This window comes from Cinclus cinclus, chromosome 3 (assembly GCF_963662255.1).
Source record: "Cinclus cinclus chromosome 3, bCinCin1.1, whole genome shotgun sequence".
NCBI lineage: Eukaryota > Metazoa > Chordata > Aves > Passeriformes > Cinclidae > Cinclus > Cinclus cinclus.
In genome coordinates, this window is record NC_085048.1 from 109,516,447 (window position 1) to 109,998,837 (window position 482,391).

A 482,391-nucleotide genomic window follows, 5' to 3' on the forward strand; every position below is an offset into this window, starting at 1 on the left:
TGCTGGGCTTGGTATTGATTCCCTCTGTAATGTTTGTGGTGTCATTTGGGAGCTGTATTGCGTGGCTCTGGATCCTGCAGATCTTTGAATACTGTGATCCTTGACTGTCAACTTCAGCACCGGAAAACTCTGTTTGGCCAAATATTGGATGCTGGAGGGTTGTCTCTGTCTTTACGTGCTGCTTCTGTAAATGTCAGGCATAATTTCTCTGTGCCTGGGACGGCGCTGTGAAATGAGAACCCAGCTATATTTTCCGGGTATAGATGTAAAATCCTATCAACGTTTAATATTTAGGTCTGGGATTAAAACAGGGAGAGTAAGGATGTACAGAAGAGTTATAGTGTTGTACCTGATGGGAAGATATTGGCTTGAATATATGTGAGAAAATGTAGCTGTCAATGTAGCTTATCTGAAGGACAGCAATAATGAAGGAGTCACAAAAATGTCATTCCAACTGGAAAGCTTTGGTAGTGCATTGAAAGTGCAATGTGAATACCCTTGCCTAGCAGTTGAGTTGGTAAAAGGCTTTTCCTTCTTGAGACAGCCATGAGGTGGAATATCCTTCTCAGGATACTGCCGTGTTCGGACCACATGTAGCACGAGACTGGTACCATTGAAAGCCACAAGCAGGCAAAGTCAAGCTTTGTCAGCAGAACCAAAGTAGCTGCCCTCCCTGCAGACTCGTGTCTCAGCTTAGCAGCTCCTGCTGCTTGAGGGAGGCTGTAGGAGCCCCTTGGCTCCAAAAGGAAAGACAGCAGAACTGGGGAGTTATGGTGTAAGTTGAGGAATGACTGCTGAGTTTCAGCTGGAGCTTGGCCAGCTCTGCCTGGCTGCAGCAACTGAATGCTTAAGGACAATTAATGAGCTTTGCATCTTGTTGGCTTGATGTGTTGCATTTTCTCCTTCATCAGAGGCACCAAGCAAGGAAGGATTGCTACACATGTTCCTTCCCTTCTCTTTCTCCCTCCTCATATGTTCTTGTGTTTTCCATTTTTTAAGGCCACGATCAATCAGCAGCATCAGAGTGAAGAAGTCTGAACATGCAGGTAGGTACAGGGCATGTCTGTCTTAAAATTACTACTAGAGCCTTGAATTAGAGATGATATTTTGAAAGCTTTGTTAAAAATCATTCTTTTAAAAATTTCTTTAAACTCATTTGAATTCCTTGATGGGCTCAGTGGACTATCCCAGAGCCCAGTCACTGGGAGTGTGCTGCAGTGGTGCAGTGAAAATTCCTGCATTGTGAATCTTGAGTGGCAAGAGCTGGATTGGGACCTTGGGGCCCTGGAAGTGCAGTGCAGGAAAAGGAAACATTCCTGTCCATCCAGCACACACCTTTTATCTCCATGCAGTCTTTCTCATGTCAGAATTAGCAGAGAAGAAGAAGGCATTTATCAGGAAATTAGAAATCCTCTCAATCCTTCCTCCTGCCCTTGAAGGTGAAAACATTTCCTTGGGGCAGATTCTGAGCTGAAACCTTTGACATCTAAAAGAGAGTCATGGACTATCAAAGCCATTGCCTGGTTTTGCTCTGGGAGAAAGAGGGGAAACCTTCTGTGAGAGAAAGTCCTTTTGAATTTTCCAGTTATGGAGATGGAAACTTCCAAAGGGATGCAGCCTATGCAGGGTCTGAGTTTGTCGTCCTATGACAGCACAAGCCCAGAGCCACCTGTGGAATGTTCGCAATGACAAATCTCTTGCCTGACTCTCTCTGCCTGTGTCAGTGTTGCAGGCTGAGGCTGGGGGAGGAGATGCCTTCTGCCTTGTCCCTCTGTCCCTGCCTTGCCTGATCCCTGACAAGTAGAATTGTGCCAGACAAAATGCGGTCTCTGGTGCGTCTGTGCCAGCCAATGCCTTTGAGTTGAAAGCCTCCATCAAAGCCTGTTGTTGTTGTTCCTTTGCCATTTTGGGGCACGTCACGATAGGGGAAATGAAATTTGAAGAAATAATTAGCTGATGAAGAAAGCAGATGAGATTTCCAGGTCCCTTTGCTCTGGGTTATTTCTGAGAAATCCTGGGTTTTGCCCCTTTGGAATGACTCCTTTGTGGGTGATATGCAGCTGGAATGCTTAATGCAGCTAGGGAGAAGTATTACTCAGTAAGTAAGGTGATGTTTTTGCTGGATTCATTTTGGACTAGAAATGTGCAATTTCATTAAATATTACCTGTTGTGCTTTCATAAATTGACCTGTACATTCTCTATGGATAAATAAAAGATTCGTTTAAGGATGTTCTTCTTTTTATGATCTGCCGTCTTCCATTCCCATTAAGGAAAGTTTGAATTGCTTTTAACTGCCATGATGAGAAATGTTTTGATGCAGGTCTTGTTTATACTGGATTTGGGTGTGTCTGCAGGAAAGAAAGCAGGGAATAAAACCCACGGGACAAGTATTTGAGCAGAAGTGGAACGTTTGAAAGCTAATTTGTTCCCTAAAGATTTGGGCTCCTTGAATACTGAGGATATGTAATGGGGAGCGCAAAGCTTCCTTTACTTGTAACATGGGGTGCCATTGTTCTTGTACCATCACTTCCTTTGTTGTAAAGCGAAATAAAAGCAACCAAGAAAACCCAACCCAGAACCGAGTGGGACTTAGAGAAACAAAGGCCCTGAAAACTAGCATCTGAAAACAACTACTTCCTAGGTGTAATTGTCAAATACTTGTGATCACTGTGGTTTGCCAACTGTTTGGAAGGAAAGGGATCCCAAAGTACTTGATGGGCAATGAGTAATACATAAGGAAAGGAGTAGAAGCTCTCTCTCCTGGCTTGCCAGCTCCATACCGTTCAGAGGAATTACAGTGATGCTAGTTTCATGGAAAAAACATCAACAACAACAAAAAACCACAAAGTGATTTTCTGATTAATTCAAAACTCCCTTGTATTCCTCATCAATTAGATGATTGTTTGTAAAGGTGGGAGTTCACCTAACTCACTTTTTCCCTCGTGAGCCTGGCTCAGCCTCCCACAGAGGTAAGGTGGGAGCTGGGCCACTCTCTGGTGGGAGGAAGGGTCTTGTGCCAGCCTGGAGAGCCTGTGCACATTGCCAGGGAGCAGTTGTGCCCTGCAGGTGCCCCCTGCCATGAGCTGTGCTGCTGCCAGTGCCCCGTGGAGCTGTGGGGCTGCTGAGCTGTGGGGCAGGGAGAGGAGCAGGAGGCTGCATGTGCAGCTGAGCCATTGCTGGGAAGCACAGGGCTCTGGGCTCCCTGCTGTCCCAGGGCAGCCCAGAGGCCAGGGAGTTCCCCTGGGAGCTCTGTGGAAGTGGCTCAGGGTGTGATCCTGTGGCCTGCCTCAGGTGGCTGCTGTCAGGTGCATGTTTCCCTGTGCAGCTAGTTTCCAGGATAGTTTCCAGGAAATGTGTCCCATGAAACATGGAGCTTCTGATGTTTTAGGTTTACATTGCAGCCTCTGTTACATTTTGTTTTCCCACTTTGCAGGCCTGAGTGGTGACTTTATTGCCGAGAATCTTTCTGGGTCACCTCCCTCTATGCTCCTTCCCTCCAAGCCGTTGCCTCCCATCCGGAAGGGCTCTCCTTCCTGCAAGCCAATCACAATGTGCAATGGAGAGGAAGAGAAAGGGAAAGATGGCACTGGCTACAAAGATATCAGTAGAAACAGTGCGGAGCTGAGTTCAGAGGGAAAAGGGAGTGAGGTAAGGATACCAAGCTAAGTCCTGTGTGATAGATTTTCAGTTTCTGCACTGTAGTGATTCCTAGAGAGGCTGATCTGGAAGAGAGACCACGCATAGTTAAAGGAATACAGTAGGTGATAATTAAGAGGCCTTAAAAGGATACACCTTGGGCAGTACAAGAGCCTGGCCCGGGCTACACCCAGGAGGGATCCAAGATGGATCCCGCTCATGAGTTTTTACACTTTTATAACCTTTGGTCAACTTATATAGTAGGGGTTAATTGTCCAGTTACAGCTTCAGGTCACCAAGTCCCATCCTTCTGGTCCACTCCCGGCGCTTTCCCATTGTTTATGATTTTTAGGTAATGGTTGTCCTTGATTCTTAAGCTGGAAAAAGATTGCTGTGTCTAACTGCCCTGAGAAGAGAACCTACCAACACTTAATACGAAGTTCAGAGTCCCACACCAAGTCAGCACAGAATCTGAGGAAAGTGAAAGCTAAAACTTAAAGCATCAACAGGAGGGAGTCTGAGAGCTTTTCCTGTGGGCTAAGCCCATGGAGGCAGCTCAGCCAAGGAAGAGCTCAGCTGGACACTGCACTTCAGGCTGTCTTTGCAATGAGTGTGTAGTGCAGATTTCACAATCCTCAGCATGTATCAATAGCAGGAGAGGTCTTTGAATGGTTTCTGGGTTCTGTCATGGCTTTTCCTCTGTCATATGGCTGAGAAAACACCAAAAGCAAGTCAGGGCAGCAAAAGTTGCCCAAAAGGGAAACCATCCTTCTTCATTTAGTAACGTAAGGGTAACTGTGAACCATGTCTAAGCCTTGGTGTTTTTTTTCTGTCAACTCTGTCTGGCTGGGAAGGAAGAAGTTGTTTGCTGGAACAGGCAGTGCTACAAAGTCAGTTCCAGGTGGTCTCAGCTTTTGAGTTGTACAGCCATGGCCTTCTACACAGCTGTCTCTGATGCTATTTCTAGATTTCGTCAGCTTCTGGGCAGCTGTGTGCTCTGGCATGGCTTTGTCCAAAGAGAAGGGATGGGAGGTGACCATGGGGAGAGCAGCCCCAAGCCCAGGCCCACGATTGCCTTTGCAGCAGGGCCAGCACCTGCAGTTGTTTTGGGTTTGCCATGGGGTGCAGGAGGAGGCAGATGAGCAACAGCTCTGGCAAACAGAATGTCCAATCAAAGGCTTTTGTACTTGATTCCAGCCTTGCTGAGGAAGGGCCCAATGTATTCCTGACAGGATCTAATCCTTCCACTGCAGTTCAAACAGGTCCTGATTTGGCCCTTTAGTTGTGCCAGAAATGATGGGATACTGAGGAAGGGCGTTCATCTGTCTCCACTGCCTCCACCTCCCTTCCTGGCCATGGCATGGGGGCCCTGGAGAAATTTGGGCAGGCAGAGACCTTCCAGAGAGCAGCAGGGCAGGGAGCTCTGCTGAACTTCCTAAATGCCAGTGAGCCTGAGATGATGGAGGTGTGGGAGCTGGAGAGCACGGAGCATCGCGAGAGCTCAGCAGCTTCTGGGCTGAAAGGCTGCTGGGCAACTGTAAGAGGGAAGGGCAGCAGCAGAAGAATTGAGGGGTTTGAGAAAAGCAGGTTCTGACATCCTGCAGAATGGCTTTGTGGGGACTTAGCTGGAGATCAGCACTGGCTGTGAGGTGCCTAAGGGGCAGGGAGAGAACAGTGATCTGAACCTGTTCCCATACCATTCAAAAGGCCAGTGGAGGCTGTGGCACCGCAGAACAACTTGATACCAAACATGTGGATTCCAGCTGGGATCATAGCCACACTTGCAGTGAACTGAGCCCAAGGAGAGAGTTGGCAAGTCCAGGGCATGAGCACCCCCTCACCACTTGCCTTTTCATTCCCCATGCTAGGCCAAGCTACTCCAGCAGTTTGACTGGTCTTTTCCTGCCAGGTCCCAGTTAAAAGCATGGCTAAATGTCTTCAGCCATCAGTGAGGAAGGGCTGAATGCTTCATCTCAGCACTTTGTACCACTCTTTCCAGGCATCCTTGCTGTATCCCAGAGGTGGGGATATGAAGAAGGGGTCATTGGGACTGCCTTTGATCCCCCCTATACCCAAGGCAGTCAGTCCCCGTGTTGGCAGTGCTGCAGGGTCTCTGCACAGCTCTGTGCAGCTGGATGTCCAAGAGTCCCAGGAGATGAGGTAAGCCAAGTTGTCTGCTGCTCCACTCTGCAATTCAGCTCCCTCTTGCCATCTTGTGAGGTTCCTTTGCACAGTCAGCTCTCTCCCATGTATTTAGGCAAACCTCTGTGTATTCACCATTTGGCCCATCTGTGATGATCCAGCTCCATGTTAAACCCCACACCATGTGTCCCAAGAGCAGAGGTGGTGGTGGTGGGGAAGAGGAGGCAGGGCTTAAAAGCATCTGAAGATGGGTCCTCTGCTGGGCTTGGTATTGATTCCCTCTGTAATGTTTGTGGTGTCATTTGGGAGCTGTATTGCGTGGCTCTGGATCCTGCAGATCTTTGAATACTGTGATCCTTGACTGTCAACTTCAGCACCGGAAAACTCTGTTTGGCCAAATATTGGATGCTGGAGGGGTGTCTCTGTCTTTACGTGCTGCTTCTGTAAATGTCAGGCATAATTTCTCTGTGCCTGGGACGGCGCTGTGAAATGAGAACCCAGCTATATTTTCCGGGTATAGATGTAAAATCCTATCAATGTTTAATATTTAGGTCTGGGATTAAAACAGGGAGAGTAAGGATGTACAGAAGAGTTATAGTGTTGTACCTGATGGGAAGATATTGGCTTGAATATATGTGAGAAAATGTAGCTGTCAATGTAGCTTATCTGAAGGACAGCAATAATGAAGGAGTCACAAAAATGTCATTCCAACTGGAAAGCTTTGGTAGTGCATTGAAAGTGCAATGTGAATACCCTTGCCTAGCAGTTGAGTTGGAAAAAGGCTTTTCCTTCTTGAGACAGCCATGAGGTGGAATATCCTTCTCAGGATACTGCCGTGTTTGGACCACATGTAGCACAAGACTGGTACCAGTGACAGCCACAAGCAGGCAAAGCCAAGCTTTGTCAGCAGAACCAAAGTAGCTGCCCTCCCTGCAGACTCGTGTCTCAGTTTGGCAGCTCTTGCTGCTTGAGGGAGGCTGTAGGAGCCCCTTGGCTCCAAAAGAAAAGACAGCAGAATTGGGGAGTTATGATGTATGCTGAGGAAAGACTGTTATATTTCAGCTGTAGCCTGGCCAGCTCTGGCCAGTGACTGCAGCAACTGAATGCTTAAGGACAATTAATGAGCTTTGCATCTTGTTGGCTTGATGTGTTGCATTTTCTCCTTCATCAGAGTGACCAAGCTAGAAAGGTTTGCCTGCTGTCATGCTACAACTCTTCCCTCCTTTTTCTTTCTCCCTCCTGATATGTTCTTGTGTTTTCCATTTTCTCCAGGCCAAGATCAAGCCGCAGCATCAAAGAGACGAAGTCTGAACATGCAGGGAGGTACAGGGCATGTTTCTCCTAAAATGACTATTGGAATCTGGACTTGGACGTGACATTTTGCACGGTTTATTAAAAACCATTCCTTTAAGAATTTCTTTAAATTTGTTTCACTCCTTGATGGGCTCAGTGGACTCTCCTGGAGTGCAGTCACTGGGAGTGTGCTGTGGTGGTGCAGTGAGAATTCCTCCATTGTGAAGTCTTGAGTGGGAGGAGCTGCAGTGGGACCTTGGGACCCTGGAAGTGCAGTGCAGGAAAAGGAAGCATTCCTCTCCATCCTGCACATGCCTTTTATCTCCATGCAGTGTTTCTCATGTCACAATTTGCAGAAAAAAATTATGCATTTTTCTGGAAATTAGAAATATTCCCACTCATTTCTCTTGCCCAGTAAAGTGAAAAGACCTGTCCTTGGGGCAGATTTTCAGCTGAAACCTTTCAGATCCATAGGAGATTGTTGGTCATGACCTGATTTTGCTTTGGGGGAAATAGGGAAACATCCTGCTATAGAAATTCCTTTTGAAATTGCAATCATGGTCATGGAAACTTCCAAATGGATGCAGCCTATGCAGGGTCTGAGTTTGTGTTGGGGGTTGGTTCTTTCCCTTTTCCCTCTGTGGAATTTTCCCCATTGTCATGCTAAGATACCTGTTGACTGGGCCCTGGTGTCAAGGGAGAGGGGAGGGGAGGGGAGGGGAGGGGAGGGGAGGGGAGGGGAGGGGAGGGGAGGGGAGGGGAGGGGAGGGGAGGGGAGGGGAGGGGAGGGGAGGGGAGGGGAGGGGAGGGGAGGGGAGGGGAGGGGAGAGGGTAACCCTGCGAGATTCAAACTGCCAGAAGTGGAAGCCGAAGGCTGGGCCTCGGCCCATTTCCCCCGCGGAGTTCGGACAAGAAGGACGATTGCCGCCTCTGTCCGATCCCTGCCATCCCAGCGTCAGGAGCCATCCTCCGGGACCGACGCCGTGAGCGGAGGGCTCTCTCCATCTCTCTCCCTCACCTGGGACAGCGCTGCCATCACCCCCAGTCCTCCTGCAGCTCTGCGGGACCTGCCCAGCAGCAGGGAACTGCAGCTCAGGGAAAAGGTGCCTGCAGCCAGAAAGGGACTGGGACTGAGTTACTGTTCTGTTTGTGGGTAATTTCATAGCTGTTGTTGTTCTTGTTTGTCTTGTTACATATACTAGTAAAGAACTGTTATTCCTACCCCCATATCTTTGCCTGAGAACTCCCTTAATTTCAAAATCATAATAATCTGTCGGAAGGAAGGATCACATTTTTCAGTTCAAAGGGAGGCTTCTGCTTTCCTCAGCAAACACCTGTCTTTCAAACCAGGACAGATTTTGGCCGCCCAACATGAGGCCCAAGGGCATTGAGAGGAAAGGGTGAAAAAGGAATAACAGTTCTTGAGTTACCTCAGTTTTGTGTTAGATGGCATCATGTTGTCCAGCTTACCGTGGTTTGGGCTCCATGTGGCCACAGCTTTATCTCTCCCATTTGCAATCCCTTACTTGAACATGGGTCCTATAACTCAGGCTGCTGTAAGTATTATCCAGTTCATTTTGTGGGCTGATAACGTGAGAAATTCATGGATTTTTAACTTCCTCTGGAAGGTGGGCACATGGATTCAGGGCTATCACACTCTAACTGTATGGTTTTGGGGTTACATTAATAATGGTACATACTATGAGGATATGACACCAGGAAAAATTTTGTTCCAACCCCTTACACAGTTTTTTGGGTCTGTTCCACCAGCTTTTGATGGGTTCAAATCTCTTGTAAGTAGTAATGATATCATACAGTGGCTGACATTGCTAATAGGCCTTGTAAACCTGTTCTATTTAACATTCCGAGATGAGGGGAGAATGACTTGGATGACAACCCTGATACGTCCCCCAAGAAATAGGGATTCTGCCCCACAGCCTGGCTCTGCCCCAGAGACTAAGGATTCTGCCCCAGAGCCTGACCCTGACCCTGCCCCTGCCCCAGAGACTAAGGATTCTGCCCCAGAGGTTAAGGATGTTGCCCCTGAGCCTGACTCTGCCCCAGAGCTCACCTCAGAAAGGAACCACCCAGAGTGGGTGGGGTTTCTAGTGAAGGAGATGGGCCAAATGCTGAAGGAGTACCTTTCCCCAGCTCTTGAGAAACTCCCCCTGCCTTAAAGAGGGAGGACCTGATGGTGCAGCAGTGGAACCCACAAATGTTACATCTCTCCAGGTTCCAGCTGAACTGCAAGGGCACTCACAACCAGCAGCAGTTGCCCCCATGGAAACTAGAAAGTCTAAGGTGAAAACAAAGCACCTGGATTATAAGGATCAGAAAACAGGGTCCTCACAACCAGCAGGGGAGCCAGAGGTTGAGATCGTCACAGAGTCCCTGTCATACGAGAGTCTCCGTAATCTGCGTAAAGACGTTGTACGAAGGGGCCGTGAGGCTTTTACAACGTGGTTAGTGCAGGTCTGGGACCTTATGGGTACAGGTGTGCAGCTGGATGGTACTGAGGCAAGGAATTTGGGACCCCTGACCCAGGACTCAGGTGTGGATCACGTATTCGTAAGGGAACCAGGCCCCCTTTCCCTCTGGGAGCGGCTTTTAATGAGTGTAAGAGAGAGGTTTGTCCATAGAGAGAGAATGCAGGAGCACCACCATAGAATGCGCTGGAAGACCGCTGAGGAGGGGATCCAACAGCTGAGAGAAGTGGCAGTACTGGAGATACTCTTTGGGAGGAGTGGACAACATGACAATGACCCCGACAAGGTCAGGTGCACAGGGCAGATGTTGTGGAATCTGGCACACCTGGGGCCATCTCAATACACCACATTCATTGCAGCCATTAATGCTGACACCAACCACGAGACAGTGGGTTCTGTTGCCAATAAGCTCAGAAATTTTGAGAGTATAATGAATGGCCCAATGCAGGCTCAGGTCTGTGCCGTGATTAGGGAACTCAGAGAGGAGTTTAAGGAGGAGTAAGAAGGGTGAGGGAGGAGATGAGGAAGGTCAGTGCAGCACCAGTGCGAGTCACAGATGCCAGAGTTAGAGCCCAACGTCCCCCAGGTAGGGAGAGAGGGTACACCCACGAGCTGACCTGTGGTTCTTTCTGCATGACCATGGGGAAGACATGAGAAGATGGGATAGGAAACCCACTTCTGCCCTGGCAGCACCGGTGCGTCAACTCAGGGAGGGAAACACTAACCAAGGGAGCTCCACTAAAGTGAAGGTAGCCTCAACTTCCCATAACCAAGATGCAGGGTACCACAAAAGGGAGGATGATTTGTCAGATCCCCTTGAGGGAACTTCCAATATGTATGCCCAGGAAGGAAATAATAACCAGTGCTAGAGGGGCCCTGCCTCTAGCCAGGGAGAGGCACGGGAAAACCGGGTCTTTTGGATGGTGTGGATCCGATGGCCTGGCACATCAGAGCCATAAAAACATAGGGCATTAGTTGATACTGGTTCACAGTGCACCCTAATACCATCAGAACATGTGGGGGAAGAGCCTGTTTCTATTGCTGGGGTGGCGGGGGGATCACAGGAATTGACTTTGCTGGAGGCTGAGGTGAGCCTGACTGGGAAGGAGTGGCAGAAGCATCCAATTGTGACTGGCCCAGAGGCACCGTGTATTCTTGGCATAGACTTCCTCAGGAATGGCTATTACAAAGACCCAAAGGGACTCAGGTGGGCTTTTGAAATAGCTGCTGTAGAGGGAGAAAACATTAAGCAATTGAACACCTTGCTTGGACTGCCAGAGAACCCATCTGCAGTGGGACTCCTGAAGGTGAAGGAGCAGCAAGTGCCAATTGTCACCTCGACAGTGCACCACCAGCAGTACGGGACAAATCGAGATGCCATGATCCCCATCCACAAGATGATCCGTGAGCTGGAGGGCCAAGGGGTGGTCAGCAAAACCCACTCACCCTTCAACAGCCCCATCTGGCCTGTGCGCAAGTCTGACAGAGAATGGAGATTGACTGTGGACTATCATGCATTGAATGAAGTGACTCCACCGCTGAACGCTGCCGTGCCGGACATGCTGGAACTCCAGTACGAGCTGGAGTCCAAGGCAGCAAAGTGGTACGCCACCATTGACATTGCCAATGCATTTTTCTCCATTCCTCTGGCAGCAGAGTGCAGGTCTCCGTTTGCTTTCACCTGGAGGGGCGTGCAGTACACCTGGAACCGACTGCCCCAGGGGTGGAAACACAGCCCCACCATCTGCCATGGACTGATCCAGGCTGCACTGGAAAAGGGTGAAGCTCCAGAACATCTGCAATACATTGATGACATCATTGTGTGGAGGAACAGGGCAATGGAAGTATTTGAGAAAGGAGAGAAGATCATCCAAATTCTGCTGGGAGCTGGTTTTGCCATCAAGAGGAGCAAAGTCAAAGGTCCTGCCCGAGAGATCCAGTTCCTGGGAGTAAAGTGGCAAGATGGGCGGCGCCAAATCCCCACTGAGGTCATCAATAAGATCACCGCGACGTCTCCACCAACCAACAAGAAGGAAACACAAGCTTTCCTAGGTGCCATAGGCTTTTGGAGAATGCACATTCCTGAGTACAGCCAGATCATCAGCCCTCTCTACCTGGTCACCCGGAAGAATGAATTCCACTGGGGCCCTGAGCAGTAGCAAGCCTTTGCCCAGATCAAGCAGGAGATTGCTCATGCGGTAGCCCTCGGCCCAGTCAGGACAGGACCAGAGGTGAAGAATGTGCTCTACTCTGCAGCCGGGAACAAGGGCTTGTCCTGGAGCCTTTGGCAGAAGGTACCTGGTGAGACCCGAGGCCGACCTCTGGGATTCTGGAGCCGAAGTTACAGAGGGTCTGAAGCCAACTACACCCCAACAGAGAAGGAGATCTTGGCTGCTTATGAAGGAGTTCAAGCTGCCTCAGAGGTGATTGGCACAGAAGCACAGCTCCTCCTGGCTCCCCGACTACCAGTGCTGGGGTGGATGTTTAAAGGGAAGGTCCCCTCTACCCACCACGCCACCGATGCCACATGGAGCAAGTGGATCACCCTCATCACACAGCGCGCCCGTATTGGAAACCCAAATCGCCCTGGGATTTTGGAAATAATTACAAACTGGCCAGAAGGTGAAAATTTTGGTCTTGCCGATGAAGAGGAGCAAGAACAAGTGACCCGGGCTGATGAAGCCCCGCCATACAACCAACTGCCAGCAGATGAAACTCACTACGCTCTTTTCACTGACGGTTCCTGTCGCATCGTGGGGATGAACCGGAAGTGGAAAGCAGCCGTATGGAGCCCCACACGACAAGTTGCACAAGCTACTGAAGGAGAAGGTGGATCAAGTCAACTTGCTGAACTCAAAGCCATTCAGCTGGCCCTGGACATTGCTGAAAGAGAGAAGTGGCCAAAGCTTTACCTTTTCACTGATTCATGGATGGTAGCCAATGCTCTGTGGGGTTGGCTGGAAAGATGGAAAAAAGCTAACTGGCAACGTAGGGGAAAACCAATCTGGGCTGCTGATGAGTGGAAAGACATTGCCACTCAGGTAGAGAAGCTACCCGTAAAAGTCCGTTATGTAGATGCCCATGTCCCCAAGAGTCGGGCTAATGAGGAGCACCGACACAATGAGCAAGTAGATCAGGCTGCAAGGATAGAGGTGTCACAGATAGACTTAGACTGGCAACATAAGGGAGAATTGTTCCTGGCTCGATGGGCCCACGATGCCTCAGGTCATCAAGGCAGAGATGCTACCTATAAGTGGGCACGAGACCGAGGGGTGGATCTCACCATGGACAGTATTTCCCAGGTTATCCATGACTGTGAGACGTGTGCTGCCATCAGGCAAGCCAAGCGAGTGAAGCCCCTCTGGTATGGGGGGCGGTGGTCCAAATATAAGTATGGGGAGGCCTGGCAGATTGATTACATCACACTGCCTCAGACACACCAAGGCAAGCGCTATGTGCTGACCATGGTGGAAGCCACCACTGGATGGTTGGAGACCTACCCTGTGCCTCGTGCCACCGCCCGCAACACCATCCTGGGCCTGGAAAAGCAAGTCCTTTGGAGACATGGTACCTCTGAGAGAATTGAGTCAGGCAATGGGACTCATTTCAAGAACAGCCTCATAAACACCTGGGCCAGAGAACACGGCATCGAGCGGGTGTACCACATTCCTTATCACGCACCAGCCGCTGGGAAAGTGGAACGGTGCAATGGATTGCTTAAAACCACCTTGAAGGCACTGGGTGGGGGGACTTTCAAGAACTGGGAGATTAATCTACCAAAGGCCACATGGTTAGTGAACACCCGAGGTTCCACTATTCGAGCAGGCCCTGCCCAGTCTGAGCCCTTGAGAACACCAGACGGGCACAAGGTTCCAATGGTGCACATGAGAGGTATGCTAGGAAAAATTGTTTGGGTGAACTCTGCATCCAGCAAAGACAATGCAATTCGTGAGGTGGTTTTTGCTCAAGGGCCAGGTTGCACCTGGTGCATCATGCAAAGGGATGGAGAGACCCGATGCATACCCCAAGGAGACCTTGTTTTAGGGTGAACTACCTACAATACTGTGCCTGTATCTGTAACTGTATGGATGTCTATAATTTGAAGATTTTAATTTGATGTAGCATGATGGTAGGAGAAAATTTGGGGTGGATAATGTTGGGGGTTGGTTCTTTCCCTTTTCCCTCTGTGGAATTTTCCCCATTGTCATGCTAAGATACCTGTTGACTGGGCCCTGGTGTCGAGGGGGAGGGGAGGGGAGGGGAGGGGAGGGGAGGGGAGGGGAGGGGAGGGGAGGGGAGGGGAGGGGAGGGGAGGGGAGGGGAGGGGAGGGTAACCCCGCGGGATTCAAACAGCCAGAAGTGGAAGCCGAAGGCTGGGCCTCGGCCCATTTTCCCCGCGGAGTTCGGACAAGAAGGACGATTGCCTCCTCTGTCCCATTCCTGCCATCCCAGCGCCGGGAGCCATCCTCCAGGACCGATGCCGTGAGCGAAGGACTCTCTCCATCTCTCTTCCCCACCTGGGACAGCGCTGCCATCACCCCCAGTCCTCCTGCAGCTCTGCGGGACCTGCCCAGCAGCAGGGAACTGCAGCTCAGGGAAAAGGTGCCTGCAGCCAGAAAGGGACTGGGACTGAGTTACTGTTCTGTTTGTGGGTAATTTCATAGCTGTTGTTGTTCTTGTTTGTCTTGTTACATATACTAGTAAAGAACTGTTATTCCTACCCCCATATCTTTGCCTGAGAGCTCCCTTAATTTCAAAATCATAATAATCTGTCGGAAGGAAGGATCACATTTTTCAGTTCAAAGGGAGGCTTCTGCTTTCCTCAGCAAACACCTGTCTTTCAAACCAGGAGTTTGTCATCCTCTGACAGCACAAGCCCAAAGCCACCTGTGGAATGTTCACAATGACAAATCTCTTGCCTGACTCTCTCTGCCTGTGTCAGTGTTGCAGGCTGAGGCTGGGGGAGGAGATGCCTTCTGCCTTGTCCCCCTGTCCCTGCCTTGCCTGATCCCTGACAAGTAGAATTGTGCCAGACAAACTGCGGTCTCTGGTGCGTCTGTGCCAGCCAATACCTTTGAGTTGAAAGCCTCCATCAAAGCCTGTTGTTGTTGTTCCTTTGCCATCACTGGGCAGGTAATGATAGGAGAGATGAAATTTGAAGAAAGACTTTTGCTGATGGAGAAAAAGGGATCAGAGGCCGGGTCCCTTTGCGCAGGGTTATTTCTGAGAAATCCTGGGTAGGCTCCTTTGGAATGACTCCTTAATTGGTGATATGCAGCTGGAATGCTTAATGCAGCTAGGGAGAAGTATTGCTCAGTAAGTAAGGTGACTGTTTTGCTGGATTTACTCTGGACTAGAAACGAGCTATGTCATTAAACCTTACCTGCCTTTCTTTTATAACTCAGTAGAACATTCTACAGGAGAAATCAACCCAGTTTAAAGAATGTTATTCCACTCTTATTGCTTGGCTGCTACATGATTTTACCCCGTGTTTAGCCACATCAAAATAATTAGTTGCCTTATATCTAACAGCTCTGTTGAAGAGTATTTCAGAATGTCCTGCCCTCTGCTATTTCCATTTTGAAAACCTTCAGTTGTCAGTGTCAGCCATGATCAGAAATGTTTTGAGGCAGGTCATGTTTATGTTGGGCTTAGGTGTCTGTGCAGGAAAGAAAGCAAGGAATAAACCCGTCAAAGAGTGAAGTAGAGCAAAAGAGAAACTTCTGGATGACCACTTTATTCCCTATAACTATGGGCTTGCAGAGTACTGGGGACGTGTAATTGGGAAAGCAAAGCCCTTTTTGCATGTAACATGTAGTGATCTTGATTGTGTACCACCACTTCCTTTGTTACAAAGAGGAATTAAAAAGATCCCCAGAATAAAAAACCCAGCCTAGAACTGATTGGGAGTTACAGAAACAATAACCTGAAATCTACTTTTGAAAACAATCGCTTCCTAGATAGTGTCAAATTCTAGAGACTACTGTGAGTTTCCAACTCTTTGGAAGGAAAGGAATCCTGTAGTAGTGTGGAGACAACGGGCAGCACATCAAGTCATAGAACCCATCTCTCCTGGCTTGCCAGATCCACATTGTTCAGAGAAATTCAAGTTAGTTAGACATTAGTTTCATGAAAAATAAAAAAAAACAACTAATCATTTCAGTAGCTGAAGTGCTCTTTGAATTCCCCACTCTTTAGATGGGTTGATTGTAAAGGAGTGAGTTCAATTAACTCGCTTCTTCTCTTGTACCTGTCTACAGCTTCTTCTGAGTCTACAACAGAAACCCAGAGAATGAAGGCAAAGAGCTCTTGGTGTGTGATAGGACCTGGGATGCCTCTGTTCCCAAGGAAACTCGCTGACGTGTTTGGCATGCAGACCTATGTGCGGAACCCCGGCGTTGGGAATGGAGGTGTGGGCTCCCGGCCGGCTCAGGGGGCCTTGGCCCAGGAGCCCCGGCAGAGGCAGCTGAGCAGCGCTGTCCCCAGGGTCACTGCCAGGGAGGAGGACAAGGGGACGGACCAGCATGGCTCAGCTTCCCACAGAGGTAAGGTGGGAGCTGGGCCGCTCTCTGGTGGGAGGAAGGGTCTTGTGCCAGCCTGGAGAGCCTGTGCACATTGCCAGGGAGCAGTTGTGCCCTGCAGGTGCCCCCTGCCATGAGCTGTGCTGCTGCCAGTGCCCCGTGGAGCTGTAGGGCTGCTGAGCTGTGGGGCAGGGAGAGGAGCAGGAGGCTGCATGTGCAGCTGAGCCATTGCTGGGAAGCACAGGGCTCTGGGCTCCCTGCTGTCAAAGACTGAAAAAGTGTCTGAATTTTATCAGCTGTGTTGGAGAGTGTTGCAGAATGAGTTACATTGTTCTTACTTGCATTCAGAAAAATCAGCGTTCTGTCAGGCTGGCCTGAAAGTGCCAGAGCCCATACAGTTTAGACAGAAAAATTCTTTGGGGAAAATGAATAATCGAGTGTCAAGAACACAATTTTCATTAGGGTACCCCTCCTGTAATCCTAAGTTTTTCTTTATTGTCCCCTGAAATATTCCAATAAAGTGAAGAAAAAGTTGATCTGAATGTATACAGGTATTAGAACCCAGGACTACTTTTAGGAACCAGAAAGAAGATGTTTACTAAAATCAGCATAAGGGCAGATAAGAATCTCTGTCAAGAGCAATCTCCATCTCTGCCCTTCTCTATCAAACACAGAGGCTCTCCAGCATCCAGGGGCTGAGGCAGCAGGTTTCAGTCTGCTGGCCCACAGAATAATGTCATGTCTCCTTCCAGGAGCCCATTCATTGGGAGAGGGTCTAGGCATATGTACCTTGCTGCTTTCCTGCACCATCTCTGTGCCCTGTTAGAGCTCTGTAATCTGGAACCTGTCTTGCCTGTTGCCAAGCATGACATTTTTGGGCAATTGAAGTGTGCCAGAGATTTACAGGAACCTTTGCTTCCAGTTCCAGGCCTCCCACTGAGCCAGCTCAAGGAGATGGATCATCCCACCAGTCCTGGTCTAACAAGTGACAGAGACCTGAGAGAGGGCTTTGGAAAGGTAAGGGATAAGAACAGGGATGAGCAGACTTCCATTCCAGTGGCTGTTTAGTGCTTGGCCCAAAATGCCTCTGAAAACCATGATCCTCCACTCTTGGGGGTTGGGGATTGTCTTGGGAATATATTTGACGGCTACTGAGCAATTGCTTGGCTGTTTCCAGAGGTGCCAAAGTCAGTGCTTTGGGGATGGTGCCAAGGACATGCCTGAGGCATTCTTTATGTGCAAAGAGCACTTTCGAGAAGTTCTGATTGGCAGAGCAAACTGCAAACCAGTGAATGTGGGCAAAGGGCACCCTCAGAAGCAGAGAAGCAAAGATGCTAACGTTGAGTATAAGCAAGGCTGCAAAATAAAACGGGACAGTTTGATGTCTCCTGGTTACCTTTCTGGCTGTATCTCACAGCCCTCTCATTCTCACATTTTCTGCTCCTTAATATCCATGTTCCTCCAAATTGTTTTCACATGACTCCCTCCTCCTTTTGGTCTCCCGGTCTCAGAGACCAAGTCGTTGAGAGTCTTTCAGAGCTGAGTCCTTCAGAAGCCAGGAAGTGACAAACAGCTGCACTTCCTGGCCATGAGTGTTAAGCATCAGCCAATTACCCCTCCTTGCTGCATATTGCACATGGCTTTTATTCTCCTGCCATGGCCTGTAGGAACTGAACTGCATGCTCATTGCTCATGTGAGCTCTTCCTTTGTCTTGGAGCATTCCTATGACTAAAGTGTTCCACCTCACTGTGTGTAATTACCAAGGTGAGGATGGGAGACATTCTCCTGAAACTATTGGAATGGATATGGAGCTGGATTAATGTCTGTAGCACTGTGTGGACTCCGCTCCCGATGAGAGGTTGTGCCTGGTCTGTGTGTGTCTCTGCTTACAGTCTGTGATGTATTTCCATTGCAACTAGATCCGTGCTGCATTGTGCATGTTGGCTGAGAAGAACTTAGAACCAAAGGATGTGGAGCTTTTTGAGAAAGAGATGAAGAAAAGGAGAGCAAAGAAAACATCCTTAAAGCTGCCTCCACAGAGAGTTGAGCCCAGGGATGCAGCTGAAGCAAGTAAGTGGTGCCTACACTGCTGGTCCTTTTTGAGCTCTTCCTTACCCTCTGCACAGTGTTGCAATCAGACTGGGGGGCTGTTGCACTTGCATCTGAGTGGAAACCTGCATAGGAATGATTTCCATTTTGCAGAGAAAAACACAGAGGCATTAATTGTCTTGCCCATGGCCTCACTTAGTAACAGAGTATCAGCTTCCCACCTTCACCTCTAAAATCTTTCAGAGTAGAAAATTCAGTCTTGGAAAGTCGCCTGCCCTTCAGACTCTGTTCTGAAGAGCAGCTTCCAGGCAATGTGAATGCAGAAGAATGCTTTTCCACCAAGGTGCAACCTGGAAGAAACCAAATTCAGCACCTTCTGATGAAAAGACCAGAGATCCTTCTCGAGCCACTCCCCTCCAAGGAGCTGGCACTGTAGAGCTGTGCTGAAGCCCTGAGGCAGTGCTTCTGTTGTAGCCCCAGGAGCAAGCAGCATTCCCCAGTGAATCCCGGCTGAGGGGCTCTGGCTGCAGCGCTGTGTGCGCTGCCCCGAGGGCGGCAGCAGGGACCTTCGGGGGCAGCACTCAGCCCCAGGGCACCACCCAAGCTTATCTGCACTTTCTTTTGGGAACTTGCCCAGCCTGCCTCTGAAACAGGAAAACGAAAGCATAGCAATACTGGCTTCTCCTTGTTTCTTAGGGAAAGCATCACTGCAGTTTGGTTTGAAATTCGAAGAAGGTAGATTTAGATTAGATATTAGGTAGAATTTATTTTATAATGAAGGCAATGAAATGCTGCAAGGGTTTTTCCAGAGAAGCTGTTGTTGATTTATCTATGAAGGTGTTCAAGGCCAGTTTACATGGGGCTCTGAGGAACCTGATCCAGATGAAGATGTTCCGTTTCCCAGGGGTTGGACTAGATGGTGGTTAAAGGGGCCTTCCCACCAAAATTGTTGTAGGTTTTCCTGGGTGATTGTATGATCCTTGTCCCATACTAGCGTGCCAGTGTTCTACTTGAAGTTCTTTGGGATAACACAGAGATGTTACCCAGCTCCAGCAAATTTTCTGGCCCTTTCCATAGTGACCCTGTCCAGCACCCTCCACTTACAAGCTCCTCTTTGGTCCCTGCAGGCCTCAGCCAAGCAGCTGTCAATGGCACAGCTTCCAGTGTGCAGAGAAAACACCCTGGTAATGCCTTGAAGAAGAAGGTCTTGAGAAAGCAGGACAAGATGCCCTTACTGCTCACTATGCCCATCATCCAAGAGGAAGGCAGTGTCCCATGCAACTCCTCAGGTAAGTCTGCTCCGTGGCAGCTTTTTCCCATATACTTATTTCCTTGCAGAAGGAGCACAAACTGCCTCCTGCAGGCTGTTTGCTGCCTGCAGGAAATACACAGCAGATAGTCCCTAGTGGCTCTTGTCTTTCCTTTGGGGGTAGCCTGCCTGTGCTATCATCCCAGCTAAAGTGACATAAGAAGAAGGGAGCAAGGAATAATAATTGGAATGCTCTTTTCTACTGATGCTATTTCCACGTTGAGAACTGACCAGAATTGAGCCTGGGTTGTTCCGGCTTGGCTTGGTGCTGTGGCAAAGCAGCTTCAGGAGTTTCCTCAGGGAGTTGCAGAGTGCCTCAGTCCTCAGGGCTGGGGGAAATGAGGGCGCTGGGACAAGAGAGGCCCCTGGGGGGTTCCCTCCCGGTGTAGCCATTCCCACTGGTCGTCCCTGTCTGGCAGGGAGTGGGAGCTCTGCGGCCTCAGGAACCTGCCGCTGGCTGTGCTACCTGTGGCACTTGGGAGCTGGCACTGTGTGGGCAATTGTCAGGTTTAGCCTGGAGCTGTGCCCAGCTGGGGGGGCTGGGAGAAAGCAAGGAGCCCAAGGAGGCAGACAGCAGGGAGGTGTGTGAGGCAGTGCCAGTTTGCAGCACATGGAAGCCTGGCTGGGAGCTGGGGCTGCAGGCCGCTCCATGGCGGGGTGCCTTGCCCGGGGCTGCAGCGCTCAGGGCTGACCCTCTCCTCACAGTGACCTCGCAGACGGCCACTGGTGCCGAGCGCCGACAGGAGCTGCTCCGTGAGCGTGGGCACAAGGACACAGCCTCTGCTGACCCACAGCAGTCCTTGCTCCAGGCACTCTCCTGGCTGGGCAGCGATGACTGGTAAGAAAGGCCCCGGTCACTCTGTCTCCCTCTTAGCGTTAAGGAAGCTTACAAGTGGATCTTGCCAGTGCCTCTGAGCCCCGACAGCCCAGAGGGCAAAGGACTCTGCTGAAACCACTCCAGAGCAGTGAGAGGATCAAGATTTGAGAGCAGCCTTTGCTTGGCCTCGGTCTGCAGCTGTGCTCCAGCTGCTGCCGCTCTGTGCTGCTCCCTCGCTTTGCCTGCTGCTCCATGGAGCTGCAAAGGAAGTCTTGAGGGAAGAGAGGAAGCTGTGGGATGAGATGATTTGCTGGCTGAAGGCAGCAGCAGGATGGCAGCAGTTTTGAGTGTAGAGATTTGGGTGCCTTGGGGCACTGGCCCAGTGGGACTGAGTAAGATTTCTCTCTGCTCCCAGTGCTGACAGCAATGGCAGGTGACAGGGTCTCCCTGTGACCTCCTGCATGTGAGTCCCAGAAGCAGCTCCAGGGAGTCGCTCTTTCTGAGAAATGGACTGATTTGTGCTTTCAAATCCCCAGCCTGTCTTTACTCCTGAAAGGCTCATGGCAGAAGGGAAGGAGAAAGCAATGAAACCCTCTAGGAATCTTGGATTTTTGAATTCAACTTTTTCCTTTTCACTGCTTCGTATGGGCCGGAGGTGTTTTGCCAATACTCAACATGTGTCCCACAATTAGACACAGAGAGAAGGAGGCCCAGAGGTGGTAACCCTACGAATGTTAGGTGATGCTGGTTAAGTTTTTGGTGATATTGGTTGTGATATCGGGGTTAGCATAAACTCACTGTTGGATGCTTCATTCACACAGGGGTACAGACTCCATTCACACTGGGATAAGCATGAAAAATCTGCCACATGCATCTCTTTGTGCAGTCACATTTGCTTTGCAATTCTCTTCTGCTTCCTCTTCCCCCTTTTTGTTTGGTGCCCTTTGAGGTACAAGAGAGCTTCTGCAGGTGTGGGGGGTCCCGGTGACTCTCAGGGGTGCCCATGGGATCGGTCACCAGCCCTGTGCTGCAGCCCTGATGCCTCACACACCTTTCTGTAGCTCAGGGCTGCCTAGAGCAAGTGCTGAGAGACAGAGTTGTTTACACCTTTTAAATAACATGTTGCTGTAGTGGGCATTGTTTTTGGTAGGGGATTCTGGGAAAAGGCAGAGTTTCAACTGTTCTTTCCCAGGCGTGGAATCTTATGGGACACCCTGCTGCTCCTTTTCTGGGGAATGTGGAGGTGGAGTGGAGTGGGTGAGACACAGGCCTAAATTGTAGAGTGGAAACTCAGCTCCAGAGTGCCAGTGCAGAGTCTCACTGCTGATCTGCCTGCTGGCACTGCCAAAGAAGGAACATGCCCCAATAACAGCCCAATGGGATTGTGTCTCAGGGACATGCACAGGGAGGTGACAAGAAACAGGAGCATGACCCAGTCTCACAGCTTCTAGGAAACTGTGTCATAGGGACTCCATGGGCCAGACATTTCAGAAAGGCTGTCTTGTAAAAGAGCCACAAATGAAGACACTGAAACCCCTCTATTTGTCTCTTGGATTTGTGTATGCTTTTGACAGCCACAGCATCCTGCGGGAAGGAGCTCCACAATTTCATTAAGTACTCCTTGAAAAGCACCTCCCATTGTTTGACTGAGCTGCCAGCCTGGTAATTTCAGAGGGTGCTGCCTAGTTCTTGGGTGGAGAGAAAAATCCATCTTTTTGGTATTTGCCTTTCAGGGAGATGAAGGAGAAGGGACTGGTCAACATCAAACTCCTGGCTGGGTCCCATTCAGAAGTCCTGCTTTCAAGGCTTCATGACATTTGCTTGGCAGTTACCAGTGAGGTGAGAACACTGTTGTGAACTGTGCCCTGTACTTCATACACAGTGTGTAGAGTAGCTATGTGCTTGTTCATCTCCATGTGTGCTCAGAGACTGCCTTCATTTCTCTTTTTAGATCTTATATTTCTAATGTCTGTCAGGTTTCTATGGGATTTGTATGTAGATGTAGTTGTATTCACTGGTAGGTCGGGTATCTGACACTCATCTTTGAGTGAGCTGCCATTATCATGAAATGTGCAAATGCAGAAAAAGATACTCTAATTATGTTATTTTCAGAGTCCTAGTCTCTGCCCGAGCTGTCATTCAACACTGCAAATTAGTCTGTAGGCCTGAGCGTGTGTTTTCTGTTTCCTGGCTGAGTGCTTCAACTGCTGGTGTTGCTTTTTTAAACAGGAGCACGTGACTCTTTTATCTTTATGACTGACGCCTTTATGGTTTGAAAGCAGCCCTTACTTTAATTTGGTTCTTTGTGTTTCAAAGAAAAGAGCCTAAAGGGAAAGCAGTTGACATTAAAGAAGGCTTAAGTAGATACTTTATGAAATTTCTTATTTTTAGGCCTGTTACATGCAAGTCTGAGGCCAGATATTGGTGCCAGTGGAAGTGTCATGCTGTGCATGTGCTCTTCTGCTCTTATTGTGCTTTTATGTTCTTCTGGACACAGTGGGATGTGTTGTCATTTGCTGGGACGTCTGTCTAAGGCAACTGGTTTTCTTTCCGAGGTCATTCTTATGTTTCCCCTCATGACTTCCCCAGGTGACCAACCTCCGCTCAAAGGTGTCCTACTCGGCCATTGTCACTCTGGGAGAGCTCTTTGTGACCTTGAAGAAGGACATGGACTCTGAGGTGGATGAGGTGGCTCGGGTCCTTCTGCACATGGTGTGGAACTCGCCAGAGTTTGTTGAGAAAGCAGCCAGTCACACCCTGGGGATCATGGTGGAGAATGTGACTCCTGCACGAGCAATGACTGCTCTCCTGGACAGTGGAGTCAAGTAGGTTCTTCTTCTTTCAGTGATATTCCTCACCCTCTAGAGTGCTTGTGGGTGGGGGAAGGGATGAGAGAAAGAATGGGAATGGTGGGAGGGAAGGGTCCTGTATCCTGCATCTTCTGTCAACTCAGTGACTGGATTCTCCAATCCACCTCATTTCTTTCCTCTTGTCCCCTATTTCTGCCCTCCCTCAGCCTATGAGTTCTCAGAATGAAAGAGCTGTAGAACATGGGAAGTTGGACGAGGCCATGAGGATGATTAAATCCAGTTCCTGGCTTTGCACAGAGCCCCCCAAGAGTCACACCATGTGCCTGAGATTGTTGTCCAAATGCTGCTTGAACTCTGTCAGGCTTGGTACTGTTGACCACTGCCCTGGGGAGCCTGTTCCAGTGTCCCAGGCACCCTGTGGGTGAAAAAGCTTTTCCTGATATGCAACCTAAACCTCTTCTGACTCATCTTCCCTCTGCTTCCTGGAGTCCTCCCAGTCTGTCAGAGTTGCCTAGATGTGGTGAATGGTGGGGAAGTGCAAGTGCCTGCAAAGGCTAAGGATAGAGCCTTGTGCTTCTGTGGGAAGAGGGACAATTGCAATTGCAGCTATGAGTGCTCTTTGATATTTCACTGCACTAAGCACAGAGGCCCTGGGAAAAAACATGCATCCTCATGATGCCATTAACTGGAGAAATAAGGAGGGTACTTGCTGGGGTATGGAGCACCTAGGGGAGAATGTGCTGGCTGTGACACAGCCGGCACAGCAGGTGCAGCTCCTGCCAAAAGGAGTCCTGAATGACTGTCCTGGCCATAGAGCTCTACTTTCTAATCAAACTGGTGTTTCATGTTAGCCTTGAGATGATGAATCACTGCACATACACCTTCACAGGCCCACTACTATGGGATAGCTGATGCAAATGCTGCCTTAAGTGTTTGTGCTGAGCCTGATAATTATCAAAAGACACTCTCTAGAACTGGACAATCTGGGTAAATTGATTGCCACACTTTCCCCATCTTTGCAATAGGATAAAACATTCAGATGTACCCCTTGCCAATCCTCACAAAAGAAACAGGCTGCATTGCTGCATATTCTGCAACTTCACGGCCCACAGTGTGTTTTCTCTGCATCTGTATTTTTCCAAAGCTCTGCAGATTTGGGGATAAATGGCTGGAATGAGCCTCAGTCCTGCTGCAGCTCTGTGTAATGGGTGCCTTCTGATAGGTTAGCATGAATGGTCTTTCATTTCTAAAGAATTCATATGTAATCTAATTTTTTATCTTTCTCAGTGGAAATTGTGGCAAAGACACTGAGTATCAGGTCGTGCAGGGAGACTGAATTCCTCCGTCTTCCTTGCAGACAGTCCTTGTGTCCAATGCTAATTTGAGTTTCTCTGAGGACAGAAGCTTCTACAGGTGTCTGAAGCTGCAGGGAGAAGCCAGGCCTCCTTCCCGCAGCAGTGGCAGGGAGCACGCTCTGGCCAAGGCCTGTGCTGCTGTTGCTCCTTCTCCCTGTGCCCCAGTGTTTGCTCTCCTCTTGCCAGGAGCCGCCACGCCCAGGTGCGGAAGTGTGCGGCGCAACTGCTGCTGTCCTTGATGGAGAAAATTGGAGTCACGAAGCTCGCAGGCACACCCAGGGCTGAGAGGCTGGCGCACGCGGCAGGGACGCTTGCTCAGGACTGCCACAAGGACACAAGGTAACCATCTTCATTTCACCTCCTCACACAGGAAAACTGTCTTGTGTCTGTCTAGAAAGGTAAAACCACAAAAGAGTGGTAACGAAAGGAAATATTAAGTTACCTCACGGTGTGGATAAGGGCCATAGAGGCATGGAATACCCGGAGTTGTATGGGGTCCATTGGGGCCATGGAGTCCAGCTGCCAGCCATGTGCAGGACATGCCAAGAGTCACTCCATGTGCCCAAGAGCATGGTCCAAACACTTCTCGAGCTCTGTCAGCCTTGGTGCTGTGACCACTGCTCTGGATTACCTGGGGAAATGACTGTAGTGGGTAAGCTGAGGTTGTCCAGCAAGAAGGAGCATTGCCAACTTCCTGTGACTTGAAGGATTCTTTCCTGAGATCAAAAGAGCTCAGATTTGGCAGTCAAACAGTTTTGTTTGATCTTAGGTGCACAACACAGAGCCAAAATGTTGCCTCATGTTCATCACTGAAAGACCCAAAGCAGATCTTTCTCGTTAACTTAAAACTTTTCTAGAAGTATTTCAGGGCTAATGTATTCAGTCTGTCTAAACCTCTTCTGCAGCTTTCTAGAATGCTGTTGTCTGTGGCTCAATGACCTCTAAATTTCTTCTTGAGGAAAACTGGTTTCCTAGTGGCAAAATCAACCCAAGCCACCCAAATCCCCTTACTTTGATGATTCAATTAATAGCTGCCAAAAATACAGGAGCAACTAGCTGCTGCTCTGCACACATATAGAATAGTCAATAGGAGGCCTGAGGTGTTTTGTGCTGGATTCTCTGCCAGTTAATGGAAGGCAAATTATTGAGCAATGGCAGCAAGGTACTTCTAATGGGATCTGACAACAAAACAGATGTGTTTCACTTGTTCCCTGGGATCCTTTGATCCCACAGAAGCACACCCACAGTTTCAGAGTGAAATGATATTTTTCTCTCACTTTGCTGAGTAGGTAATGCCATCTCATGCAAGGATTGCAACGGATGACATTAAGGTATCAGCCTCTTCTGTTAACAGGTTTCCTTTGTTTGTTCGATATCCTTCCTTCCTTCCTGGAATCCTTCTTTCCTTCCTTCCTTCCTGGAATCCTTCCTTCCTGGAATCCTTCCTTCCTTCCTGGAATCCTTCCTTCCTTCCTGAAATCCTTCCTTCCTTCCTGGAATCCTTCCTGGAATACTTCCTTCCTTCCTGGAATCCTTCCTTCCTGGAATCCTTCCTGGAATCCTTCCTTCCTGGAATCCTTCCTTCCTGGAATCCTTCCTTCCTGGAATCCTTCCTCCCTTCCTCCCTTCCTCCCTTCCTCCTTTCTTCCTTCCCTCCTTCCTTCCATAGGCATTATGGACAGGAGATGGTGAAGATGTTGATAAATCATCCAAAATGTAAAATGCTTTTGGAGGGATCCATTCCTGCCTGTGACCTGGAAGATATTCTGAGAAGAATAAAGAAGAAAGTAAGTGCTTGGCAGGAGAAATGTCTCCTTTGTGCAAGTATAGCCACAGCTAATAGGACATCAAACATACCTAATCTGTCTTTATCTCATTCCCCTTCTGCTCAATCATTTTGCTCCTGGGAATGAGCTGTTAATCCCCAGCCTGTTCATCTGCAGACCACAAAGGAGCTGATATTCTTAGGGGAAAAGTGGGGCTTTGAATATTTTGACTATTGGTCACAAAGAGGAAAGGGGAAGAGGAGAAAGTGGGTTTACATTTAAGCATAACTCCCCACCCTGCTGTCCCTGCTCTGCTCCCAGTAAAGCAATGAAGTGAGAAAAGTGCTTCTGAGGAGAACAGAGTCTTTGCAAAAGACACTGGAAGCAGTAGTGCCAAGAGAATTTCCAAAACTGCAGCAGATGTCCCAGTCAATCCTAATTGCTACAATTACCGTCTGTCTTTTGGGAATACTGCCCTGCTGTCAAGCCCTGTGGAGCTGGAAGAAGCTTGGTGAATCCAGCAGCATCCAGAGGAAAATCATTTGTCTGGGGGGGGACTTTCATTGTTTTTATCTACGTTATAGAAGGGAGCGTGTCCTTTGTGCACAAACAGGGAGAGCGAGTGTTGAACCAAATCACCTTCCAACAAAATTGGCCCACCCCAAAGAGTCCTAATTTTTCTGCTTTTTCCTATAAGATCTCTTGGTGCCTAGCAGTTTCCATTATTGCCATTTATGCTCGAGACTCATGAATTGGGGAGTTTAAACTGCTGCTCACTATGGCAGCACCCATAACCTGCCTTGGGCTATTGCAAACAAAGAGTTGGCATCACTGAATCTCTGGTCTGTTTCCTTCTGTAGGTTTGCAAATATTTCCCTAAGCCTTGGTAGCAGTGATCCTGGTTCTAACTTGTGTTTTTAAGCAGACGGTTTCCTATTCTATATTCTAAATGTTGGTGGGGTTTCTCTGTGTCCTTGTAGGGGATGGAAGAGCAGAAGGGTGAATGCCCATGTGTCAAGAGCCCTGTGAAGATGAGGAGCCATGTCTCAAAGAAGCCCCAGGCCACATTTCCTTCTAGTCAACGGTACTGAGCACTTTTGTTAGATGTGACAAAGCACACAACAAGCTTGACATTTCTCTTCGTCAGGAAAATCTTTCTGGAGAGATGGCCTGTGCCACTGATTCTTTCCTTTCCTACAAATTTTCTTTGATAAAAAATGCCTATATCTGCATTAATAATATTTGTAGATTGTCTCCCGTAATGATTGTCTTGAAGTCCATGCTGTTTCCAGAGCCTCATGATTCTCTAGCTTGAAATCACATCATGAGTAAATCACCTCTGGATGTTTTGCTCACAATTATCTGCAGGTATTATCACCAACAAGCCATCATTTGGTTTTATTTTCCAGGGTGAAGTCGACCTCGGATGGACGCCTCCTACACCATCCAAAAGTCCAGGTCACGTTGCCTCCAGCTGTGGATGAAATGGAGATGCTCCAGAAGCTTTGTGATCTCCTGGAAGCCAAGGGGTTTGAGACACGGATGGAAGGAGTGGCACTCCTCCTAGACCTGTGCAAAAACAGCCCCAAGCTCATCACCACAAACATTGTCCAAGTATGTAGGGTATCTTCACTGTTCCTTCCCTTCAGCTCCTCTCCCAAGCCTGTAGCAATGAAGTTAATTCAGTCTGTCTTGGCACTACATCCTGCCTTGTTGGGACAGGCTGGTCCCTCTTACCCAGACAAATTTAATTCAGGTCCAGCATGCAGGACAAGTTCTTTCAGTCCAGCTGTATTTGTCTGGCAGGTGCCTATTGATGTTGTTCATCACATGATGACAGAATTTTCCACTGCCCTAACCTATGCTGTTTCCTACTTCCAGCTGGGTTCAATGAAAGGAATCCAGCCACTGAAAGCATGGCAATTCTTCTCTTGATGAAAAATGGTTTTGGATGGGGAAGAGAAGTATCAGGCTGGGTTGGTATAACCCAAATATTTTTACAGAGCTACTTCTCCAAACTCCATCCTGTCTTGCACAAACACAACTGTGGCTACTCATTTCCATCCTTGTCTCTATTGCACTTGGTAAAGATGGTGTGTAACCTTCTCGGGTATTGAATGCTCATTTCTACATCCCCTCTCCAAACAAGGACATTTTAATCCAGCTTTCTTGCTGCTTGTTCTCTTCACAGATTTTTGATCATTTTGTCCTGAGAATATCTGACACGCACAAGAGAGTGAAGCAGATGGCGCTGGACGTGCTGGCAGAAATGATAGCCATCCTGGAAGATGCCTTGAACCCCGTGATTGTCCGTTTAGTGGAAGGAATACTAAAGAGCCTGAACTCAAAGGATACCGGGGTTCATGCTGCAGCTGTGAAAGCGCTGGAAAAATCCGTTTCTCATTTTGGTAAGGCTGACATGGACTCTCCTCAACTGTGTCTCTGCCTCTCTGACACAAGAGAACACTGAGTGCCATGAGAGCTCTTGTTGCCCGTGGAACACTCCAGCTGACATCCACCAGAAGCTGCGGGGGTGCAGTCCTTAGGCACCAGTCCCCCAAGAGGCTTGAATGTGCATCAGCATTTCCCACAAGTGCCAGGAGCCCTTGGCTCTGTGCTGCTTGTCTGGAGAGGAGGTCCTGGACTACAGCTTTGCTACAATTCAGAGGCAAAGGGGATTTTGGAGATTGCTTGGACCCCATTAGAGTTCCCAAATGAATAGCTTTGCTGTTGCCATGAAGGGACACTGGCCCATCATGGCTCCTGCAGAGCAGCCCCCTGGAAGGCTCCACATTATAGGCAGTAGCTGCCTCTGTTCCACCTTTCCCATTTGTCTTCTTTTTTCAAATGGGACACTTATGATTCACCAAGTGCATTTCCTTAAAACAAGCAGATAGAAATCCAGCTGTCAGTGATGTCTTGTTCCACATGTTGTTTTCATGGGGCAGGATGGCTGTGGCAAATACCTACACAGGCAAGGACTGCTCTAAATTCCTTTGTCACAGAGATTTATGTCAGCACTGAAAATGCTGGTCGGGAGAAATATGCCTGACAAATGGAGTGTTGAAGAGGCAGATCTTCAAGGGGAGTTTCCACTTTCTCCACCTCAGCTGCTCTGTGAACTCCTGAACTGCCTGACTCTGTGCCTTTGTGTATCCCAAGTCTGGGCTTCTTCCTGTTTGCTCTGGAGTTCAAAACCTTTTCACTGCTTACGTGTGATTGAACTCTTGAGGTCCTTGATCTGAAAGTTTAACATAGCTCCAGGTCCAGCAGACAACTTTCCATTGACAAATGTGAACGGAGAGGTTTTCTTTGGGAATTTGAACCCCCCTCAAGTAGGCTGGAAGGAAAGAAGTACATCAGCAGAAAATTACTTGATTTTATAAATTGGGGCTGCCCCTGCCCTTCCCCTCCCCACTCTCCTTTCTCCTAGGACCTCAGAAGAGTGAGCAGAAACGTGTGTTTCTCTTGTAGATAAAGTAGCACTGATGAAAGAGTTCAGCCACCAATGGAGTCAGCTGAGTGGCCAAGCTCTGCTGGATGTGACAGAGCGTATCACAGGTATGGCCTCTGCTAAGCCAAGAGGTCTCCCCAGGGAGCATTTCCAGGGCATTCCTGGCAATAGACAGTAGAGTACTGCTCCAAATCAGGAGGTGCTGAGCTTGTCCCTCCTGCCCAATGCCCATGGCAGCTGTGTTTGGCAGGTTTTCCCTGGCTGCTGCAGAGGTGTGCAGTACCTGGCACGGGGGTGGCGCTCGGCCTTGGGGCCGAGCTCTCACTGGGGCATCTCAGAGCCCACCTCCAGGAAAGGGAGGGGTTAAAAATACCCGACCTGGCTCTTCTCTTGGGAGCTCAGGGTCATCTCTGGTCCTTTAGGGAAAATGTAGCAAGTGCTGTTTCAGGCAATCCGTTTCTTTTGTCCTCACAGAATTCTCATCTTGCTCTTGAAAAGTTTTGAGACTGAACCCTGCAGTGCCTGGGGGTCACAACTTAGGTCAAAACTCAGCACCCAGATTAGGGGCACGGATTTGGTGCAAGGCAGCCTTTGGGGCCAGAGGGGCAGAAGCAGAGTGCTGAGGCTCCCTGCCTGTGCTGTCAAAGTGGCATTGGACTGAGCATTTCAGGGTGTGCAAACAGTGTCTTCCTGTGTCAGTGCTGTCCAAAATGCTACAAATGCAGCTGATAATTGATTCCTCAGAGGAGCTTGCTATGTCAGCAACAGCCCAGGATTGGAAAAGTGATAATCTCTATATATAGTGGACAAGATGATTTACAGCCTTGCTTTAACTGGGTCTAAATGCACTGCTAAGTGTGCCAGCATCTTTAAATGCAAGGTTTCATAGATGTTGTGTCTTCTTCAGCAATCTCAAATGCTCAGTGTTCGGTGACTGAGAATGTCAAAAGCCCTTGAAAGGGCATTGGGATAAAGTAGATGTCTAGGAAGAGGGAATTTAGTTTTGGGGATAATTTGATCTCTTCTTCAAATAAAGGAAATAAACATAAATTAGGACTCTTTTAGGAAGAGCAGATGTTCTCTCTGAGATTTAGTGGGAACAAACAATGTTTTCTCAAGTTCCATTGTGACCAATGTCTTGAATTGGATTTTAACTGAAATTAACACCCATTTTGAAATGGATGCCATAACCCTTTTCCTGCTTGGCAGAATTGGTTTTGGGCACTTTCAGGAAGTGTTTAAATGTTGATGATTGCTGGTGGATTACGAGCATAAAGAAAATGAAGTCTCTTCCACCACAGAATTAGAAGTGGTTACTGCATAACATTTTGCCTGATCAGAAAATATGAATGGTGTCCAGAGCATTTCAGGTTTTGATGTCTCAGCCACATCTGCCATGCAAGGAGCCTGTTGGTTGTCAATTTTTTGTCTGTGTTTGACAAAGTTCAGTTCAGAAATTGAGCAGGGAGTAGGCTTCAGAGAGAAAGGGAGAAGACACTCGTGTTGTGGTTAAATTTCATTCATCTGTGTTGCATTTTTCTCTCTACATTCTACTATTGCAGTGCACATTGCAAGAAAAATGCCATTAACATTGGGAGGGGGAATGACATTAAAATGTGGAGATGCACAAATGCCACAGCAATGAGGTCTGGGTAATTACCTAAGACACCCTGAGGTTTGAAGCAGCTGTTTGTTGGAAGGCACAAAAGCATTGTGCCAAAGACAGCAGCTAGTCACTGATGTTTCTAATCCAGCTGTCAAGCAGCACCCATGTCTGGTGGGCTGGAGTTTGGAAGTGTGGTCTAATAGTGCCCTTTGCTGTGTGCCACTGAGCAAAGGGAAGAGCCAGATTGGATTCTGGCACTTTGACATCAAGGGTCACAAAGATGGAATTGTCCTTTTTCTTAGAAACCTTTCAATTGAATCTCCATGGTGCATTTCCAAATCTTCAGTGTGGGTTTAGACAACTTCCTAATGGAAATGAAAGGGAAGTTGACATTTTAGTCATTCTTGATGTTGAAACAGGTTGTGAAATGATCCAGTAAAGGTACAAGTTCTGCCACAGGTGCAAGTATTTGTTTGGAGACAGTACTCCTGAGGTGTTGTTGGTTCTATTTTGGGGAGGATCAGCTGCTTTGGCCATTTCTGGATCGTTGGGCTCTGTGTGCTATTTCGCTGCTCTTAGCCAGAGAGGCTTCCAAGAAGCAAATCTCGAGGTGGATCCTTGTTTGCATTAAGGTTGTTGTTTCAGAAGCTTGTGTCTCTGTCCCGGCAGTGCTTGTGGAAGGGGTTTATGCCAGGAGCCCTGAAGTGGTCCAGCGCTACGCCCTGCCCGTGCTCTGGTCCTTCCTGGAGAACAAGGCGCTGCCTGTCCGCAGCGCCAATGTGCGCACGGTGGTCACCAGGCTCGCCTCTGCCCTCTACGAGGTGATGGGCACCAAGCTGAAGAAGCGTGCTGCCAGCCAGCCCCCACATGTCCAGGAAAACCTCTCCAACATCCTGGGCTGGTGAAGGCTTGATGTTCTCCAGCAAGTTGACCAAGTGCTGAGATGGACACCTGCGCTTCTGACCTTTTAGCTGGGCCAAAATTGACAAAATACTCAGGAAGGGTGTGCATCTGCCCCTGCTCTCTCCACTGCCCTTCCTAGTCATGGCATGCTCAGGGGCCTGAAGACACTCTGGATTGAGGACAAAGTGAAGGACTAGCATGGCTCAAGCCTCCCACCGAGGTAAGGTGGGAGCTGGGCCGCTCTCTGGTGGGAGGAAGGGTCTTGTGCCAGCCTGGAGAGCCTGTGCACATTGGCAGGGAGCAGTTGTGCCCTGCAGGTGCCCCCTGCCATTACTGTGCTGCTGCCAGTGCCCCGTGGAGCTGTAGGGCTGCTGAGCTATGGGGCAGGGAGAGGAGCAGGAGGCTGCATGTGCAGCTGAGCCATTGCTGGGAAGCACAGGGCTCTGGGCTCCCTGCTGTCCCAGGGCAGCCCAGAGGCCAGGGAGTTCCCCTGGGAGATCTGTGGAAGTGGCTCAGGGTGTGCCCCTGGCCTGCCTCCAGAGGGTGATGGTAGGAGAATGTTTCCCTGTGCAGCTATTTATGAATTTCCAAGAAATGTGTTCTATGAAATATGGAGCTTCAGATGCTTTAGGTTTGCATTGCAGCCTCTGTTACATTTTGTGTCTCCATTTTGCAGACCTGCCTGGCTCCTGTGTTTCCACCAAGTTTTCTCTGGACATTCTTTTGTGCATTTACCCACAAAGTCCTTTCCTGCTGTCCAGAAGAGCTCTTTCCTCCAAGCCCAGGAAGAAGCTGCTGCCTATCCCAAGAGCGTTTGAAGACAAGGATTTATGCATTAGCCTGTATAGTTCCAGATGTACATATGTTCTGATAGTTATCTGTAGGTTTCAATAAATATATTTAGATTGTATCTTAATAATTTTGTTGTTATATTTTTTATTGTGTATATTTTTGGTGGTATGTTTTGTTTTTTTATATTTTATAGTTTTATATTTTTTCCCATTGACATGCTAAGGATGGCCAGGTCCTTGAGACCTTGAGATGGGGAAGGGAGAGCCTCCCTTTTTTTTGGGTGTTTCTCTGGGAGGGCGGGGCCAGTGTGGGGAAGGAGGCCAAGGCCACGAGATTCGAAGCAGGTAAAGGAGCGTGGGGGGGCAGTTACTGGTACTCACCTCTTTTTGGCTCTGGAAGGAGGAAGGCAGCTGGAAAACCTCACCGCGCCATCCCAGTGCCAGGAGCTGCCTCTTCTGGTGTTGGACCTCACACCCCTGCCAGGATGCTGTCCTGCTTCAGTTTGCTATCTCCAAGCATCCTGTTGGAGCACCGGGACCGACACTGCTCCAAGGATTCGTGAGCAGAGTCTCTCCTCCACCCTTCCCATCTGGGACACAGCTGCCATCACCCCCAGCTCTCCTGCAGCTGTGCAGGGATCCACACACCTGCCCTGTCCACTGGGAACCTGCCAGAGCTCACTGCCAATGGCGATGGTAACTGCACCAGAGGGGAAAAGAGCACACAACCAAAGGAACTGTGACTGGGTTCCTGTTAATTTCATAGTTATTGTTGTTTAGATTGGCCTTGTTGTATATTTAGTAGAGAACTGTTCTTCCTGTCCCCCTGTCTTTCACTGAGAACCTCTTGATTTCAAAATTATACTGACTCAGTGGGAAGGATTTTACTTTCTCCATTTCAAGGGAAGGTCCTGCTTTTTCCCTAGCACACATCTGTCCATTCAAACTAGGATACGGAGCATGAGGTGCAGGGCTGATGTGTGAAAGCAGGAGGATCTCCTCCAAAGTAACTTGTTTAATTGTCCATTTTATTACTTCTCTATTTACTCCACACTACTAAGGCAAGGCAAGCTTTGCTTGCAGGCAAAACAGGCATGGGATACACTAGGGTCCCTTGCAGGATCAGCAGGGCTGGCAGTGACAAAGCAGGCAATCTGCTTCATGGTGAGCCACTACACAGCCGCATCCCAATGTGGGTTTAAGTAGCATGGTATTATGGAGAACTCCTTTTCTGCATCAGATACTAAAAGAACGTTCACAGCTTCTGGTGGCAGTCAGCTGGAACATTCCACAGGCAACACGAGCTCTCAAGGCACTCAGTGTTCTCTAGTGTCAGAGGCAGAGACACAGTTGAGGAGAGTCCATGTCAGGGGTCAGCCTTCCCAAACTGAGCAATGGATGCTTCTGCCACTAACACTGACAGGAAATAAACAAACAAAATTTCTGTGCACACCAGGGCTACCTGTGGATTAAATTATTTCTGTTTCACATCCCGGCCAGAACAACATCGTGGTCAGAATATCATTGTTCCTAGATTCTCTAACACTAAAAATATTGCTGGAGAGTTTTTGTCATTCCCATAGATTTGGTGACATCCAGACACACTTAACAATCCATTTGGGTCCAAGTTCCATATTGCAGACGATGTCTTTGGGCAGCCTGCAAGTGTCTCAGCAGAGAATGAAAAGGGATGACAATACTGACACGATTTCTCTTTGCTACTTGAAATTTAAAAGCTCCGCTCCAGCCCACACTGGCAAAATTGTCAGAAGAGGCAATTCTTCCCCACAAAATGCTTCATCTCACTCAAACAAGAAAGCCACAAGCCAACAGTCTTCTTTACGCCTCCACTGCTTTATTTGGCTATTTCTCTAATAGGAATTAGCTTCATTTATTCTTACTTTGTTTCCTGTGTTCCACGGGGCGCGCGGCGGCTCCTCCGTTGGGTTCGCGGAGGCAACGGCAGAACGGCCGCGCGCTCCGGCGGCTCCGCAGCAGCAGCAGCAGCAGCGCCTGTCTCGATCGGTTTTCCGCTCGAGTTCCCGCTCGCCCTCCGTGCCCTTCTCCCTTTCAGACTCCCTGTGATCCCGTTCAGTCCCGTCCTTGTTGCGCCTCTCCCAGCCCGGCTCATGCCGCGCCCCGCAAGGCGGCCGTGGGCGAGCCAGCCCCCTGCCCGCCCCTGTCGGGCACGCCGCGGTGCCGCCTCCGCGGGGCTCAGTCCGTACCGCCTGTGGCACCTTTTGAAGAGCCTGTGGACGAGGTCCTCGCTGCGCTGGTGGCGGTGGTGGAGCAGCAGCGTCTCTTGGCTCCGCCTGGCGCGGGCCCTGGCGCTGGCCCGGCCCCGACCGAGGCCCCTCCCGCGGTTCCGCCCACAGCTGGCCCGCAGCCGCCCGGCTCCCGCCCCGCCGCCGGCGCATTCCCCCGAGCGAGCCTCGCCGCCCGGCAGTTCGGCCGCCGGCCCCGAGGCGCCGGAGCCCGGGGCGGCTCGGGAAGCAGCGGCGGCCGGGGCGGGCGGGTGCCCCGGGCAGAATGCCGAGAGCGCGGTGCCGTCCGCACGGGCGGAGAAGCCTCCCCTGGAGCAGCTGTACCGGGAGGGCCCGCTGCTGGGGAGCGGTGGCTTCGGCAGCGTTTACGCCGGGACCCGGCTCGCCGACGGCGTCCCGGTAAGAGACGGGGCCGGCTCGGAGCGGGGAGGGGGGCGGCGAGCGGCGGGCGGCGGGCGGCGAGCTGAGCCCTCCGCTCGCCTTGGCTTGCAGGTGGCCATCAAGCGAGTGTCCCGGGACCGCGTCTTGGAGTGGGCGCGGCTGGTGAGTGAGCGGGGCCAGCGGGAGCAGGCGGCGGGGCGTGGCGGGCGGGGTAAGGCCAGGCCCGGCCGGGTGGGAGCCGGGACGCTGCGATGGGAGCGAGCGTGGAGCGAGCGGGGGCCGCGCAGCGTCCCGGGCCATGGGCAATGGGAACTGCGGTGGCGCCGGGCAGCGGGTGGCGAAGGCGAGCGCAGCATCGGCGCCGCTGACGGCATGGCGGCTCCCCCGCAGCACGACGGCGCCCTTGTGCCCCTGGAGCTGGTGCTGCTCTGGATGGTGTCGTGGCCCGGCTTCCGCGGCATCGTGCGGCTCCTGGACTGGTTCGAGCTGCCCGACGGCTTCGCGCTGGTCATGGAGCGTCCGGAGCGCTGTCAGGACCTCTGGCACCTGCTGCACGCGGGGGGGTTCCTGCCAGAGCCCGTGGCGCGGGCGCTGTTCCGGCAGGTGCTGGGGGCCGTGCGGCACTGCACCAGCCGCGGCGTCCTGCACCGCGACATCAAGGCCGAGAACGTGCTCGTTGACCTGGCCACCGGCGAGGCGAAGCTCATCGACTTCGGCTGCGGCACCATCCTGCAGGACACGTTCTACACCCAGATGGCCGGTGAGCCCAAAGCCGGGGCCCAGCCGGGCAGTGGAGCTTCTCCCCTGTGCTTCCCCAGGTGGAACACACAGGGAGGGAGGGAGGGGGAATGCTGCTTCAGCCGGCTGCAGCCAAGTTGCATTTTGGCAGGAGGTGGCTGGGAGGGAGCAATCAACATTGGCCTGATGAGCTGTGCCCGTGTGCCATAGGAACGCGGGAGTACTACCCACCGGAGTGGATCCTCTTTGGCCGCTACCATGGCCAGCCAGCCACCATCTGGTCCCTGGGCATCCTGCTCTATCAGCTGGTGTGCAGGCACCTTCCTTTCAAAAGCAGAGAGGACATCGTCCGGGGACAGCTCTTCTTCCCGCCCCGGGTGTCTCAAGGTGGGGATGGGCCTTCAAGGCACGGGAGCAAGAACGGCTTTGGGAGAGGGCAGGTGGCACATAAGTGTCCTGCTGTTGCAGCTGGGGAGGAGGTTCATCTCCTGGGCTGAGCTGAACGAGGTGGCAGGTGTACCTCTGCTGCTCTCTTCCAGAAGAGAGGATGGATGGGAAGCTGTGCGAACAGCTCTGAGCACTCTTAGTGTGCTGTGGGCACTGTGAAATCTGGGAGAGCATGGACAGGAGCTGACCAGCAGTTTCTGTTTTCTCTCTGCAGAGTGCCAGCACCTGATCAGGTGGTGCTTATCCATGGACCCTGCAGACAGGCCATCCTTGGATGACCTTTTAGAACATTCTTGGGTGCAGAAGCCCCACCTGGCCCAGGAGACAGCAGAGATCCATCCCTCTGCACAGTAGAATCCAGGATGCCCGCAAGCAGCAGCTGCTCGTGTCTTGTGGCTCTCAAAGAATTCCCCAGAGCATTTCCCAGTGGCCCTGGCATGGAGCAGAGAGCACAGCCAAGGAGGTGCTTCCTCAGGTCCCCGGCGATTTGTGGAGGGAGCGGCTCAGGGCTCCCCATCCTATTGGAGAAATTGTGGCACGGTGCAGTGAAGTTGCCACAGAGTGGAAAAGGGGAAACATCCCCCTGCAGCTCAATGGCCTCATGATGTCCCCGCGAGCCAAGGCACATCTGGCGTGTTCTTCTGGAGATCAGCGCAGAGCTGGAGAACGCCGTCCTCGAGCTGGCCACTGGCAGGGCAAAGCTGATGGGCTTTGGTTGCAGCCCCTTCCTAGAGGACACGCTCTGCACCCCGACGAAATCAAGATGAGTCCCCAGGCGGTGCAGGGGTGGGGGGATGCTCGTGCCTCCAGGCATGGCAGGGCTCAGCCTGGCCACGTGCCGGAGGTTCCCCTTGGGGTGGCAGTGGACAATATTAATCTTTCTGCCAACTGCTCAGCTGCTTTTTGGTGGGGCAGGGGATGGATGTTGTGGAAGGGGAGCCGGCTCCTGGCCTCGCTGACAGCTTCTTCCTGCCAGCATGGCACAGGCTGGGGTGGGGGCATCCGGCCTGACAAAAGCATGCATCCATGGGGATAGGGAGCAGCAGAGGGGGACGGGTTCTTTAGCCATGGCCCAGCTGCTCTGCTTTGCAGGCCCTTGAGGAAGGGGTGGGCATACAGGTGGGAAAGGTAGGGTTTTTCCCCACCACTGGAGAGATTTTAGTATCATAAAGAGCGGTCAGACCTTCCCCAGGCCCGTGAAACGGTGACAACCTTTGGTGCTTTTTCTTGTTTCCAGGTCTTGTTTTGAAATGACTTTCATGCAATTGTTCTTTGTTTTTTCCAGAAAGATTGCCACTTGTGTCCAGACCAGATGGAGAAGCACCGGCACCGTCCGTGGAGTGCATCCCGTGCCGGTGCTAGCCGGGGAGGGTCCACGGTGTGGATGTCCCCTGCAAAAGGATAAGGACCTTGTGTGGGATCGGCTCCTCTCCTGGCAGCAGGTCTCCAGAGGTGGGTACCCGGTTCCACAGCTCGGGTGGCAGAAGGGCTTAGGGCAAATGGCAGCAGGCACACGAGAATGTCGCTCTTGCAGCTGCTGAGGAGGTTGTTGTGCCATGCTTGAGCAGAAGAGGTGGAGCGTGTCCTGCCACGCTGCTCTCCTCTAATAAGGAGGGAATGGGCTGGGAGGTTTGGGCTCTGAGCACAGCCAGCAGCCTGGCCTGAGCACAGGCTATGGTGGGACAGGGGGGACAGGAGCCTGCTGCCACTGACCGTGGCTTTCTGGTTTCTGTCCCCAGGCTACCAGCAGCTCATGCCATGGAAACGGCACCGCTCGACCTGCCAGTCTGGGAGGGCTGGACGGCAGCGGGTGTTCATTTGCTGCCAAAAATAAATCATTCTTGTTACTAACATCATCATCATCATCGGAGCATTTCTTTCATCCTTTTTTCAAGCTTTTGGCCTCCCTTCTTCCACCGAAATCTCTTTGCCTCTTTCCTCATCCACTTGGTGGAATTGGTGGGGGGGTTTAAGTAACACAAAAAGTTCAGCAACAATTCCTGTTGCCAACCGCAGCAGTCTCTTCAAGAACCTGGAGTTGGTAGCCAGGCCCACATTTCACTTGGAAAGGGGAGTGGTTTGCAGGGACAAAGATGTCCCTCTGCTGCAAAAGCAGGGAGGAAATCAGAAGCAGCAAAATGCAATTTCAGCTCTACCCCCGCCCAAAGTTGTCTGCGTCTTTGCCCTCCACTCCAAAATAGGCAGGCAAGGCTGGACTTGAACAAGGTTCAAGTCCTTCATGGTCCCTTGGCATTAAAGGGATCAAGTAAAACTCTCGTATGCAGTAATTGGAGTACAGCTACTGTAGGGATAAAGGAAATGTTGGGAGCTGGGACATCCTTCTTGTCTCCTTTGTCTCCCCAGGTGTTGTAGCCTGGATAGCTGTTAAGATGGTTGCAGGTAAAGGAGCAGCAAGGGCCTTTGTATGGGATCCACGGAGATGTTTATTTCAGCCACTGCGTGGATAGTCCAGGGTCAGAGGCAAAGACAAAGGGGAACGTCGGGGTGAGGGTCCAGGTTGAAGCAGATGGGTGTCCTGGGCAGGGGGAGCATCAGGGAGCACTTACCAGGAGACATGGGGGTGGCACAAAGGTGGGGTTAGGGCATGGGAGCCAACAGGGAAACAGGGTGGGAGTGACCAAAAGCCTGAGAGACAGGGAGAGGGCAGGGGGCTGGCCCAGGGAACAGAACAGGGCTACATTGGCATGACAGAACAGGGCTTGCTATGAGAGAAGCCTCTCGTGTCTCCCTAACTAGGGAATGCCTTTTAGGGTCTCCACAGTGGGGTGTTTTGGGTTCAGTTTGAGTTTGGGTGGAGATACTGCTTTAGTGTAGTGGTTTTGGATTGTTAATTTGAACGTTTTTAGTTGTGAGATAGGATTAGGAGGAAGCTAAAACAGGCTTAGCTTTAAATGGTACAAAGACAAACTTTATTACCAGAAACTATAGGGGAAAAAAGAAGAAGAAAAATTAGAATAAAACTTCAGACTACTCTTCTTCTTTCCACACATTTGTTTTTTTACATTGACAGCATACAAAGAACAACTCAGTTAGTTTACCTTTTCTAAAATAGTCATTTACTTGTTTCTTTCAGAGAGGAGATTCTTCAGCCTATAGAGATGTTTTTTAAAAGAAACCGTTTGTAAGTGGTCTTGCTGTTCTAGTGTTTAGCCGTCAGGGAGGATAGAGATCTGGTTATTATGTAATATTTTTTTTCTCAACTAACATTTTAATTCATAACTAATACTGAGGACCATATCAACTTATGAGGCACACTTAAAGGATTATAATAGTTGAAACAAAAGCTTACTCCACTTTTAAAAATAGAGGGTGTTTTTCTTCTTCTTCCCTAGGGAGAAGCAGGGGTTTTTTCACTATTTAAACCTAGGGCACTTACAGCAATTTTAACATTGATTTAATTTAACACCAACGCTTCTTCTTACATCTAGAGTTAGAATCTTTAATCCACCCCATATTTTTTTATGTGTTATAGGGAAACAACGGATGCTTTTCTATAGCATAAAAAAAAGGGAAGAATTTCAGTCTATGTCTTCCTTCCCTCAGCTGAGACTTGACTCTTCTCGTACTTTGAATTTGGTGTTTTTTGTGCTGTTTTTGTACATATTATCATTTTGGTTCTCTGTTTTTTTTTCCACAGGACAGAGAATAAAGTATTTGTAAAGTCATATTTTGGGCAGTGAAAAAGTTAATATTTTGCCGGGGCAGGAGAGGGTTCTGTGATTGTTTTTAGGTGGGGCGGCCGGAGCTCTTTACCATAAGGAGCCTTCTAAGGCCGCGCCGGGGCCGGGCTGGGATTGTAGGGCCCGGCCAGAAAGCGGAGATGAGTTTTTTGGTTGTAAGGTTGTTTTTTGGCGTTTGCTGTACGTAATGTTAGTGGTGGGCTGGTGGTTTTCCTTTTCCTTTGCCCAGCAGCCGAGGTTGGGGCCCTTGCCAGATCGGGGCCCAGCTGTCTCTCCCCCAGGCCGTGTGGGCGGTGAGGCAGGCCTTTTTTCCACCTTTATCTCTTACTGTTCACTTCCTCTTGCTGGAAACGGGATTGTTGGAACACTTGAGAGGAGACGGCTTATCCATAGTGTTCTGTTTTAAATTGTCTAAAACCGTGTGAGACAGATGGCTTCACATAGGAACATCCCCAGGGCTGCTGAGGGGAAGGCACCACTTTATTTGTTGTGAAGAGAAGTAATCAAAATCCGCAACCAACAAGCTGCAAGGCAGAACGGAGTGGGAATTACAGAAATAAAGGCCTTGAAAAGCAGCTTAGGAAAGCGGCTACTTCCTAGACAGTGCCAAACCCTCTGACCTGGCCTGGCCGGGCCCAGGGCTGGCTGCCCTTGGGAAGGGAAGGGAAGGGGATGGAGCTGGGGTGGGGGCTCTATGGCCATGGAAACGAGCGAACCACGGGCCAGCGCGTCACAAAGGGGCAGCCCCGCAAGGGGCTGTGAAGGTTGTGGTTGACACGGACACAGTGGCAGGAGACACGTCTGGCTCTGCCTGTCTGTGCCGACTGCTGGCGATTGGAGTCACCCCACCTTGTTCTAGGGCTGGGGACCGAGCTCCTATCGCCGTCTGCTCCGAGACAGTTCCCAAATTCAACCCCAGGTACTTCTGCGAGACAGAAGCACGGGTTCAAAGATGGATTTTACTGGAAAAGGAAAGACCACGGAAGGAAAAGGTGAGGATAGAAAGGAGCTGAAAGGCCCGAGTCAAATGGAGACAAATTCCACCAGATTTCCAGGAAAATTGGTCCATGGTGGTCAGTTCTGGCTCTGTGTCAGAGTTGGTGGCTGTGAGCTACAGGTGATCTTGCAAGGACATCCCTGGCATCATAACATTCTACCTTTAGTTTACTCTGCTTCCTGCTTTTTGACAGTAGCCAAATCACTCATACTGTCAGCCAGGACAGGGACTGTGGCCATGACAAATACAACGTGGTCATGTGATGCAAATTCTGCTTCTTTCTTTGCCATCAACGTTGGGTCTCACTACTGATAAATTTCCTGTTCTTCCTCTGCTTGGTGATTGGGTCCAACACTGAGGATGACAGGATAATATAAAAACCCCAGCAAGGCCTGCCTGCATGCTGAGAGGTCTCTGTAGCTTGCAGAAATAGCATTCGTCGCTGTGAGGGTCTTTCCTGGGTTTTGACAAAGCCAATCTCTAGAAGGGATCCTTATTCCCCTGTTATTATTGGATCCTTGCACCTTTCACTTCAGACTTGCTAACTCAATAATGTTTGGAGGAATTAAACACAGGCTAGTCTAAGGAAAACTAAAACCAAACAATTGTTTTTAAAAATATCAAATATCCCTTAAGTGCCACACCCGTTAGACATGTTGATGCTGGGATAGAGGTGGGCATTGACCAACGTCACTTCTTCCCTTGTGAGAGTGTCTCAGCCTCCCACAGAGGTAAGGTGGGAGCTGGGCCACTCTCTGGTGGGAGGAAGGGTCTTGTGCCAGCCTGGAGAGCCTGTGCACATTGCCAGGGAGCAGTTGTGCCCTGCAGGTGCCCCCTGCCATGAGCTGTGCTGCTGCCAGTGCCCCGTGGAGCTGTAGGGCTGCTGAGCTGTGGGGCAGGGAGAGGAGCAGGAGGCTGCATGTGCAGCTGAGCCATTGCTGGGAAGCACAGGGCTCTGGGCTCCCTGCTGTCCCAGGGCAGCCCAGAGGCCAGGGAGTTCCCCTGGGAGCTCTGTGGAAGTGGCTCAGGGTGTGCCCCTGGCCTGCCTCAAGGGGCTGATGGCAGGAGCAGGTTTCCTTTTGAAGCTATTTTCCAGGAAAGTTTCCAGGAAATGTGTCCCATGAAACCTGGAGCTTCAGATGCTTTTGTTTTCCTTTGCAGCCTCTTGTTACATTTTGTGTCTCCACTTTGCAGGCTTGACTGGCTACCCTCTTGCCAAGAGGTTTTCCCTGGCAAATCCTTCTATGCTCCTTCCCTCCAAGCCATTGCCTCCCATCCAGAAGGGCTCTCCTTCAACCAAGTCAAATATGATGTCCAGAGGAGAGCGGGACAATGGGAAAAATGGCACTGGCTACAAGGAGGACAATATTAGAAACAACCGGGACCAGGATTCAGAGGGAAAAGCACATAAGGTAAGGCAACCAAGATAAGTCCTGTGTGGCAGATTTTCAGTTTATGTCCTGTAAGCAGAGATCGGAGACCATTAATTGTGGTGTGAGCCTAAGGAAGAAGGTGAGCAAAGTAGGATCTCAGCTGGACTCTGCACTTCAGGCTGTCATTGCAATGGGTGGGTAGTGCAGATTTCAAGTCCTCACTGTGTATCTATAGCAGGAGAGGGCTTTGAAAGGTTTCTGGGCTCTGTCATGGTTGCTCCTCTGTCTTGTAGCTGAGAAAACACCAACAAGAAGGCAGCGCTGCTAAAGTTGTCTGCTCCAGCTAAGCAATCCTCCTGCATTCAGTAACCCACGGGTATCTGTGAACCATGTCTATGTCTTGGTGGTGGTTTCCATCAGCTCTGTCTGGTGGGGATGGAAAAAGGAGTTTGCTGGAACAGGCAGTCCTGCAAAGTCAGTTCCAGGTTGACACAGCGTTTGAGCTGTACAGCCATGGCCTCCTACACAGTTGTCTCTGCTATTTCTAGATTTCTTCAGCTTCTGGGCAGCTGTGTGCTGTGGCATGGCTTTGTCCAGAGAGAAGGGATGGGAGGTGGCCATGGGGAGAGCAGCCCCAAGCCCAGGCACACGATTGCCTTTGCAGCAGGGCCAGCACCTGCAGTTGTTCTGGGTTTGCCATGGGGTGCAGGAGGAGGCAAATGAGCAACAGCTCTGGCAAACAGAATGTCCAATCAAAGGCTGATGTACTTGATTCCAGCCTTGCTGAGGAAGGGCCCAGTGTATCCCTGACAGGATGTGGTCCTTTAACTGTAGTTTGAAGAGGACTTGATTTGGGGCTTTAGTTGTGCCAGAAAGGAAGGGACACTTAAAGAATGGTGTGCACCTGCCCCTCCTACCTCCACCCTCCTTCCTGGTCATGGCATGGGGGCCCTGGAGCAACTTGGGCAAGCAGAGACCTTGCAGAGAGCAGCAGGGCAGGGAGCTCTGCTGAACTTCCTAAATGCCAGTGAGCCTGAGATGATGGAGGTGTGGGAGCTGGAGAGCACGGAGCATCGCGAGAGCTCAGCAGCTTCTGGGCTGAAAGGCTGCTGGGCAACTGTAAGAGGGAAGGGCAGCAGCAGAAGAAATGAGGGGCTTGAGAAAAGCAGGTTCTGACATCCTGCAGAATGGCTTTGTGGGGATTTGGTTGGTGATCAGCACTGGCTGTGAGGTGCCTAAGAGACAGGGAGAGAACAGTGATCTGAACCCGTTCCCATACCATCCAAAAGGCCAGTGGAGGCAGTGGCACTGCAGAACATGCTGATGCCAACCATGTGGATTCCTGCTGGGAGTGTAGCTGCAATTGCAGACAAATGAGCAGGAAGAGAGAGGTGGCAAATTTGGGAGATGGTCTCTCCCTCACCAATTCCCTTTCCTATGCCACCCTTCCCCTTCCTAGGACAATCTGCTATATATGATATTGACTTTTCCTGTCAGGGCATGTGTAACTGTGTTGAGTCATGAATGAGGGCAAGGCTGGATGCTATATTTGAGCACTGTGTACCACTCTTTCCAGGCATCCTTGCTGTATCCCAGAGGTGGGGATATGAAGAAGGGGTCATTGGGACTGCCTTTGATCCCCCCTATACCCAAGGCAGTCAGTCCCCGTGTTGGCAGTGCTGCAGGGTCTCTGCGCAGCTCTCTGCAGCTGGATGTCCATGGGTCCCAGGAGATGAGGTAAGCCAAGGTGTCTGCTGCTCCACTCTGCTGTTCAGCTCCCTCTTGCCATCTTGTGAGGTTCCTTTGCACAGTCAGCTCTCTCCCATGTACTTAGGGAAACCTCTGTGTATTCACCATTTGGCCCATCCGTGATTATCCAGCTCCATGTCAAACCCCACACCTCATGTCACAAGGGCAGAGGTGGTGGTGGTGGGGAAGAGGAGGCAGGGCTTAAAAGCATCTGAAGATGGGTCCTCTGCTGGGCTTGGTACTGATTCCCTCTGTAATGTTTGTGGTGTCATTTGGGAACTGTATTGCATGGGTCTGTCTCCTGAAGATGATAGAATACTGTGATCCTTGAGTCTCAAGTTCAGCACGCAAAAATTACGTTTTGCCAAATATTAGCTGCTGGAGCGGTGTCTGGACAGTCAGGTGCTGCCTCTGTAAACATGCTGTGGAACTTGTCTGTTTCTTGGCCTCCGGTCTGAAATGAGCTCCCAGAGAAGTTTGGGTTATAGATGTGTAAGCCAATCAATGTTTAATGCTTAGATCTTGCCTTAAAATCAAAGAGGGAAAGGTTCTAAAGACGTTTTATAGGATGGTACCTGATGGAAAGATATTGGCTTGGATATGTTTGAGGAAATGTAGCTGTCAAGCTTATCCGAGTGATTACAATAATGAATGAGTCACAGAAATATCATTCCTATTGAAAAGCTTAGGTAGGGCTTTGAAAGTGCAATCTGAATATCCTTGGCTATCAGCTGAGTTGGATAAAGTAGTTTTCTTATTCAAAAAGCAAGGAGGTGGAATATCCTTCTCAGAACACTCCAGTGCTCTGACCACATGTAGCACGAGACTGGCACCAGCGCAAGGCATGAGCAGGCAAAGCCAAGCTTTGTCAGCAGAAGCAAAGTAGCTGCCCTCCATACAGACTCGTGTCTCAGCTTAGCAACCTTTGCTGCTTCAGAGAGGCTGTAGGAGCCCGCCAAGTTTCAAAAGGAGAGACACCACAATTGGGGAGTTATGATGCAAGTTGGAGAATGACTGCTGTGTTTCAGCTGGAGCTTGGCCAGCTCTGTCTGACTGCAGCAACTGAAAGCTTAAGGACAATTAATCAGCTTTGCATCTTGTTGGCTTGATGTCTCTTGCATTTCCTCCTTCATCAGAGTGAACAAGCTAGGAAAGATTGCCTCCTCTCATGCTACACCTCTTCCCTCCCTTCTCTTTCTCCCTCCTCATATGTGCTTTTGTTCTCCCTTTCTCAAGGCCAAGACCGAGCGGCAGCATCAAAGAGAAGTCTGAACATGCAGGTAGGTACAGGGCATGTCGGTCCTAAAATGACCATTGGCATATTGAATCAGAGGTGACATCTTGAAAACTTGGTTATGAACCATGGTTTTAAGAATTTCTTTAAATTTGTTTCAATTCCTTGATGGCCTCAGTGGACTGTCCCAGAGCCCAGTCACTGGGATTATGCTCCGGGGATGCTCTGAAAACTCCTCTAATGTGAAGTCTTAGGTGGCATAAGCTGGAGTGGTATCTTGAGGCCCTGGAAATGCATTGCAGGAAACAAAACATTCCTCTCCATTCTTTGCCTGCCTTTTATCTCCCTGAAGCCTTTCTAGTGTTGCAATTAGAACCAAAAAAAGAAAGCATTTAGCAGGAAATGAGAAATATTCCCACTCCTTCCTCCTGCCCTTGAAGGAGAAGACTTTAACTTGGGGTATATTCTGAGCTGAACCCTTTGAGATCGGAAGGAAAGTCATGGAAATTGCCTGGTTTTTCACTGGGAGAAATAGGGAACCCTCCTGTGAGAGAAAGTCCTTTTGAATTTTCCAGTTTTGGAGAAGGACAATTCCAAATGGATGCAGCATATGCAGGGTCTGAGTTTGTCATCCTCTGACAGCACAAGCCCAAAGCCACCTATGGCAGGTTCACCATGGCAAATCTCTTGCCCCACTGCCTCTGCCTGTGTCAGTGTTGCAGGCTGAGGCTGGGGGAGGAGATGCCTTCTGCCTTGTCCCCCTGTCCCTGCCTTGCCTGATCCCTGACAAGTAGAATTGTGCCAGACAAAATGCGGTCTCTGGTGCATCTGTGCCAGCCAATGCCTTTGAGTTGAAAGCCTCCATCAAAGCCTGTTGTTGTTGTTCCTTTGCCATTTTGGGGCATGTCATGATAGGAGAGTTGAGATTTGAAGAAATAGTTGTGCTGATGCAGAAAAAGGGATCAGATGCCCAGGCCCCTTTGCTCTGGGTTAGTTCTGCCAAATCCTGGGCAGAGGCCCTTTGGAATGACTCCTTAATTGGTGATATGCAGTTGGAATGCTTAATGCAGCTAGGGAGAAGTATTGCTCAATAAGTAAGGAGACATTTTTGCTGGATTAGTTCTGGAGTGGAAATGAGCTGTATCATTACTCCTTATCTGGTGTGCTTTTACAAATGACCTATTCCATCTACAGGCATAAAGAAATACAGATTTATGCAAGGTCTTCTTTTGATGATCTGCCCTATGGCATTTCCACCAAGAGAATTTGGAATTGTTTTTAACTGCAATGATCAGAAATGTTTGGATGTAGGTCTTATGTTGGGTTTTGGGTTCTCTGCAGGAAAGAAAGCAGGGAAAAAACCCATGAAGCAAAACCCATGAAGCAATAAAGCTTCGCAAAAACAGAATGTTTGCAAGCCAGTGTGTCCCCTACAGATATGGGCTCCTTGAATACTGGGGACAAGCAATGGGGAGGGCAAAGCATCTTTTACCTCTAATGTGGGTTGCCATCATTCATGAGCCTGCCCTTCCTTTGTTGCAAAAGGAAATAAAAGCAACCAACAAATTCCAACCCAGAACTGAGTGGGTGTTACAGAAACAAGTGCCATGAAATCTAGCGTTGGAAAGGAATGATTTCCTAGGTGTAATTGTCAAATTCTGGAGACCACTGTGGGTTGCCAGCTGTTTGGAAGGAAAGAGATCCCTAAGTAGTGGGGTGGCAATGAGAAACACATAAGCAATGCAGTAGAAGCTCTCTTTCCTGGCTTGCCAGCACCATACTGTTCAGAGTAATTAAAGTGATACTAATTTCCTGGAAAATAAAAGCAAAGCAATTTTCTGAATAACTAAAAAGACCCCTTGGTTGCCTCATGCATTAGATGTATTGGTTCTACAGGTGGGAGTTCACCTAACTCACTTGTTCCCTTGTGAGCATGGCTCAGCCTCCCACCGAGGTAAGGTGGGAGCTGGGCCGCTCTCTGGTGGGAGGAAGGGTCTTGTGCCAGCCTGGAGAGCCTGTGCACATTGGCAGGGAGCAGTTGTGCCCTGCAGGTGCCCCCTGCCATGAGCTGTGCTGCTGCCAGTGCCCCGTGGAGCTGTAGGGCTGCTGAGCTGTGGGGCAGGGAGAGGAGCAGGAGGCTGCATGTGCAGCTGAGCCATTGCTGGGAAGCACAGGGCTCCCTGCTGTCCCAGAGCAGCCCAGAGGCCATGGAGTTCCCCTGGTTACTCTGCGAAGTGGCTCAGGGTGTGCCCCTGGCCTGCCTCACGTGGCTGCTGTTACGTGCATGTTTCCCTGTGCAGATGTTTAGAAGTTTTGAGGAAATGTGTTCCATGGTATATGGAGCTTTAGATGCTTTAGCTTTGCATCTCAGCCTCTGTTCTATTTTATGTCTCCACATTGCAGGCCTGACTAGGTTCATGTTTTCCAAGTTGTTCCGGCCATCTCCCTCCATGCTCCTTCCCTCTAAACCGTTGCCTCCCATCCAGAAGAGCTCTCCTTCTTCTAAACCAATTAAAATCTGCAGTGTGGAGCAGGAGGGTGGGAAAAATGGCAGCAGCACCAGTGACAGTAAGAACAAGCAGGAGCTGGATTCAGAGGGAAAAATGCATAAGGTAAGAAGACCAAGATAAGTCCATGTGATAGATTTTCAGATTATGTGCTGCAGGCAGAGTTTTGAGACTTTTTCCTATGGTGTGAGGCAAGGGAAACCCCTGAGTAAAGGAAGGTCTCAGCTGGACTCTGCACTTCAGGCTGTCATTGCAATGGGTGGGTAGTGCAGATTTCAAGTCCTCACTGTGTATCTATAGCAGGAGAGGGCTTTGAATGGTTTCTGGGTTCTGTCATGGTTGCTCCTCTGTCTTGTAGCTGAGAAAACACCAACAAGAAGGCAGCGCTGCTAAAGTTGTCTGCTCCAGCTAAGCAATCCTCCTGCATTCAGTAACCCACGGGTATCTGTGAACCATGTCTATGTCTTGGTGGTAGTTTCCATCAGCTCTGTCTGGTGGGGATGGAAAAAGGAGTTTGCTGGAACAGGCAGTCCTGCAAAGTCAGTTCCAGGTTGATGCAGCATTTGAGTTGTACAGCCATGGCCTCCTACACAGTTGTCTCTGATGCTATTTCTAGATTTCTTCAGCTTCTGGGCAGCTGTGTGCTGTGGCATGGCTTTGTCCAGAGGGAAGGGATGGGAGGTGGCCATGGGGAGAGCAGCCCCAAGCCCAGGCACACGATTGCCTTTGCAGCAGGGCCAGCACCTGCAGTTGTTCTGGGTTTGCCATGGGGTGCAGGAGGAGGCAAATGAGCAACAGCTCTGGCAAACAGAATGTTCAATCAAAGGCTGATGTACTTGATTCCAGCCTTGCTGAGGAAGGGCCCAGTGTATCCCTGACAGGATGTGGTCCTTTAACTGTAGTTTGAAGAGGACTTGATTTGGGGCTTTAGTTGTGCCAGAAAGGAAGGGACACTTAAAGAATGGTGTGCACCTGCCCCTCCTACCTCCACCCTCCTTCCTGGTCATGGCATGGGGGCCCTGGAGCAACTTGGGCAAGCAGAGACCTTGCAGAGAGCAGCAGGGCAGGGAGCTCTGCTGAACTTCCTAAATGCCAGTGAGCCTGAGATGATGGAGGTGTGGGAGCTGGAGAGCACGGAGCATCGCGAGAGCTCAGCAGCTTCTGGGCTGAAAGGCTGCTGGGCAACTGTAAGAGGGAAGGGCAGCAGCAGAAGAATTGAGGGGTTTGAGAAAAGCAGGTTCTGACATCCTGCAGAATGGCTTTGTGGGGACTTGGTTGGTGATCAGCACTGGCTGTGAGGTGCCTAAGAGACAGGGTGAGAACAGTGCTCTAAACCCGTTCCCATACCATCCAAAAGGCCAGTGGAGGCAGTGGCACTGCAGAACATGCTGATGCCAACCATGTGGATTCCTGCTGGGATGGTCTCTCCCTCACCAATTCCCTTTCCTATGCCACCCTTCCCCTTCCTAGGACAATCTGCTATATATGATATTGACTTTTCCTGTCAGGGCATGTGTAACTGTCTTGAGTCATGAATGAGGGCAAGGCTGGATGCTATATTTGAGCACTGTGTACCACTCTTTCCAGGCATCCTTGCTGTATCCCAGAGGTGGGGATATGAAGAAGGGGTCATTGGGACTGCCTTTGATCCCCCCTATACCCAAGGCAGTCAGTCCCCGTGTTGGCAGTGCTGCAGGGTCTCTGCTCAGCTCTGTGCAGCTGGATGTCCAAGAGTCCCAGGAGATGAGGTAAGCCAAGGTGTCTGCTGCTCCACTCTGCTGTTCAGCTCCCTCTTGCCATCTTGTGAGGTTCCTTTGCACAGTCAGCTCTCTCCCATGTACTTAGGGAAACCTCTGTGTATTCACCATGTGGCCCATCCGTGATGATCCAGCTCCATGTCAAACCCCACACCGCATGTCACAAGGGCAGAGGTGGTGGTGGTGGGGAAGAGGAGGCAGGGCTTAAAAGCATCTGAAGATGGGTCCTCTGCTGGGCTTGGTATTGATTCCCTCTGTAATGTTTGTGGTGTCATTTGGGAACTGTATTGCATGGGTCTGTCTCCTGAAGATGATAGAATACTATAATCCGTGACTGCCACCTTCAGCACCCACAAGCATATGCTTGTAGAAATATTGGCTGCTTGAGAGGGGTCTGCGAATTCTAGTATTGCTTTTTTTACTTTTAACACGGGGTGCTGTTGTTCATGTTACAACATTCCTTTGTTGTAAAGAGAAATATAAACAGCACATAAAACCCAATCCAGAACTCAGTGGGAGTTGCAAATAGAAAGGCCATGAAATCTAGCTTAGGAAAGCAATTACCTCCTGGGAGTTATTGTCAGATTCTGGACATCTCTGTGGGTTGGCATCTGTTTGGAAGGGAAGGGATCCCAAAGACAATGTCAGGCATAACTTCTATCTTCCTTGGCCTCCACTGTGAACTGAGATTCCAGGGAAGTTTTGGGTTATAGATGTACGATTTAATCAGTGTTTAATATTGAGGCCTGGATTTAAAATCCAAGAGGTCATGGTGCTAGAGAAGAGTTCTAGCACTGTACCTGATGGAAAGATTGGTTTGGAAATGTGTGATAAAATGTAGCTGTCATGCTTATCTGAGTTAGAAAGAAGGATAAATAAGAAGAAAGAAGGACTCAGGAGTATCATTCCTATTGAAGAGCTTAGGTAGGGCTTTGAAAGTGCAATCTGAATATCCTTGGCTATCAGCTGAGTTGGATAAAGTAGTTTTCTTATTCAAAAAGCAAGGAGGTGGAATATCCTTCTCAGAACACTCCATTGCTCTGACCACATGTAGCACGAGACTGGCACCAGCGCAAGGCATGAGCAGGCAAAGCCAAGCTTTGTCAGCAGAAGCAAAGTAGCTGCCCTCCATACAGACTCGTGTCTCAGCTTAGCAACCTTTGCTGCTTCAGAGAGGCTGTAGGAGCCCCCCAAGTTTCAAAAGGAGAGACACCACAATTGGGGAGTTATGATGCAAGTTGGAGAATGACTGCTGTGTTTCAGCTGGAGCTTGGCCAGCTCTGTCTGACTGCAGCAACTGAAAGCTTAAGGACAATTAATCAGCTTTGCATCTTGTTGGCTTGATGTCTCTTGCATTTCCTCCTTCATCAGAGTGAACAAGCTAGGAAAGATTGCCTCCTCTCATGCTACACCTCTTCCCTCCCTTCTCTTTCTCCCTCCTCATATGTGCTTTTGTTCTCCCTTTCTCAAGGCCAAGACCGAGCGGCAGCATCAAAGAGAAGTCTGAACATGCAGGTAGGTACAGGGCATGTTGGTCCTAAAATGACCATTGGCATATTGAATCAGAGGTGACATCTTGAAAACTTGGTTATGAACCATGGTTTTAAGAATTTCTTTAAATTTGTTTCAATTCCTTGATGGCCTCAGTGGACTGTCCCAGAGCCCAGTTACTGGGAGTGCGCTCCGGTGGTACAATGAAAATTCCTGCATTGTGAAGTGTTGAGTGGCAGGAGCTAGAGTGGTACTTTGGGGCACTGGAATTGTAGTGTGGGAAAAGAAAACATTCTTCTCCATCCTGCATTTGCATTTTATCTCCATGCAGTCTTTGTAGTGTTGCAATTAGGAGAGAAAAAGAAGGAAATCCTCATTTAGCAGGAAATGAGAAATGTTCCCTTTCCTTCCTCCTGCCCTTCAAGGAGAAAACCTTTCCTTTGGGCAATTTCTCAGCTGGACTCTTTGAGATCTAAGGCAGATTCATGGACACCGCCTGGTTTTGCACAGAGGGAAATCAGGAAACCTCCTATGACAGAAAATCCTGTTGAATTTTGCATTTCAGGAGAAGGAATCTTCCAAATGGATGCAGCATATGCAGGGTCTGAGTTTGTCATCCTCTGACAGCACAAGCCCAAAGCCACCTATGGCAGGTTCACCATGGCAAATCTCTTGCCCCACTGCCTCTGCCTGTGTCAGTGTTGCAGGCTGAGGCTGGGGGAGGAGATGCCTTCTGCCTTGTCCCCCTGTCCCTGCCTTGCCTGATCCCTGACAAGTAGAATTGTGCCAGACAAAATGCGGTCTCTGTTGTGTCTGTGCCAGCCAATGCCTTTGAGTTGAAAGCCTCCATCAAAGTTTGTTGTTATTCTTTTGCCATTTTGGGGCATGTCATGATAGGAGAGTTGAGATTTGAAGAAATAGTTGTGCTGATGCAGAAAAAGGGATCAGATGCCCAGGCCCCTTTGCGTAGGGTTAGTTCTGCCAAATCCTGGGCAGAGGCCCTTTGGAATGACTCCTTAATTGGTGATATGCAGCTGGAATGCTTAATGCAGCTAGGGAGAAGTATTGCTCAATAAGTAAGGTGACATTTTTGCTGGATTTATTCTGGACTAGAAATTAGCTATAGCATTAACCCTTACCGGTTGTAGTTTTGTAATTGTCCTGACATCCTACAAGGGAAATAAAATCTTGGTATGAGGCACTTATTCTGCCCCTACTGCTTGGCTGCTACATGATTTTATCCCCTGTGAAGCCATGTAAAGAAATAGTTCTAAGAGCTGTGTTGGAGAGTATTTGAGAATGACCCGCCATTAGACAAAATCTAATTTGTCAGTATCGGCCGTGATCAGAAATGTTTTGAGACAGGTCATATCTATGTTGGGCTTGGGTGTTTCTGCAGGAAAGAAGGTAGGGAATAAAGTCCTCCAAGAGTGAAGTAGAACAAAAGTGAAACTTCTGGATGATCTCTTTATTCCCTTCAGTGAGGGGCTTGCATATTCCTGAGGACATCTAACTGGGAAAGCAAAGCTTCTTTTGCATCTAACATGTGGTGCCAAAGTTTGTGTACCAGCAATTCCTTTGTTTGAAAGAGAAATAAAGAAAACACAGAAGTGTAAAACCTAAAATAGAATTGAGTGGGAGTTACAGAAACAATGGCCCTGATAACAGGATTGGAAAACAATCACTTCCTAGACAGTGTCAAATTCCAGAGGCCAGTGTGAGTTTCCAACTCTTTGGAAGGAAATGATTCCTGGAGTAGTGGGGAGGCAACAGGCATAGAACCCATCTCTCCTGGCTTGCCAGCTCCACATTGTTCAGAGAAATTCAAATTATGCTAGATTCATGAAAAATAAAGAAACAACAAATGTTTACAGTCAAAAAAATAAAGTTTGAATTCGCTACCCATTAGATGAGTTGATTGTAAAGGAGTGAGTTCAATTAACTCACTTCTTTGCCTGTACTTGATCTACAGATCCTTCTGAGTCTACGACACAAAACCAGAGGATGAAGGGAAAGAGCTCTTGGTGTGTGACAGGAGCTGGGATGCCTCTGCTCCCAAGGAAAAACGATGAATTGCTCAGATTGGAGACTTGCATGCGGAAGCCCAGCGTTGGGAATGGAGGTGTGGGCTCCCGGCCGGCTCAGGGGGCCTTGGCCCAGGAGCCCCGGCAGAGGCAGCTGAGCAGCGCTGTCCCCAGGGTCACTGCCAGGGAGGAGGACAAGGGGAAGGACCAGCATGGCTCAGCCTCCCACAGAGGTAAGGTGGGAGCTGGGCCGCTCTCTGGTGGGAGGAAGGGTCTTGTGCCAGCCTGGAGAGCCTGTGCACATTGCCAGGGAGCAGTTGTGCCCTGCAGGTGCCCCCTGCCATGAGCTGTGCTGCTGCCAGTGCCCCGTGGAGCTGTAGGGCTGCTGAGCTGTGGGGCAGGGAGAGGAGCAGGAGGCTGCATGTGCAGCTGAGCCATTGCTGGGAAGCACAGGGCTCTGGGCTCCCTGCTGTCCCAAAATGTTGATCTAAAAGCATACAGGTTTAGAACCTGGGACTACTTTTAGGAACCAGAAAGAAGATGTTTACTAAAATCAGCATAAGGGCAGATAAGAATCTCTGTCAAGAGCAATCTCCATCTCTGCCCTTCTCTATCAAACACAGAGGCTCTCCAGCAACCAGGGGCTGAGGCAGCAGGTTTCAGTCTGCTGGCCCACAGAGTAATGTCATGTCTCCTTCCAGGAGCCCATCCACTGGGAGAGGGTCTAGGCATATGTACCTTGCTGCTTTCCTGCACCATCTCTGTGCCCTGTTAGAGCTCTGTAATCTGGAACCTGTCTTGCCTGTTGCCAAGCATGACATTTTTGGGCAATTGAAGTGTGCCAGAGATTTACAGGAACCTTTGCTTCCAGTACCAGGCCTCCCACTGAGCCAGCTCAAGGAGATGGATCATCCCAGCAGTCCTGGTCTAACAAGTGACAGAGACCTGAGAGAGGGCTTTGGAAAGGTAAGGGATAAGAACAGGGATGAGCAGACTTCCATTCCAGTGGCTGTTTAGTGCTTGGCCCAAAATGCCTCTGAAAACCATGATCCTCCACTCTTGGGGGTTGGGGATTGTCTTGGGAATATATTTGACGGCTACTGAGCAATTGCTTGGCTACTTCCAGTGGTGCCAAAGTCACTGCATGGAGATGGTGCCAAGGTCATGCCCGAAGCATTCTTTATATGCAAAGGCCATTTTAGAGAAGTTCTGATTGGCAGAGCAAACTGTAAACCAGTGAATGTGGGCAAAGGGCACCCTCAGATGCAGAGAAGCAAAGATGCTACGGTTGAGTATAAGCAAGGCTGCAAAATAAAAACGGGACAGTTTGATGTCTCCTGGTTACCTTTCTGGCTGTATCTCACAGCCCTCTCATTCTCACATTTTCTGCTCCTTAATATCCATGTTCCTCCAAATTGTTTTCACATGACTCCCTCCTCCTTTTGGTCTCCTGGTCTCAGAGACCAAGTCGTTGAGAGTCCTTCAGAGCTGAGTCCTTCAGAAGCCAGGAAGTGACAAACAGCTGCACTTCCTGGCCATGAGTGTTAAGCATCAGCCAATTACACCTCCTTGCTGCATATTGCACATGGCTTTTATTCTCCTGCCATGGCCTCTAGGAGCTGAACTGCCTGCTCATTGCTCATGGGAGCTCTTCCTTTGTCTTGGAGCATTCCTATGACTTCCATGTTTCAAGTAGGGTTTCCTGTCACAGTTGGAGCAGAGTAAGGCTGTGGCACTAAAGTGTTCCACCTGACTGTGTATAATTGCCAAGGTGAGGATGGGAGACATTCTCCTGAAACTATTGGAATGCATATGGAGCTGGATTAATGTCTGTGGCACTCTGTGGACTCTATGCTCCCAATGAGATGATGTGCCTGGTTTGTGTGTCTCTGCTTACAGTCTGTGATGTATTTCCATTGCAACTAGGTTCGTTCTTCATTGTGCAAGTTGGCTGAAAAGAAGTTAGAGCAGAAGAAAACTGAGATTTTTGAGAATGAGATGAAGAAGAGGAATGAAATTTTATCATCCTTAAAGCTGCCTCCACTGAGAGTTGAGCCCAGGGATGCAGCTGAAGCAAGTAAGTGGTGTCTACACTGCTGGTCCTTTTTGAGCTCTTCCTTACCCTCTGCACAGTGTTGCAATCAGACTGGGGGGCTGTTGCACTTGCATCTGAGTGGAAACCTGCATAGGAATGATTTCCATTTTGCAGAGAAAAACACAGAGGCATTAATTGTCTTGCCCATGGCCTCACTTAGTAACAGAGTATCAGCTTCCCACCTTCACCTCTAAAATCTTTCAGAGTAGAAAATTCAGTCTTGGAAAGTCGCCTGCCCTTCAGACTCTGTTCTGAAGAGCAGCTTCCAGGCAATGTGAATGCAGAAGAATGCTTTTCCACCAAGGTGCAACCTGGAAGAAACCAAATTCAGCACCTTCTGATGAAAAGACCAGAGATCCTTCTCGAGCCACTCCCCTCCAAGGAGCTGGCACTGTAGAGCTGTGCTGAAGCCCTGAGGCAGTGCTTCTGTTGTAGCCCCAGGAGCAAGCAGCATTCCCCAGTGAATCCCGGCTGAGGGGCTCTGGCTGCAGCGCTGTGTGCGCTGCCCCGAGGGCGGCAGCAGGGACCTTCGGGGGCAGCACTCAGCCCCAGGGCACCACCCAAGCTTATCTGCACTTTCTTTTGGGAACTTGCCCAGCCTGCCTCTGAAACAGGAAAACGAAAGCATAGCAACACTGGCTTCTCCTTGTTTCTTAGGGGAAGCATCACTGCAGTTTGATTTTTAAACTGGAAGAAGGTAGATTTAGATTAGATATTAGGTAGAATTTATTTTATAATGAAGGCAATGAAATGCTGCAAGGGTTTTTCCAGAGAAGCTGTTGTTGATTTATCTATGAAGGTGTTCAAGGCCAGTTTACATGGGGCTCTGAGGAACCTGATCCAGATGAAGATGTTCCGTTTCCCAGGGGTTGGACTAGATGGTGGTTAAAGGGGCCTTCCCACCAAAATTGTTGTAGGTTTTCCTGGGTGATTGTATGATCCTTGTCCCATACTAGCGTGCCAGTGTTCTACTTGAAGTTCTTTGGGATAACACAGAGATGTTACCCAGCTCCAGCAAGTTTTCTGGCCCTTTCCATAGTGACCCTGTCCAGCACCCTCCACTTACAAGCTCCTCTTTGGTCCCTGCAGGCCTCAGCCAAGCAGCTGTCAATGGCACAGCTTCCAGTGTGCAGAGAAAACACCCTGGTAATGCCTTGAAGAAGAAGGTCTTGAGAAAGCAGGACAAGATGCCCTTACTGCTCACTATGCCCATCATCCAAGAGGAAGGCAGTGTCCCATGCAACTCCTCAGGTAAGTCTGCTCTGTGGCAGCTTTTTCCCATATAGTTATTTCCTTGCAAAAGGAGCACAAAGTGCCTCCTGCCTCAGCCAGCACAACTGGGCTCTTTGGTCAATAGCCTGTCCGGGAATGAGCACCAAATCCACTTTTGAGTTCCTCCAGCTTGGTTGTCTTGCCGTAGTCGGTTCTTAGAGATGCATTGGAAAGTTGAGCTGAATAAAGTAGAGGTAAAGGCCTAAGCTCGGGCTTTTGTCCATCCTGATAATCCAAACTACAGCGCTGGTGCCAGGAGACAGCTGTAAGTGCAGAGAGGAGCTGGGGGCAGTGTGCCAGGGTGTGCTGACTGTGCACCTACGAGTACCACCACCATCAGTTGACCACTCCCCATCGGGGCCCTCTGCCTGTGCTGTTGTTCGGCTCTGCAGCCAGCTTTTCTGCTATCCCAGTAAGGGTTGTCTCTGCATGGCAGTCAGTGCCTTGGTGCAGTCGTGCTGCTGCTCCCTGAAGCGATCAATGGCTCCTGGCTGCCACCATCCCATGGCCTGCAATTCCAAGAGGGAACAAGCAGTGCCTCCTGTGTCACTGCAGCCAAACACAGTGGCTGCTGGTAGGAGGTGACAGTCAGGAGGGGCTGCCTGGTGCTCCAAGGTTGCCTGTGCTATCATCCCAACTAGGGTGAGATAAAAAGAAGGGAGCAAGGAATAATAATTGGAATGCTCTTTTCTACTGATGCTACTTCCACGTTGAGAACTGACCAGAATTGAGCCTGGGTTGTTCCGGCTTGGCTTGGTGCTGTGGCAGGGCAGCTGCAGGAGTTTCCTCAGGGAGTTGCAGAGTTCCTCAGTCCTCAGGGCTGGGGGAAATGAGGGCGCTGGGACAAGAGAGGCCCCTGGGGGGTTCCCTCCCGGTGTAGCCATTCCCACTGGTCGTCCCTGTCTGGCAGGGAGTGGGAGCTCTGCGGCCTCAGGAACCTGCCGCTGGCTGTGCTACCTGTGGCACTTGGGAGCTGGCACTGTGTGGGCAATGGTCAGGTTTAGCCTGGAGCTGTGCCCACTGGGGGGGGCTGGGAGAAAGCAAGGAGCCCAAGGAGGCAGACAGCAGGGAGGTGTGTGAGGCAGTGCCAGTTTGCAGCACATGGAAGCCTGGCTGGGAGCTGGGGCTGCAGGCCGCTCCATGGCGGGGTGCCTTGCCCGGGGCTGCAGCGCTCAGGGCTGACCCTCTCCTCACAGTGACCTCGCAGACGGCCACTGGTGCCGAGCGCCGACAGGAGCTGCTCCGTGAGCGTGGGCACAAGGACACAGCCTCTGCTGACCCACAGCAGTCCTTGCTCCAGGCACTCTCCTGGCTGGGCAGCGATGACTGGTAAGAAAGGCCCCGGTCACTCTGTCTCCCTCTTAGCGTTAAGGAAGCTTACAAGTGGATCTTGCCAGTGCCTCTGAGCCCCGACAGCCCAGAGGGCAAAGGACTCTGCTGAAACCACTCCAGAGCAGTGAGAGGATCAAGATTTGAGAGCAGCCTTTGCTTGGCCTCGGTCTGCAGCTGTGCTCCAGCTGCTGCCGCTCTGTGCTGCTCCCTCGCTTTGCCTGCTGCTCCATGGAGCTGCAAAGGAAGTCTTGAGGGAAGAGAGGAAGCTGTGGGATGAGATGATTTGCTGGCTGAAGGCAGCAGCAGGATGGCAGCAGTTTTGAGTGTAGAGATTTGGGTGCCTTGGGGCACTGGCCCAGTGGGACTGAGTAAGATTTCTCTCTGCTCCCAGTGCTGACAGCAATGGCAGGTGACAGGGTCTCCCTGTGACCTCCTGCATGTGAGTCCCAGAAGCAGCTCCAGGGAGTCACTCTTTCTGAGAAATGGACTGATTTGTGCTTTCAAATCCCCAGCCTGTCTTTACTCCTGAAAGGCTCATGGCAGAAGGGAAGGAGAAAGCAATGAAACCCTCTAGGAATCTTGGACTTTTTGAATTCAACTTTTTTCTTCTCACTGCTTCATATGGGCTGGAGGTGTTTTGCCAATACTCAACATGTGTCCCACAATTAGACAGAGAGAGAAGGAGGCCCAGAGGTGATAACCCTACGAATGTTAGGTGATGCTGGTTAAATTTTTGGTGATATTGGTTGTGATGTTGGGGTTAGCATAAACTCACTGTTGGATGCTTCATTCACACAGGGGTACAGACTCCATTCACACTGGGATAAGCATGAAAAATCTGCCACATGCATCTCTTTGTGCAGTCACATTTGCTTTGCAATTCTCTTCTGCTTCCTCTTCCCCCTTTTTGTTTAGTGCCCTTTGAGGTACAAGAGAGCTTCTGCAGGTGTGGGGAGTCCTGGTGACTCTCAGGGGTGCCCGTGGGATTGGTCACCAGCCCTGTGCTGCAGCCCTGATGCCTCACACACCTTCCTGTAGCTCAGGGCTGCCTAGAGCAAGTGCTGAGAGACAGAGTTGTTTACACCTTTTAAATAACATGTTGCTGTAGTGGGCATTGTTTTTGGTAGGGGATTCTGGGAAAAGGCAGAGTTTCAACTGTTCTTTCCCAGGCGTGGAATCTTATGGGACACCCTGCTGCTCCTTTTCTGGGGAATGTGGAGGTGGAGTGGAGTGAGTGAGAAACAAGCCTGGATTGTAGCATGGAAACTGAGCTCCAGAGTGCCAGTGCAGACTTTTATTGCTGAACTGCCTGCTGGGGATGAAAAAGAAGGAAAATGCCCCAATAACTGCCCAAGGGGATTGTGTCTTAGGGACAGGTATAGGGAGGTGACAAGAAACAGGAGCATGACCCAGTCTCACAGCTTCTAGGAAACTGTGTCATAGGGACTCCATGGGTCAGACATTTCAGAAAGGCTGTCTTGTAAAATTAGTCAGAAATTAAAACACTGAAAGCCCTCTATTTGTCTCTTGGATTTGTGTATGCTTTTGACAGCAACAACATCCTGCGGGAAGGAGCTCCACAATTTCATTTAAGTACTCCTTGAAAAGCACCTCCCATTGTTTGACTGAGCTGCCAGCCTGGTAATTTCAGAGGGTGCTGCCTAGTTCTTGGGTGGAGAGAAAAATCCATCTTTTTGGTACTTGCCTTTCAGGGAGATGAAGGAGAAGGGACTGGTCAGCATCAAACTCCTGGCTGGGTCCCATTCAGAAGTCCTGCTTTCAAGGCTTCGTGACATTTGCTTGGCAGTTACCAGTGAGGTGAGAACACTCTTGTGAATTGTGCCCTGTACTTCATACACGGTGTGTAGAGTAGCTATGTGCTTGTTCATCTCCATGTGTGCTCAGAGACTGCCTTCATTTCTCTTTTTAGATCTTGTATTTCTAATGTCTGTCAGGTTTCTATGGGATCTGTGTGTAGATGTAGTTGTATTCACTGGTAGGTCGGGTATCTGACACTCATCTTTGAGTGAGCTGCCATTATCATGAAATGTGCAAATGCAGAAAAAGATACTCTAATTATGTTATTTTCAGAGTCCTAGTCTCTGCCCGAGCTGTCATTCAACACTGCAAATTAGTCTGTAGGCCTGAGCGTGTGTTTTCTGTTTCCTGGCTGAGTGCTTCAACTGCTGGTGTTGCTTTTTTAAACAGGAGCACGTGACTCTTTTATCTTTATGACTGACGCCTTTATGGTTTGAAAGCAGCCCTTACTTTAATTTGGTTCTTTGTGTTTCAAAGTAAAGAGCCTAAAGGGAAAGCAGTTGACATTAAAGAAGGCTTAAGTAGATACTTTATGAAATTTCTTATTTTTAGGCCTGTAATATGCAAGTCTGAGGCCAGATATTGGTGCCAGTGGAAGTGCCTTGCTGTGCATGTGCTCTTCTGCTCTTATTGTGCTTTTATGTTCCTCTGGACACAGTGGGATGTGTTGTCATTTCCTGAGTCGTCTGTCTAAGGCAACTGGTTTTCTTTCCGAGGTCATTCTTATGTTTCCCCTCATGACTTCCCCAGGTGACCAACCTCCGCTCAAAGGTGTCCTACTTGGCCATTGTCACTCTGGGAGAGCTCTCTGTGACCTTGAAGAAGGACATGGACTCTGAGGTGGATGAGGTGGCTCGGGTCCTTCTGCACATGATGTGTAATTCGCCAGAGTTTGTTGAGAAAGCAGCCAGTCACACCCTGGGGATCATGGTGGAGAATGTGACTCCTGCACGAGCAATGACTTCTCTCCTGGACAGTGGAGTCAAGTAGGTTCTTCTTTCAGTGATATTCTTCACCTTCTAGAGTACTTCTAGGTGGGGGAAGGGATGAGAGAAAGAATGGGAATGGTGGGAGGGAAGGGTCCTGTATCCTGCATCTTCTGTCAACTCAGTGACTGGATTCTCCAATCCACCTCATTTCTTTCCTCTTGTCCCCTCTTTCTGCCCTCCCTCAGCCTATGAGTTCTCAGAATGAAAGTGCTGTAGAATATGGGAAGTTGGACGAGGCCAGGAGGATGATCAAATCCAGTTCCTGGCCTTGCACAGAGCCCCCCAAGAGTCACACCATGTACCTGAGATTGTTGTCCAAATGCTGCTTGAACTCTGTCAGGCTTGATGCTGTTGACCACTGCCCTGGGGAGCCTGTTCCAGTGTCCCAGGCACCCTGTGGGTGAAAAAGCTTTTCCTGATATGCAACCTAAACCTCTTCTGACTCATCTTCCCGCTGCTTTCTGGAGTCCTCCCAGTCTGTCAGAGTTGCCTAGATGTGGTGAATGGTGGGGAAGTGCAAGTGCCTGCAAAGGCTAAGGATAGAGCCTTGTGCTTCTGTGGGAAGAGGGACAATTGCAATTGCAGCTATGAGTGCTCTTTGATATTTCACTGCACTAAGCACAGAGGCCCTGGGAAAAAACATGCATCCTCATGATGCCATTAACTGGAGAAATAAGGAGGGTACTTGCTGGGGTATGGAGCACCTAGGGGAGAATGTGCTGGCTGTGACACAGCCTGCACAGCAGGTGCAGCTCCTGCCAAAAGGAGTCCTGTATGACTATCCTGGCCATAGAGCTCTACTTTCTAATCAAACTGGTGTTTCATGTTAGCCTTGAGATGATGAATCACTGCACATACACCTTCACAGGCCCACTACTATGGAATAGCTGATGCAAATGCTGCCTTAAGTGTTTGTGCTGAGCCTGATAATTATCAAAAGACACTCTCTAGAACTGGACAATCTGGGTAAATTGATTGCCACACTTTCCCCATCTTTGCAATAGGATAAAACATTCAGATGTACCCCTTGCCAATCCTCACAAAAGAAACAGGCTGCATTGCTGCATATTCTGCAACTTCACGGCCCACAGTGTGTTTTCTCTGCATCTGTATTTTTCCAAAGCTCTGCAGATTTGGGGATAAATGGCTGGAATGAGCCTCAGTCCTGCTGCAGCTCTGTGTGATGGGTGCCCTCTGATAGGTTAGCATGAATGGTCTTTCATTTCTAAAGAATTCATATGTAATCTAATTTTTTATCTTTCTCAGTGGAAATTGTGGCAAAGACACTGAGTTTCAGGTCGTGCAGGGAGACTGAATTCCTCCGTCTTCCTTGCAGACAGTCCTTGTGTCCAATGCTAATTTGAGTTTCTCTGAGGACAGAAGCTTCTACAGGTGTCTGAAGCTGCAGGGAGAAGCCAGGCCTCCTTCCCGCAGCAGTGGCAGGGAGCACGCTCTGGCCAAGGCCTGTGCTGCTGTTGCTCCTTCTCCCTGTGCCCCAGTGTTTGCTCTCCTCTTGCCAGGAGCCGCCACGCCCAGGTGCGGAAGTGTGCGGCGCAACTGCTGCTGTCCTTGATGGAGAAAATTGGAGTCACGAAGCTCGCAGGCACACCCAGGGCTGAGAGGCTGGCGCACGCGGCAGGGACGCTTGCTCAGGACTGCCACAAGGACACAAGGTAACCATCTTCATTTCACCTCCTCACACAGGAAAACTGTCTTGTGTCTGTCTAGAAAGGTAAAACCACAAAAGAGTGGTAACGAAAGGCAATATTAAGTTACCTCACGGTGTGGATAAGGGCCATAGAGGCATGGAATACCCGGAGTTGTATGGGATCCATTGGGGCCATGGAGTCCAGCTGCCAGCCATGTGCAGGACATGCCAAGAGTCACTCCATGTGCCCAAGAGCATGGTCCAAACACTTCTCGAGCTCTGTCAGCCTTGGTGCTGTGACCACTGCTCTGGATTACCTGGGGAAATGACTGTAGTGGGTAAGCTGAGGTTGTCCAGCAAGAAGGAGCATTGCCAACTTCCTGTGACTTGAAGGATTCTTTCCTGAGATCAAAAGAGCTCAGATTTGGCAGTCAAACAGTTTTGTTTGATCTTAGGTGCACAACACAGAGCCAAAATGTTGCCTCATGTTCATCACTGAAAGACCCAAAGCAGATCTTTCTTGTTAACTTAAAACTTTTCTAGAAGTATTTCAGGGCTAATGTATTCAGTCTGTCTAAACCTCTTCTGCAGCTTTCTAGAATGCTGTTGTCTGTGGCTCAATGACCTCTAAATTTCTTCTGGAGGAAAACTGGTTTCCTAGTGGCAAAATCAACCCAAGCCACCCAAATCCCCTTACTTTGATGATTCAATTAATAGCTGCCAAAAATACAGGAGCAACTAGCTGCTGCTCTGCATACATATAGAATAGTCAATAGGAGGCCTGAGGTGTTTTGTGCTGGATTCTCTGCCAGTTAATGGAAGGCAAATTATTGAGCAATGGCAGCAAGGTACTTCTAATGGGATCTGACAACAAAGCAGATGTGTTTCACTTGTTCCCTGGGATCCTTTGATCCCACAGAAGCACACCCACAGTTTCAGAGTGAAATGATATTTTTCTCTCACTTTGCTGAGTAGGTAATGCCATCTCATGCAAGGATTGCAAAGGATGACATTAAGGTATCAGCCTCTTCTGTTAACAGGTTTCCTTTGTTTGTTCGATTTCCTTCCTTCCTTCCTGGAATCCTTCCTTCCTGGAATCCTTCCTTCCTGGAATCCTTCCTTCCTTCCTGGAATCCTTCCTTCCTTCCTGGAATCCTTCCTTCCTTCCTGGAATCCTTCCTTCCTGGAATCCTTCCTCCCTTCCTCCCTTCCTCCCTTCCTCCTTTCTTCCTTCCCTCCTTCCTTCCTTCCATAGGCATTATGGACAGGAGATGGTGAAGATGTTGATAAATCATCCAAAATGTAAAATGCTTTTGGAGCGATCCATTCCTGCCTGTGACCTGGAAGATATTCTGAGAAGAATAAAGAAGAAAGTAAGTGCTTGGCAGGAGAAATGTCTCCTTTGTGCAAGTATAGCCACAGCTAATAGGACATCAAACATACCTAATCTGTCTTTATCTCATTCCCCTTCTGCTCAATCATTTTGCTCCTGGGAATGAGCTGTTAATCCCCAGCCTGTTCATCTGCAGACCACAAAGGAGCTGATATTCTTAGGGGAAAAGTGGGGCTTTGAATATTTTGACTATTGGTCACAAAGAGGAAAGGGGAAGAGAAGAAAGTGGGTTTACATTTAAGCATAACTCCCCACCCTGCTGTCCCTGCTCTGCTCCCAGTAAAGCAATGAAGTGAGAAAAGTGCTTCTGAGGAGAACAGAGTCTTTGCAAAAGACACTGGAAGCAGTAGTGCCAAGAGAATTTCCAAAACTGCAGCAGATGTCCCAGTCAATCCTAATTGCTACAATTACCGTCTGTCTTTTGGGAATACTGCCCTGCTGTCAAGTCCTGTGGAGCTGGAAGAAGCTTGGTGAATCCAGCAGCATCCAGAGGAAAATCATTTGTCTGGGGGGGGACTTTCATTGTTTTTATCTACGTTATAGGAGCGTGTCCTTTGTGCACAAACAGGGAGAGCGAGTGTTGAACCAAATCACCTTCCAACAAAATTGGCCCACCCCAAAGAGTCCTAATTTTTCTGCTTTTTCCTATAAGATCTCTTGGTGCCTAGCAGTTTCCATTATTGCCATTTATGCTCGAGACTCATGAATTGGGGAGTTTAAACTGCTGCTCACTATGGCAGCACCCATAACCTGCCTTGGGCTATTGCAAACAAAGAGTTGGCATCACTGAATCTCTGGTCTGTTTCCTTCTGTAGGTTTGCAAATATTTCCCTAAGCCTTGGTAGCAGTGATCCTGGTTCTAACTTGTGTTTTTAAGCAGACAGTTTCCTATTCTATATTCGAAATGTTGGTGGGGTTTCTCTGTGTCCTTGTAGGGGATGGAAGAGCAGAAGGGTGAACGCCCATGTGTCAAGAGCCCTGTGAAGATGAGGAGCCATGTGTCAAAGAAGCCCCAGGCCACATTTCCTTCTAGTCAACGGTACTGAGCACTTTTGTTAGATGTGACAAAGCACACAACAAGCTTGACATTTCTCTTCGTCAGGAAAATCTTTCTGGAGAGATGGCCTGTGCCACTGATTCTTTCCTTACTCTATAAATTTTCTTTGATAAAAAATGCCTATATCTGCATTAATAATATTTGTAGATTGTCTCCCGTAATGATTGTCTTGAAGTCCATGCTGTTTCCAGAGCCTCATGATTCTCTAGCTTGAAATCACATCATGAGTAAATCACCTCTGGATGTTTTGCTCACAATTATCTGCAGGTATTATCACCAACAAGCCATCATTTGCTTTTATTTTCCAGGGTGAAGTCGACCTCGGATGGACGCCTCCTACACCATCCAAAAGTCCAGGTCACGTTGCCTCCAGCTGTGGATGAAATGGAGATGCTCCAGAAGCTTGATGATCTCCTGGAAGCCAAGGGGTTTGAGACACGGATGGAAGGAGTGGCACTCCTCCTAGACCTGTGCAAAAACAGCCCCAAGCTCATCACCACAAACATTGTCCAAGTATGTAGGGTATCTTCACTGTTCCTTCCCTTCAGCTCCTCTCCCAAGCCTGTAGCAATGAAGTTAATTCAGTCTGTCTTGGCACTACATCCTGCCTTGTTGGGACAGGCTGGTCCCTCTTACCCAGACAAATTTAATTCAGGTCCAGCATGCAGGACAAGTTCTTTCAGTCCAGCTGTATTTGTCTGGCAGGTGCCTATTGATGTTGTTCATCACATGATGACAGAATTTTCCACTGCTCTAACCTTTGCTGTCTCCTACTCCCAGCTGGGTTCAATGAAAGGAATCCAGCCACTGAAAGCATGGCAATTCTTCTCTTGATGAAAAATGGCTTTGAATGGGGAAGAGAAGTATCAGGCTGGGTTGGTATAACCCAAATGTTTTTACAGAGATACTTCTCCAAACTCCATCCTGTCTTGCACAAACACAACTGTGGCTACTCGTTTCCATTCTTGTCTCTATTGCACTTGGTAAAGATGGTGTGTAACCTTCTCGGGTATCGAATGCTCATTTCTACATCCCCTCTCCAAACAAGGACATTTTAATCCACCTTTCCTGCTGCTTGTTCTCTTCACAGATTTTTGATCATTTTGTCCTGAGAATATCTGACACGCACAAGAGAGTGAAGCAGATGGCGCTGGACGTGCTGGCAGAAATGATAGCCATCCTGGAAGATGCCTTGAACCCCGTGATTGTCCGTTTAGTGGAAGGAATACTAAAGAGCCTGAACTCAAAGGATACCGGGGTTCATGCTGCAGCTGTGAAAGCGCTGGAAAAATCCGTTTCTCATTTTGGTAAGGCTGACATGGACTCTCCTCAACTGTGTCTCTGCCTCTCTGACACAAGAGAACACTGAGTGCCATGAGAGCTCTTGTTGCCCGTGGAACACTGCAGCTGACATCCACCAGAAGCTGTGGGGGTGCAGTCCTTAGGCACCAGTCCCCCAAGAGGCTTGAATGTGCATCAGCATTTCCCACAAGTGCCAGGAGCCCTTGGCTCTGTGCTGCTTGTCTGGAGAGGAGGTCCTGGACTACAGCTTTGCTACAATTCAGAGGCAAAGGGGATTTTGGAGTTTGCTTGGACCCCATTAGATTTCCCAAATGAATAGCTTTGCTGTTGCCAAGAAGGGACACTGGCCCATCATGGCTCCTGCAGAGCAGCCCCCTGGAAGGCTCCACATTATAGGCATTAGCTGCCTCCGTTCCACCTTTCCCATTTGTCTTCTTTTTTCAAATGGGACACTTATGATTCACCAAGTGCATTTCCTTAAAACAAGCAGATAGAAATCCAGCTGTCAGTGATGTCTTGTTCCACATGTTGTTTTCATGGGGCAGGATGGCTGTGGCAAATACCTACACAGGCAAGGACTGCTCTAAATTCCTTTGTCACAGAGATTTATGTCAGCACTGAAAATGCTGCTCGGGAGAAATATGCCTGACAAATGGAGTGTTGAAGAGGCAGATCTTCAAGGGGAGTTTCCACTTTCTCCACCTCAGCTGCTCTGCGAACTCCTGAACTGCCTGACTCTGTGCCTTTCTGTATCCCAAGTCAGGACTTCTTCCTGTTTGCTCTGGAGTTCAAAACCTTTTCACTGCTTACGTGTGATTGAACTCTTGAGGTCCTTGATCTGAAATGTTTAACACAGCTCCCGGTCCAGCAGACAACTTTGCATTGACAAATGTGAACGGAGAGGTTTTCTTTGGGAATTTAACCCCCCCCTCAAGTAGGCTGGAAGGAAAGAAGTACATTAGCAGAAAATTACTTGATTTTATAAATTGGGGCTGCCCCTGCCCTTCCCCTCCCCACTCTCCTTTCTCCTAGGACCTCAGAAGAGTGAGCAGAAACGTGTGTTTCTCTTGTAGATAAAGTAGCACTGATGAAAGAGTTCAGCCACCAATGGAGTCAGCTGAGTGGCCAAGCTCTGCTGGATGTGACAGAGCGTATCACAGGTATGGCCTCTGCTAAGCCAAGAGGTCTCCCCAGGGAGCATTTCCAGGGCATTCCTGGCAACAGACAGTAGAGTAGCTGCTCCAAATCAGGAGGTGCTGAGCTTGTCCCTCCTGCCCAATGCCCATGGCAGCTGTGTTTGGCAGGTTTTCCCTGGCTGCTGCAGAGGTGTGCAGTACCTGGCACGGGGGTGGCGCTCGGCCTTGGGGCCGAGCTCTCACTGGGGCATCTCAGAGCCTACCTCCAGGAAAGGGAGGGGTTAAAAATACCCGAGCTGGCTCTTCTCTTGGGAGCTCAGGGTCATCTCTGGTCCTTTAGGGAAAATGTAGCAAGTGCTGTTTCAGGCAATCCGTTTGTTTTGTCCTCACAGAATTCTCATCTTGCTCTTGAAAAGTTTTGAGACTGAACCCTGCAGTGCCTGGGGGTCACAGCTTAGGTCAAAACTCAGCACCCAGATTAGGGGCACGGATTTGGTGCAAGGCAGCCTTTGGGGCCAGAGGGGCAGAAGCAGAGTGCTGAGGCTCCCTGCCTGTGCTGTCAAAGTGGCATTGGACTGAGCATTTCAGGGTGTGCAAACAGTGTCTTCCTGTGTTAGTGCTGTCCAAAATGCTACAAATGCAGCTGATAATTGATTCCTCAGAGGAGCTTGCTATGTCAGCAACAGCCCAGGATTGGAAAAGTGATAATCTCTCTATATAGTGGACAAGATGATTTACAGCCTTGCTTTAACGGGGTCTAAATGCACTGCTAAGTGTGCCAGCATCTTTAAATGCAAGGTTTCATAGATGTTGTGTCTTCTTCAGCAGTCTCAAATGCTCAGTGTTCGGTGATTGAGAATGTCAAAAGCCCTTGAAAGGGCATTGGGATAAAGTAGATGTCTAGGAAGAGGGAATTTAGTTTTGGAGATATTTTGATCTCTTCTTGAAATAATGGAAATAAACATAAATTAGGACTCTTTTAGGAAGAGCAGATGTTCTCTCTGAGATTTAGTGGGAACAAACAATGTTTTCTCAAGTTCCATTGTGATCAATGTCTTGAATTGGATTTTAACTGAAATTAACATCCATTTTGAAATGGATGCCATAACCCTTTTCCTGCTTGGCAAAATTGGTTTTGGGCTCTTTCAGGAAGTGTTTAAATGTTGATGATTGCTGGTGGATTGCGAGCATAGAGAAAATGAAGTCTCTTCCACCACAGAATAAGAAGGGGTTACTGCATAACATTTTGCCTGATCAGAAAATAAGAATGGTGTCCAGAGCATTTCAGGTTTTGATGTCTCAGCCACATCTGCCATGCAAGGAGCCTGTTGGTTGTCAATTTTTTGCCTGTGTTTGACAAAGTTCAGTTCAGAAATTGAGCAGGGAGTAGGCTTCAGAGAGAAAGGGAGAAGACACTCGTGTTGTGGTTAAATTTCATTCATCTGTGTTGCATTTTTCTCTCTACATTCTACTATTGCAGTGCACATTGCAAGAAAAATGCCATTAACATTGGGAGGGGGAATGACATTAAAATGTGGAGATGCACAAATGCCACAGCAATGAGGTCTGGGTAATTACCTAAGACACCCTGAGGTTTGAAGCAGCTGTTTGTTGGAAGGCACAAAAGCATTGTGCCAAAGACAGCAGCTAGTCACTGATGTTTCTAATCCAGCTGTCAAGCAGCACCCATGTCTGGTGGGCTGGAGTTTGGAAGTGTGGTCTAATAGTGCCCTTTGCTGTGTGCCACTGAGCAAAGGGAAGAGCCAGATTGGATTCTGGCACTTTGACATCAAGGGTCACAAAGATGGAATTGTCCTTTTTCTTAGAAACCTTTCAATTGAATCTCCATGGTGCATTTCCAAATCTTCAGTGTGGGTTTAGACAACTTCCTAATGGAAATGAAAGGGAAGTTGACATTTTAGTCATTCTTGATGTTGAAACAGGTTGTGAAATGATCCAGTAAAGGTACAAGTTCTGCCACAGGTGCAAGTATTTGTTTGGAGACAGTACTCCTGAGGTGTTGTTGGTTCTATTTTGGGGAGGATCAGCTGCTTTGGCCATTTCTGGATCGTTGGGCTCTGTGTGCTATTTCGCTGCTCTTAGGCAGAGAGGCTTCCAAGAAGCAAATCTCGAGGTGGATCCTTGTTTGCATTAAGGTTGTTGTTTCAGAAGCTTGTGTCTCTGTCCCGGCAGTGCTTGTGGAAGGGGTTTATGCCAGGAGCCCTGAAGTGGTCCAGCGCTACGCCCTGCCCGTGCTCTGGTCCTTCCTGGAGAACAAGGCGCTGCCTGTCCGCAGCGCCAATGTGCGCACGGTGGTCACCAGGCTCGCCTCTGCCCTCTACGAGGTGATGGGCACCAAGCTGAAGAAGCGTGCTGCCAGCCAGCCCCCACATGTCCAGGAAAACCTCTCCAACATCCTGGGCTGGTGAAGGCTTGATGTTCTCCAGCAAGTTGACCAAGTGCTGAGATGGACACCTGCGCTTCTGACCTTTTAGCTGGGCCAAAATTGACAAAATACTCAGGAAGGGTGTGCATCTGCCCCTGCTCTCTCCACTGCCCTTCCTAGTCATGGCATGCTCAGGGGCCTGAAGACACTCTGGATTGAGGACAAAGTGAAGGACTAGCATGGCTCAAGCCTCCCACCGAGGTAAGGTGGGAGCTGGGCCGCTCTCTGGTGGGAGGAAGGGTCTTGTGCCAGCCTGGAGAGCCTGTGCACATTGCCAGGGAGCAGTTGTGCCCTGCAGGTGCCCCCTGCCATTACTGTGCTGCTGCCAGTGCCCCGTGGAGCTGTAGGGCTGCTGAGCTGTGGGGCAGGGAGAGGAGCAGGAGGCTGCATGTGCAGCTGAGCCATTGCTGGGAAGCACAGGGCTCTGGGCTCCCTGCTGTCCCAGAGCAGCCCAGAGGCCATGGAGTTCCCCTGGGAGATCTGTGGAAGTGGCTCAGGGTGTGCCCCTGGCCTGCCTCCAGAGGGTGATGGTAGGAGAATGTTTCCCTGTGCAGCTATTTATGAATTTCCAAGAAATGTGTTCTATGAAATATGGAGCTTCAGATGCTTTAGGTTTGCATTGCAGCCTCTGTTACATTTTGTGTCTCCATTTTGCAGACCTGCCTGGCTCCTGTGTTTCCACCAAGTTTTCTCTGGACATTCTTTTGTGCATTTACCCACAAAGTCCTTTCCTGCTGTCCAGAAGAGCTCTTTCCTCCAAGCCCAGGAAGAAGCTGCTGCCTATCCAAAGAGCGTTTGAAGACAAGGATTTATGCATTAGCCTGTATAGTTCCAGATGTACATATGTTCTGATAGTTATCTGTAGGTTTCAATAAATATATTTAGATTGTATCTTAATAATTTTGTTGTTATATTTTTTATTGTGTATATTTTTGGTGGTATGTTTTGTTTTTTTATATTTTATAGTTTTATATTTTTTCCCATTGACATGCTAAGGGTGGCCAGGTCCTTGAGAGCTTGAGATGGGGAAGGGAGAGCCTCCCTGATTTTGTGAGTTTCTCTGGGAGGGCGGGGCCAGTGTGGGGAAGGAGGCCAAGGCCACGAGATTCGAAGCAGGTAAAGGAGGGTGGGGGGGCAGTTACTGGTACTCACCCCTTTTTGGCTCTGGAAGGAGGAAGGCAGCTGGGAAACCTCACCGCGCCATCCCAGTGCCAGGAGCTGCCTCTTCTGGTGTTGGACCTCACACCCCTGCCAGGATGCTGTCCTGCTTCAGTTTGCTATCTCCAAGCATCCTGTTGGAGCACCGGGACCGACACTGCTCCAAGGATTCGTGAGCAGAGTCTCTCCTCCACCCTTCCCATCTGGGACACAGCTGCCATCACCCCCAGCTCTCCTGCAGCTGTGCAGGGATCCACACACCTGCCCTGTCCACTGGGAACCTGCCAGAGCTCACTGCCAATGGCGATGGTAACTGCACCAGGGGGGAAAAGAGCACACAACCAAAGGAACTGTGACTGGGTTCCTGTTAATTTCATAGTTATTGTTGTTTAGATTGGCCTTGTTGTAGATTTAGTAGAGAACTGTTCTTCCTGTCCCCCTATCTTTCCCTGAGAACCTCTTGATTTCAAAATTATACTGACTCAGTGGGAAGGATTTTACTTTCTCCATTTCAAGGGAAGGTCCTGCTTTTTCCCTAGCACACACCTGTCCATTCAAACTAGGATACGGAGCATGAGGTGCAGGGCTGATGTGTGAAAGCATGAGGATCTCCTCCAAAGTAACTTGTTTAATTGTCCATTTTATTACTTCTCTATTTACTCCACACTACTAAGGCAAGGCAAGCTTTGCTTGCAGGCAAAACAGGCATGGGATACACTAGGGTCCCTTGCAGCATCAGCAGGGCTGGCAGTGACAAAGCAGGCAATCTGCTCCATGGTGAGCCACTACACAGCCGCATCCCAATGTGGGTTTAAGTAGCATGGTATTATGGAGAACTCCTTTTCTGCATCAGATACCAAAAGAACGTCCACAGCTTCTGGTGGCAGTCAGCTGGAACATTCCACAGGCAACACGAGCTCTCAAGGCACTCAGTGTTCTCTAGTGTCAGAGGCAGAGACACAGTTGAGGAGAGTCCATGTCAGGGGTCAGCCTTCCCAAACTGAGCAATGGATGCTTCTGCCACTAACACTGACAGGAAATAAACAAACAAAATTTCTGTGCACACCAGGGCTACGTGTGGATTAAATTATTTCTGTTTCACATCCTGGCCAGAACAACATCGTGGTCAGAATATCATTGTTCCTAGATTCTCTAACACTAAAAATATTGCTGGAGAGTTTTTGTCATTCCCATAGATTTGGTGACATCCAGACACACTTAACAATCCATTTGGGTCCAAGTTCCATATTGCAGACGATGTCTTTGGGCAGCCTGCAAGTGTCTCAGCAGAGAATGAAAAGGGATGACAATACTGACACGATTTCTCTTTGCTACTTGAAATTTAAAAGCTCCGCTCCAGCCCACACTGGCAAAATTGTCAGAAGAGGCAATTCTTCCCCACAAAATGCTTCATCTCACTCAAACAAGAAAGCCACAAGCCAACAGTCTTCTTTACGCCTCCACTGCTTTATTTGGCTATTTCTCTAATAGGAATTAGCTTCATTTATTCTTACTTTGTTTCCTGTGTTCCCCGGGGCGCGCGGCGGCTCCTCCGTTGGGTTCGCGGAGGCAACGGCAGAACGGCCGCGCGCTCCGGCGGCTCCGCAGCAGCAGCAGCAGCAGCAGCAGCAGCAGCAGCGCCTGTCTCGATCGGTTTTCCGCTCGAGTTCCCGCTCGCCCTCCGTGCCCTTCTCCCTCTCAGACTCCCTGTGATCCCGTTCGGTCCCGTCCTTGTTGCGCCTCTCCCAGCCCGGCTCATGCCGCGCCCCGCAAGGCGGCCGTGGGCGAGCCGGCCCCCTGCCCGTCCCTGTCGGGCACGCCGCGGTGCCGCCTCCGCGGGGCTCAGTCCGTACCGCCTGTGGCACCTTTTGAAGAGCCTGTGGACGAGCTCCTCGCTGCGCTGGTGGCGGTGGTGGAGCAGCAGCGTCTCTTGGCTCCGCCTGGCGCGGGCCCTGGCGCTGGCCCGGCCCCGACCGAGGCCCCTCCCGCGGTTCCGCCCACAGCTGGCCCGCAGCCGCCCGGCTCCCGCCCCGCCGCCGGCGCATTCCCCCGAGCGAGCCTCGCCGCCCGGCAGTTCGGCCGCCGGCCCCGAGGCGCCGGAGCCCGGGGCGGCTCGGGAAGCAGCGGCGGCCGGGGCGGGCGGGTGCCCCGGGCAGAATGCCGAGAGCGCGGTGCCGTCCGCACGGGCGGAGAAGCCTCCCCTGGAGCAGCTGTACCGGGAGGGCCCGCTGCTGGGGAGCGGCGGCTTCGGCAGCGTTTACGCCGGGACCCGGCTCGCCGACGGCGTCCCGGTAAGAGACGGGGCCGGCTCGGAGCGGGGAGGGGGGCGGCGAGCGGCGGGCGGCGAGCTGAGCCCTCCGCTCGCCTTGGCTTGCAGGTGGCCATCAAGCGAGTGTCCCGGGACCGCGTCTTGGAGTGGGCGCGGCTGGTGAGTGAGCGGGGCCAGCGGGAGCAGGCGGCGGGGCGTGGCGGGCGGGGTAAGGCCAGGCCCGGCCGGGTGGGAGCCGGGACGCTGCGATGGGAGCGAGCGTGGAGCGAGCGGGGGCCGCGCAGCGTCCCGGGCCATGGGCAATGGGAGCTGCGGTGGCGCCGGGCAGGGGGTGGCGAAGGCGAGCGCAGCATCGGCGCCGCTGACGGCATGGCGGCTCCCCCGCAGCACGACGGCGCCCTTGTGCCCCTGGAGCTGGTGCTGCTCTGGATGGCGTCGTGGCCCGGCTTCCGCGGCATCGTGCGGCTCCTGGACTGGTTCGAGCTGCCCGACGGCTTCGCGCTGGTCATGGAGCGTCCGGAGCGCTGTCAGGACCTCTGGCACCTGCTGCACGCGGGGGGGTTCCTGCCAGAGCCCGTGGCGCGGGCGCTGTTCCGGCAGGTGCTGGGGGCCGTGCGGCACTGCACCAGCCGCGGCGTCCTGCACCGCGACATCAAGGCCGAGAACGTGCTCGTTGACCTGGCCACCGGCGAGGCGAAGCTCATCGACTTCAGCTGCGGCACGATCCTGCAGGACACGTTCTACACCCAGATGGCCGGTGAGCCCAAAGCCGGGGCCCAGCCGGGCAGTGGAGCTTCTCCCCTGTGCTTCCACAGGTGGAACACACAGGGAGGGAGGGAGGGGGAATGCTGCTTCAGCCGGCTGCAGCCAAGTTGCATTTTGGCAGGAGCTGGGGCTGGCTTTTGAGGAGCTGGCTGGGAGGGAGGGAGCAATCAGCATTGGCCTGATGAGCTGTGCCCGTGTGCCATAGGAACGCGGGAGTACTACCCACCGGAGTGGATCCTCTTTGGCCGCTACCATGGCCAGCCAGCCACCATCTGGTCCCTGGGCATCCTGCTCTATCAGCTGGTGTGCAGGCACCTTCCTTTCAAAAGCAGAGAGGACATCGTCCGGGGACAGCTCTTCTTCCCGCCCCGGGTGTCTCAAGGTGGGGATGGGCCTTCAAGGCACGGGAGCAAGAACGGCTTTGGGAGAGGGCAGGTGGCACATAAGTGTCCTGCTGTTGCAGCTGGGGAGGAGGTTCATCTCCTGGGCTGAGCTGGACGAGGCGGCACGTGTGCTTCTGCTGCTCTCTTCCAGAAGAGAGGATGGATGGGAAGCTGTGCGAACAGCTCTGAGCACTCTTAGTGTGCTGTGGGCACTGTGAAATCTGGGAGAGCATGGACAGGAGCTGACCAGCAGTTTCTGGTTTCTCTCTGCAGAGTGCCAGCACCTGATCAGGTGGTGCTTATCCATGGACCCTGCAGACAGGCCATCCTTGGATGACCTTTTAGAACATTCTTGGGTGCAGAAGCCCCACCTGGCCCAGGAGACAGCAGAGATCCATCCCTCTGCACAGTAGAATCCAGGATGCCCGCAAGCAGCAGCTGCTCGTGTCTCGTGGCTCTCAAAGAATTCCCCAGAGCATTTCCCAGTGGCCCTGGCATGGAGCAGAGAGCACAGCCAAGGAGGTGCTTCCTCAGGTCCCCGGCGATTTGTGGAGGGAGCGGCTCAGGGCTCCCCATCCTATTGGAGAAATTGTGGCACAGTGTAGTGAAATTGCCACAGAGTGGAAAAGGGGAAACATCCCCCTGCAGCTCAATGGCCTCGTGATGTCCCCGCGAGCCAAGGCACATATGGTGTGTTCTTCTGGAGATCAGCGCAGAGCTGGAGAACGCCGTTCTCGAGCTGGCCACTGGCAGGGCAAAGCTGATGGGCTTTGGTTGCAGCCCCTTCCTAGAGGACACGCTCTGCACCCCGACGAAATCAAGATGAGTCCCCAGGCGGTGCAGGGGTGGGGGGATGCTCGTGCCTCCAGGCATGGCAGGGCTCGGCCTGGCCACGTGCTGGAGGTTCCCCATGGGGTGGCAGTGGACAATATTAATCTTTCTGCCAACTGCTCAGCTGCTTTTTGGTGGGGCAGGGGATGGATGTTGTGGAAGGGGAGCTGGCTCCTGGCCTCGCTGACAGCTTCTTCCTGCCAGCATGGCACAGGCTGGAGTGGGGGCATCCGGCCTGACAAAAGCATGCATCCGTGTGGATGGGGAGTAGCAGAGGGGGACAGGTTCTTTAGCCATGGCCCAGCTGCTCTGCTTTGCAGGCCCTTGAAAGAGGGGTGGGCTTACGGGTGGGAAAGGTGGGGTTTTTCCCCACCACTGGAGAGATTTAATTATCACATGGAGCAGTCAGGCCCGTGAAACTTTGAAGAATAAGCTTTGGTGCTTTTTTTTTGTGTCCAGACCAGATGGAGCAGCACCAGCACCGTCCATGGAGTGCATCCCGTGCCGGTGCTACCCGGGGAGGGTCCATGGTGTGCAAGGACGTCCCTGCAAGAAGGATGAGGACCTTGTGTGGGATCGGCTCCTCTCCTGGCAGCAGGTCTCCAGAGGTGGGTACCCGGTTCCACAGCTCGGGTGGCAGAAGGGCTTAGGGCAAACGGCAGCAGGTACACGAGAATGTCGCTCTTGCAGCTGCTGAGGAGGTTGTTGTGCCATGCTTGAGCAGAAGAGGTGGAGCGTGTCCTGCCACGCTGCTCTCCTCTAACATGGAGGGAATGGGCTGGGAGGTTTGGGCTCTGAGCACAGCCAGCAGCCTGGCCTGAGCACAGGCCGTGGTGGGACAGGGGGGACAGGAGCCTGCTGCCACTGACCGTGGCTTTCTGGTTTCTGTCCCCAGGCTACCAGCAGCTCATGCCATGGAAACGGCACCGCTCGACCTGCCAGTCTGGGAGGGCTGGACGGCAGCGGGTGTTCATTTGCTGCCAAAAATAAATCATTCATGTTACTAACATCATCATCATCATCGGAGCATTTCTTTCATCCTTTTTTCAAGCTTTTGGCCTCCCTTCTTCCACCGAAATCTCTTTGCCTCTTTCCTCATCCACTTGGTGGAATTGGTGGGGGGGTTTAAGTAACACAAAAAGTTCAGCAACAATTCCTGTTGCCAACCGCAGCAGTCTCTTCAAGAACCTGGAGTTGGTAGCCAGGCCCACATTTCACTTGGAAAGGGGAGTGGTTTGCAGGGACAAAGATGTCCCTCTGCTGCAAAAGCAGGGAGGAAATCAGAAGCAGCAAAATGCAATTTCAGCTCTACCCCGCCCAAAGTTGTCTGCGTCTTTGCCCTCCACTCCAAAATAGGCAGGCAAGGTTGGACTTGAACAAGGTTCAAGTCCTTCATGGTCCCTTGGCATTAAAGGGATCAAGTAAAACTCTCGTATGCAGTAATTGGAGTACAGCTACTGTAGGGATAAAGGAAATGTTGGGAGCTGGGACATCCTTCTTGTCTCCTTTGTCTCCCCAGGTGTTGTAGCCTGGATAGCTGTTAAGATGGTTGCAGGTAAAGGAGCAGCAAGGGCCTTTGTATGGGATCCACGGAGATGTTTATTTCAGCCACTGAGTGGATAGTCCAGGGTCAGAGGCAAAGACAAAGGGGAACGTCGGGGTGAGGGTCCAGGTTGAAGCAGATGGGTGTCCTGGGCAGGGGGAGCATCAGGGAGCACTTACCAGGGGACATGGGGGTGGCACAAAGGTGGGGTTAGGGCATGGGAGCCAACAGGGAAACAGGGTGGGAGTGACCAAAAGCCTGAGAGACAGGGAGAGGGCAGGGGGCTGGCCCAGGGAACAGAACAGGGCTACATTGGCATGACAGAACAGGGCTTGCTATGAGAGAAGCCTCTCGTGTCTCCCTAACTAGGGAATGCCTTTTAGGGTCTCCACAGTGGGGTGTTTTGGGTTCAGTTTGAGTTTGGGTGGAGATACTGCTTTAGTGTAGTGGTTTTGGATTGTTAATTTGAATGTTTTTAGTTGTGAGATAGGATTAGGAGGAAGATAAAACAGGCTTAGCTTTAAATGGTACAAAGACAAACTTTATTACCAGAAACTATAGGGGAAAAAAGAAGAAGAAAAATTAGAATAAAACTTCAGACTACTCTTCTTCTTTCCACACATTTGTTTTTTTACATTGACAGCATACAAAGAACAACTCAGTTAGTTTACCTTTTCTAAAATAGTCATTTACTTGTTTCTTTCAGAGAGGAGATTCTTCAGCCTATAGAGATTTTTTCATAAGAAACCATTTGTAAGTGGTCTTGCTGTTCTAGTGTTTAGCCGTCAGGGAGGATAGAGATCTGGTTATTATGTAATATTTTTTTTCTCAACTAACATTTTAATTCATAACTAATACTGAGGACCATATCAACTTATGAGGCACACTTAAAGGATTATAATAGTTGAAACAAAAGCTTACTCCACTTTTAAAAATAGAGGGTGTTTTTCTTCTTCCCTAGGGAGAAGCAGGGGTTTTTTCACTATTTAAACCTAGGGCACTTACAGCAATTTTAACATTGGTTTATTTTAACACCAACGCTTCTTCTTACATCTAGAGTTAGAATCTTTAATCCACCCCATATTTTTTTATGTGTTATAGGGAAACAAGGGTTGCTTTTCTGTAGCATAAAAAAAAGGGAAGAATTTCAGTCTATGTCTTCCTTCCCTCAGCTGAGACTTGACTCTTCTCGTACTTTGAATTTGGTGTTTTTTGTGCTGTTTTTGTACATATTATCATTTTGGTTCTCTGGTTTTTTTTCCACAGGACAGAGAATAAAGTATTTGTAAAATCATATTTTGGGCAGTGAAAAAGTTAATATTTTGCCAGGGCAGCAGAGGGTTCTGTGATTGTTTTTAGGTGGGGCGGCCGGAGCTCTTTACCATAAGGAGCCTTCTAAGGCCGCGCCGGGGCAGGGCTGGGATTGTAGGGCCCGGCCAGAAAGCGGAGATGAGTTTTTTGGTTGTAAGGTTGTTTTTTGGCGTTTGCTGTACGTAATGTTAGTGGTGGGCTGGTGGTTTTCCTTTTCCTTTTGCCAGCAGCCGAGGTTGGGGCCCTTGCCAGATCGGGGCCCAGCTGTCTCTCCCCCAGGCCGTGTGGGCGGTGAGGCAGGCCTTTTTTCCACCTTTATCTCTTACTGTTCACTTCCTCTTGCTGGAAACGGGATTGTTGGAACACTTTAGAGGAGACGGCTTATCCATAGTGTTCTGTTTTAAATTGTCTAAAACCGTGTGAGACAGATGGCTTCACATAGGAACATCCCCAGGGCTGCTGAGGGGAAGGCACCACTTTATTTGTTGTGAAGAGAAGTAATCAAAATCCGCAACCAACAAGCTGCAAGGCAGAACGGAGTGGGAATTACAGAAATAAAGGCCTTGAAAAGCAGCTTAGGAAAGCGGCTACTTCCTAGACAGTGCCAAACCCTCCGACCTGGCCTGGCCGGGCCCAGGGCTGGCTGCCCTTGGGAAGGGAAGGGAAGGGGATGGAGCTGGGGTGGGGGCTCTGTGGCCATGGAAACGAGAGAACCACGGGCCAGCGCGTCACAAAGGGGCAGCCCCGCAAGGGGCTGTGAAGGTTGTGGTTGACACGGACACAGTGGCAGGAGACACGTCTGGCTCTGCCTGTCTGTGCCGACTGCTGGCGATTGGAGTCACCCCACCTTGTTCTAGGGCTGGGGACCGAGCTCCTATCGCCGTCTGCTCCGAGACAGTTCCCAAATTCAACCCCAGGTACTTCTGCGAGACAGAAGCACGGGTTCAAAGATGGATTTTACTGGAAAAGGAAAGACCACGGAAGGAAAAGGTGAGGATAGAAAGGAGCTGAAAGGCCCAAGTCAAATGGAGACAAATTCCACCAGATTTCCGGGAAAATTGGTCCATGGTGGTCAGTTCTGGCTCTGTGTCAGAGTTGGTGGCTGTGAGCTACAGGTGATCTTGCAAGGACAGCCCTGGCATCATAACATTCTACCTTTAGTTTACTCTGCTTCCTGCTTTTTGACAGTAGCCAAATCACTCATACTGTCAGCCAGGACAGGGACTGTGGCCATGACAATTACAACGTGGTCATGTGATGCAAATTCTGCTTCTTTCTTTGCCATCAATGTTGGGTCTCACTACTGATAAATTTCCTGTTCTTCCTCTGCTTGGTGATTGGGTGGGTCCAACGCTGAGCATGACAGGATAATATAAAAACCCCAGCAAGGCCTGCCTGCATGCTGAGAGGTCTCTGTAGCTTGCAGAAATAGCATTCGTCGCTGTGAGGGTCTTTCCTGGGTTTTGACAAAGCCAATCTCTAGAAGGGATCCTTATTCCCCTGTTATTATTGGATCCTTGCACCTTTCACTTCAGACTTGCTAACTCAATAGAGTTTGGAGGAAAAAAACACAGGCCAGTCTAAGGAAAACTAAAACCAAACAATTGTTTTTAAAAATATCAAATATCCCTTAAGTGCCACACCCATTAGACATGTTGATTCTGGGATAGAGGTGGGCATTGACCAACCTCACTTCTTCCCTTGTGAGCCTGGCTCAGCCTCCCACCGAGGTAAGGTGGGAGCTGGGCCACTCTCTGGTGGGAGGAAGGGTCTTGTGCCAGCCTCGAGAGCCTGTGCACATTGCCAGGGAGCAGTTGTGCCCTGCAGGTGCCCCCTGCCATGAGCTGTGCTGCTGCCAGTGCCCCGTGGAGCTGTAGGGCTGCTGAGCTGTGGGGCAGGGAGAGGAGCAGGAGGCTGCATGTGCAGCTGAGCCATTGCTGGGAAGCACAGGGCTCTGGGCTCCCTGCTGTCCCAGGGCAGCCCAGAGGCCAGGGAGTTCCCCTGGGAGCTCTGTGGAAGTGGCTCAGGGTGTGCCCCTGGCCTGCCTCAAGGGGCTGATGGCAGGAGCAGGTTTCCTTTTCAAGCTATTTTCCAGGAAAGTTTCCAGGAAATGTGCCCCATGAAACCTGGAGCTTCAGATGCTTTTGTTTTGCTTTGCAGCCTCTTGTTACATTTTGTGTCTCCACTTTGCAGGCTTGACTGGCTACCCTCTTGCCAAGAGGTTTTCCCTGGCAAATCCTTCTATGCTCCTTCCCTCCAAGCCATTGCCTCCCATCCAGAAGGGCTCTCCTTCAACCAAGTCAAATATGATGTCCAGAGGCGAGCGGGACAATGGGAAAAATGGCACTGGCTACAAGGAGGACAATATTAGAAACAACCGGGACCAGGATTCAGAGGGAAAAGCACATAAGGTAAGGCAACCAAGATAAGTCCTGTGTGGCAGATGTTTAGTTAATGTCTGGTAAGCAGAGATCGGAGACCATTAACTGTGGTGTGAGCCTAAGGAAGAAGGTGAGCAAAGTAGGATCTCAGCTGGACTCTGCACTTCAGGCTGTCTTTGCAATGGGTGTGTAGTGCAGATTTCAAGTCCTCACTGTGTATCTATAGCAGGAGAGGGCTTTGAAAGGTTTCTGGGCTCTGTCATGGTTGCTCCTCTGTCTTGTAGCTGAGAAAACACCAACAAGAAGGCAGCGCTGCTAAAGTTGTCTGCTCCAGCTAAGCAATCCTCCTGCATTCAGTAACCCATGGGTATATGTGAACCATGTCTATGTCTTGGTGGTGGTTTCCATCAGCTCTGTCTGGTGGGGATGGAAAAAGGAGTTTGCTGGAACAGGCAGTCCTGCAAAGTCAGTTCCAGGTTGACGCAGCTTTTTGAGCTGTGCAGCCATGGTCTTCTACACAGTTGTCTCTGATGCTATTTCTAGATTTCTTCAGCTTCTGGGCAGCTGTGTGCTCTGGCATGGCTTTGTCCAGAGAGAAGGGATGGGAGGTGGCCATGGGGAGAGCAGCCCCAAGCCCAGGCACACGATTGCCTTTGCAGCAGGGCCAGCACCTGCAGTTGTTCTGGGTTTGCCATGGGGTGCAGGAGGAGGCAAATGAGCAACAGCTTTGGCAAACAGAATGTCCAATCAAAGGCTGATGTACTTGATTCCAGCCTTGCTGAGGAAGGGCCCAGTGTATCCCTGACAGGATGTGGTCCTTTAACTGTAGTTTGAAGAGGACTTGATTTGGGGCTTTAGTTGTGCCAGAAATGAAGGGACACTTAAAGAATGGTGTGCACCTGCCCCTCCTACCTCCACCCTCCTTCCTGGTCATGGCATGGGGGCCCTGGAGCAACTTGGGCAAGCAGAGACCTTGCAGAGAGCAGCAGGGCAGGGAGCTCTGCTGAACTTCCTAAATGCCAGTGAGCCTGAGATGATGGAGGTGTGGGAGCTGGAGAGCACGGAGCATCGCGAGAGCTCAGCAGCTTCTGGGCTGAAAGGCTGCTGGGCAACTGTAAGAGGGAAGGGCAGCAGCAGAAGAATTGAGGGGCTTGAGAAAAGCAGGTTCTGACATCCTGCAGAATGGCTTTGTGGAGACATGGTTGGAGATCAGCACTGGCTGTGAGGTGCCTAAGAGACAGGGAGAGAACAGTGATCTGAACCCGTTCCCATACCATCCAAAAGGCCAGTGGAGGCAGTGGCACTGCAGAACATGCTGATGCCAACCATGTGGATTCCTGCTGGGAGTGTAGCTGCAATTGCAGACAAATGAGCAGGAAGAGAGAGGTGGTAAATTTGGGAGATGGTCTCTCCCTCACCAATTCTCTTTCCTATGCCGCCCTTCCCCTTCCTAGGACAATCTGCTATATATGATATTGACTTTTCCTGTCAGGGCATGTGTAACTGTCTTGAGTCATGAATGAGGGCAAGGCTGGATGCTACATTTGAGCACTGTGTACCACTCTTTCCAGGCATCCTTGCTGTATCCCAGAGGTGGGGATATGAAGAAGGGGTCATTGGGGCTGCCTTTGGTCCCCCCTATACCCAAGGCAGTCAGTCCCCGTGTTGGCAGTGCTGCAGGGTCTCTGCGCAGCTCTGTGCAGCTGGATGTCCAAGAGTCCCAGGAGATGAGGTAAGCCAAGGTGTCTGCTGCTCCCCTCTGCAATTCAGCTCCCTTTTGCTATCTTGTGAGGTTCCTTTGCACAGTCAGCTGTCTCCCATGTATTTAGGCAAACCTCTGTGTATTCACCATTTGGCCCATCCGTGATGATCCAGCTCCATGTCAAACCCCACACCTCATGTCACAAGGGCAGAGAGGTGGTGGTGGTGGGGAAGAGGAGGCAGGGCTTAAAAGCATCTGAAGATGGGTCCTCTGCTGGGCTTGATATTGATTCCCTCTGTAATGTTTGTGATGTCATTTGGGAACTGTATTGCATGGGTCTGTCTCCTGAAGATGATAGAATACTGTGATCCTTGAGTCTCAAGTTCAGCACGCAAAAATTACGTTTTGCCAAATATTAGCTGCTGGAGAGGCGTCTGGACAGTCAGGTGCTGCCTCTGTAAACATGCTGTGTGACTTGTCTGTTTCTTGGCCTCCGGTCTGAAATGAGCTCCCAGAGAAGTTTGGGTTATAGATGTGTAAGCCAATCAATGTTTAATGCTTAGATCTTGCCTTAAAATCAAAGAGGGAAAGGTTCTAAAGAAGTTTTATAGGATGGTACCTGATGGAAAGATATTGGCTTGGATATGTTTGAGGAAATGTAGCTGTCAAGCTTATCCGAGTGATTACAATAATGAATGAGTCACAGAAATATCATTCCTATTGAAAAGCTTAGGTAGGGCTTTAAAAGTGCAATCTGAATATCCTTGGCTATCAGCTGAGTTGGAAAAGGCCTTTTCCTTCTTGGAAGATCAAGGAGGTGGAATATCCTTCTCAGAACACTCCAGTGCTCTGACCACATGTAGCACGAGACTGGCACCAGCGCAAGGCATGAGCAGGCAAAGCCAAGCTTTGTCAGCAGAAGCAAAGTAGCTGCCCTCCATACAGACTCGTGTCTCAGCTTAGCAACCTTTGCTGCTTCAGAGAGGCTGTAGGAGCCCCCCAGGTTTCAAAAGGAGAGACACCACAATTGGGGAGTTATGATGCAAGTTGGAGAATGACTGCTGTGTTTCAGCTGGAGCTTGGCCAGCTCTGTCTGACTGCAGCAACTGAAAGCTTAAGGACAATTAATCAGCTTTGCATCTTGTTGGCTTGATGTCTCTTGCATTTCCTCCTTCATCAGAGTGAACAAGCTAGGAAAGATTGCCTCCTCTCATGCTACACCTCTTCCCTCCCTTCTCTTTCTCCCTCCTCATATGTGCTTTTGTTCTCCCTTTCTCAAGGCCAAGACCGAGCGGCAGCATCAAAGAGAAGTCTGAACATGCAGGTAGGTACAGGGCATGTCGGTCCTAAAATGACCATTGGCATATTGAATCAGAGGTGACATCTTGAAAACTTGGTTATGAACCATGGTTTTAAGAATTTCTTTAAATTTGTTTCAATTCCTTGATGGCCTCAGTGGACTGTCCCAGAGCCCAGTCACTGGGATTATGCTCCGGGGATGCTCTGAAAACTCCTCTAATGTGAAGTCTTAGGTGGCATAAGCTGGAGTGGTATCTTGAGGCCCTGGAAATGCATTGCAGGAAACAAAACATTCCTCTCCATTCTTTGCCTGCCTTTTATCTCCCTGAAGCCTTTCTAGTGTTGCAATTAGAACCAAAAAAAGAAAGCATTTAGCAGGAAATGAGAAATATTCCCACTCCTTCCTCCTGCCCTTGAAGGAGAAGACTTTAACTTGGGGTATATTCTGAGCTGAACCCTTTGAGATCGGAAGGAAAGTCATGGAAATTGCCTGGTTTTTCACTGGGAGAAATAGGGAAACCTCCTGTGAGGGAAAGTCCTTTTGAATTTTCCAGTTTTGGAGAAGGACAATTCCAAATGGATGCAGCATATGCAGGGTCTGAGTTTGTCATCCTCTGACAGCACAGGCCCAAAGCCACCTATGGCAGGTTCACCATGGCAAATCTCTTGCCCCACTGTCTCTGCCTGTGTCAGTGTTGCAGGCTGAGGCTGGGGGAGGAGATGCCTTCTGCCTTGTCCCTCTGTCCCTGCCTTGCCTGATCCCTGACAAGTAGAATTGTGCCAGACAAACTGCGGTCTCTGGTGCGTCTGTGCCAGCCAATGCCTTTGAGTTGAAAGCCTCCAGCAAAGCCTGTTGTTGTTGTTCCTTTGCCATTTTGGAGCATGTCATGATAGGAGAGTTGAGATTTGAAGAAATAGTTGTGCTGATGCAGAAAAAGGGATCAGATGCCCAGGCCCCTTTGCTCTGGGTTAGTTCTGCCAAATCCTGGGCAGAGGCCCTTTGGAATGACTCCTTAATTGGTGATATGCAGTTGGAATGCTTAATGCAGCTAGGGAGAAGTATTGCTCAATAAGTAAGGTGACATTTTTGCTGGATTAGTTCTGGACTGGAAATGAGCTGTATCATTACTCCTTATCTGGTGTGCTTTTACAAATGACCTGTTCCATCTACAGGCATAAAGAAATACAGATTTATGCAAGGTCTTCTTTTGATGATCTGCCCTATGGCATTTCCACCAAGCGAATTTGGAATTGTTTTTAACTGCAATGATCAGAAATGTTTGGATGTAGGTCTTATGTTGGGTTTTGGGTTCTCTGCAGGAAAGAAAGCAGGGAAAAAACCCATGAAGCAAAACCCATGAAGCAATAAAGCTTCGCAAAAACAGAATGTTTGCAAGCCAGTGTGTCCCCTACAGATATGGGCTCCTTGAATACTGGGGACAAGCAATGGGGAGGGCAAAGCATCTTTTACCTCTAATGTGGGTTGCCATCATTCATGAGCCTGCCCTTCCTTTGTTGCAAAAGGAAATAAAGGCAACCAACAAATGCCAACCCAGAACTGAGTGGGTGTTACAGAAACAAGTGCCATGAAATCTAGCTTTGGAAAGGAATGATTTCCTAGGTGTAATTGTCAAATTCTGGAGACCACTGTGGGTTGCCAGCTGTTTGGAAGGAAAGAGATCCCTAAGTAGTGGGGTGGCAATGAGAAACACATAAGCAATGCAGTAGAAGCTCTCTTTCCTGGCTTGCCAGCACCATACTGTTCAGAGTAATTAAAGTGATACTAATTTCCTGAAAAATAAAAGCAAAGCAATTTTCTGAATAACTAAAAAGACCCCTTGGTTGCCTCATCCATTAGATGTATTGGTTCTACAGGTGGGAGTTCACCTAACTCACTTGTTCCCTTGTGAGCATGGCTCAGCCTCCCACCGAGGTAAGGTGGGAGCTGGGCCGCTCTCTGGTGGGAGGAAGGGTCTTGTGCCAGCCTGGAGAGCCTGTGCACATTGGCAGGGAGCAGTTGTGCCCTGCAGGTGCCCCCTGCCATGAGCTGTGCTGCTGCCAGTGCCCCGTGGAGCTGTAGGGCTGCTGAGCTGTGGGGCAGGGAGAGGAGCAGGAGGCTGCATGTGCAGCTGAGCCATTGCTGGGAAGCACAGGGCTCCCTGCTGTCCCAGAGCAGCCCAGAGGCCATGGAGTTCCCCTGGTTACTCTGCGAAGTGGCTCAGGGTGTGCCCCTGGCCTGCCTCACGTGGCTGCTGTTACGTGCATGTTTCCCTGTGCAGCTGTTTAGAAGTTTTGAGGAAATGTGTTCCATGGTATATGGAGCTTTAGATGCTTTAGCTTTGCATCTCAGCCTCTGTTCTATTTTATGTCTCCACATTGCAGGCCTGACTAGGTTCATGTTTTCCAAGTTGTTCCGGCCATCTCCCTCCATGCTCCCTCCCTCTAAACTGTTGCCTCCCATCCAGAAGAGCTCTCCTTCTTCTAAACCAATTAAAATCTGCAGTGTGGAGCAGGAGGGTGGGAAAAATGGCAGCAGCACCAGTGACAGTAAGAACAAGCAGGAGCTGGATTCAGAGGGAAAAATGCATAAGGTAAGAAGACCAAGAAAAGTCCATGTGATAGATTTTCAGATTATGTGCTGCAGGCAGAGTTTTCAGACTTTTTCCTATGGTGTGAGGCAAGGGAAACCCCTGAGTAAAGGAAGGTCTCAGCTGGACTCTGCACTTCAGGCTGTCTTTGCAAATGGGTGTGTAGTGCAGATTTCAAGTCCTCACTGTGTATCTATAGCAGGAGAGGGCTTTGAATGATTTCTGGGTTCTGTCATGGTTGCTCCTTTGTCTTGTAGCTGAGAAAACACCAACAAGAAGGCAGCGCTGCTAAAGTTGTCTGCTCCAGCTAAGCAATCCTCCTGCATTCAGTAACCCACGGGTATCTGTGAACCATGTCTATGTCTTGGTGGTGGTTTCCATCAGCTCTGTCTGGTGGGGATGGAAAAAGGAGTTTGCTGGAACAGGCAGTCCTGCAAAGTCAGTTCCAGGTTGTCACAGCGTTTGAGTTGTACAGCCATGGCCTCCTACACAGTTGTGTCTGATGCTATTTCTAGATTTCTTCAGCTTCTGGGCAGCTGTGTGCTGTGGCATGGCTTTGTCCAGAGAGAAGGGATGGGAGGTGGCCATGGGGAGAGCAGCCCCAAGCCCAGGCACACGATTGCCTTTGCAGCAGGGCCAGCACCTGCAGTTGTTCTGGGTTTGCCATGGGGTGCAGGAGGAGGCAAATGAGCAACAGCTCTGGCAAACAGAATGTCCAATCAAAGGCTGATGTACTTGATTCCAGCCTTGCTGAGGAAGGGCCCAGTGTATCCCTGACAGGATGTGGTCCTTTAACTATAGTTTGAAGAGGACTTGATTTGGGGCTTTAGTTGTGCCAGAAATGAAGGGACACTTAAAGAATGGTGTGCACCTGCCCCTCCTACCTCCACCCTCCTTCCTGGTCATGGCATGGGGGCCCTGGAGCAACTTGGGCAAGCAGAGACCTTGCAGAGAGCAGCAGGGCAGGGAGCTCTGCTGAACTTCCTAAATGCCAGTGAGCCTGAGATGATGGAGGTGTGGGAGCTGGAGAGCACGGAGCATCGCGAGAGCTCAGCAGCTTCTGGGCTGAAAGGCTGCTGGGCAACTGTAAGAGGGAAGGGCAGCAGCAGAAGAATTGAGGGGCTTGAGAAAAGCAGGTTCTGACATCCTGCAGAATGGCTTTGTGGAGACTTGGTTGGAGATCAGCACTGGCTGTGAGGTGCCTAAGGGGCAGGGAGAGAACAGTGGTCTAAACCCGTTCCCATACCATCCAAAAGGCCAGTGGAGGCAGTGGCACTGCAGAACATGCTGATGCCAACCATGTGGATTCCTGCTGGGATGGTCTCTCCCTCACCAATTCCCTTTCCTATGCCACCCTTCCCCTTCCTAGGACAATCTGCTATATATGATATTGACTTTTCCTGTCAGGGCATGTGTAACTGTGTTGAGTCATGAATGAGGGCAAGGCTGGATGCTATATTTGAGCACTGTGTACCACTCTTTCCAGGCATCCTTGCTGTATCCCAGAGGTGGGGATATGAAGAAGGGGTCATTGGGACTGCCTTTGATCCCCCCTATACCCAAGGCAGTCAGTCCCCGTGTTGGCAGTGCTGCAGGGTCTCTGCTCAGCTCTGTGCAGCTGGATGTCCAAGAGTCCCAGGAGATGAGGTAAGCCAAGGTGTCTGCTGCTCCACTCTGCTGTTCAGCTCCCTCTTGCCATCTTGTGAGGTTCCTTTGCACAGTCAGCTCTCTCCCATGTACTTAGGGAAACCTCTGTGTATTCACCATTTGGCCCATCCGTGATGATCCAGGTCCATGTCAAACCCCACACCGCATGTCACAAGGGCAGAGGTGGTGGTGGTGGGGAAGAGGAGGCAGGGCTTAAAAGCATCTGAAGATGGGTCCTCTGCTGGGCTTGGTATTGATTCCCTCTGTAATGTTTGTGGTGTCATTTGGGAACTGTATTGCATGGGTCTGTCTCCTGAAGATGATAGAATACTATAATCCGTGACTGCCACCTTCAGCACCCACAAGCATATGCTTGTAGAAATATTGGCTGCTTGAGAGGGGTCTGCGAATTCTAGTATTGCTTTTTTTACTTTTAACACGGGGTGCTGTTGTTCATGTTACAACATTCCTTTGTTGTAAAGAGAAATATAAACAGCACATAAAACCCAATCCAGAACTCAGTGGGAGTTGCAAATAGAAAGGCCATGAAATCTAGCTTAGGAAAGCAATTACCTCCTGGGAGTTATTGTCAGATTCTGGACATCTCTGTGGGTTGGCATCTGTTTGGAAGGGAAGGGATCCCAAAGACAATGTCAGGCATAACTTCTATCTTCCTTGGCCTCCACTGTGAACTGAGATTCCAGGGAAGTTTTGGGTTATAGATGTACGATTTAATCAGTGTTTAATATTGAGGCCTGGATTCAAAATCCAAGAGGTCATGGTGCTAGAGAAGAGTTCTAGCACTGTACCTGATGGAAAGATTGGTTTGGAAATGTGTGATAAAATGTAGCTGTCATGCTTATCTGAGTTAGAAAGAAGGATAAATAAGAAGAAAGAAGGACTCAGGAGTATCATTCCTATTGAAGAGCTTAGGTAGGGCTTTGAAAGTGCAATCTGAATATCCTTGGCTATCAGCTGAGTTGGAAAAAGTAGTTTTCTTATTCAAAAAGCAAGGAGGTGGAATATCCTTCTCAGAACACTCCAGTGCTCTGGCCACATGTAGCTCGAGACTGGCACCAGCGCAAGGCATGAGCAGGCAAAGCCAAGCTTTGTCAGCAGAAGCAAAGTAGCTGCCCTCCATACAGACTCGTGTCTCAGCTTAGCAACCTTTGCTGCTTCAGAGAGGCTGTAGGAGCCCCCCAGGTTTCAAAAGGAGAGACACCACAATTGGGGAGTTATGATGCAAGTTGGAGAATGACTGCTGTGTTTCAGCTGGAGCTTGGCCAGCTCTGTCTGACTGCAGCAACTGAAAGCTTAAGGACAATTAATCAGCTTTGCATCTTGTTGGCTTGATGTCTCTTGCATTTCCTCCTTCATCAGAGTGAACAAGCTAGGAAAGATTGCCTCCTCTCATGCTACACCTCTTCCCTCCCTTCTCTTTCTCCCTCCTCATATGTGCTTTTGTTCTCCCTTTCTCAAGGCCAAGACCGAGCGGCAGCATCAAAGAGAAGTCTGAACATGCAGGTAGGTACAGGGCATGTCGGTCCTAAAATGACCATTGGCATATTGAATCAGAGGTGACATCTTGAAAACTTGGTTATGAACCATGGTTTTAAGAATTTCTTTAAATTTGTTTCAATTCCTTGATGGCCTCAGTGGACTGTCCCAGAGCCCAGTTACTGGGAGTGCGCTCCGGTGGTACAATGAAAATTCCTGCATTGTGAAGTGTTGAGTGGCAGGAGCTAGAGTGGTACTTTGGGGCACTGGTATTGTAGTGTGGGAAAAGAAAACATTCTTCTCCATCCTGCATTTGGATTTTATCTCCCTGCAGCTTTTGTAGTGTTTCAATTAGGAGAGAAAAAGAAGGAAATCCTCATTTAGCAGGAAATGAGAAATGTTCCCTTTCCTTCCTCCTGCCCTTCAAGGAGAAAACCTTTCCTTTGGGCAATTTCTCAGCTGGACTCTTTGAGATCTAAGGCAGATTCATGGACACCGCCTGGTTTTGCACAGGGGGAAATCAGGAAACCTCCTATGACAGAAAATCCTGTTGAATTTTGCATTTCAGGAGAAGGACAATTCCAAATGGATGCAGCATATGCAGGGTCTGAGTTTGTCATCCTCTGACAGCACAAGCCCAAAGCCACCTATGGCAGGTTCACCATGGCAAATCTCTTGCCCCACTGCCTCTGCCTGTGTCAGTGTTGCAGGCTGAGGCTGGGGGAGGAGATGCCTTCTGCCTTGTCCCCCTGTCCCTGCCTTGCCTGATCCCTGACAAGTAGAATTGTGCCAGACAAACTGCGGTCTCTGGTGCGTCTGTGCCAGCCAATGCCTTTGAGTTGAAAGCCTCCAGCAAAGCCTGTTGTTGTTGTTCCTTTGCCATTTTGGGGCATGTCATGATAGGAGAGATGAGATTTGAAGAAACAGTTGTGCTGATGCAGAAAAAGGGATCAGATGCCCAGGCCCCTTTGCTCAGGATTAGTTCTGCCAAATCCTGGGCAGAGGCCCTTTGGAATGACTCCTTAATTGGTGATATGCAGCTGGAATGCTTAATGCAGCTAGGGAGAAGTATTGCTCAATAAGTAAGGTGGCATTTTTGCTGGATTTATTCTGGACTAGAAATTAGCTATAGCATTAACCCTTACCGGTTGTGGTTTTGTAATTGTCCTGACATCCTACAAGGGAAATAAAATCTTGGTATGAGGCACTTATTCTTCCCCTACTGCTTGGCTGCTACATGATTTTATCCCCTGTGAAGCCATGTAAAGAAATAGTTCTAAGAGCTGTGTTGGAGAGTATTTGAGAATGACCCGCCATTAGACAAAATCTAATTTGTCAGTATCTGCCGTGATCAGAAATTTTTTGAGACAGGTCATATCTATGTTGGGCTTGGGTGTTTCTGCAGGAAAGAAGGTAGGGAATAAAGTCCTCCAAGAGTGAAGTAGAACAAAAGTGAAACTTCTGGATGATCTCTTTATTCCCTTCAGTGAGGGGCTTGCATATTCCTGAGGACATCTAATTGGGAAAGCAAAGCTTCTTTTGCATCTAACATGTGGTGCCAAAGTTTGTGTACCAGCAATTCCTTTGTTTGAAAGAGAAATAAAGAAAACACAGAAGTGTAAAACCTATAATTGAATTGAGTGGGAGTTACAGAAACAATGGCCCTGATTACAGGACTGGAAAACAATCACTTCCTAGACAGTGTCAAATTCCAGAGACCAGTGTGAGTTTCCAACTCTTTGGAAGGAAATGATTCCTGGAGTAGTGGGGAGGCAACAGGCATAGAACCCATCTCTCCTGGCTTGCCAGCTCCACATTGTTCAGAGAAATTCAAATTATGCTAGATTCATGAAAAATAAAGAAACAACAAATGTTTACAGTCAAAAAAATAAAGTTTGAATTCGCTACCCATTAGATGAGTTGATTGTAAAGGAGTGAGTTCAATTAACTCACTTCTTTGCCTGTACTTGATCTACAGATCCTTCTGAGTCTACGACACAAAACCAGAGGATGAAGGGAAAGAGCTCTTGGTGTGTGACAGGAGCTGGGATGCCTCTGCTCCCAAGGAAAAACGATGAATTGCTCAGATTGGAGACTTGCATGCGGAAGCCCAGCGTTGGGAATGGAGGTGTGGGCTCCCGGCCGGCTCAGGGGGCCTTGGCCCAGGAGCCCCGGCAGAGGCAGCTGAGCAGCGCTGTCCCCAGGGTCACTGCCAGGGAGGAGGACAAGGGGACGGTCCAGCATGGCTCAGCCTCCCACAGAGGTAAGGTGGGAGCTGGGCCGCTCTCTGGTGGGAGGAAGGGTCTTGTGCCAGCCTGGAGAGCCTGTGCACATTGCCAGGGAGCAGTTGTGCCCTGCAGGTGCCCCCTGCCATGAGCTGTGCTGCTGCCAGTGCCCCGTGGAGCTGTAGGGCTGCTGAGCTGTGGGGCAGGGAGAGGAGCAGGAGGCTGCATGTGCAGCTGAGCCATTGCTGGGAAGCACAGGGCTCTGGGTTCCCTGCTGCCCCAAAATGTTGATCTGAAAGCATACAGGTTTAGAACCTGGGACTACTTTTAGGAACCAGAAAGATGCTGACTAAAATTAGCATAAGGGCAGATAAGAATCTCTGTCGAGAGCAATCTCCATCTCTGCCCTTCTCTATCAAACACAGAGGCTCTCCAGCAACCAGGGGTTGAGGCAGCAGGTTTCAGTCTGCTGGCCCACAGAGTAATGTCATGTCTCCTTCCAGGAGCCCATCCACTGGGAGAGGGTCTAGGCATATGTAGCTTGCTGCTCTCATGCACCATCTCTGTGCCCTGTTAGAGCTCTGTAATCTGGAACCTGTCTTGCCTGTTGCCAAGCATGACATTTTTGGGCAATTGAAGTGTGCCAGAGATTTACAGGAACCTTTGCTTCCAGTACTAGGCCTCTCACTGAGCCAGCTCAAGGAGATGGATCATCCCAGCAGTCCTGGTCTAACAAGTGACAGAGACCTGAGAGAGGGCTTTGGAAAGGTAAGGGATAAGAACAGGGATGAGCAGACTTCCATTCCAGTGGCTGTTTAGTGCTTGGCCCAAAATGCCTCTGAAAACCATGATCCTCCACTCTTGGGGGTTGGGGATTGTCTTGGGAATATATTTGACGGCTACTGAGCAATTGCTTGGCTACTTCCAGTGGTGCCAAAGTCACTGCATGGAGATGGTGCCAAGGTCATGCCCGAAGCATTCTTTATATGCAAAGGCCATTTTAGAGAAGTTCTGATTGGCAGAGCAAACTGTAAACCAGTGAATGTGGGCAAAGGGCACCCTCAGAAGCAGAGAAGCAAAGATGCTAACGTTGAGTATAAGCAAGGCTTCAAAATAAAAACGGGACAGATTGATGTCTCCTGGTTACCTTTCTGGCTGTATCTCACAGCCCTCTCATTCTCACATTTTCTGCTCCTTAATATCCATGTTCCTCCAAATTGCTTTCACATGACTCCCTCCTCCTTTTGGTCTCCTGGTCTCAGAGACCAAGTCGTTGAGAGTCCTTCAGAGCTGAGTCCTTCAGAAGCCAGGAAGTGACAAACAGCTGCACTTCCTGGCCATGAGTGTTAAGCATCAGCCAATTACACCTCCTTGCTGCATATTGCACATGGCTTTTATTCTCCTGCCCTGGCCTGTAGGAGCTGAACTGCCTGCTCATGGGAGCTCTTCCTTTGTCTTGGAGCATTCCTATGACTTCCATGTTTCAAGTAGGGTTTCCTGTCACAGTTGGAGCAGAGTAAGGCTGTGGCACTAAAGTGTTCCACCTCACTGTGTATAATTGCCAAGGTGAGGATGGGAGACATTCTCCTGAAACTATTGGAATGCATATGGAGCTGGATTAAAGTCTGTGGCACTCTGTGGACTCTATGCTCCCAATGAGATGATGTGCCTGGTTTGTGTGTCTCTGCTTACAGTCTGTGATGTATTTCCATTGCAACTAGGTTCGTTCTTCATTGTGCAAGTTGGCTGAAAAGAAGTTAGAGCAGAAGAAAACTGAGATTTTTGAGAATGAGATGAAGAAGAGGAATGAAATTTTATCATCCTTAAAGCTGCCTCCACTGAGAGTTGAGCCCAGGGATGCAGCTGAAGCAAGTAAGTGGTGTCTACACTGCTGGTCCTTTTTGAGCTCTTCCTTACCCTCTGCACAGTGTTGCAATCAGACTGGGGGGCTGTTGCACTTGCATCTGAGTGGAAGCTTGCATAGGAATGATTTCCATTTTGCAGAGAAAAACACAGAGGCATTAATTGTCTTGCCCATGGCCTCACTTAGTAACAGAGTATCAGCTTCCCACCTTCACCTCTAAAATCTTTCAGAGTAGAAAATTCAGTCTTGGAAAGTCGCCTGCCCTTCAGACTCTGTTCTGAAGAGCAGCTTCCAGGCAATGTGAATGCAGAAGAATGCTTTTCCACCAAGGTGCAACCTGGAAGAAACCAAATTCAGCACCTTCTGATGAAAAGACCAGAGATCCTTCTCGAGCCACTCCCCTCCAAGGAGCTGGCACTGTAGAGCTGTGCTGAAGCCCTGAGGCAGTGCTTCTGTTGTAGCCCCAGGAGCAAGCAGCATTCCCCAGTGAATCCCGGCTGAGGGGCTCTGGCTGCAGCGCTGTGTGCGCTGCCCCGAGGGCGGCAGCAGGGACCTTCGGGGGCAGCACTCAGCCCCAGGGCACCACCCAAGCTTATCTGCACTTTCTTTTGGGAACTTGCCCAGCCTGCCTCTGAAACAGGAAAACGAAAGCATAGCAACACTGGCTTCTCCTTGTTTCTTAGGGGAAGCATCACTGCAGTTTGATTTTTAAACTGGAAGAAGGTAGATTTAGATTAGATATTAGGTAGAATTTATTTTATAATGAAGGCAATGAAATGCTGCAAGGGTTTTTCCAGAGAAGCTGTTGTTGATTTATCTATGAAGGTGTTCAAGGCCAGTTTACATGGGGCTCTGAGGAACCTGATCCAGATGAAGATGTTCCATTTCCCAGGGGTTGGACTAGATGGTGGTTAAAGGGGCCTTCCCACCAAAATTGTTGTAGGTTTTCCTGGGTGATTGTATGATCCTTGTCCCATACTAGCGTGCCAGTGTTCTACTTGAAGTTCTTTGGGATAACACAGAGATGTTACCCAGCTCCAGCAAGTTTTCTGGCCCTTTCCATAGTGACCCTGTCCAGCACCCTCCACTTACAAGCTCCTCTTTGGTCCCTGCAGGCCTCAGCCAAGCAGCTGTCGATGGCACAGCTTCCAGTGTGCAGAGAAAACACCCTGGTAATGCCTTGAAGAAGAAGGTCTTGAGGAAGCAGGACAAGATGCCCTTACTGCTCACTATGCCCATCATCCAAGAGGAAGGCAGTGTCCCATGCAACTCCTCAGGTAAGTCTGCTCTGTGGCAGCTTTTTCCCATATAGTTATTTCCTTGCAAAAGGAGCACAAAGTGCCTCCTGCCTCAGCCAGCACAACTGGGCTCTTTGGTCAATAGCCTGTCCGGGAATGAGCACCAAATCCACTTTTGAGTTCCTCCAGCTTGGTTGTCTTGCCGTAGTCGGTTCTTAGAGATGCATTGGAAAGTTGAGCTGAATAAAGTAGAGGTAAAGGCCTAAGCTCGGGCTTTTGTCCATCCTGATAATCCAAACTACAGCGCTGGTGCCAGGAGACAGCTGTAAGTGCAGAGAGGAGCTGGGGGCAGTGTGCCAGGGTGTGCTGACTGTGCACCTACGAGTACCACCACCATCAGTTGACCACTCCCCATCGGGGCCCTCTGCCTGTGCTCTTGTCCGGCTCTGCACCCAGCTTTTCTGTTATCCCAGTAAGGGTTGTCTCTGCATGGCAGTCAGTGCCTTGGTGCAGTCGTGCTGCTGCTCCCTGAAGCGATCAATGGCTCCTGGCTGCCACCATCCCATGGCCTGCAATTCCAAGAGGAAACAAGCAGTGCCTCCTGTGTCACTGCAGCCAAACACAGTGGCTGCTGGTAGGAGGTGACAGTCAGGAGGGGCTGCCTGGTGCTCCAAGGTTGCCTGTGCTATCATCCCAACTAGGGTGAGATAAAAAGAAGGGAGCAAGGAATAATAATTGGAATGCTCTTTTCAAGTGATGCTACTTCCACGTTGAGAACTGACCAGAATTGAGCCTGGGTTGTTCCGGCTTGGCTTGGTGCTGTGGCAGGGCAGCTGCAGGAGTTTCCTCAGGGAGTTGCAGAGTGCCTCAGTCCTCAGGGCTGGGGGAAATGAGGGCGCTGGGACAAGAGAGGCCCCTGGGGGGTTCCCTCTAGGTGTAGCCATTCCCACTGGTCGTCCCTGTCTGGCAGGGAGTGGGAGCTCTGCGGCCTCAGGAACGTGCCACTGGCTGTGCTACCTGTGGCACTTGGGAGCTGGCACTGTGTGGGCAATGGTCAGGTTTAGCCTGGAGCTGTGCCCAGCTGGGGGGGCTGGGAGAAAGCAAGGAGCCCAAGGAGGCAGACAGCAGGGAGGTGTGTGAGGCAGTGCCAGTTTGCAGCACATGGAAGCCTGGCTGGGAGCTGGGGCTGCAGGCCGCTCCATGGCGGGGTGCCTTGCCCGGGGCTGCAGCGCTCAGGGCTGACCCTCTCCTCACAGTGACCTCGCAGACGGCCACTGGTGCCGAGCGCCGACAGGAGCTGCTCCGTGAGCGTGGGCACAAGGACACAGCCTCTGCTGACCCGCAGCAGTCCTTGCTCCAGGCACTCTCCTGGCTGGGCAGCGATGACTGGTAAGAAAGGCCCCGGTCACTCTGTCTCCCTCTTAGCGTTAAGGAAGCTTACAAGTGGATCTTGCCAGTGCCTCTGAGCCCCGACAGCCCAGAGGGCAAAGGACTCTGCTGAAACCACTCCAGAGCAGTGAGAGGATCAAGATTTGAGAGCAGCCTTTGCTTGGCCTCGGTCTGCAGCTGTGCTCCAGCTGCTGCCGCTCTGTGCTGCTCCCTCGCTTTGCCTGCTGCTCCATGGAGCTGCAAAGGAAGTCTTGAGGGAAGAGAGGAAGCTGTGGGATGAGATGATTTGCTGGCTGAAGGCAGCAGCAGGATGGCAGCAGTTTTGAGTGTAGAGATTTGGGTGCCTTGGGGCACTGGCCCAGTGGGACTGAGTAAGATTTCTCTCTGCTCCCAGTGCTGACAGCAATGGCAGGTGACAGGGTCTCCCTGTGACCTCCTGCATGTGAGTCCCAGAAGCAGCTCCAGGGAGTCACTCTTTCTGAGAAATGGACTGATTTGTGCTTTCAAATCCCCAGCCTGTCTTTACTCCTGAAAGGCTCATGGCAGAAGGGAAGGAGAAAGCAATGAAACCCTCTAGGAATCTTGGACTTTTTGAATTCAACTTTTTTCTTCTCACTGCTTCATATGGGCTGGAGGTGTTTTGCCAATACTCAACATGTGTCCCACAATTAGACAAAGAGATAAGGAGGCCCAGAGGTGATAACCCTACGAATGTTAGGTGATGCTGGTTAAATTTTTGGTGATATTGGTTGTGATGTTGGGGTTAGCATAAACTCACTGTTGGATGCTTCATTCACACAGGGGTACAGACTCCATTCACACTGGGATAAGCATGAAAAATCTGCCACATGCATCTCTTTGTGCAGTCACATTTGCTTTGCAATTCTCTTCTGCTTCCTCTTCCCCCTTTTTGTTTAGTGCCCTTTGAGGTACAAGAGAGCTTCTGCAGGTGTGGGGAGTCCTGGTGACTCTCAGGGGTGCCCATGGGATCGGTCACCAGCCCTGTGCTGCAGCCCTGATGCCTCACACACCTTCCTGTAGCTCAGGGCTGCCTAGAGCAAGTGCTGAGAGACAGAGTTGTTTACACCTTTTAAATAACATGTTGCTGTAGTGGGCATTGTTTTTGGTAGGGGATTCTGGGAAAAGGCAGAGTTTCAACTGTTCTTTCCCAGGCGTGGAATCTTATGGGACACCCTGCTGCTCCTTTTCTGGGGAATGTGGAGGTGGAGTGGAGTGAGTGAGAAACAAGCCTGGATTGTAGCATGGAAACTGAGCTCCAGAGTGCCAGTGCAGACTTTTATTGCTGAACTGCCTGCTGGGGATGAAAAAGAAGGAAAATGCCCCAATAACTGCCCAAGGGGATTGTGTCTTAGGGACAGGTATAGGGAGGTGACAAGAAACAGGAGCATGACCCAGTCTCACAGCTTCTAGGAAACTGTGTCATAGGGACTCCATGGGCCAGACATTTCAGAAAGGCTGTCTTGTAAAAGAGCCACAAATGAAGACACTGAAACCCCTCTATTTGTCTCTTGGATTTGTGTATGCTTTTGACAGCAACAACATCCTGCGGGAAGGAGCTCCACAATTTCATTAAGTACTCCTTGAAAAGCACCTCCCATTGTTTGACTGAGCTGCCAGCCTGGTAATTTCAGAGGGTGCTGCCTAGTTCTTGGGTGGAGAGAAAAATCCATCCTTTTGGTACTTGCCTTTCAGGGAGATGAAGGAGAAGGGACTGGTCAGCATCAAACTCCTGGCTGGGTCCCATTCAGAAGTCCTGCTTTCAAGGCTTCGTGACATTTGCTTGGCAGTTACCAGTGAGGTGAGAACACTCTTGTGAATTGTGCCCTGTACTTCATACACAGTGTGTAGAGTAGCTATGTGCTTGTTCATCTCCATGTGTGCTCAGAGACTGCCTTCATTTCTCTTTTTAGATCTTGTATTTCTAATGTCTGTCAGGTTTCTATGGGATCTGTGTGTAGATGTAGTTGTATTCACTGGTAGGTCGGGTATCTGACACTCATCTTTGAGTGAGCTGCCATTATCATGAAATGTGCAAATGCAGAAAAAGATACTCTAATTATGTTATTTTCAGAGTCCTAGTCTCTGCCCGAGCTGTCATTCAACACTGCAAATTAGTCTGTAGGCCTGAGCGTGTGTTTTCTGTTTCCTGGCTGAGTGCTTCAACTGCTGGTGTTGCTTTTTTAAACAGGAGCACGTGACTCTTTTATCTTTATGACTGACGCCTTTATGGTTTGAAAGCAGCCCTTACTTTAATTTGGTTCTTTGTGTTTCAAAGAAAAGAGCCTAAAGGGAAAGCAGTTGACATTAAAGAAGGCTTAAGTAGATACTTTATGAAATTTCTTATTTTTAGGCCTGTTACATGCAAGTCTGAGGCCAGATATTGGTGCCAGTGGAAGTGTCATGCTGTGCATGTGCTCTTCTGCTCTTATTGTGCTTTTATGTTCCTCTGGACACAGTGGGACGTGTTGTCATTTCCTGAGTCGTCTGTCTAAGGCAACTGGTTTTCTTTCCGAGGTCATTCTTATGTTTCCCCTCTGACTTCCCCAGGTGACCAACCTCCGCTCAAAGGTGTCCTACTCGGCCATTGTCACTCTGGGAGAGCTCTTTGTGACCTTGAAGAAGGACATGGACTCTGAGGTGGATGAGGTGGCTCGGGTCCTTCTGCACATGATGTGTAATTCGCCAGAGTTTGTTGAGAAAGCAGCCAGTCACACCCTGGGGATCATGGTGGAGAATGTGACTCCTGCACGAGCAATGACTTCTCTCCTGGACAGTGGAGTCAAGTAGGTTCTTCTTTCAGTGATATTCTTCACCTTCTAGAGTACTTCTAGGTGGGGGAAGGGATGAGAGAAAGAATGGGAATGGTGGGAGGGAAGGGTCCTGTATCCTGCATCTTCTGTCAACTCAGTGACTGGATTCTCCAATCCACCTCATTTCTTTCCTCTTGTCCCCTATTTCTGCCCTCCCTCTGCCTATGAGTTCTCAGAATGAAAGTGCTGTAGAATATGGGAAGTTGGACGAGGCCATGAGGATGATTAAATCCAGTTCCTGGCCTTGCACAGAGCCCCCCAAGAGTCACACCATGTGCCTGAGATTGTTGTCCAAATGCTGCTTGAACTCTGTCAGGCTTGGTGCTGTTGACCACTGCCCTGGGGAGCCTGTTCCAGTGTCCCAGGCACCCTGTGGGTGAAAAAGCTTTTCCTGATATGCAACCTAAACCTCTTCTGACTCATCTTCCCGCTGCTTCCTGGAGTCCTCCCAGTCTGTCAGAGTTGCCTAGATGTGGTGAATGGTGGGGAAGTGCAAGTGCCTGCAAAGGCTAAGGATAGAGCCTTGTGCTTCTGTGGGAAGAGGGACAATTGCAATTGCAGCTATGAGTGCTCTTTGATATTTCACTGCACTAAGCACAGAGGCCCTGGGAAAAAACATGCATCCTCATGATGCCATTAACTGGAGAAATAAGGAGGGTACTTGCTGGGGTATGGAGCACCTAGGGGAGAATGTGCTGGCTGTGACACAGCCTGCACAGCAGGTGCAGCTCCTGCCAAAAGGAGTCCTGAATGACTGTCCTGGCCATAGAGCTCTACTTTCTAATCAAACTGGTGTTTCATGTTAGCCTTGAGATGATGAATCACTGCACATACACCTTCACAGGCCCACTACTATGGAATAGCTGATGCAAATGCTGCCTTAAGTGTTTGTGCTGAGCCTGATAATTATCAAAAGACACTCTCTAGAACTGGACAATCTGGGTAAATTGATTGCCACACTTTCCCCATCTTTGCAATAGGATAAAACATTCAGATGTACCCCTTGCCCATCCTCACAAAAGAAACAGGCTGCATTGCTGCATATTCTGCAACTTCACGGCCCACAGTGTGTTTTCTCTGCATCTGTATTTTTCCAAATCTCTGCAGATTTGGGGATAAATGGCTGGAATGAGCCTCAGTCCTGCTGCAGCTCTGTGTAATGGGTGCCCTCTGATAGGTTAGCATGAATGGTCTTTCATTTCTAAAGAATTCATATGTAATCTATTTTTTATCTTTCTCAGTGGAAATTGTGGCAAAGACACTGAGTATCAGGTCGTGCAGGGAGACTGAATTTCTCCGTCTTCCTTGCAGACAGTCCTTGTGTCCAATGCTAATTTGAGTTTCTCTGAGGACAGAAGCTTCTACAGGTGTCTGAAGCTGCAGGGAGAAGCCAGGCCTCCTTCCCGCAGCAGTGGCAGGGAGCACGCTCTGGCCAAGGCCTGTGCTGCTGTTGCTCCTTCTCCCTGTGCCCCAGTGTTTGCTCTCCTCTTGCCAGGAGCCGCCACGCCCAGGTGCGGAAGTGTGCGGCGCAACTGCTGCTGTCCTTGATGGAGAAAATTGGAGTCACGAAGCTCGCAGGCACACCCAGGGCTGAGAGGCTGGCGCACGCGGCAGGGACGCTTGCTCAGGACTGCCACAAGGACACAAGGTAACCATCTTCATTTCACCTCCTCACACAGGAAAACTGCCTTGTGTCTGTCTAGAAAGGTAAAACCACAAAAGAGTGGTAACGAAAGGCAATATTAAGTTACCTCACGGTGTGGATAAGGGCCATAGAGGCATGGAATACCCGGAGTTGTATGGGGTCCATTGGGGCCATGGAGTCCAGCTGCCAGCCATGTGCAGGACATGCCAAGAGTCACTCCATGTGCCCAAGAGCATTGTCCAAACACTTCTCGAGCTCTGTCAGCCTTGGTGCTGTGACCACTGCTCTGGATTACCTGGGGAAATGACTGTAGTGGGTAAGCGGAGGTTGTCCAGCAAGAAGGAGCATTGCCAACTTCCTGTGACTTGAAGGATTCTTTCCTGAGATCAAAAGAGCTCAGATTTGGCAGTCAAACAGTTTTGTTTGATCTTAGGTGCACAACACAGAGCCAAAATGTTGCCTCATGTTCATCACTGAAAGACCCAAAGCAGATCTTTCTCGTTAACTTAAAACTTTTCTAGAAGTATTTCAGGGCTAATGTATTCAGTCTGTCTAAACCTCTTCTGCAGCTTTCTAGAATGCTGTTGTCTGTGGCTCAATGACCTCTAAATTTCTTCTGGAGGAAAACTGGTTTCCTAGTGGCAAAATCAACCCAAGCCACCCAAATCCCCTTACTTTGATGATTCAATTAATAGCTGCCAAAAATACAGGAGCAACTAGCTGCTGCTCTGCACACATATAGAATAGTCAATAGGAGGCCTGAGGTGTTTTGTGCTGGATTCTCTGCCAGTTAATGGAAGGCAAATTATTGAGCAATGGCAGCAAGGTACTTCTAATGGGATCTGACAACAAAACAGATGTGTTTCACTTGTTCCCTGGGATCCTTTGATCCCACAGAAGCACACCCACAGTTTCAGAGTGAAATGATATTTTTCTCTCACTTTGCTGAGTAGGTAATGCCATCTCATGCAAGGATTGCAAAGGATGACATTAAGGTATCAGCCTCTTCTGTTAACAGGTTTCCTTTGTTTGTTCGATTTCCTTCCTTCCTTCCTTGCTTCCTTCCTGGAATCCTTCCTTCCTTCCTGAAATCCTTCCTTCCTTCCTGGAATCCTTCCTGGAATCCTTCCTTCCTTCCTGTAATCCTTCCTTCCTTCCGGGAATCCTTCCTTCCTGGAATCCTTCCTTCCTTCCTTCCTGGAATCCTTCCTTCCTTCCTGGAATCCTTCCTTCCTGGAATCCTTCCTTCCTTCCTGGAATCCTTCCTTCCTTCCTTCCTGGAATCCTTCCTCCCTTCCTCCCTTCCTCCCTTCCTCCCTTCCTCCCTTCCTCCTTCCTTCCTTTCCTTCTTCCTTCCATAGGCATTATGGACAGGAGATGGTGAAAATGTTGATAAATCATCCAAAATGTAAAATGCTTTTGGAGCGATCCATTCCTGCCTGTGACCTGGAAGATATTCTGAGAAGAATAAAGAAGAAAGTAAGTGCTTGGCAGGAGAAATGTCTCCTTTGTGCAAGTATAGCCACAGCTAATAGGACATCAAACATACCTAATCTGTCTTTATCTCATTCCCCTTCTGCTCAATCATTTTGCTCCTGGGAATGAGCTGTTAATCCCCAGCCTGTTCATCTGCAGACCACAAAGGAGCTGATATTCTTAGGGGAAAAGTGGGGCTTTGAATATTTTGACTATTGGTCACAAAGAGGAAAGGGGAAGAGAAGAAAGTGGGTTTACATTTAAGCATAACTCCCCACCCTGCTGTCCCTGCTCTGCTCCCAGTAAAGCAATGAAGTGAGAAAAGTGCTTCTGAGGAGAACAGAGTCTTTGCAAAAGACACTGGAAGCAGTAGTGCCAAGAGAATTTCCAAAACTGCAGCAGATGTCCCAGTCAATCCTAATTGCTACAATTACCGTCTGTCTTTTGGGAATACTGCCCTGCTGTCAAGCCCTGTGGAGCTGGAAGAAGCTTGGTGAATCCAGCAGCATCCAGAGGAAAATCATTTGTCTGGGGGGGGACTTTCATTGTTTTTATCTACATTATAGAAGGGAGCGTGTCCTTTGTGCACAAACAGGGAGAGCGAGTGTTGAACCAAATCACCTTCCAACAAAATTGGCCCACCCCAAAGAGTCCTAATTTTTCTGCTTTTTCCTATAAGATCTCTTGGTGCCTAGCAGTTTCCATTATTGCCATTTATGCTCGAGACTCATGAATTGGGGAGTTTAAACTGCTGCTCACTATGGCAGCACCCATAACCTGCCTTGGGCTATTGCAAACAAAGAGTTGGCATCACTGAATCTCTGGTCTGTTTCCTTCTGTAGGTTTGCAAATATTTCCCTAAGCCTTGGTAGCAGTGATCCTGGTTCTAACTTGTGTTTTTAAGCAGACAGTTTCCTATTCTATATTCGAAATGTTGGTGGGGTTTCTCTGTGTCCTTGTAGGGGATGGAAGAGCAGAAGGGTGAACGCCCATGTGTCAAGAGCCCTGTGAAGATGAGGAGCCATGTGTCAAAGAAGCCCCAGGCCACATTTCCTTCTAGTCAACGGTACTGAGCACTTTTGTTAGATGTGACAAAGCACACAACAAGCTTGACATTTCTCTTCGTCAGGAAAATCTTTCTGGAGAGATGGCCTGTGCCACTGATTCTTTCCTTACTCTATAAATTTTCTTTGATAAAAAATGCCTATATCTGCATTAATAATATTTGTAGATTGTCTCCCGTAATGATTGTCTTGAAGTCCATGCTGTTTTCAGAGCCTCATGATTCTCTAGCTTGAAATCACAGCATGAGTAAATCACCTCTGGATGTTTTGCTCACAATTATCTGCAGGTATTATCACCAACAAGCCATCATTTGCTTTTATTTTCCAGGGTGAAGTCGACCTCGGATGGACGCCTCCTACACCATCCAAAAGTCCAGGTCACGTTGCCTCCAGCTGTGGATGAAATGGAGATGCTCCAGAAGCTTTATGATCTCCTGGAAGCCAAGGGGTTTGAGACACGGATGGAAGGAGTGGCACTCCTCCTAGACCTGTGCAAAAACAGCCCCAAGCTCATCACCACAAACATTGTCCAGGTATGTAGGGTATCTTCACTGTTCCTTCCCTTCAGCTCCTCTCCCAAGCCTGTAGCAATGAAGTTAATTCAGTCTGTCTTGGCACTACATCCTGCCTTGTTGGGATAGGCTGGTCCCTCTTACCCAAACAAATTTAATTCAGGTCCAGCATGCAGGACAAGTTCTTTCAGTCCAGCTGTATTTGTCTGGCAGGTGCCTATTGATGTTGTTCATCACATGATGACAGAATTTTCCACTGCTCTAACCTTTGCTGTCTCCTACTCCCAGCTGGGTTCAATGAAAGGAATCCAGCCACTGAAAGCATGGCAATTCTTCTCTTGATGAAAAATGGCTTTGAATGGGGAAGAGAAGTATCAGGCTGGGTTGGTATAACCCAAATGTTTTTACAGAGATACTTCTCCAAACTCCATCCTGTCTTGCACAAACACAACTGTGGCTACTCGTTTCCATCCTTGTCTCTATTGCACTTGGTAAAGATGGTGTGTAACCTTCTCGGGTATTGAATGCTCATTTCTACATCCCCTCTCCAAACAAGGACATTTTAATCCAGCTTTCTTGCTGCTTGTTCTCTTCACAGATTTTTGATTATTTTGTCCTGAGAATATCTGACACGCACAAGAGAGTGAAGCAGATGGCGCTGGACGTGCTGGCAGAAATGATAGCCATCCTGGAAGATGCCTTGAACCCCGTGATTGTCCGTTTAGTGGAAGGAATACTAAAGAGTCTGAACTCAAAGGATACCGGGGTTCATGCTGCAGCTGTGAAAGCGCTGGAAAAATCCGTTTCTCATTTTGGTAAGGCTGACATGGACTCTCCTCAACTGTGTCTCTGCCTCTCTGACACAAGAGAACACTGAGTGCCATGAGAGCTCTTGTTGCCCGTGGAACACTGCAGCTGACATCCACCAGAAGCTGTGGGGGTGCAGTCCTTAGGCACCAGTCCCCCAAGAGGCTTGAATGTGCATCAGCATTTCCCACAAGTGCCAGGAGCCCTTGGCTCTGTGCTGCTTGTCTGGAGAGGAGGTCCTGGACTACAGCTTTGCTACAATTCAGAGGCAAAGGGGATTTTGGAGTTTGCTTGGACCCCATTAGATTTCCCAAATGAATAGCTTTGCTGTTGCCAAGAAGGGACACTGGCCCATCATGGCTCCTGCAGAGCAGCCCCCTGGAAAGCTCCACATTATAGGCATTAGCTGCCTCCGTTCCACCTTTCCCATTTGTCTTCTTTTTTCAAATGGGACACTTATGATTCACCAAGTGCATTTCCTTAAAACAAGCAGATAGAAATCCAGCTGTCAGTGATGTCTTGTTCCACATGTTGTTTTCATGGGGCAGGATGGCTGTGGCAAATACCTACACAGGCAAGGACTGCTCTAAATTCCTTTGTCACAGAGATTTATGTCAGCACTGAAAATGCTGCTCGGGAGAAATATGCCTGACAAATGGAGTGTTGAAGAGGCAGATCTTCAAGGGGAGTTTCCACTTTCTCCACCTCATCTGCTCTGCGAACTCCTGAACTGCCTGACTCTGTGCCTTTCTGTATCCCAAGTCAGGACTTCTTCCTGTTTGCTCTGGAGTTCAAAACCTTTTCACTGCTTACGTGTGATTGAACTCTTGAGGTCCTTGATCTGAAATGTTTAACACAGCTCCCGGTGCAGCAGACAACTTTGCATTGACAAATGTGAACGGAGAGGTTTTCTTTGGGAATTTAACCCCCCCCTCAAGTAGGCTGGAAGGAAAGAAGTACATTAGCAGAAAATTACTTGATTTTATAAATTGGGGCTGCCCCTGCCCTTCCCCTCCCCACTCTCCTTTCTCCTAGGACCTCAGAAGAGTGAGCAGAAACGTGTGTTTCTCTTGTAGATAAAGTAGCACTGATGAAAGAGTTCAGCCACCAATGGAGTCAGCTGAGTGGCCAAGCTCTGCTGGATGTGACAGAGCGTATCACAGGTATGGCCTCTGCTAAGCCAAGAGGTCTCCCCAGGGAGCATTTCCAGGGCATTCCTGGCAATAGACAGTAGAGTAGCTGCTCCAAATCAGGAGGTGCTGAGCTTGTCCCTCCTGCCCAATGCCCATGGCAGCTGTGTTTGGCAGGTTTTCCCTGGCTGCTGCAGAGGTGTGCAGTACCTGGCACGGGGGTGGCGCTCGGCCTTGGGGCCGAGCTCTCACTGGGGCATCTCAGAGCCCACCTCCAGGAAAGGGAGGGGTTAAAAATACCCGAGCTGGCTCTTCTCTTGGGAGCTCAGGGTCATCTCTGGTCCTTTAGGGAAAATGTAGCAAGTGCTGTTTCAGGCAATCCGTTTGTTTTGTCCTCACAGAATTCTCATCTTGCTCTTGAAAAGTTTTGAGACTGAACCCTGCAGTGCCTGGGGGTCACAGCTTAGGTCAAAACTCAGCACCCAGATTAGGGGCACGGATTTGGTGCAAGGCAGCCTTTGGGGCCAGAGGGGCAGAAGCAGAGTGCTGAGGCTCCCTGCCTGTGCTGTCAAAGTGGCATTGGACTGAGCATTTCAGAGTGTGCAAACAGTGTCTTCCTGTGTTAGTGCTGTCCAAAATGCTACAAATGCAGCTGATAATTGATTCCTCAGAGGAGCTTGCTATGTCAGCAACAGCCCAGGATTGGAAAAGTGATAATCTCTCTATATAGTGGACAAGATGATTTACAGCCTTGCTTTAACGGGGTCTAAATGCACTGCTAAGTGTGCCAGCATCTTTAAATGCAAGGTTTCATAGATGTTGTGTCTTCTTCAGCAATCTCAAATGCTCAGTGTTCGGTGATTGAGAATGTCAAAAGCCCTTGAAAGGGCATTGGGATAAAGTAGATGTCTAGGAAGAGGGAATTTAGTTTTGGAGATATTTTGATCTCTTCTTGAAATAATGGAAATAAACATAAATTAGGACTCTTTTAGGAAGAGCAGATGTTCTCTCTGAGATTTAGTGGGAACAAACAATGTTTTCTCAAGTTCCATTGTGATCAGTGTCTTGAATTGGATTTTAACTGAAATTAACACCCATTTTGAAATGGATGCCATAACCCTTTTCCTGCTTGGCAGAATTGGTTTTGGGCACTTTCAGGAAGTGTTTAAATGTTGATGATTGCTGGTGGATTGCGAGCATAGAGAAAATGAAGTCTCTTCCACCACAGAATAAGAAGTGGTTACTGCATAACATTTTGCCTGATCAGAAAATATGAATGGTGTCCAGAGCATTTCTGGTTTTGATGTCTCAGCCACATCTGCCATGCAAGGAGCCTGTTGGTTGTCAATGTTTTGTCTGTGTTTGACAAAGTTCAGTTCAGAAATTGAGCAGGGAGTAGGCTTCAGAGAGAAAGGGAGAAGACACTCGTGTTGTGGTTAAATTTCATTCATCTGTGTTGCATTTTTCACTCTACATTCTACTATTGCAGTGCACATTGCAAGAAAAATGCCATTAACATTGGGAGGGGGAATGACATTAAAATGTGGAGATGCACAAATGCCACAGCAATGAGGTCTGGGTAATTACCTAAGACACCCTGAGGTTTGAAGCAGCTGTTTGTTGGAAGGCACAAAAGCATTGTGCCAAAGACAGCAGCTAGTCACTGATGTTTCTAATCCAGCTGTCAAGCAGCACCCATGTCTGGTGGGCTGGAGTTTGGAAGTGTGGTCTAATAGTGCCCTTTGCTGTGTGCCACTGAGCAAAGGGAAGAGCCAGATTGGATTCTGGCACTTTGACATCAAGGGTCACAAAGATGGAATTGTCCTTTTTCTTAGAAACCTTTCAATTGAATCTCCATGGTGCATTTCCAAATCTTCAGTGTGGGTTTAGACAACTTCCTAATGGAAATGAAAGGGAAGTTGACATTTTAGTCATTCTTGATGTTGAAACAGGTTGTGAAATGATCCAGTAAAGGTACAAGTTCTGCCACAGGTGCAAGTATTTGTTTGGAGACAGTACTCCTGAGGTGTTGGTGGTTCTATTTTGGGGAGGATCAGCTGCTTTGGCCATTTCTGGATCGTTGGGCTCTGTGTGCTATTTCGCTGCTCTTAGCCAGAGAGGCTTCCAAGAAGCAAATCTCGAGGTGGATCCTTGTTTGCATTAAGGTTGTTGTTTCAGAAGCTTGTGTCTCTGTCCCGGCAGTGCTTGTGGAAGGGGTTTATGCCAGGAGCCCTGAAGTGGTCCAGCGCTACGCCCTGCCCGTGCTCTGGTCCTTCCTGGAGAACAAGGCGCTGCCTGTCCGCAGCGCCAATGTGCGCACGGTGGTCACCAGGCTCGCCTCTGCCCTCTACGAGGTGATGGGCACCAAGCTGAAGAAGCGTGCTGCCAGCCAGCCCCCACATGTCCAGGAAAACCTCTCCAACATCCTGGGCTGGTGAAGGCTTGATGTTCTCCAGCAAGTTGACCAAGTGCTGAGATGGACACCTGCGGTTCTGACCTTTTAGCTGGGCCAAAATTGACAAAATACTCAGGAAGGGTGTGCATCTGCCACTGCTCTCTCCACTGCCCTTCCTAGTCATGGCATGCTCAGGGGCCTGAAGACACTCTGGATTGAGGACAAAGTGAAGGACTAGCATGGCTCAAGCCTCCCACCGAGGTAAGGTGGGAGCTGGGCCGCTCTCTGGTGGGAGGAAGGGTCTTGTGCCAGCCTGGAGAGCCTGTGCACATTGCCAGGGAGCAGTTGTGCCCTGCAGGTGCCCCCTGCCATTACTGTGCTGCTGCCAGTGCCCCGTGGAGCTGTAGGGCTGCTGAGCTATGGGGCAGGGAGAGGAGCAGGAGGCTGCATGTGCAGCTGAGCCATTGCTGGGAAGCACAGGGCTCTGGGCTCCCTGCTGTCCCAGGGCAGCCCAGAGGCCAGGGAGTTCCCCTGGGAGATCTGTGGAAGTGGCTCAGGGTGTGCCCCTGGCCTGCCTCCAGAGGGTGATGGTAGGAGAATGTTTCCCTGTGCAGCTATTTATGAATTTCCAAGAAATGTGTTCTATGAAATATGGAGCTTCAGATGCTTTAGGTTTGCATTGCAGCCTCTGTTACATTTTGTGTCTCCATTTTGCAGACCTGCCTGGCTCCTGTGTTTCCACCAAGTTTTCTCTGGACATTCTTTTGTGCATTTACCCACAAAGTCCTTTCCTGCTGTCCAGAAGAGCTCTTTCCTCCAAGCCCAGGAAGAAGCTGCTGCCTATCCCAAGAGCGTTTGAAGACAAGGATTTATGCATTAGCCTGTATAGTTCCAGATGTACATATGTTCTGATAGTTATCTGTAGGTTTCAATAAATATATTTTGATTCTATCTTAATAATTTTGTTGTTATATTTTTTATTGTGTATATTTTTGGTGGTATGTTTTGTTTTTTTATATTTTATAGTTTTATATTTTTTCCCATTGACATGCTAAGGATGGCCAGGTCCTTGAGACCTTGAGATGGGGAAGGGAGAGCCTCCCTGATTTTGTGAGTTTCTCTGGGAGGGCGGGGCCAGTGTGGGGAAGGGGGCCAAGGCCACGAGATTCGAAGCAGGTAAAGGAGGGTGGGGGGGCAGTTACTGGTACTCACCCCTTTTTGGCTCTGGAAGGAGGAAGGCAGCTGGAAAACCTCACCGCGCCATCCCAGTGCCAGGAGCTGCCTCTTCTGGTGTTGGACCTCACACCCCTGCCAGGATGCTGTCCTGCTTCAGTTTGCTATCTCCAAGCATCCTGTTGGAGCACCGGGACCGACACTGCTCCAAGGATTCGTGAGCAGAGTCTCTCCTCCACCCTTCCCATCTGGGACACAGCTGCCATCACCCCCAGCTCTCCTGCAGCTGTGCAGGGATCCACACACCTGCCCTGTCCACTGGGAACCTGCCAGAGCTCACTGCCAATGGCGATGGTAACTGCACCAGGGGGGAAAAGAGCACACAACCAAAGGAACTGTGACTGGGTTCCTGTTAATTTCATAGTTATTGTTGTTTAGATTGGCCTTGTTGTAGATTTAGTAGAGAACTGTTCTTCCTGTCCCCCTATCTTTCCCTGAGAACCTCTTGATTTCAAAATTATACTGACTCAGTGGGAAGGATTTTACTTTCTCCATTTCAAGGGAAGGTCCTGCTTTTTCCCTAGCACACACCTGTCCATTCAAACTAGGATACGGAGCATGAGGTGCAGGGCTGATGTGTGAAAGCATGAGGATCTCCTCCAAAGTAACTTGTTTAATTGTCCATTTTATTACTTCTCTATTTACTCCACACTACTAAGGCAAGGCAAGCTTTGCTTGCAGGCAAAACAGGCATGGGATACACTAGGGTCCCTTGCAGCATCAGCAGGGCTGGCAGTGACAAAGCAGGCAATCTGCTCCATGGTGAGCCACTACACAGCCGCATCCCAATGTGGGTTTAAGTAGCATGGTATTATGGAGAACTCCTTTTCTGCATCAGATACCAAAAGAACGTCCACAGCTTCTGGTGGCAGTCAGCTGGAACATTCCACAGGCAACACGAGCTCTCAAGGCACTCAGTGTTCTCTAGTGTCAGAGGCAGAGACACAGTTGAGGAGAGTCCATGTCAGGGGTCAGCCTTCCCAAACTGAGCAATGGATGCTTCTGCCACTAACACTGACAGGAAATAAACAAACAAAATTTCTGTGCACACCAGGGCTACGTGTGGATTAAATTATTTCTGTTTCACATCCTGGCCAGAACAACATCGTGGTCAGAATATCATTGTTCCTAGATTCTCTAACACTAAAAATATTGCTGGAGAGTTTTTGTCATTCCCATAGATTTGGTGACATCCAGACACACTTAACAATCCATTTGGGTCCAAGTTCCATATTGCAGACGATGTCTTTGGGCAGCCTGCAAGTGTCTCAGCAGAGAATGAAAAGGGATGACAATACTGACACGATTTCTCTTTGCTACTTGAAATTTAAAAGCTCCGCTCCAGCCCACACTGGCAAAATTGTCAGAAGAGGCAATTCTTCCCCACAAAATGCTTCATCTCACTCAAACAAGAAAGCCACAAGCCAACAGTCTTCTTTACGCCTCCACTGCTTTATTTGGCTATTTCTCTAATAGGAATTAGCTTCATTTATTCTTACTTTGTTTCCTGTGTTCCCCGGGGCGCGCGGCGGCTCCTCCGTTGGGTTCGCGGAGGCAACGGCAGAACGGCCGCGCGCTCCGGCGGCTCCGCAGCAGCAGCAGCAGCAGCAGCAGCAGCAGCAGCAGCAGCAGCGCCTGTCTCGATCGGTTTTCCGCTCGAGTTCCCGCTCGCCCTCCGTGCCCTTCTCCCTCTCAGACTCCCTGTGATCCCGTTCGGTCCCGTCCTTGTTGCGCCTCTCCCAGCCCGGCTCATGCCGCGCCCCGCAAGGCGACCGTGGGCGAGCCGGCCCCCTGCCCGTCCCTGTCGGGCACGCCGCGGTGCCGCCTCCGCGGGGCTCAGTCCGTACCGCCTGTGGCACCTTTTGAAGAGCCTGTGGACGAGCTCCTCGCTGCACTGGTGGCGGTGGTGGAGCAGCAGCGTCTCTTGGCTCCGCCTGGCGCGGGCCCTGGCGCTGGCCCGGCCCCGACCGAGGCCCCTCCCGCGGTTCCGCCCACAGCTGGCCCGCAGCCGCCCGGCTCCCGCCCCGCCGCCGGCGCATTCCCCCGAGCGAGCCTCGCCGCCCGGCAGTTCGGCCGCCGGCCCCGAGGCGCCGGAGCCCGGGGCGGCTCGGGAAGCAGCGGCGGCCGGGGCGGGCGGGTGCCCCGGGCAGAATGCCGAGAGCGCGGTGCCGTCCGCACGGGCGGAGAAGCCTCCCCTGGAGCAGCTGTACCGGGAGGGCCCGCTGCTGGGGAGCGGCGGCTTCGGCAGCGTTTACGCCGGGACCCGGCTCGCCGACGGCGTCCCGGTAAGAGACGGGGCCGGCTCGGAGCGGGGAGGGGGGCGGCGAGCGGCGGGCGGCGAGCTGAGCCCTCCGCTCGCCTTGGCTTGCAGGTGGCCATCAAGCGAGTGTCCCGGGACCGCGTCTTGGAGTGGGCGCGGCTGGTGAGTGAGCGGGGCCAGCGGGAGCAGGCGGCGGGGCGTGGCGGGCGGGGTAAGGCCAGGCCCGGCCGGGTGGGAGCCGGGACGCTGCGATGGGAGCGAACGTGGAGCGAGCGGGGGCCGCGCAGCGTCCCGGGCCATGGGCAATGGGAACTGCGGTGGCGCCGGGCAGCGGGTGGCGAAGGCGAGCGCAGCATCGGCGCCGCTGACGGCATGGCGGCTCCCCCGCAGCACGACGGCGCCCTTGTGCCCCTGGAGCTGGTGCTGCTCTGGATGGCGTCGTGGCCCGGCTTCCGCGGCATCGTGCGGCTCCTGGACTGGTTCGAGCTGCCCGACGGCTTCGCGCTGGTCATGGAGCGTCCGGAGCGCTGTCAGGACCTCTGCCACCTGCTGCACGCGGGGGGGTTCCTGCCAGAGCCCGTGGCGCGGGCGCTGTTCCGGCAGGTGCTGGGGGCCGTGCGGCACTGCACCAGCCGCGGCGTCCTGCACCGCGACATCAAGGCCGAGAACGTGCTCGTTGACCTGGCCACCGGCGAGGCGAAGCTCATCGACTTTGGCTGCGGCACGATCCTGCAGGACACCTTCTACACCCAGATGGCTGGTGAGCCCAAAGCCGGGGCCCAGCCAGGCAGTGGAGCTTCTCTCCTGTGCTTCCACAGGTGGAACACACAGGGAGGGAGGGAGGGGGAATGCTGCTTCAGCCGGCTGCAGCCAAGTTGCATTTTGGCAGGAGCTGGGGCTGGCTTTTGAGGAGCTGGCTGGGAGGGAGGGAGCAATCAGCATTGGCCTGATGAGCTGTGCCCGTGTGCCATAGGAACGCGGGAGTACTACCCACCGGAGTGGATCCTCTTTGGCCGCTACCATGGCCAGCCAGCCACCATCTGGTCCCTGGGCATCCTGCTCTATCAGCTGGTGTGCAGGCACCTTCCATTCAAAAGCAGAGAGGACATCGTCCGGGGACAGCTCTTCTTCCCGCCCCGGGTGTCTCAAGGTGGGGATGGGCCTTCAAGGCACGGGAGCAAGAACGGCTTTGGGAGAGGGCAGGTGGCACATAAGTGTCCTGCTGTTGCAGCTGGGGAGGAGGTTCATCTCCTGGGCTGAGCTGGAGGAGGCGGCACGTGTGCCTCTGCTGCTCTCTTCCAGAAGAGAGGATGGATGGGAAGCTGTGCGAACAGCTCTGAGCACTCTTAGTGTGCTGTGGGCACTGTGAAATCTGGGAGAGCATGGACAGGAGCTGACCAGCAGTTTCTGGTTTCTCTCTGCAGAGTGCCAGCACCTGATCAGGTGGTGCTTATCCATGGACCCTGCAGACAGGCCATCCTTGGATGACCTTTTAGAACATTCTTGGGTGCAGAAGCCCCACCTGGCCCAGGAGACAGCAGAGATCCATCCCTCTGCACAGTAGAATCCAGGATGCCCGCAAGCAGCAGCTGCTCGTGTCTCGTGGCTCTCAAAGAATTCCCCAGAGCATTTCCCAGTGGCCCTGGCATGGAGCAGAGAGCACAGCCAAGGAGGTGCTTCCTCAGGTCCCCGGCGATTTGTGGAGGGAGCGGCTCAGGGCTCCCCATCCTATTGGAGAAATTGTGGCACAGTGCAGTGAAGTTGCCACAGAGTGGAAAAGGGGAAACATCCCCCTGCAGCTCAATGGCCTCGTGATGTCCCCGCGAGCCAAGGCACATCTGGTGTGTTCTTCTGGAGATCAGCGCAGAGCTGGAGAACGCCGTTCTTGCGCTGGCCACTGGCAGGGCAAAGCTGATGGGCTTTGGTTGCAGCCCCTTCCTAGAGGACACGCTCTGCACCCCGACGAAATCAAGATGAGTCCCCAGGCGGTGCAGGGGTGGGGGGATGCTCGTGCCTCCAGGCATGGCAGGGCTCAGCCTGGCCACGTGCCGGTGGTTCCCCTTGGGGTGGCAGTGGACAATATTAATCTTTCTGCCAACTGCTCAGCTGCTTTTTGGTGGGGCAGGGGATGGATGTTGTGGAAGGGGAGCCAGCTCCTGGCCTCGCTGACAGCTTCTTCCTGCCAGCATGGCACAGGCTGGAGTGGGGGCATCCGGCCTGACAAAAGCATGCATCCATGTGGATAGGGAGCAGCAGAGGGGGACGGGTTCTTTAGCCATGGCCCAGCTGCTCTGCTTTGCAGGCCCTTGAGGAAGGGGTGGGCATACAGGTGGGAAAGGTAGGGTTTTTCCCCACCACTGGAGAGATTTTAGTATCATAAAGAGCGGTCAGACCTTCCCCAGGCCCGTGAAACGGTGACAACCTTTGGTGCTTTTTCTTGTTTCCAGGTCTTGTTTTGAAATGACTTTCATGCAATTGTTCTTGTGTTTTTTCCAGAAAGATTGCAGCTTGTGTCCAGACCAGATGGAGAAGCACCGGCACCGTCCGTGGAGTGCATCCCGTGCCGGTGCTACCCGGGGAGGGTCCACGGTGTGGATGTCCCCTGCAAAAGGATAAGGACCTTGTGTGTGATCAGCTCCTCTCCTGGCAGCAGCTCTACCCCCGCCCAAAGTTGTCTGTGTCTTTGCCCTCCACTCCAAAATAGGCAGGCAAGGCTGGACTTGAACAAGGTTCAAGTCCTTCATGGTCCCTTGGCATTAAAGGGATCAAGTAAAACTCTCGTATGCAGTAATTGGAGTACAGCTACTGTAGGGATAAAGGAAATGTTGGGAGCTGGGACATCCTTCTTGTCTCCTTTGTCTCCCCAGGTGTTGTAGCCTGGATAGCTGTTAAGATGGTTGCAGGTAAAGGAGCAGCAAGGGCCTTTGTATGGGATCCACGGAGATGTTTATTTCAGCCACTGCGTGGATAGTCCAGGGTCAGAGGCAAAGACAAAGGGGAACGTCGGGGTGAGGGTCCAGGTTGAAGCAGATGGGTGTCCTGGGCAGGGGGAGCATCAGGGAGCACTTACCAGGGGACATGGGGGTGGCACAAAGGTGGGGTTAGGGCATGGGAGCCAACAGGGAAACAGGGTGGGAGTGACCAAAAGCCTGAGAGACAGGGAGAGGGCAGGGGGCTGGCCCAGGGAACAGAACAGGGCTACATTGGCATGACAGAACAGGGCTTGCTATGAGAGAAGCCTCTCGTGTCTCCCTAACTAGGGAATGCCTTTTAGGGTCTCCACAGTGGGGTGTTTTGAGTTCAGTTTGAGTTTGGGTGGAGACACTGCTTTAGTGTAGTGGTTTTGGATTGTTAATTTGAACGTTTTTAGTTGTGAGATAGGATTAGGAGGAAGATAAAACAGGCTTAGCTCTAAATGGTACAAAGACAAGCTTTATTACCAGAAACTATAGGGGAAAAAAGAAGAAGAAAAATTAGAATAAAACTTCAGACTACTCTTCTTCTTTCCACACATTTGTTTTTTTACATTGACAACATACAAAGAACAACTCAGTTCGTTTACCTTTTCTAAAATAGTCATTTACTTGTTTCTTTCAGAGAGGAGATTCTTCAGCCTATAGAGATTTTTTCATAAGAAACCATTTGTAAGTGGTCTTGCTGTTCTAGTGTTTAGCCGTCAGGGAGGATAGAGATCTGGTTATTATGTAATATTTTTTTTCTCAACTAACATTTTAATTCATAACTAATACTGAGGACCATATCAACTTATGAGGCACACTTAAAGGATTATAATAGTTGAAACAAAAGCTTACTCCACTTTTAAAAATAGAGGGTGTTTTTCTTCTTCCCTAGGGAGAAGCAGGGGTTTTTTCACTATTTAAACCTAGGGCACTTACAGCAATTTTAACATTGGTTTATTTTAACACCAACGCTTCTTCTTACATCTAGAGTTAGAATCTTTAATCCACCCCATATTTTTTTATGTGTTATAGGGAAACAAGGGTTGCTTTTCTGTAGCATAAAAAAAAAGGGAAGAATTTCAGTCTATGTCTTCCTTCCCTCAGCTGAGACTTGACTCTTCTCGTACTTTGAATTTGGTGTTTTTTGTGCTGTTTTTGTACATATTATCATTTTGGTTCTCTGTTTTTTTTTCCACAGGACAGAGAATAAAGTATTTGTAAAGTCATATTTTGGGCAGTGAAAAAGTTAATATTTTGCCGGGGCAGGAGAGGGTTCTGTGATTGTTTTTAGGTGGGGCGGCCGGAGCTCTTTACCATAAGGAGCCTTCTAAGGCCGCGCCGGGGCCGGGCTGGGATTGTAGGGCCCGGCCAGAAAGCGGAGATGAGTTTTTTGGTTGTAAGGTTGTTTTTTGGCGTTTGCTGTACGTAATGTTAGTGGTGGGCTGGTGGTTTTCCTTTTCCTTTTGCCAGCAGCAGAGGTTGTGGCCCTTGCCAGATCGGGGCCCAGCTGTCTCTCCCCCAGGCCGTGTGGGCGGTGAGGCAGGCCTTTTTTCCACCTTTATCTCTTACTGTTCACTTCCTCTTGCTGGAAACGGGATTGTTGGAACACTTCAGAGGAGACGGCTTATCCATAGTGTTCTGTTTTAAATTGTCTAAAACCGTGTGAGACAGATGGCTTCACATAGGAACATCCCCAGGGCTGCTGAGGGGAAGGCACCACTTTATTTGTTGTGAAGAGAAGTAATCAAAATCCGCAACCAACAAGCTGCAAGGCAGAACGGAGTGGGAATTACAGAAATAAAGGCCTTGAAAAGCAGCTTAGGAAAGCGGCTACTTCCTAGACAGTGCCAAACCCTCCGACCTGGCCTGGCCGGGCCCAGGGCTGGCTGCCCTTGGGAAGGGAAGGGAAAGGGATGGAGCTGGGGTGGGGGCTCTGTGGCCATGGAAACGAGAGAACCACGGGCCAGCGCGTCACAAAGGGGCAGCCCCGCAAGGGGCTGTGAAGGTTGTGGTTGACACAGACACAGTGGCAGGAGACACGTCTGGCTCTGCCTGTCTGTGCCGACTGCTGGCGATTGGAGTCACCCCACCTTGTTCTAGGGCTGGGGACCGGGCTCCTATCGCCGTCTGCTCCGAGACAATTCCCAAATTCAACCCCAGGTACTTCTGCGAGACAGAAGCACGGGTTCAAAGATGGATTTTACTGCAAAAGGAAAGACCACGGAAGGAAAAGGTGAGGATAGAAAGGAGCTGAAAGGCCCGAGTCAAATGGAGACAAATTCCACCAGATTTCAGGGAAAATTGGTCCATGGTGGTCAGTTCTGGCTCTGTGTCAGAGTTGGTGGCTGTGAGCTACAGGTGATCTTGCCAGGACAGCCCTGGCATCACAACATTTTCTCATTAGCTTACTCATTATGTTTTGTCATTAGCGTCCTCTTCTTTTCACAGTAGCCAAATCACTCAAACTTTCTGTCAGGACAGGGACTGTGGCCACAGCTGACCACAAACTGGACACGGTCATGAGACGCAAGTTCTGTTCCTTTGTTTGCCACCAATGTCAGGTCTCACAACAGATAAATTTCCTGTTCTTCCTCTGCTTGCTAATTGGGTCTAACACTGAGAATGATATTAAGGTGCTATGAAAACGCCAGCAAGTCCTGCCTGCTTGCTGAGAGCTCTTTGTAGTTTGCAGAAACAGCAGTCACAGCTGTGTGGGTCTTTATTGGGTGTTCACAGAAGCCACACTAGAGAAGGAGTTTTTTTCCCCTCTTCCCATTGGAGCCATCCAACTTTCTGTTCAGCCATGGTAACTCAATAGTGTTCAGAGGAATAGTTCACAGGCTAGGTCCTTGAGAAATGAAACCTAAGAAATTTTCTCCAAAGTTCAAGAATCCTGCAAATGCCCCACCCATTAGACGTGTTTATGATAAAGATGGGACTTCACCTAACTCAGTTCATCCCTTGTGAGGCTGGCTCAGCCTCCCACAGAGGTAAGGTGGGAGCTGGGCCGCTCTCTGGTGGGAGGAAGGGTCTTGTGCCAGCCTGGAGAGCCTGTGCACATTGCCAGGGAGCAGTTGTGCCCTGCAGGTGCCCCCTGCCATGAGCTGTGCTGCTGCCAGTGCCCCGTGGAGCTGTAGGGCTGCTGAGCTGTGGGGCAGGGAGAGGAGCAGGAGGCTGCATGTGCAGCTGAGCCATTGCTGGGAAGCACAGGGCTCTGGGCTCCCTGCTGTCCCAGAGCAGCCTAGAGGCCATGGAGTTCCCCTGGGAGCTCTGTGGAAGTGGCTCAGGGTGTGATCCTGTGGCCTGCCTCAGGTGGCTGCTGTCAGGTGCATGTTTCCCTGTGCAGCTAGTTTCCAGGAAAGTTTCCAGGAAATGTCTTCTATGAAATATGGAGCTTTAGATGCTTTAGGTTTGCATTGCAGCCTCTGTTACAGTTTTATATCTCTACTTTCCAGGCCTGACTGGCTACCCTCTTGCCAAGAAGTTTTCCCTGGCAAATCCTTCTATGCTCCTTCCCTCCAAGCCATTGCCTCCCATCCAGAAGGACTCTCCTTCCACCAAGCCAAGCACGGTGTCCAGAGGAGAGCACGAGACTGGGAAAAACGGCACCGGCTGCGAGGATAAAATTAGAAATAACAGGGAGCTGAGTTCAGAAGGAAAAGAACAGATGGTAAGGAGACCGAGCTAAGTCCTGTGTGATAGATTTTCACTTTCTGCACTGTAAGCAGAGCTCAGAGAGCTTTTCCTGTGGTGTGAGCACATGGAACCAGCTGGGCCAAGGAAGAGCTCAGCTGGACACTGCACTTCTGGGAAGTGTCTGAGAACACGCTGCCTTTGCAATGGGTGTGTAGTGCAAACTTCACATCCTCAGCATGCATCAATGGCAGGAGAAGTCTTTGAATGGTTTCTGGGCTCTGTCATAATTCCTTGTCTGACTTATGACTGAGAAAAGCCCAAGAATCAGGCCAAGCTGCTTATGCTGTCCAATCTGCCAAGCAAGCATGTTAGATTTTATAACCTACATGTATTTTTGAACCATGGCTGTGTCAGGGATATGTATTCCATCAGCTGTGTCTGCTTGCTAAGGAAAAAAGGAGTTTGCTGGAACAGGCAGTGCTACAAAGTCAGTTCCAGGTGGTCTCAGCTTTTGAGTTGTACAGCCATGGCCTTGTACACAGCTGTCTCTGATGCTATTTCTAGATTTCGTCAGCTTCTGGGCAGCTGTGTGCTCTGGCATGGCTTTGTCCAGAGGGAAGGGATGGGAGGTGGCCATGGGGAGAGCAGCTCAAAGCCCAGGCACACAATTTCCTTTGCAGCAGGGCCAGCACCTGCAGTTGTTTTGGGTTTACCATCGGGTGCAGGAGGAGGCAAATGAGCAACAGCTTTGGCAAACAGAATGTCCAATCAAAGGCTGGTGTACTTGATTCCAGCCTTGCTGAGGAAGGGCCCAATGTATTCCTGACAGGATCTAATCCTTCCACTGCAGTGCAAACAGGTCCTGATTTGGCCCTTTAGTTGTGCCAGAAATGATGGGATACTGAGGAAGGGCGTTCATCTGTCTCCACTGCCTCCACCTCCCTTCCTAGCCATGGCGTGCGGGCCCTGGAGAAATTTGGGCAGGCAGAGACCTTCCAGAGAGCAGCAGGGCAGGGAGCTCTGCTGAACTTCCTAAATGCCAGTGAGCCTGAGATGATGGAGGTGTGGGAGCTGGAGAGCACGGAGCATCGCGAGAGCTCAGCAGCTTCTGGGCTGAAAGGCTGCTGGGCAACTGTAAGAGGGAAGGGCAGCAGCAGAAGAATTGAGGGGTTTGAGAAAAGCAGGTTCTGACATCCTGCAGAATGGCTTTGTGGGGACTTGGCTGGAGATCAGCACTGGCTGTGAGGTGCCTAAGGGACAGGGAGAGAACAGTGATCTGAACCTGTTCCCATACCATCCCAAAGGCCAGTGGAGGCCGTGGCACCGCAGAACATCTTGATACCAAACATGTGGATTCCAGCTGGGATCATAGCCACACTTGCAGTGAACTGAGCCCAAGGAGAGAGTTGGCAAGTCTAGGGCATGAGCACGCCCTCACCACTTGCCTTTTCATTCCCCATGCTAGGCCAAGCTACTCCAGCAGTTTGACTGGTCTTTTCCTGCCAGGTCCCAGTTTAAAGCATGGCTAAATGTCTTCAGCCATCAGTGAGGAAGGGCTGAATGCTTCATCTCAGCACTTTGTACCACTCTTTCCAGGCATCCTTGCTGTATCCCAGAGGTGGGGATATGAAGAAGGGGTCATTGGGACTGCCTTTGATCCCCCCTATACCCAAGGCAGTCAGTCCCGGTGTTGGCAGTGCTGCAGGGTCTCTGCACAGCTCTGTGCAGCTGGATGTCCAAGGGTCCCAGGAGATGAGGTAAGCCAAGGTGTCTGCTGCTCCACTCTGCTGTTCAGCTCCCTCTTGCCATCTTGTGAGGTTCCTTTGCACAGTCAGCTGTCTCCCATGTATTTAGGCAAACCTCTGTGTATTCACCATTTGGCCCATCCGTGATCATCCAGCTCCATGTCAAACCCCACACCATGTGTCCCAAGAGCAGAGGTGGTGGTGGTGGGGAAGAGGAGGCAGGGCTTAAAAGCTCCTGAAGATGGGTCCTCTGCTGGGCTTGGTATTGATTCCCTCTGTAATGTTTGTGGTGTCATTTGGGAGCTGTATTGCACAGCTCTGGATCCTGCAGATCTTTGAATACTGTGATCCTTGACTGTCAACTTCAGCACCGGAAAACTCTGTTTGGCCAAATATTGGATGCTGGAGGGGTGTCTCTGTCTTTACGTGCTGCTTCTGTAAATGTCAGGCATAATTTCTCTGTGCCTGGGACGGCGCTGTGAAATGAGAACCCAGCTATATTTTCCGGGTATAGATGTAAAATCCTATCAATGTTTAATATTTAGGTCTGGGATTAAAACAGAGAGGGCAAGGAGGTAGAGAAGAGCTATAGTACTGTACCTGATGGGAAGATATTGGCTTGAATATATGTGAGAAAATGTAGCTGTCAATGTAGCTTATCTGAAGGACAGCAATAATGAAGGAGTCACAAAAATGTCATTCCAACTGGAAAGCTTTGGTAGTGCATTGAAAGTGCAATGTGAATACCCTTGCCTAGCAGTTGAGTTGGAAAAAGGCTTTTCCTTCTTGAGACAGCCATGAGGTGGAATATCCTTCTCAGGATACTGCCGTGTTCGGACCACATGTAGCACGAGACTGGTACCAGTGAGAGCCACAAGCAGGCAAAGTCAAGCTTTGTCAGCAGAACCAAAGTAGCTGCCCTCCATGCAGACTCGTGTCTCAGCTTAGCAGCTCCTGCTGCTTGAGGGAGGCTGTAGGAGCCCCTTGGCTCCAAAAGGAAAGTCAGCAGAATTGGGGAGTTATGGTGCAAGTTGAGGAATGACTGCTGAGTTTCAGCTGGAGCTTGGCCAGCTCTGCCTGGCTGCAGCAACTGAATGCTTAAGGACAATTAATGAGCTTTGCATCTTGTTGGCTTGATGTGTTGCATTTTCTTCTTCATCAGAGGGACCAAGCAAGGAAGGATTGCTACACCTGTTCCTTCCCTTCTCTTTCTCCCTCCTCATATGTTCTTGTGTTTTCCATTTTCTCAAGGCCACGATCAATCAGCAGCATCAGAGAGAAGAAGTCTGAACATGCTGGTAGGTACAGGGCATGTCTGTCTTAAAATTACTACTAGAGCCTTGAATTAGAGATGATATTTTGAAAGCTTTGTTAAAAATCATTCTTTTAAAAATTTCTTTAAACTCATTTGAATTCCTTGATGGGCTCAGTGGACTATCCCAGAGCCCAGTCACTGGGAGTGTGCTGCAGTGGTGCAGTGAAAATTCCTGCATTGTGAATCTTGAGTGGCAAGAGCTGGATTGGGACCTTGGGGCCCTGGAAGTGCAGTGCAGGAAAAGGAAACATTCCTGTCCATCCTGCACACGCCTTTTATCTCCATGCAGTCTTTCTCATGTCAGAATTAGCAGAGAAGAAGAAGGCATTTATCAGGAAATTAGAAATCCTCTCAATCCATCCTCCTGCCCTTGAAGGAGATAACATTTCCTTGAGGCAGATTCTGAACTGAAACCTTTGACATCTGAAAGAGAGTCATGGACTATCAAAGCCATTGCCTGGTTTTGCTCTGGGAGAAAGAGGGGAAACCTTCTGTGAGAGAAAGTCCTTTTGAGTTTTCCAGTTATGGAGATGGAAACTTCCAAAGGGATGCAGCCTATGCAGGGTCTGAGTCTGTCATCCTCTGACAGCACAAGCCCAGAGCCATCTGTGGAATGTTCACCATGACAAATCTCTTGCCTGACTCTCTCTGCCTGTGTCAGTGTTGCAAGATGAGGCTGGGGGAGGAGATGCCTTCTGCCTTGTCCCTCTGTCCCTGCCTTGCCTGATCCCTGACAAGTAGAATTGTGCCAGACAAACTGCGGTCTCTGGTGCGTCTGTGCCAGCCAATGCCTTTGAGTTGAAAGCCTCCATCAATGCCTGTTGTTGTTGTTCCTTTGCCATTTTGGGGCACGTCACGATAGGAGAGATGAAATTTGAAGACATAATTAGCTGATGAAGAAAGCAGATGAGATTTCCAGGTCCCTTTGCTCTGGGTTATTTCTGAGAAATCCTGGGTTTTGCCCCTTTGGAATGACTCCTTAATTGGTGATATGCAGCTGGAATGCTTAATGCAGCTAGGGAGAAGTATTGCTCAGTAAGTAAGGTGATGTTTTTGCTGGATTCATTTTGGACTAGAAATGTGCAATTTCGTTAAATATTACCTGTTGTGCTTTCATAAATTGACCTGTACATTCTCTATGGATAAATAAAAGATTCGTTTAAGGATGTTCTTCTTTTTATCATCTGCCGTCTTCCATTTCCATCAAGGAAAGTTTGAATTGCTTTTAACTGCCATGATGAGAAATGTTTTGATGCAGGTCTTGTTTATACTGGATTTGGGTGTGTATGCAGGAAAGAAAGCAGGGAATAAACCCACGGGACAAGTATTTGAGCAGAAGTGGAACGTTTGAAAGCTAATTTGTTCCCTAAAGATTTGGGCTCCTTGAATACTGAGGATATGTAATGGGGAGCGCAAAGCTTCCTTTACTTGTAACATGGGGTGCCATTGTTCTTGTACCCTCACTTCCTTTGTTGTAAAGCGAAATAAAAGCAACCAAGAAAACCCAACCCAGAACCGAGTGGGACTTAGAGAAACAAAGGCCCTGAAAACTAGCATCTGAAAACAACTACTTCCTAGGTGTAATTGTCAAATACTTGTGATCACTGTGGTTTGCCAACTGTTTGGAAGGAAAGGGATCCCAAAGTACTTGATGGGCAATGAGTAATACATAAGGAAAGGAGTAGAAGCTCTCTCTCCTGGCTTGCCAGCTCCATACCGTTCAGAGGAATTACAGTGATGCTAGTTTCATGGAAAAAACATCAACAACAACAAAAAACCACAAAGTGATTTTCTGATTAATTCAAAACTCCCGTGTATTCCTCATCAATTAGATGATTGTTTGTAAAGGTGGGAGTTCACCTAACTCACTTTTTCCCTCGTGAGCCTGGCTCAGCCTCCCACAGAGGTAAGGTGGGAGCTGGGCCACTCTCTGGTGGGAGGAAGGGTCTTGTGCCAGCCTGGAGAGCCTGTGCACATTGCCAGGGAGCAGTTGTGCCCTGCAGGTGCCCCCTGCCATGAGCTGTGCTGCTGCCAGTGCCCCGTGGAGCTGTGGGGCTGCTGAGCTGTGGGGCAGGGAGAGGAGCAGGAGGCTGCATGTGCAGCTGAGCCATTGCTGGGAAGCACAGGGCTCTGGGCTCCCTGCTGTCCCAGGGCAGCCCAGAGGCCAGGGAGTTCCCCTGGGAGCTCTGTGGAAGTGGCTCAGGGTGTGATCCTGTGGCCTGCCTCAGGTGGCTGCTGTCAGGTGCATGTTTCCCTGTGCAGCTAGTTTCCAGGATAGTTTCCAGGAAATGTGTCCCATGAAACATGGAGCTTCTGATGTTTTAGGTTTACATTGCAGCCTCTGTTACATTTTGTTTTCCCACTTTGCAGGCCTGAGTGGTGACTTTATTGCCGAGAATCTTTCTGGGTCACCTCCCTCTATGCTCCTTCCCTCCAAGCCGTTGCCTCCCATCCGGAAGGGCTCTCCTTCCTGCAAGCCAATCACAATGTGCAATGGAGAGGAAGAGAAAGGGAAAGATGGCACTGGCTACAAAGATATCAGTAGAAACAGTGCGGAGCTGAGTTCAGAGGGAAAAGGGAGTGAGGTAAGGATACCAAGCTAAGTCCTGTGTGATAGATTTTCAGTTTCTGCACTGTAGTGATTCCTAGAGAGGCTGATCTGGAAGAGAGACCGCGCATAGTTAAAGGAATACAGTAGGTGATAATTAAGAGGCCTTAAAAGGATACACCTTGGGCAGTACAAGAGCCTGGCCCGGGCTACACCCAGGAGGGATCCAAGATGGATCCCGCTCATGAGTTTTTACACTTTTATAACCTTTGGTCAACTTATATAGTAGGGGTTAATTGTCCAGTTACAGCTTCAGGTCACCAAGTCCCATCCTTCTGGTCCACTCCCGGCGCTTTCCCATTGTTTATGATTTTTGGGTAATGGTTGTCCTTGATTCTTAAGCTGGAAAAAGATTGCTGTGTCTAACTGCCCTGAGAAGAGAACCTACCAACACTTAATACGAAGTTCAGAGTCCCACACCAAGTCAGCACAGAATCTGAGGAAAGTGAAAGCTAAAACTTAAAGCATCAAGAGGAGGGAGTCTGAGAGCTTTTCCTGTGGACTAAGCCCATGGAGGCAGCTCAGCCAAGGAAGAGCTCAGCTGGACACTGCACTTCAGGCTGTCTTTGCAATGAGTGTGTAGTGCAGACTTCACAATCCTCAGCATGTATCAATAGCAGGAGAGGTCTTTGAATGGTTTCTGGGTTCTGTCATGGCTTTTCCTCTGTCATATGGCTGAGAAAACACCAAAAGCAAGTCAGGGCAGCAAAAGTTGCCCAAAAGGGAAACCATCCTTCTTCATTTAGTAACGTAAGGGTAACTGTGAACCATGTCTAAGCCTTGGTGTTTTTTTTCTGTCAACTCTGTCTGGCTGGGAAGGAAGAAGTTGTTTGCTGGAACAGGCAGTGCTACAAAGTCAGTTCCAGGTGGTCTCAGCTTTTGAGTTGTACAGACATGGCCTTCTACACAGTTGTCTCTGATGCTATTTCTAGATTTCTGGGCAGCTGTGTGCTCTGGCATGGCTTTGTCCAGAAGGAAGGGATGGGAGGTGGCCATGGGGAGAGCAGCCCCAAGCCCAGGTACACGATTGCCTTTGCAGCAGGGCCAGCACCTGCAGTTGTTTTGGGTTTGCCATGGGGTGCAGGAGGAGGCAGATGAGCAACAGCTCTGGCAAACAAAATGTCCAATCAAAGGCTTTTGTACTTGATTCCAGCCTTGCTGAGGAAGGGCCCAATGTATTCCTGACAGGATCTAATCCTTCCACTGCAGTTCAAACAGGTCCTGATTTGGCCCTTTAGTTGTGCCAGAAATGATGGGATACTGAGGAAGGGCGTTCATCTGTCTCCACTGCCTCCACCTCCCTTCCTGGCCATGGCATGGGGGCCCTGGAGAAATTTGGGCAGGCAGAGACCTTCCAGAGAGCAGCAGGGCAGGGAGCTCTGCTGAACTTCCTAAATGCCAGTGAGCCTGAGATGATGGAGGTGTGGGAGCTGGAGAGCACGGAGCATCGCGAGAGCTCAGCAGCTTCTGGGCTGAAAGGCTGCTGGGCAACTGTAAGAGGGAAGGGCAGCAGCAGAAGAATTGAGGGGTTTGAGAAAAGCAGGTTCTGACATCCTGCAGAATGGCTTTGTGGGGACTTGGCTGGAGATCAGCACTGGCTGTGAGGTGCCTAAGGGGCAGGGAGAGAACAGTGATCTGAACCCGTTCCCATACCATCCCAAAGGCCAGTGGAGGCAGTGGCACCGCAGAACATGGTGATACCAAACATGTGGATTCCTGCTGGGATGGTCTCTCCCTCACCAATTCCCTTTCCTATGCCACCCTTCCCCTTCCTAGGACAATCTGCTATATATGATATTGACTTTTCCTGTCAGGGCATGTGTAACTGTCTTGAGTCATGAATGAGGGCAAGGCTGGATGCTATATTTGAGCACTGTGTACCACTCTTTCCAGGCATCTTTGCTGTATCCCAGAGGTGGGGATATGAAGAAGGGGTCATTGGGACTGCCTTTGATCCCCCCTATACCCAAGGCAGTCAGTCCCCGTGTTGGCAGTGCTGCAGGGTCTCTGCGCAGCTCTCTGCAGCTGGATGTCCAAGAGTCCCAGGAGATGAGGTAAGCCAAGGTGTCTGCTGCTCCACTCTGCAATTCAGCTCCCTCTTGCCATCTTGTGAGGTTCCTTTGCACAGTCAGCTCTCTCCCATGTACTTAGTCAAACCTCTGTGTATTCACCATGTGGCTCATCTGTGATGATCCAGCTCCATGTCAAACCCCACACCATGTGTCCCAAGAGCAGAGGTGGTGGTGGTGGGGAAGAGGAGGCAGGGCTTAAAAGCATCTGAAGATGGGTCCTCTGCTGGGCTTGGTATTGATTCCCTCTGTAATGTTTGTGGTGTCATTTGGGAGCTGTATTGCGTGGCTCTGGATCCTGCAGATCTTTGAATACTGTGATCCTTGACTGTCAACTTCAGCACCGGAAAACTCTGTTTGGCCAAATATTGGATGCTGGAGGGGTGTCTCTGTCTTTACGTGCTGCTTCTGTAAATGTCAGGCATAATTTCTCTGTGCCTGGGACGGCGCTGTGAAATGAGAACCCAGCTATATTTTCCGGGTATAGATGTAAAATCCTATCAATGTTTAATATTTAGGTCTGGGATTAAAACAGGGAGAGTAAGGATGTACAGAAGAGTTATAGTGTTGTACCTGATGGGAAGATATTGGCTTGAATATATGTGAGAAAATGTAGCTGTCAATGTAGCTTATCTGAAGGACAGCAATAATGAAGGAGTCACAAAAATGTCATTCCAACTGGAAAGCTTTGGTAGTGCATTGAAAGTGCAATGTGAATACCCTTGCCTAGCAGTTGAGTTGGTAAAAGGCTTTTCCTTCTTGAGACAGCCATGAGGTGGAATATCCTTCTCAGGATACTGCCGTGTTCGGACCACATGTAGCACGAGACTGGTACCATTGAAAGCCACAAGCAGGCAAAGTCAAGCTTTGTCAGCAGAACCAAAGTAGCTGCCCTCCCTGCAGACTCGTGTCTCAGCTTAGCAGCTCCTGCTGCTTGAGGGAGGCTGTAGGAGCCCCTTGGCTCCAAAAGGAAAGACAGCAGAACTGGGGAGTTATGGTGTAAGTTGAGGAATGACTGCTGAGTTTCAGCTGGAGCTTGGCCAGCTCTGCCTGGCTGCAGCAACTGAATGCTTAAGGACAATTAATGAGCTTTGCATCTTGTTGGCTTGATGTGTTGCATTTTCTCCTTCATCAGAGGCACCAAGCAAGGAAGGATTGCTACACATGTTCCTTCCCTTCTCTTTCTCCCTCCTCATATGTTCTTGTGTTTTCCATTTTTTAAGGCCACGATCAATCAGCAGCATCAGAGTGAAGAAGTCTGAACATGCAGGTAGGTACAGGGCATGTCTGTCTTAAAATTACTACTAGAGCCTTGAATTAGAGATGATATTTTGAAAGCTTTGTTAAAAATCATTCTTTTAAAAATTTCTTTAAACTCATTTGAATTCCTTGATGGGCTCAGTGGACTATCCCAGAGCCCAGTCACTGGGAGTGTGCTGCAGTGGTGCAGTGAAAATTCCTGCATTGTGAATCTTGAGTGGCAAGAGCTGGATTGGGACCTTGGGGCCCTGGAAGTGCAGTGCAGGAAAAGGAAACATTCCTGTCCATCCAGCACACACCTTTTATCTCCATGCAGTCTTTCTCATGTCAGAATTAGCAGAGAAGAAGAAGGCATTTATCAGGAAATTAGAAATCCTCTCAATCCTTCCTCCTGCCCTTGAAGGTGAAAACATTTCCTTGGGGCAGATTCTGAGCTGAAACCTTTGACATCTAAAAGAGAGTCATGGACTATCAAAGCCATTGCCTGGTTTTGCTCTGGGAGAAAGAGGGGAAACCTTCTGTGAGAGAAAGTCCTTTTGAATTTTCCAGTTATGGAGATGGAAACTTCCAAAGGGATGCAGCCTATGCAGGGTCTGAGTTTGTCGTCCTATGACAGCACAAGCCCAGAGCCACCTGTGGAATGTTCGCAATGACAAATCTCTTGCCTGACTCTCTCTGCCTGTGTCAGTGTTGCAGGCTGAGGCTGGGGGAGGAGATGCCTTCTGCCTTGTCCCTCTGTCCCTGCCTTGCCTGATCCCTGACAAGTAGAATTGTGCCAGACAAAATGCGGTCTCTGGTGCGTCTGTGCCAGCCAATGCCTTTGAGTTGAAAGCCTCCATCAAAGCCTGTTGTTGTTGTTCCTTTGCCATTTTGGGGCACGTCACGATAGGGGAAATGAAATTTGAAGAAATAATTAGCTGATGAAGAAAGCAGATGAGATTTCCAGGTCCCTTTGCTCTGGGTTATTTCTGAGAAATCCTGGGTTTTGCCCCTTTGGAATGACTCCTTTGTGGGTGATATGCAGCTGGAATGCTTAATGCAGCTAGGGAGAAGTATTACTCAGTAAGTAAGGTGATGTTTTTGCTGGATTCATTTTGGACTAGAAATGTGCAATTTCATTAAATATTACCTGTTGTGCTTTCATAAATTGACCTGTACATTCTCTATGGATAAATAAAAGATTCGTTTAAGGATGTTCTTCTTTTTATGATCTGCCGTCTTCCATTCCCATTAAGGAAAGTTTGAATTGCTTTTAACTGCCATGATGAGAAATGTTTTGATGCAGGTCTTGTTTATACTGGATTTGGGTGTGTCTGCAGGAAAGAAAGCAGGGAATAAAACCCACGGGACAAGTATTTGAGCAGAAGTGGAACGTTTGAAAGCTAATTTGTTCCCTAAAGATTTGGGCTCCTTGAATACTGAGGATATGTAATGGGGAGCGCAAAGCTTCCTTTACTTGTAACATGGGGTGCCATTGTTCTTGTACCATCACTTCCTTTGTTGTAAAGCGAAATAAAAGCAACCAAGAAAACCCAACCCAGAACCGAGTGGGACTTAGAGAAACAAAGGCCCTGAAAACTAGCATCTGAAAACAACTACTTCCTAGGTGTAATTGTCAAATACTTGTGATCACTGTGGTTTGCCAACTGTTTGGAAGGAAAGGGATCCCAAAGTACTTGATGGGCAATGAGTAATACATAAGGAAAGGAGTAGAAGCTCTCTCTCCTGGCTTGCCAGCTCCATACCGTTCAGAGGAATTACAGTGATGCTAGTTTCATGGAAAAAACATCAACAACAACAAAAAACCACAAAGTGATTTTCTGATTAATTCAAAACTCCCTTGTATTCCTCATCAATTAGATGATTGTTTGTAAAGGTGGGAGTTCACCTAACTCACTTTTTCCCTCGTGAGCCTGGCTCAGCCTCCCACAGAGGTAAGGTGGGAGCTGGGCCACTCTCTGGTGGGAGGAAGGGTCTTGTGCCAGCCTGGAGAGCCTGTGCACATTGCCAGGGAGCAGTTGTGCCCTGCAGGTGCCCCCTGCCATGAGCTGTGCTGCTGCCAGTGCCCCGTGGAGCTGTGGGGCTGCTGAGCTGTGGGGCAGGGAGAGGAGCAGGAGGCTGCATGTGCAGCTGAGCCATTGCTGGGAAGCACAGGGCTCTGGGCTCCCTGCTGTCCCAGGGCAGCCCAGAGGCCAGGGAGTTCCCCTGGGAGCTCTGTGGAAGTGGCTCAGGGTGTGATCCTGTGGCCTGCCTCAGGTGGCTGCTGTCAGGTGCATGTTTCCCTGTGCAGCTAGTTTCCAGGATAGTTTCCAGGAAATGTGTCCCATGAAACATGGAGCTTCTGATGTTTTAGGTTTACATTGCAGCCTCTGTTACATTTTGTTTTCCCACTTTGCAGGCCTGAGTGGTGACTTTATTGCCGAGAATCTTTCTGGGTCACCTCCCTCTATGCTCCTTCCCTCCAAGCCGTTGCCTCCCATCCGGAAGGGCTCTCCTTCCTGCAAGCCAATCACAATGTGCAATGGAGAGGAAGAGAAAGGGAAAGATGGCACTGGCTACAAAGATATCAGTAGAAACAGTGCGGAGCTGAGTTCAGAGGGAAAAGGGAGTGAGGTAAGGATACCAAGCTAAGTCCTGTGTGATAGATTTTCAGTTTCTGCACTGTAGTGATTCCTAGAGAGGCTGATCTGGAAGAGAGACCACGCATAGTTAAAGGAATACAGTAGGTGATAATTAAGAGGCCTTAAAAGGATACACCTTGGGCAGTACAAGAGCCTGGCCCGGGCTACACCCAGGAGGGATCCAAGATGGATCCCGCTCATGAGTTTTTACACTTTTATAACCTTTGGTCAACTTATATAGTAGGGGTTAATTGTCCAGTTACAGCTTCAGGTCACCAAGTCCCATCCTTCTGGTCCACTCCCGGCGCTTTCCCATTGTTTATGATTTTTGGGTAATGGTTGTCCTTGATTCTTAAGCTGGAAAAAGATTGCTGTGTCTAACTGCCCTGAGAAGAGAACCTACCAACACTTAATACGAAGTTCAGAGTCCCACACCAAGTCAGCACAGAATCTGAGGAAAGTGAAAGCTAAAACTTAAAGCATCAAGAGGAGGGAGTCTGAGAGCTTTTCCTGTGGACTAAGCCCATGGAGGCAGCTCAGCCAAGGAAGAGCTCAGCTGGACACTGCACTTCAGGCTGTCTTTGCAATGAGTGTGTAGTGCAGACTTCACAATCCTCAGCATGTATCAATAGCAGGAGAGGTCTTTGAATGGTTTCTGGGTTCTGTCATGGCTTTTCCTCTGTCATATGGCTGAGAAAACACCAAAAGCAAGTCAGGGCAGCAAAAGTTGCCCAAAAGGGAAACCATCCTTCTTCATTTAGTAACGTAAGGGTAACTGTGAACCATGTCTAAGCCTTGGTGTTTTTTTTCTGTCAACTCTGTCTGGCTGGGAAGGAAGAAGTTGTTTGCTGGAACAGGCAGTGCTACAAAGTCAGTTCCAGGTGGTCTCAGCTTTTGAGTTGTACAGACATGGCCTTCTACACAGTTGTCTCTGATGCTATTTCTAGATTTCTGGGCAGCTGTGTGCTCTGGCATGGCTTTGTCCAGAAGGAAGGGATGGGAGGTGGCCATGGGGAGAGCAGCCCCAAGCCCAGGTACACGATTGCCTTTGCAGCAGGGCCAGCACCTGCAGTTGTTTTGGGTTTGCCATGGGGTGCAGGAGGAGGCAGATGAGCAACAGCTCTGGCAAACAAAATGTCCAATCAAAGGCTTTTGTACTTGATTCCAGCCTTGCTGAGGAAGGGCCCAATGTATTCCTGACAGGATCTAATCCTTCCACTGCAGTTCAAACAGGTCCTGATTTGGCCCTTTAGTTGTGCCAGAAATGATGGGATACTGAGGAAGGGCGTTCATCTGTCTCCACTGCCTCCACCTCCCTTCCTGGCCATGGCATGGGGGCCCTGGAGAAATTTGGGCAGGCAGAGACCTTCCAGAGAGCAGCAGGGCAGGGAGCTCTGCTGAACTTCCTAAATGCCAGTGAGCCTGAGATGATGGAGGTGTGGGAGCTGGAGAGCACGGAGCATCGCGAGAGCTCAGCAGCTTCTGGGCTGAAAGGCTGCTGGGCAACTGTAAGAGGGAAGGGCAGCAGCAGAAGAATTGAGGGGCTTGAGAAAAGCAGGTTCTGACATCCTGCAGAATGGCTTTGTGGGGACTTGGCTGGAGATCAGCACTGGCTGTGAGGTGCCTAAGGGGCAGGGAGAGAACAGTGATCTGAACCCATTCCCATACCATCCCAAAGGCCAGTGGAGGCAGTGGCACCGCAGAACATGGTGATACCAAACATGTGGATTCCTGCTGGGATGGTCTCTCCCTCACCAATTCCCTTTCCTATGCCACCCTTCCCCTTCCTAGGACAATCTGCTATATATGATATTGACTTTTCCTGTCAGGGCATGTGTAACTGTCTTGAGTCATGAATGAGGGCAAGGCTGGATGCTATATTTGAGCACTGTGTACCACTCTTTCCAGGCATCTTTGCTGTATCCCAGAGGTGGGGATATGAAGAAGGGGTCATTGGGACTGCCTTTGATCCCCCCTATACCCAAGGCAGTCAGTCCCCGTGTTGGCAGTGCTGCAGGGTCTCTGCTCAGCTCTCTGCAGCTGGATGTCCAAGAGTCCCAGGAGATGAGGTAAGCCAAGGTGTCTGCTGCTCCACTCTGCAATTCAGCTCCCTCTTGCCATCTTGTGAGGTTCCTTTGCACAGTCAGCTCTCTCCCATGTACTTAGTCAAACCTCTGTGTATTCACCATGTGGCTCATCTGTGATGATCCAGCTCCATGTCAAACCCCACACCATGTGTCCCAAGAGCAGAGGTGGTGGTGGTGGGGAAGAGGAGGCAGGGCTTAAAAGCATCTGAAGATGGGTCCTCTGCTGGGCTTGGTATTGATTCCCTCTGTAATGTTTGTGGTGTCATTTGGGAGCTGTATTGCGTGGCTCTGGATCCTGCAGATCTTTGAATACTGTGATCCTTGACTGTCAACTTCAGCACCGGAAAACTCTGTTTGGCCAAATATTGGATGCTGGAGGGGTGTCTCTGTCTTTACGTGCTGCTTCTGTAAATGTCAGGCATAATTTCTCTGTGCCTGGGACGGCGCTGTGAAATGAGAACCCAGCTATATTTTCCGGGTATAGATGTAAAATCCTATCAACGTTTAATATTTAGGTCTGGGATTAAAACAGGGAGAGTAAGGATGTACAGAAGAGTTATAGTGTTGTACCTGATGGGAAGATATTGGCTTGAATATATGTGAGAAAATGTAGCTGTCAATGTAGCTTATCTGAAGGACAGCAATAATGAAGGAGTCACAAAAATGTCATTCCAACTGGAAAGCTTTGGTAGTGCATTGAAAGTGCAATGTGAATACCCTTGCCTAGCAGTTGAGTTGGTAAAAGGCTTTTCCTTCTTGAGACAGCCATGAGGTGGAATATCCTTCTCAGGATACTGCCGTGTTCGGACCACATGTAGCACGAGACTGGTACCATTGAAAGCCACAAGCAGGCAAAGTCAAGCTTTGTCAGCAGAACCAAAGTAGCTGCCCTCCCTGCAGACTCGTGTCTCAGCTTAGCAGCTCCTGCTGCTTGAGGGAGGCTGTAGGAGCCCCTTGGCTCCAAAAGGAAAGACAGCAGAACTGGGGAGTTATGGTGTAAGTTGAGGAATGACTGCTGAGTTTCAGCTGGAGCTTGGCCAGCTCTGCCTGGCTGCAGCAACTGAATGCTTAAGGACAATTAATGAGCTTTGCATCTTGTTGGCTTGATGTGTTGCATTTTCTCCTTCATCAGAGGCACCAAGCAAGGAAGGATTGCTACACATGTTCCTTCCCTTCTCTTTCTCCCTCCTCATATGTTCTTGTGTTTTCCATTTTTTAAGGCCACGATCAATCAGCAGCATCAGAGTGAAGAAGTCTGAACATGCAGGTAGGTACAGGGCATGTCTGTCTTAAAATTACTACTAGAGCCTTGAATTAGAGATGATATTTTGAAAGCTTTGTTAAAAATCATTCTTTTAAAAATTTCTTTAAACTCATTTGAATTCCTTGATGGGCTCAGTGGACTATCCCAGAGCCCAGTCACTGGGAGTGTGCTGCAGTGGTGCAGTGAAAATTCCTGCATTGTGAATCTTGAGTGGCAAGAGCTGGATTGGGACCTTGGGGCCCTGGAAGTGCAGTGCAGGAAAAGGAAACATTCCTGTCCATCCAGCACACACCTTTTATCTCCATGCAGTCTTTCTCATGTCAGAATTAGCAGAGAAGAAGAAGGCATTTATCAGGAAATTAGAAATCCTCTCAATCCTTCCTCCTGCCCTTGAAGGTGAAAACATTTCCTTGGGGCAGATTCTGAGCTGAAACCTTTGACATCTAAAAGAGAGTCATGGACTATCAAAGCCATTGCCTGGTTTTGCTCTGGGAGAAAGAGGGGAAACCTTCTGTGAGAGAAAGTCCTTTTGAATTTTCCAGTTATGGAGATGGAAACTTCCAAAGGGATGCAGCCTATGCAGGGTCTGAGTTTGTCGTCCTATGACAGCACAAGCCCAGAGCCACCTGTGGAATGTTCGCAATGACAAATCTCTTGCCTGACTCTCTCTGCCTGTGTCAGTGTTGCAGGCTGAGGCTGGGGGAGGAGATGCCTTCTGCCTTGTCCCTCTGTCCCTGCCTTGCCTGATCCCTGACAAGTAGAATTGTGCCAGACAAAATGCGGTCTCTGGTGCGTCTGTGCCAGCCAATGCCTTTGAGTTGAAAGCCTCCATCAAAGCCTGTTGTTGTTGTTCCTTTGCCATTTTGGGGCACGTCACGATAGGGGAAATGAAATTTGAAGAAATAATTAGCTGATGAAGAAAGCAGATGAGATTTCCAGGTCCCTTTGCTCTGGGTTATTTCTGAGAAATCCTGGGTTTTGCCCCTTTGGAATGACTCCTTTGTGGGTGATATGCAGCTGGAATGCTTAATGCAGCTAGGGAGAAGTATTACTCAGTAAGTAAGGTGATGTTTTTGCTGGATTCATTTTGGACTAGAAATGTGCAATTTCATTAAATATTACCTGTTGTGCTTTCATAAATTGACCTGTACATTCTCTATGGATAAATAAAAGATTCGTTTAAGGATGTTCTTCTTTTTATGATCTGCCGTCTTCCATTCCCATTAAGGAAAGTTTGAATTGCTTTTAACTGCCATGATGAGAAATGTTTTGATGCAGGTCTTGTTTATACTGGATTTGGGTGTGTCTGCAGGAAAGAAAGCAGGGAATAAAACCCACGGGACAAGTATTTGAGCAGAAGTGGAACGTTTGAAAGCTAATTTGTTCCCTAAAGATTTGGGCTCCTTGAATACTGAGGATATGTAATGGGGAGCGCAAAGCTTCCTTTACTTGTAACATGGGGTGCCATTGTTCTTGTACCATCACTTCCTTTGTTGTAAAGCGAAATAAAAGCAACCAAGAAAACCCAACCCAGAACCGAGTGGGACTTAGAGAAACAAAGGCCCTGAAAACTAGCATCTGAAAACAACTACTTCCTAGGTGTAATTGTCAAATACTTGTGATCACTGTGGTTTGCCAACTGTTTGGAAGGAAAGGGATCCCAAAGTACTTGATGGGCAATGAGTAATACATAAGGAAAGGAGTAGAAGCTCTCTCTCCTGGCTTGCCAGCTCCATACCGTTCAGAGGAATTACAGTGATGCTAGTTTCATGGAAAAAACATCAACAACAACAAAAAACCACAAAGTGATTTTCTGATTAATTCAAAACTCCCGTGTATTCCTCATCAATTAGATGATTGTTTGTAAAGGTGGGAGTTCACCTAACTCACTTTTTCCCTCGTGAGCCTGGCTCAGCCTCCCACAGAGGTAAGGTGGGAGCTGGGCCGCTCTCTGGTGGGAGGAAGGGTCTTGTGCCAGCCTGGAGAGCCTGTGCACATTGCCAGGGAGCAGTTGTGCCCTGCAGGTGCCCCCTGCCATGAGCTGTGCTGCTGCCAGTGCCCCGTGGAGCTGTAGGGCTGCTGAGCTGTGGGGCAGGGAGAGGAGCAGGAGGCTGCATGTGCAGCTGAGCCATTGCTGGGAAGCACAGGGCTCTGGGCTCCCTGCTGCCCCAAAATGTTGATCTGAAAGCATACAGGTTTAGAACCTGGGACTACTTTTAGGAACCAGAAAGAAGATGCTTACTAAAATCAGCATAAGGGCAGATAAGAATCTCTGTCAAGAGCAATCTCCATCTCTGCCCTTCTCTATCAAACACAGAGGCTCTCCAGCAACTAGGGGCTGAGGCAGCAGGTTTCAGTCTGCTGATCCACAGAGCAATGTCATGTCTCCTTCCAGGAGCCCATCCACTGGGAGTGGGTCTAGGCATATGTACCTTGCTGCTTTCCTGCACCATCTCTGTGCCCTGTTAGAGCTCTGTAATCTGGAACCTGTCTTGCCTGTTGCCAAGCATGACATTTTTGGGCAATTGAAGTGTGCCAGAGATTTACAGGAACCTTTGCTTCCAGTACCAGGCCTCCCACTGAGCCAGCTCAAGGAGATGGATCATCCCACCAGTCCTGGTCTAACAAGTGACAGAGACCTGAGAGAGGGCTTTGGAAAGGTAAGGGATAAGAACAGGGATGAGCAGACTTCCATTCCAGTAGCTGTTTAGTGCTTGGCCCAAAATGCCTCTGAAAACCATGATCCTCCACTCTTGGGGGTTGGGGATTCTCTTGGGAATATATTTGACAGCTATTTGAGCAATTGCTTGGCTGTTTCCAGTTGTGGAAAAGTCACTGCATGGAGATGGTGCCAAGGTCATGGCTGAAGCATTCTTTATATGCAAAGGCCATTTCAGAGAAGTTCTGAATGGCAGATCAAGCTTCACAGGAGTGAGCTAATTCAAAGGGCACCCTCAGAAGCAGAGAAGCAAAATGCTAATGTTGAGTATAAGCAAGGCTGCAAAATAAAACGGGACAGTTCGATGTCTCCTGGTTATCTTTCTGGCTGTATCTCACAGCCCTCTCATTCTCACATTTTCTGCTCCTTAATATCAATGCTCCTCCAAATTGTTTTCACATGACTCCCTCCTCCTTTTGGTCTCCTGGTCTCAGAGACCAAGTCGTTGAGAGTCCTTCAGAGCTGAGTCCTTCAGAAGCCAGGAAGTGACAAACAGCTGCACTTCCTGGCCATGAGTGTTAAGCATCAGCTAATTACCCCTCCTTGCTGCATAATGCACATGGCTTTTATTCTCCTGCCATGGCCTGTAGGAACTGAACTGCCTGCTCATTGCTCATGGGAGCTCTTCCTTTGTCTTGGAGCATTCCTATGACTTCCATGTTTCAAGTAGGGTTTCCTGTCACAGTTGGAGCAGAGTAAGGCTGTGGCACTAATGTGTTCCACCTCACTGTGTATAATTGCCAAGGTGAGGATGGGAGACATTCTCCTGAAACTATTGGAATGCATATGGAGCTGGATTAATGTCTGTGGCACTCTGTGGACTCTATGCTCCTGATGAGATGATGTGCCTGGTTTGTGTGTCTCTGCTTACAGTCTGTGATGTATTTCCATTGCAACTAGGTTCGTTCTTCATTGTGCAAGTTGGCTGAAAAGAAGTTAGAGCAGAAGAAAACTGAGATTTTTGAGAATGAGATGAAGAAGAGGAATGAAATTTTATCATCCTTAAAGCTGCCTCCACTGAGAGTTGAGCCCAGGGATGCAGCTGAAGCAAGTAAGTGGTGCCTACACTGCTGGTCCTTTTTGAGCTCTTCCTTACCCTCTGCACAGTGTTGCAATCAGACTGGGGGGCTGTTGCACTTGTATCTGAGTGGAAACCTGCATAGGAATGATTTCCATTTTGCAGAGAAAAACACAGAGGCATTAATTGTCTTGCCCATGGCCTCACTTAGTAACAGAGTATCAGCTTCCCACCTTCACCTCTAAAATCTTTCAGAGTAGAAAATTCAGTCTTGGAAAGTCGCCTGCCCTTCAGACTCTGTTCTGAAGAGCAGCTTCCAGGCAATGTGAATGCAGAAGAATGCTTTTCCACCAAGGTGCAACCTGGAAGAAACCAAATTCAGCACCTTCTGATGAAAAGACCAGAGATCCTTCTCGAGCCACTCCCCTCCAAGGAGCTGGCACTGTAGAGCTGTGCTGAAGCCCTGAGGCAGTGCTTCTGTTGTAGCCCCAGGAGCAAGCAGCATTCCCCAGTGAATCCCGGCTGAGGGGCTCTGGCTGCAGCGCTGTGTGCGCTGCCCCGAGGGCGGCAGCAGGGACCTTCGGGGGCAGCACTCAGCCCCAGGGCACCACCCAAGCTTATCTGCACTTTCTTTTGGGAACTTGCCCAGCCTGCCTCTGAAACAGGAAAACGAAAGCATAGCAACACTGGCTTCTCCTTGTTTCTTAGGGGAAGCATCACTGCAGTTTGATTTTTAAACTGGAAGAAGGTAGATTTAGATTAGATATTAGGTAGAATTTATTTTATAATGAAGGCAATGAAATGCTGCAAGGGTTTTTCCAGAGAAGCTCTTGTTGATTTATCTATGAAGGTGTTCAAGGCCAGTTTACATGGGGCTCTGAGGAACCCGATCCAGATGAAGATGTTCCTTTTCCCAGGGGTTGGACTAGATGGTGGTTAAAGGGGCCTTCCCACCAAAATTGTTGTAGGTTTTCCTGGGTGATTGTATGATCCTTGTCCCATACTAGCGTGCCAGTGTTCTACTTGAAGTTCTTTGGGATAACACAGAGATGTTACCCAGCTCCAGCAAGTTTTCTGGCCCTTTCCATAGTGACCCTGTCCAGCACCCTCCACTTACAAGCTCCTCTTTGGTCCCTGCAGGCCTCAGCCAAGCAGCTGTCAATGGCACAGTTTCCAGTGTGCAGAGAAAACACCCTGGTAATGCCTTGAAGAAGAAGGTCTTGAGGAAGCAGGACAAGATGCCCTTACTGCCCACTATGCCCATCATCCAAGAGGATGGCAGTGTCCCATGCAATTCCTCAGGTAAGTCTGCTCTGTGGCAGCTTTTTCCCATATAGTTATTTCCTTGCAGAAGGAGCACAAAGTGCCTCCTGCAGGCTGTTTGCTGCCTGCAGGAAATACACAGCAGATAGTCCCTAGTGGCTCTTGTCTTTCCTTTGGGGGTAGCCTGCCTGTGCTATCATCCCAGCTAGAGTGACATAAGAAGAAGGGAGCAAGGAATAATAATTGGAATGCTCTTTTCTACTGATGCTATTTCCACGTTGAGAACTGACCAGAATTGAGCCTGGGTTGTTCCGGCTTGGCTTGGTGCTGTGGCAGGGCAGCTGCAGGAATTTCCTCAGGGAGTTGCAGAGTGCCTCAGTCCTCAGGGCTGGGGGAAATGAGGGCACTGGGACAAGAGAGGCCCCTGGGGGGTTCCCTCCCGGTGTAGCCATTCCCACTGGTCGTCCCTGTCTGGCAGGGAGTGGGAGCTCTGCGGCCTCAGGAACCTGCCGCTGGCTGTGCTACCTGTGGCACTTGGGAGCTGGCACTGTGTGGGCAATTGTCAGGTTTAGCCTGGAGCTGTGCCCAGCTGGGGGGGGCTGGGAGAAAGCAAGGAGCCCAAGGAGGCAGACAGCAGGGAGGTGTGTGAGGCAGTGCCAGTTTGCAGCACATGGAAGCCTGGCTGGGAGCTGGGGCTGCAGGCCGCTCCATGGCGGGGTGCCTTGCCCGGGGCTGCAGCGCTCAGGGCTGACCCTCTCCTCACAGTGACCTCGCAGACGGCCACTGGTGCCGAGCGCCGACAGGAGCTGCTCCGTGAGCGTGGGCACAAGGACACAGCCTCTGCTGACCCGCAGCAGTCCTTGCTCCAGGCACTCTCCTGGCTGGGCAGCGATGACTGGTAAGAAAGGCCCCGGTCACTCTGTCTCCCTCTTAGCGTTAAGGAAGCTTACAAGTGGATCTTGCCAGTGCCTCTGAGCCCCGACAGCCCAGAGGGCAAAGGACTCTGCTGAAACCACTCCAGAGCAGTGAGAGGATCAAGATTTGAGAGCAGCCTTTGCTTGGCCTCGGTCTGCAGCTGTGCTCCAGCTGCTGCCGCTCTGTGCTGCTCCCTCGCTTTGCCTGCTGCTCCATGGAGCTGCAAAGGAAGTCTTGAGGGAAGAGAGGAAGCTGTGGGATGAGATGATTTGCTGGCTGAAGGCAGCAGCAGGATGGCAGCAGTTTTGAGTGTAGAGATTTGGGTGCCTTGGGGCACTGGCCCAGTGGGACTGAGTAAGATTTCTCTCTGCTCCCAGTGCTGACAGCAATGGCAGGTGACAGGGTCTCCCTGTGACCTCCTGCATGTGAGTCCCAGAAGCAGCTCCAGGGAGTCGCTCTTTCTGAGAAATGGACTGATTTGTGCTTTCAAATCCCCAGCCTGTCTTTACTCCTGAAAGGCTCATGGCAGAATGGAAGGAGAAAGCAATGAAACCCTCTAGGAATCTTGGACTTTTTGAATTCAACTTTTTTCTTCTCACTGCTTCATATGGGCTGGAGGTGTTTTGCCAATACTCAACATGTGTCCCACAATTAGACACAGAGAGAAGGAGGCCCAGAGGTGATAACCCTACGAATGTTAGGTGATGCTAGTTAAATTTTTGGTGATATTGGTTGTGATGTCGGGGTTAGCATAAATTCACTGTTGGATGCTTCATTCACACAGGTGTACGGACTCCATTCACACTGGGATAAGTATGAAAAATCTGCCACATGCATCTCTTTGTGCAGTCACATTTGCTTTGCAATTCTCTTCTGCTTCCTCTTCCCCCTTTTTGTTTGGTGCCCTTTGAGGTACAAGAGAGCTTCTGCAGGTGTGGGGGGTCCTGGTGACTCTCAGGGGTGCCCATGGGATCGGTCACAAGCCCTGTGCTGCAGCCCTGATGCCTCACACACCTTTCTGTAGCTCAGGGCTGCCTAGAGCAAGTGCTGAGAGACAGAGTTGTATACACCTTTTAAATAACATGTTGCTGTAGTGGGCATTGTTTTTGGTAGGGGATTCTGGGAAAAGGCAGAGTTTCAACTGTTCTTTCCCTAAAGATTTGGGCTCCTTGAATACTGAGGATATGTAATGGGGAGCGCAAAGCTTCCTTTACTTGTAACATGGGGTGCCATTGTTCTTGTACCCTCACTTCCTTTGTTGTAAAGCGAAATAAAAGCAACCAAGAAAACCCAACCCAGAACCGAGTGGGACTTAGAGAAACAAAGGCCCTGAAAACTAGCATCTGAAAACAACTACTTCCTAGGTGTAATTGTCAAATACTTGTGATCACTGTGGTTTGCCAACTGTTTGGAAGGAAAGGGATCCCAAAGTACTTGATGGGCAATGAGTAATACATAAGGAAAGGAGTAGAAGCTCTCTCTCCTGGCTTGCCAGCTCCATACCGTTCAGAGGAATTACAGTGATGCTAGTTTCATGGAAAAAACATCAACAACAACAAAAAACCACAAAGTGATTTTCTGATTAATTCAAAACTCCCGTGTGTTCCTCATCCATTAGGCAGATTGATTGTAAAGGTGGGAGTTCACCTAACTCACTTGTTCCCTTGTGAGCCTGGCTCAGCCTCCCACAGAGGTAAGGTGGGAGCTGGGCCACTCTCTGGTGGGAGGAAGGGTCTTGTGCCAGCCTGGAGAGCCTGTGCACATTGGCAGGGAGCAGTTGTGCCCTGCAGGTGCCCCCTGCCATGAGCTGTGCTGCTGCCAGTGCCCCGTGGAGCTGTAGGGCTGCTGAGCTGTGGGGCAGGGAGAGGAGCAGGAGGCTGCATGTGCAGCTGAGCCATTGCTGGGAAGCACAGGGCTCTGGGCTCCCTGCTGTCCCAGGGCAGCCCAGAGGCCAGGGAGTTCCCCTGGGAGCTCTGTGGAAGTGGCTCAGGGTGTGATCCTGTGGCCTGTCTCAGGTGGCTGCTGTCAGGTGCATGTTTCCCTGTGCAGCAAGTTTCCAGGAAAGTTTCCAGGAAATGTGTCCCATGAAACATGGAGCTTCTGATGTTTTAGGTTTACATTGCAGCCTCTGTTACATTTTGTTTTCCCACTTTGCAGGCCTGAGTGGTGACTTTATTGCCGAGAATCTTTCTGGGTCACCTCCCTCTATGCTCCTTCCCTCCAAGCCGTTGCCTCCCATCCGGAAGGGCTCTCCTTCCTGCAAGCCAATCATAATGTGCAATGGAGAGGAAGAGAAAGGGAAAGATGGCACTGGCTACAAAGATATCAGTAGAAACAGTGCGGAGCTGAGTTCAGAGGGAAAAGGGAGTGAGGTAAGGATACCAAGCTAAGTCCTGTGTGATAGATTTTCAGTTTCTGCACTGTAGTGATTCCTAGAGAGGCTGATCTGGAAGAGAGACCGCGCATAGTTAAAGGAATACAGTAGGTGATAATTAAGAGGCCTTAAAAGGATACACCTTGGGCAGTACAAGAGCCTGGCCCGGGCTACACCCAGGAGGGATCCAAGATGGATCCCGCTCATGAGTTTTTACACTTTTATAACCTTTGGTCAACTTATATAGTAGGGGTTAATTGTCCAGTTACAGCTTCAGGTCACCAAGTCCCATCCTTCTGGTCCACTCCCGGCGCTTTCCCATTGTTTATGATTTTTAGGTAATGGTTGTCCTTGATTCTTAAGCTGGAAAAAGATTGCTGTGTCTAACTGCCCTGAGAAGAGAACCTACCAACACTTAATACGAAGTTCAGAGTCCCACACCAAGTCAGCACAGAATCTGAGGAAAGTGAAAGCTAAAACTTAAAGCATCAACAGGAGGGAGTCTGAGAGCTTTTCCTGTGGGCTAAGCCCATGGAGGCAGCTCAGCCAAGGAAGAGCTCAGCTGGACACTGCACTTCAGGCTGTCTTTGCAATGAGTGTGTAGTGCAGATTTCACAATCCTCAGCATGTATCAATAGCAGGAGAGGTCTTTGAATGGTTTCTGGGTTCTGTCATGGCTTTTCCTCTGTCATATGGCTGAGAAAACACCAAAAGCAAGTCAGGGCAGCAAAAGTTGCCCAAAAGGGAAACCATCCTTCTTCATTTAGTAACGTAAGGGTAACTGTGAACCATGTCTAAGCCTTGGTGTTTTTTTTCTGTCAACTCTGTCTGGCTGGGAAGGAAGAAGTTGTTTGCTGGAACAGGCAGTGCTACAAAGTCAGTTCCAGGTGGTCTCAGCTTTTGAGTTGTACAGCCATGGCCTTCTACACAGCTGTCTCTGATGCTATTTCTAGATTTCGTCAGCTTCTGGGCAGCTGTGTGCTCTGGCATGGCTTTGTCCAAAGAGAAGGGATGGGAGGTGACCATGGGGAGAGCAGCCCCAAGCCCAGGCCCACGATTGCCTTTGCAGCAGGGCCAGCACCTGCAGTTGTTTTGGGTTTGCCATGGGGTGCAGGAGGAGGCAGATGAGCAACAGCTCTGGCAAACAAAATGTCCAATCAAAGGCTTTTGTACTTGATTCCAGCCTTGCTGAGGAAGGGCCCAATGTATTCCTGACAGGATATAATCCTTCCACTGCAGTTCAAACAGGTCCTGATTTGGCCCTTTAGTTGTGCCAGAAATGATGGGATACTGAGGAAGGGCGTTCATCTGTCTCCACTGCCTCCACCTCCCTTCCTGGCCATGGCATGGGGGCCCTGGAGAAATTTGGGCAGGCAGAGACCTTCCAGAGAGCAGCAGGGCAGGGAGCTCTGCTGAACTTCCTAAATGCCAGTGAGCCTGAGATGATGGAGGTGTGGGAGCTGGAGAGCACGGAGCATCGCGGGAGCTCAGCAGCTTCTGGGCTGAAAGGCTGCTGGGCAACTGTAAGAGGGAAGGGCAGCAGCAGAAGAATTGAGGGGTTTGAGAAAAGCAGGTTCTGACATCCTGCAGAATGGCTTTGTGGGGACTTAGCTGGAGATCAGCACTGGCTGTGAGGTGCCTAAGGGGCAGGGAGAGAACAGTGATCTGAACCTGTTCCCATACCATTCAAAAGGCCAGTGGAGGCTGTGGCACCGCAGAACAACTTGATACCAAACATGTGGATTCCAGCTGGGATCATAGCCACACTTGCAGTGAACTGAGCCCAAGGAGAGAGTTGGCAAGTCCAGGGCATGAGCACCCCCTCACCACTTGCCTTTTCATTCCCCATGCTAGGCCAAGCTACTCCAGCAGTTTGACTGGTCTTTTCCTGCCAGGTCCCAGTTAAAAGCATGGCTAAATGTCTTCAGCCATCAGTGAGGAAGGGCTGAATGCTTCATCTCAGCACTTTGTACCACTCTTTCCAGGCATCCTTGCTGTATCCCAGAGGTGGGGACATGAAGAAGGGGTCATTGGGACTGCCTTTGATCCCCCCTATACCCAAGGCAGTCAGTCCCCGTGTTGGCAGTGCTGCAGGGTCTCTGCACAGCTCTGTGCAGCTGGATGTCCAAGAGTCCCAGGAGATGAGGTAAGCCAAGTTGTCTGCTGCTCCACTCTGCAATTCAGCTCCCTCTTGCCATCTTGTGAGGTTCCTTTGCACAGTCAGCTCTCTCCCATGTATTTAGTCAAACCTCTGTGTATTCACCATTTGGCCCATCTGTGATGATCCAGCTCCATGTTAAACCCCACACCATGTGTCCCAAGAGCAGAGGTGGTGGTGGTGGGGAAGAGGAGGCAGGGCTTAAAAGCATCTGAAGATGGGTCCTCTGCTGGGCTTGGTATTGATTCCCTCTGTAATGTTTGTGGTGTCATTTGGGAACTGTATTGCATGGCTCTGGATCCTGCAGATCTTTGAATACTGTGATCCTTGACTGGCAACTTCAGCACCGGAAAACTCTGTTTGGCCAAATATTGGATGCTGGAGGGGTGTCTCTGTCTTTACGTGCTGCTTCTGTAAATGTCAGGCATAATTTCTCTGTGCCTGGGACGGCGCTGTGAAATGAGAACCCAGCTATATTTTCCGGGTATAGATGTAAAATCCTATCAATGTTTAATATTTAGGTCTGGGATTAAAACAGGGAGAGTAAGGATGTACAGAAGAGTTATAGTGTTGTACCTGATGGGAAGATATTGGCTTGAATATATGTGAGAAAATGTAGCTGTCAATGTAGCTTATCTGAAGGACAGCAATAATGAAGGAGTCACAAAAATGTCATTCCAACTGGAAAGCTTTGGTAGTGCATTGAAAGTGCAATGTGAATACCCTTGCCTAGCAGTTGAGTTGGAAAAAGGCTTTTCCTTCTTGAGAGAGCAAGGAGGTGGAATATCCTTCTCAGGATACTGCCGTGTTTGGACCACATGTAGCACAAGACTGGTACCAGTGACAGCCACAAGCAGGCAAAGCCAAGCTTTGTCAGCAGAACCAAAGTAGCTGCCCTCCCTGCAGACTCGTGTCTCAGTTTGGCAGCTCTTGCTGCTTGAGGGAGGCTGTAGGAGCCCCTTGGCTCCAAAAGAAAAGACAGCAGAATTGGGGAGTTATGATGTATGCTGAGGAAAGACTGTTATATTTCAGCTGTAGCCTGGCCAGCTCTGGCCAGTGACTGCAGCAACTGAATGCTTAAGGACAATTAATGAGCTTTGCATCTTGTTGGCTTGATGTGTTGCATTTTCTCCTTCATCAGAGTGACCAAGCTAGAAAGGTTTGCCTGCTGTCATGCTACAACTCTTCCCTCCTTTTTCTTTCTCCCTCCTGATATGTTCTTGTGTTTTCCATTTTCTCCAGGCCAAGATCAAGCCGCAGCATCAAAGAGACGAAGTCTGAACATGCAGGGAGGTACAGGGCATGTTTCTCCTAAAATGACTATTGGAATCTGGACTTGGACGTGACATTTTGCACGGTTTATTAAAAACCATTCCTTTAAGAATTTCTTTAAATTTGTTTCACTCCTTGATGGGCTCAGTGGACTCTCCTGGAGTGCAGTCACTGGGAGTGTGCTGTGGTGGTGCAGTGAGAATTCCTCCATTGTGAAGTCTTGAGTGGGAGGAGCTGCAGTGGGACCTTGGGACCCTGGAAGTGCAGTGCAGGAAAAGGAAGCATTCCTCTCCATCCTGCACATGCCTTTTATCTCCATGCAGTGTTTCTCATGTCACAATTTGCAGAAAAAAATTATGCATTTTTCTGGAAATTAGAAATATTCCCACTCATTTCTCTTGCCCAGTAAAGTGAAAAGACCTGTCCTTGGGGCAGATTTTCAGCTGAAACCTTTCAGATCCATAGGAGATTGTTGGTCATGACCTGATTTTGCTTTGGGGGAAATAGGGAAACATCCTGCTATAGAAATTCCTTTTGAAATTGCAATCATGGTCATGGAAACTTCCAAATGGATGCAGCCTATGCAGGGTCTGAGTTTGTGTTGGGGGTTGGTTCTTTCCCTTTTCCCTCTGTGGAATTTTCCCCATTGTCATGCTAAGATACCTGATGACTGGGCCCTGGTGTCAAGGGAGAGGGGAGGGGAGGGGAGGGGAGGGGAGGGGAGGGGAGGGGAGGGGAGGGGAGGGGAGGGGAGGGGAGGGGAGGGGAGGGGAGGGGAGGGGAGGGGAGGGGAGGGGAGGGGAGGGGAGGGGAGGGGAGAGGGTAACCCTGCGAGATTCAAACTGCCAGAAGTGGAAGCCGAAGGCTGGGCCTCGGCCCATTTCCCCCGCGGAGTTCGGACAAGAAGGACGATTGCCGCCTCTGTCCGATCCCTGCCATCCCAGCGTCAGGAGCCATCCTCCGGGACCGACGCCGTGAGCGGAGGGCTCTCTCCATCTCTCTCCCTCACCTGGGACAGCGCTGCCATCACCCCCAGTCCTCCTGCAGCTCTGCGGGACCTGCCCAGCAGCAGGGAACTGCAGCTCAGGGAAAAGGTGCCTGCAGCCAGAAAGGGACTGGGACTGAGTTACTGTTCTGTTTGTGGGTAATTTCATAGCTGTTGTTGTTCTTGTTTGTCTTGTTACATATACTAGTAAAGAACTGTTATTCCTACCCCCATATCTTTGCCTGAGAACTCCCTTAATTTCAAAATCATAATAATCTGTCGGAAGGAAGGATCACATTTTTCAGTTCAAAGGGAGGCTTCTGCTTTCCTCAGCAAACACCTGTCTTTCAAACCAGGACAGATTTTGGCCGCCCAACATGAGGCCCAAGGGCATTGAGAGGAAAGGGTGAAAAAGGAATAACAGTTCTTGAGTTACCTCAGTTTTGTGTTAGATGGCATCATGTTGTCCAGCTTACCGTGGTTTGGGCTCCATGTGGCCACAGCTTTATCTCTCCCATTTGCAATCCCTTACTTGAACATGGGTCCTATAACTCAGGCTGCTGTAAGTATTATCCAGTTCATTTTGTGGGCTGATAACGTGAGAAATTCATGGATTTTTAACTTCCTCTGGAAGGTGGGCACATGGATTCAGGGCTATCACACTCTAACTGTATGGTTTTGGGGTTACATTAATAATGGTACATACTATGAGGATATGACACCAGGAAAAATTTTGTTCCAACCCCTTACACAGTTTTTTGGGTCTGTTCCACCAGCTTTTGATGGGTTCAAATCTCTTGTAAGTAGTAATGATATCATACAGTGGCTGACATTGCTAATAGGCCTTGTAAACCTGTTCTATTTAACATTCCGAGATGAGGGGAGAATGACTTGGATGACAACCCTGATACGTCCCCCAAGAAATAGGGATTCTGCCCCACAGCCTGGCTCTGCCCCAGAGACTAAGGATTCTGCCCCAGAGCCTGACCCTGACCCTGCCCCTGCCCCAGAGACTAAGGATTCTGCCCCAGAGGTTAAGGATGTTGCCCCTGAGCCTGACTCTGCCCCAGAGCTCACCTCAGAAAGGAACCACCCAGAGTGGGTGGGGTTTCTAGTGAAGGAGATGGGCCAAATGCTGAAGGAGTACCTTTCCCCAGCTCTTGAGAAACTCCCCCTGCCTTAAAGAGGGAGGACCTGATGGTGCAGCAGTGGAACCCACAAATGTTACATCTCTCCAGGTTCCAGCTGAACTGCAAGGGCACTCACAACCAGCAGCAGTTGCCCCCATGGAAACTAGAAAGTCTAAGGTGAAAACAAAGCACCTGGATTATAAGGATCAGAAAACAGGGTCCTCACAACCAGCAGGGGAGCCAGAGGTTGAGATCGTCACAGAGTCCCTGTCATACGAGAGTCTCCGTAATCTGCGTAAAGACGTTGTACGAAGGGGCCGTGAGGCTTTTACAACGTGGTTAGTGCAGGTCTGGGACCTTATGGGTACAGGTGTGCAGCTGGATGGTACTGAGGCAAGGAATTTGGGACCCCTGACCCAGGACTCAGGTGTGGATCACGTATTCGTAAGGGAACCAGGCCCCCTTTCCCTCTGGGAGCGGCTTTTAATGAGTGTAAGAGAGAGGTTTGTCCATAGAGAGAGAATGCAGGAGCACCACCATAGAATGCGCTGGAAGACCGCTGAGGAGGGGATCCAACAGCTGAGAGAAGTGGCAGTACTGGAGATACTCTTTGGGAGGAGTGGACAACATGACAATGACCCCGACAAGGTCAGGTGCACAGGGCAGATGTTGTGGAATCTGGCACACCTGGGGCCATCTCAATACACCACATTCATTGCAGCCATTAATGCTGACACCAACCACGAGACAGTGGGTTCTGTTGCCAATAAGCTCAGAAATTTTGAGAGTATAATGAATGGCCCAATGCAGGCTCAGGTCTGTGCCGTGATTAGGGAACTCAGAGAGGAGTTTAAGGAGGAGTAAGAAGGGTGAGGGAGGAGATGAGGAAGGTCAGTGCAGCACCAGTGCGAGTCACAGATGCCAGAGTTAGAGCCCAACGTCCCCCAGGTAGGGAGAGAGGGTACACCCACGAGCTGACCTGTGGTTCTTTCTGCATGACCATGGGGAAGACATGAGAAGATGGGATAGGAAACCCACTTCTGCCCTGGCAGCACCGGTGCGTCAACTCAGGGAGGGAAACACTAACCAAGGGAGCTCCACTAAAGTGAAGGTAGCCTCAACTTCCCATAACCAAGATGCAGGGTACCACAAAAGGGAGGATGATTTGTCAGATCCCCTTGAGGGAACTTCCAATATGTATGCCCAGGAAGGAAATAATAACCAGTGCTAGAGGGGCCCTGCCTCTAGCCAGGGAGAGGCACGGGAAAACCGGGTCTTTTGGATGGTGTGGATCCGATGGCCTGGCACATCAGAGCCATAAAAACATAGGGCATTAGTTGATACTGGTTCACAGTGCACCCTAATACCATCAGAACATGTGGGGGAAGAGCCTGTTTCTATTGCTGGGGTGGCGGGGGGATCACAGGAATTGACTTTGCTGGAGGCTGAGGTGAGCCTGACTGGGAAGGAGTGGCAGAAGCATCCAATTGTGACTGGCCCAGAGGCACCGTGTATTCTTGGCATAGACTTCCTCAGGAATGGCTATTACAAAGACCCAAAGGGACTCAGGTGGGCTTTTGAAATAGCTGCTGTAGAGGGAGAAAACATTAAGCAATTGAACACCTTGCTTGGACTGCCAGAGAACCCATCTGCAGTGGGACTCCTGAAGGTGAAGGAGCAGCAAGTGCCAATTGTCACCTCGACAGTGCACCACCAGCAGTACGGGACAAATCGAGATGCCATGATCCCCATCCACAAGATGATCCGTGAGCTGGAGGGCCAAGGGGTGGTCAGCAAAACCCACTCACCCTTCAACAGCCCCATCTGGCCTGTGCGCAAGTCTGACAGAGAATGGAGATTGACTGTGGACTATCATGCATTGAATGAAGTGACTCCACCGCTGAACGCTGCCGTGCCGGACATGCTGGAACTCCAGTACGAGCTGGAGTCCAAGGCAGCAAAGTGGTACGCCACCATTGACATTGCCAATGCATTTTTCTCCATTCCTCTGGCAGCAGAGTGCAGGTCTCCGTTTGCTTTCACCTGGAGGGGCGTGCAGTACACCTGGAACCGACTGCCCCAGGGGTGGAAACACAGCCCCACCATCTGCCATGGACTGATCCAGGCTGCACTGGAAAAGGGTGAAGCTCCAGAACATCTGCAATACATTGATGACATCATTGTGTGGAGGAACAGGGCAATGGAAGTATTTGAGAAAGGAGAGAAGATCATCCAAATTCTGCTGGGAGCTGGTTTTGCCATCAAGAGGAGCAAAGTCAAAGGTCCTGCCCGAGAGATCCAGTTCCTGGGAGTAAAGTGGCAAGATGGGCGGCGCCAAATCCCCACTGAGGTCATCAATAAGATCACCGCGACGTCTCCACCAACCAACAAGAAGGAAACACAAGCTTTCCTAGGTGCCATAGGCTTTTGGAGAATGCACATTCCTGAGTACAGCCAGATCATCAGCCCTCTCTACCTGGTCACCTGGAAGAATGAATTCCACTGGGGCCCTGAGCAGTAGCAAGCCTTTGCCCAGATCAAGCAGGAGATTGCTCATGCGGTAGCCCTCGGCCCAGTCAGGACAGGACCAGAGGTGAAGAATGTGCTCTACTCTGCAGCCGGGAACAAGGGCTTGTCCTGGAGCCTTTGGCAGAAGGTACCTGGTGAGACCCGAGGCCGACCTCTGGGATTCTGGAGCCGAAGTTACAGAGGGTCTGAAGCCAACTACACCCCAACAGAGAAGGAGATCTTGGCTGCTTATGAAGGAGTTCAAGCTGCCTCAGAGGTGATTGGCACAGAAGCACAGCTCCTCCTGGCTCCCCGACTACCAGTGCTGGGGTGGATGTTTAAAGGGAAGGTCCCCTCTACCCACCACGCCACCGATGCCACATGGAGCAAGTGGATCACCCTCATCACACAGCGCGCCCGTATTGGAAACCCAAATCGCCCTGGGATTTTGGAAATAATTACAAACTGGCCAGAAGGTGAAAATTTTGGTCTTGCCGATGAAGAGGAGCAAGAACAAGTGACCCGGGCTGATGAAGCCCCGCCATACAACCAACTGCCAGCAGATGAAACTCACTACGCTCTTTTCACTGACGGTTCCTGTCGCATCGTGGGGATGAACCGGAAGTGGAAAGCAGCCGTATGGAGCCCCACACGACAAGTTGCACAAGCTACTGAAGGAGAAGGTGGATCAAGTCAACTTGCTGAACTCAAAGCCATTCAGCTGGCCCTGGACATTGCTGAAAGAGAGAAGTGGCCAAAGCTTTACCTTTTCACTGATTCATGGATGGTAGCCAATGCTCTGTGGGGTTGGCTGGAAAGATGGAAAAAAGCTAACTGGCAACGTAGGGGAAAACCAATCTGGGCTGCTGATGAGTGGAAAGACATTGCCACTCAGGTAGAGAAGCTACCCGTAAAAGTCCGTTATGTAGATGCCCATGTCCCCAAGAGTCGGGCTAATGAGGAGCACCGACACAATGAGCAAGTAGATCAGGCTGCAAGGATAGAGGTGTCACAGATAGACTTAGACTGGCAACATAAGGGAGAATTGTTCCTGGCTCGATGGGCCCACGATGCCTCAGGTCATCAAGGCAGAGATGCTACCTATAAGTGGGCACGAGACCGAGGGGTGGATCTCACCATGGACAGTATTTCCCAGGTTATCCATGACTGTGAGACGTGTGCTGCCATCAGGCAAGCCAAGCGAGTGAAGCCCCTCTGGTATGGGGGGCGGTGGTCCAAATATAAGTATGGGGAGGCCTGGCAGATTGATTACATCACACTGCCTCAGACACACCAAGGCAAGCGCTATGTGCTGACCATGGTGGAAGCCACCACTGGATGGTTGGAGACCTACCCTGTGCCTCGTGCCACCGCCCGCAACACCATCCTGGGCCTGGAAAAGCAAGTCCTTTGGAGACATGGTACCTCTGAGAGAATTGAGTCAGGCAATGGGACTCATTTCAAGAACAGCCTCATAAACACCTGGGCCAGAGAACACGGCATCGAGCGGGTGTACCACATTCCTTATCACGCACCAGCCGCTGGGAAAGTGGAACGGTGCAATGGATTGCTTAAAACCACCTTGAAGGCACTGGGTGGGGGGACTTTCAAGAACTGGGAGATTAATCTACCAAAGGCCACATGGTTAGTGAACACCCGAGGTTCCACTATTCGAGCAGGCCCTGCCCAGTCTGAGCCCTTGAGAACACCAGACGGGCACAAGGTTCCAATGGTGCACATGAGAGGTATGCTAGGAAAAATTGTTTGGGTGAACTCTGCATCCAGCAAAGACAATGCAATTCGTGAGGTGGTTTTTGCTCAAGGGCCAGGTTGCACCTGGTGCATCATGCAAAGGGATGGAGAGACCCGATGCATACCCCAAGGAGACCTTGTTTTAGGGTGAACTACCTACAATACTGTGCCTGTATCTGTAACTGTATGGATGTCTATAATTTGAAGATTTTAATTTGATGTAGCATGATGGTAGGAGAAAATTTGGGGTGGATAATGTTGGGGGTTGGTTCTTTCCCTTTTCCCTCTGTGGAATTTTCCCCATTGTCATGCTAAGATACCTGTTGACTGGGCCCTGGTGTCGAGGGGGAGGGGAGGGGAGGGGAGGGGAGGGGAGGGGAGGGGAGGGGAGGGGAGGGGAGGGGAGGGGAGGGGAGGGGAGGGGAGGGGAGGGGAGGGGAGGGGAGGGGAGGGGAGGGGAGGGGAGGGGAGGGGAGGGGAGGGTAACCCCGCGGGATTCAAACAGCCAGAAGTGGAAGCCGAAGGCTGGGCCTCGGCCCATTTTCCCCGCGGAGTTCGGACAAGAAGGACGATTGCCTCCTCTGTCCCATTCCTGCCATCCCAGCGCCGGGAGCCATCCTCCAGGACCGATGCCGTGAGCGAAGGACTCTCTCCATCTCTCTTCCCCACCTGGGACAGCGCTGCCATCACCCCCAGTCCTCCTGCAGCTCTGCGGGACCTGCCCAGCAGCAGGGAACTGCAGCTCAGGGAAAAGGTGCCTGCAGCCAGAAAGGGACTGGGACTGAGTTACTGTTCTGTTTGTGGGTAATTTCATAGCTGTTGTTGTTCTTGTTTGTCTTGTTACATATACTAGTAAAGAACTGTTATTCCTACCCCCATATCTTTGCCTGAGAGCTCCCTTAATTTCAAAATCATAATAATCTGTCGGAAGGAAGGATCACATTTTTCAGTTCAAAGGGAGGCTTCTGCTTTCCTCAGCAAACACCTGTCTTTCAAACCAGGAGTTTGTCATCCTCTGACAGCACAAGCCCAAAGCCACCTGTGGAATGTTCACAATGACAAATCTCTTGCCTGACTCTCTCTGCCTGTGTCAGTGTTGCAGGCTGAGGCTGGGGGAGGAGATGCCTTCTGCCTTGTCCCCCTGTCCCTGCCTTGCCTGATCCCTGACAAGTAGAATTGTGCCAGACAAACTGCGGTCTCTGGTGCGTCTGTGCCAGCCAATACCTTTGAGTTGAAAGCCTCCATCAAAGCCTGTTGTTGTTGTTCCTTTGCCATCACTGGGCAGGTAATGATAGGAGAGATGAAATTTGAAGAAAGACTTTTGCTGATGGAGAAAAAGGGATCAGAGGCCGGGTCCCTTTGCGCAGGGTTATTTCTGAGAAATCCTGGGTAGGCTCCTTTGGAATGACTCCTTAATTGGTGATATGCAGCTGGAATGCTTAATGCAGCTAGGGAGAAGTATTGCTCAGTAAGTAAGGTGACTGTTTTGCTGGATTTACTCTGGACTAGAAACGAGCTATGTCATTAAACCTTACCTGCCTTTCTTTTATAACTCAGTAGAACATTCTACAGGAGAAATCAACCCAGTTTAAAGAATGTTATTCCACTCTTATTGCTTGGCTGCTACATGATTTTACCCCGTGTTTAGCCACATCAAAATAATTAGTTGCCTTATATCTAACAGCTCTGTTGAAGAGTATTTCAGAATGTCCTGCCCTCTGCTATTTCCATTTTGAAAACCTTCAGTTGTCAGTGTCAGCCATGATCAGAAATGTTTTGAGGCAGGTCATGTTTATGTTGGGCTTAGGTGTCTGTGCAGGAAAGAAAGCAAGGAATAAACCCGTCAAAGAGTGAAGTAGAGCAAAAGAGAAACTTCTGGATGACCACTTTATTCCCTATAACTATGGGCTTGCAGAGTACTGGGGACGTGTAATTGGGAAAGCAAAGCCCTTTTTGCATGTAACATGTAGTGATCTTGATTGTGTACCACCACTTCCTTTGTTACAAAGAGGAATTAAAAAGATCCCCAGAATAAAAAACCCAGCCTAGAACTGATTGGGAGTTACAGAAACAATAACCTGAAATCTACTTTTGAAAACAATCGCTTCCTAGATAGTGTCAAATTCTAGAGACTACTGTGAGTTTCCAACTCTTTGGAAGGAAAGGAATCCTGTAGTAGTGTGGAGACAACGGGCAGCACATCAAGTCATAGAACCCATCTCTCCTGGCTTGCCAGATCCACATTGTTCAGAGAAATTCAAGTTAGTTAGACATTAGTTTCATGAAAAATAAAAAAAACAACTAATCATTTCAGTAGCTGAAGTGCTCTTTGAATTCCCCACTCTTTAGATGGGTTGATTGTAAAGGAGTGAGTTCAATTAACTCGCTTCTTCTCTTGTACCTGTCTACAGCTTCTTCTGAGTCTACAACAGAAACCCAGAGAATGAAGGCAAAGAGCTCTTGGTGTGTGATAGGACCTGGGATGCCTCTGTTCCCAAGGAAACTCGCTGACGTGTTTGGCATGCAGACCTATGTGCGGAACCCCGGCGTTGGGAATGGAGGTGTGGGCTCCCGGCCGGCTCAGGGGGCCTTGGCCCAGGAGCCCCGGCAGAGGCAGCTGAGCAGCGCTGTCCCCAGGGTCACTGCCAGGGAGGAGGACAAGGGGACGGACCAGCATGGCTCAGCCTCCCACAGAGGTAAGGTGGGAGCTGGGCCGCTCTCTGGTGGGAGGAAGGGTCTTGTGCCAGCCTGGAGAGCCTGTGCACATTGCCAGGGAGCAGTTGTGCCCTGCAGGTGCCCCCTGCCATGAGCTGTGCTGCTGCCAGTGCCCCGTGGAGCTGTAGGGCTGCTGAGCTGTGGGGCAGGGAGAGGAGCAGGAGGCTGCATGTGCAGCTGAGCCATTGCTGGGAAGCACAGGGCTCTGGGCTCCCTGCTGTCAAAGACTGAAAAAGTGTCTGAATTTTATCAGCTGTGTTGGAGAGTGTTGCAGAATGAGTTACATTGTTCTTACTTGCATTCAGAAAAATCAGCGTTCTGTCAGGCTGGCCTGAAAGTGCCAGAGCCCATACAGTTTAGACAGAAAAATTCTTTGGGGAAAATGAATAATCGAGTGTCAAGAACACAATTTTCATTAGGGTACCCCTCCTGTAATCCTAAGTTTTTCTTTATTGTCCCCTGAAATATTCCAATAAAGTGAAGAAAAAGTTGATCTGAATGTATACAGGTATTAGAACCCAGGACTACTTTTAGGAACCAGAAAGAAGATGTTTACTAAAATCAGCATAAGGGCAGATAAGAATCTCTGTCAAGAGCAATCTCCATCTCTGCCCTTCTCTATCAAACACAGAGGCTCTCCAGCATCCAGGGGCTGAGGCAGCAGGTTTCAGTCTGCTGGCCCACAGAATAATGTCATGTCTCCTTCCAGGAGCCCATTCATTGGGAGAGGGTCTAGGCATATGTACCTTGCTGCTTTCCTGCACCATCTCTGTGCCCTGTTAGAGCTCTGTAATCTGGAACCTGTCTTGCCTGTTGCCAAGCATGACATTTTTGGGCAATTGAAGTGTGCCAGAGATTTACAGGAACCTTTGCTTCCAGTTCCAGGCCTCCCACTGAGCCAGCTCAAGGAGATGGATCATCCCACCAGTCCTGGTCTAACAAGTGACAGAGACCTGAGAGAGGGCTTTGGAAAGGTAAGGGATAAGAACAGGGATGAGCAGACTTCCATTCCAGTGGCTGTTTAGTGCTTGGCCCAAAATGCCTCTGAAAACCATGATCCTCCACTCTTGGGGGTTGGGGATTGTCTTGGGAATATATTTGACGGCTACTGAGCAATTGCTTGGCTGTTTCCAGAGGTGCCAAAGTCAGTGCTTTGGGGATGGTGCCAAGGACATGCCTGAGGCATTCTTTATGTGCAAAGAGCACTTTCGAGAAGTTCTGATTGGCAGAGCAAACTGCAAACCAGTGAATGTGGGCAAAGGGCACCCTCAGAAGCAGAGAAGCAAAGATGCTAACGTTGAGTATAAGCAAGGCTGCAAAATAAAACGGGACAGTTTGATGTCTCCTGGTTACCTTTCTGGCTGTATCTCACAGCCCTCTCATTCTCACATTTTCTGCTCCTTAATATCCATGTTCCTCCAAATTGTTTTCACATGACTCCCTCCTCCTTTTGGTCTCCCGGTCTCAGAGACCAAGTCGTTGAGAGTCTTTCAGAGCTGAGTCCTTCAGAAGCCAGGAAGTGACAAACAGCTGCACTTCCTGGCCATGAGTGTTAAGCATCAGCCAATTACCCCTCCTTGCTGCATATTGCACATGGCTTTTATTCTCCTGCCATGGCCTGTAGGAACTGAACTGCATGCTCATTGCTCATGTGAGCTCTTCCTTTGTCTTGGAGCATTCCTATGACTAAAGTGTTCCACCTCACTGTGTGTAATTACCAAGGTGAGGATGGGAGACATTCTCCTGAAACTATTGGAATGGATATGGAGCTGGATTAATGTCTGTAGCACTGTGTGGACTCCGCTCCCGATGAGAGGTTGTGCCTGGTCTGTGTGTGTCTCTGCTTACAGTCTGTGATGTATTTCCATTGCAACTAGATCCGTGCTGCATTGTGCATGTTGGCTGAGAAGAACTTAGAACCAAAGGATGTGGAGCTTTTTGAGAAAGAGATGAAGAAAAGGAGAGCAAAGAAAACATCCTTAAAGCTGCCTCCACAGAGAGTTGAGCCCAGGGATGCAGCTGAAGCAAGTAAGTGGTGCCTACACTGCTGGTCCTTTTTGAGCTCTTCCTTACCCTCTGCACAGTGTTGCAATCAGACTGGGGGGCTGTTGCACTTGCATCTGAGTGGAAACCTGCATAGGAATGATTTCCATTTTGCAGAGAAAAACACAGAGGCATTAATTGTCTTGCCCATGGCCTCACTTAGTAACAGAGTATCAGCTTCCCACCTTCACCTCTAAAATCTTTCAGAGTAGAAAATTCAGTCTTGGAAAGTCGCCTGCCCTTCAGACTCTGTTCTGAAGAGCAGCTTCCAGGCAATGTGAATGCAGAAGAATGCTTTTCCACCAAGGTGCAACCTGGAAGAAACCAAATTCAGCACCTTCTGATGAAAAGACCAGAGATCCTTCTCGAGCCACTCCCCTCCAAGGAGCTGGCACTGTAGAGCTGTGCTGAAGCCCTGAGGCAGTGCTTCTGTTGTAGCCCCAGGAGCAAGCAGCATTCCCCAGTGAATCCCGGCTGAGGGGCTCTGGCTGCAGCGCTGTGTGCGCTGCCCCGAGGGCGGCAGCAGGGACCTTCGGGGGCAGCACTCAGCCCCAGGGCACCACCCAAGCTTATCTGCACTTTCTTTTGGGAACTTGCCCAGCCTGCCTCTGAAACAGGAAAACGAAAGCATAGCAATACTGGCTTCTCCTTGTTTCTTAGGGAAAGCATCACTGCAGTTTGGTTTGAAATTCGAAGAAGGTAGATTTAGATTAGATATTAGGTAGAATTTATTTTATAATGAAGGCAATGAAATGCTGCAAGGGTTTTTCCAGAGAAGCTGTTGTTGATTTATCTATGAAGGTGTTCAAGGCCAGTTTACATGGGGCTCTGAGGAACCTGATCCAGATGAAGATGTTCCGTTTCCCAGGGGTTGGACTAGATGGTGGTTAAAGGGGCCTTCCCACCAAAATTGTTGTAGGTTTTCCTGGGTGATTGTATGATCCTTGTCCCATACTAGCGTGCCAGTGTTCTACTTGAAGTTCTTTGGGATAACACAGAGATGTTACCCAGCTCCAGCAAATTTTCTGGCCCTTTCCATAGTGACCCTGTCCAGCACCCTCCACTTACAAGCTCCTCTTTGGTCCCTGCAGGCCTCAGCCAAGCAGCTGTCAATGGCACAGCTTCCAGTGTGCAGAGAAAACACCCTGGTAATGCCTTGAAGAAGAAGGTCTTGAGAAAGCAGGACAAGATGCCCTTACTGCTCACTATGCCCATCATCCAAGAGGAAGGCAGTGTCCCATGCAACTCCTCAGGTAAGTCTGCTCCGTGGCAGCTTTTTCCCATATACTTATTTCCTTGCAGAAGGAGCACAAACTGCCTCCTGCAGGCTGTTTGCTGCCTGCAGGAAATACACAGCAGATAGTCCCTAGTGGCTCTTGTCTTTCCTTTGGGGGTAGCCTGCCTGTGCTATCATCCCAGCTAAAGTGACATAAGAAGAAGGGAGCAAGGAATAATAATTGGAATGCTCTTTTCTACTGATGCTATTTCCACGTTGAGAACTGACCAGAATTGAGCCTGGGTTGTTCCGGCTTGGCTTGGTGCTGTGGCAAAGCAGCTTCAGGAGTTTCCTCAGGGAGTTGCAGAGTGCCTCAGTCCTCAGGGCTGGGGGAAATGAGGGCGCTGGGACAAGAGAGGCCCCTGGGGGGTTCCCTCCCGGTGTAGCCATTCCCACTGGTCGTCCCTGTCTGGCAGGGAGTGGGAGCTCTGCGGCCTCAGGAACCTGCCGCTGGCTGTGCTACCTGTGGCACTTGGGAGCTGGCACTGTGTGGGCAATTGTCAGGTTTAGCCTGGAGCTGTGCCCAGCTGGGGGGGCTGGGAGAAAGCAAGGAGCCCAAGGAGGCAGACAGCAGGGAGGTGTGTGAGGCAGTGCCAGTTTGCAGCACATGGAAGCCTGGCTGGGAGCTGGGGCTGCAGGCCGCTCCATGGCGGGGTGCCTTGCCCGGGGCTGCAGCGCTCAGGGCTGACCCTCTCCTCACAGTGACCTCGCAGACGGCCACTGGTGCCGAGCGCCGACAGGAGCTGCTCCGTGAGCGTGGGCACAAGGACACAGCCTCTGCTGACCCACAGCAGTCCTTGCTCCAGGCACTCTCCTGGCTGGGCAGCGATGACTGGTAAGAAAGGCCCCGGTCACTCTGTCTCCCTCTTAGCGTTAAGGAAGCTTACAAGTGGATCTTGCCAGTGCCTCTGAGCCCCGACAGCCCAGAGGGCAAAGGACTCTGCTGAAACCACTCCAGAGCAGTGAGAGGATCAAGATTTGAGAGCAGCCTTTGCTTGGCCTCGGTCTGCAGCTGTGCTCCAGCTGCTGCCGCTCTGTGCTGCTCCCTCGCTTTGCCTGCTGCTCCATGGAGCTGCAAAGGAAGTCTTGAGGGAAGAGAGGAAGCTGTGGGATGAGATGATTTGCTGGCTGAAGGCAGCAGCAGGATGGCAGCAGTTTTGAGTGTAGAGATTTGGGTGCCTTGGGGCACTGGCCCAGTGGGACTGAGTAAGATTTCTCTCTGCTCCCAGTGCTGACAGCAATGGCAGGTGACAGGGTCTCCCTGTGACCTCCTGCATGTGAGTCCCAGAAGCAGCTCCAGGGAGTCGCTCTTTCTGAGAAATGGACTGATTTGTGCTTTCAAATCCCCAGCCTGTCTTTACTCCTGAAAGGCTCATGGCAGAAGGGAAGGAGAAAGCAATGAAACCCTCTAGGAATCTTGGATTTTTGAATTCAACTTTTTCCTTTTCACTGCTTCGTATGGGCCGGAGGTGTTTTGCCAATACTCAACATGTGTCCCACAATTAGACACAGAGAGAAGGAGGCCCAGAGGTGGTAACCCTACGAATGTTAGGTGATGCTGGTTAAGTTTTTGGTGATATTGGTTGTGATATCGGGGTTAGCATAAACTCACTGTTGGATGCTTCATTCACACAGGGGTACGGACTCCATTCACACTGGGATAAGCATGAAAAATCTGCCACATGCATCTCTTTGTGCAGTCACATTTGCTTTGCAATTCTCTTCTGCTTCCTCTTCCCCCTTTTTGTTTGGTGCCCTTTGAGGTACAAGAGAGCTTCTGCAGGTGTGGGGGGTCCCGGTGACTCTCAGGGGTGCCCGTGGGATCGGTCACCAGCCCTGTGCTGCAGCCCTGATGCCTCACACACCTTTCTGTAGCTCAGGGCTGCCTAGAGCAAGTGCTGAGAGACAGAGTTGTTTACACCTTTTAAATAACATGTTGCTGTAGTGGGCATTGTTTTTGGTAGGGGATTCTGGGAAAAGGCAGAGTTTCAACTGTTCTTTCCCAGGCGTGGAATCTTATGGGACACCCTGCTGCTCCTTTTCTGGGGAATGTGGAGGTGGAGTGGAGTGGGTGAGACACAGGCCTAAATTGTAGAGTGGAAACTCAGCTCCAGAGTGCCAGTGCAGAGTCTCACTGCTGATCTGCCTGCTGGCACTGCCAAAGAAGGAACATGCCCCAATAACAGCCCAATGGGATTGTGTCTCAGGGACATGCACAGGGAGGTGACAAGAAACAGGAGCATGACCCAGTCTCACAGCTTCTAGGAAACTGTGTCATAGGGACTCCATGGGCCAGACATTTCAGAAAGGCTGTCTTGTAAAAGAGCCACAAATGAAGACACTGAAACCCCTCTATTTGTCTCTTGGATTTGTGTATGCTTTTGACAGCCACAGCATCCTGCGGGAAGGAGCTCCACAATTTCATTAAGTACTCCTTGAAAAGCACCTCCCATTGTTTGACTGAGCTGCCAGCCTGGTAATTTCAGAGGGTGCTGCCTAGTTCTTGGGTGGAGAGAAAAATCCATCTTTTTGGTACTTGCCTTTCAGGGAGATGAAGGAGAAGGGACTGGTCAACATCAAACTCCTGGCTGGGTCCCATTCAGAAGTCCTGCTTTCAAGGCTTCCTGACATTTGCTTGGCAGTTACCAGTGAGGTGAGAACACTGTTGTGAACTGTGCCCTGTACTTCATACACAGTGTGTAGAGTAGCTATGTGCTTGTTCATCTCCATGTGTGCTCAGAGACTGCCTTCATTTCTCTTTTTAGATCTTATATTTCTAATGTCTGTCAGGTTTCTATGGGATTTGTATGTAGATGTAGTTGTATTCACTGGTAGGTCGGGTATCTGACACTCATCTTTGAGTGAGCTGCCATTATCATGAAATGTGCAAATGCAGAAAAAGATACTCTAATTATGTTATTTTCAGAGTCCTAGTCTCTGCCCGAGCTGTCATTCAACACTGCAAATTAGTCTGTAGGCCTGAGCGTGTGTTTTCTGTTTCCTGGCTGAGTGCTTCAACTGCTGGTGTTGCTTTTTTAAACAGGAGCACGTGACTCTTTTATCTTTATGACTGACGCCTTTATGGTTTGAAAGCAGCCCTTACTTTAATTTGGTTCTTTGTGTTTCAAAGAAAAGAGCCTAAAGGGAAAGCAGTTGACATTAAAGAAGGCTTAAGTAGATACTTTATGAAATTTCTTATTTTTAGGCCTGTTACATGCAAGTCTGAGGCCAGATATTGGTGCCAGTGGAAGTGTCATGCTGTGCATGTGCTCTTCTGCTCTTATTGTGCTTTTATGTTCTTCTGGACACAGTGGGATGTGTTGTCATTTGCTGGGACGTCTGTCTAAGGCAACTGGTTTTCTTTCCAAGGTCATTCTTATGTTTCCCCTCTGACTTCCCCAGGTGACCAACCTCCGCTCAAAGGTGTCCTACTCGGCCATTGTCACTCTGGGAGAGCTCTTTGTGACCTTGAAGAAGGACATGGACTCTGAGGTGGATGAGGTGGCTCGGGTCCTTCTGCACATGGTGTGGAACTCGCCAGAGTTTGTTGAGAAAGCAGCCAGTCACACCCTGGGGATCATGGTGGAGAATGTGACTCCTGCACGAGCAATGACTGCTCTCCTGGACAGTGGAGTCAAGTAGGTTCTTCTTCTTTCAGTGATATTCCTCACCCTCTAGAGTGCTTGTGGGTGGGGGAAGGGATGAGAGAAAGAATGGGAATGGTGGGAGGGAAGGGTCCTGTATCCTGCATCTTCTGTCAACTCAGTGACTGGATTCTCCAATCCACCTCATTTCTTTCCTCTTGTCCCCTATTTCTGCCCTCCCTCAGCCTATGAGTTCTCAGAATGAAAGAGCTGTAGAACATGGGAAGTTGGACGAGGCCATGAGGATGATTAAATCCAGTTCCTGGCCTTGCACAGAGCCCCCCAAGAGTCACACCATGTGCCTGAGATTGTTGTCCAAATGCTGCTTGAACTCTGTCAGGCTTGGTACTGTTGACCACTGCCCTGGGGAGCCTGTTCCAGTGTCCCAGGCACCCTGTGGGTGAAAAAGCTTTTCCTGATATGCAACCTAAACCTCTTCTGACTCATCTTCCCTCTGCTTCCTGGAGTCCTCCCAGTCTGTCAGAGTTGCCTAGATGTGGTGAATGGTGGGGAAGTGCAAGTGCCTGCAAAGGCTAAGGATAGAGCCTTGTGCTTCTGTGGGAAGAGGGACAATTGCAATTGCAGCTATGAGTGCTCTTTGATATTTCACTGCACTAAGCACAGAGGCCCTGGGAAAAAACATGCATCCTCATGATGCCATTAACTGGAGAAATAAGGAGGGTACTTGCTGGGGTATGGAGCACCTAGGGGAGAATGTGCTGGCTGTGACACAGCCGGCACAGCAGGTGCAGCTCCTGCCAAAAGGAGTCCTGAATGACTGTCCTGGCCATAGAGCTCTACTTTCTAATCAAACTGGTGTTTCATGTTAGCCTTGAGATGATGAATCACTGCACATACACCTTCACAGGCCCACTACTATGGGATAGCTGATGCAAATGCTGCCTTAAGTGTTTGTGCTGAGCCTGATAATTATCAAAAGACACTCTCTAGAACTGGACAATCTGGGTAAATTGATTGCCACACTTTCCCCATCTTTGCAATAGGATAAAACATTCAGATGTACCCCTTGCCAATCCTCACAAAAGAAACAGGCTGCATTGCTGCATATTCTGCAACTTCACGGCCCACAGTGTGTTTTCTCTGCATCTGTATTTTTCCAAAGCTCTGCAGATTTGGGGATAAATGGCTGGAATGAGCCTCAGTCCTGCTGCAGCTCTGTGTAATGGGTGCCTTCTGATAGGTTAGCATGAATGGTCTTTCATTTCTAAAGAATTCATATGTAATCTAATTTTTTATCTTTCTCAGTGGAAATTGTGGCAAAGACACTGAGTATCAGGTCGTGCAGGGAGACTGAATTCCTCCGTCTTCCTTGCAGACAGTCCTTGTGTCCAATGCTAATTTGAGTTTCTCTGAGGACAGAAGCTTCTACAGGTGTCTGAAGCTGCAGGGAGAAGCCAGGCCTCCTTCCCGCAGCAGTGGCAGGGAGCACGCTCTGGCCAAGGCCTGTGCTGCTGTTGCTCCTTCTCCCTGTGCCCCAGTGTTTGCTCTCCTCTTGCCAGGAGCCGCCACGCCCAGGTGCGGAAGTGTGCGGCGCAACTGCTGCTGTCCTTGATGGAGAAAATTGGAGTCACGAAGCTCGCAGGCACACCCAGGGCTGAGAGGCTGGCGCACGCGGCAGGGACGCTTGCTCAGGACTGCCACAAGGACACAAGGTAACCATCTTCATTTCACCTCCTCACACAGGAAAACTGCCTTGTGTCTGTCTAGAAAGGTAAAACCACAAAAGAGTGGTAACGAAAGGAAATATTAAGTTACCTCACGGTGTGGATAAGGGCCATAGAGGCATGGAATACCCGGAGTTGTATGGGGTCCATTGGGGCCATGGAGTCCAGCTGCCAGCCATGTGCAGGACATGCCAAGAGTCACTCCATGTGCCCAAGAGCATGGTCCAAACACTTCTCGAGCTCTGTCAGCCTTGGTGCTGTGACCACTGCTCTGGATTACCTGGGGAAATGACTGTAGTGGGTAAGCTGAGGTTGTCCAGCAAGAAGGAGCATTGCCAACTTCCTGTGACTTGAAGGATTCTTTCCTGAGATCAAAAGAGCTCAGATTTGGCAGTCAAACAGTTTTGTTTGATCTTAGGTGCACAACACAGAGCCAAAATGTTGCCTCATGTTCATCACTGAAAGACCCAAAGCAGATCTTTCTCGTTAACTTAAAACTTTTCTAGAAGTATTTCAGGGCTAATGTATTCAGTCTGTCTAAACCTCTTCTGCAGCTTTCTAGAATGCTGTTGTCTGTGGCTCAATGACCTCTAAATTTCTTCTTGAGGAAAACTGGTTTCCTAGTGGCAAAATCAACCCAAGCCACCCAAATCCCCTTACTTTGATGATTCAATTAATAGCTGCCAAAAATACAGGAGCAACTAGCTGCTGCTCTGCACACATATAGAATAGTCAATAGGAGGCCTGAGGTGTTTTGTGCTGGATTCTCTGCCAGTTAATGGAAGGCAAATTATTGAGCAATGGCAGCAAGGTACTTCTAATGGGATCTGACAACAAAACAGATGTGTTTCACTTGTTCCCTGGGATCCTTTGATCCCACAGAAGCACACCCACAGTTTCAGAGTGAAATGATATTTTTCTCTCACTTTGCTGAGTAGGTAATGCCATCTCATGCAAGGATTGCAACGGATGACATTAAGGTATCAGCCTCTTCTGTTAACAGGTTTCCTTTGTTTGTTCGATATCCTTCCTTCCTTCCTGGAATCCTTCTTTCCTTCCTTCCTTCCTGGAATCCTTCCTTCCTGGAATCCTTCCTTCCTTCCTGGAATCCTTCCTTCCTTCCTGAAATCCTTCCTTCCTTCCTGGAATCCTTCCTGGAATACTTCCTTCCTTCCTGGAATCCTTCCTTCCTGGAATCCTTCCTGGAATCCTTCCTTCCTGGAATCCTTCCTTCCTGGAATCCTTCCTTCCTGGAATCCTTCCTTCCTGGAATCCTTCCTCCCTTCCTCCCTTCCTCCCTTCCTCCTTTCTTCCTTCCCTCCTTCCTTCCATAGGCATTATGGACAGGAGATGGTGAAGATGTTGATAAATCATCCAAAATGTAAAATGCTTTTGGAGGGATCCATTCCTGCCTGTGACCTGGAAGATATTCTGAGAAGAATAAAGAAGAAAGTAAGTGCTTGGCAGGAGAAATGTCTCCTTTGTGCAAGTATAGCCACAGCTAATAGGACATCAAACATACCTAATCTGTCTTTATCTCATTCCCCTTCTGCTCAATCATTTTGCTCCTGGGAATGAGCTGTTAATCCCCAGCCTGTTCATCTGCAGACCACAAAGGAGCTGATATTCTTAGGGGAAAAGTGGGGCTTTGAATATTTTGACTATTGGTCACAAAGAGGAAAGGGGAAGAGGAGAAAGTGGGTTTACATTTAAGCATAACTCCCCACCCTGCTGTCCCTGCTCTGCTCCCAGTAAAGCAATGAAGTGAGAAAAGTGCTTCTGAGGAGAACAGAGTCTTTGCAAAAGACACTGGAAGCAGTAGTGCCAAGAGAATTTCCAAAACTGCAGCAGATGTCCCAGTCAATCCTAATTGCTACAATTACCGTCTGTCTTTTGGGAATACTGCCCTGCTGTCAAGCCCTGTGGAGCTGGAAGAAGCTTGGTGAATCCAGCAGCATCCAGAGGAAAATCATTTGTCTGGGGGGGGACTTTCATTGTTTTTATCTACGTTATAGAAGGGAGCGTGTCCTTTGTGCACAAACAGGGAGAGCGAGTGTTGAACCAAATCACCTTCCAACAAAATTGGCCCACCCCAAAGAGTCCTAATTTTTCTGCTTTTTCCTATAAGATCTCTTGGTGCCTACAAGTTTCCATTATTGCCATTTATGCTCGAGACTCATGAATTGGGGAGTTTAAACTGCTGCTCACTATGGCAGCACCCATAACCTGCCTTGGGCTATTGCAAACAAAGAGTTGGCATCACTGAATCTCTGGTCTGTTTCCTTCTGTAGGTTTGCAAATATTTCCCTAAGCCTTGGTAGCAGTGATCCTGGTTCTAACTTGTGTTTTTAAGCAGACGGTTTCCTATTCTATATTCTAAATGTTGGTGGGGTTTCTCTGTGTCCTTGTAGGGGATGGAAGAGCAGAAGGGTGAATGCCCATGTGTCAAGAGCCCTGTGAAGATGAGGAGCCATGTCTCAAAGAAGCCCCAGGCCACATTTCCTTCTAGTCAACGGTACTGAGCACTTTTGTTAGATGTGACAAAGCACACAACAAGCTTGACATTTCTCTTCCTCAGGAAAATCATTCTGGAGAGATGGCCTGTGCCACTGATTCTTTCCTTTCCTACAAATTTTCTTTGATAAAAAATGCCTATATCTGCATTAATAATATTTGTAGATTGTCTCCCGTAATGATTGTCTTGAAGTCCATGCTGTTTCCAGAGCCTCATGATTCTCTAGCTTGAAATCACATCATGAGTAAATCACCTCTGGATGTTTTGCTCACAATTATCTGCAGGTATTATCACCAACAAGCCATCATTTGGTTTTATTTTCCAGGGTGAAGTCGACCTCGGATGGACGCCTCCTACACCATCCAAAAGTCCAGGTCACGTTGCCTCCAGCTGTGGATGAAATGGAGATGCTCCAGAAGCTTTGTGATCTCCTGGAAGCCAAGGGGTTTGAGACACGGATGGAAGGAGTGGCACTCCTCCTAGACCTGTGCAAAAACAGCCCCAAGCTCATCACCACAAACATTGTCCAAGTATGTAGGGTATCTTCACTGTTCCTTCCCTTCAGCTCCTCTCCCAAGCCTGTAGCAATGAAGTTAATTCAGTCTGTCTTGGCACTACATCCTGCCTTGTTGGGACAGGCTGGTCCCTCTTACCCAGACAAATTTAATTCAGGTCCAGCATGCAGGACAAGTTCTTTCAGTCCAGCTGTATTTGTCTGGCAGGTGCCTATTGATGTTGTTCATCACATGATGACAGAATTTTCCACTGCCCTAACCTTTGCTGTCTCCTACTCCCAGCTGGGTTCAATGAAAGGAATCCAGCCACTGAAAGCATGGCAATTCTTCTCTTGATGAAAAATGGCTTTGGATGGGGAAGAGAAGTATCAGGCTGGGTTGGTATAACCCAAATATTTTTACAGAGCTACTTCTCCAAACTCCATCCTGTCTTGCACAAACACAACTGTGGCTACTCATTTCCATCCTTGTCTCTATTGCACTTGGTAAAGATGGTGTGTAACCTTCTCGGGTATTGAATGCTCATTTCTACATCCCCTCTCCAAACAAGGACATTTTAATCCAGCTTTCTTGCTGCTTGTTCTCTTCACAGATTTTTGATCATTTTGTCCTGAGAATATCTGACACGCACAAGAGAGTGAAGCAGATGGCGCTGGACGTGCTGGCAGAAATGATAGCCATCCTGGAAGATGCCTTGAACCCCGTGATTGTCCGTTTAGTGGAAGGAATACTAAAGAGCCTGAACTCAAAGGATACCAGGGTTCATGCTGCAGCTGTGAAAGCGCTGGAAAAATCCGTTTCTCATTTTGGTAAGGCTGACATGGACTCTCCTCAACTGTGTCTCTGCCTCTCTGACACAAGAGAACACTGAGTGCCATGAGAGCTCTTGTTGCCCGTGGAACACTGCAGCTGACATCCACCAGAAGCTGCGGGGGTGCAGTCCTTAGGCACCAGTCCCCCAAGAGGCTTGAATGTGCATCAGCATTTCCCACAAGTGCCAGGAGCCCTTGGCTCTGTGCTGCTTGTCTGGAGAGGAGGTCCTGGACTACAGCTTTGCTACAATTCAGAGGCAAAGGGGATTTTGGAGTTTGCTTGGACCCCATTAGAGTTCCCAAATGAATAGCTTTGCTGTTGCCATGAAGGGACACTGGCCCATCATGGCTCCTGCAGATCAGCCCCCTGGAAGGCTCCACATTATAGGCAGTAGCTGCCTCTGTTCCACCTTTCCCATTTGTCTTCTTTTTTCAAATGGGACACTTATGATTCACCAAGTGCATTTCCTTAAAACAAACAGATAGAAATCCAGCTGTCAGTGATGTCTTGTTCCACATGTTGTTTTCATGGGGCAGGATGGCTGTGGCAAATACCTACACAGGCAAGGACTGCTCTAAATTCCTTTGTCACAGAGATTTATGTCAGCACTGAAAATGCTGCTCGGGAGAAATATGCCTGACAAATGGAGTGTTGAAGAGGCAGATCTTCAAGGGGAGTTTCCACTTTCTCCACCTCAGCTGCTCTGTGAACTCCTGAACTGCCTGACTCTGTGCCTTTGTGTATCCCAAGTCTGGGCTTCTTCCTGTTTGCTCTGGAGTTCAAAACCTTTTCACTGCTTACGTGTGATTGAACTCTTGAGGTCCTTGATCTGAAAGTTTAACATAGCTCCAGGTCCAGCAGACAACTTTGCATTGACAAATGTGAACGGAGAGGTTTTCTTTGGGAATTTGAACCCCCCTCAAGTAGGCTGGAAGGAAAGAAGTACATCAGCAGAAAATTACTTGATTTTATAAATTGGGGCTGCCCCTGCCCTTCCCCTCCCCACTCTCCTTTCTCCTAGGACCTCAGAAGAGTGAGCAGAAACGTGTGTTTCTCTTGTAGATAAAGTAGCACTGATGAAAGAGTTCAGCCACCAATGGAGTCAGCTGAGTGGCCAAGCTCTGCTGGATGTGACAGAGCGTATCACAGGTATGGCCTCTGCTAAGCCAAGAGGTCTCCCCAGGGAGCATTTCCAGGGCATTCCTGGCAATAGACAGTAGAGTACTGCTCCAAATCAGGAGGTGCTGAGCTTGTCCCTCCTGCCCAATGCCCATGGCAGCTGTGTTTGGCAGGTTTTCCCTGGCTGCTGCAGAGGTGTGCAGTACCTGGCACGGGGGTGGCGCTCGGCCTTGGGGCCGAGCTCTCACTGGGGCATCTCAGAGCCCACCTCCAGGAAAGGGAGGGGTTAAAAATACCCGAGCTGGCTCTTCTCTTGGGAGCTCAGGGTCATCTCTGGTCCTTTAGGGAAAATGTAGCAAGTGCTGTTTCAGGCAATCCGTTTCTTTTGTCCTCACAGAATTCTCATCTTGCTCTTGAAAAGTTTTGAGACTGAACCCTGCAGTGCCTGGGGGTCACAACTTAGGTCAAAACTCAGCACCCAGATTAGGGGCACGGATTTGGTGCAAGGCAGCCTTTGGGGCCAGAGGGGCAGAAGCAGAGTGCTGAGGCTCCCTGCCTGTGCTGTCAAAGTGGCATTGGACTGAGCATTTCAGGGTGTGCAAACAGTGTCTTCCTGTGTCAGTGCTGTCCAAAATGCTACAAATGCAGCTGATAATTGATTCCTCAGAGGAGCTTGCTATGTCAGCAACAGCCCAGGATTGGAAAAGTGATAATCTCTATATATAGTGGACAAGATGATTTACAGCCTTGCTTTAACTGGGTCTAAATGCACTGCTAAGTGTGCCAGCATCTTTAAATGCAAGGTTTCATAGATGTTGTGTCTTCTTCAGCAATCTCAAATGCTCAGTGTTCGGTGACTGAGAATGTCAAAAGCCCTTGAAAGGGCATTGGGATAAAGTAGATGTCTAGGAAGAGGGAATTTAGTTTTGGGGATAATTTGATCTCTTCTTCAAATAAAGGAAATAAACATAAATTAGGACTCTTTTAGGAAGAGCAGATGTTCTCTCTGAGATTTAGTGGGAACAAACAATGTTTTCTCAAGTTCCATTGTGACCAATGTCTTGAATTGGATTTTAACTGAAATTAACACCCATTTTGAAATGGATGCCATAACCCTTTTCCTGCTTGGCAGAATTGGTTTTGGGCACTTTCAGGAACTGTTTAAATGTTGATGATTGCTGGTGGATTACGAGCATAAAGAAAATGAAGTCTCTTCCACCACAGAATTAGAAGTGGTTACTGCATAACATTTTGCCTGATCAGAAAATATGAATGGTGTCCAGAGCATTTCAGGTTTTGATGTCTCAGCCACATCTGCCATGCAAGGAGCCTGTTGGTTGTCAATTTTTTGTCTGTGTTTGACAAAGTTCAGTTCAGAAATTGAGCAGGGAGTAGGCTTCAGAGAGAAAGGGAGAAGACACTCGTGTTGTGGTTAAATTTCATTCATCTGTGTTGCATTTTTCTCTCTACATTCTACTATTGCAGTGCACATTGCAAGAAAAATGCCATTAACATTGGGAGGGGGAATGACATTAAAATGTGGAGATGCACAAATGCCACAGCAATGAGGTCTGGGTAATTACCTAAGACACCCTGAGGTTTGAAGCAGCTGTTTGTTGGAAGGCACAAAAGCATTGTGCCAAAGACAGCAGCTAGTCACTGATGTTTCTAATCCAGCTGTCAAGCAGCACCCATGTCTGGTGGGCTGGAGTTTGGAAGTGTGGTCTAATAGTGCCCTTTGCTGTGTGCCACTGAGCAAAGGGAAGAGCCAGATTGGATTCTGGCACTTTGACATCAAGGGTCACAAAGATGGAATTGTCCTTTTTCTTAGAAACCTTTCAATTGAATCTCCATGGTGCATTTCCAAATCTTCAGTGTGGGTTTAGACAACTTCCTAATGGAAATGAAAGGGAAGTTGACATTTTAGTCATTCTTGATGTTGAAACAGGTTGTGAAATGATCCAGTAAAGGTACAAGTTCTGCCACAGGTGCAAGTATTTGTTTGGAGACAGTACTCCTGAGGTGTTGTTGGTTCTATTTTGGGGAGGATCAGCTGCTTTGGCCATTTCTGGATCGTTGGGCTCTGTGTGCTATTTCGCTGCTCTTAGGCAGAGAGGCTTCCAAGAAGCAAATCTCGAGGTGGATCCTTGTTTGCATTAAGGTTGTTGTTTCAGAAGCTTGTGTCTCTGTCCCGGCAGTGCTTGTGGAAGGGGTTTATGCCAGGAGCCCTGAAGTGGTCCAGCGCTACGCCCTGCCCGTGCTCTGGTCCTTCCTGGAGAACAAGGCGCTGCCTGTCCGCAGCGCCAATGTGCGCACGGTGGTCACCAGGCTCGCCTCTGCCCTCTACGAGGTGATGGGCACCAAGCTGAAGAAGCGTGCTGCCAGCCAGCCCCCACATGTCCAGGAAAACCTCTCCAACATCCTGGGCTGGTGAAGGCTTGATGTTCTCCAGCAAGTTGACCAAGTGCTGAGATGGACACCTGCGCTTCTGACCTTTTAGCTGGGCCAAAATTGACAAAATACTCAGGAAGGGTGTGCATCTGCCACTGCTCTCTCCACTGCCCTTCCTAGTCATGGCATGCTCAGGGGCCTGAAGACACTCTGGATTGAGGACAAAGTGAAGGACTAGCATGGCTCAAGCCTCCCACCGAGGTAAGGTGGGAGCTGGGCCGCTCTCTGGTGGGAGGAAGGGTCTTGTGCCAGCCTGGAGAGCCTGTGCACATTGCCAGGGAGCAGTTGTGCCCTGCAGGTGCCCCCTGCCATGAGCTGTGCTGCTGCCAGTGCCCCGTGGAGCTGTAGGGCTGCTGAGCTATGGGGCAGGGAGAGGAGCAGGAGGCTGCATGTGCAGCTGAGCCATTGCTGGGAAGCACAGGGCTCTGGGCTCCCTGCTGTCCCAGGGCAGCCCAGAGGCCAGGGAGTTCCCCTGGGAGATCTGTGGAAGTGGCTCAGGGTGTGCCCCTGGCCTGCCTCCAGAGGGTGATGGTAGGAGAATGTTTCCCTGTGCAGCTATTTATGAATTTCCAAGAAATGTGTTCTATGAAATATGGAGCTTCAGATGCTTTAGGTTTGCATTGCAGCCTCTGTTACATTTTGTGTCTCCATTTTGCAGACCTGCCTGGCTCCTGTGTTTCCACCAAGTTTTCTCTGGACATTCTTTTGTGCATTTACCCACAAAGTCCTTTCCTGCTGTCCAGAAGAGCTCTTTCCTCCAAGCCCAGGAAGAAGCTGCTGCCTATCCCAAGAGCGTTTGAAGACAAGGATTTATGCATTAGCCTGTATAGTTCCAGATGTACATATGTTCTGATAGTTATCTGTAGGTTTCAATAAATATATTTAGATTGTATCTTAATAATTTTGTTGTTATATTTTTTATTGTGTATATTTTTGGTGGTATGTTTTGTTTTTTTATATTTTATAGTTTTATATTTTTTCCCATTGACATGCTAAGGATGGCCAGGTCCTTGAGACCTTGAGATGGGGAAGGGAGAGCCTCCCTTTTTTTTGGGTGTTTCTCTGGGAGGGCGGGGCCAGTGTGGGGAAGGAGGCCAAGGCCACGAGATTCGAAGCAGGTAAAGGAGCGTGGGGGGGCAGTTACTGGTACTCACCTCTTTTTGGCTCTGGAAGGAGGAAGGCAGCTGGAAAACCTCACCGCGCCATCCCAGTGCCAGGAGCTGCCTCTTCTGGTGTTGGACCTCACACCCCTGCCAGGATGCTGTCCTGCTTCAGTTTGCTATCTCCAAGCATCCTGTTGGAGCACCGGGACCGACACTGCTCCAAGGATTCGTGAGCAGAGTCTCTCCTCCACCCTTCCCATCTGGGACACAGCTGCCATCACCCCCAGCTCTCCTGCAGCTGTGCAGGGATCCACACACCTGCCCTGTCCACTGGGAACCTGCCAGAGCTCACTGCCAATGGCGATGGTAACTGCACCAGGGGGGAAAAGAGCACACAACCAAAGGAACTGTGACTGGGTTCCTGTTAATTTCATAGTTATTGTTGTTTAGATTGGCCTTGTTGTATATTTAGTAGAGAACTGTTCTTCCTGTCCCCCTGTCTTTCACTGAGAACCTCTTGATTTCAAAATTATACTGACTCAGTGGGAAGGATTTTACTTTCTCCATTTCAAGGGAAGGTCCTGCTTTTTCCCTAGCACACATCTGTCCATTCAAACTAGGATACGGAGCATGAGGTGCAGGGCTGATGTGTGAAAGCAGGAGGATCTCCTCCAAAGTAACTTGTTTAATTGTCCATTTTATTACTTCTCTATTTACTCCACACTACTAAGGCAAGGCAAGCTTTGCTTGCAGGCAAAACAGGCATGGGATACACTAGGGTCCCTTGCAGGATCAGCAGGGCTGGCAGTGACAAAGCAGGCAATCTGCTTCATGGTGAGCCACTACACAGCCGCATCCCAATGTGGGTTTAAGTAGCATGGTATTATGGAGAACTCCTTTTCTGCATCAGATACTAAAAGAACGTTCACAGCTTCTGGTGGCAGTCAGCTGGAACATTCCACAGGCAACACGAGCTCTCAAGGCACTCAGTGTTCTCTAGTGTCAGAGGCAGAGACACAGTTGAGGAGAGTCCATGTCAGGGGTCAGCCTTCCCAAACTGAGCAATGGATGCTTCTGCCACTAACACTGACAGGAAATAAACAAACAAAATTTCTGTGCACACCAGGGCTACGTGTGGATTAAATTATTTCTGTTTCACATCCCGGCCAGAACAACATCGTGGTCAGAATATCATTGTTCCTAGATTCTCTAACACTAAAAATATTGCTGGAGAGTTTTTGTCATTCCCATAGATTTGGTGACATCCAGACACACTTAACAATCCATTTGGGTCCAAGTTCCATATTGCAGACGATGTCTTTGGGCAGCCTGCAAGTGTCTCAGCAGAGAATGAAAAGGGATGACAATACTGACACGATTTCTCTTTGCTACTTGAAATTTAAAAGCTCCGCTCCAGCCCACACTGGCAAAATTGTCAGAAGAGGCAATTCTTCCCCACAAAATGCTTCATCTCACTCAAACAAGAAAGCCACAAGCCAACAGTCTTCTTTACGCCTCCACTGCTTTATTTGGCTATTTCTCTAATAGGAATTAGCTTCATTTATTCTTACTTTGCTTCCTGTGTTCCACGGGGCGCGCGGCGGCTCCTCCGTTGGGTTCGCGGAGGCAACGGCAGAACGGCCGCGCGCTCCGGCGGCTCCGCAGCAGCAGCAGCAGCAGCAGCGCCTGTCTCGATCGGTTTTCCGCTCGAGTTCCCGCTCGCCCTCCGTGCCCTTCTCCCTTTCAGACTCCCTGTGATCCCGTTCAGTCCCGTCCTTGTTGCGCCTCTCCCAGCCCGGCTCATGCCGCGCCCCGCAAGGCGGCCGTGGGCGAGCCAGCCCCCTGCCCGCCCCTGTCGGGCACGCCGCGGTGCCGCCTCCGCGGGGCTCAGTCCGTACCGCCCGTGGCACCTTTTGAAGAGCCTGTGGACGAGGTCCTCGCTGCGCTGGTGGCGGTGGTGGAGCAGCAGCGTCTCTTGGCTCCGCCTGGCGCGGGCCCTGGCGCTGGCCCGGCCCCGACCGAGGCCCCTCCCGCGGTTCCGCCCACAGCTGGCCCGCAGCCGCCCGGCTCCCGCCCCGCCGCCGGCGCATTCCCCCGAGCGAGCCTCGCCGCCCGGCAGTTCGGCCGCCGGCCCCGAGGCGCCGGAGCCCGGGGCGGCTCGGGAAGCAGCGGCGGCCGGGGCGGGCGGGTGCCCCGGGCAGAATGCCGAGAGCGCGGTGCCGTCCGCACGGGCGGAGAAGCCTCCCCTGGAGCAGCTGTACCGGGAGGGCCCGCTGCTGGGGAGCGGCGGCTTCGGCAGCGTTTACGCCGGGACCCGGCTCGCCGACGGCGTCCCGGTAAGAGACGGGGCCGGCTCGGAGCGGGGAGGGGGGCGGCGAGCGGCGGGCGGCGGGCGGCGAGCTGAGCCCTCCGCTCGCCTTGGCTTGCAGGTGGCCATCAAGCGAGTGTCCCGGGACCGCGTCTTGGAGTGGGCGCGGCTGGTGAGTGAGCGGGGCCAGCGGGAGCAGGCGGCGGGGCGTGGCGGGCGGGGTAAGGCCAGGCCCGGCCGGGTGGGAGCCGGGACGCTGCGATGGGAGCGAGCGTGGAGCGAGCGGGGGCCGCGCAGCGTCCCGGGCCATGGGCAATGGGAACTGCGGTGGCGCCGGGCAGCGGGTGGCGAAGGCGAGCGCAGCATCGGCGCCGCTGACGGCATGGCGGCTCCCCCGCAGCACGACGGCGCCCTTGTGCCCCTGGAGCTGGTGCTGCTCTGGATGGTGTCGTGGCCCGGCTTCCGCGGCATCGTGCGGCTCCTGGACTGGTTCGAGCTGCCCGACGGCTTCGCGCTGGTCATGGAGCGTCCGGAGCGCTGTCAGGACCTCTGGCACCTGCTGCACGCGGGGGGGTTCCTGCCAGAGCCCGTGGCGCGGGCGCTGTTCCGGCAGGTGCTGGGGGCCGTGCGGCACTGCACCAGCCGCGGCGTCCTGCACCGCGACATCAAGGCCGAGAACGTGCTCGTTGACCTGGCCACCGGCGAGGCGAAGCTCATCGACTTCGGCTGCGGCACCATCCTGCAGGACACGTTCTACACCCAGATGGCCGGTGAGCCCAAAGCCGGGGCCCAGCCGGGCAGTGGAGCTTCTCCCCTGTGCTTCCCCAGGTGGAACACACAGGGAGGGAGGGAGGGGGAATGCTGCTTCAGCCGGCTGCAGCCAAGTTGCATTTTGGCAGGAGGTGGCTGGGAGGGAGCAATCAACATTGGCCTGATGAGCTGTGCCCGTGTGCCATAGGAACGCGGGAGTACTACCCACCGGAGTGGATCCTCTTTGGCCGCTACCATGGCCAGCCAGCCACCATCTGGTCCCTGGGCATCCTGCTCTATCAGCTGGTGTGCAGGCACCTTCCTTTCAAAAGCAGAGAGGACATCGTCCGGGGACAGCTCTTCTTCCCGCCCCGGGTGTCTCAAGGTGGGGATGGGCCTTCAAGGCACGGGAGCAAGAACGGCTTTGGGAGAGGCCAGGGGGCACATAAGTGTCCTGCTGTTGCAGCTGGGGAGGAGGTTCATCTCCTGGGCTGAGCTGAACGAGGTGGCAGGTGTACCTCTGCTGCTCTCTTCCAGAAGAGAGGATGGATGGGAAGCTGTGCGAACAGCTCTGAGCACTCTTAGTGTGCTGTGGGCACTGTGAAATCTGGGAGAGCATGGACAGGAGCTGACCAGCAGTTTCTGGTTTCTCTCTGCAGAGTGCCAGCACCTGATCAGGTGGTGCTTATCCATGGACCCTGCAGACAGGCCATCCTTGGATGACCTTTTAGAACATTCTTGGGTGCAGAAGCCCCACCTGGCCCAGGAGACAGCAGAGATCCATCCCTCTGCACAGTAGAATCCAGGATGCCCGCAAGCAGCAGCTGCTCGTGTCTTGTGGCTCTCAAAGAATTCCCCAGAGCATTTCCCAGTGGCCCTGGCATGGAGCAGAGAGCACAGCCAAGGAGGTGCTTCCTCAGGTCCCCGGCGATTTGTGGAGGGAGCGGCTCAGGGCTCCCCATCCTATTGGAGAAATTGTGGCACAGTGCAGTGAAGTTGCCACAGAGTGGAAAAGGGGAAACATCCCCCTGCAGCTCAATGGCCTCGTGATGTCCCCGCGAGCCAAGGCACATCTGGCGTGTTCTTCTGGAGATCAGCGCAGAGCTGGAGAACGCCGTCCTCGAGCTGGCCACTGGCAGGGCAAAGCTGATGGGCTTTGGTTGCAGCCCCTTCCTAGAGGACACGCTCTGCACCCCGACGAAATCAAGATGAGTCCCCAGGCGGTGCAGGGGTGGGGGGATGCTCGTGCCTCCAGGCATGGCAGGGCTCAGCCTGGCCACGTGCCGGAGGTTCCCCTTGGGGTGGCAGTGGACAATATTAATCTTTCTGCCAACTGCTCAGCTGCTTTTTGGTGGGGCAGGGGATGGATGTTGTGGAAGGGGAGCCGGCTCCTGGCCTCGCTGACAGCTTCTTCCTGCCAGCATGGCACAGGCTGGGGTGGGGGCATCCGGCCTGACAAAAGCATGCATCCATGGGGATAGGGAGCAGCAGAGGGGGACGGGTTCTTTAGCCATGGCCCAGCTGCTCTGCTTTGCAGGCCCTTGAGGAAGGGGTGGGCATACAGGTGGGAAAGGTAGGGTTTTTCCCCACCACTGGAGAGATTTTAGTATCATAAAGAGCGGTCAGACCTTCCCCAGGCCCGTGAAACGGTGACAACCTTTGGTGCTTTTTCTTGTTTCCAGGTCTTGTTTTGAAATGACTTTCATGCAATTGTTCTTTGTTTTTTCCAGAAAGATTGCAGCTTGTGTCCAGACCAGATGGAGAAGCACCGGCACCGTCCGTGGAGTGCATCCCATGCCGGTGCTAGCCGGGGAGGGTCCACGGTGTGGATGTCCCCTGCAAAAGGATAAGGACCTTGTGTGGGATCGGCTCCTCTCCTGGCAGCAGGTCTCCAGAGGTGGGTACCCGGTTCCACAGCTCGGGTGGCAGAAGGGCTTAGGGCAAACGGCAGCAGGCACACGAGAATGTCGCTCTTGCAGCTGCTGAGGAGGTTGTTGTGCCATGCTTGAGCAGAAGAGGTGGAGCGTGTCCTGCCACGCTGCTCTCCTCTAATAAGGAGGGAATGGGCTGGGAGGTTTGGGCTCTGAGCACAGCCAGCAGCCTGGCCTGAGCACAGGCTATGGTGGGACAGGGGGGACAGGAGCCTGCTGCCACTGACCGTGGCTTTCTGGTTTCTGTCCCCAGGCTACCAGCAGCTCATGCCATGGAAACGGCACCGCTCGACCTGCCAGTCTGGGAGGGCTGGACGGCAGCGGGTGTTCATTTGCTGCCCAAAATAAATCATTCTTGTTACTAACATCATCATCATCATCGGAGCATTTCTTTCATCCTTTTTTCAAGCTTTTGGCCTCCCTTCTTCCACCGAAATCTCTTTGCCTCTTTCCTCATCCACTTGGTGGAATTGGTGGGGGGGTTTAAGTAACACAAAAAGTTCAGCAACAATTCCTGTTGCCAACCGCAGCAGTCTCTTCAAGAACCTGGAGTTGGTAGCCAGGCCCACATTTCACTTGGAAAGGGGAGTGGTTTGCAGGGACAAAGATGTCCCTCTGCTGCAAAAGCAGGGAGGAAATCAGAAGCAGCAAAATGCAATTTCAGCTCTACCCCCGCCCAAAGTTGTCTGCGTCTTTGCCCTCCACTCCAAAATAGGCAGGCAAGGCTGGACTTGAACAAGGTTCAAGTCCTTCATGGTCCCTTGGCATTAAAGGGATCAAGTAAAACTCTCGTATGCAGTAATTGGAGTACAGCTACTGTAGGGATAAAGGAAATGTTGGGAGCTGGGACATCCTTCTTGTCTCCTTTGTCTCCCCAGGTGTTGTAGCCTGGATAGCTGTTAAGATGGTTGCAGGTAAAGGAGCAGCAAGGGCCTTTGTATGGGATCCACGGAGATGTTTATTTCAGCCACTGCGTGGATAGTCCAGGGTCAGAGGCAAAGACAAAGGGGAACGTCGGGGTGAGGGTCCAGGTTGAAGCAGATGGGTGTCCTGGGCAGGGGGAGCATCAGGGAGCACTTACCAGGAGACATGGGGGTGGCACAAAGGTGGGGTTAGGGCATGGGAGCCAACAGGGAAACAGGGTGGGAGTGACCGGAAGCCTGAGAGACAGGGAGAGGGCAGGGGGCTGGCCCAGGGAACAGAACAGGGCTACATTGGCATGACAGAACAGGGCTTGCTATGAGAGAAGCCTCTCGTGTCTCCCTAACTAGGGAATGCCTTTTAGGGTCTCCACAGTGGCGTGTTTTGGGTTCAGTTTGAGTTTGGGTGGAGATACTGCTTTAGTGTAGTGGTTTTGGATTGTTAATTTGAACGTTTTTAGTTGTGAGATAGGATTAGGAGGAAGCTAAAACAGGCTTAGCTTTAAATGGTACAAAGACAAACTTTATTACCAGAAACTATAGGGGAAAAAAGAAGAAGAAAAATTAGAATAAAACTTCAGACTACTCTTCTTCTTTCCACACATTTGTTTTTTTACATTGACAGCATACAAAGAACAACTCAGTTAGTTTACCTTTTCTAAAATAGTCATTTACTTGTTTCTTTCAGAGAGGAGATTCTTCAGCCTATAGAGATTTTTTCATAAGAAACCATTTTTAGGTGGTCTTGCTGTTCTAGTGTTTAGCCGTCAGGGAGGATAGAGATCTGGTTATTATGTAATATTTTTTTTCTCAACTAACATTTTAATTCATAACTAATACTGAGGACCATATCAACTTATGAGGCACACTTAAAGGATTATAATAGTTGAAACAAAAGCTTACTCCACTTTTAAAAATAGAGGGTGTTTTTCTTCTTCCCTAGGGAGAAGCAGGGGTTTTTTCACTATTTAAACCTAGGGCACTTACAGCAATTTTAACATTGATTTAATTTAACACCAACGCTTCTTCTTACATCTAGTGTTAGAATCTTTAATCCACCCCATATTTTTTTATGTGTTATAGGGAAACAACGGATGCTTTTCTATAGCATAAAAAAAAGGGAAGAATTTCAGTCTATGTCTTCCTTCCCTCAGCTGAGACTTGACTCTTCTCGTACTTTGAATTTGGTGTTTTTTGTGCTGTTTTTGTACATATTATCATTTTGGTTCTCTGTTTTTTTTTCCACAGGACAGAGAATAAAGTATTTGTAAAGTCATATTTTGGGCAGTGAAAAAGTTAATATTTTGCCGGGGCAGGAGAGGGTTCTGTGATTGTTTTTAGGTGGGGCGGCCGGAGCTCTTTACCATAAGGAGCCTTCTAAGGCCGCGCCGGGGCCGGGCTGGGATTGTAGGGCCCGGCCAGAAAGCGGAGATGAGTTTTTTGGTTGTAAGGTTGTTTTTTGGCGTTTGCTGTACGTAATGTTAGTGGTGGGCTGGTGGTTTTCCTTTTCCTTTGCCCAGCAGCCGAGGTTGGGGCCCTTGCCAGATCGGGGCCCAGCTGTCTCTCCCCCAGGCCGTGTGGGCGGTGAGGCAGGCCTTTTTTCCACCTTTATCTCTTACTGTTCACTTCCTCTTGCTGGAAACGGGATTGTTGGAACACTTGAGAGGAGACGGCTTATCCATAGTGTTCTGTTTTAAATTGTCTAAAACCGTGTGAGACAGATGGCTTCACATAGGAACATCCCCAGGGCTGCTGAGGGGAAGGCACCACTTTATTTGTTGTGAAGAGAAGTAATCAAAATCCGCAACCAACAAGCTGCAAGGCAGAACGGAGTGGGAATTACAGAAATAAAGGCCTTGAAAAGCAGCTTAGGAAAGCGGCTACTTCCTAGACAGTGCCAAACCCTCTGACCTGGCCTGGCCGGGCCCAGGGCTGGCTGCCCTTGGGAAGGGAAGGGAAGGGGATGGAGCTGGGGTGGGGGCTCTATGGCCATGGAAACGAGCGAACCACGGGCCAGCGCGTCACAAAGGGGCAGCCCCGCAAGGGGCTGTGAAGGTTGTGGTTGACACGGACACAGTGGCAGGAGACACGTCTGGCTCTGCCTGTCTGTGCCGACTGCTGGCGATTGGAGTCACCCCACCTTGTTCTAGGGCTGGGGACCGAGCTCCTATCGCCGTCTGCTCCGAGACAGTTCCCAAATTCAACCCCAGGTACTTCTGCCAGACAGAAGCACGGGTTCAAAGATGGATTTTACTGGAAAAGGAAAGACCACGGAAGGAAAAGGTGAGGATAGAAAGGAGCTGAAAGGCCCGAGTCAAATGGAGACAAATTCCACCAGATTTCCAGGAAAATTGGTCCATGGTGGTCAGTTCTGGCTCTGTGTCAGAGTTGGTGGCTGTGAGCTACAGGTGATCTTGCAAGGACATCCCTGGCATCATAACATTCTACCTTTAGTTTACTCTGCTTCCTGCTTTTTGACAGTAGCCAAATCACTCATACTGTCAGCCAGGACAGGGACTGTGGCCATGACAAATACAACGTGGTCATGTGATGCAAATTCTGCTTCTTTCTTTGCCATCAACGTTGGGTCTCACTACTGATAAATTTCCTGTTCTTCCTCTGCTTGGTGATTGGGTCCAACACTGAGGATGACAGGATAATATAAAAACCCCAGCAAGGCCTGCCTGCATGCTGAGAGGTCTCTGTAGCTTGCAGAAATAGCATTCGTCGCTGTGAGGGTCTTTCCTGGGTTTTGACAAAGCCAATCTCTAGAAGGGATCCTTATTCCCCTGTTATTATTGGATCCTTGCACCTTTCACTTCAGACTTGCTAACTCAATAGTGTTTGGAGGAATTAAACACAGGCTAGTCTAAGGAAAACTAAAACCAAACAATTGTTTTTAAAAATATCAAATATCCCTTAAGTGCCACACCCGTTAGACATGTTGATGCTGGGATAGAGGTGGGCATTGACCAACGTCACTTCTTCCCTTGTGAGAGTGTCTCAGCCTCCCACAGAGGTAAGGTGGGAGCTGGGCCACTCTCTGGTGGGAGGAAGGGTCTTGTGCCAGCCTGGAGAGCCTGTGCACATTGCCAGGGAGCAGTTGTGCCCTGCAGGTGCCCCCTGCCATGAGCTGTGCTGCTGCCAGTGCCCCGTGGAGCTGTAGGGCTGCTGAGCTGTGGGGCAGGGAGAGGAGCAGGAGGCTGCATGTGCAGCTGAGCCATTGCTGGGAAGCACAGGGCTCCCTGCTGTCCCAGAGCAGCCCAGAGGCCATGGAGTTCCCCTGGTTACTCTGCGAAGTGGCTCAGGGTGTGCCCCTGGCCTGCCTCAAGGGGCTGCTGGCAGGAGCAGGTTTCCTTTTGAAGCTATTTTCCAGGAAAGTTTCCAGGAAATGTGTCCCATGAAACATGGAGCTTCAGATGCTTTTGTTTTGCTTTGCAGCCTCTTGTTACATTTTGTGTCTCCACTTTGCAGGCCTGACTGGCTACCCTCTTGCCAAGAGGTTTTCCCTGGCAAATCCTTCTATGCTCCTTCCCTCCAAGCCATTGCCTCCCATCCAGAAGGGCTCTCCTTCAACCAAGTCAAATATGATGTCCAGAGGAGAGCGGGACAATAGGAAAAATGGCACTGGCTACAAGGATGACAATATTAGAAACAACCGGGACCAGGATTCAGAGGGAAAAGCACATAAGGTAAGGCAAGCAAGATAAGTCCTGTGTGGCAGATTTTCAGTTTATGTCCTGTAAGCAGAGATCGGAGACCATTAACTGTGGTGTGAGCCTAAGGAAGAAGGTGAGCAAAGTAGGATCTCAGCTGGACTCTGCACTTCAGGCTGTCTTTGCAATGGGTGTGTAGTGCAGATTTCAAGTCCTCACTGTGTATCTATAGCAGGAGAGGGCTTTGAAAGGTTTCTGGGCTCTGTCATGGTTGCTCCTCTGTCTTGTAGCTGAGAAAACACCAACAAGAAGGCAGCGCTGCTAAAGTTGTCTGCTCCAGCTAAGCAATCCTCCTGCATTCAGTAACCCACGGGTATCTGTGAACCATATCTATGTCTTGGTGGTGGTTTCCATCAGCTCTGTCTGGTGGGGATGGAAAAAGGAGTTTGCTGGAACAGGCAGTCCTGCAAAGTCAGTTCCAGGTTGACACAGCGTTTGAGCTGTACAGCCATGGCCTCCTACACAGTTGTCTCTGATGCTATTTCTAGATTTCTTCAGCTTCTGGGCAGCTGTGTGCTGTGGCATGGCTTTGTCCAGAGAGAAGGGATGGGAGGTGGCCATGGGGAGAGCAGCCCCAAGCCCAGGCACACGATTGCCTTTGCAGCAGGGCCAGCACCTGCAGTTGTTCTGGGTTTGCCATGGGGTGCAGGAGGAGGCAAATGAGCAACAGCTCTGGCAAACAGAATGTCCAATCAAAGGCTGATGTACTTGATTCCAGCCTTGCTGAGGAAGGGCCCAGTGTATCCCTGACAGGATGTGGTCCTTTAACTGTAGTTTGAAGAGGACTTGATTTGGGGCTTTAGTTGTGCCAGAAAGGAAGGGACACTTAAAGAATGGTGTGCACCTGCCCCTCCTACCTCCACCCTCCTTCCTGGTCATGGCATGGGGGCCCTGGAGCAACTTGGGCAAGCAGAGACCTTGCAGAGAGCAGCAGGGCAGGGAGCTCTGCTGAACTTCCTAAATGCCAGTGAGCCTGAGATGATGGAGGTGTGGGAGCTGGAGAGCACGGAGCATCGCGGGAGCTCAGCAGCTTCTGGGCTGAAAGGCTGCTGGGCAACTGTAAGAGGGAAGGGCAGCAGCAGAAGAATTGAGGGGCTTGAGAAAAGCAGGTTCTGACATCCTGCAGAATGGCTTTGTGGGGACTTGGTTGGTGATCAGCACTGGCTGTGAGGTGCCTAAGAGACAGGGAGAGAACAGTGATCTGAACCCGTTCCCATACCATCCAAAAGGCCAGTGGAGGCAGTGGCACTGCAGAACATGCTGATGCCAACCATGTGGATTCCAGCTGGGAGTGTAGCTGCAATTGCAGAAAAATGAGCAGGAAGAGAGAGGTGGGAAATTTGGGAGATGGTCTCTCCCTCACCAATTCCCTTTCCTATGCCACCCTTCCCCTTCCTAGGACAATCTGCTATATATGATATTGACTTTTCCTGTCAGGGCATGTGTAACTGTCTTGAGTCATGAATGAGGGCAAGGCTGGATGCTATATTTGAGCACTGTGTACCACTCTTTCCAGGCATCCTTGCTGTATCCCAGAGGTGGGGATATGAAGAAGGGGTCATTGGGTCTGCCTTTGGTCCCCCCTATACCCAAGGCAGTCAGTCCCGGTGTTGGCAGTGCTGCAGGGTCTCTGCTCAGCTCTGTGCAGCTGGATGTCCAAGAGTCCCAGGAGATGAGGTAAGCCAAGGTGTCTGCTGCTCTCCTCTGCAATTCAGCTCCCTCTTGCCATCTTGTGAGGTTCCTTTGCACAGTCAGCTCTCTCCCATGTACTTAGGGAAACCTCTGTGTATTCACCATTTGGCCCATCCGTGATGATCCAGCTCCATGTCAAACCCCACACCATGTGTCCCAAGAGCAGAGGTGGTGGTGGTGGGGAAGAGGAGGCAGGGCTTAAAAGCATCTGAAGATGGGTCCTCTGCTGGGCTTGGTATTGATTCCCTCTGTAATGTTTGTGGTGTCATTTGGGAACTGTATTGCATGGGTCTGTCTCCTGAAGATGATAGAATACTGTGATCCTTGAATCTCAAGTTCAGCACGCAAAAATTACGTTTTGCCAAATATTAGCTGCTGGAGAGGCGTCTGGACAGTCAGGTGCTGCCTCTGTAAACATGCTGTGGAACTTGTCTGTTTCTTGGCCTCCGGTCTGAAATGAGCTCCCAGAGAAGTTTGGGTTATAGATGTGTAAGCCAATCAATGTTTAATGCTTAGATCTTGCCTTAAAATCAAAGAGGGAAAGGTTCTAAAGAAGTTTTATAGGATGGTACCTGATGGAAAGATATTGGCTTGGATATGTTTGAGGAAATGTAGCTGTCAAGCTTATCCGAGTGATTACAATAATGAATGAGTCACAGAAATATCATTCCTATTGAAAAGCTTAGGTAGGGCTTTAAAAGTGCAATCTGAATATCCTTGGCTATCAGCTGAGTTGGATAAAGTAGTTTTCTTATTCAAAAAGCAAGGAGGTGGAATATCCTTCTCAGAACACTCCAGTGCTCTGACCACATGTAGCACGAGACTGGCACCAGCGCAAGGCATGAGCAGGCAAAGCCAAGCTTTGTCAGCAGAAGCAAAGTAGCTGCCCTCCATACAGACTCGTGTCTCAGCTTAGCAACCTTTGCTGCTTCAGAGAGGCTGTAGGAGCCCCCCAGGTTTCAAAAGGAGAGACACCACAATTGGGGAGTTATGATGCAAGTTGGAGAATGACTGCTGTGTTTCAGCTGGAGCTTGGCCAGCTCTGTCTGACTGCAGCAACTGAAAGCTTAAGGACAATTAATCAGCTTTGCATCTTGTTGGCTTGATGTCTCTTGCATTTCCTCCTTCATCAGAGTGAACAAGCTAGGAAAGATTGCCTCCTCTCATGCTACACCTCTTCCCTCCCTTCTCTTTCTCCCTCCTCATATGTGCTTTTGTTCTCCCTTTCTCAAGGCCAAGACCGAGCGGCAGCATCAAAGAGAAGTCTGAACATGCAGGTAGGTACAGGGCATGTCTGTCTTAAAATGACCATTGGCATATTGAATCAGAGGTGACATCTTGAAAACTTGGTTATGAACCATGGTTTTAAGAATTTCTTTAAATTTGTTTCAATTCCTTGATGGCCTCAGTGGACTGTCCCAGAGCCCAGTCACTGGGATTATGCTCCGGGGACGCTCTGAAAACTCCTCTAATGTGAAGTCTTAGGTGGCATAAGCTGGAGTGGTATCTTGAGGCCCTGGAAATGCATTGCAGGAAACAAAACATTCCTCTCCATTCTTTGCCTGCCTTTTATCTCCCTGAAGCCTTTCTAGTGTTGCAATTAGAACCAAAAAAAGAAAGCATTTAGCAGGAAATGAGAAATATTCCCACTCCTTCCTCCTGCCCTTGAAGGAGAAGACTTTAACTTGGGGTATATTCTGAGCTGAACCCTTTGAGATCGGAAGGAAAGTCATGGAAATTGCCTGGTTTTTCACTGGGAGAAATAGGGAAACCTCCTGTGAGAGAAAGTCCTTTTGAATTTTCCAGTTTTGGAGAAGGACAATTCCAAATGGATGCAGCATATGCAGGGTCTGAGTTTGTCATCCTCTGACAGCACAAGCCCAAAGCCACCTATGGCAGGTTCACCATGGCAAATCTCTTGCCCCACTGCCTCTGCCTGTGTCAGTGTTGCAGGCTGAGGCTGGGGGAGGAGATGCCTTCTGCCTTGTCCCCCTGTCCCTGCCTTGCCTGATCCCTGACAAGTAGAATTGTGCCAGACAAAATGCGGTCTCTGGTGCATCTGTGCCAGCCAATGCCTTTGAGTTGAAAGCCTCCAGCAAAGCCTGTTGTTGTTCCTTTGCCATTTTGGGGCATGTCATGATAGGAGAGTTGAGATTTGAAGAAATAGTTGTGCTGATGCAGAAAAAGGGATCAGATGCCCAGGCCCCTTTGCTCTGGGTTAGTTCTGCCAAATCCTGGGCAGAGGCCCTTTGGAATGACTCCTTAATTGGTGATATGCAGTTGGAATGCTTAATGCAGCTAGGGAGAAGTATTGCTCAATAAGTAAGGAGACATTTTTGCTGGATTAGTTCTGGACTGGAAATGAGATGTATCATTACTCCTTATCTGGTGTGCTTTTACAAATGACCTGTTCCATCTACAGGCATAAAGAAATACAGATTTATGCAAGGTCTTCTTTTGATGATCTGCCCTATGGCATTTCCACCAAGCGAATTTGGAATTGTTTTTAACTGCAATGATCAGAAATGTTTGGATGTAGGTCTTATGTTGGGTTTTGGGTTCTCTGCAGGAAAGAAAGCAGGGAAAAAACCCATGAAGCAAAACCCATGAAGCAATAAAGCTTCGCAAAAACAGAATGTTTGCAAGCCAGTGTGTCCCCTACAGATATGGGCTCCTTGAATACTGGGGACAAGCAATGGGGAGGGCAAAGCATCTTTTACCTCTAATGTGGGTTGCCATCATTCATGAGCCTGCCCTTCCTTTGTTGCAAAAGGAAATAAAAGCAACCAACAAATGCCAACCCAGAACTGAGTGGGTGTTACAGAAACAAGTGCCATGAAATCTAGCGTTGGAAAGGAATGATTTCCTAGGTGTAATTGTCAAATTCTGGAGACCACTGTGGGTTGCCAGCTGTTTGGAAGGAAAGAGATCCCTAAGTAGTGGGGTGGCAATGAGAAACACATAAGCAATGCAGTAGAAGCTCTCTTTCCTGGCTTGCTAGCACCATACTGTTCAGAGTAATTAAAGTGATACTAATTTCCTGAAAAATAAAAGCAAAGCAATTTTCTGAATAACTAAAAAGACCCCTTGGTTGCCTCATGCATTAGATGTATTGGTTCTACAGGTGGGAGTTCATCTAACTCACTTGTTCCCTTGTGAGCATGGCTCAGCCTCCCACCGAGGTAAGGTGGGAGCTGGGCCGCTCTCTGGTGGGAGGAAGGGTCTTGTGCCAGCCTGGAGAGCCTGTGCACATTGCCAGGGAGCAGTTGTGCCCTGCAGGTGCCCCCTGCCATGAGCTGTGCTGCTGCCAGTGCCCCGTGGAGCTGTAGGGCTGCTGAGCTGTGGGGCAGGGAGAGGAGCAGGAGGCTGCATGTGCAGCTGAGCCATTGCTGGGAAGCATAGGGCTCCCTGCTGTCCCAGAGCAGCCCAGAGGCCATGGAGTTCCCCTGGTTACTCTGCGAAGTGGCTCAGGGTGTGCCCCTGGCCTGCCTCACGTGGCTGCTGTTACGTGCATGTTTCCCTGTGCAGCTGTTTAGAAGTTTTGAGGAAATGTGTTCCATGGTATATGGAGCTTTAGATGCTTTAGCTTTGCATCTCAGCCTCTGTTCTATTTTATGTCTCCACATTGCAGGCCTGACTAGGTTCATGTTTTCCAAGTTGTTCCGGCCATCTCCCTCCATGCTCCTTCCCTCTAAACCGTTGCCTCCCATCCAGAAGAGCTCTCCTTCTTCTAAACCAATTAAAATCTGCAGTGTGGAGCAGGAGGGTGGGAAAAATGGCAGCAGCACCAGTGACAGTAAGAACAAGCAGGAGCTGGATTCAGAGGGAAAAATGCATAAGGTAAGAAGACCAAGATAAGTCCATGTGATAGATTTTCAGATTATGTGCTGCAGGCAGAGTTTTGAGACTTCTTCCTATGGTGTGAGGCAAGGGAAACCCCTGAGTAAAGGAAGGTCTCAGCTGGACTCTGCACTTCAGGCTGTCTTTGCAATGGGTGTGTAGTGCAGATTTCAAGTCCACACTGTGTATCTATAGCAGGAGAGGGCTTTGAATGGTTTCTGGGCTCTGTCATGGTTGCTCCTCTGTCTTGTAGCTGAGAAAACACCAACAAGAAGGCAGCGCTGCTAAAGTTGTCTGCTCCAGCTAAGCAATCCTCCTGCATTCAGTAACCCACGGGTATCTGTGAACCATATCTATGTCTTGGTGGTGGTTTCCATCAGCTCTGTCTGGTGGGGATGGAAAAAGGAGTTTGCTGGAACAGGCAGTCCTGCAAAGTCAGTTCCAGGTTGACACAGCGTTTGAGCTGTACAGCCATGGCCTCCTACACAGTTGTCTCTGATGCTATTTCTAGATTTCTTCAGCTTCTGGGCAGCTGTGTGCTGTGGCATGGCTTTGTCCAGAGAGAAGGGATGGGAGGTGGCCATGGGGAGAGCAGCCCCAAGCCCAGGCACACGATTGCCTTTGCAGCAGGGCCAGCACCTGCAGTTGTTCTGGGTTTGCCATGGGGTGCAGGAGGAGGCAAATGAGCAACAGCTCTGGCAAACAGAATGTCCAATCAAAGGCTGATGTACTTGATTCCAGCCTTGCTGAGGAAGGGCCCAGTGTATCCCTGACAGGATGTGGTCCTTTAACTGTAGTTTGAAGAGGACTTGATTTGGGGCTTTAGTTGTGCCAGAAAGGAAGGGACACTTAAAGAATGGTGTGCACCTGCCCCTCCTACCTCCACCCTCCTTCCTGGTCATGGCATGGGGGCCCTGGAGCAACTTGGGCAAGCAGAGACCTTGCAGAGAGCAGCAGGGCAGGGAGCTCTGCTGAACTTCCTAAATGCCAGTGAGCCTGAGATGATGGAGGTGTGGGAGCTGGAGAGCACGGAGCATCGCGGGAGCTCAGCAGCTTCTGGGCTGAAAGGCTGCTGGGCAACTGTAAGAGGGAAGGGCAGCAGCAGAAGAATTGAGGGGCTTGAGAAAAGCAGGTTCTGACATCCTGCAGAATGGCTTTGTGGGGACTTGGTTGGTGATCAGCACTGGCTGTGAGGTGCCTAAGAGACAGGGAGAGAACAGTGATCTGAACCCGTTCCCATACCATCCAAAAGGCCAGTGGAGGCAGTGGCACTGCAGAACATGCTGATGCCAACCATGTGGATTCCAGCTGGGAGTGTAGCTGCAATTGCAGAAAAATGAGCAGGAAGAGAGAGGTGGGAAATTTGGGAGATGGTCTCTCCCTCACCAATTCCCTTTCCTATGCCACCCTTCCCCTTCCTAGGACAATCTGCTATATATGATATTGACTTTTCCTGTCAGGGCATGTGTAACTGTCTTGAGTCATGAATGAGGGCAAGGCTGGATGCTATATTTGAGCACTGTGTACCACTCTTTCCAGGCATCCTTGCTGTATCCCAGAGGTGGGGATATGAAGAAGGGGTCATTGGGTCTGCCTTTGGTCCCCCCTATACCCAAGGCAGTCAGTCCCGGTGTTGGCAGTGCTGCAGGGTCTCTGCTCAGCTCTGTGCAGCTGGATGTCCAAGAGTCCCAGGAGATGAGGTAAGCCAAGGTGTCTGCTGCTCTCCTCTGCAATTCAGCTCCCTCTTGCCATCTTGTGAGGTTCCTTTGCACAGTCAGCTCTCTCCCATGTACTTAGGGAAACCTCTGTGTATTCACCATTTGGCCCATCCGTGATGATCCAGCTCCATGTCAAACCCCACACCATGTGTCCCAAGAGCAGAGGTGGTGGTGGTGGGGAAGAGGAGGCAGGGCTTAAAAGCATCTGAAGATGGGTCCTCTGCTGGGCTTGGTATTGATTCCCTCTGTAATGTTTGTGGTGTCATTTGGGAACTGTATTGCATGGGTCTGTCTCCTGAAGATGATAGAATACTGTGATCCTTGAATCTCAAGTTCAGCACGCAAAAATTACGTTTTGCCAAATATTAGCTGCTGGAGAGGCGTCTGGACAGTCAGGTGCTGCCTCTGTAAACATGCTGTGGAACTTGTCTGTTTCTTGGCCTCCGGTCTGAAATGAGCTCCCAGAGAAGTTTGGGTTATAGATGTGTAAGCCAATCAATATTTAATGCTTAGATCTTGCCTTAAAATCAAAGAGGGAAAGGTTCTAAAGAAGTTTTATAGGATGGTACCTGATGGAAAGATATTGGCTTGGATATGTTTGAGGAAATGTAGCTGTCAAGCTTATCCGAGTGATTACAATAATGAATGAGTCACAGAAATATCATTCCTATTGAAAAGCTTAGGTAGGGCTTTAAAAGTGCAATCTGAATATCCTTGGCTATCAGCTGAGTTGGATAAAGTAGTTTTCTTATTCAAAAAGCAAGGAGGTGGAATATCCTTCTCAGAACACTCCAGTGCTCTGACCACATGTAGCACGAGACTGGCACCAGCGCAAGGCATGAGCAGGCAAAGCCAAGCTTTGTCAGCAGAAGCAAAGTAGCTGCCCTCCATACAGACTCGTGTCTCAGCTTAGCAACCTTTGCTGCTTCAGAGAGGCTGTAGGAGCCCCCCAGGTTTCAAAAGGAGAGACACCACAATTGGGGAGTTATGATGCAAGTTGGAGAATGACTGCTGTGTTTCAGCTGGAGCTTGGCCAGCTCTGTCTGACTGCAGCAACTGAAAGCTTAAGGACAATTAATCAGCTTTGCATCTTGTTGGCTTGATGTCTCTTGCATTTCCTCCTTCATCAGAGTGAACAAGCTAGGAAAGATTGCCTCCTCTCATGCTACACATCTTCCCTCCCTTCTCTTTCTCCCTCCTCATATGTGCTTTTGTTCTCCCTTTCTCAAGGCCAAGACCGAGCGGCAGCATCAAAGAGAAGTCTGAACATGCAGGTAGGTACAGGGCATGTCGGTCCTAAAATGACCATTGGCATATTGAATCAGAGGTGACATCTTGAAAACTTGGTTATGAACCATGGTTTTAAGAATTTCTTTAAATTTGTTTCAATTCCTTGATGGCCTCAGTGGACTGTCCCAGAGCCCAGTCACTGGGATTATGCTCCGGGGACGCTCTGAAAACTCCTCTAATGTGAAGTCTTAGGTGGCATAAGCTGGAGTGGTATCTTGAGGCCCTGGAAATGCATTGCAGGAAACAAAACATTCCTCTCCATTCTTTGCCTGCCTTTTATCTCCCTGAAGCCTTTCTAGTGTTGCAATTAGAACCAAAAAAAGAAAGCATTTAGCAGGAAATGAGAAATATTCCCACTCCTTCCTCCTGCCCTTGAAGGAGAAGACTTTAACTTGGGGTATATTCTGAGCTGAACCCTTTGAGATCGGAAGGAAAGTCATGGAAATTGCCTGGTTTTTCACTGGGAGAAATAGGGAAACCTCCTGTGAGAGAAAGTCCTTTTGAATTTTCCAGTTTTGGAGAAGGACAATTCCAAATGGATGCAGCATATGCAGGGTCTGAGTTTGTCATCCTCTGACAGCACAAGCCCAAAGCCACCTATGGCAGGTTCACCATGGCAAATCTCTTGCCCCACTGCCTCTGCCTGTGTCAGTGTTGCAGGCTGAGGCTGGGGGAGGAGATGCCTTCTGCCTTGTCCCCCTGTCCCTGCCTTGCCTGATCCCTGACAAGTAGAATTGTGCCAGACAAAATGCGGTCTCTGGTGCATCTGTGCCAGCCAATGCCTTTGAGTTGAAAGCCTCCAGCAAAGCCTGTTGTTGTTCCTTTGCCATTTTGGGGCATGTCATGATAGGAGAGTTGAGATTTGAAGAAATAGTTGTGCTGATGCAGAAAAAGGGATCAGATGCCCAGGCCCCTTTGCTCTGGGTTAGTTCTGCCAAATCCTGGGCAGAGGCCCTTTGGAATGACTCCTTAATTGGTGATATGCAGTTGGAATGCTTAATGCAGCTAGGGAGAAGTATTGCTCAATAAGTAAGGAGACATTTTTGCTGGATTAGTTCTGGACTGGAAATGAGCTGTATCATTACTCCTTATCTGGTGTGCTTTTACAAATGACCTGTTCCATCTACAGGCATAAAGAAATACAGATTTATGCAAGGTCTTCTTTTGATGATCTGCCCTATGGCATTTCCACCAAGCGAATTTGGAATTGTTTTTAACTGCAATGATCAGAAATGTTTGGATGTAGGTCTTATGTTGGGTTTTGGGTTCTCTGCAGGAAAGAAAGCAGGGAAAAAACCCATGAAGCAAAACCCATGAAGCAATAAAGCTTCGCAAAAACAGAATGTTTGCAAGCCAGTGTGTCCCCTACAGATATGGGCTCCTTGAATACTGGGGACAAGCAATGGGGAGGGCAAAGCATCTTTTACCTCTAATGTGGGTTGCCATCATTCATGAGCCTGCCCTTCCTTTGTTGCAAAAGGAAATAAAGGCAACCAACAAATGCCAACCCAGAACTGAGTGGGTGTTACAGAAACAAGTGCCATGAAATCTAGCGTTGGAAAGGAATGATTTCCTAGGTGTAATTGTCAAATTCTGGAGACCACTGTGGGTTGCCAGCTGTTTGGAAGGAAAGAGATCCCTAAGTAGTGGGGTGGCAATGAGAAACACATAAGCAATGCAGTAGAAGCTCTCTTTCCTGGCTTGCCAGCACCATACTGTTCAGTGTAATTAAAGTGATACTAATTTCCTGAAAAATAAAAGCAAAGCAATTTTCTGAATAACTAAAAAGCCCCCTTGGTTGCCTCATCCATTAGATGTATTGGTTCTACAGGTGGGAGTTCACCTAACTCACTTGTTCCCTTGTGAGCATGGCTCAGCCTCCCACCGAGGTAAGGTGGGAGCTGGGCCGCTCTCTGGTGGGAGGAAGGGTCTTGTGCCAGCCTGGAGAGCCTGTGCACATTGCCAGGGAGCAGTTGTGCCCTGCAGGTGCCCCCTGCCATGAGCTGTGCTGCTGCCAGTGCCCCGTGGAGCTGTGGGGCTGCTGAGCTGTGGGGCAGGGAGAGGAGCAGGAGGCTGCATGTGCAGCTGAGCCATTGCTGGGAAGCACAGGGCTCCCTGCTGTCCCAGGGCAGCCCAGAGGCCATGGAGTTCCCCTGGTTACTCTGCGAAGTGGCTCAGGGTGTGCCCCTGGCCTGCCTCACGTGGCTGCTGTTAAGTACATGTTTCCCTGTGCAGCTGTTTAGAAGTTTTGAGGAAATGTGTTCCATGGTATATGGAGCTTTAGATGCTTTAGCTTTGCATCTCAGTCTCTGTTCTATTTTGTGTCTCCACATTGCAGGCCTGACTAGGTTCATGTTTTCCAAGTTGTTCCGGCCATCTCCCTCCATGCTCCTTCCCTCTAAACCGTTGCCTCCCATCCAGAAGAGCTCTCCTTCTTCTAAACCAATTAAAATCTGCAGTGTGGAGCAGGAGGGTGGGAAAAATGGCAGCAGCACCAGTGACAGTAAGAACAAGCAGGAGCTGGATTCAGAGGGAAAAATGCATAAGGTAAGAAGACCAAGATAAGTCCATGTGATAGATTTTCAGATTATGTGCTGCAGGCAGAGTTTTGAGACTTTTTCCTATGGTGTGAGGCAAGGGAAACCCCTGAGTAAAGGAAGGTCTCAGCTGGACTCTGCACTTCAGGCTGTCTTTGCAATGGGTGGGTAGTGCAGATTTCAAGTCCTCACTGTGTATCTATAGCAGGAGAGGGCTTTGAATGGTTTCTGGGCTCTGTCATGGTTGCTCCTCTGTCTTGTAGCTGAGGAAACACCAACAAGAAGGCAGCGCTGCTAAAGTTGTCTGCTCCAGCTAAGCAATCCTCCTGCATTCAGTAACCCACGGGTATCCGTGAACCATGTCTATGTCGTGGTGGTAGTTTCCATCAGCTCTGTCTTGTGGGGATGGAAAAAGGAGTTTGCTGGAACAGGCAGTCCTGCAAAGTCAGTTCCAGGTTGATGCAGCATTTGAGTTGTACAGCCATGGCCTCCTACACAGTTGTCTCTGATGCTATTTCTAGATTTCTTCAGCTTCTGGGCAGCTGTGTGCTCTGGCATGGCTTTGTCCAGAAGGAAGGGATGGGAGGTGACCATGGGGAGAGCAGCCCCAAGCCCAGGCACACGATTGTCTTTGCAGCAGGGCCAGCACCTGCAGTTGTTCTGGGTTTGCCATGGGGTGCAGGAGGAGGCAAATGAGCAACAGCTCTGGCAAACAGAATGTCCAATCAAAGGCTGATGTACTTGATTCCAGCCTTGCTGAGGAAGGGCCCAGTGTATCCCTGACAGGATGTGGTCCTTTAACTGTAGTTTGAAGAGGACTTGATTTGGGGCTTTAGTTGTGCCAGAAAGGAAGGGACACTTAAAGAATGGTGTGCACCTGCCCCTCCTACCTCCACCCTCCTTCCTGGTCATGGCATGGGGGCCCTGGAGCAACTTGGGCAAGCAGAGACCTTGCAGAGAGCAGCAGGGCAGGGAGCTCTGCTGAACTTCCTAAATGCCAGTGAGCCTGAGATGATGGAGGTGTGGGAGCTGGAGAGCACGGAGCATCGCGGGAGCTCAGCAGCTTCTGGGCTGAAAGGCTGCTGGGCAACTGTAAGAGGGAAGGGCAGCAGCAGAAGAATTGAGGGGCTTGAGAAAAGCAGGTTCTGACATCCTGCAGAATGGCTTTGTGGGGACTTGGTTGGTGATCAGCACTGGCTGTGAGGTGCCTAAGGGGCAGGGAGAGAACAGTGGTCTAAACCCATTCCCATACCATCCAAAAGGCCAGTGGAGGCAGTGGCACTGCAGAACATGCTGATGCCAACCATGTGGATTCCTGCTGGGATGGTCTCTCCCTCACCAATTCCCTTTCCTATGCCACCCTTCCCCTTCCTAGGACAATCTGCTATATATGATATTGACTTTTCCTGTCAGGGCATGTGTAACTGTCTTGAGTCATGAATGAGGGCAAGGCTGGATGCTATATTTGAGCACTGTGTACCACTCTTTCCAGGCATCCTTGCTGTATCCCAGAGGTGGGGATATGAAGAAGGGGTCATTGGGGCTGCCTTTGGTCCCCCCTATACCCAAGGCATTCAGTCCCAGTGTTGGCAGTGCTGCAGGGTCTCTGCTCAGCTCTGTGCAGCTGGATGTCCAAGAGTCCCAGGAGATGAGGTAAGCCAAGGTGTCTGCTGCTCCACTCTGCTGTTCAGCTCCCTCTTGCCATCTTGTGAGGTTCCTTTGCACAGTCAGCTGTCTCCCATGTACTTAGGGAAACCTCTGTGTATTCACCATGTGGCCCATCTGTGATGATCCAGCTCCATGTCAAACCCCACACCGCATGTCACAAGGGCAGAGGTGGTGGTGGTGGGGAAGAGGAGGCAGGGCTTAAAAGCATCTGAAGATGGGTCCTCTGCTGGGCTTGGTATTGATTCCCTCTGTAATGTTTGTGGTGTCATTTGGGAACTGTATTGCATGGGTCTGTCTCCTGAAGATGATAGAATACTATAATCCGTGACTGCCACCTTCAGCACCCACAAGCATATGCTTGTAGAAATATTGGCTGCTGGAGAGGGGTCTGCGAATTCTAGTATTGCTTTTTTTACTTTTAACACGGGGTGCTGTTGTTCATGTTGCAACATTCCTTTGTTGTAAAGAGAGATATAAACAGCACATAAAACCCAATCCAGAACTCAGTGGGAGTTGCAAATAGAAAGGCCATGAAATCTAGCTTAGGAAAGCAATTACCTCCTGGGAGTTATTGTCAGATTCTGGACATCTCTGTGGGTTGGCATCTGTTTGGAAGGGAAGGGATCCCAAAGACAATGTCAGGCATAACTTCTATCTTCCTTGGCCTCCACTGTGAACTGAGATTCCAGGGAAGTTTTGGGTTATAGATGTACGATTTAATCAGTGTTTAATATTGAGGCCTGGGTTCAAAATCCAAGAGGTCATGGTGCTAGAGAAGAGTTCTAGCACTGTACCTGATGGAAAGATTGGTTTGGAAATGTGTGATAAAATGTAGCTGTCATGCTTATCTGAGTTAGAAAGGGGGATAAATAAGAAGAAAGAAGGACTCAGGAGTATCATTCCTATTGAAGAGCTTAGGTAGGGCTTTGAAAGTGCAATCTGAATATCCTTGGCTATCAGCTGAGTTGGAAAAGGCCTTTTCCTTCTTGGAAGATCAAGGAGGTGGAATATCCTTCTCAGAACACTCCAGTGCTCTGACCACATGTAGCACGAGACTGGCACCAGCGCAAGGCATGAGCAGGCAAAGCCAAGCTTTGTCAGCAGAAGCAAAGTAGCTGCCCTCCATACAGACTCGTGTCTCAGCTTAGCAACCTTTGCTGCTTCAGAGAGGCTGTAGGAGCCCCCCAAGTTTCAAAAGGAGAGACACCACAATTGGGGAGTTATGATGCAAGTTGGAGAATGACTGCTGTGTTTCAGCTGGAGCTTGGCCAGCTCTGTCTGACTGCAGCAACTGAAAGCTTAAGGACAATTAATCAGCTTTGCATCTTGTTGGCTTGATGTCTCTTGCATTTCCTCCTTCATCAGAGTGAACAAGCTAGGAAAGATTGCCTCCTCTCATGCTACACCTCTTCCCTCCCTTCTCTTTCTCCCTCCTCATATGTGCTTTTGTTCTCCCTTTCTCAAGGCCAAGACCGAGCGGCAGCATCAAAGAGAAGTCTGAACATGCAGGTAGGTACAGGGCATGTCGGTCCTAAAATGACCATTGGCATATTGAATCAGAGGTGACATCTTGAAAACTTGGTTATGAACCATGGTTTTAAGAATTTCTTTAAATTTGTTTCAATTCCTTGATGGCCTCAGTGGACTGTCCCAGAGCCCAGTTACTGGGAGTGCGCTCCGGTGGTACAATGAAAATTCCTGCATTGTGAAGTGTTGAGTGGCAGGAGCTAGAGTGGTACTTTGGGGCACTGGAATTGTAGTGTGGGAAAAGAAAACATTCTTCTGCATCCTGCATTTGCATTTTATCTCTATGCAGTCTTTGTAGTGTTGCAATTAGGAGAGAAAAAGAAGGAAATCCTCATTTAGCAGGAAATGAGAAATATTCCCTTTCCTTCCTCCTGCCCTTCAAGGAGAAAACCTTTCCTTTGGGCAATTTCTGAGCTGGACTCTTTGAGATCTAAGGCAGATTCATGGACACCGCCTGGTTTTGCACAGAGGGAAATCAGGAAACCTCCTATGACAGAAAATCCTGTTGAATTTTGCATTTCAGGAGAAGGAATCTTCCAAATGGATGCAGCATATGCAGGGTCTGAGTTTGTCATCCTCTGACAGCACAAGCCCAAAGCCACCTATGGCAGGTTCACCATGGCAAATCTCTTGCCCCACTGCCTCTGCCTGTGTCAGTGTTGCAGGCTGAGGCTGGGGGAGGAGATGCCTTCTGCCTTGTCCCCCTGTCCCTGCCTTGCCTGATCCCTGACAAGTAGAATTGTGCCAGACAAAATGCGGTCTCTGGTGCGTCTGTGCCAGCCAATGCCTTTGAGTTGAAAGCTTCCAGCAAAGTTTGTTGTTATTCTTTTGCCATTTTGGGGCATGTCATGATAGGAGAGATGAGATTTGAAGAAACAGTTGTGCTGATGCAGAAAAAGGGATCAGATGCCCAGGCCCCTTTGCGTAGGGTTAGTTCTGCCAAATCCTGGGCAGAGGCCCTTTGGAATGACTCCTTAATTGGTGATATGCAGCTGGAATGCTTAATGCAGCTAGGGAGAAGTATTGCTCAATAAGTAAGGTGACATTTTTGCTGGATTTATTCTGGACTAGAAATTAGCTATAGCATTAACCCTTACCGGTTGTAGTTTTGTAATTGTCCTGACATCCTACAAGGGAAATAAAATCTTGGTATGAGGCACTTATTCTGCCCCTACTGCTTGGCTGCTACATGATTTTATCCCCTGTGAAGCCATGTAAAGAAATAGTTCTAAGAGCTGTGTTGGAGAGTATTTGAGAATGACCTGCCATTAGACAAAATCTAATTTGTCAGTATCGGCCGTGATCAGAAATGTTTTGAGACAGGTCATATCTATGTTGGGCTTGGGTGTTTCTGCAGGAAAGAAGGTAGGGAATAAAGTCCTCCAAGAGTGAAGTAGAACAAAAGTGAAACTTCTGGATGATCTCTTTATTCCCTTCAGTGAGGGGCTTGCATATTCCTGAGGACATCTAATTGGGAAAGCAAAGCTTCTTTTGCATGTAACATGTGGTGCCAAAGTTTGTGTACCAGCAATTCCTTTTTTTGAAAGAGAAATAAAGAAAACACAGAAGTGTAAAACCTAAAATAGAATTGAGTGGGAGTTACAGAAACAATGGCCCTGATAACAGGATTGGAAAACAATCACTTCCTAGACAGTGTCAAATTCCAGAGGCCAGTGTGAGTTTCCAACTCTTTGGAAGGAAATGATTCCTGGAGTAGTGGGGAGGCAACAGGCATAGAACCCATCTCTCCTGGCTTGCCAGCTCCACATTGTTCAGAGAAATTCAAATTATGCTAGATTCATGAAAAATAAAGAAACAACAAATGTTTGCAGTCAAAAAAATAAAGTTTGAATTCGCTACCCATTAGATGAGTTGATTGTAAAGGAGTGAGTTCAATTAACTCACTTCTTTGCCTGTACTTGATCTACAGATCCTTCTGAGTCTACGACACAAAACCAGAGGATGAAGGGAAAGAGCTCTTGGTGTGTGACAGGAGCTGGGATGCCTCTGCTCCCAAGGAAAAACGATGAATTGCTCAGATTGGAGACCTGCATGCGGAAGCCCAGCGTTGGGAATGGAGGTGTGGGCTCCCGGCCGGCTCAGGGGGCCTTGGCCCAGGAGCCCCGGCAGAGGCAGCTGAGCAGCGCTGTCCCCAGGGTCACTGCCAGGGAGGAGGACAAGGGGAAGGACCAGCATGGCTCAGCCTCCCACCGAGGTAAGGTGGGAGCTGGGCCGCTCTCTGGTGGGAGGAAGGGTCTTGTGCCAGCCTGGAGAGCCTGTGCACATTGCCAGGGAGCAGTTGTGCCCTGCAGGTGCCCCCTGCCATGAGCTGTGCTGCTGCCAGTGCCCCGTGGAGCTGTAGGGCTGCTGAGCTGTGGGGCAGGGAGAGGAGCAGGAGGCTGCATGTGCAGCTGAGCCATTGCTGGGAAGCACAGGGCTCTGGGCTCCCTGCTGCCCCAAAATGTTGATCTAAAAGCATACAGGTTTAGAACCTGGGACTACTTTTAGGAACCAGAAAGAAGATGTTTACTAAAATCAGCATAAGGGCGGATGAGATTGCTCTTGACAGAGATTCTTCATCTCTGCCCTTCTCTATCAAACACAGAGGCTCTCCAGCAACCAGGGGCTGAGGCAGCAGGTTTCAGTCTGCTGGCCCACAGAGTAATGTCATGTCTCCTTCCAGGAGCCCATCCACTGGGAGAGGGTCTAGGCATATGTACCTTGCTGCTCTCATGCACCATCTCTGTGCCCTGTTAGAGCTCTGTAATCTGGAACCTGTCTTGCCTGTTGCCAAGCATGACATTTTTGGGCAATTGAAGTGTGCCAGAGATTTACAGGAACCTTTGCTTCCAGTTCCAGGCCTCCCACTGAGCCAGCTCAAGGAGATGGATCATCCCACCAGTCCTGGTCTAACAAGTGACAGAGACCTGAGAGAGGGCTTTGGAAAGGTAAGGGATAAGAACAGGGATGAGCAGACTTCCATTCCAGTGGCTGTTTAGTGCTTGGCCCAAAATGCCTCTGAAAACCATAATCCTCCACTCTTGGGGGTTGGGGATTGTCTTGGGAATATATTTGACGGCTACTGAGCAATTGCTTGGCTACTTCCAGTGGTGCCAAAGTCACTGCCTGGAGATGGTGCCAAGGTCATGCCCGAAGCATTCTTTATATGCAAAGGCCATTTTAGAGAAGTTCTGATTGGCAGAGCAAACTGTAAACCAGTGAATGTGGGCAAAGGGCACCCTCAGAAGCAGAGAAGCAAAGATGCTACGGTTGAGTATAAGCAAGGCTGCAAAATAAAAACGGGACAGTTTGATGTCTCCTGGTTACCTTTCTGGCTGTATCTCACAGCCCTCTCATTCTCACATTTTCTGCTCCTTAATATCCATGTTCCTCCAAATTGTTTTCACATGACTCCCTCCTCCTTTTGGTCTCCTGGTCTCAGAGACCAAGTCGTTGAGAGTCCTTCAGAGCTCAGTCTTTCAGAAGCCAGGAAGTGACAAACAGCTGCACTTCCTGGCCATGAGTGTTAAGCATCAGCCAATTACACCTCCTTGCTGCATATTGCACATGGCTTTTATTCTCCTGCCATGGCCTCTAGGAGCTGAACTGCCTGCTCATTGCTCATGGGAGCTCTTCCTTTGTCTTGGAGCATTCCTATGACTTCCATGTTTCAAGTAGGGTTTCCTGTCACAGTTGGAGCAGAGTAAGGCTGTGGCACTAAAGTGTTCCACCTCACTGTGTATAATTGCCAAGGTGAGGATGGGAGACATTCTCCTGAAACTATTGGAATGCATATGGAGCTGGATTAATGTCTGTGGCACTCTGTGGACTCTATGCTCCCAATGAGATGATGTGCCTGGTTTGTGTGTCTCTGCTTACAGTCTGTGATGTATTTCCATTGCAACTAGGTTCGTTCTTCATTGTGCAAGTTGGCTGAAAAGAAGTTAGAGCAGAAGAAAACTGAGATTTTTGAGAATGAGATGAAGAAGAGGAATGAAATTTTATCATCCTTAAAGCTGCCTCCACTGAGAGTTGAGCCCAGGGATGCAGCTGAAGCAAGTAAGTGGTGTCTACACTGCTGGTCCTTTTTGAGCTCTTCCTTACCCTCTGCACAGTGTTGCAATCAGACTGGGGGGCTGTTGCACTTGTATCTGAGTGGAAGCTTGCATAGGAATGATTTCCATTTTGCAGAGAAAAACACAGAGGCATTAATTGTCTTGCCCATGGCCTCACTTAGTAACAGAGTATCAGCTTCCCACCTTCACCTCTAAAATCTTTCAGAGTAGAAAATTCAGTCTTGGAAAGTCGCCTGCCCTTCAGACTCTGTTCTGAAGAGCAGCTTCCAGGCAATGTGAATGCAGAAGAATGCTTTTTAACCAAGGTGCAACATGGAAGAAACCAAATTCAGCACCTTCTGATGAAAAGACCAGAGATCCTTCTCGAGCCACTCCCCTCCAAGGAGCTGGCACTGTAGAGCTGTGCTGAAGCCCTGAGGCAGTGCTTCTGTTGTAGCCCCAGGAGCAAGCAGCATTCCCCAGTGAATCCCGGCTGAGGGGCTCTGGCTGCAGCGCTGTGTGCGCTGCCCCGAGGGCGGCAGCAGGGACCTTCGGGGGCAGCACTCAGCCCCAGGGCACCACCCAAGCTTATCTGCACTTTCTTTTGGGAACTTGCCCAGCCTGCCTCTGAAACAGGAAAACGAAAGCATAGCAACACTGGCTTCTCCTTGTTTCTTAGGGGAAGCATCCCTGCAGTTTGATTTTTAAACTGGAAGAAGGTAGATTTAGATTAGATATTAGGTAGAATTTATTTTATAATGAAGGCAATGAAATGCTGCAAGGGTTTTTCCAGAGAAGCTGTTGTTGATTTATCTATGAAGGTGTTCAAGGCCAGTTTACATGGGGCTCTGAGGAACCTGATCCAGATGAAGATGTTCCGTTTCCCAGGGGTTGGACTAGATGGTGGTTAAAGGGGCCTTCCCACCAAAATTGTTGTAGGTTTTCCTGGGTGATTGTATGATCCTTGTCCCATACTAGCGTGCCAGTGTTCTACTTGAAGTTCTTTGAGATAACACAGAGATGTTACCCAGCTCCAGCAAATTTTCTGGCCCTTTCCATAGTGACCCTGTCCAGCACCCTCCACTTACAAGCTCCTCTTTGGTCCCTGCAGGCCTCAGCCAAGCAGCTGTCAATGGCACAGCTTCCAGTGTGCAGAGAAAACACCCTGGTAATGCCTTGAAGAAGAAGGTCTTGAGGAAGCAGGACAAGATGCCCTTACTGCTCACTATGCCCATCATCCAAGAGGAAGGCAGTGTCCCATGCAACTCCTCAGGTAAGTCTGCTCTGTGGCAGCTTTTTCCCATATAGTTATTTCCTTGCAAAAGGAGCACAAAGTGCCTCCTGCCTCAGCCAGCACAACTGGGCTCTTTGGTCAATAGCCTGTCCGGGAATGAGCACCAAATCCACTTTTGAGTTCCTCCAGCTTGGTTGTCTTGCCGTAGTCGGTTCTTAGAGATGCATTGGAAAGTTGAGCTGAATAAAGTAGAGGTAAAGGCCTAAGCTCGGGCTTTTGTCCATCCTGATAATCCAAACTACAGCGCTGGTGCCAGGAGACAGCTGTAAGTGCAGAGAGGAGCTGGGGGCAGTGTGCCAGGGTGTGCTCACTGTGCACCTACGAGTACCACCACCATCAGTTGACCACTCCCCATCGGGGCCCTCTGCCTGTGCTGTTGTTCGGCTCTGCAGCCAGCTTTTCTGCTATCCCAGTAAGGGTTGTCTCTGCATGGCAGTCAGTGCCTTGGTGCAGTCGTGCTGCTGCTCCCTGAAGTGATCAATGGCTCCTGGCTGCCACCATCCCATGGCCTGCAATTCCAAGAGGGAACAAGCAGTGCCTCCTGTGTCACTGCAGCCAAACACAGTGGCTGCTGGTAGGAGGTGACAGTCAGGAGGGGCTGCCTGGTGCTTCAAGGTTGCTTGTGCTATCATCCCAACTAGGGTGAGATAAAAAGAAGGGAGCAAGGAATAATAATTGGAATGCTCTTTTCAAGTGATGCTACTTCCACGTTGAGAACTGACCAGAATTGAGCCTGGGTTGTTCCGGCTTGGCTTGGTGCTGTGGCAGGGCAGCTGCAGGAGTTTCCTCAGGGAGTTGCAGAGTGCCTCAGTCCTCAGGGCTGGGGGAAATGAGGGCGCTGGGACAAGAGAGGCCCCTGGGGGGTTCCCTCTAGGTGTAGCCATTCCCACTGGTCGTCCCTGTCTGGCAGGGAGTGGGAGCTCTGCGGCCTCAGGAACCTGCCGCTGGCTGTGCTACCTGTGGCACTTGGGAGCTGGCACTGTGTGGGCAATGGTCAGGTTTAGCCTGGAGCTGTGCCCAGCTGGGGGGGCTGGGTGAAAGCAAGGAGCCCAAGGAGGCAGACAGCAGGGAGGTGTGTGAGGCAGTGCCAGTTTGCAGTACATGGAAGCCTGGCTGGGAGCTGGGGCTGCAGGCCGCTCCATGGCGGGGTGCCTTGCCCGGGGCTGCAGCGCTCAGGGCTGACCCTCTCCTCACAGTGACCTCGCAGACGGCCACTGGTGCCGAGCGCCGACAGGAGCTGCTCCGTGAGCGTGGGCACAAGGACACAGCCTCTGCTGACCCACAGCAGTCCTTGCTCCAGGCACTCTCCTGGCTGGGCAGCGATGACTGGTAAGAAAGGCCCCAGTCACTCTGTCTCCCTCTTAGCGTTAAGGAAGCTTACAAGTGGATCTTGCCAGTGCCTCTGAGCCCCGACAGCCCAGAGGGCAAAGGACTCTGCTGAAACCACTCCAGAGCAGTGAGAGGATCAAGATTTGAGAGCAGCCTTTGCTTGGCCTCGGTCTGCAGCTGTGCTCCAGCTGCTGCCGCTCTGTGCTGCTCCCTCGCTTTGCCTGCTGCTCCATGGAGCTGCAAAGGAAATCTTGAGGGAAGAGAGGAAGCTGTGGGATGAGATGATTTGCTGGCTGAAGGCAGCAGCAGGATGGCAGCAGTTTTGAGTGTAGAGATTTGGGTGCCTTGGGGCACTGGCCCAGTGGGACTGAGTAAGATTTCTCTCTGCTCCCAGTGCTGACAGCAATGGCAGGTGACAGGGTCTCCCTGTGACCTCCTGCATGTGAGTCCCAGAAGCAGCTCCAGGGAGTCACTCTTTCTGAGAAATGGACTGATTTGTGCTTTCAAATCCCCAGCCTGTCTTTACTCCTGAAAGGCTCATGGCAGAAGGGAAGGAGAAAGCAATGAAACCCTCTAGGAATCTTGGACTTTTTGAATTCAACTTTTTTCTTCTCACTGCTTCATATGGGCTGGAGGTGTTTTGCCAATACTCAACATGTGTCCCACAATTAGACACAGAGAGAAGGAGGCCCAGAGGTGATAACCCTACGAATGTTAGGTGATGCTGGTTAAATTTTTGGTGATATTGGTTGTGATGTCGGGGTTAGCATCAACTCACTGTTGGATGCTTCATTCACACAGGGGTACAGACTCCATTCACACTGGGATAAGCATGAAAAATCTGCCACATGCATCTCTTTGTGCAGTCACATTTGCTTTGCAATTCTCTTCTGCTTTCTCTTCCCCCTTTTTGTTTGGTGTCCTCTGAGGTACAAGAGAGCTTCTGCAGGTGTGGGGGGTCCCGGTGACTCTCAGGGGTGCCCATGGGATCGGTCAGCAGCCCTGTGCTGCAGCCCTGATGCCTCACACACCTTCCTGTAGCTCAGGGCTGCCTAGAGCAAGTGCTGAGAGACAGAGTTGTTTACACCTTTTAAATAACATGTTGCTGTAGTGGGCATTGTTTTTGGTAGGGGATTCTGGGAAAAGGCAGAGTTTCAACTGTTCTTTCCCAGGCGTGGAATCTTATGGGACACCCTGCTGCTCCTTTTCTGGGGAATGTGGAGGTGGAGTGGAGTGAGTGAGAAACAAGCCTGGATTGTAGCATGGAAACTGAGCTCCAGAGTGCCAGTGCAGACTTTTATTGCTGAACTGCCTGCTGGGGATGAAAAAGAAGGAAAATGCCCCAATAACTGCCCAAGGGGATTGTGTCTTAGGGACAGGTATAGGGAGGTGACAAGAAACAGGAGCATGACCCAGTCTCACAGCTTCTAGGAAACTGTGTCATAGGGACTCCATGGGCCAGACATTTCAGAAAGGCTGTCTTGTAAAAGAGCCACAAATGAAGACACTGAAACCCCTCTATTTGTCTCTTGGATTTGTGTATGCTTTTGACAGCAACAACATCCTGCGGGCAGGAGCTCCACAATTTCATTAAGTACTCCTTGAAAAGCACCTCCCATTGTTTGACTGAGCTGCCAGCCTGGTAATTTCAGAGGGTGCTGCCTAGTTCTTGGGTGGAGAGAAAAATCCATCTTTTTGGTACTTGCCTTTCAGGGAGATGAAGGAGAAGGGACTGGTCAGCATCAAACTCCTGGCTGGGTCCCATTCAGAAGTCCTGCTTTCAAGGCTTCGTGACATTTGCTTGGCAGTTACCAGTGAGGTGAGAACACTCTTGTGAACTGTGCCCTGTACTTCATACATGGTGTGTAGAGTAGCTATGTGCTTGTTCATCTCCATGTGTGCTCAGAGACTGCCTTCATTTCTCTTTTTAGATCTTGTATTTCTAATGTCTGTCAGGTTTCTATGGGATCTGTGTGTAGATGTAGTTGTATTCACTGGTAGGTCGGGTATCTGACACTCATCTTTGAGTGAGCTGCCATTATCATGAAATGTGCAAATGCAGAAAAAGATACTCTAATTATGTTATTTTCAGAGTCCTAGTCTCTGCCCGAGCTGTCATTCAACACTGCAAATTAGTCTGTAGGCCTGAGCGTGTGTTTTCTGTTTCCTGGCTGAGTGCTTCAACTGCTGGTGTTGCTTTTTTAAACAGGAGCACGTGACTCTTTTATCTTTATGACTGACGCCTTTATGGTTTGAAAGCAGCCCTTACTTTAATTTGGTTCTTTGTGTTTCAAAGAAAAGAGCCTAAAGGGAAAGCAGTTGACATTAAAGAAGGCTTAAGTAGATACTTTATGAAATTTCTTATTTTTAGGCCTGTTACATGCAAGTCTGAGGCCAGATATTGGTGCCAGTGGAAGTGTCATGCTGTGCATGTGCTCTTCTGCTCTTATTGTGCTTTTATGTTCCTCTGGACACAGTGGGACGTGTTGTCATTTCCTGAGTCGTCTGTCTAAGGCAACTGGTTTTCTTTCCGAGGTCATTCTTATGTTTCCCCTCATGACTTCCCCAGGTGACCAACCTCCGCTCAAAGGTGTCCTACTTGGCCATTGTCACTCTGGGAGAGCTCTTTGTGACCTTGAAGAAGGACATGGACTCTGAGGTGGATGAGGTGGCTCGGGTCCTTCTGCACATGATGTGTAATTCACCAGAGTTTGTTGAGAAAGCAGCCAGTCACACCCTGGGGATCATGGTGGAGAATGTGACTCCTGCACGAGCAATGACTTCTCTCCTGGACAGTGGAGTCAAGTAGGTTCTTCTTTCAGTGATATTCTTCACCTTCTAGAGTACTTCTAGGTGGGGGAAGGGATGAGAGAAAGAATGGGAATGGTGGGAGGGAAGGGTCCTGTATCCTGCATCTTCTGTCAACTCAGTGACTGGATTCTCCAATCCACCTCATTTCTTTCCTCTTGTCCCGTATTTCTGCCCTACCTCAGCCTATGAGTTCTCAGAATGAAAGAGCTGTAGAATATGGGAAGTTGGACGAGGCCATGAGGATGATTAAATCCAGTTCCTGGCCTTGCACAGAGCACCCCAAGAGTCACACCATGTGCCTGAGATTGTTGTCCAAATGCTGCTTGAACTCTGTCAGGCTTGGTGCTGTTGACCACTGCCCTGGGGAGCCTGTTCCAGTGTCCCAGGCACCCTGTGGGTGAAAAAGCTTTTCCTGATATGCAACCTAAACCTCTTCTGACTCATCTTCCCGCTGCTTCCTGGAGTCCTCCCAGTCTGTCAGAGTTGCCTAGATGTGGTGAATGGTGGGGAAGTGCAAGTGCCTGCAAAGGCTAAGGATAGAGCCTTGTGCTTCTGTGGGAAGAGGGACAATTGCAATTGCAGCTATGAGTGCTCTTTGATATTTCACTGCACTAAGCACAGAGGCCCTGGGAAAAAACATGCATCCTCATGATGCCATTAACTGGAGAAATAAGGAGGGTACTTGCTGGGGTATGGAGCACCTAGGGGAGAATGTGCTGGCTGTGACACAGCCTGCACAGCAGGTGCAGCTCCTGCCAAAAGGAGTCCTGAATGACTGTCCTGGCCATAGAGCTCTACTTTCTAATCAAACTGGTGTTTCATGTTAGCCTTGAGATGATGAATCACTGCACATACACCTTCACAGGCCCACTACTATGGAATAGCTGATGCAAATGCTGCCTTAAGTGTTTGTGCTGAGCCTGATAATTATCAAAAGACACTCTCTAGAACTGGACAATCTGGGTAAATTGATTGCCACACTTTCCCCATCTTTGCAATAGGATAAAACATTCAGATGTACCCCTTGCCCATCCTCACAAAAGAAACAGGCTGCATTGCTGCATATTCTGCAACTTCACGGCCCACAGTGTGTTTTCTCTGCATCTGTATTTTTCCAAATCTCTGCAGATTTGGGGATAAATGGCTGGAATGAGCCTCAGTCCTGCTGCAGCTCTGTGTAATGGGTGCCCTCTGATAGGTTAGCATGAATGGTCTTTCATTTCTAAAGAATTCATATGTAATCTATTTTTTTATCTTTCTCAGTGGAAATTGTGGCAAAGACACTGAGTATCAGGTCGTGCAGGGAGACTGAATTTCTCCGTCTTCCTTGCAGACAGTCCTTGTGTCCAATGCTAATTTGAGTTTCTCTGAGGACAGAAGCTTCTACAGGTGTCTGAAGCTGCAGGGAGAAGCCAGGCCTCCTTCCCGCAGCAGTGGCAGGGAGCACGCTCTGGCCAAGGCCTGTGCTGCTGTTGCTCCTTCTCCCTGTGCCCCAGTGTTTGCTCTCCTCTTGCCAGGAGCCGCCACGCCCAGGTGCGGAAGTGTGCGGCGCAACTGCTGCTGTCCTTGATGGAGAAAATTGGAGTCACGAAGCTCGCAGGCACACCCAGGGCTGAGAGGCTGGCGCACGCGGCAGGGACGCTTGCTCAGGACTGCCACAAGGACACAAGGTAACCATCTTCATTTCACCTCCTCACACAGGAAAACTGCCTTGTGTCTGTCTAGAAAGGTAAAACCACAAAAGAGTGGTAACGAAAGGAAATATTAAGTTACCTCACGGTGTGGATAAGGGCCATAGAGGCATGGAATACCCGGAGTTGTATGGGGTCCATTGGGGCCATGGAGTCCAGCTGCCAGCCATGTGCAGGACATGCCAAGAGTCACTCCATGTGCCCAAGAGCATGGTCCAAACACTTCTCGAGCTCTGTCAGCCTTGGTGCTGTGACCACTGCTCTGGATTACCTGGGGAAATGACTGTAGTGGGTAAGCTGAGGTTGTCCAGCAAGAAGGAGCATTGCCAACTTCCTGTGACTTGAAGGATTCTTTCCTGAGATCAAAAGAGCTCAGATTTGGCAGTCAAACAGTTTTGTTTGATCTTAGGTGCACAACACAGAGCCAAAATGTTGCCTCATGTTCATCACTGAAAGACCCAAAGCAGATCTTTCTTGTTAACTTAAAACTTTTCTAGAAGTATTTCAGGACTAATGTATTCAGTCTGTCTAAACCTCTTCTGCAGCTTTCTAGAATGCTGTTGTCTGTGGCTCAATGACCTCTAAATTTCTTCTTGAGGAAAACTGGTTTCCTAGTGGCAAAATCAACCCAAGCCACCCAAATCCCCTTACTTTGATGATTCAATTAATAGCTGCCAAAAATACAGGAGCAACTAGCTGCTGCTCTGCACACATATGGAATAGTCAAGAGGAGGCCTGAGGTGTTTTGTGCTGGATTCTCTGCCAGTTAATGGAAGGCAAATTATTGAGCAATGGCAGCAAGGTACTTCTAATGGGATCTGACAACAAAACAGATGTGTTTCACTTGTTCCCTGGGATCCTTTGATCCCACAGAAGCACACCCACAGTTTCAGAGTGAAATGATATTTTTCTCTCACTTTGCTGAGTAGGTAATGCCATCTCATGCAAGGATTGCAAAGGATGACATTAAGGTATCAGCCTCTTCTGTTAACAGGTTTCCTTTGTTTGTTCGATTTCCTTCCTTCCTTCCTGGAATCCTTCCTTCCTGGAATCCTTCCTTCCTTCCTGAAATCCTTCCTTCCTTCCTGGAATCCTTCCTGGAATCCTTCCTTCCTTCCTGGAATCCTTCCTTCCTTCCTGGAATCCTTCCTTCCTTCCTGGAATCCTGCCTTCCTGGAATCCTTCCTCCCTTCCTCCCTTCCTCCCTTCCTCCCTTCCTCCCTTCCTCCCTTCCTCCCTTCCTCCCTTCATCCCTTCCTCCTTTCTTCCTTCCCTCCTTCCTTCCTTCCATAGGCATTATGGACAGGAGATGGTGAAGATGTTGATAAATCATCCAAAATGTAAAATGCTTTTGGAGCGATCCATTCCTGCCTGTGACCTGGAAGATATTCTGAGAAGAATTAAGAAGAAAGTAAGTGCTTGGCAGGAGAAATGTCTCCTTTGTGCAAGTATAGCCACAGCTAATAGGACATCAAACATACCTAATCTGTCTTTATCTCATTCCCCTTCTGCTCAATCATTTTGCTCCTGGGAATGAGCTGTTAATCCCCAGCCTGTTCATCTGCAGACCACAAAGGAACTGATATTCTTAGGGGAAAAGTGGGGCTTTGAATATTTTGACTATTGGTCACAAAGAGGAAAGGGGAAGAGAAGAAAGTGGGTTTGCATTTAAGCATAACTCCCCACCCTGCTGTCCCTGCTCTGCTCCCAGTAAAGCAATGAAGTGAGAAAAGTGCTTCTGAGGAGAACAGAGTCTTTGCAAAAGACACTGGAAGCAGTAGTGCCAAGAGAATTTCCAAAACTGCAGCAGATGTCCCAGTCAATCCTAATTGCTACAATTACCGTCTGTCTTTTGGGAATACTGCCCTGCTGTCAAGCCCTGTGGAGCTGGAAGAAGCTTGGTGAATCCAGCAGCATCCAGAGGAAAATCATTTGTCTGGGGGGGGACTTTCATTGTTTTTATCTACGTTATAGAAGGGAGCGTGTCCTTTGTGCACAAACAGGGAGAGCGAGTGTTGAACCAAATCATCTTCCAACAAAATTGGCCCACCCCAAAGAGTCCTAATTTTTCTGCTTTTTCCTATAAGATCTCTTGGTGCCTAGCAGTTTCCATTATTGCCATTTATGCTCGAGACTCATGAATTGGGGAGTTTAAACTGCTGCTCACTATGGCAGCACCCATAACCTGCCTTGGGCTATTGCAAACAAAGAGTTGGCATCACTGAATCTCTGGTCTGTTTCCTTCTGTAGGTTTGCAAATATTTCCCTAAGCCTTGGTAGCAGTGATCCTGGTTCTAACTTGTGTTTTTAAGCAGACAGTTTCCTATTCTATATTCGAAATGTTGGTGGGGTTTCTCTGTGTCCTTGTAGGGGATGGAAGAGCAGAAGGGTGAACGCCCATGTGTCAAGAGCCCTGTGAAGATGAGGAGCCATGTGTCAAAGAAGCCCCAGGCCACATTTCCTTCTAGTCAACGGTACTGAGCACTTTTGTTAGATGTGACAAAGCACACAACAAGCTTGACATTTCTCTTCCTCAAGAAAATCTTTCTGGAGAGATGGCCTGTGCCACTGATTCTTTCCTTACCCTATAAATTTTCTTTGATAAAAAATGCCTATATCTGCATTAATAATATTTGTAGATTGTCTCCCGTAATGATTGTCTTGAAGTCCATGCTGTTTTCAGAGCCTCATGATTCTCTAGCTTGAAATCACATCATGAGTAAATCACCTCTGGATGTTTTGCTCACAATTATCTGCAGGTATTATCACCAACAAGCCATCATTTGGTTTTATTTTCCAGGGTGAAGTCGACCTCAGATGGACGCCTCCTACACCATCCAAAAGTCCAGGTCACGTTGCCTCCAGCTGTGGATGAAATGGAGATGCTCCAGAAGCTTTATGATCTCCTGGAAGCCAAGGGGTTTGAGACATGGATGGAAGGAGTGGCACTCCTCCTAGACCTGTGCAAAAACAGCCCCAAGCTCATCACCACAAACATTGTCCAGGTATGTAGGGTATCTTCACTGTTCCTTCCCTTCAGCTCCTCTCCCAAGCCTGTAGCAATGAAGTTAATTCAGTCTGTCTTGGCACTACATCCTGCCTTGTTGGGACAGGCTGGTCCCTCTTACCCAGACAAATTTAATTCAGGTCCAGCATGCAGGACAAGTTCTTTCAGTCCAGCTGTATTTGTCTGGCAGGTGCCTATTGATGTTGTTCATCACATGATGACAGAATTTTCCACTGCCCTAACCTTTGCTGTCTCCTACTCCCAGCTGGGTTCAATGAAAGGAATCCAGCCACTGAAAGCATGGCAATTCTTCTCTTGATGAAAAATGGCTTTGAATGGGGAAGAGAAGTATCAGGCTGGGTTGGTATAACCCAAATGTTTTTACAGAGATACTTCTCCAAACTCCATCCTGTCTTGCACAAACACAACTGTGGCTACTCGTTTCCATCCTTGTCTCTATTGCACTTGGTAAAGATGGTGTGTACCTCTCTTGGGCACTAAATGATCATTGCTACATCCCGTCTTCAAACAAGGACATTTTAATCCAGCTTTCTTGCTGCTTGTTCTCTTCACAGATTTTTGATCATTTTGTCCTGAGAATATCTGACACGCACAAGAGAGTGAAGCAGATGGCGCTGGACGTGCTGGCAGAAATGATAGCCATCCTGGAAGATGCCTTGAACCCCGTGATTGTCCGTTTAGTGGAAGGAATACTAAAGAGCCTGAACTCAAAGGATACCGGGGTTCATGCTGCAGCTGTGAAAGCGCTGGAAAAATCCGTTTCTCATTTTGGTAAGGCTGACATGGACTCTCCTCAACTGTGTCTCTGCCTCTCTGACACAAGAGAACACTGAGTGCCATGAGAGCTCTTGTTGCCCGTGGAACACTCCAGCTGACATCCACCAGAAGCTGTGGGGGTGCAGTCCTTAGGCACCAGTCCCCCAAGAGGCTTGAATGTGCATCAGCATTTCCCACAAGTGCCAGGAGCCCTTGGCTCTGTGCTGCTTGTCTGGAGAGGAGGTCCTGGACTACAGCTTTGCTACAATTCAGAGGCAAAGGGGATTTTGGAGTTTGCTTGGACCCCATTAGATTTCCCAAATGAATAGCTTTGCTGTTGCCATGAAGGGACACTGGCCCATCATGACTCCTGCAGAGCAGCCCCCTGGAAAGCTCCACATTATAGGCAGTAGCTGCCTCCGTTCCACCTTTCCCATTTGTCTTCTTGTTTCAAATGGGACACTTATGATTCACCAAGTGCATTTCCTTAAAACAAGCAGATAGAAATCCAGCTGTCAGTGATGTCTTGTTCCACATGTTGTTTTCATGGGGCAGGATGGCTGTGGCAAATACCTACACAGGCAAGGACTGCTCTAAATTCCTTTGTCACAGAGATTTATGTCAGCACTGAAAATGCTGCTCGGGAGAAATATGCCTGACAAATGGAGTGTTGAAGAGGCAGATCTTCAAGGGGAGTTTCCACTTTCTCCACCTCAGCTGCTCTGCGAACTCCTGAACTGCCTGACTCTGTGCCTTTGTGTATCCCAAGTCTGGGCTTCTTCCTGTTTGCTCTGGAGTTCAAAACCTTTTCACTGCTTACATGTGATTGAACTCTTGAGGTCCTTGATCTGAAATGTTTAACACAGCTCCCGGTCCAGCAGACAACTTTGCATTGACAAATGTGAACGGAGAGGTTTTCTTTGGGAATTTAACCCCCCCCCCTCAAGTAGGCTGGAGGGAAAGAAGTACATCAGCAGAAAATTACTTGATTTTATAAATTGGGGCTGCCCCTGCCCTTCCCCTCCCCACTCTCCTTTCTCCTAGGACCTCAGAAGAGTGAGCAGAAACGTGTGTTTCTCTTGTAGATAAAGTAGCACTGATGAAAGAGTTCAGCCACCAATGGAGTCAGCTGAGTGGCCAAGCTCTGCTGGATGTGACAGAGCGTATCACAGGTATGGCCTCTGCTAAGCCAAGAGGTCTCCCCAGGGAGCATTTCCAGGGCATTCCTGGCAATAGACAGTAGAGTAGCTGCTCCAAATCAGGAGGTGCTGAGCTTGTCCCTCCTGCCCAATGCCCATGGCAGCTGTGTTTGGCAGGTTTTCCCTGGCTGCTGCAGAGGTGTGCAGTACCTGGCACGGGGGTGGCGCTCGGCCTTGGGGCCGAGCTCTCACTGGGGCATCTCAGAGCCCACCTCCAGGAAAGGGAGGGGTTAAAAATACCCGACCTGGCTCTTCTCTTGGGAGCTCAGGGTCATCTCTGGTCCTTTAGGGAAAATGTAGCAAGTGCTGTTTCAGGCAATCCGTTTGTTTTGTCCTCACAGAATTCTCATCTTGCTCTTGAAAAGTTTTGAGACTGAACCCTGCAGTGCCTGGGGGTCACAGCTTAGGTCAAAACTCAGCACCCAGATTAGGGGCACGGATTTGGTGCAAGGCAGCCTTTGGGGCCAGAGGGGCAGAAGCAGAGTGCTGAGGCTCCCTGCCTGTGCTGTCAAAGTGGCATTGGACTGAGCATTTCAGGGTGTGCAAACAGTGTCTTCCTGTGTCAGTGCTGTCCAAAATGCTACAAATGCAGCTGATAATTGATTCCTCAGAGGAGCTTGCTATGTCAGCAACAGCCCAGGAATGGAAAAGTGATAATCTCTCTATATAGTGGACAAGATGATTTACAGCCTTGCTTTAACGGGGTCTAAATGCACTGCTAAGTGTGCCAGCATCTTTAAATGCAAGGTTTCATAGATGTTGTGTCTTCTTCAGCAATCTCAAATGCTCAGTGTTCGGTGATTGAGAATGTCAAAAGCCCTTGAAAGGGCATTGGGATAAAGTAGATGTTTAGGAAGAGGGAATTTAGTTTTGGAGATATTTTGATCTCTTCTTCAAATAAAGGAAATAAACATAAATTAGGACTCTTTTAGGAAGAGCAGATGTTCTCTCTGAGATTTAGTGGGAACAAACAATGTTTTCTCAAGTTCCATTGTGACCAATGTCTTGAATTGGATTTTAACTGAAATTAACATCCATTTTGAAATGGATGCCATAACCCTTTTCCTGCTTGACAGAATTGGTTTTGGGCACTTTCAGGAAGTGTTTAAATGTTGATGATTGCTGGTGGATTACGAGCATAGAGAAAATGAAGTCTCTTCCACCACAGAATAAGAAGTGGTTACTGCATAACATTTTGCCTGATCAGAAAATATGAATGGTGTCCAGAGCATTTCAGGTTTTGATGTCTCAGCCACATCTGCCATGCAAGGAGCCTGTTGGTTGTCAATTTTTTGCCTGTGTTTGACAAAGTTCAGTTCAGAAATTGAGCAGGGAGTAGGCTTCAGAGAGAAAGGGAGAAGACACTCGTGTTGTGGTTAAATTTCATTCATCTGTGTTGCATTTTTCTTTCTACATTCTACTATTGCAGTGCACATTGCAAGAAAAATGCCATTAACATTGAGAGAGGGAATGACATTAAAATGTGGAGATGCACAAATGCCACAGCAATGAGGTCTGGGTAATTACCTAAGACACTCTGAGGTTTGAAGCAGCTGTTTGTTGGAAGGCACAAAAGCACTGTGCCAAAGACAGCAGCTAGTCACTGATGTTTCTAATCCAGCTGTCAAGCAGCACCCATGTCTGGTGGGCTGGAGTTTGGAAGTGTGGTCTAATAGTGCCCTTTGCTGTGTGCCACTGAGCAAAGGGAAGAGCCAGATTGGATTCTGGCACTTTGACATCAAGGGTCACAAAGATGGAATTGTCCTTTTTCTTAGAAACCTTTCAATTGAATCTCCATGGTGCATTTCCAAATCTTCAGTGTGGGTTTAGACAACTTCCTAATGGAAATGAAAGGGAAGTTGACATTTTAGTCATTCTTGATGTTGAAACAGGTTGTGAAATGATCCAGTAAAGGTACAAGTTCTGCCCACAGGTGCAAGTATTTGTTTGGAGACAGTACTCCTGAGGTGTTGTTGGTTCTATTTTGGGGAGGATCAGCTGCTTTGGCCATTTCTGGATCGTTGGGCTCTGTGTGCTATTTCGCTGCTCTTAGGCAGAGAGGCTTCCAAGAAGCAAATCTCGAGGTGGATCCTTGTTTGCATTAAGGTTGTTGTTTCAGAAGCTTGTGTCTCTGTCCCGGCAGTGCTTGTGGAAGGGGTTTATGCCAGGAGCCCTGAAGTGGTCCAGCGCTACGCCCTGCCCGTGCTCTGGTCCTTCCTGGAGAACAAGGCGCTGCCTGTCCGCAGCGCCAATGTGCGCACGGTGGTCACCAGGCTCGCCTCTGCCCTCTACGAGGTGATGGGCACCAAGCTGAAGAAGCGTGCTGCCAGCCAGCCCCCACATGTCCAGGAAAACCTCTCCAGCATCCTGGGCTGGTGAAGGCTTGATGTTCTCCAGCAAGTTGACCAAGTGCTGAGATGGACTCCTGCGGTTCTGACCTTTTAGCTGTGCCAGAAATGACAAAATACTCAGGAAGGGTGTGCATCTGCCCCTGCTCTCTCCACTGCCCTTCCTAGTCATGGCATGCTCAGGGGCCTGAAGACACTCTGGATTGAGGACAAAGTGAAGGACTAGCATGGCTCAGCCTCCCACAGAGGTAAGGTGGGAGCTGGGCCGCTCTCTGGTGGGAGGAAGGGTCTTGTGCCAGCCTGGAGAGCCTGTGCACATTGCCAGGGAGCAGTTGTGCCCTGCAGGTGCCCCCTGCCATGAGCTGTGCTGCTGCCAGTGCCCTGTGGAGCTGTAGGGCTGCTGAGCTGTGGGGCAGGGAGAGGAGCAGGAGGCTGCATGTGCAGCTGAGCCATTGCTGGGAAGCACAGGGCTCTGGGCTCCCTGCTGTCCCAGAGCAGCCCAGAGGCCATGGAGTTCCCCTGGGCGATCTGTGGAAGTGGCTCAGGGCGTGCCCCTGGCCTGCCTCCAGAGGGTGATGGTAGGAGAATGTTTCCCTGTGCAGCTATTTATGAATTTCCAAGAAATGTGTTCTATGAAATATGGAGCTTCAGATGCTTTAGGTTTGCATTGCAGCCTCTGTTACATTTTGTGTCTCCATTTTGCAGACCTGCCTGGCTACTGTGTTTCCACCGAGTTTTCTCTGGACATTCTTTTGTGCATTTACCCACAAAGTCCTTTCCTGCTGTCCAGAAGAGCTCTTTCCTCCAAGCCCAGGAAGAAGCTGCTGCCTATCCAAAGAGCATTTGAAGACAAGGATTTATGCATTAGCCTGTATAGTTCCAGATGTACATATATTCTGATAGTTATCTGTAGGTTTCAATAAATATATTTTGATTCTATCTTAATAATTTTGCTGTTATATTTTTTATTGTGTATATTTTTGGTGGTATATTTTGTTTTTTATATTTTATAGTTTTATATTTTTTCCCATTGACATGCTAAGGATGGCCAGGTCCTTGAGACCTTGAGATGGGGAAGGGAGAGCCTCCCTGATTTTGTGAGTTTCTCTGGGAGGGCGGGGCCAGTGTGGGGAAGGAGGCCAAGGCCACGAGATTCGAAGCAGGTAAAGGAGGGTGGGGGGGCAGTTACTGGTACTCACCCCTTTTTGGCTCTGGAAGGAGGAAGGCAGCTGGAAAACCTCACCGCGCCATCCCAGTGCCAGGAGCTGCCTCTTCTGGTGTTGGACCTCACACCCCTGCCAGGATGCTGTCCTGCTTCAGTTTGCTATCTCCAAGCATCCTGTTGGAGCACCGGGACCGACATTGCTCCAAGGATTCGTGAGCAGAGTCTCTCCTCCACCCTTCCCATCTGGGACACAGCTGCCATCACCCCCAGCTCTCCTGCAGCTGTGCAGGGATCCTCACACCTGCCCTGTCCACTGGGAACCTGCCAGAGCTCACTGCCAATGGCGATGGTAACTGCACCAGGGGGGAAAAGAGCACACAACCAAAGGAACTGTGACTGGGTTCCTGTTAATTTCATAGTTATTGTTGTTTAGATTGGCCTTGTTGTATATTTAGTAGAGAACTGTTCTTCCTGTCCCCCTATCTTTCCCTGAGAACCTCTTGATTTCAAAATTATACTGACTCAGTGGGAAGGATTTTACTTTCTCCATTTCAAGGGAAGGTCCTGCTTTTTCCCTAGCACACACCTGTCCATTCAAACTAGGATACGGAGCATGAGGTGCAGGGCTGATGTGTGAAAGCAGGAGGATCTCCTCCAAAGTAACTTGTTTAATTGTCCATTTTATTACTTCTCTATTTACTCCACACTACTAAGGCAAGGCAAGCTTTGCTTGCAGGCAAAACAGGCATGGGATACACTAGGGTCCCTTGCAGCATCAGCAGGGCTGGCAGTGACAAAGCAGGCAATCTGCTCCATGGTGAGCCACTACACAGCCGCATCCCAATGTGGGTTTAAGTAGCATGGTATTATGGAGAACTCCTTTTCTGCATCAGATACCAAAAGAACGTCCACAGCTTCTGGTGGCTGTCAGCTGGAGCATTCCACAGGCAACACGAGCTCTCAAGGCACTCAGTGTTCTCTAGTGTCAGAGGCAGAGACACAGTTGAGGAGAGTCCATGTCAGGGGTCAGCCTTCCCAAACTGAGCAATGGATGCTTCTGCCACTAACACTGACAGGAAATAAACAAACAAAATTTCTGTGCACACCAGGGCTACGTGTGGATTAAATTATTTCTGTTTCACATCCTGGCCAGAACAACATCGTGGTCAGAATATCATTGTTCCTAGATTCTCTAACACTAAAAATATTGCTGGAGAGTTTTTGTCATTCCCATAGATTTGGTGACATCCAGACACACTTAACAATCCATTTGGGTCCAAGTTCCATATTGCAGACTGTGAGAGATTGAAGGCCTTTTTGGTTCGTTGTGATAGATAGATAGATAGCCTTGAAACCCGATGCAGTCTAGTTACTATGTAAACAGATAGGTAGGTGGTTACTGATTGTTTAAGCTTGACTCAATAACCGGACGTCTCAGTAATTCCCAGGGAAACAAGGAGTACTGCGAGGTCAGCAAAGACAACGGAAGACATGCGAGGTCAGCAAAGACAACGGAAGACCCCATAACAACCGGAAGAACGTGTGCAAGGCCTATCACGTACCCGGAGACTGGAGGACTTAAGAGAGACAAACTCTAGGAAGAAGTGTGGCAGTTTTTCGGAGCACGGACTCCCTGCCACCCAGCGCTGACATTTGCCTTTGTCTTTTATAATTAATAAATTCTCTAAAATTGAACCGGAATATGGCCCCTTGTGCTCATTCATAACAATTTGGTGCCGTGACTCGGATCGAGACTGGGGGGGGGGGGTCTCCCCTTGCGGGAAGGCGTGCCCCACCTTTGTTGGTGGTCCCGGGGGGACGGGAGCTCACTCTCTCGCCTCGACCAACGAACCTAAAACCCTAAAAGGCAAAGGCAAAGGGAAGAGGGCCCGGTAGACCCCTTAAAATTTGTGCACAAAGTCCAGACGAAGACGCAGGACGCGTAAGTATACGGGATCCGTTCGGGCGGGGTCGGGATCCCGGAGTACGGTGACTCGATGTGTGTGTGAGAGGGGAACTGGCAGCCGGATTCCCCAAGCGAGTGCGGACCCTTAGTAGTGCGGTTCCCACTGACCCGCGAGGGCTTGGGCCACGAAACAGGGGAAGCGAAAGCGATATTTTGTGTGCGAGTGAAGGTACTCCGGAAGAAATGGGGCAGGGGAAGAGTAAGCCTCCTGCAGAGATTAAACTTCCACCCCTACCAAGAGATAGTCCCTTTGGGTTTTTATTAGATAATTGGGAACATTTTCCAAATACGGAAGGAAAAGATAAGGCTAGGATGATACATTATTGTGTGGAGGTGTGGGGTGGAAAGGAAATTTCAAAAAATGTGTTTTGGCCAATATTTGGGTCCTCTGAGGACTGGGTGAAACAAAAACCAAATATTTGGGTGAATACAAAGAAACCTTTTGTATAGAGGAGAGCGAGTACGCAAAGGTGTGGGTAGGCCGCCCAGAAGTATTTATTTTTAAGCTGACTGAGAAATCCAAGAAAAATAAAGAAAAGGGAAAGGGAAGTCGGGCCGAGGAGACGATTATAGCCCCTCCCCCGTATGTGCCTCCTCCCCAAGCGCAGGAAGCAGCGGGTCCTAATGCACCCTCAGGGGAGGAATCTGATTCAGACCAATCAGACTACACCGGGCCGACAACTCGGAGCAGGGCTCGGAAAGGGTTGTATCCTCTGAGGGAGATGCCAAGGGGGGGTCCACAGGCAGGAATAGGATTTATATCAGTACCCCTTAGTTCGGGAGATGTTAGAGACTTTAAAAAGGAGATGGGACACTTATTAGAGGATCCACTGGGAGTGGCCGAGAGAGTGGATCAGTTTTTAGGCCCAAACACGTACACATGGGAAGAGTTACAGCCCATTCTAAACATTTTATTTACCGCAGAGGAAAAGAATATGATTAAGAGGGAGGGAATGCGTATTTGGGACATTACTTAAAAAAAAAAAAAAAAAAAAAAAAAAAGAGAAAAGTAAAGAAAATAGACCCTGAAAGGATCCAAGCAATTGTGTCACTACCAATACCAAAGAATAAGAGACAAATTCGTCAGATTTTGGGACTCACTGGATACTGTAGGCAGTGGATTGAAAATTACAGTAGCAAAGCCAGATTCCTGTATCAGAAATTAGCACAGGAAGGGCTGATGAAATGGAACCCAGAAGACACGGACAAGTTCCAAGAATTAAAGGAAAATTTGATCCATGCCCCAGTCCTGAGCCCTCCGGATCTAAAAAGACCATTCTCTTTGTTTGTGAATATAGAAGAGGGGGTCACATTCGGGGTGCTTACTCAGGATTGGGCGGGGAAAAAGAAGCCAGTTGCTTATTTGTCAAAAATTTTAAATCCGGTAAGCAGGGGGTGGCCCACATGTTTGCAAATTGTAGCAGGATGTGCTCTATTAGTGGAAGAAGCTAGAAAAATCACCTTTAACAGTAGTCTCAGAGTAATGTCTCCCCATAACATTCGGAGTGTACTGCAGCAGAAGGCAGACAAATGGATCTCTGACGCAAGGCTTTTAAAATATGAAGGAATTTTAATAGAGGCACCCAATTTTACCCTAGAGACTACCACATTACAAAACCCAGCTGCCTTTTTATACGGGGAACCGGAGTATGAGCCTTTAACCCACGACTGTATAGTTGCCATAGAAGAACAAACAAAAATTAGGCCTGATCTGGAGGAGAAGGAATTAGAGGATGGCGAAAGGTTATTCGTAGATGGATCCTCTAGAGTAATAGAAGGAAAAAGAAGATCAGGATATGCAATCGTAGGAGGTCCAGACCTGCAAGTAATAGAAGCAGGCACTTTGGATAAGTCCTGGACTGCACAAGCATGTGAGCTATATGCTATATTAAGAGCCTTAAAACTCCTCAAGGGAAAAGAGGGAACGATATACACTGATTCCAGATACGGATTTGGGGTAGTTCATACCTTTGGAAAATTATGGGAAGAAAGAGGTTTGATCAATTCGCAGGGAAAAGACCTAGAGCACCAAAAACTAATAATTGAAATACTACAAGCTTTAAGGGGACCTAAGAAGGTGGCTGTGGTTCATCTCAAAGGACACCAACGGAGCATAGACCTCAGAAGTAGAGGAAATAACGCTGCAGACCAAGAAGCAAAACGGGCAGCGATGAAGGAAATGGTCCTAAAAGAAAAAGGGGGGCAAGAGAACAAGAGAGTACACAATAAGGAAGAGACTAACCTAATTTTCACCAATGGAGAAAAAGAAAAGTTGAGGAAAATGGGAGTTAAAGAGGAGTCAGGAAAATGGGTATTAGAGGATGGACGGGAAGTGTTACCTAGGGCAGTGGCCCAACGAATATTATACAAACTACATCAGAAAACACATTGGGGAGCCCAAGGGTTAGTGGATCATTTTGCCACTAGGTTTATAAGTATCGGGCTCCACGATATGGCCAAGCATATTACTAAAAGATGCCCCATCTGTTTACGAGTGAACCGGAGTAACCTTAGGAAGCTACCTCATGGGGGAAGACCATTGGCAAAAAGACCCTTTGCAAATCTACAAATAGACTTTACTGAATTGCCAAAAGTAGGAAGGATCAAATACCTTTTAGTAATAGTAGATCACCTCACCCACTATGTGGAAGCCTTTCCAACGGCAAGGGAAACGGCACAGACGGTTGTAAAGACCCTGTTGGAGGAAATAGTCCCTAGATATGGGGTACCTGAAACCATTGACTCTGATAAAGGGCCCCACTTCACATCCAAAATAACACAAGAATTGGCAGATGCATTAGGAATAAAATGGGAACAGCACACCCCTTGGCATCCCCAAAGTTCAGGTAGAGTAGAGAGAATGAATGGAGAAATAAAGAAACAACTTACTAAACTAGTATTAGAAACTAAGTTATCATGGGTAAAATGCATCCCACTGGCCTTGTTAAATATCCGAACTCAACCACGAGCAGACGTGGGGCTTTCCCCATATGAAATGTTATATGGTATGCCATATGATTTACAAGAGGTACAGACTAACCCAAACCTTAGTGAACAATACATTAACAAGTACCTAGTAACCCTGATGAAGTTTAAGAAACAACTGTGGGAAAAAGGAATGTGGGCCCAGAAACCACCACTGGATCTTGCATTACACCAGGTGCAGCCCGGAGATTGGATATTGATCCGGAATTGGAAAGAAAATCCAATAACACCCAAGTGGGAAGGGCCTTACCTGGTGTTGCTCACAACAGATACAGCAGTACGAACCGCGGAAAGAAGGTGGACCCACGCGAGCCGAATAAAAGGACCAGTGGACCCACCCAAGTTCGCTAAAGACTCTGGTTGGGAAGTAAAGGGCACAGCTGGGGATTTGAAGTTGACTCTAAAGAGAAAAACACAATCCTAAGGAATACCGGGATACCTAAACTTCAAGATATTGCCGAATGGACTCAGGAGACATTTGGGTGGGGGAAAACTGGGTGTTGCAAAAAGAATTAATTGGACACTCAGAGCCCCCTGGATACTGTAAATATTTAGAAGATTTTGCTCAACAACCCTATTATCGACCTATTAGACTAGAATATAAATCTCAATTGTGGAATGGAAAAGGGCACGTAGATCATAGGGACATAAGAGTAAAGTGTAGCTGGTTAGATTGTAACTGTTATCCGTTTGTGTGTTTTTCTTGTAAAATTTGTAAAGAACTGTGGTGGGTTCACTGCCAGAGAGGGAGGGCTCCTAGGAGTGTGTGTCAACCCTGTTGGGAAGAACAACGGGAGCTGACTACCTGGGTCTTGAACCAGAAGGTAGCAGCGCGGGAGTTGAAAGTAGGATCTGCGTCTTGGTGGCAGGTATATTCAAAGGGAGTAAACCCTGACCTTTATTGTTGCCATCCTAACGAGCCCTTTGTTCCATTCGTTGTGGACATCCTAGAGGTAAAGTGCCGAAAAAGAGAAAAGAAACTCAGGTGCGATATTCCACCATTAAAGGGAATAAATTGGAACTCCAAAAGGAGAAAGTGGGAAAGAAGAGCCTATCCTGCCCCTGAAGAACATCCTTGCTGCCGAGAAGATGGCTTACCCCGTGGCTCGTAGCAACCGAGTCGACGGGCGAGGCAGAGGGATGAGTTGTGGGGAAAGAGGGATCCGCCAGAATAAAAGAAGCATGAATACAGCACTCAAAACCTCAAAGGAACAGGGTTTGAGAGGAGGTAACAAAGGAAAAACAGTAGGAGCAAAGATAAAAAAGAAAAATTTATTCTGGCAGTGAATATCACCTAGTTCTAAGGGGATGTATAATATGGATGAATGTAATGTTAGCATATGGGGCAGAACCATCGCATGAACCCTTTAAGTGGTCCTTAGCAAAATGGGAGAGACCAGACCCATCGATTCAAACACGGATTACCTCAGGGGCTCCCAGTTTCAATATAACTCTAGAACCATTGTTGGACAGATGGGGTGCCGGGGGTGCTTGGTCAATACCAAGAGGAGTAATCTACATGTGCCCAGCATCAAATCCAGGAAAAGGATATTGTAATTATCCCGGAGAATTCTATTGTGGATATTGGGGTTGCGAAACTATTTCCCTGGGATGGAAAGTTGAGAATCCAGATAAATTCTTAAAGGTAGAGAGGGGTCCACATGGATGTAAAAAAAAACCCCTGGACAGATCCATCGGGGGTAGTAACATATGCAGGAGATTGTAAATGGATTTACCTCAACGTCACCCAACCCCAAGATCCTGCTTGGTTAACAGGGAAGTTCTGGGGAGTGAGGCTATGGGAACCCGGAAAAGACAGAGGGGGGCATATTCTGATAAAGAAGGAATCCATCCCACATGACCCAATAGCCATAGGACCCAACCCAGTAATCGGAGAAAAAGGAGTAGGGTGGAACAATACAAATGAGATAACCAACGAAACTTCTAGAGAAGAGAATTAGCCTCTGAGCTGGCCCATAACCCAACCTACCCCGAAAGATAATTCTCTCTGGAAAATAATGCAGGCCACGTTTGGGATCTTAAATAACACCTATCTGAATTTAACCAAGGGTTGTTGGTTGTGTTATATAGTAAATCCACCGTTCTATGAGGCTTTGGGATCTGCTGCAAAATCAAAACGTATTAATGGGACAAACCCTAGGGAATGCTTGTGGAAAAAGGGGAGGGACAATACTCCCGGAATATCAATGGCACAAGTAAGAGGAAAAGGCAGGTGCATAGGCAATGTACCCAGGGACAAGGACATCCTTTGTCAAGTAAAAATGTCCATAACTGAACCCCGAAAACCAGCCTCATGGATAATTCCAGCTGCAAATACTAAATGGGTTTGCAATACTCTGGGAGTTACCCCGTGTCTAGCGATTAACAACTTTAACAAGACACATGAGTATTGCATACAAGTTCTAATTATCCCCCGAATCTCATATCACCCAAAGGAGTATGTGTATGAACAGCATATCACCCCGGAACATCATTTAGTCAAGAGAGAGCCATTCACAGCCCTCACTGTAGCAATACTGTTAAGCATCGGGGGAGCTGGGGTTGGAACTGGAGTAGCATCCCTAGTAAATCAACAACAGGGGATGAAGGATCTAAGAATGTCAGTAGATGAAGATCTAAGTAGAATTGAAAAGGCTATCGATGGTTTAGTAAAATCAGTAAGATCTCTGTCAGAAGTAGTATTACAAACTGTAGGGGGTTAGACCTTCTATTCTTACAACAAGGAGGATTATGTGTGGCCCTACGGGAAGAGTGTTGTACATATGCGGATCAGACTGGTATAGTTATAGATACCATGGCTGAGCTTCGAAAACAACTGGAACAACTTAAGAGAGAAAGAGAAGCTCAACAAAGCTGGTATGAATCCTGGTTCAATCACTCCCCTTGGCTAACTACTCTTTTATCAACCATAGCGGGACCCCTAATTTTACTGATAACTGGGTTAACATTTGGTCCTTGCATTTTTAACAAATTAATCAATATAGTAAAAGGAAGATTGGAAGCTGCCCACCTTATGCTGGTACGGGCAAAATATGAGCCCCTAAATAGCGTAAGAACTGAGGACCACCTAGAGCTCAACCGAAGGGAACTCCAAAGATACAACGAACAAAAATAAGAAAATAGAAAAAGGGGGGATTGTGAGAGATTGAAGGCCTTTTTGGTTCGTTGTGATAGATAGATAGATAGCCTTGAAACCTGATGCAGTCTAGTTACTATGTAAACAGATAGGTAGGTGGTTACTGATTGTTTAAGCTTGACTCAATAACCAGACGTCTCAGTATTTCCCAGGGAAACAAAGAGTACTGCGAGGTCAGCAAAGACGACGGAAGACATGCGAGGTCAGCAAAGACAACGGAAGACACCATAACAACCGGAAGAACGTGTGCAAGGCCTATCACGAACCCGGAGACTGGAGGACTTAAGAGAGACGAACTCTAGGAAGAAGTGTGGCAGTTTTTCGGAGCACGGACTCCCTGCCACCCAGCGCTGACATTTGCCTTTTTCTTTTATAATTAATAAATTCTCTAAAATTGAACCGGAATATGGCCCCTTGTGCTCATTCATAACACAGACGATGTCTTTGGGCAGCCTGCAAGTGTCTCAGCACAGAATGAAAAGGGATGACAATACTGACACGATTTCTCTTTGCTACTTGAAATTTAAAAGCTCCGCTCCAGCCCACACTGGCAAAATTGTCAGAAGAGGCAATTCTTCCCCACAAAATGCTTCATCTCACTCAAACAAGAAAGCCACAAGCCAACAGTCTTCTTTACTCCTCCACTGCTTTATTTGGCTATTTCTCTAATAGGAATTAGCTTCATTTATTCTTACTTTGCTTCCTGTGTTCCACGGGGCGCGCGGCGGCTCCTCCGTTGGGTTCGCGGAGGCAACGGCAGAACGGCCGCGCGCTCCGGCGGCTCCGCAGCAGCAGCAGCAGCGCCTCTCTCGATCGGTTTTTCGATCGGTTTTCTGCTCGAGTTCCCGCTCGCCCTCCGTGCCCTTCTCCCTCTCAGACTCCCTGTGATCCCGTTCGGTCCCGTCCTTGTTGCGCCTCTCCCAGCCCGGCTCATGCCGCGCCCCGCAAGGCGGCCGTGGGCGAGCCGGCCCCCTGCCCGCCCCTGTCGGGCACGCCGCGGTGCCGCCTCCGCGGGGCTCAGTCCGTACCGCCTGTGGCACCTTTTCAAGAGCCTGTGGACGAGCTCCTCGCTGCGCTGGTGGCGGTGGTGGAGCAGCAGCGTCTCTTGGCTCCGCCTGGCGCGGGCCCTGGCGCTGGCCCGGCCCCGACCGAGGCCCCTCCCGCGGTTCCGCCCACAGCTGGCCCGCAGCCGCCCGGCTCCCGCCCCGCCGCCGGCGCATTCCCCCGAGCGAGCCTCGCCGCCCGGCAGTTCGGCCGCCGGCCCCGAGGCGCCGGAGCCCGGGGCGGCTCGGGAAGCAGTGGCGGCCGGGGCGGGCGGGTCCCCCGGGCAGAATGCCGAGAGCGCGGTGCCGTCCACACGGGCGGAGAAGCCTCCCCTGGAGCAGCTGTACCGGGAGGGCCCGCTGCTGGGGAGCGGCGGCTTCGGCAGCGTTTACGCCGGGCCCCGGCTCGCCGACGGCGTCCCGGTAAGAGACGGGGCCGGCTCGGAGCGGGGAGGGGGGTGGCGAGCGGCGGGCGGCGAGCTGAGCCCTCCGCTCGCCTTGGCTTGCAGGTGGCCATCAAGCGAGTGTCCCGGGACCGCGTCTTGGAGTGGGCGCGGCTGGTGAGTGAGCGGGGCCAGCGGGAGCAGGCGGCGGGGTGTGGCGGGCGGGGTAAGGCCAGGCCCGGCCGGGTGGGAGCCGGGACTCTGCGATGGGAGCGAGCGTGGAGCGAGCGGGGGCCGCGCAGCGTCCCGGGCCATGGGCAATGGGAGCTGCGGTGGCGCCGGGCAGGGGGTGGCGAAGGCGAGCGCAGCATCGGCGCCGCTGACGGCATGGCGGCTCCCCCGCAGCACGACGGCGCCCTTGTGCCCCTGGAGCTGGTGCTGCTCTGGATGGCGTCGTGGCCCGGCTTCCGCGGCATCATGCGGCTCCTGGACTGGTTCGAGCTGCCCGACGGCTTCGCGCTGGTCATGGAGCGTCCGGAGCGCTGTCAGGACCTCTGGCACCTGCTGCACACGGGAGGGTTCCTGCCAGAGCCCGTGGCGCGGGCGCTGTTCCGGCAGGTGCTGGGGGCCGTGCGGCACTGCACCAGCCGCGGCGTCCTGCACCGCGACATCAAGGCCGAGAACGTGCTCGTTGACCTGGCCACCGGCGAGGTGAAGCTCATCGACTTTGGCTGCGGCACCATCCTGCAGGACACCTTCTACACCCAGATGGCCGGTGAGCCCAAAGCCGGGGCCCAGCCGGGCAGTGGAGCTTCTCCCCTGTGCTTCCACAGGTGGAACACACAGGGAGGGAGGGAGGGGGAATGCTGCTTCAGCCGGCTGCAGCCAAGTTGCATTTTGGCAGGAGCTGGGGCTGGCTTTTGAGGAGCTGGCTGGGAGGGAGGGAGCAATCAGCATTGGCCTGATGAGCTGTGCCCGTGTGCCATAGGAACGCGGGAGTACTACCCACCGGAGTGGATCCTCTTTGGCCGCTACCATGGCCAGCCAGCCACCATCTGGTCCCTGGGCATCCTGCTCTATCAGCTGGTGTGCAGGCACCTTCCTTTCAAAAGCAGAGAGGAGATCGTCCGGGGACAGCTCTTCTTCCCGCCCCGGGTGTCTCAAGGTGGGGATGGGCCTTCAAGGCACGGGAGCAAGAACGGCTTTGGGAGAGGGCAGGTGGCACATAAGTGTCCTGCTGTTGCAGCTGGGGAGGAGGTTCATCTCCTGGGCTGAGCTGGAGGAGGCGGCACGTGTGCCTCTGCTGCTCTCTTCCAGAAGAGAGGATGGATGGGAAGCTGTGCGAACAGCTCTGAGCACTCTTAGTGTGCTGTGGGCACTGTGAAATCTGGGAGAGCATGGACAGGAGCTGACCAGCAGTTTCTGGTTTCTCTCTGCAGAGTGCCAGCACCTGATCAGGTGGTGCTTATCCATGGACCCTGCAGACAGGCCATCCTTGGATGACCTTTTAGAACATTCTTGGGTGCAGAAGCCCCACCTGGCCCAGGAGACAGCAGAGATCCATCCCTCTGCACAGTAGAATCCAGGATGCCCGCAAGCAGCAGCTGCTCGTGTCTTGTGGCTCTCAAAGAATTCCCCAGAGCATTTCCCAGTGGCCCTGGCATGGAGCAGAGAGCACAGCCAAGGAGGTGCTTCCTCAGGTCCCCGGCGATTTGTGGAGGGAGCGGCTCAGGGCTCCCCATCCTATTGGAGAAATTGTGGCACAGTGCAGTGAAGTTGCCACAGAGTGGAAAAGGGGAAACATCCCCCTGCAGCTCAATGGCCTCGTGATGTCCCCGCGAGCCAAGGCACATCTGGCGTGTTCTTCTGGAGATCAGCGCAGAGCTGGAGAACGCCGTCCTCGAGCTGGCCACTGGCAGGGCAAAGCTGATGGGCTTTGGTTGCAGCCCCTTCCTAAAGGACACGCTCTGCACCCCGACGAAATCAAGATGAGTCCCCAGGCGGTGCAGGGGTGGGGGGATGCTCGTGCCTCCAGGCATGGCAGGGCTCAGCCTGGCCACGTGCCGGAGGTTCCCCGTGGGGTGGCAGTGGACAATATTAATCTTTCTGCCAACTGCTCAGCTGCTTTTTGGTGGGGCAGGGGATGGATGTTGTGGAAGGGGAGCTGGCTCCTGGCCTCGCTGACAGCTTCTTCCTGCCAGCATGGCACAGGCTGGGGTGGGGGCATCCGGCCTGACAAAAGCATGCATCCATGTGGATAGGGAGCAGCAGAGGGGGACGGGTTCTTTAGCCATGGCCCAGCTGCTCTGCTTTGCAGGCCCTTGAGGAAGGGGTGGGCATACAGGTGGGAAAGGTAGGGTTTTTCCCCACCACTGGAGAGATTTTAGTATCATAAAGAGCGGTCAGACCTTCCCCAGGCCCGTGAAACAGTGACAACCATTGGTGCTTTTTCTTGTTTCCAGGTCTTGTTTTGAAATGACTTTCATGCAATTGTTCTTTGTTTTTTCCAGAAAGATTGCAGCTTGTGTCCAGACCAGATGGAGAAGCACCGGCACCGTCCGTGGAGTGCATCCCGTGCCGGTGCTACCCGGGGAGGGTCCACGGTGTGGATGTCCCCTGCAAAAGGATGAGGACCTTGTGTGGGATCGGCTCCTCTCCTGGCAGCAGGTCTCCAGAGGTGGGTACCCGGTTCCACAGCTCGGGTGGCAGAAGGGCTTAGGGCAAACGGCAGCAGGCACATGAGAATGTCGCTCTTGCAGCTGCTGAGGAGGTTGTTGTGCCATGCTTGAGCAGAAGAGGTGGAGCGTGTCCTGCCACGCTGCTCTCCTCTAACAAGGAGGGAATGGGCTGGGAGGTTTGGGCTCTGAGCACAGCCAGCAGCCTGGCCTGAGCACAGGCTATGGTGGGACAGGGGGGACAGGAGCCTGCTGCCACTGACCGTGGCTTTCTGGTTTCTGTCCCCAGGCTACCAGCAGCTCATGCCATGGAAACGGCACCGCTCGACCTGCCAGTCTGGGAGGGCTGGACGGCAGCGGGTGTTCATTTGCTGCCCAAAATAAATCATTCTTGTTACTAACATCATCATCATCATCGGAGCATTTCTTTCATCCTTTTTTCAAGCTTTTGGCCTCCCTTCTTCCACCGAAATCTCTTTGCCTCTTTCCTCATCCACTTGGTGGAATTGGTGGGGGGGTTTAAGTAACACAAAAAGTTCAGCAACAATTCCTGTTGCCAACCGCAGCAGTCTCTTCAAGAACCTGGAGTTGGTAGCCAGGCCCACATTTCACTTGGAAAGGGGAGTGGTTTGCAAGGACAAAGATGTCCCTCTGCTGCAAAAGCAGGGAGGAAATCAGAAGCAGCAAAATGCAATTTCAGCTCTACCCCCGCCCAAAGTTGTCTGCGTCTTTGCCCTCCACTCCAAAATAGGCAGGCAAGGCTGGACTTGAACAAGGTTCAAGTCCTTCATGGTCCCTTGGCATTAAAGGGATCAAGTAAAACTCTCATATGTAGTAATTGGAGTACAGCTACTGTAGGGATAAAGGAAATGTTGGGAGCTGGGACATCCTTCTTGTCTCCTTTGTCTCCCCAGGTGTTGTAGCCTGGATAGCTGTTAAGATGGTTGCAGGTAAAGGAGCAGCAAGGGCTTTGTATGGGATCCACGGAGATGTTTATTTCAGCCACTGAGTGGATAGTCCAGGGTCAGAGGCAAAGACAAAGGGGAACGTCGGGGTGAGGGTCCAGGTTGAAGCAGATGGGTGTCCTGGGCAGGGGGAGCATCAGGGAGCACTTACCAGGAGACATGGGGGTGGCACAAAGGTGGGGTTAGGGCATGGGAGCCAACAGGGAAACAGGGTGGGAGTGACCGAAAGCCTGAGAGACAGGGAGAGGGCAGGGGGCTGGCCCAGGGAACAGAACAGGGCTACATTGGCATGACAGAACAGGGCTTGCTATGAGAGAAGCCTCTCGTGTCTCCCTAACTAGGGAATGCCTTTTAGGGTCTCCACAGTGGGGTGTTTTTGGTTCAGTTTGAGTTTGGGTGGAGATACTGCTTTAGTGTAGTGGTTTTGGATTGTTAATTTGAACGTTTTTAGTTGTGAGATAGGATTAGGAGGAAGCTAAAACAGGCTTAGCTTTAAATGGTACAAAGACAAACTTTATTACCAGAAATTATAGGGGAAAAAAACAAGAAGAAATATTAGAATAAAACTTCAGACTTCTCTTCTTCTTTCCACACATTTGTTTTTTTACATTGACAACATACAAAGAACAACTCAGTTAGTTTACCTTTTCTAAAATAGTCATTTACTTGTTTCTTTCAGAGAGGAGATTCTTCAGCCTATAGAGATTTTTTCATAAGAAACCATTTGTAAGTGGTCTTGCTGTTCTAGTGTTTAGCCGTCAGGGAGGATAGAGATCTGGTTATTATGTAATATTTTTTTTCTCAACTAACATTTTAATTCATAACTAATACTGAGGACCATATCAACTTATGAGGCACACTTAAAGGATTATAATAGTTGAAACAAAAGCTTACTCCACTTTTAAAAATAGAGGGTGTTTTTCTTCTTCTTCCCTAGGGAGAAGCAGGGGTTTTTTCACTATTTCAACCTAGGGCACTTACAGCAATTTTAACATTGGTTTATTTTAATACCAACGCTTCTTCTTACATCTAGAGTTAGAATCTTTAATCCACCCCACATTTTTTTATGTGTTATAGGGAAACAAGGGTTGCTTTTCTGTAGCATAAAAAAAAGGGAAGAATTTCAGTCTATGTCTTCCTTCCCTCAGCTGAGACTTGACTCTTCTCGTACTTTGAATTTGGTGCTTTTTGTGCTGTTTTTGTACATATTATCATTTTGGTTCTCTGGTTTTTTTTCCACAGGACAGAGAATAAAGTATTTGTAAAGTCATATTTTGGGCAGTGAAAAAGTTAATATTTTGCCGGGGCAGGAGAGGGTTCTGTGATTGTTTTTAGGTGGGGCGGCTGGAGCTCTTTACCATAAGGAGCCTTCTAAGGCCGCGCCGGGGCCAGGCTGGGATTGTAGGGCCCGGCCAGAAAGCGGAGATGAGTTTTTTGGTTGTAAGGTTGTTTTTTGGCGTTTGCTGTACATAATGTTAGTGGTGGGCTGGTGGTTTTCCTTTTCCTTTTGCCAGCAGCCGAGGTTGGGGCCCTTGCCAGATCGGGGCCCAGCTGTCTCTCCCCCAGGCCGTGTGGGCGGTGAGGCAGGCCTTTTTTCCACCTTTATCTCTTACTGTTCACTTCCTCTTGCTGGAAACGGGATTGTTGGAACACTTTAGAGGAGACGGCTTATCCATAGTGTTCTGTTTTAAATTGTCTAAAACCGTGTGAGACAGATGGCTTCACATAGGAACATCCCCAGGGCTGCTGAGGGGAAGGCACCACTTTATTTGTTGTGAAGAGAAGTAATCAAAATCCGCAACCAACAAGCTGCAAGGCAGAACGGAGTGGGAATTACAGAAATAAAGGCCTTGAAAAGCAGCTTAGGAAAGCGGCTACTTCCTAGACAGTGCCAAACCCTCCGACCTGGCCTGGCCGGGCCCAGGGCTGGCTGCCCTTGGGAAGGGAAGGGAAAGGGATGGAGCTGGGGTGGGGGCTCTGTGGCCATGGAAACGAGAGAACCACGGGCCAGCGCGTCACAAAGGGGCAGCCCCGCAAGGGGCTGTGAAGGTTGTGGTTGACACGGACACAGTGGCAGGAGACACGTCTGGCTCTGCCTGTCTGTGCCGACTGCTGGCGATTGGAGTCACCCCACCTTGTTCTAGGGCTGGGGACCGAGCTCCTATCGCCGTCTGCTCCGAGACAGTTCCCAAATTCAACCCCAGGTACTTCTGCGAGACAGAAGCACGGGTTCAAAGATGGATTTTACTGCAAAAGGAAAGACCACGGAAGGAAAAGGTGAGGATAGAAAGGAGCTGAAAGGCCCGAGTCAAATGGAGACAAATTCCACCAGATTTCCAGGAAAATTGGTCCATGGTGGTCAGTTCTGGCTCTGTGTCAGAGTTGGTGGCTGTGAGCTACAGGTGATCTTGCAAGGACAGCCCTGGCATCACAACATTCTACCTTTAGTTTACTCTGCTTCCTGCTTTTTGACAGTAGCCAAATCACTCATACTGTCAGCCAGGACAGGGACTGTGGCCATGACAAATACAACGTGGTCATGTGATGCAAATTCTGCTTCTTTCTTTGCCATCAATGTTGGGTCTCACTACTGATAAATTTCCTGTTCTTCCTCTGCTTGGTGACTGGGTGGGTCCAACGCTGAGCATGACAGGATAATATAAAAACCCCAGCAAGGCCTGCCTGCATGCTGAGAGGTCTCTGTAGCTTGCAGAAATAGCATTCGTCGCTGTGAGGGTTTTTCCTGGGTTTTGACAAAGCCAATCTCTAGAAGGAATCCTTATTCCCCTGTTATTATTGGATCCTTGCACCTTTCACTTCAGACTTGCTAACTCAATAGAGTTTGGAGGAAATAAACACAGGCCAGTCTAAGGAAAACTAAAACCAAACAATTGTTTTTAAAAATATCAAATATCCCTTAAGTGCCACACCCATTAGACATGTTGATGCTGGGATAGAGGTGGGCATTGACCAACGTCACTTCTTCCCTTGTGAGAGTGTCTCAGCCTCCCACAGAGGTAAGGTGGGAGCTGGGCCACTCTCTGGTGGGAGGAAGGGTCTTGTGCCAGCCTGGAGAGCCTGTGCACATTGCCAGGGAGCAGTTGTGCCCTGCAGGTGCCCCCTGCCATGAGCTGTGCTGCTGCCAGTGCCCCGTGGAGCTGTAGGGCTGCTGAGCTGTGGGGCAGGGAGAGGAGCAGGAGGCTGCATGTGCAGCTGAGCCATTGCTGGTGCACAGGGCTCTGGGCTCCCTGCTGTCCCAGAGCAGCCCAGAGGCCATGGAGTTCCCCTGGGAGCTCTGTGGAAGTGGCTCAGGGTGTGCCCCTGGCCTGCCTCAAGGGGCTGATGGCAGGAGCAGGTTTCCTTTTCAAGCTATTTTCCAGGAAAGTTTCCAGGAAATGTGTTCCATGAAACATGGAGCTTCAGATGCTTTTGTTTTGCTTTGCAGCCTCTTGTTACATTTTGTGTCTCCACTTTGCAGGCCTGACTGGCTACCCTCTTGCCAAGAGGTTTTCCCTGGCAAATCCTTCTATGCTCCTTCCCTCCAAGCCATTGCCTCCCATCCAGAAGGGCTCTCCTTCAACCAAGTCAAATATGATGTCCAGAGGAGAGCGGGACAATGGGAAAAATGGCACTGGCTACAAGGAGGACAATATTAGAAACAACCGGGACCAGGATTCAGAGGGAAAAGCACATAAGGTAAGGCAACCAAGATAAGTCCTGTGTAGCAGATTTTTAGTTAATGTCCGGTAAGCAGAGATCGGAGACCATTAACTGTGGTGTGAGCCTAAGGAAGAAGGTGAGCAAAGTAGGATCTCAGCTGGACTCTGCACTTCAGGCTGTCTTTGCAATGGGTGTGTAGTGCAGATTTCAAGTCCTCACTGTGTATCTATAGCAGGAGAGGGCTTTGAAAGGTTTCTGGGCTCTGTCATGGTTGCTCCTCTGTCTTGTAGCTGAGGAAACACCAACAAGAAGGCAGCGCTGCTAAAGTTGTCTGCTCCAGCTAAGCAATCCTCCTGCATTCAGTAACCCATGGGTATATGTGAACCATGTCTATGTCTTGGTGGTGGTTTCCATCAGCTCTGTCTGGTGGGGATGGAAAAAGGAGTTTGCTGGAACAGGCAGTCCTGCAAAGTCAGTTCCAGGTTGACGCAGCTTTTTGAGCTGTGCAGCCATGGCCTTCTACACAGTTGTCTCTGATGCTATTTCTAGATTTCTTCAGCTTCTGGGCAGCTGTGTGCTGTGGCATGGCTTTGTCCAGAGAGAAGGGATGGGAGGTGGCCATGGGGAGAGCAGCCCCAAGCCCAGGCACACGATTGCCTTTGCAGCAGGGCCAGCACCTGCAGTTGTTCTGGGTTTGCCATGGGGTGCAGGAGGAGGCAAATGAGCAACAGCTCTGGCAAACAGAATGTCCAATCAAAGGCTGATGTACTTGATTCCAGCCTTGCTGAGGAAGGGCCCAGTGTATCCCTGACAGGATGTGGTCCTTTAACTGTAGTTTGAAGAGGACTTGATTTGGGGCTTTAGTTGTGCCAGAAAGGAAGGGACACTTAAAGAATGGTGTGCACCTGCCCCTCCTACCTCCACCCTCCTTCCTGGTCATGGCATGGGGGCCCTGGAGCAACTTGGGCAAGCAGAGACCTTGCAGAGAGCAGCAGGGCAGGGAGCTCTGCTGAACTTCCTAAATGCCAGTGAGCCTGAGATGATGGAGGTGTGGGAGCTGGAGAGCACGGAGCATCGCGAGAGCTCAGCAGCTTCTGGGCTGAAAGGCTGCTGGGCAACTGTAAGAGGGAAGGGCAGCAGCAGAAGAATTGAGGGGCTTGAGAAAAGCAGGTTCTGACATCCTGCAGAATGGCTTTGTGGAGACTTGGTTGGTGATCAGCACTGGCTGTGAGGTGCCTAAGGGGCAGGGAGAGAACAGTGGTCTAAACCCATTCCCATACCATCCAAAAGGCCAGTGGAGGCAGTGGCACTGCAGAACATGCTGATGCCAACCATGTGGATTCCTGCTGGGAGTGTAGCTGCAATTGCAGACAAATGAGCAGGAAGAGAGAGGTGGCAAATTTGGGAGATGGTCTCTCCCTCACCAATTCCCTTTCCTATGCCGCCCTTCCCCTTCCTAGGACAATCTGCTATATATGATATTGACTTTTCCTGTCAGGGCATGTGTAACTGTCTTGAGTCATGAATGAGGGCAAGGCTGGATGCTACATTTGAGCACTGTGTACCACTCTTTCCAGGCATCCTTGCTGTATCCCAGAGGTGGGGATATGAAGAAGGGGTCATTGGGGCTGCCTTTGATCCCCCCTATACCCAAGGCAGTCAGTCCCCGTGTTGGCAGTGCTGCAGGGTCTCTGCTCAGCTCTGTGCAGCTGGATGTCCAAGAGTCCCAGGAGATGAGGTAAGCCAAGGTGTCTGCTGCTCCCCTCTGCAATTCAGCTCCCTTTTGCTATCTTGTGAGGTTCCTTTGCACAGTCAGCTGTCTCCCATGTATTTAGGCAAACCTCTGTGTATTCACCATTTGGCCCATCTGTGATGATCCAGCTCCATGTTAAACCCCACACCTCATGTCACAAGGGCAGAGAGGTGGTGGTGGTGGGGAAGAGGAGGCAGGGCTTAAAAGCATCTGAAGATGGGTCCTCTGCTGGGCTTGATATTGATTCCCTCTGTAATGTTTGTGGTGTCATTTGGGAACTGTATTGCATGGGTCTGTCTCCTGAAGATGATAGAATACTGTGATCCTTGAGTCTCAAGTTCAGCACGCAAAAATTACGTTTTGCCAAATATTAGCTGCTGGAGAGGTGTCTGGACAGTCAGGTGCTGCCTCTGTAAACATGCTGTGTGACTTGTCTGTATCTTGGCCTCCGGTCTGAAATGAGCTCCCAGAGAAGTTTGGGTTATAGATGTGTAAGCCAATCAATGTTTAATGCTTAGATCTTGCCTTAAAATCAAAGAGGGAAAGGTTCTAAAGAAGTTTTATAGGATGGTACCTGATGGAAAGATATTGGCTTGGATATGTTTGAGGAAATGTAGCTGTCAAGCTTATCCGAGTGATTACAATAATGAATGAGTCACAGAAATATCATTCCTATTGAAAAGCTTAGGTAGGGCTTTAAAAGTGCAATCTGAATATCCTTGGCTATCAGCTGAGTTGGAAAAGGCCTTTTCCTTCTTGGAAGATCAAGGAGGTGGAATATCCTTCTCAGAACACTCCAGTGCTCTGACCACATGTAGCACGAGACTGGCACCAGCGCAAGGCATGAGCAGGCAAAGCCAAGCTTTGTCAGCAGAACCAAAGTAGCTGCCCTCCATACAGACTCGTGTCTCAGCTTAGCAACCTTTGCTGCTTCAGAGAGGCTGTAGGAGCCCCCCAGGTTTCAAAAGGAGAGACACCACAATTGGGGAGTTATGATGCAAGTTGGAGAATGACTGCTGTGTTTCAGCTGGAGCTTGGCCAGCTCTGTCTGACTGCAGCAACTGAAAGCTTAAGGACAATTAATCAGCTTTGCATCTTGTTGGCTTGATGTCTCTTGCATTTCCTCCTTCATCAGAGTGAACAAGCTAGGAAAGATTGCCTCCTCTCATGCTACACCTCTTCCCTCCCTTCTCTTTCTCCCTCCTCATATGTGCTTTTGTTCTCCCTTTCTCAAGGCCAAGACCGAGCGGCAGCATCAAAGAGAAGTCTGAACATGCAGGTAGGTACAGGGCATGTCGGTCCTAAAATGACCATTGGCATATTGAATCAGAGGTGACATCTTGAAAACTTGGTTATGAACCATGGTTTTAAGAATTTCTTTAAATTTGTTTCAATTCCTTGATGGCCTCAGTGGACTGTCCCAGAGCCCAGTCACTGGGATTATGCTCCGGGGATGCTCTGAAAACTCCTCTAATGTGAAGTCTTAGGTGGCATAAGCTGGAGTGGTATCTTGAGGCCCTGGAAATGCATTGCAGGAAACAAAACATTCCTCTCCATTCTTTGCCTGCCTTTTATCTCCCTGAAGCCTTTCTAGTGTTGCAATTAGAACCAAAAAAAGAAAGCATTTAGCTGGAAATGAGAAATATTCCCACTCCTTCCTCCTGCCCTTGAAGGAGAAGACTTTAACTTGGGGTATATTCTGAGCTGAACCCTTTGAGATCGGAAGGAATGTCATGGAAATTGCCTGGTTTTTCACTGGGAGAAATAGGGAAACCTCCTGTGAGGGAAAGTCCTTTTGAATTTTCCAGTTTTGGAGAAGGACAATTCCAAATGGATGCAGCATATGCAGGGTCTGAGTTTGTCATCCTCTGACAGCACAAGCCCAAAGCCACCTATGGCAGGTTCACCATGGCAAATCTCTTGCCCCACTGCCTCTGCCTGTGTCAGTGTTGCAGGCTGAGGCTGGGGGAGGAGATGCCTTCTGCCTTGTCCCCCTGTCCCTGCCTTGCCTGATCCCTGACAAGTAGAATTGTGCCAGACAAACTGCGGTCTCTGGTGCGTCTGTGCCAGCCAATGCCTTTGAGTTGAAAGCCTCCAGCAAAGCCTGTTGTTGTTGTTCCTTTGCCATTTTGGAGCATGTCATGATAGGAGAGTTGAGATTTGAAGAAATAGTTGTGCTGATGCAGAAAAAGGGATCAGATGCCCAGGCCCCTTTGCTCTGGGTTAGTTCTGCCAAATCCTGGGCAGAGGCCCTTTGGAATGACTCCTTAATTGGTGATATGCAGTTGGAATGCTTAATGCAGCTAGGGAGAAGTATTGCTCAATAAGTAAGGAGACATTTTTACTGGATTAGTTCTGGACTGGAAATGAGCTGTATCATTACTCCTTATCTGGTGTGCTTTTACAAATGACCTGTTCCATCTACAGGCATAAAGAAATACAGATTTATGCAAGGTCTTCTTTTGATGATCTGCCCTATGGCATTTCCACCAAGCGAATTTGGAATTGTTTTTAACTGCAATGATCAGAAATGTTTGGATGTAGGTCTTATGTTGGGTTTTGGGTTCTCTGCAGGAAAGAAAGCAGGGAAAAAACCCATGAAGCAAAACCCATGAAGCAATAAAGCTTTGCAAAAACAGAATGTTTGCAAGCCAGTGTGTCCCCTACAGATATGGGCTCCTTGAATACTGGGGACAAGCAATGGGGAGGGCAAAGCATCTTTTACCTCTAATGTGGGTTGCCATCATTCATGAGCCTGCCCTTCCTTTGTTGCAAAAGGAAATAAAGGCAACCAACAAATGCCAACCCAGAACTGAGTGGGTGTTACAGAAACAAGTGCCATGAAATCTAGCTTTGGAAAGGAATGATTTCCTAGGTGTAATTGTCAAATTCTGGAGACCACTGTGGGTTGCCAGCTGTTTGGAAGGAAAGAGATCCCTAAGTAGTGGGGTGGCAATGAGAAACACATAAGCAATGCAGTAGAAGCTCTCTTTCCTGGCTTGCTAGCACCATACTGTTCAGTGTAATTAAAGTGATACTAATTTCCTGAAAAATAAAAGCAAAGCAATTTTCTGAATAACTAAAAAGACCCCTTGGTTGCCTCATCCATTAGATATATTGGTTCTACAGGTGGGAGTTCACCTAACTCACTTGTTCCCTTGTGAGCATGGCTCAGCCTCCCACCGAGGTAAGGTGGGAGCTGGGCCGCTCTCTGGTGGGAGGAAGGGTCTTGTGCCAGCCTGGAGAGCCTGTGCACATTGCCAGGGAGCAGTTGTGCCCTGCAGGTGCCCCCTGCCATGAGCTGTGCTGCTGCCAGTGCCCCGTGGAGCTGTAGGGCTGCTGAGCTGTGGGGCAGGGAGAGGAGCAGGAGGCTGCATGTGCAGCTGAGCCATTGCTGGGAAGCACAGGGCTCCCTGCTGTCCCAGAGCAGCCCAGAAGCCATGGAGTTCCCCTGGTTACTCTGCGAAGTGGCTCAGGGTGTGCCCCTGGCCTGCCTCACGTGGCTGCTGTTACGTGCATGTTTCCCTGTGCAGATGTTTAGAAGTTTTGAGGAAATGTGTTCCATGGTATATGGAGCTTTAGATGCTTTAGCTTTGCATCTCAGCCTCTGTTCTATTTTATGTCTCCACATTGCAGGCCTGACTAGGTTCATGTTTTCCAAGTTGTTCCGGCCATCTCCCTCCATGCTCCCTCCTTCTAAACTGTTGCCTCCCATCCAGAAGAGCTCTCCTTCTTCTAAACCAATTAAAATCTGCAGTGTGGAGCAGGAGGGAGGGAAAAATGGCAGCAGCACCAGTGACAGTAAGAACAAGCAGGAGCTGGATTCAGAGGGAAAAATGCATAAGGTAAGAAGACCAAGATAAGTCCATGTGATAGATTTTCAGATTATGTGCTGCAGGCAGAGTTTTCAGACTTTTTCCTATGGTGTGAGGCAAGGGAAACCCCTGAGTAAAGGAAGGTCTCAGCTGGACTCTGCACTTCAGGCTGTCTTTGCAAATGGGTGTGTAGTGCAGATTTCAAGTCCTCACTGTGTATCTATAGCAGGAGAGTGCTTTGAATGATTTCTGGGTTCTGTCATGGTTGCTCCTTTGTCTTGTAGCTGAGAAAACACCAACAAGAAGGCAGCGCTGCTAAAGTTGTCTGCTACAGCTAAGCAATCCTCCTGCATTCAGTAACCCACGGGTATCTGTGAACCATGTCTATGTCTTGGTGGTGGTTTCCATCAGCTCTGTCTGGTGGGGATGGAAAAAGGAGTTTGCTGGAACAGGCAGTCCTGCAAAGTCAGTTCCAGGTTGTCACAGCGTTTGAGTTGTACAGCCATGGCCTCCTACACAGTTGTCTCTGATGCTATTTCTAGATTTCTTCAGCTTCTGGGCAGCTGTGTGCTGTGGCATGGCTTTGTCCAGAGGGAAGGGATGGGAGGTGGCCATGGGGAGAGCAGCCCCAAGCCCAGGCTCACGATTGCCTTTGCAGCAGGACCAGCACCTGCAGTTGTTCTGGGTTTGCCATGGGGTGCAGGAGGAGGCAAATGAGCAACAGGTCTGGCAAACAGAATGTCCAATCAAAGGCTGATGTACTTGATTCCAGCCTTGCTGAGGAAGGGCCCAGTGTATCCCTGACAGGATGTGGTCCTTTAACTATAGTTTGAAGAGGACTTGATTTGGGGCTTTAGTTGTGCCAGAAAGGAAGGGACACTTAAAGAATGGTGTGCACCTGCCCCTCCTACCTCCACCCTCCTTCCTGGTCATGGCATGGGGGCCCTGGAGCAACTTGGGCAAGCAGAGACCTTGCAGAGAGCAGCAGGGCAGGGAGCTCTGCTGAACTTCCTAAATGCCAGTGAGCCTGAGATGATGGAGGTGTGGGAGCTGGAGAGCACGGAGCATCGCGAGAGCTCAGCAGCTTCTGGGCTGAAAGGCTGCTGGGCAACTGTAAGAGGGAAGGGCAGCAGCAGAAGAATTGAGGGGCTTGAGAAAAGCAGGTTCTGACATCCTGCAGAATGGCTTTGTGGAGACTTGGTTGGTGATCAGCACTGGCTGTGAGGTGCCTAAGAGACAGGGAGAGAACAGTGATCTGAACCCATTCCCATACCATCCAAAAGGCCAGTGGAGGCAGTGGCACTGCAGAACATGCTGATGCCAACCATGTGGATTCCTGCTGGGATGGTCTCTCCCTCACCAATTCCCTTTCCTATGCCACCCTTCCCCTTCCTAGGACAATCTGCTATATATGATATTGACTTTTCCTGTCAGGGCATGTGTAACTGTCTTGAGTCATGAATGAGGGCAAGGCTGGATGCTATATTTGAGCACTGTGTACCTCCCTTTCCAGGCATCCTTGCTGTATCCCAGAGGTGTGGATATGAAGAAGGGGTCATGGGGACTGCCTTTGATCCCCCCTATACCCAAGGCAGTCAGTCCCAGTGTTGGCAATGCTGCAGGGTCTCTGCTCAGCTCTGTGCAGCTGGATGTCCAAGAGTCCCAGGAGATGAGGTAAGCCAAGGTGTCTGCTGCTCCACTCTGCTGTTCAGCTCCCTCTTGCCATCTTGTGAGGTTCCTTTGCACAGTCAGCTCTCTCCCATGTACTTAGGGAAACCTCTGTGTATTCACCATTTGGCCCATCCGTGATGATCCAGCTCCATGTCAAACCCCACACCGCATGTCACAAGGGCAGAGGTGGTGGTGGTGGGGAAGAGGAGGCAGGGCTTAAAAGCATCTGAAGATGGGTCCTCTGCTGGGCTTGGTATTGATTCCCTCTGTAATGTTTGTGGTGTCATTTGGGAACTGTATTGCATGGGTCTGTCTCCTGAAGATGATAGAATACTATAATCCGTGACTGCCACCTTCAGCACCCACAAGCATATGCTTGTAGAAATATTGGCTGCTGGAGAGGGGTCTGCGAATTCTAGTATTGCTTTTTTTACTTTTAACACGGGGTGCTGTTGTTCATGTTACAACATTCCTTTGTTGTAAAGAGAAATATAAACAGCACATAAAACCCAATCCAGAACTCAGTGGGAGTTGCAAATAGAAAGGCCATGAAATCTAGCTTAGGAAAGCAATTACCTCCTGGGAGTTATTGTCAGATTCTGGACATCTCTGTGGGTTGGCATCTGTTTGGAAGGGAAGGGATCCCAAAGACAATGTCAGGCATAACTTCTATCTTCCTTGGCCTCCACTGTGAACTGAGATTCCAGGGAAGTTTTGGGTTATAGATGTACGATTTAATCAGTGTTTAATATTGAGGCCTGGATTCAAAATCCAAGAGGTCATGGTGCTAGAGAAGAGTTCTAGCACTGTACCTGATGGAAAGATTGGTTTGGAAATGTGTGATAAAATGTAGCTGTCATGCTTATCTGAATTAGAAAGAAGGATAAATAAGAAGAAAGAAGGACTCAGGAGTATCATTCCTATTGAAGAGCTTAGGTAGGGCTTTGAAAGTGCAATCTGAATATCCTTGGCTATCAGCTGAGTTGGAAAAAGTAGTTTTCTTATTCAAAAAGCAAGGAGGTGGAATATCCTTCTCAGAACACTCCAGTGCTCTGACCACATGTAGCACGAGACTGGCACCAGCGCAAGGCATGAGCAGGCAAAGCCAAGCTTTGTCAGCAGAACCAAAGTAGCTGCCCTCCATACAGACTCGTGTCTCAGCTTAGCAACCTTTGCTGCTTCAGAGAGGCTGTAGGAGCCCCCCAGGTTTCAAAAGGAGAGACACCACAATTGGGGAGTTATGATGCAAGTTGGAGAATGACTGCTGTGTTTCAGCTGGAGCTTGGCCAGCTCTGTCTGACTGCAGCAACTGAAAGCTTAAGGACAATTAATCAGCTTTGCATCTTGTTGGCTTGATGTCTCTTGCATTTCCTCCTTCATCAGAGTGAACAAGCTAGGAAAGATTGCCTCCTCTCATGCTACACCTCTTCCCTCCCTTCTCTTTCTCCCTCCTCATATGTGCTTTTGTTCTCCCTTTCTCAAGGCCAAGACCGAGCGGCAGCATCAAAGAGAAGTCTGAACATGCAGGTAGGTACAGGGCATGTCGGTCCTAAAATGACCATTGGCATATTGAATCAGAGGTGACATCTTGAAAACTTGGTTATGAACCATGGTTTTAAGAATTTCTTTAAATTTGTTTCAATTCCTTGATGGCCTCAGTGGACTGTCCCAGAGCCCAGTTACTGGGAGTGCGCTCCGGTGGTACAATGAAAATTCCTGCATTGTGAAGTGTTGAGTGGCAGGAGCTAGAGTGGTACTTTGGGGCACTGGTATTGTAGTGTGGGAAAAGAAAACATTCTTCTCCATCCTGCATTTGGATTTTATCTCCCTGCAGCTTTTGTAGTGTTTCAATTAGGAGAGAAAAAGAAGGAAATCCTCATTTAGCAGGAAATGAGAAATGTTCCCTTTCCTTCCTCCTGCCCTTCAAGGAGAAAACCTTTCCTTTGGGCAATTTCTCAGCTGGACTCTTTGAGATCTAAGGCAGATTCATGGACACCGCCTGGTTTTGCACAGGGGGAAATCAGGAAACCTCCTATGACAGAAAATCCTGTTGAATTTTGCATTTCAGGAGAAGGACAATTCCAAATGGATGCAGCATATGCAGGGTCTGAGTTTGTCATCCTCTGACAGCACAAGCCCAAAGCCACCTATGGCAGGTTCACCATGGCAAATCTCTTGCCCCACTGCCTCTGCCTGTGTCAGTGTTGCAGGCTGAGGCTGGGGGAGGAGATGCCTTCTGCCTTGTCCCCCTGTCCCTGCCTTGCCTGATCCCTGACAAGTAGAATTGTGCCAGACAAAATGCGGTCTCTGGTGCGTCTGTGCCAGCCAATGCCTTTGAGTTGAAAGCCTCCAGCAAAGCCTGTTGTTGTTGTTCCTTTGCCATTTTGGGGCATGTCATGATAGGAGAGATGAGATTTGAAGAAACAGTTGTGCTGATGCAGAAAAAGGGATCAGATGCCCAGGCCCCTTTGCTCAGGATTAGTTCTGCCAAATCCTGGGCAGAGGCCCTTTGGAATGACTCCTTAATTGGTGATATGCAGCTGGAATGCTTAATGCAGCTAGGGAGAAGTATTGCTCAATAAGTAAGGTGACATTTTTGCTGGATTTATTCTGGACTAGAAATTAGCTATAGCATTAACCCTTACCGGTTGTAGTTTTGTAATTGTCCTGACATCCTACAAGGGAAATAAAATCTTGGTATGAGGCACTTATTCTTCCCCTACTGCTTGGCTGCTACATGATTTTATCCCCTGTGAAGCCATGTAAAGAAATAGTTCTAAGAGCTGTGTTGGAGAGTATTTGAGAATGACCTGCCATTAGACAAAATCTAATTTGTCAGTATCGGCCGTGATCAGAAATGTTTTGAGACAGGTCATATCTATGTTGGGCTTGGGTGTTTCTGCAGGAAAGAAGGTAGGGAATAAAGTCCTCCAAGAGTGAAGTAGAACAAAAGTGAAACTTCTGGATGATCTCTTTATTCCCTTCAGTGAGGGGCTTGCATATTCCTGAGGACATCTATTGGGAAAGCAAAGCTTCTTTTGCATCTAACATGTGGTGCCAAAGTTTGTGTACCAGCAATTCCTTTGTTTGAAAGAGAAATAAAGAAAACACAGAAGTGTAAAACCTAAAATAGAATTGAGTGGGAGTTACAGAAACAATGGCCCTGATTACAGGATTGGCAAACAATCACTTCCTAGACAGTGTCAAATTCCAGAGACCAGTGTGAGTTTCCAACTCTTTGGAAGGAAATGATTCCTGGAGTAGTGGGGAGGCAACAGGCATAGAACCCATCTCTCCTGGCTTGCCAGCTCCACATTGTTCAGAGAAATTCAAATTATGCTAGATTCATGAAAAATAAAGAAACAACAAATGTTTGCAGTCAAAAAAATAAAGTTTGAATTCGCTACCCATTAGATGAGTTGATTGTAAAGGAGTGAGTTCAATTAACTCACTTCTTTGCCTGTACTTGATCTACAGATCCTTCTGAGTCTATGACACAAAACCAGAGGATGAAGGGAAAGAGCTCTTGGTGTGTGACAGGAGCTGGGATGCCTCTGCTCCCAAGGAAAAACGATGAATTGCTCAGATTGGAGACCTGCATGCGGAAGCCCAGCGTTGGGAATGGAGGTGTGGGCTCCCGGCCGGCTCAGGGGGCCTTGGCCCAGGAGCCCCGGCAGAGGCAGCTGAGCAGCGCTGTCCCCAGGGTCACTGCCAGGGAGGAGGACAAGGGGACGGACCAGCATGGCTCAGCCTCCCACAGAGGTAAGGTGGGAGCTGGGCCGCTCTCTGGTGGGAGGAAGGGTCTTGTGCCAGCCTGGAGAGCCTGTGCACATTGCCAGGGAGCAGTTGTGCCCTGCAGGTGCCCCCTGCCATGAGCTGTGCTGCTGCCAGTGCCCCGTGGAGCTGTAGGGCTGCTGAGCTGTGGGGCAGGGAGAGGAGCAGGAGGCTGCATGTGCAGCTGAGCCATTGCTGGGAAGCACAGGGCTCTGGGTTCCCTGGTGCCCCAAAATGTTGATCTGAAAGCATACAGGTTTAGAACCTGGGACTACTTTTAGGAACCAGAAAGATGTTTACTAAAATCAGCATAAGGGCAGATAAGAATCTCTGTCAAGAGCAATCTCCATCTCTGCCCTTCTCTATCAAACACAGAGGCTCTCCAGCATCCAGGGGCTGAGGCAGCAGGTGTCAGTCTGCTGGCCCACAGAGTAATGTCATGTCTCCTTCCAGGAGCCCATCCACTGGGAGAGGGTCTAGGCATATGTAGCTTGCTGCTCTCATGCACCATCTCTGTGCCCTGTTAGAGCTCTGTAATCTGGAACCTGTCTTGCCTGTTGCCAAGCATGACATTTTTGGGCAATTGAAGTGTGCCAGAGATTTACAGGAACCTTTGCTTCCAGTACTAGGCCTCCCACTGAGCCAGCTCAAGGAGATGGATCATCCCACCAGTCCTGGTCTAACAAGTGACAGAGACCTGAGAGAGGGCTTTGGAAAGGTAAGGGATAAGAACAGGGATGAGCAGACTTCCATTCCAGTGGCTGTTTAGTGCTTGGCCCAAAATGCCTCTGAAAACCATGATCCTCCACTCTTGGGGGTTGGGGATTGTCTTGGGAATATATTTGATGGCTACTGAGCAATTGCTTGGCTACTTCCAGTGGTGCCAAAGTCACTGCATGGAGATGGTGCCAAGGTCATGCCCGAAGCATTCTTTATATGCAAAGGCCATTTTAGAGAAGTTCTGATTGGCAGAGCAAACTGTAAACCAGTGAATGTGGGCAAAGGGCACCCTCAGAAGCAGAGAAGCAAAGATGCTAACGTTGAGTATAAGCAAGGCTTCAAAATAAAAACGGGACAGATTGATGTCTCCTGGTTACCTTTCTGGCTGTATCTCACAGCCCTCTCATTCTCACATTTTCTGCTCCTTAATATCCATGTTCCTCCAAATTGTTTTCACATGACTCCCTCCTCCTTTTGGTCTCCTGGTCTCAGAGACCAAGTCGTTGAGAGTCCTTCAGAGCTGAGTCCTTCAGAAGCCAGGAAGTGACAAACAGCTGCACTTCCTGGCCATAAGTGTTAAGCATCAGCCAATTACCCCTCCTTGCTGCATAATGCACATGGCTTTTATTCTCCTGCCCTGGCCTGTAGGAGCTGAACTGCCTGCTCATGGGAGCTCTTCCTTTGTCTTGGAGCATTCCTATGACTTCCATGTTTCAAGTAGGGTTTCCTGTCACAGTTGGAGCAGAGTAAGGCTGTGGCACTAAAGTGTTCCACCTCACTGTGTATAATTGCCAAGGTGAGGATGGGAGACATTCTCCTGAAACTATTGGAATGCATATGGAGCTGGATTAATGTCTGTGGCACTCTGTGGACTCTATGCTCCCAATGAGATGATGTGCCTGGTTTGTGTGTCTCTGCTTACAGTCTGTGATGTATTTCCATTGCAACTAGGTTCGTTCTTCATTGTGCAAGTTGGCTGAAAAGAAGTTAGAGCAGAAGAAAACTGAGATTTTAGAGAATGAGATGAAGAAGAGGAATGAAATTTTATCATCCTTAAAGCTGCCTCCACTGAGAGTTGAGCCCAGGGATGCAGCTGAAGCAAGTAAGTGGTGTCTACACTGCTGGTCCTTTTTGAGCTCTTCCTTACCCTCTGCACAGTGTTGCAATCAGACTGGGGGGCTGTTGCACTTGCATCTGAGTGGAAACCTGCATAGGAATGATTTCCATTTTGCAGAGAAAAACACAGAGGCATTAATTGTCTTGCCCATGGCCTCACTTAGTAACAGAGTATCAGCTTCCCACCTTCACCTCTAAAATCTTTCAGAGTAGAAAATTCAGTCTTGGAAAGTCGCCTGCCCTTCAGACTCTGTTCTGAAGAGCAGCTTCCAGGCAATGTGAATGCAGAAGAATGCTTTTCCACCAAGGTGCAACCTGGAAGAAACCAAATTCAGCACCTTCTGATGAAAAGACCAGAGATCCTTCTCGAGCCACTCCCCTCCAAGGAGCTGGCACTGTAGAGCTGTGCTGAAGCCCTGAGGCAGTGCTTCTGTTGTAGCCCCAGGAGCAAGCAGCATTCCCCAGTGAATCCCGGCTGAGGGGCTCTGGCTGCAGCGCTGTGTGCGCTGCCCCGAGGGCGGCAGCAGGGACCTTCGGGGGCAGCACTCAGCCCCAGGGCACCACCCAAGCTTATCTGCACTTTCTTTTGGGAACTTGCCCAGCCTGCCTCTGAAACAGGAAAACGAAAGCATAGCAACACTGGCTTCTCCTTGTTTCTTAGGGGAAGCATCACTGCAGTTTGATTTTTAAACTGGAAGAAGGTAGATTTAGATTAGATATTAGGTAGAATTTATTTTATAATGAAGGCAATGAAATGCTGCAAGGGTTTTTCCAGAGAAGCTGTTGTTGATTTATCTATGAAGGTGTTCAAGGCCAGTTTACATGGGGCTCTGAGGAACCTGATCCAGATGAAGATGTTCCGTTTCCCAGGGGTTGGACTAGATGGTGGTTAAAGGGGCCTTCCCACCAAAATTGTTGTAGGTTTTCCTGGGTGATTGTATGATCCTTGTCCCATACTAGCGTGCCAGTGTTCTACTTGAAGTTCTTTGGGATAACACAGAGATGTTACCCAGCTCCAGCAAATTTTCTGGCCCTTTCCATAGTGACCCTGTCCAGCACCCTCCACTTACAAGCTCCTCTTTGGTCCCTGCAGGCCTCAGCCAAGCAGCTGTCAATGGCACAGTTTCCAGTGTGCAGAGAAAACACCCTGGTAATGCCTTGAAGAAGAAGGTCTTGAGGAAGCAGGACAAGATGCCCTTACTGCCCACTATGCCCATCATCCAAGAGGAAGGCAGTGTCCCATGCAACTCCTCAGGTAAGTCTGCTCTGTGGCAGCTTTTTCCCATAGTTATTTCCTTGCAAAAGGAGCACAAAGTGCCTCCTGCCTCAGCCAGCACAACTGGGCTCTTTGGTCAATAGCCTGTCCGGGAATGAGCACCAAATCCACTTTTGAGTTCCTCCAGCTTGGTTGTCTTGCCGTAGTCGGTTCTTAGAGATGCATTGGAAAGTTGAGCTGAATAAAGTAGAGGTAAAGGCCTAAGCTCGGGCTTTTGTCCATCCTGATAATCCCAACTACAGCGCTGGTGCCAGGAGACAGCTGTAAGTGCAGAGAGGAGCTGGGGGCAGTGTGCCAGGGTGTGCTCACTGTGCACCTACGAGTACCACCACCATCAGTTGACCACTCCCCATCGGGGCCCTCTGCCTGTGCTGCTGTCTGGGTCTGCAGCCAGCTTTTCTGCTATCCTAGTAAGGGTTGTCTCTGCATGGCAGTCAGTGCCTTGGTACAGTCGTGCTGCTGCTCCCTGAAGCGATCAATGGCTCCTGGCTGCCACCATCCCATGGCCTGCAATTCCAAGAGGAAACAAGCAGAGCCTCCTGTGTCACTGCAGCCAAACACAGTGGCTGCTGGTAGGAGGTGACAGTCAGGAGGGGCTGCCTGGTGCTCCAAGGTTGCCTGTGCTATCATCCCAACTAGGGTGAGATAAAAAGAAGGGAGCAAGGAATAATAATTGGAATGCTCTTTTCTACTGATGCTACTTCCACGTTGAGAACTGACCAGAATTTAGCCTGGGTTGTTCCGGCTTGGCTTGGTGCTGTGGCAGGGCAGCTGCAGGAATTTCCTCAGGGAGTTGCAGAGTGCCTCAGTCCTCAGGGCTGGGGGAAATGAGGGCGCTGGGACAAGAGAGGCCCCTGGGGGGTTCCCTCTAGGTGTAGCCATTCCCACTGGTCGTCCCTGTCTGGCAGGGAGTGGGAGCTCTGCGGCCTCAGGAACCTGCCGCTGGCTGTGCTACCTGTGGCACTTGGGAGCTGGCACTGTGTGGGCAATGGTCAGGTTTAGCCTGGAGCTGTGCCCAGCTGGGGGGGGCTGGGAGAAAGCAAGGAGCCCAAGGAGGCAGACAGCAGGGAGGTGTGTGAGGCAGTGCCAGTTTGCAGCACATGGAAGCCTGGCTGGGAGCTGGGGCTGCAGGCCGCTCCATGGCGGGGTGCCTTGCCCGGGGCTGCAGCGCTCAGGGCTGACCCTCTCCTCACAGTGACCTCGCAGACGGCCACTGGTGCTGAGCGCCGACAGGAGCTGCTCCGTGAGCGTGGGCACAAGGACACAGCCTCTGCTGACCCACAGCAGTCCTTGCTCCAGGCACTCTCCTGGCTGGGCAGCGATGACTGGTAAGAAAGGCCCCGGTCACTCTGTCTCCCTCTTAGCGTTAAGGAAGCTTACAAGTGGATCTTGCCAGTGCCTCTGAGCCCCGACAGCCCAGAGGGCAAAGGACTCTGCTGAAACCACTCCAGAGCAGTGAGAGGATCAAGATTTGAGAGCAGCCTTTGCTTGGCCTCGGTCTGCAGCTGTGCTCCAGCTGCTGCCGCTTTGTGCTGCTCCCTCGCTTTGCCTGCTGCTCCATGGAGCTGCAAAGGAAGTCTTGAGGGAAGAGAGGAAGCTGTGGGATGAGATGATTTGCTGGCTGAAGGCAGCAGCAGGATGGCAGCAGTTTTGAGTGTAGAGATTTGGGTGCCTTGGGGCACTGGCCCAGTGGGACTGAGTAAGATTTCTCTCTGCTCCCAGTGCTGACAGCAATGGCAGGTGACAGGGTCTCCCTGTGACCTCCTGCATGTGAGTCCCAGAAGCAGCTCCAGGGAGTCACTCTTTCTGAGAAATGGACTGATTTGTGCTTTCAAATCCCCAGCCTGTCTTTACTCCTGAAAGGCTCATGGCAGAAGGGAAGGAGAAAGCAATGAAACCCTCTAGGAATCTTGGACTTTTTGAATTCAACTTTTTTCTTCTCACTGCTTCATATGGGCTGGAGGTGTTTTGCCAATACTCAACATGTGTCCCACAATTAGACACAGAGAGAAGGAGGCCCAGAGGTGATAACCCTACGAATGTTAGGTGATGCTAGTTAAATTTTTGGTGATATTGGTTGTGATGTCGGGGTTAGCATAAACTCACTGTTGGATGCTTCATTCACACAGGTGTACGGACTCCATTCACAATGGGATAAGCATGAAAAATCTGCCACATGCATCTCTTTGTGCAGTCACATTTGCTTTGCAATTCTCTTCTGCTTCCTCTTCCCCCTTTTTGTTTGGTGCCCTTTGAGGTACAAGAGAGCTTCTGCAGGTGTGGGGGGTCCCGGTGACTCTCAGGGGTGCCCATGGGATCGGTCACCAGCCCTGTGCTGCAGCCCTGATGCCTCACACACCTTTCTGTAGCTCAGGGCTGCCTAGAGCAAGTGCTGAGAGACAGAGTTGTTTACACCTTTTAAATAACATGTTGCTGTAGTGGGCATTGTTTTTGGTAGGGGATTCTGGGAAAAGGCAGAGTTTCAACTGTTCTTTCCCAGGCGTGGAATCTTATGGGACACCCTGCTGCTCCTTTTCTGGGGAATGTGGAGGTGGAGTGGAGTGAGTGAGAAACAAGCCTGGATTGTAGCATGGAAACTGAGCTCCAGAGTGCCAGTGCAGACTTTTATTGCTGAACTGCCTGCTGGGGATGAAAAAGAAGGAAAATGCCCCAATAACTGCCCAAGGGGATTGTGTCTTAGGGACAGGTATAGGGAGGTGACAAGAAACAGGAGCATGACCCAGTCTCACAGCTTCTAGGAGACCGTGACAAAGGGACTCCATGGGCCAGACATTTCAGAAAGGCTGTCTTGTAAAAGAGCCACAAATGAAGACACTGAAACCCCTCTATTTGTCTCTTGGATTTGTGTATGCTTTTGACAGCAACAACATCCTGCAGGAAGGAGCTCCACAATTTCATTAAGTACTCCTTGAAAAGCACCTGCCATTGTTTGACTGAGCTGCCAGCCTGGTAATTTCAGAGGGTGCTGCCTAGTTCTTGGGTGGAGAGAAAAATCCATCTTTTTGGTACTTGCCTTTCAGGGAGATGAAGGAGAAGGGACTGGTCAGCATCAAACTCCTGGCTGGGTCCCATTCAGAAGTCCTGCTTTCAAGGCTTCCTGACATTTGCTTGGCAGTTACCAGTGAGGTGAGAACACTCTTGTGAATTGTGCCCTGTACTTCATACACAGTGTGTAGAGTAGCTATGTGCTTGTTCATCTCCATGTGTGCTCAGAGACTGCCTTCATTTCTCTTTTTAGATCTTGTATTTCTAATGTCTGTCAGCTTTCTATGGGATCTGTGTGTAGATGTAGTTGTATTCACTGGTAGGTCGGGTATCTGACACTCATCTTTGAGTGAGCTGCCATTATCATGAAATGTGCAAATGCAGAAAAAGATACTCTAATTATGTTATTTTCAGAGTCCTAGTCTCTGCCCGAGCTGTCATTCAACACTGCAAATTAGTCTGTAGACCTGAGCGTGTGTTTTCTGTTTCCTGGCTGAGTGCTTCAACTGCTGGTGTTGCTTTTTTAAACAGGAGCACGTGACTCTTTTATCTTTATGACTGACGCCTTTATGGTTTGAAAGCAGCCCTTACTTTAATTTGGTTCTTTGTGTTTCAAAGAAAAGAGCCTAAAGGGAAAGCAGTTGACATTAAAGAAGGCTTAAGTAGATACTTTATGAAATTTCTTATTTTTAGGCCTGTTACATGCAAGTCTGAGGCCAGATACTGGTGCCAGTGGAAGTGTCATGCTGTGCATGTGCTCTTCTGCTCTTATTGTGCTTTTATGTTCCTCTGGACACAGTGGGATGTGTTGTCATTTCCTGAGTCGTCTGTCTAAGGCAACTGGTTTTCTTTCCGAGGTCATTCTTATGTTTCCCCTCATGACTTCCCCAGGTGACCAACCTCCGCTCAAAGGTGTCCTACTCGGCCATTGTCACTCTGGGAGAGCTCTTTGTGACCTTGAAGAAGGACATGGACTCTGAGGTGGATGAGGTGGCTCGGGTCCTTCTGCACATGATGTGTAATTCGCCAGAGTTTGTTGAGAAAGCAGCCAGTCACACCCTGGGGATCATGGTGGAGAATGTAACTCCTGCACGAGCAATGACTGCTCTCCTGGACAGTGGAGTCAAGTAGGTTTCTTCTTTCAGTGCTATTCTTCACCTTCTAGAGTACTTCTAGGTGGGGGAAGGGATGAGAGAAAGAATGGGAATGGTGGGAGGGAAGGGTCCTGTATCCTGCATCTTCTGTCAACTCAGTGACTGGATTCTCCAATCCACCTCATTTCTTTCCTCTTCTCCCTTATTTCTGCCCTCCCTCAGCCTATGAGTTCTCAGAATGAAAGTGCTGTAGAACATGGGAAGTTGGACGAGGCCATGAGGATGATTAAATCCAGTTCCTGGCCTTGCACAGAGCCCCCCAAGAGTCACACCATGTGCCTGAGATTGTTGTCCAAATGCTTCTTGAACTCTGTCAGGCTTGGTGCTGTTGACCACTGCCCTGGGGAGCCTGTTCCAGTGTCCCAGGCACCCTGTGGGTGAAAAAGCTTTTCCTGATATGCAACCTAAACCTCTTCTGACTCATCTTCCCGCTGCTTCCTGGAGTCCTCCCAGTCTGTCAGAGTTGCCTAGATGTGGTGAATGGTGGGGAAGTGCAAGTGCCTGCAAAGGCTAAGGATAGAGCCTTGTGCTTCTGTGGGAAGAGGGACAATTGCAATTGCAGCTATGAGTGCTCTTTGATATTTCACTGCACTAAGCACAGAGGCCCTGGGAAAAAACATGCATCCTCATGATGCCATTAACTGGAGAAATAAGGAGGGTACTTGCTGGGGTATGGAGCACCTAGGGGAGAATGTGCTGGCTGTGACACAGCCTGCACAGCAGGTGCAGGTCCTGCCAAAAGGAGTCCTGAATGACTGTCCTGGCCATAGAGCTCTACTTTCTAATCAAACTGGTCTTTCATGTTAGCCTTGAGATGATGAATCACTGCACATACACCTTCACAGGCCCACTACTATGGGATAGCTGATGCAAATGCTGCCTTAAGTGTTTGTGCTGAGCCTGATAATTATCAAAAGACACTCTCTAGAACTGGACAATCTGGGTAAATTGATTGCCACACTTTCCCCATCTTTGCAATAGGATAAAACATTCAGATGTACCCCTTGCCAATCCTCACAAAAGAAACAGGCTGCATTGCTGCATATTCTGCAACTTCACGGCCCACAGTGTGTTTTCTCTGCATCTGTATTTTTCCAAAGCTCTGCAGATTTGGGGATAAATGGCTGGAATGAGCCTCAGTCCTGCTGCAGCTCTGTGTAATGGGTGCCCTCTGATAGGTTAGCATGAATGGTCTTTCATTTCTAAAGAATTCATATGTAATCTATTTTTTTATCTTTCTCAGTGGAAATTGTGGCAAAGACACTGAATATCAGGTAGTGCAGGGAGACTGAATTCCTTCGTCTTCCTTGCAGACAGTCCTTGTGTCCAATGCTAATTTGAGTTTCTCTGAGGACAGAAGCTTCTACAGATGTCTGAAGCTGCAGGGAGAAGCCAGGCCTCCTTCCCGCAGCAGTGGCAGGGAGCACGCTCTGGCCAAGGCCTGTGCTGCTGTTGCTCCTTCTCCCTGTGCATCAGTGTTTGCTCTCCTCTTGCCAGGAGCCGCCACGCCCAGGTGCGGAAGTGTGCGGCGCAACTGCTGCTGTCCTTGATGAAGAAAATTGGAGTCACGAAGCTCGCAGGCACACCCAGGGCTGAGAGGCTGGCGCACGCGGCAGGGACGCTTGCTCAGGACTGCCACAAGGACACAAGGTAACCATCTTCATTTCACCTCCTCACGCAGGAAAACTGTCTTGTGTCTGTCTAGAAAGGTAAAACCACAAAAGAGTGGAAACGAAAGGCAATATTAAGTTACCTCACGGTGTGGATAAGGGCCATAGAGGCATGGAATACCCGGAGTTGTATGGGATCCATTGGGGCCATGGAGTCCAGCTGCCAGCCATGTGCAGGACATGCCAAGAGTCACTCCATGTGCCCAAGGGCATCATCCAAACGTTTCTTGAGCTCTGTCAGCCTTGGTGCTGTGACCACTGCTCTGGATTACCTGGGGAAATGACTGTAGTGGGTAAGCTGAGGTTGTCCAGCAAGAAGGAGCATTGCCAACTTCCTGTGACTTGAAGGATTCTTTCCTGAGATCAAAAGAGCTCAGATTTGGCAGTCAAACAGTTTTGTTTGATCTTAGGTGCACAACACAGAGCCAAAATGTTGCCTCATGTTCATCACTGAAAGACCCAAAGCAGATCTTTCTTGTTAACTTAAAACTTTTCTAGAAGTATTTCAGGGCTAATGTATTCAGTCTGTCTAAACCTCTTCTGCAGCTTTCTAGAATGCTGTTGTCTGTGGCTCAATGACCTCTAAATTTCAGCCTCTTCGGTTAACAGGTTTCCTTTGTTTGTTCGATTTCCTTCCTTCCTTTCTTCCTTCCTGGAATCCTTCCTTCCTGGAATCCTTCCTTCCTTCCTGGAATCCTTCCTGGATTCCTGGAATCCTTCCTTCCTGGAATCCTTCCTCCCTTCCTCCCTTCCTCCCTTCCTCCCTTCCTCCTTCCTTCCTTCCCTCCTTCCTTCCTTCCATAGGAATTATGGACAGGAGATGGTGAAGATGTTGATAAATCATCCAAAATGTAAAATGCTTTTGGAGCGATCCGTTCCTGCCTGTGACCTGGAAGATATTCTGAGAAGAATAAAGAAGAAAGTAAGTGCTTGGCAGGAGAAATGTCTCCTTTGTGCAAGTATAGCCACAGCTAATAGGGCATCAAACATACCTAATCTGTCTTTATCTCATTCCCCTTCTGCTCAATCATTTTGCTCCTGGGAATGAGCTGTTAATCCCCAGCCTGTTCATCTGCAGACCACAAAGGAGCTGATATTCTTAGGGGAAAAGTGGGGCTTTGAATATTTTGACTATTGGTCACAAAGAGGAAAGGGGAAGAGGAGAAAGTGGGTTTACATTTAAGCATAACTCCCCACCCTGCTGTCCCTGCTCTGCTCCCAGTAAAGCAATGAAGTGAGAAAAGTGCTTCTGAGGAGAACAGAGTCTTTGCAAAAGACACTGGAAGCAGTAGTGCCAAGAGAATTTCCAAAACTGCAGCAGATGTCCCAGTCAATCCTAATTGCTACAATTACCGTCTGTCTTTTGGGAATACTGCTCTGCTGTCAAGCCCTGTGGAGCTGGAAGAAGCTTGGTGAATCCAGCAGCATCCAGAGGAAAATCATTTGTCTTGGGGGGACTTTCATTGTTTTTATCTACATTATAGAAGGGAGCGTGTCCTTTGTGCACAAACAGGGAGAGCGAGTGTTGAACCAAATCACCTTCCAACAAAATTGGCCCACCCCAAAGAGTCCTAATTTTTCTGCTTTTTCCTATAAGAACTCTTGGTGCCTAGCAGTTTCCATTATTCCCATTTATGCTCGAGACTCATGAATTGGGGAGTTTAAACTGCTGCTCACTATGGCAGCACCCATAACCTGCCTTGGGCTATTGCAAACAAAGAGTTGGCATCACTGAATCTCTGGTCTGTTTCCTTCTGTAGGTTTGGAAATATTTCCCTAAGACTTGGTTGCAGTGATCCAGGTTCTAACTTGTGTTTTTAAGCAGACAGTTTCCTATTCTATATTCTAAATGTTGGTGGGGTTTCTCTGTGTCCTTGTAGGGGATGGAAGAGCAGAAGGGTGAACGCCCATGTGTCAAGAGCCCTGTGAAGATGAGGAGCCATGTCTCAAAGAAGCCCCAGGCCACATTTCCTTCTAGTCAACGGTACTGAGCACTTTTGTTAGATGTGACAAAGCACACAACAAGCTTGACATTTCTCTTCCTCAGGAAGATCATTCTGGAGAGATGGCCTGTGCCACTGATTTTTTCCTTAACCTACAAATTTTCTTTGATAAAAATGCCTATATCTGCATTAATAATATTTGTAGATTGTCTCCCGTAATGATTGTCTTGAAGTCCATGCTGTTTTCAGAGCCTCATGATTCTCTAGCTTGAAATCACATCATGAGTAAAGCACCTCTGGATGTTTTGCTCACAATTATCTGCAGGTATTATCACCAACAAGCCATCATTTGCTTTTATTTTCCAGGGTGAAGTCGACCTCGGATGGACGCCTCCTACACCATCCAAAAGTCCAGGTCACGTTGCCTCCAGCTGTGGATGAAATGGAGATGCTCCAGAAGCTTTATGATCTCCTGGAAGCCAAGGGGTTTGAGACACGGATGGAAGGAGTGGCACTCCTCCTAGACCTGTGCAAAAACAGCCCCAAGCTCATCACCACAAACATTGTCCAAGTATGTAGGGTATCTTCACTGTTCCTTCCCTTCAGCTCCTCTCCCAAGCCTGTAGCAATGAAGTTAATTCAGTCTGTCTTGGCACTACATCCTGCCTTGTTGGGACAGGCTGGTCCCTCTTACCCAGACAAATTTAATTCAGGTCCAGCATGCAGGACAAGTTCTTTCAGTCCAGCTGTATTTGTCTGGCAGGTGCCTATTGATGTTGTTCATCACATGATGACAGAATTTTCCACTGCCCTAACCTTTGCTGTCTCCTACTCCCAGCTGGGTTCAATGAAAGGAATCCAGCCACTGAAAGCATGGCAATTCTTCTCTTGATGAAAAATGTGTTTGGATGTGGAAGAGAAGTATCAGGCTGGGTTGGTATAACCCAAATGTTTTTACAGAGATACTTCTCCAAACTCCATCCTGTCTTGCACAAACACAACTGTGGCTACTCGTTTCCATTCTTGTCTCTATTGCACTTGGTAAAGATGGTGTGTAACCTTCTCGGGTATTGAATGCTCATTTCTACATCCCCTCTCCAAACAAGGACATTTTAATCCACCTTTCCTGCTGCTTGTTCTCTTCACAGATTTTTGATCATTTTGTCCTGAGAATATCTGACACGCACAAGAGAGTGAAGCAGATGGCGCTGGACGTGCTGGCAGAAATGATAGCCATCCTGGAAGATGCCTTGAACCCCGTGATTGTCCGTTTAGTGGAAGGAATACTAAAGAGCCTGAACTCAAAGGATACCGGGGTTCATGCTGCAGCTGTGAAAGCGCTGGAAAAATCCGTTTCTCATTTTGGTAAGGCTGACATGGACTCTCCTCAACTGTGTCTCTGCCTCTCTGACACAAGAGAACACTGAGTGCCATGAGAGCTCTTGTTGCCCGTGGAACACTGCAGCTGACATCCACCAGAAGCTGTGGGGGTGCAGTCCTTAGGCACCAGTCCCCCAAGAGGCTTGAATGTGCATCAGCATTTCCCACAAGTGCCAGGAGCCCTTGGCTCTGTGCTGCTTGTCTGGAGAGGAGGTCCTGGACTACAGCTTTGCTACAATTCAGAGGCAAAGGGGATTTTGGAGTTTGCTTGGACCCCATTAGATTTCCCAAATGAACAGCTTTGCTGTTGCCATGAAGGGACACTGGCCCATCATGGCTTCTGCAGAGCAGCCCCCTGGAAGGCTCCACATTATAGGCAGTAGCTGCCTCCGTTCCACCTTTCCCATTTGTCTTCTTTTTTCAAATGGGACACTTATGATTCACCAAGTGCATTTCCTTAAAACAAGCAGATAGAAATACAGCTGTCAGTGATGTCTTGTTCCACATGTTGTTTTCATGGAGCAGGATGGCTGTGGCAATTACCTACACAGGCAAGGACTGCTCTAAATTCCTTTGTCACAGAGATTTATGTCAGCACTGAAAATGCTGCTCGGGAGAAATATGCCTGACAAATGGAGTGTTGAAGAGGCAGATCTTCAAGGGGAGTTTCCACTTTCTCCACCTCAGCTGCTCTGCGAACTCCTGAACTGCCTGACTCTGTGCCTTTGTGTATCCCAAGTCTGGGCTTCTTCCTGTTTGCTCTGGAGTTCAAAACCTTTTCACTGCTTACATGTGATTGAACTCTTGAGGTCCTTGATCTGAAATGTTTAACGTAGCTCCAGGTCCAGCAGACAACTTTGCATTGACAAATGTGAACGGAGAGGTTTTCTTTGGGAATTTGAACCCCCCTCAAGTAGGCTGGAAGGAAAGATATACATCAGCAGAAAATTACTTGATTTTATAAATTGGGGCTGCCCCTGCCCTTCCCCTCCCCACTCTCCTTTCTCCTAGGACCTCAGAAGAGTGAGCAGAAACGTGTGTTTCTCTTGTAGATAAAGTAGCACTGATGAAAGAGTTCAGCCACCAATGGAGTCAGCTGAGTGGCCAAGCTCTGCTGGATGTGACAGAGCGTATCACAGGTATGGCCTCTGCTAAGCCAAGAGGTCTCCCCAGGGAGCATTTCCAGGGCATTCCTGGCAATAGACAGTAGAGTAGCTGCTCCAAATCGGGAGGTGCTGAGCTTGTCCCTCCTGCCCAATGCCCATGGCAGCTGTGTTTGGCAGGTTTTCCCTGGCTGCTGCAGAGGTGTGCAGTACCTGGCACGGGGGTGGTGCTCGGCCTTGGGGCCCAGCTCTCACTGGGGCATCTCAGAGCCCACCTCCAGGAAAGGGAGGGGTTAAAAATACCCGACCTGGCTCTTCTCTTGGGAGCTCAGGGTCATCTCTGGTCCTTTAGGGAAAATGTAGCAAGTGCTGTTTCAGGCAATCCGTTTCTTTTGTCCTCACAGAATTCTCATCTTGCTCTTGAAAAGTTTTGAGACTGAACCCTGCAGTGCCTGGGGGTCACAACTTAGGTCAAAACTCAGCACCCAGATTGGGGGCACGGATTTGGTGCAAGGCAGCCTTTGGGGCCAGAGGGGCAGAAGCAGAGTGCTGAGGCTCCCTGCCTGTGCTGTCAAAGTGGCATTGGACTGAGCATTTCAGGGTGTGCCAACATTGTCTTCCTGTGTCAGTGCTGTCCAAAATGCTACAAATGCAGCTGATAATTGATTCCTCAGAGGAGCTTGCTATGTCAGCAACAGCCCAGGAATGGAAAAGTGATAATCTCTATATATAGTGGACAAGATGATTTACAGCCTTGCTTTAACGGGGTCTAAATGCACTGCTAAGTGTGCCAGCATCTTTAAATGCAATGTTTCATAGATGTTGTGTCTTCTTCAGCAATCTCAAATGCTCAGTGTTCGGTGATTGAGAATGTCAAAAGCCCTTGAAAGGGCATTGGGATAAAGTAGATGTCTAGGAAGAGGGAATTTAGTTTTGGAGATATTTTGATCTCTTCTTGAAATAATGGAAATAAACATAAATTAGGACTCTTTTAGGAAGAGCAGATGTTCTCTCTGAGATTTAGTGGGAACAAACAATGTTTTCTCAAGTTCCATTGTGACCAATGTCTTGAATTGGATTTTAACTGAAATTAACACCCATTTTGAAATGGATGCCATAACCCTTTTCCTGCTTGGCAGATTTGATTTTGGGCACTTTCAGGAAATGTTTAAATGTTGATGATTGCTGGTGGATTACGAGCATAGAGAAAATGAAGTCTCTTCCACCACAGAATAAGAAGTGGTTACTGCATAACATTTTCCCTGATCAGAAAATATGAATGGTGTCCAGAGTATTTCAGGTTTTGATGTCTCAGCCACATCTGCCATGCAAGGAGCCTGTTGGTTGTCAATTTTTTGCCTGTGTTTGACAAAGTTCAGTTCAGAAATTGAGCAGGGAGTAGGCTTCAGAGAGAAAGGGAGAAGACACTCGTGTTGTGGTTAAATTTCATTCATCTGTGTTGCATTTTTCTCTCTACATTCTACTATTCCAGTGCACATTGCAAGAAAAATGCCATTAACATTGGGAGGGGGAATGACATTAAAATGTGGAGATGCACAAATGCCACAGCAATGAGGTCTGGGTAATTACCTAAGACACCCTGAGGTTTGAAGCAGCTGTTTGTTGGAAGGCACAAAAGCATTGTGCCAAAGACAGCAGCTAGTCACTGATGTTTCTAATCCAGCTGTCAAGCAGCACCCATGTCTGGTGGGCTGGAGTTTGGAAGTCTGGTCTAATAGTGCCCTTTGCTGTGTGCCACTGAGCAAAGGGAAGAGCCAGATTGGATTCTGGCACTTTGACATCAAGAGTCACAAAGATGGAATTGTCCTTTTTCTTAGAAACCTTTCAATTGAATCTCCATGGTGCATTTCCAAATCTTCAGTGTGGGTTTAGACAACTTCCTAATGGAAATGAAAGGGAAGTTGACATTTTAGTCATTCTTGATGTTGAAACAGGTTGTGAAATGATCCAGTAAAGGTACAAGTTCTGCCACAGGTGCAAGTATTTGTTTGGAGACAGTACTCCTGAGGTGTTGGTGGTTCTATTTTGGGGAGGATTAGCTGCTTTGGCCATTTCTGGATCGTTGGGCTCTGTGTGCTATTTCACTGCTCTTAGCCAGAGAGGCTTCCAAGAAGCAAATCTCGAGGTGGATCCTTGTTTGCATTAAGGTTGTTGTTTCAGAAGCTTGTGTCTCTGTCCCGGCAGTGCTTGTGGAAGGGGTTTATGCCAGGAGCCCTGAAGTGGCCCAGCGCTACGCCCTGCCCGTGCTCTGGTCCTTCCTGGAGAACAAGGCGCTGCCTGTCCGCAGCGCCAATGTGCGCACGGTGGTCACCAGGCTCGCCTCTGCCCTCTACGAGGTGATGGGCACCAAGCTGAAGAAGCGTGCTGCCAGCCAGTCCCCACATGTCCAGGAAAACCTCTCCAACATCCTGGGCTGGTGAAGGCTTGATGTTCTCCAGCAAGTTGACCAAGTGCTGAGATGGACACCTGCGCTTCTGACCTTTTAGCTGTGCCAAAATTGACAAAATACTCAGGAAGGGTGTGCATCTGCCCCTGCTCTCTCCACTGCCCTTCCTAGTCATGGCATGCTCAGGGGCCTGAAGACACTCTGGATTGAGGACAAAGTGAAGGACTAGCATGGCTCAAGCCTCCCACCGAGGTAAGGTGGGAGCTGGGCCGCTCTCTGGTGGGAGGAAGGGTCTTGTGCCAGCCTGGAGAGCCTGTGCACATTGCCAGGGAGCAGTTGTGCCCTGCAGGTGCCCCCTGCCATGAGCTGTGCTGCTGCCAGTGCCCCGTGGAGCTGTAGGGCTGCTGAGCTGTGGGGCAGGGAGAGGAGCAGGAGGCTGCATGTGCAGCTGAGCCATTGCTGGGAAGCACAGGGCTCTGGGCTCCCTGCTGTCCCAGGGCAGCCCAGAGGCCAGGGAGTTCCCCTGGGAGCTCTGTGGAAGTGGCTCAGGGTGTGCCCCTGGCCTGCCTCCAGAGGGTGATGGTAGGTGAATGTTTCCCTGTGCAGCTATTTATGAATTTCCAAGAAATGTGTTCTATGAAATATGGAGCTTCAGATGCTTTAGGTTTGCATTGCAGCCTCTGTTACATTTTGTGTCTCCATTTTGCAGACCTGCCTGGCTTCTGTGTTTCCACCAAGTTTTCTCTGGACATTCTTTTGTGCATTTACCCACAAAGTCCTTTCCTGCTGTCCAGAAGAGCTCTTTCCTCCAAGCCCAGGAAAAAGCTGCTGCCTATCCAATGAGCGTTTGAAGACAAGGATTTATGCATTAGCCTGTATAGTTCCAGATGTACATATGTTCTGATAGTTATCTGTAGGTTTCAATAAATATATTTTGATTGTATCTTAATAATTTTGTTGTTATATTTTTTATTGTGTATATTTTTGGTGGTATGTTTTGTTTTTTTATATTTTATAGTTTTATATTTTTTCCCACTGACATGCTAAGGGTGGCCAGGTCCTTGAGAGCTTGAGATGGGGAAGGGAGAGCCTCCCTGATTTTGTGAGTTTCTCTGGGAGGGCGGGGCCAGTGTGGGGAAGGGGGCCAAGGCCACGAGATTCGAAGCAGGTAAAGGAGCGTGGGGGGGCAGTTACTGGTACTCACCCCTTTTTGGCTCTGGAAGGAGGAAGGCAGCTGGGAAACCTCACCGCGCCATCCCAGTGCCAGGAGCTGCCTCTTCTGGTGTTGGACCTCACACCCCTGCCAGGATGCTGTCCTGCTTCAGTTTGCTATCTCCAAGCATCCTGTTGGAGCACCGGGACCGACACTGCTCCAAGGATTCGTGAGCAGAGTCTCTCCTCCACCCTTCCCATCTGGGACACAGCTGCCATCACCCCCAGCTCTCCTGCAGCTGTGCAGGGATCCACACACCTGCCCTGTCCACTGGGAACCTGCCAGAGCTCACTGCCAATGGCGATGGTAACTGCACCAGAGGGGAAAAGAGCACACAACCAAAGGAACTGTGACTGGGTTCCTGTTAATTTCATAGTTATTGTTGTTTAGATTGGCCTTGTTATATATTTAGTAGAGAACTGTTCTTCCTGTCCCCCTATCTTTCCCTGAGAACCTCTTGATTTCAAAATTATACTGACTCAGTGGGAAGGATTTTACTTTCTCCATTTCAAGGGAAGGTCCTGCTTTTTCCCTAGCACACACCTGTCCATTCAAACTAGGATACAGAGCATGAGGTGCAGGGCTGATGTGTGAAAGCATGAGGATCTCCTCCAAAGTAACTTGTTTAATTGTCCATTTTGTTACTTCTCTATTTACTCCACACTACTAAGGCAAGCCAAGCTTTGCTTGCAGGCAAAACAGGCATGGGATACACTAGGGTCCCTTGCAGGATCAGCAGGGCTGGCAGTGACAAAGCAGGCAATCTGCTCCATGGTGAGCCACTACACAGCCGCATCCCAATGTGGGTTTAAGTAGCATGGTATTATGGAGAACTCCTTTTCTGCATCAGATACCAAAAGAACGTCCACAGCTTCTGGTGGCAGTCAGCTGGAACATTCCACAGGCAACACGAGCTCTCAAGGCACTCAGTGTTCTCTAGTGTCAGAGGCAGAGACACAGTTGAGGAGAGTCCATGTCAGGGGTCAGCCTTCCCAAACTGAGCAATGGATGCTTCTGCCACTAACACTGACAGGAAATAAACAAACAAAATTTCTGTGCACACCAGGGCTACGTATGGATTACATTATTTCTGTTTCACATCCCAGCCAGAACAACATCGTGGTCAGAATATCATTGTTCCTAGATTCTCTAACACTAAAAATATTGCTGGAGAGTTTTTGTCATTCCCATAGATTTGGTGACATCCAGACACACTTAACAATCCATTTGGGTCCAAGTTCCATATTGCAGACGATGTCTTTGGGCAGCCTGCAAGTGTCTCAGCAGAGAATGAAAAGGGATGACAATACTGACACGATTGCTCTTTGCTACTTGAAATTTAAAAGCTCCGCTCCAGCCCACACTGGCAAAATTGTCAGAAGAGGCAATTCTTCCCCACAAAATGCTTCATCTCACTCAAAGAAAAAGCCACAAGCCAACAGTCTTCTTTACTCCTCCACTGCTTTATTTGGCTATTTCTCTGATAGGAATTAGCTTCATTTATTCTTACTTTGTTTCCTGTGTTCCCCGGGGCGCGCGGCGGCTCCTCCGTTGGGTTCGCGGAGGCAACGGCAGAACGGCCGCGCGCTCCGGCGGCTCCGCAGCAGCAGCAGCAGCAGCAGCAGCGCCTGTCTCGATCGGTTTTCCGCTCGAGTTCCCGCTCGCCCTCCGTGCCCTTCTCCCTCTCAGACTCCCTGTGATCCCGTTCGGTCCCGTCCTTGTTGCGCCTCTCCCAGCCCGGCTCATGCCGCGCCCCGCAAGGCGGCCGTGGGCGAGCCGGCCCCCTGCCCGCCCCTGTCGGGCACGCCGCGGTGCCGCCTCCGCGGGGCTCAGTCCGTACCGCCTGTGGCACCTTTTGAAGAGCCTGTGGACGAGCTCCTCGCTGCGCTGGTGGCGGTGGTGGAGCAGCAGCGTCTCTTGGCTCCGCCTGGCGCGGGCCCTGGCGCTGGCCCGGCCCCGACCGAGGCCCCTCCCGCGGTTCCGCCCACAGCTGGCCCGCAGCCGCCCGGCTCCCGCCCCGCCGCCGGCGCATTCCCCCGAGCGAGCCTCGCCGCCCGGCAGTTCGGCCGCCGGCCCCGAGGCGCCGGAGCCCGGGGCGGCTCGGGAAGCAGCGGCGGCCGGGGCGGGCGGGTGCCCCGGGCAGAATGCCGAGAGCGCGGTGCCGTCCGCACGGGCGGAGAAGCCTCCCCTGGAGCAGCTGTACCGGGAGGGCCCGCTGCTGGGGAGCGGCGGCTTCGGCAGCGTTTACGCCGGGACCCGGCTCGCCGACGGCGTCCCGGTAAGAGACGGGGCCGGCTCGGAGCGGGGAGGGGGGCGGCGAGCGGCGGGCGGCGAGCTGAGCCCTCCGCTCGCCTTGGCTTGCAGGTGGCCATCAAGCGAGTGTCCCGGGACCGCGTCTTGGAGTGGGCGCGGCTGGTGAGTGAGCGGGGCCAGCGGGAGCAGGCGGCGGGGCGTGGCGGGCGGGGTAAGGCCAGGCCCGGCCGGGTGGGAGCCGGGACGCTGCGATGGGAGCGAGCGTGGAGCGAGCGGGGGCCGCGCAGCGTCCCGGGCCATGGGCAATGGGAGCTGCGGTGGCGCCGGGCAGCGGGTGGCGAAGGCGAGCGCAGCATCGGCGCCGCTGACGGCATGGCGGCTCCCCCGCAGCACGACGGCGCCCTTGTGCCCCTGGAGCTGGTGCTGCTCTGGATGGCGTCGTGGCCCGGCTTCCGCGGCATCGTGCGGCTCCTGGACTGGTTCGAGCTGCCCGACGGCTTCGCGCTGGTCATGGAGCGTCCGGAGCGCTGTCAGGACCTCTGGCACCTGCTGCACGCGGGGGGGTTCCTGCCAGAGCCCGTGGCGCGGGCGCTGTTCCGGCAGGTGCTGGGGGCCGTGCGGCACTGCACCAGCCGCGGCGTCCTGCACCGCGACATCAAGGCCGAGAACGTGCTCGTTGACCTGGCCACCGGCGAGGCGAAGCTCATCGACTTCGGCTGCGGCACCATCCTGCAGGACACGTTCTACACCCAGATGGCCGGTGAGCCCAAAGCCGGGGCCCAGCCGGGCAGTGGAGCTTCTCCCCTGTGCTTCCACAGGTGGAACACACAGGGAGGGAGGGAGGGAGGGGGAATGCTGCTTCAGCCGGCTGCAGCCAAGTTGCATTTTGGCAGGAGCTGGGGCTGGCTTTTGAGGAGCTGGCTGGGAGGGAGGGAGCAATCAGCATTGGCCTGATGAGCTGTGCCCGTGTGCCATAGGAACGCGGGAGTACTACCCACCGGAGTGGATCCTCTTTGGCCGCTACCATGGCCAGCCAGCCACCATCTGGTCCCTGGGCATCCTGCTCTATCAGCTGGTGTGCAGGCACCTTCCTTTCAAAAGCAGAGAGGACATCGTCCGGGGACAGCTCTTCTTCCCGCCCCGGGTGTCTCAAGGTGGGGATGGGCCTTCAAGGCACGGGAGCAAGAACGGCTTTGGGAGAGGGCAGGTGGCACATAAGTGTCCTGCTGTTGCAGCTGGGGAGGAGGTTCATCTCCTGGGCTGAGTTGGAGGAGGCAGCACGTGTACCTCTGCTGCTCTCTTCCAGAAGAGAGGATGGATGGGAAGCTGTGTGAACAGCTCTGAGCACTCTTAGTGTGCTGTGGGCACTGTGAAATCTGGGAGAGCATGGACAGGAGCTGACCAGCAGTTTCTGGTTTCTCTCTGCAGAGTGCCAGCACCTGATCAGGTGGTGCTTATCCATGGACCCTGCAGACAGGCCATCCTTGGATGACCTTTTAGAACATTCTTGGGTGCAGAAGCCCCACCTGGCCCAGGAGACAGCAGAGATCCATCCCTCTGCACAGTAGAATCCAGGATGCCCGCAAGCAGCAGCTGCTCGTGTCTTGTGGCTCTCAAAGAATTCCCCAGAGCATTTCCCAGTGGCCCTGGCATGGAGCAGAGAGCACAGCCAAGGAGGTGCTTCCTCAGGTCCCCGGCGATTTGTGGAGGGAGCGGCTCAGGGCTCCCCATCCTATTGGAGAAATTGTGGCACAGTGCAGTGAAGTTGCCACAGAGTGGAAAAGGGGAAACATCCCCCTGCAGCTCAATGGCCTCGTGATGTCCCCGCGAGCCAAGGCACATCTGGCGTGTTCTTCTGGAGATCAGCGCAGAGCTGGAGAACGCCGTCCTCGAGCTGGCCACTGGCAGGGCAAAGCTGATGGGCTTTGGTTGCAGCCCCTTCCTAGAGGACACGCTCTGCACCCCGACGAAATCAAGATGAGTCCCCAGGCGGTGCAGGGGTGGGGGGATGCTCGTGCCTCCAGGCATGGCAGGGCTCGGCCTGGCCACGTGCCGGTGGTTCCCCGTGGGGTGGCAGTGGACAATATTAATCTTTCTGCCAACTGCTCAGCTGCTTTTTGGTGGGGCAGGGGATGGATGTTGTGGAAGGGGAGCCGGCTCCTGGCCTCGCTGACAGCTTCTTCCTGCCAACATGGCACAGGCTGGGGTGGGGGCATCCGGCCTGACATAAGCGTCCATCCGTGTGGATGGGGAGCAGCAGAGGGGGACGGGTTCTTTAGCCATGGCCCAGCTGCTCTGCTTTGCAGGCCCTTGAGGAAGGGGTGGGCATACAGGTGGGAAAGGTAGGGTTTTTCCCCACCACTGGAGAGATTTTAGTATCATAAAGAGCGGTCAGACCTTCCCCAGTCCTGTGAAACGGTGACAACCTTTGGTGCTTTTTCTTGTTTCCAGGTCTTGTTTTGAAATGACTTTCATGCAATTGTTCTTTGTTTTTTCCAGAAAGATTGCAGCTTGTGTCCAGACCAGATGGAGAAGCACCAGTACCGTCCCTGGAGTGCATCCCGTGCCGGTGCTACCCGGGGAGGGTCCACGGTGTGGATGTCCCCTGCAAAAGGATGAGGACCTTGTGTGGGATCGGCTCCTCTCCTGGCAGCAGGTCTCCAGAGGTGGGTACCCGGTTCCACAGCTCGGGTGGCAGAAGGGCTTAGGGCAAATGGCAGCAGGCACACGAGAATGTCGCTCTTGCAGCTGCTGAGGAGGTTGTTGTGCCATGCTTGAGCAGAAGAGGTGGAGCGTGTCCTGCCACGCTGCTCTCCTCTAACAAGGAGGGAATGGGCTGGGAGGTTTGGGCTCTGAGCACAGCCAGCAGCCTGGCCTGAGTATAGGCTATGGTGGGACAGGGGGGACAGGAGCCTGCTGCCACTGACCGTGGCTTTCTGGTTTCTGTCCCCAGGCTACCAGCAGCTCATGCCATGGAAACGGCACCGCTCGACCTGCCAGTCTGGGAGGGCTGGACGGCAGCGGGTGTTCATTTGCTGCCAAAAATAAATCATTCTTGTTACTAACATCATCATCATCATCGGAGCATTTCTTTCATCCTTTTTTCAAGCTTTTGGCCTCCCTTCTTCCACCGAAATCTCTTTGCCTCTTTCCTCATCCACTTGGTGGAATTGGTGGGGGGGGTTTAAGTAACACAAAAAGTTCAGCAACAATTCCTGTTGCCAACCGCAGCAGTCTCTTCAAGAACCTGGAGTTGGTAGCCAGGCCCACATTTCACTTGGAAAGGGGAGTGGTTTGCAAGGACAAAGATGTCCCTCTGCTGCAAAAGCAGGGAGGAAATCAGAAGCAGCAAAATGCAATTTCAGCTCTACCCCCGCCCAAAGTTGTCTGCGTCTTTGCCCTCCACTCCAAAATAGGCAGGCAAGGCTGGACTTGAACAAGGTTCAAGTCCTTCATGGTCCCTTGGCATTAAAGGGATCAAGTAAAACTCTCGTATGCAGTAATTGGAGTACAGCTACTGTAGGGATAAAGGAAATGTTGGGAGCTGGGACATCCTTCTTGACTCCTTTGTCTCCCCAGGTGTTGTAGCCTGGATAGCTGTTAAGATGGTTGCAGGTAAAGGAGCAGCAAGGGCCTTTGTATGGGATCCACGGAGATGCTTATTTCAGCCACTGCGTGGATAGTCCAGGGTCAGAGGCAAAGACAAAGGGGAACGTCGGGGTGAGGGTCCAGGTTGAAGCAGATGGGTGTCCTGGGCAGGGGGAGCATCAGGGAGCACTTACCAGGGGACATGGGGGTGGCACAAAGGTGGGGTTAGGGCATGGGAGCCAACAGGGAAACAGGGTGGGAGTGACCAAAAGCCTGAGAGACAGGGAGAGGGCAGGGGGCTGGCCCAGGGAACAGAACAGGGCTACATTGGCATGACAGAACAGGGCTTGCTATGAGAGAAGCCTCTCGTGTCTCCCTAACTAGGGAATGCCTTTTAGGGTCTCCACAGTGGGGTGTTTTGGGTTCAGTTTGAGTTTGGGTGGAGACACTGCTTTAGTGTAGTGGTTTTGGATTGTTAATTTGAACGTTTTTAGTTGTGAGATAGGATTAGGAGGAAGATAAAACAGGCTTAGCTTTAAATGGTACAAAGACAAACTTTATTACCAGAAACTATAGGGGAAAAAAGAAGAAGAAAAATTAGAATAAAACTTCAGACTACTCTTCTTCTTTCCACACATTTGTTTTTTTTGCATTGACAGCATACAAAGAACAACTCAGTTAGTTTACCATTTCTAAAATAGTCATTTACTTGTTTCTTTCAGAGAGGAGATTCTTCAGCCTATAGAGATTTTTCATAAGAAACCATTTTTAGGTGGTCTTGCTGTTCTAGTGTTTAGCCGTCAGGGAGGATAGAGATCTGGTTATTATGTAATATTTTTTTTCTCAACTAACATTTTAATTCATAACTAATACTGAGGACCATATCAAATTATGAGGCACACTTAAAGGATTATAATAGTTGAAACAAAAGCTTACTCCACTTTTAAAAATAGAGGGTGTTTTTCTTCTTCCCTAGGGAGAAGCAGGGGTTTTTTCACTATTTAAACCTAGGGCACTTACAGCAATTTTAACATTGGTTTATTTTAACACCAACGCTTCTTCTTACATCTAGAGTTAGAATCTTTAATCCACCCCATATTTTTTTATGTGTTATAGGGAAACAAGGGTTGCTTTTCTGTAGCATAAAAAAAGGGAAGAATTTCATTCTATGTCTTCCTTCCCTCAGCTGAGACTTGACTCTTCTCGTACTTTGATTTTGGTGTTTTTTGTGCTGTTTTTGTACATATTATCATTTTGGTTCTCCTTTTTTCCACAGGACAGAGAATAAAGTATTTGTAAAGTCATATTTTGGGCAGTGAAAAAGTTAATATTTTGCCAGGGCAGCAGAGGGTTCTGTGATTGTTTTTAGGTGGGGCGGCCGGAGCTCTTTACCATAAGGAGCCTTCTAAGGCCGCGCCGGGGCAGGGCTGGGATTGTAGGGCCCGGCCAGAAAGCGGAGATGAGTTTTTTGGTTGTAAGGTTGTTTTTTGGCGTTTGCTGTATGTAGTGTTAGTGGTGGGCTGGTGGTTTTCCTTTTCCTTTTGCCAGCAGCCGAGGTTGGGGCCCTTGCCAGATCGGGGCCCAGCTGTCTCTCCCCCAGGCCGTGTGGGCGGTGAGGCAGGCCTTTTTTCCACCTTTATCTCTTACTGTTCACTTCCTCTTGCTGGAAACGGGATTGTTGGAACACTTTAGAGGAGACGGCTTATCCATAGTGTTCTGTTTTAAATTGTCTAAAACCGTGTGAGACAGATGGCTTCACATAGGAACATCCCCAGGGCTGCTGAGGGGAAGGCACCACTTTATTTGTTGTGAAGAGAAGTAATCAAAATCCGCAACCAACAAGCTGCAAGGCAGAACGGAGTGGGAATTACAGAAATAAAGGCCTTGAAAAGCAGCTTAGGAAAGCGGCTACTTCCTAGACAGTGCCAAACCCTCTGACCTGGCCTGGCCGGGCCCAGGACTGGCTGCCCTTGGGAAGGGAAGGGGATGGAGCTGGGGTGGGGGCTCTGTGGCCATGGAAACGAGAGAACCACGGGCCAGCGCGTCACAAAGGGGCAGCCCCGCAAGGGGCTGTGAAGGTTGTGGTTGACACGGACACAGTGGCAGGAGACACGTCTGGCTCTGCCTGTCTGTGCCGACTGCTGGCGATTGGAGTCACCCCACCTTGTTCTAGGGCTGGGGACCGAGCTCCTATCGCCGTCTGCTCCGAGACAGTTCCCAAATTCAACCCCAGGTACTTCTGCGAGACAGAAGCACGGGTTCAAAGATGGATTTTACTGGAAAAGGAAAGACCACGGAAGGAAAAGGTGAGGATAGAAAGGAGCTGAAAGGCCCGAGTCAAATGGAGACAAATTCCACCAGATTTCCGGAAAAATTGGTCCATGGTGGTCAGTTCTGGCTCTGTGTCAGAGTTGGTGGCTGTGAGCTACAGGTGATCTTGCCAGGACAGCCCTGGCATCACAACATTTTCTCATTAGCTTACTCATTATGTTTTGTCATTAGCGTCCTCTTCTTTTCACAGTAGCCAAATCACTCAAACTTTCAGTCAGGACAGGGACTGTGGCCACAGCTGACCACAAACTGGACACGGTCATGAGACGCAAGTTCTGTTCCTTTGTTTGCCACCAATGTCAGGTCTCACAACAGATAAATTTCCTGTTCTTCCTCTGCTTGCTAATTGGGTCTAACACTGAGAATGATATTAAGGTGCTATGAAAACGCCAGCAAGTCCTGCCTGCTTGCTGAGAGCTCTTTGTAGTTTGCAGAAACAGCAGTCACAGCTGTGTGGGTCTTTATTGGGTGTTCACAGAAGCCACACTAGAGAAGGAGTTTTTTTCCCCTCTTCCCATTGGAGCCATCCAACTTTCTGTTCAGCCATGGTAACTCAATAGTGTTCAGAGGAATAGTTCACAGGCTAGGTCCTTGAAAAATGAAACCTAAGAAATTTTCTCCAAAGTTCAAGAATCCTGCAAATGCCCCACCCATTAGACGTGTTTATGATAAAGATGGGACTTCACCTAACGCAGTTCATCCCTTGTGAGGCTGGTTCAGCCTCCCACAGAGGTAAGGTGGGAGCTGGGCCGCTCTCTGGTGGGAGGAAGGGTCTTGTGCCAGCCTGGAGAGCCTGTGCACATTGCCAGGGAGCAGTTGTGCCCTGCAGGTGCCCCCTGCCATGAGCTGTGCTGCTGCCAGTGCCCCGTGGAGCTGTAGGGCTGCTGAGCTGTGGGGCAGGGAGAGGAGCAGGAGGCTGCATGTGCAGCTGAGCCATTGCTGGGAAGCACAGGGCTCTGGGCTCCCTGCTGTCCCAGAGCAGCCTAGAGGCCAGGAAGTTCCCCTGGGAGCTCTGTGGAAGTGGCTCAGGGTGTGATCCTGTGGCCTGCCTCAGGTGGCTGCTGTCAGGTGCATGTTTCCCTGTGCAGCTAGTTTCCAGGAAAGTTTCCAGGAAATGTCTTCTATGAAATATGGAGCTTCAGATGCTTTAGGTTTGCATTGCAGCCTCTGTTACAGTTTTATATCTCTACTTTCCAGGCCTGACTGGCTACCCTCTTGCCAAGAAGTTTTCCCTGGCAAATCCTTCTATGCTCCTTCCCTCCAAGCCATTGCCTCCCATCCAGAAGGACTCTCCTTCCACCAAGCCAAGCACGGTGTCCAGAGGAGAGCACGGGACTGGGAAAAACGGCACCGGCTGCGAGGATAAAATTAGAAATAACAGGGAGCTGAGTTCAGAAGGAAAAGAACAGATGGTAAGGAGACCGAGCTAAGTCCTGTGTGATAGATTTTCACTTTCTGCACTGTAAGCAGAGCTCAGAGAGCTTTTCCTGTGGTGTGAGCACATGGAACCAGCTGGGCCAAGGAAGAGCTCAGCTGGACACTGCACTTCTGGGAAGTGTCTGAGAACACGCTGCCTTTGCAATGGGTGTGTAGTGCAAACTTCACATCCTCAGCATGCATCAATGGCAGGAGAAGTCTTTGAATGGTTTCTGGGCTCTGTCATAATTCCTTGTCTGACTTATGACTGAGAAAAGCCCAAGAATCAGGCCAAGCTGCTTATGCTGTCCAATCTGGCCAAGCAAGCATGTTAGATTTTATAACCTACATGTATTTTTGAACCATGGCTGTGTCAGGGATATGTATTCCATCAGCTGTGTCTGCTTGCTAAGGAAAAAAGGAGTTTGCTGGAACAGGCAGTGCTACAAAGTCAGTTCCAGGTGGTCTCAGCTTTTGAGTTGTACAGCCATGGCCTTCTACACAGTTGTCTCTGATGCTATTTCTAGATTTCGTCAGCTTCTGGGCAGCTGTGTGCTCTGGCATGGCTTTGTCCAGAGGGAAGGGATGGGAGGTGGCCATGGGGAGAGCAGCTCAAAGCCCAGGCACACAATTTCCTTTGCAGCAGGGCCAGCACCTGCAGTTGTTTTGGGTTTACCATGGGGTGCAGGAGGAGGCAAATGAGCAACAGCATTGGCAAACAGAATGTCCAATCAAAGGCTGATGTACTTGATTCCAGCCTTGCTGAGGAAGGGCCCAATGTATTCCTGACAGGATCTAATCCTTCCACTGCAGTTCAAACAGGTCCTGATTTGGTCCTTTAGTTGTGCCAGAAATGATGGGATACTGAGGAAGGGCGTTCATCTGTCTCCACTGCCTCCACCTCCCTTCCTGGCCATGGCATGGGGGCCCTGGAGAAATTTGGGCAGGCAGAGACCTTCCAGAGAGCAGCAGGGCAGGGAGCTCTGCTGAACTTCCTAAATGCCAGTGAGCCTGAGATGATGGAGGTGTGGGAGCTGGAGAGCACGGAGCATCGCGAGAGCTCAGCAGCTTCTGGGCTGAAAGGCTGCTGGGCAACTGTAAGAGGGAAGGGCAGCAGCAGAAGAATTGAGGGGCTTGAGAAAAGCAGGTTCTGACATCCTGCAGAATGGCTTTGTGGGGACTTGGCTGGAGATCAGCACTGGCTGTGAGGTGCCTAAGAGGCAGGGAGAGAACAGTGATCTGAACCTGTTCCCATACCATCCCAAAGGCCAGTGGAGGCCGTGGCACCGCAGAACAACTTGATACCAAACATGTGGATTCCAGCTGGGATCATAGCCACACTTGCAGTGAACTGAGCCCAAGGAGAGAGTTGGCAAGTCTAGGGCATGAGCACGCCCTCACCACTTGCCTTTTCATTCCCCATGCTAGGCCAAGCTACTCCAGCAGTTTGACTGGTCTTTCCCTGCCAGGTCCCAGTTAAAAGCATGGCTAAATGTCTTCAGCCATCAGTGAGGAAGGGCTGAATGCTTCATCTGAGCACTTTGTACCACTCTTTCCAGGCATCCTTGCTGTATCCCAGAGGTGGGGATATGAAGAAGGGGTCATTGGGACTGCCTTTGATCCCCCCTATACCCAAGGCAGTCAGTCCCCGTGTTGGCAGTGCTGCAGGGTCTCTGCGCAGCTCTGTGCAGCTGGATGTCCAAGAGTCCCAGGAGATGAGGTAAGCCAAGGTGTCTGCTGCTCCACTCTGCTGTTCAGCTCCCTCTTGCCATCTTGTGAGGTTCCTTTGCACAGTCAGCTCTCTCCCATGTATTTAGGCAAACCTCTGTGTATTCACCATTTGGCCCATCCGTGATGATCCAGCTCCATGTCAAACCCCACACCATGTGTCCCAAGAGCAGAGGTGGTGGTGGTGGGGAAGAGGAGGCAGGGCTTAAAAGCATCTGAAGATGGGTCCTCTGCTGGGCTTGGTATTGATTCTATCTGTAATGTTTGTGGTGTCATTTGGGAGCTGTATTGCATGGCTCTGGATCCTGCAGATCTTTGAATACTGTGATCCTTGACTGGCAACTTCAGCACCGGAAAACTCTGTTTGGCCAAATATTGGATGCTGGAGGGGTGTCTCTGTCTTTACGTGCTGCTTCTGTAAATGTCAGGCATAATTTCTCTGTGCCTGGGACGGCGCTGTGAAATGAGAACCCAGCTATATTTTCCGGGTATAGATGTAAAATCCTATCAATGTTTAATATTTAGGTCTGGGATTAAAACAGAGAGGGCAAGGAGGTAGAGAAGAGCTATAGTACTGTACCTGATGGGAAGATATTGGCTTGAATATATATGAGAAAATGTAGCTGTCAATGTAGCTTATCTGAAGGACAGCAATAATGAAGGAGTCACAAAAATGTCATTCCAACTGGAAAGCTTTGGTAGTGCATTGAAAGTGCAATGTGAATACCCTTGCCTAGCAGTTGAGTTGGAAAAAGGCTTTTCCTTCTTGAGACAGCCATGAGGTGGAATATCCTTCTCAGGATACTGCCGTGTTCGGACCACATGTAGCACGAGACTGGTACCAGTGAAAGCCACAAGCAGGCAAAGTCAAGCTTTGTCAGCAGAACCAAAGTAGCTGCCCTCCCTGCAGACTCATGTCTCAGCTTAGCAGCTCCTGCTGCTTGAGGGAGGCTGTAGGAGCCCCTTGGCTCCAAAAGGAAAGTCAGCAGAATTGGGGAGTTATGGTGCAAGTTGAGGAATGACTGCTGAGTTTCAGCTGGAGCTTGGCCAGCTCTGCCTGGCTGCAGCAACTGAATGCTTAAGGACAATTAATGAGCTTTGCATCTTGTTGGCTTGATGTGTTGCATTTTCTTCTTCATCAGAGGCACCAAGCAAGGAAGGATTGCTACACCTGTTCCTTCCCTTCTCTTTCTCCCTCCTCATATGTTCTTGTGTTTTCCATTTTCTCAAGGCCACGATCAAGCAGCAGCATCAGAGAGAAGAAGTCTGAACATGCAGGTAGGTACAGGGCATGTCTGTCTTAAAATTACTACTAGAGCCTTGAATTAGAGGTGATATTTTGAAAGCTTTGTTAAAAATCATTCTTTTAAAAATTTCTTTAAACTCATTTGAATTATTTGATGGGCTCAGTGGACTATCCCAGAGCCCAGTCACTGGGAGTGTGCTGCAGTGGTGTAGTGAAAATTCCTGTATTGTGAATCTTGAGTGGCAAGAGCTGGATTGGGACCTTGGGGCCCTGGAAGTGCAGTGCAGGAAAAGGAAACATTCCTGTCCATCAAGCACACGCCTTTTATCTCCATGCAGTCTTTCTCATGTCAGAATTAGCAGAGAAGAAGAAGGCATTTATCAGGAAATTAGAAATCCTCTCACTCCTTCCTCCTGCCCTTGAAGGAGATAACATTTCCTTGAGGCAGATTCTGAACTGAAACCTTTGACATCTGAAAGAGAGTCATGGACTATCAAAGCCATTGCCTGGTTTTGCTCTGGGAGAAAGAGGGGAAACCTTCTGTGAGAGAAAGTCCTTTTGAATTTTCCAGTTATGGAGATGGAAACTTCCAAAGGGATGCAGCCTATGCAGGGTCTGAGTTTGTCGTCCTATGACAGCACAAGCCCAGAGCCACCTGTGGAATGTTCACAATGACAAATCTCTTGCCTGACTCTCTCTGCCTGTGTCAGTGTTGCAGGCTGAGGCTGGGGGAGGAGATGCCTTCTGCCTTGTCCCTCTGTCCCTGCCTTGCCTGATCCCTGACAAGTAGAATTGTGCCAGACAAACTGCGGTCTCTGGTGCGTCTGTGCCAGCCAATGCCTTTGAGTTGAAAGCCTCCATCAATGCCTGTTGTTGTTGTTCCTTTGCCATTTTGGAGCATGTCACGATAGGAGAGATGAAATTTGAAGACATAATTAGCTGATGAAGAAAGCAGATGAGATTTCCAGGTCCCTTTGCTCTGGGTTATTTCTGAGAAATCCTGGGTTTTGTCCCTTTGGAATGACTCCTTAATTGGTGATATGCAGCTGGAATGCTTAATGCAGCTAGGGAGAAGTATTGCTCAGTAAGTAAGGTGATGTTTTTGCTGGATTCATTTTGGACTAGAAATGTGCAATTTCATTAAATATTACCTGTTGTGCTTTCATAAATTGACCTGTACATTCTCTATGGATAAATAAAAGATTGATTTAAGGATGTTCTTCTTTTTATCATCTGCCGTCTTCCATTTCCATTAAGGAAAGTTTGAATTGCTTTTAACTGCCATGATGAGAAATGTTTTGATGCAGGTCTTGTTTATACTGGATTTGGGTGTGTCTGCAGGAAAGAAAGCAGGGAATAAACCCACGGGACAAGTATTTGAGCAGAAGTGGAACGTTTGAAAGCTAATTTGTTCCCTAAAGATTTGGGCTCCTTGAATACTGAGGATATGTAATGGGGAGCGCAAAGCTTCCTTTACTTGTAACATGGGGTGCCATTGTTCTTGTACCATCACTTCCTTTGTTGTAAAGCGAAATAAAAGCAACCAAGGAAACCCAACCCAGAACCGAGTGGGACTTAGAGAAACAAAGGCCCTGAAAACTAGCATCTGAAAACAACTACTTCCTAGGTGTAATTGTCAAATACTTGTGATCACTGTGGTTTGCCAACTGTTTGGAAGGAAAGGGATCCCAAAGTACTTGATGGGCAATGAGTAATACATAAGGAAAGGAGTAGAAGCTCTCTCTCCTGGCTTGCCAGCTCCATACCGTTCAGAGGAATTACAGTGATGGTAGTTTCATGGAAAAAACATCAACAACAACAAAAAACCACAAAGTGATTTTCTGATTAATTCAAAACTCCCGTGTATTCCTCATCAATTAGATGATTGTTTGTAAAGGTGGGAGTTCACCTAACTCACTTTTTCCCTCGTGAGCCTGGCTCAGCCTCCCGCAGAGGTAAGGTGGGAGCTGGGCCACTCTCTGGTGGGAGGAAGGGTCTTGTGCCAGCCTGGAGAGCCTGTGCACATTGCCAGGGAGCAGTTGTGCCCTGCAGGTGCCCCCTGCCATGAGCTGTGCTGCTGCCAGTGCCCCGTGGAGCTGTGGGGCTGCTGAGCTGTGGGGCAGGGAGAGGAGCAGGAGGCTGCATGTGCAGCTGAGCCATTGCTGGGAAGCACAGGGCTCTGGGCTCCCTGCTGTCCCAGGGCAGCCCAGAGGCCAGGGAGTTCCCCTGGGAGATCTGTGGAAGTGGCTCAGGGTATCCTGTGGCCTGCCTCAGGTGGCTGCTGTCAGGTGCATGTTTCCCTGTGCAGCTAGTTTCCAGGATAGTTTCCAGGAAATGTGTCCCATGAAACATGGAGCTTCTGATGTTTTAGGTTTACATTGCAGCCTCTGTTACATTTTGTTTTCCCACTTTGCAGGCCTGAGTGGTGACTTTATTGCCGAGAATCTTTCTGGGTCACCTCCCTCTATGCTCCTTCCCTCCAAGCCGTTGCCTCCCATCCGGAAGGGCTCTCCTTCCTGCAAGCCAATCATAATGTGCAGTGGAGAGGAAGAGAAAGGGAAAGATGGCACTGGCTACAAAGATATCAGTAGAAACAGCCCGGAGCTGAGTTCAGAGGGAAAAGGGAGTGAGGTAAGGATACCAAGCTAAGTCCTGTGTGATAGATTTTCAGTTTCTGCACTGTAGTGATTCCTAGAGAGGCTGATCTGGAAGAGAGACCGCGCATAGTTAAAGGAATACAGTAGGTGATAATTAAGAGGCCTTAAAAGGATACACCTTGGGCAGTACAAGAGCCTGGCCCGGGCTACACCCAGGAGGGATCCAAGATGGATCCCGCTCATGAGTTTTTACACTTTTATAACCTTTGGTCAACTTATATAGTAGGGGTTAATTGTCCAGTTACAGCTTCAGGTCACCAAGTCCCATCCTTCTGGTCCACTCCCGGTGCTTTCCCATTGTTTATGATTTTTGGGTAATGGTTGTCCTTGATTCTTAAGCTGGAAAAAGATTGCTGTGTCTAACTGCCCTGAGAAGAGAACCTACCAACACTTAATACGAAGTTCAGAGTCCCACACCAAGTCAGCACAGAATCTGAGGAAAGTGAAAGCTAAAACTTAAAGCATCAACAGGAGGGAGTCTGAGAGCTTTTCCTGTGGGCTAAGCCCATGGAGGCAGCTCAGCCAAGGAAGAGCTCAGCTGGACACTGCACTTCAGGCTGTCTTTGCAATGAGTGTGTAGTGCAGACTTCACAATCCTCAGCATGTACCAATAGCAGGAGAGGTCTTTGAATGGTTTCTGGGTTCTGTCATGGCTTTTCCTCTGTCATATGGCTGAGAAAACACCAAAAGCAAGTCAGGGCAGCAAAAGTTGCCCAAAAGGGAAACCATCCTTCTGCATTTAGTAACGTAAGGGTAACTTTGAACCATGTCTAAGCCTTGGTGTTTTTATTCTGTCAACTCTGGCTGGCTGGGAAGGAAGAAGTTGTTTGCTAGAACAGGCAGTGCTACAAAGTCAGTTCCAGGTGGTCTCAGCTTTTGAGTTGTACAGCCATGGCCTTGTACACAGTTGTCTCTGATGCTATTTCTAGATTTCGTCAGCTTCTGGGCAGCTGTGTGCTCTGGCATGGCTTTGTCCAGAGAGAAGGGATGGGAGGTGGCCATGGGGAGAGCAGCTCAAAGCCCAGGCACACGATTGCCTTTGCAGCAGGGCCAGCACCTGCAGTTGTTTTGGGTTTGCCATGGGGTGCAGGAGGAGGCAAATGAGCAACAGCTTTGGCAAACAGAATGTCCAATCAAAGGCTGATGTACTTGATTCCAGCCTTGCTGAGGAAGGGCCCAATGTATTCCTGACAGGATCTAATCCTTCCACTGCAGTTCAAACAGGTCCTGATTTGGTCCTTTAGTTGTGCCAGAAATGATGGGATACTGAGGAAGGGCGTTCATCTGTCTCCACTGCCTCCACCTCCCTTCCTGGCCATGGCATGGGGGCCCTGGAGAAATTTGGGCAGGCAGAGACCTTCCAGAGAGCAGCAGGGCAGGGAGCTCTGCTGAACTTCCTAAATGCCAGTGAGCCTGAGATGATGGAGGTGTGGGAGCTGGAGAGCACGGAGCATCGCGAGAGCTCAGCAGCTTCTGGGCTGAAAGGCTGCTGGGCAACTGTAAGAGGGAAGGGCAGCAGCAGAAGAATTGAGGGGCTTGAGAAAAGCAGGTTTTGACATCCTGCAGAATGGCTTTGTGGGGACTTGGCTGGAGATCAGCACTGGCTGTGAGGTGCCTAAGAGGCAGGGAGAGAACAGTGATCTGAACCTGTTCCCATACCATCCCAAAGGCCAGTAGAGGCAGTGGCACTGCAGAACATGGTGATACCAAACATGTGGATTCCAGCTGGGATCATAGCCACACTTGCAGTGAACTGAGCCCAAGGAGAGAGTTGGCAAGTCTAGGGCATGAGCACGCCCTCGCCACTTGCCTTTTCATTCCCCATGCTAGGCCAAGCTACTCCAGCAGTTTGACTGGTCTTTCCCTGCCAGGTCCCAGTTAAAAGCATGGCTAAATTTCTTCAGCCATCAGTGAGGAAGGGCTGAATGCTTCATCTGAGCACTCTGTACCACTCTTTCCAGGCATCCTTGCTGTATCCCAGAGGTGGGGATATGAGGAAGGGGTCATTGGGACTGCCTTTGGTCCCCCCTATACCCAAGGCTGTCCGTCCCAGTGTTGGCAGTGCTGCAGGGTCTCTGCTCAGCTCTGTGCAGCTGGATGTCCAAGAGTCCCAGGAGATGAGGTAAGCCAAGGTGTCTGCTGCTCCACTCTGCTGTTCAGCTCCCTCTTGCCATCTTGTGAGGTTCCTTTGCACAGTCAGCTGTCTCCCATGTATTTAGGCAAACCTCTGTGTATTCACCATTTGGCCCATTCGTGATGATCCAGCTCCATGTCAAACCCCACACCATGTGTCCCAAGAGCAGAGGTGGTGGTGGTGGGGAAGAGGAGGCAGGGCTTAAAAGCATCTGAAGATGGGTCCTCTGCTGGGCTTGGTATTGATTCCCTCTGTAATGTTTGTGGTGTCATTTGGGAGCTGTATTGCATGGCTCTGGATCCTGCAGATCTTTGAATACTGTGATCCTTGACTGGCAACTTCAGCACTGGAAAACTTTGTTTGGCCAAATATTGGATGCTGGAGGGGTGTCTCTGTCTTTACGTGCTGCTTCTGTAAATGTCAGGCATAATTTCTCTGTGCCTGGGACGACACTGTGAATTGAGAACCCAGCTATATTTTCTGGGTATAGATGTAAAATCCTATCAATGTTTAATATTTAGGTCTGGGATTAAAACAGAGAGGGCAAGGAGGTACAGAAGAGTTATAGTACTGTACCTGATGGGAAGATATTGGCTTGTATATATGTGAGAAAATGTAGCTGTCAATGTAGCTTATCTGAAGGACAGCAATAATGAAGGAGTCACAAAAATGTCATTCCAACTGGAAAGCTTTGGTAGTGCATTGAAAGTGCAATGTGAATACCCTTGCCTAGCAGTTGAGTTGGAAAAAGGCTTTTCCTTCTTGAGACAGCCATGAGGTGGAATATCCTTCTCAGGATACTGCCGTGTTCGGACCACATGTAGCACGAGACTGGTACCAGTGAAAGCCACAAGCAGGCAAAGTCAAGCTTTGTCAGCAGAACCAAAGTAGCTGCCCTCCATGCAGACTCGTGTCTCAGCTTAGCAGCTCCTGCTGCTTGAGGGAGGCTGTAGGAGCCCCTTGGCTCCAAAAGGAAAGTCAGCAGAACTGGGGAGTTATGATGCAAGTTGAGGAATGACTGCTGAGTTTCAGCTGGAGCTTGGCCAGCTCTGCCTGGCTGCAGCAACTGAATGCTTAAGGACAATTAATGAGCTTTGCATCTTGTTGGCTTGATGTGTTGCATTTTCTCCTTCATCAGAGGGACCAAGCAAGGAAGGATTGCTACACCTGTTCCTTCCCTTCTCTTTCTCCCTCCTCATATGTTCTTGTGTTTTCCATTTTCTCCAGGCCACGATCAAGCAGCAGCATCAAAGAGAAGAAGTCTGAACATGCATGTAGGTACAGGGCATGTCTGTCTTAAAATGACTATTGGAATCTAGACTCGGAGGTGACCTTTTGAAAGGTTTATTAAACACCATTCCTTTCAGAATTTCTTTAAATTTGTTTCACTCCTTGATGGGCTCAGTGGACTCTCCTGGAGTGCAGTCACTGGGAGTGTGCTGTAGTGGTGCAGTGAGAATTCCTGCATTGTGAATTCTTGAGTGGGAGGAGCTGCAGTGGGACCTTGGGATCCTGGAAGTGCAGTGCAGGAAACAGAAGCATTCGTCTCCATCCTTCACATGCCTTTTATCTCCATGCAGTGTTTCTCATGTCACAATTTGTAGAAAAAAATTATGCATTTTTCTGGAAATTAGAAATATTCCCACTCATTTCTCTTGCCCAGTAAAGTGAAAAAACCTGTCCTTGGGGCAGATATTCAGCTGAAACCTTTCAGATCCATAGGAGATTGATGGTCATGACCTGATTTTGCTTTGGGGGAAATATGGAAACGTCCTGCTATAGAAATTCCTTTTGAAATTGCAATCATGGTCATGGAAACTTCCAAATGGATGCAGCCTATGCAGGGTCTGAGTTTGTCATCCTATGACAGCACAAGCCCAAAGCCACCTATGGCAAGTTCATCATGACAAATCTCTTCCCTGACTCTCTCTGCCTGTGTCAGTGTTGCAGGCTGAGGCTGGGGGAGGAGATGCCTTCTGCCTTGTCCCCCTGTCCCTGCCTTGCCTGATCCCTGACAAGTAGAATTGTGCCAGACAAAATGCGGTCTCTGGTGCGTCTGTGCCAGCCAATGCCTTTGAGTTGAAAGCCTCCATCAAAGCCTGTTGTTGTTGTTCCTTTGCCATCACTGGGCAGGTAATGATAGGAGAGATGAAATTTGAAGAAAGACTTTTGCTGATACAGAAAAAGGGATCAGATGCCAGGTCCCTTTGCGTAGGGTTAGTTCTGCCAAATCCTGGGTAGTGCCCCTTTGGAATGACTCCTTTGTTGGTGATATGCAGCTGGAATGCTTAATGCAGCTAGGGAGAAGTATTGCTCAGTAAGTAAGGTGACAGTTTTGTTGGATTTACTCTGGACTAGAAACGAGCTATGTCATTAAACCTTACCTGCCTTTCTTTTATAACTCAGTAGAACATTCTACAGGAGAAATCAACCCAGTTTAAAGAATGTTATTCCACTCTTATTGCTTGGCTGCTACATGATTTTACCCCATGTTTAGCCACGTAAAAATGATTAGTTGCCTTATATCTAACAGCTCTGTTGAAGAGTATTTCAGAATGTCCTGCCCTCTGCTATTTCCATTTTGAAAACCTTCAGTTGTCAGTGTCAGCCATGATCAGAAATGTTTTGAGGCAGGTCATGTTTATGTTGGGCTTAGGTATCTGTGCAGGAAAGAAAGCAAGGAATAAACCGATCAAAGAGTGAAGTAGAGCAAAAGAGAAACTTCTGGATGACCACTTTATTCCCTATAACTATGGGCTTGCAGAATACTGGGGACGTGTAATTGGGAAAGCAAAGCCCTTTTTGCATGTAACATGTAGTGATCTTGATTGTGTACCACCACTTCCTTTGTTACAAAGAGGAATTAAAAAGATCCCCAGAATAAAAAACCCAGCCTAGAACTGATTGGGAGTTACAGAAACAATAACCTGAAATCTACTTTTGAAAACAATCGCTTCCTAGATAGTGTCAAATTCTAGAGACTACTGTGAGTTTCCAACTCTTTGGAAGGAAAGGAATCCTGTAGTAGTGTGGAGACAACGAGCAGCACATCAAGTCATAGAACCCATCTCTCCTGGCTTGCCAGATCCACATTGTTCAGAGAAATTCAAGTTAGTTAGACATTAGTTTCATGAAAAATAAAAAAAACAACTAATCATTTCAGTAGCTGAAGTGCTCTTTGAATTCCCCACTCTTTAGATGGGTTGATTGTAAAGGAGTGAGTTCAATTAACTCGCTTCTTCTCTTGTACCTGTCTACAGCTTCTTCTGAGTCTACAACAGAAACGCAGAGAATGAAGGCAAAGAGCTCTTGGTGTGTGATAGGACCTGGGATGCCTCTGTTCCCAAGGAAACTCGCTGACGTGTTTGGCATGCAGACCTATGTGCGGAACCCCGGCGTTGGGAATGGAGGTGTGGGCTCCCGGCCGGCTCAGGGGGCCTTGGCCCAGGAGCCCCGGCAGAGGCAGCTGAGCAGCGCTGTCCCCAGGGTCACTGCCAGGGAGGAGGACAAGGGGACGGACCAGCATGGCTCAGCTTCCCACAGAGGTAAGGTGGGAGCTGGGCCGCTCTCTGGTGGGAGGAAGGGTCTTGTGCCAGCCTGGAGAGCCTGTGCACATTGCCAGGGAGCAGTTGTGCCCTGCAGGTGCCCCCTGCCATGAGCTGTGCTGCTGCCAGTGCCCCGTGGAGCTGTAGGGCTGCTGAGCTGTGGGGCAGGGAGAGGAGCAGGAGGCTGCATGTGTAGCTGAGCCATTGCTGGGAAGCACAGGGCTCTGGGCTCCCTGCTGTCAAAGACTGAAAAAGTGTCTGAATTTTATCAGCTGTGTTGGAGAGTGTTGCAGAATGAGTTACATTGTTCTTACTTGCATTCAGAAAATCAGCGTTCTGTCAGGCTGGCCTGAAAGTGCCAGAGCCCATACAGTTTAGACAGAAAATTCTTTGGGGAAAATGAATAATCTAGTGTCAAGGGCACAATTTTCATTAGGGTACCCCTCCTGTAATCCTAAGTTTTTCTTTATTGTCCACTGAAATATTCCAACAAAGTGAAGAAAAAGTTGATCTGAATGTATACAGGTATTAGAACCCAGGACTACTTTTAGGAACCAGAAAGAAGATGTTTACTAAAATCAGCATAAGGGCAGATAAGAATCTCTGTCAAGAGCAATCTCCATCTCTGCCCTTCTCTATCAAACACAGAGGCTCTCCAGCAACCAGGGGCTGAGGCAGCAGGTTTCAGTCTGCTGGCCCACAGAGTAATGTCATGTCTCCTTCCAGGAGCCCATCCACTGGGAGAGGGTCTAGGCATATGTAGCTTGCTGCTTTCCTGCACCATCTCTGTGCCCTGTTAGAGCTCTGTAATCTGGAACCTGTCTTGCCTGTTGCCAAGCATGACATTTTTGGGCAATTGAAGTGTGCCAGAGATTTACAGGAACCTTTGCTTCCAGTACCAGGCCTCCCACTGAGCCAGCTCAAGGAGATGGATCATCCCTGCAGTCCTGGTCTAACAAGTGACAGAGACCTGAGAGAGGGCTTTGGAAAGGTAAGGGATAAGAACAGGGATGAGCAGACTTCCATTCCAGTGGCTGTTTAGTGCTTGGCCCAAAATGCCTCTGAAAACCATGATCTTCCACTCTTGGGGGTTGGGGATTGTCTTGGGAATATATTTGACGGCTACTGAGCAATTGCTTGGCTACTTCCAGTGGTGCCAAAGTCACTGCATGGAGATGGTGCCAAGGTCATGCCCGAAGCATTCTTTATATGCAAAGGCCATTTTAGAGAAGTTCTGATTGGCAGAGCAAACTGTAAACCAGTGAATGTGGGCAAAGGGCACCCTCAGAAGCAGAGAAGCAAAGATGCTAACGTTGAGTATAAGCAAGGCTGCAAAATAAAACGGGACAGTTTGATGTCTCCTGGTTACCTTTCTGGCTGTATCTCACAGCCCTCTCATTCTCACATTTTCTGCTTCTTAATATCCATGTTCCTCCAAATTGTTTTCACATGACTCCCTCCTCCTTTTGGTCTCCTGGTCTCAGAGACCAAGTCGTTGAGAGTCTTCCAGAGCTGAGTCCTTCAGAAGCCAGGAAGTGACAAACAGCTGCAGTTCCTGGCCATGAGTGTTAAGCATCAGCTAATTACACCTCCTTGCTGCATAATGCACATGGCTTTTATTCTCCTGCCATGGCCTGTAGGAACTGAACTGCCTGCTCATTGCTCATGGGAGCTCTTCCTTTGTCTTGGAGCATTCCTATGACTTTCATGCTTCAAGCAGGGCTTCCTGTCACAGGTTGCAGTTGGAGCAGAGTAAAGCTGTGGAACTAAAGTGTTCCACCTCACTGTGTGTAATTACCAAGGTGAGGATGGGAGACATTCTCCTGAAACTATTGGAATGCATATGGAGCTGGATTAATGTCTGTAGCACTGTGTGGACTCCGCTCCCAGTGAGAGGTTGTGCCTGGTCTGTGTGTGTCTCTGCTTACAGTCTGTGATGTATTTCCATTGCAACTAGATCCGTGCTGCATTGTGCATGTTGGCTGAGAAGAACTTAGAACCAAAGGATGTGGAGCTTTTTGAGAAAGAGATGAAGAAAAGGAGAGCAAAGAAAACATCCTTGCAGGTGCCTCCACAGAGAGTTGAGCCCAAGGATGCAGCTGAAGCAAGTAAGTGGTGCCTACACTGCTGGTCCTTTTTGAGCTCTTACCCTCTGCACAGTGTTGCAATCAGACTGGGGGGCTGTTGCACTTGCATCTGAGTGGAAACCTGCATAGGAATGATTTCCATTTTGCAGAGAAAAACACAGAGGCATTAATTGTCTTGCCCATGGCCTCACTTAGTAACAGAGTATCAGCTTCCCACCTTCACCTCTAAAATCTTTCAGAGTAGAAAATTCAGTCTTGGAAAGTCGCCTGCCCTTCAGACTCTGTTCTGAAGAGCAGCTTCCAGGCAATGTGAATGCAGAAGAATGCTTTTCTACCAAGGTGCAACCTGGAAGAAACCAAATTCAGCACCTTCTGATGAAAAGACCAGAGATCCTTCTCGAGCCACTCCCCTCCAAGGAGCTGGCACTGTAGAGCTGTGCTGAAGCCCTGAGGCAGTGCTTCTGTTGTAGCCCCAGGAGCAAGCAGCATTCCCCAGTGAATCCCGGCTGAGGGGCTCTGGCTGCAGCGCTGTGTGCGCTGCCCCGAGGGCGGCAGCAGGGACCTTCGGGGGCAGCACTCAGCCCCAGGGCACCACCCAAGCTTATCTGCACTTTCTTTTGGGAACTTGCCCAGCCTGCCTCTGAAACAGGAAAACGAAAGCATAGCAACACTGGCTTCTCCTTGTTTCTTAGGGGAAGCATCACTGCAGTTTGATTTTTAAACTGGAAGAAGGTAGATTTAGATTAGATATTAGGTAGAATTTATTTTATAATGAAGGTAATGAAATGCTGCAAGGATTTTTCCAGAGAAGCTGTTGTTGATTTATCTATGAAGGTGTTCAAGGCCAGTTTACATGGGGCTCTGAGGAACCTGATCCAGATGAAGATGTTCCGTTTCCCAGGGGTTGGACTAGATGGTGGTTAAAGGGGCCTTCCCACCAAAATTGTTGTAGGTTTTCCTGGGTGATTGTATGATCCTTGTCCCATACTAGCGTGCCAGTGTTCTACTTGAAGTTCTTTGGGATAACACAGAGATGTTACCCAGCTCCAGCAAATTTTCTGGCCCTTTCCATAGTGACCCTGTCCAGCACCCTCCACTTACAAGCTCCTCTTTGGTCCCTGCAGGCCTCAGCCAAGCAGCTGTCAATGGCACAGCTTCCAGTGTGCAGAGAAAACACCCTGGTAATGCCTTGAAGAAGAAGGTCTTGAGGAAGCAGGACAAGATGCCCTTACTGCCCACTATGCCCATCATCCAAGAGGAAGGCAGTGTCCCATGCAACTCCTCAGGTAAGTCTGCTCTGTGGCAGCTTTTTCCCATATAGTTATTTCCTTGCAAAAGAAGCACAAAGTGTGCCTCCTGCCTCAGCCAGCACAACTGGGCTCTTTGGTCAATAGCCTGTCCGGGAATGAGCACCAAATCCACTTTTGAGTTCCTACAGCTTGGTTGTCTTGCCGTAGTCGGTTTTTAGAGATGCATTGGAAAGTTGAGCTGAATAAAGTAGAGGTAAAGGCCTAAGCTCGGGCTTTTGTCCATCCTGATAATCCAAACTACAGGGCTGGTGCCAGGAGACAGCTGTAAGTGCAGAGATGAGCTGGGGGCAGTGTGCCAGGGTGTGCTCACTGTGCACCTACGAGTACCACCACCATCAGTTGACCACTCCCCATCGGGGCCCTCTGCCTGTGCTGTTGTCCGGCTCTGCAGCCAGCTTTTCTGCTATCCCAGTAAGGGTTGTCTCTGCATGGCAGTCAGTGCCTTGGTGCAGTCGTGCTGCTGCTCCCTGAAGTGATCAATGGCTCCTGGCTGCCACCATCCCATGGCCTGCAATTCCAAGAGGAAACAAGCAGTGCCTGCTGTGTCACTGCAGCCAAACACAGTGGCTGCTGGTAGGAGGTGACAGTCAGGAGGGGCTGCCTGGTGCTCCAAGGTTGCCTGTGCTATCATCCCAACTAGGGTGAGATAAAAAGAAGGGAGCAAGGAATAATAATTGGAATGCTCTTTTCTACTGATGCTATTTCCACGTTGAGAACTGACCAGAATTGAGCCTGGGTTGTTCCGGCTTGGCTTGGTGCTGTGGCAGGGCAGCTGCAGGAATTTCCTCAGGGAGTTGCAGAGTGCCTCAGTCCTCAGGGCTGGGGGAAATGAGGGCGCTGGGACAAGAGAGGCCCCTGGGGGGTTCCCTCTAGGTGTAGCCATTCCCACTGGTCGTCCCTGTCTGTCAGGGAGTGGGAGCTCTGCGGCCTCAGGAACCTGCCGCTGGCTGTGCTACCTGTGGCACTTGGGAGCTGGCACTGTGTGGGCAATGGTCAGGTTTAGCCTGGAGCTGTGCCCAGCTGGGGGGGGCTGGGAGAAAGCAAGGAGCCCAAGGAGGCAGACAGCAGGGAGGTGTGTGAGGCAGTGCCAGTTTGCAGCACATGGAAGCCTGGCTGGGAGCTGGGGCTGCAGGCCGCTCCATGGCGGGGTGCCTTGCCCGGGGCTGCAGCGCTCAGGGCTGACCCTCTCCTCACAGTGACCTCGCAGACGGCCACTGGTGCCGAGCGCCGACAGGAGCTGCTCCGTGAGCGTGGGCACAAGGACACAGCCTCTGCTGACCCACAGCAGTCCTTGCTCCAGGCACTCTCCTGGCTGGGCAGCGATGACTGGTAAGAAAGGCCCCGGTCACTCTGTCTCCCTCTTAGCGTTAAGGAAGCTTACAAGTGGATCTTGCCAGTGCCTCTGAGCCCCGACAGCCCAGAGGGCAAAGGACTCTGCTGAAACCACTCCAGAGCAGTGAGAGGATCAAGATTTGAGAGCAGCCTTTGCTTGGCCTCGGTCTGCAGCTGTGCTCCAGCTGCTGCCGCTCTGTGCTGCTCCCTCGCTTTGCCTGCTGCTCCATGGAGCTGCAAAGGAAGTCTTGAGGGAAGAGAGGAAGCTGTGGGATGAGATGATTTGCTGGCTGAAGGCAGCAGCAGGATGGCAGCAGTTTAGAGTGTAGAGATTTGGGTGCCTTGGGGCACTGGCCCAGTGGGACTGAGTAAGATTTCTCTCTGCTCCCAGTGCTGACAGCAATGGCAGGTGACAGGGTCTCCCTGTGACCTCCTGCATGTGAGTCCCAGAAGCAGCTCCAGGGAGTCACTCTTTCTGAGAAATGGACTGATTTGTGCTTTCAAATCCCCAGCCTGTCTTTACTCCTGAAGGCTCATGGCAGAAGGGAAGGAGAAAGCAATGAAACCCTCTGGGAATCTTGGATTTTTGAATTCAACTTTTTCCTTTTCACTGCTTCGTATGGGCCGGAGGTGTTTAGCCAATACTCAACATGTGTCCCACAATTAGACACAGAGAGAAGGAGGCCCAGAGGTGATAACCCTATGAATGTTAGGTGATGCTGGTTAAATTTTTGGTGATATTGGTTGTGATGTCGGGGTTAGCATAAACTCACTGTTGGGTGCTTCATTCACACATGGGTACGGACTCCATTCACACTGGGATAAGCATGAAAAATCTGCCACCATGCATCTCTTTGTGCAGTCACATTTGCTTTGCAATTCTCTTCTGCTTTCTCTTCCCCCTTTTTGTTTGGTGCCCTCTGAGGTACAAGAGAGCTTCTGCAGTTGTGGGGGGTCCCGGTGACTCTCAGGGGTGCCCATGGGATCGGTCAGCAGCCCTGTGCTGCAGCCCTGATGCCTCACACACCTTCCTGTAGCTCAGGGCTGCCTAGAGCAAGTGCTGAGAGACAGAGTTGTTTACACCTCTTAAATAACATGTTGCTGTAGTGGGCATTGTTTTTGGTAGGGGATTCTGGGAAAAGGCAGAGTTTCAACTGTTCTTTCCCAGGCATGGAATCTTATGGGACACCCTGCTGCTGCTTTTCTGGGGAATGTGGAGGTGGAGTGGATTGGGTGAGACACAGGCCTAAATTGTAGAGTGGAAACTGAGCTCCAGAGTGCCAGTGCAGAGTCTCACTGCTGATCTGCCTGCTGGCACTGCCAAAGAGGGAACATGCCCCAATAACATCCCAATGGGATTGTGTCTTAGGGACATGCACAGGGAGGTGACAAGGAACAGCAGCATGACCCAGTCTCACAGCTTCTAGGAGACCGTGACATAGGGACTCCATAGGCCAGACATTTCAGAAATGCTACCTTGTAAAATTAGTCAGAAATTAAAACACTGAAACCCCTCTATTTGTCTCTTGGATTTGTGTATGCTTTTGACAGCCACAACATCCTGCAGGAAGGAGCTCCACAATTTCATTAAGTACTCCTTGAAAAGCACCTCCCATTGTTTGACTGAGCTGCCAGCCTGGTAATTTCAGAGGGTGCTGCCTAGTTCTTGGGTGGAGAGAAAAATCCATCTTTTTGGTACTTGCCTTTCAGGGAGATGAAGGAGAAGGGACTGGTCAGCATCAAACTCCTGGCTGGGTCCCATTCAGAAGTCCTGCTTTCAAGGCTTCGTGACATTTGCTTGGCAGTTACCAGTGAGGTGAGAACACTCTTGTGAATTGTGCCCTGTACTTCATACACAGTGTGTAGAGTAGCTATGTGCTTGTTCATCTCCATGTGTGCTCAGAGACTGCCTTCATTTCTCTTTTTAGATCTTGTATTTCTAATGTCTGTCAGGTTTCTATGGGATCTGTGTGTAGATGTAGTTGTATTCACTGGTAAGTCGGGTATCTGACACTCATCTTTGAGTGAGCTGCCATTATCATGAAATGTGCAAATGCAGAAAAAGATACTCTAATTATGTTATTTTCAGAGTCCTAGTCTCTGCCCGAGCTGTCATTCAACACTGCAAATTAGTCTGTAGGCCTGAGCGTGTGTTTTCTGTTTCCTGGCTGAGTGCTTCAACTGCTGGTGTTGCTTTTTTAAACAGGAGCACGTGACTCTTTTATCTTTATGACTGACGCCTTTATGGTTTGAAAGCAGCCCTTACTTTAATTTGGTTCTTTGTGTTTCAAAGAAAAGAGCCTAAAGGGAAAGCAGTTGACATTAAAGAAGGCTTAAGTAGATACTTTATGAAATTTCTTATTTTTAGGCCTGTTACATGCAAGTCTGAGGCCAGATACTGGTGCCAGTGGAAGTGCCTTGCTGTGCATGTGCTCTTCTGCTCTTATTGTGCTTTTATGTTCCTCTGGACACAGTGGGACGTGTTGTCATTTCCTGAGTCGTCTGTCTAAGGCAACTGGTTTTCTTTCCGAGGTCATTCTTATGTTTCCCCTCTGACTTCCCCAGGTGACCAACCTCCGCTCAAAGGTGTCCTACTCGGCCATTGTCACTCTGGGAGAGCTCTTTGTGACCTTGAAGAAGGACATGGACTCTGAGGTGGATGAGGTGGCTCGGGTCCTTCTGCACATGATGTGTAATTCGCCAGAGTTTGTTGAGAAAGCAGCCAGTCACACCCTGGGGATCATGGTGGAGAATGTGACTCCTGCACGAGCAATGACTGCTCTCCTGGACAGTGGAGTCAAGTAGGTTCTTCTTTCAGTGATATTCTTCACCTTCTAGAGTACTTCTAGGTGGGGGAAGGGATGAGAGAAAGAATGGGAATGGTGGGAGGGAAGGGTCCTGTATCCTGCATCTTCTGTCAACTCAGTGACTGGATTCTCCAATCCACCTCATTTCTTTCCTCTTCTCCCCTCTTTCTGCCCTCCCTCAGCCTATGAGTTCTCAGAATCACAGAGCTGTAGAACATGGGAAGTTGGACGAGGCCAGGAGGATGATCAAATCCAGTTCCTGGCCTTGCACAGAGCCCCCCAAGAGTCACACCATGTGCCTGAGATTGTTGTCCAAATGCTGCTTGAACTCTGTCAGGCTTGGTGCTGTTGACCACTGCCCTGGGGAGCCTGTTCCAGTGTCCCAGGCACCCTGTGGGTGAAAAAGCTTTTCCTGATATGCAACCTAAACCTCTTCTGACTCATCTTCCCGCTGCTTCCTGGAGTCCTCCCAGTCTGTCAGAGTTGCCTAGATGTGGTGAATGGTGGGGAAGTGCAAGTGCCTGCAAAGGCTAAGGATAGAGCCTTGTGCTTCTGTGGGAAGAGGGACAATTGCAGTTTTCATCTGTGAGAGCTCTATGGTGTTTCACTGCAGTAAGCACAGAGGCCCTGGGAAAAAACATGCATCCTCATGATGCCCTTAACTGGAGAAATAAGGAGGGTACTTGCTGGGGTATGGAGCACCTAGGGGAGAATGTGCTGGCTGTGACACAGCCTGCACAGCAGGTGCAGCTCCTGCCAAAGGAGTCCTGTATGACTATCCTGGCCATAGAGCTCTACTTTCTAATCAAACTGGTGTTTCATGTTAGCCTTGAGATGATGAATCACTGCACATACACCTTCACAGGCCCACTACTATGGAATAGCTGATGCAAATGCTGCCTTAAGTGTTTGTGCTGAGCCTGATAATTATCAAAAGACACTCTCTAGAACTGGACAATCTGGGTAAATTGATTGCCACACTTTCCCCATCTTTGCAATAGGATAAAACATTCAGATGTACCCCTTGCCAATCCTCACAAAAGAAACAGGCTGCATTGCTGCATATTCTGCAACTTCACGGCCCACAGTGTGTTTTCTCTGCATCTGTATTTTTCCAAAGCTCTGCAGATTTGGGGATAAATGGCTGGAATGAGCCTCAGTCCTGCTGCAGCTCTGTGTGATGGGTGCCCTCTGATAGGTTAGCATGAATGGTCTTTCATTTCTAAAGAATTCATATATAATCTAATTTTTTATCTTTCTCAGTGGAAATTGTGGCAAAGACACTGAGTATCAGGTAGTGCAGGGAGACTGAATTCCTCCGTCTTCCTTGCAGACAGTCCTTGTGTCCAATGCTAATTTGAGTTTCTCTGAGGACAGAAGCTTCTACAGGTGTCTGAAGCTGCAGGGAGAAGCCAGGCCTCCTTCCCGCAGCAGTGGCAGGGAGCACGCTCTGGCCAAGGCCTGTGCTGCTGTTGCTCCTTCTCCCTGTGCCCCAGTGTTTGCTCTCCTCTTGCCAGGAGCCGCCACGCCCAGGTGCGGAAGTGTGCGGCGCAACTGCTGCTGTCCTTGATGGAGAAAATTGGAGTCACGAAGCTCACAGGCACACCCAGGGCTGAGAGGCTGGCGCACGCGGCAGGGACGCTTGCTCAGGACTGCCACAAGGACACAAGGTAACCATCTTCATTTCACCTCCTCACACAGGAAAACTGCCTTGTGTCTGTCTAGAAAGGTAAAACCACAAAAGAGTGGTAACGAAAGGCAATATTAAGTTACCTCACGGTGTGGATAAGGGCCATAGAGGCATGGAATACCCGGAGTTGTAATGGAATCTGACAACAAAACAGATGTGTTTCACTTGTTCCCTGGGATCCTTTGATCCCACAGAAGCACACCCACAGTTTCAGAGTGAAATGATATTTTTCTCTCACTTTGCTGAGTAGGTAATGCCATCTCATGCAAGGATTGCAAAGGATGACATTAAGGTATCAGCCTCTTCTGTTAACAAGTTTCCTTTTTTTTGTTCGATTTCCTTCCTTCCTTCCTTCCTGGAATCCTTCCTTCCTTCCTTCCTTCCTGGAATCCTTCCTTCCTTCCTACCTGGAATCAATCCTTCCTGCCTTCCTGCCTTCCTGCCTTCCTGCGTTCCTGCGTTCCTTCCTTCCTGCCTTCCTTCCTGCCTTCCTTCCTGCCTTCCTTCCTACCTTCCTGCCTGCCTGCCTGCCTGCCTGCCTTCCTTCCTGCCTTCCTTCCTGCCTTCCTTCCTCCCTCCCTCCCTTCCCCCATTCCCCCCTTCCCCCCTTTGCTTCCTCCTTCCCTCCTTCCTTCCTTCCATAGGCATTATGGACAGGAGATGGTGAAGATGTTGATAAATCATCCAAAATGTAAAATGCTTTTGGAGCGATCCATTCCTGCCTGTGACCTGGAAGATATTCTGAGAAGAATAAAGAAGAAAGTAAGTGCTTGGCAGGAGAAATGTCTCCTTTGTGCAAGTATAGCCACAGCTAATAGGACATCAAACATACCTAATCTGTCTTTATCTCATTCCCCTTCTGCTCAATCATTTTGCTCCTGGGAATGAGCTGTTAATCCCCAGCCTGTTCATCTGCAGACCACAAAGGAGCTGATATTCTTAGGGGAAAAGTGGGGCTTTGAATATTTTGACTATTGGTCACAAAGAGGAAAGGGGAAGAGGAGAAAGTGGGTTTACATTTAAGCATAACTCCCCACCCTGCTGTCCCTGCTCTGCTCCCAGTAAAGCAATGAAGTGAGAAAAGTGCTTCTGAGGAGAACAGAGTCTTTGCAAAAGACACTGGAAGCAGTAGTGCCAAGAAAATTTCCAAAACTGCAGCAGATGTCCCAGTCAATCCTAATTGCTACAATTACCGTCTGTCTTTTGGGAATACTGCCCTGCTGTCAAGCCCTGTGGAGCTGGAAGAAGCTTGATGAATCCAGCAGCATCCAGAGGAAAATCATTTGTCTGGGGGGGGACTTTCATTGTTTTTATCTACGTTATAGAAGGGAGCGTGTCCTTTGTGCACAAACAGGGAGAGCGAGTGTTGAACCAAATCACCTTCCAACAAAATTGGCCCACCCCAAAGAGTCCTAATTTTTCTGCTTTTTCCTATAAGATCTCTTCGTGCCTAGCAGTTTCCATTATTGCCATTTATGCACGAGACTCATGAATTGGGGAGTTTAAACTGCTGCTCACTATGGCAGCACCCATAACCTGCCTTGGGCTATTGCAAACAAAGAGTTGGCATCACTGAATCTCTGGTCTGTTTCCTTCTGTAGGTTTGCAAATATTTCCCTAAGCCTTGGTAGCAGTGATCCTGGTTCTAACTTGTGTTTTTAAGCAGACGGTTTCCTATTCTATATTCGAAATGTTGGTGGGGTTTCTCTGTGTCCTTGTAGGGGATGGAAGAGCAGAAGGGTGAACGCCCATGTGTCAAGAGCCCCGTGAAGATGAGGAGCCATGTCTCAAAGAAGCCCCAGGCCACATTTCCTTCTAGTCAACGGTACTGAGCACTTTTGTTAGATGCGACAAAGCACACAACAAGCTTGACATTTCTCTTCCTCAGGAAAATCATTCTGGAGAGATGGCCTGTGCCACTGATTCTTTCCTTTCCTACAAATTTTCTTTGATAACAAATGCCTATATCTGCATTAATAATATTTGTAGATTGTCTCCCGTAATGATTGTCTTGAAGTCCATGCTCTTTTCAGAGCCTCATGATTCTCTAGCTTGAAATCACATCATGAGTAAATCACCTCTGGATGTTTTGTTCACAATTATCTGCAGGTATTATCACCAACAAGCCATCATTTGCTTTTATTTTCCAGGGTGAAGTCGACCTCGGATGGACGCCTCCTACACCATCCAAAAGTCCAGGTCACGTTGCCTCCAGCTGTGGATGAAATGGAGATGCTCCAGAAGCTTTATGATCTCCTGGAAGCCAAGGGGTTTGAGACACGGATGGAAGGAGTGGCACTCCTCCTAGACCTGTGCAAAAACAGCCCCAAGCTCATCACCACGAACATTGTCCAAGTATGTAGGGTATCTTCACTGTTCTTTCCCTTCAGCTCCTCTCCCAAGCCTGTAGCAATGAAGTTAATTCAGTCTGTCTTGGCACTACATCCTGCCTTGTTGGGACAGGCTGGTCCCTCTTACCCAGACAAATTTAATTCAGGTCCAGCATGCAGGACAAATTCTTTCAGTCCAGCTGTATTTGTCTGGCAGGTGCCTATTGATGTTGTTCATCACATGATGACAGAATTTTCCACTGCTCTAACCTTTGCTGTCTCCTACTCCCAGCTGGGTTCAATGAAAGGAATCCAGCCACTGAAAGCATGGCAATTCTTCTCTTGACAAAAAATGGCTTTGGATGGGGAAGAGAAGTATCAGGCTGGGTTGGTATAACCCAAATGTTTCTAAAAGAACACTTTGGTAAACTCCATCCTGTCTTGCACAAACACTGTGTTTGTCCCACAAAGAACTGTGGCTACTCGTTTCCATCCTTGTCTCTATTGCACTTGGTAAACATGGTGTGTAACCTTCTCGGGTATTGAATGCTCATTTCTACATCCCCTCTCCAAACAAGGACATTTTAATCCAGCTTTCTTGCTGCTTGTTCTCTTCACAGATTTTTGATCATTTTGTCCTGAGAATATCTGACACGCACAAGAGAGTGAAGCAGATGGCGCTGGACGTGCTGGCAGAAATGATAGCCATCCTGGAAGATGCCTTGAACCCCATGATTGTCTGTTTAGTGGAAGGAATACTAAAGAGCCTGAACTCAAAGGATGCCGGGGTTCATGCTGCAGCTGTGAAAGCGCTGGAAAAATCCGTTTCTCATTTTGGTAAGGCTGACATGGACTCTCCTCAACTGTGTCTCTGCCTCTCTGACACAAGAGAACACTGAGTGCCATGAGAGCTCTTGTTGCCCGTGGAACACTCCAGCTGACATCCACCAGAAGCTGTGGGGGTGCAGTCCTTAGGCACCAGTCCCCTAAGAGGCTTGAATGTGCATCAGCATTTCCCACAAGTGCCAGGAGCCCTTGGCTCTGTGCTGCTTGTCTGGAGAGGAGGTCCTGGACTACAGCTTTGCTACAATTCAGAGGCAAAGGGGATTTTGGAGTTTGCTTGGACCCCATTAGATTTCCCAAATGAATAGCTTTGCTGTTGCCATGAAGGGACACTGGCCCATCATGGCTCCTGCAGAGCAGCCCCCTGGAAGGCTCCACATTATAGGCATTAGCTGCCTCTGTTCCACCTTTCCCATTTGTCTTCCTTTTTCAAATGGGACACTTATGATTCACCAAGTGCATTTCCTTAAAACAAACAGATAGAAATCCAGCTGTCAGTGATGTCTTGTTCCACATGTTGTTTTCATGGGGCAGGATGGCTGTGGCAAATACCTACACAGGCAAGGACTGCTCTAAATTCCTTTGTCACAGAGATTTATGTCAGCACTGAAAATGCTGCTCGGGAGAAATATGCCTGACAAATGGAGTGTTGAAGAGGCAGATCTTCAAGGGGAGTTTCCACTTTCTCCACCTCAGCTGCTCTGCGAACTCCTGAACTGCCTGACGCTGTGCCTTTGTGTATCCCAAGTCTGGGCTTCTTCCTGTTTGCTCTGGAGTTCAAAACCTTTTCACTGCTTACGTGTGATTGAACTCTTGAGGTCCTTGATCTGAAATGTTTAACGTAGCTCCCGGTCCAGCAGACAACTTTGCATTGACAAATGTGAACGGAGAGGTTTTCTTTGGGAATTTGAACCCCCCTCAAGTAGGCTGGAAGGAAAGAAGTACATCAGCAGAAAATTACTTGATTTTATAAATTGGGGCTGCCCCTGCCCTTCCCCTCCCCACTCTCCTTTCTCCTAGGACCTCAGAAGAGTGAGCAGAAACGTGTGTTTCTCTTGTAGATAAAGTAGCACTGATGAAAGAGTTCAGCCACCAATGGAGTCAGCTGAGTGGCCAAGCTCTGCTGGATGTGACAGAGCGTATCACAGGTATGGCCTCTGCTAAGCCAAGAGGTCTCCCCAGGGAGCATTTCCAGGGCATTCCTGGCAATAGACAGTAGAGTAGCTGCTCCAAATCAGGAGGTGCTGAGCTTGTCCCTCCTGCCCAATGCCCATGGCAGCTGTGTTTGGCAGGTTTTCCCTGGCTGCTGCAGAGGTGTGCAGTACCTGGCACGGGGGTGGCGCTCGGCCTTGGGGCCGAGCTCTCACTGGGGCATCTCAGAGCCCACCTCCAGGAAAGGGAGGGGTTAAAAATACCCGAGCTGGCTCTTCTCTTGGGAGCTCAGGGTCATCTCTGGTCCTTTAGGGAAAATGTAGCAAGTGCTGTTTCAGGCAATCCGTTTCTTTTGTCCTCACAGAATTCTCATCTTGCTCTTGAAAAGTTTTCAGACTGAACCCTGCAGTGCCTGGGGGTCACAGCTTAGGTCAAAACTCAGCACCCAGATTAGGGGCACGGATTTGGTGCAAGGCAGCCTTTGGGGCCAGAGGGGCAGAAGCAGAGTGCTGAGGCTCCCTGCCTGTGCTGTCAAAGTGGCATTGGACTGAGTATTTCAGGGTGTGCAAACAGTGTCTTCCTGTGTCAGTGCTGTCCAAAATGCTACAAATGCAGCTGATAATTGATTCCTCAGAGGAGCTTGCTATGTCAGCAACAGCCCAGGAATGGAAAAGTGATAATCTCTCTATATAGTGGACAAGATGATTTACAGCCTTGCTTTAACGGGGTCTAAATGCACTGCTAAGTGTGCCAGCATCTTTAAATGCAAGGTTTCATAGATGTTGTGTCTTCTTCAGCAATCTCAAATGCTCAGTGTTCGGTGATTGAGAATGTCAAAAGCCCTTGAAAGGGCATTGGAATAAAGTAGATGTCTAGGAAGAGGGAATTTAGTTTTGGAGATATTTTGATCTCTTCTTGAAATAATGGAAATAAACATAAATTAGGACTCTTTTAGGAAGAGCAGATGTTCTCTCTGAGATTTAGTGGGAACAAACAATGTTTTCTCAAGTTCCATTGTGATCAGTGTCTTGAATTGGATTTTAACTGAAATTAACACCCATTTTGAAATGGATGCCATAACCCTTTTCCTGCTTGGCAGAATTGGTTTTGGGCACTTTCAGGAACTGTTTAAATATTGATGATTGCTGGTGGATTACGAGCATAAAGAAAATGAAGTCTCTTCCACCACAGAATAAGAAGTGGTTACTGCATAACATTTTGCCTGATCAGAAAATATGAATGGTGTCCAGAACATTTCAGGTTTTGATGTCTCAGCCACATCTGCCATGCAAGGAGCCTGTTGGTTGTCAATGCTTTGTCTGTGTTTGACAAAGTTCAGTTCAGAAATTGAGCAGGGAGTAGGCTTCAGAGAGAAAGGGAGAAGACACTCGTGTTGTGGTTAAATTTCATTCATCTGTGTTGCATTTTTCTCTCTACATTCTACTATTGCAGTGCACATTGCAAGAAAAATGCCATTAACATTGGGGGGGGAATGACATTAAAATGTGGAGATGCACAAATGCCACAGCAATGAGGTCTGGGTAATTACATAAGACACCCTGAGGTTTGAAGCAGCTGTTCGGTGGAAGGCACAAAAGCATTGTGCCAAAGACAGCAGCTAGTCACTGATGTTTCTAATCCAGCTGTCAAGCAGCACCCATGTCTGGTGGGCTGGAGTTTGGAAGTGTGGTCTAATAGTGCCCTTTGCTGTGTGCCACTGAGCAAAGGGAAGAGCCAGATTGGATTCTGGCACTTTGACATCAAGGGTCACAAAGATGGAATTGTCCTTTTTCTTAGAAACCTTTCAATTGAATCTCCATGGTGCATTTCCAAATCTTCAGTGTGGGTTTAGACAACTTCCTAATGGAAATGAAAGGGAAGTTGACATTTTAGTCATTCTTGATGTTGAAACAGATTGTGAAATGATTCAGTAAAGGTACAAGTTCTGCCACAGGTGCAAGTATTTGTTTGGAGACAGTACTCCTGAGGTGTTGGTGGTTCTATTTTGGGGAGGATCAGCTGCTTTGGCCATTTCTAGATCGTGGGGCTCTGTGTGCTATTTCACTGCTCTTAGGCAGAGAGGCTTCCAAGAAGCAAATCTCGAGGTGGATCCTTGTTTGCATTAAGGTTGTTGTTTCAGAAGCTTGTGTCTCTGTCCCGGCAGTGCTTGTGGAAGGGGTTTATGCCAGGAGCCCTGAAGTGGTCCAGCGCTACGCCCTGCCCGTGCTCTGGTCCTTCCTGGAGAACAAGGCGCTGCCTGTCCGCAGCGCCAATGTGCGCACGGTGGTCACCAGGCTCGCCTCTGCCCTCTACGAGGTGATGGGCACCAAGCTGAAGAAGCGTGCTGCCAGCCAGCCCCCACATGTCCAGGAAAACCTCTCCAGCATCCTGGGCTGGTGAAGGCTTGATGTTCTCCAGCAAGTTGACCAAGTGCTGAGATGGACACCTGCGGTTCTGACCTTTTAGCTGTGCCAAAATTGACAAAATACTCAGGAAGGGTGTGCATCTGCCCCTGCTCTCTCCACTGCCCTTCCTAGTCATGGCATGCTCAGGGGCCTGAAGACAGTCTGGATTGAGGACAAAGTGAAGGACTAGCATGGGTCAAGCCTCCCACCGAGGTAAGGTGGGAGCTGGGCCGCTCTCTGGTGGGAGGAAGGGTCTTGTGCCAGCCTGGAGAGCCTGTGCACATTGCCAGGGAGCAGTTGTGCCCTGCAGGTGCCCCCTGCCATGAGCTGTGCTGCTGCCAGTGCCCCGTGGAGCTGTAGGGCTGCTGAGCTGTGGGGCAGGGAGAGGAGCAGGAGGCTGCATGTGCAGCTGAGCCATTGCTGGGAAGCACAGGGCTCTGGGCTCCCTGCTGTCCCAGGGCAGCCCAGAGGCCAGGGAGTTCCCCTGGGAGATCTGTGGAAGTGGCTCAGGGTGTGCCCCTGGCCTGCCTCCAGAGGGTGATGGTAGGAGAATGTTTCCCTGTGCAGCTATTTATGAATTTCCAAGAAATGTGTTCTATGAAATATGGAGCTTCAGATGCTTTAGGTTTGCATTGCAGCCTCTGTTACATTTTGTGTCTCCATTTTGCAGACCTGCCTGGCTCCTGTGTTTCCACCAAGTTTTCTCTGGACATTCTTTTGTGCATTTACCCACAAAGTCCTTTCCTGCTGTCCAGAAGAGCTCTTTCCTCCAAGCCCAGGAAGAAGCTGCTGCCTATCCAATGAGCATTTGAAGACAAGGATTTATGCATTAGCCTGTATAGTTCCAGATGTACATATGTTCTGATAGTTATCTGTAGGTTTCAATAAATATATTTTGATTCTATCTTAATAATTTTGTTGTTATATTTTTTATTGTGTATATTTTTGGTGGTATGTTTTGTTTTTTTATATTTTATAGTTTTATATTTTTTCCCACTGACATGCTAAGGGTGGCCAGGTCCTTGAGAGCTTGAGATGGGGAAGGGAGAGCCTCCCTGATTTTGTGAGTTTCTCTGGGAGGGCGGGGCCAGTGTGGGGAAGGAGGCCAAGGCCAAGATTCGAAGCAGGTAAAGGAGCGTGGGGGGGCAGTTACTGGTACTCACCCCTTTTTGGCTCTGGAAGGAGGAAGGCAGCTGGGAAACCTCACCGCGCCATCCCAGTGCCAGGAGCTGCCTCTTCTGGTGTTGGACCTCACACCCCTGCCAGGATGCTGTCCTGCTTCAGTTTGCTATCTCCAAGCATCCTGTTGGAGCACCGGGACCGACACTGCTCCAAGGATTCGTGAGCAGAGTCTCTCCTCCACCCTTCCCATCTGGGACACAGCTGCCATCACCCCCAGCTCTCCTGCAGCTGTGCAGGGATCCACACACCTGCCCTGTCCACTGGGAACCTGCCAGAGCTCACTGCCAATGGCGATGGTAACTGCACCAGGGGGGAAAAGAGCACACAACCAAAGGAACTGTGACTGGGTTCCTGTTAATTTCATAGTTATTGTTGTTTAGATTGGCCTTGTTGTAGATTTAGTAGAGAACTGTTCTTCCTGTCCCCCTATCTTTCCCTGAGAACCTCTTGATTTCAAAATTATACTGACTCAGTGGGAAGGATTTTACTTTCTCCATTTCAAGGGAAGGTCCTGCTTTTTCCCTAGCACACACCTGTCCATTCAAACTAGGATACGGAGCATGAGATGCAGGGCTGATGTGTGAAAGCAGGAGGATCTCCTCCAAAGTAACTTGTTTAATTGTCCATTTTATTACTTCTCTATTTACTCCACACTACTAAGGCAAGGCAAGCTTTGCTTGCAGGCAAAACAGGCATGGGATACACTAGGGTCCCTTGCAGGATCAGCAGGGCTGGCAGTGACAAAGCAGGCAATCTGCTCCATGGTGAGCCACTACACAGCCGCATCCCAATGTGGGTTTAAGTAGCATGGTATTATGGAGAACTCCTTTTCTGCATCAGATACCAAAAGAACGTCCACAGCTTCTGGTGGCAGTCAGCTGGAGCATTCCACAGGCAACACGAGCTCTCAAGGCACTCAGTGTTCTCTAGTGTCAGAGGCAGAGACACAGTTGAGGAGAGTCCATGTCAGGGGTCAGCCTTCCCAAACTGAGCAATGGATGCTTCTGCCACTAACACTGACAGGAAATAAACAAACAAAATTTTTGTGCACACCAGGGCTACGTGTGGATTAAATTATTTCTGTTTCACATCCCGGCCAGAACAACATCGTGGTCAGAATATCATTGTTCCTAGATTCTCTAACACTAAAAATATTGCTGGAGAGTTTTTGTCATTCCCATAGATTTGGTGACATCCAGACACACTTAACAATCCATTTGGGTCCAAGTTCCATATTGCAGACGATGTCTTTGGGCAGCCTGCAAGTGTCTCAGCAGAGAATGAAAAGGGATGACAATACTGACACGATTTCTCTTTGCTACTTGAAATTTAAAAGCTCTGCTCCAGCCCACACTGGCAAAATTGTCAGAAGAGGCAATTCTTCCCCACAAAATGCTTCATCTCACTCAAACAAGAAAGCCACAAGCCAACAGTCTTCTTTACGCCTCCACTGCTTTATTTGGCTATTTCTCTAATAGGAATTAGCTTCATTTATTCTTACTTTGTTTCCTGTGTTCCACGGGGCACGCGGCGGCTCCTCCGTTGGGTTTGCGGAGGCAACGGCAGAACGGCCGCGCGCTCCGGCGGCTCCGCAGCAGCAGCAGCAGCAGCAACAGCAGCAGCAGCAGCAGCGCCTGTCTCGATCGGTTTTCCGCTCGAGTTCCCGCTCGCCCTCCGTGCCCTTCTCCCTCTCAGACTCCCTGTGATCCCGTTCAGTCCCCTCCTTGTTGCGCCTCTCCCAGCCCGGCTCATGCCGCGCCCCGCAAGGCGGCCGTGGGCGAGCCGGCCCCCTGCCCGCCCCTGTCGGGCACGCCGCGGTGCCGCCTCCGCGGGGCTCAGTCCGTACCGCCTGTGGCACCTTTTGAAGAGCCTGTGGACGAGCTCCTCGCTGCGCTGGTGGCGGTGGTGGAGCAGCAGCGTCTCTTGGCTCCGCCTGGCGCGGGCCCTGGCGCTGGCCCGGCCCCGACCGAGGCCCCTCCCGCGGTTCCGCCCACAGCTGGCCCGCAGCCGCCCGGCTCCCGCCCCGCCGCCGGCGCATTCCCCCGAGCGAGCCTCGCCGCCCGGCAGTTCGGCCGCCGGCCCCGAGGCGCCGGAGCCCGGGGCGGCTCGGGAAGCAGCGGCGGCCGGGGCGGGCGGGTGCCCCGGGCAGAATGCCGAGAGCGCGGTGCCGTCCGCACGGGCGGAGAAGCCTCCCCTGGAGCAGCTGTACCGGGAGGGCCCGCTGCTGGGGAGCGGTGGCTTCGGCAGCGTTTACGCCGGGACCCGGCTCGCCGACGGCGTCCCGGTAAGAGACGGGGCCGGCTCGGAGCGGGGAGGGGGGCGGCGAGCGGCGGGCGGCGGGCGGCGAGCTGAGCCCTCCGCTCGCCTTGGCTTGCAGGTGGCCATCAAGCGAGTGTCCCGGGACCGCGTCTTGGAGTGGGCGCGGCTGGTGAGTGAGCGGGGCCAGCGGGAGCAGGCGGCGGGGCGTGGCGGGCGGGGTAAGGCCAGGCCCGGCCGGGTGGGAGCCGGGACGCTGCGATGGGAGCGAGCGTGGAGCGAGCGGCGGCCGCGCAGCGTCCCGGGCCATGGGCAATGGGAGCTGCGGTGGCGCCGGGCAGCGGGTGGCGAAGGCGAGCGCAGCATCGGCGCCGCTGACGGCATGGCGGCTCCCCCGCAGCACGACGGCGCCCTTGTGCCCCTGGAGCTGGTGCTGCTCTGGATGGCGTCGTGGCCCGGCTTCCGCGGCATCGTGCGGCTCCTGGACTGGTTCGAGCTGCCCGACGGCTTCGCGCTGGTCATGGAGCGTCCGGAGCGCTGTCAGGACCTCTGGCACCTGCTGCACGCGGGGGGGTTCCTGCCAGAGCCCGTGGCGCGGGCGCTGTTCCGGCAGGTGCTGGGGGCCGTGCGGCACTGCACCAGCCGCGGCGTCCTGCACCGCGACATCAAGGCCGAGAACGTGCTCGTTGACCTGGCCACCGGCGAGGCGAAGCTCATCGACTTCGGCTGCGGCACGATCCTGCAGGACACGTTCTACACCCAGATGGCCGGTGAGCCCAAAGCCGGGGCCCAGCCGGGCAGTGGAGCTTCTCCCCTGTGCTTCCACAGGTGGAACACACAGGGAGGGAGGGAGGGAGGGGGAATGCTGCTTCAGCCGGCTGCAGCCAAGTTGCATTTTGGCAGGAGCTGGCTGGGAGGGAGCAATCAGCATTGGCCTGATGAGCTGTGCCCGTGTGCCATAGGAACGCGGGAGTACTACCCACCGGAGTGGATCCTCTTTGGCCGCTACCATGGCCAGCCAGCCACCATCTGGTCCCTGGGCATCCTGCTCTATCAGCTGGTGTGCAGGCACCTTCCTTTCAAAAGCAGAGAGGACATCGTCCGGGGACAGCTCTTCTTCCCGCCCCGGGTGTCTCAAGGTGGGGATGGGCCTTCAAGGCACGGGAGCAAGAACGGCTTTGGGAGAGGCCAGGGGGCACATAAGTGTCCTGCTGTTGCAGCTGGGGAGGAGGTTCATCTCCTGGGCTGAGCTGAACGAGGTGGCAGGTGTACCTCTGCTGCTCTCTTCCAGAAGAGAGGATGGATGGGAAGCTGTGCGAACAGCTCTGAGCACTCTTAGTGTGCTGTGGGCACTGTGAAATCTGGGAGAGCATGGACAGGAGCTGACCAGCAGTTTCTGGTTTCTCTCTGCAGAGTGCCAGCACCTGATCAGGTGGTGCTTATCCATGGACCCTGCAGACAGGCCATCCTTGGATGACCTTTTAGAACATTCTTGGGTGCAGAAGCCCCACCTGGCCCAGGAGACAGCAGAGATCCATCCCTCTGCACAGTAGAATCCAGGATGCCCGCAAGCAGCAGCTGCTCGTGTCTTGTGGCTCTCAAAGAATTCCCCAGAGCATTTCCCAGTGGCCCTGGCATGGAGCAGAGAGCACAGCCAAGGAGGTGCTTCCTCAGGTCCCCGGCAATTTGTGGAGGGAGCGGCTCAGGGCTCCCCATCCTATTGGAGAAATTGTGGCACAGTGCAGTGAAGTTGCCACAGAGTGGAAAAGGGGAAACATCCCCCTGCAGCTCAATGGCCTCGTGATGTCCCCGCGAGCCAAGGCACATCTGGCGTGTTCTTCTGGAGATCAGCGCAGAGCTGGAGAACGCCGTCCTCGAGCTGGCCACTGGCAGGGCAAAGCTGATGGGCTTTGGTTGCAGCCCCTTCCTAGAGGACACGCTCTGCACCCCGACGAAATCAAGATGAGTCCCCAGGCGGTGCAGGGGTGGGGGGATGCTCGTGCCTCCAGGCATGGCAGGGCTCGGCCTGGCCACGTGCCGGAGGTTCCCCATGGGGTGGCAGTGGACAATATTAATCTTTCTGCCAACTGCTCAGCTGCTTTTTGGTGGGGCAGGGGATGGATGTTGTGGAAGGGGAGCCGGCTCCTGGCCTCGCTGACAGCTTCTTCCTGCCAGCATGGCACAGGCTGGGGTGGGGGCATCCGGCCTGACAAAAGCATGCATCCATGGGGATAGGGAGCAGCAGAGGGGGACGGGTTCTTTAGCCATGGCCCAGCTGCTCTGCTTTGCAGGCCCTTGAGGAAGGGGTGGGCATACAGGTGGGAAAGGTAGGGTTTTTCCCCACCACTGGAGAGATTTTAGTATCATAAAGAGCGGTCAGACCTTCCCCAGGCCCGTGAAACGGTGACAACCTTTGGTGCTTTTTCTTGTTTCCAGGTCTTGTTTTGAAATGACTTTCATGCAATTGTTCTTTGTTTTTTCCAGAAAGATTGCAGCTTGTGTCCAGACCAGATGGAGAAGCACCGGCACCGTCCGTGGAGTGCATCCCATGCCGGTGCTAGCCGGGGAGGGTCCACGGTGTGGATGTCCCCTGCAAAAGGATAAGGACCTTGTGTGGGATCGGCTCCTCTCCTGGCAGCAGGTCTCCAGAGGTGGGTACCCGGTTCCACAGCTCGGGTGGCAGAAGGGCTTAGGGCAAACGGCAGCAGGCACACGAGAATGTCGCTCTTGCAGCTGCTGAGGAGGTTGTTGTGCCATGCTTGAGCAGAAGAGGTGGAGCGTGTCCTGCCACGCTGCTCTCCTCTAATAAGGAGGGAATGGGCTGGGAGGTTTGGGCTCTGAGCACAGCCAGCAGCCTGGCCTGAGCACAGGCTATGGTGGGACAGGGGGGACAGGAGCCTGCTGCCACTGACCGTGGCTTTCTGGTTTCTGTCCCCAGGCTACCAGCAGCTCATGCCATGGAAACGGCACCGCTCGACCTGCCAGTCTGGGAGGGCTGGACGGCAGCGGGTGTTCATTTGCTGCCCAAAATAAATCATTCTTGTTACTAACATCATCATCATCATCGGAGCATTTCTTTCATCCTTTTTTCAAGCTTTTGGCCTCCCTTCTTCCACCGAAATCTCTTTGCCTCTTTCCTCATCCACTTGGTGGAATTGGTGGGGGGGGTTTAAGTAACACAAAAAGTTCAGCAACAATTCCTGTTGCCAACCGCAGCAGTCTCTTCAAGAACCTGGAGTTGGTAGCCAGGCCCACATTTCACTTGGAAAGGGGAGTGGTTTGCAGGGACAAAGATGTCCCTCTGCTGCAAAAGCAGGGAGGAAATCAGAAGCAGCAAAATGCAATTTCAGCTCTACCCCCGCCCAAAGTTGTCTGCGTCTTTGCCCTCCACTCCAAAATAGGCAGGCAAGGCTGGACTTGAACAAGGTTCAAGTCCTTCATGGTCCCTTGGCATTAAAGGGATCAAGTAAAACTCTCGTATGCAGTAATTGGAGTACAGCTACTGTAGGGATAAAGGAAATGTTGGGAGCTGGGACATCCTTCTTGTCTCCTTTGTCTCCCCAGGTGTTGTAGCCTGGATAGCTGTTAAGATGGTTGCAGGTAAAGGAGCAGCAAGGGCCTTTGTATGGGATCCACGGAGATGTTTATTTCAGCCACTGCGTGGATAGTCCAGGGTCAGAGGCAAAGACAAAGGGGAACGTCGGGGTGAGGGTCCAGGTTGAAGCAGATGGGTGTCCTGGGCAGGGGGAGCATCAGGGAGCACTTACCAGGAGACATGGGGGTGGCACAAAGGTGGGGTTAGGGCATGGGAGCCAACAGGGAAACAGGGTGGGAGTGACCGAAAGCCTGAGAGACAGGGAGAGGGCAGGGGGCTGGCCCAGGGAACAGAACAGGGCTACATTGGCATGACAGAACAGGGCTTGCTATGAGAGAAGCCTCTCGTGTCTCCCTAAATAGGGAATGCCTTTTAGGGTCTCCACAGTGGGGTGTTTTGGGTTCAGTTTGAGTTTGGGTGGAGATACTGCTTTAGTGTAGTGGTTTTGGATTGTTAATTTGAACGTTTTTAGTTGTGAGATAGGATTAGGAGGAAGATAAAACAGGCTTAGCTTTAAATGGTACAAAGACAAACTTTATTACCAGAAACTATAGGGGAAAAAAGAAGAAGAAAAATTAGAATAAAACTTCAGACTACTCTTCTTCTTTCCACACATTTGTTTTTTTACATTGACAGCATACAAAGAACAACTCAGTTAGTTTACCTTTTCTAAAATAGTCATTTACTTGTTTCTTTCAGAGAGGAGATTCTTCAGCCTATAGAGATTTTTTCATAAGAAACCATTTGTAAGTGGTCTTGCTGTTCTAGTGTTTAGCCGTCAGGGAGGATAGAGATCTGGTTATTATGTAATATTTTTTTTCTCAACTAACATTTTAATTCATAACTAATACTGAGGACCATATCAACTTATGAGGCACACTTAAAGGATTATAATAGTTGAAACAAAAGCTTACTCCACTTTTAAAAATAGAGGGTGTTTTTCTTCTTCCCTAGGGAGAAGCAGGGGTTTTTTCACTATTTAAACCTAGGGCACTTACAGCAATTTTAACATTGATTTAATTTAACACCAACGCTTCTTCTTACATCTAGAGTTAGAATCGTTAATCCACCCCATATTTTTTTATGTGTTATAGGGAAACAACGGATGCTTTTCTATAGCATAAAAAAAAGGGAAGAATTTCAGTCTATGTCTTCCTTCCCTCAGCTGAGACTTGACTCTTCTCGTACTTTGAATTTGGTGTTTTTTGTGCTGTTTTTGTACATATTATCATTTTGGTTCTCTGTTTTTTTTTCCACAGGACAGAGAATAAAGTATTTGTAAAGTCATATTTTGGGCAGTGAAAAAGTTAATATTTTGCCGGGGCAGGAGAGGGTTCTGTGATTGTTTTTAGGTGGGGCGGCCGGAGCTCTTTACCATAAGGAGCCTTCTAAGGCCGCGCCGGGGCCGGGCTGGGATTGTAGGGCCCGGCCAGAAAGCGGAGATGAGTTTTTTGGTTGTAAGGTTGTTTTTTGGCGTTTGCTGTATGTAGTGTTAGTGGTGGGCTGGTGGTTTTCCTTTTCCTTTTGCCAGCAGCCGAGGTTGGGGCCCTTGCCAGATCGGGGCCCAGCTGTCTCTCCCCCAGGCCGTGTGGGCGGTGAGGCAGGCCTTTTTTCCACCTTTATCTCTTACTGTTCACTTCCTCTTGCTGGAAACGGGATTGTTGGAACACTTTAGAGGAGACGGCTTATCCATAGTGTTCTGTTTTAAATTGTCTAAAACCGTGTGAGACAGATGGCTTCACATAGGAACATCCCCAGGGCTGCTGAGGGGAAGGCACCACTTTATTTGTTGTGAAGAGAAGTAATCAAAATCCGCAACCAACAAGCTGCAAGGCAGAACGGAGTGGGAATTACAGAAATAAAGGCCTTGAAAAGCAGCTTTGGAAAGCGGCTACTTCCTAGACAGTGCCAAACCCTCTGACCTGGCCTGGCCGGGCCCAGGGCTGGCTGCCCTTGGGAAGGGAAGGGAAGGGAAGGGAAGGGAAGGGAAGGGAAGGGAAGGGAAGGGAAGGGAAGGGAAGGGAAGGGAAGGGAAGGGAAGGGGATGGAGCTGGGGTGGGGGCTCTACGGCCATGGAAACGAGAGAACCACGGGCCAGCGCGTCACAAAGGGGCAGCCCCGCAAGGGGCTGTGAAGGTTGTGGTTGACACGGACACAGTGGCAGGAGACACGTCTGGCTCTGCCTGTCTGTGCCGACTGCTGGCGATTGGAGTCACCCCACCTTGTTCTAGGGCTGGGGACCGAGCTCCTATCGCCGTCTGCTCCGAGACAGTTCCCAAATTCAACCCCAGGTACTTCTGCGAGACAGAAGCACGGGTTCAAAGATGGATTTTACTGGAAAAGGAAAGACCACGGAAGGAAAAGGTGAGGATAGAAAGGAGCTGAAAGGCCCGAGTCAAATGGAGACAAATTCCACCAGATTTCCGGGAAAATTGGTCCATGGTGGTCAGTTCTGGCTCTGTGTCAGAGTTGGTGGCTGTGAGCTACAGGTGATCTTGCAAGGACATCCCTGGCATCATAACATTCTACCTTTAGTTTACTCTGCTTCCTGCTTTTTGACAGTAGCCAAATCACTCATACTGTCAGCCAGGACAGGGACTGTGGCCATGACAAATACAACGTGGTCATGTGATGCAAATTCTGCTTCTTTCTTTGCCATCAACGTTGGGTCTCACTACTGATAAATTTCCTGTTCTTCCTCTGCTTGGTGATTGGGTCCAACACTGAGGATGACAGGATAATATAAAAACCCCAGCAAGGCCTGCCTGCATGCTGAGAGGTCTCTGTAGCTTGCAGAAATAGCATTCGTCGCTGTGAGGGTCTTTCCTGGGTTTTGACAAAGCCAATCTCTAGAAGGGATCCTTATTCCCCTGTTATTATTGGATCCTTGCACCTTTCACTTCAGACTTGCTAACTCAATAGTGTTCGGAGGAATTAAACACAGGCTAGTCTAAGGAAAACTAAAACCAAACAATTGTTTTTAAAAATATCAAATATCCCTTAAGTGCCACACCCATTAGACATGTTGATGCTGGGATAGAGGTGGGCATTGACCAACCTCACTTCTTCCCTTGTGAGAGTGTCTCAGCCTCCCACAGAGGTAAGGTGGGAGCTGGGCCACTCTCTGGTGGGAGGAAGGGTCTTGTGCCAGCCTGGAGAGCCTGTGCACATTGCCAGGGAGCAGTTGTGCCCTGCAGGTGTCCCCTGCCATGAGCTGTGCTGCTGCCAGTGCCCCGTGGAGCTGTGGGGCTGCTGAGCTGTGGGGCAGGGAGAGGAGCAGGAGGCTGCATGTGCAGCTGAGCCATTGCTGGGAAGCACAGGGCTCTGGGCTCCCTGCTGTCCCAGGGCAGCCCAGAGGCCAGGGAGTTCCCCTGGGAGCTCTGTGGAAGTGGCTCAGGGTGTGCCCTTGGCCTGCCTCAAGGGGCTGATGGCAGGAGCAGGTTTCCTTTTGAAGCTATTTTCCAGGAAAGTTTCCAGGAAATGTGTCCCATGAAACATGGAGCTTCAGATGCTTTTGTTTTGCTTTGCAGCCTCTTGTTACATTTTGTGTCTCCACTTTGCAGGCCTGACTGGCTACCCTCTTGCCAAGAGGTTTTCCCTGGCAAATCCTTCTATGCTCCTTCCCTCCAAGCCATTGCCTCCCATCCAGAAGGGCTCTCCTTCAACCAAGTCAAATACGATGTCCAGAGGAGAGCGGGACAATGGGAAAAATGGCACTGGCTACAAGGAGGACAATATTAGAAACAACCGGGACCAGGATTCAGAGGGAAAAGCACATAAGGTAAGGCAACCAAGATAAGTCCTGTGTGGCAGATTTTCAGTTTATGTCCTGTAAGCAGAGATCGGAGACCATTAACTGTGGTGTGAGCCTAAGGAAGAAGGTGAGCAAAGTAGGATCTCAGCTGGACTCTGCACTTCAGGCTGTCTTTGCAATGGGTGTGTAGTGCAGATTTCAAGTCCTCACTGTGTATCTATAGCAGGAGAGGGCTTTGAAAGGTTTCTGGGCTCTGTCATGGTTGCTCCTCTGTCTTGTAGCTGAGAAAACACCAACAAGAAGGCAGCGCTGCTAAAGTTGTCTGCTCCAGCTAAGCAATCCTCCTGCATTCAGTAACCCACGGGTATCTGTGAACCATATCTATGTCTTGGTGGTGGTTTCCATCAGCTCTGTCTGGTGGGGATGGAAAAAGGAGTTTGCTGGAACAGGCAGTCCTGCAAAGTCAGTTCCAGGTTGACACAGCGTTTGAGCTGTACAGCCATGGCCTCCTACACAGTTGTCTCTGATGCTATTTCTAGATTTCTTCAGCTTCTGGGCAGCTGTGTGCTGTGGCATGGCTTTGTCCAGAGAGAAGGGATGGGAGGTGGCCATGGGGAGAGCAGCCCCAAGCCCAGGCACACGATTGCCTTTGCAGCAGGGCCAGCACCTGCAGTTGTTCTGGGTTTGCCATGGGGTGCAGGAGGAGGCAAATGAGCAACAGCTCTGGCAAACAGAATGTCCAATCAAAGGCTGATGTACTTGATTCCAGCCTTGCTGAGGAAGGGCCCAGTGTATCCCTGACAGGATGTGGTCCTTTAACTGTAGTTTGAAGAGGACTTGATTTGGGGCTTTAGTTGTGCCAGAAAGGAAGGGACACTTAAAGAATGGTGTGCACCTGCCCCTCCTACCTCCACCCTCCTTCCTGGTCATGGCATGGGGGCCCTGGAGCAACTTGGGCAAGCAGAGACCTTGCAGAGAGCAGCAGGGCAGGGAGCTCTGCTGAACTTCCTAAATGCCAGTGAGCCTGAGATGATGGAGGTGTGGGAGCTGGAGAGCACGGAGCATCACGAGAGCTCAGCAGCTTCTGGGCTGAAAGGCTGCTGGGCAACTGTAAGAGGGAAGGGCAGCAGCAGAAGAAATGAGGGGCTTGAGAAAAGCAGGTTCTGACATCCTGCAGAATGGCTTTGTGGGGACTTGGTTGGTGATCAGCACTGGCTGTGAGGTGCCTAAGAGGCAGGGAGAGAACAGTGATCTGAACCCGTTCCCATACCATCCAAAAGGCCAGTGGAGGCAGTGGCACTGCAGAACATGCTGATGCCAACCATGTGGATTCCAGCTGGGAGTGTAGCTGCAATTGCAGACAAATGAGCAGGAAGAGAGAGGTGGGAAATTTGGGAGATGGTCTCTCCCTCACCAATTCCCTTTCCTATGCCACCCTTCCCCTTCCTAGGACAATCTGCTATATATGATATTGACTTTTCCTGTCAGGGCATGTGTAACTGTCTTGAGTCATGAATGAGGGCAAGGCTGGATGCTATATTTGAGCACTGTGTACCACTCTTTCCAGGCATCCTTGCTGTATCCCAGAGGTGGGGATATGAAGAAGGGGTCATTGGGGCTGCCTTTGGTCCCCCCTATACCCAAGGCAGTCAGTCCCCGTGTTGGCAGTGCTGCAGGGTCTCTGATCAGCTCTGTGCAGCTGGATGTCCAAGGGTCCCAGGAGATGAGGTAAGCCAAGGTGTCTGCTGCTCCACTCTGCTGTTCAGCTCCCTCTTGCCATCTTGTGAGGTTCCTTTGCACAGTCAGCTCTCTCCCATGTACTTAGGGAAACCTCTGTGTATTCACCATGTGGCCCATCCGTGATGATCCAGCTCCATGTCAAACCCCACACCGCATGTCACAAGGGCAGAGGTGGTGGTGGTGGGGAAGAGGAGGCAGGGCTTAAAAGCATCTGAAGATGGGTCCTCTGCTGGGCTTGGTATTGATTCCCTCTGTAATGTTTGTGGTGTCATTTGGGAACTGTATTGCATGGGTCTGTCTCCTGAAGATGATAGAATACTATAATCCGTGACTGCCACCTTCAGCACCCACAAGCATATGCTTGTAGAAATATTGGCTGCTGGAGAGGGGTCTGCGAATTCTAGTATTGCTTTTTTTACTTTTAACACGGGGTGCTGTTGTTCATGTTACAACATTCCTTTGTTGTAAAGAGAAATATAAACAGCACATAAAACCCAATCCAGAACTCAGTGGGAGTTGCAAATAGAAAGGCCATGAAATCTATCTTAGGAAAGCAATTACCTCCTGGGAGTTATTGTCAGATTCTGGACATCTCTGTGGGTTGGCATCTGTTTGGAAGGGAAGGGATCCCAAAGACAATGTCAGGCATAACTTCTATCTTCCTTGGCCTCCACTGTGAACTGAGATTCCAGGGAAGTTTTGGGTTATAGATGTACGATTTAATCAGTGTTTAATATTGAGGCCTGGATTCAAAATCCAAGAGGTCATGGTGCTAGAGAAGAGTTCTAGCACTGTACCTGATGGAAAGATTGGTTTGGAAATGTGTGATAAAATGTAGCTGTCATGCTTATCTGAGTTAGAAAGGAGGATAAATAACAAGAAAGAAGGACTCAGGAGTATCATTCCTATTGAAGAGCTTAGGTAGGGCTTTGAAAGTACAATCTGAATATCCTTGGCTATCAGCTGAGTTGGAAAAGGCCTTTTCCTTCTTGGAAGATCAAGGTGGTGGAATATCCTTCTCAGAACACTCCAGTGCTCTGACCACATGTAGCACGAGACTGGCACCAGCGCAAGGCATGAGCAGGCAAAGCCAAGCTTTGTCAGCAGAAGCAAAGTAGCTGCCCTCCATACAGACTCGTGTCTCAGCTTAGCAACCTTTGCTGCTTCAGAGAGGCTGTAGGAGCCCGCCAAGTTTCAAAAGGAGAGACACCACAATTGGGGAGTTATGATGCAAGTTGGAGAATGACTGCTGTGTTTCAGCTGGAGCTTGGCCAGCTCTGTCTGACTGCAGCAACTGAAAGCTTAAGGACAATTAATCAGCTTTGCATCTTGTTGGCTTGATGTCTCTTGCATTTCCTCCTTCATCAGAGTGAACAAGCTAGGAAAGATTGCCTCCTCTCATGCTACACCTCTTCCCTCCCTTCTCTTTCTCCCTCCTCATATGTGCTTTTGTTCTCCCTTTCTCAAGGCCAAGACCGAGCGGCAGCATCAAAGAGAAGTCTGAACATGCAGGTAGGTACAGGGCATGTCAGTCCTAAAATGACCATTGGCATATTGAATCAGAGGTGACATCTTGAAAACTTGGTTATAAACCATGGTTTTAAGAATTTCTTTAAATTTGTTTCAATTCCTTGATGGCCTCAGTGGACTGTCCCAGAGCCCAGTCACTGGGAGTGCGCTCCGGTGGTACAATGAAAATTCCTGCATTGTGAAGTGTTGAGTGGCAGGAGCTAGAGTGGTACTTTGGGGCACTGGAATTGTAGTGTGGGAAAAGAAAACATTCTTCTCCATCCTGCATTTGCATTTTATCTCCATGCAGTCTTTGTAGTGTTGCAATTAGGAGAGAAAAAGAAGGAAATCCTCATTTAGCAGGAAATGATAAATGTTCCCTTTCCTTCCTCCTGCCCTTCAAGGAGAAAACCTTTCCTTTGGGCAATTTCTCAGCTGGACTCTTTGAGATCTAAGGCAGATTCATGGACACTGCCTGGTTTTGTACAGGGGGAAATCAGGAAACCTCCTATGACAGAAAATCCTGTTGAATTTTGCATTTCAGGAGAAGGAATCTTCCAAATGGATGCAGCCTATGCAGGGTCTGAGTTTGTCATCCTCTGACAGCACAAGCCCAAAGCCACCTATGGCAGGTTCACCATGGCAAATCTCTTGCCCCACTGCCTCTGCCTGTGTCAGTGTTGCAGGCTGAGGCTGGGGGAGGAGATGCCTTCTGCCTTGTCCCCCTGTCCCTGCCTTGCCTGATCCCTGACAAGTAGAATTGTGCCAGACAAAATGCGGTCTCTGGTGCGTCTGTGCCAGCCAATGCCTTTGAGTTGAAAGCCTCCAGCAAAGCCTGTTGTTGTTGTTCCTTTGCCATTTTGGGGCATGTCATGATAGGAGAGATGAGATTTGAAGAAACAGTTGTGCTGATGCAGAAAAAGGGATCAGATGCCCAGGCCCCTTTGCTCAGGATTAGTTCTGCCAAATCCTGGGCAGAGGCCCTTTGGAATGACTCCTTAATTGGTGATATGCAGCTGGAATGCTTAATGCAGCTAGGGAGAAGTATTGCTCAATAAGTAAGGTGGCATTTTTGCTGGATTTATTCTGGACTAGAAATTAGCTATAGCATTAACCCTTACCGGTTGTAGTTTTGTAATTGTCCTGACATCCTACAAGGGAAATAAAATCTTGGTATGAGGCACTTATTCTTCCCCTACTGCTTGGCTGCTACATGATTTTATCCCCTGTGAAGCCATGTAAAGAAATAGTTCTAAGAGCTGTGTTGGAGAGTATTTGAGAATGACCCGCCATTAGACAAAATCTAATTTGTCAGTATCTGCCGTGATCAGAAATTTTTTGAGACAGGTCATATCTATGTTGGGCTTGGGTGTTTCTGCAGGAAAGAAGGTAGGGAATAAAGTCCTCCAAGAGTGAAGTAGAACAAAAGTGAAACTTCTGGATGATCTCTTTATTCCCTTCAGTGAGGGGCTTGCATATTCCTGAGGACATCTAATTGGGAAAGCAAAGCTTCTTTTGCATCTAACATGTGGTGCCAAAGTTTGTGTACCAGCAATTCCTTTGTTTGAAAGAGAAATAAAGAAAACACAGAAGTGTAAAACCTAAAATAGAATTGAGTGGGAGTTACAGAAACAATGGCCCTGATAACAGGATTGGCAAACAATCACTTCCTAGACAGTGTCAAATTCCAGAGGCCAGTGTGAGTTTCCAACTCTTTGGAAGGAAATGATTCCTGGAGTAGTGGGGAGGCAACAGGCATAGAACCCATCTCTCCTGGCTTGCCAGCTCCACATTGTTCAGAGAAATTCAAATTATGCTAGATTCATGAAAAATAAAGAAACAACAAATGTTTACAGTCAAAAAAATAAAGTTTGAATTCGCTACCCATTAGATGAGTTGATTGTAAAGGAGTGAGTTCAATTAACTCACTTCTTTGCCTGTACTTGATCTACAGATCCTTCTGAGTCTACGACACAAAACCAGAGGATGAAGGGAAAGAGCTCTTGGTGTGTGACAGGAGCTGGGATGCCTCTGCTCCCAAGGAAAAACGATGAATTGCTCAGATTGGAGACCTGCATGCGGAAGCCCAGCGTTGGGAATGGAGGTGTGGGCTCCCGGCCGGCTCAGGGGGCCTTGGCCCAGGAGCCCCGGCAGAGGCAGCTGAGCAGCGCTGTCCCCAGGGTCACTGCCAGGGAGGAGGACAAGGGGAAGGACCAGCATGGCTCAGCCTCCCACAGAGGTAAGGTGGGAGCTGGGCCGCTCTCTGGTGGGAGGAAGGGTCTTGTGCCAGCCTGGAGAGCCTGTGCACATTGCCAGGGAGCAGTTGTGCCCTGCAGGTGCCGCCTGCCATGAGCTGTGCTGCTGCCAGTGCCCCGTGGAGCTGTAGGGCTGCTGAGCTGTGGGGCAGGGAGAGGAGCAGGAGGCTGCATGTGCAGCTGAGCCATTGCTGGGAAGCACAGGGCTCTGGGCTCCCTGCTGTCCCAAAATGTTGATTTAAAAGCATACAGGTTTAGAACCTGGGACTACTTTTAGGAACCAGAAAGAAGATGTTTACTAAAATCAGCATAAGGGCAGATAAGAATCTCTGTCAAGAGCAATCTCCATCTCTGCCCTTCTCTATCAAACACAGAGGCTCTCCAGCAACCAGGGGCTGAGGCAGCAGGTTTCAGTCTGCTGGCCCACAGAGTAATGTCATGTCTCCTTCCAGGAGCCCATCCACTGGGAGAGGGTCTAGGCATATGTAGCTTGCTGCTTTCCTGCACCATCTCTGTGCCCTGTTAGAGCTCTGTAATCTGGAACCTGTCTTGCCTGTTGCCAAGCATGACATTTTTGGGCAATTGAAGTGTGCCAGAGATTTACAGGAACCTTTGCTTCCAGTACCAGGCCTCCCACTGAGCCAGCTCAAGGAGATGGATCATCCCACCAGTCCTGGTCTAACAAGTGACAGAGACCTGAGAGAGGGCTTTGGAAAGGTAAGGGATAAGAACAGGGATGAGCAGACTTCCATTCCAGTGGCTGTTTAGTGCTTGGCCCAAAATGCCTCTGAAAACCATGATCTTCCACTCTTGGGGGTTGGGGATTGTCTTGGGAATATATTTGACGGCTACTGAGCAATTGCTTGGCTACTTCCAGTGGTGCCAAAGTCACTGCATGGAGATGGTGCCAAGGTCATGCCCGAAGCATTCTTTATATGCAAAGGCCATTTTAGAGAAGTTCTGATTGGCAGAGCAAACTGTAAACCAGTGAATGTGGGCAAAGGGCACCCTCAGAAGCAGAGAAGCAAAGATGCTACGGTTGAGTATAAGCAAGGCTTCAAAATAAAAACGGGACAGTTTGATGTCTCCTGGTTACCTTTCTGGCTGTATCTCACAGCCCTCTCATTCTCACATTTTCTGCTTCTTAATATCCATGTTCCTCCAAATTGTTTTCACATGACTCCCTCCTCCTTTTGGTCTCCTGGTCTCAGAGACCAAGTCGTTGAGAGTCTTCCAGAGCTGAGTCCTTCAGAAGCCAGGAAGTGACAAACAGCTGCAGTTCCTGGCCATGAGTGTTAAGCATCAGCTAATTACACCTCCTTGCTGCATATTGCACATGGCTTTTATTCTCCTGCCATGGCCTCTAGGAGCTGAACTGCCTGCTCATTGCTCATGGGAGCTCTTCCTTTGTCTTGGAGCATTCCTATGACTTCCATGTTTCAAGTAGGGTTTCCTGTCACAGTTGGAGCAGAGTAAGGCTGTGGCACTAAAGTGTTCCACCTCACTGTGTATAATTGCCAAGGTGAGGATGGGAGACATTCTCCTGAAACTATTGGAATGGATATGGAGCTGGATTAATGTCTGTGGCACTCTGTGGACTCTATGCTCCCAATGAGATGATGTGCCTGGTTTGTGTGTGTCTCTGCTTACAGTCTGTGATGTATTTCCATTGCAACTAGGTTCGTTCTTCATTGTGCAAGTTGGCTGAAAAGAAGTTAGAGCAGAAGAAAACTGAGATTTTAGAGAATGAGATGAAGAAGAGGAATGAAATTTTATCATCCTTAAAGCTGCCTCCACTGAGAGTTGAGCCCAGGGATGCAGCTGAAGCAAGTAAGTGGTGTCTACACTGCTGGTCCTTTTTGAGCTCTTCCTTACCGTCTGCACAGTGTTGCAATCAGACTGGGGGGCTGTTGCACTTGCATCTGAGTGGAAGCTTGCATAGGAATGATTTCCATTTTGCAGAGAAAAACACAGAGGCATTAATTGTCTTGCCCATGGCCTCACTTAGTAACAGAGTATCAGCTTCCCACCTTCACCTCTAAAATCTTTCAGAGTAGAAAATTCAGTCTTGGAAAGTCGCCTGCCCTTCAGACTCTGTTCTGAAGAGCAGCTTCCAGGCAATGTGAATGCAGAAGAATGCTTTTCCACCAAGGTGCAACCTGGAAGAAACCAAATTCAGCACCTTCTGATGAAAAGACCAGAGATCCTTCTCGAGCCACTCCCCTCCAAGGAGCTGGCACTGTAGAGCTGTGCTGAAGCCCTGAGGCAGTGCTTCTGTTGTAGCCCCAGGAGCAAGCAGCATTCCCCAGTGAATCCCGGCTGAGGGGCTCTGGCTGCAGCGCTGTGTGCGCTGCCCCGAGGGCGGCAGCAGGGACCTTCGGGGGCAGCACTCAGCCCCAGGGCACCACCCAAGCTTATCTGCACTTTCTTTTGGGAACTTGCCCAGCCTGCCTCTGAAACAGGAAAACGAAAGCATAGCAACACTGGCTTCTCCTTGTTTCTTAGGGGAAGCATCACTGCAGTTTGATTTTTAAACTGGAAGAAGGTAGATTTAGATTAGATATTAGGTAGAATTTATTTTATAATGAAGGCAATGAAATGCTGCAAGGGTTTTTCCAGAGAAGCTGTTGTTGATTTATCTATGAAGGTGTTCAAGGCCAGTTTACATGGGGCTCTGAGGAACCTGATCCAGATGAAGATGTTCCATTTCCCAGGGGTTGGACTAGATGGTGGTTAAAGGGGACTTCCCACCAAAATTGTTGTAGGTTTTCCTGGGTGATTGTATGATCCTTGTCCCATACTAGCGTGCCAGTGTTCTACTTGAAGTTCTTTGGGATAACACAGAGATGTTACCCAGCTCCAGCAAATTTTCTGGCCCTTTCCATAGTGACCCTGTCCAGCACCCTCCACTTACAAGCTCCTCTTTGGTCCCTGCAGGCCTCAGCCAAGCAGCTGTCAATGGCACAGCTTCCAGTGTGCAGAGAAAACACCCTGGTAATGCCTTGAAGAAGAAGGTCTTGAGGAAGCAGGACAAGATGCCCTTACTGCCCACTATGCCCATCATCCAAGAGGAAGACAGTGTCCCATGCAACTCCTCAGGTAAGTCTGCTCCATGGCAGCTTTTTCCCATATAGTTATTTCCTTGCAAAAGGAGCCCAAAGTGCCTCCTGCCTCAGCCAGCACAACTGGGCTCTTTGGTCCATAGCCTGTCCTGAGAATGAGCACCAAATCCACATTTGAGTTCCTCCAGCTTGGTTGTCTTGCAGTAGTAGGTTCTTAGAGATGCATTGGAAAGTTGAGCTGAATAAAGTAGAGGTAAAGGCCTAAGCTCGGGCTTTTGTCCATCCTGATAATCCAAACTACAGCGCTGGTGCCAGGAGGCAGCTGTAAGTGCAGAGATGAGTGGGGGCAGTGTGCCAGGGTGTGCTCACTGTGCACCTACGAGTACCACCACCATCAGTTGACCACTACCCATCGGGGCCCTCTGCCTGTGCTGCTGTCTGGGTCTGCAGCCAGCTTTTCTGCTATCCCAGTAAGGGTTGTCTCTGCATGGCAGTCAGTGCCTTGGTGCAGTCGTGCTGCTGCTCCCTGAAGCGATCAATGGCTCCTGGCTGCCACCATCCCATGGCCTGCAATTCCAAGAGGGAACAAGCAGTGCCTGCTGTGTCACTGCAGCCAAACACAGTGGCTGCTGGTAGGAGGTGACAGTCAGGAGGGGCTGCCTGGTGCTCCAAGGTTGCCTGTGCTATCATCCCAACTAGGGTGAGATAAAAAGAAGGGAGCAAGGAATAATAATTGGAATGCTCTTTTCTACTGATGCTACTTCCACGTTGAGAACTGACCAGAATTGAGCCTGGGTTGTTCCGGCTTGGCTTGGTGCTGTGGCAAGGCAGCTGCAGGAGTTTCCTCAGAGAGTTGCAGAGTGCCTCAGTCCTCAGGGCTGGGGGAAATGAGGGCGTGGGACAAGAGAGGCCCCTGGGGGGTTCCCTCTAGGTGTAGCCATTCCCACTGGTCGTCCCTGTCTGGCAGGGAGTGGGAGCTCTGCGGCCTCAGGAACCTGCCACTGGCTGTGCTACCTGTGGCACTTGGGAGCTGGCACTGTGTGGGCAATGGTCAGGTTTAGCCTGGAGCTGTGCCCAGCTGGGGGGGGCTGGGAGAAAGCAAGGAGCCCAAGGAGGCAGACAGCAGGGAGGTGTGTGAGGCAGTGCCAGTTTGCAGCACATGGAAGCCTGGCTGGGAGCTGGGGCTGCAGGCCGCTCCATGGCGGGGTGCCTTGCCCGGGGCTGCAGCGCTCAGGGCTGACCCTCTCCTCACAGTGACCTCGCAGACGGCCACTGGTGCCGAGCGCCGACAGGAGCTGCTCCGTGAGCGTGGGCACAAGGACACAGCCTCTGCTGACCCACAGCAGTCCTTGCTCCAGGCACTCTCCTGGCTGGGCAGCGATGACTGGTAAGAAAGGCCCCGGTCACTCTGTCTCCCTCTTAGCGTTAAGGAAGCTTACAAGTGGATCTTGCCAGTGCCTCTGAGCCCCGACAGCCCAGAGGGCAAAGGACTCTGCTGAAACCACTCCAGAGCAGTGAGAGGATCAAGATTTGAGAGCAGCCTTTGCTTGGCCTCGGTCTGCAGCTGTGCTCCAGCTGCTGCCGCTCTGTGCTGCTCCCTCGCTTTGCCTGCTGCTCCATGGAGCTGCAAAGGAAGTCTTGAGGGAAGAGAGGAAGCTGTGAGATGAGATGATTTGCTGGCTGAAGGCAGCAGCAGGATGGCAGCAGTTTTGAGTGTAGAGATTTGGGTGCCTTGGGGCACTGGCCCAGTGGGACTGAGTAAGATTTCTCTCTGCTCCCAGTGCTGACAGCAATGGCAGGTGACAGGGTCTCCCTGTGACCTCCTGCATGTGAGTCCCAGAAGCAGCTCCAGGGAGTCGCTCTTTCTGAGAAATGGACTGATTTGTGCTTTCAAATCCCCAGCCTGTCTTTACTCCTGAAAGGCTCATGGCAGAAGGGAAGGAGAAAGCAATGAAACCCTCTAGGAATCTTGGACTTTTTGAATTCAACTTTTTTCTTCTCACTGCTTCATATGGGCTGGAGGTGTTTTGCCAATACTCAACATGTGTCCCACAATTAGACACAGAGAGAAGGAGGCCCAGAGGTGATAACCCTACGAATGTTAGGTGATGCTGGTTAAATTTTTGGTGATATTGGTTGTGATGTTGGGGTTAGCATAAACTCACTGTTGGATGCTTCATTCACACAGGGGTACGGACTCCATTCACAATGGGATAAGCATGAAAAATCTGCCACATGCATCTCTTTGTGCAGTCACATTTGCTTTGCAATTCTCTTCTGCTTCCTCTTCCCCCTTTTTGTTTGGTGCCCTCTGAGGTACAAGAGAGCTTCTGCAGGTGTGGGGGGTCCTGGTGACTCTCAGGGGTGCCCATGGGATCGGTCACCAGCCCTGTGCTGCAGCCCTGATGCCTCACACACCTTCCTGTAGCTCAGGGCTGCCTAGAGCAAGTGCTGAGAGACAGAGTTGTTTACACCTCTTAAATAACATGTTGCTGTAGTGGGCATTGTTTTTGGTAGGGGATTCTGGGAAAAGGCAGAGTTTCAACTGTTCTTTCCCAGGCGTGGAATCTTATGGGACATCCTGCTGCTGCTTTTCTGGGGAATGTGGAGGTGAGGTGGAGTGGAGTGAGTGAGAAACAAGCCTGGATTGTAGCATGGAAACTGAGCTCCAGAGTGCCAGTGCAGACTTTTATTGCTGAACTGCCTGCTGGGGATGAAAAAGAAGGAAAATGCCCCAATAACTGCCCAAGGGGATTGTGTCTTAGGGACAGGTATAGGGAGGTGACAAGAAACAGGAGCATGACCCAGTCTCACAGCTTCTAGGAAACTGTGTCATAGGGACTCCATGGGCCAGACATTTCAGAAATGCTGTCTTGTAAAAGAGCCACAAATGAAGACACTGAAACCCCTCTATTTGTCTCTTGGATTTGTGTATGCTTTTGACAGCAACAACATCCTGCGGGAAGGAGCTCCACAATTTCATTTAAGTACTCCTTGAAAAGCACCTCCCATTGTTTGACTGAGCTGCCAGCCTGGTAATTTCAGAGGGTGCTGCCTAGTTCTTGGGTGGAGAGAAAAATCCATCTTTTTGGTACTTGCCTTTCAGGGAGATGAAGGAGAAGGGACTGGTCAGCATCAAACTCCTGGCTGGGTCCCATTCAGAAGTCCTGCTTTCAAGGCTTCGTGACATTTGCTTGGCAGTTACCAGTGAGGTGAGAACACTCTTGTGAATTGTGCCCTGTACTTCATACACGGTGTGTAGAGTAGCTATGTGCTTGTTCATCTCCATGTGTGCTCAGAGACTGCCTTCATTTCTCTTTTTAGACCTTCTATTTCTAATGTCTGTCAGGTTTCTATGGGATCTGTATGTAGATGTAGTTGTATTCACTGGTAGGTCGGGTATCTGACACTCATCTTTGAGTGAGCTGCCATTATCATGAAATGTGCAAATGCAGAAAAAGATACTCTAATTATGTTATTTTCAGAGTCCTAGTCTCTGCCCGAGCTGTCATTCAACACTGCAAATTAGTCTGTAGGCCTGAGCATGTGTTTTCTGTTTCCTGGCTGAGTGCTTCAACTGCTGGTGTTGCTTTTTTAAACAGGAGCACGTGACTCTTTTATCTTTATGACTGATGCCTTTATGGTTTGAAAGCAGCCCTTACTTTAATTTGGTTCTTTGTGTTTCAAAGAAAAGAGCCTAAAGGGAAAGCAGTTGACATTAAAGAAGGCTTAAGTAGATACTTTATGAAATTTCTTATTTTTAGGCCTGTTACATGTAAGTTTGAGGCCAGATATTGGTGCCAGTGGAAGTGTCATGCTGTGCATGTGCTCTTCTGCTCTTATTGTGCTTTTATGTTCCTCTGGACACAGTGGGACGTGTTGTCATTTCCTGAGTCGTCTGTCTAAGGCAACTGGTTTTCTTTCCAAGGTCATTCTTATGTTTCCCCTTATGACTTCCCCAGGTGACCAACCTCCGCTCAAAGGTGTCCTACTCGGCCATTGTCACTCTGGGAGAGCTCTTTGTGACCTTGAAGAAGGACATGGACTCTGAGGTGGATGAGGTGGCTCGGGTCCTTCTGCACATGGTGTGGAACTCGCCAGAGTTTGTTGAGAAAGCAGCCAGTCACACCCTGGGGATCATGGTGGAGAATGTGACTCCTGCACGAGCAATGACTGCTCTCCTGGACAGTGGAGTCAAGTAGGTTCTTCTTTCAGTGATATTCTTCACCTTCTAGAGTACTTCTAGGTGGGGGAAGGGATGAGAGAAAGAATGGGAATGGTGGGAGGGAAGGGTCCTGTATCCTGCATCTTCTGTCAACTCAATGATTGGATTCTCCAATCCACCTCATTTCTTTCCTCTTGTCCCCTATTTCTGCCCTCCCTCAGCCTATGAGTTCTCAGAAAGAAAGAGCTGTAGAATATGGGAAGTTGGACGAGGCCATGAGGATGATTAAATCCAGTTCCTGGCCTTGCACAGAGCACCCCAAGAGTCACACCATGTGCCTGAGATTGTTGTCCAAATGCTTCTTGAACTCTGTCAGGCTTGGTGCTGTTGACCACTGCCCTGGGGAGCCTGTTCCAGTGTCCCAGGCACCCTGTGGGTGAAAAAGCTTTTTCTGATATGCAACCTAAACCTCTTCTGACTCATCTTCCCTCTGCTTCCTGGAGTCCTCCCAGTCTGTCAGAGTTGCCTAGATGTGGTGAATGGTGGGGAAGTGCAAGTGCCTGCAAAGGCTAAGGATAGAGCCTTGTGCTTCTGTGGGAAGAGGGGCAATTGCAGCTATGAGTGCTCTTTGATATTTCACTGCACTAAGCACAGAGGCCCTGGGAAAAAACATGCATCCTCATGATGCCATTAACTGGAGAAATAAGGAGGGTACTTGCTGGGGTATGGAGCACCTAGGGGAGAATGTGCTGGCTGTGACACAGCCTGCACAGCAGGTGCAGCTCCTGCCAAAAGGAGTCCTGAATGACTGTCCTGGCCATAGAGCTCTACTTTCTAATCAAACTGGTGTTTCATGTTAGCCTTGAGATGATGAATCACTGCACATACACCTTCACAGGCCCACTACTATGGGATAGCTGATGCAAATGCTGCCTTAAGTGTTTGTGCTGAGCCTGATAATTATCAAAAGACACTCTCTAGAACTGGACAATCTGGGTAAATTGATTGCCACACTTTCCCCATCTTTGCAATAGGATAAAACATTCAGATGTACCCCTTGCCCATCCTCACAAAAGAAACAGGCTGCATTGCTGCATATTCTGCAACTTCACGGCCCACAGAGTGTTTTCTCTGCATCTGTATTTTTCCAAAGCTCTGCAGATTTGGGGATAAATGGCTGGAATGAGCCTCAGTCCTGCTGCAACTCTGTGTAATGGGTGCCCTCTGATGGGTCAGCATGAATGGTCTTTCATTTCTAAAGAATTCATATGTAATCTATTTTTTTATCTTTCTCAGTGGAAATTGTGGCAAAGACACTGAGTATCAGGTAGTGCAGGGAGACTGAATTCCTCCGTCTTCCTTGCAGACAGTCCTTGTGTCCAATGCTAATTTGAGTTTCTCTGAGGACAGAAGCTTCTACAGGTGTCTGAAGCTGCAGGGAGAAGCCAGGCCTCCTTCCCGCACCAGTGGCAGGGAGCACGCTCTGGCCAAGGCCTGTGCTGCTGTTGCTCCTTCTCCCTGTGCCCCAGTGTTTGCTCTCCTCTTGCCAGGAGCCGCCACGCCCAGGTGCGGAAGTGTGCGGCGCAACTGCTGCTGTCCTTGATGGAGAAAATTGGAGTCACGAAGCTCGCAGGCACACCCAGGGCTGAGAGGCTGGCGCACGCGGCAGGGACGCTTGCTCAGGACTGCCACAAGGACACAAGGTAACCATCTTCATTTCACCTCCTCACACAGGAAAACTGCCTTGTGTCTGTCTAGAAAGGTAAAACCACAAAAGAGTGGTAATGAAAGGAAATATTAAGTTACCTCACGGTGTGGATAAAGGCCATAGAGGCATGGAATACCCGGAGTTGTATGGGGTCCATTGGGGCCATGGAGTCCAGCTGCCAGCCATGTGCAGGACATGCCAAGAGTCACTCCATGTGCCCAAGAGCATTGTCCAAACGCTTCTCGAGCTCTGTCAGCTTTGGTGCTGTGACCACTGCTCTGGATTACCTGGGGAAATGACTGTAGTGGGTAAGCTGAGGTTGTCCAGCAAGAAGGAGCATTGCCAACTTCCTGTGACTTGAAGGATTCTTTCCTGAGATCAAAAGAGCTCAGATTTGGCAGTCAAACAGTTTTGTTTGATCTTAGGTGCACAACACAGAGCCAAAATGTTGCCTCATGTTCATCACTGAAAGATCCAAAGCAGATCTTTCTCGTTAACTTAAAACTTTTCTAGAAGTATTTCAGGGCAAATGTATTCAGTCTGTCGAAACCTCTTCTGCAGCTTTCTAGAATGCTGTTGTCTGTGGCTCAATGACCTCTAAATTTCTTCTTGAGGAAAACTGGTTTCCTAGTGGCAAAATCAACCCAAGCCACCCAAATCCCCTTACTTTGATGATTCAATTAATAGCTGCCAAAAATACAGGAGTAACTAGCTGCTGCTCTGCACACATATAGAATAGTCAAGAGGAGGCCTGAGGTGTTTTGTGCTGGATTCTCTGCCAGTTAATGGAAGGCAAATTATTGAGCAATGGCAGCAAGGTACTTCTAATGGGATCTGACAACAAAACAGATGTGTTTCACTTGTTCCCTGGGATCCTTTGATCCCACAGAAGCACACCCACAGTTTCAGAGTGAAATGATATTTTTCTCTCACTTTGCTGAGTAGGTAATGCCATCTCATGCAAGGATTGCAAAGGATGACATTAAGGTATCAGCCTCTTCTGTTAACAGGTTTCCTTTGTTTGTTCGATTTCCTTCCTTCCTTCCTTCCTTCCTGGAATCCTTCCTTCCTGGAATCCTTCCTTCCTTCCTGGAATCCTTCCTGGATTCCTTCCTTCCTTCCTTCCTGGAATCCTTCCATCCTGGAATCCTTCCTCCCTTCCTCCCTTTCTCCCTTCCTCCCTTCCTCCTTCCTTCCTTCCCTCCTTCCTTCCATAGGCATTATGGACAGGAGATGGTGAAGATGTTGATAAATCATCCAAAATGTAAAATGCTTTTGGAGCGATCCATTCCTGCCTGTGACCTGGAAGATATTCTGAGAAGAATTAAGAAGAAAGTAAGTGCTTGGCAGGAGAAATGTCTCCTTTGTGCAAGTATAGCCACAGCTAATAGGACATCAAACATACCTAATCTGTCTTTATCTCATTCCCCTTCTGCTCAATCATTTTGCTCCTGGGAATGAGCTGTTAATCCCCAGCCTGTTCATCTGCAGACCACAAAGGAGCTGATATTCTTAGGGGAAAAGTGGGGCTTTGAATATTTTGACTATTGGTCACAAAGAGGAAAGGGGAAGAGAAGAAAGTGGGTTTACATTTAAGCATAACTCCCCACCCTGCTGTCCCTGCTCTGCTCCCAGTAAAGCAATGAAGTGAGAAAAGTGCTTCTGAGGAGAACAGAGTCTTTGCAAAAGACACTGGAAGCAGTAGTGCCAAGAGAATTTCCAAAACTGCAGCAGATGTCCCAGTCAATCCTAATTGCTACAATTACCGTCTGTCTTTTGGGAATACTGCCCTGCTGTCAAGCCCTGTGGAGCTGGAAGAAGCTTGGTGAATCCAGCAGCATCCAGAGGAAAATCATTTGTCTGGGGGGACTTTCATTGTTTTTATCTACGTTATAGGAGCGTGTCCTTTGTGCACAAACAGGGAGAGCGAGTGTTGAACCAAATCACCTTCCAACAAAATTGGCCCACCCCAAAGAGTCCTAATTTTTCTGCTTTTTCCTATAAGATCTCTTGGTGCCTACCAGTTTCCATTATTGCCATTTATGCTCGAGACTCATGAGTTGGGGAGTTTAAACTGCTGCTCACTATGGCAGCACCCATAACCTGCCTTGGGCTATTGCAAACAAAGAGTTGGCATCACTGAATCTCTGGTCTGTTTCCTTCTGTCGGTTTGCAAATATTTCCCTAAGCCTTGGTAGCAGTGATCCTGGTTCTAACTTGTGTTTTTAAGCAGACAGTTTCCTATTCTATATTCTAAATGTTGGTGGGGTTTCTCTGTGTCCTTGTAGGGGATGGAAGAGCAGAAGGGTGAACGCCCATGTGTCAAGAGCCCTGTGAAGATGAGGAGCCATGTGTCAAAGAAGCCCCAGGCCACATTTCCTTCTAGTCAACGGTACTGAGCACTTTTGTTAGATGTGACAAAGCACACAACAAGCTTGACATTTCTCTTCCTCAGGAAAATCATTCTGGAGAGATGGCCTGTGCCACTGATTTTTTCCTTAACCTACAAATTTTCATTGATAAAAATGCCTATATCTGCATTAATAATATTTGTAGATTGTCTCCCGTAATGATTGTCTTGCAGTCCATGCTGTTTTCAGAGCCTCATGATTCTCTAGCTTGAAATCACATCATGAGTAAAGCACCTCTGGATGTTTTGCTCACAATTATCTGCAGGTATTATCACCAACAAGCCATCATTTGCTTTTATTTTCCAGGGTGAAGTCGACCTCGGATGGACGCCTCCTACACCATCCAAAAGTCCAGGTCACGTTGCCTCCAGCTGTGGATGAAATGGAGATGCTCCAGAAGCTTGATGATCTCCTGGAAGCCAAGGGGTTTGAGACACGGATGGAAGGAGTGGCACTCCTCCTAGACCTGTGCAAAAACAGCCCCAAGCTCATCACCACAAACATTGTCCAAGTATGTAGGGTATCTTCACTGTTCCTTCCCTTCAGCTCCTCTCCCAAGCCTGTAGCAATGAAGTTAATTCAGTCTGTCTTGGCACTACATCCTGCCTTGTTGGGACAGGCTGGTCCCTCTTACCCAGACAAATTTAATTCAGGTCCAGCATGCAGGACAAGTTCTTTCAGTCCAGCTGTATTTGTCTGGCAGGTGCCTATTGATGCTGTTCATCACATGATGACAGAATTTTCCACTGCCCTAACCTTTGCTGTCTCCTACTCCCAGCTGGGTTCAATGAAAGGAATCCAGCCACTGAAAGCATGGCAATTCTTGTCTTGATGAAAAATGGCTTTGGATGGGGAAGAGAAGTATCAGGCTGGGTTGGTATAACCCAAATGTTTTTACAGAGATACTTCTCCAAACTCCATCCTGTCTTGCACAAACACAACTGTGGCTACTCGTTTCCATCCTTGTCTCTATTGCACTTGGTAAAGATGGTGTGTAACCTTCTCGGGTATTGAATGCTCATTTCTACATCCCCTCTCCAAACAAGGACATTTTAATCCAGCTTTCCTGCTGCTTGTTCTCTTCACAGATTTTTGATCATTTTGTCCTGAGAATATCTGACACGCACAAGAGAGTGAAGCAGATGGCGCTGGACGTGCTGGCAGAAATGATAGCCATCCTGGAAGATGCCTTGAACCCCGTGATTGTCCGTTTAGTGGAAGGAATACTAAAGAGCCTGAACTCAAAGGATACCGGGGTTCATGCTGCAGCTGTGAAAGCGCTGGAAAAATCCGTTTCTCATTTTGGTAAGGCTGACATGGACTCTCCTCAACTGTGTCTCTGCCTCTCTGACACAAGAGAACACTGAGTGCCATGAGAGCTCTTGTTGCCCGTGGAACACTCCAGCTGACATCCACCAGAAGCTGTGGGGGTGCAGTCCTTAGGCACCAGTCCCCTAAGAGGCTTGATTGTGCATCAGCATTTCCCACAAGTGCCAGGAGCCCTTGGCTCTGTGCTGCTTGTCTGGAGAGGAGGTCCTGGACTACAGCTTTGCTACAATTCAGAGGCAAAGGGGATTTTGGAGATTGCTTGGACCCCATTAGATTTCCCAAATGAACAGCTTTGCTGTTGCCATGAAGGGACACTGGCCCATCATGGCTCCTGCAGAGCAGCCCCCTGGAAAGCTCCACATTATAGGCATTAGCTGCCTCTGTTCCACCTTTCCCATTTGTCTTCTTTTTTCAAATGGGACACTTATGATTCACCAAGTGCATTTCCTTAAAACAAGCAGATAGAAATCCAGCTGTCAGTGATGTCTTGTTCCACATGTTGTTTTCATGGAGCAGGATGGCTGTGGCAATTACCTACACAGGCAAGGACTGCTCTAAATTCCTTTGTCACAGAGATTTATGTCAGCTCTGAAAATGCTGGTCGGGAGAAATATGCCTGACAAATGGAGTGTTGAAGAGGCAGATCTTCAAGGGGAGTTTCCACTTTCTCCACCTCAGCTGCTCTGTGAACTCCTGAACTGCCTGACTCTGTGCCTTTGTGTATCCCAAGTCTGGGCTTCTTCCTGTTTGCTCTGGAGTTCAAAACCTTTTCACTGCTTACGTGTGATTGAACTCTTGAGGTCCTTGATCTGAAATGTTTAACACAGCTCCCGGTCTAGCAGACAACTTTGCATTGACAAATGTGAACGGAGAGGTTTTCTTTGGGAATTTAACCCCCCCCTCAAGTAGGCTGGAAGGAAAGAAGTACATCAGCAGAAAATTACTTGATTTTATAAATTGGGGCTGCCCCTGCCCTTCCCCTCCCCACTCTCCTTTCTCCTAGGACCTCAGAAGAGTGAGCAGAAACGTGTGTTTCTCTTGTAGATAAAGTAGCACTGATGAAAGAGTTCAGCCACCAATGGAGTCAGCTGAGTGGCCAAGCTCTGCTGGATGTGACAGAGCGTATCACAGGTATGGCCTCTGCTAAGCCAAGAGGTCTCCCCAGGGAGCATTTCCAGGGCATTCCTGGCAATAGACAGTAGAGTAGCTGCTCCAAATCCGGAGGTGCTGAGCTTGTCCCTCCTGCCCAATGCCCATGGCAGCTGTGTTTGGCAGGTTTTCCCTGGCTGCTGCAGAGGTGTGCAGTACCTGGCACGGGGGTGGCGCTCGGCCTTGGGGCCGAGCTCTCACTGGGGCATCTCAGAGCCCACCTCCAGGAAAGGGAGGGGTTAAAAATACCCGAGCTGGCTCTTCTCTTGGGAGCTCAGGGTCATCTCTGGTCCTTCAGGGAAAATGTAGCAAGTGCTGTTTCAGGCAATCCGTTTCTTTTGTCCTCACAGAATTCTCGTTTTGCTCTTGAAAAGTTTTGAGACTGAACCCTGCAGTGCCTGGGGGTCACAGCTTAGGTCAAAACTCAGCACCCAGATTAGGGGCATGGATTTGGTGCAAGGCAGCCTTTGGGGCCAGAGGGGCAGAAGCAGAGTGCTGAGGCTCCCTGCCTGTGCTGTCAAAGTGGCATTGGACTGAGCATTTCAGGGTGTGCAAACAGTGTCTTCCTGTGTCAGTGCTGTCCAAAATGCTACAAATGCAGCTGATAATTGATTCCTCAGAGGAGCTTGCTATGTCAGCAACAGCCCAGGAATGGAAAAGTGATAATCTCTCTATATAGTGGACAAGATGATTTACAGCCTTGCTTTAACGGGGTCTAAATGCACTGCTAAGTGTGCCAGCATCTTTAAATGCAAGGTTTCATAGATGTTGTGCCTTCTTCAGCAATCTCAAATGCTCAGTGTTCGGTGATTGAGAATGTCAAAAGCGCTTGAAAGGGCATTGGAATAAAGTAGATGTTTAGGAAGAGGGAATTTAGTTTTGGAGATATTTTGATCTCTTCTTCAAATAAAGGAAATATACATAAATTAGGACTCTTTTAGGAAGAGCAGATGTTCTCTCTGAGATTTAGTGGGAACAAACAATGTTTTCTCAAGTTCCATTGTGACAAATGTCTTGAATTGGATTTTAACTGAACTTAACACCCATTTTGAAATGGATGCCATAACCCTTTTCCTGCTTGGCAGAATTGGTTTTGGGCACTTTCAGGAACTGTTTAAATATTGATGATTGCTGGTGGATTACGAGCATAAAGAAAATGAAGTCTCTTCCACCACAGAATAAGAAGTGGTTACTGCATAACATTTTGCCTGATCAGAAAATATGAATGGTGTCCAGAGCATTTCAGGTTTTGATGTCTCAGCCACATCTGCCATGCAAGGAGCCTGTTGGTTGTCAATGTTTTGTCTGTGTTTGACAAAGTTCAGTCCAGAAATTGAGCAGGGAGAAGGCTTCAGAGAGAAAGGGAGAAGACACTCGTGTTGTGGTTAAATTTCATTCATCTGTGTTGCATTTTTCTCTCTACATTCTACTATTGCAGTGCACATTGCAAGAAAAATGCCATTAACATTGGGAGGGGGAATGACATTAAAATGTGCAGATGCACAAATGCCACAGCAATGAGGTCTGGGTAATTACCTAAGACACCCTGAGGTTTGAAGCAGCTGTTTGTTGGAAGGCACAAAAGCATTGTGCCAAAGACAGCAGCTAGTCACTGATGTTTCTAATCCAGCTGTCAAGCAGCACCCATGTCTGGTGGGCTGGAGTTTGGAAGTCTGGTCTAATAGTGCCCTTTGCTGTGTGCCACTGAGCAAAGGGAAGAGCCAGATTGGATTCTGGCACTTTGACATCAAGGGTCACAAAGATGGAATTGTCCTTTTTCTTAGAAACCTTTCAATTGAATCTCCATGGTGCATTTCCAAATCTTCAGTGTGGGTTTAGACAACTTCCTAATGGAAATGAAAGGGAAGTTGACATTTTAGTCATTCTTGATGTTGAAACAGGTTGTGAAATGATCCAGTAAAGGTACAAGTTCTGCCACAGGTGCAAGTATTTGTTTGGAGACAGTACTCCTGAGGTGTTGGTGGTTCTGTTTTGGGGAGGATCAGCTGCTTTGGCCATTTCTGGATCGTTGGGCTCTGTGTGCTATTTCACTGCTCTTAGCCAGAGAGGCTTCCAAGAAGCAAATCTCGAGGTGGATCCTTGTTTGCATTAAGGTTGTTGTTTCAGAAGTTTGTGTCTCTGTCCCGGCAGTGCTTGTGGAAGGGGTTTATGCCAGGAGCCCTGAAGTGGTCCAGCGCTACGCCCTGCCCGTGCTCTGGTCCTTCCTGGAGAACAAGGCGCTGCCTGTCCGCAGCGCCAATGTGCGCACGGTGGTCACCAGGCTCGCCTCTGCCCTCTACGAGGTGATGGGCACCAAGCTGAAGAAGCGTGCTGCCAGCCAGCCCCCACATGTCCAGGAAAACCTCTCCAGCATCCTGGGCTGGTGAAGGCTTGATGTTCTCCAGCAAGTTGACCAAGTGCTGAGATGGACACCTGCGGTTCTGACCTTTTAGCTGTGCCAGAAATGACAAAATACTCAGGAAGGGTGTGCATCTGCCCCTGCTCTCTCCACTGCCCTTCCTAGTCATGGCATGCTCAGGGGCCTGAAGACAGTCTGGATTGAGGACAAAGTGAAGGACTAGCATGGCTCAGCCTCCCACAGAGGTAAGGTGGGAGCTGGGCCGCTCTCTGGCGGGAGGAAGGGTCTTGTGCCAGCCTGGAGAGCCTGTGCACATTGCCAGGGAGCAGTTGTGCCCTGCAGGTGCCCCCTGCCATGAGCTGTGCTGCTGCCAGTGCCCCGTGGAGCTGTAGGGCTGCTGAGCTGTGGGGCAGGGAGAGGAGCAGGAGGCTGCATGTGCAGCTGAGCCATTGCTGGGAAGCACAGGGCTCTGGGCTCCCTGCTGTCCCAGGGCAGCCCAGAGGCCAGGGAGTTCCCCTGGGAGCTCTGTGGAAGTGGCTCAGGGTGTGCCCCTGGCCTGCCTCCAGAGGGTGATGGTAGGAGAATGTTTCCCTGTGCAGCTATTTATGAATTTCCAAGAAATGTGTTCTATGAAATATGGAGCTTCAGATGCTTTAGGTTTGCATTGCAGCCTCTGTTACATTTTGTGTCTCCATTTTGCAGACCTGCCTGGCTCCTGTGTTTCCACCAAGTTTTCTCTGGACATTCTTTTGTGCATTTACCCACAAAGTCCTTTCCTGCTGTCCAGAAGAGCTCTTTCCTCCAAGCCCAGGAAGAAGCTGCTGCCTATCCAAAGAGCGTTTGAAGACAAGGATTTATGCATTAGCCTGTATAGTTCCAGATGTACGTATGTTCTGATAGTTATCTGTAGGTTTCAATAAATATATTTTGATTGTATCTTAATAATTTTGTTGTTATATTTTTTATTGTGTTTATTTTTGGTGGTATGTTTTGTTTTTTTATATTTTATAGTTTTATATTTTTTCCCATTGACATGCTAAGGGTGGCCAGGTCCTTGAGAGCTTGAGATGGGGAAGGGAGAGCCTCCCTGATTTTGTGAGTTTCTCTGGGAGGGTGGGGCCAGTGTGGGGAAGGGGGCCAAGGCCACGAGATTCGAAGCAGGTAAAGGAGGGTGGGGGGGCAGTTACTGGTACTCACCCCTTTTTGGCTCTGGAAGGAGGAAGGCAGCTGGGAAACCTCACCGCGCCATCCCAGTGCCAGGAGCTGCCTCTTCTGGTGTTGGACCTCACACCCCTGCCAGGATGCTGTCCTGCTTCAGTTTGCTATCTCCAAGCATCCTGTTGGAGCACCGGGACCGACACTGCTCCAAGGATTCGTGAGCAGAGTCTCTCCTCCACCCTTCCCATCTGAGACACAGCTGCCATCACCCCCAGCTCTCCTGCAGCTGTGCAGGGATCCACACACCTGCCCTGTCCACTGGGAACCTGCCAGAGCTCACTGCCAATGGCGATGGTAACTGCACCAGGGGGGAAAAGAGCACACAACCAAAGGAACTGTGACTGGGTTCCTGTTAATTTCATAGTTATTGTTGTTTAGATTGGCCTTGTTGTAGATTTAGTAGAGAACTGTTCTTCCTGTCCCCCTATCTTTCCCTGAGAACCTCTTGATTTCAAAATTATACTGACTCAGTGGGAAGGATTTTACTTTCTCCATTTCAAGGGAAGGTCCTGCTTTTTCCCTAGCACACACCTGTCCATTCAAACTAGGATACGGAGCATGAGGTGCAGGGCTGATGTGTGAAAGCATGAGGATCTCCTCCAAAGTAACTTGTTTAATTGTCCATTTTATTACTTCTCTATTTACTCCACACTACTAAGGCAAGGCAAGCTTTGCTTGCAGGCAAAACAGGCATGGGATACACTAGGGTCCCTTGCAGGATCAGCAGGGCTGGCAGTGACAAAGCAGGCAATCTGCTCCATGGTGAGCCACTACACAGCCGCATCCCAATGTGGGTTTAAGTAGCATGGTATTATGGAGAACTCCTTTTCTGCATCAGATACCAAAAGAACGTCCACAGCTTCTGGTGGCAGTCAGCTGGAGCATTCCACAGGCAACACGAGCTCTCAAGGCACTCAGTGTTCTCTAGTGTCAGAGGCAGAGACACACTTGAGGAGAGTCCATGTCAGGGGTCAGCCTTCCCAAACTGAGCAATGGATGCTTCTGCCACTAACACTGACAGGAAATAAAAAAACAAAATTTCTGTGCACACCAGGGCTACGTATGGATTAAATTATTTCTGTTTCACATCCCGGCCAGAACAACATCGTGGTCAGAATATCATTGTTCCTAGATTCTCTAACACTAAAAATATTGCTGGAGAGTTTTTGTCATTCCCATAGATTTGGTGACATCCAGACACACTTAACAATCCATTTGGGTCCAAGTTCCATATTGCAGACGATGTCTTTGGGCAGCCTGCAAGTGTCTCAGCAGAGAATGAAAAGGGATGACAATACTGACACGATTTCTCTTTGCTACTTGAAATTTAAAAGCTCCGCTCCAGCCCACACTGGCAAAATTGTCAGAAGAGGCAATTCTTCCCAACAAAATGCTTCATCTCACTCAAACAAGAAAGCCACAAGCCAACAGTCTTCTTTACGCCTCCACTGCTTTATTTGGCTATTTCTCTAATAGGAATTAGCTTCATTTATTCTTACTTGGTTTCCTGTGTTCCACGGGGCGCGTGGCGGCTCCTCCGTTGGGTTCGCGGAGGCAACGGCAGAACGGCCGCGCGCTCCGGCGGCTCCGCAGCAGCAGCAGCAGCAGCGCCTGTCTCGATCGGTTTTCCGCTCGAGTTCCCGCTCGCCCTCCGTGCCCTTCTCCCTCTCAGACTCCCTGTGATCCCGTTCAGTCCCGTCCTTGTTGCGCCTCTCCCAGCCCGGCTCATGCCGCGCCCCGCAAGGCGGCCGTGGGCGAGCCGGCCCCCTGCCCGCCCCTGTCGGGCACGCCGCGGTGCCGCCTCCGCGGGGCTCAGTCCGTACCGCCTGTGGCACCTTTTGAAGAGCCTGTGGACGAGCTCCTCGCTGCGCTGGTGGCGGTGGTGGAGCAGCAGCGTCTCTTGGCTCCGCCTGGCGCGGGCCCTGGCGCTGGCCTGGCCCCGACCGAGGCCCCTCCCGCGGTTCCGCCCACAGCTGGCCCGCAGCCGCCCGGCTCCCGCCCCGCCGCCGGCGCATTCCCCCGAGCGAGCCTCGCCGCCCGGCAGTTCGGCCGCCGGCCCCGAGGCGCCGGAGCCCGGGGCGGCTCGGGAAGCAGCGGCGGCCGGGGCGGGCGGGTGCCCCGGGCAGAATGACGAGAGCGCGGTGCCGTCCGCACGGGCGGAGAAGCCTCCCCTGGAGCAGCTGTACCGGGAGGGCCCGCTGCTGGGGAGCGGCGGCTTCGGCAGCGTTTACGCCGGGACCCGGCTCGCCGACGGCGTCCCGGTAAGAGACGGGGCCGGCTCGGAGCGGGGAGGGGGGCGGCGAGCGGCGGGCGGCGAGCTGAGCCCTCCGCTCGCCTTGGCTTGCAGGTGGCCATCAAGCGAGTGTCCCGGGACCGCGTCTTGGAGTGGGCGCGGCTGGTGAGTGAGCGGGGCCAGCGGGAGCAGGCGGCGGGGCGTGGCGGGCGGGGTAAGGCCAGGCCCGGCCGGGTGGGAGCCGGGACGCTGCGATGGGAGCGAGCGTGGAGCGAGCGGCGGCCGCGCAGCGTCCCGGGCCATGGGCAATGGGAGCTGCGGTGGCGCCGGGCAGCGGGTGGCGAAGGCGAGCGCAGCATCGGCGCCGCTGACGGCATGGCGGCTCCCCCGCAGCACGACGGCGCCCTTGTGCCCCTGGAGCTGGTGCTGCTCTGGATGGCGTCGTGGCCCGGCTTCCGCGGCATCGTGCGGCTCCTGGACTGGTTCGAGCTGCCCGACGGCTTCGCGCTGGTCATGGAGCGTCCGGAGCGCTGTCAGGACCTCTGGCACCTGCTGCACGCGGGGGGGTTCCTGCCAGAGCCCGTGGCGCGGGCGCTGTTCCGGCAGGTGCTGGGGGCCGTGCGGCACTGCACCAGCCGCGGCGTCCTGCACCGCGACATCAAGGCCGAGAACGTGCTCGTTGACCTGGCCACCGGCGAGGCGAAGCTCATCGACTTCGGCTGCGGCACCATCCTGCAGGACACGTTCTACACCCAGATGGCCGGTGAGCCCAAAGCCGGGGCCCAGCCGGGCAGTGGAGCTTCTCCCCTGTGCTTCCACAGGTGGAACACACAGGGAGGGAGGGAGGGAGGGGGAATGCTGCTTCAGCCGGCTGCAGCCAAGTTTCATTTTGGCAGGAGCTGGGGCTGGCTTTTGAGGAGCTGGCTGGGAGGGAGGGAGCAATCAGCATTGGCCTGATGAGCTGTGCCCGTGTGCCATAGGAACGCGGGAGTACTACCCACCGGAGTGGATCCTCTTTGGCCGCTACCATGGCCAGCCAGCCACCATCTGGTCCCTGGGCATCCTGCTCTATCTGCTGGTGTGCAGGCACCTTCCTTTCAAAAGCAGCGAGGACATCGTCCGGGGACAGCTCTTCTTCCCGCCCCGGGTGTCTCAAGGTGGGGATGGGCCTTCAAGGCACGGGAGCAAGAACGGCTTTGGGAGAGGGCAGGTGGCACATAAGTGTCCTGCTGTTGCAGCTGGGGAGGAGGTTCATCTCCTGGGCTGAGCTGGACGAGGCGGCACGTGTGCTTCTGCTGCTCTCTTCCAGAAGAGAGGATGGATGGGAAGCTGTGCGAACAGCTCTGAGCACTCTTAGTGTGCTGTGGGCACTGTGAAATCTGGGAGAGCATGGACAGGAGCTGACCAGCAGTTTCTGGTTTCTCTCTGCAGAGTGCCAGCACCTGATCAGGTGGTGCTTATCCATGGACCCTGCAGACAGGCCATCCTTGGATGACCTTTTAGAACATTCTTGGGTGCAGAAGCCCCACCTGGCCCAGGAGACAGCAGAGATCCATCCCTCTGCACAGTAGAATCCAGGATGCCCGCAAGCAGCAGCTGCTCGTGTCTTGTGGCTCTCAAAGAATTCCCCAGAGCATTTCCCAGTGGCCCTGGCATGGAGCAGAGAGCACAGCCAAGGAGGTGCTTCCTCAGGTCCCCAGCGATTTGTGGAGGGAGCGGCTCAGGGCTCCCCATCCTATTGGAGAAATTGTGGCACAGTGCAGTGAAGTTGCCACAGAGTGGAAAAGGGGAAACATCCCCCTGCAGCTCAATGGCCTCGTGATGTCCCCGCGAGCCAAGGCACATCTGGCGTGTTCTTCTGGAGATCAGCGCAGAGCTGGAGAACGCCGTTCTTGAGCTGGCCACTGGCAGGGCAAAGCTGATGGGCTTTGGTTGCAGCCCCTTCCTAGAGGACACGCTCTGCACCCCGACGAAATCAAGATGAGTCCCCAGGCGGTGCAGGGGTGGGGGGATGCTCGTGCCTCCAGGCATTGCAGGGCTCGGCCTGGCCACGTGCCGGAGGTTCCCCATGGGGTGGCAGTGGACAATATTAATCTTTCTGCCAACTGCTCAGCTGCTTTTTGGTGGGGCAGGGGATGGATGTTGTGGAAGGGGAGCCGGCTCCTGGCCTCGCTGACAGCTTCTTCCTGCCAGCATGGCACAGGCTGGGGTGGGGGCATCCGGCCTGACAAAAGCATGCATCCATGGGGATAGGGAGCAGCAGAGGGGGACGGGTTCTTTAGCCATGGCCCAGCTGCTCTGCTTTGCAGGCCCTTGAGGAAGGGGTGGGCATACAGGTGGGAAAGGTAGGGTTTTTCCCCACCACTGGAGAGATTTTAGTATCATAAAGAGCGGTCAGACCTTCCCCAGGCCCGTGAAACGGTGACAACCTTTGGTGCTTTTTCTTGTTTCCAGGTCTTGTTTTGAAATGACTTTCATGCAATTGTTCTTGTGTTTTTTCCAGAAAGATTGCAGCTTGTGTCCAGACCAGATGGAGAAGCACCGGCACCGTCCGTGGAGTGCATCCCGTGCCGGTGCTACCCGGGGAGGGTCCACGGTGTGGATGTCCCCTGCAAAAGGATGAGGACCTTGTGTGGGATCGGCTCCTCTCCTGGCAGCAGGTCTCCAGAGGTGGGTACCCGGTTCCACAGCTCGGGTGGCAGAAGGGCTTAGGGCAAATGGCAGCAGGCACACGAGAATGTCGCTCTTGCAGCTGCTGAGGAGGTTGTTGTGCCATGCTTGAGTAGAAGAGGTGGAGCGTGTCCTGCCACGCTGCTCTCCTCTAACAAGGAGGGAATGGGCTGGGAGGTTTGGGCTCTGAGCACAGCCAGCAGCCTGGCCTGAGCATAGGCCATGGTGGGACAGGGGGGACAGGAGCCTGCTGCCACTGACCGTGGCTTTCTGGTTTCTGTCCCCAGGCTACCAGCAGCTCATGCCATGGAAACGGCACCGCTCGACCTGCCAGTCTGGGAGGGCTGGACGGCAGCAGGTGTTCATTTGCTGTGAAAAGTAAATCTTTTTCTTGTTATTAACATCATCATCATCATTGGAGCATTTCTTTCATCCTTTTTTCAAGTTTTTGGCCTCCCTTCTTCCACCGGAATCTCTTTGCCTCTTTCCTCATCCACTTGGTGGAATTGGTGGGGGGGTTTAAGTAACACAAAAAGTTCAGCAACAATTCCTGTTGCCAACCGCAGCAGTCTCTTCAAGAACCTGGAGCTGGTAGCCAGGCCCACATTTCACTTGGAAAGGGGAGTGGTTTGCAGGGACAAAGATGTCCCTCTGCTGCAAAAGCAGGGAGGAAATCAGAAGCAGCAAAATGCAATTTCAGCTCTACCCCCGCCCAAAGTTGTCTGCATCTTTGCCCTCCACTCCAAAATAGGCAGGCAAGGCTGGACTTGAACAAGGTTCAAGTCCTTCATGGTCCCTTGGCATTAAAGGGATCAAGTAAAACTCTCGTATGCAGTAATTGGAGTACAGCTACTGTAGGGATAAAGGAAATGTTGGGAGCTGGGACATCCTTCTTGTCTCCTTTGTCTCCCCAGGTGTTGTAGCCTGGATAGCTGTTAAGATGGTTGCAGGTAAAGAAGCAGCAAGGGCCTTTGTATGGGATCCACGGAGATGTTTATTTCAGCCACTGCGTGGATAGTCCAGGGTCAGAGGCAAAGACAAAGGGGAACGTCGGGGTGAGGGTCCAGGTTGAAGCAGATGGGTGTCCTGGGCAGGGGGAGCATCAGGGAGCACTTACCAGGAGACATGGGGGTGGCACAAAGGTGGGGTTAGGGCATGGGAGCCAACAGGGAAACAGGGTGGGAGTGACCGAAAAACTGAGAGACAGGGAGAGGGCAGGGGGCTGGCCCAGGGAACAGAACAGGGCTACATTGGCATGACAGAACAGGGCTTGCTATGAGAGAAGCCTCTCGTGTCTTCCTAACTAGGGAATGCCTTTTAGGGTCTCCACAGTGGGGTGTTTTGGGTTCAGTTTGAGTTTGGGTGGAGACACTGCTTTAGTGTAGTGGTTTTGGATTGTTAATTTGAACGTTTTTAGTTGTGAGATAGGATTAGGAGGAAGATAAAACAGGCTTAGCTTTAAATGGTACAAAGACAAACTTTATTACCAGAAACTATAGGGGAAAAAAGAAGAAGAAATATTAGAATAAAACTTCAGACTACTCTTCTTCTTTCCACACATTTGTTTTTTTACATTGACAACATACAAAGAACAACTCAGTTCGTTTACCATTTCTCAAATAGTCATTTACTTGTTTCTTTCAGAGAGGAGATTCTTCAGCCTATAGAGATTTTTTTCATAAGAAACCATTTTTAGGTGGTCTTGCTGTTCTAGTGTTTAGCCGTCAGGGAGGATAGAGATGTGGTTATTATGTAATATTTTTTTTCTCAACTAACATTTTAATTCATAACTAATACTGAGGACCATATCAACTTATGAGGCACACTTAAAGGATTATAATAGTTGAAACAAAAGCTTACTCCACTTTTAAAAATAGAGGGTGTTTTTCTTCTTCCCTAGGGAGAAGCAGGGGTTTTTTCACTATTTAAACCTAGGGCACTTACAGCAATTTTAACATTGGTTTATTTTAACACCAACGCTTCTTCTTACATCTAGAGTTAGAATCTTTAATCCACCCCATATTTTTTTATGTGTTATAGGGAAACAACGGATGCTTTTCTATAGCATAAAAAAAAGGGAAGAATTTCAGTCTATGTCTTCCTTCCCTCAGCTGAGACTTGACTCTTCTCATACTTTGAATTTGGTGTTTTTTGTGCTGTTTTTGTACATATTATCATTTTGGTTCTCTGTTTTTTTTTTCCACAGGACAGAGAATAAAGTATTTGTAAAGTCATATTTTGGGCAGTGAAAAAGTTAATATTTTGCCGGGGCAGGAGAGGGTTCTGTGATTGTTTTTAGGTGGGGCGGCCGGAGCTCTTTACCATAAGGAGCCTTCTAAGGCCGCGCCGGGGCCGGGCTGGGATTGTAGGGCCCGGCCAGAAAGCGGAGATGAGTTTTTTGGTTGTAAGGTTGTTTTTTGGCGTTTGCTGTACGTAATGTTAGTGGTGGGCTGGTGGTTTTCCTTTTCCTTTGCCCAGCAGCCGAGGTTGGGGCCCTTGCCAGATCGGGGCCCAGCTGTCTCTCCCCCAGGCCGTGTGGGCGGTGAGGCAGGCCTTTTTTCCACCTTTATCTCTTACTGTTCACTTCCTCTTGCTGGAAACGGGATTGTTGGAACACTTCAGAGGAGACGGCTTATCCATAGTGTTCTGTTTTAAATTGTCTAAAACCGTGTGAGACAGATGGCTTCACATAGGAACATCCCCAGGGCTGCTGAGGGGAAGGCACCACTTTATTTGTTGTGAAGAGAAGTAATCAAAATCCGCAACCAACAAGCTGCAAGGCAGAACGGAGTGGGAATTACAGAAATAAAGGCCTTGAAAAGCAGCTTAGGAAAGCGGCTACTTCCTAGACAGTGCCAAACCCTCCGACCTGGCCTGGCCGGGCCCAGGGCTGGCTGCCCTTGGGAAGGGAAGGGAAAGGGATGGAGCTGGGGTGGGGGCTGTGTGGCCATGGAAACGAGCGAACCACGGGCCAGCGCGTCACAAAGGGGCAGCCCCGCAAGGGGCTGTGAAGGTTGTGGTTGACACGGACACAGTGGCAGGAGACACGTCTGGCTCTGCCTGTCTGTGCCGACTGCTGGCGATTGGAGTCACCCCACCTTGTTCTAGGGCTGGGGACCGAGCTCCTATCGCCGTCTGCTCCGAGACAGTTCCCAAATTCAACCCCAGGTACTTCTGCGAGACAGAAGCACGGGTTCAAAGATGGATTTTACTGGAAAAGGAAAGACCACGGAAGGAAAAGGTGAGGATAGAAAGGAGCTGAAAGGCCCGAGTCAAATGGAGACAAATTCCACCAGATTTCAGGGAAAATTGGTCCATGGTGGTCAGTTCTGGCTCTGTGTCAGAGTTGGTGGCTGTGAGCTACAGGTGATCTTGCAAGGACAGCCCTGGCATCATAACATTCTACCTTTAGTTTACTCTGCTTCCTGCTTTTTGACAGTAGCCAAATCACTCATACTGTCAGCCAGGACAGGGACTGTGGCCATGACAAATACAACGTGGTCATGTGATGCAAATTCTGCTTCTTTCTTTGCCATCAACGTTGGGTCTCACTACTGATAAATTTCCTGTTCTTCCTCTGCTTGGTGATTGGGTCCAACACTGAGGATGACAGGATAATATAAAAACCCCAGCAAGGCCTGCCTGCATGCTGAGAGGTCTCTGTAGCTTGCAGAAATAGCATTCGTCGCTGTGTGGGTCTTTCCTGGGTTTTGACAAAGCCAATCTCTAGAAGGGATCCTTATTCCCCTGTTATTATTGGATCCTTGCACCTTTCACTTCAGACTTGCTAACTCAATAGTGTTTGGAGGAATTAAACACAGGCTAGTCTAAGGAAAACTAAAACCAAACAATTGTTTTTAAAAATATCAAATATCCCTTAAGTGCCACACCCGTTAGACATGTTGATGCTGGGATAGAGGTGGGCATTGACCAACGTCACTTCTTCCCTTGTGAGAGTGTCTCAGCCTCCCACAGAGGTAAGGTGGGAGCTGGGCCACTCTCTGGTGGGAGGAAGGGTCTTGTGCCAGCCTGGAGAGCCTGTGCACATTGCCAGGGAGCAGTTGTGCCCTGCAGGTGCCCCCTGCCATGAGCTGTGCTGCTGCCAGTGCCCCGTGGAGCTGTAGGGCTGCTGAGCTGTGGGGCAGGGAGAGGAGCAGGAGGCTGCATGTGCAGCTGAGCCATTGCTGGGAAGCTCAGGGCTCTGGGCTCCCTGCTGTCCCAGGGCAGCCCAGAGGCCAGGGAGTTCCCCTGGGAGCTCTGTGGAAGTGGCTCAGGGTGTGCCCCTGGCCTGCCTCAAGGGGCTGATGGCAGGAGCAGGTTTCCTTTTGAAGCTATTTTCCAGGAAAGTTTCCAGGAAATGTGTCCCATGAAACATGGAGCTTCAGATGCTTTTGTTTTGCTTTGCAGCCTCTTGTTACATTTTGTGTCTCCACTTTGCAGGCTTGACTGGCTACCCTCTTGCCAAGAGGTTTTCCCTGGCAAATCCTTCTATGCTCCTTCCCTCCAAGCCATTGCCTCCCATCCAGAAGGGCTCTCCTTCAACCAAGTCAAATATGATGTCCAGAGGAGAGCGGGACAATGGGAAAAATGGCACTGGCTACAAGGAGGACAATATTAGAAACGACCGGGACCAGGATTCAGAGGGAAAAGCACATAAGGTAAGGCAAGCAAGATAAGTCCTGTGTGGCAGATTTTCAGTTTATGTCCTGTAAGCAGAGATCGGAGACCATTAACTGTGGTGTGAGCTTAAGGAAGAAGGTGAGCAAAGTAGGATCTCAGCTGGACTCTGCACTTCAGGCTGTCTTTGCAATGGGTGTGTAGTGCAGATTTCAAGTCCTCACTGTGTATCTATAGCAGGAGAGGGCTTTGAAAGGTTTCTGGGCTCTGTCATGGTTGCTCCTCTGTCTTGTAGCTGAGAAAACACCAACAAGAAGGCAGCGCTGCTAAAGTTGTCTGCTCCAGCTAAGCAATCCTCCTGCATTCAGTAACCCACGGGTATCTGTGAACCATATCTATGTCTTGGTGGTGGTTTCCATCAGCTCTGTCTGGTGGGGATGGAAAAAGGAGTTTGCTGGAACAGGCAGTCCTGCAAAGTCAGTTCCAGGTTGACACAGCGTTTGAGCTGTACAGCCATGGCCTCCTACACAGTTGTCTCTGATGCTATTTCTAGATTTCTTCAGCTTCTGGGCAGCTGTGTGCTGTGGCATGGCTTTGTCCAGAGAGAAGGGATGGGAGGTGGCCATGGGGAGAGCAGCCCCAAGCCCAGGCACACGATTGCCTTTGCAGCAGGGCCAGCACCTGCAGTTGTTCTGGGTTTGCCATGGGGTGCAGGAGGAGGCAAATGAGCAACAGCTCTGGCAAACAGAATGTCCAATCAAAGGCTGATGTACTTGATTCCAGCCTTGCTGAGGAAGGGCCCAGTGTATCCCTGACAGGATGTGGTCCTTTAACTGTAGTTTGAAGAGGACTTGATTTGGGGCTTTAGTTGTGCCAGAAAGGAAGGGACACTTAAAGAATGGTGTGCACCTGCCCCTCCTACCTCCACCCTCCTTCCTGGTCATGGCATGGGGGCCCTGGAGCAACTTGGGCAAGCAGAGACCTTGCAGAGAGCAGCAGGGCAGGGAGCTCTGCTGAACTTCCTAAATGCCAGTGAGCCTGAGATGATGGAGGTGTGGGAGCTGGAGAGCACGGAGCATCGCGAGAGCTCAGCAGCTTCTGGGCTGAAAGGCTGCTGGGCAACTGTAAGAGGGAAGGGCAGCAGCAGAAGAAATGAGGGGTTTGAGAAAAGCAGGTTCTGACATCCTGCAGAATGGCTTTGTGGGGATTTGGTTGGTGATCAGCACTGGCTGTGAGGTGCCTAAGAGACAGGGAGAGAACAGTGATCTGAACCCGTTCCCATACCATCCAAAAGGCCAGTGGAGGCAGTGGCACTGCAGAACATGCTGATGCCAACCATGTGGATTCCTGCTGGGAGTGTAGCTGCAATTGCAGACAAATGAGCAGGAAGAGAGAGGTGGCAAATTTGGGAGATGGTCTCTCCCTCACCAATTCCCTTTCCTATGCCACCCTTCCCCTTCCTAGGACAATCTGCTATATATGATATTGACTTTTCCTGTCAGGGCATGTGTAACTGTCTTGAGTCATGAATGAGGGCAAGGCTGGATGTTATATTTGAGCACTGTGTACCACTCTTTCCAGGCATCCTTGCTGTATCCCAGAGGTGGGGATATGAAGAAGGGGTCATTGGGACTGCCTTTGATCCCCCCTATACCCAAGGCAGTCAGTCCCAGTGTTGGCAGTGCTGCAGGGTCTCTGCGCAGCTCTCTGCAGCTGGATGTCCAAGAGTCCCAGGAGATGAGGTAAGCCAAGGTGTCTGCTGCTCCACTCTGCTGTTCAGCTCCCTCTTGCCATCTTGTGAGGTTCCTTTGCACAGTCAGCTCTCTCCCATGTACTTAGGGAAACCTCTGTGTATTCACCATTTGGCCCATCCGTGATTATCCAGCTCCATGTCAAACCCCACACCTCATGTCACAAGGGCAGAGAGGTGGTGGTGGTGGGGAAGAGGAGGCAGGGCTTAAAAGCATCTGAAGATGGGTCCTCTGCTGGGCTTGGTACTGATTCCCTCTGTAATGTTTGTGGTGTCATTTGGGAACTGTATTGCATGGGTCTGTCTCCTGAAGATGATAGAATACTGTGATCCTTGAGTCTCAAGTTCAGCACGCAAAAATTACGTTTTGCCAAATATTAGCTGCTGGAGAGGCGTCTGGACAGTCAGGTGCTGCCTCTGTAAACATGCTGTGGAACTTGTCTGTTTCTTGGCCTCCGGTCTGAAATGAGCTCCCAGAGAAGTTTGGGTTATAGATGTGTAAGCCAATCAATGTTTAATGCTTAGATCTTGCCTTAAAATCAAAGAGGGAAAGGTTCTAAAGAAGTTTTATAGGATGGTACCTGATGGAAAGATATTGGCTTGGATATGTTTGAGGAAATGTAGCTGTCAAGCTTATCCGAGTGATTACAATAATGAATGAGTCACAGAAATATCATTCCTATTGAAAAGCTTAGGTAGGGCTTTGAAAGTGCAATCTGAATATCCTTGGCTATCAGCTGAGTTGGAAAAGGCCTTTTCCTTCTTGGAAGATCAAGGAGGTGGAATATCCTTCTCAGAACACTCCAGTGCTCTGACCACATGTAGCACGAGACTGGCACCAGCGCAAGGCATGAGCAGGCAAAGCCAAGCTTTGTCAGCAGAACCAAAGTAGCTGCCCTCCATACAGACTCGTGTCTCAGCTTAGCAACCTTTGCTGCTTCAGAGAGGCTGTAGGAGCCCCCCAAGTTTCAAAAGGAGAGACACCACAATTGGGGAGTTATGATGCAAGTTGGAGAATGACTGCTGTGTTTCAGCTGGAGCTTGGCCAGCTCTGTCTGACTGCAGCAACTGAAAGCTTAAGGACAATTAATCAGCTTTGCATCTTGTTGGCTTGATGTCTCTTGCATTTCCTCCTTCATCAGAGTGAACAAGCTAGGAAAGATTGCCTCCTCTCATGCTACACCTCTTCCCTCCCTTCTCTTTCTCCCTCCTCATATGTGCTTTTGTTCTCCCTTTCTCAAGGCCAAGACCGAGCGGCAGCATCAAAGAGAAGTCTGAACATGCAGGTAGGTACAGGGCATGTCGGTCCTAAAATGACCATTGGCATATTGAATCAGAGGTGACATCTTGAAAACTTGGTTATGAACCATGGTTTTAAGAATTTCTTTAAATTTGTTTCAATTCCTTGATGGCCTCAGTGGACTGTCCCAGAGCCCAGTCACTGGGATTATGCTCCGGGGATGCTCTGAAAACTCCTCTAATGTGAAGTCTTAGGTGGCATAAGCTGGAGTGGTATCTTGAGGCCCTGGAAATGCATTGCAGGAAACAAAACATTCCTCTCCATTCTTTGCCTGCCTTTTATCTCCCTGAAGCCTTTCTAGTGTTGCAATTAGAACCAAAAAAAGAAAGCATTTAGCAGGAAATGAGAAATATTCCCACTCCTTCCTCCTGCCCTTGAAGGAGAAGACTTTAACTTGGGGTATATTCTGAGCTGAACCCTTTGAGATTGGAAGGAAAGTCATGGAAATTGCCTGGTTTTTCACTGGGAGAAATAGGGAACCCTCCTGTGAGAGAAAGTCCTTTTGAATTTTCCAGTTTTGGAGAAGGACAATTCCAAATGGATGCAGCATATGCAGGGTCTGAGTTTGTCATCCTCTGACAGCACAAGCCCAAAGCCACCTATGGCAGGTTCACCATGGCAAATCTCTTGCCCCACTGCCTCTGCCTGTGTCAGTGTTGCAGGCTGAGGCTGGGGGAGGAGATGCCTTCTGCCTTGTCCCCCTGTCCCTGCCTTGCCTGATCCCTGACAAGTAGAATTGTGCCAGACAAACTGCGGTCTCTGGTGCATCTGTGCCAGCCAATGCCTTTGAGTTGAAAGCCTCCATCAAAGCCTGTTGTTGTTCCTTTGCCATTTTGGGGCATGTCATGATAGGAGAGTTGAGATTTGAAGAAATAGTTGTGCTGATGCAGAAAAAGGGATCAGATGCCCAGGCCCCTTTGCTCTGGGTTAGTTCTGCCAAATCCTGGGCAGAGGCCCTTTGGAATGACTCCTTAATTGGTGATATGCAGTTGGAATGCTTAATGCAGCTAGGGAGAAGTATTGCTCAATAAGTAAGGAGACATTTTTGCTGGATTAGTTCTGGACTGGAAATGAGCTGTATCATTACTCCTTATCTGGTGTGCTTTTACAAATGACCTGTTCCATCTACAGGCATAAAGAAATACAGATTTATGCAAGGTCTTCTTTTGATGATCTGCCCTATGGCATTTCCACCAAGAGAATTTGGAATTGTTTTTAACTGCAATGATCAGAAATGTTTGGATGTAGGTCTTATGTTGGGTTTTGGGTTCTCTGCAGGAAAGAATGCAGGGAAAAAACCCATGAAGCAAAACCCATGAAGCAATAAAGCTTCGCAAAAACAGAATGTTTGCAAGCCAGTGTGTCCCCTACAGATATGGGCTCCTTGAATACTGGGGACAAGCAATGGGGAGGGCAAAGCATCTTTTACCTCTAATGTGGGTTGCCATCATTCATGAGCCTGCCCTTCCTTTGTTGCAAAAGGAAATAAAAGCAACCAACAAATGCCAACCCAGAACTGAGTGGGTGTTACAGAAACAAGTGCCATGAAATCTAGCGTTGGAAAGGAATGATTTCCTAGGTGTAATTGTCAAATTCTGGAGACCACTGTGGGTTGCCAGCTGTTTGGAAGGAAAGAGATCCCTAAGTAGTGGGGTGGCAATGAGAAACACATAAGCAATGCAGTAGAAGCTCTCTTTCCTGGCTTGCCAGCACCATACTGTTCAGAGTAATTAAAGTGATACTAATTTCCTGGAAAATAAAAGCAAAGCAATTTTCTGAATAACTAAAAAGACCCCTTGGTTGCCTCATCCATTAGATGTATTGGTTCTACAGGTGGGAGTTCACCTAACTCACTTGTTCCCTTGTGAGCATGGCTCAGCCTCCCACCGAGGTAAGGTGGGAGCTGGGCCGCTCTCTGGTGGGAGGAAGGGTCTTGTGCCAGCCTGGAGAGCCTGTGCACATTGCCAGGGAGCAGTTGTGCCCTGCAGGTGCCCCCTGCCATGAGCTGTGCTGCTGCCAGTGCCCCGTGGAGCTGTAGGGCTGCTGAGCTGTGGGGCAGGGAGAGGAGCAGGAGGCTGCATGTGCAGCTGAGCCATTGCTGGGAAGCACAGGGCTCCCTGCTGTCCCAGAGCAGCCCAGAGGCCATGGAGTTCCCCTGGTTACTCTGCGAAGTGGCTCAGGGTGTGCCCCTGGCCTGCCTCACGTGGCTGCTGTTACGTGCATGTTTCCCTGTGCAGATGTTTAGAAGTTTTGAGGAAATGTGTTCCATGGTATATGGAGCTTTAGATGCTTTAGCTTTGCATCTCAGCCTCTGTTCTATTTTATGTCTCCACATTGCAGGCCTGACTAGGTTCATGTTTTCCAAGTTGTTCCGGCCATCTCCCTCCATGCTCCTTCCCTCTAAACCGTTGCCTCCCATCCAGAAGAGCTCTCCTTCTTCTAAACCAATTAAAATCTGCAGTGTGGAGCAGGAGGGTGGGAAAAATGGCAGCAGCACCAGTGACAGTAAGAACAAGCAGGAGCTGGATTCAGAGGGAAAAATGCATAAGGTAAGAAGACCAAGATAAGTCCATGTGATAGATTTTCAGATTATGTGCTGCAGGCAGAGTTTTGAGACTTTTTCCTATGGTGTGAGGCAAGGGAAACCCCTGAGTAAAGGAAGGTCTCAGCTGGACTCTGCACTTCAGGCTGTCATTGCAATGGGTGGGTAGTGCAGATTTCAAGTCCTCACTGTGTATCTATAGCAGGAGAGGGCTTTGAATGGTTTCTGGGTTCTGTCATGGTTGCTCCTCTGTCTTGTAGCTGAGAAAACACCAACAAGAAGGCAGCGCTGCTAAAGTTGTCTGCTCCAGCTAAGCAATCCTCCTGCATTCAGTAACCCACGGGTATCTGTGAACCATGTCTATGTCTTGGTGGTAGTTTCCATCAGCTCTGTCTGGTGGGGATGGAAAAAGGAGTTTGCTGGAACAGGCAGTCCTGCAAAGTCAGTTCCAGGTTGATGCAGCATTTGAGTTGTACAGCCATGGCCTCCTACACAGTTGTCTCTGATGCTATTTCTAGATTTCTTCAGCTTCTGGGCAGCTGTGTGCTGTGGCATGGCTTTGTCCAGAGGGAAGGGATGGGAGGTGGTCATGGGGAGAGCAGCCCCAAGCCCAGGCACACGATTGCCTTTGCAGCAGGGCCAGCACCTGCAGTTGTTCTGGGTTTGCCATGGGGTGCAGGAGGAGGCAAATGAGCAACAGGTCTGGCAAACAGAATGTTCAATCAAAGGCTGATGTACTTGATTCCAGCCTTGCTGAGGAAGGGCCCAGTGTATCCCTGACAGGATGTGGTCCTTTAACTGTAGTTTGAAGAGGACTTGATTTGGGGCTTTAGTTGTGCCAGAAAGGAAGGGACACTTAAAGAATGGTGTGCACCTGCCCCTCCTACCTCCACCCTCCTTCCTGGTCATGGCATGGGGGCCCTGGAGCAACTTGGGCAAGCAGAGACCTTCCAGAGAGCAGCAGGGCAGGGAGCTCTGCTGAACTTCCTAAATGCCAGTGAGCCTGAGATGATGGAGGTGTGGGAGCTGGAGAGCACGGAGCATCGCGAGAGCTCAGCAGCTTCTGGGCTGAAAGGCTGCTGGGCAACTGTAAGAGGGAAGGGCAGCAGCAGAAGAATTGAGGGGTTTGAGAAAAGCAGGTTCTGACATCCTGCAGAATGGCTTTGTGGGGACTTGGTTGGTGATCAGCACTGGCTGTGAGGTGCCTAAGAGACAGGGAGAGAACAGTGCTCTAAACCCGTTCCCATACCATCCAAAAGGCCAGTGGAGGCAGTGGCACTGCAGAACATGCTGATGCCAACCATGTGGATTCCTGCTGGGATGGTCTCTCCCTCACCAATTCCCTTTCCTATGCCACCCTTCCCCTTCCTAGGACAATCTGCTATATATGATATTGACTTTTCCTGTCAGGGCATGTGTAACTGTCTTGAGTCATGAATGAGGGCAAGGCTGGATGCTATATTTGAGCACTGTGTACCACTCTTTCCAGGCATCCTTGCTGTATCCCAGAGGTGGGGATATGAAGAAGGGGTCATTGGGGCTGCCTTTGATCCCCCCTATACCCAAGGCAGTCAGTCCCCGTGTTGGCAGTGCTGCAGGGTCTCTGCTCAGCTCTGTGCAGCTGGATGTCCAAGAGTCCCAGGAGATGAGGTAAGCCAAGGTGTCTGCTGCTCCACTCTGCTGTTCAGCTCCCTCTTGCCATCTTGTGAGGTTCCTTTGCACAGTCAGCTCTCTCCCATGTACTTAGGGAAACCTCTGTGTATTCACCATGTGGCCCATCCGTGATGATCCAGCTCCATGTCAAACCCCACACCGCATGTCACAAGGGCAGAGGTGGTGGTGGTGGGGAAGAGGAGGCAGGGCTTAAAAGCATCTGAAGATGGGTCCTCTGCTGGGCTTGGTATTGATTCCCTCTGTAATGTTTGTGGTGTCATTTGGGAACTGTATTGCATGGGTCTGTCTCCTGAAGATGATAGAATACTATAATCCGTGACTGCCACCTTCAGCACCCACAAGCATATGCTTGTAGAAATATTGGCTGCTTGAGAGGGGTCTGCGAATTCTAGTATTGCTTTTTTTACTTTTAACACGGGGTGCTGTTGTTCATGTTACAACATTCCTTTGTTGTAAAGAGAAATATAAACAGCACATAAAACCCAATCCAGAACTCAGTGGGAGTTGCAAATAGAAAGGCCATGAAATCTAGCTTAGGAAAGCAATTACCTCCTGGGAGTTATTGTCAGATTCTGGACATCTCTGTGGGTTGGCATCTGTTTGGAAGGGAAGGGATCCCAAAGACAATGTCAGGCATAACTTCTATCTTCCTTGGCCTCCACTGTGAACTGAGATTCCAGGGAAGTTTTGGGTTATAGATGTACGATTTAATCAGTGTTTAATATAGAGGCCTGGATTTAAAATCCAAGAGGTCATGGTGCTAGAGAAGAGTTCTAGCACTGTACCTGATGGAAAGATTGGTTTGGAAATGTGTGATAAAATGTAGCTGTCATGCTTATCTGAGTTAGAAAGAAGGATAAATAAGAAGAAAGAAGGACTCAGGAGTATCATTCCTATTGAAGAGCTTAGGTAGGGCTTTGAAAGTGCAATCTGAATATCCTTGGCTATCAGCTGAGTTGGAAAAGGCCTTTTCCTTCTTGGAAGATCAAGGTGGTGGAATATCCTTCTCAGAACACTCCAGTGCTCTGACCACATGTAGCACGAGACTGGCACCAGCGCAAGGCATGAGCAGGCAAAGCCAAGCTTTGTCAGCAGAACCAAAGTAGCTGCCCTCCATACAGACTCGTGTCTCAGCTTAGCAACCTTTGCTGCTTCAGAGAGGCTGTAGGAGCCCGCCAAGTTTCAAAAGGAGAGACACCACAATTGGGGAGTTATGATGCAAGTTGGAGAATGACTGCTGTGTTTCAGCTGGAGCTTGGCCAGCTCTGTCTGACTGCAGCAACTGAAAGCTTAAGGACAATTAATCAGCTTTGCATCTTGTTGGCTTGATGTCTCTTGCATTTCCTCCTTCATCAGAGTGAACAAGCTAGGAAAGATTGCCTCCTCTCATGCTACACCTCTTCCCTCCCTTCTCTTTCTCCCTCCTCATATGTGCTTTTGTTCTCCCTTTCTCAAGGCCAAGACCGAGCGGCAGCATCAAAGAGAAGTCTGAACATGCAGGTAGGTACAGGGCATGTCGGTCCTAAAATGACCATTGGCATATTGAATCAGAGGTGACATCTTGAAAACTTGGTTATGAACCATGGTTTTAAGAATTTCTTTAAATTTGTTTCAATTCCTTGATGGCCTCAGTGGACTGTCCCAGAGCCCAGTTACTGGGAGTGCGCTCCGGTGGTACAATGAAAATTCCTGCATTGTGAAGTGTTGAGTGGCAGGAGCTAGAGTGGTACTTTGGGGCACTGGAATTGTAGTGTGGGAAAAGAAAACATTCTTCTCCATCCTGCATTTGCATTTTATCTCCCTGCAGCTTTTGTAGTGTTTCAATTAGGAGAGAAAAAGATGGAAATCCTCATTTAGCAGGAAATGAGAAATGTTCCCTTTCCTTCCTCCTGCCCTTCAAGGAGAAAACCTTTCCTTTGGGCAATTTCTCAGCTGGACTCTTTGAGATCTAAGGCAGATTCATGGACACCGCCTGGTTTTGCACAGGGGGAAATCAGGAAACCTCCTATGACAGAAAATCCTGTTGAATTTTGCATTTCAGGAGAAGGAATCTTCCAAATGGATGCAGCCTATGCAGGGTCTGAGTTTGTCATCCTCTGACAGCACAAGCCCAAAGCCACCTATGGCAGGTTCACCATGGCAAATCTCTTGCCCCACTGCCTCTGCCTGTGTCAGTGTTGCAGGCTGAGGCTGGGGGAGGAGATGCCTTCTGCCTTGTCCCCCTGTCCCTGCCTTGCCTGATCCCTGACAAGTAGAATTGTGCCAGACAAACTGCGGTCTCTGGTGCGTCTGTGCCAGCCAATGCCTTTGAGTTGAAAGCCTCCAGCAAAGCCTGTTGTTGTTGTTCCTTTGCCATTTTGGGGCATGTCATGATAGGAGAGATGAGATTTGAAGAAACAGTTGTGCTGATGCAGAAAAAGGGATCAGATGCCCAGGCCCCTTTGCTCAGGATTAGTTCTGCCAAATCCTGGGCAGAGGCCCTTTGGAATGACTCCTTAATTGGTGATATGCAGCTGGAATGCTTAATGCAGCTAGGGAGAAGTATTGCTCAATAAGTAAGGTGGCATTTTTGCTGGATTTATTCTGGACTAGAAATTAGCTATAGCATTAACCCTTACCGGTTGTAGTTTTGTAATTGTCCTGACATCCTACAAGGGAAATAAAATCTTGGTATGAGGCACTTATTCTTCCCCTACTGCTTGGCTGCTACATGATTTTATCCCCTGTGAAGCCATGTAAAGAAATAGTTCTAAGAGCTGTGTTGGAGAGTATTTGAGAATGACCCGCCATTAGACAAAATCTAATTTGTCAGTATCTGCCGTGATCAGAAATGTTTTGAGACAGGTCATATCTATGTTGGGCTTGGGTGTTTCTGCAGGAAAGGAGGTAGGGAATAAAGTCCTCCAAGAGTGAAGTAGAACAAAAGTGAAACTTCTGGATGATCTCTTTATTCCCTTCAGTGAGGGGCTTGCATATTCCTGAGGACATCTAATTGGGAAAGCAAAGCTTCTTTTGCATCTAACATGTGGTGCCAAAGTTTGTGTACCAGCAATTCCTTTGTTTGAAAGAGAAATAAAGAAAACACAGAAGTGTAAAACCTAAAATAGAATTGAGTGGGAGTTACAGAAACAATGGCCCTGATAACAGGATTGGCAAACAATCACTTCCTAGACAGTGTCAAATTCCAGAGACCAGTGTGAGTTTCCAACTCTTTGGAAGGAAATGATTCCTGGAGTAGTGGGGAGGCAACAGGCATAGAACCCATCTCTCCTGGCTTGCCAGCTCCACATTGTTCAGAGAAATTCAAATTATGCTAGATTCATGAAAAATAAAGAAACAACAAATGTTTGCAGTCAAAAAAATAAAGTTTGAATTCGCTACCCATTAGATGAGTTGATTGTAAAGGAGTGAGTTCAATTAACTCACTTCTTTTCCTGTACTTGATCTACAGATCCTTCTGAGTCTACGACACAAAACCAGAGGATGAAGGGAAAGAGCTCTTGGTGTGTGACAGGAGCTGGGATGCCTCTGCTCCCAAGGAAAAACGATGAATTGCTCAGATTGGAGACCTGCATGTGGAAGCCCAGCGTTGGGAATGGAGGTGTGGGCTCCCGGCCGGCTCAGGGGGCCTTGGCCCAGGAGCCCCAGCAGAGGCAGCTGAGCAGCGCTGTCCCCAGGGTCACTGCCAGGGAGGAGGACAAGGGGAAGGACCAGCATGGCTCAGCCTCCCACAGAGGTAAGGTGGGAGCTGGGCCGCTCTCTGGTGGGAGGAAGGGTCTTGTGCCAGCCTGGAGAGCCTGTGCACATTGGCAGGGAGCAGTTGTGCCCTGCAGGTGCCCCCTGCCATGAGCTGTGCTGCTGCCAGTGCCCCGTGGAGCTGTGGGGCTGCTGAGCTGTGGGGCAGGGAGAGGAGCAGGACGCTGCATGTGCAGCTGAGCCATTGCTGGGAAGCACAGGGCTCTGGGCTCCCTGCTGTCCCAAAATGTTGATCTAAAAGCATACAGGTTTAGAACCTGGGACTACTTTTAGGAAACAGAAAGAAGATGTTTACTAAAATCAGCATAAGGGCAGATGAGATTGCTCTTGACAGAGATTCTTCATCTCTGCCCTTCTCTATCATACACAGAGGCTCTCCAGCAACCAGGGGCTGAGGCAGCAGGTTTCAGTCTGCTGGCCCACAGAATAATGTCATGTCTCCTTCCAGGAGCCCATCCACTGGGAGAGGGTCTAGGCATATGTACCTTGCTGCTCTCATGCACCATCTCTGTGCCCTGTTAGAGCTCTGTAATCTGGAACCTGTCTTGCCTGTTGCCAAGCATGACATTTTTGGGCAATTGAAGTGTGCCAGAGATTTACAGGAACGTTTGCTTCCAGTACCAGGCCTCCCACTGAGCCAGCTCAAGGAGATGGATCATCCCACCAGTCCTGGTCTAACAAGTGACAGAGACCTGAGAGAGGGCTTTGGAAAGGTAAGGGATAAGAACAGGGATGAGCAGACTTCCATTCCAGTGGCTGTTTAGTGCTTGGCCCAAAATGCCTCTGAAAACCATAATCCTCCACTCTTGGGGGTTGGGGATTGTCTTGGGAATATATTTGACGGCTACTGAGCAATTGCTTGGCTACTTCCAGTGGTGCCAAAGTCACTGCCTGGAGATGGTGCCAAGGTCATGCCCGAAGCATTCTTTATATGCAAAGGCCATTTTAGAGAAGTTCTGATTGGCAGAGCAAACTGTAAACCAGTGAATGTGGGCAAAGGGCACCCTCAGAAGCAGAGAAGCAAAGATGCTACGGTTGAGTATAAGCAAGGCTGCAAAATAAAAACGGGACAGTTTGATGTCTCCTGGTTACCTTTCTGGCTGTATCTCACAGCCCTCTCATTCTCACATTTTCTGCTCCTTAATATCCATGTTCCTCCAAATTGTTTTCACATGACTCCCTCCTCCTTTTGGTCTCCTGGTCTCAGAGACCAAGTCGTTGAGAGTCCTTCAGAGCTGAGTCCTTCAGAAGCCAGGAAGTGACAAACAGCTGCACTTCCTGGCCATGAGTGTTAAGCATCAGCCAATTACCCCTCCTTGCTGCATATTGCACATGGCTTTTATTCTCCTGCCATGGCCTCTAGGAGCTGAACTGCCTGCTCATTGCTCATGGGAGCTCTTCCTTTGTCTTGGAGCATTCCTATGACTTCCATGTTTCAAGTAGGGTTTCCTGTCACAGTTGGAGCAGAGTAAGGCTGTGGCACTAAAGTGTTCCACCTCACTGTGTATAATTGCCAAGGTGAGGATGGGAGACATTCTCCTGAAACTATTGGAATGCATATGGAGCTGGATTAATGTCTGTGGCACTCTGTGGACTCTATGCTCCCAATGAGATGATGTGCCTGGTTTGTGTGTCTCTGCTTACAGTCTGTGATGTATTTCCATTGCAACTAGGTTCGTTCTTCATTGTGCAAGTTGGCTGAAAAGAAGTTAGAGCAGAAGAAAACTGAGATTTTAGAGAATGAGATGAAGAAGAGGAATGAAATTTTATCATCCTTAAAGCTGCCTCCACTGAGAGTTGAGCCCAGGGATGCAGCTGAAGCAAGTAAGTGGTGTCTACACTGCTGGTCCTTTTTGAGCTCTTCCTTACCCTCTGCACAGTGTTGCAATCAGACTGGGGGGCTGTTGCACTTGCATCTGAGTGGAAACCTGCATAGGAATGATTTCCATTTTGCAGAGAAAAACACAGAGGCATTAATTGTCTTGCCCATGGCCTCACTTAGTAACAGAGTATCAGCTTCCCACCTTCACCTCTAAAATCTTTCAGAGTAGAAAATTCAGTCTTGGAAAGTCGCCTGCCCTTCAGACTCTGTTCTGAAGAGCAGCTTCCAGGCAATGTGAATGCAGAAGAATGCTTTTCCACCAAGGTGCAACCTGGAAGAAACCAAATTCAGCACCTTCTGATGAAAAGACCAGAGATCCTTCTCGAGCCACTCCCCTCCAAGGAGCTGGCACTGTAGAGCTGTGCTGAAGCCCTGAGGCAGTGCTTCTGTTGTAGCCCCAGGAGCAAGCAGCATTCCCCAGTGAATCCCGGCTGAGGGGCTCTGGCTGCAGCGCTGTGTGCGCTGCCCCGAGGGCGGCAGCAGGGACCTTCGGGGGCAGCACTCAGCCCCAGGGCACCACCCAAGCTTATCTGCACTTTCTTTTGGGAACTTGCCCAGCCTGCCTCTGAAACAGGAAAACGAAAGCATAGCAACACTGGCTTCTCCTTGTTTCTTAGGGGAAGCATCACTGCAGTTTGATTTTTAAACTGGAAGAAGGTAGATTTAGATTAGATATTAGGTAGAATTTATTTTATAATGAAGGCAATGAAATGCTGCAAGGGTTTTTCCAGAGAAGCTGTTGTTGATTTATCTATGAAGGTGTTCAAGGCCAGTTTACATGGGGCTCTGAGGAACCTGATCCAGATGAAGATGTTCCGTTTCCCAGGGGTTGGACTAGATGGTGGTTAAAGGGGCCTTCCCACCAAAATTGTTGTAGGTTTTCCTGGGTGATTGTATGATCCTTGTCCCATACTAGCGTGCCAGTGTTCTACTTGAAGTTCTTTGGGATAACACAGAGATGTTACCCAGCTCCAGCAAATTTTCTGGCCCTTTCCATCATTGCCCTGTCCAGCACCCTCCACTCCACCCACCACCAAAGCTCCTCTTTGGTCCCTGCAGGCCTCAGCCAAGCAGCTGTCAATGGCACAGCTTCCGGTGTGCAGAGAAAACACCCTGGTAATGCCTTGAAGAAGAAGGTCTTGAGGAAGCAGGACAAGATGCCCTTACTGCTCACTATGCCCATCATCCAAGAGGAAGGCAGTGTCCCATGCAACTCCTCAGGTAAGTCTGCTCTGTGGCAGCTTTTTCCCATATAGTTATTTCCTTGCAAAAGGAGCACAAAGTGTGCCTCCTGCCTCAGCCAGCACAACTGGGCTCTTTGGTCAATAGCCTGTCCGGGAATGAGCACCAAATCCACTTTTGAGTTCCTCCAGCTTGGTTGTCTTGCCGTAGTCGGTTTTTAGAGATGCATTGGAAAGTTGAGCTGAATAAAGTAGAGGTAAAGGCCTAAGCTCGGGCTTTTGTCCATCCTGATAATCCAAACTACAGTGCTGGTGCCAGGAGACAGCTGTAAGTGCAGAGAGGAGCTGGGGGCAGTGTGCCAGGGTGTGCTGACTGTGCACCTACGAGTACCACCACCATCAGTTGACCACTCCCCATCGGGGCCCTCTGCCTGTGCTGTTGTCCGGCTCTGCAGCCAGCTTTTCTGCTATCCCAGTAAGGGTTGTCTCTGCATGGCAGTCAGTGCCTTGGTGCAGTCGTGCTGCTGCTCCCTGAAGTGATCAATGGCTCCTGGCTGCCACCATCCCATGGCCTGCAATTCCAAGAGGGAACAAGCAGTGCCTGCTGTGTCACTGCAGCCAAACACAGTGGCTGCTGGTAGGAGGTGACAGTCAGGAGGGGCTGCCTGGTGCTCCAAGGTTGCCTGTGCTATCATCCCAACTAGGGTGAGATAAAAAGAAGGGAGCAAGGAATAATAATTGGAATGCTCTTTTCTACTGATGCTACTTCCACGTTGAGAACTGACCAGAATTGAGCCTGGGTTGTTCCGGCTTGGCTTGGTGCTGTGGCAGGGCAGCTGCAGGAGTTTCCTCAGGGAGTTGCAGAGTGCCTCAGTCCTCAGGGCTGGGGGAAATGAGGGCGCTGGGACAAGAGAGGCCCCTGGGGGGTTCCCTCCCGGTGTAGCCATTCCCACTGGCCGTCCCTGTCTGGCAGGGAGTGGGAGCTCTGCGGCCTCAGGAACCTGCTGCTGGCTGTGCTACCTGTGGCACTTGGGAGCTGGCACTGTGTGGGCAATGGTCAGGTTTAGCCTGGAGCTGTGCCCAGCTGGGGGGGCTGGGAGAAAGCAAGGAGCCCAAGGAGGCAGACAGCAGGGAGGTGTGTGAGGCAGTGCCAGTTTGCAGCACATGGAAGCCTGGCTGGGAGCTGGGGCTGCAGGCCGCTCCATGGCGGGGTGCCTTGCCCGGGGCTGCAGCGCTCAGGGCTGACCCTCTCCTCACAGTGACCTCGCAGACGGCCACTGGTGCCGAGCGCCGACAGGAGCTGCTCCGTGAGCGTGGGCACAAGGACACAGCCTCTGCTGACCCACAGCAGTCCTTGCTCCAGGCACTCTCCTGGCTGGGCAGCGATGACTGGTAAGAAAGGCCCCGGTCACTCTGTCTCCCTCTTAGCGTTAAGGAAGCTTACAAGTGGATCTTGCCAGTGCCTCTGAGCCCCGACAGCCCAGAGGGCAAAGGACTCTGCTGAAACCACTCCAGAGCAGTGAGAGGATCAAGATTTGAGAGCAGCCTTTGCTTGGCCTCGGTCTGCAGCTGTGCTCCAGCTGCTGCCGCTCTGTGCTGCTCCCTCGCTTTGCCTGCTGCTCCATGGAGCTGCAAAGGAAGTCTTGAGGGAAGAGAGGAAGCTGTGGGATGAGATGATTTGCTGGCTGAAGGCAGCAGCAGGATGGCAGCAGTTTTGAGTGTAGAGATTTGGGTGCCTTGGGGCACTGGCCCAGTGGGACTGAGTAAGATTTCTCTCTGCTCCCAGTGCTGACAGCAATGGCAGGTGACAGGGTCTCCCTGTGACCTCCTGCATGTGAGTCCCAGAAGCAGCTCCAGGGAATCACTCTTTCTGAGAAATGGACTGATTTGTGCTTTCAAATCCCCAGCCTCTCTTTACTCCTGAAAGGCTCATGGCAGAAGGGAAGGAGAAAGCAATGAAACCCTCTAGGAATCTTGGACTTTTTGAATTCAACTTTTTTCTTCTCACTGCTTCATATGGGCTGGAGGTGTTTTGCCAATACTCAACATGTGTCCCACAATTAGACAAAGAGATAAGGAGGCCCAGAGGTGATAACCCTACGAATGTTAGGTGATGCTGGTTAAATTTTTGGTGATATTGGTTGTGATGTTGGGGTTAGCATAAACTCACTGTTGGATGCTTCATTCACACAGGGGTACAGACTCCATTCACACTGGGATAAGCATGAAAAATCTGCCACATGCATCTCTTTGTGCAGTCACATTTGCTTTGCAATTCTCTTCTGCTTCCTCTTCCCCCTTTTTGTTTAGTGCCCTTTGAGGTACAAGAGAGCTTCTGCAGGTGTGGGGAGTCCTGGTGACTCTCAGGGGTGCCCGTGGGATTGGTCACCAGCCCTGTGCTGCAGCCCTGATGCCTCACACACCTTCCTGTAGCTCAGGGCTGCCTAGAGCAAGTGCTGAGAGGCAGAGTTGTTTACACCTTTTAAATAACATGTTGCTGTAGTGGGCATTGTTTTTGGTAGGGGATTCTGGGAAAAGGCAGAGTTTCAACTGTTCTTTCCCAGGCGTGGAATCTTATGGGACACCCTGCTGCTCCTTTTCTGGGGAATGTGGAGGTGGAGTGGAGTGGGTGAGACACAGGCCTAAATTGTAGAGTGGAAACTCAGCTCCAGAGTGCCAGTGCAGAGTCTCACTGCTGATCTGCCTGCTGGCACTGCCAAAGAAGGAACATGCCCCAATAACAGCCCAATGGGATTGTGTCTCAGGGACATGCACAGGGAGGTGACAAGGAACAGCAGCATGACCCAGTCTCACAGCTTCTAGGAGACCGTGACATAGGGACTCCATAGGCCAGTCATTTCAGAAAGGCTGTCTTGTAAAATTAGTCAGAAATTAAAACACTGAAACCCCTCTATTTGTCTCTTCGATTTGTGTTTGCTTTTGACAGCCACAACATCCTGCGGGAAGGAGCTCCACAATTTCATTAAGTACTCCTTGAAAAGCACCTCCCATTGTTTGACTGAGCTGCCAGCCTGGTAATTTCAGAGGGTGCTGCCTAGTTCTTGGGTGGAGAGAAAAATCCATCTTTTTGGTACTTGCCTTTCAGGGAGATGAAGGAGAAGGGACTGGTCAGCATCAAACTCCTGGCTGGGTCCCATTCAGAAGTCCTGCTTTCAAGGCTTCGTGACATTTGCTTGGCAGTTACCAGTGAGGTGAGAACACTCTTGTGAATTGTGCCCTGTACTTCATACACGGTGTGTAGAGTAGCTATGTGCTTGTTCATCTCCATGTGTGCTCAGAGACTGCCTTCATTTCTCTTTTTAGATCTTGTATTTCTAATGTCTGTCAGCTTTCTATGGGATCTGTGTGTAGATGTAGTTGTATTCACTGGTAGGTCGGGTATCTGACACTCATCTTTGAGTGAGCTGCCATTATCATGAAATGTGCAAATGCAGAAAAAGATACTCTAATTATGTTATTTTCAGAGTCCTAGTCTCTGCCCGAGCTGTCATTCAACACTGCAAATTAGTCTGTAGACCTGAGCGTGTGTTTTCTGTTTCCTGGCTGAGTGCTTCAACTGCTGGTGTTGCTTTTTTAAACAGGAGCACGTGACTCTTTTATCTTTATGACTGACGCCTTTATGGTTTGAAAGCAGCCCTTACTTTAATTTGGTTCTTTGTGTTTCAAAGAAAAGAGCCTAAAGGGAAAGCAGTTGACATTAAAGAAGGCTTAAGTAGATACTTTATGAAATTTCTTATTTTTAGGCCTGTTACATGCAAGTCTGAGGCCAGATATTGGTGCCAGTGGAAGTGTCATGCTGTGCATGTGCTCTTCTGCTCTTATTGTGCTTTTATGTTCCTCTGGACACAGTGGGATGTGTTGTCATTTGCTGGGACGTCTGTCTAAGGCAACTGGTTTTCTTTCCGAGGTCATTCTTATGTTTCCCCTCTGACTTCCCCAGGTGACCAACCTCCGCTCAAAGGTGTCCTACTTGGCCATTGTCACTCTGGGAGAGCTCTTTGTGACCTTGAAGAAGGACATGGACTCTGAGGTGGATGAGGTGGCTCGGGTCCTTCTGCACATGGTTTGGAACTCGCCAGAGTTTGTTGAGAAAGCAGCCAGTCACACCCTGGGGATCATGGTGGAGAATGTGACTCCTGCACGAGCAATGACTGCTCTCCTGGACAGTGGAGTCAAGTACGTTCTTCTTCTTTCAGTGATATTCCTCACCCTCTAGAGTGCTTGTGGGTGGGGGAAGGGATGAGAGAAAGAATGGGAATGGTGGGAGGGAAGGGTCCTGTATCCTGCATCTTCTGTCAACTCAATGATTGGATTCTCCAATCCACCTCATTTCTTTCCTCTTGTCCCCTATTTCTGCCCTCCCTCAGCCTATGAGTTCTCAGAATTACAGAACTGTAGAACATGGGAAGTTGGACGAGGCCAGGAGGATGATCAAATCCAGTTCTTGGCCTTGCACAGAGCCCCCCAAGAGTCACACCATGTGCCTGAGATTGTTGTCCAAATGCTGCTTGAACTCTGTCAGGCTTGGTGCTGTTGACCACTGCCCTGGGGAGCCTGTTCCAGTGCTCCAGGCACCCTGTGGGTGAAAAAACTTTTCCTGATATGCAGCCTAAACCTCTTCTGACTCAGCTTCCTGCTGCTTCCTGGATGCCTCCCAGTCTGTCAGAGTTGCCTAGATGTGGTGAATGGTGGGGAAGTGCAAGTGCCTGCAAAGGCTAAGGATAGAGCCTTGTGCTTCTGTGGGAAGAGGGACAATTGCAGTTTTCATCTGTGAGAGCTCTTTGATATTTCACTGCACTAAGCACAGAGGCCCTGGGAAAAAACATGCATCCTCATGATGCCATTAACTGGAGAAATAAGGAGGGTACTTGCTGGGGTATGGAGCACCTAGGGGAGAATGTGCTGGCTGTGACACAGCCTGCACAGCAGGTGCAGCTCCTGCCAAAAGGAGTCCTGAATGACTGTCCTGGCCATAGAGCTCTACTTTCTAATCAAACTGGTGTTTCATGTTAGCCTTGAGATGATGAATCACTGCACATACACCTTCACAGGCCCACTACTATGGAATAGCTGATGCAAATGCTGCCTTAAGTGTTTGTGCTGAGCCTGATAATTATCAAAAGACACTCTCTAGAACTGGACAATCTGGGTAAATTGATTGCCACACTTTCCCCATCTTTGCAATAGGATAAAACATTCAGATGTACCCCTTGCCAATCCTCACAAAAGAAACAGGCTGCATTGCTGCATATTCTGCAACTTCATGGCCCACAGTGTGTTTTCCCTGCATCTGTATTTTTCCAAATCTCTGCAGATTTGGGGATAAATGGCTGGAATGAGCCTCAGTCCTGCTGCAACTCTGTGTAATGGGTGCCCTCTGATAGGTTAGCATGAATGGTCTTTCATTTCTAAAGAATTCATATGTAATCTATTATTTTATCTTTCTCAGTGGAAATTGTGGCAAAGACACTGAGTATCAGGTCGTGCAGGGAGACTGAATTCCTCCGTCTTCCTTGCAGACAGTCCTTGTGTCCAATGCTAATTTGAGTTTCTCTGAGGACAGAAGCTTCTACAGGTGTCTGAAGCTGCAGGGAGAAGCCAGGCCTCCTTCCCGCAGCAGTGGCAGGGAGCACGCTCTGGCCAAGGCCTGTGCTGCTGTTGCTCCTTCTCCCTGTGCCCCAGTGTTTGCTCTCCTCTTGCCAGGAGCCGCCACGCCCAGGTGCGGAAGTGTGCGGCGCAACTGCTGCTGTCCTTGATGGAGAAAATTGGAGTCACGAAGCTCGCAGGCACACCCAGGGCTGAGAGGCTGGCGCACGCGGCAGGGACGCTTGCTCAGGACTGCCACAAGGACACAAGGTAACCATCTTCATTTCACCTCCTCACACAGGAAAACTGCCTTGTGTCTGTCTAGAAAGGTAAAACCACAAAAGAGTGGTAATGAAAGGAAATATTAAGTTACCTCACGGTGTGGATAAGGGCCATAGAGGCATGGAATACCCGGAGTTGTATGGGATCCATTGGGGCCATGGAGTCCAGCTGCCAGCCATGTGCAGGACATGCCAAGAGTCACTCCATGTGCCCAAGGGCATCATCCAAACGCTTCTTGAGCTCTGTCAGCCTTGGTGCTGTGACCACTGCTCTGGATTACCTGGGGAAATGACTGTAGTGGGTAAGCTGAGGTTGTCCAGCAAGAAGGAGCATTGCCAACTTCCTGTGATTTGAAGGATTCTTTCCTGAGATCAAAAGAGCTCAGATTTGGCAGTCAAATAGTTTTGTTTGGTCTGAAGTGCACAACACAAATCCAAAGTGTTCATCACCAAAGGATCCCAAACATCTCTTTCTTATGAATTTAAGGCTTTCCTGGAAATATGCCAGGGCACTTTAGCTAATGTATTCTGTCTATATTGTTTAGAATGTATTCTGTAGTCTGTCTAAATCTCTTCTGCAGATTTCTAGAATGCTGTTGTCTGTGACTCAATGACCTCCAAATTTCTTCTTGAAGAAAACTGTGGTTTCCTAGTGGCAAAATCCACCCAAAACACCAAACTCCCCTTACTCAAATTCACATCTGTAGACGCCTCGAATACAAGCACAACTCGTTGCCCCTGTGCATACATATCCTATAGAATCTCACATAGAAAGCATGAGGTGTTTTTCCCTGTTTTCCCTACCAGCTAAAGAAAGGCAAATTATTGTATTGTATTGCACTGCCATTGCAAATGTCAGAAAGTACTGCTAATGGCTCCGACAACAAAGCAGATGTCTTTTGCTTGTTCCCTTGGATCCTTTGATCCCACAGAATCACACCCCGAGTTTCAGAGTGAAATGGTATTTTTCTGTAGCCCCACATTCTCCTCTTGCCTCTTGTGTTCAGCTGACAGCACTGTGCAGTGACAAGTAGGGGTAAATCTCTCTCTTTGATGAGTAGGTAATGCCTTCTCATGCAAGGATTGCAGCTGATGTGTTTAAGGTTAATGTATCAGCCTTTTCTTTTAATAGTCTTGCTTTGTTTGTTCACCTTTCTGTCTTTTCTCTCCTTCCTTCCTTCCTGCCTGCCTGCCTCCCTTTCTTCCCGTCTTCCCTCAATCCTTCCATAGGCATTATGGACAGGAGATGGTGAAGATATTGCTGGATGACCAAAAATGTAAAATGCTTTTGGAGCGATCCATTCCTGCCTGTGACCTGGAAGATATTCTGAGAAGAATAAAGAAGAAAGTAAGTGCTTGGCAGGAGAAATGTCTCCTTTGTGCAAGTATAGCCACAGCTAATAGGACATCAAACATACCTAATCTGTCTTTATCTCATTCCCCTTCTGCTCAATCATTTTGCTCCTGGGAATGAGCTGTTAATCCCCAGCCTGTTCATCTGCAGACCACAAAGGAACTGATATTCTTAGGGGAAAAGTGGGGCTTTGAATATTTTGACTATTGGTCACAAAGAGGAAAGGGGAAGAGGAGAAAGTGGGTTTACATTTAAGCATAACTCCCCACCCTGCTGTCCCTGCTCTGCTCCCGGTAAAGCAATGAAGTGAGAAAAGTGCTTCTCAGGAGAACAGTCTTTGCAAAAGATACTGGAAGCAGTAGTGCCAAGAGAATTTCCAAAACTGCAGCAGATGTCCCAATCAATCCTAATTGCTACAATTACCGTCTGTCTTTTGGGAATACTGCCCTGCTGTCAAGCCCTGTGGAGCTGGAAGAAGCTTGGTGAATCCAGCAGCATCCAGAGGAAAATCATTTGTCTGGGGGGACTTTCATTGTTTTTATCTACGTTATAGAAGGGAGCGTGTCCTTTGTGCACAAACAGGGAGAGCGAGTGTTGAACCAAATCACCTTCCAACAAAATTGGCCCACCCCAAAGAGTCCTAATTTTTCTGCTTTTTCCTATAAGATCTCTTGGTGCCTAGCAGTTTCCATTATTGCCATTTATGCTCGAGACTCATGAATTGGGGAGTTTAAACTGCTGCTCACTATGGCAGCACCCATAACCTGCCTTGGGCTATTGCAAACAAAGAGTTGGCATCACTGAATCTCTGGTCTGTTTCCTTCTGTAGGTTTGCAAATATTTCCCTAAGCCTTGGTAGCAGTGATCCTGGTTCTAACTTGTGTTTTTAAGCAGACAGTTTCCTATTCTATATTCTAAAAGTTGGTGGGGTTTCTCTGTGTCCTTGTAGGGGATGGAAGAGCAGAAGGGTGAACGCCCATGTGTCAAGAGCCCTGTGAAGATGAGGAGCAATATCTCAAAGAAGCCCCAGGCCACATTGCCTTCTAGTCAACGGTACTGAGCACTTTTGTTACATGTGACAAAGCACACAACAAGTTTGACATTTCTCTTCCTCAGGAAAATCTTTCTGGCAGAGATGGCCTGTGCCAGAGATTGTTTCCTTTCCCTACAAATGCTCTTTAATAAAAATGTCTACTTCTGTGTTACACTGAACAAACATCTCTGCAGGGGTTTCCACAGAAATGAGGCAACAGAAAGACACTCATTGGTTGCAGCACAGACAAGTCAGGGCAGTGGCAAGGGCTGTGTTGTGGAGGATTGGAGAGGGCCATGTCTCTGCTGCCCGACTTGGGACAAGTAAATTCAACCAGGGCTTTTTACATCTGAGTGGAGTCTTTTTCAGATGGGTGTTTTGAGGAGAATTCCCAGTCTAGCGGCAAGATGCCATTCCCCAAACAAGCAGTTCCCAATCAAGTGGATTGGCTTGGCTGAGTCATGGTTTTCTTACCCTCACACAGAACCAAGTTTGAGTAGTAAGTAGCAAGGCAACTCCTGAGCAACTTTGGTCAAAAGGTGTCTCAATAGGGACTTTTTGTCTTGATATTCTTGTCCTTCATATAGTTTGCTGGATGGACAGCATGTTTGGTTGATTTCCTCCTGTGCTGCAATCTGCACTTAAGACAGGGATTTGGTCCTTGCTGTGTCTTCATGCCAGTGGCAGAGCTACTTGTACCTGTTCTCTGATAACAGAACAGATTTATTTAGCTCTGTGATGCTCAGCAGTGGCAGGAAAGTGACCACATGCCTCAGTAGCATAGCTAGGATCTTCCCATGCTCATGGGAGAGACAAGTTGATCCAAGAGAATTGTTCCCAGTGGGTTTGTTAAGTTATAGATCTAGACTCTAGGAACGCAAACTTAATGTGAGCATAGTGCTGGGATGTCTGGCATCTGTTTTTATCTCTGTTACTGATTTTCTGGATCCTTCAGATATGCCCCTGGTCATCTGCTCAGATGCATCTGAGCTCCTCTTTCAGACTGTCATGCCTGGTGTAGAGACATTTCTGCAGAGTGATGAGTTTCCTTCTTACAAGACACACACCTCCCATATGAGCAGGCATTTAAACATGGAATTAGTGTCTCTCGTTCTCCACAGAGCAATGCAACCTGTGTGCCTGGGAAGCCACCTGAAGATAGATCAGATGCATCTCATACTTGGTTTTCCTGAGTGAGAACTGGCGAAAATGTTACTTTGCAGATTTTCTCCCATAATGATTGTCATGAAGTCCATGCTCTTTTCAGAGCCTCATGATTCTCTAGCTTGAAATCACGAGTAAATCACCTCTGGATGTTTTGCTCACAATTATCTGCAGGTATTATCACCAACAAGCCATCATTTGCTTTTATTTTCCAGGGTGAAGTCGACCTCGGATGGACGCCTCCTACACCATCCAAAAGTCCAGGTCACGTTGCCTCCAGCTGTGGATGAAATGGAGATGCTCCAGAAGCTTTATGATCTCCTGGAAGCCAAGGGGTTTGAGACACGGATGGAAGGAGTGGCACTCCTCCTAGACCTGTGCAAAAACAGCCCCAAGCTCATCACCACGAACATTGTCCAAGTATGTAGGGTATCTTCACTGTTCCTTCCCTTCAGCTCCTCTCCCAAGCCTGTAGCAGTACACTTAATTCACTGTATCTTGGCGCTACATCCTGCCCGTTTGGGACAGGCTGGTCCCTCTTACCCAGACAAATTTAATTCAGGTCCAGCATGCAGGACAAGTTCTTTCAGTCCAGCTGTATTTGTCTGGCAGGTGCCTATTGATGCTGTTCATCACATGATGACAGAATTTTCCACTGCTCTAACCTTTGCTGTCTCCTACTCCCAGCTGGGTTCAATGAAAGGAATCCAGCCACTGAAAGCATGGCAATTCTTCTCTTGATGAAAAATGGGTTTGGATGGGGAAGAGAAGTATCAGGCTGGGTTGGTATAACCCAAATGTTTCTAAAAGAACACTTCGGTAAACTCCATCCTGTCTTGCACAAACACATCTCTGGCTACTCATTTTCATCCTTGTCTCTATTGCACTTGGTAAAGATGGTGTGTACCTCTCTTGGGCACTAAATGATCATTGCTACATCCCCTCTTCAAACAAGGACATTTTAATCCACCTTTCTTGCTGCTTGTTCTCTTCACAGATTTTTGATTATTTTGTCCTGAGAATATCTGACACGCACAAGAGAGTGAAGCAGATGGCGCTGGACGTGCTGGCAGAAATGATAGCCATCCTGGAAGATGCCTTGAGCCCCGTGATTGTCCGTTTAGTGGAAGGAATACTAAAGAGCCTGAACTCAAAGGATACCGGGGTTCATGCTGCAGCTGTGAAAGCGCTGGAAAAATCCGTTTCTCATTTTGGTAAGGCTGACATGGACTCTCCTCAACTGTGTCTCTGCCTCTCTGACACAAGAGAACACTGAGTGCCATGAGAGCTCTTGTTGCCCGTGGAACACTGCAGCTGACATCCACCAGAAGCTGTGGGGGTGCAGTCCTTAGGCACCAGTCCCCCAAGAGGCTTGAATGTGCATCAGCATTTCCCACAAGTGCCAGGAGCCCTTGGCTCTGTGCTGCTTGTCTGGAGAGGAGGTCCTGGACTACAGCTTTGCTACAATTCAGAGGCAAAGGGGATTTTGGAGTTTGCTTGGACCCCATTAGAGTTCCCAAATGAATAGCTTTGCTGTTGCCATGAAGGGACACTGGCCCATCAGAGCTTCTGCAGAGCAGCCCCCTGGAAAGCTCCACATTATAGGCATTAGCTGCCTCTGTTCCACCTTTCCCATTTGTCTTCTTTTTTCAAATGGGACGCTTATGATTCACCAAGTGCATTTCCTTAAAACAAGCAGATAGAAATCCAGCTGTCAGTGATGTCTTGTTCCACATGTTGTTTTCATGGGGCAGGATGGCTGTGGCAAATACCTACACAGGCAAGGACTGCTCTAAATTCCTTTGTCACAGAGATTTATGTCAGCACTGAAAATGCTGCTCGGGAGAAATATGCCTGACAAATGGAGTGTTGAAGAGGCAGATCTTCAAGGGGAGTTTCCACTTTCTCCACCTCAGCTGCTCTGCGAACTCCTGAACTGCCTGACTCTGTGCCTTTCTGTATCCCAAGTCTGGGCTTCTTCCTGTTTGCTCTGGAGTTCAAAACCTTTTCACTGCTTACGTGTGATTGAACTCTTGAGGTCCTTGATCTGAAATGTTTAACACAGCTCCTGGTGTAGCAGACAACTCTGCATTGACAAATGTGAATGGAGAGGTTTTCTTTGGGAATTTGAACCCCCCTCAAGTAGGCTGGAAGGAAAGAAGTACATCAGCAGAAAATTACTTGATTTTATAAATTGGGGCTGCCCCTGCCCTTCCCCTCCCCACTCTCCTTTCTCCTAGGACCTCAGAAGAGTGAGCAGAAACGTGTGTTTCTCTTGTAGATAAAGTAGCACTGATGAAAGAGTTCAGCCACCAATGGAGTCAGCTGAGTGGCCAAGCTCTGCTGGATGTGACAGAGCGTATCACAGGTATGGCCTCTGCTAAGCCAAGAGGTCTCCCCAGGGAGCATTTCCTGGGCATTCCTGGCAATAGACAGTAGAGTAGCTGCTCCAAATCGGGAGGTGCTGAGCTTGTCCCTCCTGCCCAATGCCCATGGCAGCTGTGTTTGGCAGGTTTTCCCTGGCTGCTGCAGAGGTGTGCAGTACCTGGCACGGGGGTGGCGCTCGGCCTTGGGGCCGAGCTCTCACTGGGGCATCTCAGAGCCCACCTCCAGGAAAGGGAGGGGTTAAAAATACCCGAGCTGGCTCTTCTCTTGGGAGCTCAGGGTCATCTCTGGTCCTTTAGGGAAAATGTAGCAAGTGCTGTTTCAGGCAATCCGTTTCTTTTGTCCTCACAGAATTCTCATCTTGCTCTTGAAAAGTTTTGAGACTGAACCCTGCAGTGCCTGGGGGTCACAGCTTAGGTCAAAACTCAGCACCCAGATTAGGGGCACGGATTTGGTGCAAGGCAGCCTTTGGGGCCAGAGGGGCAGAAGCAGAGTGCTGAGGCTCCCTGCCTGTGCTGTCAAAGTGGCATTGGACTGAGCATTTCAGGGTGTGCAAACAGTGTCTTCCTGTGTCAGTGCTGTCCAAAATGCTACAAATGCAGCTGATAATTGATTCCTCAGAGGAGCTTGCTATGTCAGCAACAGCCCAGGAATGGAAAAGTGATAATCTCTCTATATAGTGGACAAGATGATTTACAGCCTTGCTTTAACGGGGTCTAAATGCACTGCTAAGTGTGCCAGCATCTTTAAATGCAAGGTTTCATAGACTTGGTGTCTTCTTCAGGAATCTCAAATGCGCAGTGTTCGGTGATTGAGAATGTCAAAAGCGCTTGAAAGGGCATTGGAATAAAGTAGATGTCTAGGAAGAGGGAATTTAGTTTTGGAGATAATTTGATCTCTTCTTCAAATAAAGGAAATAAACATAAATTAGGACTCTTTTAGGAAGAGCAGATGTTCTCTCTGAGATTTAGTGGGAACAAACAATGTTTTCTCAAGTTCCATTGTGACCAATGTCTTGAATTGGATTTTAACTGAAATTAACACCCATTTTGAAATGGATGCCATAACCCTTTTCCTGCTTGGCAGAATTGGTTTTGGGCACTTTCAGGAAGTGTTTAAATGTTGATGATTGCTGGTGGATTGCGAGCATAGAGAAAATGAAGTCTCTTCCACCACAGAATAAGAAGGGGTTACTGCATAACATTTTGCCTGATCAGAAAATATGAATGGTGTCCAGAGCATTTCAGGTTTTGATGTCTCAGCCACATCTGCCATGCAAGGAGCCTGTTGGTTGTCAATTTTTTGCCTGTGTTTGACAAAGTTCAGTTCAGAAATTGAGCAGGGAGAAGGCTTCAGAGAGAAAGGGAGTAGACACTCGTGTTGTGGTTAAATTTCATTCATCTGTGTTGCATTTTTCTCTCTACATTCTACAATTCCAGTGCACATTGCAAGAAAAATGCCATTAACATTGGGATGGGGAATGACATTAAAATGTGGAGATGCACAAATGCCACAGCAATGAGGTCTGGGTAATTACCTAAGACACCCTGAGGTTTGAAGCAGCTGTTTGTTGGAAGGCACAAAAGCATTGTGCCAAAGACAGCAGCTAGTCACTGATGTTTCTAATCCAGCTGTCAAGCAGCACCCATGTCTGGTGGGCTGGAGTTTGGAAGTGTGGTCTAATAGTGCCCTTTGCTGTGTGCCACTGAGCAAAGGGAAGAGCCAGATTGGATTCTGGCACTTTGACATCAAGGGTCACAAAGATGGAATTGTCCTTTTTCTTAGAAACCTTTCAATTGAATCTCCATGGTGCATTTCCAAATCTTCAGTGTGGGTTTAGACAACTTCCTAATGGAAATGAAAGGGAAGTTGACATTTTAGTCATTCTTGATGTTGAAACAGGTTGTGAAATGATCCAGTAAAGGTACAAGTTCTGCCACAGGTGCAAGTATTTGTTTGGAGACAGTACTCCTGAGGTGTTGGTGGTTCTATTTTGGGGAGGATCAGCTGCTTTGGCCATTTCTGGATCGTTGGGCTCTGTGTGCTATTTCGCTGCTCTTAGCCAGAGAGGCTTCCAAGAAGCAAATCTCGAGGTGGATCCTTGTTTGCATTAAGGTTGTTGTTTCAGAAGCTTGTGTCTCTGTCCCGGCAGTGCTTGTGGAAGGGGTTTATGCCAGGAGCCCTGAAGTGGTCCAGCGCTACGCCCTGCCCGTGCTCTGGTCCTTCCTGGAGAACAAGGCGCTGCCTGTCCGCAGCGCCAATGTGCGCACGGTGGTCACCAGGCTCGCCTCTGCCCTCTACGAGGTGATGGGCACCAAGCTGAAGAAGCGTGCTGCCAGCCAGCCCCCACATGTCCAGGAAAACCTCTCCAGCATCCTGGGCTGGTGAAGGCTTGATGTTCTCCAGCAAGTTGACCAAGTGCTGAGATGGACACCTGCGGTTCTGACCTTTTAGCTGGGCCAAAATTGACAAAATACTCAGGAAGGGTGTGCATCTGCCCCTGCTCTCTCCACTGCCCTTCCTAGTCATGGCATGCTCAGGGGCCTGAAGACACTCTGGATTGAGGACAAAGTGAAGGACTAGCATGGCTCAGCCTCCCACCGAGGTAAGGTGGGAGCTGGGCCGCTCTGTGGTGGGAGGAAGGGTCTTGTGCCAGCCTGGAGAGCCTGTGCACATTGCCAGGGAGCAGTTGTGCCCTGCAGGTGCCCCCTGCCATGAGCTGTGCTGCTGCCAGTGCCCCGTGGAGCTGTAGGGCTGCTGAGCTGTGGGGCAGGGAGAGGAGCAGGAGGCTGCATGTGCAGCTGAGCCATTGCTGGGAAGCACAGGGCTCTGGGCTCCCTGCTGTCCCAGGGCAGCCCAGAGGCCAGGGAGTTCCCCTGGGAGCTCTGTGGAAGTGGCTCAGGGTGTGCCCCTGGTCTGCCTCCAGAGGGTGATGGTAGGAGAATGTTTCCCTGTGCAGCTATTTATGAATTTCCAAGAAATGTGTTCTATGAAATATGGAGCTTCAGATGCTTTAGGTTTGCATTGCAGCCTCTGTTACATTTTGTGTCTCCATTTTGCAGACCTGCCTGGCTCCTGTGTTTCCACCAAGTTTTCTCTGGACATTCTTTTGTGCATTTACCCACAAAGTCCTTTCCTGCTGTCCAGAAGAGCTCTTTCCTCCAAGCCCAGGAAGAAGCTGCTGCCTATCCAAAGAGCGTTTGAAGACAAGGATTTATGCATTAGCCTGTATAGTTCCAGATGTACATATGTTCTGATAGTTATCTGTAGGTTTCAATAAATATATTTTTATTGTATCTTAATAATTTTGTTGTTATATTTTTTATTGTGTATATTTTTGGTGGTATGTTTTGTTTTTTTATATTTTATAGTTTTATATTTTTTCCCACTGACATGCTAAGGGTGGCCAGGTCCTTGAGAGCTTGAGATGGGGAAGGGAGAGCCTCCCTGATTTTGTGAGTTTCTCTGGGAGGGTGGGGCCAGTGTGGGGAAGGGGGCCAAGGCCACGAGATTCGAAGCAGGTAAAGGAGCGTGGGGGGGCAGTTACTGGTACTCAGCCCTTTTTGGCTCTGGAAGGAGGAAGGCAGCTGGAAAACCTCACCGCGCCATCCCAGTGCCAGGAGCTGCCTCTTCTGGTGTTGGACCTCACACCCCTGCCAGGATGCTGTCCTGCTTCAGTTTGCTATCTCCAAGCATCCTGTTGGAGCACCGGGACCGACACTGCTCCAAGGATTCGTGAGCAGAGTCTCTCCTCCACCCTTCCCATCTGGGACACAGCTGCCATCACCCCCAGCTCTCCTGCAGCTGTGCAGGGATCCACACACCTGCCCTGTCCACTGGGAACCTGCCAGAGCTCACTGCCAATGGCGATGGTAACTGCACCAGGGGGGAAAAGAGCACACAACCAAAGGAACTGTGACTGGGTTCCTGTTAATTTCATAGTTATTGTTGTTTAGATTGGCCTTGTTGTAGATTTAGTAGAGAACTGTTCTTCCTGTCCCCCTATCTTTCCCTGAGAACCTCTTGATTTCAAAATTATACTGACTCAGTGGGAAGGATTTTACTTTCTCCATTTCAAGGGAAGGTCCTGCTTTTTCCCTAGCACACACCTGTCCATTCAAACTAGGATACGGAGCATGAGGTGCAGGGCTGATGTGTGAAAGCATGAGGATCTCCTCCAAAGTAACTTGTTTAATTGTCCATTTTATTACTTCTCTATTTACTCCACACTACTAAGGCACGGCAAGCTTTGCTTGCAGGCAAAACAGGCATGGGATACACTAGGGTCCCTTGCAGGATCAGCAGGGCTGGCAGTGACAAAGCAGGCAATCTGCTCCATGGTGAGCCACTACACAGCCGCATCCCAATGTGGGTTTAAGTAGCATGGTATTATGGAGAACTCCTTTTCTGCATCAGATACCAAAAGAACGTCCACAGCTTCTGGTGGCAGTCAGCTGGAGCATTCCACAGGCAACACGAGCTCTCAAGGCACTCAGTGTTCTCTAGTGTCAGAGGCAGAGACACAGTTGAGGAGAGTCCATGTCAGGGGTCAGCCTTCCCAAACTGAGCAATGGATGCTTCTGCCACTAACACTGACAGGAAATAAAAAAACAAAATTTCTGTGCACACCAGGGCTACGTATGGATTAAATTATTTCTGTTTCACATCCCGGCCAGAACAACATCGTGGTCAGAATATCATTGTTCCTAGATTCTCTAACACTAAAAATATTGCTGGAGAGTTTTTGTCATTCCCATAGATTTGGTGACATCCAGACACTCTTAACAATCCATTTGGGTCCAAGTTCCATATTGCAGACGATGTCTTTGGGCAGCCTGCAAGTGTCTCAGCAGAGAATGAAAAGGGATGACAATACTGACACGATTTCTCTTTGCTACTTGAAATTTAAAAGCTCCGCTCCAGCCCACACTGGCAAAATTGTCAGAAGAGGCAATTCTTCCCCACAAAATGCTTCATCTCACTCAAACAAGAAAGCCACCAGCCAACAGTCTTCTTTACTCCTCCACTGCTTTATTTGGCTATTTCTCTAATAGGAATTAGCTTCATTTATTCTTACTTTGTTTCCTGTGTTCCACGGGGCGCGCGGCGGCTCCTCCGTTGGGTTCGCGGAGGCAACGGCAGAACGGCCGCGCGCTCCGGCGGCTCCGCAGCAGCAGCAGCAGCAGCGCCTGTCTCGATCGGTTTTCCGCTCGAGTTCCCGCTCTCCCTCCGTGCCCTTCTCCCTCTCAGACTCCCTGTGATCCCGTTCGGTCCCGTCCTTGTTGCGCCTCTCCCAGCCCGGCTCATGCCGCGCCCCGCAAGGCGGCCGTGGGCGAGCCGGCCCCCTGCCCGCCCCTGTCGGGCACGCCGCGGTGCCGCCTCCGCGGGGCTCAGTCCGTACCGCCTGTGGCACCTTTTGAAGAGCCTGTGGACGAGCTCCTCGCTGCGCTGGTGGCGGTGGTGGAGCAGCAGCATCTCTTTGCTCCGCCTGGCGCGGGCCCTGGCGCTGGCCCGGCCCCGACCGAGGCCCCTCCCGCGGTTCCGCCCACAGCTGGCCCGCAGCCGCCCGGCTCCCGCCCCGCCGCCGGCGCATTCCCCCGAGCGAGCCTCGCCGCCCGGCAGTTCGGCCGCCGGCCCCGAGGCGCCGGAGCCCGGGGCGGCTCGGGAAGCAGCGGCGGCCGGGGCGGGCGGGTGCCCCGGGCAGAATGCCGAGAGCGCGGTGCCGTCCGCACGGGCGGAGAAGCCTCCCCTGGAGCAGCTGTACCGGGAGGGCCCGCTGCTGGGGAGCGGCGGCTTCGGCAGCGTTTACGCCGGGACCCGGCTCGCCGACGGCGTCCCGGTAAGAGACGGGGCCGGCTCGGAGCGGGGAGGGGGGCGGCGAGCGGCGGGCGGCGGGCGGCGAGCGGCGAGCTGAGCCCTCCGCTCGCCTTGGCTTGCAGGTGGCCATCAAGCGAGTGTCCCGGGACCGCGTCTTGGAGTGGGCGCGGCTGGTGAGTGAGCGGGGCCAGCGGGAGCAGGCGGCGGGGCGTGGCGGGCGGGGTAAGGCCAGGCCCGGCCGGGTGGGAGCCGGGACGCTGCGATGGGAGCGAGCGTGGAGCGAGCGGGGGCCGCGCAGCGTCCCGGGCCATGGGCAATGGGAGCTGCGGTGGCGCCGGGCAGGGGGTGGCGAAGGCGAGCGCAGCATCTGCGCCGCTGACGGCATGGCGGCTCCCCCGCAGCACGACGGCGCCCTTGTGCCCCTGGAGCTGGTGCTGCTCTGGATGGCGTCGTGGCCCGGCTTCCGCGGCATCGTGCGGCTCCTGGACTGGTTCGAGCTGCCCGACGGCTTCGCGCTGGTCATGGAGCGTCCGGAGCGCTGTCAGGACCTCTGGCACCTGCTGCACGCGGGGGGGTTCCTGCCAGAGCCCGTGGCGCGGGCGCTGTTCCGGCAGGTGCTGGGGGCCGTGCGGCACTGCACCAGCCGCGGCGTCCTGCACCGCGACATCAAGGCCGAGAACGTGCTCGTTGACCTGGCCACCGGCGAGGCGAAGCTCATCGACTTCAGCTGCGGCACGATCCTGCAGGACACGTTCTACACCCAGATGGCCGGTGAGCCCAAAGCCGGGGCCCAGCCGGGCAGTGGAGCTTCTCCCCTGTGCTTCCACAGGTGGAACACACAGGGAGGGAGGGAGGGGGAATGCTGCTTCAGCCAGCTGCAGCCAAGTTTCATTTTGGCAGGAGCTGGGGCTGGCTTTTGAGGAGCTGGCTGGGAGGGAGGGAGCAATCAGCATTGGCCTGATGAGCTGTGCCCGTGTGCCATAGGAACGCGGGAGTACTACCCACCGGAGTGGATCCTCTTTGGCCGCTACCATGGCCAGCCAGCCACCATCTGGTCCCTGGGCATCCTGCTCTATCAGCTGGTGTGCAGGCACCTTCCTTTCAAAAGCAGAGAGGAGATCGTCCGGGGACAGCTCTTCTTCCCGCCCCGGGTGTCTCAAGGTGGGGATGGGCCTTCAAGGCACGGGAGCAAGAACGGCTTTGGGAGAGGGCAGGTGGCACATAAGTGTCCTGCTGTTGCAGCTGGGGAGGAGGTTCATCTCCTGGGCTGAGCTGGAGGAGGCGGCACGTGTGCCTCTGCTGCTCTCTTCCAGAAGAGAGGATGGATGGGAAGCTGTGCGAACAGCTCTGAGCACTCTTAGTGTGCTGTGGGCACTGTGAAATCTGGGAGAGCATGGACAGGAGCTGACCAGCAGTTTCTGGTTTCTCTCTGCAGAGTGCCAGCACCTGATCAGGTGGTGCTTATCCATGGACCCTGCAGACAGGCCATCCTTGGATGACCTTTTAGAACATTCTTGGGTGCAGAAGCCCCACCTGGCCCAGGAGACAGCAGAGATCCATCCCTCTGCACAGTAGAATCCAGGATGCCCGCAAGCAGCAGCTGCTCGTGTCTCGTGGCTCTCAAAGAATTGCCCAGAGCATTTCCCAGTGGCCCTGGCATGGAGCAGAGAGCACAGCCAAGGAGGTGCTTCCTCAGGTCCCCAGCGATTTGTGGAGGGAGCGGCTCAGGGCTCCCCATCCTATTGGAGAAATTGTGGCACGGTGCAGTGAAATTGCCACAGAGTGGAAAAGGGGAAACATCCCCCTGCAGCTCAATGGCCTCGTGATGTCCCCGCGAGCCAAGGCACATCTGGCGTGTTCTTCTGGAGATCAGCGCAGAGCTGGAGAACGCCGTTCTCGAGCTGGCCACTGGCAGGGCAAAGCTGATGGGCTTTGGTTGCAGCCCCTTCCTAGAGGACACGCTCTGCACCCCGACGAAATCAAGATGAGTCCCCAGGCGGTGCAGGGGTGGGGGGATGCTCGTGCCTCCAGGCATGGCAGGGCTCGGCCTGGCCACGTGCCAGAGGTTCCCCATGGGGTGGCAGTGGACAATATTAATCTTTCTGCCAACTGCCCAGCTGCTTTTTGGTGGGGCAGGGGATGGATGTTGTGGAAGGGGAGCTGGCTCCTGGCCTCGCTGACAGCTTCTTCCTGCCAGCATGGCACAGGCTGGGGTGGGGGCATCCGGCCTGACAAAAGCATGCATCCGTGTGGATGGGGAGTAGCAGAGGGGGACAGGTTCTTTAGCCATGGCCCAGCTGCTCTGCTTTGCAGGCCCTTGAAAGAGGGGTGGGCTTACGGGTGGGAAAGGTGGGGTTTTTCCCCACCACTGGAGAGATTTAATTATCACATGGAGCAGTCAGGCCCGTGAAACTTTGAAGAATAAGCTTTGGTGCTTTTTTTTTGTGTCCAGACCAGATGGAGCAGCACCAGCACCGTCCGTGGAGTGCATCCCGTGCCAGTGCTACCCGGGGAGGGTCCATGGTGTGCAAGGACGTCCCTGCAAGAAGGATGAGGACCTTGTGTGGGATCGGCTCCTCTCCTGGCAGCAGGTCTCCAGAGGTGGGTACCCGGTTCCACAGCTCGGGTGGCAGAAGGGCTTAGGGCAAACGGCAGCAGGCACACGAGAATGTCGCTCTTGCAGCTGCTGAGGAGGTTGTTGTGCCATGCTTGAGCAGAAGAGGTGGAGCATGTCCTGCCACGCTGCTCTCCTCTAACAAGGAGGGAATGGGCTGGGAGGTTTGGGCTCTGAGCACAGCCAGCAGCCTGGCCTGAGCACAGGCCGTGGTGGGACAGGGGGGACAGGAGCCTGCTGCCACTGACCGTGGCTTTCTGGTTTCTGTCCCCAGGCTACCAGCAGCTCATGCCATGGAAGCGGCACCGCTCGACCTGCCAGTCTGGGAGGGCTGGACGGCAGCGGGTGTTCATTTGCTGCCAAAAATAAATCATTCATGTTACTAACATCATCATCATCATCATCATCGGAGCATTTCTTTCATCCTTTTTTCAAGCTTTTGGCCTCCCTTCTTCCACCGAAATCTCTTTGCCTCTTTCCTCATCCACTTGGTGGAATTGGTGGGGGGGGTTTAAGTAACACAAAAAGTTCAGCAACAATTCCTGTTGCCAACCGCAGCAGTCTCTTCAAGAACCTGGAGTTGGTAGCCAGGCCCACATTTCACTTGGAAAGGGGAGTGGTTTGCAGGGACAAAGATGTCCCTCTGCTGCAAAAGCAGGGAGGAAATCAGAAGCAGCAAAATGCAATTTCAGCTCTACCCCGCCCAAAGTTGTCTGCGTCTTTGCCCTCCACTCCAAAATAGGCAGGCAAGGCTGGACTTGAACAAGGTTCAAGTCCTTCATGGTCCCTTGGCATTAAAGGGATCAAGTAAAACTCTCGTATGCAGTAATTGGAGTACAGCTACTGTAGGGATAAAGGAAATGTTGGGAGCTGGGACATCCTTCTTGTCTCCTTTGTCTCCCCAGGTGTTGTAGCCTGGATAGCTGTTAAGATGGTTGCAGGTAAAGGAGCAGCAAGGGCCTTTGTATGGGATCCACGGAGATGTTTATTTCAGCCACTGAGTGGATAGTCCAGGGTCAGAGGCAAAGACAAAGGGGAACGTCGGGGTGAGGGTCCAGGTTGAAGCAGATGGGTGTCCTGGGCAGGGGGAGCATCAGGGAGCACTTACCAGGGGACATGGGGGTGGCACAAAGGTGGGGTTAGGGCATGGGAGCCAACAGGGAAACAGGGTGGGAGTGACCAAAAGCCTGAGAGACAGGGAGAGGGCAGGGGGCTGGCCCAGGGAACAGAACAGGGCTACATTGGCATGACAGAACAGGGCTTGCTATGAGAGAAGCCTCTCGTGTCTCCCTAACTAGGGAATGCCTTTTAGGGTCTCCACAGTGGGGTGTTTTTGGTTCAGTTTGAGTTTGGGTGGAGATACTGCTTTAGTGTAGTGGTTTTGGATTGTTAATTTGAACGTTTTTAGTTGTGAGATAGGATTAGGAGGAAGATAAAACAGGCTTAGCTTTAAATGGTACAAAGACAAACTTTATTACCAGAAACTATAGGGGAAAAAAGAAGAAGAAAAATTAGAATAAAACTTCAGACTACTCTTCTTCTTTCCACACATTTGTTTTTTTACATTGACAACATACAAAGAACAACTCAGTTCGTTTACCTTTTCTAAAATAGTAATTTACTTGTTTCTTTCAGAGAGGAGATTCTTCAGCCTATAGAGATTTTTTCATAAGAAACCATTTGTAAGTGGTCTTGCTGTTCTAGTGTTTAGCCGTCAGGGAGGATAGAGATCTGGTTATTATGTAATATTTTTTTTCTCAACTAACATTTTAATTCATAACTAATACTGAGGACCATATCAACTTATGAGGCACACTTAAAGGATTATAATAGTTGAAACAAAAGCTTACTCCACTTTTAAAAATAGAGGGTGTTTTTCTTCTTCCCTAGGGAGAAGCAGGGGTTTTTTCACTATTTAAACCTAGGGCACTTACAGCAATTTTAACATTGGTTTATTTTAACACCAACGCTTCTTCTTACATCTAGAGTTAGAATCTTTAATCCACCCCATATTTTTTTATGTGTTATAGGGAAACAAGGGTTGCTTTTCTGTAGCATTAAAAAAAGGGAAGAATTTCAGTCTATGTCTTCCTTCCCTCAGCTGAGACTTGACTCTTCTCGTACTTTGAATTTGGTGTTTTTTGTGCTGTTTTTGTACATATTATCATTTTGGTTCTCTGGTTTTTTTTCCACAGGACAGAGAATAAAGTATTTGTAAAATCATATTTTGGGCAGTGAAAAAGTTAATATTTTGCCAGGGCAGCAGAGGGTTCTGTGATTGTTTTTAGGTGGGGCGGCCGGAGCTCTTTACCATAAGGAGCCTTCTAAGGCCGCGCCGGGGCAGGGCTGGGATTGTAGGGCCCGGCCAGAAAGCGGAGATGAGTTTTTTGGTTGTAAGGTTGTTTTTTGGCGTTTGCTGTACATAATGTTAGTGGTGGGCTGGTGGTTTTCCTTTTCCTTTTGCCAGCAGCCGAGGTTGGGGCCCTTGCCAGATCGGGGCCCAGCTGTCTCTCCCCCAGGCCGTGTGGGCGGTGAGGCAGGCCTTTTTTCCACCTTTATCTCTTACTGTTCACTTCCTCTTGCTGGAAACGGGATTGTTGGAACACTTTAGAGGAGACGGCTTATCCATAGTGTTCTGTTTTAAATTGTCTAAAACTGTGTGAGACAGATGGCTTCACATAGGAACATCCCCAGGGCTGCTGAGGGGAAGGCACCACTTTATTTGTTGTGAAGAGAAGTAATCAAAATCCGCAACCAACAAGCTGCAAGGCAGAACGGAGTGGGAATTACAGAAATAAAGGCCTTGAAAAGCAGCTTTGGAAAGCGGCTACTTCCTAGACAGTGCCAAACCCTCCGACCTGGCCTGGCCGGTCCCAGGGCTGGCTGCCCTTGGGAAGGGAAGGGAAAGGGATGGAGCTGGGGTGGGGGCTCTGTGGCCATGGAAACGAGAGAACCACGGGCCAGCGCGTCACAAAGGGGCAGCCCCGCAAGGGGCTGTGAAGGTTGTGGTTGACACGGACACAGTGGCAGGAGACACGTCTGGCTCTGCCTGTCTGTGCCGACTGCTGGCGATTGGAGTCACCCCACCTTGTTCTAGGGCTGGGGACCGAGCTCCTATCGCCGTCTGCTCCGAGACAGTTCCCAAATTCAACCCCAGGTACTTCTGCGAGACAGAAGCACGGGTTCAAAGATGGATTTTACTGGAAAAGGAAAGACCACGGAAGGAAAAGGTGAGGATAGAAAGGAGCTGAAAGGCCCAAGTCAAATGGAGACAAATTCCACCAGATTTCAGGGAAAATTGGTCCATGGTGGTCAGTTCTGGCTCTGTGTCAGAGTTGGTGGCTGTGAGCTACAGGTGATCTTGCAAGGACAGCCCTGGCATCACAACATTCTACCTTTAGTTTACTCTGCTTCCTGCTTTTTGACAGTAGCCAAATCACTCATACTGTCAGCCAGGACAGGGACTGTGGCCATGACAAATACAACGTGGTCATGTGATGCAAATTCTGCTTCTTTCTTTGCCATCAACGTTGGGTCTCACTACTGATAAATTTCCTGTTCTTCCTCTGCTTGGTGATTGGGTCCAACACTGAGGATGACAGGATAATATAAAAACCCCAGCAAGGCCTGCCTGCATGCTGAGAGGTCTCTGTAGCTTGCAGAAATAGCATTCGTCGCTGTGAGGGTCTTTCCTGGGTTTTGACAAAGCCAATCTCTAGAAGGGATCCTTATTCCCCTGTTATTATTGATAGATCCTTGCACCTTTCACTTCAGACTTGCTAACTCAATAGTGTTTGGAGGAATTAAACACAGGCTAGTCTAAGGAAAACTAAAACCAAACAATTGTTTTTAAAAATATCAAATATCCCTTAAGTGCCACACCCGTTAGACATGTTGATGCTGGGATAGAGGTGGGCATTGACCAACGTCACTTCTTCCCTTGTGAGAGTGTCTCAGCCTCCCACAGAGGTAAGGTGGGAGCTGGGCCACTCTCTGGTGGGAGGAAGGGTCTTGTGCCAGCCTGGAGAGCCTGTGCACATTGCCAGGGAGCAGTTGTGCCCTGCAGGTGCCCCCTGCCATGAGCTGTGCTGCTGCCAGTGCCCCGTGGAGCTGTAGGGCTGCTGAGCTGTGGGGCAGGGAGAGGAGCAGGAGGCTGCATGTGCAGCTGAGCCATTGCTGGGAAGCACAGGGCTCTGGGCTCCCTGCTGTCCCAGGGCAGCCCAGAGGCCAGGAAGTTCCCCTGGGAGATCTGTGGAAGTGGCTCAGGGTGTGATCCTGTGGCCTGCCTCAGGTGGCGGCTGTCAGGTGCATGTTTCCCTGTGCAGCAAGTTTCCAGGAAATTTTCCAGGAAATGTGTCCCATGAAACATGGAGCTTCAGATGCTTTTGTTTTGCTTTGCAGCCTCTTGTTACATTTTGTGTCTCCACTTTGCAGGCCTGACTGGCTACCCTCTTGCCAAGAGGTTTTCCCTGGCAAATCCTTCTATGCTCCTTCCCTCCAAGCCATTGCCTCCCATCCAGAAGGGCTCTCCTTCAACCAAGTCAAATATGATGACCAGAGGAGAGCGGGACAATGGGAAAAATGGCACTGGCTACAAGGATGACAATATTAGAAACAACCGGGACCAGGATTCAGAGGGAAAAGCACATAAGGTAAGGCAACCAAGATAAGTCCTGTGTGGCAGATTTTCAGTTAATGTCCTGTAAGCAGAGATCGGAGACCATTAACTGTGGTGTGAGCCTAAGGAAGAAGGTGAGCAAAGTAGGATCTCAGCTGGACTCTGCACTTCAGGCTGTCTTTGCAATGGGTGTGTAGTGCAGATTTCAAGTCCTCACTGTGTATCTATAGCAGGAGAGGGCTTTGAAAGGTTTCTGGGCTCTGTCATGGTTGCTCCTCTGTCTTGTAGCTGAGAAAACACCAACAAGAAGGCAGCGCTGCTAAAGTTGTCTGCTCCAGCTAAGCAATCCTCCTGCATTCAGTAACCCACGGGTATCTGTGAACCATGTCTATGTCTTGGTGGTGGTTTCCATCAGCTCTGTCTGGTGGGGATGGAAAAAGGAGTTTGCTGGAACAGGCAGTCCTGCAAAGTCAGTTCCAGGTTGACACAGCGTTTGAGTTGTACAGCCATGGCCTCCTACACAGTTGTCTCTGATGCTATTTCTAGATTTCTTCAGCTTCTGGGCAGCTGTGTGCTGTGGCATGGCTTTGTCCAGAGAGAAGGGATGGGAGGTGGCCATGGGGAGAGCAGCCCCAAGCCCAGGCACACGATTGCCTTTGCAGCAGGGCCAGCACCTGCAGTTGTTCTGGGTTTGCCATGGGGTGCAGGAGGAGGCAAATGAGCAACAGCTCTGGCAAACAGAATGTTCAATCAAAGGCTGATGTACTTGATTCCAGCCTTGCTGAGGAAGGGCCCAGTGTATCCCTGACAGGATGTGGTCCTTTAACTGTAGTTTGAAGAGGACTTGATTTGGGGCTTTAGTTGTGCCAGAAAGGAAGGGACACTTAAAGAATGGTGTGCACCTGCCCCTCCTACCTCCACCCTCCTTCCTGGTCATGGCATGGGGGCCCTGGAGCAACTTGGGCAAGCAGAGACCTTCCAGAGAGCAGCAGGGCAGGGAGCTCTGCTGAACTTCCTAAATGCCAGTGAGCCTGAGATGATGGAGGTGTGGGAGCTGGAGAGCACGGAGCATCGTGAGAGCTCAGCAGCTTCTGGGCTGAAAGGCTGCTGGGCAACTGTAAGAGGGAAGGGCAGCAGCAGAAGAATTGAGGAGCTTGAGAAAAGCAGGTTCTGACATCCTGCAGAATGGCTTTGTGGGGACTTGGTTGGTGATCAGCACTGGCTGTGAGGTGCCTAAGAGACAGGGAGAGAACAGTGATCTGAACCCGTTCCCATACCATCCAAAAGGCCAGTGGAGGCAGTGGCACTGCAGAACATGCTGATGCCAACCATGTGGATTCCAGCTGGGAGTGTAGCTGCAATTGCAGAAAAATGAGCAGGAAGAGAGAGGTGGCAAATTTGGGAGATGGTCTCTCCCTCACCAATTCCTATTCCTATGCCGCTCTTCCCCTTCCTAGGACAATCTGCTATATATGATATTGACTTTTCCTGTCAGGGCATGTGTAACTGTCTTGAGTCATGAATGAGGGCAAGGCTGGATGCTATATTTGAGCACTGTGTACCACTCTTTCCAGGCATCCTTGCTGTATCCCAGAGGTGGGGATATGAAGAAGGGGTCATTGGGGCTGCCTTTGGTCCCCCCTATACCCAAGGCAGTCAGTCCCCGTGTTGGCAGTGCTGCAGGGTCTCTGCGCAGCTCTGTGCAGCTGGATGTCCAAGGGTCCCAGGAGATGAGGTAAGCCAAGGTGTCTGCTGCTCCACTCTGCTGTTCAGCTCCCTCTTGCCATCTTGTGAGGTTCCTTTGCACAGTCAGCTCTCTCCCATGTACTTAGGGAAACCTCTGTGTATTCACCATTTGGCCCATCCGTGATTATCCAGCTCCATGTCAAACCCCACACCTCATGTCACAAGGGCAGAGGTGGTGGTGGTGGGGAAGAGGAGGCAGGGCTTAAAAGCATCTGAAGATGGGTCCTCTGCTGGGCTTGGTACTGATTCCCTCTGTAATGTTTGTGGTGTCATTTGGGAACTGTATTGCATGGGTCTGTCTCCTGAAGATGATAGAATACTGTGATCCTTGAGTCTCAAGTTCAGCACGCAAAAATTACGTTTTGCCAAATATTAGCTGCTGGAGAGGCGTCTGGACAGTCAGGTGCTGCCTCTGTAAACATGCTGTGGAACTTGTCTGTTTCTTGGCCTCCAGTCTGAAATGAGCTCCCAGAGAAGTTTGGGTTATAGATGTGTAAGCCAATCAATGTTTAATGCTTAGATCTTGCCTTAAAATCAAAGAGGGAAAGGTTCTAAAGAAGTTTTATAGGATGGTACCTGATGGAAAGATATTGGCTTGGATATGTTTGAGGAAATGTAGCTGTCAAGCTTATCCGAGTGATTACAATAATGAATGAGTCACAGAAATATCATTCCTATTGAAAAGCTTAGGTAGGGCTTTAAAAGTGCAATCTGAATATCCTTGGCTATCAGCTGAGTTGGAAAAGGCCTTTTCCTTCTTGGAAGATCAAGGAGGTGGAATATCCTTCTCAGAACACTCCAGTGCTCTGACCACATGTAGCACGAGACTGGCACCAGCGCAAGGCATGAGCAGGCAAAGCCAAGCTTTGTCAGCAGAAGCAAAGTAGCTGCCCTCCATACAGACTCGTGTCTCAGCTTAGCAACCTTTGCTGCTTCAGAGAGGCTGTAGGAGCCCCCCAGGTTTCAAAAGGAGAGACACCACAATTGGGGAGTTATGATGCAAGTTGGAGAATGACTGCTGTGTTTCAGCTGGAGCTTGGCCAGCTCTGTCTGACTGCAGCAACTGAAAGCTTAAGGACAATTAATCAGCTTTGCATCTTGTTGGCTTGATGTCTCTTGCATTTCCTCCTTCATCAGAGTGAACAAGCTAGGAAAGATTGCCTCCTCTCATGCTACACCTCTTCCCTCCCTTCTCTTTCTCCCTCCTCATATGTGCTTTTGTTCTCCCTTTCTCAAGGCCAAGACCGAGCGGCAGCATCAAAGAGAAGTCTGAACATGCAGGTAGGTACAGGGCATGTCGGTCCTAAAATGACCATTGGCATATTGAATCAGAGGTGACATCTTGAAAACTTGGTTATGAACCATGGTTTTAAGAATTTCTTTAAATTTGTTTCAATTCCTTGATGGCCTCAGTGGACTGTCCCAGAGCCCAGTCACTGGGATTATGCTCCGGGGATGCTCTGAAAACTCCTCTAATGTGAAGTCTTAGGTGGCATAAGCTGGAGTGGTATCTTGAGGCCCTGGAAATGCATTGCAGGAAACAAAACATTCCTCTCCATTCTTTGCCTGCCTTTTATCTCCCTGAAGCCTTTCTAGTGTTGCAATTAGAACCAAAAAAAGAAAGCATTTAGCAGGAAATGAGAAATATTCCCACTCCTTCCTCCTGCCCTTGAAGGAGAAGACTTTAACTTGGGGTATATTCTGAGCTGAACCCTTTGAGATTGGAAGGAAAGTCATGGAAATTGCCTGGTTTTTCACTGGGAGAAATAGGGAACCCTCCTGTGAGAGAAAGTCCTTTTGAATTTTCCAGTTTTGGAGAAGGACAATTCCAAATGGATGCAGCATATGCAGGGTCTGAGTTTGTCATCCTCTGACAGCACAAGCCCAAAGCCACCTATGGCAGGTTCACCATGGCAAATCTCTTGCCCCACTGCCTCTGCCTATGTCAGTGTTGCAAGATGAGGCTGGGGGAGGAGATGCCTTCTGCCTTGTCCCCCTGTCCCTGCCTTGCCTGATCCCTGACAAGTAGAATTGTGCCAGACAAACTGCGGTCTCTGGTGCGTCTGTGCCAGCCAATGCCTTTGAGTTGAAAGCCTCCAGCAAAGCCTGTTGTTGTTCCTTTGCCATTTTGGAGCATGTCATGATAGGAGAGATGAGATTTGAAGAAATAGTTGTGCTGATGCAGAAAAAGGGATCAGATGCCCAGGCCCCTTTGCTCTGGGTTAGTTCTGCCAAATCCTGGGCAGAGGCCCTTTGGAATGACTCCTTAATTGGTGATATGCAGTTGGAATGCTTAATGCAGCTAGGGAGAAGTATTGCTCAATAAGTAAGGTGACATTTTTGCTGGATTAGTTCTGGACTGGAAATGAGCTGTATCATTACTCCTTATCTGGTGTGCTTTTACAAATGACCTGTTCCATCTACAGGCATAAAGAAATACAGATTTATGCAAGGTCTTCTTTTGATGATCTGCCCTATGGCATTTCCACCAAGAGAATTTGGAATTGTTTTTAACTGCAATGATCAGAAATGTTTGGATGTAGGTCTTATGTTGGGTTTTGGGTTCTCTGCAGGAAAGAAAGCAGGGAAAAAACCCATGAAGCAAAACCCATGAAGCAATAAAGCTTCGCAAAAACAGAATGTTTGCAAGCCAGTGTGTCCCCTACAGATATGGGCTCCTTGAATACTGGGGACAAGCAATGGGGAGGGCAAAGCATCTTTTACCTCTAATGTGGGTTGCCATCATTCATGAGCCTGCCCTTCCTTTGTTGCAAAAGGAAATAAAGGCAACCAACAAATGCCAACCCAGAACTGAGTGGGTGTTACAGAAACAAGTGCCATGAAATCTAGCGTTGGAAAGGAATGATTTCCTAGGTGTAATTGTCAAATTCTGGAGACCACTGTGGGTTGCCAGCTGTTTGGAAGGAAAGAGATCCCTAAGTAGTGGGGTGGCAATGAGAAACACATAAGCAATGCAGTAGAAGCTCTCTTTCCTGGCTTGCCAGCACCATACTGTTCAGAGTAATTAAAGTGATACTAATTTCCTGAAAAATAAAAGCAAAGCAATTTTCTGAATAACTAAAAAGACCCCTTGGTTGCCTCATCCATTAGATGTATTGGTTCTACAGGTGGGAGTTCACCTAACTCACTTGTTCCCTTGTGAGCATGGCTCAGCCTCCCACCGAGGTAAGGTGGGAGCTGGGCCGCTCTGTGGTGGGAGGAAGGGTCTTGTGCCAGCCTGGAGAGCCTGTGCACATTGGCAGGGAGCAGTTGTGCCCTGCAGGTGCCCCCTGCCATGAGCTGTGCTGCTGCCAGTGCCCCGTGGAGCTGTGGGGCTGCTGAGCTGTGGGGCAGGGAGAGGAGCAGGAGGCTGCATGTGCAGCTGAGCCATTGCTGGGAAGCACAGGGCTCCCTGCTGTCCCAGAGCAGCCCAGAGGCCATGGAGTTCCCCTGGTTACTCTGCGAAGTGGCTCAGGGTGTGCCCCTGGCCTGCCTCACGTGGCTGCTGTTATGTGCATGTTTCCCTGTGCAGCTGTTTAGAAGTTTTGAGGAAATGTGTTCCATGGTATATGGAGCTTTAGATGCTTTAGCTTTGCATCTCAGCCTCTGTTCTATTTTGTGTCTCCACATTGCAGGCCTGACTAGGTTCATGTTTTCCAAGTTGTTCCGGCCATCTCCCTCCATGCTCCTTCCCTCTAAACCGTTGCCTCCCATCCAGAAGAGCTCTCCTTCTTCTAAACCAATTAAAATCTGCAGTGTGGAGCAGGAGGGTGGGAAAAATGGCAGCAGCACCAGTGACAGTAAGAACAAGCAGGAGCTGGATTCAGAGGGAAAAATGCATAAGGTAAGAAGACCAAGATAAGTCCATGTGATAGATTTTCAGATTATGTGCTGCAGGCAGAGTTTTCAGACTTTTTCCTATGGTGTGAGGCAAGGGAAACCCCTGAGTAAAGGAAGGTCTCAGCTGGACTCTGCACTTCAGGCTGTCTTTGCAATGGGTGTGTAGTGCAGATTTCAAGTCCTCACTGTGTATCTATAGCAGGAGAGGGCTTTGAATGGTTTCTGGGTTCTGTCATGGTTGCTCCTCTGTCTTGTAGCTGAGAAAACACCAACAAGAAGGCAGCGCTGCTAAAGTTGTCTGCTCCAGCTAAGCAATCCTCCTGCATTCAGTAACCCACGGGTATCTGTGAACCATGTCTATGTCGTGGTGGTAGTTTCCATCAGCTCTGTCTGGTGGGGATGGAAAAAGGAGTTTGCTGGAACAGGCAGTCCTGCAAAGTCAGTTCCAGGTTGATGCAGCATTTGAGTTGTACAGCCATGGCCTCCTACACAGTTGTCTCTGATGCTATTTCTAGATTTCTTCAGCTTCTTGGCAGCTGTGTGCTGTGGCATGGCTTTGTCCAGAGGGAAGGGATGGGAGGTGGTCATGGGGAGAGCAGCCCCAAGCCCAGGCACACGATTGCCTTTGCAGCAGGGCCAGCACCTGCAGTTGTTCTGGGTTTGCCATGGGGTGCAGGAGGAGGCAAATGAGCAACAGCTCTGGCAAACAGAATGTCCAATCAAAGGCTGATGTACTTGATTCCAGCCTTGCTGAGGAAGGGCCCAGTGTATCCCTGACAGGATGTGGTCCTTTCACTGTAGTTTGAAGAGGACTTGATTTGGGGCTTTAGTTGTGCCAGAAAGGAAGGGACACTTAAAGAATGGTGTGCACCTGCCCCTCCTACCTCCACCCTCCTTCCTGGTCATGGCATGGGGGCCCTGGAGCAACTTGGGCAAGCAGAGACCTTCCAGAGAGCAGCAGGGCAGGGAGCTCTGCTGAACTTCCTAAATGCCAGTGAGCCTGAGATGATGGAGGTGTGGGAGCTGGAGAGCATGGAGCATCGCGAGAGCTCAGCAGCTTCTGGGCTGAAAGGCTGCTGGGCAACTGTAAGAGGGAAGGGCAGCAGCAGAAGAATTGAGGGGCTTGAGAAAAGCAGGTTCTGACATCCTGCAGAATGGCTTTGTGGGGACTTGGTTGGTGATCAGCACTGGCTGTGAGGTGCCTAAGGGGCAGGGAGAGAACAGTGGTCTAAACCCGTTCCCATACCATCCAAAAGGCCAGTGGAGGCAGTGGCACTGCAGAACATGCTGATGCCAACCATGTGGATTCCTGCTGGGATGGTCTCTCCCTCACCAATTCCCTTTCCTATGCCACCCTTCCCCTTCCTAGGATAATCTGCTATATATGATATTGACTTTTCCTGTCAGGGCATGTGTAACTGTCTTGAGTCATGAATGAGGGCAAGGCTGGATGCTATATTTGAGCACTGTGTACCACTCTTTCCAGGCATCCTTGCTGTATCCCAGAGGTGGGGATATGAAGAAGGGGTCATTGGGGCTGCCTTTGGTCCCCCCTATACCCAAGGCAGTCAGTCCCCGTGTTGGCAGTGCTGCAGGGTCTCTGCTCAGCTCTGTGCAGCTGGATGTCCAAGGGTCCCAGGAGATGAGGTAAGCCAAGGTGTCTGCTGCTCCACTCTGCTGTTCAGCTCCCTCTTGCCATCTTGTGAGGTTCCTTTGCACAGTCAGCTCTCTCCCATGTACTTAGGGAAACCTCTGTGTATTCACCATGTGGCCCATCCGTGATGATCCAGCTCCATGTCAAACCCCACACCGCATGTCACAAGGGCAGAGGTGGTGGTGGTGGGGAAGAGGAGGCAGGGCTTAAAAGCATCTGAAGATGGGTCCTCTGCTGGGCTTGGTATTGATTCCCTCTGTAATGTTTGTGGTGTCATTTGGGAACTGTATTGCATGGGTCTGTCTCCTGAAGATGATAGAATACTATAATCCGTGACTGCCACCTTCAGCACCCGCAAGCATATGCTTGTAGAAATATTGGCTGCTGGAGAGGGGTCTGCGAATTCTAGTATTGCTTTTTTTACTTTTAAAACGGGGTGCTGTTGTTCATGTTGCAACATTCCTTTGTTGTAAAGAGAAATATAAACAGCACATAAAACCCAATCCAGAACTCAGTGGGAGTTGCAAATAGAAAGGCCATGAAATCTAGCTTAGGAAAGCAATTACCTCCTGGGAGTTATTGTCAGATTCTGGACATCTCTGTGGGTTGGCATCTGTTTGGAAGGGAAGGGATCCCAAAGACAATGTCAGGCATAACTTCTATCTTCCTTGGCCTCCACTGTGAACTGAGATTCCAGGGAGGTTTTGGGTTATAGATGTACGATTTAATCAGTGTTTAATATAGAGGCCTGGATTTAAAATCCAAGAGGTCATGGTGCTAGAGAAGAGTTCTAGCACTGTACCTGATGGAAAGATTGGTTTGGAAATGTGTGATAAAATGTAGCTGTCATGCTTATCTGAGTTAGAAAGGAGGATAAATAACAAGAAAGAAGGACTCAGGAGTATCATTCCTATTGAAGAGCTTAGGTAGGGCTTTGAAAGTGCAATCTGAATATCCTTGGCTATCAGCTGAGTTGGAAAAGGCCTTTTCCTTCTTGGAAGATCAAGGTGGTGGAATATCCTTCTCAGAACACTCCAGTGCTCTGACCACACGTAGCACGAGACTGGCACCAGCGCAAGGCATGAGCAGGCAAAGCCAAGCTTTGTCAGCAGAACCAAAGTAGCTGCCCTCCATACAGACTCGTGTCTCAGCTTAGCAACCTTTGCTGCTTCAGAGAGGCTGTAGGAGCCCCCCAAGTTTCAAAAGGAGAGACACCACAATTGGGGAGTTATGATGCAAGTTGGAGAATGACTGCTGTGTTTCAGCTGGAGCTTGGCCAGCTCTGTCTGACTGCAGCAACTGAAAGCTTAAGGACAATTAATCAGCTTTGCATCTTGTTGGCTTGATGTCTCTTGCATTTCCTCCTTCATCAGAGTGAACAAGCTAGGAAAGATTGCCTCCTCTCATGCTACACCTCTTCCCTCCCTTCTCTTTCTCCCTCCTCATATGTGCTTTTGTTCTCCCTTTCTCAAGGCCAAGACCGAGCGGCAGCATCAAAGAGAAGTCTGAACATGCAGGTAGGTACAGGGCATGTCTGTCCTAAAATGACCATTGGCATATTGAATCAGAGGTGACATCTTGAAAACTTGGTTATGAACCATGGTTTTAAGAATTTCTTTAAATTTGTTTCAATTCCTTGATGGCCTCAGTGGACTGTCCCAGAGCCCAGTTACTGGGAGTGCGCTCCGGTGGTACAATGAAAATTCCTGCATTGTGAAGTGTTGAGTGGCAGGAGCTAGAGTGGTACTTTGGGGCACTGGAATTGTAGTGTGGGAAAAGAAAACATTCTTCTCCATCCTGCATTTGCATTTTATCTCCATGCAGTCTTTGTAGTGTTGCAATTAGGAGAGAAAAAGAAGGAAATCCTCATTTAGCAGGAAATGAGAAATGTTCCCTTTCCTTCCTCCTGCCCTTCAAGGAGAAAACCTTTCCTTTGGGCAATTTCTCAGCTGGACTCTTTGAGATCTAAGGCAGATTCATGGACACCGCCTGGTTTTGCACAGAGGGAAATCAGGAAACCTCCTGTGAGAGGAAGTCCTTTTGAATTTTCCAGTTTTGGAGAAGGACAATTCCAAATGGATGCAGCATATGCAGGGTCTGAGTTTGTCATCCTCTGACAGCACAAGCCCAAAGCCACCTATGGCAGGTTCACCATGGCAAATCTCTTGCCCCACTGCCTCTGCCTGTGTCAGTGTTGCAGGCTGAGGCTGGGGGAGGAGATGCCTTCTGCCTTGTCCCCCTGTCCCTGCCTTGCCTGATCCCTGACAAGTAGAATTGTGCCAGACAAAATGCGGTCTCTGTTGTGTCTGTGCCAGCCAATGCCTTTGAGTTGAAAGCCTCCATCAAAGTTTGTTGTTATTCTTTTGCCATTTTGGGGCATGTCATGATAGGAGAGATGAGATTTGAAGAAATAGTTGTGCTGATGCAGAAAAAGGGATCAGATGCCCAGGCCCCTTTGCGTAGGGTTAGTTCTGCCAAATCCTGGGCAGAGGCCCTTTGGAATGACTCCTTAATTGGTGATATGCAGCTGGAATGCTTAATGCAGCTAGGGAGAAGTATTGCTCAATAAGTAAGGTGACATTTTTGCTGGATTTATTCTGGACTAGAAATTAGCTATAGCATTAACCCTTACCGGTTGTAGTTTTGTAATTGTCCTGACATCCTACAAGGGAAATAAAATCTTGGTATGAGGCACTTATTCTGCCCCTACTGCTTGGCTGCTACATGATTTTATCCCCTGTGAAGCCATGTAAAGAAATAGTTCTAAGAGCTGTGTTGGAGAGTATTTGAGAATGACCCGCCATTAGACAAAATCTAATTTGTCAGTATCGGCCGTGATCAGAAATGTTTTGAGACAGGTCATATCTATGTTGGGCTTGGGTGTTTCTGCAGGAAAGAAGGTAGGGAATAAAGTCCTCCAAGAGTGAAGTAGAACAAAAGTGAAACTTCTGGATGATCTCTTTATTCCCTTCAGTGAGGGGCTTGCATATTCCTGAGGACATCTAACTGGGAAAGCAAAGCTTCTTTTGCATCTAACATGTGGTGCCAAAGTTTGTGTACCAGCAATTCCTTTGTTTGAAAGAGAAATAAAGAAAACACAGAAGTGTAAAACCTAAAATAGAATTGAGTGGGAGTTACAGAAACAATGGCCCTGATAACAGGATTGGCAAACAATCACTTCCTAGACAGTGTCAAATTCCAGAGGCCAGTGTGAGTTTCCAACTCTTTGGAAGGAAATGATTCCTGGAGTAGTGGGGAGGCAACAGGCATAGAACCCATCTCTCCTGGCTTGCCAGCTCCACATTGTTCAGAGAAATTCAAATTATGCTAGATTCATGAAAAATAAAGAAACAACAAATGTTTGCAGTCAAAAAAATAAAGTTTGAATTCGCTACCCATTAGATGAGTTGATTGTAAAGGAGTGAGTTCAATTAACTCACTTCTTTGCCTGTACTTGATCTACAGATCCTTCTGAGTCTACGACACAAAACCAGAGGATGAAGGGAAAGAGCTCTTGGTGTGTGACAGGAGCTGGGATGCCTCTGCTCCCAAGGAAAAACGATGAATTGCTCAGATTGGAGACCTGCATGCGGAAGCCCAGCGTTGGGAATGGAGGTGTGGGCTCCCGGCCGGCTCAGGGGGCCTTGGCCCAGGAGCCCCGGCAGAGGCAGCTGAGCAGCGCTGTCCCCAGGGTCACTGCCAGGGAGGAGGACAAGGGGAAGGACCAGCATGGCTCAGCCTCCCACAGAGGTAAGGTGGGAGCTGGGCCGCTCTCTGGTGGGAGGAAGGGTCTTGTGCCAGCCTGGAGAGCCTGTGCACATTGCCAGGGAGCAGTTGTGCCCTGCAGGTGCCCCCTGCCATGAGCTGTGCTGCTGCCAGTGCCCCGTGGAGCTGTAGGGCTGCTGAGCTGTGGGGCAGGGAGAGGAGCAGGAGGCTGCATGTGCAGCTGAGCCATTGCTGGGAAGCTCAGGGCTCTGGGCTCCCTGCTGTCCCAAAATGTTTATCTGAAAGCATACAGGTTTAGAACCTGGGACTACTTTTAGGAACCAGAAAGAAGATGTTTACTAAAATCAGCATAAGTGCAGATGAGATTGCTCTTGACAGAGATTCTTCATCTCTGCCCTTCTCTATCAAACACAGAGGCTCTCCAGCAACCAGGGGCTGAGGCAGCAGGTTTCAGTCTGCTGGCCCACAGAATAATGTCATGTCTCCTTCCAGGAGCCCATCCACTGGGAGAGGGTCTAGGCATATGTACCTTGCTGCTCTCATGCACCATCTCTGTGCCCTGTTAGAGCTCTGTAATCTGGAACCTGTCTTGCCTGTTGCCAAGCATGACATTTTTGGGCAATTGAAGTGTGCCAGAGATTTACAGGAACCTTTGCTTCCAGTTCCAGGCCTCCCACTGAGCCAGCTCAAGGAGATGGATCATCCCAGCAGTCCTGGTCTAACAAGTGACAGAGACCTGAGAGAGGGCTTTGGAAAGGTAAGGGATAAGAACAGGGATGAGCAGACTTCCATTCCAGTGGCTGTTTAGTGCTTGGCCCAAAATGCCTCTGAAAACCATGATCTTCCACTCTTGGGGGTTGGGGATTGTCTTGGGAATATATTTGACGGCTACTGAGCAATTGCTTGGCTACTTCCAGTGGTGCCAAAGTCACTGCCTGGAGATGGTGCCAAGGTCATGCCCGAAGCATTCTTTATATGCAAAGGCCATTTTAGAGAAGTTCTGATTGGCAGAGCAAACTGTAAACCAGTGAATGTGGGCAAAGGGCACCCTCAGAAGCAGAGAAGCAAAGATGCTAACGTTGAGTATAAGCAAGGCTGCAAAATAAAAACGGGACAGTTTGATGTCTCCTGGTTACCTTTCTGGCTGTATCTCACAGCCCTCTCATTCTCACATTTTCTGCTCCTTAATATCCATGTTCCTCCAAATTGTTTTCACATGACTCCCTCCTCCTTTTGGTCTCCTGGTCTCAGAGACCAAGTCGTTGAGAGTCCTTCAGAGCTGAGTCCTTCAGAAGCCAGGAAGTGACAAACAGCTGCACTTCCTGGCCATGAGTGTTAAGCATCAGCCAATTACCCCTCCTTGCTGCATAATGCACATGGCTTTTATTCTCCTGCCATGGCCTGTAGGAACTGAACTGCCTGCTCATTGCTCATGGGAGCTCTTCCTTTGTCTTGGAGCATTCCTATGACTTCCATGTTTCAAGTAGGGTTTCCTGTCACAGTTGGAGCAGAGTAAGGCTGTGGCACTAAAGTGTTCCACCTCACTGTGTATAATTGCCAAGGTGAGGATGGGAGACATTCTCCTGAAACTATTGGAATGCATATGGAGCTGGATTAATGTCTGTGGCACTCTGTGGACTCTATGCTCCCAATGAGATGATGTGCCTGGTTTGTGTGTCTCTGCTTACAGTCTGTGATGTATTTCCATTGCAACTAGGTTCGTTCTTCATTGTGCAAGTTGGCTGAAAAGAAGTTAGAGCAGAAGAAAACTGAGATTTTTGAGAATGAGATGAAGAAGAGGAATGAAATTTTATCATCCTTAAAGCTGCCTCCACTGAGAGTTGAGCCCAGGGATGCAGCTGAAGCAAGTAAGTGGTGTCTACACTGCTGGTCCTTTTTGAGCTCTTCCTTACCCTCTGCACAGTGTTGCAATCAGACTGGGGGGCTGTTGCACTTGCATCTGAGTGGAAACCTGCATAGGAATGATTTCCATTTTGCAGAGAAAAACACAGAGGCATTAATTGTCTTGCCCATGGCCTCACTTAGTAACAGAGTATCAGCTTCCCACCTTCACCTCTAAAATCTTTCAGAGTAGAAAATTCAGTCTTGGAAAGTCGCCTGCCCTTCAGACTCTGTTCTGAAGAGCAGCTTCCAGGCAATGTGAATGCAGAAGAATGCTTTTCCACCAAGGTGCAACCTGGAAGAAACCAAATTCAGCACCTTCTGATGAAAAGACCAGAGATCCTTCTCGAGCCACTCCCCTCCAAGGAGCTGGCACTGTAGAGCTGTGCTGAAGCCCTGAGGCAGTGCTTCTGTTGTAGCCCCAGGAGCAAGCAGCATTCCCCAGTGAATCCCGGCTGAGGGGCTCTGGCTGCAGCGCTGTGTGCGCTGCCCCGAGGGCGGCAGCAGGGACCTTCGGGGGCAGCACTCAGCCCCAGGGCACCACCCAAGCTTATCTGCACTTTCTTTTGGGAACTTGCCCAGCCTGCCTCTGAAACAGGAAAACGAAAGCATAGCAACACTGGCTTCTCCTTGTTTCTTAGGGAAAGCATCACTGCAGTTTGGTTTGAAATTCGAAGAAGGTAGATTTAGATTAGATATTAGGTAGAATTTATTTTATAATGAAGGCAATGAAATGCTGCAAGGGTTTTTCCAGAGAAGCTGTTGTTGATTTATCTATGAAGGTGTTCAAGGCCAGTTTACATGGGGCTCTGAGGAACCTGATCCAGATGAAGATGTTCCGTTTCCCAGGGGTTGGACTAGATGGTGGTTAAAGGGGACTTCCCACCAAAATTGTTGTAGGTTTTCCTGGGTGATTGTATGATCCTTGTCCCATACTAGCGTGCCAGTGTTCTACTTGAAGTTCTTTGGGATAACACAGAGATGTTACCCAGCTCCAGCAAATTTTCTGGCCCTTTCCATAGTGACCCTGTCCAGCACCCTCCACTTACAAGCTCCTCTTTGGTCCCTGCAGGCCTCAGCCAAGCAGCTGTCAATGGCACAGCTTCCAGTGTGCAGAGAAAACACCCTGGTAATGCCTTGAAGAAGAAGGTCTTGAGGAAGCAGGACAAGATGCCCTTACTGCCCACTATGCCCATCATCCAAGAGGAAGGCAGTGTCCCATGCAACTCCTCAGGTAAGTCTGCTCCATGGCAGCTTTTTGCCATATAGTTATTTCCTTGCAAAAGGAGCACAAAGTGCCTCCTGCCTCAGCCAGCACAACTGGGCTCTTTGGTCAATAGCCTGTCCTGAGAATGAGCACCAAATCCACATTTGAGTTCCTACAGCTTGGTTGTCTTGCCGTAGTCGGTTCTTAGAGATGCATTGGAAAGTTGAGCTGAATAAAGTAGAGGTAAAGGCCTAAGCTCGGGCTTTTGTCCATCCTGATAATCCAAACTACAGCGCTGGTGCCAGGAGACAGCTGTAAGTGCAGAGATGAGCTGGGGGCAGTGTGCCAGGGTGTGCTCACTGTGCACCTACGAGTACCACCACCATCAGTTGACCACTCCCCATCGGGGCCCTCTGCCTGTGCTGTTGTCCGGCTCTGCAGCCAGCTTTTCTGCTATCCCAGTAAGGGTTGTCTCTGCATGGCAGTCAGTGCCTTGGTGCAGTCGTGCTGCTGCTCCCTGAAGCGATCAATGGCTCCTGGCTGCCACCATCCCATGGCCTGCAATTCCAAGAGGAAACAAGCAGTGCCTCCTGTGTCACTGCAGCCAAACACAGTGGCTGCTGGTAGGAGGTGACAGTCAGGAGGGGCTGCCTGGTGCTCCAAGGTTGCCTGTGCTATCATCCCAACTAGGGTGAGATAAAAAGAAGGGAGCAAGGAATAATAATTGGAATGCTCTTTTCAAGTGATGCTACTTCCACGTTGAGAACTGACCAGAATTGAGCCTGGGTTGTTCCGGCTTGGCTTGGTGCTGTGGCAGGGCAGCTGCAGGAGTTTCCTCAGGGAGTTGCAGAGTGCCTCAGTCCTCAGGGCTGGGGGAAATGAGGGCGCTGGGACAAGAGAGGCCCCTGGGGGGTTCCCTCTAGGTGTAGCCATTCCCACTGGTCGTCCCTGTCTGGCAGGGAGTGGGAGCTCTGCGGCCTCAGGAACCTGCCGCTGGCTGTGCTACCTGTGGCACTTGGGAGCTGGCACTGTGTGGGCAATGGTCAGGTTTAGCCTGGAGCTGTGCCCAGCTGGGGGGGCTGGGAGAAAGCAAGGAGCCCAAGGAGGCAGACAGCAGGGAGGTGTGTGAGGCAGTGCCAGTTTGCAGCACATGGAAGCCTGGCTGGGAGCTGGGGCTGCAGGCCGCTCCATGGCGGGGTGCCTTGCCCGGGGCTGCAGCGCTCAGGGCTGACCCTCTCCTCACAGTGACCTCGCAGACGGCCACTGGTGCCGAGCGCCGACAGGAGCTGCTCCGTGAGCGTGGGCACAAGGACACAGCCTCTGCTGACCCACAGCAGTCCTTGCTCCAGGCACTCTCCTGGCTGGGCAGCGATGACTGGTAAGAAAGGCCCGGGTCACTCTGTCTCCCTCTTAGCGTTAAGGAAGCTTACAAGTGGATCTTGCCAGTGCCTCTGAGCCCCGACAGCCCAGAGGGCAAAGGACTCTGCTGAAACCACTCCAGAGCAGTGAGAGGATCAAGATTTGAGAGCAGCCTTTGCTTGGCCTCAGTCTGCAGCTGTGCTCCAGCTGCTGCCGCTCTGTGCTGCTCCCTCGCTTTGCCTGCTGCTCCATGGAGCTGCAAAGGAAGTCTTGAGGGAAGAGAGGAAGCTGTGGGATGAGATGATTTGCTGGCTGAAGGCAGCAGCAGGATGGCAGCAGTCTTGAGTGTAGAGATTTGGGTGCCTTGGGGCACTGGCCCAGTGGGACTGAGTAAGATTTCTCTCTGCTCCCAGTGCTGACAGCAATGGCAGGTGACAGGGTCTCCCTGTGACCTCCTGCATGTGAGTCCCAGAAGCAGCTCCAGGGAGTCACTCTTTCTGAGAAATGGACTGATTTGTGCTTTCAAATCCCCAGCCTGTCTTTACTCCTGAAAGGCTCATGGCAGAAGGGAAGGAGAAAGCAATGAAACCCTCTGGGAATCTTGGACTTTTTGAATTCAACTTTTTTCTTCTCACTGCTTCATATGGGCTGGAGGTGTTTTGCCAATACTCAACATGTGTCCCACAATTAGACACAGAGAGAAGGAGGCCCAGAGGTGATAACCCTACGAATGTTAGGTGATGCTGGTTAAGTTTTTGGTGATATTGGTTGTGATATCGGGGTTAGCATAAACTCACTGTTGGATGCTTCATTCACACAGGGGTACAGACTCCATTCACACTGGGATAAGCATGAAAAATCTGCCACCATGCATCTCTTTGTGCAGTCACATTTGCTTTGCAATTCTCTTCTGCTTTCTCTTCCCCCTTTTTGTTTGGTGCCCTTTGAGGTACAAGAGAGCTTCTGCAGGTGTGGGGGGTCCCGGTGACTCTCAGGGGTGCCCATGGGATCGGTCACCAGCCCTGTGCTGCAGCCCTGATGCCTCACACACCTTCCTGTAGCTCAGGGCTGCCTAGAGCAAGTGCTGAGAGGCAGAGTTGTTTACACCTTTTAAATAACATGTTGCTGTAGTGGGCATTGTTTTTGGTAGGGGATTCTGGGAAAAGGCAGAGTTTCAACTGTTCTTTCCCAGGCGTGGAATCTTATGGGACACCCTGCTGCTCCTTTTCTGGGGAATGTGGAGGTGGAGTGGAGTGAGTGAGAAACAAGCCTGGATTGTAGCATGGAAACTGAGCTCCAGAGTGCCAGTGCAGACTTTTATTGCTGAACTGCCTGCTGGGGATGAAAAAGAAGGAAAATGCCCCAATAACTGCCCAAGGGGATTGTGTCTTAGGGACAGGTATAGGGAGGTGACAAGAAACAGGAGCATGACCCAGTCTCACAGCTTCTAGGAGACCGTGACATAGGGACTCCATAGGCCAGACATTTCAGAAAGGCTGTCTTGTAAAAGAGCCACAAATGAAGACACTGAAACCCCTCTATTTGTCTCTTGGATTTGTGTATGCTTTTGACAGCAACAACATCCTGCGGGAAGGAGCTCCACAATTTCATTTAAGTACTCCTTGAAAAGCACCTCCCATTGTTTGACTGAGCTGCCAGCCTGGTAATTTCAGAGGGTGCTGCCTAGTTCTTGGGTGGAGAGAAAAATCCATCTTTTTGGTACTTGCCTTTCAGGGAGATGAAGGAGAAGGGACTGGTCAGCATCAAACTCCTGGCTGGGTCCCATTCAGAAGTCCTGCTTTCAAGGCTTCGTGACATTTGCTTGGCAGTTACCAGTGAGGTGAGAACACTCTTGTGAATTGTGCCCTGTACTTCATACACGGTGTGTAGAGTAGCTATGTGCTTGTTCATCTCCATGTGTGCTCAGAGACTGCCTTCATTTCTCTTTTTAGATCTTGTATTTCTAATGTCTGTCAGCTTTCTATGGGATCTGTGTGTAGATGTAGTTGTATTCACTGGTAGGTCGGGTATCTGACACTCATCTTTGAGTGAGCTGCCATTATCATGAAATGTGCAAATGCAGAAAAAGATACTCTAATTATGTTATTTTCAGAGTCCTAGTCTCTGCCCGAGCTGTCATTCAACACTGCAAATTAGTCTGTAGGCCTGAGCGTGTGTTTTCTGTTTCCTGGCTGAGTGCTTCAACTGCTGGTGTTGCTTTTTTAAACAGGAGCACGTGACTCTTTTATCTTTATGACTGATGCCTTTATGGTTTGAAAGCAGCCCTTACTTTAATTTGGTTCTTTGTGTTTCAAAGAAAAGAGCCTAAAGGGAAAGCAGTTGACATTAAAGAAGGCTTAAGTAGATACTTTATGAAATTTCTTATTTTTAGGCCTGTTACATGCAAGTCTGAGGCCAGATATTGGTGCCAGTGGAAGTGTCATGCTGTGCATGTGCTCTTCTGCTCTTATTGTGCTTTTATGTTCCTCTGGACACAGTGGGATGTGTTGTCATTTCCTGAGTCGTCTGTCTAAGGCAACTGGTTTTCTTTCCGAGGTCATTCTTATGTTTCCCCTCATGACTTCCCCAGGTGACCAACCTCCGCTCAAAGGTGTCCTACTCGGCCATTGTCACTCTGGGAGAGCTCTTTGTGACCTTGAAGAAGGACATGGACTCTGAGGTGGATGAGGTGGCTCGGGTCCTTCTGCACATGATGTGTAATTCGCCAGAGTTTGTTGAGAAAGCAGCCAGTCACACCCTGGGGATCATGGTGGAGAATGTGACTCCTGCACGAGCAATGACTGCTCTCCTGGACAGTGGAGTCAAGTAGGTTCTTCTTCTTTCAGTGATATTCCTCACCCTCTAGAGTGCTTGTGGGTGGGGGAAGGGATGAGAGAAAGAATGGGAATGGTGGGAGGGAAGGGTCCTGTATTCTGCATCTTCTGTCAACTCAGTGACTGGATTCTCCAATCCACCTCATTTCTTTCTTCTTCTCCCTTATTTCTGCCCTCCCTCAGCCTATGAGTTCTCAGAATCACAGAACTGTAGAACATGGGAAGTTGGACGAGGCCATGAGGATGATTAAATCCAGTTCCTGGCCTTGCACAGAGCACCCCAAGAGTCACACCATGTGCCTGAGATTGTTGTCCAAATGCTTCTTGAACTCTGTCAGGCTTGGTGCTGTTGACCACTGCCCTGGGGAGCCTGTTCCAGTGTCCCAGGCACCCTGTGGGTGAAAAAGCTTTTCCTGATATGCAACCTAAACCTCTTCTGACTCATCTTCCCGCTGCTTCCTGGAGTCCTCCCAGTCTGTCAGAGTTGCCTAGATGTGGTGAATGGTGGGGAAGTGCAAGTGCCTGCAAAGGCTAAGGATAGAGCCTTGTGCTTCTGTGGGAAGAGGGACAATTGCAATTGCAGCTATGAGTGCTCTTTGATATTTCACTGCACTAAGCACAGAGGCCCTGGGAAAAAACATGCATCCTCATGATGCCATTAACTGGAGAAATAAGGAGGGTACTTGCTGGGGTATGGAGCACCTAGGGGAGAATGTGCTGGCTGTGACACAGCCTGCACAGCAGGTGCAGCTCCTGCCAAAAGGAGTCCTGAATGACTGTCCTGGCCATAGAGCTCTACTTTCTAATCAAACTGGTGTTTCATGTGAGCCTTGAGATGATGAATCACTGCACATACACCTTCACAGGCCCACTACTATGGAATAGCTGATGCAAATGCTGCCTTAAGTGTTTGTGCTGAGCCTGATAATTATCAAAAGACACTCTCTAGAACTGGACAATCTGGTTAAATTGATTGCCACACTATCCCCATCTTTGCAATAGGATAAAACATTCAGATGTACCCCTTGCCAATCCTCACAAAAGAAACAGGCTGCATTGCTGCATATTCTGCAACTTCACGGCCCACAGTGTGTTTTCTCTGCATCTGTATTTTTCCAAAGCTCTGCAGATTTGGGGATAAATGGCTGGAATGAGCCTCAGTCCTGCTGCAGCTCTGTGTAATGGGTGCCCTCTGATAGGTTAGCATGAATGGTCTTTCATTTCTAAAGAATTCATATGTAATCTATTATTTTATCTTTCTCAGTGGAAATTGTGGCAAAGACACTGAATATCAGGTAGTGCAGGGAGACTGAATTCCTTCGTCTTCCTTGCAGACAGTCCTTGTGTCCAATGCTAATTTGAGTTTCTCTGAGGACAGAAGCTTCTACAGGTGTCTGAAGCTGCAGGGAGAAGCCAGGCCTCCTTCCCGCAGCAGTGGCAGGGAGCACGCTCTGGCCAAGGCCTGTGCTGCTGTTGCTCCTTCTCCCTGTGCCCCAGTGTTTGCTCTCCTCTTGCCAGGAGCCGCCACGCCCAGGTGCGGAAGTGTGCGGCGCAACTGCTGCTGTCCTTGATGGAGAAAATTGGAGTCACGAAGCTCGCAGGCACACCCAGGGCTGAGAGGCTGGCGCACGCGGCAGGGACGCTTGCTCAGGACTGCCACAAGGACACAAGGTAACCATCTTCATTTCACCTCCTCACACAGGAAAACTGCCTTGTGTCTGTCTAGAAAGGTAAAACCACAAAAGAGTGGTAACGAAAGGCAATATTAAGTTACCTCACGGTGTGGATAAGGGCCATAGAGGCATGGAATACCCGGAGTTGTATGGGATCCATTGGGGCCATGGAGTCCAGCTGCCAGCCATGTGCAGGACATGCCAAGAGTCACTCCATGTGCCCAAGAGCATGGTCCAAACACTTCTCGAGCTCTGTCAGCCTTGGTGCTGTGACCACTGCTCTGGATTACCTGGGGAAATGACTGTAGTGGGTAAGCTGAGGTTGTCCAGCAAGAAGGAGCATTGCCAACTTCCTGTGACTTGAAGGATTCTTTCCTGAGATCAAAAGAGCTCAGATTTGGCAGTCAAACAGTTTTGTTTGATCTTAGGTGCACAACACAGAGCCAAAATGTTGCCTCATGTTCATCACTGAAAGACCCAAAGCAGATCTTTCTTGTTAACTTAAAACTTTTCTAGAAGTATTTCAGGGCTAATGTATTCAGTCTGTCTAAACCTCTTCTGCAGCTTTCTAGAATGCTGTTGTCTGTGGCTCAATGACCTCTAAATTTCTTCTGGAGGAAAACTGGTTTCCTAGTGGCAAAATCAACCCAAGCCACCCAAATCCCCTTACTTTGATGATTCAATTAATAGCTGCCAAAAATACAGGAGCAACTAGCTGCTGCTCTGCATACATATAGAATAGTCAATAGGAGGCCTGAGGTGTTTTGTGCTGGATTCTCTGCCAGTTAATGGAAGGCAAATTATTGAGCAATGGCAGCAAGGTACTTCTAATGGGATCTGACAACAAAGCAGATGTGTTTCACTTGTTCCCTGGGATCCTTTGATCCCACAGAAGCACACCCACAGTTTCAGAGTGAAATGATATTTTTCTCTCACTTTGCTGAGTAGGTAATGCCATCTCATGCAAGGATTGCAACGGATGACATTAAGGTATCAGCCTCTTCTGTTAACAGGTTTCCTTTGTTTGTTCGATTTCCTTCCTTCCTTCCTGGAATCCTTCCTTCCTGGAATCCTTCCTTCCTTCCTGGAATCCTTCCTTCCTGGAATCCTTCCTTCCTGGAATCCTTCCTCCCTTCCTCCCTTCCACCCTTCCTCCCTTCCTCCTTCCTTCCTTCCCTCCTTCCTTCCTTCCATAGGCATTATGGACAGGAGATGGTGAAGATGTTGATAAATCATCCAAAATGTAAAATGCTTTTGGAGCGATCCATTCCTGCCTGTGACCTGGAAGATATTCTGAGAAGAATAAAGAAGAAAGTAAGTGCTTGGCAGGAGAAATGTCTCCTTTGTGCAAGTATAGCCACAGCTAATAGGACATCAAACATACCTAATCTGTCTTTATCTCATTCCCCTTCTGCTCAATCATTTTGCTCCTGGGAATGAGCTGTTAATCCCCAGCCTGTTCATCTGCAGACCACAAAGGAACTGATATTCTTAGGGGAAAAGTGGGGCTTTGAATATTTTGACTATTGGTCAAAAAGAGGAAAGGGGAAGAGGAGAAAGTGGGTTTACATTTAAGCATAACTCCCCACCCTGCTGTCCCTGCTCTGCTCCCAGTAAAGCAATGAAGTGAGAAAAGTGCTTCTGAGGAGAACAGAGTCTTTGCAAAAGACACTGGAAGCAGTAGTGCCAAGAGAATTTCCAAAACTGCAGCAGATGTCCCAGTCAATCCTAATTGCTACAATTACCGTCTGTCTTTTGGGAATACTGCCCTGCTGTCAAGTCCTGTGGAGCTGGAAGAAGCTTGGTGAATCCAGCAGCATCCAGAGGAAAATCATTTGTCTTGGGGGGACTTTCATTGTTTTTATCTACGTTATAGAAGGGAGCGTGTCCTTTGTGCACAAACAGGGAGAGCGAGTGTTGAACCAAATCACCTTCCAACAAAATTGGCCCACCCCAAAGAGTCCTAATTTTTCTGCTTTTTCCTATAAGATCTCTTGGTGCCTACCAGTTTCCATTATTCCCATTTATGCTCGATACTCATGAATTGGGGAGTTTAAACTGCTGCTCACTATGGCAGCACCCATAACCTGCCTTGGGCTATTGCAACAAAGAGTTGGCATCACTGAATCTCTGGTCTGTTTCCTTCTGTAGGTTTGCAAATATTTCCCTAAGCCTTGGTAGCAGTGATCCTGGTTCTAACTTGTGTTTTTAAGCAGACGGTTTCCTATTCTATATTCGAAATGTTGGTGGGGTTTCTCTGTGTCCTTGTAGGGGATGGAAGAGCAGAAGGGTGAACGCCCATCTGTCAAGAGCCCTGTGAAGATGAGGAGCCATGTCTCAAAGAAGCCCCAGGCCACATTTCCTTCTAGTCAACGGTACTGAGCACTTTTGTTAGATGTGACAAAGCACACAACAAGCTTGACATTTCTCTTCCTCAAGAAAATCTTTCTGGAGAGATGGCCTGTGCCACTGATTCTTTCCTTACCCTACAAATTTTCTTTGATAAAAATGCCTATATCTGCATTAATAATATTTGTAGATTGTCTCCCGTAATGATTGTCTTGAAGTCCATGCTGTTTTCAGAGCCTCATGATTCTCTAGCTTGAAATCACATCATGAGTAAAGCACCTCTGGATGTTTTGCTCACAATTATCTGCAGGTATTATCACCAACAAGCCATCATTTGCTTTTATTTTCCAGGGTGAAGTCGACCTCGGATGGACGCCTCCTACACCATCCAAAAGTCCAGGTCACGTTGCCTCCAGCTGTGGATGAAATGGAGATGCTCCAGAAGCTTTATGATCTCCTGGAAGCCAAGGGGTTTGAGACACGGATGGAAGGAGTGGCACTCCTCCTAGACCTGTGCAAAAACAGCCCCAAGCTCATCACCACAAACATTGTCCAAGTATGTAGGGTATCTTCACTGTTCCTTCCCTTCAGCTCCTCTCCCAAGCCTGTAGCAATGAAGTTAATTCAGTCTGTCTTGGCACTACATCCTGCCTTGTTGGGACAGGCTGGTCCCTCTTACCCAGACAAATTTAATTCAGGTCCAGCATGCAGGACAAGTTCTTTCAGTCCAGCTGTATTTGTCTGGCAGGTGCCTATTGATGTTGTTCATCACATGATGACAGAATTTTCCACTGCCCTAACCTTTGCTGTCTCCTACTCCCAGCTGGGTTCAATGAAAGGAATCCAGCCACTGAAAGCATGGCAATTCTTCTCTTGATGAAAAATGGGTTTGGATGGGGAAGAGAAGTATCAGGCTGGGTTGGTATAACCCAAATGTTTTTACAGAGATACTTCTCCAAACTCCATCCTGTCTTGCACAAACACAACTGTGGCTACTCGTTTCCATCCTTGTCTCTATTGCACTTGGTAAAGATGGTGTGTAACCTTCTCGGGTATCGAATGCTCATTTCTACATCCCCTCTCCAAACAAGGACATTTTAATCCACCTTTCCTGCTGCTTGTTCTCTTCACAGATTTTTGATTATTTTGTCCTGAGAATATCTGACACGCACAAGAGAGTGAAGCAGATGGCGCTGGACGTGCTGGCAGAAATGATAGCCATCCTGGAAGATGCCTTGAACCCCGTGATTGTCCGTTTAGTGGAAGGAATACTAAAGAGCCTGAACTCAAAGGATACCGGGGTTCATGCTGCAGCTGTGAAAGCGCTGGAAAAATCTGTTTCTCATTTTGGTAAGGCTGACATGGACTCTCCTCAACTGTGTCTCTGCCTCTCTGACACAAGAGAACACTGAGTGCCATGAGAGCTCTTGTTGCCCGTGGAACACTGCAGCTGACATCCACCAGAAGCTGTGGGGGTGCAGTCCTTAGGCACCAGTCCCCCAAGAGGCTTGAATGTGCATCAGCATTTCCCACAAGTGCCAGGAGCCCTTGGCTCTGTGCTGCTTGTCTGGAGAGGAGGTCCTGGACTACAGCTTTGCTACAATTCAGAGGCAAAGGGGATTTTGGAGTTTGCTTGGACCCCATTAGAGTTCCCAAATGAATAGCTTTGCTGTTGCCATGAAGGGACACTGGCCCATCATGGCTCCTGCAGAGCAGCCCCCTGGAAGGCTCCACATTATAGGCATTAGCTGCCTCTGTTCTACCTTTCCCATTTGTCTTCTTTTTTCAAATGGGACGCTTATGATTCACCAAGTGCATTTCCTTAAAACAAGCAGATAGAAATCCAGCTGTCAGTGATGTCTTGTTCCACATGTTGTTTTCATGGGGCAGGATGGCTGTGGCAATTACCTACACAGGCAAGGACTGCTCTAAATTCCTTTGTCACAGAGATTTATGTCAGCTCTGAAAATGCTGCTCGGGAGAAATATGCCTGACAAATGGAGTGTTGAAGAGGCAGATCTTCAAGGGGAGTTTCCACTTTCTCCACCTCAGCTGCTCTGCGAACTCCTGAACTGCCTGACTCTGTGCCTTTCTGTATCCCAAGTCAGGACTTCTTCCTGTTTGCTCTGGAGTTCAAAACCTTTTCACTGCTTACGTGTGATTGAACTCTTGAGGTCCTTGATCTGAAATGTTTAACACAGCTCCCGGTCCAGCAGACAACTTTGCATTGACAAATGTGAACGGAGAGGTTTTCTTTGGGAATTTGAACTCCCCTCAAGTAGGCTGGAAGGAAAGAAGTACATTAGCAGAAAATTACTTGATTTTATAAATTGGGGCTGCCCCTGCCCTTCCCCTCCCCACTCTCCTTTCTCCTAGGACCTCAGAAGAGTGAGCAGAAACGTGTGTTTCTCTTGTAGATAAAGTAGCACTGATGAAAGAGTTCAGCCACCAATGGAGTCAGCTGAGTGGCCAAGCTCTGCTGGATGTGACAGAGCGTATCACAGGTATGGCCTCTGCTAAGCCAAGAGGTCTCCCCAGGGAGCATTTCCAGGGCATTCCTGGCAATAGACAGTAGAGTAGCTGCTCCAAATCAGGAGGTGCTGAGCTTGTCCCTCCTGCCCAATGCCCATGGCAGCTGTGTTTGGCAGGTTTTCCCTGGCTGCTGCAGAGGTGTGCAGTACCTGGCACGGGGGTGGCGCTCGGCCTTGGGGCCGAGCTCTCACTGGGGCATCTCAGGGCCCACCTCCAGGAAAGGGAGGGGTTAAAAATACCCGAGCTGGCTCTTCTCTTGGGAGCTCAGGGTCATCTCTGGTCCTTTAGGGAAAATGTAGCAAGTGCTGTTTCAGGCAATCCGTTTCTTTTGTCCTCACAGAATTCTCATTTTGCTCTTGAAAAGTTTTCAGACTGAACCCTGCAGTGCCTGGGGGTCACAGCTTAGGTCAAAACTCAGCACCCAGATTAGAGGCACGGATTTGGTGCAAGGCAGCCTTTGGGGCCAGAGGGGCAGAAGCAGAGTGCTGAGGCTCCCTGCCTGTGCTGTCAAAGTGGCATTGGACTGAGCATTTCAGGGTGTGCAAACAGTGTCTTCCTGTGTCAGTGCTGTCCAAAATGCTACAAATGCAGCTGATAACTGATTCCTCAGAGGAGCTTGCTATGTCAGCAACAGCCCAGGAATGGAAAAGTGATAATCTCTATATATAGTGGACAAGATGATTTACAGCCTTGCTTTAACGGGGTCTAAATGCACTGCTAAGTGTGCCAGCATCTTTAAATGCAAGGTTTCATAGACTTTGTGTCTTCTTCAGGAATCTCAAATGCGCAGTGTTCGGTGATTGAGAATGTCAAAAGCGCTTGAAAGGGCATTGGAATAAAGTAGATGTCTAGGAAGAGGGAATTTAGTTTTGGAGATATTTTGATCTCTTCTTGAAATAATGGAAATAAACATAAATTAGGACTCTTTTAGGAAGAGCAGATGTTCTCTCTGAGATTTAGTGGGAACAAACAATGTTTTCTCAAGTTCCATTGTGACCAATGTCTTGAATTGGATTTTAACTGAAATTAACACCCATTTTGAAATGGATGCCATAACCCTTTTGCTGCTTGACAGAAATGGTTTTGGGCACTTTTAGGAACTGTTTAAATACTGATGATTGCTGGTGGATTACGAGCATAGAGAAAATGAAGTCTCTTCCACCACAGAATAAGTAGTGGCTACTGCATAACATTTTGCCTGATCAGAAAATATGAATGGTGTCCAGAGCATTTCAGGTTTTGATGTCTCAGCCACATCTGCCATGCAAGGAGCCTGTTGGTTGTCAATTTTTTGCCTGTGTTTGACAAAGTTCAGTTCAGAAATTGAGCAGGGAGTAGGCTTCAGAGAGAAAGGGAGAAGACACTCGTGTTGTGGTTAAATTTCATTCATCTGTGTTGCATTTTTCTCTTTACATTCTACTATTGCAGTGCACATTGCAAGAAAAATGCCATTAACATTGGGGGGGGAATGACATTAAAATGTGGAGATGCACAAATGCCACAGCAATGAGGTCTGGGTAATTACCTAAGACACCCTGAGGTTTGAAGCAGCTGTTTGTTGGAAGGCACAAAAGCATTGTGCCAAAGACAGCAGCTAGTCACTGATGTTTCTAATCCAGCTGTCAAGCAGCACCCATGTCTGGTGGGCTGGAGTTTGGAAGTGTGGTCTAATAGTGCCCTTTGCTGTGTGCCACTGAGCAAAGGGAAGCGCCAGATTGGATTCTGGCACTTTGACATCAAGGGTCACAAAGATGGAATTGTCCTTTTTCTTAGAAACCTTTCAATTGAATCTCCATGGTGCATTTCCAAATCTTCAGTGTGGGTTTAGACAACTTCCTAATGGAAATGAAAGGGAAGTTGACATTTTAGTCATTCTTGATGTTGAAACAGATTGTGAAATGATCCAGTAAAGGTATAAGTTCTGCCCACAGGTGCAAGTATTTGTTTGGAGACAGTACTCCTGAGGTGTTGGTGGTTCTATTTTGGGGAGGATTAGCTGCTTTGGCCATTTCTGGATCGTTGGGCTCTGTGTGCTATTTCACTGCTCTTAGGCAGAGAGGCTTCCAAGAAGCAAATCTCGAGGTGGATCCTTGTTTGCATTAAGGTTGTTGTTTCAGAAGCTTGTGTCTCTGTCCCGGCAGTGCTTGTGGAAGGGGTTTATGCCAGGAGCCCTGAAGTGGTCCAGCGCTACGCCCTGCCCGTGCTCTGGTCCTTCCTGGAGAACAAGGCGCTGCCTGTCCGCAGCGCCAATGTGCACACGGTGGTCACCAGGCTCGCCTCTGCCCTCTACGAGGTGATGGGCACCAAGCTGAAGAAGCGTGCTGCCAGCCAGTCCCCACATGTCCAGGAAAACCTCTCCAACATCCTGGGCTGGTGAAGGCTTGATGTTCTCCAGCAAGTTGACCAAATGCTGAGATGGACACCTGCGGTTCTGACCTTTTAGCTGTGCCAAAATTGACAAAATACTCAGGAAGGGTGTGCATCTGCCCCTGCTCTCTCCACTGCCCTTCCTAGTCATGGCATGCTCAGGGGCCTGAAGACAGTCTGGATTGAGGACAAAGTGAAGGACTAGCATGGCTCAGCCTCCCACCGAGGTAAGGTGGGAGCTGGGCCGCTCTGTGGTGGGAGGAAGGGTCTTGTGCCAGCCTGGAGAGCCTGTGCACATTGCCAGGGAGCAGTTGTGCCCTGCAGGTGCCCCCTGCCATGAGCTGTGCTGCTGCCAATGCCCCGTGGAGCTGTAGGGCTGCTGAGCTGTGGGGCAGGGAGAGGAGCAGGAGGCTGCATGTGCAGCTGAGCCATTGCTGGGAAGCACAGGGCTCTGGGCTCCCTGCTGTCCCAGAGCAGCCCAGAGGCCAGGGAGTTCCCCTGGGAGCTCTGTGGAAGTGGCTCAGGGTGTGATCCTGTGGCCTGCCTCAGGTGGCTGCTGTCAGGTGCATGTTTCCCTGTGCAGCTAGTTTCCAGGAAAGTTTCCAGGAAATGTCTTCTATGAAATATGGAGCTTCAGATGCTTTAGGTTTGCATTGCAGCCTCTGTTACAGTTTTATATCTCTACTTTCCAGGCCTGACTGGCTACCCTCTTGCCAAGAAGTTTTCCCTGGCAAATCCTTCTATGCTCCTTCCCTCCAAGCCATTGCCTCCCATCCAGAAGGACTCTCCTTCCACCAAGCCAAGCACGGTGTCCAGAGGAGAGCACGAGACTGGGAAAAACGGCACCGGCTGTGAGGATAAAATTAGAAATAACAGGGAGCTGAGTTCAGAGGGAAAAGAACAGATGGTAAGGAGACCGAGCTAAGTCCTGTGTGATAGATTTTCACTTTCTGCACTGTAAGCAGAGCTCAGAGAGCTTTTCCTGTGGTGTGAGCCCATGGAAGCAGCTGGGCCAAGGAAGAGCTCAGCTGGACACTGCACTTCTGGGAAGTGTCTGAGAACACGCTGCCTTTGCAATGGGTGTGTAGTACAAACTTCACATCCTCAGCATGCATCAATGGCAGGAGAGGTCTTTGAATGGTTTCTGGGCTCTGTCATAATTCCTTGTCTGACTTATGACTGAGAAAAGCCCAAGAATCAGGCCAAGCTGCTTATGCTGTCCAATCTGGCCAAGCAAGCATGTTAGATTTTATAACCTACATGTATTTTTGAACCATGGCTGTGTCAGGGATATGTATTCCATCAGCTGTGTCTGCTTGCTAAGGAAAAAAGGAGTTTGCTGGAACAGGCAGTGCTACAAAGTCAGTTCCAGGTGGTCTCAGCTTTTGAGTTGTACAGCCATGGCCTTGTACACAGCTGTCTCTGATGCTATTTCTAGATTTCGTCAGCTTCTGGGCAGCTGTGTGCTCTGGCATGGCTTTGTCCAGAGAGAAGGGATGGGAGGTGGCCATGGGGAGAGCAGCCCCAAGCCCAGGCACACGATTGTCTTTGCAGCAGGGCCAGCACCTGCAGTTGTTCTGGGTTTGCCATGGGGTGCAGGAGGAGGCAAATGAGCAACAGCATTGGCAAACAGAATGTCCAATCAAAGGCTGATGTACTTGATTCCAGCCTTGCTGAGGAAGGGCCCAATGTATTCCTGACAGGATCTAATCCTTCCACTGCAGTTCAAACAGGTCCTGATTTGGCCCTTTAGTTGTGCCAGAAATGATGGGATACTGAGGAAGGGCATGCATCTGTCTCCACTGCCTCCACCTCCCTTCCTGGCCATGGCATGGGGGCCCTGGAGAAATTTGGGCAGGCAGAGACCTTCCAGAGAGCAGCAGGGCAGGGAGCTCTGCTGAACTTCCTAAATGCCAGTGAGCCTGAGATGATGGAGGTGTGGGAGCTGGAGAGCACGGAGCATTGCGAGAGCTCAGCAGCTTCTGGGCTGAAAGGCTGCTGGGCAACTGTAAGAGGGAAGGGCAGCAGCAGAAAAATTGAGGGGTTTGAGAAAAGCAGGTTCTGACATCCTGCAGAATGGCTTTGTGGGGACTTGGCTGGAGATCAGCACTGGCTGTGAGGTGCCTAAGAGGCAGGGAGAGAACAGTGATCTGAACCTGTTCCCATACCATCCAAAAGGCCAGTGGAGGCCGTGGCACCGCAAAACAACTTGATACCAAACATGTGGATTCCAGCTGGGATCATAGCCACACTTGCAGTGAACTGAGCCCAAGGAGAGAGTTGGCAAGTCTAGGGCATGAGCACGCCCTTACCACTTGCCTTTTCATTCCCCATGCTAGGCCAAGCTACTCCAGCAGTTTGACTGGTCTTTTCCTGCCAGGTCCCAGTTAAAAGCATGGCTAAATGTCTTCAGCCATCAGTGAGGAAGGGCTGAATGCTTCATCTGAGCACTCTGTACCACTCTTTCCAGGCATCCTTGCTGTATCCCAGAGGTGGGGATATGAAGAAGGGGTCATTGGGACTGCCTTTGATCCCCCCTATACCCAAGGCAGTCAGTCCCCGTGTTGGCAGTGCTGCAGGGTCTCTGCACAGCTCTGTGCAGCTGGATGTCCAAGAGTCCCAGGAGATGAGGTAAGCCAAGGTGTCTGCTGCTCCACTCTGCTGTTCAGCTCCCTCTTGCCATCTTGTGAGGTTCCTTTGCACAGTCAGCTGTCTCCCATTATTTAGGCAAACCTCTGTGTATTCACCATTTGGCCCATCCGTGATGATCCAGCTCCATGTCAAACCCCACACCATGTGTCCCAAGAGCAGAGGTGGTGGTGGTGGGGAAGAGGAGGCAGGGCTTAAAAGCACCTGAAGATGGGTCCTCTGCTGGGCTTGGTATTGATTCCCTCTGTAATGTTTGTGGTGTCATTTGGGAGCTGTATTGCATGGCTCTGGATCCTGCAGATCTTTGAATACTGTGATCCTTGACTGGCAACTTCAGCACCGGAAAACTCTGTTTGGCCAAATATTGGATGCTGGAGGGGTGTCTCCGTCTTTACGTGCTGCTTCTGTAAATGTCAGGCATAATTTCTCTGTGCCTTGGACGACACTGTGAATTGAGAACCCAGCTATATTTTCCGGGTATAGATGTAAAATCCTATCAATGTTTAATATTTAGGTCTGGGATTAAAACAGAGAGGGCAAGGAGGTACAGAAGAGTTATAGTACTGTACCTGATGGAAAGATATTGGCTTGTATATATGTGAGAAAATGTAGCTGTCAATGTCGCTTATCTGAAGGACAGCAATAATGAAGGAGTCACAAAAATGTCATTCCAACTGGAAAGCTTTGGTAGTGCATTGAAAGTGCAATGTGAATACACTTGCCTAGCAGTTGAGTTGGTAAAAGGCTTTTCCTTCTTGAGACAGCCATGAGGTGGAATATCCTTCTCAGGATACTGCCTTGTTCGGACCACATGTAGCACGAGACTGGTACTAGTGAGAGCCAGAAGCAGGCAAAGTCAAGCTTTGTCAGCAGAACCAAAGTAGCTGCCCTCCCTGCAGACTCGTGTCTCACCTTGGCAGCTCCTGCTGCTTGAGGGAGGCTGTAGGAGCCCCTTGGCTCCAAAAGGAAAGTCAGCAGAATTGGGGAGTTATGGTGCAAGTTGAGGAATGACTGCTGAGTTTCAGCTGGAGCTTGGCCAGCTCTGCCTGGCTGCAGCAACTGAATGCTTAAGGACAATTAATGAGCTTTGCATCTTGTTGGCTTGATGTGTTGCATTTTCTCCTTCATCAGAGGGACCAAGCAAGGAAGGATTGCTACACCTGTTCCTTCCCTTCTCTTTCTCCCTCCTCATATGTTCTTGTGTTTTCCATTTTCTCAAGGCCACGATCAAGCAGCAGCATCAGAGAGAAGAAGTCTGAACATGCAGGTAGGTACAGGGCATGTCTGTCTTAAAATTACTACTAGAGCCTTGAATTAGAGGTGATATTTTGAAAGCTTTGTTAAAAATCATTCTTTTAAAAATTTCTTTAAACTCATTTGAATTCCTTGATGGGCTCAGTGGACTATCCCAGAGCCCAGTCACTGGGAGTGTGCTGCAGTGGTGTGAAGTGAAAATTCCTGCATTGTGAATCTTGAGTGGCAAGAGCTGGATTGGGACCTTGGGGCCCTGGAAGTGCAGTGCAGGAAAAGGAAACATTCCTGTCCATCCAGCACATGCCTTTTATCTCCATGCAGTCTTTCTCATGTCAGAATTAGCAGAGAAGAAGAAGGCATTTATCAGGAAATTAGAAATCCTCTCACTCCTTCCTCCTGCCCTTGAAGGAGATAACATTTCCTTGAGGCAGATTCTGAACTGAAACCTTTGACATCTGAAAGAGAGTCATGGACTATCAAAGCCATTGCCTGGTTTTGCTCTGGGAGAAAGAGGGGAAACCTTCTGTGAGAGAAAGTCCTTTTGAATTTTCCAGTTATGGAGATGGAAACTTCCAAAGGGATGCAGCCTATGCAGGGTCTGAGTCTGTCATCCTCTGACAGCACAAGCCCAGAGCCACCTGTGGAATGTTCACAATGACAAATCTCTTGCCCCACTGCCTCTGCCTGTGTCAGTGTTGCAGGCTGAGGCTGGGGGAGGAGATGCCTTCTGCCTTGTCCCCCTGTCCCTGCCTTGCCTGATCCCTGACAAGTAGAATTGTGCCAGACAAAATGAGGTCTCTGGTGCGTCTGTGCCAGCCAATGCCTTTGAGTTGAAAGCCTCCATCAATGCCTGTTGTTGTTGATCCTTTGCCATCACTGGGCACGTCACGATAGGAGAGATGAAATTTGAAGACATAATTAGCTGATGAAGAAAGCAGATGAGATTTCCAGGTCCCTTTGCTCTGGGTTATTTCTGAGAAATCCTGGGTTTTGCCCCTTTGGAATGACTCCTTAATTGGTGATATGCAGCTGGAATGCTTAATGCAGCTAGGGAGAAGTATTGCTCAGTAAGTAAGGTGATGTTTTTGCTGGATTCATTTTGGACTAGAAATGTGCAATTTCATTAAATATTACCTGTTGTGCTTTCATAAATTGACCTGTACATTCTCTATGGATAAATAAAAGATTGATTTAAGGATGTTCTTCTTTTTATGATCTGCCGTCTTCCATTTCCATTAAGGAAAGTTTGAATTGCTTTTAACTGCCATGATGATAAATGTTTTGATGCAGGTCTTGTTTATACTGGATTTTGGTGTGTCTGCAGGAAAGAAAGCAGGGAATAAACCCACGGGACAAGTATTTGAGCAGAAGTGGAACGTTTGAAAGCTAATTTGTTCCCTAAAGATTTGGGCTCCTTGAATACTGAGGATATGTAATGGGGAGCGCAAAGCTTCCTTTACTTGTAACATGGGGTGCCATTGTTCTTGTACCATCACTTCCTTTGTTGTAAAGCGAAATAAAAGCAACCAAGGAAACCCAACCCAGAACCGAGTGGGACTTAGAGAAACAAAGGCCCTGAAAACTAGCATCTGAAAACAACTACTTCCTAGGTGTAATTGTCAAATACTTGTGATCACTGTGGTTTGCCAACTGTTTGGAAGGAAAGGGATCCCAAAGTACTTGATGGGCAATGAGTAATACATAAGGAAAGGAGTAGAAGCTCTCTCTCCTGGCTTGCCAGCTCCATACCATTCAGAGGAATTACAGTGATGGTAGTTTCATGGAAAAAACATCAACAACAACAAAAAACCACAAAGTGATTTTCTGATTAATTCAAAACTCCCTTGTATTCCTCATCAATTAGATGATTGTTTGTAAAGGTGGGAGTTCACCTAACTCACTTTTTCCCTCGTGAGCCTGGCTCAGCCTCCCACAGAGGTAAGGTGGGAGCTGGGCCACTCTCTGGTGGGAGGAAGGGTCTTGTGCCAGCCTGGAGAGCCTGTGCACATTGGCAGGGAGCAGTTGTGCCCTGCAGGTGCCCCCTGCCATGAGCTGTGCTGCTGCCAGTGCCCCGTGGAGCTGTAGGGCTGCTGAGCTGTGGGGCAGGGAGAGGAGCAGGAGGCTGCATGTGCAGCTGAGCCATTGCTGGGAAGCACAGGGCTCTGGGCTCCCTGCTGTCCCAGGGCAGCCCAGAGGCCAGGGAGTTCCCCTGGGAGATCTGTGGAAGTGGCTCAGGGTATCCTGTGGCCTGCCTCAGGTGGCTGCTGTCAGGTGCATGTTTCCCTGTGCAGCTAGTTTCCAGGAAAGTTTCCAGGAAATGTGTCCCATGAAACATGGAGCTTCTGATGTTTTAGGTTTACATTGCAGCCTCTATTACATTTTGTTTTCCCACTTTGCAGGCCTGAGTGGTGACTTTATTGCCGAGAATCTTTCTGGGTCACCTCCCTCTATGCTCCTTCCCTCCAAGCCGTTGCCTCCCATCCGGAAGGGCTCTCCTTCCTGCAAGCCAATCATAATGTGCAATGGAGAGGAAGAGAAAGGGAAAGATGGCACTGGCTACAAAGATATCAGTAGAAACAGTGCGGAGCTGAGTTCAGAGGGAAAAGGGAGTGAGGTAAGGATACCAAGCTAAGTCCTGTGTGATAGATTTTCAGTTTCTGCACTGTAGTGATTCCTAGAGAGGCTGATCTGGAAGAGAGACCACGCATAGTTAAAGGAATACAGTAGGTGATAATTAAGAGGCCTTAAAAGGATACACCTTGGGCAGTACAAGAGCCTGGCCCGGGCTACACCCAGGAGGGATCCAAGATGGATCCCGCTCATGAGTTTTTACACTTTTATAACCTTTGGTCAACTTATATAGTAGGGGTTAATTGTCCAGTTACAGCTTCAGGTCACCAAGTCCCATCCTTCTGGTCCACTCCCGGCGCTTTCCCATTGTTTATGATTTTTGGGTAATGGTTGTCCTTGATTCTTAAGCTGGAAAAAGATTGCTGTGTCTAACTGCCCTGAGAAGAGAACCTACCAACACTTAATACGAAGTTCAGAGTCCCACACCAAGTCAGCACAGAATCTGAGGAAAGTGAAAGCTAAAACTTAAAGCATCAACAGGAGGGAGTCTGAGAGCTTTTCCTGTGGGCTAAGCCCATGGAGGCAGCTCAGCCAAGGAAGAGCTCAGCTGGACACTGCACTTCAGGCTGTCTTTGCAATGAGTGTGTAGTGCAGACTTCACAATCCTCAGCATGTACCAATAGCAGGAGAGGTCTTTGAATGGTTTCTGGGTTCTGTCATGGCTTTTCCTCTGTCATATGGCTGAGAAAACACCAAAAGCAAGTCAGGGCAGCAAAAGTTGCCCAAAAGGGAAACCATCCTTCTGCATTTAGTAACGTAAGGGTAACTTTGAACCATGTCTAAGCCTTGGTGTTTTTTTTCTGTCAACTCTGTCTGGCTGGGAAGGAAGAAGTTGTTTGCTGGAACAGGCAGTGCTACAAAGTCAGTTCCAGGTGGTCTCAGCTTTTGAGTTGTACAGCCATGGCCTTCTACACAGTTGTCTCTGATGCTATTTCTAGATTTCATCAGCTTCTGGGCAGCTGTGTGCTGTGGCATGGCTTTGTCCAGAGAGAAGGGATGGGAGGTGGCCATGGGGAGAGCAGCCCCAAGCCCAGGCACACGATTGCCTTTGCAGCAGGGCCAGCACCTGCAGTTGTTTTGGGTTTGCCATGGGGTGCAGGAGGAGGCAAATGAGCAACAGCTCTGGCAAACAGAATGTCCAATCAAAGGCTGATGTACTTGATTCCAGCCTTGCTGAGGAAGGGCCCAATGTATTCCTGACAGGATCTAATCCTTCCACTGCAGTTCAAACAGGTCCTGATTTGGCCCTTTAGTTGTGCCAGAAATGATGGGATACTGAGGAAGGGCGTTCATCTGTCTCCACTGCCTCCACCTCCCTTCCTGGCCATGGCATGGGGGCCCTGGAGAAATTTGGGCAGGCAGAGACCTTCCAGAGAGCAGCAGGGCAGGGAGCTCTGCTGAACTTCCTAAATGCCAGTGAGCCTGAGATGATGGAGGTGTGGGAGCTGGAGAGCACGGAGCATCGCGAGAGCTCAGCAGCTTCTGGGCTGAAAGGCTGCTGGGCAACTGTAAGAGGGAAGGGCAGCAGCAGAAGAAATGAGGGGCTTGAGAAAAGCAGGTTTTGACATCCTGCAGAATGGCTTTGTGGGGACTTGGCTGGAGATCAGCACTGGCTGTGAGGTGCCTAAGAGGCAGGGAGAGAACAGTGATCTGAACCTGTTCCCATACCATCCCAAAGGCCAGTGGAGGCCGTGGCACCGCAGAACATCTTGATACCAAACATGTGGATTCCAGCTGGGATCATAGCCACACTTGCAGTGAACTGAGCCCAAGGAGAGAGTTGGCAAGTCTAGGGCATGAGCACCCCCTCACCACCTCCCTTTTCATTCCCCATGCTAGGCCAAGCTACTCCAGCAGTTTGACTGGTCTTTTCCTGCCAGGTCCCAGTTAAAAGCATGGCTAAATGTCTTCAGCCATCAGTGAGGAAGGGCTGAATGCTTCATCTGAGCACTCTGTACCACTCTTTCCAGGCATCCTTGCTGTATCCCAGAGGTGGGGATATGAAGAAGGGGTCATTGGGACTGCCTTTGATCCCCCCTATACCCAAGGCAGTCAGTCCCCGTGTTGGCAGTGCTGCAGGGTCTCTGCGCAGCTCTGTGCAGCTGGATGTCCAAGAGTCCCAGGAGATGAGGTAAGCCAAGGTGTCTGCTGCTCCACTCTGCTGTTCAGCTCCCTCTTGCCATCTTGTGAGGTTCCTTTGCACAGTCAGGTCTCTCCAATGTATTTAGGCAAACCTCTGTGTATTCACCATTTGGCCCATCTGTGATGATCCAGCTCCATGTCAAACCCCACACCATGTGTCCCAAGAGCAGAGGTGGTGGTGGTGGGGAAGAGGAGGCAGGGCTTAAAAGCATCTGAAGATGGGTCCTCTGCTGGGCTTGGTATTGATTCCCTCTGTAATGTTTGTGGTGTCATTTGGGAGCTGTATTGCACAGCTCTGGATCCTGCAGATCTTTGAATACTGTGATCCTTGACTGGCAACTTCAGCACTGGAAAACTCTGTTTGGCCAAATATTGGATGCTGGAGGGGTGTCTCCGTCTTTACGTGCTGCTTCTGTAAATGTCAGGCATAATTTCTTTGTGCCTGGGACGACACTGTGAAATGAGAACCCAGCTATATTTTCCGGGTATAGATGTAAAATCCTATCAATGTTTAATATTTAGGTCTGGGATTAAAACAGAGAGGGCAAGGAGGTAGAGAAGATCTATAGTACTGTACCTGATGGGAAGATATTGGCTTGTATATATGTGAGAAAATGTAGCTGTCAATGTAGCTTATCTGAAGGACAGCAATAATGAAGGAGTCACAAAAATGTCATTCCAACTGGAAAGCTTTGGTAGTGCATTGAAAGTGCAATGTGAATACCCTTGCCTAGCAGTTGAGTTGGAAAAAGGCTTTTCCTTCTTGAGACAGCCATGAGGTGGAATATCCTTCTCAGGATACTGCCGTGTTCGGACCACATGTAGCACGAGACTGGTACCAGTGAGAGCCACAAGCAGGCAAAGTCAAGCTTTGTCAGCAGAACCAAAGTAGCTGCCCTCTCTGCAGACTCATGTCTCAGCTTGGCAGCTCCTGCTGCTTGAGGGAGGCTGTAGGAGCCCCTTGGCTCCAAAAGGAAAGTCAGCAGAACTGGGGAGTTATGATGCAAGTTGAGGAATGACTGCTGAGTTTCAGCTGGAGCTTGGCCAGCTCTGCCTGGCTGCAGCAACTGAATGCTTAAGGACAATTAATGAGCTTTGCATCTTGTTGGCTTGATGTGTTGCATTTTCTCCTTCATCAGAGGGACCAAGCAAGGAAGGATTGCTACACCTGTTCCTTCCCTTCTCTTTCTCCCTCCTCATATGTTCTTGTGTTTTCCATTTTCTCAAGGCCACGATCAAGCAGCAGCATCAGAGTGAAGAAGTCTGAACATGCAGGTAGGTACAGGGCATGTCTGTCTTAAAATGACTATTGGCATCTAGACTCGGAGGTGACCTTTTGAAAGGTTTATTAAACACCATTCTTTTCAGAATTTCTTTAAATTTGTTTCACTCCTTGATGGGCTCAGTGGACTCTCCTGGAGTGCAGTCACTGGGAGTGAGCTGTAGTGGTGCAGTGAGAATTCCTGCATTGTGAATTCTTGAGTGGGAGGAGCTGCAGTGGGACCTTGGGACCCTGGAAGTGCAGTGCAGGAAACGGAAGCATTCGTCTCCATCCTTCACATGCCTTTTATCTCCATGCAGTGTTTCTCATGTCACAATTTGTAGAAAAAAATTATGCATTTTTCTGGAAATTAGAAATATTCCCACTCATTTCTCTTGCCCAGTAAAGTGAAAAAACCTGTCCTTGGGGCAGATATTCAGCTGAAACCTTTCAGATCCATAGGAGATTGATGGTCATGACCTGTTTTTGCTTTGGGGGAAATATGGAAACGTCCTGCTATAGAAATTCCTTTTGAAATTGCAATCATGGTCATGGAAACTTCCAAATGGATGCAGCCTATGCAGGGTCTGAGTTTGTCATCCTCTGACAGCACAAGCCCAAAGCCACCTATGGCAGGTTCACCATGGCAAATCTCTTGCCCCACTGCCTCTGCCTATGTCAGTGTTGCAAGATGAGGCTGGGGGAGGAGATGCCTTCTGCCTTGTCCCCCTGTCCCTGCCTTGCCTGATCCCTGACAAGTAGAATTGTGCCAGACAAACTGCGGTCTCTGGTGCGTCTGTGCCAGCCAATGCCTTTGAGTTGAAAGCCTCCAGCAAAGCCTGTTGTTGTTCCTTTGCCATTTTGGAGCATGTCATGATAGGAGAGATGAGATTTGAAGAAACAGTTGTGCTGATGCAGAAAAAGGGATCAGATGCCCAGGCCCCTTTGCTCTGGGTTAGTTCTGCCAAATCCTGGGCAGAGGCCCTTTGGAATGACTCCTTAATTGGTGATATGCAGTTGGAATGCTTAATGCAGCTAGGGAGAAGTATTGCTCAATAAGTAAGGTGACAGTTTTGTTGGATTTACTCTGGACTAGAAACGAGCTATGTCATTAAACCTTACCTGCCTTTCTTTTATAACTCAGTAGAACATTCTACAGGAGAAATCAACCCAGTTTAAAGAATGTTATTCCACTCTTATTGCTTGGCTGCTACATGATTTTACCCCATGTTTAGCCACGTAAAAATGATTAGTTGCCTTATATCTAACAGCTCTGTTGAAGAGTATTTCAGAATGTCCTGCCCTCTGCTATTTCCATTTTGAAAACCTTCAGTTGTCAGTGTCAGCCATGATCAGAAATGTTTTGAGGCAGGTCATGTTTATGTTGGGCTTAGGTGTCTGTGCAGGAAAGAAAGCAAGGAATAAACCCATCAAAGAGTGAAGTAGAGCAAAAGAGAAACTTCTGGATGACCACTTTATTCCCTATAACTATGGGCTTGCAGAATACTGGGGACGTGTAATTGGGAAAGCAAAGCCCTTTTTGCATGTAACATGTAGTGATCTTGATTGTGTACCACCACTTCCTTTGTTACAAAGAGGAATTAAAAAGATCCCCAGAATAAAAAATCCAGCCTAGAACTGGTTGGGAGTTACAGAAACAATAACCTGAAATCTACTTTTGAAAACAATCGCTTCCTAGATAGTGTCAAATTCTAGAGACTACTGTGAGTTTCCAACTCTTTGGAAGGAAAGGAATCCTGTAGTAGTGTGGAGACAACGAGCAGCACATCAAGTCATAGAACCCATCTCTCCTGGCTTGCCAGATCTACATTGTTCAGAGAAATTCAAGTTAGTTAGACATAAGTTTCATGAAAAATAAAAAAAACAACTAATCATTTCAGTAGCTGAAGTGCTCTTTGAATTCCCCACTCTTTAGATGGGTTGATTGTAAAGGAGTGAGTTCAATTAACTCGCTTCTTCTCTTGTACCTGTCTACAGCTTCTTCTGAGTCTACAACAGAAACCCAGAGAATGAAGGCAAAGAGCTCTTGGTGTGTGATAGGACCTGGGATGCCTCTGTTCCCAAGGAAACTCGCTGAGGTGTTTGGCATGCAGACCTATGTGCGGAACCCCGGTGTTGGGAATGGAGGTGTGGGCTCCCGGCCGGCTCAGGGGGCCTTGGCCCAGGAGCCCCGGCAGAGGCAGCTGAGCAGCGCTGTCCCCAGGGTCACTGCCAGGGAGGAGGACAAGGGGACGGACCAGCATGGTTCAGCTTCCCACAGAGGTAAGGTGGGAGCTGGGCCGCTCTCTGGTGGGAGGAAGGGTCTTGTGCCAGCCTGGAGAGCCTGTGCACATTGCCAGGGAGCAGTTGTGCCCTGCAGGTGCCCCCTGCCATGAGCTGTGCTGCTGCCAGTGCCCCGTGGAGCTGTAGGGCTGCTGAGCTGTGGGGCAGGGAGAGGAGCAGGAGGCTGCATGTGCAGCTGAGCCATTGCTGGGAAGCACAGGGCTCTGGGCTCCCTGCTGTCAAAGACTGAAAAAGTGTCTGAATTTTATCAGCTGTGTTGGAGAATGTTGCAGAATGAGTTACATTGTTCTTACTTGCATTCAGAAAATCAGCGTTCTGTCAGGCTGGCCTGAAAGTGCCAGAGCCCATACAGTTTAGACAGAAAATTCTTTGGGGAAAATGAATAATCTAGTGTCAAGGGCACAATTTTCATTAGGGTACCCCTCCTGTAATCCTAAGTTTTTCTTTATTGTCCACTGAAATATTCCAACAAAGTGAAGAAAAAGTTGATCTGAATGTATACAGGTATTAGAACCCAGGACTACTTTTAGGAACCAGAAAGAAGATGTTTACTAAAATCAGCATAAGGGCAGATAAGAATCTCTGTCAAGAGCAATCTCCATCTCTGCCCTTCTCTATCAAACACAGAGGCTCTCCAGCATCCAGGGGCTGAGGCAGCAGGTTTCAGTCTGCTGGCCCACAGAGTAATGTCATGTCTCCTTCCAGGAGCCCATCCACTGGGAGAGGGTCTAGGCATATGTAGCTTGCTGCTTTCCTGCACCATCTCTGTGCCCTGTTAGAGCTCTGTAATCTGGAACCTGTCTTGCCTGTTGCCAAGCATGACATTTTTGGGCAATTGAAGTGTGCCAGAGATTTACAGGAACCTTTGCTTCCAGTACCAGGCCTCCCACTGAGCCAGCTCAAGGAGATGGATCATCCCACCAGTCCTGGTCTAACAAGTGACAGAGACCTGAGAGAGGGCTTTGGAAAGGTAAGGGATAAGAACAGGGATGAGCAGACTTCCATTCCAGTGGCTGTTTAGTGCTTGGCCCAAAATGCCTCTGAAAACCATGATCCTCCACTCTTGGGGGTTGGGGATTGTCTTGGGAATATATTTGACGGCTACTGAGCAATTGCTTGGCTGTTTCCAGAGGTGCCAAAGTCAGTGCTTTGGGGATGGTGCCAAGGACATGCCTGAGGCATTCTTTATGTGCAAAGAGCACTTTAGAGAAGTTCTGATTGGCAGAGCAAACTGCAAACCAGTGAATGTGGGCAAAGGGCACCCTCAGAAGCAGAGAAGCAAAGATGCTAACGTTGAGTATAAGCAAGGCTGCAAAATAAAACGGGACAGTTTGATGTCTCCTGGTTACCTTTCTGGCTGTATCTCACAGCCCTCTCATTCTCACATTTTCTGCTCCTTAATATCCATGTTCCTCCAAATTGTTTTCACATGACTCCCTCCTCCTTTTGGTCTCCTGGTCTCAGAGACCAAGTCGTTGAGAGTCTTCCAGAGCTGAGTCCTTCAGAAGCCAGGAAGTGACAAACAGCTGCACTTCCTGGCCATGAGTGTTAAGCATCAGCCAATTACACCTCCTTGCTGCATATTGCACATGGCTTTTATTCTCCTGCCATGGCCTGTAGGAACTGAACTGCCTGCTCATTGCTCATGGGAGCTCTTCCTTTGTCTTGGAGCATTCCTATGACTTTCATGCTTCAAGCAGGGCTTCCTGTCACAGGTTGCAGTTGGAGCAGAGTAAAGCTGTGGAACTAAAGTGTTCCACCTCACTGTGTGTAATTACCAAGGTGAGGATGGGAGACATTCTCCTGAAACTATTGGAATGGATATGGAGCTGGATTAATGTCTGTAGCACTGTGTGGACTCCGCTCTCGATGAGAGGTTGTGCCTGGTTTGTGTGTGTCTCTGCTTGCAGTCTGTGATGTATTTCCATTGCAACTAGATCCGTGCTGCATTGTGCATGTTGGCTGAGAAGAACTTAGAACCAAAGGATGTGGAGCTTTTTGAGAAAGAGATGAAGAAAAGGAGAGCAAAGAAAACATCCTGGCAGGTGCCTCCACAGAGAGTTGAGCCCAGGGATGCAGCTGCAGCAAGTAAGTGGTGCCTACACTGCTGGTCCTTTTTGAGCTCTTCCTTACCCTCTGCACAGTGTTGCAATCAGACTGGGAGGCTGTTGCACTTGCATCTGAGTGGAAGCTTGCATGGGATTGATTTCCATTACCCAGTGACAAATACAGAGACATTAATTGTCTCGCTCATGGCTTCACTGAGTGAGTAACAGAGTATCAGCTTCCCACCTTCACCTCTAAACTTTTTCAGAGTAGAAACTACAGTCTTGCAACGTCACCTGGGGCTTCAGACTCTGTCCTGGAGAGCAGCTTCCAGGCAATGTGAATGCAGAAGTATGCTTTTTAACCAAGGTGCAACATGGAAGAAACCAAATTCAGCTCCTACTGATGAAAAGACCAGAGATCCTTCTCGAGCCACTCCCCTCCAAGGAGCTGGCACTGTAGAGCTGTGCTGAAGCCCTGAGGCAGTGCTTCTGTTGTAGCCCCAGGAGCAAGCAGCATTCCCCAGTGAATCCCGGCTGAGGGGCTCTGGCTGCAGCGCTGTGTGCGCTGCCCCGAGGGCGGCAGCAGGGACCTTCGGGGGCAGCACTCAGCCCCAGGGCACCACCCAAGCTTATCTGCACTTTCTTTTGGGAACTTGCCCAGCCTGCCTCTGAAACCGGAAAATGAAAGCATAGCAATACTGGCTTCTCCTTGTTTCTTAGGGAGAGCATCACTGCAGTTTGGTTTTAAACTAGAAGGTAGATTTAGATTAGAAATTAGGGACTATTTTTTTTTAAACTGAAGGCAATGAAACTCTGGAAGTGTATGCCCAGAAAAGCTGTTATTCATCAATCCTTGCAGGCATTCAAGGCCAATTTACATGGGCCTCTGAGGAACAATATCTTGATGATAATATCCCTGCTGCCAGGGGTTGGACTAGATGGTGGTTAAAGGGGTCTTCCCACACAAACTGTTCTAGGATTTTGTTTTTCTGTGATGCTAGTCCCATGTTAGTGTGCCAGTGTTCTACTTGAAGTTCTTTGGGATAACAAAGATGTGTTACCTAGCTCCCTCAAATTTTCTGGTCCTTTCCATAGTGACCCTGTCCAGCACCCTCCACTTACAAGCTCCTCCTTAGTCCCTACAGGCCTCAGCCAAGCACCTCTCAATGGCACAGCTTCCAGTGAGCAGAAAATCCATCCTGGTAATGCCTTGAAGAAGAAGGTCTTGAGGAAACAGGACAAGATGCCCTTACTGCCCACTATGCCCATCATCCAAGAGGAAGGCAGTGTCCCATGCAACTCCTCAGGTAAGTCTGCTCCATGGCAGCTTTTTCCCATATAGTTATTTCCTTGCAGAAGGAGCACAAACTGCCTCCTGCAGGCTGTTTGCTGCCTGCAGGAACTACACAGCAGATAGTCCCTAGTGGCTCTTGTCTTTCCTTTGGGGGTAGCCTGCCTGTGCTATCATCCCAGCTAGAGTGACATAAGAAGAAAGGAGCAAGGAATAATAATTGGAATGCTCTTTTCTACTGATGCTACTTCCACGTTGAGAACTGACCAGAATTGAGCCTGGGTTGTTCCGGCTTGGCTTGGTGCTGTGGCAAGGCAGCTGCAGGAGTTTCCTCAGGGAGTTGCAGAGTGCCTCAGTCCTCAGGGCTGGGGGAAATGAGGGCACTGGGACAAGAGAGGCCCCTGGGGGGTTCCCTCTAGGTGTAGCCATTCCCACTGGTCGTCCCTGTCTGGCAGGGAGTGGGAGCTCTGCGGCCTCAGGAACCTGCCACTGGCTGTGCTACCTGTGGCACTTGGGAGCTGGCACTGTGTGGGCAATGGTCAGGTTTAGCCTGGAGCTGTGCCCAGCTGGGGGGGCTGGGAGAAAGCAAGGAGCCCAAGGAGGCAGACAGCAGGGAGGTGTGTGAGGCAGTGCCAGTTTGCAGCACATGGAAGCCTGGCTGGGAGCTGGGGCTGCAGGCCGCTCCATGGCGGGGTGCCTTGCCCGGGGCTGCAGCGCTCAGGGCTGACCCTCTCCTCACAGTGACCTCGCAGACGGCCACTGGTGCCGAGCGCCGACAGGAGCTGCTCCGTGAGCGTGGGCACAAGGACACAGCCTCTGCTGACCCACAGCAGTCCTTGCTCCAGGCACTCTCCTGGCTGGGCAGCGATGACTGGTAAGAAAGGCCCCGGTCACTCTGTCTCCCTCTTAGCGTTAAGGAAGCTTACAAGTGGATCTTGCCAGTGCCTCTGAGCCCCGACAGCCCAGAGGGCAAAGGACTCTGCTGAAACCACTCCAGAGCAGTGAGAGGATCAAGATTTGAGAGCAGCCTTTGCTTGGCCTCGGTCTGCAGCTGTGCTCCAGCTGCTGCCGCTCTGTGCTGCTCCCTCGCTTTGCCTGCTGCTCCATGGAGCTGCAAAGGAAGTCTTGAGGGAAGAGAGGAAGCTGTGGGATGAGATGATTTGCTGGCTGAAGGCAGCAGCAGGATGGCAGCAGTTTTGAGTGTAGAGATTTGGGTGCCTTGGGGCACTGGCCCAGTGGGACTGAGTAAGATTTCTCTCTGCTCCCAGTGCTGACAGCAATGGCAGGTGACAGGGTCTCCCTGTGACCTCCTGCATGTGAGTCCCAGAAGCAGCTCCAGGGAGTCGCTCTTTCTGAGAAATGGACTGATTTGTGCTTTCAAATCCCCAGCCTGTCTTTACTCCTGAAAGGCTCATGGCAGAAGGGAAGGAGAAAGCAATGAAACCCTCTGGGAATCTTGCACTTTTTGAATTCAACTTTTTTCTTCTCACTGCTTCATATGGGCTGGAGGTGTTTTGCCAATACTCAACATGTGTCCCACAATTAGACACAGAGAGAAGGAGGCCCAGAGGTGATAACCCTACGAATGTTAGGTGATGCTGGTTAAGTTTTTGGTGATATTGGTTGTGGTATCGGGGTTAGCATAAACTCACTGTTGGATGCTTCATTCACACAGGGGTACAGACTCCATTCACACTGGGATAAGCATGAAAAATCTGCCACATGCATCTCTTTGTGCAGTCACATTTGCTTTGCAATTCTCTTCTGCTTTCTCTTCCCCCTTTTTGTTTGGTGCCCTTTGAGGTACAAGAGAGCTTCTGCAGGTGTGGGGAGTCCTGGTGACTCTCAGGGGTGCCCATGGGATCGGTCACCAGCCCTGTGCTGCAGCCCTGATGCCTCACACACCTTCCTGTAGCTCAGGGCTGCCTAGAGCAAGTGCTGAGAGGCAGAGTTGTTTACACCTTTTAAATAACATGTTGCTGTAGTGGGCATTGTTTTTGGTAGGGGATTCTGGGAAAAGGCAGAGTTTCAACTGTTCTTTCCCAGGCGTGGAATCTTATGGGACACCCTGCTGCTCCTTTTCTGGGGAATGTGGAGGTGGAGTGGAGTGAGTGAGAAACAAGCCTGGATTGTAGCATGGAAACTGAGCTCCAGAGTGCCAGTGCAGACTTTTATTGCTGAACTGCCTGCTGGGGATGAAAAAGAAGGAAAATGCCCCAATAACTGCCCAAGGGGATTGTGTCTTAGGGACAGGTATAGGGAGGTGACAAGAAACAGGAGCATGACCCAGTCTCACAGCTTCTAGGAAACTGTGTCATAGGGACTCCATGGGCCAGACATTTCAGAAAGGCTGTCTTGTAAAAGAGCCACAAATGAAGACACTGAAACCCCTCTATTTGTCTCTTGGATTTGTGTATGCTTTTGACAGCAACAACATCCTGCGGGCAGGAGCTCCACAATTTCATTAAGTACTCCTTGAAAAGCACCTCCCATTGTTTGACTGAGCTGCCAGCCTGGTAATTTCAGAGGGTGCTGCCTAGTTCTTGGGTGGAGAGAAAAATCCATCTTTTTGGTACTTGCCTTTCAGGGAGATGAAGGAGAAGGGACTGGTCAGCATCAAACTCCTGGCTGGGTCCCATTCAGAAGTCCTGCTTTCAAGGCTTCGTGACATTTGCTTGGCAGTTACCAGTGAGGTGAGAACACTCTTGTGAATTGTGCCCTGTACTTCATACACAGTGTGTAGAGTAGCTATGTGCTTGTTCATCTCCATGTGTGCTCAGAGACTGCCTTCATTTCTCTTTTTAGATCTTGTATTTCTAATGTCTGTCAGCTTTCTATGGGATCTGTGTGTAGATGTAGTTGTATTCACTGGTAGGTCGGGTATCTGACACTCATCTTTGAGTGAGCTGCCATTATCATGAAATGTGCAAATGCAGAAAAAGATACTCTAATTATGTTATTTTCAGAGTCCTAGTCTCTGCCCGAGCTGTCATTCAACACTGCAAATTAGTCTGTAGACCTGAGCGTGTGTTTTCTGTTTCCTGGCTGAGTGCTTCAACTGCTGGTGTTGCTTTTTTAAACAGGAGCACGTGACTCTTTTATCTTTATGACTGACGCCTTTATGGTTTGAAAGCAGCCCTTACTTTAATTTGGTTCTTTGTGTTTCAAAGAAAAGAGCCTAAAGGGAAAGCAGTTGACATTAAAGAAGGCTTAAGTAGATACTTTATGAAATTTCTTATTTTTAGGCCTGTTACATGCAAGTCTGAGGCCAGATATTGGTGCCAGTGGAAGTGTCATGCTGTGCATGTGCTCTTCTGCTCTTATTGTGCTTTTATGTTCCTCTGGACACAGTGGGATGTGTTGTCATTTCCTGAGTCGTCTGTCTAAGGCAACTGGTTTTCTTTCCGAGGTCATTCTTATGTTTCCCCTCATGACTTCCCCAGGTGACCAACCTCCGCTCAAAGGTGTCCTACTCGGCCATTGTCACTCTGGGAGAGCTCTTTGTGACCTTGAAGAAGGACATGGACTCTGAGGTGGATGAGGTGGCTCGGGTCCTTCTGCACATGATGTGTAATTCGCCAGAGTTTGTTGAGAAAGCAGCCAGTCACACCCTGGGGATCATGGTGGAGAATGTGACTCCTGCACGAGCAATGACTTCTCTCCTGGACAGTGGAGTCAAGTAGGTTCTTCTTTCAGTGATATTCTTCACCTTCTAGAGTACTTCTAGGTGGGGGAAGGGATGAGAGAAAGAATGGGAATGGTGGGAGGGAAGGGTCCTGTATCCTGCATCTTCTGTCAACTCAGTGACTGGATTCTCCAATCCACCTCATTTCTTTCCTCTTCTCCCCTATTTCTGCCCTCCCTCAGTCTATGAGTTCTCAGAATGAAAGAGCTGTAGAATATGGGAAGTTGGAGGAGGCCATGAGGATGATTAAATCCAGTTCCTGGCCTTGCACAGAGCCCCCCAAGAGTCACACCATGTGCCTGAGATTGTTGTCCAAATGCTGCTTGAACTCTGTCAGGCTTGGTGCTGTTGACCACTGCCCTGGGGAGCCTGTTCCAGTGTCCCAGGCACCCTGTGGGTGAAAAAGCTTTTCCTGATATGCAACCTAAACCTCTTCTGACTCATCTTCCCTCTGCTTCCTGGAGTCCTCCCAGTCTGTCAGAGTTGCCTAGATGTGGTGAATGCTGGGGAAGTGCAAGTGCCTGCAAAGGCTAAGGATAGAGCCTTGTGCTTCTGTGGGAAGAGGGACAATTGCAGTTTTCATCTGTGAGAGCTCTATGGTGTTTCACTGCAGTAAGCACAGAGGCCCTGGGAAAAAACATGCATCCTCATGATGCCATTAACTGGAGAAATAAGGAGGGTACTTGCTGGGGTATGGAGCACCTAGGGGAGAATGTGCTGGCTGTGACACAGCCTGCACAGCAGGTGCAGCTCCTGCCAAAGGAGTCCTGAATGACTGTCCTGGCCATAGAGCTCTACTTTCTAATCAAACTGGTGTTTCATGTTAGCCTTGAGATGATGAATCACTGCACATACACCTTCACAGGCCCACTACTATGGAATAGCTGATGCAAATGCTGCCTTAAGTGTTTGTGCTGAGCCTGATAATTATCAAAAGACACTCTCTAGAACTGGACAATCTGGGTAAATTGATTGCCACACTTTCCCCATCTTTGCAATAGGATAAAACATTCAGATGTACCCCTTGCCAATCCTCACAAAAGAAACAGGCTGCATTGCTGCATATTCTGCAACTTCACGGCCCACAGTGTGTTTTCTCTGCATCTGTATTTTTCCAAAGCTCTGCAGATTTGGGGATAAATGGCTGGAATGAGCCTCAGTCCTGCTGCAGCTCTGTGTAATGGGTGCCCTCTGATAGGTTAGCATGAATGGTCTTTCATTTCTAAAGAATTCATATGTAATCTATTTTTTTATCTTTCTCAGTGGAAATTGTGGCAAAGACACTGAATATCAGGTAGTGCAGGGAGACTGAATTCCTTCGTCTTCCTTGCAGACAGTCCTTGTGTCCAATGCTAATTTGAGTTTCTCTGAGGACAGAAGCTTCTACAGGTGTCTGAAGCTGCAGGGAGAAGCCAGGCCTCCTTCCCGCAGCAATGGCAGGGAGCACGCTCTGGCCAAGGCCTGTGCTGCTGTTGCTCCTTCTCCCTGTGCCCCAGTGTTTGCTCTCCTCTTGCCAGGAGCCGCCACGCCCAGGTGCGGAAGTGTGCGGCGCAACTGCTGCTGTCCTTGATGGAGAAAATTGGAGTCACGAAGCTCGCAGGCACACCCAGGGCTGAGAGGCTGGCGCACGCGGCAGGGACGCTTGCTCAGGACTGCCACAAGGACACAAGGTAACCATCTTCATTTCACCTCCTCACACAGGAAAACTGTCTTGTGTCTGTCTAGAAAGGTAAAACCACAAAAGAGTGGTAACGAAAGGCAATATTAAGTTACCTCACGGTGTGGATAAGGGCCACAGAGGCATGGAATACCCGGAGTTGTATGGGATCCATTGGGGCCATGGAGTCCAGCTGCCAGCCATGTGCAGGACATGCCAAGAGTCACTCCATGTGCCCAAGAGCATTGTCCAAACACTTCTCGAGCTCTGTCAGCCTTGGTGCTGTGACCACTGCTCTGGATTACCTGGGGAAATGACTGTAGTGGGTAAGCTGAGGTTGTCCAGCAAGAAGGAGCATTGCCAACTTCCTGTGACTTGAAGGATTCTTTCCTGAGATCAAAAGAGCTCAGATTTGGCAGTCAAACAGTTTTGTTTGATCTTAGGTGCACAACACAGAGCCAAAATATTGCCTCATGTTCATCACTGAAAGACCCAAAGCAGATCTTTCTCGTTAACTTAAAACTTTTCTAGAAGTATTTCAGGGCTAATGTATTCAGTCTGTCTAAACCTCTTCTGCAGCTTTCTAGAATGCTGTTGTCTGTGGCTCAATGACCTCTAAATTTCTTCTGGAGGAAAACTGCTTTCCTAGTGGCAAAATCAACCCAAGCCACCCAAATCCCCTTACTTTGATGATTCAATTAATAGCTGCCAAAAATACAGGAGCAACTAGCTGCTGCTCTGCATACATATAGAATAGTCAAGAGGAGGCCTGAGGTGTTTTGTGCTGGATTCTCTGCCAGTTAATGGAAGGCAAATTATTGAGCAATGGCAGCAAGGTACTTCTAATGGGATCTGACAACAAAACAGATGTGTTTCACTTGTTCCCTGGGATCCTTTGATCCCACAGAAGCACACCCACAGTTTCAGAGTGAAATGATATTTTTCTCTCACTTTGCTGAGTAGGTAATGCCATCTCATGCAAGGATTGCAAAGGATGACATGAAGGTATCAGCCTCTTCTGTTAACAAGTTTCCTTTGTTTGTTCGATTTCCTTCCTTCCTTCCTTCCTTCCTGGAATCCTTCCTTCCTGGAATCCTTCCTTCCTTCCTGGAATCCTTCCTGGAATCCTTCCTTCCTTCCTTCCTGGAATCCTTCCTTCCTGGAATCCTTCCTCCCTTCCTCCCTTCCTCCCTTTCTCCCTTCCTCCCTTCCTCCTTCCTTCCTTCCCTCCTTCCTTCCATAGGCATTATGGACAGGAGATGGTGAAGATGTTGATAAATCATCCAAAATGTAAAATGCTTTTGGAGCGATCCATTCCTGCCTGTGACCTGGAAGATATTCTGAGAAGAATTAAGAAGAAAGTAAGTGCTTGGCAGGAGAAATGTCTCCTTTGTGCAAGTATAGCCACAGCTAATAGGACATCAAACATACCTAATCTGTCTTTATCTCATTCCCCTTCTGCTCAATCATTTTGCTCCTGGGAATGAGCTGTTAATCCCCAGCCTGTTCATCTGCAGACCACAAAGGAACTGATATTCTTAGGGGAAAAGTGGGGCTTTGAATATTTTGACTATTGGTCACAAAGAGGAAAGGGGAAGAGGAGAAAGTGGGTTTACATTTAAGCATAACTCCCCACCCTGCTGTCCCTGCTCTGCTCCCAGTAAAGCAATGAAGTGAGAAAAGTGCTTCTGAGGAGAACAGTCTTTGCAAAAGACACTGGAAGCAGTAGTGCCAAGAGAATTTCCAAAACTGCAGCAGATGTCCCAGTCAATCCTAATTGCTACAATTACCATCTGTCTTTTGGGAATACTGCTCTGCTGTCAAGCCCTGTGGAGCTGGAAGAAGCTTGGTGAATCCAGCAGCATCCAGAGGAAAATCATTTGTCTGGGGGGGGACTTTCATTGTTTTTATCTACGTTATAGAAGGGAGCGTGTCCTTTGTGCACAAACAGGGAGAGCGAGTGTTGAACCAAATCACCTTCCAACAAAATTGGCCCACCCCAAAGAGTCCTAATTTTTCTGCTTTTTCCTATAAGATCTCTTGGTGCCTAGCAGTTTCCATTATTCCCATTTATGCTCGAGACTCATGAATTGGGGAGTTTAAACTGCTGCTCACTATGGCAGCACCCATAACCTGCCTTGGGCTATTGCAAACAAAGAGTTGGCATCACTGAATCTCTGGTCTGTTTCCTTCTGTAGGTTTGGAAATATTTCCCTAAGCCTTGGTAGCAGTGATCCTGGTTCTAACTTGTGTTTTTAAGCAGACGGTTTCCTATTCTATATTCGAAATGTTGGTGGGGTTTCTCTGTGTCCTTGTAGGGGATGGAAGAGCAGAAGGGTGAACGCCCATGTGTCAAGAGCCCCATGAAGATGAGGAGGAATATCTCAAAGAAGCCCCAGGCCACATTTCCTTCTAGTCAACGGTACTGAGCACTTTTGTTAGATGTGACAAAGCACACAACAAGCTTGACATTTCTCTTCTTCAGGAAAATCGTTCTGGCAGAGATGGCCTGTGCCAGAGATTGTTTCCTTTCCCTACAAATGCTCTTTAATAAAAATGTCTACTTCTGTGTTACACTGAACAAACATCTCTGCAGGGGTTTCCACAGAAATGAGGCGACAGAAAGACACTCATTGGTTGCAGCACAGACAAGTCAGGGCAGTGGCAAGGGCTGTGTTGTGGAGGATAGGAGAGGGCCATGTCTCTGCTGCCCGACTTGGGACAAGTAAATTCAACCAGGGCTTTTTACATCTGAGTGGAGTCTTTTTCAGATGGGTGTTTTGAGGAGAAATCCCAGTCTAGGGTCAAGATGCCATTCCCCAAACAAGCAGTTCCCATTTAAGTGGATTGGCTTGGCTGAGTCATGGTTTTCTTACCCTCACACAGAACCAAGTTTGAGTAGTAAGTAGCAAGGCAACTCCTGAGCAACTTTGGTCAAAAGGTGTCTCAATAGGGACTTTTTGTCTTGATATTCTTGTCCTTCATATAGTTTGCTGGATGGACAGCATGTTTGGTTGATTTCCTCCTGTGCTGCAATCTGCACTTAAGACAGGGATTTGGTCCTTGCTGTGTCTTCATGCCAGTGGCAGAGCTACTTGTACCTGTTCTCTGATAACAGAACAGATTTATTTAGCTCTGTGATGCTCAGCAGTGGCAGGAAAGTGACCACATGCCTCAGTAGCATAGCTAGGATCTTCCCATGCTCATGGGAGAGACAAGTTGATCCAAGAGAATTGTTCCCAGTGGGTTTGTTAAGTTATAGATCTAGACTCTAGGAATGCAAACTTAATGTGAGCATAGTGCTGGGATGTCTGGCATCTGTTTTTATCTCTGTTACTGATTTTCTGGATCCTTCAGATATGCCCCTGGTCATCTGCTCAGATGCATCTGAGCTCCTCTTTCAGACTGTCATGCCTGGTGTAGAGACATTTCTGCAGAGTGATGAGTTTCCTTCTTGCAAGACACACACCTCCCATATGAGCAGGCATTTAAACATGGAATTAGTGTCTCTCGTTCTCCACAAAGCAATGCAACCTGTGTGCCTGGGAAGCCTCCTGAAGATAGATCAGATGCATCTCATCCTTGGTTTTCCTGAGTGAGAACTGGCGAAAATGTTACTTTGCAGATTTTCTCCCATAATGATTGTCATGAAGTCCATGCTCTTTTCAGAGCCTCATGATTCTCTAGCTTGAAATCACATCATGAGTAAATCACCTCTGGATGTTTTGCTCACAATTATCTGCAGGTATTATCACCAACAAGCCATCATTTGCTTTTATTTTCCAGGGTGAAGTCGACCTCGGATGGACGCCTCCTACACCATCCAAAAGTCCAGGTCACGTTGCCTCCAGCTGTGGATGAAATGGAGATGCTCCAGAAGCTTTATGATCTCCTGGAAGCCAAGGGGTTTGAGACACGGATGGAAGGAGTGGCACTCCTCCTAGACCTGTGCAAAAACAGCCCCAAGCTCATCACCACAAACATTGTCCAAGTATGTAGGGTATCTTCACTGTTCCTTCCCTTCAGCTCCTCTCCCAAGCCTGTAGCAATGAAGTTAATTCAGTCTGTCTTGGCACTACATCCTGCCTTGTTGGGACAGGCTGGTCCCTCTTACCCAGACAAATTTAATTCAGGTCCAGCATGCAGGACAAATTCTTTCAGTCCAGCTGTATTTGTCTGGCAGGTGCCTATTGATGTTGTTCATCACATGATGACAGAATTTTCCACTGCTCTAACCTTTGCTGTCTCCTACTCCCAGCTGGGTTCAATGAAAGGAATCCAGCCACTGAAAGCATGGCAATTCTTGTCTTGACAAAAAATGGCTTTGGATGGGGAAGAGAAGTATCAGGCTGGGTTGGTATAACCCAAATGTTTCTAAAAGAACACTTTGGTAAACTCCATCCTGTCTTGCACAAACACTGTGTTTGTGCCACAAAGAACTGTGGCTACTCGTTTCCATCCTTGTCTCTATTGCACTTGGTAAAGATGGTGTGTAACCTTCTCGGGTATTGAATGCTCATTTCTACATCCCCTCTCCAAACAAGGACATTTTAATCCACCTTTCTTGCTGCTTGTTCTCTTCACAGATTTTTGATCATTTTGTCCTGAGAATATCTGACACGCACAAGAGAGTGAAGCAGATGGCGCTGGACGTGCTGGCAGAAATGATAGCCATTCTGGAAGATGCCTTGAACCCCGTGATTGTCCGTTTAGTGGAAGGAATACTAAAGAGCCTGAACTCAAAGGATACCGGGGTTCATGCTGCAGCTGTGAAAGCGCTGGAAAAATCTGTTTCTCATTTTGGTAAGGCTGACATGGACTCTCCTCAACTGTGTCTCTGCCTCTCTGACACAAGAGAACACTGAGTGCCATGAGAGCTCTTGTTGCCCGTGGAACACTCCAGCTGACATCCACCAGAAGCTGTGGGGGTGCAGTCCTTAGGCACCAGTCCCCTAAGAGGCTTGATTGTGCATCAGCATTTCCCACAAGTGCCAGGAGCCCTTGGCTCTGTGCTGCTTGTCTGGAGAGGAGGTCCTGGACTACAGCTTTGCTACAATTCAGAGGCAAAGGGGATTTTGGAGATTGCTTGGACCCCATTAGATTTCCCAAATGAACAGCTTTGCTGTTGCCATGAAGGGACACTGGCCCATCATGGCTCCTGCAGAGCAGCCCCCTGGAAGGCTCCACATTATAGGCAGTAGCTGCCTCCGTTCCACCTTTCCCATTTGTCTTCCTTTTTCAAATGGGACACTTATGATTCACCAAGTGCATTTCCTTAAAACAAGCAGATAGAAATCCAGCTGTCAGTGATGTCTTGTTCCACATGTTGTTTTCATGGGGCAGGATGGCTGTGGCAAATACCTACACAGGCAAGGACTGCTCTAAATTCCTTTGTCACAGAGATTTATGTCAGCTCTGAAAATGCTGCTCGGGAGAAATATGCCTGACAAATGGAGTGTTGAAGAGGCAGATCTTCAAGGGGAGTTTCCACTTTCTCCACCTCAGCTGCTCTGCGAACTCCTGAACTGCCTGACGCTGTGCCTTTGTGTATCCCAAGTCTGGGCTTCTTCCTGTTTGCTCTGGAGTTCAAAACCTTTTCACTGCTTACGTGTGATTGAACTCTTGAGGTCCTTGATCTGAAATGTTTAACGTAGCTCCCGGTCCAGCAGACAACTTTGCATTGACAAATGTGAACGGAGAGGTTTTCTTTGGGAATTTGAACCCCCCTCAAGTAGGCTGGAAGGAAAGAAGTACATCAGCAGAAAATTACTTGATTTTATAAATTGGGGCTGCCCCTGCCCTTCCCCTCCCCACTCTCCTTTCTCCTAGGACCTCAGAAGAGTGAGCAGAAACGTGTGTTTCTCTTGTAGATAAAGTAGCACTGATGAAAGAGTTCAGCCACCAATGGAGTCAGCTGAGTGGCCAAGCTCTGCTGGATGTGACAGAGCGTATCACAGGTATGGCCTCTGCTAAGCCAAGAGGTCTCCCCAGGGAGCATTTCCAGGGCATTCCTGGCAATAGACAGTAGAGTAGCTGCTCCAAATCAGGAGGTGCTGAGCTTGTCCCTCCTGCCCAATGCCCATGGCAGCTGTGTTTGGCAGGTTTTCCCTGGCTGCTGCAGAGGTGTGCAGTACCTGGCACGGGGGTGGCGCTCGGCCTTGGGGCTGAGCTCTCACTGGGGCATCTCAGAGCCCACCTCCAGGAAAGGGAGGGGTTAAAAATACCCGACCTGGCTCTTCTCTTGGGAGCTCAGGGTCATCTCTGGTCCTTTAGGGAAAATGTAGCAAGTGCTGTTTCAGGCAATCCGTTTCTTTTGTCCTCACAGAATTCTCATCTTGCTCTTGAAAAGTTTTGAGACTGAACCCTGCAGTGCCTGGGGGTCACAGCTTAGGTCAAAACTCAGCACCCAGATTAGGGGCACGGATTTGGTGCAAGGCAGCCTTTGGGGCCAGAGGGGCAGAAGCAGAGTGCTGAGGCTCCCTGCCTGTGCTGTCAAAGTGGCATTGGACTGAGTATTTCAGGGTGTGCAAACAGTGTCTTCCTGTGTCAGTGCTGTCCAAAATGCTACAAATGCAGCTGATAATTGATTCCTCAGAGGAGCTTGCTATGTCAGCAACAGCCCAGGATTGGAAAAGTGATAATCTCTCTATATAGTGGACAAGATGATTTACAGCCTTGCTTTAACGGGGTCTAAATGCACTGCTAAGTGTGCCAGCATCTTTAAATGCAATGTTTCATAGATGTTGTGTCTTCTTCAGCAATCTCAAATGCTCAGTGTTCGGTGATTGAGAATGTCAAAAGCGCTTGAAAGGGCATTGGGATAAAGTAGATGTCTAGGAAGAGGGAATTTAGTTTTGGAGATATTTTGATCTCTTCTTGAAATAATGGAAATAAACATAAATTAGGACTCTTTTAGGAAGAGCAGATGTTCTCTCTGAGATTTAGTGGGAACAAACAATGTTTTCTCAAGTTCCATTGTGATCAGTGTCTTGAATTGGATTTTAACTGAAATTAACACCCATTTTGAAATGGATGCCATAACCCTTTTCCTGCTTGGCAGAATTGGTTTTGGGCACTTTCAGGAAGTGTTTAAATGTTGATGATTGCTGGTGGATTGCGAGCATAGAGAAAATGAAGTCTCTTCCACCACAGAATAAGAAGTGGTTACTGCATAATATTTTGCCTGATCAGAAAATATGAATGGTGTCCAGAGCATTTCAGGTTTTGATGTCTCAGCCACATCTGCCATGCAAGGAGCCTGTTGGTTGTCAATGTTTTGTCTGTGTTTGACAAAGTTCAGTTCAGAAATTGAGCAGGGAGTAGGCTTCAGAGAGAAAGGGAGAAGACACTCGTGTTGTGGTTAAATTTCATTCATCTGTGTTGCATTTTTCTCTCTACATTCTACTATTGCAGTGCACATTGCAAGAAAAATGCCATTAACATTGGGAGGGGGAATGACATTAAAATGTGGAGATGCACAAATGCCACAGCAATGAGGTCTGGGTAATTACCTAAGACACCCTGAGGTTTGAAGCAGCTGTTTGTTGGAAGGCACAAAAGCATTGTGCCAAAGACAGCAGCTAGTCACTGATGTTTCTAATCCAGCTGTCAAGCAGCACCCATGTCTGGTGGGCTGGAGTTTGGAAGTGTGGTCTAATAGTGCCCTTTGCTGTGTGCCACTGAGCAAAGGGAAGAGCCAGATTGGATTCTGGCACTTTGACATCAAGGGTCACAAAGATGGAATTGTCCTTTTTCTTAGAAACCTTTCAATTGAATCTCCATGGTGCATTTCCAAATCTTCAGTGTGGGTTTAGACAACTTCCTAATGGAAATGAAAGGGAAGTTGACATTTTAGTCATTCTTGATGTTGAAACAGATTGTGAAATGATTCAGTAAAGGTACAAGTTCTGCCACAGGTGCAAGTATTTGTTTGGAGACAGTACTCCTGAGGTGTTGGTGGTTCTATTTTGGGGAGGATCAGCTGCTTTGGCCATTTCTAGATCGTGGGGCTCTGTGTGCTATTTCACTGCTCTTAGGCAGAGAGGCTTCCAAGAAGCAAATCTCGAGGTGGATCCTTGTTTGCATTAAGGTTGTTGTTTCAGAAGCTTGTGTCTCTGTCCCGGCAGTGCTTGTGGAAGGGGTTTATGCCAGGAGCCCTGAAGTGGTCCAGCGCTACGCCCTGCCCGTGCTCTGGTCCTTCCTGGAGAACAAGGCGCTGCCTGTCCGCAGCGCCAATGTGCGCACGGTGGTCACCAGGCTCGCCTCTGCCCTCTACGAGGTGATGGGCACCAAGCTGAAGAAGCGTGCTGCCAGCCAGCCCCCACATGTCCAGGAAAACCTCTCCAACATCCTGGGCTGGTGAAGGCTTGATGTTCTCCAGCAAGTTGACCAAGTGCTGAGATGGACACCTGCGCTTCTGACCTTTTAGCTGGGCCAAAATTGACAAAATACTCAGGAAGGGTGTGCATCTGCCACTGCTCTCTCCACTGCCCTTCCTAGTCATGGCATGCTCAGGGGCCTGAAGACACTCTGGATTGAGGACAAAGTGAAGGACTAGCATGGCTCAAGCCTCCCACCGAGGTAAGGTGGGAGCTGGGCCGCTCTGTGGTGGGAGGAAGGGTCTTGTGCCAGCCTGGAGAGCCTGTGCACATTGCCAGGGAGCAGTTGTGCCCTGCAGGTGCCCCCTGCCATGAGCTGTGCTGCTGCCAGTGCCCCGTGGAGCTGTAGGGCTGCTGAGCTGTGGGGCAGGGAGAGGAGCAGGAGGCTGCATGTGCAGCTGAGCCATTGCTGGGAAGCACAGGGCTCTGGGCTCCCTGCTGTCCCAGGGCAGCCCAGAGGCCAGGGAGTTCCCCTGGGAGATCTGTGGAAGTGGCTCAGGGTGTGCCCCTGGCCTGCCTCCAGAGGGTGATGGTAGGAGAATGTTTCCCTGTGCAGCTATTTATGAATTTCCAAGAAATGTGTTCTATGAAATATGGAGCTTCAGATGCTTTAGGTTTGCATTGCAGCCTCTGTTACATTTTGTGTCTCCATTTTGCAGACCTGCCTGGCTCCTGTGTTTCCACCAAGTTTTCTCTGGACATTCTTTTGTGCATTTACCCACAAAGTCCTTTCCTGCTGTCCAGAAGAGCTCTTTTCTCCAAGCCCAGGAAGAAGCTGCTGCCTATCCAAAGAGCGTTTGAAGACAAGGATTTATGCATTAGCCTGTATAGTTCCAGATGTACATATGTTCTGATAGTTATCTGTAGGTTTCAATAAATATATTTTGATTGTATCTTAATAATTTTGTTGTTATATTTTTTACTGTGTATATTTTTGGTGGTATGTTTTGGTTTTTTATATTTTATAGTTTTATATTTTTTCCCACTGACATGCTAAGGGTGGCCAGGTCCTTGAGAGCTTGAGATGGGGAAGGGAGAGCCTCCCTGATTTTGTGAGTTTCTCTGGGAGGGCGGGGCCAGTGTGGGGAAGGAGGCCAAGGCCACGAGATTCGAAGCAGGTAAAGGAGCGTGGGGGGGCAGTTACTGGTACTCACCCCTTTTTGGCTCTGGAAGGAGGAAGGCAGCTGGGAAACCTCACCGCGCCATCCCAGTGCCAGGAGCTGCCTCTTCTGGTGTTGGACCTCACAACCCTGCCAGGATGCTGTCCTGCTTCAGTTTGCTATCTCCAAGCATCCTGTTGGAGCACCGGGACCAACACTGCTCCAAGGATTCGTGAGCAGAGTCTCTCCTCCACCCTTCCCATCTGAGACACAGCTGCCATCACCCCCAGCTCTCCTGCAGCTGTGCAGGGATCCACACACCTGCCCTGTCCACTGGGAACCTGCCAGAGCTCACTGCCAATGGTGATGGTAACTCCACCAGAGGGGAAAAGAGCACACAACCAAAGGAACTGTGACTGGGTTCCTGTTAATTTCATAGTTATTGTTGTTTAGATTGGCCTTGTTGTAGATTTAGTAGAGAACTGTTCTTCCTGTCCCCCTATCTTTCCCTGAGAACCTCTTGATTTCAAAATTATACTGACTCAGTGGGAAGGATTTTACTTTCTCCATTTCAAGGGAAGGTCCTGCTTTTTCCCTAGCACACACCTGTCCATTCAAACTAGGATACGGAGCATGAGGTGCAGGGCTGATGTGTGAAAGCATGAGGATCTCCTCCAAAGTAACTTGTTTAATTGTCCATTTTATTACTTCTCTATTTACTCCACACTACTAAGGCAAGGCAAGCTTTGCTTGCAGGCAAAACAGGCATGGGATACACTAGGGTCCCTTGCAGGATCAGCAGGGCTGCCAGTGACAAAGCAGGCAATCTGCTCCATGGTGAGCCACTACACAGCCGCATCCCAATGTGGGTTTAAGTAGCATGGTATTATGGAGAACTCCTTTTCTGCATCAGATACCAAAAGAACGTCCACAGCTTCTGGTGGCTGTCAGCTGGAGCATTCCACAGGCAACACGAGCTCTCAAGGCACTCAGTGTTCTCTAGTGTCAGAGGCAGAGACACAGTTGAGGAGAGTCCATGTCAGGGGTCAGCCTTCCCAAACTGAGCAATGGATGCTTCTGCCACTAACACTGACAGGAAATAAACAAACAAAATTTCTGTGCACACCAGGGCTACGTGTGGATTAAATTATTTCTGTTTCACATCCCGGCCAGAACAACATCGTGGTCAGAATATCATTGTTCCTAGATTCTCTAACACTAAAAATATTGCTGGAGAGTTTTTGTCATTCCCATAGATTTGGTGACATCCAGACACACTTAACAATCCATTTGGGTCCAAGTTCCATATTGCAGACGATGTCTTTGGGCAGCCTGCAAGTGTCTCAGCAGAGAATGAAAAGGGATGACAATACTGACACGATTTCTCTTTGCTACTTGAAATTTAAAAGCTCCGCTCCAGCCCACACTGGCAAAATTGTCAGAAGAGGCAATTCTTCCCCACAAAATGCTTCATCTCACTCAAACAAGAAAGCCACCAGCCAACAGTCTTCTTTACTCCTCCACTGCTTTATTTGGCTATTTCTCTAATAGGAATTAGCTTCATTTATTCTTACTTTGTTTCCTGTGTTCCACGGGGCGCGCGGCGGCTCCTCCGTTGGGTTCGCGGAGGCAACGGCAGAACGGCCGCGCGCTCCGGCGGCTCCGCAGCAGCAGCAGCAGCAGCAGCAGCAGCAGCAGCAGCAGCAGCAGCAGCAGCAGCAGCAGCAGCAGCAGCAGCGCCTGTCTCGATCGGTTTTCCGCTCGAGTTCCCGCTCGCCCTCCGTGCCCTTCTCCCTCTCAGACTCCCTGTGATCCCGTTCAGTCCCCTCCTTGTTGCGCCTCTCCCAGCCCGGCTCATGCCGCGCCCCGCAAGGCGGCCGTGGGCGAGCCGGCCCCCTGCCCGCCCCTGTCGGGCACGCCGCGGTGCCGCCTCCGCGGGGCTCAGTCCGTACCGCCTGTGGCACCTTTTGAAGAGCCTGTGGACGAGCTCCTCGCTGCACTGGTGGCGGTGGTGGAGTAGCACCGTCTCTTGGCTCCGCCTGGCGCGGGCCCTGGCGCTGGCCCGGCCCCGACCGAGGCCCCTCCCGCGGTTCCGCCCACAGCTGGCCCGCAGCCGCCCGGCTCCCGCCCCGCCACCGGCGCATTCCCCCGAGCGAGCCTCGCCGCCCGGCAGTTCGGCCGCCGGCCCCGAGGCGCCGGAGCCCGGGGCGGCTCGGGAAGCAGCGGCGGCCGGGGCGGGCGGGTGCCCCGGGCAGAATGCCGAGAGCGCGGTGCCGTCCGCACGGGCGGAGAAGCCTCCCCTGGAGCAGCTGTACCGGGAGGGCCCGCTGCTGGGGAGCGGCGGCTTCGGCAGCGTTTACGCCGGGACCCGGCTCGCCGACGGCGTCCCGGTAAGAGACGGGGCCGGCTCGGAGCGGGGAGGGGGGCGGCGAGCGGCGGGCGGCGAGCTGAGCCCTCCGCTCGCCTTGGCTTGCAGGTGGCCATCAAGCGAGTGTCCCGGGACCGCGTCTTGGAGTGGGCGCGGCTGGTGAGTGAGCGGGGCCAGCGGGAGCAGGCGGCGGGGCGTGGCGGGCGGGGTAAGGCCAGGCCCGGCCGGGTGGGAGCCGGGACGCTGCGATGGGAGCGAGCGTGGAGCGAGCGGGGGCCGCGCAGCGTCCCGGGCCATGGGCAATGGGAGCTGCGGCGGCGCCGGGCAGGGGGTGGCGAAGGCGAGCGCAGCATCGGCGCCGCTGACGGCATGGCGGCTCCCCCGCAGCACGACGGCGCCCTTGTGCCCCTGGAGCTGGTGCTGCTCTGGATGGCGTCGTGGCCCGGCTTCCGCGGCATCGTGCGGCTCCTGGACTGGTTCGAGCTGCCCGACGGCTTCGCGCTGGTCATGGAGCGTCCGGAGCGCTGTCAGGACCTCTGGCACCTGCTGCACGCGGGGGGGTTCCTGCCAGAGCCCGTGGCGCGGGCGCTGTTCCGGCAGGTGCTGGGGGCCGTGCGGCACTGCACCAGCCGCGGCGTCCTGCACCGCGACATCAAGGCCGAGAACATGCTCGTTGACCTGGCCACCGGCGAGGCGAAGCTCATCGACTTCGGCTGCGGCACAATCCTGCAGGACACCTTCTACACCCAGATGGCCGGTGAGCCCAAAGCCGGGGCCCAGCCGGGCAGTGGAGCTTCTCCCCTGTGCTTCCCCAGGTGGAACACACAGGGAGGGAGGGAGGGGGAATGCTGCTTCAGCCGGCTGCAGCCAAGTTGCATTTTGGCAGGAGGTGGCTGGGAGGGAGCAATCAACATTGGCCTGATGAGCTGTGCCCGTGTGCCATAGGAACGCGGGAGTACTACCCACCGGAGTGGATCCTCTTTGGCCGCTACCATGGCCAGCCAGCCACCATCTGGTCCCTGGGCATCCTGCTCTATCAGCTGGTGTGCAGGCACCTTCCTTTCAAAAGCAGAGAGGACATCGTCCGGGGACAGCTCTTCTTCCCGCCCCGGGTGTCTCAAGGTGGGGATGGGCCTTCAAGGCACGGGAGCAAGAACGGCTTTGGGAGAGGGCAGGTGGCACATAAGTGTCCTGCTGTTGCAGCTGGGGAGGAGGTTCATCTCCTGGGCTGAGCTGGACGAGGTGGCAGGTGTACCTCTGCTGCTCTCTTCCAGAAGAGAGGATGGATGGGAAGCTGTGCGAACAGCTCTGAGCACTCTTAGTGTGCTGTGGGCACTGTGAAATCTGGGAGAGCATGGACAGGAGCTGACCAGCAGTTTCTGGTTTCTCTCTGCAGAGTGCCAGCACCTGATCAGGTGGTGCTTATCCATGGACCCTGCAGACAGGCCATCCTTGGATGACCTTTTAGAACATTCTTGGGTGCAGAAGCCCCACCTGGCCCAGGAGACAGCAGAGATCCATCCCTCTGCACAGTAGAATCCAGGATGCCCGCAAGCAGCAGCTGCTCGTGTCTCGTGGCTCTCAAAGAATTGCCCAGAGCATTTCCCAGTGGCCCTGGCATGGAGCAGAGAGCACAGCCAAGGAGGTGCTTCCTCAGGTCCCCGGCGATTTGTGGAGGGAGCGGCTCAGGGCTCCCCATCCTATTGGAGAAATTGTGGCACAGTGCAGTGAAGTTGCCACAGAGTGGAAAAGGGGAAACATCCCCCTGCAGCTCAATGGCCTCGTGATGTCCCTGCGAGCCAAGGCACATCTGGCGTGTTCTTCTGGAGATCAGCGCAGAGCTGGAGAACGCCGTCCTCGAGCTGGCCACTGGCAGGGCAAAGCTGATGGGCTTTGGTTGCAGCCCCTTCCTAGAGGACACGCTCTGCACCCCGACGAAATCAAGATGAGTCCCCAGGCGGTGCAGGGGTGGGGGGATGCTCGTGCCTCCAGGCATGGCAGGGCTCAGCCTGGCCACGTGCCGGTGGTTCCCCTTGGGGTGGCAGTGGACAATATTAATCTTTCTGCCAACTGCTCAGCTGCTTTTTGGTGGGGCAGGGGATGGATGTTGTGGAAGGGGAGCCGGCTCCTGGCCTCGCTGACAGCTTCTTCCTGCCAGCATGGCACAGGCTGGGGTGGGGGCATCCGGCCTGACAAAAGCATGCATCCATGTGGATAGGGAGCAGCAGAGGGGGACGGGTTCTTTAGCCATGGCCCAGCTGCTCTGCTTTGCAGGCCCTTGAGGAAGGGGTGGGCATACAGGTGGGAAAGGTAGGGTTTTTCCCCACCACTGGAGAGATTTTAGTATCATAAAGAGCGGTCAGACCTTCCCCAGGCCCGTGAAACGGTGACAACCTTTGGTGCTTTTTCTTGTTTCCAGGTCTTGTTTTGAAATGACTTTCATGCAATTGTTCTTGTGTTTTTTCCAGAAAGATTGCAGCTTGTGTCCAGACCAGATGGAGAAGCACCGGCACCGTCCGTGGAGTGCATCCCGTGCCGGTGCTACCCGGGGAGGGTCCACGGTGTGGATGTCCCCTGCAAAAGGATAAGGACCTTGTGTGTGATCAGCTCCTCTCCTGGCAGCAGCTCTACCCCCGCCCAAAGTTGTCTGTGTCTTTGCCCTCCACTCCAAAATAGGCAGGCAAGGCTGGACTTGAACAAGGTTCAAGTCCTTCATGGTCCCTTGGCATTAAAGGGATCAAGTAAAACTCTCGTATGCAGTAATTGGAGTACAGCTACTGTAGGGATAAAGGAAATGTTGGGAGCTGGGACATCCTTCTTGTCTCCTTTGTCTCCCCAGGTGTTGTAGCCTGGATAGCTGTTAAGATGGTTGCAGGTAAAGGAGCAGCAAGGGCCTTTGTATGGGATCCACGGAGATGTTTATTTCAGCCACTGCGTGGATAGTCCAGGGTCAGAGGCAAAGACAAAGGGGAACGTCGGGGTGAGGGTCCAGGTTGAAGCAGATGGGTGTCCTGGGCAGGGGGAGCATCAGGGAGCACTTACCAGGAGACATGGGGGTGGCACAAAGGTGGGGTTAGGGCATGGGAGCCAACAGGGAAACAGGGTGGGAGTGACCGAAAGCCTGAGAGACAGGGAGAGGGCAGGGGGCTGGCCCAGGGAACAGAACAGGGCTACATTGGCATGACAGAACAGGGCTTGCTATGAGAGAAGCCTCTCGTGTCTTCCTAACTAGGGAATGCCTTCTAGGGTCTCCACAGTGGGGTGTTTTGGGTTCAGTTTGAGTTTGGGTGGAGACACTGCTTTAGTGTAGTGGTTTTGGATTGTTAATTTGAACGTTTTTAGTTGTGAGATAGGATTAGGAGGAAGATAAAACAGGCTTAGCTTTAAATGGTACAAAGACAAACTTTATTACCAGAAACTATAGGGGAAAAAAGAAGAAGAAAAATTAGAATAAAACTTCAGACTACTCTTCTTCTTTCCACACATTTGTTTTTTTACATTGACAGCATACAAAGAACAACTCAGTTCGTTTACCTTTTCTAAAATAGTAATTTACTTGTTTCTTTCAGAGAGGAGATTCTTCAGCCTATAGAGATTTTTTCATAAGAAACCATTTGTAAGTGGTCTTGCTGTTCTAGTGTTTAGCCGTCAGGGAGGATAGAGATCTGGTTATTATGTAATATTTTTTTTCTCAACTAACATTTTAATTCATAACTAATACTGAGGACCATATCAACTTATGAGGCACACTTAAAGGATTATAATAGTTGAAACAAAAGCTTACTCCACTTTTAAAAATAGAGGGTGTTTTTCTTCTTCTTCCCTAGGGAGAAGCAGGGGTTTTTTCACTATTTAAACCTAGGGCACTTACAGCAATTTTAACATTGGTTTATTTTAACACCAACGCTTCTTCTTACATCTAGAGTTAGAATCTTTAATCCACCCCATATTTTTTTATGTGTTATAGGGAAACAAGGGTTGCTTTTCTGTAGCATAAAAAAAAGGGAAGAATTTCAGTCTATGTCTTCCTTCCCTCAGCTGAGACTTGACTCTTCTCGTACTTTGAATTTGGTGTTTTTTGTGCTGTTTTTGTACATATTATCATTTTGGTTCTCTGTTTCTTTTTCCACAGGACAGAGAATAAAGTATTTGTAAAATCATATTTTGGGCAGTGAAAAAGTTAATATTTTGCCGGGGCAGGAGAGGGTTCTGTGATTGTTTTTAGGTGGGGCGGCCGGAGCTCTTTACCATAAGGAGCCTTCTAAGGCCGCGCCGGGGCCGGGCTGGGATTGTAGGGCCCGGCCAGAAAGCGGAGATGAGTTTTTTGGTTGTAAGGTTGTTTTTTGGCATTTGCTGTACGTGATGTTAGTGGTGGGCTGGTGGTTTTCCTTTTCCTTTTGCCAGCAGCCGAGGTTGGGGCCCTTGCCAGATCGGGGCCCAGCTGTCTCTCCCCCAGGCCGTGTGGGCGGTGAGGCAGGCCTTTTTTCCACCTTTATCTCTTACTGTTCACTTCCTCTTGCTGGAAACGGGATTGTTGGAACACTTTAGAGGAGACGGCTTATCCATAGTGTTCTGTTTTAAATTGTCTAAAACCGTGTGAGACAGATGGCTTCACATAGGAACATCCCCAGGGCTGCTGAGGGGAAGGCACCACTTTATTTGTTGTGAAGAGAAGTAATCAAAATCCGCAACCAACAAGCTGCAAGGCAGAACGGAGTGGGAATTACAGAAATAAAGGCCTTGAAAAGCAGCTTAGGAAAGCGGCTACTTCCTAGACAGTGCCAAACCCTCCGACCGGGCCCAGGGCTGGCTGCCCTTGGGAAGGGAAGGGAAAGGGATGGAGCTGGGGTGGGGGCTCTGTGGCCATGGAAACGAGAGAACCACGGGCCAGCGCGTCACAAAGGGGCAGCCCCGCAAGGGGCTGTGAAGGTTGTGGTTGACATGGACACAGTGGCAGGAGACACGTCTGGCTCTGCCCGTCTGTGCCGACTGCTGGCGATTGGAGTCACCCCACCTTGTTCTAGGGCTGGGGACCGGGCTCCTATCGCCGTCTGCTCCGAGACAGTTCCCAAATTCAACCCCAGGTACTTCTGCGAGACAGAAGCACGGGTTCAAAGATGGATTTTACTGCAAAAGGAAAGACCACGGAAGGAAAAGGTGAGGATAGAAAGGAGCTGAAAGGCCCGAGTCAAATGGAGACAAATTCCACCAGATTTCAGGGAAAATTGGTCCATGGTGGTCAGTTCTGGCTCTGTGTCAGAGTTGGTGGCTGTGAGCTACAGGTGATCTTGCCAGGACAGCCCTGGCATCACAACATTTTCTCATTAGCTTACTCATTATGTTTTGTCATTAGCGTCCTCTTCTTTTCACAGTAGCCAAATCACTCAAACTTTCAGTCAGGACAGGGACTGTGGCCACAGCTGACCACAAACTGGACACGGTCATGAGACGCAAGTTCTGTTCCTTTGTTTGCCACCAATGTCAGGTCTCACAACAGATAAATTTCCTGTTCTTCCTCTGCTTGCTAATTGGGTCTAACACTGAGAATGATATTAAGGTGCTATGAAAACGCCAGCAAGTCCTGCCTGCTTGCTGAGAGCTCTTTGTAGTTTGCAGAAACAGCAGTCACAGCTGTGTGGGTCTTTATTGGGTGTTCACAGAAGCCACACTAGAGAAGGAGTTTTTTTCCCCTCTTCCCATTGGAGCCATCCAACTTTCTGTTCAGCCATGGTAACTCAATAGTGTTCAGAGGAATAGTTCACAGGCTAGGTCCTTGAAAAATGAAACCTAAGAAATTTTCTCCAAAGTTCAAGAATCCTGCAAATGCCCCACCCATTAGACGTGTTTATGATAAAGATGGGACTTCACCTAACGCAGTTCATCCCTTGTGAGGCTGGTTCAGCCTCCCACAGAGGTAAGGTGGGAGCTGGGCCGCTCTCTGGTGGGAGGAAGGGTCTTGTGCCAGCCTGGAGAGCCTGTGCACATTGCCAGGGAGCAGTTGTGCCCTGCAGGTGCCCCCTGCCATGAGCTGTGCTGCTGCCAGTGCCCCGTGGAGCTGTAGGGCTGCTGAGCTGTGGGGCAGGGAGAGGAGCAGGAGGCTGCATGTGCAGCTGAGCCATTGCTGGGAAGCACAGGGCTCTGGGCTCCCTGCTGTCCCAGAGCAGCCTAGAGGCCAGGGTGTTCCCCTGGGAGCTCTGTGGAAGTGGCTCAGGGTGTGATCCTGTGGCCTGCCTCAGGTGGCTGCTGTCAGGTGCATGTTTCCCTGTGCAGCTAGTTTCCAGGAAAGTTTCCAGGAAATGTCTTCTATGAAATATGGAGCTTCAGATGCTTTAGGTTTGCATTGCAGCCTCTGTTACAGTTTTATATCTCTACTTTCCAGGCCTGACTGGCTACCCTCTTGCCAAGAAGTTTTCCCTGGCAAATCCTTCTATGCTCCTTCCCTCCAAGCCATTGCCTCCCATCCAGAAGGACTCTCCTTCCACCAAGCCAAGCACGGTGTCCAGAGGAGAGCACGAGACTGGGAAAAACGGCACTGGCTGCGAGGATAAAATTAGAAATAACAGGGAGCTGAGTTCAGAAGGAAAAGAACAGATGGTAAGGAGACCGAGCTAAGTCCTGTGTGATAGATTTTCACTTTCTGCACTGTAAGCAGAGCTCAGAGAGCTTTTCCTGTGGTGTGAGCACATGGAACCAGCTGGGCCAAGGAAGAGCTCAGCTGGACACTGCACTTCTGGGAAGTGTCTGAGAACACGCTGCCTTTGCAATGGGTGTGTAGTGCAAACTTCACATCCTCAGCATGCATCAATGGCAGGAGAAGTCTTTGAATGGTTTCTGGGCTCTGTCATAATTCCTTGTCTGACTTATGACTGAGAAAAGCCCAAGAATCAGGCCAAGCTGCTTATGCTGTCCAATCTGCCAAGCAAGCATGTTAGATTTTATAACCTACATGTATTTTTGAACCATGGCTGTGTCAGGGATATGTATTCCATCAGCTGTGTCTGCTTGCTAAGGAAAAAAGGAGTTTGCTGGAACAGGCAGTGCTACAAAGTCAGTTCCAGGTGGTCTCAGCTTTTGAGTTGTACAGCCATGGCCTTGTACACAGCTGTCTCTGATGCTATTTCTAGATTTCGTCAGCTTCTGGGCAGCTGTGTGCTCTGGCATGGCTTTGTCCAGAGGGAAGGGATGGGAGGTGGCCATGGGGAGAGCAGCTCAAAGCCCAGGCACACGATTGCCTTTGCAGCAGGGCCAGCACCTGCAGTTGTTTTGGGTTTACCATGGGGTGCAGGAGGAGGCAAATGAGCAACAGCATTGGCAAACAGAATGTCCAATCAAAGGCTGATGTACTTGATTCCAGCCTTGCTGAGGAAGGGCCCAATGTATTCCTGACAGGATCTAATCCTTCCACTGCAGTTCAAACAGGTCCTGATTTGGCCCTTTAGTTGTGCCAGAAATGATGGGATACTGAGGAAGGGCGTTCATCTGTCTCCACTGCCTCCACCTCCCTTCCTGGCCATGGCATGGGGGCCCTGGAGAAATTTGGGCAGGCAGAGACCTTCCAGAGAGCAGCAGGGCAGGGAGCTCTGCTGAACTTCCTAAATGCCAGTGAGCCTGAGATGATGGAGGTGTGGGAGCTGGAGAGCACGGAGCATCGCGAGAGCTCAGCAGCTTCTGGGCTGAAAGGCTGCTGGGCAACTGTAAGAGGGAAGGGCAGCAGCAGAAGAAATGAGGGGCTTGAGAAAAGCAGGTTTTGACATCCTGCAGAATGGCTTTGTGGGGACTTGGCTGGAGATCAGCACTGGCTGTGAGGTGCCTAAGGGACAGGGAGAGAACAGTGATCTGAACCTGTTCCCATACCATCCAAAAGGCCAGTGGAGGCCGTGGCACCGCAGAACATCTTGATACCAAACATGTGGATTCCAGCTGGGATCATAGCCACACTTGCAGTGAACTGAGCCCAAGGAGAGAGTTGGCAAGTCTAGGGCATGAGCACGCCCTCACCACTTCCCTTTTCATTCCCCATGCTAGGCCAAGCTACTCCAGCAGTTTGACTGGTCTTTTCCTGCCAGGTCCCAGTTAAAAGCATGGCTAAATGTCTTCAGCCATCAGTGAGGAAGGGCTGAATGCTTCATCTCAGCACTTTGTACCACTCTTTCCAGGCATCCTTGCTGTATCCCAGAGGTGGGGATATGAAGAAGGGGTCATTGGGACTGCCTTTGGTCCCCCCTATACCCAAGGCAGTCAGTCCCCGTGTTGGCAGTGCTGCAGGGTCTCTGCACAGCTCTGTGCAGCTGGATGTCCAAGAGTCCCAGGAGATGAGGTAAGCCAAGGTGTCTGCTGCTCCACTCTGCTGTTCAGCTCCCTCTTGCCATCTTGTGAGGTTCCTTTGCACAGTCAGCTGTCTCCCATGTATTTAGGCAAACCTCTGTGTATTCACCATTTGGCCCATTTGTGATGATCCAGCTCCATGTCAAACCCCACACCATGTGTCCCAAGAGCAGAGGTGGTGGTGGTGGGGAAGAGGAGGCAGGGCTTAAAAGCACCTGAAGATGGGTCCTCTGCTGGGCTTGGTATTGATTCCCTCTGTAATGTTTGTGGTGTCATTTGGGAGCTGTATTGCATGGCTCTGGATCCTGCAGATCTTTGAATACTGTGATCCTTGACTAGCAACTTCAGCACCGGAAAACTCTGTTTGGCCAAATATTGGATGCTGGAGGGGTGTCTCTGTCTTTACGTGCTGCTTCTGTAAATGTCAGGCATAATTTCTCTGTGCCTGGGACGGCGCTGTGAAATGAGAACCCAGCTATATTTTCCGGGTATAGATGTAAAATCCTATCAATGTTTAATATTTAGGTCTGGGATTAAAACAGAGAGGGCAAGGAGGTAGAGAAGAGCTATAGTACTGTACCTGATGGGAAGATATTGGCTTGAATATATATGAGAAAATGTAGCTGTCAATGTAGCTTATCTGAAGGACAGCAATAATGAAGGAGTCACAAAAATGTCATTCCAACTGGAAAGCTTTGGTAGTGCATTGAAAGTGCAATGTGAATACCCTTGCCTAGCAGTTGAGTTGGAAAAAGGCTTTTCCTTCTTGAGACAGCCATGAGGTGGAATATCCTTCTCAGGATACTGCCGTGTTCGGACCACATGTAGCACGAGACTGGTACTAGTGAGAGCCACAAGCAGGCAAAGTCAAGCTTTGTCAGCAGAACCAAAGTAGCTGCCCTCCCTGCAGACTCGTGTCTCAGCTTAGCAGCTCCTGCTGCTTGAGGGAGGCTGTAGGAGCCCCTTGGCTCCAAAAGGAAAGTCAGCAGAATTGGGGAGTTATGGTGCAAGTTGAGGAATGACTGCTGAGTTTCAGCTGGAGCTTGGCCAGCTCTGCCTGGCTGCAGCAACTGAATGCTTAAGGACAATTAATGAGCTTTGCATCTTGTTGGCTTGATGTGTTGCATTTTCTTCTTCATCAGAGGGACCAAGCAAGGAAGGATTGCTACACCTGTTCCTTCCCTTCTCTTTCTCCCTCCTCATATGTTCTTGTGTTTTCCATTTTCTCAAGGCCACGATCAATCAGCAGCATCAGAGTGAAGAAGTCTGAACATGCAGGTAGGTACAGGGCATGTCTGTCTTAAAATTACTACTAGAACCTTGAATTAGAGGTGATATTTTGAAAGCTTTGTTAAAAATCATTCTTTTAAAAATTTCTTTAAACTCATTTGAATTCCTTGATGGGCTCAGTGGACTATCCCAGAGCCCAGTCACTGGGAGTGTGCTGCAGTGGTGTAGTGAAAATTCCTGCATTGTGAATCTTGAGTGGCAAGAGCTGGATTGGGACCTTGGGGCCCTGGAAGTGCAGTGCAGGAAAAGGAAACATTCCTGTCCATCCAGCACACACGCCTTTTATCTCCATGCAGTCTTTCTCATGTCAGAATTAGCAGAGAAGAAGAAGGCATTTATCAGGAAATTAGAAATCCTCTCAATCCATCCTCCTGCCCTTGAAGGAGATAACATTTCCTTGAGGCAGATTCTGAACTGAAACCTTTGACATCTGAAAGAGAGTCATGGACTATCAAAGCCATTGCCTGGTTTTGCTCTGGGAGAAAGAGGGGAAACCTTCTGTGAGAGAAAGTCCTTTTGAGTTTTCCAGTTATGGAGATGGAAACTTCCAAAGGGATGCAGCCTATGCAGGGTCTGAGTCTGTCATCCTCTGACAGCACAAGCCCAGAGCCACCTGTGGAATGTTCACAATGACAAATCTCTTGCCCCACTGCCTCTGCCTGTGTCAGTGTTGCAGGCTGAGGCTGGGGGAGGAGATGCCTTCTGCCTTGTCCCCCTGTCCCTGCCTTGCCTGATCCCTGACAAGTAGAATTGTGCCAGACAAACTGCGGTCTCTGGTGCGTCTGTGCCAGCCAATGCCTTTGAGTTGAAAGCCTCCATCAATGCCTGTTGTTGTTGATCCTTTGCCATCACTGGGCACGTCACGATAGGAGAGATGAAATTTGAAGACATAATTAGCTGATGAAGAAAGCAGATGAGATTTCCAGGTCCCTTTGCGCAGGGTTATTTCTGAGAAATCCTGGGTAGGCTCCTTTGGAATGACTCCTTAATTGGTGATATGCAGCTGGAATGCTTAATGCAGCTAGGGAGAAGTATTGCTCAGTAAGTAAGGTGACGTTTTTGCTGGATTCATTTTGGACTAGAAATGTGCAATTTCGTTAAATATTACCTGTTGTGCTTTCATAAATTGACCTGTACATTCTCTATGGATAAATAAAAGATTGGTTTAAGGATGTTCTTCTTTTTATGATCTGCCGTCTTCCATTTCCATTAAGGAAAGTTTGAATTGCTTTTAACTGCCATGATGAGAAATGTTTTGATGCAGGTCTTGTTTATACTGGATTTGGGTGTGTCTGCAGGAAAGAAAGCAGGGAATAAAACCCACGGGACAAGTATTTGAGCAGAAGTGGAACGTTTGAAAGCTAATTTGTTCCCTAAAGATTTGGGCTCCTTGAATACTGAGGATATGTAATGGGGAGCGCAAAGCTTCCTTTACTTGTAACATGGGGTGCCATTGTTCTTGTACCATCACTTCCTTTGTTGTAAAGCGAAATAAAAGCAACCAAGAAAACCCAACCCAGAACCGAGTGGGACTTAGAGAAACAAAGGCCCTGAAAACTAGCATCTGAAAACAACTACTTCCTAGGTGTAATTGTCAAATACTTGTGATCACTGTGGTTTGCCAACTGTTTGGACAGAAAGGGATCACAAAGTACTTGATGGGCAATGAGTAATACATAAGGAAAGGAGTAGAAGCTCTCTCTCCTGGCTTGCCAGCTCCATACCGTTCAGAGGAATTACAGTGATGCTAGTTTCATGGAAAAAACATCAACAACAACAAAAAACCACAAAGTGATTTTCTGATTAATTCAAAACTCCCGTGTGTTCCTCATCCATTAGACAGATTGATTGTAAAGGTGGGAGTTCACCTAACTCACTTGTTCCCCTGTGAGGCTGGCTCAGCCTCCCACAGAGGTAAGGTGGGAGCTGGGCCGCTCTCTGGTGGGAGGAAGGGTCTTGTGCCAGCCTGGAGAGCCTGTGCACATTGCCAGGGAGCAGTTGTGCCCTGCAGGTGCCCCCTGCCATGAGCTGTGCTGCTGCCAGTGCCCCGTGGAGCTGTAGGGCTGCTGAGCTGTGGGGCAGGGAGAGGAGCAGGAGGCTGCATGTGCAGCTGAGCCATTGCTGGGAAGCACAGGGCTCTGGGCTCCCTGCTGTCCCAGGGCAGCCCAGAGGCCAGGGAGTTCCCCTGGGAGCTTTGTGGAAGTGGCTCAGGGTGTGATCCTGTGGCCTGCCTCAGGTGGCTGCTGTCAGGTGCATGTTTCCCTGTGCAGCAAGTTTCCAGGATAGTTTCCAGGAAATGTGTTCCATGAAACATGGAGCTTCTGATGTTTTAAGTTTGCATTGCAGCCTCTTGTTACATTTTGTGTGTCCGCTTTGCAGGCCTGACAGGCTACCCTCTTGCCAAGAGGTTTTCCCTGGCAAATCCCTCTATGCTCCTTCCCTCCAAGCCATTGCCTCCCATCCAGAAGGACTCTCCTTCCACCAAGCCAAGCACAGTGTCCAGAGGAGAGCACGAGACTGGGAAAAACGACACTGGCTGTGAGGATGAAGTTAGAAATAACAGGGAGCTGAGTTCAGAGGGAAAAGAACAGATGGTAAGGAGACCAAGCTAAGTCCTGTGTGATAGATTTTCAGTTTCTGCACTGTAAGCAGAGCTCAGAGAGGTTTTCCTGTGGTGTGAGCACATGGAAGCAGCTGAGCCAAGACGAGCTCAGCTGGACACTGCATTTCTGGGAAGTGTCAGAGAACACGCTGCCTTTGCAATGGGTGTGTAGTGCAAACTTCACATCCTCAGCATGCATCAAAGGCAGGAGCGGTCTTTGAATGGTTTCTGGGCTCTGTCATATTTCCTTGTCTGACTTATGCCTGAGAAAAGCCCAAGAATCAGGCCAAGCTGCTTATGTTGTCCAATCTGCCAAGCAAGCATGTAAGATTTTATAACCTACATGTATTTTTGAACCATGGCTGTGTCTGGGATATGTTTTCTTTCAGCTGTGTCTGATTGCTAAGGAAAAAGGAGTTTGCTGGAACAGGCAGTGCTACAAAGTCAGTTCCAGGTGGTCTCAGCTTTTGAGTTGTACAGCCATGGCCTTGTACACAGCTGTCTCTGATGCTATTTCTAGATTTCGTCAGCTTCTGGGCAGCTGTGTGCTCTGGCATGGCTTTGTCCAGAGGGAAGGAATGGGAGGTGGCCATGGGGAGAGGAGCTCAAAGCCCAGGTACACGATTGCCTTTGCAGCAGGGCCAGCACCTGCAGTTGTTTTGGGTTTGCCATGGGGTGCAGGAGGAGGCAGATGAGCAACAGCTCTGGCAAACAGAATGTCCAATCAAAGGGTGATGTACTTGATTCCAGCCTTGCTGAGGAAAGGCCCAATGTATTCCTGACAGGATCTAATCCTTCCACTGCAGTGCAAATAGGTCCTGATTTGGCCCTTTAGTTGTGCCAGAAATGATGGGATACTGAGGAAGGGCGTTCATCTGTCTCCACTGCCTCCACCTCCCTTCCTGGCCATGGCATGGGGGCCCTGGAGAAAGTTGGGCAGGCAGAGACCTTCCAGAGAGCAGCAGGGCAGGGAGCTCTGCTGAACTTCCTAAATGCCAGTGAGCCTGAGATGATGGAGGTGTGGGAGCTGGAGAGCACGGAGCATCGCGAGAGCTCAGCAGCTTCTGGGCTGAAAGGCTGCTGGGCAACTGTAAGAGGGAAGGGCAGCAGCAGAAGAATTGAGGGGCTTGAGAAAAGCAGGTTTTGACATCCTGCAGAATGGCTTTGTGGAGACTTGGCTGGAGATCAGCACTAGCTGTGAGGTGCCTAAGGAACAGGGAGAGAACAGTGATCTGAACCTGTTCCCATACCATCCAAAAGGCCAGTGGAGGCCGTGGCTCTGCCGAACATCTTGATACCAAACATGTGGATTCCAGCTGGGATCATAGCCACACTTGCAGTGAACTGAGCCCAAGGGGAGAGTTGGCAAGTCTAGGGCATGAGCACGCCCCCACCACTTGCCTTTTCATTCCCCATGCTAGGCCAAGCTACTCCAGCAGTTTGACTGGTCTTTCCCTGCCAGGTCCCAGTTAAAAGCATGGCTAAATGTCTTCAGCCATCAGTGAGGAAGGGCTGAATGCTTCATCTCAGCACTTTGTACCACTCTTTCCAGGCATCCTTGCTGTATCCCAGAGGTGGGGATATGAAGAAGGGGTCATTGGGGCTGCCTTTCGTCCCCCCTATACCCAAGGCACTCAGTCCCGGTGTTGGCAGTGCTGCAGGGTCTCTGCACAGCTCTGTGCAGCTGGATGTCCAAGAGTCCCAGGAGATGAGGTAAGCCAAGGTGTCTGCTGCTCCACTCTGCTGTTCAGCTCCCTCTTGCCATCTTGTGAGGTTCCTTTGCACAGTCAGCTGTCTCCCATGTATTTAGGCAAACCTCTGTGTATTCACCATTTGGCCCATTTGTGATGATCCAGCTCCATGTCAAACCCCACACCATGTGTCCCAAGAGCAGAGGTGGTGGTGGTGGGGAAGAGGAGGCAGGGCTTAAAAGCATCTGAAGATGGGTCCTCTGCTGGGCTTGGTATTGATTCCCTCTGTAATGTTTGTGGTGTCATTTGGGAGCTGTATTGCACAGCTCTGGATCCTGCAGATCTTTGAATACTGTGATCCTTGACTGGCAACTTCAGCACTGGAAAACTCTGTTTGGCCAAATATTGGATGCTGGAGGGGTGTCTCTGTCTTTACGTGCTGCTTCTGTATATGTCAGGCATAATTTCTCTGTGCCTGGGACGGCGCTGTGAAATGAGAACCCAGCTATATTTTCCGGGTATAGATGTAAAATCCTATCAATGTTTAATATTTAGGTCTGGGTTTAAAACAGAGAGGGCAAGGAGGTACAGAAGAGTTATAGTACTGTACCTGATGGGAAGATATTGGCTTGAATATATGTGAGAAAATGTAGCTGTCAATGTAGCTTATCTGAAGGACAGCAATAATGAAGGAGTCACAAAAATGTCATTCCAACTGGAAAGCTTTGGTAGTGCATTGAAAGTGCAATGTGAATACCCTTGCCTAGCAGTTGAGTTGGAAAAAGGCTTTTCCTTCTTGAGAGAGCAAGGAGGTGGAATATCCTTCTCAGGATACTGCCGTGTTCGGACCAAATGTAGCATGAGACTGGTACCAGTGAAAGCCACAAGCAGGCAAAGTCAAGCTTTGTCAGCAGAACCAAAGTAGCTGCCCTCCATGCAGACTCGTGTCTCAGCTTGGCAGCTCTTGCTGCTTGAGGGAGGCTGTAGGAGCCCCTTGGCTCCAAAAGAAAAGACAGCACAATTGGGGAGTTATGATGTATGCTGAGGAAAGACTGTTATATTTCAGCTGGAGCCTGGCCAGCTCTGGCCAGTGACTGCAGCAACTGAATGCTTAAGGACAATTAATGAGCTTTGCATCTTGTTGGCTTGATGTGTTGCATTTTCTCCTTCATCAGTGTGACCAAGCTTGAAAGGTTTGCCTGCTGTCATGCTACAACTCTTCCTTCCTTTTTCTTTCTCCCTCCTGATATGTTCTTGTGTTTTCCATTTTCTCCAGGCCAAGATCAAGCCGCAGCATCAAAGAGACGAAGTCTGAACATGCAGGGAGGTACAGGGCATGTTTCTCCTAAAATGACTATTGGAATCTGGACTTGGACATGACATTTTGCACGGTTTATTAAAATCCATTCCTTTAAGAATTTCTTTAAATTTGTTTCACTCCTTGATGGGCTCAGTGGACTCTCCTGGAGTGCAGTCACTGGGAGTGTGCTGTGGTGGTGCAGTGAGAATTCCTCCATTGTGAAGTCTTGAGTGGGAGGAGCTGCAGTGGGACCTTGGGACCCTGGAAGTGCAGTGCAGGAAAAGGAAGCATTCCTCTCCATCCTGCACATGCCTTTTATCTCCATGCAGTGTTTCTCATGTCACAATTTGCAGAAAAAAATTATGCATTTTTCTGGAAATTAGAAATATTCCCACTCATTTCTCTTGCCCAGTAAAGTGAAAACACCTGTCCTTGGGGCAGATTTTCAGCTGAAACCTTTCAGATCCATAGGAGATTGATGGTCATGACCTGATTTTGCTTTAGGGGAAATAGGGAAACATCCTGCTATAGAAATTCCTTTTGAAATTGCAATCATGGTCATGGAAACTTCCAAATGGATGCAGCCTATGCAGGGTCTGAGTTTGTGTTAGGGGTTGGTTCTTTCCCTTTTCCCTCTGTGGAATTTTCCCCATTGTCATGCTAAGATACCTGTTGACTGGGCCCTGGTGTCAAGGGGGAGGGGAGGGGAGGGGAGGGGAGGGGAGAGGGTAACCCTGCGAGATTCAAACAGCCAGAAGTGGAAGCCGAAGGCTGGGCCTCGGCCCATTTTCCCCGCGGAGTTCGGACAAGAAGGACGATTGCCTCCTCTGTCCCATCCCTGCCATCCCAGCGCCGGGAGCCATCCTCCAGGACTGACGCCATGAGCGAAGGACTCTCTCCATCTCTCTTCCCCACCTGGGACAGCGCTGCCATCACCCCCAGTCCTCCTGCAGCTCTGCGGGACCTGCCCAGCAGCAGGGAACTGCAGCTCAGGGAAAAGGTGCCTGCAGCCAGAAAGGGACTGGGACTGAGTTACTGTTCTGTTTGTGGGTAATTTCATAGCTGTTGTTGTTCTTGTTTGTCTTGTTACATATACTAGTAAAGAACTGTTATTCCTACTCCCATATCTTTGCCTGAGAGCTCCCTTAATTTCAAAATCATAATAATCTGTCGGAAGGAAGGATCACATTTTTCAGTTCAAAGGGAGGCTTCTGCTTTCCTCAGCAAACACCTGTCTTTCAAACCAGGAGTTTGTCATCCTCTGACAGCACAAGCCCAAAGCCACCTGTGGAATGTTCACAATGACAAATCTCTTGCCTGACTCTCTCTGCCTGTGTCAGTGTTGCAGGCTGAGGCTGGGGGAGGAGATGCCTTCTGCCTCGTCCCCCTGTCCCTGCCTTGCCTGATCCATGACAAGTAGAATTGTGCCAGACAAAATGCGGTCTCTGGTGCGTCTGTGCCAGCCAATGCCTTTGAGTTGAAAGCCTCCATCAAAGCCTGTTGTTGTTGTTCCTTTGCCATCACTGGGCAGGTAATGATAGGAGAGATGAAATTTGAAGAAAGACTTTTGCTGATGGAGAAAAAGGGATCAGAGGCCGGGTCCCTTTGCGCAGGGTTATTTCTGAGAAATCCTGGGTAGGCTCCTTTGGAATGACTCCTTAATTGGTGATATGCAGCTGGAATGCTTAATGCAGCTAGGGAGAAGTATTGCTCAGTAAGTAAGGTGACAGTTTTGTTGGATTTACTCTGGACTAGAAACGAGCTATGTCATTAAACCTTACCTGCCTTTCTTTTATAACTCAGTAGAACATTCTACAGGAGAAAACAACCCAGTTTAAAGAATGTTATTCCACTCTTATTGCTTGGCTGCTACATGATTTTACCCCGTGTTTAGCCATATCCAAATAATTAGTTGCCTTATATCTAACAGCTCTGTTGAAGAGTATTTCAGAATGTCCTGCCCTCTGCTATTTCCATTTTGAAAACCTTCAGTTGTCAGTGTCAGCCATGATCAGAAATGTTTTGAGGCAGGTCATGTTTATGTTGGGCTTAGGTGTCTGTGCAGGAAAGAAAGCAAGGAATAAACCCGTCAAAGAGTGAAGTAGAGCAAAAGTGAAACTTCTGGATGACCACTTTATTCCCTATAACTATGGGCTTGCAGAGTACTGGGGACATGTAATTGGGAAAGCAAAGCCCTTTTTGCATGTAACATGTAGTGATCTTGATTGTGTACCACCACTTCCTTTGTTACAAAGAGGAATTAAAAAGATCCCCAGAATAAAAAATCCAGCCTAGAACTGATTGGGAGTTACAGAAACAATAACCTGAAATCTACTTTTGAAAACAATCGCTTCCTAGATAGTGTCAAATTCTAGAGACCACTGTGAGTTTCCAACTCTTTGGAAGGAAAGGAATCCTGTAGTAGTGTGGAGACAACGAGCAGCACATCAAGTCATAGAACCCATCTCTCCTGGCTTGCCAGATCCACATTGTTCAGAGAAATTCAAGTTAGTTAGACATTAGTTTCATGAAAAATAAAAAAAACAACTAATCATTTCAGTAGCTGAAGTGCTCTTTGAATTCCCCACTCTTTAGATGGGTTGATTGTAAAGGAGTGAGTTCAATTAACTTGCTTCTTCTCTTGTACCTGTCTACAGCTTCTTCTGAGTCTACAACAGAAACGCAGAGAATGAAGGCAAAGAGCTCTTGGTGTGTGATAGGACCTGGGATGCCTCTGTTCCCAAGGAAACTCGCTGAGGTGTTTGGCATGCAGACCTATGTGCGGAACCCCGGTGTTGGGAATGGAGGTGTGGGCTCCCGGCCGGCTCAGGGGGCCTTGGCCCAGGAGCCCCGGCAGAGGCAGCTGAGCAGCGCTGTCCCCAGGGTCACTGCCAGGGAGGAGGACAAGGGGAAGGACCAGCATGGCTCAGCCTCCCACAGAGGTAAGGTGGGAGCTGGGCCGCTCTCTGGTGGGAGGAAGGGTCTTGTGCCAGCCTGGAGAGCCTGTGCACATTGCCAGGGAGCAGTTGTGCCCTGCAGGTGCCCCCTGCCATGAGCTGTGCTGCTGCCAGTGCCCCGTGGAGCTGTAGGGCTGCTGAGCTGTGGGGCAGGGAGAGGAGCAGGAGGCTGCATGTGCAGCTGAGCCATTGCTGGGAAGCACAGGGCTCTGGGCTCCCTGCTGCCCCAAAATGTTGATCTGAAAGCATACAGGTTTAGAACCTGGGACTACTTTTAGGAACCAGAAAGAAGATGTTTACTAAAATCAGCATAAGGGCAGATAAGAATCTCTGTCAAGAGCAATCTCCATCTCTGCCCTTCTCTATCAAACACAGAGGCTCTCCAGCAACTAGGGGCTGAGGCAGCAGGTTTCAGTCTGCTGATCCACAGAGCAATGTCATGTCTCCTTCCAGGAGCCCATCCACTGGGAGAGGGTCTAGGCATATGTAGCTTGCTGCTCTCATGCACCATCTCTGTGCCCTGTTAGAGCTCTGTAATCTGGAACCTGTCTTGCCTGTTGCCAAGCATGACATTTTTGGGCAATTGAAGTGTGCCAGAGATTTACAGGAACCTTTGCTTCCAGTACCAGGCCTCCCACAGAGCCAGCTCAAGGAGATGGATCATCCCACCAGTCCTGGTCTAACAAGTGACAGAGACCTGAGAGAGGGCTTTGGAAAGGTAAGGGATAAGAACAGGGATGAGCAGACTTCCATTCCAGTGGCTGTTTAGTGCTTGGCCCAAAATGCCTCTGAAAACCATAATCTTCCACTCTTGGGGGTTGGGGATTCTCTTGGGAATATATTTGACAGCTATTTGAGCAATTGCTTGGCTGTTTCCAGTTGTGGAAAAGTCACTGCATGGAGATGGTGCCATGGTCATGCCTGAAGCATTCTTTATATGCAAAGGCCATTTCAGAGAAGTTCTGAATGGCAGATCAAGCTTCACAGGAGTGAGCTAATTCAAAGGGCACCCTCAGAAGCAGAGAAGCAAAATGCTAATGTTGAGTATAAGCAAGGCTGCAAAATAAAAACGGGACAGTTCGATGTCTCCTGGTTATCTTTCTGGCTGTATCTCACAGCCCTCTCATTCTCACATTTTCTGCTCCTTAATATCAATGCTCCTCCAAATTGTTTTCACATGACTCCCTCCTCCTTTTGGTCTCCTGGTCTCAGAGACCAAGTCGTTGAGAGTCTTCCAGAGCTGAGTCCTTCAGAAGCCAGGAAGTGACAAACAGCTGCACTTCCTGGCCATGAGTGTTAAGCATCAGCCAATTACCCCTCCTTGCTGCATAATGCACATGGCTTTTATTCTCCTGCCATGGCCTGTAGGAACTGAACTGCCTGCTCATTGCTCATGGGAGCTCTTCCTTTGTCTTGGAGCATTCCTATGACTTCCATGTTTCAAGTAGGGTTTCCTGTCACAGTTGGAGCAGAGTAAGGCTGTGGCACTAAAGTGTTCCACCTCACTGTGTATAATTGCCAAGGTGAGGATGGGAGACATTCTCCTGAAACTATTGGAATGCATATGGAGCTGGATTAATGTCTGTGGCACTCTGTGGACTCTATGCTCCCAATGAGATGATGTGCCTGGTTTGTGTGTCTCTGCTTACAGTCTGTGATGTATTTCCATTGCAACTAGGTTCGTTCTTCATTGTGCAAGTTGGCTGAAAAGAAGTTAGAGCAGAAGAAAACTGAGATTTTTGAGAATGAGATGAAGAAGAGGAATGAAATTTTATCATCCTTAAAGCTGCCTCCACTGAGAGTTGAGCCCAGGGATGCAGCTGAAGCAAGTAAGTGGTGTCTACACTGCTGGTCCTTTTTGAGCTCTTCCTTACCCTCTGCACAGTGTTGCAATCAGACTGGGGGGCTGTTGCACTTGCATCTGAGTGGAAGCTTGCATAGGAATGATTTCCATTTTGCAGAGAAAAACACAGAGGCATTAATTGTCTTGCCCATGGCCTCACTTAGTAACAGAGTATCAGCTTCCCACCTTCACCTCTAAAATCTTTCAGAGTAGAAAATTCAGTCTTGGAAAGTCGCCTGCCCTTCAGACTCTGTTCTGAAGAGCAGCTTCCAGGCAATGTGAATGCAGAAGAATGCTTTTCCACCAAGGTGCAACCTGGAAGAAACCAAATTCAGCACCTTCTGATGAAAAGACCAGAGATCCTTCTCGAGCCACTCCCCTCCAAGGAGCTGGCACTGTAGAGCTGTGCTGAAGCCCTGAGGCAGTGCTTCTGTTGTAGCCCCAGGAGCAAGCAGCATTCCCCAGTGAATCCCGGCTGAGGGGCTCTGGCTGCAGCGCTGTGTGCGCTGCCCCGAGGGCGGCAGCAGGGACCTTCGGGGGCAGCACTCAGCCCCAGGGCACCACCCAAGCTTATCTGCACTTTCTTTTGGGAACTTGCCCAGCCTGCCTCTGAAACAGGAAAACGAAAGCATAGCAACACTGGCTTCTCCTTGTTTCTTAGGGGAAGCATCACTGCAGTTTGATTTTTAAACTGGAAGAAAGTAGATTTAGATTAGATATTAGGTAGAATTTATTTTATAATGAAGGCAATGAAATGCTGCAAGGGTTTTTCCAGAGAAGCTGTTGTTGATTTATCTATGAAGGTGTTCAAGGCCAGTTTACATGGGGCTCTGAGGAACCTGATCCAGATGAAGATGTTCCGTTTCCCAGGGGTTGGACTAGATGGTGGTTAAAGGGGCCTTCCCACCAAAATTGTTGTAGGTTTTCCTGGGTGATTGTATGATCCTTGTCCCATACTAGCGTGCCAGTGTTCTACTTGAAGTTCTTTGGGATAACACAGAGATGTTACCCAGCTCCAGCAAATTTTCTGGCCCTTTCCATAGTGACCCTGTCCAGCACCCTCCACTTACAAGCTCCTCTTTGGTCCCTGCAGGCCTCAGCCAAGCAGCTGTCAATGGCACAGCTTCCAGTGTGCAGAGAAAACACCCTGGTAATGCCTTGAAGAAGAAGGTCTTGAGGAAGCAGGACAAGATGCCCTTACTGCCCACTATGCCCATCATCCAAGAGGAAGGCAGTGTCCCATGCAACTCCTCAGGTAAGTCTGCTCTGTGGCAGCTTTTTCCCATATAGTTATTTCCTTGCAAAAGGAGCACAAAGTGCCTCCTGCCTCAGCCAGCACAACTGGGCTCTTTGGTCAATAGCCTGTCCGGGAATGAGCACCAAATCCACATTTGAGTTCCTCCAGCTTGGTTGTCTTGCCGTAGTCAGTTCTTAGAGATGCATTGGAAAGTTGAGCTGAATAAAGTAGAGGTAAAGGCCTAAGCTCGGGCTTTTGTCCATCCTGATAATCCAAACTACAGCGCTGGTGCCAGGAGACAGCTGTAAGTGCAGAGATGAGCTGGGGGCAGTGTGCCAGGGTGTGCTGACTGTGCACCTACGAGTACCACCACCATCAGTTGACCACTACCCATCGGGGCCCTCTGCCTGTGCTGTTGTCCGGCTCTGCAGCCAGCTTTTCTGCTATCCCAGTAAGGGTTGTCTCTGCATGGCAGTCAGTGCCTTGGTGCAGTCGTGCTGCTGCTCCCTGAAGCGATCAATGGCTCCTGGCTGCCACCATCCCATGGCCTGCAATTCCAAGAGGAAACAAGCAGTGCCTGCTGTGTCACTGCAGCCAAACACAGTGGCTGCTGGTAGGAGGTGACAGTCAGGAGGGGCTGCCTGGTGCTCCAAGGTTGCCTGTGCTATCATCCCAACTAGGGTGAGATAAAAAGAAGGGAGCAAGGAATAATAATTGGAATGCTCTTTTCTACTGATGCTACTTCCACGTTGAGAACTGACCAGAATTGAGCCTGGGTTGTTCCGGCTTGGCTTGGTGCTGTGGCAGGGCAGCTGCAGGAGTTTCCTCAGAGAGTTGCAGAGTGCCTCAGTCCTCAGGGCTGGGGGAAATGAGGGCGCTGGGACAAGAGAGGCCCCTGGGGGGTTCCCTCTAGGTGTAGCCATTCCCACTGGTCGTCCCTGTCTGGCAGGGAGTGGGAGCTCTGCGGCCTCAGGAACCTGCCGCTGGCTGTGCTACCTGTGGCACTTGGGAGCTGGCACTGTGTGGGCAATGGTCAGGTTTAGCCTGGAGCTGTGCCCAGCTGGGGGGGCTGGGAGAAAGCAAGGAGCCCAAGGAGGCAGACAGCAGGGAGGTGTGTGAGGCAGTGCCAGTTTGCAGCACATGGAAGCCTGGCTGGGAGCTGGGGCTGCAGGCCGCTCCATGGCGGGGTGCCTTGCCCGGGGCTGCAGCGCTCAGGGCTGACCCTCTCCTCACAGTGACCTCGCAGACGGCCACTGGTGCCGAGCGCCGACAGGAGCTGCTCCGTGAGCGTGGGCACAAGGACACAGCCTCTGCTGACCCACAGCAGTCCTTGCTCCAGGCACTCTCCTGGCTGGGCAGCGATGACTGGTAAGAAAGGCCCCGGTCACTCTGTCTCCCTCTTAGCGTTAAGGAAGCTTACAAGTGGATCTTGCCAGTGCCTCTGAGCCCCGACAGCCCAGAGGGCAAAGGACTCTGCTGAAACCACTCCAGAGCAGTGAGAGGATCAAGATTTGAGAGCAGCCTTTGCTTGGCCTCGGTCTGCAGCTGTGCTCCAGCTGCTGCCGCTCTGTGCTGCTCCCTCGCTTTGCCTGCTGCTCCATGGAGCTGCAAAGGAAGTCTTGAGGGAAGAGAGGAAGCTGTGGGATGAGATGATTTGCTGGCTGAAGGCAGCAGCAGGATGGCAGCAGTTTTGAGTGTAGAGATTTGGGTGCCTTGGGGCACTGGCCCAGTGGGACTGAGTAAGATTTCTCTCTGCTCCCAGTGCTGACAGCAATGGCAGGTGACAGGGTCTCGCTGTGACCTCCTGCATGTGAGTCCCAGAAGCAGCTCCAGGGAGTCACTCTTTCTGAGAAATGGACTGATTTGTGCTTTCAAATCCCCAGCCTGTCTTTACTCCTGAAAGGCTCATGGCAGAAGGGAAGGAGAAAGCAATGAAACCCTCTAGGAATCTTGGACATTTGAATTCAACTTTTTTCTTCTCACTGCTTCATATGGGCTGGAGGTGTTTAGCCAATACTCAACATGTGTCCCACAATTAGACACAGAGAGAAGGAGGCCCAGAGGTGATAACCCTACGAATGTTAGGTGATGCTGGTTAAGTTTTTGGTGATATTGGTTGTGATATCGGGGTTAGCATAAACTCACTGTTGGATGCTTCATTCACACAGGGGTACGGACTCCATTCACAATGGGATAAGCATGAAAAATCTGCCACATGCATCTCTTTGTGCAGTCACATTTGCTTTGCAATTCTCTTCTGCTTTCTCTTCCCCCTTTTTGTTTGGTGCCCTCTGAGGTACAAGAGAGCTTCTGCAGGTGTGGGGAGTCCTGGTGACTCTCAGGGGTGCCCGTGGGATCGGTCACCAGCCCTGTGCTGCAGTCCTGATGCCTCACACACCTTTCTGTAGCTCAGGGCTGCCTAGAGCAAGTGCTGAGAGACAGAGTTGTTTACACCTTTTAAATAACATGTTGCTGTAGTGGGCATTGTTTTTGGTAGGGGATTCTGGGAAAAGGCAGAGTTTCAACTGTTCTTTCCCAGGCGTGGAATCTTATGGGACACCCTGCTGCTCCTTTTCTGGGGAATGTGGAGGTGGAGTGGAGTGAGTGAGAAACAAGCCTGGATTGTAGCATGGAAACTGAGCTCCAGAGTGCCAGTGCAGACTTTTATTGCTGAACTGCCTGCTGGGGATGAAAAAGAAGGAAAATGCCCCAATAACTGCCCAAGGGGATTGTGTCTTAGGGACAGGTATAGGGAGGTGACAAGAAACAGGAGCATGACCCAGTCTCACAGCTTCTAGGAAACTGTGTCATAGGGACTCCATGGGCCAGACATTTCAGAAAGGCTGTCTTGTAAAAGAGCCACAAATGAAGACACTGAAACCCCTCTATTTGTCTCTTGGATTTGTGTATGCTTTTGACAGCAACAACATCCTGCGGGAAGGAGCTCCACAATTTCATTAAGTACTCCTTGAAAAGCACCTCCCATTGTTTGACTGAGCTGCCAGCCTGGTAATTTCAGAGGGTGCTGCCTAGTTCTTGGGTGGAGAGAAAAATCCATCTTTTTGGTACTTGCCTTTCAGGGAGATGAAGGAGAAGGGACTGGTCAGCATCAAACTCCTGGCTGGGTCCCATTCAGAAGTCCTGCTTTCAAGGCTTCGTGACATTTGCTTGGCAGTTACCAGTGAGGTGAGAACACTCTTGTGAATTGTGCCCTGTACTTCATACACAGTGTGTAGAGTAGCTATGTGCTTGTTCATCTCCATGTGTGCTCAGAGACTGCCTTCATTTCTCTTTTTAGATCTTGTATTTCTAATGTCTGTCAGCTTTCTATGGGATCTGTGTGTAGATGTAGTTGTATTCACTGGTAGGTCGGGTATCTGACACTCATCTTTGAGTGAGCTGCCATTATCATGAAATGTGCAAATGCAGAAAAAGATACTCTAATTATGTTATTTTCAGAATCACAGAACTGTAGAACATGGGAAGTTGGACGAGGCCATGAGGATGATTAAATCCAGTTCCTGGCCTTGCACAGAGCCCCCCAAGAGTCACACCATGTGCCTGAGATTGTTGTCCAAATGCTGCTTGAACTCTGTCAGGCTTGGTGCTGTTGACCACTGCCCTGGGGAGCCTGTTCCAGTGTCCCAGGCACCCTGTGGGTGAAAAAGCTTTTCCTGATATGCAACCTAAACCTCTTCTGACTCATCTTCCCGCTGCTTCCTGGAGTCCTCCCAGTCTGTCAGAGTTGCCTAGATGTGGTGAATGCTGGGGAAGTGCAAGTGCCTGCAAAGGCTAAGGATAGAGCCTTGTGCTTCTGTGGGAAGAGGGACAATTGCAATTGCAGCTATGAGTGCTCTTTGATATTTCACTGCACTAAGCACAGAGGCCCTGGGAAAAAACATGCATCCTCATGATGCCATTAACTGGAGAAATAAGGAGGGTATTTGCTGGGGTATGGAGCACCTAGGGGAGAATGTGCTGGCTGTGACACAGCCTGCACAGCAGGTGCAGCTCCTGCCAAAAGGAGTCCTGAATGACTGTCCTGGCCATAGAGCTCTACTTTCTAATCAAACTGGTGTTTCATGTTAGCCTTGAGATGATGAATCACTGCACATACACCTTCACAGGCCCACTACTATGGAATAGCTGATGCAAATGCTGCCTTAAGTGTTTGTGCTGAGCCTGATAATTATCAAAAGACACTCTCTAGAACTGGACAATCTGGGTAAATTGATTGCCACACTTTCCCCATCTTTGCAATAGGATAAAACATTCAGATGTACCCCTTGCCAATCCTCACAAAAGAAACAGGCTGCATTGCTGCATATTCTGCAACTTCACGGCCCACAGTGTGTTTTCTCTGCATCTGTATTTTTCCAAAGCTCTGCAGATTTGGGGATAAATGGCTGGAATGAGCCTCAGTCTTGCTGCAGCTCTGTGTAATGGGTGCCCTCTGATAGGTTAGCATGAATGGTCTTTCATTTCTAAAGAATTCATATGTAATCTATTATTTTATCTTTCTCAGTGGAAATTGTGGCAAAGACACTGAGTATCAGGTAGTGCAGGGAGACTGAATTCCTCCGTCTTCCTTGCAGACAGTCCTTGTGTCCAATGCTAATTTGAGTTTCTCTGAGGACAGAAGCTTCTACAGGTGTCTGAAGCTGCAGGGAGAAGCCAGGCCTCCTTCCCGCAGCAGTGGCAGGGAGCACGCTCTGGCCAAGGCCTGTGCTGCTGTTGCTCCTTCTCCCTGTGCCCCAGTGTTTGCTCTCCTCTTGCCAGGAGCCGCCACGCCCAGGTGCGGAAGTGTGCGGCGCAACTGCTGCTGTCCTTGATGGAGAAAATTGGAGTCACGAAGCTCGCAGGCACACCCAGGGCTGAGAGGCTGGCGCATGCGGCAGGGACGCTTGCTCAGGACTGCCACAAGGACACAAGGTAACCATCTTCATTTCACCTCCTCACACAGGAAAACTGCCTTGTGTCTGTCTAGAAAGGTAAAACCACAAAAGAGTGGTAACGAAAGGAAATATTAAGTTACCTCACGGTGTGGATAAGGGCCATAGAAGCATGGAATACCCGGAGTTGTATGGGATCCATTGGGGCCATGGAGTCCAGCTGCCAGCCATGTGCAGGACATGCCAAGAGTCACTCCATGTGCCCAAGAGCATGGTCCAAACACTTCTCGAGCTCTGTCAGCCTTGGTGCTGTGACCACTGCTCTGGATTACCTGGGGAAATGACTGTAGTGGGTAAGCTGAGGTTGTCCAGCAAGAAGGAGCATTGCCAACTTCCTGTGACTTGAAGGATTCTTTCCTGAGATCAAAAGAGCTCAGATTTGGCAGTCAAACAGTTTTGTTTGATCTTAGGTGCACAACACAGAGCCAAAATGTTGCCTCATGTTCATCACTGAAAGACCCAAAGCAGATCTTTCTTGTTAACTTAAAACTTTTCTAGAAGTATTTCAGGGCTAATGTATTCAGTCTGTCTAAACCTCTTCTGCAGCTTTCTAGAATGCTGTTGTCTGTGGCTCAATGACCTCTAAATTTCCTCTGGAGGAAAACTGGTTTCCTAGTGGCAAAATCAACCCAAGCCACCCAAATCCCCTTACTTTGATGATTCAATTAATAGCTGCCAAAAATACAGGAGCAACTAGCTGCTGCTCTGCACACATATAGAATAGTCAAGAGGAGGCCTGAGGTGTTTTGTGCTGGATTCTCTGCCAGTTAATGGAAGGCAAATTATTGAGCAATGGCAGCAAGGTACTTCTAATGGGATCTGACAACAAAACAGATGTGTTTCACTTGTTCCCTGGGATCCTTTGATCCCACAGAAGCACACCCACAGTTTCAGAGTGAAATGATATTTTTCTCTCACTTTGCTGAGTAGGTAATGCCATCTCATGCAAGGATTGCAACGGATGACATTAAGGTATCAGCCTCTTCTGTTAACAGGTTTCCTTTGTTTGTTCGATTTCCTTCCTTCCTTCCTGGAATCCTTCCTTCCTGGAATCCTTCCTTCCTTCCTGGAATCCTTCCTTCCTTCCTGAAATCCTTCCTTCCTTCCTGGAATCCTTCCTGGAATCCTTCCTTCCTTCCTGGAATCCTTCCTTCCTGGAATCTTTCCTTCCTTCCTGGAATCCTTCCTGGAATCCTTCCTTCCTGGAATCCTTCCTCCCTTCCTCCCTTCCTCCTTTCTTCCTTCCCTCCTTCCTTCCTTCCATAGGCATTATGCTCAGGAGATGGTGAAGATGTTGATAAATCATCCAAAATGTAAAATGCTTTTGGAGCGATCCATTCCTGCCTGTGACCTGGAAGATATTCTGAGAAGAATAAAGAAGAAAGTAAGTGCTTGGCAGGAGAAATGTCTCCTTTGTGCAAGTATAGCCACAGCTAATAGGACATCAAACATACCTAATCTGTCTTTATCTCATTCCCCTTCTGCTCAATCATTTTGCTCCTGGGAATGAGCTGTTAATCCCCAGCCTGTTCATCTGCAGACCACAAAGGAGCTGATATTCTTAGGGGAAAAGTGGGGCTTTGAATATTTTGACTATTGGTCACAAAGAGGAAAGGGGAAGAGAAGAAAGTGGGTTTACATTTAAGCATAACTCCCCACCCTGCTGTCCCTGCTCTGCTCCCAGTAAAGCAATGAAGTGAGAAAAGTGCTTCTGAGGAGAACAGAGTCTTTGCAAAAGACACTGGAAGCAGTAGTGCCAAGAGAATTTCCAAAACTGCAGCAGATGTCCCAGTCAATCCTAATTACTACAATTACCGTCTGTCTTTTGGGAATACTGCCCTGCTGTCAAGCCCTGTGGAGCTGGAAGAAGCTTGGTGAATCCAGCAGCATCCAGAGGAAAATCATTTGTCTGGGGGGGGACTTTCATTGTTTTTATCTACGTTATAGAAGGGAGCGTGTCCTTTGTGCACAAACAGGGAGAGCGAGTGTTGAACCAAATCACCTTCCAACAAAATTGGCCCACCCCAAAGAGTCCTAATTTTTCTGCTTTTTCCTATAAGATCTCTTGGTGCCTACCAGTTTCCATTATTGCCATTTATGCTCGAGACTCATGAATTGGGGAGTTTAAACTGCTGCTCACTATGGCAGCACCCATAACCTGCCTTGGGCTATTGCAAACAAAGAGTTGGCATCACTGAATCTCTGGTCTGTTTCCTTCTGTCGGTTTGCAAATATTTCCCTAAGCCTTGGTAGCAGTGATCCTGGTTCTAACTTGTGTTTTTAAGCAGACAGTTTCCTATTCTATATTCTAAATGTTGGTGGGGTTTCTCTGTGTCCTTGTAGGGGATGGAAGAGCAGAAGGGTGAACGCCCATGTGTCAAGAGCCCTGTGAAGATGAGGAGCCATGTCTCAAAGAAGCCCCAGGCCACATTTCCTTCTAGTCAACGGTACTGAGCACTTTTGTTAGATGTGACAAAGCACACAACAAGCTTGACATTTCTCTTCCTCAGGAAAATCTTTCTGGAGAGATGGCCTGTGCCACTGATTCTTTCCTGTCCTACAAATTTTCTTTGATAAAAAATGCCTATATCTGCATTAATAATATTTGTAGATTGTCTCCCGTAATGATTGTCTTGAAGTCCATGCTGTTTTCAGAGCCTCATGATTCTCTAGCTTGAAATCACAGCATGAGTAAATCACCTCTGGATGTTTTGCTCACAATTATCTGCAGGTATTATCACCAACAAGCCATCATTTGCTTTTATTTTCCAGGGTGAAGTCGACCTCGGATGGACGCCTCCTACACCATCCAAAAGTCCAGGTCACGTTGCCTCCAGCTGTGGATGAAATGGAGATGCTCCAGAAGCTTGATGATCTCCTGGAAGCCAAGGGGTTTGAGACACGGATGGAAGGAGTGGCACTCCTCCTAGACCTGTGCAAAAACAGCCCCAAGCTCATCACCACGAACATTGTCCAAGTATGTAGGGTATCTTCACTGTTCCTTCCCTTCAGCTCCTCTCCCAAGCCTGTAGCAATGAAGTTAATTCAGTCTGTCTTGGCACTACATCCTGCCTAGTTGGGACAGGCTGGTCCCTCTTACCCAGACAAATTTAATTCAGGTCCAGCATGCAGGACAAGTTCTTTCAGTCCAGCTGTATTTGTCTGGCAGGTGCCTATTGATGTTGTTCATCACATGATGACAGAATTTTCCACTGCCCTAACCTTTGCTGTCTCCTACTCCCAGCTGGGTTCAATGAAAGGAATCCAGCCACTGAAAGCATGGCAATTCTTCTCTTGATGAAAAATGGGTTTGGATGGGGAAGAGAAGTATCAGGCTGGGTTGGTATAACCCAAATGTTTTTACAGAGATACTTCTCCAAACTCCATCCTGTCTTGCACAAACACAACTGTGGCTACTCGTTTCCATCCTTGTCTCTATTGCACTTGGTAAAGATGGTGTGTAACCTTCTCGGGTATTGAATGCTCATTTCCACATCCCCTCTCCAAACAAGGACATTTTAATCCAGCTTTCTTGCTGCTTGTTCTCTTCACAGATTTTTGATCATTTTGTCCTGAGAATATCTGACACGCACAAGAGAGTGAAGCAGATGGCGCTGGACGTGCTGGCAGAAATGATAGCCATCCTGGAAGATGCCTTGAACCCCGTGATTGTCCGTTTAGTGGAAGGAATACTAAAGAGCCTGAACTCAAAGGATACCGGGGTTCATGCTGCAGCTGTGAAAGCGCTGGAAAAATCCGTTTCTCATTTTGGTAAGGCTGACATGGACTCTCCTCAACTGTGTCTCTGCCTCTCTGACACAAGAGAACACTGAGTGCCATGAGAGCTCTTGTTGCCCGTGGAACACTGCAGCTGACATCCACCAGAAGCTGTGGGGGTGCAGTCCTTAGGCACCAGTCCCCCAAGAGGCTTGAATGTGCATCAGCATTTCCCACAAGTGCCAGGAGCCCTTGGCTCTGTGCTGCTTGTCTGGAGAGGAGGTCCTGGACTACAGCTTTGCTACAATTCAGAGGCAAAGGGGATTTTGGAGTTTGCTTGGACCCCATTAGATTTCCCAAATGAATAGCTTTGCTGTTGCCATGAAGGGACACTGGCCCATCATGGCTCCTGCAGAGCAGCCCCCTGGAAGGCTCCACATTATAGGCAGTAGCTGCCTCTGTTCCACCTTTCCCATTTGTCTTCTTTTTTCAAATGGGACACTTATGATTCACCAAGTGCATTTCCTTAAAACAAACAGATAGAAATCCAGCTGTCAGTGATGTCTTGTTCCACATGTTGTTTTCATGGGGCAGGATGGCTGTGGCAAATACCTACACAGGCAAGGACTGCTCTAAATTCCTTTGTCACAGAGATTTATGTCAGCTCTGAAAATGCTGCTCAGGAGAAATATGCCTGACAAATGGAGTGTTGAAGAGGCAGATCTTCAGGGGGAGTTTCCACTTTTCTCCACCTCAGCTGCTCTGCGAACTCCTGAACTGCCTGACGCTGTGCCTTTGTGTATCCCAAGTCTGGACTTCTTCCTGTTTGCTCTGGAGTTCAAAACCTTTTCACTGCTTACATGTGATTGAACTCTTGAGGTCCTTGATCTGAAAGTTTAACATAGCTCCAGGTCCAGCAGACAACTTTGCATTGACAAATGTGAACGGAGAGGTTTTCTTTGGGAATTTGAACCCCCCTCAAATAGGCTGGAAGGAAAGAAGTACATCAGCAGAAAATTACTTGATTTTATAAATTGGGGCTGCCCCTGCCCTTCCCCTCCCCACTCTCCTTTCTCCTAGGACCTCAGAAGAGTGAGCAGAAACGTGTGTTTCTCTTGTAGATAAAGTAGCACTGATGAAAGAGTTCAGCCACCAATGGAGTCAGCTGAGTGGCCAAGCTCTGCTGGATGTGACAGAGCGTATCACAGGTATGGCCTCTGCTAAGCCAAGAGGTCTCCCCAGGGAGCATTTCCAGGGCATTCCTGGCAATAGACAGTAGAGTAGCTGCTCCAAATCAGGAGGTGCTGAGCTTGTCCCTCCTGCCCAATGCCCATGGCAGCTGTGTTTGGCAGGTTTTCCCTGGCTGCTGCAGAGGTGTGCAGTACCTGGCACGGGGGTGGCGCTCGGCCTTGGGGCCCAGCTCTCACTGGGGCATCTCAGAGCCCACCTCCAGGAAAGGGAGGGGTTAAAAATACCCGAGCTGGCTCTTCTCTTGGGAGCTCAGGGTCATCTCTGGTCCTTTAGGGAAAATGTAGCAAGTGCTGTTTCAGGCAATCCGTTTGTTTTGTCCTCACAGAATTCTCATCTTGCTCTTGAAAAGTTTTGAGACTGAACCCTGCATTGCCTGGGGGTCACAACTTAGGTCAAAACTCAGCACCCAGATTAGGGGCACGGATTTGGTGCAAGGCAGCCTTTGGGGCCAGAGGGGCAGAAGCAGAGTGCTGAGGCTCCCTGCCTGTGCTGTCAAAGTGACATTGGACTGAGCATTTCAGGGTGTGCAAACAGTGTCTTCCTGTGTCAGTGCTGTCCAAAATGCTACAAATGCAGCTGATAATTGATTCCTCAGAGGAGCTTGCTATGTCAGCAACAGCCCAGGAATGGAAAAGTGATAATCTCTCTATATAGTGGACAAGATGATTTACAGCCTTGCTTTAACTGGGTCTAAATTCACTGCTAAGTGTGCCAGCATCTTTAAATGCAATGTTTCATAGATGTTGTGTCTTCTTCAGCAATCTCAAATGCTCAGTGTTCGGTGATTGAGAATGTCAAAAGCGCTTGAAAGGGCATTGGGATAAAGTAGATGTCTAGGAAGAGGGAATTTAGTTTTGGAGATATTTTGATCTCTTCTTCAAATAAAGGAAATAAACATAAATTAGGACTCTTTTAGGAAGAGCAGATGTTCTCTCTGAGATTTAGTGGGAACAAACAATGTTTTCTCAAGTTCCATTGTGACCAATGTCTTGAATTGGATTTTAACTGAAATTAACACCCATTTTGAAATGGATGCCATAACCCTTTTCCTGCTTGGCAGAATTGATTTTGGGCACTTTCAGGAAGTGTTTAAATGTTGATGATTGCTGGTGGATTACGAGCATAGAGAAAATGAAGTCTCTTCCACCACAGAATAAGAAGTGGTTACTGCATAACATTTTGCCTGATCAGAAAATATGAATGGTGTCCAGAGCATTTCAGGTTTTGATGTCTCAGCCACATCTGCCATGCAAGGAGCCTGTTGGTTGTCAATTTTTTGCCTGTGTTTGACAAAGTTCAGTTCAGAAATTGAGCAGGGAGTAGGCTTCAGAGAGAAAGGGAGAAGACACTCGTGTTGTGGTTAAATTTCATTCATCTGTGTTGCATTTTTCTCTCTACATTCTACTATTGCAGTGCACATTGCAAGAAAAATGCCATTAACATTGGGAGGGGGAATGACATTAAAATGTGGAGATGCACAAATGCCACAGCAATGAGGTCTGGGTAATTACCTAAGACACCCTGAGGTTTGAAGCAGCTGTTTGTTGGAAGGCACAAAAGCATTGTGCCAAAGACAGCAGCTAGTCACTGATGTTTCTAATCCAGCTGTCAAGCAGCACCCATGTCTGGTGGGCTGGAGTTTGGAAGTGTGGTCTAATAGTGCCCTTTGCTGTGTGCCACTGAGCAAAGGGAAGAGCCAGATTGGATTCTGGCACTTTGACATCAAGGGTCACAAAGATGGAATTGTCCTTTTTCTTAGAAACCTTTCAATTGAATCTCCATGGTGCATTTCCAAATCTTCAGTGTGGGTTTAGACAACTTCCTAATGGAAATGAAAGGGAAGTTGACATTTTAGTCATTCTTGATGTTGAAACAGGTTGTGAAATGATCCAGTAAAGGTACAAGTTCTGCCACAGGTGCAAGTATTTGTTTGGAGACAGTACTCCTGAGGTGTTGGTGGTTCTATTTTGGGGAGGATCAGCTGCTTTGGCCATTTCTGGATCGTTGGGCTCTGTGTGCTATTTCGCTGCTCTTAGCCAGAGAGGCTTCCAAGAAGCAAATCTCGAGGTGGATCCTTGTTTGCATTAAGGTTGTTGTTTCAGAAGCTTGTGTCTCTGTCCCGGCAGTGCTTGTGGAAGGGGTTTATGCCAGGAGCCCTGAAGTGGTCCAGCGCTACGCCCTGCCCGTGCTCTGGTCCTTCCTGGAGAACAAGGCGCTGCCTGTCCGCAGCGCCAATGTGCGCACGGTGGTCACCAGGCTCGCCTCTGCCCTCTACGAGGTGATGGGCACCAAGCTGAAGAAGCGTGCTGCCAGCCAGCCCCCACATGTCCAGGAAAACCTCTCCAGCATCCTGGGCTGGTGAAGGCTTGATGTTCTCCAGCAAGTTGACCAAGTGCTGAGATGGACACCTGCGGTTCTGACCTTTTAGCTGTGCCAGAAATGACAAAATACTCAGGAAGGGTGTGCATCTGCCCCTGCTCTCTCCACTGCCCTTCCTAGTCATGGCATGCTCAGGGGCCTGAAGACACTCTGGATTGAGGACAAAGTGAAGGACTAGCATGGCTCAGCCTCCCACCGAGGTAAGGTGGGAGCTGGGCCGCTCTCTGGTGGGAGGAAGGGTCTTGTGCCAGCCTGGAGAGCCTGTGCACATTGCCAGGGAGCAGTTGTAACCTGCAGGTGCCCCCTGCCATGAGCTGTGCTGCTGCCAGTGCCCCGTGGAGCTGTAGGGCTGCTGAGCTGTGGGGCAGGGAGAGGAGCAGGAGACTGCATGTGCAGCTGAGCCATTGCTGGGAAGCACAGGGCTCTGGGCTCCCTGCTGTCCCAGGGCAGTCCAGAGGCCAGGGAGTTCCCCTGGGAGCTCTGTGGAAGTGGCTCAGGGTGTGCCCCTGGCCTGCCTCCAGAGGGTGATGGTAGGAGAATGTTTCCCTGTGCAGCTATTTATGAATTTCCAAGAAATGTGTTCTATGAAATATGGAGCTTCAGATGCTTTAGGTTTGCATTGCAGCCTCTGTTACATTTTGTGTCTCCATTTTGCAGACCTGCCTGGCTCCTGTGTTTCCACCAAGTTTTCTCTGGACATTCTTTTGTGCATTTACCCACAAAGTCCTTTCCTGCTGTCCAGAAGAGCTCTTTCCTCCAAGCCCAGGAAGAAGCTGCTGCCTATCCAAAGAGCGTTTGAAGACAAGGATTTATGCATTAGCCTGTATAGTTCCAGATGTACATATGTTCTGATAGTTATCTGTAGGTTTCAATAAATATATTTTGATTCTATCTTAATAATTTTGTTGTTATATTTTTATTGTGTATATATTTGGTGGTATATTTTGTTTTTTTATATTTAATAGTTTTATATTTTTTCCCATTGACATGCTAAGGATGGCCAGGTCCTTGAGACCTTGAGATGGGGAAGGGAGAGCTTCCCTGATTTTGTGAGTTTCTCTGGGAGGGTGGGGCCAGTGGGGGGAAGGAGGCCAAGGCCACGAGATTCGAAGCAGGTAAAGGAGGGTGGGGGGGCAGTTACTGGTACTCACCCCTTTTTGGCTCTGGAAGGAGGAAGGCAGCTGGAAAACCTCACCGCGCCATCCCAGTGCCAGATGCTGCCTCTTCTGGTGTTGGACCTCACAACCCTGCCAGGATGCTGTCCTGCTTCAGTTTGCTATCTCCAAGCATCCTGTTGGAGCACCGGGACCAACACTGCTCCAAGGATTCGTGAGCAGAGTCTCTCCTCCACCCTTCCTATCTGGGACACATCTGCCATCACCCCCAGCTCTCCTGCAGCTGTGCAGGGATCCTCACACCTGCCCTGTCCACTGGGAACCTGCCAGAGCTCACTGCCAATGGCGATGGTAACTGCACCAGGGGGGAAAAGAGCACACAACCAAAGGAACTGTGACTGGGTTCCTGTTAATTTCATAGTTATTGTTGTTTAGATTGGCCTTGTTATATATTTAGTAGAGAACTGTTCTTCCTGTCCCCCTATCTTTCCCTGAGAACCTCTTGATTTCAAAATTATACTGACTCAGTGGGAAGGATTTTACTTTCTCCATTTCAAGGGAAGGTCCTGCTTTTTCCCTAGCACACACCTGTCCATTCAAACTAGGATACGGAGCATGAGGTGCAGGGCTGATGTGTGAAAGCATGAGGATCTCCTCCAAAGTAACTTGTTTAATTGTCCATTTTATTACTTCTCTATTTACTCCACACTACTAAGGCAAGGCAAGCTTTGCTTGCAGGCAAAACAGGCATGGGATACACTAGGGTCCCTTGCAGGATCAGCAGGGCTGGCAGTGACAAAGCAGGCAATCTGCTCCATGGTGAGCCACTACACAGCCGCATCCCAATGTGGGTTTAAGTAGCATGGTATTATGGAGAACTCCTTTTCTGCATCAGATACCAAAAGAACGTCCACAGCTTCTGGTGGCAGTCAGCTGGAGCATTCCACAGGCAACACGAGCTCTCAAGGCACTCAGTGTTCTCTAGTGTCAGAGGCAGAGACACACTTGAGGAGAGTCCATGTCAGGGGTCAGCCTTCCCAAACTGAGCAATGGATGCTTCTGCCACTAACACTGACAGGAAATAAACAAACAAAATTTCTGTGCACACCAGGGCTACGTGTGGATTAAATTATTTCTGTTTCACATCCCGGCCAGAACAACATCGTGGTCAGAATATCATTGTTCCTAGATTCTCTAACACTAAAAATATTGCTGGAGAGTTTTTGTCATTCCCATAGATTTGGTGACATCCAGACACACTTAACAATCCATTTGGGTCCAAGTTCCATATTGCAGACGATGTCTTTGGGCAGCCTGCAAGTGTCTCAGCAGAGAATGAAAAGGGATGACAATACTGACACGATTTCTCTTTGCTACTTGAAATTTAAAAGCTCCGCTCCAGCCCACACTGGCAAAATTGTCAGAAGAGGCAATTCTTCCCCACAAAATGCTTCATCTCACTCAAACAAGAAAGCCACCAGCCAACAGTCTTCTTTACTCCTCCACTGCTTTATTTGGCTATTTCTCTAATAGGAATTAGCTTCATTTATTCTTACTTTGTTTCCTGTGTTCCACGGGGCGCGCGGCGGCTCCTCCGTTGGGTTCGCGGAGGCAACGGCAGAACGGCCGCGCGCTCCGGCGGCTCCGCAGCAGCAGCAGCAGCAGCAGCAGCAGCAGCAGCAGCAGCGCCTGTCTCGATCGGTTTTCCGCTCGAGTTCTCGCTCGCCCTCCGTGCCCTTCTCCCTCTCAGACTCCCTGTGATCCCGTTCGGTCCCGTCTTTGTTGCGCCTCTCCCAGCCCGGCTCATGCCGCGCCCCGCAAGGCGGCCGTGGGCGAGCCGGCCCCCTGCCCGCCCCTGTCGGGCACGCCGCGGTGCCGCCTCCGCGGGGCTCAGTCCGTACCGCCTGTGGCACCTTTTGAAGAGCCTGTGGACGAGCTCCTCGCTGCACTGGTGGCGGTGGTGGAGCAGCAGCGTCTCTTGGCTCCGCCTGGCGCGGGCCCCGGCGCTGGCCCGGCCCCGACCGAGGCCCCTCCCGCGGTTCCGCCCACAGCTGGCCCGCAGCCGCCCGGCTCCCGCCCCGCCGCCGGCGCATTCCCCCGAGCGAGCCTCGCCGCCCGGCAGTTCGGCCGCCGGCCCCGAGGCGCCGGAGCCCGGGGCGGCTCGGGAAGCAGCGGCGGCCGGGGCGGGCGGGTGCCCCGGGCAGAATGCCGAGAGCGCGGTGCCGTCCGCACGGGCGGAGAAGCCTCCCCTGGAGCAGCTGTACCGGGAGGGCCCGCTGCTGGGGAGCGGCGGCTTCGGCAGCGTTTACGCCGGGACCCGGCTCGCCGACGGCGTTCCGGTAAGAGACGGGGCCGGCTCGGAGCGGGGAGGTGGGGCGGCGAGCGGCGGGCGGCGAGCTGAGCCCTCCGCTCGCCTTGGCTTGCAGGTGGCCATCAAGCGAGTGTCCCGGGACCGCGTCTTGGAGTGGGCGCGGCTGGTGAGTGAGCGGGGCCAGCGGGAGCAGGCGGCGGGGCATGGCGGGCGGGGTAAGGCCAGGCCCGGCCGGGTGGGAGCCGGGACGCTGCGATGGGAGCGAGCGTGGAGCGAGCGGCGGCCGCGCAGCGTCCCGGGCCATGGGCAATGGGAGCTGCGGTGGCGCCGGGCAGCGGGTGGCGAAGGCGAGCGCAGCATCGGCGCCGCTGACGGCATGGCGGCTCCCCCGCAGCACGACGGCGCCCTTGTGCCCCTGGAGCTGGTGCTGCTCTGGATGGCGTCGTGGCCCGGCTTCCGCGGCATCGTGCGGCTCCTGGACTGGTTCGAGCTGCCCGACGGCTTCGCGCTGGTCATGGAGCGTCCGGAGCGCTGTCAGGACCTCTGGCACCTGCTGCACGCGGGGGGGTTCCTGCCAGAGCCCGTGGCGCGGGCGCTGTTCCGGCAGGTGCTGGGGGCCGTGCGGCACTGCACCAGCCGCGGCGTCCTGCACCGCGACATCAAGGCCGAGAACGTGCTCGTTGACCTGGCCACCGGCGAGGCGAAGCTCATCGACTTCGGCTGCGGCACGATCCTGCAGGACGGCTTCTACACCCAGATGGCCGGTGAGCCCAAAGCCGGGGCCCAGCCGGGCAGTGGAGCTCCTCCCCTTTGCTTCCACGGGTGAAACACACAGGGAGGGAGGGAGGGGGAATGCTGCTTCAGCCGGCTGCAGCCAAGTTGCATTTTGGCAGGAGGTGGCTGGGAGGGAGCAATCAGCATTGGCCTGATGAGCTGTGCCCGTGTGCCATAGGAACGCGGGAGTACTACCCACCGGAGTGGATCCTCTTTGGCCGCTACCATGGCCAGCCAGCCACCATCTGGTCCCTGGGCATCCTGCTCTATCAGCTGGTGTGCAGGCACCTTCCTTTCAAAAGCAGAGAGGACATCGTCCGGGGACAGCTCTTCTTCCCGCCCCGGGTGTCTCAAGGTGGGGATGGGCCTTCAAGGCGCGGGAGCAAGAACGGCTTTGGGAGAGGGCAGGTGGCACATAAGTGTCCTGCTGTTGCAGCTGGGGAGGAGGTTCATCTCCTGGGCTGAGCTGGACGAGGTGGCAGGTGTGCCTCTGCTGCTCTCTTCCAGAAGAGAGGATGGATGGGAAGCTGTGCGAACAGCTCTGAGCACTCTTAGTGTGCTGTGGGCACTGTGAAATCTGGGAGAGCATGGACAGGAGCTGACCAGCAGTTTCTGGTTTCTCTCTGCAGAGTGCCAGCACCTGATCAGGTGGTGCTTATGCATGGACCCTGCAGACAGGCCATCCTTGGATGACCTTTTAGAACATTCTTGGGTGCAGAAGCCCCACCTGGCCCAGGAGACAGCAGAGATCCATCCCTCTGCACAGTAGAATCCAGGATGCCCGCAAGCAGCAGCTGCTCGTGTCTCGTGGCTCTCAAAGAATTGCCCAGAGCATTTCCCAGTGGCCCTGGCATGGAGCAGAGAGCACAGCCAAGGAGGTGCTTCCTCAGGTCCCCGGCGATTTGTGGAGGGAGCGGCTCAGGGCTCCCCATCCTATTGGAGAAATTGTGGCACAGTGCAGTGAAGTTGCCACAGAGTGGAAAAGGGGAAACATCCCCCTGCAGCTCAATGGCCTCGTGATGTCCCCGCGAGCCAAGGCACATCTGGCGTGTTCTTCTGGAGATCAGCGCAGAGCTGGAGAACGCCGTCCTCGAGCTGGCCACTGGCAGGGCAAAGCTGATGGGCTTTGGTTGCAGCCCCTTCCTAGAGGACACGCTCTGCACCCCGACGAAATCAAGATGAGTCCCCAGGCAGCGCAGGGGTGGGGGGATGCTTGTGCCTCCAGGCATGGCAGGGCTCAGCCTGGCCACGTGCCGGTGGTTCCCCGTGGGGTGGCAGTGGACAATATTAATCTTTCTGCCAACTGCTCAGCTGCTTTTTGGTGGGGCAGGGGATGGATGTTGTGGAAGGGGAGCCGGCTCCTGGCCTCGCTGACAGCTTCTTCCTGCCAGCATGGCACAGGCTGGGGTGGGGGCATCCGGCCTGACATAAGCGTCCATCCGTGTGGATGGGGAACAGCAGAGGGGGACGGGTTCTTTAGCCATGGCCCAGCTGCTCTGCTTTGCAGGCCCTTGAGGAAGGGGTGGGCATACAGGTGGGAAAGGTAGGGTTTTTCCCCACCACTGGAGAGATTTTAGTATCATAAAGAGCGGTCAGACCTTCCCCAGGCCTGTGAAACGGTGACAACCTTTGGTGCTTTTTCTTGTTTCCAGGTCTTGTTTTGAAATGACTTTCATGCAATTGTTCTTTGCTTTTTCCAGAAAGATTGCAGCTTGTGTCCAGACCAGATGGAGAAGCACCGGTACCGTCCCTGGAGTGCATCCCGTGCCGGTGCTAGCCGGGGAGGGTCCACGGTGTGGATGTCCCCTGCAAAAGGATGAGGACCTTGTGTGGGATCGGCTCCTCTCCTGGCAGCAGGTCTCCAGAGGTGGGTACCCGGTTCCACAGCTTGGGTGGCAGAAGGGCTTAGGGCAAACGGCAGCAGGCACACGAGAATGTCGCTCTTGCAGCTGCTGAGGAGGTTGTTGTGCCATGCTTGAGCAGAAGAGGTGGAGCGTGTCCTGCCACGCTGCTCTCCTCTAACAAGGAGGGAATGGGCTGGGAGGTTTGGGCTCTGAGCACAGCCAGCAGCCTGGCCTGAGCACAGGCTATGGTGGGACAGGGGGGACAGGAGCCTGATGCCACTGACCGTGGCTTTCTGGTATCTGTCCCCAGGCTACCAGCAGCTCATGCCATGGAAACGGCACCGCTCGACCTGCCAGTCTGGGAGGGCTGGACGGCAGCGGGTGTTCATTTGCTGCCAAAAATAAATCATTCTTGTTACTAACATCATCATCATCATCGGAGCATTTCTTTCATCCTTTTTTCAAGCTTTTGGCCTCCCTTCTTCCACCGAAATCTCTTTGCCTCTTTCCTCATCCACTTGGTGGAATTGGTGGGGGGGGTTTAAGTAACACAAAAAGTTCAGCAACAATTCCTGTTGCCAACCGCAGCAGTCTCTTCAAGAACCTGGAGTTGGTAGCCAGGCCCACATTTCACTTGGAAAGGGGAGTGGTTTGCAGGGACAAAGATGTCCCTCTGCTGCAAAAGCAGGGAGGAAATCAGAAGCAGCAAAATGCAATTTCAGCTCTACCCCCGCCCAAAGTTGTCTGCGTCTTTGCCCTCCACTCCAAAATAGGCAGGCAAGGCTGGACTTGAACAAGGTTCAAGTCCTTCATGGTCCCTTGGCATTAAAGGGATCAAGTAAAACTCTCGTATGCAGTAATTGGAGTACAGCTACTGTAGGGATAAAGGAAATGTTGGGAGCTGGGACATCCTTCTTGTCTCCTTTGTCTCCCCAGGTGTTGTAGCCTGGATAGCTGTTAAGATGGTTGCAGGTAAAGGAGCAGCAAGGGCCTTTGTATGGGATCCACGGAGATGTTTATTTCAGCCACTGCGTGGATAGTCCAGGGTCAGAGGCAAAGACAAAGGGGAACGTCGGGGTGAGGGTCCAGGTTGAAGCAGATGGGTGTCCTGGGCAGGGGGAGCATCAGGGAGCACTTACCAGGGGACATGGGGGTGGCACAAAGGTGGGGTTAGGGCATGGGAGCCAACAGGGAAACAGGGTGGGAGTGACCGAAAGCCTGAGAGACAGGGAGAGGGCAGGGGGCTGGCCCAGGGAACAGAACAGGGCTACATTGGCATGACAGAACAGGGCTTGCTATGAGAGAAGCCTCTCGTGTCTTCCTAACTAGGGAATGCCTTTTAGGGTCTCCACAGTGGGGTGTTTTGGGTTCAGTTTGAGTTTGGGTGGAGATACTGCTTTAGTGTAGTGGTTTTGGATTGTTAATTTGAACGTTTTTAGTTGTGAGATAGGATTAGGAGGAAGATAAAACAGGCTTAGCTTTAAATGGTACAAAGACAAACTTTATTACCAGAAACTATAGGGGAAAAAAGAAGAAGAAAAATTAGAATAAAACTTCAGACTACTCTTCTTCTTTCCACACATTTGTTTTTTTTGCATTGACAGCATACAAAGAACAACTCAGTTAGTTTACCTTTTCTAAAATAGTCATTTACTTGTTTCTTTCAGAGAGGAGATTCTTCAGCCTATAGAGATTTTTCATAAGAAACCATTTTTAGGTGGTCTTGCTGTTCTAGTGTTTAGCCGTCAGGGAGGATAGAGATCTGGTTATTATGTAATATTTTTTTTCTCAACTAACATTTTAATTCATAACTAATACTGAGGACCATATCAACTTATGAGGCACACTTAAAGGATTATAATAGTTGAAACAAAAGCTTACTCCACTTTTAAAAATAGAGGGTGTTTTTCTTCTTCTTCCCTAGGGAGAAGCAGGGGTTTTTTCACTATTTAAACCTAGGGCACTTACAGCAATTTTAACATTGGTTTATTTTAACACCAACGCTTCTTCTTACATCTAGAGTTAGAATCTTTAATCCACCCCATATTTTTTTATGTGTTATAGGGAAACAAGGGTTGCTTTTCTGTAGCATAAAAAAAAGGGAAGAATTTCAGTCTATGTCTTCCTTCCCTCAGCTGAGACTTGACTCTTCTCATACTTTGATTTTGGTGTTTTTTGTGCTGTTTTTGTACATATTATCATTTTGGTTCTCTGTTTTTTTTTCCACAGGACAGAGAATAAAGTATTTGTAAAGTCATATTTTGGGCAGTGAAAAAGTTAATATTTTGCCGGGGCAGGAGAGGGTTCTGTGATTGTTTTTAGGTGGGGCGGCCGGAGCTCTTTACCATAAGGAGCCTTCTAAGGCTGCGCTGGGGCCAGGCTGGGATTGTAGGGCCCGGCCAGAAAGCAGAGATGAGTTTTTTGGTTGTAAGGTTGTTTTTTGGCGTTTGCTGTACGTAATGTTAGTGGTGGGCTGGTGGTTTTCCTTTTCCTTTTGCCAGCAGCCGAGGTTGGGGCCCTTGCCAGATCGGGGCCCAGCTGTCTCTCCCCCAGGCCGTGTGGGCGGTGAGGCAGGCCTTTTTTCCACCTTTATCTCTTACTGTTCACTTCCTCTTGCTGGAAACGGGATTGTTGGAACACTTTAGAGGAGACGGCTTATCCATAGTGTTCTGTTTTAAATTGTCTAAAACCGTGTGAGACAGATGGCTTCACATAGGAACATCCCCAGGGCTGCTGAGGGGAAGGCACCACTTTATTTGTTGTGAAGAGAAGTAATCAAAATCCGCAACCAACAAGCTGCAAGGCAGAACGGAGTGGGAATTACAGAAATAAAGGCCTTGAAAAGCAGCTTAGGAAAGCAGCTACTTCCTAGACAGTGCCAAACCCTCCGACCTGGCCTGGCCGGGCCCAGGGCTGGCTGCCCTTGGGAAGGGAAGGGAAGGGAAGGGAAAGGGATGGAGCTGGGGTGGGGGCTCTGTGGCCATGGAAACGAGAGAACCACGGGCCAGCGCGTCACAAAGGGGCAGCCCCGCAAGGGGCTGTGAAGGTTGTGGTTGACACGGACACAGTGGCAGGAGACACGTCTGGCTCTGCCTGTCTGTGCCGACTGCTGGCGATTGGAGTCACCCCACCTTGTTCTAGGGCTGGGGACCGGGCTCCTATCGCCGTCTGCTCCGAGACAGTTCCCAAATTCAACCCCAGGTACTTCTGCGAGACAGAAGCACGGGTTCAAAGATGGATTTTACTGGAAAAGGAAAGACCACGGAAGGAAAAGGTGAGGATAGAAAGGAGCTGAAAGGCCCGAGTCAAATGGAGACAAATTCCACCAGATTTCCGGGAAAATTGGTCCATGGTGGTCAGTTCTGGCTCTGTGTCAGAGTTGGTGGCTGTGAGCTACAGGTGATCTTGCCAGGACAGCCCTGGCATCACAACATTTTCTCATTAGCTTACTCATTATGTTTTGTCATTAGCGTCCTCTTCTTTTCACAGTAGCCAAATCACTCAAACTTTCAGTCAGGACAGGGACTGTGGCCACAGCTGACCACAAACTGGACACGGTCATGAGACGCAAGTTCTGTTCCTTTGTTTGCCACCAATGTCAGGTCTCACAACAGATAAATTTCCTGTTCTTCCTCTGCTTGCTAATTGGGTGTAACACTGAGAATGATATTAAGGTGCTATGAAAACGCCAGCAAGTCCTGCCTGCTTGCTGAGAGCTCTTTGTAGTTTGCAGAAACAGCAGTCACAGCTGTGTGGGTCTTTATTGGGTGTTCACAGAAGCCACACTAGAGAAGGAGTTTTTTTCCCCTCTTCCCATTGGAGCCATCCAACTTTCTGTTCAGCCATGGTAACTCAATAGTGTTCAGAGGAATAGTTCACAGGCTAGGTCCTTGAGAAATGAAACCTAAGAAATTTTCTCCAAAGTTCAAGAATCCTGCAAATGCCCCACCCATTAGACGTGTTTATGATAAAGATGGGACTTCACCTAAATGAGTTCATCCCTTGTGAGGCTGGCTCAGCCTCCCACAGAGGTAAGGTGGGAGCTGGGCCGCTCTCTGGTGGGAGGAAGGGTCTTGTGCCAGCCTGGAGAGCCTGTGCACATTGCCAGGGAGCAGTTGTGCCCTGCAGGTGCCCCCTGCCATGAGCTGTGCTGCTGCCAGTGCCCCGTGGAGCTGTAGGGCTGCTGAGCTGTGGGGCAGGGAGAGGAGCAGGAGGCTGCATGTGCAGCTGAGCCATTGCTGGGAAGCACAGGGCTCTGGGCTCCCTGCTGTCCCAGAGCAGCCCAGAGGCCAGGGAGTTCCCCTGGGAGCTCTGTGGAAGTGGCTCAGGGTGTGCCCCTGGC

At 49.8% G+C, this 482,391-nt stretch overlaps 6 protein-coding genes across 6 annotated transcripts; all 6 read left to right on the plus strand.

The window, feature by feature from the left end:
- Positions 1–770: 770 nt before the first annotated feature.
- Positions 771–37,103, plus strand: LOC134041996 (serine/threonine-protein kinase pim-1-like; the record flags this gene model as incomplete). Its single annotated transcript, XM_062489069.1, has 8 exons — positions 771–775; positions 1,000–1,046; positions 3,435–3,649; positions 35,508–35,603; positions 35,697–35,747; positions 35,976–36,345; positions 36,534–36,710; positions 36,985–37,103. Coding segments are annotated over exons 1-8 (1,080 nt in total), but the record flags the coding sequence as incomplete, so codon positions are not given.
- Positions 37,104–42,775: 5,672 nt separating this feature from the next.
- LOC134041997 (serine/threonine-protein kinase pim-1-like) lies at positions 42,776–174,908 on the plus strand (the record flags this gene model as incomplete). The annotated part of the gene is made up of 6 exons (XM_062489070.1): positions 42,776–42,880; positions 173,313–173,408; positions 173,502–173,552; positions 173,781–174,150; positions 174,339–174,515; positions 174,790–174,908. Coding segments are annotated over exons 1-6 (918 nt in total), but the record flags the coding sequence as incomplete, so codon positions are not given.
- Positions 174,909–197,021: 22,113 nt separating this feature from the next.
- Positions 197,022–230,364, plus strand: LOC134041998 (serine/threonine-protein kinase pim-1-like). The gene is made up of 10 exons (XM_062489071.1): positions 197,022–197,049; positions 216,094–216,203; positions 216,658–216,780; positions 222,906–223,001; positions 224,085–224,219; positions 224,306–224,356; positions 224,585–224,954; positions 225,168–225,344; positions 225,619–225,689; positions 230,323–230,364. Exons 1-10 carry the CDS (start codon positions 197,022–197,024, stop codon positions 230,362–230,364), a joined length of 1,203 nt encoding a protein of 400 aa, XP_062345055.1.
- A 1,046-nt stretch (positions 230,365–231,410) lies between these two features.
- LOC134041999 (serine/threonine-protein kinase pim-1-like) lies at positions 231,411–301,304 on the plus strand (the record flags this gene model as incomplete). The annotated part of the gene is made up of 6 exons (XM_062489072.1): positions 231,411–231,515; positions 299,705–299,800; positions 299,894–299,944; positions 300,173–300,542; positions 300,735–300,911; positions 301,186–301,304. Coding segments are annotated over exons 1-6 (918 nt in total), but the record flags the coding sequence as incomplete, so codon positions are not given.
- Positions 301,305–307,046: 5,742 nt separating this feature from the next.
- LOC134042001 (serine/threonine-protein kinase pim-1-like) lies at positions 307,047–439,937 on the plus strand (the record flags this gene model as incomplete). The annotated part of the gene is made up of 7 exons (XM_062489073.1): positions 307,047–307,148; positions 307,207–307,257; positions 438,379–438,483; positions 438,570–438,620; positions 438,849–439,218; positions 439,407–439,583; positions 439,858–439,937. Coding segments are annotated over exons 1-7 (936 nt in total), but the record flags the coding sequence as incomplete, so codon positions are not given.
- An 8,121-nt stretch (positions 439,938–448,058) lies between these two features.
- LOC134042002 (serine/threonine-protein kinase pim-1-like) lies at positions 448,059–476,953 on the plus strand (the record flags this gene model as incomplete). Its single annotated transcript, XM_062489074.1, has 7 exons — positions 448,059–448,064; positions 450,524–450,670; positions 475,364–475,459; positions 475,547–475,597; positions 475,826–476,195; positions 476,384–476,560; positions 476,835–476,953. Coding segments are annotated over exons 1-7 (966 nt in total), but the record flags the coding sequence as incomplete, so codon positions are not given.
- Positions 476,954–482,391: the final 5,438 nt, after the last annotated feature.

What these genes read in the sequence shown, in the direction of transcription:
- LOC134041998 (XM_062489071.1), top strand. Translation starts at nt 197,022, where the DNA reads ATGCGGAAGCCCAGCGTTGGGAATGGAG. An exon ending in GCCCAGCGTTGGGAATGGAG is followed by an intron (nt 197,050 to 216,093) that starts GTGTGGGCTCCC and finishes AGTAATTCCCAG; the next exon opens with GGAAACAAGGAGTACTGCGA. An exon ending in CTTCTACACCCAGATGGCCG is followed by an intron (nt 224,955 to 225,167) that starts GTGAGCCCAAAG and finishes CGTGTGCCATAG; the next exon opens with GAACGCGGGAGTACTACCCA.